Consider the following 564,468-nt stretch of genomic DNA (forward strand, 5'->3'; position numbering starts at 1 on the left):
TTTTCAGATGGCAGTGACCTTGGGACAACTCAGAAGGTATCATGGTGCTGGAAAGAAGTGACTAGAGTACCGAGTAACATTTTGATCACACCTTCCAAGGCTCAAGGTCTAATGCGGAAGAGGTGGCAGAAAGAATGTAAGAGCCAAAGGAAGGGTAGGACTCCTTACAACGTGCTCCCTCCAAACATAAAATGGCCTCAATATCCATGACCTCATAGTGCCTGACACTACCTACACAAGACCATCATAAGAGGAGGGAAAGATCATGACATCAAAATAAAAGAGACTTATTGAGATGGGGAGAGGATATGATGGAGAATGGAATTTCAAAGGGGAAAGTGGGGGGAGGGAGGGTATTACCATGGGATATTTTTTATAATCATGGAAAATGTTTTTAAAAATTGAGAAAAAATAAGATTAAAAAAGATATGAGCAAAAAAAGAGAATTATTGGCATAGAAGAAGTAGAAGAATTTCAATCTGAAGGCATATTACATATTTTCAACAAAAAAATGGAAGAAAGTTCCCAAAATTAGAGCAAGAGGTGTCAATACAGCTATAGGAGACATTTAGAACAAAAACAGTATGTAGTTAAATAGAACAGAATAGAGGACCCAGGTATAAACCCATGAAGCTATAGCCATCTGATAGTTTAATATTTTATTTATTTATTTTCAAGCAGAGAGAGGAGGGAAAGTGGGGGGGAGAGAGAGAGAGAACAGGCGATTCAAGGCCTACAGTTGCTAGAAATGAACTCCAGATGGCATGTGCCACTTTCTGCATCTGGCTTTACATGGGTATTGGAGAATTGAATCTGGATCATTAGGCTTTGCAGGCAAGTGCTTCAACCACTGAGCAATCTCTTCAGCTTCAAGTCATCTGATTTTTTTTTTTTTTTGGAGGAGTTGAGATAGGGTCTCACTCTAGCCCAGACTGACCTGGAATTCACTATGTAGTCTCAGGATGGCTTCAAACTCATGATGATCTTCCTCCTTCTGCCTCCCAAGTGCTGAGATTAAAGGTGTGAACCCCACGTCTGGCTAAGCCATATGACCTTTGACAAAAATGCCAAAAATACTGGAGAAAAGACAGCCTCTTGTAACAAATGGTGTTGGGAAAACTGGATATTACATGTAGAGGAATGAAACTATGTTCTTATCTCTCTCCATGCATAAGAATCAAGTCCAAATAGACCAAAGACCTTAATATCAGACATGAAACTCTGAGACTGCTACAGGAAAAAGTAGGGTGGGGGGAACTTCAACATATAGGCAAGTAAGTTGCTCAGGAAGTAAGGGCCATGAGTTAACCAATGAGATCTTATAAAATTAAAAGGTTTTTGTATAGTAAAGGCAACCTAATAGCATGAAGAAGAGCTTATAGAAATAGAAGAAAACCTTCGCCAGCTATATGTCTGACAGAGGATTAATATCTAAGACATACAAGGAACTCAGAAAACAAAATAAGAAACCAAACAACCTAATAAAAAAATGGGCTATAGAACTAAATAGAGTTCTCAAAAGAAGAAGTACAAATGGGCAATAAATATTTTTAAAAATGTTCAACATTCTTAGCCATCAAATAAATGCAAATTAAAACTACTTTGAGACTCCATCTTACTCAAATCAGAATGGCTATCATCAAGAAATCAAATGAGGGGCTGGAGAGATGGCTTAGCGGTTAAGTGCTTGCCTGTGAAGCCTAAGAACCCCGGTTCGAGGCTCGGTTCCCCAGGTCTCACGTTAGCCAGATGCACAAGGGGGCGCATGCGTCTGGAGTTCGTTTGCAGAGGCTGGAAGCCCTGGCGCGCCCATTCTCTCTCTCTCCCTCTATCTGTCTTTCTCTCTGTGTCTGTCGCTCTCAAATAAATAAATAAATAAATAAATTTTTTAAAAAAAGAAATCAAATGAGGGCTGGAGAGATGGCTTAGTGGTTAAGTGCTTGCCTATGAAGCCTAAGGACTCCAGTTCGAGGCTCCATTCCCCAGGACCCACGTTAGCCAGATACACAAGGGGGCGCACACATCTGGAGTTCATTTGCAGTGGCTGGAGGCCCGGGCACTCCCATTCTGTCTCTCTCTCTCTCTCTGCCTTTCTCTCTCTGTCTGTCGCTCTCAAATAAATAAATATAAATAAACAAAATTAAAAAAAAAAAGAAGTCAAATGACAGTAAATGCTGGCAAGGGTGTGGAGAAAGAGTAACCCTTATCCATTCTTAGTGGAAATATAAACTGGTGCAGCCATGATGGAAATTAGTGTGGAGGTTTTGAGGCACCTAAAATAGATATACCATATGACCCAGCTATACCACTTTTGGGTACATACCCTAAGGATTCCACACGTTACTATAGAGATAATTACTCAGCCATGCTTATTGCTACTTTATTCACAATAGCTAGGCAGTGGCATCAGGTTCAATGCCTATCAACTGATAGTGAATATGTGGTATATATGCACCATAGAATTTTATTCAGCTGTAAAGACCAATGAAATTATGAAAAGTTCAGGAAAATGGAGGGATTTGTTAAAGATTACACTGAGGTTGCCCAGGCTCAGAAAGTCAAGTGTCACATGTTCTCTCTCATATGCAGATCCCAGCTCAAATTTTGGGTTTTTATGTGAGTTGGAGTAAGAGTTTGTAGTAGACTCCAGGATCCTGGAAAGGAGCCAGAAGGGAGGAAGGAGAGGAGAGGGCTTAAGGGAAAGGTATAATAGATATGTAAGTAGAGAGGAGGAATACTGGAGGTGGAATGGTCCGAGTGGGGTCAGAAAGGGAGGATGGAGAAGAGGAGAGGTTGGGAGGAGGATTAATCAAAACTAACAATGTTATGAATAAGCTATATGAAATCTACTTCTTTGTTAGCTAATTAAATATATGTATGTATTTAGTATGTATGTGTATTTAATTAGCTAACAGAGAAATAGGTTTTAGGGTTTGGGCAGAAGTACCCAGTGGGGGTGGATAATGCTATGCCCAGAAGCCATAGGTTGTTACAGGAAAATCCTAGTGCCAAGAGTGGGATACCTCCCTGTAAGTTATTAACCAGGGAGACTCCCAAACTCGTTGATATAACACAAGCTATGCCAAGGCTCTTGGTTGTCCACCAGAACAAATGGTAAGATTCTATTGCTAAAAATACTACATGCTTCAGTTGCAGAACACTGAGGAATCAAGGTATAACTGAGCTGGAAGCCTTCCTCCTGCTGGCAGATACTAGAAAAGTACCATGCAGCCTGCTGGAGGAGAAAAGTCATTGACCTGCAAGCTACACAAACAGGCAAGATGTGTCCACTGGTGCAATAGTGGCATGTCTGTTATGGGGGTAACCAGCTGCTCTCTGATTAGGTTTGAGGACTGCTCCATGGGAGGGAATTCATCTTGATACTGGAAACCTATCAAAAGTCAGTGGCTGGAACAGTCATAAACCTTAGGGGCAAAGGTGCTCCAATTGTTGACTAAATGGATATACTGCCTTCTGAATATTTATGTTGATGCCTACACATTACTGCTGCCCTCACTTGTGGTTAGAAAAGTTTCGCTTTTCCCATGATTAACGACTGCTGGGAAGACTCAAAACTTGCTAAAGTGCTAGAGGAAAAGTGACGGTTGAAATTTTAGCTGCAAATGAGACATCTCTATCACACCCTCCAAGGCTCAGGGACTGTAATGAGAGAGAAGAAAGAATGGAAGAGCCAAAAAATGTGGAATCATGCTTTGGAACACTATCTTCAAATACAACATGGTTATTGCATCAACGACCTCACAGTGGCTGTTGCTACTTGCATAAGACCTGAATAATATTGGGCCATCTCCATGTTGTCATGAATGATGCAGAGCAAAAAAAAAAAAAGAAAAAAGGATTCATATGAAAGAGGGAGTAGATGGAAAGAAAAAAAGTGTTCAGTAAAGGATAGTGAAGGAGGGGAGACTAAAGAGGGGATTATGAAAAAAAAAATTCTTTCAAGATAGTTTATCACTCTAGCCCAGGCTAACTCAGAACTCACTCTGTAACCCCAGGCTGGCCTCAAACTCACAGTGATCCTCCTACAAGTCCTGAAATTAAAGGTGTGGTATATATCACTATACAAGGCTATACATTTAAAAAATATTTTTTTCTTTTTATTTATCTGAGAGAGAGGGTGGGGAGAATCAGATACACACACACAGAGAGAGACAGAGAGAGAGAGAGAGAGAGGGTGGGGGGAGAATGGGTATGCCAGGGCCTCCAGCCACTGCAAATAAACTCCAGATGCATGCCCCACCATGTGCATTTCGCTTACGTGGGTCTGGGGGAGTTGAACTTGGGTCCTTGGGCTTCACAGGCAAGTGCCTTAACTGCTAAGCCATCTCTCCAGCCCCCAATAAAAATTTTTAAATAAAGTTTTAAACAATTAACAAGAAGAATATGAAAGTCTTTTTTAGCATAATGTACTTCTAAGAAGACCAATTTTTTGCTTTTGACTCCCCTACAGGAATTAGGGCGAAAAATTCTCTCAGGGGAAATCGAGGCAGGTACGCATAGGGAAATAGCATGCAATCCTGGATGCCACACAGTTCGGATGGCAAACACATCCTTTTCCTAACAATACACCTAGTAACCAAGCTGTTACTAAACTGGGACCCTCACCTGCATTGAACTGCATGCACACACACTCTGCGTTAAACAACGGAAACAAGTCACTCCTCTTAGCAACCTGTTGGTAACACCCTGTTTCTATTCAAATGTGTCTCAGAACACATCCTGAAACCAAGGGAGATAGGCTGAGCAAATCTGGACCGGTTTGGGTACATGTGTCATCTAAGTGAACTTTTAGAGTAAGCCCTTTGCTTACCATCTTGCGCCCATGCCTAACTGGGTGTACATATGATTAGAATCAGATGCATCATGGGAAGGGGCATGTTCAGTAGAGAAAAAGGTTATATAACTCATGTCAGAGAACCTCCCAAACTATGACCCCTAGTAGCCAGCTCCTCCTCCTCTTCCTAGACCCATAAAAAGGAGCCCCACACAGCAATCGAGGCAATTTAGCTGAAGAAGCCCATTGCTCCTCTGCAGCAGAATCCACCCCTGCCAGCCCCCTCCCCCCCCCCACTTGTAATTTTGCTCCACTTTCTCACCCACAGTAGGCAGGTACTATACACCAAACTAGCCCCAGCTCTACTTTGCTCTCTAATAAAATCCATACTGCTTTGCTCTCTCGGTTTGCTTCTTCAGTGCTTGGAATAAGGCGCCAAAGAACCTGCAAACACACAGAGACGACTGTTGGCACCCGCCTTTAATCCCAGCACTTGGGAGGCAGAGGTAGAATTGCTATGAGTTTGAGGCCAGCCTGAGACTCCATAGTGAAGTCCAGGTCGTCCTGGACTAGAGTTGCAGGTGCTCTCTGAGATCTGCTTCCCTCCCTTGGGTCTTGGTCATTCTGGCCCCATCTCCCCTCCCCGCAATGCAGGGTAAACAGGAGGTGCTCAGTAAGTGTTCACTGAAGTGAACTTAGTTGTGGGCTTCCAACCAGTGTCCAGCCCAGGACATATTCCTTTAAGCCCTATCCCACCCCCTTTTGTCCAGAAAGGTGGGAAGAAGGAATTATTTGTTTTAGGGAAAATGGAAGACGCCCGAAGACCTGCTGGACTGGAGGGAAGCAGGAGTGAAGTTGTACATTCACCAAGGTGCCGGTGGCTGTAAGCGAATGTACCACATCCAGACGCTTCTGCCTGGCCAGGGGTGAGAGCTGGAAAAGGACCATCTCCACATCCAGGCCACAGACTTTCTGCATGTTGCCAAATGCATGTGTAAACAGGGCGATCTCCGGGGTTCTTGAGATCCTTAGGGGCAAAAAGGGGAGGGAGGTTCAGGTGGGAATCCAGCAAGGAAATGAAGGCTCCTGAAAAGTGTCACCAGTGGGGTGTGGTGAGGCTTGGTGGGGCACCAGTTTCATGGCGCCTCTTCCGTCTGCACGTCAAGCATGTGCTTTTTCCATCCCGAGCCCCTCTGCCAAGAGTGATAAGTCTGGCTGTTGTATGCCTGTGCGTCTGTTTTTCCTTTCTGCGTTGGAAACATTGAGCTATTCCAGGCAGACTTGTCAGCATCTTTTAGCCCTCAGCTGAAGGGGAGGCTACAAGCCACAGCCACATACATTCCATGCTAAGCCAGCTCTGAGGTCTGTTGTGGTGGCGAGAATCCATGGATCAGGGTCAGGACAACTAGCTAGGGTGGCCTGGATGACCTCATGGGCTATCCCTACCCCACCCCATTGGTTGCGACCCCTGTCTCCCCTGTCATTCTCATTTCTCTCTCCATCCTGGCCACTCTGGTTTCCTCTCCTTCCCTGGTCATCTTCCATCTCTCCCCTTTCCTTTCTTCTCTGTCTCCTTGTTCCCTCTCTCTGGTGAGGGGGGCAGGGGAAGCACCCATCCACTAGTCCAGTTGGCAGTAATACTGAGCTTCCAAGGAAAATGAAGCAACTTGAGTCATCCTGGCCCATTCCTTAACGTCTCTCACTAGGGGTTCTGACTACTCAGGGATCCTGCAACAAGACAGGAAAGAAGCCAGGGCTCCTTTAAAGAAACCAACCAACAACCAAGTCGTTGAGCCACGTGTGATGGTATATACCTGTAACTCCAGCACGCCTGAGTTCTAAGACAACTTGGCCTACATGGTGAATTCTGGGCTGGCCCGGGCTATAGACAAGACTGTCTCAAAACAAACATCAGAGTAACAAAACAAAAACCTATAAATTTAGGGGTTTGTTTTTAAATTTTTATTTGCAAGCACGGGGGTGGTGGGAGGGAAATCTATGGCCACTACCCTGAAAGCACGCCATCACATCTAATCTTGGAAGCTAAGCAGGGTTGGGCCTACTTAGTACTTGGATGGGAGAGAAAAGGGGTACACCAGGGCCTCCTGCTGCTGCAAACAAACTCCCAATACATACACCATTCTGTGCATCTGGTTTTACGTGGGTATGGGGGAGTCAAACCTAGGCCTTTAGGCTTTGCAGGCAAGCTCCTAAATTACTGAGCCATCTCTCCATCTCTTTCATTTTGTTGTGAAGCAGGGTCTCATTCTAGCTCAGGCTGGCTTTCAACACGTCGCAATCCTCCTCCTACTTAAAACTTCTAACTTTCAAAAAGGAAACCTGTAAGCAGGGCGTGGAGGTGCACGCTTTAAATCCCAGCACTTGGGAGGCAGAGGTAGGAGGATTGCTGAGAGTTCGTGGCCACCCTGAGACTAATTCCAGGTCAGCCTGAGCTAGAGCAAGACCCTACCTTGAAAACCACCCCCCACTCAAAAAAGGGAAATAAAACCTGTGCAATGATTCAGAAGGGATTTCCAAGAGGTCAACTACAATAATCCTTTGAGGCTTCTGCGCAGAAAATGAAGCCACCATATGACAGCAAAGGGTGAATGTTGAAGAAGGGAGGCAGGCCAGTGTGGAGATCCATCCCACCCTCCCTGGCTTCCTTGGCCTCAGCTGTCCCGGTGGGGTGGGGGGAAGGTGTCTAGTCCAGGGGCCATTCACATGTCCTGTGGGCACTGCAATTGGCCTCAGTGTCCTCAAGCATCCGCCTGGATAAGCACCACCGGGGAGGCACAGCGGCCATGCGGGTTTCTGGGCAGTGCCTTTCCCTTGCTGGATGGAGCCGGGGAACTGTGCTGTGAACAGGACCCCAGCTTGCGGGATCCGACTGCGGACTCTGAGAACCCTACACCCTGCAAGAAAGAAGCGCCCGGCCCTCCAGGGCTCACTACACTCGGCCTAAGGAGCCGGGACTGCCCTGCACCCAACAGCGAGGCCCCCTTTGACTTGAGCTGATTTGCTCCAAGAGGATGACCACCAGAAATCCGAATGGTGTAGGGGTTCTCCACAGCAACCTGTGAGGATCTGAGCCCCTCACCCAACCCGACACCCCGGACATCTGCTTCTCTGTCTCCCTAGCTGAGGGGCCTTGCAGCCAGTGGGGTGGGTCTTGAGGAGAAGTGCAGAGAACTAACATTGCGCCTCAGGTATCTTATGGAAATAACTAGTTTATTCATACCACAACTTTCTACGGTTTGCACAGGCACTGAAGAACCAGTTGTACTTGACTTAAAACTTGTCTGGCTTCTGGAGGCAAAACCCACGTTCCTTAGTGTAGCCCTAACTTTTGAGGTTGGTGCCTCCCTTTCCAAACTTCCTGCTTCAGCTTATTGCCCAGGAACGCAGAAATACACGCCTGCGCTCTGCCACACCCACCGCCAGGTGCCTTCCATGCCTTCTAACCCACTCACCCTCTGAGATTCCACTCTGGAGCACCTGCTCCCAAGTCCTTCCTGACACCTTCCCAGCTTGCTCGGGCCACCCTGCCCTGCAGTGAGGTGACTCCACACTACAACGAGGCTATGCATTCCAATCTTAGCACCTATCGGGTGACAATGAAATTCTGCTGCATGCCTACCTTCCCCAGCGCTGAGCTCCTTGGGACCCGAGTGTTTTTGTCAGCTCGGTCGCTCTGGCACCTAGCAGGACCTGGCACACTGGAGTGCTCAGTCCCCATCTTCTGGCCTGAATGAGTTCTTTTATTATTTTTTAATTTTTTGTTTATTTTAATTTATTTATTTGAGAGTGAGAGAAAGAGACAGAGAGAGAGAGAGAGAGAGAGAGAGAGAGAGAGAATGGGAGCACCAGGGCCTCCAGCCACTGCAAACAAACTCCAGACGCATGCGCCCCCTTGTGCATCTGGCTAACGTGGGTCTTGTGGAATGGAGCCTTGAACAGGGGTCCTTAGGTTTCACAGGCAAGTGCTTAACTGCTAAGCCATCTCTCCAGCCCTATTATTATTTTTTTATTTTAAGGAATCACTGCAGGAAACAGAGGGGAAATTTAAGGGGAGCCACTAGTCATGGGCCCCCAGTCCACTTCCTTAGTCCCTTCTGAAATCGAAGTAAAGGTTCTTGGAGTTCAGGTCTGCAGAGGCCACCGTGCCAACAGCACTGTCAAGCCTTATAGCCAACTGAAGCTGTTGCAAATGTCCCTCAGCTTGTGGGTTCTGCTCAGATCATAGCCTGGATTGGGTCATTTTCTAAACATCTGCATTTTGCTCTAATGGACCCCCTGGTGCTTTTACTATACCCCACCAATCACATGGACCCTGAGCAGACACAAGCTGCCAGGGAAAATGCACGGTGGGATTTTGCTGATGGACCACTGACGAATGGAAGTGTTGGTCTGAACTTTCCTCCTACGGAGCAGACAAGGAGGGGCTCCGTGTCTAGAGCACCCAGGCAGCAGCTGTCTCCAAGGCCCCAGAACTTGAACTCATGGGCTAAAGTGGGCTTGGGACTCAGGGGGCACACATGAATCCAAAAGCCTGATTCAAGCAACCCGTCTCCAACCCTTCTCCTGGGTGTTCCCAGTGGGCTCTTCTTTCATGGTGGCTCATTAGGGAGCACAGCCTTCAAGAATCGAGAAACGTCTATGAGCAGAGGGTCATTTGTCGTCAAGCCCTGTGCTGTCTTCATACTTTCCCATGCCTCACTGTACTCTCTTCCTCCCTGATCAGTTCAGGTTAAGGGAAGGCTGGAGGCACCTGCAGGGAAAGGACTACATTTGGACAAAATGGGAACATCAGCAAGGCAAGCTCTCCTAGAGAGAGGCCAGCTGCCCTGGGTTCTTCCCTGAAATCAGGGCCCATTGAGGGGAAAGGCAGGAATGAGGACTTGAGCAGTCTGCTCGGTTTCCTAACACTTATTCTCAGAGATCTCCACCCAGCCCTGCTTGGCTGCCAAGCACGCAGAGCGGTGGGCCTTCCCTCCTATCTCACACAGCCCGGCGTGAGCCACAGGCAACAGAAAAGGAGGTGTGTTTATTCCATTTCTTGAAGGCGCAGGCCTCTTCTCACAGGGGTCTGGGTTTCCAGGTCTGTGCCAGTTGCCATGGCTACCTGTTGACACTGACCAGCTGCATTCTAAGACCACAGGGTGCCTGAGGGCGTGAGGCTAAAGGAAGGGTTCCCAAAACCCTGGTAGCTGGCCTCAAGGATCCATTTGCTCCACATCAGGTCCATCCACACCCAAAGCAGAAGGCCAATAGGTTCTTGGTGGCCTCTGGTCTAAGCCTGGGACATTCAGGAAGCACAGTGTGAAAGGGCTGTGTTCAACTTTAAAGGTTTCTTAGGAAGAAGGACAGCACTTCAAAGAGCCTCTGCGGCTGATTCCTAGGAGGTGAGAGGAGTGGAAAGAGCTGGCCAGAGCCTCTTCTCCCCTCAGCCCAGCCAGCTCAGATCTCCAGGCCTGGGCAAGGAGGAGCAGTCCTAGAGCCTGGATAAGATCGAAGGCCAGCCCTACCTGCCCTTCTGTGGTAGGTAGTGCTAGAGACTGCCCGAAGCCCTTATCACAGCCATGCGGCTTCCCAGGGTCACAGGTGGTGGAAGTGATGCTGGTTTTTCTGGCCAGTGGCAGGGAGGGAGGCAGGCTGATGAGATGGAAGCCGAGCTCACCCTGGGTGGGTCCACAATGCACAGCAGTATGATTAGAATGTGTCTGCATGTCTGGGACACCCTGGTAGAGCTCAGACATCAGGTGCTGATGGCACTCGTCTTAACCTATAAGGAAAGGCACAAGTCAGCTTGGCCCACCTGTTGAAAAAGCCTGCAGCCCACACCCCAGAGCCCAGCACCATTGGTGTTCAGGAGCACCAGCCCTGCTGCAGCATCCTTGTTCCCACATTAGACCCTCTGGATTTCACATCTGACTGCATGTCGGAACCACAGCCAGGGTCTCTGGGCAAGCCCCGGGCACCTGTACGGTTAGAAGTTCCCAGGTGGTTTCAATGTGCACACACGCTTGGAGGTAGGGAAAGGGGTTCAAATTGGTTCACTGGGCTCTTTAACTGTAGCTCTCAACGAGGGAGTGAGATCTACTAAAATAAAGTTTTGAGCTACTTGTAAATATGCTATATATCACAGCAGAAAAAATTTATGTCTGCACTAAAATTAGAACTTCCTGCCCAAGAAGCCTGTTTTAGAGTCTTTCCTAGGAGCTTATGGGCATGTAAGGAGGAGATGGCTTCACCTCCAGCTGAAATGTGACCCAAGAGAGAAGCCTCCCCCATCCAGAGGGCTCCCAAACCTGTGAGGACACACCACAAGTTCTCCTCCTGGCTGTCCTACCGCCTGGTCCCAATTCCAGTGTCCCAAAGTGGCACAGCCTCTGAGAGCAATGCGCTTGGTGAGTCTTTTCCCCACGCCCACATGCCACCCCCAAGTGCCTCACAAATCACATCTCTGGTGTTTCAGACTTCTTCCACTTTGATCACTATGATAACACCATGTGGTGGGAGCTATGTTTCCTGTTTCACATGGACAGAACTGAAACGCAGAGCTGAACACATCTCTGGGGTCATGTAGGTGGCAAGAAACAGGGTCAGAATTTTGTTGGGGTCTCTTCTGCCTCTTTCCACCAGGCCACTGGTTTCCAAGTGGGGAAACAACAGAAGTCGAATATGGAGGGCAGAGGTTCATGCATGGTGTGAGTGTCTGTAAGGAGGTTGCCCATGGGCCTTTGCTCTGAGATCATTTCTCTGGTGTTAAACATGCTCCAAAGGAGGCCTTCTGCCCTGTAAATGTGTTCCTAGGGCATTCTAGCAGCAGTTAACAATCCTGACGTTTTCCCCTCCATACCCCACTTTCTGTTTCTGACTTTTACTGGTACATAGAGTTCTGAGGCCTGAGCCCTGTTTCCATCCAAGAGTGGGAGCTATGGGAAGGAGCGCCAGTGTCTCCAGGGCAGTGTGGGAGCTGGGATCAGGAACAGGAGGGATGGAGTCCAGGGAACCAGGAATGGGAGCTATGGGGAGGTAGACCAGCATCTCCAGGGCAGTGTGGGTGCTGGGAGCAGGAACAGGACGGATGGAGCCCAGGGAACCAGAAACAGGCTTTGGGCAATGAAGCCAGTCAGTCTTTGCCATGGTTCTGAGGTAAGACATGTGGATGAAAGCAGCACCCACTGTGAGGAGGACTGCATAGATCCCAGGGGGAGGCAAGGCAGTCTTCGGCACATTGCCCACAATCTATGCAAAATGGAAGTCAGACATGAATCTACCTACCTCCAAGCCTATCTTCATTGTGGTTGCTCTGAAAATTGGCAAGCACCAAGGATCTTGCATCCGGTGCCTGGGGACTCTGAGGCCATGGCAGCAGGAGGACCCAACCCTTCCCAGACACAGTAGCTGCTCCTTACTGTTCAATGAGACGATTATTGTCCTGGAGGTCAAAGGCCAGCAGCTTCATGTCATCACAAAGCTCCTGCATGCTGTCCAAGACAGAGGCAAGAGGTAGCTGAGGCCCACGTCACCACAGAGCCCATGAAGCAGTCTCCTAGACCAGACATGGGGCAAAGTAGTCATGCTCTGACCTCAGTCCCCTCTCTCCCCACTCTCTCCAGCACTTACTGGAGCACCAGGTCCTCTGGGGCAGGGCTAGGATGAGGAGCCATGGGTTGAGGCAAGGCCTGAGCCCCCTGTGATCTGTCCTGGAGGAGCTGGTCCAGGATCTGAAGGGAAGTCATATAGTCGTCAGAAAGAACAGCCAGTGCATCATCATGAGGCTAGGAAGATGTGCTGAGGATGGGTGAGAAAGGGCAACAAAACTGCCCCTATCCTACATCCCTGGAGCCCCCAGAGCCATGCCCCTCCTCCTACCCTGAGAAGGTAAGTGCCACACGGCTGCTTTCCTTCATTTGTGTTGGGCTCCTCAGCCATGAAGGCAAGCACCGAGCCAGGTAACACCTGAGAGGCAGGTGGCAGCCACATGGGGGCACTTACATGAGGAATGCCCAGTTTACCCTCGTGTCTAACCCTAAACTTCTCAGGACACAATGCGAACCACAAGAAGCGGTAGACAGTTTCTGAAAGCAGGAACTGCATCCCCACCACAGGCTAGGGAGCCTCGTGTGGCTCGCTCCTAGATGCTGGTCCTCTACGTCCCTGTGGCTACCTGGATGGCTGCTCGGAGCTGCCTGTGCACTGACTGGTTCACTGCAGGGAGTGAATCGAAGACCAAGGAGAGCTCACATTCTCTGAGAAGTGGCCTTGGAGCTTCCAGGCCCAAGGAAAGGACTCTGAGGAAGATGCCCCACCATCCAGAGGCCCTGCTTATAAGGCCCTTCAGTCTGAGGTCACCAGGGCAAAGTCCATCTTGGGACTTTGATGGATCAGAAACCATCAATGCTCGTGAGTTGGACTCAATGCAGTGGCAGAGAGTGACCTGGATGTCCCCTGCCCTCAGCAGCCTCTGAAGGTACCCATACCTTGCTCAGGCCCTCTTGGGCTGCCTGGGCTTCTGTGTTATAGGCGGCCACAGAACAGCTGAGGAGGCGCAGGTGGCTCCTGGTTGTCTGCACCTCCCTGGGGGGAGAGAGATGGAGAGAGTGAAGTTAGAGGAAGACTAGGCCCACTCCTGCTGGGGCTCCCCAGCTGTCATCGCCTCAGCACATAGACACAGCAGTCAGCCTCCTCCTGCCTCTGCCCTTAGGGTGTGAGTCACCTCTCAACTGCCCTGCTGTAACATTGTGGATGGATGCTCCTGAGGGAATCACAAAGGGAGTGCTAGCGACATGCACACAGCTGGAGCTGGCTCACGGTAGCCATGAAGGCAAGCACCGAGCCAGGTAACACCTGAGAGGCAGGAGGCAGCCACATGGGGGCACTTACATGAGGAATGCCTATACTCCCATTTCCACAGCAAATTAAGGGCAAGATTCTTGGTGATTCCAATCTCTCATTAACAGGCATGACTAGGGACAGAATTCCCCACTGCCCAGAAAGAGAACTGAAGCTCAGGGCCATTAAAACAACAGCTGTTTCTCACCCCTGACTGTGCGGTAGGATCACTGAGACCAGCTTTTAAACTACAGATACCTGAGACCTGCTCAGTCCTGTCCAGTCAGAATTCCGAGTACTGGCATTCTACTATGAGGGTGAGTGGGTCTCAGCCCACAACACGCCAACAGGCCACACAGTACACTTTCTTTTTCTTCTCAGGGGGCCCTGTAAAATGTGGCAGGGGAAGGTGGAAGTCTACCTGAAAAAGGAGCCCCAAACTCCAGTTGAGAAGAGTGTGAGAGAGGGTGTGTGGGCAGACACTGCCTGCCCCTGCTTCTCCACCCATTTGAAGCCCGCCGGCTCCTGTCCTGACCACTGGTGCTCTCCCTAGAGAGGGGGGTCCCATCACAACTAATAAGACAGCAGGAAGAGTCCAGATCTTCCAGGCAGAGTCACATAGGTGCTGGTCTTCAGCCTGCTACTTATCAGCTGTGTGACATTGAGAGACCAGTTCTGTGAGCCTTAGTTTTGTGGAGAGCAGACCTTATGGAACTGACTAAGCAAGTCTACAGATATCACCTAGCAGTACTCTGCCCATGTCCTTCCTCACTTCTCTTTTCAGGAATTCCTCTCTCAGGGTCTGCAGAGCCAAGGTGTCTCTGAAGTCAGGGAGGGTCAGGCCACCCCAGGTGGTATAAACCCAGCTGATAGGCTAGGCTGTTACCTCATCTGCTTGCCATGTGTGACCAGGGACGCCTGATACCTCTGCACACACCCCTCCTGGAAAACTTGCAGCAGTCTCTTGGCCAAGTGACTAAAATTCACCCTGAAAGGATGGGACAGCAGGATTCAGAGGTGAGCAGCCGCAGCCACAGCCACAGCCACGTGCATGCAAACCAAGCACTTTCACAGCTGCCTGTCACAACTGCCAACCCCAAGGCCCCCAGCAGGGACACATGGGAAGGAGGACAGGACTGTGAAAGCCAGAGGCCAACAAAGCTCATGCACCAACGCGCAGGCAAGGGAGAAGGATATGACAGTTGGGAACGCACATACTCTCAACCTAGTCTGCAGGGAAAGGAAAGGACATACAGTTATGGAAGATGCATGAATGTAAGTGTGTGCACGTGTGTGTGTGTATATGTGTGTGTAGGTCTGGGAAGTGCATCTCCAAATGGCCACCAGACCAGGGAGATGTCCTGGAAGATGTGGGTGTCCAGTGAACAGAAGCTGTAAGAAGCACCCAAGCAGGACTAGAAGCAGGGAGTGGAAAACAGTAAATCAGTGGGGGGAAAAAATAGGGCGAGGAAAAAAAATCCTAAAAACAATTTCACAAACAAACTTGTCCATGGCAGGATTAAACACCACTCACATCAAGATTGCTTCTGAGAAGCCTCATCTGACTCAGCTATTCAGTGCCCCTCCCCTAACCCCAAATGACCTGCCCTGGCTAGCTAGCCCCCTTTACTCAGCCATGGCCTGGGGTCAGGGCCCTCACTCTTGCCTGCCTGGCATGGAGACACCTCTGCATTGGAATCACCTCCCCTACCCCCCCCCCCATCAGGAGACAGGCCAACTCACTTATCCAGCTTGTGGATCTGCTTCTCATTGTAGCTGAGTCCTGAAGGAAACAGATGGTCATGATGTCACCTCACTGACTCAAACAGTCAACAAGACAGAGGGCCACAGGGTGAGGGGACAGTTACAAAGATGCAGACAGCCCAGGGTGGGCACTGTTTCATGGAAGGGAAGAAGGAGCAGAACAAGTTACATTATTCTTGTGACAAGTAACTGATTATGACTTAGAGACCTGAAGAAGCAGAGGAGACACTGCTCCAGAGAAAGGTGCTCCTGTAGCACAGGGTGGGGTGCGGAGCAGGGAGGTGCTGCAGTGGGATGTAGTGAATGAGGTGGATCCTGAGGGAATGCTTGGTTAGCCACGACCCTGCTTCCATCACCCGCCCAGAGTGACTGAGGAGTGCAGCTGGTTGGCCCCATCCCTGGAGTCACCCCACAGGCAGGCCACCTCCCTTAATTCTCCCTTGCGCCCAGCTGCTTTTGCCAGAAGGAGCAACTTTGGGCTGCAATGTCTCTGCATGGCCCTTGGCTACTTCCCCCAAAGCCTTAACGCTCAGTGGGGCGTGGCAGCACACGCCGGAGGCAGAGGTAGGAGGATCACAGTGAGTTTGAGGCCACCCTGAGACTGCAGAGTAAATTCCAGGTCAGCCTGAAGTGTGTGACCCTACCTTGAAAAACCAAAACCAAAAACAACAACAACAACAAAAAACCTTAATATTCATGTGCTGGAGGATGCTGCCCCCTGCTGGGACTTGAAGGGATGGACCTCCTGAGTGGTGACAGTCCCAGGTTGAGATAATGCAGGTTTGCATTTCCACCTTTCCATATTCTCATCCCAACAGCAGGATTCGCTTATTTGTCCTTGACTCAGCCAACACAGGCCAGGGGATGTGGAACAAGTCCCAGCCCTGCCTCCTAGTAGCAGTCAGCTGTAGGCAAAGGACTTGGCTCTGTGACCATTTGCTCACCCATCATGTGCACACACAAGCCCCCTCCATGGATCACAAGAGGGCACCTTGAAAACTATTCACTGAGTAGTTTCCAGAATGGCATCGTTCAACACTCCAGGGCTAGCAGTTAAGGTTCACTTTTATTATTATTATTATTATTATTATTATTATTATTATTATTATTCAGAGAGAAAGAATTGGTACACCAGGGCCTCAGGCATTGCAATCGAATTCCAGATGCTTGCACCACCTTGTGCGCATGTGTGACCTTGTGCTTGCCTCACGTTTGTGTGTCTGGCTTACATGGGATCTGGAGAGTTGAACATGGATCCTTAGACTTTGCAGGCGAGAGCCTTATCTGCTAAGCCATCTCCCCAGCCCTCATTTATGTTTTTCATAAAAGGGCCCTGGAAGATCAGTAGAAATGGAAACCCTTGAACCAGTAAGCCAGGGTGGTTGAAAGTATCTGCCTGTTTCCTTGACTGTAAGATGGGGAGGACAATGGCATCAATCTTTTTTTTGGAGGGGGGTGTATGTGCAGTTGGGTGGTGCAGTGCGTGCATGCATGCATGGTATATGCGGTGTGGTGTGTGCAGATGATCACACCCTGTGCATGTACATGTGGAGGCCAGGGGAAGATATGGGGTCTGTCTCTTCCGCTATCACTCACCTGCATTGACCCCTTGAGATGAAGTCCCTCACCAAACCCAGAGCTGCCATGGTCAGTCAACGTGACTGGCAAGTGACCCTGAAAGGTTTTTCTCTGTTCCCCTCAGAGCTGGACTTAGAGGCATGTGTGGCCATGCCCAGCTCTTTACATGGCTGCTGGGGATTGGTGTCAGGAGGTCTTAGGTCCCTGTGGCTTTCATGCTTGTGTAGATCGGTCTATCTCCCTGGCCCTGGTATCTAGTTTTTATGAGCATCAAATATCTCAGGAACATACAGAGCCCTTAGGTCAATGCTTGGCACCAGGGTGGCACTTGAAAGCTTAGCTGAAAGAATTATGGAGTTTAAGCCAAGGAGTCAGACCAGCCTCTAAGGCTGTCCTGAAGCCACAGCAAAGGTGGCTGGCTGGGTATGGCGCAGCCTGGCTGAGCCCGCCCCGCTGCTCCCAGGGCCATGCGGGCTTGCCTTCCCCATCCTCTCTGAGGCCCGACTCAGAGGCTCAGGACTGAGGCTCCGAGCGGGGAGGTGTTTTCTGCGGTTTGCATGTTCACAGTGGTGGCCACCAGACACAGGTGGCCATGAAGTAGCTGACATGTGGCCAGTGTGACCAAACACCTGGATATTTGCTAGAATTCATCCAATTTTGTAAAATTCAAAATGGAAGCAGAGTATTTCCCCCAAGAAACACAGCCTTGTTATTCGTTTTGGTATATTTTGCAAGTAAGACTATATCTCACTTGCTAAACATTTATCTTCCAAATAGATACCTATTCTAAGTATGAATTACATACAAGAGAGTGAAAATATAGCATTAAAAAGTATCATAAAACCGGGCATGGTGGAGCATGCCTTTAATCCCAGCACTCAGGAGGCAGAGGCAGGAGTATTGCCATGAATTCAAGGCCAGCCTGAGACTACATAGTGAATTCCAGGTCAGCCTGAGCTAGAGTGAGATCCTACTTCAAAAAACCAAAACTAAAAAAAAAAGAAGGATAATAAAATATCTCTTATAATTCTGTAATTAAATGGCATTTGGGTTATATTGGGATGAATAAAATATATTAAATATATTTTAATATGTTAATATAATAAATATAATAAAATATATTAAAATCAGTTTCGCTTTTTCCATCATTTCATTTGGCTATGAGAAGAAAGACTTAAACTCGTATCTGTGGCTGGGATTATGCTTTGAGTTGGTAGTGCTTTTCAGATGACTCTAGAACTGAGGGAACATTAGGTGATCAAGCCCAAGGCCTTCTATCTGCAGAACAGGAAATATTTGGGGGCATGGAGTGGACAGACTTTCCCAGCTCCCCAGCCTCCTTCATCCCCTATCCTGAGCCCTCTCTGCAGAGCTGGCCCACAAAGGCAGTCACCAGAGATAGGCAGCTCTCCATCCCTGAGCCTGAGCAGCACTACCTTTGTCCAGAAGATCTCTGTGCATTCACAGGTAATGCAGGAGAGCTCACCTGGTCCAGGGACTCCAAAAGGGTTACCTCTCAACCTGCCTCTCCTGGAGAAACTGGCTAGTTTGCTTTCCAAATACACAGGCAATCCCACCTTAAAGTCCCTGCCAAAGTAAAGAGTCTGTCTCCAGACCGCTTCCATCATACCCAGGCTCCAGCCCATGGCATCCTGCATCCATGTCACCTAAGCTTCTTTCATGACTATATATGTGTATAAAGTCTTCATGTCCCTCAGTGGCCCACAGGGAGTAACCCCCCTGCCTTGGACTAGCTGCACCCTGGCTCCACATAGTACCATCTATTTAGTGGGCCTCCAGAAACACTGTATGAGGAAGGAGAGAAGAAAGGGAGGGAGACGAGAGGAGCAACCAGAGTACTCTGCTCTCCCTACAGCTCACCTGGCCTCATCCTAGACTTCTTGAACTGTTTGTAGATGAGATACATCTTGTCCAAACAACACTGAATCTGCTGGATGCTGTGGGCAGGACATAGGAATAATCAAGCAGAACAGAGGAACGGGCGGTAGCAGGAGTATTCTCCCTGCAGAAGTCCCATTGCTGCAGTTCTGAAGGGAGGAATGGTCGGGTGGGGATGACTTGTCCTGTCTCTAACTTATTTGAGTCATCCTGGAGCACGTTTCCCATCTCTACTTTCATTCTATCTCTCTTACACACACACACACACACACACACACACACACACACACACACACACCACAAGTTAAGCAGTGTGGTAGAGAAGAAGCCAATAGGACAAGCACTAGGGAAGGGGTTTTCCCTACACAGGAAGTCTGGTAAGGGCAGAAGGGTTTATCTTCACAGTAGACCTTGTACATAGAAGGAGTTTAATAAATTGACAGTCCTGTTTAAGACAGTAATGAAGCAATGCTCCTCACAGAGGTGGGGGATCTGGAGGCCTCTAAGGGCCTTCTCAACCTCAGATCTGAGGTTACTATCGCCTCTGCCTTCCCCTTACTTTTGGGCTTGATACAGCTGCTTCCTGGGGATGTATGGAATTCCCTTCCTCACTCCCAGGCCTTTGTGGCTCCTCTTCCTCCCCATTGCTAATTCTGGAACTGTAGGCTGCAAGCTTGTTGCCAGGGCCTGGCCCGCCTCTGCTCGCCCAGTTGAGAAGCAGAGTGGAGGCCAAGACAACTGACATGGACCCAGATTCATAGGCTTTGCGTCAGTGCACTGGGAGCTGCCTTCTGATTGCAGAGGCGGCTCTGTGCTCGCCGTGTGCTGTGACCGCCAGCACAGAGAGAGAGAGGGGCAGGGCCCCCATCGGAAGCACTGCCTTCAGCCACAGAGACGTTCCACTCTGGGTGGGATAAGGAGACTTACCCAGTCTTATGTTATTTTAGGCTGCTTTATGACCAAAGTGGTTAAGGAAACCTTGAGGTTTTCAGAGATGTTTGAATTTGGATCTGTTGAGACCCTGAGTGGGGCAAAAGAGGCCATGGCTCTGCACACAGCAGACTGAAGGTCACTAGGCATGTTTTAGGTTTGTGAGAAGAGAGAATAGGGTGCTTAAAAGGCTGTAATTCCTTGCCTGCTGTAAGCCAAGTATAAAGGCATTGGAGGTAGATGAATGTGACCTGAAGCCCTAAATGCCACCTGTCATTTACTGGCTGTGACTCAGGACAAATTAACCTCCCTCCATATCTATAAACAGGAATCAATCTGTCCGCACTGTTGCTTGGCCTATTCAACCTGATGCTCTGAGAGGACCTGTCCGTGGAGGCTCCATAGAGATGGGGCGTTGAACTCTCTGGAGCTGCTGTATCTGGGGTTCCTTCCACTGCTGGCTTATCTGGGGGTGGTGGTGGGGGGGTTGGTTCTTCCTTAAGTCCCATGTGCCTTGCCTCAGAAGGGAGGAAGCAAGGGGCCGGGGAGGAGGGAAATGATGGTACCAACACATGATGTGTCCATACCATGTATCCACTTAAATAAAATAGAATGCAGAGATTTAAAAAAAAAAGGGAGAGAGAGAAGGGAGGAAGCAAGTTGACTGAGAAGGATACTGTGTACCTGCCAGCCCCACCACAGAGAATAGGAAAATCCCACAGACCTTCTGTCTTTGTGTACCAGGTCCCGGCTCCTGGCCAGCTCGGAGCTCAGGCGACTCAGGCTCAGCTGGGTCTCCGTGATGGTGTGGGAGCATCTAGAGAGAACCTCAGCGAACTGTGGGGCCCAAAGAGAGACGTTCATGGGGTCTTCAGCTCAAGGCTCTTCTGGGCCTTGCTCCTGGTAAGCCTCTCCCAGTTCACTCACAGTCCGCAGCCTGGACCTCAGCTCTGCTGCCCTCTTCAGTTCCTGGAGCTCAGACTTTTCCGCCCCGCCACTGAGCCTTGAGGGAAGGAAGGGGAAAGCTGTGCTTGGGGGGTTCTGTGCCCACACGCGGGACATGGAGACTTGCAGTTTATTGTTTGCCACAGACGAAGTAATTTGAAGAGGGCTCTATATACCATGGTTGAACTATGATTGAGCAGTGCCAAGAATAAACTTTGAGGTGGCTTAAAACATCTTGAATTTATGAAAATGCAGGAGCCCATGATACAAAGTTACTAGTAATACTAGTGGTGATGCAAAGTAATTACTAACAATGATGCTAGTAATGATACAAAGACACTCCTCACAGTACTAGTGAGGACACATAGGAATGACGCCAGTAACAACACAAAGTGACTGCCAATAATGCTGGTGATGATATGAAGTACCAGCAACCCTAGTGTGGGTACAAAGTGACTACTTCTAAAGTGACGATACAAAGTAGCCGCCAATAAGACTAGCAATGATACAAAGTGACTAGTTCTAATAGTGACGACACAAAGTAGCCGCCAATAAGACTAGCAATGATACAAGGTGACTACTAAAAATGACACTAGTAATGGTACAAAGTCACTACTAACAAATTCCTTGCCCAGAAAATGTATAACTAAAGAGAAAGTTCTTGGGAAATGCATTCCTTGATGACTAATACAGCCTGTTCATGGAAAGTACCAGCCATCACATGCCAGGACTTGGGACATTAGCATCCCACTGCCCCAGTGAAATGGCTCAGGCATGGCACTGAGTTCAGCACAGAATGATTGGGTAACCTTCAGAACAAAGGCAAGGAAGGCTGGTAAGGAAGCAGACAGGCAAGAGACACACACTGCAGGAGGCAGGACAGGCCACTCTGCCATTAGTGACAAATGTGACATTCCACTCGTTAAAATGCCTCCACCACTCCACTGTCCGAGGAGCTGATATAAACTCCCTTAGCATAAGCTACAGGTCTGAGGATGTTTGGGAGAAAATGAGATTGCAAAACACTGGACAGGGAGGCCTCAGAGACTAGTGTGGGGCCCAGGCTTAGGGTAGGTGCTGATGGCCTGTGGTAGAGCTCATGCCTGGACTCTGGCTCTCTGTACAGGCCCTTCCTGCTCCTCATCTTCCTCCACACACCTAATCTGATTGTCCACACACTCCAGGCCTCAGAGCCTGGGTGCGCCAGTGTGGGAAAACTGCTAGCTGATACCAGCCTCCCTCTAAGCCTTTCAGTTCAGGTTAAGGGGGAGACAGGCACCTCATACCTTTCTTTATACCTACCTTCCTGGATTGAGAACCCACAAGGGCTCAGAAGTGGAGTCCAACTTCTTGAGGTCCAACCTCCCTCCACAACTCCATGCCTTCTCCCCTTTACTTCCACCCTCCCAACCACCCCCACCCCTTTCTGACTTCATTCGATGACATTTGACCCTGTGAGCCTTACTGCAGCACACCTCACAGCTCCTCTTCCATTCCCCTAGACACACACCTCAGGGCAGGCCTGCCTGCTCCAGCTATCTGCCATCTTCTCGCCTCAGAAGCATGAGCTTCCAGGAAGCCTTGATGACTGGCCCCTTTATTTTATTTTAATTTTAATTAATTTATTTGAAAAAAAATAGGCGGGGGGGGGGTAGCTCACCAGCAAATGAGCACACCAGGGCTTCCAGCCACTACAAACGAACTCCAGACAGAATTGAACTGAGGTTCTTTGACTTTGCAGGCAAGCGCCTAAATCGCTAAGCCATCTCTCCAGCCCCACTTCCAGCTTTCTTGTGCAGGAGGAGGACTGCCAATGCCGGGGCAGCATGGGCCCTCCTGTGGGGCAGTCTGCTGCACCCTATCTTTAGATCCCCTCTCTGCCCTGCCCAGCACATGCCCAACACATGCCCAGCAGCAGTGCTTCCCATGGGCTTCCTCCCTGGGTTGCCATTGGAAGGGGTGAGTCATGACCGCTCCATCCCTACTGGCTGGTGACAGTCTTCTTCCACCTACCTGTATCCTCCTCATCACTTCACAGTTGCCAAGCCCCAGGCACAAGCACGGGGTCCCTGAGCTAGCCCACGCTAGGAAACCCCTTGAGCATTTAAGGACAAGGACCACGCTGTAGGCATATTTCCTAATGGCTGCACCTCAGTCCATATCTGCCCTTGATGGGAAATGCTTTCCTGGGCTACACAATTCCCATCCTGCCACCCACTTCCTACTGTTTGGACCTCAGGCGGCACCCACTTCTCAACAGTGCTCTGGCCATGGGTCTTCCCTTCCGCTTCATCTCCACTTCCCAGCTCAGCTTCCTCCTTCCCAGCCCCTCTCTCTTTCCAACCCTGAAGGCAGGGACAGTGGAAATCAGAGAAGAGGTGGGAGCAGGGCTGTGAGGGCTGAGCCCCCTGGATCTCCATCCCTGGTCTCGTCAGGGTTGGCACCCACAGAGATCTCACTAAGGCTTGGCACATTTGGCCATTCAGAGAAAGTCCTGGTGAATGGAGGCTCCTTCCTGCGGCGGGAGAGCTACCTTAGAAACTGAAGAGGTTGTACCTCTTTGGCTCTCTTCCAGCAGGAGGCCAGGAATTACTATGGGGTGGGAGATGAGGTAGTTTGGAACGATGGCTGGTGAGGGACAGACAGGGATGACAGTGCCTTAGCTAGTGTGCAGGGTGGGAGGCAGGAACTCTGGCTGGGGGAAAGCCAGGCGGATCACTGGATACCAGGAGTGAAGATCAGTGGGAAGTGCTGAGGGGCCTGGGCAGGACACGCACCTTTCAGTGCCCAGGCTGCTGCTGAGGAAGAGAAGGGCCGTTCTCACGACCTCCAGAGTCCTCCGACATGTGTTCTGGAGCCCTTCCCTGCTCGAAAGTAGTCCGAATAAGATGTCTGGCCCAGGGACACGGCGGGCGGAAGTGGTGTTGATAGCTTGCATGGCCTGCTTTCCTCCACCCCCTTGGGTACTCACTGGACCCAGTGCAGCCCCCGAAGCATCAGCTCCTGCCCATCTAGGAGCGCCCTCGTCAGCCACAGGGCCTGGTAACCGGCACCCAGCACCCCCTGAAACATACAGGTGGGCAGAGTCAGGTACGCACCTCCTTCTCCTATGCCACACCCTCTCCTCCTCCCTCCCCACCTGGGGTCAGCCCTCACCTTAACGGTGTTGTAATCTGCTTGTAGGTCTACGTTAGGGACGAACTTTGGGATGTCCAGCGCAGCTGCAGACAGAGATCCTGTTTGAGGGCCCACCTCGATTGTCTGCAACAACTCTGAGGCCATCTTTCCTAACTCCCAGACAACAATCTCAGCCCACCTCAAGCTACCAAAAGATGGTGTTCCCCACCTTGCAAGCCTTGGGGAAAAACACTGCCAAGTCTTTGTAGGTTGCAATTCTTTACTGCCACCTTGTGGACACTCTTGAGAATGACATCCTTAAGCTCCAAGCCCTGCCTCAACAGCCATTCAGCAAGGAAAGCGCCCCCTCCCTCACCTCAGGGGAGGATGAAATGGCATGATTGAAATGGGAAGGGATAATATTTGGGCTGGAACTGGAAAGCACAGAGCTCCACACCCAGGGCCATCTGCCCTTCTCTCTAGCAGCTTGGGCTCATGCCTCTTCCCGCTTCAACTGCTACAGGAGGGCTGCTGCCAATCTCAGAGCCTGCAGAGGGCACAGCCGCCAGTATCCTCCTGTTCCCGTTGGAGGGTCTGGGGAGCCAATGAAAGTCAAGCCACAAGCTTAAGTCACATGTCACCTCAGAGGCATGCACAGAATTAAAAGCCAGACCTGTCCCTGTACCCTGTGAGTCAGAGAAATACCCCCAAGGAAAGAGCGGCTAGTAAAGCCACACATCCTGGAGAAGAATGTCCCAAGAACAATGGATTCAGCCTAGATGGCCTGACTCACGGTCCCTGAAGGTCAGCCCCTTGGGTGTCTTGATGGCTGTGCTGAACAGGCTCAGAGGGCTACTGGCAGTAGTGTGGGGGATGTGCTGTGCTGAGAGGCTGGGCTCAAGGACACAGAGATGACCCTCAGAAAGGTACTCCTGGTGCTGGGGGGGCACGCTGGTCTGCTCATACACAGCCTCCAAAAAGATGGCAATCCTAGAAACATGAAGGGGGCCGCGTGTTATCAGCAGGTGCCAACTGGGTCAGAGACCAGCTATGACTCTGCCCATAGAGAGGGCTCAACTTTTCTGCAGCAGGGTCAGGAGTGGCTCTTTAATCTAAGGGAGGGAGGTAAAAGTTTCATGCTGTAGACTGAGACCAAGTGGGACCAGGACCCAGGAGTCCTAACGCCCAGCAGCTGCCTGTGTACCAAATCCTGCTGCAACCCGCTGCAATTCTCTTGGTCCCATAGAGTACTCCAGAAGTGAGCCAGGTGTGGTATGAGATGCCTATAACCCAGTACTTGAAAGGTTGAGACAGAAGGATCAAAAGTTCAAGGTCAGCTAGGGCTACATAACAAGGTCCTGTCTCAAGCAAACAACAAAAATGAAGAAAACCCCGAGAGTTCTATGAGTTTTCTATGAGCAATATAGCTAGGAAATGTACCTCAACCACTACCACACACACACATACACCACACACCACATACAATACACACACACCACACACATACACAAAATACACACATATATACATACACACACACATACACCACACACCTACATACATAAATACACACACATACACACCACACATTCATACACATACACACACATATATACCAACCACACATGCATACACATATACACACACATCATACATACACACACATATACACCACACACCCATGTACAATACATACACACATCACACACATACACAAAAATACATACATATATACACCACACATGTATGCATATACACACACACATACATACACACAAATACTTGACATGTATAATGCACATTAACATTGTAAAAGGTGTACACTCGCTAGAGTACCAGCAAGGAAACCTGCTGAACTTGAACTTGCTGGAACTAGTGCTTGTCTTGAATATGTTTTGTGAGATCCTGCCTTGGGCCCACACTGCTGCTCGGGTGGAAAAGGCTCTGTTTTCTTCCCTCTGCTGTCCCCACTCACGTGTTGTGTGCATGGATGTACACGTGGTGCAGGACCGCCTGCGACAGGGAGAAGACGTGGATGACAACTCGCTGCAGGATGTCACTGGTCTCCGCAAAGAACTGGTCAAAGCCCCAGCACTTGTCCTGCTCAGCCTCCAGGATATTGGCCAGGATGGGCACCAGCTGGCTCTGCAGCCCCCTGCACACTCAGGACATGGAGACTGTCAAAGGTTGGGGTCTCACTTGCCCTCTGTAAGTAGCTGGCGGGGCAGGTTAAGCTGTGAAGGAATTGCTGGGCAAACTTGCTTTGGCCTCCAAATGGAACCCAAGCCCTAAGGGAAAGTGGTATTTCCAAGCCCTCAGCTCTGCCCGAATAGCCTAGAAGTCTCAACTCAACCAGGCATGGTGGCACATGCCTTTAATCCCAGCACTGGGGAGGCAGAGGTAGGAGAATCACTGTAAATTCGAGGCCACCCTGAAGTCTCAACTCAGCATAGAGAAGTGACCTTCAGTCAAGACCCAGTTGGGAGCCCACCTCTTCCACTCACATGGACAGTCGGCAGGTGATAGGGAGGCCATAACTCCATTCCAGGGGCCCATTTTCTCGTCTCTGAATACCTGAAATGGCCCCAGCTGGCTTCTCTGTGATGATTTGGTACCTGCAATGGAGCAGAAGGATGTCACTGGGACACCTAGCCCGTCATACTTCAAAGGATGATAAACTTGGCACGGGTGATACAGAGCATGGTTTAGGTCATGCAGCCACCCTGAGGGAGGCTGGGAAATGGAACTGTAGAATCCTGGCTCTCACCCACAAAATTATCTACCCCCCGTCAGGCAAAGACCTTCTCACTGTCAATATCTCTACACCTTGGGTCTAGCTACCTGCACACCTGTGCCACGCAGAGCTCAGCATCCTCCTCCCTTGCCTTACTTTTCTAATCCTCAGTCCTCCAACGTTCAGTTCCAGGTGGTCCATGTCAGTCTTCTCTGTCCCTGCACCTAATATTGATTCCACATAGCTTGCTCTAAAGCTCGGGGTGCATGTACCAAACCTTCTTTCCAATGCACTGATAAGAGAGAAACTGCGCTATCTTACATTTGCTCATAAGGCCCAGAAGATGGAGTGAGGAAGAGAGAAGAAGTTAAGCAGTTATTAGCTCTGAGGGAATGAGCCCAGAGATGATTCTATATTCCTGAACGAATGCTGAAAGCTTGACTTAGATCCCATTAGTGCTGACCACCAGGGCCACGTGCCTGTCTCTATCATCTTTCTAGGTTGTTGACTCTAACCAATCCAGATACACGAAATACTTATGGACTGTCGTCTCCTTTCTCAAAGCCTCCTCCTCCTCTTAGCCTGTCCTGCTACATGTAGGCAATCTAGACTTCTGCTTTCCCTCACTAAGACTTGTGAAGACACTTAGATTTGAGGTCTTGTGGGCACTTTTCTAACTGCTCTCCAGCACCGCAGCTGGAAGCTGTGGGGACTTGTCCCAGGACCTGGTGCCGTGTTCCTACCAGCATTTGGATTCTTTCCTTTGCTTGTTTTTGTTTTTTCTGGGGTAGGGTCTCACACTAGTCCCAGGCCGACCTCAAAGTCACAGCGACCCTTCGACGTCTGCCTCCCAAGTGCTGGGATTAAAGGTGTGCCCATCATAGCAGGCTTTCCCTACTAGCTTTTGGACAGGCTTGCATTTCAGAGGCTCTTGGTCTCCAGAGCTTTGGTTTGACACCACTTTACATCTCTTCTCTTCTGGGGAATGAATTCTAGGAGCAACCCATCTCCAGCTCCTCCTACCAGTCAGTGGGAGTCTCTGGGCAAACCTTGGTGCAGTGCACTGGTACCATCTGGCACCTAGTGCTCTTTAACCTGGGGCAAACCTCCTTGAGCTTCAGTAGAGAAGTGAGCTAAGGAGGGTTGGTCTGAAGCAAAGCACAGAACCAAGGCAGATCCAGGGAACCTTTGCTTCTGGTGTGACTAACAAAGGCCCTAAAAGAGTCTGAGTAAGAAGCCAGGCATGGTGGTGCACGCCTTTAATCCCAGCACTCAGGAGGCAGAGGTAAGAGGATCGCTGTGAGTTCAAGGCCAGCCTGAGACTATGTAGTGAATTCTAGGTTGACAGTGAGACCCCACCTTGAAAAACTAAAATGAAAAAAACTAATAAAAATAAATAAATAAATAAAAGAGTCTGGGTAAGAGACAGGGCTCTTGGAGGTGGTCAGGTGCTTTCTAGGAGACAGTCCATGGCCTGCCCCTTCCATCCCTGCCCCATGCCCACCATACATGATTTCCTTGTTGCGTCGTGGCCCACCAAAGGGGACGAAGGGCAGGCTACCAGTGGCTGCATGGTACAAGGTCACCCCAATGCTCCAGAGATCCACAGCCACTCCAAACGCCTTCTTCTGGGGCTTGCGAAGCACTGCTCTCTCATACATGTCAGGGTGCTGTGGGAGAGAGCCAGGGAATGGCCAGGGAGGGACAGCGTGGGCACAGGACCACATTCCTGTTAGACCCTTCCCCCAACTTCAGATAGAAACAAAACTACTCAAATTTCATCCCTCTGTCACCTGGAAAATGGCCACTGTGCTCACTGATCCCAGACATTTCCCTCTGCCCACCGCCTCCCCCATGAGGATCCCAGGGAGGAAGCCTATGTAGGATGGCCTGAGGCATCCTTTGCTATACGTCTTAAAGAACAGGATGAATTCTGGCTGGGGTGCTGGAAGGACATTGAATCTGTTAGAAACAGGGGATGGGCGTGGGTCCCTCCTAAGGGGGCTTTACTGGGGGGGGGGTCACAAAGCAAGAAGTGATCAGCTTGAGGCAGAAGGTACCCAAATGGCACTCACCAGGTACTCCTCTGTCCCATAGACAGAGACAAACTTCTCATCGTCGTCCAGCTCCCGGGCAGCCCCAAAGTCAGACAGCTTGTAGATGCTCTGCCCCTCCTCTCCCATGAGGCGCATGACATTCCCTGGCTTGATGTCACGATGGACAATGCCATTCTCCCGCAGGTGGTTCATGCCAGCCACTGGGAACAGACAGAGGACTGCTAGCTTGCTCTGGCCAGGGACAGCCTAGTGTTTGAGGCTTATCCTGGTGGGAAAGCTGTTGGATCCAGACAGAGGGGGAATTTTCATAGGAGACCCAGAGACATAGGACAGGCAGATGAGAGAACACCCCCCGGCAGAGGAGGGGAGTGCCAAGGATATCAGAATATTGAGGCTCATCCAGATTCTTTAGGGAACCCAGGGCACACCTTTTCCTGTTTAATTACCTGTTTGTGGTAAAATATAAGAAGGGATTTTTATTTTGAGACAGAGTGTTGCTAGATAGCCCAAGCTGCTCTGGAACTCATGATCCTCCTGCCTCAGCCTCCTGAGGGTGGGACTATGCAACCACCATGCTCATGTACACCATTGTGAAGTGTACAGTTCAGTGGTTTTAAGCACATAAACCATGTCGTGCAAACATCCCCACATCCATCTACAGAACTTTCTTCTGAAACTCTACCTATTATACAACACTCCCCATTCCTTCCAGCCTGCGACTGCTTCTGCCTCTCTCTAGCAGTGTGACTGGGAACTACTATAGAAGAAGCATGTGACATTTGTCCTTCTGTGCCTAACACATGTTAGGATTTCCTTTCATGTAGGGACCTTGCTGAGGTGTTTGACACAAGAATTTCATTCCTTTGTATAGCTGGGTCATATACTTGGATACAAGCACCACATTTTATCCTTTTAAGCTATTTAAACTTTTGTTGATTGTGAATGATGCTACCATGAATACTGGAGATTGATCAATCAGTCTATCTATCTATCTATCTAATTTTTAATATTTTATTTTTATTTATGAGAGAGAGAGGGGGATGGTCACTTCAGGGACTCTAGCCACTGTAAAAGAACTCCAGATACATGTGCCACCATGTGCATTTGGCTTACATGGGATCTGGGGAATCCAACCTGGGTCCTTAGGTTTTGCAGGCAAGTGCCTTACTAAGCCATCTCTCCAGCCCTATATTTATATTTTTTAATTTAATGAATTTATTTCTGGTAGTTTCAAGGTAGGGTCTCACTCTAGCTCAGCCTGACCTGGAACTCTCTCTATAGCTCCAGGCTGGCCTTGAACTCACAGCTGTCCTCCTACATTAGTCTCCTGAGTGTTGGGATTAAAGTCATGACTACCATGCCTGGCCCTTTTTAGAATTTTCTAAGTTGTAGGTTTGAGCTGAATGATTAGCAGGAATCAGCTACCTGGGTCCTGCTGGCCCATTGGTCCACCTCAGGCCTGCTGGGACACCTGTTTTGGAAAGTCATGCTTCTTTGGCACTTTGCCTAATGTAGAGGGATGGGGCCTAGGCTGGTTGGATAGAAAGTGGGAAATTGGATGGGGGCTCACCCACACAACGCAGTACCACTAGGAACTCTTCTTCGTGAAGCCCGAAGGCATTCTCGGGGCTCTCCAGAACACTCAGCAGGCTTCCACTGGAGCAGTACTCCATCACCAGGACCTTCTGCCGGCTGCCGCCCTGTGGGTGAGAGGGGGGCGGTTTGGGAAGGAGAGAACTTTCCTTCCCACCCATCAAGAGGCTGCTCTGCTTAAAGCCCAAGGCCCCACCCTCCAGGTCCCAGCTCTGGCCTGGCCTTTCCTCATGCCTCATGCTCATCCTCCACCTGGAAATCTTCTGTGATTAGGCACTGATTCTCTTCCTCTTCCATTGCTGCCCCTAGAGTTAACCACTCCTGTCCAGTCTAACCTGCTGATCAGCAGGTGGCCAGGTCTTTAGAATCGCACGGCCTAACTATCCCTGGGCTGTGAGGGTCAAGGTTAAGACCACCCTCCTCTGACCAAGCACAGGACCTACCGTCTCCTCCACTGCAAAGAGCTTGACAATGTTTTCGTGGTTCAGCTTTCGTAGGACCTCAAACTCCCTCACCTGCACCTCTAGGGGCCGCAGGTAACTAGCCGAGTTGAAGACCTTTACAGCAACCAGTTCCCCAGATTTCTGTGGGGAGAGAGGGGAGTGAGACTGCAAGTGGATAACACAGGTCCTCTGCCTGCTGGGGAGAACCAACCTCCCCCTCTCTTCTCCTTTAACCCAGCTCCAGAGGAGAGACATGAGAACTGGTTGGGTATGTCTCCATTTAAGGGAGTGTAGAGCAGCACTGGAAGGTGACACATTCGATATCCTGCAGGAGACAGCTTGTGATTATTGCTACCACTGACATGGATAAAAGCTTCTCAGGCAGCCCATCGTTCCTGGCATGGGCATCTTTCCAGGTTCTGCTTCCTCCAGCTCCTGAGCATGGAGTGGGACATCTTTACCTGCATTCTGATATAGCTCAGCAGTGAACTTAGAACTTAGAACAAACACAGTTGGGAACTTCCTCCCACCTCTGGTATTCCCAAATCCCGTGTGCTGTTCCTCCCTGCTGTTCCTAGTTTCTGTGTGTTATCAGCTCTGCTGATCTTAGATCCCATGTGGTGTCACCTCTGGTGGAAGTCTGCTTTGTGTTGTTATCCTTCTCTTGTCCCAGCATGTATCTGACACAGGTGTCATTCCAACAAGCTTTTGCCACCTCCCCATGTTTCTACCCAAGAGGACATGGTCCTCCCCCATCAAAGCAGGTAGAACAGACTCCCGGGGCTCCACATACAGCACCTTCATGCCTGTGGAGGGTTACTGTGTATACACAAGGGAGCCAGGAACCAGGGCTGCTCCTTACCTTGTTGCGGGCCTTGTACACACTGGCAGTGGCTCCCTGCCCTAGCAGGTCATCTGTGTGCCACAGGTAATTGGCTGTGCTCTGCATCTCCTGAGCTGGCCACCTTCCACTTGAGAAAACAAACAAACAATGCTGGGGACTCCAGGGCTCCATGCTTGGCTGGAATGGACACTGGTAGCCAGCCACCAGTACCCAACACCATCCCTGAAAGGCTACATGTGGCCATGTCCCAGGCAAGAGAGATGAGGCAATGGTAGCTCAGAAAGTTAGGTAGCTTCTGAGAGAAGCATGCCACCTCAGGAGGCCTCGGCTGGGTCTGTTCCATTATGAGGTCTTCTGCCTATTCCACTCTTTGCGTCTCCTCCAGTCCCCTTAAGAGCCAAGATATTTTTCAAGGACAAACCTTTCTCCATCACCTTTTCCAGGCACTGTGGACTCTGGCTTTTGACATCCAGGCCTAGGATTGTCCCAGAAAGTAGTAATGGTGCAGGAGGAAGTGCCCTGAGTCAGTCAGTAGGCAGGGGCAGTCACACCACCAGAAATCTCCAGAATTGCAACATGAGCCTGGAGCCCCCATTCCACCCTCCACTCTTTACTGCTGGCTTGGTGGACCACTTCCTGTTGCTGTGAGCTAACAGCTGCTCACCAGGCAGCCAGCAGTCAGGTCAGTGCTCAGTGATGTTCCAGAGAAGACAGGGACGCTAGGGGGGAACGGAGGAGGAGGCAGATAAGGGAGGAGAGGAGACGGGGAGATCTAAGACTATCAAATCCAAGGATAGAGGAGCTCTGGGGGAGCTCTGAAACCCCCTACAATTCCGCTCCCCATTGTTGTGTTTATTCTGTGCTCTCTAAAAGCTGCTTCCTCTAAAACAATTGGTTCTAGAAAGTGTAGCTTCTGAGGTTAAACTCACTGTTTTTCAGAAAAACAGGTACATGATTGGCCTTTTTAAAAAATATTTTTTAAATTTATTTTTATTTATTTATTAGAGAGAGAGAGAGAGAGAGAGAGAGAGAGAGAGAGAGGGAGGGAGAGAATGGGCATGCCAGGACCTCTAGCCACAGCAAACAAACTCCAAACACAAAGGCCCCCTTGTGCATCTGGCTAACATAGGGGGAATCAAACCTGGGTCTTTTGCCCTTGCAGGCAAACACCTTAACTGCTAAGCCATCCCTCCAGCCCCAGGATCGGCCTTTTGAGATGCCTTGGGGCAGAAGCATTATTGGGCTCACCATCCCATCAATACTTTGAAATAAAGTCGGATTAAACAAGGTCTCTTCTTGCTCTAACATTTCATAGCTTCCCAGATTGACAGCAGCTAAACCTAGACTCCTGTGTCACCACTTCTCTCAATTGAGCCTTCTCTCAATTTTTTTGAGTCAGGGTCTCATGTAGCCCAGTATGGCCTTGAACTTTCTATGTGAAGAGGATGACCTTAAACTTCTGAAGGTCCTTTTAACCTCTACCTCCAAAGTGCTGGGATTATAGGCATATGCCACCATGTCTTGTTTACATGTTGCTAGGGGTCAAACCCAGGGCTTTTTTTTTTTTGAGGTAGTGTCTCATTCTAGCCCAGGATAACCTGGAATTCACTACATAGTTTCAGGGTGACCTTGAACTCACAGTGATGTGATCCCCCTATCTCTGCCTCCCAAACTCTGGGATTAAAGGTGTGCGTCACCACGCCCGGCTCAACCCAGGGCTTTGTCCATGCTAGGCTAGGACTCTTGACAACTGAGCCATGCCCTAAACTCTTGTAATCTGTTTTTAAAATTCAAGTCCTGGAGCATATCAGCTCTTGAGCCAGAAGCCTCATGAAGAGGTCGGTGGTCATGTCCTGGTTTCAGAAGATGTATTCATGCTTGCATCAAGAGAAGGAAAGGAGTCAGTGCTAGCCTTCTGAAAGGAATACGAATCAGTTGCTCAGGATTTTCTCTAAGGCTGGGGAGACATCAGGCTGAGATTCCAGCAGCACATACTAAAAGCGAGGCCAAGAGCCCAGTTTGGACAGCTGGGAGGCAACAGATTGCTTCCTTCATAGCTCTCCCTAGGGCAGCTCCCCTACACTGGCCTGGTGCCGGCAAGGCACAGCTGATGTCGGCGGGAAGATGAGGAGGATGGTGCTCGGGGCAGAGTCCCATATGGATGCATGTGCTCCTAGGTTCTGTGCCTCCCTTGCATTCTCCGGCCTTCAAGCCCTGCCCCGGCACCTGTCCACAGAGTGCTCAGGAGCCTTCTTGAGCCAGCCAGCCTCACTGCCTACCCCCCACCCACCCTCCTCTGGGCTCTTCTGTGGCAAATGCACTTACCTGTAATCAATCCCAGTGGCCCCAAGTCAGGCAAAGACTCTCCCTGGCAAGTGTGTGTTATGCTTTCTGTCTGGGACAAGATCAGGAACTGAGCTACACCGGAAAGAGAAGGGTGGGTGGATGAGAGGCCCCCTTAGTGCTGTTTGGTTCTCAGTCCCTATCAAAGGCCACCAGACCCAGCCCTTTAACCCTTTCCTGTTTATCATCTCCTCTACAGGGATTGGGGGGTTTCCAGCCTACTCCCTAGCTGTTCTGGGAGCCTCTCTTGGCCATTTGGGTTTCTGAGATTCCAGTCAGCAAAGACAAGTGTAGGCACTAGAAGCTGAACTCAGGCTTTGCTTTTTTTTTGGGGGGGGGGGAGGGGTTCTGGCCCAGGCTGACCTGGAATTCATTATGTGATCTCAGGGTGGCCTTGACCTCACAGTGATCCTCCTACCTCTGCCTCCTGAGTGCTGGTGTGCACCACCACGCCTGGCTGAACTCAGGCTTTGCATCGTTGTGCTGGAAAGCAGAGCCCATGAGGGGCACCTTGTTGCCCAATGCCTCCAAGCTTTCAGTCATTTCTGAAAGTGTCCATTGCAGAGGGAGTGCGGGATACCACCTGGGCCCCAGCAGCCACAGAGAGACAGAGGGAGGGGGACACTCAGCTGAGCCTTTCCTGACACTGTCCCATATCTGCTTCCCCCATGCCACCCTCCTCCATAAAGGCTGCACACTCACCCCATCTCACAGCAGGGGATGCAGGCTTGTGGGACCAGAAGGCCTGGGAAGGGATTTAAGGCCTACAGTCATTCACAGGCAGTGCTCAGAACATCCGGGTAGCATGGATCCTTGGGACCCAAAGGCAGGGCTGGCTGCAATGGCCTTGTGCTACCCTGGGAGCTTCCAATAAAGGGTTTCTTCCCTGTCTTGGCCAGCAGTGGGGTACCCAGCCCAGCAGAGCTTAGGCTCTTAGCTCTATCATACTTCCTGATTCAGTTCTTTCTCCCCACCTCTCTCCTTCCTCCACCCTCTCTTAAAGAAACAGGCAGCTCAGCTGCTGCCATCCTACCCCACACCTCCCAGCAGGAAGGAGAAAGAATACTGTGAATTGTCAAGTGGAGGGGTAGGACCAAGAGTCTGAGTCACAAAGAGGTCAGGAACTGAGGCTGGGCCTCCGTGGCAGGCCACTGGGCACTGCTCTGGCATTTCTAGCAGTTCGTTGCAGCAGAGTTCAGGGCTCTGCCTGGTGTTGGGCAAATTAACCAAATGGAAAGGTGCTTGGAAAAGCCCAGGACCTGTGCCTGGCCACTCCCAGGATAAGTCAGGTCCAGTTCACCTTCCTTCACACCTGCAAAAGCAGGAACCGGGGGCATGTCCTCCAGTGTGACTCTGGGGACATCATACAGCCCTTCCGGCCAGCTCTCTCCTTCATAACTTGCAGTGCTACTCATTGGGCCGTGTGGATGATTATAAGACTGCAAAGTGTTTTTAGCCCAGCATTGAAGGAGTCGAGGCCCACACATCTTCAGTAATTGGCCCATGATTTATGAAGCCTATTGAGGCAGATGTGCCACTTTCCCAACCAGGACCCAATGCCCAAAATATCCTGGGAGGCTCAAGAGGCCTATGCTATGAGCAGGCAGTTGGATAAGAAATGGTTAAAAGCAGGAAATTCCACATTTCTCTTGAATGTTAGAGGGACTTTCCCATGGCCACACCTGGTGATTTCCTCTGCCAGCCCCACCCCACCACAGGGAGGAGAGAACAAGGGCAGCACTCACAGCCTCTGCTCAGATTCACCTTGATAAACATGACAGCCAAACTGTACTGGTGAGAAGTCACAGAAGGGCCAAGAGGGGTGACCCTGAAAATCTCATACACCACCCCGTGTTCCTGGCAGTCCAGGTCTGAAGAGACTTTCATGTCCCTGTTAGCCCATCAGGGACAGTGGTTTCAGTGCACAACAATCTATTTTAGACCACACCACCTCTCCTATTGCTGCTCATTTCCCTCCATGAACCAACAGCATTTCCTTTCTCCAGCAAGCCCAGTCTCTTTCCCAGGGACATTCTCACTTTCCCACAAGACATGTGCCTGACACTTCCTGCGAGACCAACACTGTGTGCTCAGGACTGGAAGGGAGACCTAGGCATCCCCCAGGCTCCTGGGGCTCAGGACAAGGTAAATGCTAGGAGATACAGGGGGCAGGAGAGTCAAGAAGGGCTTGCCAGGTTTGCAAGCAATTCCTTTAAATTACAGAGAGGAGAATTCAAGGCGCATGCAGTGTGACTTGTTTGGGGCGCTGTATCTGGCAAGGCAGACGTAAGTGGGAGAGAGGGTGGAGGGTTAATTGAGTGAACTTCATTGGCAGCCCCTGGAAGGTCACAGTGAGAATAAAACAGTCCTGCCAGTGTACCACCTGGGCAGGAAGTGTAGGAACCTGGAGGCACCTGAGGGCCAAGGAAGTCTGTTAGAGACCTTACCTCCAAGGATTCACATCCATAGGCAGCACAATCGGGAGGCAAGAAGTATGCAGAGAGAACTGTGTCCTGACTCAGCCACTTACTGGAGACAGTGAACTTGACAAAGCCACACAATCTTTCTCAAAGGGTCTGTGTGAAATGAAATGAGATGAAGTGCTTGGTACCCAGAAGGCTCTGAATAGGTATTATTTGGGGTATGGTAGTTTGCACCTGTAGTCTCAGTGGCTGGGAAGGCCATAGTACTTGAGCCCAGGAGTTTAGGGCCAGCTTGAAGGGTGCAACATAAAGCTGGTCTCAAAAAAAGTGAGGGAGGGACTGAAGGTGTAACTCAATGGTACAACTCCTGCTCAGCACACATGAGGCCGAGTTTTACTCCAGGCAGCAGAAGCCGCCGCAAACACACACACATGCACGCACTGACTTACCTGGCCAGCGCCATAAAGAGGAAAGGATCAGGGCAGGTTGGGCGTGTAGAGCGGGCCTCGCTTGCAGAGGCTGTGCGCTCACTGTGCTCTCATAAGTGTGAATAGCTAACAAAACATCAGAGCCCTGCTCCGTGAACCTTCAGGAGTCAGCTCTGCACAGCTTCGGTGGAAGAGGGACAAACACTGCAGCCAGACCTGGTGCACCCACTTCCCCCAAGCAGTGGGAAAGGGACTGTGGCAGTGATATACAGGTTATAAGAAGTGATCCTTTAATCATCTATCATCACCCCTAACGTGGAAAAGCAAGCATTGCTTTGCTTCTTCATTTAGCTAAAGGCCTTGCTTTCAGTTTAGCTGAAATGAAAAACGTTACGGTAAAGGAACTGTTTTCTCACCCTAGTCACTGCCTGCCTATACCTGCCCTCACACCTGTGGTCCCTCCCAAGACAGGAACCTGTGCTCCTGATGGCCCCTCCTCCTTGGGCTGTGTAACTCATCACGCGTGAACATCCCTTTTTACCAGGTCCTACTCACCTTGCAAATGTCCATGACTGTGACTATCTTAAGAACAAAACCTGGTCCTTGACCCCTCTGGATGCCCCCCATTCACTGAGCTGCTGGATTACTGACTTTCCCCTTCTGTTGCTACTTATGTCACACCAGTGGGACTCCTTTCCCTCCACTGAAAGGCATATTCTTCGACACCTGCCTCATCTTACCTCACTAGCAGTGGGCATCCAATAGTCCATGCCCTCTAGCCTCCCGGTGCTGAGGAGTGACCTCGAGAGTCTGGTGCATGCTAGGCAAGTGCTCTAGCAACTGAGCTACATCCCCAGCCTGACCACCCCCAACGCTTCCTTTGTTAAACATTTTACCCTCATTTTTTTTTTTAATTTTTAAAAAATTTGACAAAGAAAGAGGGAAGGAGGGAGGGAACAAATGGGCGTGCCAGGGCCTCCAGGCACTGCAAATGAACTCCAGATGCGTGCGCCCCCTTGTGCATTTGGGGAATTGAACCTGGGTCCTTTGGCTTTGCAGACAAATGCCTTAACCACTAAGCCATCCCTCCAGCCCTCGTTCTGTTTCTGTGACATGTGCCCTTGCAGCCATCTACTACACTCCCTCCTTTTCTGTTCTGCTGGCTTTTCTTTGCTAGCCTTCTCATCATTGCCCCTTTCCTTTTTCTTTTTTAATTTTTTTTTGTTCATTTTTATCTTATTTGGGAGAGAGAGAGAAAGAGGCAGATATATATATAGAGAAAAGCTGCACTAGGGCTTCCAGCCACTGCAAACGAACTCCAGACGCGTGCGCCCCCTTGTGCATCTGGCTAACGTGGGTCCTGGGGAATTGAGCCTCGAACCGGGGTCCTTAGGCTTCACAGGCAAGTGCTTAACTGCTAAGCCATCTCTCCAGCCCCCTTTCCTTTTTCTATTTAAGCATCCTTCTAGAAATCTAAAACTGGATGCACCCATAATGTATTAGTTCCTAAACTTGTTTGCAGGTAGGACCTCTCCCTCAAACTTGAGTCACACATTACACACATACTATGCTCATTAGTCATCTCAGCACTGCCAGCTCACACTGAGTTTTTTTTTTAATTTTAAATTTATTTTATTTATTTTGAAAGGGGGATAGAAAGGGGGGAGAGAGGGGAAATAAATGGATGCGGCAGGGCCTCCAGCCACTGCAACCGAACTCCAGATGCGTACGCCCCCTTGTGTATCTGGCTTATGTGGGTCCTGGGGAATTGAACCTGAGCCCTTTGGCTTTACAGGTAAGTGCCTTAACTGCTAAGCCATCTCTCCAGCCCTGAATTCTTAATTTCTAGCACTTCACACTATAATGGTCGTCCTACCTCTACTGATTTTTTCTTTTCTTTTGAAAGTGTGTTGTTATGAAGACAGAGACTGGTCTTGAACTCTGATCCTCCTGACTCACCCTCCAGAATAGTTGAGGTCACAGGAGCATGGCATCACCCACGCACTGTCTTTTTTCACTTTCACATTCATACTTATTTTGCTTCTTTGTTTTCTGCTGGGCAGGGAGAGGAAGGTTGGGGACAGGGAACTGTTTTTCCTGCTTGATACTATAAGACAGTGCTTCAATCTACAGGCTTAGTTTATTGATTAAAATGACAGATCATACATAATACTTAAAATTGAGTCAAAGGAAATTTCCTGACAGATGTGGTGGCTTATGCCTAGAACCCAGCACCTCAGAGGCTGAAACAGGATGATGGTGATTTCAAGACCAACTTGGGCTACATGAGATTCTGTCTCATAGTTAAAAAATAAAAAGGAAGAAAAAAAGCCTAAACTCACAAAACTATGGATATATAAACACTTATATCAGGTCATTATAAATTCATACCCATCTCCTCTCCTGCGGGTTCTCAGGATGAAATGGGCTTGTTTTGACCATCCACTTGCCACCCGCTACTCTCACGGTCTCGTCAGAACATGAGTAGAATGAAGAGGATCCCAAAAGCACCTTTGCTCTAACTATTCTCTGAAAGTCTCTTCAGTCTTCTGCCCACAACCTAAGAACGTTTCAGTCTCTCAGGTGCTCCAGTGATCCCATATTCTCATGCCTCTGCCACCCGGGGTGACAACCCATTTGTACCACAGGGTGGCAGAACAACCTCAGCTCTGACTTACCCAGGCCAAGGGCCCTGCAATCCTTCAAGATGATCGATCTACTTTACTTAGCTGGGGAAGAGGTGACAGGTTAGCAGGGCACAATGGAGCTAAAAACTACATATACAACTAAAAGACAGAGATGACAGACTTAAGATCTAAGGTTGTCTGGAATCCTGGCCACGGAATGTCACTGGACATGACAGGCTGGATCCATCCTCAGGAGTTATCTGTTATTAGAATAAACATGCCAAGCACATAAATATGGGCCTTTGGCTCTCTGATCGTGGACCCCCTGCCCCAGCTTTGGTGTTTTGCTTCTTTTATTATTTGTTAAAGAATAGATGTGCACTCATTACTTGGGAGGAAGGAGACCAACTCAGTGTGAGCTGTCCCACATGCAGGAACTGGGGACAAGAAGGGCTGAGCTGCGCTGCTCCCATAATCATCAAGCAGATGCTAGTAAGGACAACTGGATGCCATTCTAATAACTGATTAGCCGACCATCCTAAAGAATCCTGCTCACTGCACACTCGGTTCTTCCTTGTCCAGGAAACGAAGCTTCCAGGCATGCTTCAAGTTTCAGTCCATGACGTGATTGGCCTCATTGCTTTGGGCTTGTTGTGGCACATCTTGGCAGAAGCATGCAGTGGGGTAAAACTCACCTCATGGCCTGGAAACAGGAAATGGTTATCTTTGATTAACTTCATTCCTAAATTCCCAAAGCATTCCTCAAAGGAAGATAGCATCCTCTGCTTCCCCCAGCTCCAGCTGCAGCAAGGCATACTGGTCAGTCCCTTCTCTCAGATGTAGGGATGCTCAAGGGCAGAACGACTTAAGGTTCTGGTTGTGGGACATAAAGAACCTCTGGCCACCCTTAGTTGCTGCTGGCAATGGTTCCAACAAGTATTTTAGGCTTCCCTCCTCCAAGTGGGGAAATCTGACTATAAAGATAGACATGAGAATAGCTCTCACTGCAAACAGGCAAGAGGGATTCTGTGAAGGAAATGGTTCTCACAGCAAAAGACTGCCCAGTAGTCTACAAAACCTCTTAGGTTCCATCCAGAGGCTGAATGGAAATCCTAGGGGAGGGGAGGGAACCCACATTCCAAGTGCAACTCTGCTGAGCCTGGTGAGCATGGGAGAAGGTTGCTGGCTTTGAGGTCATCTTGTTCCTCCTGTTCTAGGCAGGATGAATCAAGATCCCTCCTGGGCAGATGTCTTTCAGGGAGTGGGTAAGGGATATGACCTTCAGCAATGAAACCTAAAAATGTATTTTATTTTGAAGTTGTGCTTTGGATTTTTCCCAATCCATTATCTGCTAAGTGACAGTCTTAGGATCACACAAAGCATCTCCAAGCATACATACAATATTCCAGTTATCAACACCATTTTCAAGAATATACCATTTTACACAAATGTGACATACGAATCAGACGCCACAACATTGCAGTTCCCTGGAAGATCTTCTCAACCGAAGTCCATGTCCACCAGCCCTCCCAGTGGTCTGTTCATCCTGGTGCTGGTGGCATCTCTCATTTCCTTGGGGAGAAATGAGGGTGTCCTGAGGAGGCTGGCTGAAACCAGCATTTCCAGTTTACAGGCTGCTGGCGGCAAACTCCTCTATCTTCCAAATTGGGATGCTGGTAGCCCCACCCCACCTCTCTTCCCCAAAGACTGACCCTTCAGAGTCCACACCAAGGAAAGAATCCATGCCACGCAGGGCTGAGGAGGGCTCTTGGAAGCATCATGCTGGTTTCGGCAAGCACATTTGAGAAAGGCTGGTTGCCCAAGGCTGGGGTGGCCAGCTCCTTTTGGCTTTTGGGTTTAAAATCACAGTGTGCAACCTCAATTCCAGTTGAAGTGAGCTCTGCTGAGGACTCTCCTCCTATTGGTTCCTAGTCCTCTTGACAGGATCTTCTCACAGGCGTCAGGAGCACCAGAGATGGGGAAGACAGCTTGGCTCCTAGAGCTGGGGTAGTAGCTGATCACTTATACACTGTCCAGTTCATGATGCCAATCAGCAAATGGGCACTGACCAAGGGGATGGCAAACACAAATCATGAACAAGGTTGAGAGAGAAGCAAGGCAAGAGCAACAGACAGGCCTGAAGGACTGTCACGTAGTAAGCTTTGCTCTTCCTTTCGTGGAGACTACTATATGGGAGACAGGGTCAAGAGCTGGTATGGGAGTTCTGATCAGCTGGATTAAAAAGGATGTAAAGTGAAGGGTGGGGCTTCCTTTGCAGCAAAGAAACAGATCCTTGGGTCTGAATACCCCTTCTTGGCTCAGGATCAATGCAAACCTAGGTTAAAGCAAAGACAGGCCACAAAACAGAGCAACGAAGACCAAGCATTCAAAGGACCACGAGCTGCCTCTTGTAGGCTGACTCTCTTGACTGCAGGAGTTGCCAGTTGTCCCTTTGGACCAGGGAGTACTTCCTTGAGCTGAAGTCACACTCCTCACTAGTGACCCTGCCCCCAGGTTCCTCTTTCCCTTCAAATAGTGAGAATACCAACCACTTTCCACAGATCCTACTATCAATATTACATGTTGGTCCAGTAGGTATTTCTTTCAGCTCAAAGCTAGGAACACTCAGATTTTCCTATGCAAATGGTAACCTACCATCACTCCTGAACTATAGAAAATAATAAGGCTAAAAGAAAACCATAGCTTTCAAGCCAGAAAGCCCAGAAAAGAAGAATGAGTTGAGGAACTGTTTGAGACTGGGATATAGATGTTTCTGGCCCTAGTATTCTTGGGGAAGCACTTACACATGAGGAGCTGGTGCTGTGCAAAACACATGGTTTGCAGACTGAAATATAGCATCAAGGATAGCATTTCTGAATTTTGGAGGGGAACCAGGGAAAAGACCAAAAGAAGGTCCAGTATTTAGTATCTAACCTTTTATTTTCTTTAGATTTTGGCTTTGAGGAAACTTGAACCTGTGGGCTCAAAGTTCCCCTTAGTTGTCATTGTTTTGATAAATGAAAACCCTTTTCAAAGGTGTTGTCTGTCTTTAAAGCCCTCCAAGGTCCCAGTTGGCCTCTAGAGACCTTATTAAAAAACAAAACAGAGCACCATGGGGTGCATTTGAAGTAAATTTTAACCTAGAAACAATCAGCATAGCCGAACTTAACTTCTTAAATGGGGTAGTAACTTTTAAGTGCCAAAAAAAAAAAAAAAAAAGTAGAAGGACCATTTCTTACCTTTTTCAAATCTGTCATAAACACAATAAAACTTTAAGACTCTTCACTCTCAAGGAACCAGCTATAAACTGTCTTATATATGAAAATGTATGAGATGAAAAGTTGTCTGACAGAGATAGGAACCTGGGAAGTGTTTATACCTTCAGAGAAATTTTAAAAGCTCCTTTATAAGGTTGGGATGTACATCTATAGGATGGAGCAGAACAAAAGCAAACACCAATGACCAATTCACAGCAATAGAAAGAAAACAGAGGAAGTCCCACCCCCACATCAGATCACAGGACTGTCCTATCCTGCTACATTTCATGTGATGCAGAGATTTCAATGGCCAGCTTCTCTGGTCCAGACAGAACAAAGTTTATAATGGAAACAGAAATCCCCCCTCCCCACCCATGGCCTGTACGTGAATTTTCACAATAACTTACAAAGAGTGGTCTATGACCAGGAAAGGCTATACATGCCAGAGACTAGTGTATGTGTATGTGTGTGTGTGTGTGTATGCACACATGCGCACATGTAAAAGAATGGCCTATATATGATTCTCTATAATCAGTACCCAAAACAAGATGCCACTGAGAGCTGGGTGGCCATAACCAACCATCTGGTCCAAGGTACTTCTTAGGGTCTGAAGGGACTGAGACTTGAGCTCACATCCTTATGACTTACCTTGCCAGATTTCACAGTGACCTGATAATGAAAAACTCTGTCTCTGGCTAACCTAAGAATAGCATGTACTGCAACTGATTGGATTACAACAACTGAGGGAAGCTGAGGGTGGTAGGGAGGGAAGAGGAAGGAAAGGCGGTAACAAGGGCTTCATTCTCAAGGTTTTGGGTAATAGAAAGGCTAATTCCTGTAAGAGCAACTTAGAATCTAATGTTCAACTGAAGTCCCCAAGCTAGTTAAATAGGAAGATTTTAATAACAGTCAGTCCCCTTGTCTAGAACAATTAAATTATTCCCTTCAGACAGTACAAGACTTGTCGGTGGACTGTGGGGAAGTGGATGAGTTAACACCAGGACTAGTGGCATTTGTTTTGGGGAAGACAGTGGGCTTGGGCCGTGTGGCTGGTGGTTTGACTGGGGCAGCCATCTTGACAGATTTAACAGGTCGGAAGGCGCAGGCGATGTCCCCAGCAGTACTGGCGCTACGCTGGAAGGCGGGCTCAGGGTCCTTGAGGAGTTGGGTGTGCAGAGGGCTGGAGGGCTCAGATGTGGGGGCCACCACTGGGGAGGTTTTGAGGGGCTCCAAGGTGTCCAGCACTACATCAGGGGTGTGCTTAACATTGCTCTGCCGCTCCAGCTCCCGTAGCTCGTTCAGAGCAGAGTTCATCGTTGCCTCTATATCCTGCAAGACAGCAAAAAGGCCGAGGTAAGGCAAATGAAGACCGAAATCCCCAAGGATCGTGTTTCAATGAGACAGACCAAGCCATGAAACCAGCCATAAGGTTTTACTTTACTTGGCTAAAGACCTTGAACATAGGAATCCCCAGAAGGCGGGGGAGGGGACAAGAGCAGTTGTGGTATTTTCCACTAGAGTCCTTGGGTTTAGTGACAGGTATCAAAATACTTATGGATGAAATGGGGAAGGGAAAGATCACTGGTATGCAGGGAATCATTATGCATTTCTCTTTATTTTTTGTTTATTTTCTATGTCTGTCTGTCTGTCTGTATGTATGTATGTATTTTTGGTTTTTTGAGGTAGGGTCTCACTCTAGTTCAGGCTGATATGGAATTCACTATGTAATCTCAGGGTGGCCTCAAACTCATGATCCTCCTACCTCTGCCTCCCAAGTGCTGGGATTAAAAGCGTGCACCACCACACACGGCTTTATTTATGTATTTATTTATTTTTTAATGAAAGAGAGCAAGTGTGAGAGAAAATCAGTATGCCAGGGCCTCCAGCCACTGTAATTGAACTCCAGACGTGTGTGCCACCTTGTGCATGTGCGTGGTTGGCATGGATTCTAGTCCTTCCCCCAGAAGGACTATGGAAGGTTCAAGAGTCTGGTCCTTAAAGATTCATCAAGATAATGCTTCAAGTCTCCAACTCCTGGCAGTAACCAATTTAAAACCATTTCCTTCTACCCAGCACCATGAGAGGGGTCCAAAGGATGGGGAACCAAAGCCCACATGGGTGAATTAGTTTCTTTAAATCCATAGTATACTCCAGATTTTAGGGAAAACGCAGTCTTAGTCCAAGGGCTCAAGGGAGAACAAAAGAACCTTTGTATGCAAGCCAGCTGCCTCCTGGGGAGTCCTCCCAGTTTCCACCACCCTCTTCACAAACTTTTGTGTGATACTGTGTCCCAAATGCACAGGACTCCTCCTTGGGATCAAGAAGAGTTTTACATTGTATGTTCCAAGTAAGCCCTACATTCCTCACTAAGGTATCTTTGTCCTGTGGCATGACTTATGTTTGCTACTGACTCATTTTTACTCATCACTATAATAATAACCTTTTTCTTCTTTCTTTGGTGGTGTTGGGGATAAAACCCAGGACGGGATTTATGACTAAACTATACCCCCAACGTTCTCAAACTTTAAAATGCTCAGAAAACAACTCTATTTACTGGCTCTATTCTGCTATGCAACTAGTGTATCCACTTTCTAACACTTCTATTAATGCCTGGCCAAGGGAGGAACAGGGAGGATTCCCATGGGGCAAAGCAGACCGCTATCAGGAGCTTAAATAGAGGTACAGAAGGCTAGCAAAGCAAGACATCACAGGCCAGGGCTTGGCACCGGCCCTGCAGATAAATCTCCTTAAGCAGAGTGCCAACGAAACCAACAGAGACCACATCCATCCTCTACTGCCCCTTGCAAGATGGGGTGAGGGGGGCAACAATAAGCCTTTATTTCCTACCTGGTCTAATGAATATTATATATCTGGGAGAGACGTCTGAGAGAACTGCTGGGAATGGCTCCAGTGGATGAATTTTTAGAGGCCGGGTTGGAGTTCTAATATTTTATGGAAAACAGAGAGTCATCAGTTTGATTCAGATAAGGACGGGGCTGTAACCAGGGAGTTCACCTCCACTGGATCTGGAGCGCTGGCCTGGAAACCCTTTTTCCCCATAGCTGAGCTCCCACAGCAGGGATATTTTGGAGTCTTTAAGACTCGAATCAGAGGTGGGCTGATTATCAACCACTAGGCATCAGAGGTCAGCTTTAGGAATGAGTCATATACAAATGTGGGCCAAATTAAAAGTGAGCTTCAAACTTTAGCAACTTTGTTGAAGTCTACTAGAGTCTAAAGGAAGTATGTAACTAAGAAACTTGGGCTGAGCAGAATCTTACCAAAATGCTGTTAATTGAGAGACTACTTAGAAACAAGAAGGGGTTCAGTGGAAGAGAGGATAAAAGAAGGGAACGGGAGGGGATTATGATCCAAGCATATTATGTACATGTATGAGAACTTAGATTAAAAAAAACCAAAAACCTCTTGCCAGGCCTGGTGGTGCACGCCTTTAATTCCTGCACTCCAGGAAGCAGAGGTAGGAGGAGAGCCATGAGTTCAAGGCCACTCTGAACTACATAGTGAATTCGAGGTCAGCCTGGTAGAGTGAGACCCTACCTCAAAAAACAACAAAACAAAACCTCTCAATTACTGGCTTAAAAAAATTAATAGCCTTGTAAACAGCCAGCATTAGAACAAACAGCCAGACTTCGTGTACTCTGTCTTTAAGCTCTTGCTGGGGCGGCAGGGGTAGACAAGCTGCTCACTGAGCTGTCTTGGCAGACTATCATGCTTGACAGTACTCGAACTCAGTATAGAATGCACAGAGCACTGGTCAGTTTCAGATCCTGTCACAACTATCACAGGCTGCCCTAGTGTCAGTGACAAATGTAGACTCATGCTTGCTGCTTGTCTTGGGGCCCTCAGTTACCTGTGCAATCACCTCAGGATCCATGGGACGATGGTTATTAAAGCTTTTTGACCTTCCTGCTGTGGCAGTCTTCCGGATCTGTGGACTGTCCAGTCGGTTCTTCAGGGATGAATGGCGGCTGATAGAGTTGAGACTCCCATGCCCGCTGATGGAGCATTTATCTGGCCCTTCCTTGGGGAGACTCTGGCTCAGGATGGGCTGGGAGGACGGACGGCAGCTAGCCCCCACCCCCGGGGAGGAGGGGTCTGTCAGGGAACTGCTCAGCCCATGGCTGTCACTCCGAAATGCTTTCCGGATGCTCCCAGATTCTGGACGCTTTCGTTGCCTTTAATCACAAACAGAAAGGGCATCTGATCAGGGAGCCCTGGCTCTGAGGGAGCCAGGATGACGAGAAAAGGTCAGAGGTTGGCGCCTAGGACTGCTGTGGGTGACACATAAACACCTTCTTTGCACAATTTTGCTTTCTCAACATGACTGTTTCCTTGCCACCCCCAACCTGGGCAGAGGAGAAACGGATACTTACTTTGTGGTCATGGGCTTTGAGTTCTAAACATGTAAGATGCTGTTAGAAAAAAAGGCCCAATTAAGGAAAAGTTTCTAGCGGGAGAAGTAGCTTCATGGAGTGATCAATTCCACTTGCTGCTTTCAACAGAAACCCAAGGTCCTGGGTTGGAAAGTCTCATCATTACCGAGGGCAGGGAAGGGGTGCTGGCAAGAGGAGAGGTAACCTTTCCAAATTTTAGCCTGTACAACTGTAGCAAGCTTGTAATCATTTTGAGCTTTGGTGAGAGGCTGCAGTGCCACAGACAGAGGGCCCAATGTGTGCATGTTCCTAGGGTGGAAGCTGCATCTGCGTGACCCCTATGTCACCCAGCAAGTGGCCGAACCTAGACTCTTGGCCAGTTTGTTTCATACCACTTAAGTTTTTCAATGAGATCATTGGCACAGTCCTATCAGATGATACTGCCTGTTGTTGAATCATTTCATCTTCTTTTGGAAGCAGACTTTAAAAGACCTACTCTAAGAAGCTGTGCAGCTGCAAGTTTGGATGGCAGTGGGGCAGCTCTTATCTGGAATCTAACGAGGGGCAGCTGGGGCTACACTGGGGCCTGAGGATGGAAGAAGGGAAGAGCAGGACTCTGCAGACTGGGCTCCATCTCTGAGGCAGGGCTGCTCTTCTAGGACAAGGTCTCCCTTATCTTTCGGAGCACAGGGCTGGCCTAGGACTTGACGCACAGCAGCCACTCCCAATTGCTCTCCTAGACAGCTCTAGCTTTGTGAGGCAGCCATTTTTACTGGGAAAAAAAGATGACCTCAGTCTTAAAAGCTCTGCTGACACAAGCCCTCCTCTTTGATACCAGGACCTCCAATGGCAGACAGAAGGGTTCCTTCCCTTCCATGTCCCTCCAGCACTTCCACAGCCCTGCTTTTTGGCTTCCTTTCCACACACTCTTCACCTGGTCAGACTGTGTGAACTCTCAATAAAAGTAATGGTAACAGGCACAAAGTAGATGCTTATAAAGTGCGTATAAAACTGAAATGCCACACCCTACAAATGCTTTCCTGACTTCCTCTTTCTACTTACGGAGAGCTGACTCACAAGTCTAAAACTGCTGAGAAGGCAGATTTATGGAGCGGCTTTAGTGTGGCAAGTCCCAATCTATCTCCCAGGGACATAAATGAGGAAGACAGAGTTACTGGTTCTGGAAAGCTCAGCCAGGTCCAGGGAACCAGGTGCAGTGTTGAGTATCAACAACTACTCAAGCCACTTTGGAATACAGAATGAGGGCACTTTTCAACCCTGGAAAACTTGATGTGTCAGGAAGGCTTCCCCAAATAAGAAATGATTGGACTGAATCTCGAAGGGTGAGGAGTTAACTGGTAAGAGGGAGTCAGGAGTCAGCAGGTCGAAGTCCCAGGGGCAGTATCCCCACGGCTGTCAGGAAACAGAAGGATGAGCGCTGTAGAGATGGGGGAATGTTGACAGGCAGGCTTGCTCCTAAGGGCCAGACACTCTGGGGGCTGTTCTCTCCCCACCGCTTGGCTGGTATCTGGGTGGGTCTATGGTAGGCCATGGACATGGTTTGGTCATGATGTGTTCTGTAAGAACCTCATCATAGTCATCCCGACACCACCAAGCAGAGTTCAAGGGAGCCACCAAGACTTTCTAGCAGAAATTTATCTTTTGACTATTTTCAGTTGGCACTTCTATAATTCCTTTGTATAAATTTCATCAAATATATTGTGACTTAAAAATTTATACCTAGGGCCAGAGGTGGAGCTCAGTAGGAGTGGACTTGTTTAGCATGGCCCTGGGTTCTGTTCCCTATTTTCAATACCAAAAAACAAAAACAAAACAAAAGTGCCTAAATAAATATTTAACTCTCCTTCCACCAACTCAGCTTTGGTTCCTGGCCAACAGGCTTATGATCTAGTGATTGTAGGCTTATAATTAACGTAGAGCTATAAATGAGGGGAAAAGGTGATTAGCCCATTTACTTTTTATTAGCTTGCCCTCCCAGCAGGGTAGAAAGCTGGAGGGAGGCATAAAATTCTCAACTTATTTTACTGGTCTGAATTAAATTATAGCTGCACTGAATAAACTGAACAGACTGTATGAACTTGAGGATGAAAGAGAGAGAAAAAAAGGCACGTGTCGTCTCCCCCTCCCATTGTCTGGTTGGACAAAAGCTAAGAGATCTGGCAACCTCATGCGCGCAGTTGAACAACAAGCATCTTTTATTCTCCTTCCAGTCTCAGAGTCCAGAGGCTACAGTTAACAAGTTTTCAAAGTGCAAATCATTTCATCCCTCCAAAGTCAGAGGGGAATAAAATCTGTACATCTTTTCCAATCCATAGTCACCAGGAGCACCCTGGGGCTTGTCATCCTGCTGGCACTGGGCCACGGTTCAGGGTCTGGCGGAAAGAGTCTGTAGGACTTGGTGTCTGGCCCCTTGAGATGATTAGTTCTCCAATAGCCTGAATGCCTTTTGGGGAGGCAGCAGCACATGGGTGGGCGAGCCAGGAATCCCTCTAGATAGCCAGTGGGGTGTGGGTGAAGTTAGAACCCCAGGATGTTGCTAATGGCCACAATGAAAGCTGGGGTCAGAGGTAAGCCTGCTGGACAGAAGTGGGCATCTGCAAAGGGACTGGTAGGGAGAGCTAATGCTAAAGCAACAGGAAAAAAGTGGGAAGTGATTTTCCCTGGTGTGAAAGGGAGCTAGGGGTCATGCGATGAGCAGAAGACAAAGCTTTCTTTGGGGCTCAGTCCTCTCCTCTCCTCCACAGCGCTGAACGCAGGACAGGGGAGGAACAGACACATGGCACCTAAATAGGCCCACCTGGTGACACATTAGCTGGTGGGAGGCACACGAGACTTTGAATCTTCAGACAGACAAGGGTCAAGGACGACAGCAAACCCTACTATTTGAGTAAGAACTGGAAAAGTGAAGGCACCTATGAATAGTACAAAACCAAGTTGCATAAAGTAACCAAAGCTTGGATAAAGGTTTTAGCCATAAGATTGCCAGGAAGGTCCAAGCTGACAGAAACTGCAAGGACACACAGAAAACACCGTGCCACAGCATGATGACAGACAGAGGAGACTTGGGTCTGCCCTCAGGCCCAGGTGAGTCTCCTCAGCCCTGTCTGTCTATTGCAGCAACAATGAACGCATGCAGACTGTTAGGCTGGGGGAGCTGGGAGCCCTGCATGCAGCATAGGACTGGCGGGGGAGGGGCGGTTAGGCCAGGGCTTGGTGAGGCTGGGTGGTGTGAATCGTTCAGGGGAGCAGAAAATGAAAAGCAGAGCTTACTTGTTGATGTTTGCAAGATAAATATCGGCTACATGACCCCCACTGGGACAGCTGGCCCCCGCTCTGGCTGTCACCTTTTCTTCAGGTGGCTCAGAAATGACCTCAATTTCAGACTTGGGGCTGGACCTCTCCACGACACCGTCCTCGCTGGGGGAGAAGGGACAGGCAGGCAGGGAGGAGGAAAAACAACAACAACACAAAGCAGCGTTAAATCAGCAAGATGGCCCCCCAGACATACGCGTGACCCCACACGGCTCACAGGCAGCAACGACTCCCTAGAAGGGCTAACTGTGAGCAGAGGCAAGGGAACCTGAGGGTCTTTGCAGGGTCATTTAAATAAAAATAAATAATCCGCTGGGTTCTGTGGGATCCTTAGCTGCTCAGGAAAGCTTGGCTAGGGGACACCTGTCTTTAACCCCATGCTGCTGCTTTCCTGGGTGGCCGTGTGGGGGCCGTCTCCTGGAGAAGGAGGTAGAAGTCCAGGTTGCGGTTTATCTGCTGTGGTCCTGAGCGCTGCCGGTAAGGACAGTCAGCTCTGTGATGGCTCTGCAGATGCCAGTGTCGAGGCAGGACATGGCCACATGGTCGTAGCACATCTAGCCTTGCTTAGAGCGTCCAAGATGGTCCCAGGTCTCTCCACTGCTTTCCTGGCCCCTCTGGCTACTGATGACAAAGAAATCCCCTTCTCCCCCACAATTCATCTTCTCTCGATCCCGCAGTGAAGTCATAATGCTAAATTTAGGAGGGTCCTGTCCACGCACAGATGGCCACCAGGTCTGCGATGTTAACACAGGGAGGATTTCCCCGCAGAACGAGCCCAGGAGAGGCTGGGAGGGCGCAGACTCATTCAGGATATCAACCTTCAAAAAATAATAGTAAGGGAAGGACTAAACACAGTGACAGTACTGTACCCCAGGGAAGTGAGTCAGGGCAGTGGAGGCAGGGCAGAGGGGAGGGGGGCAGGCTTAAATGGGTGACAAGGTTCATTACTTCCTGCCTAGGGGGCATGGTTTCCAAGTGTGGGAACAAACCGACAGCTCGCCCAAAGAGACCTGTCGAGAACCAGCTGTCATTTTTCTTGTTCCCTTACATCCTTTCTTCTCCTTGTCCCACCTTTCTACTTCCCCAAGCCTGCTTAGGCCAGACTCTAGGAAGTCACTTGTTTTTACTTCCAGGTAGAAAAGGACTATCAGCTACCTAGCAGGTTGGAGTTTGTAATTTTTTATTTTTAGAGACAGAAGCCAGATGTGATGGCTCACATTTGTAATCCCATCACTTGGGAGGGGAGGCTAAGGCAGGAGGATTTCTGTGAGTACCAAGCCAGCCTAGGCTATAAAAAGAGTTCAAGGAAAGCCTGGGCCATAGAGTGATACTCTTTCCTTCAAACAACCAAAACAAAAAAGTTCCCCCAACCTGATCTTTCCAGAAAGGAAATGCATTTGGTAAAATAGAAAGGTTACACTCTCACTCACTAGGTATGAATGCGAATGAATGCGGGTTGGTAGGTTTCTAAAATAAATATATCAGGAAGTGATTGTACAGGGAGAAGAGTAAAGGAGAGATCTAAAGAAACTCTCCACTGAGCTGGAGGAGTGGTTCTCCCAAGGAACTGCGAGCCTCAGGACAGCCTTAGGGCCCAAGGGGCTCAGCCTCCCTCCCATACTCGTCCACTCCAGAGCAAAGTCTTATTCCCACGGTGCATGAGGAACCACACTTATGAGCCAGGGCCCCACTTACGTGTCTTGGACCACAATGTACTGATGGGGGATGAGTCCGTCAATGCCGTTGTGCCGACCTTCCCACCAATCATCAGAAGCCCGCTGGTAAAGCAACAAGGATGCTCCCTTCTTGAAAGAGAGCTCTCTGGCTGTCCGACCCACGTAGTCAAACTTGGCAATGGCCTCAATGGGCTCACACTCTGAGAGACGCAAAAGAGAAGGAAGCACATGTTTTTGGGATCTACAGGCTCAGGAAACTGGGCAGAACCCCAATCAGCTGGACTTTCAGTGGTGGGAGGGTAACTGTGTGAGAAATCAGCCACACGTGATCCACAAATACTTATCAGTGCCGGACCCTCCTCCCCACCTTTGCCCCTGCCACCCCTCTACCTGGAGCCCCCTCACTTTGCCTGATGCAACAGTGAGACACTGCTCTCTGTGCTAACTGTTCTGTTGATTCTATAGCTCTTCAGGCTGTCTTTTCCTAACACCAAACATGACATATTATACATTTTATTTTTGGCAGTACTGGGGGACGGGACCCAAGGTTTCACATATGCTAGACATGTACTCTACCGTTGGGCTATACTGTCAGCTTATCATTCTGTATTTTTAAGCATTATTTTTCTGATTATGTAATAATTTTATTAACTGTATAACATTTATCATACTAGCTGGTAAGTGATCTGTTACTCATTCTTCCCAGGAGAGTATAAGTTTTTATTCTTTATAAAGAAAAGATAACATGACTAAGCAACTTTTCCAAGAGCAAAATATGGAGAAATATTTTGTAAGTGGGATATAATAAATAATAAAATTATAATAAAGTCTTTGAAAAATTAAAAGGGGTTTACAAATGCAATGGGTTTCATTGATGTGGGCTTGTGTCTCCCTATTTGTTAAATGGGGATTAGAAAGATGAATGAATTATACTTTGTGACATGTTTAGAGTAGTGCCCAGCAGTGGTACGGTGCACTGGTTATTGCTACCATGATTTCTATCTGCTCTGGGCTGCAGGTACAGATTAGATAGTGACAAAAAGACTGCTTAAGGCAGAGCAAGCAGCTTCAAAACAAGGCCAGGGCTAGTCAGCTTTGGCTGGCAAGGTTTCCCCTCAATGGGCCAGGGAAGGGCTTCTCTACAGCAGCAGGCCACAGAAGGGCTGTCTTAGTATTTCAGCCTCGGGTATATCACCTGACCTCTCTGACCTGTTTTCTCAGCTATAAAATAACAGCCCTGTCTGTTCCACTAGGAATCAAGGGAAAAAACACAAAGCCTCTAACAATGCAGGCACAGGCAGCTCTAGCCTGTCACTGAGTCTTCTAGTTCACCTACTCATCTCCCATAATGTGGCAAATGAGCAGACTGAGCCTCTCATGTCAGGATCTAAATGAGCAGTCCTAGTTTTCTCTCCTCCCTTAAGAGCTAGCTTCATATTTCAGTATTCCCAGCAAGATAGGGGGCAGGCAAAGCTCTGTGGACCATGCCACTTCATTCTTCTGCCCAGAAAATTCTGAGGTTCCTTGTCAGCTGCTGAAACCTCTACAGGCCAAGTGGTGGAGAAATGGCAGCAAGGAACTATTGAAGTGGGGGCAAATGCGCTGCCTGAACAGACCCTAACCAATCATGGCACTCAAGAGGGGAGGGGCTCGCGGGTGACAGCTGAGCACCCCACCTTAGACGCACACCCGCGAGGCTGTTTAGCTCATCCAAGCCTGTACCATGAAGGGGCTGACTTTGCTAGCTGGCAGGCATGCAAGTGTGTGGTTTCCGTGTCCTCATTCCCATTTCCCTCTGGCTCACTTCTCTTGAGTTCTTGGCACCCAGCTTCTCTAGTCTCTAGACTGCTGCTTTGCAAATAAGCTTTCCTTTGCTTTGGTGTTCCGCTACCTGTCTGATACCCTGCTGGACTTAGGTGTGGCAAGAAGCTGGGAGGTGGGTCCAGAATGCTAAAAGGCTACAAAGGTCTAGCTCAGTGTAATCTCCAAAGGAAGAAGAGACAACAAGGGCCCCTGTCTTTCTTTGGGGACTGCTGGCAAGCAAAGGTCATCAAGGGCACAGACACATCACCCCTTCCTCTGTTTTACCCACACACCATCATCGCTCGTGTGGTGCTCTGTGGTCACGTCCTGGATGGAGTCTTCGGCGGAGGTGGTCTCTCCATGAGGGCTGTCACTGCAGTGGAAGCAAGAGCACTGGAATATCAGTATCTGTGCACGGTGTTCTTGATGTCCCCTTTACAAAGCCTTCTGAAGCAAAGGCACCAGAACTGACTGTAGGCCTGCTATGCCTCAGTGCACACAGCCAAATGTAAGAATGAACCATGTACCTCTAGGAGTTTGCAAGTACACCTCCTACAAGAACTGCTTGTGACTGACTACCTGGGACTTGACTACCTTGAGAGAGAAAGGGGAGTGGTTTTATTTTTCTGTTTGGATTTTTCTTTTTCTTTTTGATTTTTCGAGGTAGGGTCTCACTCTAGCCCAGGCTGGAATTCATTATGGAGTCTCAGGGTGGCCTTGAACTCAACAGTGATCCTCCTACCTCTGCCTCTCAAGTGCTGGGATTAAGGCATGCACCACGTTACCCAGCTCTCTCTTTTTTTCTTTTATATTTTCTTTTTATTTATTTATTTCACAGGAAAGGGGGAGGAGAGTGAATGGGTGTGCCAGGGCCTCCAGCCACTGCAAACAAATTCCTTATGTGTGTGCTCTCATGCATCTGGCTAACGTGGGTCCTGGGGTATCGAACCTGGGTCCTTTGGCTTTGTAGGCAAACACCTTAACTGCTAAGCCATTCCTCCATCCCCAGCTCTTTCTTTTTGGATTTTTCAAGGTAGGGTCTCACTCTAGCCCAGGTTGACCTGGAACTCACTCTGTAGTTACAGGCTAGCCTCAAACTCACAGTGATCCTTTTACCTCTACTTCCCTAGTGTTGAGATTAAAGGCATGTACCACCATGCCTGGCTAAGAGGAGTGTTTTAGAAGTTATTAATAATTTTAGAAAACATGGAGCAACTCAACTCTTCAAAGACTTTTCATGAGTCTGGTTCTCAAGGAGAAGATGTGACAGAAGGGAAGTCCTGGGCTTTTATATCAGATACCAACGGACACCAAAACCAGTTCTGGTGCTTAGTAGCTCAGGGGCCCTGGACAAGTAACTTAAGCCTCTGCTACTTCATTCACACGCTGAAGACAATGATATGTTTTACAGAACTGTGTGCGCAGCCAATGACAGAATTTAGTAAAGGCTTTAGCATGAGTGTCACTTCCTTTTTTCCTCCCTTGCCTGGTGTCTCTAGGTTGCTTTGTAGGTCGTTAACCTGTGTACTTGTGAGGAGACAGGAGGTGAGTCAGAGATGTGGGTGGGAAACAAGAGCAGAGAAGGAGAATCTGCCAGATTAGATTCTACAAGATCACAGAGGAGGGAAACTTGGCAAAGACGTTAAAAAGCTGCTATTCTGGGCTGGGAAGATGGATCAGCACTTGCTTAGAAAGCCAGATAACCTAGGTTCGGTTCCCCAGTACCCACACAAAGTTAGACACACAAAGTGGTGCCCTGTCGCAGCAAGAGGCCCCAGTGAGCCCAATCCCCACCCCTTCAATACATACATACACTTTAAAAAATTCCTCTTCTTTTCAATCATCTGGGATAGAAAATTGAGAATGGAAGAGGGAACTTATTAAGAAAGCAACTTCTACTCTGTTTCCTGGCTCAGGAACTTCAGAGTAAACAGAAGTTCTTCCTTTTTGAAAGTAGACAAAACCCTTGGTCCTGACTTGTTTTCTTCTCTGCCAGTAGATAGTAACAAATAAGCATTTCCCAACAGTCCAGTGAATACCTCTCTCTTTCACCTGCCATGCAGCTTCTCTCTGCCCATGCATGGGTCCACACCCCCCTAAGGAAGTGCCTCAGAGATTAGCCAACCAGCTCAGGACTCACTCTGGTTGGACCAAGTCAGTCCCACTGAAGTGTCTTAGACTCCAGAGAACATTCTGGGAGAATGTTATTAGGGATTCTTTGTTAAAGAATGCAGGCACGGGCTGGGGAGATGCTCAATAGTTAAAGGTGTGTGCATGCAAAGCCTGCAGACCCAGGTTCGAGTCCCCAAAAGCCATGTAAAGCCAGATACACAAAGTAGTACATGTGTCTGGAGTTCGTTTGCAATGGTGAGAGGCCCTGGTATACCCTTACCCTCTCAAATAAATAAATAAACAAATAAATTAAAAAAAATTTTTTTTGTTTTATTTATTTATTTGAGAGGGACAGACAAAGAGAGAATGAAGCTGACAGAGCGAGAGAGAGAGAGAATGGGCACGCCTGGTCCTCCAGCCACTACAAATGAACTCCAGACGCGTGTGCCCCCTTGTGCATCTGGCTAACATGGGTCCTGGGGAATTGAGCCTCGAATTAGGGTCCTTAGGCTTCACAGGCAAGTGCTTAACCACTAAGCCATCTCTCCAGCCCACAAATAAATTTTTAAAAATTGCCAGTATAATTCCTTATTACTTTCTGGGCCTAAGAATCCTCTGATGAGTTTAATGTCACTGGAATCCTGCCACTGGTGCACTGGGCACAGGTAAACCTCTCTTCAAGGTGAAAGTTCATTCCCTTCAATATCCACTAAGTTAACAGTTCTCAAACTACAGGAAGCCCTGGAGGGTTGGTTAAATAAGCTGGGGAATCTACACTTCTTTACAATCCTACAGGACTTGTGTGCTGTTGGTCCAGACACTCTACACTGTAGTAAAGGCACAATGATGCTCTTTAAGGTCCCTTGAAGCCCTAAAATCCCATGCTTCTCTCATCCTAAACCCCTGGTCCGGTAACACCCCCGAGACCCACCCACATCTGAGATCCCAGGGGGAGCCTGCCATGTGTCTCAGCAGCAATCCTAGGCAGCCAGGTTCTGATTTGGGAACTGATAAATGGGCTGAAATAGGTTTTCCCACAGCTCTAGGGAGGTCAAGTGGTCTAGCCCCTTCTCTCTGGTGCTCCTAGTCTCTTGGCCACCCTTTAAAATCTGGTGGTGGTAGGTCACCTCTTTTGCCACCTTAGCTCATTTTCTAGTATTTTCCTCTCTTCCCAGAAAAGGGAAGGGAGAGGTCAGGAGCAAAATCCTTCACTCTTGCTCACTGGTGTTTCTGCCTGAGGCCTGGGTTACAGTACTAATGTTCCCTGACTAATCCTGTGGTGTTTCCAGAAGTCATTAATAAATGTCACATGTTAGGGGATCTGAGAAAATACCTTGGATAAAATGGGGGAAAGGCTTTTATGGGTGTACCCTCGTGGCACATTCCTTGGTCTCTGCTCCTTGGAGGGGAGCAGAGACTGAGGGCTCTCTGACCCATGAATAGGTCCAGGACCTGCAGTGGTTTTATTCTTCAAAAGCAAGAGTTGAAAATATTAATCCACAGCTTTTCACTATTCACGAAAAGGCAAAGACCACTTCTTGAGTCACTAGCAGGAGGATCAACTGCCCCCCACCCCCAACCAACCGTCTGCCAGTGATGGAAAGTTTTCTCTCCAACTCAGCCAACTGAGGTCCCGTGGCTCAGACATAGTCCAATGGAGAAGGATGAACCCAGGAATGCCACTGCCACAGGAAGGTTACAGAGACATGAACTGTCACTTGTTTTACTCCTTGGGTGGGAGGCTATTTTTGTGGGAGTCACAGAGAAGCATGAGCCAATTTGTCTTCAGTTAAGTTAACATGTTCCTCTATCCTCTCCTACCTTGGTAAACAGCAATGGGCTATTGATTCCAGATGGAATCTGATTTGGACTGGCTTGTGCTTGCAGCTCAGGCTTAACCACATTTAGGGGAAGAAGAAAAGAGAGGGAAGTATGAGACACTGGGGACTAAATGAGAGATGCAGTTGCCTTTACGTTTTGTGGGAACATGACGCTGAACAGCAGCTATCATGGTGTCTGTGTAAGGTGCTGACTATGGTTTACGTTACGAGATTAGAGATCAGAATTGAATCTTTATCACTGTGGTGGGTTTAAACAGTGCCACTGGCCTCTCTGGTTGCAGTAACTACAACTATGAATCTTTTTTTTCTTTCAGAAATGACTCCTTATCTAAAGGAGTCGTCTAGCACAGATATACCTTGGGATTGGGATCCTTTTAGATTTTTGTACTTAGATTAACTCATAACAAAACCTCGTCCTACAAAATTTCACACTATTTCAGGATAGGACCATACCTAACCTGCTGAAATAAGCTTATTCCCTTCGTTCCACACACATTTCTGAAATCATTTTAACATGTCATCTTATAAACTCAGTCAGGAAATTTTGCCTCATACATAGATTCTTCCTAGTAAGAACAGGATTCCCTGAGACCCAGTGCTATTTTTCTCAAAGTATAAAGCACAGACACTGTTGACTGATGGACAGTGGATCTAAACACCATTTTGTAAAATCGCCTTTCCTCAAGAATTATTAATGCATCATTGTCTTTCAGAATGGTTCCTTGCCATACAATATTCATAAAAAAGGGAGAGTGGGTGAGGTAATACTTATTCTGTAGGCGGGGGTGGGGAAGGTAGTGGGGAGTGGGAAGATAGCCTATACACAGCCCCAGACCGTGGCAGCCTGCAAAGCCTGTGAATGGAGGCGGTGTTTCCCTTCAGGTTTTGCTGGGCCATCTGGTCACCATGACAGTATCAGTGACTCCCTCCCTCCCTTCCTCCAGCCCTCAGCCTCCTACCAATAATCCTCCATGCTTCCTCCTCTGCTGTAGATGGGGCCCTCCAGCTCCCTGGGGTTTGGGAAGATATTCTCATGCTGGATGATGATGGTTTTGATCAACTCATTCACGTGCGCTTGGCAGGAAACCTGGTCGTGGCCCTCCGGCACTGACATCAGCGAGGGCCCGAAGCAGATGGCAAGGTTGTAGGGGTCCATCATGTTCTCTTCGCTGAACTGTGATAAGCTGGAGGAGAAGGAAGGGGGACAAGCTGGAAAGCTGTCACATGTATGTGCAGAAAACACGATCCCCAGAGGCACTGTCAGGAGCCAAAGCAGAGGGCCACATGTTATCACTTGCCTTTCTGGGCATCAGAAACCTTCTGGAAAAGTCAGCTGTAGAGAACACAATGACCACTGGATGGCCATAAGGAGCCAAGAAAAGGAAAGGAGAGGTGGGACTGCCTGCTGCAGGCCTAACCCTTTCTTCTCTCTAGTTCCCCATTCAAATCCTTCTTATGACCCATTTTCATCCCTGTCTTTGATCTTATCCACCCAAACACCCCGCCCCTGAGAATGCAGCACACCTCTCTCTTCAGCGTTGACATAGCTTCCACAAACCGAGATCAACCCAGACAACATGAGAACCTTGGTTTGTCCTGGGAATGCTATGGTTAGGAGACACAGGCACAGGGCACAGTGGGCCTTCTTGTATACAAAATAAATTGTTAGGGATGTTCAATTCCAGCTGCTAGATTTATTTTAAAAATAGACAACTGATTAGCTTTTGTATTCCACCAGGACACTGAACTTCTTTCTAAAACAGCTAATGAAATTGCTTTCCCTCTTCTTACTATCCTCTTACAATATTACATTCAGGAGTTACTTAAGAAATGCTGTTCAGATTCTGTCCCAGGTTCCTCTGGATGTAGACAGACTAACACCATCATTGAGTATTTGTTTGTTTTGGGAAACCCCCATTCTCAACAAGCGGCTGCTCCAGGTATAACTTCAACTTTGGCCAAGGATGCAAGGCCCTTCACTGTACCTGATGAGGCCCTTTGGGCCCCTGCCTGTCCAGGCATACAGGTCTAGGCTGGCTTTGGATAGAGTAGATCCCTTAACCAAGCTTACTGGGCTATAAGCACTGCTGAGGAGCTAGGCCTTCCTTATGGGTGTCAGCATTAAGTCCTCAGTGCCTGATTCTGACAGACCCCGACGAGAACCTAGAGTCCTGTGGTGCTGTCTTCATCCTAGCAGCTGCTCTTCTGGATTGGACAGTTCATTTCCAGTGTATGCCCTACATGCAGGATCATGTTACATGGCTGGTTTCCCTCGAACACAATGGCTTTCTCCTTTCTTAGACACCCTGGAATGCATCTTGAACTCCTTTGATAGCCACTGTAGGGCATTAGAAGTGGCATGGTGAGCGTGAAATGACTGTCATGGGAATTAGTAGGACTTACAACCAAACGATGGTGAGGTTACAATCTCAGCTAGATTCCTTCACAGGAGGCTTTGTTTGAACAAGGTTTCAGTATGTACCCCAGGCTGCCCTCAAAATGTAGCCCAATCTGAGCTGGGATTCTCCATCTGCTGCTTCCAAGTGCAAACCCGAGGCAGCACTAAAGTGCTCAATTCTAGGATCCACAGAAATGAAGAAGAGCCCTGAAATTTTGGGCCCAGGCAAAGTTTCCCTCAGGAACTACTCCTACTAGGTCATCTTCCCATAGAGATGGTCCTCTTGACCACCTCTGTCCTACAGAAGCACTGAGGTTATTGGTGCTGCATCATTTCCACGCAACACATGTGTGATGAGCAAAGCAGTCTTTTAAATAAGACAACACAAGACAAAATGAATGGCTGAATTGCTGTAGTCCTCATGCTTTCTTCAACCATGGCTACTGTCTGTTGCTTTGCATGACCCTTACTCTATTGTTTCTCTCCCTGGCAAGCCCAGGGGAGTGAAGTGTTACCGCAAGTCCTTCATACCTGTTCTAGTTGACCCACTGGGCCACCACTGTCATCTTCCTAGCTCATGGGGGTAACAGGCTCAGGTTGAAGGCAGATTTGCTTAATGTGAGCAGACGCTGATTAGCAGCCTAAAGGTGATGGGCTAGCTGCAGAGTAGTGAGCAGTGTTTTCAGTCCATATGTGAACACCCTGCAGGAGTCATGAGGAGTTGAATTCAAGGTCAGATAGGATGTTGAGTCAGTACCTTGCCACTGAACGGGGTAGACACAGCTTTGTGGAGAATGCTGGGCTAGAAGTAGGATGCATGACAGTGTGGGCATCTCAGAAAGGTCTCAGGTGTTGCGAACCCACATGCCTACAGGCCAGGATAACCTTGAATGTGTAAGCAAGACGAGGCTTGTGGAATGAACTCCATAAGTTATATTTCCTTTAAGTAGACATTAATCATGTACGAAGCCTTCATTTTCACAAACAAGTTATGTGATAGAATCCTTAGTCCCTTGGCTTACCTTTCGTTTCCCTGTTTTGTGCACTCTGCCTAAAAACTGTCCCTAATTATCTGTCCCTTCTTAGGAGTATGAACCAAATGAAGCAAGGCTTTCCTTTCTGTTGCAGCCAGCCTGACATTGCTGGGACAAGCATCCAACCAGACACAGCATATGGGAGAACAGGGTTTATTTGAAGATTATAGCATCACAGGGAAGTTCTATCAATGGTGGAAGAAGCTGGCTCACTCTATCATACATCAGATAAAACAGATAAACAGAGAGAAAACCCAACACCAGCAAGCATGAACCACCAGAGATCAAACCCCATACCACCTAGTGCTGGGCTGGAGATCCTGCTCCAACCACATCTTAGGGCTGAACCCCAGGATCTGTCCGCAGTGACATGCCCCTTTATAGCAGGGATGTCTGCCTGCTAGAGGCTCAAATAGGCAGTTTAATAAAAAATGTCTATGGGACCATACATTCAACCTATCATATTCAAATGATTTTTTTTTAACCAACCTAACACTGTGTTCAGCACACAAAAGATGCTCAATAAATATCTGTTGGGATGAAGAGACACAGATCCATGTGAAACTTCTGGTAGTCAAAGCCAAGTTGTTTGCTAAGAGGGATACTCACTGATTGAGGAAGGCAAAGAGGTATCTCATGATAATCAACGTGGTTTTGGGCAGGACGAGAAGGACTTTCCGGATGTGCAGAGCTCTCTCCTGCAGGTTGTCCATTGCTGAAGTAAGAACAGATGTATTGTCCTTTGTCGTAATTGCAATCCCAGGGAATAACAACTGTAAGCCTCTCAATACCAGCAGACACAACATACAGAGTGAAAGATGAGCCCGCACACAGCCCTGGACCACAGTGACTGAGCTTCAGCCTGGGCTCTCTGTGGGTGGGACTATTGCATGAGGCACACGCTGGGATTCACATTCTTTCTCATAAAGGACTCCAGAGGATATGTTTCCCTTTGTACCTACTATCCTCTTATTTAAACAGCTGCAGACAAGAAGCTAAACTGAAACCTGCCATAACTGCTTAACATCCAGTCTTGGAGGGTCCCATATCTGAGAGGTGAAAGAGGCTGCGCAGGTTGTGCCTGGACCCCTCTGCACATCCTCCTCTCAACAAGCGTGACTCGTCTTACTCCTCCCTCATCTGTAGCAGAGATGAGTAGAGCCTGCCTAGAAGGGAATGGCAGGACCCTGCAGACGTAGCAGTTCCTATACAGAAGACTTCCTAACTCATGTTATGGACAAGGTAGTTACTCTATCATGAGCAGCTTCCCACATCCCACAGTGTGTCATTTACAGTCTATCATTTTTTGAGCGCTCGTATGTGAAAAAGAAATGTCAAATACTGGATTAGGAGCAAAAATGTATCTGCAGAAGAGAATTAGGCATCTGAGACTGGCAACTCTTGTCCAGTATAAGAGACCTAGGTCCATTCCTGAGAAAGACATGATACTGCCTAAGTGGTGATGCTTTAATTACCAACATAACTCCTTTCCATTAGAGACTCCCAAGAACAGGGACAAAAACAGGAGAGCTAGCTAGAATCCTGAATGCCCTGCGCTTTTCTCAGAACAACTGAGACATATATATACCCAGGGCAAAACTGGAAACTCAAAGGACATAATGACCTCATCTGACTTGGGAAGAAGTCCTTTAGGTATACCAATGGCATCAGTCCCTTCAGCTTCTACAGCCATTATTTGGATAGAGTCTGCTCTCCAGATTACTTGATATTAATTCAAGTTTCCATGGAAACAAGTGATACGACGTTTCAGTCTCATAAGCTAAACTAAATGGTTAGGAATAGCTTTTCAAGCCCCAACAGAGCACCTCTAGGAAAGTAAATAGAGATTTTGCTACTTTTAAATGTACAGAGGGCTTTTCTTTTTAGAAGAACACACACGAATACATCTAGCAGGTAGGCCATGCCATGTGTAAAGGAATAAGCAGGGAACATTGCCAACATTTATACTTTTCCCTTGGTCTACTACAAATAGCCCAAGCCTCAACTAACTGCAGACTATGAATGAATATAAAGACACTTCACTAAAGAAATATTAGGCCCATAGATGCAAAGGAGCTTACGACTGAGGTAACTTAGAAAGGAAAAAGCCAGGAGTCTCGACTTGGGACCTCGGTTTTTACTGTAAAGTCATGATTCTTCCCCCGCATCAGGGATGAGAAGACAAGGAGCAGAAACTCATTAGGGAAAATTAAAGATTGGAAAACTTTGCTGAAAGACTTATGAGGAAACAAAGAACTCCATGGAAAGTTTTAAATCTCTTGCTGTCATGTATGGTGGCCCAGGAGACAAGTTGAAGATAGGAAAGTACTTACTGACACAGGCCATCAGGTCATGGAAGATGTCCTTAGGGAAGAGAGGGTGTTCCAGCCCTCGGAAGTAAAGCTTGAGGACACCAGCTATGGAGTCCATGTCATGGTCATTCTGGTCCCCAGCCAGGGGATCCTCTCCTGAGGATAAGCACCCCCCACAAAAAAAGAAAGTGTAAGAGGCAAATTGTATAGAGTGAAGCAGGGTTATTGGGAAAAGGTGACCTATTTATGTCCTTGCTCCTTTCCATTAGTGCTATGCCCAATATGAAGGCTCCAAGTGGGGCAGACTGTTCAGATTAAGGGACATTCTCTGTGGGCTGGGGTTGGGACACAGGAACTGCCTCTCTCACAAAAATCAAGAAACCAGGCTGGAACTGAGCCCCTAGAGAAGGAAAGAAGGCCAGGAGGCCAGCTTCTCTGACTGGCTCTTGTGTTTTCTGCTCAAAGCAGAGGACACCTACTTACAGGAGGACAGTCAAACCAGAGTCCCTGTGGAAAACTTCGTATCAGACATAATTAGATTTAATGATAGCACAACCTCAAATTGAAGCTATATATATCCATTACAGTGATGGAAATTGCCAAAGCTTGCCCATTACCTTAACAGCCCACAAGATAATGAATGGGATACCACGAAGAGGCACATTAGGCCTGTATTAACTGCCACCAAGGGTTCCAGATGAGGCCATAAACTGACTGGATAGCAAAGTACTGGGTTTTGGAAGATCATTGCAGGAGTGAGGCAGGATGGGTAGGGCAGGAAGGTAGGATATACCTTCTCTGCATATATAATCTATCTATATATATATATCATATCTCCGCATATCTAATGTCAAATATGCAGAGAGTAGGTCCCAGCTAAAGATGAAGGTAAACTAGCTTCCAAAGAAGCATAGGGAACCTCTCAAGGGAGGAAGGTGGAGCCAGTACCCCAGGAGGCTGGCACACATTGGTCTTATCTTTAAGGCCATCCTCTTACCTCGCTCAAAGGCATTTTTGATGTCATTTACTTCCACTTGTGATCCAGACACCCGGAAAATTCCCTCATGCTGTAGTCCTAGAAATACAGAATAAAGTGGTCAAACAACAACAGAAACCAAAAAAAAAAAAAAAAAAAAAAAGAAAAATAACAAAAAGCAACTTTCCAACCTTAGGGCCAAGCTTAGTTGAATACCTTTCTCTCTCTACTAATAGTATGTTTTCAGGAGGTCTGTCTCTGTGGACATCCATTTTCAAGTCAGAGGAGAAAACTGTGGGTAGGGATGTCATGAAAGTCACTGGGCTGATTATGAAACACAGTCTAAAGAAAGTACCAGGGCAGAGGCTTAGGGGAAGGGATGTCTACAGCCTCTTCTGATGCCACGGGAGATGATTAGATGGGTGCCTCCCCTGCCTGTGCTTTTCCATTATTAGTTGTGAAGTGGCAAAGTTACCTGATTAGGGGTGATTGGGGGTCAGTCATGGGAGATGGGTCACAGCAGGCAAGATACTATGCACCATCAGAGAAGTTATGGAAGGTCTAAGGTTACAATGAGTTGTTTTTTAAAACTGTATTAACATCGCTCCCACTATTCTAGAATAAAATACTTTCTCTACCGATGAGAAAGAGAGAACATGAAAATCAAAGTGACCAGCCAACAGATAGCATTGCCAGCCACTATCACTGGGACTAGTTTTGGGCTGCTGCCTTTCTCTAAAAAAAACCATGTGAATATTTCACTATGACAATATACACAAAACCCTTCTCTCAGAATTTTTTTTTTACAGTAGAAATAGTCATGGAAAATAATACTTGCATAGTGATGACTACTAGAGCGTTCATATAAATACATTGCTTGGTCTTCACTACAAGTGATGACCTTACAAGGTCAGGGTTAGCAGCAATCCCATTTTCTAGATGAGGAAACTGGTAAGTAATGGCAAGCTACATTGCTAGTAAGGATCAAGGCCAGAACTCAAAGGCAGCCTGTGTCTCCTATCATGGACTCAGTTCTCAGTGTGAAGCCTATCACTGTGCAAGTGCTGAGAGCGTGGGAGCCGTCCTATTCAGTCTGTATTTGTTATGGCTTACAGAACACCACACATGCAACTGCAAAACCAGTAAGCAATCCAGAAAGCATATGACCAGCACTGGGCCTTGGAAGCGGGCCAGAGGAGCATCTCTACAGTTATATCAGAACTGCTCAGTTTTTCTCAGGAGCCTGGATCTCCTTGGGCATTTTGTCAACATCTCTCTGTAATGGTAAAATCCTTCAAAAACCTTGATTTGCCAAAGAAACCTCAGATCTATTCTAGGGAGACAAAATAGATTGCTGCTATATATACATTTGCTGGCTCTTTTAGAATTACCTTCTAGGTGAGGGGCAGCTGGATCCTATTAGCTAGACCTCTGGAGGTAAGCCACATAGGCAAGACTGAAACTGCTGAATCAGACAGAAAGTAAGGAGAGGGAATGTGTACCTGGCTTCTAATAAAATCTTGAGTTGTCTGCTCCTCTAAAATAATCTCTGGAATATTCTTCTCAGAATGGTGGGCACCATTAAAATCCCATTAATTAGTGGTGCTATGCTAGTTATGAAATAGGGTACAAGTACAAAAATCAAATACTGTTTAAACTCAGAATATCAAAAGCAAGTGTTCTGACATATAGCCACACAGTGAGTCACCAGAATCACATGGCATAAGCAGTGTCACCTCGGAGATCAGACTACCCAGTGTAGCTGGGGAAGCACTGCACGGCTCTTTGAGAGAATTCATCCCAGGGCTTCTAGGTGGGCTTGAGGGCAAGGAAATGCAACCTTGGCCCATGGACCCAAGACAAGAGCAAATGAGAGACAAGCTTGTTGGAAACCAGGCAAGAGGCCTGAAGTACTTTGAGCTCAATTTTGGTCAGGTTTCTAGTTCCCTGGAGAATGAATTCTCTAGAAGAAGCACTTTGCGTTCTTGCTCAACAGACTCTCTAGAGTACCTGATATGATGAATCTGAGAATAGAAGCAATTTTTCAGGACAGGGAAAAACCAGTTGGCTTTTTATTATAATGCATAACCACAATTAACAGATCCATGACCTTCCTTATTATTCACTTTTCCTTAGTCCACAAACACAAATGCATGAAACCCCGTTGAATTTGGCTATTTGAAGATGGCATAAAACCTCTCATTTTGTTGTATACCAGCTGTTCCTAAGAGGTGCTCTCCTAGGTAACTCTTGAAATGACTGTTACAACAGCCACCTCATGTTCCCTTCTTGAAAATTGTTTTTGTTTTTAAATTTCATCATGATTACATTTCAGTGGCTCTTCCCATTCTTCCTCCTCCTACAAGTCTTCCCAGATTACACTGACCCACCATCACGGGGGAGCTTCACCACCCTCATTACATAAAGGGGACTATCATCTTTATCGCCTAGAAGACATGAAGAGAGCAGGGACATAAAATTCCCAGTACTTGGTAGGCCACAGGCCCTTCTGAGGTTAACACAGGTTTTGAATACTATTCCTATTAAATAAATGTATTTTGACCAAAACTTTGACTCTAGATTTTGTTAGGAACTTTATAAATACCTTGAATCTTTTTCTTGGGAAGAACAATCCATTTAATTAGACAACTAGCTACCATGTCCTAAGATTTTCAATAATGAACAGTGGCCAGGCATAGTTGCTTAAGTCTATAATTCCAGCACTCATAGAGGCTGAGGATCTTCCTCAGTGTCTTTTCACAGCTGTGTAGCATTCCTCTCCCAAATGGATGATCTACAGGCTTTACCACTCTTCTGTGTATTGCCTTTTAGGTTGTTTCTAGTATTCTGAAATTATAAACAATGCTGCAGCAAATACCCTTGGACACATGTAATTTTAGGTTTGAGGTACATCTTCACAGTAAGCTCCTTGGATCGTCAGGCTAGAAGATAGGTGCATATGTTGTTTTGTTAGATATTGACAAATTCACTTTCAAATGACTTATACCAATCCATATTCCCACAGTTTTTGACTCCTCATGCATTGTGTCTGTGCCAGAGTAGACATGCAAATGTTCAAACTGCAATACCAGAACCTAGCCCTTTTGGTAACTCCTGGCTAACACGCTAGTCTAAGCTACCATGTCATCTCTGACTTACTGCAGGAGCTTCCTATTTCCTCTTTCTGGTTGTTATCTTTATAGCAACCCAGGATTCGTTAAATAGATGATTCCTGCTCAAAATTCTCCAGTGGTTTCCCATTTCACCTAGGATAGATCTCATATATCTACCTTAGCCAACAGCCATAAGAGGGCTGGTGTGGGGCCTCAACTCCAGTTACCTCGTCTTCATTTGTTCAACTCCAGCCACACTGACCAGCTGTGTTTCTCCATGCATCTGTCAGTAGTCAAGACTCTTTGTGTCCCACCCATCTCAAGACGTTCTTCCCCAGTCACCTAGACTGCACTCTCCCTCACCTTCTCCTTCTCCTCAAATGCCATCTAAAACAGTGTCCCTCTCCACTCTCCAGCCTGCACCTTGCTTTTCTTCATGACACCCACTACTACTTGAAAGACTGCAAGTAAATTTGTTTATTTATTGGCTGATCAACTGTTTGTTCTTGAATATAAGGTTCCGAAGGGCATACATTTTTTATTGGTATAAACTATCAATATATACCTTTGTTGAATGAATGAATGAATAAATAAATAAATAAAATGCAAAGATTAATAAATTTACAAACTTCTCCCTCTCTCCTTCTCTTTTTTGTTTTTCAAGGTAGGATCTCACTCTAGCCCAGGCTGACCTGGAATTCACTATGTACTCTCAGGCTGACCTTGGAACTCCTGGTGATCCTCCTACCTCTGCCTCCTGAGTGCTGGGATTAAAGGTGTGCACCACCATACCTGGAAAGTTTACAATTTATTTTCCTTATTGTCCTTTAGGAACAGATAATTTGTCCTCTTCTGAACTCAGTCTGGGCTTATCTTAGCCAACTCCTTGGCCATTAATCACTACTATCTTGTAAAATTTCTTATTCTGCTTCTGTGAACTATTGTAACTTTTTTCATTAACTTATTACTTGCTTAATTTCTTTCAGCTGTATGATAAAACCACTGAAAGACACGAGCAGTGTATTACTCCTGTTTGTTTTCCTACTTGGCAATACATATCCTTGGCATCGATGAGGGCTTGACAAATACTTGTTAATTGCTCAACAGTGACAAACAGTGCTCTTACTTCAAATGAACCAAGATAACATTAAAAAGTTACGGCTTGATGGAGAAAGGATAAGCTATAAAAAAGAATGATAAATGCTAATGTGGTGGTGCTTGCCTTTAATCCCAGCACTCATGAGGCTGAGGTAGGAGGATGGCCATGAGTTTAAGGCCAGTGTGGGCTATAGAGTGAGTTCCAGGTCAGCTTCGACTGGAATGAGACTCTGTTCCAAAAATCCCCCCTCCAAAAGAATGTTAAAAAAATTACTGTTTCAAACATGAATGTTATAGGCAGAACAGCAGGTGAGGAGACTGGATGATAGCTATCTGGGAATTTAAGCTAGCAATATTTAACTTCCTTGGTGTCAAGGTCATTCATTGAGTTTCTTATCCCCAGGCAAGACAATATCTAAAAATAGTTTCTGATGTCCAGTTTCTAGCATCTTCCTGGTGCCAGTTGAGCTATCTGTACTTTCTAAATATACTAACTCTTGCAAAGTTAATTCCATGGCAATTATCTCAGTCCTTAAATTCTGTCTAACCAAATCAACCACTGGTAAGGAGCAGTTAGGAGAGTTAGGCTTGTCCAAGCAGAAGGGCAGGTGTAATATGGGCTGAAAAAGAAGGCAGTTCCTGAAGACTCTCAAATGCTAGATACAACTTTAGCACCAGTTATGAACTGAGCTCTTGGTGACATTGTACCTAATAAGACCAAACTAAAGCAAAACCTGAATGTTATAAAGAGTCAATACAGCCGGGCATGGTGGCGCACGCCTTTAATCCCAGCACTTGGGAGGCAGAGGTAGGAGGATCACTGTGAGTTCGAGGCAACCCTGAGACTACATAGTGAATTCCAGGTCAGTCTGAGCTAGAGTGCGACCCTACCTTGGAAAACCAAAAAAAATTAAAAATTAAAATAAATAAATAAAAAGAATCAGTACATTAGAGATGGAGCTGTTTCAAGCCATCCTTGTACAGCCTATTGGACAAAATGGTCATTCTATGCCATGGAGGTACTTAAAACATGCAGTTTCTTATTACTGATAAAACTACCACCAGGGCATATTACAGCTGCACATGACTTCCTCACATAGCAGCTAGAATTTACAACTGTGACACTGACATTAGAAAACGGCATATGGCACGTGGCTATGGCAATGTGGGTCCAAACATGTCTTCCTTACAATGTGTAGGTGTGGCCACTCTGAAGCAGCATTACCTGAATAAACAAGAATCTTTTTGCCCTCTTCTGAGAATTTGAGGATGGAAAGGTAATCTCTATTTTTGCTTTACAAAGAATTCCTGGAAGTCCTGCCAACCTCTGCACAAATATGGGCAAAGCTATAATCTTGCTTGCTTACCATGTCTGCTGATAAACCGGATGCAGCTTTCTACCACCAGAGGAATTGTCTGGCTGGAGTCCTGAAAAGCCAAAGAAAAAAACGACATCAGAACTGTCAAGGAGGGATAGCTCAGAGCTGGAGAAAATGGGCCACAGCATGGGACTCATGTCGGCTGGGACCAGTAGGAGGCCCACATTGGCAGCAGGCCTGTCCTTCACACCCTAGGAGCAAGACCACAGCCGGTGACTTGGAATGTCACATGCATCTCCACCTCCATCTTCACCTCTATTGCCACTGGCATAGTTTAATCCACCCATATATCAATTCCCATCCTTGGCACACTCAGATCTACAGTTGCCTTCCTTTATATAGTATTCGAGGATCTTTAAGTGTCTATTTCATCAATTAAACGCTCTCAGACTGCTCTTTGCCCTCTTCATAGCCACACATGTCTTGATCCTGCCGCTGCTTTCAGTGCCTGCTGTCTGTGTGTCCCTCTCATCTCTGCTGCAGCCATGCTAGCTTTCTTTCTGTTCCTCTTTGGCTTTGCAGGAGTGGTCACTACTGCTGACCGGCTCTTTTCAACCCTGGCCATGACTGCACTGTATACACGTAAATATCTGTTTGCATTCATTACCACTACAGCTCAAGCTCCACAAGGGAAGATGCTGGGTTCATTTCTGAGTATCCAGTACTGGCCACACAGAGCTTACTTAGTTTGTGTGCTATCAGTTAAAAACATGTAACAGACCAATGAGAGCTTCAGAAAGAGAGCTTGGCATAATAATGAAGGTTAAAAAAAGAAAAGAGCGACTGGAAGTTGGAAGTGGAGATGACCTGAGAAGCAGGCTTTCAGATGTCAACTTCTTCTGCCCTTTTGCCACACCATCCTGTTCATGTCATGTCACTTCCACAGGCTTTAATTTGCTGCCTACAAAAGTGTGAAATGAACTGGTGGTGAAGGCATTTACAAGTTCCACTGGCATATGAATACAGGGTCCGACTATTCATACAGGTGCTGGGCCATGCATTAAGTCTTTAGGTACACTGGTCCTTGTATGTAACAATCCTGTAGAGGAGGTATTATAATTATCTTTTTTTCCTCAGGAGACAATGCAGAAATGAAGGCTTCATGAGATTAGACAGGAGGTTCTTATGGACACATAGCTGGTAAGTGGAGAAGCCAGGATTAAAACCCTACTAGTTCCTCTGAGACTGAACACTCATACTAAATCCTAGGAGGGCAGAAAATACTGCATACCAATTATTGCTGAAATCCAGAAGCATCTGATAATGCAGCTAAATGTCAATAATTCAGCTGTATGGAAGAAAGGCATCAATCAGGGCCCCAAAACATAGCTAAGGTGAGCTTTGGATGTTCAGGACAGACTGGGTGGTATTTCACAGGTTGGCAAATCCTCGTCTGCCTCTGAATCTTTATGTGCAGCCATAGAGTTTGGACACTATTGTGGAGGCAGCTGGGTCTCATGAAGTAGGCTGAGGTAAGAGCTGGATTAGTCTGTGGCTTCCAAGCTTGCCAGGAACCACAACACTACCAAAGGGAGAACTATGTATGCCAGAGCAGAGCTAGAGTCAGAATGCACTAATAAGACCAAACTAAAGCAAAACCTGAATGTTATAACACGTCAATACAGCCGGGCATGGTGGCGCACGCCCGAATGCACATGTCCATGACCCCTAAGCCCATTTGCTCCCTTCAGCCCTACAGCTATGGCACAGCCAGCATCTGCATCTTGTTGGCATCACTGACAGGTCAGGTGGTCTTAGCAGAAGCTCTTAGTCCTCTCTTCCTTATCCTAATGAAGACACTAGTGTCCACTACTGTAAGAAAAAAAAGTACCACTTTTACAAAACCTTTTAATGCTTTTAGACTTCTTTTATTCTTTTCATTAATAGTAGCAGCAAAGATAATGAAGGTAGAAATATGTGGGTTTGTATAGCTTTGTTAAATATATATATATATGTATATGTATGTTTGTGTGTATGTATATGTATGTGTGTGTGTGTGTGTATTTTTTTGATCCAGAAGGAGGGAAGTTGAGAAGCTCATAGGTTACTGGCTTTAACAAGTTTTGAGTGCCAAACTTTGCCTGGCTATTCAGGAAAGGGAGAATGAAGTACGGAGGTTTGTCAGTAAACAAGACATCAAAGATATTAACATGCAAGGCTGTGATCATCATAAGTCCATCAAAAAGAACCCAGAAGAGGGGCTGGAGAGATGGCTCAGCAGTTAAGATGCTTGTTTGGAAAGCATAACAGCCTGAGTTCGATTCCCTAGTAACCATATAAAGCCAGACACACAAAGTGGTGTGTGTATCTGGAGTTCATTTGCAGGGGCAGGAGGCCCTGATGTGCCCATTCTCTCTCTCTCTCTCTCTCTCTCCTTCCTTGCAAATAAATAAATAAAAATATTTTACAAAAAAAACCCTATAATCCAGAGAAATAATCTGTAGCAGACCAATATGGGCCAAAGACAACCTGTCCTACTACAGAAGGTGCCAATGGAGTCCAAGGCAGAGTGTAGTGAGGAATCAAGGCATAAAGCCTTCTGATGATCCTGCTATCCTCTCCTCCCTGCTACCTGCGAGGCATCTAAGCCGTAGTGAATCAATACACTCAGACATGCCTGTGAGCTATTACGGTGCCCCAATGAGCCACACTGCACCACTGACTCCGCACACAATTGTCCCAGCGGCTTCTACAGGGGTTTTTATTCACTGTTTGTCTTCTCCTCCAATGGCAGAATCAATGTTAGCTTAATTATTTTGCTCACAATATAATCCTAGGATTGGAAGGCGATTTTTAAGGATACTCAGGGCAAACTTCCATCTACTTAGACTGAGGGAACTGGAAAGAATCAGAAGTAGATGAGAGCAGAGTAGGGGGATTTGCAGGAGCAAATAATCGGGAAGATGGCTAAATAGTCACTGTTTGACATAAGTTCATTTGCTTTATGTTTTGGTATTGATAAAGTGTTTAAGGTTTTTTTTTTTTCCCCCGAAGTTGGGTCTCACTCTGGCTCAGGCTGGCCTAGAATTTACCATGTAGTCTCAGGGTGGTCTCGAACTCACAGCAATCCTCCTACCTCAGCTTCCCGTGTGCTGGGATTAAAGGCATGCACCACCACGCCTTGCTAAAGTTTTTTATTTCTTTTAAAATTTATTTTAACTAGGATATAGAATTTTTTTTTACATATCAATAAGATATCATGTGGTATTTTGACATCATGTGGTATATTTGTATAATGTTTAAGTTTAGGTTAAACATCTCTCTCTAAACACTTATCATTTCTTTATGGTCAAAGCATTCAAAATCCTGCCTTCTAGCTTTTTGAACTGTATAGCAATTATCATCTCTAGTCTTTCTACAGTGCAGTGACATACCAGACTTCTCGTTCCCATCTGTCATTATCACTGATCAAACTCTATCATCCACAGTCCTTCTACAGTGTAGTAAGATACCAGAACTTATCATTTCTGTCTTTCAGTGCCACTGCTCAGCCTCTATCATCTTAGTCCTTGTACAGTGCAGTGACATACCAGAGCTCCTTGCTCCTATCTGTCCGTGCCACTGATCAACCTCTCCCCCATGGCCTAACTAAGGGCAAGGTTTTTTTTTTTTTTTTTTTTTTAAATCAGGGACGACCTCTATTACATTTGTTAGGCTTCTATTTTCCCCAAGGAAGAGAATAAAGTTTTGACAGCTAACTAAATGTGGATAATGAGGGAGAAAAAGTCATCAATGGTAAGATTTAGGGCCTTGGGGACTAGAAGAACTGAGAGTACCCATTATTAAAAACAGGGAAGTAAGAGGGAGGTGCTGAGAAAACTGACATTCTCAGCTAATGCTGAGAAAAGAAGGTGCTATGTCAACTTTCAAGGACAAGTGTCTAGTCACTGAGGAGTTAGATCCAAAGACTCAGCAGGTAGCACAAAAGAAGCTTGGGGAAGGAGAAAGAGACTTGGGGAATAGTAACATGGAAAAGAACATGAAAGAAGTCAAGAGTGGGCCAAGCCTTAGAAAAAAAAACCTACATTAAAAAAAAAAAAAAACACCTACATTTTGAGAATTGGAGAAGTAAGGCCAGGAAAGAAGACATGGAAGTAATGGGATGAAGGATAGAAAATTATGGTCTGGAAGTAACAGCTTTTTAAGAAAAGCCTGGGCTGGTTTGAACTTGGTCTCTGTAGTCAAAAATGAGTGCAATCTATCCATCAGGTACCTTCAAAAACAAGTTATCTGATTCTTGCTCTTATTTAGGGGATGAACCAGAAATAGACATAATGATTACTCATCTTCTAAATTACTATTTTATTCTTTTGACCATCTTAGAACAAAAATTTCTTTGATGCTTCGTCACTAAATTTGAACCGCTGGAGATTTTGGATCGGCAGAACAAAAATAAGAACTTAACCCACATGTGGTGGCTCCCACCTGTAGCACCAGTATTTGGGGGGTTGAGGTAGGAGGATGTCTGCGATTTGAGGTTGGTCTGGGCTGCACAGTGAGTTCCAGATCAGCCTGGACTAGAGTTGAGACCCCACCTCAAAAGCTAAAACCAAACCAACAAACCCAAGGAGCTTATTCAACTGGGGCTTATGGAACATCCTGGGCCCACACAACTCAATTCTTCTCTGACGGTGACCTCAGCCGCCTGCAAAACTCTGCTCCAGCTCTCTTGAAGCCACCGTGGAAGCTACGAGGCTTCCACATGAATGTTTCAGTTCTAAGCAGGAAGTCCAGTGTTAGTTCAAATACTGATTTTGGTAAGAAACAGACTGTGGTTTGCTTAGTCTTTAAGATATCTTTTTTTTTGTTTTTTGAGGTAGGATCTTGCTTTAGGCCAGGATGACCTGGAATTCACTATGTAATCTTGGGGTGGCCTCAAACTTATGGTGCTCCTCCTACCTCTGCCTCCTGAGTGCTGGCTCTGCACCACTACACCTGGTTCTTTCTTTCTTTCTTTCTTTCTTTCTTTCTTTCTTTCTTTCTTTCTTTCTTTCTTTCTTTCTCTCTCTCTCTCTCTCTCTCTCTCTCTCTCTCTCTCTCTCTCTCTTTCTTTCTTTCTTTCTTTCTTTCTTTTTTTGGTTTTTTTGAGGTAGGGTTTCACTTTGGTCCAGGCTGACCTGGAATTACCTATGTTGTTTCAGGGTGGCCTCGAACTCATGGTGATCCTCCTACCTCTGTCTCCCAAGTGCTGGGATTAAAGGCATGTGCTGCCATGCCCGGCTTCACATCTGGCTTTTATCTATTAATTTTAATTTTTTTTTGAGGTAGGGTCTCATTCTAGTTCAGTCCGACCTAGAATTTATTGCCTAGCTCAGGCTAACCTTAAAATTATGGGAATCCTCCCTACGTGAGCCTTCTGAGTAAGCCACCATGCCCAGATTTTCACCTATTAATTTTAAATGCAATAAATTATCCCTAGGAAGCCTTTCACTTGTTAGTTTTAAGAGCAATCCCCCAAGAAAGAACTAGAGGAACAAGATGAAGGTGATTTATGGTGGTATTTTTACCATTTAAAAAAAAAACTGTGTAGCCAGGCCTCATGGCACATGTCTGTAGTCACAGCACTAGTGAGGCAGAAGGATCATGAGTTTGAGGCCACTATGAACTGCATTAATGACAGTCTGTCTCAAAAGAAAAAAAAAAAGGCTGTTTTTTCTCCTTCAGGAAAATGACATCTAAAGTAGTCAAGTGGGGAAAATAATGATAGCAAAGGCAAGAACAGTAAGGCCCACATCATTTAAGTTCTGCAGCTGGACTGCTCATCAAGCCACAACAGTTGCACTCCTGAAGAGACTATGGGGACTGTGACACTACAGAAATTTCATACCCTCTGTATCTGATTACCACCTGGAGCCCAGGGTCTCTGGGAATTACTCAAAGGACTTAAGACCTGGATCAGCTTTGTCCTGGGTAGACATAAAAATATTTCTGAACTTTCTATCCTCTCCTTGCTAACTTAGCTAAGGCTAGTGAAAAGCTTTGGGAACATGAAATCTTTTCAGTATTTACCTCAGAATATAACTAGAAAGTCAAATTTTGCTGTTCCAAAATTTAAAAAGAGATGGCTTAGTGGTTAAGCGCTTGCCTATGAAGCCTAAGGACTCCGGTTCAAGGCTTGATTCCCCAGGACTCACGTTAGCCAGATGTACAAGGGGGCACATGCGTCTGGTGTTCGTTTGCAATGGCTGGCGGCCCTGATGTGCCCATTCTCTCTTTCTCTCTCTGTCACTCTCAAATAAATAAATAACACACACACACACACACACACATGAAAATAAGGCTGAAGAGCAATGAGGAAGACATTTGACATTCTCCTCTGGCCTCTGCACACATGCATATACTATATTCACACACATCAAAAAGCTCTTTCGGGCTAGAGAGATGGCTTAGCGGTTAAGCGCTTGCCTGTGAAGCCTAAGGACCCCCGTTCGAGGCTCGGTTCCCCAGGTCCCACGTTAGCCAGATGCACAAGGGGGCGCACGCGTCTGGAGTTTGTTTGCAGAGGCTGGAAGCCCTGGCGTGCCCATTCTCTCTCTCCCTCTATCTGTCTTTCTCGCTGTGTCTGTCGCTCTCAAATAAATAAATAAATAAAAATTTTAAAAAAAGCTCTCTTTCAATTACTTTTATTATTATTCTTTTTTTAAAGTGCAAGTTCAGTTTAGGTTATCCATTGATGAGGCTGACTCATTCCACTGCTGGGTAAGTCCCTCCTAATATGGGTAATGAGAGCCGGCTGCTCAGTGGTCGATTTTAATCTAATGGTAAAAATCATGTGCAAAATTGCCAAGTGGGACACTTCCTGCCCATCATTCCCAAACCAGATTTATCTCTGCATTATTAGCATTTAACAAAAATCTCTAGGATGATCAGGCTACAAGAAGTAAACAAAACCTAAAAACTTAAAGCAGGACTGTCCAGTCTAGAAGAGCAGATACCTGAGTTCTTGGCAAGTTAGTGCATACATAAGGAAGTGCCAGGCTTCTTTTATGATCTCCTGGAGAACACCATGGCAGCTCTGGCATGATCTGCCCCAGTTAAACCAAACCTCTAGCGCATGGGCAGATTAAGTGATAAGCAAGGATAAGGCAATGTGCATGGAAGGTTAAATCAATACAGTTGCCACAATCTTTTTTTTTTTTTTTTAACTTTTTTATTGACAGCTTCCATAATTATAGATGATAATTCCCTCACTTTCCCCCTCACAAATCCACCCTCCATCATAACCCCTTCCACTCTCAATTAGTCTCTTTCATTTTTTAAAATTTATTTAGTTGCTTATTTAAGAGAGAGAAAGAGAGAGAATGAGAGAATGGGTGTGCCAAGGCCTTCAGCTGCTGCAAACTCCAGACACATGTGCCACCTTGTGCATCATGGATCCTGGGGAACTGAACCTGGGTCCTTTGGCTTCATAGGCAAGTACCTTAACCACTAAGCAATCTCTCCAGCCCTCTTTGTTTAATTTTGCTGTCATCATATTTTCCTATGGCCTGGATATCCATGACGTCACAGTATCTGGCAGTACCAACACAGGACATAAGATTTTCTTTCTTCCTTCCTTTCTTCCTTTCTTTCTTTCTTTCTTTCTTTCTTTCTTTCTTTCTTTCTTTCTTTCTTCTCTCCTTCCTTCCTTCCTCCCTCCCTTCCTTCCTTCCTTCCTTCCTTCCTTCCTTCCTTCCTTCCTTCCTTCCTTCCTTCCTTCCTTCCTTCCTTCCTTCCTTCCTTCCTTCCTTCCTTCCTTCCTTCCTTCCTTCCTTCTTTCTTTCTTTCTTTTGGTTTTTTGAGGTAGGGTAATGCTCTAGCCCAGGCTGACCTAAAATTCACTATGTATCCTCAGGGTGACCTTGAACTCATGGCAATCCTCCTACCTCTGCTTCCCAAGTGCTGGGATTAAAGGCATGTGCCACCATGCCCAGCTCTGGACATGAGTTAATATGAAAAATTAAATTAAACCTTAGTTGCCACAATCTTAACTGTTCTATGACTCAGGACACATTTCGAACATTGGCATGAAGTCAGAGGATGTCTGTCTGTGCACAGTGGAATTCCATACATGGCTGTGAGAGGTATTCAATTTTCATGTCAGACCAGTCTGGCCCTTGCTGGGCTCTTACCTGTTTCCTCACAGTTGAACTACGCCTGTGTGGTTGACCCCGTTGAACCAGAGAGGACCAGTTCAGCAACAGGAAGGAAAAAGAGAAAATTGTGACAGCATGAGATAACCACTTTTAGGTTCAGAAATAAAGCTGTATGTTATGAAAAACAATCTGTATGTTGGCTAATGAAACAAGTCACATTATCAAGCTCAGTTCCAGAAATGACTGAAAGACTTGGTAAGTTATTTCCAACAAAAGCCCACTAAAGTTTTTCCTTCATAAAAGTATAAAGACCCCTACTTTTAAGGTCCACTAGTATTCACAATCCTAATAGAAGGCAAATGATTCAATCTGCAATAAAATAGACAATAAGTTCTTTCTGCTTGAAAGGAAACTCTGACAAATACTTAAAGATGCTTGTTTGTTTTCTCTTAAAATTTCAGGAAGAAGTAGTAAAATCATTTTTCTAGATTTAGACCGGAGGGCATTAGGAGTGGAAGGAACCTTTAGGATCCTCCGGGAGTGTTCTTCAAGCTATTGTAGCCCCAGAAGCCATTTCTCCAAATACGGTGGCAGTATTGCCATTTTGTGAAGGGAGGGGCCAGGGCCTCGCTGCTGGGTCTTGCTCTGCTGCCAGCCTGTCCCCAGAGAGCCTCATTGAAACCTTGGGCCTTTTTGTATCTAATGAAATACTCTCACCATCTACAAGAGGAACCTGTTTTCTGAAAGGAGAAAGGAATGGCCCAAGGTCATACATGGTGAAATAACTGAGCCACAGTCTTTCCAGAGACATAGGACCTCAGGTTATCCAAAGACTACTACATCACTGCAAGATATATTATCCCACAGAATTCTATATTCCTGGTTCCCTCCAGTACTCAAGATTGGAAAATATATATGTTTTTTGAGGTAGGGCCTCACTCTAGCCCAGGCTGCCCAGGAATTCACTATGTATTTTCAGCGTGGCCTCAAACTCACAGCAATCCTACGTCTGCCTCCCAAGTGCTGGGATTAAAGGCGTGTGCCACCATGCCCAGCTCCAGGACTGGTAGATTAATGGGACTTTTGTTGTAATCCACAATAACAAAATGATAAAAGCCAAATTAAGCCACCTCTAGACACTAAGCATATAGTTGTGAATGGCCTCCTGATATAACTGGTTGATATAATGGAATCTGGTCCACTAAGCCTCTTTCTTCAGCTAAATGAGCACATTTTTAGGCATATGAGGATATTGGCTAAATGAATGTCTTGCTCTCTGCCAGCTCCTGAGTTTTCTCATAGCAGCACCATGACTGGGAGGGAAAATATTTGGCTGAGGTGAGAGAAGGAGGGGAGCTGGGGAAAGATTGGGAAGGCTGCATACTTGCACACCAGCAGGGATTTCTACCAATGTTATTTGGCAAGCCAATGTGATGGAATATTTCATTGCTCACCAAGAGTCACTAATTAGGGGTTATCATTTTTCCATGCACAAAAAAATCTCAGATAAAATACTGTCTCCTAGTTATCTTTTTGTCAGAGACTTCCCAAAGCCCATATGCTGAAGTCCACCAGCTAAGGTTAGGTTACTAGGACCCACCAGAGTCTAATGTTCATTTTTCTTACAATATAGTGGCTTTGGAGAATTTCTTGCAGGATTTCATCAAGCAATAACTCCCTTGACTCTTCTGCTCAAATATCCCTATTGCAAATGCCACTGTAATTAAAGCTCATAATGAGTTAATAAGGCAAAGGGAAAGAAAACAACCCCTGCCCCAGAGCACTCCTTCATGAAGTCATTTTCAGTGTCTTTACAAGACAACTCCACAGGTCTTTCTCTAGTTGGGGTTGTCTGACCTCATGGACTCTCCTCAACCCCTCCCAGGGCTATAACAGGCCATACCTACCTGGCTAGACTGCAGTCTGTCCGCTGACCTGTGGAAAGACAAAGGCAAAATGTATATGTGAAGGAGAGAGAGAGGAACACCCTACCTAGGAATTACCATGCCCTACCCATCTCACCAGAGATCAGAAAAGAACAGAAATACCCAAAGCCTCATTCTGGGCAAGTATTTCACTGCTGCTCATTCCTAGGCCAATGTTGTTGATACCCCTAAATTTTGGGTTATCACCTCTGCTTTCCATATGAAACAGCAGGCATGGATGTATAAAACAACCAGTGAAATCATACTTTAAGGAACAAATTATTAGAAGCTTCCCAAGAGATTCAACAGTTAAAAAAAAATCTTTTTATTTACTTATTTGCAAGGAAGGAGGGGAGAGAGAGAGAGAGAGAGGGAGGGAGGAAGAGAGGGAGAGAGAAAGGGAGGGAGGAGGGAGGGAGAGAGAGAGAAAGAGAAAGAGAGAGAACAAGAACATGCACCCGGGCCTCTGGCTGCTGCATATGAACTTCAGATGCATGTGCCACCTTGCACATCCAGGCTTTGCAGGCAAGTGCCTTAACCACTGAGCCATCTCTCTAGCCCCAATTTGGCTTTTTATTTAAGTGCTGAATATGTGTTTGGTGGTGGGAAGATCTAGGGTAGAGGTAGAGGACACAGGGGATGAGACAAACCTCCTTGTGAGTACATGAACAAATGCACGCAAAGCTGAGGTTGGGAGGGGAAGAAGGGAAAGAGAGTTTTGAGAAGATACACAAGTTCTAGTTTTAGAATCACACAAATGCTCCTGTTTTTTAGATTGGGCTGGTCAGGTAGAGAAGAGATTTAATGCCATTGTGGCTAGCAATTCATAGTTCTTCTTGCAATGGCAGGTGGTAATAGTTTCAAGGCTCAGAGCCAGCTTTGAAAAATGACATGGGAAACTCATAAGAAATAGAGGGTACTTGGAGGGGGGAATAAGATCAAAATACATTATATACATGCATAAAAATGTAAAAAACTGTGGACCCATGGAAAGTAGTATATGTGACATCATGGCCCAACAGTTAGTGAAGCTTGAACTGCCTTAGATCTGTACTAGGTAAGCCAGAAGCAACCCTTGTAGGCACTGAGCCACGAAAGGAGCGATCAGCTCTCATAGTGCTCATCTAAGCTCTGGGAAAGTCAACGTCAAAGGCTGGGGGAGGGCAGGGCTTTCTCTTGCTTTTAAAGCGTGCTAATTATTGATTACTGCTCAGCTCATTTTCAGCAGTACCATTTCCCACCTCCAACAGACTGGTTACCAAAGGTTCAGCTTTCATCTGTAACAGTATTATTCAGAGCCATTATTTTCAACATCTGTCCCATTTCCACTCTGGCATATTCATACACATCAATTATCCCTCTGAGGCAAGAACAAGGGGCTCCTGCATCATGATGACAAATGCATACAGAAGGCAGGAGAATGGCGACTTGCACACAGAAAGACTTATCGCTCTTGTTTTTCTTTATTGCTGGAACTTGTCATTTTTAAATTATGGCAATTTTTAGCACTAATGAATGGTCAACTTCATCCCACCAGAGCAGCACATTTGGGGCATATATGTGTATGAACAAACACAAACAAACACACACATACACAAAGAGAGAGAGAAAGAGGGAAAGACAGACAGACCAACCTTTGTTTCAAAGAGTATAGTTCTGGGAATTCTTTCCTGCAACTCCCATAGAGTAATCTGAGTACTCAAGAGTAAAGATTTTCTATCAGCCAACTTTAGCTCTCAATGCCTAGCCCTGTTTAGTCTAGGCCATTTGGGTAGACAGATACCAGAAGTTAACTACAAGGCTTCCTTCACATTAAAGAAAACAAAAAAACCCTGAGCCGAGTGTGGTGGTGCACGCCTTTAATCCCAGCACTGGGGAGGCAAAGGTAGGAGGATAGCTGTGAATTCAAGGCTACCCTGAGACTACATTGTGTATTTCAAGCCAGCCTGGACTACAATGTGACTCTACCTTGAAAACACTCTTTAAAAAAAAAAAAAAAAAAACCTTAAAAAAATCACAAAATCAGGGATGGAGAGATGGCTCAGTGATTAAGGTGTTTTGTCTACAAAGCCTAATGACTGGGACTTGATGCCCCAGTACCCACATTAAAGCTAGAGGTACAAAGTGGTGCATACATCTGGAGTTCATTTGCTAAAGGCCCTGGTGTGCCCAATTTTTCTCTCTCTCTGATTGCAAATAAATAAATAAAATATTTTTAAAAATCACCAGACCATGGGACTGAGGAGATGACTCGGCCACTACTGTGCTTGCCATATAAGCATGAGGACTGGAGCTTGGATCCACAGCACCTACATAAATGCCAGGTAGGAGTGGTGGCCACATGGAATCCCAGCACTTGGGAGATGGAGGCAGGGAATACCCAAGGTAAGTTAGGCTCAAATAAAGAGAACAGGGACTGGAGAGATGGCTCAGCAGTTAAAGCGCTTACCTGCAAAGCCTAACAACCTGAATTAGATTCCCTATTACCCACGTAAAGCCAGATGCACAAAGTGGTACATGCACCTGAAGTTTGTTTGCAGCAGCTGGAGGACCTGACATGCCCATTCTCTCTGTCTCTGCTTGTAAGTAAGTTAAGTTATGATATTTTTAAAAAATTTCTAAAAAGAAGAAATCCATCAAGGAGGACACTGAACTCAATCTAGCCTTGATAGGCACACACAAAAACATGCACACACACACTGCAAATGTTAAAAAAATAAAATCACAAGATTAAAAATACCCAACAGATCAGGGTGTGGTGACACACAACTTTAATCCCAGCTCGAATGAGGCAAAGGTAGGAGGATCTCTGTGAGTTTGAGATCACCATGAGACTACATAGTGAATTCCAGGTCAGTTTGGGCTAGGGCAAGATCCTGCCTCAAAAAACAAAACAAAACAAAAAAAAAAAAAAAAAAAAAACCAGAGGAAAAAAGATTAATTATCTAGGGGAACTGTCCAAGACAGGAAAAGGACAGGGCAAGCAGGGTCTGATGTAAAAAGCAGGATTCCAATTTCTGAGCTAATGAACACTTGTATCTTGTAAACAATCCTACACTCTGCAGTTTCTCTGGTAAGTGCTTAAGAATTTATTTTAAAATGTTAGACCTCTGCATAAGTGCAGGCTCACCTGTCACTGATGTGTCCTCTCCATTATTTAACTTCTCATCTTTGAGGGAGAGAGATTAGTGGGGCAGGGATGAAAGGCAGAGCATCCAGAGGCATCCACAACTTGGGAATCCCATTAATCACAGGATGCAGAGGGCTAGCTAGGAGATCTAGGCAGAGTGTCAAACAATCCCAGGATAGCTTTGCTTGTAACCTTTGCCCTTTGTTTGATGGCTGGCTAAGGAGAGAAAGCCCAGAGTACCAGTCCAGTTCTGTGCTTGCTACTTTACAGTATCTGGTTAAGATCATCGATAGAGATGAGACAGTCCATTCAGCACCATGTGCTTCTGCACAGCCACAGCAGAAATGCCTGCCCCTTGAATAGCACCAGGACCCTTCCAAGCAGAAGGAAATGGATGTTCACCCTGGAAGCTTTAGAAGGTAACAATCTGTCCCGCCCCCTCCATTTGAGGATCTCCCTCTCAGACTAGAAAGAGGAAATAGCCCTGCAGCCCCTTCACCTTAGTTGTGGCAGGGAGATGAACGAGTGGGCTTGGCGGAGAGCAGGCATGCTCATCTACACAGATGATGCGCACTGTGGCTTCACTATGCACTGCCCCTTGCCCATGACTCAGGTGCGATTTGGGGCATGTCCTTCAACACTAAACAGTTCAGGAAAAGAAGCACACTCATCTAATAACAGCAGGTCTATTCGGCTGCGGCTGGAGGCATGTGCTCAGCACCACAGCCCTGTAGGACTTCCCTGAATTACCAGCCTCCTCGAGAGTATTCCAATACTCACTTTCTCCCAAGGTTTTCTGCAGGAGGTCATGCTTGGCTTGTAGCTTAGTGATGAGATTCCTACCCTCCAGGTACTCCTTCATTTTCTGTAAAGGAGGAAGAGAAAGAAGATTCAGACTCCGAACAAAGAAAAGTCACAAATGCTCAACTGGACAATTCTCTTAAAAAGTCATTTGGTTTCTGACTTAGTTTCTGTAAGGCCCATTTCCTTTTTTTTTTTTTTTTCTTTGAGGCAGGTGAACATCTTTCTCTGTACTTACCTAGTAGTTCCATGTTTGCCAATACAAGAAAATCATCTCTTTTTATAAAATTTCTTTTCTTTATTTATTTGCAAGGGGAGGGAGGGAGGGAGAGAGAGAGAGAGAGAAAGAAAATGGGCATGCTATGCCTCTTGCCAATGCAAATGAACTCTAGATGCATGTACCACTTTGTACATCTGGCTTGACATGAGAACTGGGTAATCAAACCATGGCCATAATGCATAATGCAAGCAAGTGCCGTTAAATACTGAGCCATTTCCCCAGCCCCAAGAAAAACTGGCTCTTAAATAAAGCCACTCATCTATCTCCTTTAGTCTCAGTAAAAAAACAGAACTTCAGGAAAGGTGGACTACCTTCCTGAGTCCAAACTTCTTGGTGAGAAGATACACTTGCCGTCTGCCACCTCAGCTGACAGCCTGCCTCTCTCTGGCGTATTCCATCACCCCACGGGCAGGGCCAATGATCACTCCAGTCCCTGCGTCAGCTGCAATCTCCCCTGCAAGCACCCTTATCTGTGCGGGCCTGGAAACAGCCTGTATGTCTACATGGGGTCTTCATGGAAGGCTGGAGATGTCTGAGAGCTCATGTGACTGGCTGTCATCCCCTTTCTCTCTCTCTCACACACACACAGACACACACACAAATCCCAAGTACAAGATGAGGTGTGAGATGTGCCACTGAACCTGCTCTAATAGCTGAAATATGATTGCTGTGCTGTTGATCTAACTTCTTATCAACCCTGCCAATAAAAGACTGCTTTACTGGACAACTGACCAAAACTTCAAAACAATCATCCTCACTGCCACTATCATTACCTCCCATTTTACAGATGGGGGTTCTGGCATTTAGAGATTAATTAAGTTGATCCAGGTCAAACAGTGGATGAAAGTCAGTCAGTATGCAAACGCATGCAGTTTGACAGAATGGGTGTGTACTGCAGCCTAATAATAAAATGTTCCATCTACTACAGTACAGAAGAGAAGCAGAACTAAACACCACTGTAGTCACTCTTTATATATGGGAGCGCCTTAGCAGACTTTGGAGGTCTTCAGTAGACAGTCTCTCATTTGACTGTCACAATACCTCAGTGTACATGTGAGGAACACATTATTCCCTATTAGAGATGACAAGCTGATCCCAGGGAAGAGGGCTACCATGGACAGTGCCAGGTGTGCACTCCTTCATCTGCCCCCAGTCATTCTCCGGGATCTTAGTCTACCTTGGGTAGGTCCTGCTATGCTGACTCGCCTGAGGGTGTTTAATTCAGGATCCCCCCACAGTATGATCTATGAGTTCCTGAAAAGATGTGGAGTCATTCCAATGGATGAAATATTTGAATAGTTCCATCTGTCTTCTAATGTGTACTAAGTACAAATAATAGCATTACATCTCAAGCCTTTGATTTTGTGGCTATCCACTTAGTTAATGATGAAGAACAAAAAAACAAGGGAAGAAATTCTCAGTGATTTTGACTCTATGCTTTTGTGTGCAGTGTGAACGTTTAACTAAGGGCTTGCCCCCCACCCCCATTTGAAAATGAAGGGAAGCACTGCAGTTTCTTCTGGGAAGTAGCCCCACTCTTCCCATGCTTGCCCACATGTGGGCCTCTGGTGACACATAAAGCTCTAGAGCAGCCCTCCTCACACAGCTCTGTTGCAGAGGAGTTATTCTTAATGTGTCTTTCTCTTCCATCATATTATCAACTATCCTGTCTATCCATTATGCTTAATACTACACCTAGAAAATAGCAGTAATCGTATCAAGAATGAATAAATAGAGAAATTTCATTCCCCTCTATAGAACTACCCTTCATAATTACAAACCAAGCCTCTAGATATGTCCCTATTCTAAATTACATATAAAGCAAGCCCTGTGCTACATCATTTCTGCTGCTGTGCTCAAGACCTGTTCCTCTATTCCCTTACGCCTTGCATGAGAACAGCTGCATGGCAATAGGCTCTTCTGTCACCTTCCCCTTCCCATCTGCTCCAGCTGCCAGTTCACTTTCTGTCAGTCTTCCTGGGTGATATCCAGGTCCCCAACCAATGCCTAATTGTGGGTTTGGAATCCTACTGTGGGACCCAGAGGTGAAAAGCCTTTGGGACATATCTAGTGCTAATAATGAAACCCTTAAAGGCCCCGCTTTGGAAGGCTCTCCCAGGAGATGCAAAGGTTTCCTAACGAGGAAAATTCAAAAAAGCATAACCCTCAATATAAGATCAGACTGCTCAGAACATGGCCAAAACTCTGAAAGGGATAGATAACAATTCCTTTCTCTCCTCATGTTTCTATTTCTGATTCTAGAAATCATTGTTTTCATTCACAGTCACAACTTACCAGTTAATGCCAGCTGTCACCAGTAAATCATTAAAACAAATAACAATCTGGGCTGGGGAAATGGCTTAGTGGTTAAAGTGTTTGCCTGCTAAGCCTAAGGATCTTGGTTCAATTCTCCAAGACCTATGTAAGCCAGATCCATAAGGGGGCCCATGCATCTGGAGTTCGTCTGCAGTGGTAGAGGCCCTGGCGTGCCCATTCTCTCTATCTACCTCTCTCTCTCTCTTTTACACATAAATAAATAAATAAGTAAAATATCTTAAAAAACAAATAACAATCTGATAATGGATTCTCTTAAATCCTGGAGGGTCAAGGTATGTCTGCATCCCTAATACTGACATGCAAAGAATGTTAGGGTTTTGCATCTATTTATATAAGTTCCTTATCCCACCAAGATGTCCCTATTCATTTGAGTAGAGAGAAGCTGGTGATAAGAAATCTTGCCATCATCCCTGAAAATGAGTTAGGTTTCAGTTGCTACTGGCAAGAAACAGAGAACTTAGACAGCTAAAGGCAAGAGAGGAATAGTGGTTTTCTGATTATTTCTGGAGGCTAAGGAGCAGCAAAAAACTGTTGGTATCTAATTTCATAATCTCTTGGGCAATGTGGATGTTGGGTTTGACTAGAAAATGTCCCTATAGGCTATGTGTTTGAAATCTAGGTCCCTAGCTGGTGGCACTGTTTGGGAAGATTGTAGAAGCTTTAGGAAGTGAGTCTGGCTCAAGTGGGAGCAGGTGTTGAGGCCTGGCCCCCTTCCGTGTGCTCTCTGCTTTCTGGGTCTGCTGCAATGTGACCAGCTGCTTCTTGCTCCATCATCATGATGGGATATATCTCCCTGGAATGAAAACCTTTTGTTCTATAAGTTACTGCTGGTCAAGTACTTGTTCATAACAATATGAAAGTCACTAACATAGAGGGCCACTTTCCTTACTTGAAATATGCTCCATTATTAGGTGGCTAACTTTCTTTCATTCCACTTCTTACACCTTGCCTCCCTCACCAAACATCCAAAAGTCAAGTGGTTACCTGAGGCTTTCAACTTACCAGGGAGCATATTTTACCAAAATACATTGAGTTCCTAAAACATGGTATGCCTGGTGGTCCATGCCCCTTAGTTTTACATTAAACATTAGCAAAACTGAGAATCAAAACAAAAAGCAAGTGAAAGTATGGGGGATGGGGGAGGGTATTCCCATGGGATATTTTTTATAATCATGGAAAATGTTAATAAAAATTGTGAAAAAAATATAATTCAAAAAAAACCACAAAAAGCAAGACAGATACAATGGTCTGTTGATAACTGTCCTCTGCTTTATGAAACATCAGTTCAATTGTTATGTTGTTATTTTTTTCTATATAACTCCTACTTAGTAGTGCCAAACATGAAGCTGATTTTTTAAAAGCAAAAATATAACTTTATTTATTTATTTATTTTGTTTTTTCAAGGTAGGGTTTCACTCTAGCTCAGGCTGACCTGGAATTCACTGTATTGTCTCAGGGTAGCCGCAAAATCAAGGCAATCCTCCTACCTCTGCCTCCCAAGTGCTAGGATTAAAGGCATGTGCCACCACACCTGGCTCTAAAAAGCATAAATATAATTTTGTTGCAGGGAAATGAACAAGTTGGGGCTGAAATGTTCTAGCTCTACCATGTACAAACTCTTCTAATCCTTAAGCAAATCACTTAACCCATTTGAGAAAAGCAAAGCATGAGAAAAATGAAAACATTGTCTTTCCCAAAGTTTCTGAGGATAAAATCAGCAGGATAACAAACATGACTGATTAGCACAGCAGCTGGTAGAGAGCAAGCACGATACCTGAACACCTCCTCAGGTAACCTAAAGATAGTCTGTGGTGGTGTGATTCAGGTGTCCCCCATAAACTTAGGTGTTATGAATGGTAGGTCCCAAGCTGATGGCAATTTGGAAATTAAAGTCTCCTGGAGGCAGTGTATTGTTGGGGGCAGGCTTATGGATATTATAGCCAGCTTCCTCTTGCAAGTGTTTGGCACACTTTCTTGTTGCTATTGCCCACCTGATTTGGCGAGGGGATGATATCCACCCTCTTTGCTCATGCCATTGTTTTCCCTGCCATTATGGAGCTTCCCCTCAAGTCTGTAAGCCGAAACAAAGCCTTTCTTTCCCAACAAGCTGCTCTTGGTGAGGTGCATTCTGCCAGCAATGTGAATGTGACTGCAACACAGTCCTTGCCTAAAATTCTTTGCTCAACACTGAACATAGGAAAGCTAAATCAGGACTAGGGATGTAGCTCAGTGACAGAGCACTGGCCTAGCATGCACAATGCCCTGGGCTCACTCCTTATCACTACAAAAAAGGGGAGAAATTACAGGGGAGGGAGTTAAATTAAAGCAGGTTTCAGGTCTTTAAAACAGTTGTATGGAACATAGGAATGTTTATCAAATTTCATTTGTAAAAATCTCTTCCCTTTAAGTAATTCTTAACATGATATGAATCATAGGTCTTTGTATATGCATTGGCCTTAATCTGTGTGAACTCAAGGCTGTAAGTATTTGCTGTGTTAAGGAGGTAGGATGGGATGGAAGGGAAGTGAGCCAGGCCCAACCAGGCCCACCTGTAGAGCTATATAGATGTCACTGGGCCTGCTTTCCCGCTATCCGGGCACATGGCACTTCCCTTCCTCTCCATCAATTTTTAAAGCAGGAAACAGCTGTTTTATAGAAGAGAATATACATAACACAATAAATATTAACTGCAGCACATCTGTCCAGTTTAATTGGCAGGGCTGGGCCATGCCAATTACTCATTTACCTCCTTAGCATACATTTACCCAGGCTAGCAGATTAAAACAACAACAACAAAAATAGTCTCCAATTCTACTGAACTTTCCCAATGACCAAGGTAATACCTCCCTTCTATTATCCTACTCAAACTTGTCCCTAAAAATTGAGTTAGCCTGACTTTGTGATTTTATCAACTACATTTCTTTTCTTTTCAAATTTTTTTTATTAACTTACATGATTATAAAAATATCCCATGGTGGCCTGGAGAGTTGGCTTAGCGGCTAAGCACTTGCCTGTGAAGCCTAAGGACCACGGTTTGAGGCTCGGTTCCCCAGGTCCCACGTTAGCCAGATGCACAAGGGGGCGCACGCGTCTGGAGTTCGTTTGCAGAGGCTGGAAGCCCTGGCGCGCCCATTCTCTCTCTCTCTGTCTTTCTCTCTGTGTCTGTCGCTCTCAAATAATCTCTCTCATAAATAAAAAATATTAAAAAAAAATATCCCATGGTAATACCATCCCTCCCCCTACTTTCCCCTTTGAAACTCCATTCTCCCCATCTCAACCAGTCTTTCTTTTATTTTGATGTCATGATCTTTTCCTCTTATTATGATGGTCTTGTATAGGTAGTGTCAGGCACTGTGAGGTCATAGATAGCCAGGCCATTTTGTGTCTGGGGGGAGCTCGTTGTAAGGAGTCCTACCCTTCCTTTGGCTCTTAAATTCTTTCCGCCACCTCTTCTGCAACAGACCCTGAGCTTTGGAAGGTGTGACAGAGATATTGCAGTATTCTTTCTACCACCACGATGCCTCCTGAGTCAACCCAAGGTCACTGCCATCTGAAAAGAGAAGATTCTCTACCAAAAGTGAGAGTAGCATTAATATAAGGGTATGAACATTAAGAGAAGTGCTTATGGGCAGTTTGATAAGCATAGTATATACATTTAGCCAGACAGCAGCAGATGTTACACCCCTAGGTCTCATGACTACCCCTGTTTTAGGTTTTCAGTATCAGGGATGTATTCCCTCCCATGGAACAGGCCTCCAGTCCAATTAGAGGGCAGTTGGTTTCCACCATGACGGATGGGCCACTGTTGTACCCTTCGGCTCATTTGGTCTAGCTGGCCAAATATAATGCTTGCAGTAGCCACTGTTGAGTATCTTCATTGGTGTTTTCTCTTTCTCCCATTGAATTGTACACAGAATGGTTTCTTCCAGCTTTCTGTCAGCTGGTCTACATGGAGGAGGTTATGAGCTCAGTTCCAGCAAGATTTCTCAGTGGCCTTGCAGCCCAAGTGTGTGGAGTCTTCAGCAATAGGGTCTTACTGTCTATTCCCAGTGGAAATCCAAGGGCCTCAGCAATGGCCTACAATGTTTTGGGGGCATCAGGGACCTCCCTGGCCAACAACTCACTGGAATTTATCCCCTCCCTGGCACTAAAAATTTTCTAGCAACAATCTACGGCTCCTTTGTGTTTTATTGTCCAAAAAAGTAGGTTTCCATATGATTTATTTATATCCTCTTAGGTTTTGATTAGCCCTCCCTTCACCTTTCCTTTACTCAATCTCTTCCCCTGATCTTACTTGGGCCTTTTCACCCCCATTAATCTATTCTTCTACTTATGTATATACAATACCATCCTATTAAAGTAGACCCCCTCCCTTCCTTTCTCTTCCCTTTATATCTCTTTTTTAGCTTACTAGCCTCTGTTACTGAGTTTTCTTCCTACTCACACAGAAGTCCCATCATCTGTAGCTAGGATCCACATGTGAGAGAGAACATGCAACGTTTGGCTTTCTGGGCCTGGGTTACCTCATTTAGTATAATCCTTTCTAGATCCATCCATTTTCCTGCAAATTTCATAACTTCATTTTTCTTTACCTCTGAGTAGAACTCCATTGTATAAATGTGGCACATCTTCATTATTCACTCATCACTTGAGGGACATCTACACTGGTTCCATTTCCCAGCTATTGTGAATTAAGCAGCAATAAACATGGTTAAGTATCTCTAAGGTAATGAGATGACTTCTAAGGATATATGCCTAGGGATGCTATAGCTGGGTCATATGGTAGATATATTCTTAGCTGTCTTAGAAACCTCCACACTGATTTCCACAATGGCTGGACCAGACTGCATTCCTACCAACAGTGTAGAAGGGTTCCTTTTTTCCCACATCCTCGCCAGCATTTATGGTCATTTGTTTTCATGATAGTAGTCAATCTGACAGGAGTGAGATGGAATATCAAAGGAGTTTTAGTCTGCATTTCCCTGATGACTAGGGATGTAGAACATTCTTTTAGATACTTATATGCCATCTGTATTTCTTCTTTTGAGAACTCTCTAGTTCTATAGCCCATTTTTTAATTCGCTTGTTTGATTTCTTATTAATTTTTTGAGTTCTTTGTATATTCTAGATATTAATCCTCTATCAGATGTATAGCTGGCAAAAAATTTTTCCTATTTTGTAGGTTGCCTCTTTGCTTTATTCACAGTGTCCTTTGCTGTACAAAATCTTTGTAATTTCATGAGGTCTCAGCGGTTAATCTGTGGTTTTATTGCCTGAGCAATTGGGGTTATATTCAGAAAGTCTTTGCCAAGACCAATATGTTGAAGGGTTTCCCCTACTTTTTCCTCTAGCAGTTTCAGAGTTTCCGGTCTGAAGTTGAGGTTTTTAATCCATTCTTTGTTGGACTGTATTTAGATCTGCCACCTGGTCTTCTAGTTCAGATATTCTGTCCTCTCCATCCATTCCACTGGTGAGATTTTCTACAATTTTTTTTTATTTCATTATCTGTGTTCTTCATTGCTAGTAATTCTGACTGAATTTTCTTTATTATTTCTTTTTCCTTATTTATGTCTAGTATTGACCTCTTTATTTCATTAAATTGGTGTCCTGTGTTTTCTTTGATTCCTTTAATTTCCTCTTTCATTCCTCTGACTTCCTCTTTGACTTCTTTGAGCATATTTATAATCATTCTTTTGAAATCTTTCTCAGGCATTTCCTCTAACTCATTCTCACTAGAGGTCATTTCTGATGCATTAATACTTTTTGGTGGATTTATATCGTCTTGATTTTTGGCGTTTCTTGTGTTATAATGTGCATATTTTTGCATCTTGGATTAATTTAATGCCTGGATTTTCTCAATCTTAATGTTATATGTCTTCAGGGTAGGAGCTTAAGGTGCTAGGTATGGCTCTCAAGACTCTCAGAGTATCTACAAAATTGACCCTAGGTGTGGGCTTGCCTGCTAAGAGAGTATGCTATGAGTATTCAAGTAGGCTGAGTGGAACAAAATACAGGCAGATTCTAAAATTTAACTTAACAATGTATACTTTCCATGAAAAAGAGCACAGAGTATTTATGCAAAAGTAGAGGTTAATGCAACCAGAGCCTCTAACAATATCACTGTTCCTTAGGGTGTGTGGTGCCCCACACCCTTAATCCTGTCAACAAGGAGGTTAATATTTCTGGTCTTTTGAGGGTTCCAAGTCAGCTTGTGACCAAATAAGACCATTCCCTAATGTATAACAGAAGAGGAAGCAAAACCACTATAAATCAAGAAGCAACAAGTAACAAGCCCAAAATATAGCTTATTTAAGAATGGCAAATCCGACCATCCATCAGATTTAACTTACAATTCATTCTGATATGGAAGGTGTAATTAGCACTTCTGGTTCAGGCCTATATACCAGGCTTATTTGGTGGTACTGACCTGGTGCAATCCCAGTTACCTTTTGGGATGATTTTGGTCTCAGTTATGCTCCGCTCCTGCTTGGGTCCCTCTTTGGTGCACTGTGGGTTCAAGTAGGCTGACTGGGTCGTCGGATCACTCTCTGGTCACCAGTGCTGGGTGCTGTGATCTCCCTTCCGCTGGTCTCTGGTGCTTGCTGGCACTTGTGCTGGTGGTGGGGGAGGGGAGGTTGTGGATGGTGGCTGTAGTTCTCCCACTGGTCCATGTGATCCGCTACGTCATGATCTGATCCTCCATTGTTCATTGCAGTCCTCCATGCTTGAGTTTGTGAGGAGGTCTGGTGTGAGTGGAAAATCCTCTCTCCTGGCTTCTCCTGCGGTTCAAGCTGAGTGGTGCAGCTGTGGCTCTGTGGACCTGGTGCCGCACTGTTGGAGCCGCTTCTGCCTGCCCATGTGGGCTCTGGATCTCTCCTACTTCTCTGCTGCCATTGGTAATTTCTTGTACACCTCACTTTTTAGTAGAAGAGTGTATTTTGCTGGTTTTTTTTTTTTTTGCTTTATCTCCCCTACGCTGCTTTGGCGTGGTTCCTATGCTGCCATCTTAACTGGAAGCCCTTTTTTTTTCGAAGCAGGGTCTCACTAAACCAGAATGACTTGGAATTCACTATGTATCCTACTTCAGCCTCCTAAGTGCTGGGAACTACAGACTGAGCCACCTGGCAGTCACAATCTTTAACCCTTTCTCCATTCTATCTCCCATTTAAGAACCCCATATTCCAACTTTCCATATAAAAGAAATATTTAGGAGAAATGCCACTCTTCTTAGGAATTTGATAACTCTTGGATATCCAGAGAGTACTAATGCCCACAGCAGGGACTAGTTAAATGAATGATAAGTTCATGCAATGGAATTCTGTCTAGCTATTGGAAAGGGCTTTATGTACAACAAAACTCTTTATAGGACTAACATGAAAGCAGTATCTAGAACAAGTGATACAAGTAAAATGAGGAAAAGTATGAGTAGTATACTTTGTTTGCTTGTTTCTTTTTCCAGGTAGGGTTTTGCTCTAGCTCTGGCTGACCTGGAATTCACTATGTAGATCCAGGCTGGCCTTGACTTTCTACCTCTTCCTCGCTAGGGCTGGGATTAAAGGCGTGCACCACCATGCCTGGCTATGTGTACTGTACTTCTATTTGTCTCTGTATTTTATTTCATTGTTTTTCTCTTGTGGTATTGGGGATGAAACCCAGACAAGAATTCTAACTAGTGAAATACAGCCCTGGCCTCAATTTCATTACATTCCTAATAGAATTAAAGAGTATTTGTTGAAACTTATGCATAGGAAAAGCTCTGAAAACATACAGAATAAACTGGCTTTAATCAGTAGCTGATGAGAGTAAAAAAAGAAGCCAGAAATAGAATAAGGCTCTATTTCCCCATAATGTTATTTTGTAATCTTTTCATCTTTTAAAAAAATTTAAGCATCATCATAAAAAAAAGGCAACAAGAAAAAAAATAAGACACTGCTGGATAATGTGTGTTATAGAAGATGAGTGACAGACCAAAGCCAAGGCCGTCAGAGACGATTTCCCCACTTACGACAACGAAGGTGGGAGCTGCTGAGCTGTTTCTAAGCCTTTCCTGCCAGTTTGGCATCTTCGCCAGGGCATAGGAAAAGCCTGTAGCCAGTAGGTGACCAGAGTTCTGGATCCAGCTATTGCTACAGATCCTGGCCAAGCTACTCGTCCTTTCTGCATTTGTTTTTTTCTTTCATTTTCATTTTCTGTGGTGGTTTGATTTAGGTATCCTCCATAAACTTAGATGTTCTGAATGCTAGGTTCCCAGCTGATGGGAATTTGGGAATTAACACCTCTTGAAGGTAGTGTATTGTTGGGGGTGGGCTTGTGGGTATTACAGCCAGTTTCCCCTTGCCAGTGTTTGGCACACTCTCCTGCTGCTGTTGTCCACCTGATGTTGGCCAGAGGGTGATGTCCACCTTCTGCTCATGCCATCATAGAGCTTCCGCCTTGAGCCTGTAAGCCAAAATAAACCTCTTTTTTCCGAAAAGCTGCTCTTGGTCAGGTGATTTCTGCCAGCAATATGAACCTTACTAAACAGTAAAGTGGTACCAAGGAGTGGGATTGCTGCTAGACACCTGACTATGTGGCTTTAGCCTTTTGGAGCTGATTTTCAAGATGACTGTGGAAGGATTTGAAACCTTGGCCTAACAGACACCTTGCAGTGCTGTTAAGTACAGCTTGATGGACTATTCTGGTTAGAGTTGAAAGACCTGCATACACTAAGAACTATGGACTGTGAGGTTTGGCTTATGAGAAAGAGCTTTGCCTGGACTGGGCTAGCAGTTTGTGTGGGAAGCTTGCTGTTCTGCCCATGCCCTGAGAAGTTGTGCAGGGTTGCTTTGCATGGTAATGAACCGGTGTGAGCAGAGGGATATGGCACAGAAGAAAAAAAAAAAAAAAACCTTTGAGTGAACTGCTGCCTGTTCAGCTGCAATTAAGAGATTACAACCTTTGAGATTGGGCCAGTTGACCTGCACTGGGACAACATGAAGAATGTAGACTCTTTTTGAGGGGCCTGAGTGCTCAAGGAATGTCCTGTTCTTCAAAGTCTGTTTTATTCCCCCCCTCCCAGATTAACAAACTGGCACCCTACCTGGTATTGTGCAGTATAAGGAATGCGGGGTCATTGAGTTTACATGGGCAGTGTGAAGCAGGTTTGCTGGATGCCTGCATGAAGACACCATGGGGCCATGAGGATGAACCGTGGATTGCAGTAGAGACCCAGTGGAGATGCCGGGACCATAAGATGGCTGCCGGCCCCAATGAAGTTTTCCCGAACTGTGAGTAGCTTAGCTAGAGGGGCAGAATTGGAACGCTAGACACTTATTGCTGGTTAGAATTATCATACTTGGACATTTAACACTAACTGGTGTTGCTGGACTTGAAACTCCTGAGTTTGATGTTTGTCCTGGTTGTTTTAAATCTTGTATTGGCTGAAGTTTCTTTGCTATGTCCAATGACATCTTTTGCAATGTGAATGTTTATTCTGTGCCATTATGAGTTTTTTGGAGAGTTTTTGGTATTATGGCTCAGTTAAAAGATCTTGGACTATGGAGATATATGAACATGATTGGAATTGATAAAATCTATGGAGAATTTTAAATTTGGATGAATGCATTGCATTTTATATCACGTATGGTTATCAGTTTATGGGAGCCAGGGGTAGAATGTAGTGGTTTGATTCAGGTGTGCCCCATAAACGTAGATGTTCCGAATGCTAGGTTCCCAGCTGATGGAGATTTGGAAATTAACGCCTCCTAGAGGGAGTGTATTGTTGGGTGCAGGCTTATGGATATTACAGCCAGTTTCCCTTGCCAGTGTTTGGCGCACACTCCTGTTCCTGTTGTCCACCTTATGTTGGCCAGGGGGTGATGTTCACCCTCTGCTCATGCCATCGTTTTCCCCTGCCATTGTGGAGCTTCCCCTCAAGTCTATAAGCCAAAATAAACCTCTCTTTTCCCACAGGCTGCTCTCGGGTGACTTCTACCAGCAATGGAAACCTGACTGCAACTCACTCACTCACTCTCTCTCCTTCCCTCATTTTCTTTCAAGCTTTCAAATCATAAAATGATAAGATCTGGTTGGATGATTTTAAAAATTGTTTCAAGCATTAAAATTCCAGGTTCAACCATTTTTCCTCAAATTTCTTTATGTCGTTTTTTTCTTACTGCTGTATAGAATTCCATTGTGTAGATATACCACATCTTTGTTATCCATTCTTCTAATGATGGACATCTGGGTTGATTCCAGCTTTTAGCTATTACGAATTGAGCCGCTACAAACATGGTTGAGCAAATCTCTCTGGCTTTTGGTTTGAAGGTTTTAGGGTAGATGCCCAGTAATGGTATAACTGGGTCTGTTGGTATTTCTATAGTCAGATTTTTCAGGAGTCTCCATATTGCTTTCCAAAGTGGTTGTACCATCCTGCATTCCCACCAACAGTAAAATTCTACTATATTCCTAAAACTCCTACAAAAAACTAACCTTTATAGGCCATACTTCAAATTTCCAATTGCGGCCACAGGGAAAGATTAATCTGTTGTCATCCACAGCGTAAGCAAACTATTCCAGAAGATCTCTTGGTCATTAGAAATCCTATGTAGGAGTCAAGTCACAATGAGGGAACCTCTAAACTTTCTTTTGTACTTTCTTTCTTGGTTTTTTGAGGTAGGGTCTCATTATAGCCCAGGCTGACCTGGAATTCACTATGTAGTCTCAGGGTGGCCTTGAACTCACAGTGATCCTCCTACCTCTGCCTCCTGAGTGCTGAGAAGAAAGGTGTGCACCACCACGCCTGCTCTTTTAACTTTCCAAAAGAAGGGAACTTCCAGAACACACTGCTCTGATGTTTTTGATGTATGGTTTGACAAGCATAGATAGACTTTCTATTTTATATGGGTACCTGGATATCCATTTTACCAACCAAAATAATAATCACCACAAAAATCTCTATATCCCATTATCATGAAATGAATTACTGACACATTTCAGATATTAGTCACAAAAATGATGAACTTGCTTATAAATCTGTGACTAGATTAAGTCCAGACAAAACCAATCCTGCTTATCAAGGAGATTTGCACACAACTTTAAAAGGTCGCACTATGGATACAAAAGACAGGAAGTGGGTTAGAGGACATCATGTATTCAGTTAGATGGTAAAGGGTGGGCAGAATTTTTGAGGTCATCAGTTTGAATACCATTATTCCTGCTTTTATTAAAGGTCAACACTGGAATATAAGTGTTACAGATCCATTTAATTCATAAGTAATTCTTACAAAGACTGTCATTTAAGACAGATTTTTATCTCCAAAATTTCTTAATTTAAAACACAGAAATCTGTAATGTAACAATACTGGGTTTCTTATGTCTATGGAGCTGAGACTCACCAAGCAATCCTATTAAAAGACTCTAGAGAATACTCAAGCTTGAGACATTGACACAGCCTCCATTACAGTCAAGAGGTTCTATTCACATGTAACCTAGGTTTTTGCCTGTCTTTATTCTTTTTATTATTTATTTACTTATTTGAGAGAGGGAGAGACAGATAGAGAGAATGGGCACACCAGCCTCCAGCCGCTGCAAACGAATTTCAGATGCATGTGCCATCTTGTGCATCTGGCTTATGTAGGATCTGGGGAAGCCAACCTAGGTCCTTTGGCTTTTGCAGGCACCTTAACCGCTAAACCATCTCTTCATCCTTGCCTGCCTTTACACTTTTGAGCACACCGGACCCTCTTTGAAGAATTTTCTATTCTTCTCCAATCCATTCCAATCTACTTACCCCTGGAGATTAAGCACAAAAGCATTTAGAATGCAATGCTCTGTTAGCATCCTCCTTACTGTCACGTACATGTACATACATGCATTTTAAAATGTCTGTTTCTTTTCTGACTACAAAAATCAATGGACTGGGATTGTTTAGAAATATATAAAGGAATATATGAAAGTTGTTCCTTTACAAGTCCAGTCTATCATCTCCTTCCTCTTCTTATACTCCCATCATTCCCAACTTGCATCATAGAATCTGGCATATGGAAAATATGCAGTCAGTGATCACTGAATAATCTAATGATGACTGATACATAAATTAATACTGATTATGATGAAATATATTTTTAACACTTATTAAGCATGTGAACCAGACAATGAACCTGTCAAAATGTTATTCCATTATTTCTTTGTAGAAATTTGTATGTTTAGAATCTCAGTACTATAGCTCTTGCCTAGCAAGAGGCCCTGGATTCAATCCTCAGTACCATCAAGAAACAACAACAATAAAAAGACTATTAGAAAATGTAGTTATCAAATAACTTAAAGAACAATATGTACAATGTGTCTTTTTCTGTTATAAAATTATAAGCATACACTGCTCTATGTGTTTTATGTGCATAGTACAAAGACTGGAAGGAACAGATCCTAATACTGTTATGTCTCTACATGGTAGGATTATGGATATTTTTTATTTTCTTCTTGCTGCTTCTAAGTTTGTTTGTTATTTTTTTATTTGTTTTTTTTCCAATGCAAGTTTTTTTTTGTTTTTTTTACGTTTTATCTATTTATTTGAGAGAGTGAGAGAGAAAGGGGCAGACAAAGAGAGAGAGAGAGAGGAAGAGGGAGGGAGCAAATCGGAGTGCCAGGGCCTCCAGCCACCACAAATGAACTCCAGATGCATGCGCCACCTTATACATTTGGCTTACATGGGTCCTGAGGAATTGAACTGAGGTCCTTTAGCTTTGCAAGCAAATGCTGTAACTGCTAAGCCATCTCTCCAGTCCCCCCCCCCTTTTTTTATTTTTATTTATTTATTTGAGAGCGACAGACACAGAGAGAAAGACAGGTAGACGGAGAGAGAGAGAATGGGCGCGCCAGGGCTTCCAGCCTCTGCAAACGAACTCCAGATGCGTGCGCCCCCTTGTGCATCTGGCTAACGTGGGACCTGGGGAACCGAGCCTCGAACTGGGGTCCTTAGGCTTCACAGGCAAGCGCTTAACTGCTAAGCCATCTCTCCAGCCCCCCCCGCCCTTTTTTTAAAGTAGGGTTTCATTCTAGCCCAGGCTGACCTGGAATTCACTATGCAGTCTTAGGGTAGCCTTGAACTCATGGGGATCCTTCTACCTTTGCCTCCCAAATGCTGGGATTAAAGGTGTGCGCCATGACACCTGTTTTAAGTATTTAAAAGAAATATTTTATTTACCTATTATTTATTTATTTGTGTGTGAGAGAGGGCAGAGGGAGGGAAAGAATGGACATGCCAGGGCCTCTTTCCACTGCAAAGGAATTCCAGATACATGCCCACTTTGTACATTTGGCTGTATGTGGGTACTGGGAAACCAAACTCAGGCTGTCAGGCTTTGCAAACAAGTACCTTTAAGCACTGTGTAATCTCCCCAACTCTGCTTCTGAGTTTTATATGATGGTCACATTTTTCTTTGTATAACAAGTTTTTTTAAGTTGTCTTAGAAGAGTAATACTCTTTTTGTTGTTGTTGTTGCTGTTTTTCAAGGTAGGGTCTTGCTCTAACCCAGGCTGACATGGAATGAAGAATAATACTCTTAAATCATTCCCTTTCAACAATCTTCTCTGGTATTTAAAACAACAACAACAAAACACCAAAGATTTGAGAGATGAACTAATTAAAAAATAAAGTTTAAAAAAAAACTAAGCAAATCATTACTATTCTTAATGAAGAAAGGGCAATGTTCACAGAAGAATTAAAACAACCGCTCCAGTTGGAGGAACAATCCAATTTGTGTATGTAGACTGCTTCATGACTGAAGAACAAGTTAATTCCTTTTATTTGAGGTCAATATGCATAAGCACTGGCTGTATGTAATCTCATATCTGCAAACTTAATTTTCCCTTGGTCATCAAACAAATAGGAAATAAATTTTAATCTAGATAATAAATCCTACTGGGCTAGCTCGAAATAACTTAATTATTAAAAAGCAGTACCAAAGACCAGCTAGCAGCTTTCCAAAGGACTGCTAGCATTACAACAAAAAGAGGGAAGGATTCGTTTTCTAAAAGACTAGAGATATAATAACAAGATACAATGTTTTAGAATTCTCTACCAAACAACCTCTGCACATGTAAGTCTCTTTAAAATTTAGTAATTACAAAAAAATAATTTTCCAGCAATGAAGGTGATCAAATAATGTCATCAAATGACCTCGGAGGTGCTAGATTTAAAAACACAGTATGTAGTAGCATGTACTATAATCTAGTTTGGATGTGGGCTGGAGAGCTGGCTCACTGGTTAAGGTGCTTGTCTACAAAGGCTAACAACCTGGGTTTGACTACCTAGTACCCACATAAAGCCAGATGCACAAAGTGGCACATGCACCTGGAGTTTGTTTGCAGTGGCTGGAGGTCCTGGCATACTTATTCTCTCTTCTCTCCCTCTCTCTCTCTCTTTCTCTGCTTGAAAATAAATTTTAAAACAATTTTAAAAGATGCTTGTATGCAACTTTTAAGAATCAATGGACCAATTTTCACTTTCATGGTCTCTATGCTAAGATGGATACTTTTAAATGAACACCTACTAGCTGATTAAAAGTTTCTTGAGGGGTTGGAGAGCTTAGCAGTTAAGGTGCTGTGAAGCCTAAGGACACAGGTTCGATTCCCCAGTACCCAAGTAATCCAGACACATGGAAGTCAACATGCTCTCTGGAGCTCATTTGCAGTGGCTAAAGGCCCTGGCATTCTCATTCTGTGTGTGTGCAAGTAATAAATAAATTAAAAAATAAAAAATTAAAGTTTCTTGAAAGAAAAGTCATTTTGGTAGTATATTTGAGAACATCCCTTTCCTTAAGGACACTATTAGATATACAATTTGCAAATACTGTCATTTTAAGTGTAGGGCTGGTCTCTAAGTATTCCTAGATCCACATCTAGTGAATTCAAAGTCCACCTCTTAGACATTTTTTTTTTAAATTTTTATTTATTTGAGAATGACAGACACAGAGAGAAAGACAGATAGAGGGAGAGAGAGAGAATGGGCGTGCCAGGGCTTCCAGCCTCTGCAAACGAACTCCAGATGCGTGCGCCCCCTTGTGCATCTGGCTAATGTGGGACCTGGGGAACCGAGCCTCGAACCGGGGTCTTTAGGCTTCACAGGCAAGCACTTAACCGCTTAACCGCTAAGCCATCTCTCCAGCCCCACCTCTTAGACATTTGACAAGGTATCTGACTTGGGTACCAAAGTGCCTACTAAAAGCCACTGAGTATCCTTACCGTGAAATAAAACTGTTCTGTCTCCTGCTGGTTGGCTCTTCTCTTAGCAATGCTGGGCTTGCTCATGAATGTTTCTGACACTGTAGATTTGACAGATTCCATGGAGTTGCTGTACTGGAAGCAGTCAGACACATCAAAGTCCTCCACAGTCACAATGTCCTGGATGGTCTGCAGGGTAGCCTCCATTGTTTTTTTTACCTATAACCACAAGGGCCAACATGATGAAGAGGGACAGGCTGTAAAATTTCAAGTGATGGAGAAGCTTGGAGGCATGGGAGTGGGAGTGAGATGTGGAAGGAAGGAGGAGGCCAGCAGAGCTTACAGCTCTACTTTTCATTGCATGGTGCCAAGTAAGTGCTAAACACCATACGAACTCTGCTACCGCATGCTGCTCTCTCCACTGAAGACCTATAAAGCCCTACCTGCCTTGTGCTATGTACTTGACTCAGCTCTTTTTACTGTTTTCTCTTAAAATTTAATACTAGCTCTTGTTGCAATAAAAGTGCTAAAGAAGGGCTGGAGAGATGGCTTAGCAGTTAAGGTGTTTTCCTGCAAAGCCAAAGGATCCCAGTTCAATTTTCCAGGACCCACGTAAGCCAGATGCACAAGAGGGTGCATGCACCTGGACTTCGTCTGCAGTGGCTACAGACCCTGGCGCGCCCATTCTCTCTCACTCTCAAATGAATAAATAAATAAATAAACATTTAAAAAATGTAAAAAAAAAAAGTGCTAAAGAACAGAAAATACAACAAATGCAAACCAGCCCTATCCTATGAAGAGCTGGTTAAAACACACAGTGGCCTTGGCGCTAACATATTCCAGGTTGTTTCAAAACTTTTAACAAATCAATGAATTTGCTTCTCTGCTTACAAACGCAGACCCAACCCCAGTCCTGAGAAAAGGCTTATTGTGATAAAAGGTAAGAAGCCATCTGAGTACACCAGAAAGCTGGATCATCAAATAAATTGCCCTACTGAACTGGTTATTAAACGAAATTCTGTTGGGCTTAATAGAAAGTCACCCTTTCCTAGGAGGATAAAAAGGTTTGTAGTGTCAAAGTCAAAGGTCTTTGTTTGTTTGAAAATGCTGGAAAAAGCCAGGCATGAGTGGGTCATTTCAGAGACAAAATATTGTTCACATAGCTGCCAAGTGCCATTTTGATTAAATGAGTAGCAGGGGGTGGGGGAAAGAGCATTTTGTAACAGCTCAAAATAGAGCACAACCTTTGGCAATGTAAGAACAATTTCCTGGAGTTCAAGGGCAGGATGTAGCAGGGGAAAGCCTAAGCCTACATGTGGCTAGGAAATCTTTGCAGCAGCCCGGACATTCCCTGCACGCTTCCTCCACCTGCTCCTAGATGGGCCGTAGCAAGCATTCAACAGGGAAGACAGTGGCTCTGAGCCTCCTAGAAAGGAAACTCACCTCTTCATTCTCAATCTTCAGAGTGGATAAGCGAGACTGCAATTGTTGGCATCTCTGTACCAATTCGCTCTGCACAGGCTGCTGGGCGCAGAGCTGGGAAGCCTGCCAGAAGAAAGCAGCACCAGGTCAGGAAAAGGACACAGCTCTTCTGGTGGGTTCAGAGTTCTCACTACTGCTCATAAAATTGTTCACATCATACTGTACTCCAACTACTGAAAGGCCTGCAGCTTCTATGTGTACAGAAAACCCAAAGCCAGCGTGCATGGACCTCTTTTAGGATCTCACAGCACATTAAAAGAAAGAGGCGGGGGATCTGTTTAGAAGCATCAGGTTTCTTTCTTTGGAGCCCATATGCAGGCCAGTGGCTGGTAGGGGCAGGTCTAATAGGGTGCACAGCTCAGCTTCATGGAAGGCTAAGGAGGCTGGAAAAGAGTGCCTCAGGCAGCCTCAGCTCCAGAAACCCAGTGCTTACTTAGCACAGTGAGGATTTCCAGCTAATGGTCCAAGTGGCCACCTCTCCAGACCTCCCCCTCCCACTTCATATATGGGAGTGGAAGCAAGAGAGAAGTGGGCCAGGAAGCTAACCTGCTGCTACTGGCAGCCAGCATATTTATAAATTCGGGCCGTGCATGAGAGCTTTGACTGAAAGGGAGAGAAGGAGAGAGAGAGAGAGAGAGAGAGAGAGAGAGAGAGAGAGAGAGAGAGAGAGAGAGAGATATCACTGGAGGCCAGGAGTAAGTTTACTGGCTATGCTAGAGAGCCCCAGAAGCATGGATTCTGGTGGAATTTGACATCTTCTGAAGAGCTACTATTTTACCCTACTACATATATGTGGGAAAGGATTTTCTGCAATCTTTCCTCTCCCCTCCAATTACTACTAACTAGCTTTTCCCAGTATGAAGGGAAAGCTATCCACTATGTCCTGATAGGAGTGTGGCTGTGACATGAGGTCACTCAGTCCTCAGTATAATTGATGAGAAGCAGAAGGCTGGGAGAGTTGGGAGTTAGGACCCATGTGGAAGTAGCACCTGTCACCTTGCTACCATGTGTCCTTTAACTTTCACTGGAAGAGAGACATCTGGAGAGAACTGGGATCCTTTGTCCTTAACAAAGAGAGGGCACATTCACATGCGTGTGGACCATTCTTTTGCTTGCAAGATAAAACTCTCCTCAAATGAGGGGAACTAAGACTTGACCTTTTCCTCATTGACATCTAAGCTCCCAACTTATTTGAATTCTTCCCAGCTGAGAGGCTGGCCCAAGATCCAGAGAGAGTGGATTTCACCCTGGCTCTTTGATAAGTAGACACAATGGAGAAAGCTTTGGTGGCTAGAATGGGTAGTGCTAAGAATGAAATGTCAGTCTTGGGCTGCCTGATGTCACCAGTCAGGCATTCAGGGCCCCTCAAGCCTCTGGGGCACCAAGAATGTAGTCAGGCACCAACTATCAATGCATCTTGCTGCACATGGCATTAATTCATGTGCTGGACCCAAGAACAGTGTGGAGCCTTGGCCAATTTCAAGGCTTCCAGTTAAAATGCCATATGAACTTTTCCAACAGTTCAAGGATTTCTAGGAACCTCCTACTTGTTGCCTCCACATCTACAATCCATGAAGATACAGACAGACTGGCTGAGGCATCAAGAATGACTTGCCTTATGTCTTTGTATTTCACACAGTGACAAAAGTGAAGCCAGAATCTACAACCTCTGGGGGCTCTAGGCTCCTGCCTGTGTCAGCCATTAATGAAGCTGTATCACATGGAGCGAGTACCCAAGCAAAAGAATGAGCTGTTGATTTTAAAGACACCCAAGCTTAATGGAGAGGGATGATGGAAGAAAAACAATTTATAAGCCTGTTCCTTTAAGAAGTAGCAGAGCTGCTGATTTATGTGTGCTTTGCCAGTGATCCTCTGCCAGGGTACAAGGAAATGCATTCCAGCTGTGCTCTGCAGTATGGAAATATGGTTCTGACAGGGTGAAGAGGGAGCCTTAGTACCCAACATCTGGATTCCCCCTTCATGGAGACAAGCTGCTCGGCTCAGAAGCCAACTCAATTAACACCAGAAAATCCATCAGTCCACTCAGCTAATCCCGGAGCTCCACTGATTCTTGGGAAGGACTCAATGGCAGCTGGAGAAAGGGCTTCTTAATGTTTGGCGGCATCCCTGCCCCCACTCTGACTGAGCATATACTTCTGTCTTGCTCTCCCTTCTGCTTGTATGCTGACATCTTAGCCACAGCAGTGGAAACACATTGTAAGAGGCTTAGTTTTTCCCAAAAAGGAAGAAGTCAAACTGCTTTTTTTTAAAAAAATTTTTGGTTGTAGGATAGAAGTATACTACTAAGTTGTGGCCTAGTGATGACAGTGAATTGTCTGATAATATGGCCACAGTTGTCATTCTTGAGCAAGGTTCTAAGAGTCTAGATGCTAATTTCAAGGGAGGTACTTTTCCTGGTGAGGAAACACTGCTATTTGGCCCCTTACCATTCACTTCTCCACTTGTTAACTTCTGTCTGACTGCCCTCTGGAAGAACCACTCACTCCGCAACTCAAGACAAACTGCTTTGGATGGAGCATGTGACCAAGACCCAAGTTAATGGACACCCAACCACAGTGAGAGCTCAGGGATGGAAACATCACCCAGTCCAAAACCAACAAAACACAGAGAGACCTTTACAGGGTCTTTGCGAAGAGAAAGAGATACTTTCTCCATTAGAGCTGAACCCTTAAGTGAGTGAGGTCTTCCTCACCTCTGTTATGATGAACGCCAGTCTGAGAATGCTCCGAGAGGCAGAGAAAAACCAAGTCTTGGCAAAACTCTTGCTTCCAATCCAACCATGCCTGAAAGTCCATCCCGATAGTTTCTGTCACATCAGCCCACATATCCCCTGTGATAAGTGAAATGGTGGAGCCTGCCTGCAGGAGTGAGGCCCACTGATTTGGATGCACCACCACCAGAAGTAAAATCAAAAACCTGGGAGCAATGAAAAGCAAGGCGCTTCTCTACTCTTGCCATATTTGCACCCTTCTTATTCTAGTCATTGGAGGTGAAGAATCTGCCGGAACCACCAGATTCATGCCCCTCTACTTGGATAATGAAGATCAAGCTTTTGGATGGCATCTTGGTCTCTGCCCTTTCTGCAGCCATTTGTGTTTTGTTTAAAGCACAAGTGAAACTATACCATTTATCACATTTTCTAAACCCAGGAGAAAGATCTTTCAGAATTCTGTCAAGTGACAAAAAGATCTCATCACTCCTCTGCGTAGCCTGCCCTCCCCACTGATGTCTCTGGGGCCTGGCTCCCCTTTTACATCTTCCAGCCTTAACACTGGGAATCCTGTTCTCTGACTTTCCCACTTACCATCCTGAGCAGCAGGTGGTTTTTAGAATATAGAAGCTGACCCTTCCCCTATGTTTATAATTCACTCTTTCCCAACTCCAGCTACTTCAGTCAACAGACTAAGCTTCCTAAGAACTCCAACCTCCGAGGTAGACTAGTGTGGGAAGAATAGGTACCCAGGGGCTCTTGGCAGAACGAATGCACCTCATTTGCCTGACAAGAAGCCTTTCCCCCCATGGATAATGCAGCCTCTGTAGCAAAGCTATGTATAAGTCAAGTATGTTCAAGTCCTTGGAGGGGAAGGGGCTGTTAGGATGGGGAAGGGCCTTACCATATCCCCCATGTGAGGCTGGAACTCAAACTTCATAGGGGGACAGAAAACATTGTTGTACATCTCCATGAGGCGTTGCTTATCGCTGATGGCATCCAGGTTTTCTACTGCATTTTCGATGGCATCCAGACCCTCATGCTTGGATTGTTCCAGATTTAACTCAGCAGACAGGAAGGTGCGCAGGGCCCGGTTCAGGCTAGCATGGTAGCCTAGGTCACAACACTGCTGTGGAAAGGAGAAGGCACATGAACATTCCACAGACAGCTCAAAGGGAGGTGGTCCTCAGGGCACGCCTGACCACATTAAGGTAACTGAATGCAGTAGAAGGAAAGGTAACAGCTTTCTGAGACATGGGTGAGATGTCTCAGTTCTTACCTCCCAGGTCAGTGTTTAGAGGTCACACCTTGGAAAGTGCCGAGGGGGCTAGGTGGAAGAGCCTCGACAAGGAACCAATGACATGAGTTAATCAAGGGCTGCTCAGCACTATTCCATGATTCCAAGAAGAGCTGACAGTTTAAGAATTCTGTTCTATTTTCAGATTATCTGGGGTGGCATTATGACAAAATTCAACAACAATGCAGCCTGCCAACCATTCCCTGAAAATTGCTATGGTTAAGTTCTACATACTAAGCATGCCAGCCCATTGCAACATTCATGGGTTAAAAATCCATAGTGCTGGGCTGGGGAGGTGGTTTAGTGGTTAAAGGCGCTTGTTTACAAAGCCTGCCAGTCCAGATTTGATTCCCTAGTACCTACATAAAGCCAGATTCACAAAGTGGTGCATGCATCTGGAGTTTTTTTGCAGTGGCTAGAGGCCCTGATATGCCCATATTCCCTCTCATTCTCTAACAAATAAATAAAAATATTAAAAAAATTAAAAATCGGGAGTGTTACAACAGCAGTAAATCTACACATTCAGCTCTTGGCATGTGGAAGAGCATGGAAGGCTGATTCTGAGTCAAGGACATCAACCTCTAGCATTCTGGAATAAGCCTGAGCAGCAGAGTAGAAAGGCTGTACTAAAGTACTTGTCTGACAGAAACAATGTTCATAATATGAACAAATTCTAAATGTGTTACTTTTACCATGTAATGGGCTCTGATTTTTCTATAGCAAAAATGAAAAGAAAAAAAAATTCTGTGGCACTGGGGAGATGACTCAGTGGATAAGAGCACTTATGATATAAACATGGGGGTACGGGAGGGTCTAAGATTCCCTGAGTTCAATGCTCTACATACATGGCTGGGTATGGCTATGCACACCTTTAACCCTAGTCCTGTGAGAGGTGGAGACCAGAGAATCATTGGGACTTGCTGGTCAGCTGGGTTCAGTGAGAGATCGTATTTCAAGAACACACACCAATGAAGAGTAGAGGCCACCCAATGTTCTTTGACCTCTACATGTGTGTACATGGGTGGGTGCACATATCTGCACATAAATATGCATACACCAAACATATAGCCTCCCACCCACACACACACGCTATAAAAGGAGCTGTGGGTGCTGGTAATGTAGATTGGTTGGGAGAGTGCCTGCCTAGCAAGAATGAGGTCCTGGGTTCAATCCCCAGCACTGCATAAACTGGGCGTGGTGATATTCTCCTACAACCCCAGAACCCAGGAGGTGGAAGAATGATCAGACATCCAAGGTTTTCCTTGGTTATGAACCAAGTCTGAAGCCAGTCTGGGATAGGTGACACCTTGTCTCAAACAAAAACCAGCAATGGAGTCAGAATCAAGCTACCTTGGCAAAGCTACCCCAACCCCTAAGCCTGTCTCCTCAGACGTGAACAAGCTAGTGCTTTTCAAGCTAAAGACCAGAGCTCTCTAGTCAGCACTCAGACTATCCTTGACAAGAGCAACTCAATTAGTAGGACTTAGAGCTTTTGAATCTCTCCTTCAACCAAAGACCACCCTGGTCATTTTTCCCTTTAACAAACTGGGATTTTATATAAGGACTGGTTTGAAAGAAAAATTCTGTGTTAAAGAAAAGGTGTGAAGAATCCTTGGACTAATGTTATCTCTGAGGCTGTTCTCAGCAACAGCATTTTGTAACAGTGTGATACTCCCTATCCCTCCAAGAGAGACCCAAAGATCCAAATTCCTTGGTCATCAATCATCACCTGTATTGTTTAAGCAGCTTTGATGTCCAGAGCCTGAGAAGTAATGTCAGAGAAAAATCCATGGATAGAGTAAGACCATCTGCCTGATTGTAATTTCACTGCATAAATCATCAGCAAATTAATCCCCCCTCAGCCTTTCCTCTCATCACGATCACATCAAGAACAGTAACTATTGGAGAAGAAAAAGCATGTGACAGGTCTTCTTGTCCCTGGCATCTGACAAGAAGCTCGGCAGTGGAGCATACACTGGGCTGAGCTCTGGGTTCAGTGCCAACAGGCTCTGGCAGGTGCCTGGCTTCAGCAGAGTAACAGCAGTTACTGCAAAAGTACAGCCAGAGGATGAAAAGACATTCAGTTCATTCGAGGGGAGTGGGGGTTGGGGACAGCAAATGGAAGCTAGACAAAGGCGGCTGATTGGGACGCTGCACGTGCAGGGGCCCGTCCTCCTCTGAGAGCTGCTGCAGAACTCACCAGGCTGCCCTTGAACTTGTGCATATCCTTCTGCCTAGCTCTCTGTAGACCCTGAGATAAACTCTACGCCTGTAGGTCAAGTAGTCAGAAGAAATGTCACCCACAGTATAGTACCGAGTGGAAGGGGGAGGGAGAGCTAAGAGGAGTCAGGGTGCCCTTCAGAGATCTTTGTTTCCTCTCTAGTCTCACTACTTCTATACTAATTCTCACTCTTATCTTACAACAGCATCCATCTGTCTCACTGTCCTAGAATCCAATTTAAAAAAATATATGTATTTTAAATATTTATTTATTTATATTTATTTATTTAAGAGAGAGAAGCAGAGAAAGAGAGGGAGGGAGGAAGGGAGAGAGAGGGGAAAAAAGAGAGAGAGAGAGAGAGAGAATGGGCACACCAGGGCCTCCAGCCACTGCAAATAAATTCCAGATGCATGCGCCACCTTGTGCATCTGGCTTATGTGTGTCCTGGGGAACTGAAGCTAGATCCTCTGGCTTTGCAGGCAAGGGCCTTAACCACTAAGCCATCTCCCCAGCCTCTAAAATCCAACTTTTATTATACTCCTGTTAAATAATCTTAAAATACTCTCCTCCCAAGAGAAAATCCACTTTCCTCAATTTGCACATGTGAAGAAATGCTTCTGTTCAACCGGAATGTTTGCTATATGCCCGGCAGCATGCTAAGGTGTGCTATAAACATTCTACATTTTAATCTTCATAATTACCCCAACGAAGTCAGTATTATTTTATCTTCCAGACTAGCTGCAGCTAAGTGAAGTTAGATAACTTGAGCAAGGTCAGACTGGCAAACTGTAATCCATCTACAGTCTTCCCACTCAACATCAGCTGCCTTTATGTCCTCTTTCAGCCCCTTCTGCTAAGCTCCAATGACATCATTTCTGTTAGCAGGTAGTATAAGAAAAGCCTGGTTCTCTAATCAACAGCTAGCTTAGCCCTTGGAACCTCAGAGAGAGGGAAAGCAGGAGATTCACACGCCGTGGTGAGGTGGGCTGGCAATCCACGTACACACATGGAAATCACCCCAGCAAACAGCACCGCATCCTCCAGCGCACTGACCTCTACCCTTCAGCTAGCTCCTAGCGTTTCTTTTCCTGAAAGGTTCCCTTCCCCTCTCACTTGTTAGAATTGGGCTTAATCTTCAAGATCCAAATTAAATCCTCAGTCTCTGGGAAGCCAGCCAACCTTGCATCCTTAGCCACTATGACACACTGGCCTCCACTTGGAACTACACTCACCCTCAATGTGACCCAGAACACACATCTCCATGGCCAGGCCCTCCATTTCATATCACCCCAACTGGAATGGAAGTGTTTTGAGGGCTCAGCCAGTATCTCCCCTTTATTTACATCGTCCCTGTCAGGCATTCAATAAAGTTTGACTGATTGGTGTGATACGCATGGATTCCAGCCTTTTAGGAAATCATCGACACAGGCTAAATTCTAATCCATGTGGATGCAGCCATGGAAGCTTTTGTTTTGTTGTGCATGGTCTAAGGAAGCAGGTTACTTGCCTAAGGTGCAATGCTGCCTCTATTTGTGTGACCATTCTGTAGCCTCCTTACACATGAGTCAGTGTCTGGTGATCCCCCCACCCTTTTCCATGCCTCTAGTTCACCTCGGGGATTTGGAGTAGGATTTATAGAGCCTTGGCTGTCTACAAAACTGCAGAGGCAAAACTGAACCTTCACTGAAGAGGTACTATCTATTAAGTTAGGTATATGAGAGTTGAGGATTTCTCAGGAAAGCCCATGAGTAAAGGTAAGAAGCTATTTTGCTCACAGTGGGGACAAAGTTTACTTTCCATGGCTTTTGATGAGTTCAATGGTCATACTAGGTTCTCCAAGCCATTTCTGGATTACACAAATGTTTGATGAAACTCTCCCAGGAAAATAAAATTATTATTATTGTTTGTATGAGAGGACATACATGTGGAAGTCAAAGGACATTGAGGTGTCAGTCCTCTCATGTCTACATCCTTTGAGACAGGGTCACTCTTGTTGCTATTTTGCTGTTTGGAAAGCCAGGATGGCCAGCTTTCAAGCTCTGTGATTCTCCTAACACCACCTCTCACTTCTGTAGACTTGTTGGTATTACATGTACAACACTATGTCCAGCTTTAAGTGGATGATAGGGAAACAAAACTCTGATCAGAAGGCTTGTGGAGCAAGTACCTTTAATCTCTGAGCCATCTCCACAGCTCTCAAGAAGTCAAAAGTTTTATAATGTGTGATAGCTCATTAATCCTTTATCATCTGATATTCTTACTCAAAGACTCTAGAGAAGACCTATTGTAGACTGATGGGTGTTTCATATGATCACTGCAAGTTCATACAGAAGAGAAAAATAACTGTCTTTAATAAAATTTCATATTGGGAAAACCAAGTTCTCTCATGTCCAACTTGGGTTCACATGATGTCACAAAGTATCCATGTGCATGGTACCCACAACACTCCAGCTATGCATGGGGACAGTGCCCTGTTCTTCAGTTACTCATCTGTTCCTAGGCTGAGAGACAATGGAGTACAGGCACAGAAAATGACATTCCAATGGGCCTATGGTTCTTAGGTACTATCTTGTAAGCTCAATATGTCTCTGTGGCCTGCAGTCAAGGTGTTCTCACTATCTGGTGCCTCAGTCTGAGCTTAATTCTTACACTACGCTACAAAAAGAAGTTGGTTCTTATGTCAGTGTAATGGTAATGGACTGCAGTAAGAATCCCATGACTTGAAGCAACTTCTAGATACTTTTGAGATCAGGATGTCCAGGCTCCCCTCTCCTGCTTTGTTGTTGGTTCATTGTCACAGGACAGTGCTGCCTCTTTTTGTTGTACAAATCAGCAAAAAAGGCATTAAATTAATGACCTAATGGAAGCAACATGGATGGTGTTCAAAAACATAATGGGGCAAAAGAAATCAGACACAAAAATCATAAACTGTGTCATCTTCATGAATTCATGAATGGGCAACACTAGGCTGTGGTTGAAAGAAGACCTAACAGTGATGTCTTATGGGAAGGGAGGGAATAAGAATTTATTTTCTCAAATGATGAAAATGTGTCTTTCATATTCATATTTTCTCTCTCTCCCTCCCTCCCTCTCTCTCTTCCCTCCTTCCCACTTGGTGGCTGAGTAAAGGTCTCACAACTCATGCCAGTACTGAACTTGTAGTTCTCCTGCCTCCACCTCCCAAGTGCTGGGACTGCAGGAGTGTGCCATCATGACTGGGACAAGGTATTTATTCTGCATCTTGATAAAGGTATGGTTACAAAAGTGCAAAAATTTGTCTGAGCTCTTGAAACTGTAGCACTCAACTTCAGTCATTATATGCAAAATTATATATTAAAAGAATATTTGAAAGACATAAAATTAAACAGCAAATCTTGGCTTAGGGGATCATCCTCTTCTTGTTTTTCAATGTATTATGTGCTTATCTACATATTATTACTTAAGGTAAAATGTGTCTTGATTCCCATCCTTCTGGATCTTAAAGACCTTCCTCTGCTCTTAATATAGTGACCTTCACATTAATTTTAAACATTTTTTTAAAATTTATTTATTTATTTGAGAGCGACAGACACAGAGAGAAAGACAGATAGAGGGAGAGAGAGAGAATGGACGCGCCAGGGCTTCCAGCCTCTGCAAACGAACTCCAGACACGTGCGCCCCCTTGTGCATCTGGCTAACGTGGGACCTGGGGAACCGAGCCTCGAACCGGGGTCCTTAGGCTTCACAGGCAAGCGCTTAACTGCTACGCCATCTCTCCAGCCCTTCACATTAATTTTTAAATCAGCTCACAGGAAGAAATACATCTTGAATACACAAACATACATACACACACACACATGCTATTGCCATCACCTATGGTAAACAAACATACACACACATACCTGACATAAAAGTTTCATAGATTAAAGCTTAGCCATACACTAGGGTGGTACATTCTGGCAGTGGCTCCCCCTTTCAAGTCTGGACTATTCATTTGAAACAACAGGGCAAACCTATAACTGTGTTTCAGGGCTCCTTTAATAAATTGAGACCCATGGTTTAAAAACCTGGAGTCTATGAATACAGCTCAGGATAAAAACTATTATATATTCCATGTGTACCCCATACAACTTCACCTTATATACTGAACATTTGTGGAGAACAATAGGATTATCAACTTTTTCTGAAAAGAGTGACTAACTTTTCCTTATTCTATACAAAACAAAACTCAAATCCATAAGAAACAACAGACAGAAGAATACATCGCTCATGCCTGGGACCTGCCTATTACCATGAACCTGCTAACTATGCCCTAGACCCATGCCCTTCAGTATTGAAGGCTGGCTGACTTCTTTTCCAGTGCTACTTTACACTACATCTTGTGAAAGACCACTCTTTTTTTAAAATTTAATTTATTTTATTTTTTTAATGAGAGAGCTAGGGAGAGTGAGCGAGCAAGAGAGAACTGGCATGCCAGGGCCTCCAGGCACTGCAAGCATCTCCAGGTGCATGCACCAGCTTATGTGCATGTGCGACCTTGCACGCCTGTGTCACATTGTGTGTCTGGCTTACGTGGGATCTGGAGAGTTAAACATGGGTCCTTAAACTTTGTAGGCAAGTGCCTTAACTGCTAAGCCATCTCTCTAGCTCTCCCCCCTCTTTTTTTAAGTTTGGCTCTTTAAAAAACTTATTTTTATTCATTTATTTACTTGACAAGAGAGGGAGGGAGGGAGGGAGGGAGGGAGGGAGGGAGGGAGGGAGGGAGGGAGGGAGGGAGGGAGGGGAAGAGAGAGACAGAGAGAGAAAGAGAGAGAGAGAGAGGGAGAGATTGGGTGTGCCAGGGCCACCAGCCACAGCAAACGAATTCCAGATGCATGCACTCCCTTGTGCATTGGCTAACATGGGTCCTGGGGAGTTGAATCTGGGTCCTTTGGCTTTGTAGGCTAATGCTTTAACTGCTAAACCATCCTTCCAGCCCAAGTTTGGCTGTTTTTGTAAAAAAAAAAAAAAAAAAAAAAAAATTATTTGTAAGCAGAAAAGGAGAAAATGGGCATGCCAGTGCCTTCTGCTACTGCAAACAAACTCCAAAGGCATGTGCCACTTTGTGCATCTGGCTTTATGTGGGTACTGAGGCATTAAACCTGGACCAGTAGGCTTTATAAGCAAGCACTTTTAACTCATGAGCCAATCTCCATCTGGAAAGTTTGCTTCTAATATGCCATTAGTTAACCATAAAAAAGGTGCAAAATAACTTACTTCTTCTACTGATTATTTAATTATTTATTTCAGAGAGAGAGAAAGGCACTGAGAAAGAGCAATAGTATGTGTGTATGGGAGCCCCAGGGCCTCTTGCCACTGTAAACAAACTCCAGATGCATGTGCCACATTGTGCATCTGGATTTATGTGGGTTCTGGGGCATTGAACCTGGGTGTCGGGCTTTGTAAGCAAGTGCCTTTAACCACTTAGCCATCTCCCTAGCCCCTTACACTGATTTTAAAACACCTGCTCATCCCTGATGAAAGGCCTACAGATTACAAAGGTGTGACTAACACAGCATATCCTCTCTTCTCCCTTGAGGTAAGCATTTTATTAAAACTGGTAAGGACATTCTCTGAGGGCAAAAGAAAGAGGGCAAACTACGAAAAGAGGTGTAGCATTCTGTCTGGTCTAATTTCATTCACTCATTCATTTATTCAGTCACCAAATAAACAAAAGAAAGTGAGCATAAGAAAGAAGTGATTCTTTTCCTCATACTGAGAACAAGCCTCTCCCAACAGCAAGAGCTGCTGTCCCAAGGCAAAGAAAGATCTGGTTTAGGGCTCTGACCTCCACTGTAGGACACTGTTCAGATTGGCATCAACAAGCTGAAAGAATAAAGAGGTACCTGAACAGAGACCAGGGCTCCACTTACCCAGCCAGATGATGATACCCAGGGCACTAAGAGGCTAAAGCCTACTGACTCAAAACTCCCTGGCCGAAGGGAGACAAGAGTTCCCCAGGAAACTCTGATGTGGGCTAGAGTTAAGCACAGCAATCTAGTCCAGGTCTTACGTTTTCTAGGAGTGGGAAGGCAGGAAACAAAACAGTTCCCAAAGAGTTCAGTGGCAAGCCTAGCTTATGGAGCCAGTGATGCAACAGTGAATCTGGGACCAGACCCCGTCTGCCATTACACAGCACAGGAGGCTTGCTTGGGAAGAGACAAGAGCAGGCCAGCACGAACTGTTTGGCCAGTGACTTGCAAAGCCCAGTTGCTGCTGCCAAGAACCAAAAACAAATGTTGGCCTCAGAGAAGGGACTGCTGAAGCCCCAGGGGACTGGACTGCGGGAGCTCAATCAGCTGGCTCCAACCTCCTGCTTTGATGCCTTGAGGGAGATGTGAAAGCGGATATGCTTACGTAGCTTCGCATAGGGCTGACTCAGGGATTGGGCCAGGCTGCTCTTTGTAGACAAGAGACATTCTAAGACTTGAGGGGAATCAAGCGATCCAAGCTAAAACGAACTCAGAAGGCCAAAGACAACAGGTTATGTCTGCAAAATCTATGTTCCTACTTCTTGGCTTTTCTCCATATCTTTATGCCACATTTCAAAAAAGAACAGGCAGTGTTATTGGCATCTGTATACTTTCCGGACAGGACTCTAGTTTGTAGCACACTGCAAACCTATACCTGCAGGGAAGTCGTCTCTTACCTTTCTTGACCACTAACTTCATCTACAAATTAAGACAGCACTGTTTGTCCATAATGGTGATTTGACAATCAAATGAGGGAAACCTGACAAACATTCAGTGCTGCACAAATGTGAAGTGTGACATTCTAACTCTTTACCTCTTGTCGCACACTATGGCATTAAGGACTGTTTCCTGACAGACAGAAGAGCATAGCAGTTGACATGAGTTCAGCTATCAGAAATAGGTGCTAATTTTGTCTGTCATTTATTCCCTCAGGATAAATCACCTAAATTCTCTGAATGTTAATCAATAAAAAAAGAGATGATGCCTTTCTCTCTGTGAGGAGTGAATGAGACCAAGTGTAACGTGTACCTGCCTTACAAGCCCTAATGGATCATGGCTACTATCTCCCTAACTGGGTTCAAAGCACCCCAGATGTCTGAAAAATAGAACTGGTGAATGTGTGACCAGGTGGCTGAAACCAGGGAAGAGGTGCCCCCAGCCCACCCTCCCCAGCTTTAAGTACTTACGTCAATAAGATCAGACAGGTCATGGATGTAGTACTTAAAGACGGACGCGTTGGTGGCTTCCAAAGCCAGTAAATACTCATTCCGGGCTTTAATGGCCTTCAGCTTATTCTCCGTGTACTTGGCTTGGCGCTGAAAAAGAAACAGAAGTTCATTTTTACTTTTTTGTTAAAGGCGATCCTGTTTCCTGAGAGAGATGAAAGAACAGAACATTCAAGAACCATCAGTGTTCTACTCCCTGTGCACGTCTGTTTTAAATTGGGTTCTAATTCTGATTAATGAGATTCAAGGGCATAATGTAGATCAATTCAGGAAAGGTTAATGAGGCTTCCTACTTCAAATGCATGCCCTACTTTGACGGTACCTTCACAGAGCATTTCTTTACCTTTGCTCCGTCACCCTGGAGGAGATATCAGCCACTACCTCTACCCCTGAACACATGGCATCTAAAGTCAAAGCACAAGGTCCACCCCCTCTCCTGACTTTCCAAACCAACAGGAGATTTTACTTGATCTGGAAATGGGTTGGGAAAGGCAGTTCCTATTTCTTGTCAATCTGCTCAAGGTTAAAACCTTGGAGTCCATGTGCCCAAGTTTTCCTAATACCCAGGGTTCCTGCCAAGGCATAGGAAGGGTTCCTTTGGTTATCAGAGCCCAGAGTGCCCTTGTTCAGCTCTTCGTTGATCTTACTGTCAATCTTGCCTTCAGCATATTCCTTCTAGCACTCCAGTTGCCAGAGCACACTTACCTTCTCCTTCATCTTCTCAATCTTCTTCACGGAGCTCCTCCGGACATGTTTCTCCTCTATACGGACATTGGCTGTGGAGTCGGGGGAGCGTGGGGTCTGCCGGTCTTCCTGCTTCACTGATTTGCCAATTTGCTTCTCCTCCTGCTTCTCTGCCTCCTTTAGTTTGCTCTGAGCACTGATGCTGTCGGCATTGTACATGTGATATGTCTTCATGACCTGCAAGACATTCCCCACCCCCACCCTAGAGGTCAAGCCAATGGGGTCAGCTCCATTTTACAGACTAGCAAATCTCAGCTGGACCTTTTCTACACAAAGCAATGGTCTCACTCTTGTGGAGAGGGGGATCATCAGAAATGTAAGGTTCAGAAAATATTATAAATTAAGGACCACACCAAAGTACAGAAAACCAGTAATGGGAATGAGCAAGTGCGGCATGTTAGTGAATGACTGCATGTTTCTTCATCGAGTATTATGGACTCCTATTTATTATCCTTTGTTAAGCACGTCTCTTACACTGGCTCAGTGATTTTTATTGCTTACTTATAATACCTTGAAGACAGAAAATAAGAACACGTCCCTCAGATCTCAAGGGCAAAGGGCAGTGTGGCCTCAGAAGTAGCCTCTACCCCTGTACTGCTCAAATGTACAATGAAGAAGAGGCTACAAAGCTCTCTCTACTGGCCTGCTTCTGTACATGACACACCCTAGCTCACAGCAAGCCTCTCTCATAGGACAGTATCAATGACAACTGCATTTATGAAGACATGGTGTATTCCTGGCTTTGTGGCAGGTACCACACACACATTTGCTCATTCTACCAACTAGAAAAGGATTCTGTGAAGACTGTAGATCTGAACAATTCAGGTAATAGATTGGGAAAGAGTAATATCCACATAGACTATAACTGAGGTTTTCTTTTTCTTTTTCTTTTTTTTTTTTTTTGAGGTAGGGTCTCATTCTAGCCCAGGCTGACTGGAAATTCACTAAGTAGTCTCAGGGTAGACTTGACCTTATGGCGATCCTCTTAGCTCTGCCTCCTGAGTACTGGGATTAAAGGCCTGTGCCACTACACCTGGCTATAACTGAGGTTTTCCACGAATAAAAATACCCTTCCCCCAAAACAGTCATGGTTTAGGATCCAATCTTGTTTCTGAGCAAGAAGGCCAGGAAATGTGAATCTGAGTTTATTCCCAGTCCTACAAATATACTACTTCCAGTCACACAGGGCCTTCCTCTGCTGGAGTGTTCTGTTTCCTCACAAGGAGCCTCCAGACTATGTGGGAGTTAAATGCTTGATAACAAACCAAGCAACTGGCAGCTCAAGAGTGCTGAAAGTCTGACACTGTAAGAGTGCTTTGAGAAGAAACAGAAGTGCACGAGTGGGTATGTGTGTACATGTTTGTGGATGAACAACAGAAGAAAGCAAGGGTTCAATATTAATACTAAGCTTTACCACTTAGTGCATGCTGTGTGTCAGACTTCATGTGTGCCACCTCATTTAGTGTTCACAATAACTTGATGAATGCTGCCGAAATGCAAGTGTATGAGAGCCTTAATTACGTCTCCTTTTAGATACAGAGTATTTTATTATTTCTACTCTGATAAGGAAATGGGCTCAAAGAAATTAACTTTGCTATACAAAGTCACATGGCTAGTAAATGAGTCAGGATTCAAACCTAGGTCCATCTAACTCCAAGCTATATTCTTTTTTTTTTTAATATTCTTTTTATTTATTTATTTAAGAGAGAGAGGAACAGAAGCAGATACAGAGAGAGAGAGAGAGAGAGAGAGAGAGAGGGAGAGGGAGAGAGAGGGAGGGAGAATGGGCACACCAGAGCCTCCAGCCACTGCAAACAAACTCCAGACACATGTGCCACCTTGTGCATCTGCCTTACATGGGTCCTGGGGAACTGAACCGAGGTCCTTTGGCTTCGCAGGCAAATGACTTAACCGCTAAGCCATCTCTCCAGCCCAACTCCAAGCTATATTCTTTTTAAATTTTCTTTTGAGTGTGTGTGTGTGTGTGTGTGTGTGTGTGTGTGTGTGTGTGTAGGCCACAGGTTAATGTCAGGTGTCTTCCTCAATCGCTCTCTACTTTATTATTATTCATTTATTTATTTATTTTGGGTGTCTCACACTGAGTCTACAAGCCTACTGATTTGGTGAGATTAGCCAGCCAGCTACCTAGTTCAAAGAATCATCCGTATCTACTTCCCCAGTGATGGGATTTCAGCTTTCACGTGAGTGGTGGAGATCTGAAGTCAGGCCCTCAAGCTCGCTTGGCAAGCACATCACCATACTACATCATCTCCTCAGCCCCAAAGTCAGCACATTGTTGCCCACTAAGAAGCAGTGACTGCAGAGGACTGGAGCTGAATTAGTTGGGAGGAAAAATAAAAATATGCAAGGGAATATTGAAAATAGAAACTGATTTTATTTAGACACTTTAGTTGGAGTAGTATCTCAGCTAGAGGCTGTTTGGGACTCCAGAGGTCATTTAGCAATGTCTGGACATTGTTTTCACTGCAACTTGGGGTTTCCAGTAGGGAGAGACAAGAATACACAGTACAGTCCCAAAACACAGTTATCTGGTCCAAAATGCGAATGGTGCCAAGATGGAGAAAACATGGAACTCTGTGGGTATATTAGTCTCTTAGGATCATATGGAGTGGAGGAAGGAGTAGAGAGCCAATAAAATGAAGATATATTAAGTTTTAACTACATCTCACTTTAGATGCAAACTATTTTATGTTTCATCTTATTCTGTTTTGCTTTGTTTTCAAGGCAGGGTCTCACTCTAGCCAGGCTGATCTGAAACTCACTCTGTAGCCCCAGGCTGGCCTTGAACTTGAAGCAATCCTGACAACTCAGCCTCTGGAGTGCTTGGACTAAAGGCATGCACCACCACACCTGGTTTGCTTCATCTTGTTCTGAACCTGACATAAGTTCCCACACACAGATCTCATGCTCTGTCAATGGGCCTTTCTCAGTTATCTCAACACCAGGTTCACCAGGCTGGCTCAGCAGCAGGAGGGAAGAAGCTGTTATCCTACTGAAGAAGGGCACATGAGGGGATCCTTTTTCTCTTTTTCACCCAAATGTGAACAAGGAATTCAAGCACGAGAATAAATAATTGCAAAACCAATTATTTTGTAAAGTGATGTTCTATTTTGTGCAGTTCATGTTAAAGAGAACACAATGAATGAACACAGAAGACCAAAGAAATGAGAAGTGTCACAACGTAACAAACAGAATAATCCAATGAACAGTTTATGTTGTTCCTTTCCCCTAAAGAGCTTTCTCATTAACAAGAGCAAAAAGTTTATCTACTCTAAGAAATTAAATTCTTAAGGAACGGCACCGCATCTTTTACAGTTTTTCACAGTTGGGAAATGTCATATATGCTTTACTTCAAAATGAGCAAGCATCTGAAGATTACCAGACACTTCAGGAAAAATTTCCTATTTTCCCAAAATGAGTAAAACCAAAAGCAACAATTTAGAGGAAACAGAGAAGAAAACACTGAAAACAGCCCCAGAGAGATGAATGAGATGGGAACAGCGAGGAGAAACAAGGCCTGGGTGCCCGGAGTGCAAGAGCGGAAGTCGAGAACAATTCAGGCGCTCCTGGCAGTTAAGACTCAAGTGCCTCTCCAAGGAACCTGATCCACCTGTCGACAGACAAGGGCTCTTCTCGCCTCAGTTTTTACTTTTCTGTCCTCCCATATTAAAACTAAATGTCTTGACTTTAGGGATGTCTCTGATTTGTCATTGTATCCTTAGTGCCTAGTATCACTTTCAAACAGATAGCAGAATTGGGGGACAATTAGCTGCTACTGTCCTTAAAGGGCACAGGTGCTGAATATCAGTCTGAAGTAGCTTTGCAATCAGCTGCTGTATCACGTCAAGTGTATGTATGTATGTACGTACAAACATATTAGCATGGAAGCATAAACCCTCCGGGGTGATGACAGTCCCAAAACCTCACTCTCCTTTCTTTCTTGGGTTAAACATTTCCTCGAGTCGTCATCAGCGTGGTTTCTCTGCCTCCCTATTAACTCCTTCCTGTGAAGGTTTCCTGGGCTCTTCCAGACACAGCCTCTGTGTACAACTGAGGCAGAGTTCTTTGAGAAGCGCTGTCCTCTGACTTCAAAGGCATTCCTAAGCATCAGCTAGCACATGAAAGCCACTTACCCTGTGGCTTACAAGCTAGCCAGCTCATTTTATGGGGAAAACTGTGTTGAAGAACGTTTCCTGGGATTGCTCTCTAAACAGCAGCTGTTAGAAGCAGCCCCTAGAACAGAATGCCAAGTCAGGGAATTCAAAGGACTTAGGAAAAAAAAAAAAAAAAAAAAGAGGGTGCAGAGAGTGGCTAGCTACTAATGATGGGACTCTGTGCCTTTTGTCCAAAGGGATCTTCACTCAGAACCACCTGAACTATTTCCTTGGCTTATAAAGCTTAACAGGGTCCTACAGTAGTGCCACCCTCAGATAATTTGTCCCTCCAAACAAATTATCCATGGATCTTGAGGCCGACACAAAGACAGAAGAGCAATGAAAAATCTGGAGGGAATTTTATACACTTGACCTCTTGCCCCAGTGCCCACAAATAACTTCTACTGCCCACAGGGCCATCCCTCCCTCCCTTCTTCTCTTCCTCCTTCCCTTCCTTCCTTCAAATACTTTATTTATTTGCAAGGAGAGAAAGGAGAAGAGAGGAGAGGAGAGGAGAGGAGAGGAGAGGAGAGGAGAGGAGAGGAGAGGAGAGGAGAGGAGAGGAGAGGAGAGGAGAGGAGAGGAGAGGAGAGGAGAGGAGAGGAGAGGAGAGGAGAGGAGAGGAGAGGAGAATGGGTGCACAAGGGCCTCTAGCCACTACAAATGAACTCTAGATGCATGCACCACCTTGTGCATCTGGCTTACGTGGGTCCTGGGCAACAGAACCTGGGTCCTTAGGCTTCACAGGCAAGTGCCTTCACTGCTAAGCTATCCCTCCAGTCTCCCTTGCTTTCTTAAGCAGAACAAATAGGGAGAAAGCTCATCACAAGAAGCTCTCCTTAATTCTCTTCCCAACTCTGCTAAGAGTGAGTGTATATAGAAAGTCCCTTCACAAAGGCAGTATACAGTTATCTCAACTTCCTACTTGAGGGAACCATTCTCCCATGCAGGCTGACTAATCATTCTGCTCTCCTTAGGACTTTCCCAGCACAAACTAAAGCACTGTGATACCATGTCTCAGGAAGTTCTTCAGGCCTAGGCTAACCAGCAGACTGCAACAATTACTTATCCTAATGTCAGTGGCCCTTTCTTTAGACTAGTCATAGTCTAATTTCACCCTACAAAAAAAAAAGGCTCTTAAAAATATTTTTATTGATTTTTCAAAGTAGGGTCTCACTCTAGCCAGGTTAACCTGGAATTTACTACATAGTCTCAGGGTGGTCTCGAATTCACAGCAATCCTACCTCTGCCTCCCAAGTGCTGGTATTGAAGGGGTAAAACTTTATTTTTAATTAGCTTACAAAGCAGTAGGTTTCCTTATGGCTTTTTCATACATCCTTAGTTTTGATTGACCCTCACCCTCCATTCCCTTCATCCTATACACTCCCACAATACATATATAAACCTTTCCACGCCAGTATTCACATGTATTCTACTGTCCCAGGCCTCTTAATGCTTTTCCCATATTTTCCCCTCCCATAGCCCCTTTCGAATTTCCTGCCATTTATAGTCACTCACTGTAGCTAGGACCTACATGAGCACATGAAACACCTGTCTTTCTGAGCAGGGGATACCTCACAGTATAATATTTTCAAGTACTATTATTTTCCTATAAATTTTCTATTTCTCTATAGCTGAATAACATTCCATTGTGTATATGTGCCACATTTCTATCATCTAGTCATCAGCTGATGGACATGTAGAAGTGGATTCCATTTCCCACCTATTGTGACTACAGTAACTATGAACATGGATGTGAAAGTATTCCTGTGGTAACATACAGCCCTTTTTGGTATAGCTGGGTCACAGGGAAGCTCAATGTTCAGATTTTTGAACAACTTCTACACCAATTTCTGTAATGTCTGTACCAGTTTGTACTTTTACCAACAGTCAGTAAGGGCTCCACTTACCCTCATCAGCATTTGTTATCATCTCTGTGTGTGTGTGTTCGTGCATGCACACGCGGACAGCTATTCAGAACCAAGAGTTGAAACCTCAAAGTAGGTTTAGTTTGCATTTTCCAGATGGCTAAAGATATTGAGCACCTTAAAAAAAAAAGTCTCCTGGCCATCTATATTTCTTCTATTGAGAATACTTTTCAGTTCCATAGCCCATTTAAAAATTATTTATTCTTGAGAAAGCGGAACAGAGAGAAAGAGGCAGACAGAGATGGGAGCACCAGGGCCTCCTGTCACTGTAGGAGAACTCCAGATACATGTGTACTTTGTGCATCTGGCTTGTACTGGGGAAATGAATCTGGGCCATTGAGCTTTGTAAGCAAGTTCCTTTAACCACTAAGCCATTCCTCCAGTCCCCATACAGCATTTTTAAATTTGTTTTTGATACTTAAGTTTTTTAAGGAGTTCTTTGAATATTCTACATATTAATGATCTATAAGATGCATGATCTATATATCTATATCTATGATCTATAAGATGCATGGTTAGCAAAGACTTTCTCCTATTCCTAGACTATCTGTTCATTCAATTACTGTTTCTTTTGTTGGGCAGATGCTTTTCAGTTTTATGAATCCCATTTGTTGGTCTTATTTTCTGAGTGTATAGCATCCTATTCACATTACTTAAGCCTGTAACTGGGTGTTTTCCCTACAGTGTCTTCTTGTAATTTCAGAGTTCATTGCTGTGCATAGAGATAAGGTGCTAATTTCAATCTATATGTAGATACCTGGTTTTTCTAGCATCATTTGTTGAAGATGCGCCATTTCTCCAATGACTATTTTTGCAAACATGAATGACTGTGGTTGGATGGATTTATACTTGAATCTTCTATGCCATTCCATTGCTCTACATGTCTGTTTTTGTGCCAGTATCATGCTATTTTTGTTACTATGGCTCTGGAATATACCTTGAAATCAGGCATCGTGATACTTCCAGCATTGTTATTATCATTATTACTGTATTATTTGTACAGGATTGTTTTCAATATCTGAGGTCTTTTGTGCTTCCAAATAAATTTTAGATTTTTTTTCTATTTCTGTGAAGTATGGTGTTGTAATTTTGATAAAGATATCATTAAATATGTAGAGTGCTTTTGATAAGATAGCCACTTTCAATATATTGATTCTTCTAATCCATGAGCATGGGATGTTTTTCCATTTCCTAGTGTTTTCTTTAATTTTTCTGTTGAGTATTACCAAGTTTTCATTGTAGAAGTCTTTCACTTCCTTGATAATGTTTACTCCAAGGTAGGTTTGACTTTTTTGGAGGTGGGGTAGCAATTATGAATGGGATTGTTTGCCTGACTTCTACTCCAACATGATTTTACTGGTATTAAGGCTACGTGAGTTTTCTGTTAATTTTGTATCTTGCGCTTTGCTGAAAGTATTTATAAGCTCTCAGAAGTTTCTATTGGAGGCATTATAATCTCTTATGATACTTTTATTCCTTCTTTTCCTGTTTGAATCGCTTTTGTTTCTCTTGTCTTCTAAGATTTCAAGGACTACATTAAATAAGAACGGAGAAAGTAGATGCCCTTGTTTTGTTCCTGACTTAGTGGAAATGTTTTGAGTTTTTTCCTGCTTAGTATATAACCCATAGGTTTACCTTATATAACCTTTATTATGTTGAGATAATTTCCTTGTATTCTCAGTTTCTTCCCAAGTTTTATCATGAAGGAATGTTAGAATTTGTCAAAAGCCATCTCTGGACCTACTGACATCATCATGTGATTTCTGTCTTTGAGTTCATTTATATATATAAAGTATTACACCCATTGATTTACATATGTTGAAGCATATGTAAGTCTGGCATAAAGCCAAACTAATCATGGTGAAACATCATTTAGATTTGTTCCTGAATTTACTTTGCTAGAGATTTTTTTTTTTTTTTGGTTTTTCGAGGTAGGGTCTCGCTAGCCCAGGTCAGCCTAGAACTCACTATGCAGACTCAAGGTGCCCTTGAACTCACAGTGATCCTCCTACCTCTGCCTCTCAAGTGCTGGGATTAAAGGCATACACTAAAATACCAGACTTTGCTAGAGAATTTTTGTATCCATGTTCAGAGAGATTGGTCTGTAATTTTCACTTTAAACTCAGTAGCAAACGCCAGTAAGCTAGAAAAGAGATATAAAGGGAAGAGAAAGGAAGGGAGGGAGGTACTTAATAGGATGGTATTGTATATATCTAAGTAGAAGAACACATTAATGGGGGTGAAAAGGCCTACATCTGGTCAGGGGAAGAGAATGAGTAAAGGAAAGGCGAAGGGAGGGCTAAGCAAAAAAAAAAAAAATCTAAGAGGATATAAATAAATCATATGGAAACCTAATTTTTTGGACAATGGAACACTCAGGAGCCATAGATTGTTGCTAGAAAATTTTCAGTGCCAGGGATACCTTCCAGTGAATTGTTGGCCAAGGAGGTACCTGATGGCCCCAAAACATTATAGGCCATTGCCAAAGCCTTTGGTTTCCCATCAGGAATAGATGGCAAGACCCTATTGCTGAAGATTCCACAAACTTGGGCTGCAAGGCCAGTGAGAAATCCTGCTGGAACTGAGCTGATAACCTCCTCCATGTAGACCAGCTGACAGAAAGCTAGAAGAAGCCATTCTGCATGCAGTGCAATGGGAGAAAGAGAAATCACCAGTGAAGATACTCAACAGTGGACACTGCAAGCCTTATATTTGGCCAGCCAGGCCAGATGAGCCAATGGGGTGCAATAGTGGCACATCTGTCATGGTGGAAACCAACTGCCCTCTAATTGGATTGGAGGCCTGCTCCATGGGAGGGAATACATTCCTGATACTGAAAACCTACAACAGGGGTAGTCATGAGTCCTAGGGATGTAACATCTGCTGCTGTCTGGCTAAATGTATATACTATGCTTATCCAACTGCCCATAAGCACTCCTCTTAATGTTCGTACCCTTATATTAATGCTACTCTCACTTTTGGTAGAGAATCTTCTCTTTTCAGATGGCAGTGACCCTGGGATGACTCAGAAGGGATCATGGTGCTGGAAAGAAGTGACAAGAGTGCTCAGCACTGCAATATCTCTATCACACCTTCCAAGGCTCAGGGTCTACTGCAGAAGAGGTGGCGGAAAGAATGTAAGAGCCAAAGGAAGGGTAAGACTCCTTACAACGTGCTCCCCCCAGACACAAAATGGCCTAGATATCCATGACCTCACAGTACCTGATACTACCTATATAAGACCAACATAATAGGAGGAAAAGATCATGACATCAAAATAAAAGAGAGACTGATTGAGAGGGGGAGGGGATATGATGGTGAATGGAGTTTCAAAGGGGAAAGTGGGGAGAGGGAGGGCATTACCATAGGATTTTTTAATAATCATGGAAGTTGTTAATAAAAAAACTGGAAAGAAAAAAAATTATTTTATTATGTATTTATTTATTTGACAGAGATAGAGGGAGAGAGACAGAATGCACATGCCAGGGCCTCCAGCCACTACAGATGAACTCCAGATGCATGTGCCCCCTTGTGCATCTGGCTAATGCAGGTCCTGGGGTATCAAACCTGGGTCCTTTGGCTTTACAGTCAAATGGCTTAACTGCTAAGCCATCCCTCCAGCCCGTCATTTTAAAAAATATTTTATTTTTTTTATTTACTTGAGAGAGAGAGAGAGCAAGAGGCAGAGTGAGAGAGAGAGAGAGAGAAAGAGAGAGAGAGAGAGAGAGAGACAGAGAGAGAGAGAGAGAGAATGGGTGTGCCAGGGCCTCCAGGACTGCAAATGAACTCCAGATGCATGCGCCATCTTGTGCATCTGGCTTACGTGGGTCCTGGGGAACTGAACCAAAGTCCTCTGGCTTTGCAGGCAAGCACCTTAACGGCTAAGCCATTTCTCCAGCCCCTACCTCTGTTTTTAATGTGCATACTTGTTTGGAAGTCAGAAGACAATCTCAGAGTGTTGGTCCTCGCCTTCTACTTTGCGACAGTGTGCTCCCTTAGGTTTATTGCCACTAGGAATACCAGATTAACTGGCCTGTGAGCTTCAGGATTCTCCTTACTCTGCATCCTATTGCTGTCGTACAGGCCACTGTGTCAGGCTGTCTGTTCTAAGTGGGTGTTAGAGATCTGAACTACAGGTGGCAGGTTTGTGGAGCAAGATCTGTCTCTCCAAAGTTTATTTGTAAGATATAAGAACAGGTATACCTGTCTGTTTCCTAGTTCCATTTGTCTGAATTATCTTTTCTTTATCCTTTCATTCTAAGGTAGTACTGTCTTTCATGAGGTGTAGTTCTTGGAGGCAACAAATATAAAGATACTTAAAAAAAATATTTTACAGAGTAAGCAAGAGAGAAATAAAGAGAGACAGAGAAATAATTGGTGCACCAGGACCTCACGTCACTGAAATCAAACTCTAGATGCTTGTGCCACCTACAGGGCATGTGTGACCTTGTGGTTGCCTCACCTTTGTGTATCTGGTTTATGTGGGATCTGGAGAGTAGAACATGGGTCCTTAGGCTTCATAGGTAAGTGCCTTAACTGCTAAGCCATCTCTCTATTCTCCTGCTATTCTGTGTCTTTTGAATGGGGAATTGAGACCATTTGTATTCAGAGACAATATTTAAAGGTATATATTAGTTCCTGTCATTTAATAATATTTTATTTATATATTTAAGAGAAAAGGAGGGAGGGAGGGGGAATGAAAGAGGCAGATCCCAGAACATGGCAAGTCTAGAGACAGCAGTGCCATGGAAGTTCATGCAGGTAGCAGTCCAGACAAGGTAAACTTCAGAGTGCCTAATTAAGGAGCCTAGAGTCATTACACCCAGGTTTCTCAGTCTTGATACCGTTGACATTTTGGGCTAGGTAATTCTTTGTTGTGGTGGACAGTCCTAAACATTGTTGATTTTTGGCAGCATAATTGGCACCTATGTGTTAGATGCCACTAGCATCCTCAAGTCCTATAGCTGTGACAACTAAAAATGTCTGCAAACATTGCTACATGTTGCACTGTGGAGGAAGAAAAGTAAATCTAGTTGAGAATCACTGTACCAGGAGGTTCTGCCTTTGCTGGCACTTTCTGATGTTCTCTATTCTTTCTACTACCTACTAGAGGGAAACAGCCGATCTTATTTAGGCCTTGGGCAAATTATATATGTACCAATTCACCTCACAACAGGAGACACCATCCTCAGCCAATCCTCCATTTGAAGACCAGTGGGAAGACTTTATGCTGTGTATTAACCATGGGTTTACAGTGGCCAGAAAAACAACTTGCCAAGATCAACTGTTCTGAGGACTAAAGTCTCAGCTTAACCCTTATCAGACAGAACTATGGTTTTCTTCCTCATTTTTATATAGCTCATAACTTTCACTTACTTTAAAAAATCAAAGCTGGATGGAGAATGGAATTTCAAAGGAGAAAGTGTGTGGGGGGGATGGAATTAACATGGGATATTTTTTATAATCATGGAAAATGCTAATAAAAATTTAAAAAAGAATGTTGTATATCAAATATAATCACACCCATGTATATATACATCAGCTCAACATAGCTTTTTAAATTTTTATTACATCTTATCTAAAATTTATTATGCTTGTTTCAAAAAGGATGACTGGGCTGAAGGGATGGCTTAGTGCTTAAGGCTTTTGCCTACAAAGCCAAAGGAACCAGGTTCAATCCCCAGGACCCACGTTAGACAGATGCCCAAGGGGGCGCCTGCATCTGGAGTTTGTGTGCAGTGGCTGGAGGCCCTGGCGCGCCCATTCTCTCTCTCTCTCTCTCTCCTCCCCTCTTCCCTCTTTTTCTGTCACATAAATAAATGAATAAAAGTAAAAAAAAATTAAAAAGGATGACTCGTATATAAATTTGAGCCATTGATTTGTTAAGATACTAATTAAATCAATGATGCTGAGAGGTAATAAGGTGATGCCCCTCTCCCCCAAATCCATTTCCAGTATGTCTAATGCTTCTTTCCTAACACTAAATTGATCACGTTTTTAGATGTAGAAGTTATGCTCTATAACTGAATTTCTCTTTGTTTACATGGAGCCTTTATGGACTAGCAGGGTGTGTGCCTTAAATATCTCCTAACAGTCCAAAATTTAACCAGATATGTGCATCACTGTATTAAGTAGTGCTTTTCAAAACTGGAAGCACTGTTCTTATGCATGCATTACCACTAGTGTAATAGCAGAAGCCCAACAACTCCTCACTCTGAGTCACGTTCTACATCAAGTTAATAACTGATTTCAAGGTTAAAAGTGGATTCCAGTAAGTTTGTGTATTAGCTTTTAATTTTGCCAATATTACACAAAATACCTATAGTTATGTTTTGTATAAACACAGTAATTTTAGACTAAAAAAAAATCAAAGCTGAGCAGAGTGTAGTGGCGCACGCCTTTAATCCCAGCATTTGGGAGGCAGAGGTAGGAGGACTGCTGTGAGTCGAGGTCAGTCTGAGACTACATAGTGAATTCCAGGTCAGCCTGGACTAGAGTGGGACCCTACCTAAAAATAAATAAGTAAAAAAATAAATAAATAATTCAAAGCTGAGGAAGAGATCTACCTCTCTGGGTAAAAGTTAACAGCTCTTCAGGTGCTATCTTCCCCCCACTGCCTCGATTCCTACTGCGAGAGTATCATGCTACATCTGAGTTGGTTTGGAAATCTGCTGGCTAACCAGCATGTTCTTCCCCCAAAACAACCATAAATATCAAAGGACCAAGATACTTATAGGAAGAATAAAAGGACTCCTATGATAATGTGTCATTTGTTAACCTAGGGAATTCTCTGCCAGAAGAAAGAAATCATAGTTCTTGGTTTCTAGGAGATGCTCAAAGAACAAAGCAAAGTGAACAATGGAAGCTTAAAAAATTCAACCAGTGTGAAAAGTTCCCATTTACACAGCCTTAACTTCATCTGACAGAAATGGGCATGGAACTGCCACATAGCTACTGGACTTCTGAGGAAGAGCCACAGGATAGAAAGGCAAAATGAACCGAGAATCACTGGAGACAAGTCAGGTGACTGGTCTACTCTATTACTTAACAGCTGCCAAGACGCATGTTACCACTGCCTGCTCATTCTTTGAAGAAAGGAAATAAGGAAAGAGAGAGAAACAAGTAATCAGAAAATCACTTTCACCTCCAAGTGGGTTGGGGCAACTCTGGAAAATGACACACAGGGCTGACACAGTCAATCTGGGGAAAAAAAACTCTGTGAAAATCATAAGCATTTTCCTTATGGTGGTAGGAAGTTCATGTGTGTGTGTTCATTATAATAACACATGGCTGGGGGAAAATCAGCCCTAGAAGCTCGTGGTGCATGAAGCACACATCAGCTGCCAATCATTTCAAAACACTGTGTTCTCTTCTCCAAGACCACAACCTAGCTTTCTGCTCACGTTTGCAAAGTTCTCTCTGCCTGAACTAGTCCTTCATATTGGAAACACTTAGAGATCTGTGTTCCATCTGTTCTAATCTCAAACAGATCAATCTAGGTCTAATGCAAAACTTGAGCATAAATCCTTTCCTATAGGCAATGGCATAACACAGACTATCTTCTCTGCTATTACATTTGGGGTATCTGGTATGCTGCTAATGGTGTTGGCTGTGCTAGTGACCCTGGCTGACCTTGGAAAGATGTCCCAAATGAAGACAGAATTTGGGCTCATTCAGGTTTGAAAAATAAGTGTGAAAAAAAAGAGATGGGTGTATCACCCCCAAAGGGGAACATGCACTGTTCTCAACCTCTACTGCTGACGTGACTGGCTATGGGCGGTCAAATGCTATGTCCCTTTACTTCTCAAACAGCAAGCAGCCCTTAGCCGTGTACCCACAGACTTACCGAGTACAGCTCGTTCAGCACCTTCATCAAATCATCTTGGAGCTGCTGGCCCACTTCTTTACTCTGTAAAGAAACAGAAATGAAGGTTGATTGGGAAACAGAAGGAGAAAGGAGGGAGTGACAAAGGCAAGAGCAGTACAGGCTCCACAAATGACACTGACTCAATTAAGGCCCATTATTTAACCTAGCAAATCAGATAACCACTCAGATCAGACCCAATTATGGTCAGATTACTCAAAGAGTTTTAATAAAATGAAATGTGCCCTTTTTACAGTCTAGCCTTTGATTTTTCAATTGGTCCCCAAAGGCAGGCCTGAAAGCCACATCCCACTTAGCAAGTGTTGTTAGGTGTAACACGCTTTCTCAGATAGTTGTAGGCAAACATTCCAGAGGATTATGAAGAAAGCAAGATGTACAATAAGATGAAATAGGAAAATGTATATAAACATTCCTAGACATCAAAGTCTAAATAGAAAATTCCAAGCAGGAAAGAATCAAATTATACTTCTCACTCAATTTATTACTCTTCTAATCTCCCAAAGTGTTCTGCTGTATTGACTCTTGCAATAGTAGCAATGTTACCTGACTCTGGTGATAAATGCTAAGGAGTTTTCAATTGGTTATTTCTGAGCAGCAATAGTTCTCCGATTCTTTGCTGCTGCAACCCAGGATAGGCATCTATCCACACAGAACAGTAGAAACAAAAGAGTGAGGAAGGACAGAGGAAATATGCCAAATGTTATACTCAACCCTCCAAAAATACAGGATGCAACTGATCACCACAACTGGGTTATTGTCCTTAAGCTCACAAATACACACCAACCACACCTTAGCACACTTCATGTTCATCTGTTTTCTAGTCCCAGGGATTGAACCCAGGGCCTTGTTGTGTTCACCAGGAAAGCATTCTACCACTGAGCTGCAAACCCAAAGTCCAAACAACACCTGCACAGCTCAGCTCCCCGGTGTGCAGGGAAGAGAGCTTTCATTCATTAATATGATCCTTTTAGCCCTTGCTGTTTTTCCAGATACATATATGTTTACTTTAACAGTATTTTTTTTTCTGGCTAAGAGTGTTGTTCAGTGGTAGATTACTTGTGTTGTATGCATAAGGCCCTAGGTTCAATTCCAGCCTGGAAATCATCAAACAAAATAAAAATATTTTCCCAATTAGAAAAGTAATATGTGGGCATATCTGCAGAGATGCTTAGTGGTTAAGGCGCTTGCCTGCGAAGCCTAAGGACCCAGGTTCAACTCTCCAGATCCCATGTAAGCCAGATGCACAAAGGTGAGGAAGCTCAAGGTTGCATATGCTCACTAGGTGGTGCAAGTGCCTGGAGTTCGATTTCAGTGGATGAGGCTCTGGCACGCCAATTCTCTTTCAGTCTCTCTCTCTCTAAAATAAAATTAAAAAGTCATATGTGGGCTGAAGAGATGCTTAGCAGTTAGAGCACCTGCCTGCAAGGCCTAACAAGCTGGGGACAGTACCCACATAAAGCCAGATGCACAAAGTGATGCATGTATGTGGAGTTCACTAGCAGTAGCTAGAGGCCCTAATGTACCCATTCTCTCCCTCCTTCCCTCTCTCTCTCTCTCTCTCTCTCTCTCTCTCTCTCTCTCTCCTTGCGGATAAATAAATAAAAGATACTTTTAAAAGTGAAATGTAATGTGTTTGTTATAATAAATACTGTATAAAAAACCTTCACAGTAACAAAAGTAACCTTCATTCCTAACACTAAGAGATCATCAACTGGGCGGTGGAAAAGACTCAGTGGATAACACACTTGGTGTGCAGGCACAAGTACCTAGTTTAGGGCCCCAGAGCCCATGTAAAGCCATATGCTACAGCACTACCATCTGTAATCCCGGCATAACATTTCTATGGTGAGATGAGAGGCAGAGACTAGAGAATTCCCTGGAGACCCACAGTCTACCTATTTGACAAATGCAGCAGTGAGACACAATAAAAAGTGTTCTCCAAACAAGGTGGACGGAGTGGACCAACCCTCAAGGCTGTCCTCTGGCCTCCATATTGGGTGTCGTGGCGTCTGTGTGTGCATACATGTGCACATACTCACAAGAAACCACTCTAGACTTTGTTATATGTATTTTTAATCTTTCTTTTTTCTTTCTTCTTCTTTTCTTCCTTTCTTTCTTTTAAGTTAGAGTCTCACTATAGCCCAGGATGACTTGGAATTCACTATGTACTCTCAGGGTGGCCTTGAACTCACTGCTATCCTCCTACCTCTGCCTCCCAAGTGCTGGGATTAAAGGCGTGCACCACCACATCTGGCCTATTTTGTTGTTTTTTGAGACAGGGTCTTGCTCTGTAGCCCAGCCTGGTCTTGAACACCCAATTATCCTGCCTCTGCCTCCTGAGTGCTTGGATTATAGGCATGTGTCATACTGCCCAGTGTTATGTATATTTTTAGAAATATTATTTATTTGCAAGCAGAGAGGGAGGCACATATTTCTCTTTTAACTTTCCTCTTTCATTGTTAATTTTACAAAGTGTGTATGCTGTGAACATTGCCCAGTTATTCATCGATTAAATTATAATATAATGATATAGCTCCTAATTCTTGGACATAGGTTTTTCTTACAAAGTTTGGTATTTTAGGGCTGGAGAAATGGCTTAGTGGTTAAGGAACTTGCCTGCAAAGCCTAAGGACTGGGCAAGGTTCGATTCCCCAGTACCCATGGTGGCACATGCGTCTGGAGTTTGCAGTGGCTACAGGCCCTGATGTTCCCATTCTATATCTGCCTCATTCTCTATCTCTTTCTCAAAGAAATAAGTAAATTATACAAGGTTTGGTATTTTAAAATGTTGTATTGAACTATTTTAGGTAGGGGCTAGGGAGATATACTGCCACTTCCCTGCGCACATGAGGACTTGAGTTGGGGTCTCCAGAACCCACACCAGTGATGTGTCCAGAGTGGCATCTATAAATCCCAGTGCTGGGAAAGCAGAAACGGGCAATTCCTGCTCTTACTGGCTAGAGCTAGTCTAGCCAGATCTGTGAGCTTCAGGTTCAGTGAGAGAGTTCATGTCTCAAGTGAAGAGACACCCAATGTCAACTTCTAGCCTCCACAAATGTGCTCGTGTGCACACACACATGCACACACACACACAATCTATGCACATACCTTCACTGATTTTATGCTAGACATAACATGGCTGAGACAAAGAATACTCAATTATACCACTAAATTGCCTTTGAGAAAAATTATGGCCTTGACATATATACTAGAGACATAAGAATGTTTAGACCAATTTCTTGTCCTGAAAATTTGATATGAAATCATGTTTTTGTCTTTAGGTCTAGTAACCTGACCATTTTAAAAAATCTGTTTTTAAATATTCCATTCTTCTTTTATGTTTTGCTATTTTTCTATTAATTAATTCTTTTTTTTTTTTTCCGAGGTAGGATCTCAGTCTAGCCCAATGTGACCTGGCACTCACTCTGTAGTCCCAGGCGGGCCTGGAACTCACAGTGATCCTCCTACCTCTGCCTTCTCTGTGATGAAGGGTGTGTGCCACCAAGCTTGGTTCTATTAATTAATTCTTTGCCCAGTTTTTTTTTTTATCTGTTAAGGTATTCACTATGGAACATAACATAGGTGTGTCTTCTATCATGAATAGCTATGCCAATGGGGGAGGGGAGGTGAAGAAGCCTATATTAATGATCACAAAAGTCTTCTTCCAAGCCGGGCGTGGTGGCACATGCCTTTAATCCCAGCCCTTGGGAGGCAGAGGCAGGTGGATCGCTGAGTTCGAGGCCACCCTGAGATTACATAGTGAATTGCAGGTCAGCCTGAGCTGGAGTGAGACCCTACCTCGAAAAAACGAAAAATTATAAAAAAAGTTTTCTTCCATTCCTAGCTCTTCTGTCACCTGCTGTAACTTGCCAGCCCTGGCTAATTTCTATGGGCCTTTTTTCTCTTACATAAATTTTAAGTTTCAGTTAAAATATTTGTTAAGATCTTTCCTTAGTTTAAGACATGAAACTTTGAAACCACTAGAGAAAGCACAGAGAAAATACTTCAAGAGGAAGGCATATGCAGACTTTCTGAAAAAGACTCTGACAGCACAGGCAATAATCGTGGGAACTAAGAAAGGGGCTTTAACAAGTAAAGTAGGCACCTTCTGTACAGCAAAGGAAACAATCACCAGAGTGAAGAGAGAGCCTGCAGAATGGGAGAAAAAAATCTAGGATCCATAAAGACCTTCAAAAATTAAACACGAATTACCATGGGATATTGTTTATTATCATGGAAGTTGTTAATAAAAAAAATCAAAAGAGAAAAAAATAAATGAGCTAATAAACCGAATAGACAATTCTTGAAGAAAAAATAAACTGTCAATGAATATTTCAAAAATACAAATCAAAACTACATTGAGATTCTGTTTCACCCAGTTAGAATGGCTGTTATCAGGAAAACAAATGACAACAAATACTGGTGAGGATATGAGAAAGAGGAACCCTTATACTATGCTGACGGGGATGTAAACTTGTATGGCTACTATGGAAATCAGTTATGGTAGTTTCTCAAAAAACTAAAGAAAGGGCTGCCATATTATCTACCTATTCTATTCTCAGTTATATATATTGGAAGGACTAAATCAACATACTACAAAGATACTTGCATATCCATGTTTATTAATGTACTGTTCATAATAGCCAAGAAACAGAACTAGCTTAGATGTCCATCAACAGATAAATGGACAAAATATGTGATACATATACACAATGTAATTTTATTCAGCTATAAAGAAAAATGAAATCATGACTTTTGTAGGAAAATAGATGTCACTGGAAATCATTATGTTAAGCAAAATAAGCCAGACTCACAAAGACAAATACCACGTTTTCTCTCATGTAGAATCCAAATCTAAAATTGTGTGTGTGTGTGTGTGTGTGTGTGTGTGTGAGAACATTGTTTAGGTCACAAAACTAGAAGGGGGATTATGAGATCGGAGAAAGATTTTAAAGGCGGTGTGAAATAGTGTAATAGAATACATGTAATAAGAAAGCAGACGTTAGGGCCAACAAGGGAAAGAAAGGGAACCAGCTGGAGGGGTAGACACACAGGGAGGACTGTGGAGGAAGGGAACAAATGAGAACAAACTATACGGCCCCACGTGTACTATGAAGCCATGATGAAACCCATTACTTTAGGTAGTTTGTTTTTAAACTAGGCAGACCCTTAGGATGATCCCATGTCACCCTCACCATGCCTATCCCAGGTGGCCTTCTCTGTCTCAGCTCAACCCACCTGCTTCAATTTAGTACTTGCCTGTCTTATCCAATTAGCGCTCTCGAGTGCGCACCCTGACCACGTGTGGGTGGTTTTCTAAGTCCAGGCCAGTTGGGTGGGACACCTGGTGTCTAGGTGTGGTGGCGCAAATTCTAAACTATATTCTCCCAGACCCATTGAGAGAGGTGCCCACTTCTCTCTCTCTCTCTCTGAAAAGGCAGTTGTTGATTCTTGGGCCCTTGGACTAGTAAGATCTCTCTCCCACCCCAGCAGCCATGCTGAGTTGGGAAGAGACACTTTTTAATCTTTTACTACAGTCTTCACTTTGAATCCTTTGGGAACTGCACATTTTTATCTTTCCTTCCATACCTCCTACTTTTCTCCCTTTCCCACATCTTTGTGAGATATAAACAAAGTGTGGTATTTTAAAAATCATTTTTTTTGAATCTGGAGTTGCCAATTCTTTGGTTAGTTTGGAGATACGAATTCAGGGCTTGGAGTTCCAGCAAACATCCCAGAACGCCAAATCCCCCTGTTACAAGATCATCCTCAAAATGAGAGCTTCAGGACACCCTGCCAATCTTTGATTTACCATTCCAACTGTCTCCTTTCTAATGACCTCAACCACTGGAACAAGCCACAACAGGGAATGCAGTTCATGTACAATCTCACACCCCAGTCTCTACCGTGCTGAGGGAAGCAGCAGAGGACCAAGGATGTGAAGTGAGGAGAAATGACTCACCACTAGCCTCAGAGTCAGCAACAGGGTCAGAAAGTGACCACAAGTATCACTTTCCAACCTCCCTGGCCTCCCCGCTCAAGGCCAGTCTCCCAGACTCTCTCATCCCATCCTTATATTTAAATAGCCAAAGTTAGCAGGGTATGATCCAAGAACTCAAGAGGCTGAGGTACTGTTGTGAGTTCAAGGCCAGTCTGAGAACACAGAGTGAGTTCCAGGTCAGCCTGGGCTAGAGTGAGACCCTACATTCAAAACAAAACAACAACAACAACAAAAATATAAATAGCCATAGTTAGAGGAGACAGCTTCTGATCTTCTGGCCTATGGCTTAGCCATGTCTTAAATAGTAGTCATCTAAGTGTAGAAATGGAAAGGGAGGAGAATGGAGGGGAGAGGAGGAAGCCTAACCAATAAAATAACAAGAAAGGCAGATAGTTCCTTCTGTGTTCTGAAGTTGGAAGGCCCTCTGAACTATTATCCCTGTTCATTTGAGTAGGCTGCTGAAGCAATTTGACTTACCACTCCCTCTGGCTGGGCTGAGCCAGCTAGCTCAGCTAAAATTATAATACATGACAAGGAAGGCTACAGAGCCTTTCCATTCCTTACATAAAGCAGCCAAGGAGTTTTTGGGAGGGAAGAAGGTAGATGTACAGTGCACTCTTTGTGCACTAATACACAGCCTATGTCTCTTGTCTTTAAAATTTCTTGGAAGAGAATGAGTCATCTAAGCACTGCAGGAAACCAAAAAGAAGTGTGGGGGGGGCTTGCTTTGGGCAAAGTTTTCCCCTTAAATGTTTGCATAATAATATTTGCTTGGGGGAGGGGAAGAGAGAGAATGATAGCTAAATTTAGAATAGAGATGTGGCACAATAAACAATGGAATAGGAAGTATGATGGTGGGACAAGCCCGGATCTTTTATTTTGAAACTCACCCCAACCTTTAAGCCACAGTGTGTTTCACGGTGGCCCCACTCAGCCTGCCACAAAGGTGGGGCTGGTGGGAAGACAATGAGATTCCAACAGCTCCAGCCAGCTGTACGCTTATAAAATGAGCAGGGAGTCTTCCTTTTCTAACAGAAAACAGCACTGGACAACAGAACTGAAACAGAAAGCCTCCTCTCCCCACACTGCAATGTTCCAAAGCTTCCTTGCTCACAGAATGAATGCAGCAGCAGAAATGTGCTGCATGACCAGGCTACATACAGGGTCTGTGCTGCCTGGATGGCAGGCTGATGACTTTATCCTTGTACCTTTTAAGTCAGTACATCTCTTGAGTGTTAATGGGTTTGACTGTTAGCTTTCCAAAGAACACCTATTATGAAAGGGTTTTCAAACCAGTACGCACCACAACTATTACTTATTAGCTATTTGTCTACTTATTCAGATCAGCATAGTGTATTATCCAAGAGGGGTGTAAGGCAAGGGCTAGTTGTTTTTTTTTTAACTGGCTAAACTACAAAGCTGTATTATTTGATAGGCACAAAATTACTCCCTATTTATATGAAAGAAATAGAGGAAAGCATGTCTCTGCCATGCGGTGAAAGTTAATTTCAGCTCGTCCCAAGGCCAAAGCTGTCAGCAGGTAGAAACAGTAGGGTTACTCAGTTCTGTACTGATGAGCCCATATCAGCAGTTTTCCAAAGAGGAATCCAATTTTCAAGGGCACGGATCTCCTCCATCAGTGCTAGAATCCTCTGCTCACCCTAAAGACATTTCACAGGCCACATTTTTTTTTAATCCAGTTTAAAATTGAATTGGCATTTCCAGATTTCAGAGGAAAGAGACATAGACCTCCTATTACGTTCTGCAATAGAAGTACCAGCAAACTCAGGGTGAGGGTTACAGGGGCACTCACACTGCTTCAAAGGGGACAACTTCCTGAGCTCACTCTTTGCTCAAATGCTTTGGGTAGGAAAGGTAAGGCTTAAAGGAGTGGCTGTTAGACAGCAGGGCCAAATGCTGGTTGATGGTAGACACTGAATCTGGTCTCTCCCGCCCAACTCAGTTCAATAAAATCAAGGTACATTGTGGGGTTGTGGCTGCAGGGGTGCAGAGGGTGGGGATCCAGCTGGTCAGAGTTCAGGAATAACTTCTAAATTTCCCCTCAGCCCATTTCTTGTATCAGGTCCTTTCTAAGTCCTCATTCTCTCACTTTTTAGGATACCAACAAAGGCTCGAGGAAGGCTGCACTCTAGTTAGAACCTTATACTTTGGGGATATCAAGGTCATACAATTTGCAAATACAGGTTCTAGGGGTGTGCCTTGCTTTCCTAGCAGGCATGATCCTGAGTACCCCAAACACCACCAACAACAAAGACAATGCAGTACAATATTTTTAAAGAGAGATTGGCTTGGAGCTGTCACCAAAGTACACTGGAGGTGCTTTGACATTCGAAGGATGGGTAGACAAGGATGTTCACATTTTATTTTTATTATAATCCAGTAGGTCTTTAAAGAAAGAACTCATCTGTAGTGTACTCTCATATTTATTATTCTTTTTCTACTTTAAAAATATTTTATTTATTCATTTATTTCAGAGAGAAAGAGAAAGAGAGAGAATGGGCTTGCCAGGGTCTCTAGCCACTGCAAATGAACTCCATATGCATGCACCACCACCTGGTGCATCTGGCTTTATGTGGGTACTGGGAAATTGAACCAGGCAAGCACCTCAACTGCTGAGCCATCTCTCCAGCCCTCTTTTTCTACGTTTTAAATTTTTTTTGTTTATTTTATTTATTTGAGAGTGACAGACAGAGAGAATAGACGGGGGGGGGGGGGGGGGGGGAATGGGCGTGGCAGGGCCTCCAGCCACTGCAAACAAACTCCAGATGCATGCACCCCTTTGTGTATCTAGCTAACATGGGTCCTGGGGAGTCGAGCCTCGAACCGGGGTCCTTCGGCTTCACAGGCAAGCACTTAACTGCTAAGCCATTTCTCCAGTCCTTTTTCTACATTTTTAAATGTTGGTCACAAATTTAAAGTAGCAGTGGGAATACTAGAGTTCACCAATAAAGAAGATGAGAACTAAATAATTAGCTCTCTTGAAGGAGCTGGTCAGAGGTTCAAAGTATGTTCAGTTAGTGGATCCTTCAAGGGGCAAGATGGTGAGATTTTAGAAGTGAACATTGACAACTCCCTCAGCAAGTATTTACAGAACATGTATGCCAGGCATGGCTTGAAAATAAAATCTTAATTATAATTATTGAGATAGATGGATGTCATTCTGATGTCTGAGTATATCAAAATGTAACTCTTTCTATCACAAATGCGTCACTAGAAATGGAATTTTATTTTCCTAATTTGGGATCATTTTTCTCCCATCTCCATCAAGAAATTTCCTAACTTTAGGGCGAATTAAATATTGAGTCCAAAACTTACTAGAAACATAAATAGAATTTTAAAAATTCAGCTATTATATACTAAATTTTTTACTTTGAATTTGCCTTTAAGTAACAAATAGATATTTCTTGTTATAATAACACTGTATAAATATAAGTGATTCACAAAGCAGTCACATTCCATTTTTAAAGAATCCTTTGAGTTTGTAAGCACCATAAAAACTAATCTCATCAATACCTGCTTCCCTGAAAAGCTAATGGGCATAGTTAAACTCTCCCAGCGACAAGTCACATTTCGTAAGAAATCTAACAAAATCACAGACCTAATACCTGTTTCAGATTCATCACTTAAATTATCTAAAAAAAAAAAAAACCTAAAAACTAAAAACAGAACAAACAAACAAAAAATAAACCCTTGGGATTAACAAAGGTGATTTATAGATGTAATGTAATCCCAGTCTTCACAGAAACAGAAATAAAAATCTAAAACTTCATGTGGAAACACTAAAGAATCTTGACTTGTCCAAACAATTCTAAGCAGAAGGAGCAATGCTGGAGGTATTACAATACCTATTCTCAAACTACAGAGCCATTATGACAAAAAAACATGGCATTGCAACAAAGCCGACACACAGAGTAAGGAGTGGAAGAGTGGACCCACACAGTTCACACCAAAGGAGAAAACTGGAGAAAAGCCAAGCTTCTTAAACAAACGGTGCTGAGGAAACTTGATTTCCATGTGTAGAAGAATGAAACTACATCCATATTTTTGTTGTATGAAAATCAGTTAAAAGGGTATCAAAGACTACAATGTAAGTAAGACCTGGAACTTAGAGACTGTTACAGAAAATATACTTTATGATACAGATGAAGGCAGGATTTTCTGAAAAGGACCCCAATAGCACTGACATTGATGGCAAGAACTGAGAAACAGTATTACATGACAGCAAAAAGCTTCTGTACATCAAGACCATAGCCACCAAAGTGAAGACACAGCCTATAGAACAGGAGAAAAATCTTTACCAACTACATATCAAACAGAAGACTAATATTTAGAACATATAAAGAATTGCAAAATTAAACAAAAAAAGTCATCCAGTGACCCAACAAATAAATGTGTCAATGAACTGAACAGATAGTTCTCAAAATAAGAAATGTGTGCCACAACTACCTGAAAAAGTGTCCAACATCCTTAGCCACCATAGAAACGTAAATTAAAACTGCTCTGAAATAATCCGATCTCATCCTAGACAGAATAATTAACTATCTTGAAGAAAACAAATGCTGGTCAGGATGTGGCAAAATAGGAACCCTCACATACACTACTGGTGGAGATATAAACTAGTACAGCCACTATGGAAATAAGTGTGGAGGTTCTCAAAACACAAAATAAACCTTAAAATAGAACTGTCCATATGACCCAACTATTCCATCTTGAGTATACACTAGACAGACTGTAAGGGAATGTATTACAGAGAAACTTGTACAGCCATGTTTATTGCTGTATTTGTTACTAGAGATAGAAAATGGACTCAACCTATATACCCAACAACAGATGAATCAATAAAAGGAATGTAATTATATAGTGAAATTTTATTTAACAGTAAAGAAAAGTGAAATCATGACATCTTTAGGAAAATGGATCATTTGGTTAAGCAAAATAAGGGAGACACAGAAAGGAAAATACCAATGTTTTCTCTTGTATGCCAATCAATATTTAAAATTATATACATATGTGTGTATAGGTTATGAAACTAGAAAGGGAGGAGGAGAAAGGGAGCCTGAGGGAAGAGGGGAAGACAGTATAAGGGAATACAAATGACAAGACATCAGAAGGAGAAACTGGAGGAAGAGAATCAGCCAGATAGGCAGAGGGCTTGGGGAAGAATAACAAAAAATATAATCATACATATGTAAGAAAACGTCAAAATTAAGCAAAATACTTTGCATATAACTTAAAAAAATCAAAACTAAAATTTGATGCTTGAGTTGCTGTCTTGAGTATTATAAAATGTAGTAAATGAATTTTAGGTTGGGATTAGGCAGAATTTCCAACAATAGCCCTAAATAAACTTCTACCATTTTGAGCTATGTATCCATGAAAAGTGTGGTATTTTCAGCACTGATGATTATAAAGTCAAAATATCAGGCAATGCAGAAAAATGCTGAGGAAGCTCTATATCCTACAGAATCAAATATTCAGCCAAAACTTAATATTTTATGTAAAAATAAGCAAGCATATCTGTGATGATTGGTCTTGTCAACTTGACAGAATTTACGAACAATATGTCCATGTTTCCGGAAAGGGTTAACAGAGCAGGGAAGAGCTACTAAGAATGTGGGCAACATCATGCCATAGGCTGGGGCCTGAGCTGAGTAAAAAGAAAGGAGACGTGGCCCAGCATTCCTCTCTCTCTGCTTCCTGACTGGACACAATGTGACCAGTCGCATCATGCTCCTGCCACCATGCCTTCCCCATCACGATGGACTAGACCCTCAAATTGTGAGCTAAAATAACCCCCCTGTCCTTCTTTCCTTAAGTTGCTTTAATCAGGTATTTTGTTACAGCAACTAGAAAGTAATGTAATGTCTATCTCATTAGTATGCAAATTTATTTAGTCTTTAATAAATGCAAAATTATGTATACAAAAATTGTTTAAAATAAAATTAAATCCTATGATTATCAGTAAATGTTTGATTTGTATAATAATTTATATATCCATATTCTCAGGATTTCATAAATGAAAAGGAATTACTAATGGAAAAGTTCAAGGAGCCCTGTCTAGGGCAGATGTTTCTGAACATCAGTTCCTAAGGCTTTCCCAGAAGCTCTGTGACATGAACAGTCACACAAGACAACTCACAAGTAATGCCAGTGGCAGTGGGAGGGTGGGGCGGGTGGAGGAGAGAGCTTTCAGTGCCCATTGCCTTTTTTAAGGGAAATACATGGTAAAGACAAGCCTGAATTCTACTGGTCTGGGACAGGGGAGTGTGAGAAAAAAACTTCAGGTCCCCTGATTTCCTAAGACTTCTGATAGCCTAGTCCATACCTTCCTTCATGAATGTTTTCTACTCTGAGCATGGTCAATCCCAATACTAAGAAAAGCTCAAAACAACATCCCTGTTTTCTCAAAATATTCTTTTATTTGATTCCAGAGAGAGGCAGCTGGGAGGGAGGGAAGGAGGGAGGGAGAAGGAAGGGAGGGAAGGAGGAAGGGAGGGAGAAAGAATATGAATATGGGTGCTTCAGGGCTTCTTGAAGTTGCAAACTCCTGATGCATGTATCATTTGTGCATCTGGCTTACATGAGTGTTGGGGAATTGAACCTGGGCCAACAGGCTTTACAAGCAAGTGCCTTTAACCACTGAGCCATCTCCACAGCTGCTCATCTCTTAAAAAGAAAGCAAATCACACCTGGGCCTTAAATTTCTTAAATCATCATTGTAACCTTTGTCTTGGAAAATTTCTATCTGTTGTTATACTTCAGAATAATGACAAGGGAGGGTGCATGTCTTCAAGGTCTTGACTTTTCATTCTGAAATCATTTCTTCTTCTTCTTTTTTTTTTTTTCTTTCAAGGCTGACCTGGCATTTAACTCTGTAGTCTCAGGCTGGCCTTGAACTCACAGAGATCCATCCTCTTACCTCTACCTCTCAAGTGCTAGGATTAAAGGCATGCACCTCTATGCTTTGCTGGAATAATTTCATTTATTTTTTAAAATATATTTTTATTTGTATTTATTTATTTGAGACAAAGAGAGGGAGAGAGAGAGTGTGTGTGAGAATGGGCGCACCAGGGCCTCTAGCCACAGCAAACAAATTCCAGACATATGTGCCACCTGTGCATTTGGCTTTTGTGGGACCTGGAGGATTGGACCTGGGTCCTTAGGCTTTGCAGGTATGTGCCTTAACTGCTAAGCCATCCCTCCAGCCCTGAAATCATATCTTGAAGTCACTCCTTTTCCAGAGGAGGACACTAAAGGCAGAGCAATGGTATCTAAGTGAATCTGGAAACCCTTGAGTAAGCAGACACACAAAAGAAAAAAAGGCAACACAGCAGCACAGTTCTCTCAGTAGCTGTAAATTTATCACCCAAAGCTAAAAGCAATCAGTGGCGGAGAACTGGGTGAAAAGGCAAGAAGAGCCAGCATGGCAAGGTCCTTGCAAGCACACAGCTTCCTACAAGAAAGAATTCCAGGAGCTGGGAAGCAGGAAGAACGCCTGTGTGGAGAAGGCTGGGCAGAGGAGGGAACAGAGCTCATCTGAAAGCTGGCATGAGGACACTGAGAGGAAGAGGGCAGGCTGGTAGGAAATAAAATAGTCAGCAGTACCCTTACAGGAAATGCATGAGCACTGGGAAAACTGCTGACTGCAGGAGAAAGAAGAACCACTGGCACAGCCAAAGCTATTGGAATCTGTGTAGTGTTAGAATCTCAGAGTTGCCTTAGAATCCTCCTGCCAAGAGAAGAGGTTCTCGAAGGTTTATTTATGAGGACAGCATTTTCTTGGCGACTCAGGTGCCAAAGTTGGATCTAAGAGGGGCATAAAGCCAACTTTGGATTACTGAGTAGACTCTCGCTACCAGAGAATGAGAGTGCATTCGGAATGTAAGGTATCAGTTCTCCACCTACAGTGGTAGCTTAGAGCTTCTGGTCCGTGTCCACACTAATCACATATGCAGCCTTCCCATCAGTCAAGGCCCACATATACTTACACGAAGTCCACATTCTTGGTGGATGACACGTTACCTGTTGCCAGTACCCACCTCCCATAAACAAATCAATGAATTATGAGAAGGCCAGAGTTTGGTATTCTGATTATCTCACCAAAGGGCTGGGATGTAGCTCAATGGAAAGAGTGTTTGCCTAGCATGCACAAGGCACTGGGATTGATCCCCAACAATGGAAAGAAAGACAAACTGTCTACCACAATTTCTCACCTAAGCTCTTTAATTTGCCACCTCTGAGTCAAACTTACATTTAGTTGTTCTACAAACACTTGAATGTGTACCCATCTCATTGGTTAGACATAATGCTCACTTGTGTCATTAAGGTCAAGTTTGATTTTCAATTTGTATTTTTAGTTTTTTTCATCTAGCTGTTTATCCACTAGACAAATATATTAATTCTCTAACTATGTCTATTTATCCTCTAAATTCTGTCCATTTTCTAGTTATGTAGTTTAAAGCTATGTTATTCAACACATAATTCTTATAGATAACTGAAAATTTTATTAGGAAATGTCTTTCCATATTGGATAATATTTTTTTGCTTAAGAATGTGAGTGTGATTTTTACAGTGTTGCTTTTTCCTATCATTTAAAACTTTTTGTATACTTATGCTTCAAATTTATTCATTCTCCTTTCTCAGTAGGGGGTCATCAGGTATGCAGTACAGACTGGCTATGCACTGACTTATGTAGTCCAGTTTGATCTCCAATGCAAGATCCTCCTGAACTCAGTTCCTGAGTATTGGTATTATAGGAGTAACCACCATGTCCAGTTTTTATTTATGTAATAAATATTGTGTTTTTATTAAGACCACTGAGACAGAAAACTGCCTTTTCATTTGTGTAATTTATGCTTATTGTACATGTGGATGTATTTATGCTTAAGTCCCACCAACGTGCTGTTTGCTATCTAAATTGACCTGTTTGTGTTCACCATTCCTCTCACACCTTCCTTTCAGCATATATGGTTCCACATATTTTGATAAATGGTGAGTACTGAACCACAACAACTTATATGAGGACACCATTACCCTCTCAAAAGCCCTCTCTTCTGCCCATTGCGGTCAGAGTGGCTTCTCCTGACAGCTACTGGGGTCTAGATTGCAAGTTTTCCTCTAGAAGATTCTTTGTCTTCTTCCTTCTTATAGTTTATTAACCATTTTTGTATTTCATAGATTGAGAGTGGTAAATATTCTTTTAGTGACTGACATTAATTAAAACATGTATCCTTCCCCCATTTTTTCATATAGGGCCACAGCTCAGGCGGTCCTCAAACTTCTCCATCTTCCTGCTGCAGCCTCAGCCTCTAGAGTGCTAGGATCACATGTGTGTACCACCGCACCTAATCCTCTCTTGCTGATTATTCAAGTGTGGTTTATTCTTTCCTGTGGCTTCATGGATGTGTGTGTTTTTCTCTTCAATATGAAGAGTTCCTTCAAGTATCTTCTGGAGAGCTGCCTTAGTGGTCCTGCTTCCTTCAGTCTGTCTTTTATCTTGGAAAGTTTTTCTTTCTCCTCCAATTCGAACACATAGCTGTGTTGGAAAAGTAGCCTGGGCTGCTTCCTTTTAGAACTTGAAATCCATTGTTCCAAGATCTCCTGGTTTTAGGTTTCTGTTGAAGAATCTGCTTTGATTCTTAAGCGCCTGCTTTTATAGATGCTTAGTATTTCTCTGTAGTCATTTTCAATATTTTTTGTTCTATATGTTTAGTGGCTTCATTACAAGCAGGGGCTCTTTTCCAGGCTTGTCTGTTTGGCATTCCGAATGCCTTCTGTAGTTGTATTGTCGTCTCTTTCCCCGATTTAGAAAACATATAACTGAACTTAACATTTCTCCTCTTTCTAGTTTCATGATTCTTACATTTAGTCTCTTCATACTATTGCAAATGTCTTGAAAAAGTTTCATTATACCTCATTAATTTATTTTTATTCTTGGTGGACTGTTTGAATTCTTCTATTTTGTTGTCAAATTGAAATAGCCTATCCTGTCCTTGGTTTATTATATTGGTTAGGTGTGAGGCTTTCCACAGAGGCAGACAGAGGAACGGGCTGGAGAGATGGCTTAGCAGTTAAGGTGCTTGCCTGCAAAGTTTAAGGACCCACTTTCAACTCTCCAGATCCCACGTAAGCCAGATGCACAAAGGTGAGGCAAGTGCAAGGTCACACAAGCCCACTAGGTGGTGCAAGCATCTGGGGCTCAATTTCAGTGGCTGAGGTCCTGGTGCACCAACTCTCTCTCTAAAATAAAAGAAAGAGAGAATGGGCACATTAAGACCTCAGGCTGCTGCAAACAAACTCCAGATGTATTTGCCTACTTGTGTACCTGGCTTCCATGGGTTCTGGGGAATCAAACCTGGGTCCTTAAGCTTCATAGGCAAGCACCTTTAACAGCTAATCCATCTCTCCAGTCCCCCATAGAGCTCTTTATTTGACTTACTGTACTGGTTTGATTCAGTTGTCCCCCATAAACTTAGGTGTTCCAAATGCTAGGTTCCTAACTGATGGCAATTTGGGAATTAACACCTCCTGGAGGCAGTGTATTGTTGGAGGCAGGCTTGTGGGTATTATAGCCAGCTTCCTTTTACCAGTGTTTGGCACACTCTCTTGCTGATGTTGTCCACCTGATGTTGGTGAGGAGATCATGTCCACCTTCTGCTCATGCCATCATTTTCCCTGCCATCATGGAGCTTCTCCTTAAGTCTATAAGCCAAAACAAACCCTTTTTTCCCATAAGCTCTTGGTTGGGTGTTTTCTTGTCAGCAATGTAAACCTAACTGCCATGTTTACTATTTTTCATTTCCAGAATTTCAGTTTGATTTTTTGGCAGAATTTTTTATTGGATTCCTTCTTCATATCTTGTATCAACATCTTTACTTCATTAAGCAGTTTGTGTTCTCTTTGGATTTGTTCAGGAGTTTACATTGCCCCCTTAAAATGTTTAATAGAATTCAGCAGTTAATCCATATGGTTCTGGGGCTTTTCTCTGTGGAAACTTTTAATTATTGCTTCAGTTTCATTGCTTTATGGGTCTGTTTAATTATATATTACCTAACCTTAATTTAGGTAGGTCATAAGCACTTAGAACTTTATCCATTTCACCTAAAATTTCCAAGTTTAGAATACAGTATTACAGTGTATGTTCCTAATAATCTTTTAGATTTTACAAGGATATGTTATAACAACTCCCTTTTCATCTCTACTTATTTGAGTTGTTGGTTCTCTTTCTTTTGGCTAGTTTGGTTTGCTAATCTTAACCTTTTCAAAAATTCAACAAAAAAATCAAACAAATGAATGGTTATGTACATCGTTCTTTTAGTCTGTACTTGATAATATATGCCTTAATGTTTAGTATTTCTTGCCATCTGCAGGGTGAGTTTAGCTTCATGTTTTTCTATGGCCATAACTTGTATCACTACATTGTCTGAGATCTCTGATTTTTTTGATGTGAGCACTTACAGCTAATGAACTTTCCTCTTAGGACAGCCTTGGCTGTATCTAAGATGATCTGGAAGTTGTGCTATCATTTTAATTTGTTTTTAGAAAAAAATTTAAATTTTCTCCTTGGTTTTTTCCATGAATCACTGTTTATTTAAAAGTATGTTGATCAGTTTCCAAGCATTTGTATAGTTTCTGCAGATTCTCTTGCTGTCAGTTTATATTTGTTTCAGCCCACTGCAGTCTGGTAGAATATAAGGAGTCATCTTGATTGCTTTGTGGCTATAATATCAATTCTGAAGACTTCATGTGTCACCAAGAAGAAAGATACCTTATCTCTTGGTTGGACTGCTCTACAGATATTTATTCAACATAGTTGTTCTATGGTATAATTCAGCTCTGAATTATCATCTTTGTTATTTTTAGTTTGGAGGAGCTATCTAATATGTGAGTGACTGAAGTCTCCCATTAGTATTGTATCAGAACCAATGTGACCATTTATATCTGTTAGTGTTTGTTTTAGAAACGGGGATCCCCGATATTTAGTGTGTAAACTATTTGTTACATCTTCTTGATAAATTTTTCCTTTTCTTAACAAATAGTAGTCCTCCTTATATCTTCTGAGTAGCTTTAATTTGAAGTGTACTTTATCAGATATAAGAACAGCTATGCCTGCTTGATTAGTTTCTGTATCTTTGGTAGATTGACATCCATCTTTTGGCACTGATGTCTTTGCTAACTAGGAATGTTTCTTGGATCCAGCAACAGATAATTAGGTCTTACTTGCTAATCCAGTCATTTAGTCTGGGTCTTTTTATCGGTGAGTTAAGACTGTTTATATTTAAAGTTGTTCCTGAAAGGTACTTTCCTACAATGTGTTGTGATATCATGATCGGCAGGCTTACTATCATTTTTCTTCACTTCCTGATAGTTTGGTAGGCTGTGTAGGACACTAATGATTGTTTCCCAGCTCTTTTATCACCAATGTCTGTCTCTCATGTGTTATTTCATGCGTTTTCATGGATGAAACTATTTTCCTCATCTTTAAGAATTTTCTGCACAGAGTGAAGCATGTGTCTGGAATTCATTTACAGTGACAGAAGGCTCTGGTAAGCCCATTCTCTTTCTCTCTCTCAAAAACAAACAAACAAACAAATATTTAAACAAAAAATTCTGCAATACTAGTTTGATTTCATGAACTGCCTTAATTTGTGTGCTTTGAGGTATCATTATTCCTCCAATAATTTTAAATGATAACTTTGGGGCTGGAGAGATTGCTCAATGGTTAAGGCACTTGTCTGCAAAGACTAACAAGCCAGGTTCGATTCCCCAGTACACGAGTAAAGCCAAATGGAGAATGCATCTGAAGTTCATTTGTAGTGGCTCCAGGCCCTGGTATGCTCACGCTTGCATGCGCGCGCTAGCTCACTCGCTTGCTCATTCACTCTTTCTCTCTCTGAATGCAAATAAATAAATAAATAAATAAATAAATAAATAAATACTTTTAAAATAAGTTAATTCTGTGGGGCATAGAACCCTTTGTTGGCAGTCACTTACTTAGAGAGCTTGAAATATATCTTTCCACAGTTTTCTGCCTTTTATGGTTACTGATGAAAGATCTGAAGTTATTCAGATATTCTTACCCTTGTGTCTGAGTTGGAGGTTTTGCCCTGTGGCTCTTAATATCGCTTCATTACTTTTATTTTTGCCATCTCACGATGATGTATCATGTACAGATTCCTTCCTAGTTGTGTGTCTGCACACAGCTCTAAATGCCTTTGTGTTTGGATGTCAACTTCTTCCTCTAGGTTTGGGAAATTTTCTGCTAAGATTTATTCAATAATCTGCCTATTCCATGTTTTGTAATTTTTTAATGGGGGGGGGGATTGGTGTACCAGAGCTCCAGCTACTGCAATGGAACTCCAGATGTGTGTGCCACCTTGTGCACATGTGTGACCTTGCGTGCTTCAGTCACCTTGTACATCTGGCTTACGTGGAACCTGGAGAGCCAAACATGGGTCCTTAGGCTTTGCAAGCAAAGCTCCTTAACCACTAAGCTGTTTCCCCAGCCCTGCCCATTCCTTTTAAGCCCAGCTCCTTCCTCTATCCCATACTTTCTCAAGTTTGGTCTCTTGAATGCATTGCAGACTTCTTTGAAGTATGGCTCATCAAGTACTGATGAAGTACTTACCTTTGAAAGTTTATTTCTGACAAATTCACACATGTATTTAATGTCTTTTGACCCTATCTACCTTTTATTTTTGACAATTTACAATGGACATTTCTTTCTACAGTTTCATGAATCTACTGGCTCCATTCTTCCATTGTTTTTGCTGAAAATTTAACTGTTAAATTAGCTCTTGTTCCTTTGAAGGCAGTAAGACTACTCCGACCTCTGCTTTTGACTGGTTCTAAGTTATCTTTGCCATGGTTTTTAGTATTTTTGCCATAATGTGCCTACATGCAACTTTCCTTCAATCTAATAATTTTGTTAGTTTGGGACAATTTATAGCCATTATCTCTTTCAATATTACTTTTATTTCATTTTCTTTCTGTTCTTCTACAACATGACATATACCTAATTAGGCCTATTTAAGATTTTTTAAGTCTGATCTTATTTCTAAAGAAATTTTTCTTATTTTTAAATAAATAAATAAATACAATTTTTACTTATTTATTTGAGAGGGAGGGAGGGAGGGAGAGAGAGAGAGAGAGAGAGAGAGAGAGGATGGGCATGTTGAGGCCTCCAACCACTGCAAATGTACTCCAGATGCATGTGCCACCTTGTGTACCTGGCTTTACATGGGCCCCAGGGTTTGAACCTGGATCCTTTGGCTTTGCTGGCAAGCACCTAAATGCCAAGCCATTTCCCCAGCCCTCATTTCTAGTTCTGTCCTTTTAGCTCTCCATCCATCAGTTTGTATTGTTTATGACATTGTCAAGCTAATTCCTTATTAGCTTTGTTTGGTCATATATTAAGTGTTTTATTTCTGTTATTACATTTTCAGCAATAAGTTTTTTATCATTTACATGTAATTTATATAACAATATAATCCAACAATTCAATGTGTGGGATTCAGTAGTTTTTTTGTATATTCAACAGGTTTTATACTCATTACTAGCAATTTCAGAATATTTTTATCACCTCAAAAGACACCTCGTAACTATTTGTAATCACTTTTCCAACTTTCTCCTACCTCTCAGCAATCACTAATCTGCTTCCTGTCTGTACGGACTAGCATATTCTCAATATTTCCAGTGAATGGAAGTATATAGTATGTGACCTTCTGTATCTAGCTTCTTTCACTCAACATCATAGTTTCAGAGCATAGCATTTCTGTCAAACATATTAGTATTTCCTTTTTTGAGAAAAGGTGAAAAGGTGATGGGAATTGAACTCAGGACCTTGCATATGCTAAGCATGTACTCCTCCAGTGAGCTATGCCCCAGCACCATCTTTTAATGGCTGAATAAGATTACATTCTATAGATATGATACATTTTGTTAGATTTGTTCTTTTCTTTTCTTTTTCTTTTTCTTTTTTTTTTTTTTTTTTTTTTTGAGGTAGGGTCTCACTCTAGCTCAGTCTGATCTGGAATTCACTATGTAGTCTCAGGGTGGCCTTGAACTCATGGCAATCCTCCCACCTCTGCCTCCCAGAGTGCTGGGATTAAAGACATGCGCCACCACGCCCAGCCCTAGATTTGTTCTTTAAATTGTTAATATATGGATTATTTTCATTTCTTGTTTTTCCAGGTAGGGTCTCACTCTAGCCCAAGCTCACCTGGAATTCACTATGTACTCTCCGGTTGGCCTTGAACTCATGGAAACCCTCCTACTTCTGTCTCCTGAGTACTGGGACTAAAGGTGTGCGCCACCACGCCTGGCCATTTTTACTTCTTGATATTATAATGTTACTATGAACATTTATGTACAAATTCTTGTGTGATCTTATGTTTTTCTTTCTCTTTAGGATGTATCTAAGAGGTATTTTTGGATGATAGGATAATGATGTATTTCATACACAGATCCACTAACATTTTATTTTCTCCCCACTGTTTTCCTTTCTTTCTTAAAGCAGCATCGTTCTCATGGGTGTGATGTTCACTCACGTGCTTGTGACGTGCCATTCCCTAATGACTAACAATTCAAGGATCTTTCAATTTGGTACTGGCTATTTGTTTATCTTCTTGGGAGAAATGTCTATTCAAGTTTTTCGCTCATTTTAAAACCATTATTTTTGTTATCACTGTTACTGAGAGGTAAGAATTCCTTATAGATTATAGGTATAAAACCCTTATGAAATACATGATTTTGAAATATTTTCTGTCATTCCATATTTGGCATCATACCTAAGTATAAAATGCTTGATCCAAGATCATGAAGACTTACACTTATATTTACTTCTGATAACTTTAGTTTTACTTATGCTGATGCATCTGATTCATTTCTATTCTTTATTTTCATTTACAATCTTCTTCTGTTGATATTCTGAATAACATTCCCCCCCACCCCGCAAAAGAATAGTTTATTGAGTATTGAGTTTATTGCACCATCACACCTAGTTCATATGGTGCTGGGGTTGAACCAGGGCCTCATGCATGCTAGGCAAGTGTTCCGCCCAATGAACTACAGTCCCAGCATAATGCTGTTTGTATCACCTAATTTTTTAGTCTATTAAATACAGTGAATTTAAAGACTGAGTTTGATAACACTATTACTCAGTTCTCCTGTGAGTCTACTGATTTCCAATATTTGGTTACAGATCTTATTTACACATATGCTTATTTATCACTGGGTGTTAAATAACGGATATACAAAATGATGAGAATTATTAAACAGCATTTTCCCCTAGAGAGGATTTAAGTTGGCATCTAACCACTATCTACTCTGAGTCACCTTAATTCAACTAGAAAGTAAGAACACTTGAAGCTAGAATTCAGTTCATGCTAAAGTTCCAAAGCCTAGAGAATTTTATTCAGGTCACTCTTCTCTTCCCCTCTCATTTTCAGGAAGGATACAGGGTCTTGTGCATAGTGGGCAAATGTTCTAACACTGAGCTACATACAACCCTAGCTTTCTTTTTTTTCCTTTTAAAATAGGCTCTTACAAGTTGTGCTGTTGGGCCCAGGTTGTAAGCCTTGACCTTGCAAACATTTTGCCTCCAGATCCAGAGTAACTGGGATTGTAAATAGGTTTGGACCATCCTTTGCCTTTAATTCCAATTCTTGTACTTTTGGTCCTCCAAAATACATTGCAAGTACTACTAAGCCGGTTCCCCAGTTATCTTCTACAAAGGCAGATGCCTCCTGGGTTATAGCAACTCCAAAGAAGCATAATTGTTAGTCTAAATTATTAACGTAGCCATTTTAAAAATCATCATTCTAAGTTTAAACCTTCAACATGGAGATTGTTTTATGCTTACAGTCTTCACCATGGCTAGTACACATAGAAATGTGCTCTGCATAAAAGCATGATGGGTACTGGCAACAATGAAGGCTTGCTGCACTTATGGTTTCGAGTTGTTTATTTTCCAGGACATAGTAACCAAAGCGTTCTGATAAAACAAGAGAAGCAAGCCTAAGTTTTAAAATGTGATCCTCATTATTTATCAAGGGACTTAAAAATCTGTGTATAAATTATAACAGGTTATCCTCTCTTATCCCCTTATTCAAGCTCCCATTACCCTGAGGCCCTCTTCAATGGGGTTATGGCATTCACTGTGTGGTCATGAAGGCCTCAGTGAGCCCAGGGACTTTTTGAAAGCCACAATCTATCAAAGTGAAGAAGGCTGAATCAACTCAAATAAAGGGCATTTCTGAAATTAGCTGAGTGACTGAGAATCTAGATTTAAATGTCAGGGATCCTGGTGACTCAAAGTCTACCAGATGAAGGAACTCTGCTGGATTATCTTAAAAAGAACACATAAAGCCCAACATGGTAGCACATGCCTTTAATCCCAGTACTTAGGAGGCAAAAGTAGTATGATTGCTGTGAGTTCCAGGCCACCCTGAGACTCCATACTGAATTCAAGGTCAGCCTGAGCTAGAGTGAGACCCTACCTCGGGGGGGAAAAAAAAAACATAAGAAAGGCTTATATTGGGGCAAGTGAGAGCCTAAGGGAGGTTTGGGCTGGGCATTTAGGCCCAGATCATAAGTGACAATGTCAGTTTCATCAGATAGATTAGACCCTATCAATAGCACACTAGACTTTCCTAAATGACACTGGCATAAAAAGAAGCCATCAGTGGCTTATAATTTTCTATTAGGTGGCCAGTTACTGATAAGTTGTTGTTTCATATGGCTGACATTTATCTGCTTCTTTTCCTGCTTCCTGTCACTGCTACCGTGGTATAGACTCTTGTTATCCTGTCCCTAAATCACTGACCCATGCTTTCTGAAACAGCAGCACTAATATGTCATTCTCCTAGAGTAGCACCTTCCACGTCTGCTGTGGGCTCTCACATAAAGCCTTATTAGCGCCTTAGTCTGGGATTCGGGGTTCTTTTTAGCATGTTTCAACTACTCATCAACACTACGGTCGCTGTGCTCTTCTTCACCACCACTTCCTTGCTCTAAATGCAGTCCTGATGTGTCCTTTGTGGCTCCACTCTCACGGGGCTCTAAAGGATGTTTTGAGTCCAGATAGAATGTTCTACTCCAGCAAACCCTCCACAGTCACGAACCACTTAACTCCTCCATCTCTAGCTACTAAAATCCTTTTCTTTCATTAAATATTCAGCTCAAATTTCACCTCTCTACTGGAAAATGTATGCCAGTACATAAATGTTCAAGTTGGTTGCAAGCTAAAAACAACCTAAATGCTCATTGAGAACAAAATGGAAAAAAATAGTATATTCATAAATAGAATTCAATAGTAATGAAAATAAACAAGGCATACTTTTATGAAATAGCATGAATAGATCCCACAAACTATGGAGTTCTATAAGCTAGTAAAGTGAATGATCTGCACCTTTTCCTGGATCATAATTCTTATTACTTCTTCTATCTTAATTTTCTTTAACCCTGAAAACATACTTTACCCTCTTTCCTTGACCTCTAGAATGGAACCGATGGTTGGCTGAGCTGGTCACCAGTAACCAATGATTTAATTTGTCATGCCTATATAATAATGTCCTCATAAAAACTCAACAGCCTGGAGCTTGGACAGCTTCCACATTGGTGAGCATATGGAGGTGCTGCTGAGAAGAGAATGCCTGCAGAGAGGGCATAAAAGCTGTGTCCCAGATTCTGATCTAAACCTCTGGCTATACTGAGTTGCATCCTTATAAACTTGTAATCTGGCAAGTTGTTTACTGAGTTCTATGAAATGGTACAGTACATGATCAAACCTCCAGGTGGGAGTGTCACAGAAATCTCTCATAGGTAGCCCACCAACAAAACCACAGGCCTGGACTTTTAATGAGCAGCTAAACAGAGATGGGGAGTCTTCTGGGATTGAGCTTTTAACCTATGAAGTCTGTGCTCACAACATCAGAAGAGAATTGAATTAAAGGACACCCAGTTGAGTTTCCTTAGCTTGGTGAAGGAAAATACTATATGCATATGGTATCAGAAACAGAGTAGTGAGTAGGGTCAGGTGAAAGAGAGGAGATAGTAGGAGGAGGGTTAATCAAAACCAAAAACATTATGAATCAACTATATGGACATCTTCATGAGATAGTAAAAATATATAATTTAAAGCAAGACTTTGGACAGAGGTACCCTGTGGGGGTAGATCATGCTGTTTCTAGAAGCATTTCAGAAAATTCCCAATGCCAGTGGTGGGATACCTACCAATGGATTATTAGTCATGGAGTCTCCCCAAAATGTTACAGCAATTGCCAAGACTCTTGGTTACCCACCAGAACTAGGGGGTAAGATCCTATTGCTTTAAGACACCACATGTTTCAATTACAGAACAGAGCAATCAAGCTAGAGCTGAGCTGAAGTCTCCTCCCTGCTGACAAGCTCTGTCATAGTGCTGGAAGTGCTATGCAGGCTACTAGGGGAGAACATCATCAACAGCCTTAATCAGCAGTGGACACTACAAGTTACATAACTGGCCAGTCAGGCAAGATGTGCACAGTACTGCAACAGTGCTTATGTCTGTTATGGGAGTAACCAACTGCTCTGATTGGATCTGAGGCCTATTTCATGGGAGTAAATTAATGCCTAATACAGAAAACCTAGTCAAAAGTCTATGGCTGAGAAGGCCATAAGCCCCAGGGAAGGCTATAAGCCCTAATTACTACTGTTATTCAGCTAATGGATTTATTATAATCCACCAAATCACCCTTTAAGAATTTATGTTTGTGTCCATATAATAATGTTGCACTTTGCAGCACTAAGTGGCCTTGATATTTATGACCTCCTGGTAGCTGACACTACTTCCATAAGACCTGCATAATAAGAGGGTAAAAATGATGTCATCAAAATAAAAGAGAGACCAAATGAAAAGAAGGGATTGAGTGGAGAGCAGGTTTGGGAAGGGGTAAATGAGGGTAGTGGGAGGAGATTATGACCATGGTATACTGTCTATACTTACAAAAGTTGTTAACAAGTTAACAAAGTAAGGCTGTGCTCACTTTTGTTTAGAGAAGCTTCTCTTTTCAGGTGGTGACCTCTCAGGAGACTCAAAACTCATCAAAGTGCCTAGAAGAAGTGACGTATGAGTGATCAGCACAAAAAGAATCATATCACATCCTCCAAGGGCTGTTGCAAGAGAATGTAAGAGCCAGGGCTAGAGAGGTAGTTTAGTGGTTAAGGCACTTGCCTGTGAAGCCCAAGGACCCAGGTTTGATTCCCCAGCACTCAAATAAAGCAGATTCACAAGGTGGCAGATGCATCTGGAGTTCATCTGCAGTGGATAGAGGCCTTGGCACCCCCATTCTCTCTCTTACTCTCTAGTTGCCTCTCTCTCTCATAAATAAATACATATTTTTTAACTTAAAAAAAAAAGAATGTGAAAGCCAAAGGATGGGGAGGAATACTTTGGAATGCTATCTTCCAAATACAAAGTGTCACTTGAATTTATGACATCACAATGGCTGTCGCTAGCTCACACAACCTGCATAATGAGGCCAAAAATCAAATGCTGACATCAAAATGGAAGAGGGACTAGCTGGAAAGAAGCAGGGGTTCTGTGCATTGGGGCAAGGTAGGAAAAACAAAGGAGGCTGGTGGGAGATTATGACAGTGTACATTGTGTATACAGATGGAAGTTATCAATAAAAAGTAAAAATGACAGTTAAGTATAAGAGTAATATGAAGAAAACCTTTTTCCTATTCAACAGACAAAACTGCACTATGTCATTTAGGGGTAAATACTAGGGGATGTAATTAAAAACATGCAAGAAAATACCACAAAATTAAGATAGTAGGAGTGATACAAAGAACTATGATCCAGGAAAAGTATACTAGGGTCTTTTATGTGCTGAAAAAAAATGCTCTATGTATTGGGGTTAGGAAGAGGGCTCAGTGGATGAAGGTGCTTGCTGTTGGTCCAAGTTCTATTTCCAAGCCACCCACACAAACTACATGTAGAAAGTGGTACACATGTCTTGTATTTGTTTCAGGTGCAAAACATACACACACTAATTTTTTTTTAAATATTTTTTTGTCCATTTTATTTATTTGTTTATTTGAGAGTGACAGACACAGAGAGAAAGACAGATAGAGGGAGAGAGAGAGAATGGGCGCGCCAGGGCTTCCAGCCTCTGCAAACGAACTCCAGACGCGTGCGCCCCCTTGTGCATCTGGCTAACGTGGGACCTGGAGAACCGAGCCTCGAACCGGGGTCCTTAGGCTTCACAGGCAAGCGCTTAACCGCTAAGCCATCTCTTCAGCCCCACACACTAATTTTTTTTAAACCCTCATTTAAAAAAGTTCTCTGGGTGCTGGAGAGATGGTTCAGCAGTTAAGGGGTTTGCTTCAAAGCCTGATGGCTAAGGTTCAATTCCCCAGTACCCATTTAAAGTCAGATGCACAGTGGCACATGCATCTGAAGTTCATCTGCAGTGCTAAGAAGCCCTGACACACCCATTCATATTCTCTCTTTCCTTGCAAATAAATAATAAATAGAAATACTTTCAAAAGAAAGCTGATCTAAAAAAACTTCTATATATTGACCTCTTTGGTTAGTTAATGTAGTAAGCTTTATAATTGCTCATTTATTATACACATTTTACATACTTTTCTATCAATTTCAAATTTCCATAACTGAAAAAAAGGAGTTCTATGGAAAATGTCATACTAAGTGAGGTAACCAAGGCTAAGAAAATCAGATACCTAATGTCTCTCTCATATGCAGGTCCTAGTTTCTCACTTGAAAGGGGCCATTGAATGTGGGAGGCCATTACCTGGGAGAAAGGATAGCAGAAAGCATGTGTCAGGACAGCAGGGAGGGGACACTGATGGTGAAAGTGATAAGCAGGATGAGGGCAGGTGGGTGTGAGAGAGGGAGACTGGTGGAGAGGTTTAACCAAAACTAAAGAGACATGAAAGAGCCATGTAGAAACCTGCTACTTTGGATGCAATTAAAACATATAACTTAAAATAAGGTTTGTCATCACCGCACTGAAAAGAAGTGTTTGTTGGGTGTTCGGCACTAAATGAGACATCTCTACCATAAATGAATCACATCTTTCCAAAATCCTCTACTTTAATTGCCCACCATCCATCCACACGCATGCTCACACAAGCAACTCTAGTTAAATTAGTGAGTCACCCCCCAAAAGAAAACAGACATCAACGTAGAGGGATGCTAGTTGAGAAGGGGCTCGGCAGGGGTAAAGGGAAGTGAAAGAAGAGTAATGGAGTGTAAATGTGCTCAAAATACATGATATGCATGTAACTTGTCAAATATTTTTTTCAAAGGGGGTTCTTTGTTTAATGAAATCGATTGTGGCTATAGAAATAGAGGTGCTTTTTTTCGGGGGGGGTGTTATTATACATTGATTCATGGCCTTCACAAATCAACCTGAATATGAGATTCTCCTTTGATAAGTTTCTCGTGTAAATATCTTATTCCTGTTCAACAATAGCAAATGTTTTTGAAGGAGCATGCAAATAGTAAAAGAATGAAAATAACAATTATAGCTTCTTTTTACTTAGTATTTATTATGTGCTAACTATTCATAAGTATAACTTCATTTAACTTTTGCAACAATAAAGAATTTTTATTATCTCCATTTGATAGATGTAAAGCTTAGAAAGGTCAAGCAACTTTTCCATGAAACAGTTTCTAACCAGTAGCAGTGGCGTTTGAACTCACAAATTCCTATCCCATGTTAATTTGCAACTTCTGTATTCCCTGCATCTTATATAATGTACACAGTAATTGCTAGTGCTGGGTAAAAAATGGGGGAGGCACAAACTGTCACAGCATGAAACTGAAGGACAGAATGTTACTGGCAAACCAGTTTTTGGATCTTCAAGTTTATAATACTGAAAGGTTATAATTTTCATTTGTTGGAAAAGGAAACATATATGCAGAGCTATAAAAATAAATTGCCAGGACATTTTATTTAGAGAAAAGAATTCAAAATCTGATTAGCTTTTAAATCAACTTGCTGTATTTGGGTGGCTGGTAGTTCAAAGGGCAAATAGCAAAAACATCTGATGAAGCTCGGTGGCCACAGTGCAGGCAAGATTTAGCCAACGGGTTAACCAACTACAAATGTCATTGCTTCCACGCTGACTGGACTCACACCGACTGAACTGCCCTGCACAAACCGTCAGCAGCCCATCTGCTCTTTGCTTTGGTCCTGGGACTTAAGGCTGAATGGGATGAGGATGTCAAATCAATGGCAAAGGTAGCACTGTTGGGGGCACTGACTCTCATTTTTGTCCTAAGGAGTTCAGGCAGCAATCTTCTTGGGCATCCCCAAGACGGTAGAAAGGCTGAAGACAAAGGATGCTTTCAGAAGGTCACATAGTAAGTAAGAAAAGACGGAAGGTTCAAACACTCAGGGAAGGAAACCACTTGTTGACCCATTCCACAAGTAAGGACCATGATCAAAGAATTGCTAGCCACAGTGATAGCAAAAACACCAAAACAAACAAACAAATAACAATTTAAAAAACACTAACCAAGTAAACAAATAATAATAATAATAAAAGCATAGGCTTTCTTTATTTCTATGCCAAGCTGGCCTCTCCACTGGAGATGGAAGAAGTTGGCCTCTCCTCTGGCCACTTCCCCCCCACCCCCCAGCTCCTGGAAACAACTGAGCTGTGTCTCTGGCATGTGTGGAGCTACAGGTCATAGCCATATTTAGGAGGACAGCCACTTTTCACAGGCGCTATGAGGTTCTTAAAAACATCCTTTGTAACTCTGCCTTTCATTCCACCTCCTTTGACACTAATTTAATCAAGATGTCCTTTTAGCCTGTAGATAAGATGGATCTGTGTCAATTCTACATTCCTTGTGGCATTCCATTTTCTAGCCAAATATGTGGAATTGAAATGAGCAAGTTGAGAAGCTGGAATCAGAGTACCCAAACCAGAGCATGTCAACTTTTTCTGTAAACCCTATGCATAAAGAAAGTACTGGGCCTGTGGCCTGTTCTTATAATTTTAATCTAAATATTCTCCAAGAGGTTAGTATATAGACAGAGAAAATTTCAAAAGCAAATTAAAAGATAATAAAGTAAGGAAAAAATTATAAAGGTAAGGTTTTATCTCTGTTTTATTTATTTGGTTTGTTTTTCAAGGTAAGGTCTCACTCTAGCCCAGGCTGACCTGGAATTCACTATGTAGTCTCAGGCTGGCCTCAAATTCATGGTGGTCCTCCTACCTCTGCCTCCTGAGTGCTGGGATTAAAGACATGCACCACCACGCCCGGCCCTCTATCTCTATTTTTTAAATTCATCACCATGCTTCTAAAATGTAGAATGAGAAAAGCTTGTGCCTGTCCTTTTTCTCCTGTTCTTTAATCTACTCATTCATTATTTTGCAAAATCTGAATACTTCAATTTTCTTACACAAGTGGCAAATTTTAATTCAGATTTTCTTAAATGTTCCTCTAGACTGCAGTCAATATCTAGAAGAGAATGCCAAAATTGTGGTAGGTTATTAAACCAATAAAAAATAAATCCAGTAACCACCTAGGGCCCTGGCTCCCTACCCAGACTGCCCAATTTCTGGTCTGATGTTCTTTTCCTATGCTGTGGCATCTTACAAAAGGTGTCCCTGTTCTTCACTATTTCCTACAGTTGACCTGGGGATACCAATTCTAACCTATGAAGTACAAGTCTTCATGGGCAACGAGGTGTCAAAAGTATCTGAAGAAAGAATAAGGCAGGCTTGGAGAACTCCGACTATTTATCTGAGGAGCTGATTTGAATGTATATGGAAATTCCTGTCAACCACAGATCTGTCATGACCTACCACCTGAACATGGAATCTGTTTCCACCACCATCTGCATTCATGTTTAATACACCCACAGTAGCAGTGGCAGAAATCTATCTGAAGGCTATTGTTTCAGAAAACCAGCCAGTATTCCCGAACAGAAAAGAGCTTTCAGAGCAAAGAAAGCTTCATTCCTTTTCTTCAACTCCTCCTTTCTGCCTAGCTCAGGAATACCATGGACTTGAAGTCAGGAACAACCTTAGTTTTTTCTTCAAGTAGTTTGAGAATCTCATTTATGAAGAACTGAAAAGCTCCCTTCCAAATCTACGCTGCAAAAGTTCACCATCACAGGTACATAGCAATCATCCCCAGGCCTTCCCTAAAGGTAAGAACTAAGCCTTCTCTTCTTTCCCCTCTTTGTTTGCTAGCTTGTATCTTTTCTCTTTCTCTGGAAAAACTAATAAATGTTTCCATCACTGTCAAATTATAAAAGCATGCTCTACTTCTTCAGGCTTTATGTTAAGACAGATGGCAATCACTCTGAACCCAAGAAAGCAAGATACTACTTAAGCCAGCAAAAGGCAGAAATTTGGGGCAAGTGCCAAAGGAATAGTTTCTTGGCTACAGAGAATGCCATCTCATTAGATCACATTCTATAACCAAATGATGAGCACCTCTCCACTGGCCATTACAAATAGCTCTGGGTTAAACAATAGGAATCTTGTATAAGAGTTGTCCAAGGTTTTTGTAATGTTTAATAAATGCAAATGCTCTAGTTCTTAGAAGAAAAACATATATAGGAGTTTGGTAACCTTGCAAGAATATGATTTTTTTTTCTATTTCAGCCTTTTCCCAGATTTAAAATATATACCAACAAATGTACACTGTTTCTTTTTAAATATTCATTGATTTTTATTTTATTTTATTTTATTTTTTTATGGACCACTTCCATAATTGTAAACAATATCCCATGGTAATTCCCTCCCTCCCCCTTTGAAACTCCACTCTCCATCATATCCCCTCCCCCTCTCAATCAGGCTCTCTTTTATTTTGATGTCATGATCTTTTCCTCCTATTATGATGGTCTTGTGTAGGTAGTATCAGCCACTGTGAGGTCATGGATATCAGGCCATTTTGTGTCTGGAGGAGCACGTTGTAAGGAGTCCTACCCTTCCTTTGGCTCTTACATTCTTTGCACCACCTCTTCCACAATGAACCCTGAGCCTTGGAAAATATGATAGAGATGTTTCAGTGCCACTCTGTTTCTTTTAATCCTAAATCAAGCTGAGTGTCTCTCCTGTCTCCTCTATTCCTCCCACTGCATTAGTTAAGATCCCTGACATCTCTTAAATGATCTGCTGCAGTGACTTTCAATTGTCTTCACTTTCCTTTCTTTTCTGTATGTGTGGTGTGGGGTGTGTGTGTATGAGAGAGAGAGACACTCATGCACATGAATGTACAGATATGTGTAGACATATGTGCATAGAGGACATCTGGTGCTCCTCCTGTAACACTCATTTGTGGATTTCCTTCACACACTTCACTCAGTCTTTCTCTGAAAAGGACACTGTGTTCACCAGACCCAGCAAATTTCCACTCCCAAGACTGAAGTTACAGATACACATGGTCATGTCCAGCTGTTTACAAGTGGCTCCTAGAAAACTGAACTCAGACTCTCAGCCCTTATGCTTGCAGCTTACTCATAGAACAATCTCGCCAGACCTGTTCTCATTTTCTAATGCCCAAATTCCTCAAAGTAACATTTAATTATTCACTTTGTTTTTTGGGGGGCAGGATCTCACTCTAGCCCAGGTTGACCTGAAACTATAGCCCTGACCTCAAACTTAGAATAATCTTCCTACCTCAACTGAATGCTGAGATTACAGGTGAAAGCTACCCACATTCAGCTAAAGTAATTTTTCTGAAAGGCAGACTTGGGTCTAGAGATAGAGCTTAACAGTAAGCGTGCTTATCAAGGATGTGCAAAGCCTAGGTTCAGTCCTATGCACTGCATACACAGAGTAAAAACCCACTGTATTGTTAAAATGCACTTCAATTATTCTAGTTAAGATGCACCTTTGGGATGAATGTTGCATGTAATGAGTCTCAAACAAAATGTCTGTAGATGCTAAAAATTAGTGGGTAAAGGGTGAAGAGAAATAGTCTCACAATGTCTTCACAAGACACTTCTCAAGGTGCAAAGGAAAAAGTGAAAATCACCCCAAACAAGCAATCAAAATATCAGTAATGGGATAAATCTGCACTCAGTGCCTCCTGCTGTAAGAAGAAAAGCAATATCCCTTCTATGAAGTTTGCCAAAACTGCTTAACCTGAATTTAACAAGGAAGTGTCACACAAAAATTGAGAGGCATCTACAAAGAAACTGGCTACCTCTTAAAAAAAAAATCAAAATCATGACAAAGGCAGATGACGGAATTATCAGAGATCAGAGGAGATGTAGGAGACGGCTCTTCTGAATACTACATGTGACTCTGAACTGGACCTGAATGAGAAGCTGGATGTAAGTGGGGCAATTAGTGAGTTTTGAGTAAGAGCTCTAGATTAGCAGTACTGCATCATATGGATTTCTTCATTTTGCTCACTGCCATGTTAAATAATATCTTAACACTTCAGGGGCTGGAGAAATGGCTAAGAAGCTTGCCTGTGAAGCCAAACAACCATGGTTCAATTCTCCAGAATCCACGTAAGCCAGATGCACAGGGTGTTGCATGCATCTGGAGTTCATCTGCAGTGGCTGGAGGCCCTGGTGTGCCCATTTTCTCCCCCCCCCCCGTATCTGCCCCTACTCTCAAACAAATAAATAAGCAAAAACAAAACAATAATAATAATATCTTAACACTTGAAGATTTTGAGGTGAGTGCACAGAAACATTTGTGCTAGTTTTGCAATTTTTCCTTACGTCTGAATTTAGTTCAGAATGAAATATGAAAACATTACAGGGGTTCCGTTTCACTGGCTTCAAAAGAAGCCCAAGTAAGGCAAGAAAGGCCCCGTCTGTCTCCTTTCTCTCATCACACACCATCCCTACAAGGGCACCGCTCCATCTTCATCCAGACTGCCTGTGACTCTGTAACACTCTACTTTTTTATATGCCATGCTTTTCTGTATAAGTGATTTCATTTCCCAGAATTCCTTATACTACCCTACCCCACGTTAAGACTTTTCCTAAAACACAAAGGACTTCATAAGGTAAACCCCACCCAAGGATTCCTCCACTCCTCCATTATTAATTTCACTTTGTTACCACTGCTGTTTACATGTCTGTTCCACCTGACTCTTCTCTTAGGTCACAGGGCCATGTCATACCATGTTCATATTCTCAGCACAGAGTAATATCCCACATAGTGTTCTTTCTTTCTTTCTTTCTTTCTTTCTTTCTTTCTTTCTTTCTTTCTTTCTAACTAACTAACTAACTAACTAACTAACTAACTATCTATCTATCTGGTTCAGCAAGCATTGTCACAGGAATTCTTTCTCTTAATAGGGTTGCAGGAAGAACCTTGGTAAGATTAATTAAAACCTTCTATTGTCCAGGTTAGAGGCCAAGGATACACCTTAATGGCAGAGGTGCTGAATTTAATCCCCAGGACACAAAATCAATTAGTCAATCAACCAGTCAGTCAGTAAAGGTAAAACAAAAAACTAAGCTCTAAACAGGTTATAAAACTGAGTCCCACTGGGAGTCAATCTGAGAACAGGAATAGGACTCAAAGTCCCGGCTAAAGTACATTTCCTCCAAACTAACAAATGGCACAGCACGCGTGTAGGCAGAACTGCCTGGACCAGGTGCGGTGCTCGGGGAAAGTGTTGAAGAAACACTTGCTAAATCACTAGAGAATAGCACTTCAATTACCTACTTCATTCTGGTTAAACTTGAACAAGATGTGACTTCACAGGCTAGCCTAACCAAGACACATGACTGCAGATATCATGTGAGGTATGTGCAGTTAGAATATACTTGTTTGAAATGGGAAGGGCTGATTTTCTACCCAAGAGATCTCTCATCCAGAGAGAGCAGGAGAGCTGGTGGGAGGATAAGGCAGACTACACAGCCTAGAGTTCTGAGGCTTCAGTCCAGAGGCAACAAACTCAGATCACATCCTTACATCTTACATGGGAAGTAAACTCATCTGGTATGTCAGGAATCCTCTGCTCTAATTAAAACACTTTTTATAATCCTCCAGGCTCAAGAAAGGATGTGAACTGATAATTAATAATGCCAGCAGGTACAATTAATTTCCATTCCCAGTCTTCATCTACTATTACGTAAAAGGGACTAGAAAGACAAAATTAAACTCTACTGGGGGCTCTAGCCTGTTGCTCTGGAACTGAGTTGGCAAGGAGTACCTTGGTCTTATCGGTAGGACCAAGGATGAATGCTTAAAAGACCTGTAAAGTGGGCTGGAGAGATGACTTAACAGTTAAGGTGTTTGCCTATGAAGCCTAAGGACCCACGTTCTACTGTCCAGATCCCACATTAGCTGGCCACACAAAGGTAAGGTAAGCACAAGGTGTTGGATTTCAGTAGTGCAGGCCCGGGTGCACCAATTCTCTATCTCTCCTCTCTCTGTCTCTAGCTCTCTCTAAAATAAAATTTAATAAAAGACCTATGAAGCTTTGAGGAGAGAGCTTGTGCAATTGGGGAACAATTAGTACAAAATTGCATTTAAAAGGACAGGTAAGATTTGGTATGAGTCTAATGGACATAGTTATGATGCAAGATTTAGTCAAAATGATGCTGAAATATTTCATGTTGTTTTCAAGAAGAATAGCTAGCTTACTGGTCAAAGTGTTCTGCATTCATCAGAGAGCTAATGGAAAGTTGTTTAAGTGGCACTACCAAAATATACATTTAAAGTAAGAACTTAAAATCAACTAAGAAAAGATATCTTAACAAAGCAGCACTTTAGCCTTTACCATTGCTGCTCTTACATGACCTCCAGGAGGTAAGGTAGGCCTCAAGTATGCTCTTGGTCACATCACACATGGGCAGGTGCAAATCTGGGAAGGTCAAATTCTTATTTAAGACTCACAAGAAGGTAATGTTAGTGGAAAAGAAAAAGTTCTAAACTCCCTATCATTTCATCTTATTAATGGAAAAAAACAAAAGAAGAGGGGAGAGGCTTAAGATTTTAAAGGAGGAAGTATTGAGGCCACCAGTTTCTAAAGATTTCAAAGCTCTGTCTAATGATGTTTTCTCAGGCCCTCTTCTTCCTGACCCTTTCAAGGTACTCAACCTGTTGAGTAATCTTCTCACTTAAGTTCTATGAGCAAATTATTCTTATTGGTCATTTAATGTGTTCTCTCTCCAGATCTCAACTGGCCTTTATTTTGAATACTCACTTTCTTGTCAAGTGTCCATTGCATGTAGTTTAAAACTTTCCCTTTGAAATCACACCCTCACTAATAAATGCCTTCACTGTGTGGCTCTCTCACATTACTTTCCTCAATAAACAGGAAATCCAACTTCCAATACCTCAAGCCAAAATGCTGGAGGGTCATCTTTCCTGCCTTTTCTCCTCTGCTACACCCACTTCATCAACAAGTCCTACTGGCTTCCTCTACAAAATCCATCCCAGGCAATAACCGCTTCTCAATATCTCCACAGTTACCACTGTTGCAAGCCACTGTCTTCTCTGCCTTGATTAAACAGAAGTCTCTCCTTTACTCATCTTCCCTTTCTGATTCTATCTTGCTTCCTCAATCTTTTTAACATAGAAGAATCCTATTTAAATAAGAGTCATACTATATCACCCTCTGTTCCAGTCTTCACTTTCTGGTACAGCCTGTCTATTGGAGAATAGTTAAGAGAGTTTTTTTAAACCTCTCCACCCTCAAGATTCACCTCAAAAGGAAAAGAAGGTCATAAGAAGAGGCAAGATGGGAAAGGGCTGTGATACTTATGTGGACATTAAGCTGGGATTATGCTGGATTGGAGAAGAGATGATTAAAGGTCAAGACTGGATCTCAGTTTGTCTTACTGCCTTTCTATCCCATGTGGTAACATGCTGCTAAGACTTGCTCAGAGACCAGAAGACCATTCTACTGGGGGAGAGTGCAAGATGCACACCCTTCTACAAAAAAATACTCAGAAGCCATCTGGTCTTGACAGTTCCACAGAACAACTTCTCCCCAGGTTTTACTGATTCCCAGGACATGCTAGGAAAGCAGAGAGAGGATATGAGTAATTTTCTTCAGTGCAAAGATGAGGAAACTGATACTTACCCCTTCCACAGTGAAAGAACTGCACTGAGCTTACCAGGACCCAGGCTGAGACATAGGTCTGAGATCGGGATTCCCACTAAGCTCAAAGAAAACAAAGAGACAGAGGAAGAAAGAGAAAACACTTTGCCTTGTGTTAAGTAGAAATAGTGTATTAGTATATGAAATCACAGGCTACCTAATCACCCTCAAAACAATAAAGATATCAAAGGAGACTTTGAGTTGCTTCTAGATGTGAAGGACATGACCCAATGGAGACAAAGAACCATAAAGACAGAATTCTATATGGTTATGCTACAATTTTATTGTTTTTTGTTTTTGTTTTTGTTTTTCAAGGTAGGGTCTCACTCTAGCCCAGGCTGACCTGGAATTTACTATGTAGTGTCAGAGTGGCCTTAAACTCATGGCAATCCTCCTACCTCTGCCTCCCTAGTGCGGGGATTAAAGGTGTGCGCCACCAAGCCCGGCTTATGCAAAGATTTTTTAAAGGAGATGAAATGATATGGAAAAAAGTTAACTAAAGATGTTTAATGAAAAACTTAAGTAAATTTACACACAACAATATGCATTATCATATAACCCTTATCTTAAAAAACGCACAGAAAGGGCTGGAACGATGGCTGAGCAGTTAAGGCGCTTGCCTACAAAGCCAAAGGACCTTGGTTTGATTCCCCAGGACCGATGTAAGCCAGATGCACAGGTGGTACATGCATCTAGAGTTTGTTTGCAGTGGCTGGAGGTTGGCCTCAAAATCACAGTAACCCTCCTGCCTCAGCCTCCTAAGTGTTGAGGTTTTGATGTGAGCCACTATGTCTGGCTGCATGTATTACTTTTTCAACTGAAAAAAAAAAAACCCTAAGTTCCAAGATTACTTTGTCTACTTTAAAATAAAAGAAAAAGAAAGTAAAAACAGAAAACAATGTTACTCCAATCCATGAGCAGTAACTTAAGCAAAACTATTTGACCCATCATGAGGTGGTTTTTAGGAACACTAGAGTCCTTGAAGGATGCTCCTAGGTTCTTCTTTAAAAGCCAAATTTTTTTAAAAAGCCAAATTTTGGTGCAGATAATTAAAATTAATGAATATCTGAAAGTTAATTTTGAATAAATGCTGGAAGACAGAGCAAAGGGGAAAAGAACAGTAGTAAAAACAAAATGTTGGCACACATCTGAAAGTCTACCATCCAGTAGGACAGGCAGGGAGGTCATGAGTTTGAAGTCAGTGTGGGCTACAAGCAGGCTGAAGGCCAGCCTTGGGCTACGTAATAAGACCCTGTCCTAAAGGGGATGGGGTGGGGAGAGGAGAGGAGAGACCTCAAAGAAAGTCAGGGTCTGGAGATCAGGAAAAAAAATCCAATTATCCAAGAAAGAAGATAAAAATGGAAAAACTGAAGATGCTATCTCAAAAGAAGGGAAATTTAAGTTCTTTTCTCATTTTAAATAAACATCACCCTCAGACATGCTGGGAAAGATCCAAAGGATAACTTCTGACAAAGATAAATTGGGGAGTCCGAAGAAGCCAATCCTGTAAGAAGGGAGCTGAACCGGAAGAACACAGTGGATGTGCCGGCCCAATAAAAGCATCCAAATGCACAGCTGCTGCACCTACAAGGCTGAGTTCCTTGCAGAAGCCCTGGTTTGGCAGCTTCTCCACACGGACAGTCACTCAGTCTGTGTGCTTGGTGCAGGATGCTGCATTAATAATCCTCTCCTTTTCTCAGAGAGGATCTTGAAGCCAAATATAAGAGGCATAGAGACAGCAAAAGGTAATGTGTAGAATTATCAACTATTTGATAATGGATGAACTGCCACTCAATATTTGTATGATAGCATTAGGTATAACACCGTATAATCAGCTTTCATTCATATAAGAAAAATGTTCCTGCAAAGTGGCAGGTTTTAAATTATTGCTGCCTTATTTGAGGGGGAGTCCAATTCAGTGTCACTCTTAGTGGGTTAGTGAGATATTTCGCATTGTGTGCAACACAAAGTACTTGATACAACCTAGATTATAAGTTAGGCATAGTGGCATAAGCCAGCAACCAAAGCATCAGGAAATCAGGACAGACAAAGCCCAAGTTCCAGGGCAACCTGGGTAACAAAATAAAACTGTCTAAAAAGAAGCCAATAATAATAAAATAGTAATAGCAACATATAACTTTATTTGTGTTTTTAGAAATAACTTCCATTCATAGGCAGAAGCTAGACAACATCATATTTTACAGGGCAACTATGTCCTAGTTTTTGTTTTTTTTTAAATCAGAATCATTGACAGACAGCAGTACAAGATTAAGGAAATTTAAGTGACATAAAACCAGTGTGCACTGAATACTGGTTTGAACAAACCAATTGTCAAGAGTTTTTTTTAGGACAATTAGAAAAATACATAGCCTAGGTAGCACATGACATAAGAAATATACTGAAATTTAAAGGTAGAGAATTTAACTAAAATAGTAGATTACAAAAATAACATATACAATATAATCTTTATTTCTGCAGGTATACATGTGTGTGCATGCCTGCCCATATAGAATGATGCCCAGTGTCTTCCTCAAATTCTCCCCACATTTTTTGAGACAATGTCTCTCACAGAACCTGGAACTCACCAATTTGCCTAGACAAGCCAGCCAGGAAGCCACAGCCTCCCCAGCACTGGGTATGCACTGCTGCGCCCAGCCTGTATGTGAGTACTAAGAATCCAAACTCAGGCCCTCTTGCTTGTGCAGCAAGCATTCACAATGAGACATCTCCCCAGCCCTGATACTGTATAATCTTTAGTCACAGTTTGCTCTCTGTAATGCACATATACCACAAGATTTAAAAATGTTCTTCCTAAGACTAGAGGGACAAAAAAGAATGATGACAGGAAGAAAAAAGGAGAAATAGGAAAGGAGAAGGAAAGGGAAACAGAGATGAGAATAAGCAGCCATCTCCAGTTGTGGATATACTGAGGAAAAACCTTGGCCACAGGGAATTTTTAAAGATGCTGATTACTGGTCCTGAAACCTAGGGTGGCCAGAATAATGTAGTGGAAAGGACATGGGAGTTCCAATGTCAATGTCACCTCTTCCTGGTCTTGTAAGAGTGTCTTATCATTAAGAATTTTAATTTCTCAGCCACACATTAAAAATTCCAATATACTGCTCATAGCATTGTTGTGGTGGTGGTTATTATTATTATTTTTCAAGGTAGGGTTTCACTCTAGTCCAGGCTGACCTGGAATTCACTATGTAGTCTCAGGCTGGCCTCGAACTCACAGTGATCCTCCTACCTCTGTCTCCTGGGATTAAAGGCGTAAGCCACCCTGCCCAGCACAGCAGCATTATTTATAATAGTCTAGAAGTAGAACAGACCCAAATGTCATCAACAGGAGAATGGACAAAAATGGATATTGTAGTTCAAGGAATCCCTCAACCCCAGGCGAACTGGGACAGCTGGCTAGTACTCATGGTAGCACAGAGAGAATTGGGGGTTGAAAACTTGACAAGTTAGAGGGTCTTGTTAAATATCTTGTTTCCATGGAAATCCAGGAAAGGTCATGTATGAAGTATGTAGACTATGTCTCAAGACTAGGGATAAAATAAAAATATGTCCACTGTAGTAAAGCAGTAAACCAAGTAACCACAAGTGTAGGTCATCAATCAGTTAATTTAAATGCCTTCTAGGACAAAATTTAATACTTCAAAGGAAGAGAGTCAGTTTCTATAACATACCATCTACAATTTATAATATGTACAAAAAATTAGTAGACACTTGGAAAATAAAGAAAAACAAAATGATGAAGGTCAGGAGAGAAATGAATAATGTTTAAATTGTTGAAGGAAGAATGTAAGGTATTTTTACACAGCAAAAAAATTTGGGGATCTGGAAAGTTGGCTCAGCAGTTAAAGGCACTTGCTTTCAAAGCCTGCTAGCCTAGGTTGAATACCCCAGTACCTATGTAAAGCCAGCTGCCCAGCATGTGCCTGAAGTTCACAGTGGCAAGAGGACCTGGCATCCCTGTATAAGCTCTTCCATAAATAAATAATCTTTAAAAAATGAAGATGAGATGGAGAGATGGCTCTGTGGATAAAGTGTTTGTTATGCACGTGCAAGGATCTGAGTTTGGATCCCCAGAACTCATGTAAAGCCAGATGTGATCATATGAGCACTTGTAATCCCAATATTTCTACCAGAAGATAAGAGGTAGAGCAGGAGACTCCTTGGAAGGAGAACCAGCTAGCTGGAAGGCAAGGACCAACACCCAAAGTTGTCCTCTGCCCTCTACACATGTACATGTGTGAGCACACATACAGAAAGAGACAAAGATGAAAACTGAAGAAACAAATGCCACATACACGTGTGTGTGTGTTGTTTTTAATCTTATTTTAAAGTCTACACAAGGCCTACCCTTTATTCGTAGTGACTAGAAGGAGGTAAAACCAGTGGTCATTATGTAGTTGTTTTGGGTTATATGCTTTATAATATGTGCACTTTCTCAAAGTATTTAATTCTTTAAAAAGTTAAGGGGAAAAAAAACTCTGCAAAATAGACACAAGATTATTATCATCATCCTACAGAAAGTTTGCAGAGATCTAAGTAACAGAAAAGCCCTCAAAATTCTTGGGGGCAAATCTTACTCAATTTGACTTTTAAGCTCTTTTCAGCACCTACCACACTGCTGTGTTTACAGTATTTACTAACTTACTGAATGCATGCTTTTCTAATTTAGGGTGAGACTCACAGATGGCACTTTTTTTTTTCTGTCTATTATAACTTTCTTTCCTATAACCTCCCACCCACAACCACAGAGTGGCTTCGTAGTCTCTTATACAGCACCTGTGAATGTTTTAAACCTAGCACTGTGAGCTCTTTCAGAAAGGGCAACTAAATACATGAGAACCACAGTGTTAAAGGGCAAACATAATGTAAACTAAGCAAGAGGCTGCAGACATTTTTGATGTACATATTTTCTTTGTGCTGCATCTTCCTAAATCCAAAAACAAAATCCAGGACCACCCAGAGAGATGCCTCCAGAGATAACACACAGATGCTGCTGACCTCGAGGCACAGAAACCAAGGCTGAATCACCTTGAACAGCACTGCTGCAGGCTCCCCTCTGTGCTGGCCTTAGTGGCAAACCTGACACCCTGTATCAACAAAACAACCTTTGAAGAAGCTGGCAGCATCCCATTCCCTACTCGAACAAGCTCAGATTCACCTCCTATTATTTCTCCAAAGACAAGCTCTCTATCAGCAGTGAAAAAACAAAGCTCAGTTAATCACAACAGATGCATTTTTAGACCAAAAAGATAAACCAAGCAACTGGAATAACTGTCTGCAAAGCATCATGCAATGCTGTTAGGAACCAGACTATAATGAGACTATGCAGTCAGTAACAGGTTTTAAGTTCAGTGCGTGCGGGGAATGACTGATGGGGAAGAGAGGGAAGGTTAAATCACTTATCTATTCTTCCCTCAAAGACACTAAGCATATTAAACCCCTTCTCAAAGAGGCAGAAACAAGACACAGTCTTTGGAAACCCTTCTTGCTCCATTCATCCCTTTGTGTCTGCAGAGAATTGACTACTGGACCCCCAAGAATACGAGAATCCAAGGATGTACAAGCCCCTCATGAAGTGGCATAGTATTTATGCACAACTTGGGAGCATAGTCTTTTATACTTTAAATCATTTCTAGATGAAATATATTATTTGGTACACTGTAAATGCAACAAAAGCAGTTGTTGTACTATATAGACTAGGAATATAATGACAAGTAAAAAAAAAAAATCTATTCATGTACAAGACCAACACAGGTATTTCTCCCCTCCTAAAAATTTTTTTAGATCTGCAAATGATTGAATCTGGCATGTAGAAATGTGGACACAGAGGGCCAGAGACACTGAACTAGACATGTAGTATGAGTCACTTCTTTTCTTATTTTTGACAGCAGTATCACAGAACACGCCTCCTATTGTATCATCTCAAGTAGCTGGTCTCGAAGGCATCATAGGAATCACAGCTCAGTGCAAACACAGAAATAGATGGGAAAGAAGCACTACTATTTCAATTTAAATCTATTTTACCCTCCTTTACTGACTGGTTGGTCATGGTAATTTTCTTGTTACTGGTTTACTAATGGTAAATGGACATGCTTAACATCAAAGGCTCCTGGAGAAAGTCCTGAGGCTCTGACATTCATTCCTGGGCACTCTTCTTGCATTTCCCACATCCTACACTGTGAAGGAAGCCAGATTCACCTTGCATCAGCCTCCAAAGCAAATCAGGAAACCACAACAGGCTGCCTGGAGAAATTGGCCTACCTGCTTCAGTACTGCTGAGTACTGCAATATACGTTTCACATCACAGTCCACAACTTCTGGCTTCAGAACCTCTGTGCCCTTCGCTTTCCCACCAGGTGGAAAACAGAGAATCAGGAATAATCATTTTCCACTCCTGCTATATGTACCAACCACCTGGTCTACTGCAGGTCCTACTGCATGGGGTCAGATGTGCTCAGGTAGGGTACTGACACAGGTTCTTCTATTACCTTTCAAGTCAACTTTACTAAAGCCTGATTTATATGTAATAAAACATACACAGTAGAAGTGTGCAGTATGATAAGTTTTGACAAATGCACACAAACCTACATATTCCCTTGTTTCCCTTTGCAGTCAACCCTTCCTCCCTACCCTGGACTCAAGACAATCACTGATCTGTTTTCTATTACTATAGATAAGATTTATCCTTTCCAAAGTTTTAAATAAATGGAAAATGCAGAATGTACTCATTGAGCTTGGTATGAAGCTTGTTTTGAGCTCATTTACATTTCATTTTATTATTTAGTAATATAAATGGATACACCCCAACATGATTTTCTACTCTTCTGTCAATGGACATGTGAATTGTTTTCAGTTTGGGATATTACGAAGTATTAGATTCCTATGACAGCTGTAACAAATTATGACAAGCTTGATGGCTTAAAATAACACACATTTATTGTCTCATCTGGTGGTCAGAACTCAAAAACATTTCATTGGGCTGAAACCACTGTCGATAAGGGCCACTTCTGTTTGAAAGGTTCTCAGAAAGAATTCGTTTCTTTCCCTTTTAAATGATCTAGTCCTGCCTCATGTCCCCCCTCTCCCATATTCAAAGCCTTCTCTCTGTGACTCTGATTCTATCACATGGCCTTCCTCTCTCCAATCCATCATCTCTCTCACAAGGACACTTATGATTGCATTTAGGCCCCATCTCAACAATCAAATACATCAAAAATTTTAAAAAGCAATCTTATAAAGATAGGGTAACATCCATAGGTTTCAAGGATTTGAACATAGATGTCCTTTGAGACAAAGAGTAGCATTACTTAGCCAAACATAAAAACTGTCATGGACATCCAGGTACAGTCTTTATGCTGAGATATACTTTATTTCTCTTGGGAAAATACCTAGAAACACTTAGAACTCCTGGTAAACTTATAAACTATTTTCCAAAGTGATCATACCATTTCACATTCCTACCAGCAACATGAGAGCTCCATCCATACTCACTAACAGTTTTGTCAGTCATTTTGTCATTTAAGAGTCTAGGGAATCTTTAGTATGTTCCTGTCATTCTACTTTACATCTACCCAATGATAAATGATATCAAACATCTTTTCATGAGTTGATTTACCATTATATCTTTATTAGTTAAGTATTTACTAGGACATGCCCATTTTTAAAATTTGGGGTAGGGCTGGAAAGATTGCTCAGTGGGTAAGACACTTACCTGCAAAGCCTAATGACCCGGGTTTGACTCCCCAGTACCCATGTAAAGCCAGATACACAAAGTGGCACATGCATCTGGAGTTCATTTGCAGCAGCTGGAGGTCCTGGTACACCCCTTGTCTCTCCTTCCCCCTCTCTCTTTCTCTCCTTGCAAGTAAATAAGTAAATAAATAAAGACACTTAAAAATCTTCAGAGGTAGTATGTCTTCCTATTATTGAGTTCTAAGTCTTTTGTTTAACATTTCTGAGACAAGTCTTTGTCAAATACATGTTGCTATGGTTTGAATGTATTCCCAAAAGTTCATAATACTGGAAACTTAATTCTCAATGCAACAGTAGTGAGATGCAGGACCTTTAAGAGGTGACTGAGTGAGTGGATTAGTTATTTCAGAAGTGGGTTTCTGCAAAAGAGATGAGTTTGTTGTCCTTCCTCCATCTCCTTCTCTCCTCTGTCACTTATGTCATGCCTTTCACATTCACATGCTCAGTAAGAAGGTCCTTACCAGATACAATCCTCACAACTTGGATTTCTGTCTACAGAACTGTCAAGAAATAAGCTTCCATTCTGCAGAAGTTCTCTAGTCTTGTATATTACTATAGTAGCACAAAATGGACTGACATAATAAACATTGTCAGTATTTCTTCTAGCGGGCTGGAGAGATGGCTTAGCAGTTAAGCGCTTGCCTGTGAAGCTTAAGGACCCCAGTTCAAGGCTCGATTCCCCAGGACCCACGTTAGCCAGATGCACAAGGGGGCGCACGCGTCTGGAGTTCGTTTGCAGTGGCTGGAAGCCCTGGCGCGCCCATTCTCTCTCTCTCTCTCTCTTTGTCGCTCTCAAACAAACAAACAACAACAAAAAAAAAATAAAATAAAAAATATTTCTTCTAGTTTATGTCATCTTTTTTGTTTTTATAAAATATCTTTCTAAGAACCAAAGTCCATGAATTGATGAAGTCCAATTTATAAATTTTTGTTCTATGGAGTATGTTTTCCATATCTTAACAGATCTTTGTCTATTCAAATTAAAAAGAAAAAAGATTTTCTTTAAAATGCTCCAAGTAACTTTCATACAAGGCAAAGTTGTGAACTAGTGATCTACGGGAATATGACCTAGCTTTCTCAAATTAACCTGAGTTTCTGCCAGAGAAAGACTACTACAGACAAAACAGGTTTACAGTTAACTCAAAAAATACGAATACAACTGAGAACCTTAGTACTGTCTTGAACTGACCAGCTTCTAAGTTTGAGTGTAAGCAGCTGACAAGGACTAGACCAAGGGAATTAGGGAAAGACAAGCCAGAGTGATCCAAAGAGGAAGTAGAGGGTAGGATTGCAAACTCCTCTTGGGTAAAGGCACACCCAAATTTACTTCAGTTTTAGCTGACAAGGTGGGGAAACTTCTTTCTGTTCTTGGTGAGTGTCTTTAGAACATGCCTCTCACAGAGAACATGCAGGTAGGAGGGGTCAGAATTGGCAATGTTCAGTCACCATTTTTGAAGCCACCACATTCTGCAAGTGAAGGTGACAGCAATGCTATTTGCTCAAAGCTTGGTCCAACAGGGCCAGACCCATTGAAGACCAAATGGGCTCAAGAGTCCCTAGAGTCCTAGACAAAGTAGGTCTGTTTCTAAGCTGTGAACAAGCTACTTTCTGCAGATGTTATATTTAGTTAAAATCAATTGCCCATATAAAACGTGTTCAGCAGACATAACCACAACCAGAGGGCCAGCACGGAGCCTCCCTTCAGGGAGTTCAGCCGCATAGAGAGGCCAATTGTGTACTTACCCTGACACCCCAAAATTAGCTGAATTAACTATCAGCCATAATTTTTTTTCTAGTTCTCATATTTAATAAGTCTTTCTTTCTTTCTTTCTTTCTACAGATTCTGTTCTTGGGTTTCCCTCTAGTTCCTAGCTGCTACAATATACAACAATATAGGGTTGATGGTTAGCACTTCCATACCTCTTGAAGGTTCATGTGCAAAAGAGAATGCTAGACTAAGTGAAATATACAGGTTCAGTGAGGAAAAGAAAAACAAGAAAATCTCAAATAGCCCTTCCTGTACCCCATACCTAGAGCTCCCTAAAACAGCATAAAGAAGACAGGAGCCAGGTGACAAGATTTAAATATCAGCCTCACTGCCCTTTTTGTTTAATCTCTTTAAGCCTCAGGTTTTTCCTTTATAAAGGAAAAAATAGGACAAGGGAGATGACTCAGCAGTTAAAGACACTTGCTTGCAAGGCCTGATGGTCCTGGGTTTGATTTCCTAGTACCCACCTAAAGACAGATGCACAAAGTGGCACATGCTTCTGGAGTTCATTTGCAATGGCAGGGTGCCTTGGTGTACCATATCCTCTCTCTTCCTCTGTCTCTGTCTGTCTCTCTCTTTTATCAATAAATAAATAAACTATTTTAAAAAGAGAGAGAATAATAGTAACTATTTCACAAATTTGCTGTAAGAACTAAAGAGGATAATGTATACACTGCGCTTAATGCAGTATTTGTCACATAGGTTCAAAATTGCAGACTTTAGAAAAATTATAAACTCTGTCAGTGAACTTTCTAGAGATTAATATAACACACAGGTGGGCTGGAGAGATGGCTTAGCGGTTAAGCGCTTGCCTGTGAAGCCTACGGACCCCGGTTCGAGGCTCGGTTCCCCAGGTCCCATGTTAGCCAGATGCACAAGGGGGCACACGCGTCTGGAGTTCGTTTGCAGTGGCTGGAAGCCCTGACGCGCCCATTCTCTCTCTCTCCCTCTACCTGTCTTTCTCTCTGTGTCTGTTGCTCTCAAATAAATAAAAAATGAAAAAAAAATATTTAAAAAATATATATAACACACAGGTGTCAAGAGTCAAACTGGAAATAAAATTACCTTTTTCTAAAGCCCCTGTCTCTGGAGAAGGGAATTTTCCTTTTGCTAATAGATCCAAATTTACTGATAAAAGATAAGTTTAGATTCTTGCTTGCTTACCTTACAGATAGATAATCGCCTTAAAATGATGTTTCATTCCTCAAGAAATTTGGTCTTTTGAATGCTTAAGTTAGCTCTCCCAAACCCAAGCCTCATTTTCATTTGTCATTATCTTTGAGACTTCAATTAACTTTCAATTTTTAACAAAAGTGACCCAACAACCAGGAAGAAACGCTTAGCATAGAATGCCCTTGTCACCACAAAGCACTATAGAGATCATAAAGCTCAAACTGACTTTCTTTTCTTTTAAGTTTAGGGAACTGAGGCACATAAAGTCCAGGATCTTGTGCTGAAGGTCTTCAGAGATAAGAACAGCAGATCCAGGACCAAGACAAAGGGTCCCCAGGAAAAGGCTTCTACTGGAAGGATACAACACAACTGAAAGGGTGACCAGACACACTCCTTAGACTCTGATCTGGTTACTTTGTCTTTACCAGTGGGATTCCAGCTCATGCGCAACATGCTCTTAACCAAGGACTATAGAGAATGCTTCTTCTTCCTACTGCTAGTCTCCCCCAATGCAAAGCATGAGTCTTTTCTGACTTACTAGCCAGCTTTCTCTCAGACAGTTACAGACAGTCTACAGCCCCAACGGAGAGAGATAAGAAAGTATTCACCTTCTGTTAGTAATTTAATAATCTTATCCATATCTCTGATTAACAATAATTTAATTCAAACAAAGTTACTAAGATCAAGAGAAGGCCCTGTGATTCATATTCATATGAAAGCTATGACATCCTCAGACATAAAGCTGAATGACAGAAAACAGGTCCAAAAGAGTCTGTGCAAAGTATGATTCTGTTTATACTACATATGAAACCAAGCAAAACTAACACCTACTGTTAAGTCAGGACAGGGGTTAGCCTTAGGGGTTCAGAAGTGAATATGACTATTAAGGAAAGGAGAAGAGGAATTCTGGGGCACTGAATTGTTCTTTTCTTAAACTGAAAATTGGTTACACAGGTGTGTTCACTTGTGCACGTATGTATGCTTTGCTTCAATGAAATAGAAGAATCCCATGAGAAACAAATCCCTCCTTGCACCCTTAACATAAGAATGTATGGCTTATGGAGGTCCACACTGAGACCCTGCTTAATAAGTCCTTACATTAAGAGAAGTAGTTTCCTCCTGGAGGTGACATGCCCTAAGTCCTGTGCACATGCCATCCACTTAGGCCTCTGAGGAGCCAGGAAGGAACACTCATGATCTTGCTATCTCTTGCTACCATAAACACTTCTGAAAAGTTGAGAGGCTACCTCTCTCTCTCTTTCTCAACGTTCCTAGGAAAAGGAAGCTGAGAGATTGTATCGAATTGATCCAGGTAAATATGTCTCATAAAAGTACTTTCTCACAGGAGCAGAGAAAATGGAGAAGAAAACTACCAGCCAACCCTTTTTGCTTCTGAGGATAGCCTATATGGTTGTCAAGAGAGGAAATAGTAACAGATTACTGTCAAGATTTCACCTTAAGTAAGTTTTAATTTTAGTCACAGACACACATAAACCATATGCTGCGGAATAATTCAGATCAATGACAAGTACCAGAGCAGATGCTAGTAACCATGGAGATAGTGAAAAGTGCCCCAAAAGAAGAGTGACTCTAGCCACAATACAGCAAACCCTCAGCACCCCGTCGTTAAGACACAGGGAAAGCACCTTCATAGATATAGTTATGTTGATGGACCAGTTTAACTCAGTTCTTTCTCAGGCTGGCAAAGACTAAAGAAACTGTGCTTTAATTACAGATCTAATGAAATCTATAGCATTTCCTAATGTTAAAGACTAGGAATCTGAGTTAAAGTTACCCTGATGATAATCCTGGTTATCGGCACCTTTTCTCTCCCAGTCTCAAATCTCAACCTTTGATTTTGCCACCTACAAGCCATGAATTTTAAATATCTCTATATATCCTCTACCTGTAACTTGTTACTTTCTGGAAAGCTTTTGTGAGGGTTGGGGAGAATGTCAGAGACCCAATTTCAGACATGATAATCTATGTACAGTAATTGAGGGGCCTTTGCTATACTTTGTACCCACGCTCATTAATAAATGACTACTGAGAGCTCAAGAAAAGAGGTTCTAGGGTTGGAGGGATGACTTTAGCAGTTAAAGTGTTTGCCTGCAAAGCCAAAGGACCCAGGTTCAATTCCCCAGGACCCATGTTAGCCAAATGCACCAGGGGTGCATGCATCTGGAGTTCGTTTGCAGTGGCTGGAGGCCCTGGTGCACCCATTCTCTCTCTTTCCCTCTTTCTCTGTCGAATAGATAAATAAAAATAAAATATTTTTTAAAAAAGGTTCTGGGCTTTCAAGAGGCTGCTGCTTCCAAAGAAACAGGATAGGTGAGTTTGGCAGAGTATCTTAAGATTATCACCATTGTCTTAAGTTTTTCCATGGTCAAATGGCTCAATCGATTTCCAACAAACTGAGATAACAAACAAGTTTCGGAAAGCTGTGATGAATTCAAAACAAAAGCATGTGTGGTGAGAGCAACTAAACTGATAAGTCCAACATGGGAAAGAATGAGCATGTGGAAAACTAAAATCAAATGTAAGCATACTAGAATTTGCTAATGAACTAGAAGAGGAAAACATGGGACAACATGGAAGGCCTCTACATCCCAACAGGTTTTCAAATCACATGAGGAAGATACCAACAGTTATATCAAATATGAAGACTTTGCGTGTACTGGTTGTGTGGTCATATGCTGCAAATGGTTACCTTCCAAGTCATATGAATTCAGCTCAGAAAGTTAGGAGGGTTCATTCATTTTTCCTCCATAAGTATGTGATACAGTCAGTGGAAAACTTAAGTGAGCCAATAAAATAATGCTTCTCTTATTTCCAAAGCTATATTATTATTGCTCTACAAAAGAACCTCTGTGACAAGGAATACAAGGAATCCAAATACCTTTTTAAAGAGTCTTCCTGAGTCCTCACTGACTTGGACAAATCGAGGAATTATATTATTCAGGTAGATATCACTCAAGGTGGTATGGTCTCTGCTCTCCCGCTTCACCTGGTTTAAGAGAAGATTCCAACAGTTGACTGGAGAGAGAACATTCTGATCCTTCCTGCAGAGAAATGGCAAAGAAACAAAAACAAAGAAACAGTGTGGGTAAAGAGCAAGAGCCAGCATCTATGATGACAGTCTGTGTCACAAAGAATCACAGCAATCAGAGCAGAACCAAAAATAAAGACACCTTTCCTGAAGCCCATTGTCATGGTTTGAATGTGAAATGTCCCCCACAGGCTCGTGTGTTTGAACACTTGGATAACAGCTGGTGTCACTGTTTGGGGAGTCTGTGGAACTTTTAGGATTAGAGCTTAACTGGAGGAAGTGGGTCACTCAGTTGGTGGGGTAGTGATTCTGCTTCCTTGTCCACAGATATAAGCAAGCAGCTACCACATGCCTTCTCCACAGAACCCCTGTTATGAGGCATTCCTTGCTATGATCCACTGTATTCCATCTAATTGTGAACCAAGATAAAATTTTCCTCCTTTAAGTTGCTTCTTGTCAGATTACTTAATCAAAGTAATGAGAAAAATAACTAGTACACCCACATCAATGCATTTTAACTTGTCTAAGAACTCTGGACAAAAACAGAGAAAATAAGAGTAACCAACAAGGTCTTGGGCTGGAGAGATGGCTTAGTGGTTAACTGCTTGCCTATGAAGCCTAAGGAACCTGGTTTGAGGCTCAATTCTCCAGTACCCATGTAAGCCAGATGTACAAGGTGGCACATGCACCTGGATTTCATTTGCAGTGGCTGGAGGCCCTGGCGTGCCCATTCTCTCTCTCTCTGCCTCCTTCTCTCTCTGTCTGTTATTCTCAAATAAATAAATAAAAATACACAAAAATTAAAAGACAATATAAATTTTTTTATATATATAAAAAGAGGTCTGGAGAGATTGCTCAATGGTTAAGGTGCTTGCCTGCAAAGCCTAAGGACAGGAATTTAATTCCCCAATACCGACATAAACTCAGAGGCACAATGTGGTGTATGCATCTGGAATTTCTTTGCAGTGGCTAGAGGTCCTGGTGTACCTATTCTCTACCTATCATCTATCTATCTATCTATCTATCTATCTGTCTGTCTGTCTGTCTGTCTGTCTATGTCTGCCTCTTTTTCTCTCACAATAAATAAAGTTGGTTGTCTTTTTTTGTTTTTTGGGTTTTGTTTGTTTGTTTGTGTCTCACTCTGGTCCAAGCTGACCTGGAATTAACTATGAAGTCTCAGGGTGGCCTTGAACTCATGGCAATCCTCCTACCTCTGCCTCCTGAGTGCTGGAATTAAAGGTGTGCGCCACCAGACCCGGCTAAATAAAATATCTTAAATAGAAAAAAAAAATAGAGTAACAAGAGGGAGGAAAAGACAGAGTGTAGAGAAAGAGTAGCAGGATTATATGTTGACTACTAACATGTATAAAAACCTTGGTAAAAGCTTTAAATTAATTATTTCATTTAAGCTCCAGCATTTCACTGTTAAAAAATTACCATTATTGCTGTTTTATTGGTTAAAAACTGAAGCTCATCATTTGCTTACACTAGTAAGGAGTCATACAGTAAAGGGAATTGAGAACTACAGTTCTACAATGTCTGATGAGAGCAAGTCAGGCTGTCTGACTCCAAAGTCTGCATCTTAGTCATTAATTGGCTTATCTATAGGCTTATAAACAAAAGTTAAAGATTATATTTAGAGAAATATAAAATTATTAGTGTACCACAGACCTAATCCCCACAAGTTACCTGCTGTAGCATTACACAGCAACAACTTTAAAAGCATCTGCAACAAAAAGCCACACAAGGCACAAGGAAGACGGCTCAGGTGGCTAAAAGTACTTGTTTACAAAGCCTGCTAACCCAGGTACAATTCCCTACTACCCATGTAAATCCAGACGCACAAAGTAACACAGAATTGTTTGCAGCAGAAGTAGCCCTGGTGTGCCTTTCCTCCCTCTCTCCCTCCCTCCCTCTCTTCTCCCAATTAAATAAATAAATAATTACAAAAGAGCAACAAAAATGAAGTACATCTGGGATCCCCAAATCTTTTTCCAATTGAATGTATGGGTGTGTGAGGACAGTATTCAGGGAATACTTGACGAATGCACAAATGATTCATCCATCCTGTGCACTAGCTGCATTCTTCACAGCCAGAGCTCAGTAAATACAACTAACTGCAAGTAGGTTATTGTAAGGTGTTTTAGATTGTTTCTTCTAGTCAGTTTTTCTCTTAATATAAGTGCCTGTTTGACTTTACTTGTTACTTTTGTTAAATAAAGTCTGTATATTGCATTTATCACTAGTACTGAGGTATAGTTTCTTACAGTGAATTTGCCCCTGAGTTTAAAATAATTTTACTGTTTGGAAAATAAACTTACTTGAAAAAAAATTACCAAAACATTTTTTTATCAATGCCCTGATAGGAATGAAAGTCTCTCTAGCTCCATGGCACACTTAAAAGAGATTTTGATTTCACTGACTAAACCATGATCTCATGTCCTGCATAACTAAGAAGACAATCTTCTCTGAACATATGAATCTAAACCTAGATGCTTATTTCAAATGAAAACAATGTGATTCCCAAAGAATTATTACTATCTACTCAATTCACAGTACTAACTTGAACAACAGAGAGTTATATAGCTGGAAGTTACACATCTTTAAGGACAGAAACAAATAGTAAGATTTATTTGTGGTAGTACTTATCAAGTGAACTTGGCATTTGTCTTGGACCCTTTACATATATTGTTTAATCTAAACCCCTCAACTAGTCAAAAAGTGATTTGGAAGATGAGTAAACATGAAACAATATAGGTTAAAACCTTGGTCTAAGTGTCTCAGTTAAAAAGTGGTATTGCTGGGATTGAAAACCAGCCAAATGGGGCTGGGAAAATGGCTCAGCAGTTAAAGGTACTTGCTTGCAAGTCTGCTAAACCAAGATTTTTTTTTTCCCCCGAGGTAGGGTCTAGCTCTAATCCAGGCTGACCTGGAATTCACTATGTAGTCTTAGTGTGGCTTCAAACTCACAAGGATCCTCCTATCTCTGGCCCCTGAGTAGAGGGATTAAAAGAGTGCGCCATCAGGCTTCCAAGTTTTATCTTTTCTAGCACCCATGGAAAGCCTAAGGCAAAGTGGCCCATGCATCTGTGAACCCAACGTGTGGTCAAGCTTATAGCAATAACAAACAAAGCCAGGAGAATCCTGAAGGCCAATGAGATTGGTGTTCACAGCAGCTAAAACAATGACCAGGGAGACCATGGCACTGCATGCATGCATGCATGCATGCACACACATGGCACATGTAAAAAAATAAAATGTAAGAAAACCAACCATATAATTAAAAAGTATGTCCTTAAACAGTGAATGGAATCAAACGTGAATTCTCCTTTTCTTCCCTTCAGTCACACTGCATGCAAAGAAAGTGAACTGAGCGGGACACTGCCACCACTCAGAGCTGGAGGTTGTCAAGTGCCTGTAAAGCTGACAGTCAAAAGTAGGAGTTTTCCAATATTTTAGTAATGACTACTAACAAATAATCTCACCTTACCTTATCTCCTTGGGCTCAAAAACATACCAAACTAGCAAATCAAAAACTTGTTTAAACCTGAGAAGTAGCTTCAAACAAAGAAAAATACTCGAGTCCAAACTGAAACTATTAAGCCTGTCTCCCAATCTACCCCAGGCATCATACTTCTATAGACAAAAAATGCTAATGCAGTGTATCAGTCATTGCGGCCACTATCTTTCTAGGGAAACTAAAGGAATCCTGTGGAAAGTTAACAGTATTCTAGCAAAGGAAAGGTACATATAATTAATTCATTCTTTTAAAAATGTTTAGCATTAGGGCATAAAGAAAAATAAATAATCCTAAATTCAAAATGATGACAGATTTAAGCACACATGTATTCAATGATATGTGAGGTTTCTACTGCAAGGAAACTTTCAAATTGACTGCAAGTCATTTTCAGTTGTAATATTCTAAAAATCTCCAATCTAGATTTTTCTTTTTAAGTGGTTTCTATTGGCAAGATACCCATGTCCTCAGTAAGCATGGAATGTACTAGGCTATTACACATGTTCTTTAAAGGGACAGGTCTCAAAAAGCCTTTATTTATTTATTTTTGGTTTTTTGAGGCAGGGTCTCACTCTAGTCCAGGCTGACCTGGAATTCACTATGTAGTCTCACGGTGGCCTCAAACTCACGGTGATCCTCCAATCTCTGCCTCCCGAGTGCTGGGATTAAAGGCGTGCACCACCACACCCAGGTATAAAACCTTAAGTTAAAATAATTTTAACCTACTTCTTTTTTTCCTGGGGGGAGGGGCTCCTGTGTATTCATGTGTGTGAGCACAGACACAGATTCTATAGCATGTGTGTAGAGGTCAAAGGCAACTTCAGGTATTGGTCCTTGTCATCTACCTCTTTTGAGACAAGGTCTCTTGTTCCCCAGGTTATCTAACTGGCAAGCTTCTGGGGAAACGTGCTAGGATTACAGATGCTCACGCTATGGCATCTGGCTTTAGGTGGGCTTCGGAGATTGGAACTCGGGTACACACACTTGTGCAGCAAGTACTTTATCCACTGAGCCATCTCCGTGGCCTCAACCTGCTTCTTCCAGGAGAACATGAACAGGACTAATACTCCATGTGGGGTAGATGTAGACCATGGCTAGCTAGTAAGAATCAACATTCTCAATATCTCATCATTTAATTAACAACTGTTACAATTCTTATTATAAATACAAGGGTTTATGTGATTAATATTTATGAAGGGAAACAGAAATACCTTCTAGGTAATGCCAGTGATTGGATTTTAAAATAAAAATATTATTTTTATGACTTCTTATATTTTAAGAAAGAAGCAGATAGAAACAGAGAGAATGGGCATGCCAGGGTCTCTAGCCACTGCAAATAATTCCAGACACATGTGCCACTTTGTACATCTGGCTTATGTGGGTACTGGGCAATTGAACCTGGGTTCTTAGAAGCTCCTTAACTGCTAAGCCATCTCTCCAGCCCTTAATTTATTACTTATTAATCTTTGTGAATATTTTGTGTGTGCAAATGTAGGTGTATACTTAACATAAAGCATGTGTAGAGGTCAGCAGATAACCTCAGGCGCCAGTCCTCATTTTCCACCTTGCTGGAGGGAGGGTCTCTTAGGCTACATGTGCGTGGCTAGCTGGCCTGTGAACTTCCTTATCTTGCTGTAGGTGCACTGAGATTATAGCTTTACATGGATTCGGGGGATGCATACTTGGGTCTTCATGCTTGCTGGCAAGTACTTTGCCCATGACGTCATCTCTCTAGTACCCAAATACTAATGTTTTATAAGCATCAAAATCAATTTAAACCCATTAAAAGGTTACTATAACTTGTGTGTGAATTAGGATTTTTTTTTTAAAAACAGAGTATGGTGCTGTAGACTGAACCAGGACCTGATGCAGACTAGGCAAGCAACCTACCACTGAGTTGCATGCCCATTTTGCAGGATTTTCTTGACAAGTGAAGAACACAAACCAGAAATGATGTTCATGTTGAAACAGATAGAAAATTGTAACTCTTATTTATTTGAGAGAAAGAGGCATACAGAGAGAGAGAGAGAGAGAGAGAGAGAGAGAGAGAGAGACTATATGGGCACACCAAAGCCTCTAGCCACTTCAAATAAACTCCATAGGCATGCACCACTTGTGCATCTGGCTTATGTGGGTCCTGGGGAATCAAACCTGGGTCCTTTGGCTTTGCAGGCAAGCACCTTAACCACTAAGCCATCTACCCAGCCCCCCAAAATTGTAACTTTTACTTGTATGTGGTTCAGTATGTTTTAGTTCATAAACATAGCCTTGGGGCTGAGGAGATTACTCAATGGTTAAAGACACTTGCTCTACAATCCTTAGCACCTATATAAAGCTGGACACAAAAGACTAGATGTGTCTGTGATCCTAATGAGCCTAAAGCAATTGGAGTAGGACTTGGGAGAATCCTGAAGCACACAAGGGCCAGCTAGTTTGGCCTTTCTGGTGACAAAAACAGTAAGAAAGACCTTGTGTCAAAAACCATAAAACAACAACAAAAACAGATGAAAGGAGATTAACATGGTTGTCCTCTGACCTCCTCACATGTGCCATCACACACATCAGCAAATACATAATACACAGACATTAAAAACCAGCCTCCAGTACCTGACACTACCTACATAAGACCATCATAATAGGAGGAAAAGATGATGATATCAAAATAAAAGCGAGCCTGGTTGAGAGAGGGAAGTAGTATGATAAAGAGTGGTGTTTCAAAGGGGAAAGTGGGGGAAGGGAGGGAATTACCATGCGTTATTGTCTATAATTATGGAAGTTGTCAATAAAAAAATAATTTAAAAAACAGCCTCATTGTTCCTATTGATGGACTCTATAATAAATAATTCATACTTTAAGAGTAGATATATACACACACTCCGCTGCTTTATTCCATATACTAGAATGTATGGTTTTAGCTTAATAAGGAAGTCTAGGAGCTGGGCATGATGGTTATAATCCCAACACTCAGGAGATAGGTAGAGGCAGGCTAACCTGGATTACATATCAAGCGCCAAGCTAGCCTGAGCTACACAGCAGAACCCTGCCTCTAAATAAACAAGAAAGAAACACAAAACCAAAAAGGTTTTTTATTTTTTCATTGTTGTGACAAAATACCTGCCAAAAGCAACTTAAGCGAGGAAGGGTTTTTAAAGGCTTGGTGACAAGGAACATGAGGCAGCTGGTCACATTGCATCGACAGTCAGGAAGCAGAAAAGAATTAGTGCTGGTGCTCAGCTCACTTTCTCCTTTTTATTCAGTCTAGGACCCGAGCCCATGGGATAACAGTCTGCACAATTAGGGTGGATCCTATCAACTCAACTAACCCAATCTAGACTCCCTCCCAGACATCCAGACATGCCCAGAGGTTTATCTCCTAAGTGATTCTAAAAACCTTTTTAATTTTTTTTTTAATCTTAGAGGGAGAGAGACAGAGAGAATTGGTGTACCAGGGCCTCAGCCACTAAAATCAAACTCCAGACACTTGTGCCACTTGCACTTGCCTCACCTTTTTATGCCTAGCTAACACGGGATCTGGAGAGTTGTACATGAGTCCTTAGGCTTCACAGGCAAGTGCCTTAACCACTAAGCCATCTCTCCAGCTCTTGTTAAGTGATTCTAGATCCTGTTGACAATCAATATATCCAGGCTGTGGTTTAGCATGCACGTGCACATGTACACACACACACACACACACACACACACACACACACATATACACATTCCAGTATTAGAATCTGTTTTGGTTCTTCTAAGGGTTCTAGTCTCTTTTACTACCTCTGCAGCTTTTCACATAGTGTCTGGATCTTCTGAATCTGTATGCTTTCTTAGGCAAATTCTTCCTTTTAACTGAGGTATTTTAATTGACTCATTGGTTTCTTTTTAGGTAATGTCGGAGCAAGAAAGTTGAGGAGAATGTGGGAAGATGGGAACACAAAATGCTGCACAGGCAATTTTCCCAGCCAACAAGAACAAAGATGGAACACACTGCAGGCTGGAGAGTAAGCCAGTCAGGAAGACGTGATGTCACAGAGAGACCTAAAGACTGTGCTGGAGTGGTTCCCTGCCTCAGCAGCTTGCAGGGCATTTCACTGGGGTCGCTGGGGCTGAGGGAACTTCATGTTGGTTAAGAGACTGAACACTGTCTTTCCACCTCTCATTTGTTTGCAGGTGTCTTTGCACTGCTCCCAGAGTGTCAGGTTGTAGAATGCCTGCACATTTAAAGAGACGGCCCTGCATCCCTCAGGAATGTGCTGAGCAGCTGCAAACCTCGTCAAACACTAATCCCTAATAGATTTTTTTTTTTTTACTTAAATTTTTTTCAGGGGATTGGAATGATAGTTCAGTGGTTAAAGGTGTTTATTTGCAAAGCTTGCAGGCCTGAGTTTGACTCCCCAGTACCCATGTAAAGCCAGATACACAAAGTGGCACAGGCATCTGGAGTTATTTACAGCAGCTAGAAGCCCTGGTGTGCCTATTCCCTGCCTCATCCCCTGCCTGCCCCCACTTGCAAAAAAAAAAAAAAAAAAAAATACATACACACACACAAACACACACACATATATATACATTTGTTGTTGTGTTTTGTTTTGTTTTTCAAGGTAGGGTTTCACTCTGACCTGGCTGACTTGGAATTTACTATGCAGTCTCAGGCTGGCCTTGAACTCACAGCAATCCTACCACTGCCTCCCATGTTTAAAAGGATTAAAGGTGTGTAGCACCAAGGCCAGCAGAGAAAGAGAGAGAGAAGGAAGAAAGAAAAGGTGCAGCAGGACCTCTAACCACTGTAAACACACTCCATAGGCATGCGCTACTTTATGCATCTGGCTTTATGTGGGTACTGGGAAACTGAACTCTGTCATTAGGCTTTATAGGCAAGTATCTTAACCATTGAGCCATCTCTCCAGCCCAATTAAAAATATTTTTAAAAATATTTAAAGTTGTAAAGTTGGGCATGTGGAGCACACATTTAATTCCAGAAGGTCACTGAGTTTGAGCCCAGTCTGAGACTATATAGTAAATTCCAGGTCAGCCTGGGCTACAGCAAGACCCTACCTTGAAAAACCAAAAACTAAAACTTAACAGTTAAAAATAAAGGTTTCTCAGCCGGGCGTGGTGGCGCATGCCTTTAATCCCAGCACTCAGGAGGCAGAGGTAAGAGGATCGCCGAGAGTTCGAGGCCACCCTGAGACTACATAGTGAATTCCAGGTCAGCCTGAGCCAGAGTGAGACCCTACCTCGAAAAAATAAAATAAATAAATAAATAAATAAAAATAAAGGTTTCTCTAAAATGCCTAAAGTGAAGAGTCAACTCCATGAACTTTGTCTCTACGTTACATATTGTCTTTTCTTACCCTGTATTCCCCCTGGTTGATTTCAATCAGCTCATCTACAAAATGGACACCTGTCCTTTCAGTATATGTATATCTAGAGTCTAAAAGACCTTCAATGCCTGGCTGTAAAATCTCAGAAGCTCTTCTAGTCTAGGATGCCATCTAATTAATACAGGGTATATTCATGGCTCTGTGGATGGATGCATGGCACAAGCTTGGCATTAATGGAATGGCTTGAACTTTTGCATTGCCATACTATGGTATGTTTTCTTCTGGGCAACTATTACTTGCCCATTCCCAGGGCTGTTTGAGGGATGCAAGAGAACTACAGCAGCACAAAAGCACTATATCAATGTAAGAATATATTATCATTTTCACTTCCAAGCAAACGTGGGTTGAGCTTTTATCCACTTCCAACATATTCCTCACCAAATACTGGGCCAGGGCCAAGAGCACACATAGCCTGCTGAAAGTGCACAGCACTCAGAAAATAATGGCTGGGGTAAGGCAGCAGCAACAGCAATTAACAAAGCAACTATAAGTCACTGAGAAGACATGAGGGAGAGCAGACTTCAATCTTCCGCTGTCCTTCCACAAGAGACAAGGTGGAACAATCAGCATTGTGTTCCACACTGAGTACTGTGTGCTGAGGCTGTAAAGAAAGAGTCCAAAGGCGGCCAACACTGCGTCAGCACCTTCCACAGCCCTCACGCCAGTGCGGAATTCCTATCAGACCTTCTAGTCCTTAAACAGAGTATAATTTCTCACCTTTAAAAAACAGTCCTGTGATGACAGACATAACTCCAAATGAGCTAAATATGCCATCTTATATATGTTGTTAGGTGTACAATAAGAAATACTTTCAAAAATGGGTAAATAAGGCAAACAAATAAGAGAGATTATTTAATGATTAACGGACAGCAAACCAGTGATGGGGGGGATTGGGTTTTAAAAAAAGTTTTTAACCTTAATTCCCATTTGATTAAAAGGAAATGAACTGAGGCAAAGAGATTATTTTATTTAGATGAGTGTTATTAGCCTTTCTGGATTATTTTCTCTATTATGCATTTTGCTGATGCTGACAGAAACAGACGGGCTGGATAGAGAGGCAAAGCTGCCTCGGATTTATGGTCTGACATGCATAAAATCAGACCCTTGCTGACCCAGATAAGCCACAGGATGAATTGGATTTTCTAGGGAAGGTGTTAAAGGGAGGGCAAAAAATAAATAAGTTAGGAATGAAATCACAAAGGTAGAAACTGACTTGAAAGACATCTGCCTGTGATGGTGGCTGCTGCTTGCTGTCACACTGTGTAGTACAGTAGCAGCCTGGAGGCATCTTTAAAGGCAGGCGGGGTAGGCACACTTCTCTAGGCTTATCACAACTCTGGCTTCAGCTCTGCCAGCAATGACTTCCGAGTAGCAAAGTTCAGACACAAAAACAGGAAAAAAATGCCAAAAGCAAAACTAATATATTCTATGTATGGAGAAATAAGCTTTCAAATTTTCAGGTTAGTACCACAAACTGAGTCCAATAGCTTAGACGGATGATTAGAAAGAATGTAAGCAGCTGTATATCCATCTTACTCAAAATAGTCTAATCTGTTCCCTATAATCAAGTTGGGGGACAAGCTATATGGAAAGGGGATTCATGTGGCTCTGAAGCAGTCCCATGGCGTGTAGCCACACCCCAGGAGAGGTGCATGCCCAAGAGCTGGGAGCTTACAAACGTGCTTTGAAGTAGACAACTGCACCACCACCGTGTCAGACATCTGTTAAGTGCTTAGGAACAAATTTCCTGAACGATTACGGGACTAAGGTTCTTTTGGGTTAGGTCAGAAAACAAGGGCTGGCCCTAAATATGAGCCACTACAGACTCTAACTAGAAACGCCCCCATTAATTTTTCCAAATGAGAGACTCTGCCTTTCCTTCAGCTATTCAGCAGCATCCTGCTCACAAGGGAGAGGAGGCGGATATAGTTTCTTCCCACCATCAAGACAGTCCCAAGAAAACAGACATGGGGGTGTCAACTCGAGAACTGAATCTCTGCCAGCCACAGTTCCTGCCTAGATTTCTGACATCTTATTTCTGGCTTCATCACTGAGACCCCAGTCTCTTCATTCATTCAACAAAAACTGAGTACCTACAATGCACTAGACACTTCACTGTGGACTAGGGATAAATGAATCAATGTCCTTGTTTTGTGTATCACCCATGCTTACAGATTTCTTAGATTCGACATGGTTTTCCTTCTAAACTACCCACAGGCTGCAACCCACATCTTATCCTGGTTTAGGTATTCGTGTGCAAGCTGACATGGATGGCCCCACTGTGAAACCCTCACTTTGCCAACAGAGATCAGTCTGCCCACAGCCCACTGGGGCCTTTGTAGACCTGAGTGCTTCCCTTTATGTACTTCAGCCTCTACTTAACTCTTCTTGTATAATCTAGGAACTCTCTAAATGCTGGAGAACGTGAACTATGCACTTAACTACCTGGGACCCATAGGAATTCACTTGAGTGTTGAATCTATACTTCCCTGTAAGGCCAATCCATAGACTGTGATCAGCCCTGAGAATGGTGATTTGTGTATGTCATCTCTGAATTTGGGAGACAGAAGAACTGATTTGAGTTTAAGCCCAGCCAGGATTATATAGTGAGATTTTTAACTCAAAAAACAAAAAGCAAATCAAACAAAATGACAGCGATCACATCAAAAGGTCTGAGACTAACTCGGTCAACAAACTAAAATACCACAAGAAAAAGCTGTAGCAAAGATGTGAGCAATGACCAAGAATGTACAGATCATGCAGCTTCTCTGTTTAGAGAGAACTTATGACCATCCATATTACATTGACAATTGGATCCACATGTTCCATAGAAAAACCCGTGAACAGCTCTACAATTATATCTTCAGTTTGCTTCTTCCCCAGTTAATTAACATGTCACCAGAAACCCCATAAGTAATTATAACACATAACAAGCATACAGAGAAAAAAACCATACAGATGTGTTAGCAGATTTTTAAAATCAATAAAACCTTGGAAGATAACTAAGGCAGACAGTCTGTTTCACCCCTGGTAAGTCATTCTAGGAATAAATACCTGCCTATGCCAGAATGGAATGACATCACTCAGAAATCTACACACTTATTTCAAAGCAATAAACACCTCCTCCCCTTAGGAGCAGGCATCTCCCCTGGCACCAGGCACAAGTGGGGAAGTCTGAGCTACAGCCAAACTCCTTCTGGTTGGCAATCACTACTTAAGTATGTCAAATAACAACAGTTCATTGGTAAGAAAGGCATCCACAAGGGTACGACCCCATCAGAATGCCCATTCCTGGGACAAGAAACTGCCTTACATGATTCATGAAAACAATGAGGAAAATACAATTTACATGAAACTAAAGTGAAGTGGAACAAAAGTCCACACAATCCTCAGGGCCGATGTATGTGTCATCAGCTTGTAAGTGTTATTTTGATATTTATCTTGCCTTTAAAAGGAAGGAAGTCTCTTGAAGACAGGGTATATTTTAGAATACTCAATGAATACTGTCACCATGAATCAAGCCTAACTAATACCAGATGCCAGAGCCACAGAAATCCTGTGAATGTAGAGCAGAGTGGGACTGTAATTGGTTCACTTAATGAACAGTTAACATCTTCAACCTCCCAACAACCTAGCTCATCAGCTGCTCTGGCATGGATCTCATGTTCCCTCTCAGGGTAGCTGTTGAGTGACCAAATTGGTATCCCTCTTGGCTTGTATGGACTCAACTATAGCATATCATTAGCCAGGCTAATACTTTATTGGAAAAAACTTTAAAGGGCTGGGTGATGTAAAGATGCCTTAGTCAGTTCCAGGTTAGTAGGTCAAATTTTGAGTTCAAGTCCTTAAGGAATTTGGATGACTAATGGCTCTATCCCAGCAAAGAGACACTCTGTAGTAAGCACCCTACGACCCAGATTCAACTCTGCCACTTGACAGCCAAGTAATTCTGAGTAAGTCACAAATGTACTGCAGGCCTCAAAATTTCTTCATCTGTCTAACAATATACATGAAGGCACCAGACCAGACCTGCCTAACTCATCTGACTTTTGTATAGATCAAGTCAAACAAGGTGATGTTCCTATAAAAGCTTTACACACAGGAAGTGTTCTTCTACAGTAAGTCAGTATCATCACCACTTATTATTTTAACAACTATTATTATTGCTTGACAGCCCACACAATGAATTTACAGCCACAAAGTGGCTGTACAGACAAGCACAATCAAAATTCTCAAGTATTCTACTATATTTTACTTTACTATTATTGTTACTATTATTATTATTGATTTTTTTGATGCAGGGTCTCACTCTAGCTCAAGCTGACCTGGAATTCACTATGTAGTTTTAGGGTGGCCTTGAACTCACAAAAATCCTCCTATCTCTGCCTCCCAAGCACTGGGATTCAAGGCATATGCTACCATGCTCAGCTTCTACTATATTTTACAATGAATATGTTTGATAATTTTTTTTCTCTGTCAGTGCACTAAACAGGAATATGTTTGCTGCTATTAACTTATTATCTGGTTTTCTAGAGATTCCTAAGCTCAGTAAAGATGATATGTAGAACCTCACTGAGACCTGAAATAAAGAACTGAAATGTAAAGAGAAAAGCCAAAGGGTACAAAACATAAAATCATGGGATTCAGAGGGAGAAGAAGACGGTCTAGCCCAAACCCGTCATTTTTCCATTTAAGGAAAATAAGACACAAGGATCCTGAAGTCACACTGGTAGTGGTGGGGCGACAAGAATCTAGGTTTCCTAATTAGTGACTGTTTTCTTATTTCATTATGGTGGGTGCTATATCTCATCCGGAAAGCCCTTAGTACAACAATCAAAGACCTGGTACTAAAAGAGTTAATGGACAATACTCAGATCCTCAGAGCACACAGCTATTCTAAGACAACACAAAACCCGAATACTAAGGGTCCAGGAACCCAGAGTGAGCACAGCGGCTGGTGCCCAGTGGCGCCGGGAAACATGTTGACACGCTGTATGTGGTTATACATGAAAGGCAAGTGAAGAGGAAACACAGTTTTGAATCCCACCCAGTCTAATTTGGGACTGGCTCTGGGCACCTACTGGAGGGTTGTGCCACACCCAGCCACTCTGTAAAATGACCCTTCAGTTTCTTCACTCTACTTAGTGGCCTCAGTTAACCTCTTTTCTGCTGTAATCAGGATCATAAGACATTTTAAAACCAGAACAATCAAGGAACAGCAAGATCCAGGGGGCTGTGCAGATGACTGTCATGGAAAAGTCTCTGGATTTGGATTACCCCTACTACCTATCATTTATAAATAAGCATGTGTCTGAGGCCTTAAACAGCCAAGCTCCCAATTTCATAGGACAGCAATTTCTCTCTGTGCCTCCACATCATCTTGTGTCAGAGTCACCTGAAGTGCCTGTTTTAAAATGTGGGTTCCTGGTAGCTGGAAAGATGGTTTAGCAGCTAAGGTGCTTGCTTACAAAGTCTAAGGACTCAGGTTCAATTCCCCAGTACCCACATAAGCCAGATACACAAAGTGGTGCATGTTCCTGGAGTTCATTTGCAGTGGTTTAGAGGCCCTCAAACATCCATTCTCTTCATCTGTCTCTCTTCTCTATATATCTCTCTCTCCTTATAAATAAATAAGTATTAAAAAATCGTAGGCCCCTATGCTTCTCTGCCAGAGGTTTCAATTCACTGGAGTGAGTAAAGCCCAGAAATGTGCCTTTTAAATCAACATCCCAGGTAATTTTATGCTGAGCAAAAACCCTTTAGAACTAATGTTTTTAAAGTAGCATGTTTCAAATTATGGGATACAGTCACTAATGGGGACAAAACAATTATCATTTTCTAACTAACATTTCACCCTCCAATAAATGAACTAAAAAGAGTAGAATGGAATAACAGAACATAGAATATATCAGTGTACCGCAAAATGCATCACTGTTTAGCAAGTGTTATTTTCAATTACTTAATAATATTAATGTATATGTTGCTGTTGTTTTAATATGGTTCTTTTGTCTATCTGTTTTGCATTGTTTGAGTCAGGGTCTCACAAAATAGCCCAGGCTGGCCTAGAATTCATGAACCTCTTGCCTCAGCCTCCCAAGTGCTGAGATTACAGATGTTAGTGTGTGCATGTTTGCATGCTTGCAAGTGTGCTCATGCATGTGCATATGTGCCCAGCATACAATACAGATTCATGCTTTTGGTTGTTTTTTTTTTTTTAAGTTTGAAAGTCTAGAGCAATAGTCCTAAATTCTGGAAGAGGGAGGGGGAAGAAGGGAGAGGTAGATGAAGTAAGGGAGAGAGAGCGACAGAGAACAAATTCAGGGGAAGATATATCAATAGAAACCTTGTAATTTAAATGTGTCTAGAAGACCCTGAACTTCTGGAAGCCTACCACTGAGGACCTCTCTTCAGAACAATTCCTAGTCCTCTGGTCACAATGAGCACCCAGTCATGACTGCACTGTGCATCTTCCTCCTGCCGCTCTATAACTGACAACCAGTGTCTCTGTTGTGCACCTGACAATAAGAGGCCCCACCATGTTGATTTTCTACTTCAACTCACTGTGACTAGAAATGCTCAGGTAAATAATGTTTGGCACATCCAAGAATGAAAATTCTAAAAATAATGGTGTGCACACAATATCACTACTTCCAAAGGAACATACTAGCTGTCCAAGGGGAATGTCTATCACTCCCTGCAAAGAAGGGTAGGCAGTAGGACTGGCTTTTTACTTTGTTCCTAAGGGAGTGACTTTGATCATGGATAGAAGCTGAGCATTACCTACTTTATATGACAGAAAGGACACAGATTCCTTAGTTCCAGATAGAAGATTCAAAATAATGGCAGAGACAAATAGAAAAACAGCAGCAACTCCAGTTTGGTTATCAAGACAGTGTCATCCCAGTGGTGTAAACTCATCAACATACATAGTAAAAATGGTAGTGAAGGTTTTGGAAATCAGCCTTTGCTAAAGGAGGCGTACACAGAAACAATGGCAAGTGGTAAAGACTAATGGCAGAAGGGGTAGAGGAAATGGAGGACTTGAGGAACCACCACTGAGAAGAAGGAAAAGTAGAACTATTCTAAACTTTCCTGATGGTTTTCAGTTACTTGTTTTTAATGCCATGGACATTAGAACAGAATCTGGGAGGCTTTGTTCTTTCTGTTTTTCAAGTTAAGCTGCAGGTAAGGTTCTGAATAGCAGAACATTCTAACTGGCCAGCGCTGACTAGTTATATATATTTGAAGGAAAGAAATAAAATGAGTGCATGGAAGATGGAGGATTGGGGTTAGGTGGGGCAGACGAAGGGGAGTCCAGAAGCCATCCCCAGAGAGGAAAGAGGAGGGAAGTCAGAATTAATGTAAGTGAGATCAAAGCATCCAAGTGAAGAAAGCCAACAAGGAAAAAGACCAGAGCATCAAAACAGGGCGCAAGCTAAGAGTCCAGCAACCAAGGCTACAGTTCTGCAAGGCTGGGTGTCCATGAGCAGTGCTCTGGAACTTCATCTCAAAGTGACCAGGTTAGTGTGGACCCAAGATAAGAAATGGATTCTGGTTTCTTACATGCAAAAGAGATGACACTCCAGAACTGCAGAGAGAATGGAAAAAGTCATCTTAGAAGGTGCTGGTAAGAGCTCACATCTATAGAATGCCTGAGTTGTGAATGACCCAGGAATAGGGAGAAATGGTCAGGGGTTCTCAGGTCTAGCTTATCTTACTTACCATCACTGACTTCTGCTTAAGACCCTGACAGAATCAGTGAATAACATGTCTCTCACTTTTCATTAGGTTATTCAATTTCTAGTTAAGAGAAAGATTTGGCAGTGAAAATGTGCCTTATCCTGAAAAGGAAAAGTTAAATACTCACAATCAATAAAGTAAACTGTATTTTAAACAGATAATATAACCACTGTAAAAGGCTGAGGTGTTAGGGAAAAAGAAATAATGAACTAATTTTGAACTGTGTTTGGACCCTCCAACATGAAAACAAAAAGGATCAAAATCCAGTATTAAAACTAGGTTAGTAGTCTTTTTCAGAGGCATGGGCTAGCAGTCCTGAAATTACATTCTATGCAACTAATTGAATATACTGTGGATTACAGCACCAAGGTTTCTCACTGTCCACTTACAAATAAGAAAGGGAAAAGATATGAGTAAAACATTTGGCATTGGATTAGAATTGAAGCTTGAACTCATGGGCTTTAATATAGGTAAGTACTGACATTTTCTGAATTAATGATGGTTGAATTTGCAACTGTTTTACTTCACAACAGTATGAAAGTAATATGCATTTAGTAGAAATGATATGTCAAATTCTAAATGTCGATATGCTTTTGACTCTCCATATGTGGGATGATTCTCTCTGGTGATTCTGGCACTAGCAGCCAGGAGATCCCAAGTGTAAACAACACAATACTCCGCAGTGTGCTATGTTGCTATGTTACAGTGTTTAATACATTAGGGGTATTTCAATGCATTTTTAACTTACTATGAATTTATCAAAATGCAATCTCAAGTGGAGGAGCACCCAAATATAGACTGATGGAAGAACAGAAGTACATAGATGTGTACCTAAATCTATCTACTAGCTCTGCTGACAGAGACTATAAATAGTAACACTGCAGTAACAAACAGCACAGCTAACATCCATTGTTTCTAAATATTATTCCACATTAAAAACAGCCATGGCTCTATAAAGACATGACCATCTGAAACAAGGCAAGTACAGTATGAGCTTGTGCTACTAAGAAAGAAAGGACTCAGAAAAATGACCTAACGACATGACAAAAGGACACTAGACAGGAAGGACTCCAGTAGCCAAATCTGAAATAACATAAACATCAAGATACATAAAGATATGGAAGGGTTACAAACTACTGAAAAAAATAATCTACAAATTCAACTATTATCAATCCACCAGATAAAAAAAGTGGGGGTAGTGGAAAATCTCTCTCAACTGACAAATGTAGAAGACATGTTGGAAACTAGAAAAATTACTATTTGATGGTAGTGGTGGTAATAGTAAAAATAATGCATTCAAGCAGGAATTATGACTAGATGACAAAACTAGAGAGCACACGGGCTCTACAGCACTTGGTAATGATATATAGACTTAATGTATGTCTCCACAACGTGTCTTTTAATTACAAAGCACAGAATAGAATAGCTTTAGGAGTTATGCCAAAAGTGGAGAAACTTGACAAATATTACTTGAACAAAATGACCAACGTTAACACTATCAGTAATAGATCAAATCAGCACCAAGTGACTTTTGGTGGGATGCATTAAGAGGAACATGACATGTCCTCTATGGCCATCCTGCCAAATTTGTAACTTGAATATTAGAAATATCACAGAATATTAGAAATATCAAAATTAAGGGATTTTATAAATAACTGGGATGAATGTTCCAAAAAAAAAGCCACTATAATGAAATACAAAGATTTAGAAACCACTCCACATTAAAAGATACTTAAGAGATAAAGACAACTGAACGAACTTCACGTCCCTAATGGCCAAAGGGACATTTGTTAAACAACTGGCAAAAGCTGGATGACTACAAAATAGATATTATGATATTCACCTTCATGTCCTGATTCTGACAGCTACACTGCCATTAAGAAAACAGCTTTAGTCTTGCAAACACACAATGAAGTTTTAAGGGATAAAAGGGCATCACATCTGCAATTTACTCTCAGGTGCTTCAGAAAAACAAAATATCTACATCTACATGTAGATACTGCAATTGAACACGGATGAAAAAAGAGGTATCAAGCAAATGTTAATACTTTGACACAATCTTGGGTGAACTGGTGTGTGGGTAATTCTTTGTATTATTACTGAAATTGTTCTGTAAAGTATGACCTGTCAAAATAAATTTTTTGAGATTCCATTCTGCTCTCCTTTGGCAATGAGCTAACGAATCACTCAACAATCCTGGCTCCTTAAGTTGAACTCTAATGCCTTGTTAGAACATACATACACATACCAAAATGATTTCATATTAATTACTACCTCTATAAATTAGAATGGTGGCTTAGTCTTTTGAGTATATCTAATTTCTAACAGAAATATTGGCTCTGGTCAAGAACTGTTTGCTAGAAGAACAAGAAAATCTCATATACTAGGATTGATGTTCTCTAACTTTCTAAACTAATGACCTGAAGTGACTTGGTTTACAAAGGCAGTAAAAATATAAGATGGTCTTAGCTCTCATAATGACAAGTGATTTTATCAAAGATTCTCAAGCCAGCTGTTTCTGGCTATTTAGAGACACAAAACCTTGCCCAGTTCTGATACACTGCCTCTTTCTTTGTTTAATTAAGGGCAGGGATCTTTCTAAAGCTTTATTTTTATAATTTGGTATCAAGAAAGCCTACTAAAGATACATGGCAAATATATTTTTCCATTGTAGCTTTCTTGACTATGTTGTAAAGTATAAGGTTTCTCAGCACTCATCCTGGCTGAAAACCCAGTACTTATAGAGTCTGAGCAACAGGGAAAAAAGAAAGGCAACAGAGCTGGGCATACAGTCCCAGTACTCAGGAGGCTGAGGGAGGAGGATTACCTGAGATTGAGGCCAACTCAGGCTAGAGTAGGACACTGCCTCATAAAAAAAGAAAGAAAGAAGTTAGGAAGGACAGAGGAAGGAGAAGGGGAAAGGCAAAGAAGGGAAAGGAAGGAAGGAAAAGGCAGCATTCAGGGATGGGTAGGTAGTTCAAAAGTAGAGCACCTGCTTATCATAAGTGAGTTTAGTTAGATTCACAGCAAGAGAAAAAGCAAAAAGACAACACTGAAATTTCCTTCAGTCATACTACTCTTAAATTAATGATGATGAATGATGGGAATCTGACAAAATCAACTCTGGGAAGATACAAGAATGAGATCAGAAGCCAAAAAAGAGTGCTCATGCACGATGCATGTCTGTAATCCCAGAACGCAGGCGGTCATGGCAGGAGGATCACAAGTTCAAAGCCAGTTGGGACTATTAACTAGTGAGACCCTAACTTAAAAACCTATGCTGCACATACGTTGCCGTGTGTGTGGAACTCTGGTAGGGAAGGGCACACATTTCCATTCACTACCAGAGAAAAGAGAAACAAGAAAGGGACCCAGAAATTCATGCATGTACAAAGGAGGCCATGTGAGGGGAGAAGGAAATAAAGGCAATGTACCTTAGAAGCCAAACCTTTCCTAATTTTGCATGCTTTCCTGGGTTCCGAACCCTCATTCTCTAGTCAGAGTCCATTCAAAAATGTTTGTTCATGGTGTGGTGACACACACACCTTTAATCCTAGCATGTGGGAGGCAGAGGCAGGAGGATCTGCAGTGAGTTCAAGGACACCCTGACACTATATAGTGAATTCCAAGTCATCCTGGGCTAGGAAGAGACCCTACCTGGGGATGGGAGGGGTGAAAGAAAGGAAGAAAAGGAGGAAAAAAGGGAGGAAGAGGGGGAAAAGAAAAGTGTTTGGTTTTCCAGGGAAATCTGTCGAGGCATTTCCACCTGTACACTGACTGCAGAAGCACTCCTATACGACTTCCTCCTTTTGCTGAATCCTCAAGAAACTGCCTATAAATTCAAAGAATTTCCAGCATCATCAGAAATCTCCACTCCCACCCCTAGAACTTAGTTATGAACATCTGCTGTTTACAAGGGTTCAGGCACAGAGCTGCCAGACTTGTTCTGCAACCTCTACTTTAAAGCTGGAGGCTGCCAGGGAGAGCTGTCTGAATTTCATGCAAGGATGCCCTGTCCCAACTGCTTAAGCAGAAATTGCAAACACAGCTCAGCATCCTACCATTGAAGATCCAAGTTTGTTCAATTCATTGTCTAATCCTGGTTCCTCAACCAGCTGTACCCAAAATATGTTAAGCAGAACTGTGTTCACTGAATAGAAAATCTGAGAGGCAAGGAGTCCGAACCCTACTCTTCTCTTTCCTCGTTCTCCCTAAATCTATCATTAACACTGTGTCCTTCCCACAAGACTCTCCTCACAGTGTGATACTTCAGCACAGCAAAGGAATTAGATATTAAAGTCTTTACTTCAATTAACATGGGGCCGAATCTAAATGAGAACATAACTGTGCTCTGACTGAACCACGCATGAGTCCCTCCTGAGTATTCCACCTTCTCTACCTTCCCAGGGACTACTGGATCTAGCTTTAAATGGGATCCTATTTTTAGATTGATGTGCACATGGGCTATTATTCTCTCACAGCCTGCCCGATTTCCCCCCTTTCAATGACAGAAGTCTGTACAGCAGAAACAGTCTTTTCTTCTTATCTTGGAAGGCCTCCCGCTTAACACAGCTCCCAATAATATGACATGGATTTTATCTTTAGAAAGAACTGGATCAAAGATAATTCATTGAATTGGCTATGAATTCCTGAGAACTAAAGACCCTAAGAATCAACCACATATTGCTTCTTCTGCCTACTACAGGATTATTGTGGGGCTTACAGGAGCAGAGATATTCACATACTAGAAGCTTCCCATTGCCCTATCCATGAACCTGAAACCTTGGGAAGTCATCTGCTGATGTTATATTGTCAGGCTCTGGGAGCTGCATAAAGCTCTCTCAAGTCCCCAATGTCCTCCCATATGCTCATAAAAGCCTGAGACAACTACATAGTGAATTCCAGGTCAACCTGGGCTAGAGTGAGGCCCTACCTAGAAACAAAAGAAAAGAAAAGAAATGCACATAAAGGCATGTTTTGCTTCTGACCTTCTCTCTATCATTCCCTACTCCAGAAATATGACACAATGCCTATTATGCTAAAGCTTGGAAGATTGTTTGGCTTCTTGATACCAGAAACCCAGTAATCCATATTCTGATATGGGGGTGGGAGGGTTGGGGTCTATGCTGTACTGGTCTGCTGGTCTACATGGTAGAAATTGCAGGAGGCTGAACAGGATTGGCCATCTACTCACTCAAGTTGCGCTATACCTGTTGTGGCTTAAAAAATGAACCCCTATAGGCTCATGTGTTTGAATACCTGGTCCCCAGATGGTGGCACTGGTTGGGAAGGTGTAGCGACTCCTATGGGAAGGAGGTGAAGTCTTGCTGGAGGAGTAGGTCACTGGGGGGGAGGGCTTAAGGTTTTATAAGAGCCTGGCCTTTAACCTGGCATGATGGTGCATGCCTTTAATTCAAGTGCTTGGGAAGCAGAGGTAGGAGGATTACCATGAGTCTGAGACTAGCATGGGACTACAGCATGAGATCCAGGTCAGCCTGGGCTAGAGTGAGACCCTACCTCAAAAAAAATTATATTTTATATATATATATATGTATGTATGTATATATATATATGTGTGTGTGTGTATATATATGTATGTATGTATGTATGTATGTATGTATGCATGCATGCATGCATGCCTGGCCCCACTTCTGCTTCCTATTGTGGATGCAATGTGACCAGCCAGCCTCCTGCTCCTGCCACCATGCCTTCTCTGCCATCACAGATCTTTAAATATATCTTTGTCTCTATGTGTGTACGTGTGTGTGTGTGTGTTCATGTATGTGCAGGAACAAGTGTGTACATGCATAGGGAGGCCAGAATGTTTTCTTCATCTGATCTACACTTTCTTTTCTGAGATGAGTCTCTAGCTCAATCTAAAACTTACCATTTCAGCTAGGCATCCAGAACACCCCCAGCCCAGGTCTTCATATATAACTCAACCGGGGTAACTCCATTAAACAGGATTGCTATTATCATTTTGCAACTAAAGAATCTGAGTGACTAAGAATTTTCATCTAATCAAGAATGGAAAGTTGGCTCAGAGTAAAGTGCTTGCCATATAAACACGAGGACCTGATCATCAATCCCTAATACCAATGTAAAAGCCAGGCATAGAGGCATGTGCCTGCAATCTGAGCCCTGGGGTGGCAGAGACAGGACTATCTTTGGGACTTCTTGGCTAGCATGTCGAGCCAAACTGATGAATCCTTACTTCTAGAAAATAAAGTAGAAAGAGATTGAGGAAGACACTCAACATTGGCCTCTGGCCTATACACACATGTATGCACACACATGCACCCACACATATTACATGCACATACACACACCTACACCACATATACATACAGAAGCAAAACTAAAAAAACTTTCATCTAAAGTTTTATCATCAGGTATGGAAATGCAGGCCTATAACCCCAGCACTCAGATGCTAAAATAAGGATGGCTGTGAATTTCAGGCCAACTTACAATACACTGTAAGTTCAGGACAGACTGAGTTACAGAGACCTTGACTCAAAAAAAATTAATTAATTACCTCACTAATTAAAATACAGTCACCTAATAAGTGTGAAAATCCAGGATGGCAAACCCAGGAAATAGAACCTGTGATCTTGACTATCATGCTATATGTGTCTGTGGTGATTATTATACCAGCCACCTTTCACTGAGTGTCTCCAAAGTCACAGGTGCTAGCCTAGTGCTTTACATGTATCTAATCCTTAGAACAATTCTTCGAGGTATTACTCTCTACATTTCACAGATGAGAAAGTGTGAGGCTTAAAGGGTCTAAATGACTAGCGTAGCTATGAGTGGAAGAGACAGAATTCAGATCCAACTGACTCAAAATGTTGACTATTTTTCTAGTAGGTCACAAAGTTTCTCAAAGACATTGTAACACAATTCTTTCTCAGACCCAAAGACTGGCCACCACTTGCCTTGCTGATCTCCAATCTGTCTTCTTGTGACTCTTCCATTCTGCTTTATTCTTGTGTGAGAAGCCTTCCCAACACTATTTATTTATTTATTTATTATTTATTTATTTATTTATTATTTTAGATTTTCGAGGTAGGGTCTCACTCTGGCCCAGGCTGACCTGGAATTCACTATGTAGTTTCAGGGTGGCCTCAAAACTCATGGCGATCCTCCTACCTCTGCCTCCCGTGTGCTGGCATTAAAGGTGTGTACCACCAAGCCCGGCTTCAACACCTTCTTTCAAAAAGCCCACTATCACCTATAGTTCTATATGGAATGGGCCAGGAAAACTTCTGTTAATTTCTCAATTAAAGTAATTTAAGCGAAAGTAATAGGGAAGGAAGGCCAGCGCTTGCTCAATACCAGATGCTACATCTGGGTAAAACCTTCCTAGAGGAAACAAACAGCCCTAAATATGTCCAAAATGAATGAATGACGCACTGATCCCATGAAATCAAGGGTTCTCCATTTCAGCAACTTCATGTTTTCTGTTTCTTCCCTCCTTAAGGTCATCATAGACTCAAAGAGGAACTTCCTTTTCTCTGGTCCTCCGCCCTTTCCTCATTTGCAACCACAGCTCCAACATTCTCCATGGCTAACACACTATACTTTTTATCCAAAACTGTCCTGTTCAACAAAATGAACAACTTTGAACTTAACTCCAAAAGAGGAATCCATTTGTAGAAGGTAATATATCTACAGAGATGATGCATATACATATACTGGGCCTAAGTCCAAGAATATGGACACTAATTGTGTACCTATCCCACTAAAGGCTGAAGGGTGAATATCTACCACATTCCTGGGATAACTAGGCCCTGCTCCCTTGCATCATTCCCAAGAGAAACAGAACTCACAGCCAAACAAGCAGGTTTAATTTCCATATGTACCCCCTTCATGGATTGCTCATCTGATGTTACTGAAAGTAGGATAATCTCCTGTTCTTCTTCATGCTGAGTACCTAGCTCAATGCCTAGTCCTGAATTAGTCCCTTTAATATTGTGCTGATTAAATCCCTTTCCACTCTCTACAATCTGAATACCAGAGATAATATCAATGCAAATTTCCCTTTATTCTTTCTAAGACTTTACTGCTGGAAATCACAAACATTTCTACCGCCTCAACTATCATCTTTTTAAGAACATGTCCAATCTTTCCCAACAACCCCCTCTTCTCTTTAGCACTGCCTGCATACAGTATACATTCTGTTGAAAACTGTAAATTTTGTCTTCAATATCCTTCTAATATCATTTTAAAAATATTTTATTGTTTATTTATGAGAGAGAGAAGGAGAGAGAGAGAATGGGCGCTTCAGGGCCTCTAGCCACTGCAAACAAACTCCAGATTCATGTGTCATCATGTACATCTGGCTAACATGGAATTTGGAAAATTGAACCTTGATCCTTAGGCTTTGCAGGCAAACACCTTAATCACTAAACCATCCCTCCAGCCCCTCCTTCTAATATCTTAACACCTGAAAACCAAAACCAAATATCTCATATCCTAGCCCTTTAAAACCAATTCCTTCTCCTCAGTTCTATATTTCCCTTAAAGGCACAATTAGTTTACCAGTCACAAAAGCTCAAAAGAAACTTTATGATCCTCTTCTTCAACCCCCCCTCCCCCAAGGTAGGGACTCACTGTAGCTCAGGCTGACCTGGAATTCACTATGTAGTCTCAGGGTGGCCTCGAACTCACAGTGATCCTCCTACCTCTGCCTCCCAGGTTCTGGGATTAAAGGCGTACGCCACCATGCCCAGCTCCCTCTTCTTTTATGATTCTAAGCTAAGTGAAATTTTGAATCCTATCAGTCAGCATTTCCAGGAGATTCCCCTGCACCAGGCATTTTCATATATCTTTTAAAAAAATGTTTTATTTTCATTTATTGATTTGAAAGAGAGAGTGGGGGGGGGATGTTAATGGGTGCATAAGGGCCTCTAGCTGTTGCAAATGAACTCTAGAGACATGCACCATCTTGTGCATCTGGCTTATGTGGGTGCTGGGGAATTGAACCTGGTGTCCTTTGACTTTGCAGGCAAGCACCATAACCACTAAGCCATCTCTCCAGCCTGCATTTTCATATATCGTTATACAGTAAGCTCCTCGAGCACATGGTGTGGTATCTATCCTGCTGGGCATGTATCTAGCACATGCTCACAACACAGTATATATTTGAAAGACAGAAAGAAAGATAAATTCCTATACTGTCTATTCTCATTCCATTATAGTTTAGATACTTATTCATTGAGGCAACTGGTTTCCCCACCTCAAATTTCTTGTTGCTTAGTCAACTATCACAAGGTTAACCTCCTTAAGCAGAGTTTGCTCCTATATTTGGAGAAAAGCTATTCAAAGCTTCTGTGGTTTCTAGTGTCTATGATATTAGGCTAAAGCTCAGTCAAGAGTCAAGGTTTTTTACCATGGGATCCTGTGTAACTTTGTCCAGTTCCTCCACAGACAAACTGGTCTAGTCTCTGTATTCCAAAGTGCTGTGCTCCTCCTGTCCCCCTCCCCTCTCTCCATCTGTCATCTACCCATCTTCTTCAGAGGCTGGTTCAAATTCTATTTCCTAGCAGACATGTCTTTTTGTTGTTTGTTTATTTTTATTTATTTATTTATTTGAAAGTGCACACGTGCGAGACAGAGAGAGAGAGAATGGGTGCATCAGGGCCTCCAGCCACTGCAAACGAACTCCAGGCGCATGCGTCACCTTGTGCATCTGGTTTATGTGGTTACCAGGGAACTGAACCTCGATCCACAGGCAAGCACTTAACCACTAAGCTATCTCTCCAGCCCTCTAGCAGAAGTTTCTTGATTACACCAGCTGTGTGTCAACTCTTCTGTAGCAAGTTCTTAATATTTACCACATATAGCCTAACATTGAAGATTTTTGGTCCTGTATTCAGATATCATTTTACCCTGACTCAGTAACAAATCTATGTAAGAAAGAGCCACTGTTGGGACTGGGGAAACAGCTCAATAGATAAAGTGCTTGTGAGGTAAATGTAAGTATCTGAGCTCAGATCCCCAGACTTCATGTAAAAGCTCCGTAATCCCAGCACACCTATGGCAAGATGGAAAGCAGAGGTGGAAAAATTTCCTACAAGTTTGTAGACTAGCTAGCCTGGCAATGGGGCAAGCCACGAGAGATGATCTGAAATGAGGTGGAAGGCAAAGACTGACACCCAGAGGTTGTCCTCTGGTCTCCATATGTGCACCCACATTCACATACATGAACACACACGCATGGAAAAATTTAAAAAAGAACCACTCCTTTTATTTAGATTCCTTCCTCTAAAAGTCTAGAACAATACCCATAAAATGTTCAACAAATATTTGTTAAGGAGAAGGAAAAGCTGAAGACAGAAACCATGTTGACAATGAGCTATAAAATAGCAGAAGGTCTGTGTAAAGAACACAGCAAGACAGCAATGCAAAGTGCTCCTCGAAAACCCCACTGAGAAAAAAGAAGCTATTTCAAAATGAAACAAAGAGATGAGCTATTAAAAATAGGAGATCAAAATCAAGTGAGCTATGACTGAAAGGTAATTTACAGCAAGTCGATGTGGAAGGGAGGGAGGAATGGAGGAAGAAAGCAGCCAACACATTATTAATTAGAATCCTGCTGGGCAATATTAACACAGATTCCACTTTAAAAAGACAATCAAAGGCTCAGCAACAAAGAGGAATGCATTTATGCTCTTCAAGGAGCCAAGAAAACACAAGAACATCTTTCCTAGGAAGGCTTCCTACCTTCACATAACATCTTATCTCTATTCAATCTAATGAGGCTGGCAGAATTCCAGGCATTAACAGAGTCAAGAAACCATATTACCTATCTTAAGGTGAAAGAAGGTAGGATAGAATATGTGTGTGTGTGCGCGCGTGCACGCACACACAAACACACACAGCTATAGTTCTGTCTGGGCTGCTTTCATTCTTCATCTGGGGCAAATGGACAGGCCCACCAGCTCAGATCTTGCAAGAGAAGAGCTTTATGGCTACAATGAGGATGTCTGCACTGAGTGTGGGGGGAAGACCAAAGGTAAACAGTAACAAAGAATAGGAAACAAAGGGTGACAGAGTAATGGTTTACAGGGAAAGAAGTTATCAAAGAGATCCAACAGAAAAAAGCAGCTGGGCACCATTTATCCCTAACTCTAGTCAGCTCCAACCTAACCAAGGATGAGCAGTTGAAATGGAGTCAGGGTCAGAAAATGGGCCTGGAAAAGAGGAGAACTGATGCATATGGGCCACCTTCAGCCATAGCCAACCTGCCCCATCCTGACTGGAAGAGTTTCCACATCCCCAGTCAGATCTGTCCAGAGCTGCTGCTGGCAGCTGCTTCTGGAAGCACAGGAAGACAAATCCATGGTATTACTGGACCAACAGCTGCTACAGCTCTGGGGGAAGTGACAAGTGCCTGCTGAGATGCACTGGGCAGAGAATGAACTATTCTGGGACTAGTCATAAGAGTCAGCAAAATCAAGGCTACAGCTTCCTGGCTGAATGAAAATACAGTATACTCGCAAATACCTAGAGTTCTTTCTCTGTCCCAGAAACTCTGACTTCAGTTGATTTTTTCCCCTTTGTGTGTGTGTGTGTTGTATGCGTATCTATGCGCCCTATGCACTCACTCACTTATGATGGCTGGAGCAAGACATTGTATGTCCAGCTCCATAGCTCTCTCTACATTCTCCCCACCCAGCCCCCTTGCTTTTCTTTGAAGTAGGGTCTTACTTTAGTCCAGGCTGACCTGGTGTCTCTTAGTGATACTGGAGTTTACTGGTTTTGGGGGTTTTGTTTGTTTGTTTGTTTGTTTTTGTTTTTGTTTTTTTGCAAGTCCAGGTGATTCCTGTTCTCTGCTCCCATTTGCAGTGCTGGGGTTTCTGACACTTGTGCCATGCCCAGCTACTTATGTGGGTCCTGATTATTTGAATTTGAGCAGTTTCAGGCCCTCTATGGCCTTCATACATGTTCAGGAAGCACACTTAACCACTGAGCCATCTCTCAAGCCTGATTACAGTTGATTCTTGCTATCCCAGGTCTCATCTTTTTGATATTTTATTTATTTCCAAAGGGGAAGACAGGGAGGGAGAGAGGAAGAGAAAATGGGTGCCCTAGGCCTTCTAGCTGGTGCAAAGGAACTCCAGACACATGCACTACTTTCTGTATTTGGCTACATGGGTACTGGGGCATGGAACTGGGGTTGTTAGGCTTTGCAGACAAGCACCTTAACTGCTGAGCCATCTTGCCAGCCCAAAACATATTATTTCTTAAAATTGTACAGTATTTCCTCATCCAGAATGACCAAAGACATTTCTCAGCCTCTTTTGCAGTTCAGCATAACCATGTGACCAAGGTCTGTCCAGCTGGATATGAGTTTACAGGCATTTATGTGCTACTTCTAGACAGACCTTTAAAGAGTACAGACATATTTGCCTCTTCCCCTTTTGTTCTTTCCACTGGTAGGAATGAAGACAAGGTGGCAGTGAGGCACCTGGAGTCACACAGACAAGAACACTCTAAGAATGGGATAAGTGGCCTGACAATACTGGATGGCTACTACTTAAGTCTTACACCGCAGAGAACTCTATCCTTATACCTATCTTCTATAAGTTATTATTTCTTAGGGTATATTATAGCAGTCACGCCTATTTTATTCAAATCAGTCAGGCCCCAATTGCCTTTCCTGTACCCCAAATGCCAAACTTTCTGTGACTAACAAATGTTTCAAGCTTGGTCAGGGGGTGCTACCCTTCAAATGCCAGCTCAGTTTCAGCAACACGGCTGTCCCTGTGTGACCATGCTTGTGCAGTGAACACTGGTTTATGTTTTGTACCACAGAAATGGGGGGTGGGTGGAGAAACAAAAATACTGTTACCAGTATTGCACTGAGAAGTAGAGGTCTCATCAGTATAAAACAGCCACATGGGCTCTTTACATGTGCAGAGCGTCTCAAGTAGACTATGGGTTTAATTATGAAACAAAAGAAGAAATTTAGGGCTGGGAGATGGCTCAGTGGAGAAAGTCCTTGCCATGCAAGTGTGAGGACCCAGAAACTATGTAAATCCTGACACAGAAGTGTGAGTCTATAAAACCAGTGTGCCTAACAGCAAGATAGGAGGCAGAGACAGAAGAATTCCCAGAAGCTCATGGGCCAGCCAGCCTGGCATCTTCAGTGGTAAACAACAAGAGACCCTGTCTCACACAAGACTGAAGGCAAGGAATGACACTTGAAGTTATCCTCTGATCTTCACATGTGTGCCGTGGCACATGTATACCTGCACTTACACACATGAACACATATGCACATGTGGGTATAAACACTGATATTGTATGATACTGAAATGTTGTCCAAAAATCCATATGTTAGAGGTCTGGTCTATAGCCTGTTGCACTATTACGAGATAGTAGAAGCTTTAGGAGGCAGGATCTAGTGGAAGAGAGTTCAGTCATTGAGGATTATCCTTGGAAGATGGTAATGGGACTGCTAGTCCCTTTCTCTCCCCCCCCCCTCTCTGCTTCCTGACCACTAGAGGGGACCAGGCCTTTTCCACATGCTGCCACCATCACATACTATGTTGCTGCAGGCCTAAAACAATAGGAACAAGCAACGATAGATTAGAAGCTCTAGAACCATGATAAATAATAAATTTAAATAAATAAATTTAAATAATAAATTTATTTCTCTCAGCTATTTGATCGTAGCAACAGAAATCTTCCTTTCTTTTTTGACTATCCAACTCTATATGTACCATTCTTTAAATCTCCATCCTGGATTTCTCTGGCATTAAAAAAATCCTTTGAGGGGCGTGGGAGGAGTTGGGGAAGTGACTCAGAGGATAAACTGCTTGCTTGCATGCAAGTATGAAGACCTGATTTAGGATCCCCAGCACCCATGTAAAAGCTGAATGTGGCAGTGTGAACCTGTACTGTGCTGGGGAGGCAGAGACAGGAGGATCTCAGGGGCTTGCTGGCCATCTAACCTAGGTGAATTGGTAAGCACCAGGCTCAGTGAGAGACCATGTCTCAGAAAATAAAGTTGAGAACCAGCTGGAGAGATGGCTTAGCAGTTAAGGCACCTGTGTGCAAATCCTAACAACCCAGGTTCAGTTCTCCAGTACCCAAGTAAAGCCAGATGCACAAAGTGGCACATGCATTTGGAATTTGTCTGCAGTGACTGGACGCCCTGGCATGCCCATTCTCTTTGTCTCCCTTCTATCTCTCACTGTTTGCAAACAAGTAATAAATTAATAAATATTAGATAAATAAAAATAAAGTGAAGAACAATTGAGGAAGACACCTGATGGTGGTATCTGGTCTCAACATGTGTGTACACCCACATACACATGTGCACCCACAAACATAAACACACATACATACCACACAACACATACATGCACAAAGGAAAATAAATCACTGTAATGAGGATAACATTTTTTACATTCATTTTCAGGCCTGTGTTCCAACCCATGTTTCTCAGGGGCTCTTTACTACCCTGCCATATCAAATCTGAACATCTGTACTTGCTGTCAAGGCCTTTTGTAACCCACTCTACTTAGTTAACATCATTTTCTACTGGTTTTGAAAATGTCTGTTTCCTCACCTCTACTAAAGCCCTTTTCACATAATATAGTTTACATGGTCCTTTTCCTTATTAGCCAACAATGCAGAACTTATCTTAATTCCCACAGGAAACAACACAGAACACAGTACCCAGCAGGTATTAAAAAGGGGTTAAGTAAGTGAGTAAGATAGATAAAGCCACTGGAATAAGCCATTCATAAATTGAAAGTAAAAGGAGTGGGAAAGTCCCCTCTTTCTAGGTCTTTGCACCACTTGTACTGCCCATCACAGTACTCACCCCGACTTCAAATTACATACCTGATTTATCCACTGTTCATTTCTTTTTTCTTTTCTTTTTTTTTTTTTTTTTTTTTTTTTTTTTTTTGGTTTTTTGAGGTAGGGTCTCACTCTGGCTCAGGCTGACCTGGAATCAACTCTGTCATCTCAGGGTGGCCTTGAACTCATGGCAATCCTCCTACCTCTGCCTCCCGAGTGCTGGAATTAAAGGCATGCGCCACCACGCCCAGCTCTACTGTTCATTTCTTTTCTAAGTGTCATATGGATGGGTAGTGCTTAGTCTCTGCCATATCCCAAGACATTAAGGAGTTCAAGGAATATGTAATGGAATATAGCTGGATGAATATATAAGAATTTTTCTTTGATGAAACCAGATACCAGATTATCCATTCCCCTCACCACCTAGCGTTTATACCTCATCTCAGTCACCTGCACATGCTCTCCTCTCCTCTCCTATATAAATCTACTTTTGAGGTCTGACCAAGCCCCACTTGCTACATGAAAACTCTTCTTAATTACTTCAGATCCTTGTTATCTCTGATCTCCTATCAGATTTATGTTCAACATAACATCAATAATCTCTTCAAAAGATCATTATTGTCTGTTCCTTTAATTGCTTCCTATACCCAAAACTTTCCCCTCCAATCAGATATGACCTTCTACGAATACATATATAAACTCTTGCATCTTACAGTATCTTGCACAATACTGAGCATAGAGCTGCCTCACAATTAATAATCATTGACCATTTATGAATAAATAATACTAGCTATCAGCTCTAACAGATGCCCATTCTTCCTGACTTGGAGAAAATGCTCTATTTTTTAATATGTGAGCTTATTCACAGCAATTTTGGTTACTTAGAAATTAGCCCATCTAGTCAGGTGTGGTGGCGCATGCCTTTAATCCCAGCACTTGTGAAGCAGAGGTAGGAGGATCTCTATGAGTTTGAGGTTACCCTGAGACTGCAGAGTGAATTCCAGGTCAGCCTGGGCTAGAGCAAGACCCTACCTTAGAAAACCAAAAAAAAAAAAAAAGGAAAGAAAGGAAGGAAGCAAAACACTAGCACACCTGTACCAAAATCTATACTAAGCATAACCTCAACAGAGAATATGACATAGTAATAAAACCTAGATGCTTTTTTTTAATTAGGAGGAATTTATCAACAGAATTCAATTTTAAATCATTTTCTAAATATGCTTTCTCTCCAAGTTCTCATTTAGAATGTACTGAAGTAACATTTTATTATCAGATGATTCCTTTACCTTATCCGGAAGAGAAAAGATTTTGGAAAGACAAGGGACACTGAGGGGAAAACATCTGGAGCAAATTCTCATTCTGGCTTGTTTCAAGGTCATATATATTCGTCTTAATCTTAACCTCTGTCGTTATTGTTCACAGTGGGCTTATAGAGGATAATTTCTGCCCCATATTATTGGGGAGCAAATAATAATAGGAAATAGGAGGAATTAAGATAAAGTTGGCATTAATTCTTAGATTCATTAGTTCATTTATACATTCCACAATATTTACTGAAGATCTACTTTACGTCATGTATTATATATTGCTAAGAAAGGCAAACAAGCTTATACGGTCCACTAAAGGAAGATAATAAATGGCAGACAGTGCAGAATGTCCTAGGAGAAAAACAAATAATGTACTTTGAGAAATTTAGTAGAAGACTAGGGAGTCAGTTAATACTTGCCTTGCAAGCATGGGGACCTGAGTTCGATCCCTAGAACTCATGTGAAAGAAAAAAGCAGGGCATGATATGCATGTTTGCAATCACAGCGCTGGAGAGGCAGAGACAGGTGAATCTCTGGGGTTTGCTGATCAGCCAGTCTAGATGGTGATGAAATTCAGGCCAGTGAGGAACTGTTTTCTCAAAACTGCGTGAATATTTACATTGGTGAAGCAGTTAAGACTACAGGTCGTGAGACCAAACTGCCTAGACTAAATTACAGCTTTGCTATCTAAGAAATAACACCTGAGGTTGTAATCTGCCTACACACACACACACACACACACACACACACACACACACACAAGTAGAGATGAGAGAGAGGGGTGGAAGGGAGAATTTAGTAGACTGAGATATTCTTCTGGAAGAATCAGGAAAGTTCCTCAAACTTCAGCATAGTCACAGACCACTTAGTGAAATTGTTAATAAAAGTCTAGGATAGAAACTGAGGTTCTATATATTTTTTCTTTTAGCTTTTTGAGTCACTGTCTCACTGTATACCACAAGCTAGCCTAGAACTCACTGTACAGATAGCCTAGGCAGGCCTTGAACTCAAGAGCCTCCTACCTTGTCCGCTTTAGTGCTGGGATCACGAGTGCATACCACCACACACAGTAAGGTTCTGATTTCTAACAACCCAGATGTTATAGATACTGGGAAACCACATATATCAAGAACTTAAATAATGAAGAGTCACTGAAGGTTCTGCACAAGCAAACTAACTCCACAGGCACTCCTGGAAGACTAATTCTCATCATCCTAGACCAGGAAGATGGAATGGGGAGAAGCTGTACAGTGACTGTAGCCCCAGTGCTCGCTCTTCACCGGATGGGAAACTTCTATAATATCCTATTACCTAAGCTCCACTACTTGAGATTCTCATTTAATTGCCCTGGAGTGGAGCCCAGATTTCCATATTTGTAAAGAGTTCCTCAGGGAATTCTGAAGTGCAGACGGGGCTGGAAACCACTGCTATAAATAAATATAGTAGGTACTGTAATCATCCAGGTGAAAGAGGATGATCTAAACCAAGGCCACAGTAAGAGGGCCATATGTGGGAACAGTGAAAATGGAGAAGAAATAGACACTAGTAACTGCCATCGAGGCTGGGATTTAGATACATGGCTATGTCGTCCGCTTCTGCTTAAAGTTAGCTTGGTGAAACAGTTAAGAGTACAGGTCGTGAGGCTACACTGCCTAGATTAAATTACCGCTTTGCTATCGACTACAGGTATATGAGTATGACCCTGAATTCAATTCCTTAACCTCTTTAAACCTCACATTCTTCGTCTATAAATTAAGCATGACAACAACAACCAGCATATAGAGTGCTTGTGTACATTAACTTAGCTAACACATTGATAAAGCCCTTAGGCCACGGCCTGGCACACAGGGAGAACTATAAAAGTCAGTACTAGCATGGTCAGTCCTTCTCGTCTCTCCTAGGTGCAGAACTGCCACGAAGTCTGATATGAGCAAAGGAAAAGTCCTTGAAGACCTTCAACCAACTGGAAGCTGCAGGCTTGTGAATCCCACTGTACGTAAGCGGTGTCCCTGACTCCCTGTGCCCTGAACCTCACTCTCACAATCTCTAAAATCAACAGCTGGAGGCCCTACTTAAATTGCTGGTCCTTGGTGCTGCGTGTCTTGGCCAGGAAGCGCTCAGCCAGCTTCTCCAGGTTGCGAGAGTAGTCCATCTCTATCTCCGCCTTCTTCCGGAAGAAGTCTTGCAGGTCCTGCAACAGCTGTACGCGAAGCTCACACTGCTGATCCAGGCATTTCATCTGCTCTGTGAGCTGAGCCCGGATCTCTGCAACAGAACAAAGGAGCATGGTTTAGTAGACAGTGCTAAACATACACCATACATATAGATACACACTTTGCATTCACTTTGTTCCCTAAACTTTGATGATTCAAAGCCCCTCATAAAACAGCTCAGCGCCTAAAATGGCCATATGATGTGAGGTACCTCCAAAAATCTCTATCAACTCCTTTTGTGCCATGAAGAACACTAGGAATTTGTCAAGAGAAGTTTCTTATTGGACAAAATTAATATTCAAATTTGAATATTTACTTAGCAACTTACTGTATATCTGACACATTAGCAGAATTTGGGTTCTCTTCTGGAGAAGGTTTCAAATGAATCATCAGGTGAACTGCCTTCTGAGGTAGGAACTGCTTTACCCCCATTTTAAGGATGAGACTACTGAATCTTGAAGAAATGAAACTATTAAATGGTAAGCTGGGATTCAAAGCCAGATGACTTAACATTTTAGACTTTGTATCATTTCAAAATGTTTTCAGCATCTTTATGATGTAAGGTGAGGGTCAGAGTATTTAATGTAGCTAAAAAGGGACCTCCCAAGATCAAATAGTATCAACTGAGAACAAAACAAGCAACATGACTTCTAGGAAAGCACATTCAATGTCAATCAGATTTCATAATTTCCAACATTACAGAATGTAAATCAATCTTGAAGAAGACAGTTTAGAAGCTAGAGAAATAGTTTTGTGCTATTTTATTTTGTTGTTGTTGTTTTGTTTGGGGCTTTAAGTTTTCTTTTTTTTTCCCAAGGTAGGGTCTCACTCTAGCTCAGGCTGACCTGGAATTAGTTTCTGGGTGGCTGTGAACTCATGGTGATCCTCCTACCACTGCCTCCCAAGTGCTGGGACTAACGGCGTGCACCACCACACCAGGCAAGTTATGGTTTTTTGAGGTAGGGTCTCAGTATGGCTCAGGCAGACCTGGAATTCACTATGTAGTCTTGGGGTGGCCTCAAACTCACAGTGATCCTCCTACCTCTGCCTCCCAAGTGCTGGAATTAAAGATGTTTGCCACCATGCCTGGCTATTTTATAAAGAAATTTTCACTCACAAATCCCACTCATGTCTCTATGACTTAATCCTTGTGGATTCCTAAGACCCTCTGCTCTATCAGAAGTAGAATCATTTCTAGTTAAGCTCCACCCCTGCAGATTCGGGCTAGTTAGTCCTGTACAGGGCTAGCAAATGCTGTTACTATAGAACCATAGCAATGGGAGCCCCAGATGTAACTGATCTGCCTTGAATGTAATACTACATGCTTTACTGATAAAGAGACCTGGCACTCATAGGAAACAAGCTTGCCAACACCAGGCTGCTTTCTAGCTCCAAGGACTCCACTGAACATTCTGCTCACTGTTGTGGCCAATCCCCATTCGCATCAGAATAGAGCCATTTCTTTCACTCCCCTCGTCCCTTGGGAGCAAACTGTGACAATGATTCCAACATGAGGTTGAAGACTAGCACTGTGCTGTGCCTGTCCTGATGCATGCTCCAATTCCTGGAGCAAAAGTACAGCTGCAGCAATGCTTTCCATGTGTAAAGCACAAGAGTGGCAGGTGGGAAGGAGGGATGTCAAAATTTCACCCGAACTCTTAAGAAATTCTAGGATTAGGGCCATGATGCTGAAAAGATTATAACCACTCCTTTCTTAAGCAACAGGGATGGACAACGGTACATTTGGCTTTGCCTTCAGTAGCTAGACGTCCACAATCTATCCCCATCTCTAGTGTTTCTGTTTCCGCGGTATCAGTAAGTAACAGATCTACCCGCTCCTTTGTGGGTGACTGTAGGTGATCTGTAAGTGCAGTGCATCCTCTTTATCCCATGAATCTCCCTTGCCGGCTACCAATGGCAGCCAGCCCTGCAGTAACCTCACCTGAACTGAAAGTGAGCACTAGAGGATTGTTTCAAGCAGGCAGAAGGCAGAACAGAAAAGCTGCCACCTCGTCACTCATCAAAGCTCAATTGTTCTATGTGTTTTGGAATCTGATTACGAGGGGTAAGGGAGGTGGCAAGGTCTACAGAAGTCATGTCAGGGGTCTGGGTCCTGTCAGGGATTTCTGGGTCTCTTAAAGCCAATAATTCTTATCAAGGCCATTCCTAGAAGCATCTGTCCTCTTTCTGTGTATTAATGAAAAGCTAGCAGTAGCTGCTGTCAGGTGGAAAGACTGTGAATAAAGACAGCATTCGAAAGGGTTCTTGAAAGTACTTAAAGCTTTTCTACTGAGTAAGAATCATCTTAGAATAAAAAGGCTCTCTTTGGCTCCTAATCAGGAACAAAGCTGTAAGGGGAGATGGAGGGATACTGAGGCTGCCAGGCCCCTTGGAGTCACCTATAAGTTAGTTAAGATTCTTTTTCAATAATCTCACTATCTAGAGAAGCAGAAAGGAACATTCTATGTTGTTCTAGGAGCTCTAGACAAAGTCTCATGCTATTCATAACTTTCTAGAAGTAGGCCACTCTGGCACTGTCCTATCTGAGAAATGAGTAAATCCCAGGGGACTGTGAAGTGCATGGATTCCACTCCTAAGCTCCCAAGCACCCCCTTCCCCCCAACCAGCACAGAGCTCCTCCCTCTCTCAGGCACCTCGGGGAGCTCCATCCATCCTCACACACTGCCCTCTAGGCCCTTACAGGAATACGAGTGACTACTGAACACACTCCACAGAGATATAATATAATCCTATTAATAAAATTAATTCTCACAACTAGCTCCTGAAGTATTGCTAGTTTTTCCTGATTGCACAGATAAGAGAAACTGAATATACCAGAGGCCCATACAACTAGTGCACGTGGGGCTAAAGCTAATTTACTGTTTGTCTGACTTGTCAGAGGCTGATAGTAGGGCATGGAAATGAGAAATAGAACACAAGACTCAAAGTATTTCTCAGCAAATCACAGTGGCCAGAGCTCTTGCCTCTGGAACACTGACATCTCCACCTCCAGCTAAGAAGCGATTTAGGCTCTGGGATCAAGTGGCTAGCCTGCAGTTTGACGAACCCACAATCACACTGGTTCCCTTCCCCACTACAGAGAAGAGGGAAGTGCTTTCCTTGGCTTGTGAGTACACCTGGAAGTAGGACACTAAGTTAAGATGACAAAAAAGAAGAAGTGATATCCTCACGCCAAACCACCTGTCACTGTGGCTTATTTGTGATGTGATATTGATGAGCATCTCCCCTCCCCCACAACATGCCTAGAAGGAGAAGTCCTCCTTGCTACTAACCTCAGGAAGACATTAAGGACGACTCTAGCCACCCCCACCCCCGGGTTGACTGCTCCAAGACAGAATGGCTGCTCTGTGATGAGCAGAATGTACTACTTCATGAGCTGTTGCTGTTGCGGTCCCTAAGAAGGCAGCTGTGCCAGCCCCACTCCTCTGACCGTGCACATAGGAGTCAGGAAACAATACGCCACTGAATGCCAGCATACTTGGGTCATGTGCCCAGGCTGACCAATAAGCCACAAAGGCAGAAAGAAGAAAGGAGTAATTTATAACACCATGGAGGAATTCCTCATAGTTCCCTTGTGCACTCGAGCTGTGCACACATACACATGTGAACACACTACTTATACCACACTTCAAGACTTTAAAATCCCCCTTAGAGTTGAATGAGCAGTCTTAAGAGCTGTGAGATGAAAGGGCCCTTCTAGCCTCCCTAGAACTATATGGGAACACGTTAAGCTATTATTCTCTGTATTTCTGTTAGATATGAAAGCTGGCTATTATCCACAAAGATTCAAAGATGACCTCCCCTGAGAACTCTAGAGAGCCCCATTTGTTTGGCAACTCTTAACTGAGCCCCTTCTGCATAACAGGTGCTAGGTGATGGCGAGAGTCAAGTAAGACAGGCCTAAGCCCTGCCTATGAAGCATGGCTTGATAGGAGGGGAAAGACTAGAAAGTCCTCTTGATTTGGCTTTGAGCATTCTTTACTATAACAAAGCCAAAGACATAAATTCCAATGTGAAGATCTGATAATCATATGGCAGCAAGAGCAGAAAAAAAAAATCAAACAAGATCTTTGGCTAATATTTCGTTCAATGATTCATGTCAAAATTTAACTCTGTACACTTTAAAAGAATGAATTTTATAGTATGTGAATTACATATCTCTCTCACAAGCATACACACAAAATCAGATTAAAGGTCTTTAACTCCATGAAACAATGCATTCTATTGAGTACCATCCTGCCAGCTAAAGGGGAAACAGCCCCACAGGCAGCAAACAGCAAGAAGTTCTTGGTTTCCATTTCTCTACTTTTATAGGAAAAATCAGTTCTGCACTGACTATTCCTAAAGCAAATCACAGGAACGGCCTCTCAGGACAACAGGCTTGGCATGACAGGACTCCAGCAGACCATCATTCTGTCATTTCCAGTGGGTATCAGATCAAAGCCTGGCAAGGGATGTTTTTACAACACACCCTGGGGAGTCCTGCCTCCTTGTCCATGCTTCCACAGCCAGGGCCAGCGGGAGTCTTGCTTTCTTTTTAACAAGACGGTGAAGAGGAAAACTTGGACCTCCCAGGATAGTGAACATCTAACTAGACAGGCAGGGCCTTTAAGCCAAACACTCCAGGCCTCTGGAAACTGTCCTCACACTTCACCAGAGTAGTGAGGATCGTGTTCATCTAGTGCTTTAATCCAGAGATAGGAGCTCAGTTCTCTGCCCTCCTACATTTCATCTCCGTATTTAGGAATTTTCTCTAATTTAAGTCATAAAGCCCATATTTCTAAGGAGAAAACAGGAGTGGGAAGGCAGGATAAGAGAAAGATGCATTGTTTTAGGAAAGCCACACAGGCATGTCCTCTTCACCTGGATGCGCTTGCTTCCGGGGGCGGGGCTGGGACTCTCACAGGCTCTGTGGCCTGCACGAAGCACGAGATCGAGATCGAGCCATGTGCCTCAGCAGGAACCTGTCTGACTGTCACTGTCTTCCACAAATCTGCCTCACCTGTTTTTAGCCTTTCACAAACACATGATGTCACCTCAGCCATCTCGGTGGGGAATATTAATCGGTAGCACCTTGCAGTGAGTGTTATGTAAGAATACAATTGAAGCTTTCATAGGCTCTACCCTCCATATCTTACCAAGTCTTATCCCGAAACTAATCAGTCCCTCTCAAAACTGTTCCCCAGGAAACGACATGGCAGGGTGCCCTGCCAAGTCTTGCTTTTTACCCTGCTAGCTTGCCTTTCTACAAATTTAATAAAGTCAGGGCTTTTAAAAGTACTGCTGGCCAGATGTGACAAGCAAATCCCTAAGAAGTAAAAACAAGTGAAGGTCATACAACTATCTAGATTTGGATCTAGCACAAAAGGAGCCCGAGGGTAGGTGAGCTCTCAAGCCAGGGTTCTCTTAACTATCATTATTTGCATTTAACTAAGCACTTCCAGGTGCTCTGAAAACAAAGAAAACTAGAAGGGTAGTGGGGAAGAAATAAAAACCTACAGTTAAGTGAAATGATATAAATAAGGGTTATACACCCAGTGCTATGCAAGCAAAAAAGGGAGACACAGCACAGTACCCTCAATCCACTTCAATGATGGGCATTGTTACTTATCTATGAGTAATTGGTATTCCAAGAAAAGGCCAGCAAGCTACTTTCTTTCTCTAAAAAAAATTATTTATTTTTTATTTATTTATGAGCAGAGAGTGGGGGGGAGAGAGGGAGGCAGAAAATGGGCACTCCTTTCAATAAACTAGAAAACAGTATATACTCTTCCTGAAAGAGTGTGACTGGTAGCCTTTTCCTCATTACCTCATTCTATTGAATAGGGCACAGAAATACTCATTGACATGAGCTCTAAGCATCTGCTAGTGGAGTCATTGTTTTCATTCCTTACATATTAGTCCACATGCTTTTGGTAAGAATAATTCCCCTCCTCCCTTCTCCAAAGCCTTAGCTGAGAGCTACAAGACCCAGGGCAATGGGAGATTGCTATTTCCATTTTGATACCACGAGTGAAAAGACTGTTTGAAGAAGCAGACTTGAGAGAAGGGGGAAATGAAACATAAGCACTTGTGTCTCGAGTCCCCAAATCTACCTGGTTTAGTCACACCAGTCAATTCATTCGATTTCTTGTGTAAACACTTTCTTTAGGCCTTTAGTCACTTGCAAAAGAGTCCTAATAGAAAAAGTGAAGAATTCTCACTGGAGAGGGCATGGGTGGGACTTAAAGGTATATACCTATATAGCATGTCCAAGGGTTCGGGTTTAATCCCAAGCATCACAAAAAAGGGGGTATGTGGTAGTTACCTTTCCATTGCTGGCACAAAGCACCCAACCAAAAACAGCTTGTGAAATAAAGGGTTTGTTTTGAGTTACAGACTCAATGGGAAGCTCCATGATGGCAGGGGGAAGAATGACAGGGGCAAAGCTTGGACATCACCCCTGCCGCAGTGGGTGTGACACCACAGCCTGGGAGTGAGCTGAGTACTGAAGGGGAAGCTGGCTATGACACCCATAAATCCACCCCCAAGAACACACCTCCCCAGCAAGGCTCCAATTCCCAAATTGCCACGAGCAGGTGACCTAACACATGTGTACGGGGGACACCTAATTCAAACCACCACAGGAGGATGGCAGGGGGAATTCTGAAGTATTCAAGTATTAAGGGCCCTGTTTACACAAAAATGCAATTTGTAAAGATATGATTAAAATTACACATTTTTAAGTTTTATGTAATTATTTATTTGTTATTGGTTACTGTAAGTACATGAAATTAAGAATAAATAGGGCTGGAGAGATGGCTTAGCAGTTAAGGCACTTACCTACAAAGCCAAAGGACTCAGGTTTGATTCCCCAGGACCCCTGGCACACCCATATTCTCATTCTCTCTCTCTCTCTCTCTGTCTCTCTCTCTCTCTCTCTCATTCTCTCAAATAAATAAAGAATAACTGAACATCATGTGATTGCAAAGTTAGTATTCTAGAGGAAGATACAACTTAGGATGAAGACATTTGTCTGAGGTTCGGATGGACCCAGATGAATAGCTGGCACAGAGCAAGCTTCCAAGTGCACAAAGGGAAGGAAAGAGGAGGTAGAAAAAGAAGTTCAGACAAATATTTTGAGGACACGCAGACTTTTATAAACAAAGATGAGAGGGTATGCCAGAGGAAGATAAAACTAAAGCCAAGAGATAGGGTATCTGAATGCGGCCTCTTAATGGGGGGGATGCAAAGAATGACCTAAAAACCCAGTTGCCAGTGCAGCGCAAAGGGAGTAGAAACATCAAAGGAGCAGTTTGAATTTCAAGAAGCAAAAATGGAGCTGGTGAAGGTTTGTGCCATGAGAAACAAAGCAAACAATAAATGAAGTTGAAGGAAGATCTCAGTAGAGGACGTCTGCTGCATGGACTCCAGCTAGGCCTTCTAACTACAGACAGCACAGTGGCTGAGTGACAGAGGGACAACACGAATAGAAGTCTGCGAGCGAGCAAAGTGCTGCGCAGACTCACGCTGATCCTCAGCAATGACACATACTTTGGAGCCAGTACTCCTAAAGCTACTGATTCAACACCATCCTTCCTATGACAGTGGTGGGCAAGCAGGGTGCCTAGAACAATGTTTGCACAAAGATAACAGTAATCCTGGCAGGAGAAAGGGGTGCCATGAATATCGTGTCCTGGCTCCCTGGATCTCTTTTCACTGCAGTTCTTACCTTTGGGCTATAAATTTGGACATCTTCAAAACTAACTGCCTTGTAGAGATGTTTGGGTCACCACCTCCTCCCCTTAAACAAACTACACTACCTAAAATTAATACATGCACTTTAAAGAAACCAGCCAGCTGGAAGGAGAAAAATGTTCTGAGTCTCCAAAGGACATTCAGTCACCCATTAACGTCCTAGTCCCCAGGTGAGAGCAGAGAGAGCAACCTCATGAAGCTGGTGAGGCAGAGGGTGTTGAGGGGGGATATCTCAATGAATTTAATGATCAGGGCTGCTCTGGAAGACTGCCTTAGCTCTTTGAAGTGATTCAAATAGCAAGTAAGAGACAAAAGGCTCCCAGATGAGCAAGCTACTATACAAAACGCAAAGAGAGTCATTTTATTTTCACTCTTAGGTCTTGCCTAAGATGCTTAAGAAACAGAATTCCCAAAGTCCAAATTATAGAATTAACTTGTACTACAAACTAAGTATTGAGAATGAGAAGACCAACAGCTCCTCTGGGAAACATTACCTAGTTTGATGCTCTGGATTCATTCCTAAAGACAAGCAGCAAGCCAATTCCAAGGACCAAAGACCCAACCAGTACACTAGCAAATATTTATCTCACGCCGTCTCTGAGCAAAGGTGGCAATCACTGTAACACTGAGTACAAGACATTTACACAGAAGATGTATGGCATCCCCTTAGTCTCGAACAATTCGAAAAGAGAAACTAAATGCAGTACATCAGTACAAGCCAGGTGCAGTGGCTCACTGGGGCGGCTGAGGTAGGAGGGTCGCTGCAAGCTGGAGGCCAGCCTAGGGCTACAAAGTGAGTTTCACGTCAGACTGGGATAGAAGGAGACCCTGCCCTGAAAAACAAGAAACCAACAAACAAACAGCACAACACAACAGTACAAAACTGTGCACAATAGGTCCCAAAATAAGGGTCCGGGACCATGCTCAGAGAGGAAGGTTGCTCTATAAAACAGCGCAGATGAGTTAGCCCTGGGAGTAAGAGAACTAGGAGAGCTGTGGATAAGAGCCAAGGTAAGAAAACAGAAATCCTAAGTGAAACTCAGCAGGCTGTGAGGAGAGAAAGTAGAGACAGAAGTGAGAGGCTGGCGGGGCCTAGGCACAAGTGTGCATGCTAGTAATCCCAGCACTTCGGGGACTGAAGCAACAGGATCATGAGTTTGAGGCCAGCATAGGCTCCACAAAGAAAATTTGTTTCAAAAATCAGCATCTGCAGTGGAGACCAGCACAGAGGGCCCTTCCCTACTGCTCTGCTCACAGAACAGATACAAACACAATACAAAAGGGTTCTAGTACCTGGTGAACAAGCCATCTGTCTTAAAAAGCAGGAAGACAAAACCCCAGGAATTTCCTACCAACCAACTCCTAGAAAGTTCAAATGCAAAGTCAAACACATCAAATGAATCAAAGCTGCATGTTGCTGAACACACCAGCAGTATGAAAGAAAGCAAACCAGACCAACATTAAAACCCCAGTTACAATGTTCCTAGAAAATTGGCTCTACAGGATGCGCTTCATTTTGCGCAGGATCCAGCTTACCACACAGTAGTGGTAATTGTTTCAGGTTTTGGGCAAAAAGCAAGAACCAAATTCTTACTAACTTGTACACAGAGGACAAACAGAACCAATTAGGGAGGATCACAACATCACCCAAGAGCCAGGTGTGATCCCAGCACTCTGGAGGCAGAGGTAGGAGGATCGCTGTGAGTTCGAGGCCAACCTGGGACTACTACAGAGTGAAGCCCAGATCAGCCTGAGCTAGAGTGAGACCCTGCCTTGAACCTGAACAAAAAAGAGGGGGGGGGGCTGGAGAGATGGCTTAGCAGTTAAGCGCTTGCCTGTGAAGCCTAAGGACCCCGGTTCGAGGCTTGGTTCCCCAGGTCCCGCGTTAGCCAGATGCACAAGGGGGCGCACGCGTCTGGAGTTCGTTTGCAGAGGCTGGAAGCCCTGGCGTGCCCATTCTCTCTCTCTCCCCCTCTATCTGTCTTTCTCTCTGTGTCTGTCGTTCTCAAATAAATAAATGAATAAATAAAAATTTAAAAAAAAAAAAAAGAGAGAGGGGGCTGGAGACATGGCTTAACAGTTAAGGCACTTGCCTGTGAAGCCTAAGGACCCAGGTTTGATTCCCCAGAACCTATGTAAGCCAGATGCAAAAGGTGGCATGTGCACCTGGAATTCATTTGCAGTGGGTGGATGCCCTGGCATGCCCATTCTGTTTCTCTCTATCTGCCTCTTCCCCTCTCTCTCAAATAAATAAATGAGAATTTTAAAAAATTATTAAAGAAAAAAAAAAGAAAATAGCAGGACATGGTGGCACACACCATTAATCCCAGCACTCAGTAGGCAGAGGTAGAAGGATTGCAGTGAGTTCGAGGCCACCTTAAGACGACATAATAAATTCCAGGTCAGCCTGGGCTACAGTGAGAGCCTACCTCAAAAAACTAGAAAGAAAGAAGAAAGAAAACCTAAGACATCACCCCAGATGAACACATCTGTCTTTCTGATACAGTTTGCACAGTTCCAGTTGCAGGTGCTCTTTGTGTTGATGGGGGGACGCATGACAGTGCTTTGCCTTGTACATGTGCTAGTGTTTCCCTATTACCATTCAGAGGTGAGATGCACAGGGGCCTGGTCAGCCAGCAACCACAGTCAGGAAGTGCAGAGGGTTCAAGCTCCATGGGGTCAAGTGGTAATCATTAGGAAGCGGGAGTCCCTACCCAGACCTTTTCAGAGATGCAGAAGCTTTAGGTAGTCGCCTCAAAATGTTCTCATGAGGCCAAGATGTGGTCAGCTTATGCCCAGTACATTTGCTTCCTTCCCTTCCCTTTCTCACACCCCTTTTACACACTCACTTCTGCTTCTCTGGAATAGTTCTTAAAAACAAAGTATAAGCCTTTGCCTCTGGCTCTATTTTCTGGAGAGTCTAGGCTAATAAATCTATCCCATGCCAGGTACTGTCTTAGATGCTGGCAGAGAATCCATTCCTGGATGAAACTGACTGCAATGAAAATACAGAACCAGCAGATCCGTTAGTTTACCAATTATTTAAAAAAAAAAAAAACTCAGCAAATGCGTAGTGGTTGGTGATTCAGAGGCTTGGGCGGAAAGCTCAGTCAGCCAAGTGCTTGCTGCACAGCATGACGACCTCATGTTAAAAAAGAGCCAGGCAAAAGAATACACACTTGTAATCCCAGAACCAAGGAGGCAGAGACAGGTAGACCCCTGGTGCTCTCTGGCCAGTCAATCCAGTCTACTTGACCAGGCCAACGAAAGACCCTGTCTCAGAAACAAACAAACAAACAAGAAGAGCGAGCACAGCCAGGGTTGTCCTCTGGCCTCCACATGCAAGAGCACATACAAGCATGCACACATGCACACACTCAGATCTGATTTAGGTGACCACATCTTCTGAAGAAAGGAAAACTTGCTCCATAAAAGTGACTGGCAAGCTCAACTTACACATTTAGTAGTAATTATAAGCACTAGTCACTAAGTGCTCACTATGTGCCAAGAAAGCTTATATTGAGTCATTATTCAAGTAGAAAGGTACATTATCATTAAATCTTCGAAACACCTGGAGGGTGGCAAAGTTTGCTGAGTGATTAAAAACACAGACTCTGCACTCAGAAAAACCCGGGTTTCAATTGGGCTCTGCCCCTTGCTAGCAGTGTGGCCTTGAACAAGACCGATCTAAGCGTGCTTCATTATCCACGTGCTGCGGTTCGTAACAGCAGCAACTCCACAGGACTGCTATGATCTGTACAGGTACTGACTACATGTAAAGTGCTTACTGCATGCTTGGTGCCTAGTGAGCCCCTAGCAAGTAAAAAATCTACTTCAATTCCTCCTACTTGAGCCTACATGTATTTAATTCTAAATCAATGTCCTCATCTACTGAGAGCTGGCCTCATTTGCTTGTCTTGCACACAGGATTCCTAAAGATCAAGGTTGGAGAGAAATATTGATTGCTTAACAGACAAGATCTCTGGATTTCTTCACTTTATAAAACAATTCTGATTGTCTTCACCACTTTAAGTGTTATAGGTAAGAAGTGGAAAATACCTCTTTTTTTTTTTTATCATAATAGCAGCAAAAGGGCCATGCCACCACCTAGGGTAAAAGAGAAAACTCAGTGCAACCAGACTGCTTGGCCAGCACTAACATTTAATAGCCTCCTCAATGCCCCATCTGTAAAATTTTGACAATACTTATAGTATTACGTTAATATGTGTACAAGTACTTAGAATACTTCTTGATAACAATATACATTTAGACAAAAATAGTATCTATCTAATGAGTTCTTTGATCCTTTAACTGTGCAAAACGGTATAGGGAAGAGACAGAAGTGCAGGGCATGGTGGTGCACGCTTCTAATTCCAGCACTCAGGAGGGTGAGGAAGAAAGATCACCATAAATTTGAGGCCAGCCTGGGCTAGAGTGAGACCTGGCTTTAAAAAATTGGGGCTACAGACACAAATTAGCCTCAATATCCATGACCTCGCAGTGCCTAGCAATACCTTCACAAGACCCTCACAATAGGAAAAAAAAGACAATGACATCAAAATAAAAGAGAGGCTAAAGGAAAGAGAGTGAGGCTATGATGGAGAGTGGAGTTGTGAAGGGAAAAATGGGGCAGGGGAGGGAAATACCATGGTTTGCTGTCTGCAAGTACAGAAGTTGTCAATTTAAAAAAAAAGGAAAAAAATGGGCTAGAGAGATGGCTTACCAGTTAAGGCACTTGCTTGTAAAGCCTAACGGCCTGGGTTCAAGTCCCCAGTACCCACATAAAACCAGATGCAAAAGTGGCACAAGTATCTGGAGCTCGTTTGTAGTGGCTACAGACACTGGCATGCCCATTCATGTTCTTTCTCTCTCTCAATGCAAATAAATAAATAAATAAATAAATAAATAAATAAATAAATAAATAAATAAAATTTTTAAAAATGGAAAGTGAGGGCTAGAGAGATGGCTTAGTGGTTAGGGCATATGCCTGCAAAGCCTAAGAACCCAACTTTGATTCTCCAGGTCCCACATAAGCCAGATCCACAAGGTGCGCATGCATCTGGAATTCATTTGCAGTGGCTGGAGGCGCTGGAGTGCCTATTCTCACTCTCTATCTCTCTCTCCCTCTCTCTGTCTCAAATAAATAAATGGTTTTTTAAAAAATGGCATGGTGGTGCATGTCTTTAATCCTAACACTTGGGAGATACAGGTAGGAGATCACCATGAGTTCAAGGCCACCCTGCAACTACATAGTGAATTACATGTCAGCCTGGGCTAGAATGAAACTCTACCTTGAAAAACCAAAACTATTAATAATAACAATAAATAAAAATGAAAAGTGATGGGAGCAAACCCATGCATACAGACACATAACTGAAATAAGTTTCATTAAACAACATTTATCCTCAATACACTCCATGAACTGGTATTTTCTATATTTTTTAACTGCTAGTTATGGCTCACTAACTTGACTTTATAATCTAGAGGTTTGGAGCAAACATCATGGCCACCAAAGGCAGAACCCGACCACATTATCTTCAAACCACTTCTTCATGGTTCTTACTAAATCCGGAAGGGCCCAAGTTTCACTTCTCACTGGAAAAGAAAATGCACATTCTGGCTATCTCTTACCACCCTCCACAGTTCACGTGAGCACCAGAAATTCAAAGACAGTCTAGAATCCAGCAAGCAATTCCTGTGTGTACAATTCATGTTATTGTTGCTCAATGCAAGATGCTACCATTACACATCTGAGAGGTCGGGGCGTGTTCTCTGAGTTTCATCTTCCTGGTTTTTGAGGCTCAGCAATTATAGCCATTAACCACACCATGGGAGCAAGAAAGTTTTTGATCTAACCCAACAAAATGTCATTACGTATTGCAAATGCATGACAGATAAACTAGGTGGACCTTACTAATGGTTATTTTCCTTAGAAAATGCTTATCTCAGAAGTAAATAGTGAAATATATAAGGATGAATAGTTTCTGGTCTTTACAACAAATTGGGTATATGAATGTGGATTTATGGGAGTCCATCACACTATTCCTTGTACTGTTTATACCTTTGAAATCTTTCATAACAAAAAGATTTTTGAACATTTTTATTTATTTGTTTGAAACAGAGAGAAAGAGGCAGACAGACAGAGAGAGAGAGTATGGGCGTGCCAAGACCTCTTGCAAATGCAAATGAACTCCAGATGAATACAACACTTTGTGCAGCTGGCTTTACATGGGTCCTGGGGAATTGAACTCAAGTCATCCAGCTTTGCAAGCAAACACCTTTAACCAATGAATCATCTCTCCAGCCCCCGAAAAGATGTTTTCAATCTAATGAAGTGTAAAAAGATTTAAGGGACTCACTGTAAATGACTTTACAACTACAAAAAGCATGCCATGTATCAGGAAATGGACAGTAAACCATCACCATCAGGTTTTATTTTCATAATGAATTACTTAAGAATCAGTAAGAAACAGTTGACTTTTCTAAGAAAACTGAGGAAAATTAAGTTGGTCTCATATTTCTCCATAAAACACTGAGGCCTGAATACAATGGAGCCATGTTTCAAAAGCTTTAGAGAGAACCAGGCGTGGTGGTTCATGCCTTTAATTTTAGCACTCAGGAGGCAGAGGTAGGAGGATCTCTGTGTTTGAGGCCACCCTGAGACTACACAGTGAATTCCAAGTCAGCCTGAGCTAGAGCAAGACCCTTCCTTGGACCAAAACAAAACAAAATAAAACAAAACAAAAATCTCTTAAGAGCAACTGTTACCTTGTGCACCTGGCTTTACATGGATACTGAGGATTCAAACCTGGGTCCTTTGGCTATGCCAGCAAGTGCCTTAACCACTAAGCTATCTCTCCAGCCCCACAGTCATAGTCTTAACCTTAGATAGAACTTTAGGAACTATTATCTTTGGTATAGAAAACCCAGTATCTGAAGTTAACGGTTTCCCCATTTTTAGTTTAGCTTCCTATTCCTCTGTTAAATTTAAGTAAATGAAATTAATTTTACTGCTCAAGCACATATGGGATAATGTCATTCCTACAAGATCACTCCCATCAATCAGCCTTCTGTTTATGGATATTCAATGTCAGCATGGAAGAGAAAGTCAATGTACCCCATCACAAATTCACAGAGTTTGTCACCGAACTGCCTGCCTATCTATAATAGTTCCTACCTCAGGCTTATGATCTACTAGCAAGTCAGAACCCACCTTTCTCTTTGCTCACTCAAGCAAGCCCTTTCTGCCCCCTAAGACTGTATTTTCTGTAGCATTATTTTCACCCTCTCTATTAGATCACTCCCATAAGCAAACATGCCATATCAGTTTTACTAAAACCAAAAGAAAAAAGTCAAGGCAATAAACTTTTTTAAATTCCCCCTTTTCTTTCCATACCCTTTTATTTATTTATTTATTTATTTATTTATTTATTTATTTATTTATTTATTTATTTATTTTAGTGACAGAGTTTCATATATCCCAAGCTGGCCTAGAACTCATGATGTTGCTGAAGATGACCTTGAACTTCTGATTCTCCATCCTGACCCTCTGGAGTGCTGGGATTACAGGTGTCAATACCATACCAGTTTATGTGATGCTGGGAGTTGAACCCAGAGCCTCATTCATGTCAGCAAGTACCTTACCAAATGAGCTTCATCCCCAGCCAGAGCAACCTTTTGGCCTTGGTTGCTGCTTCTTTTTTAAAGTGTGTGTGTGTGTGTGTGTGTGTGTGTGTGTGTGTGTGTGTGTGAGATATGTTCACCTGTGCAAGTATGGGCATGCATGTGTCACCACACATGCATGTGGAGGTCAGAGATAACCTGAAACAAAGGTCCTCATTGCCTTTTGTTTGTTGGAGACAGGTTAGCTAGGGACTTTCCTGTCTCTGCCTCTCCTCTCGCCTTATGAATGATTAGGTGACCGCTCTACTGCATCAGGCTTTAGGTTGGTTCTTTACTCTCCATCTCCCCATTCTTTGGCTTCTCTTTATAATAAAATTTGAAATAGCTGCCGTACTTTTTGTCTCCTCTACTTTCTTAAGCCTGCTGTAACCAGGCTGTCACTTCGAGCAGCAATGACCTGGACATTGCTAAACACAGGTGATTCTTGGAACCCCACTTCCACTGCTATTCTCACCACCCTAGACAGGAATTCTGTCTCCTTCACTGGACCTTCCTCCTGCCCCAACCACTAGAGCTTAAAAATGAAATGTCCCAGGCCCAACTAAGACACTCTTCGGTCTCAGTTTGTTTCCCAGTAGGCTCTCTTTCAGTCCTATGCCTGGTAATTCCCAAATTTTTATCCAGAGTCTAGACCTTTCCCTGGACTCCATCCACCAACATCTCTACAGACTTCAGCAATGTCAGTTGGCGCTCTTTTTTTAACCTGTGAGCAAATAATTAAGTTTCTCACTTCACTGTAATGTATATAATGGTTTCAAACATTTTATTTAAAAATATTTTTGCACATTTATTTCAGTAAACTGTGTCACTTGATAAATAAGGTATCCTTGTACATAATGGAGGCTAGTAAATTTTAACCTCAATTAAAATAGAGTATGTAATACTTTAATAATGTTCTTATAAAAGAAAATGTTTTACCTAAATTCCCTTCTTTACCATAGTTTATAAAAGTGACAGCATTTTTTAAAAATTCCTGAGGGGGATCATGAAATTATATTACTCTGGAAAGAGTTCATAAATTTTTAAGTACCAGGAAAGGCCAACCTAATATAAGTCATTTTAATTTTAACCAGCTTCTTTGGCTGGTCTTCCAAAGGAATGTGGTTTTCCAGAAAAGATACACAGTAAGAAGGAGCTATAATATGATGAACCCATAATCAGGAGAATATTCTGTAGTATCAGGCCTACTTGGATCAGGATTCAACAAGGGGCTCCCAGGAGCCAGAGTTGAGGACTGGCATTAGCCACAGAAAGAGGCAGGAAAGGCACTCACAAACAATAGCATGTTCAAAGGTCCAGTGGCAAAAGACAGGAAGCCACATACAAATGACTGAAATAAGGAAAGTAGCTGGAGCAGATACAGTATTGAAGTGGGACACTGATGGGAGAGGCCGAGTACCACAGTCTGAACAAGTATGAACTGCTCCTAAGACAACTGCAAGCCAGTAATGCGATCACACAGTAGAAATGAGATGATTTTCTGTAATGATTTTAAAGACAGTCGGTGTTCCCCTCCAAAGTCCAAATAGAAGAGAAGCAGCAGCAGACGTTTTAGCTTCAGAGGGGTTAAGGTTTCCAAGAATCCTCTTAAAGGGACTCCTTCAACTTGTACCTTCCAAACACAGTAAAACAAGCATGTATCCTCCAAAACACAAAAGCCTAGGTAGCAGGAAAATGACCACCTGCTCAGAGAGTGCAAATGGATTAGTGCCATGGGGTAGATAGCAGAGCCAGTAGCAGGATGACTGCATGAGTCAGAAGAGCTGGGCCTCTGGGTTTCACTTTGGGTACTGTGAAGTTAGGTCTACACACTTAACACCTCTGAAAAGCCATGTCTCGATTACATGCTTCAACCATGTACGTTGAAAGGACTTTATCAGCTTCTTTTATTTAAAAAACAAAAAGACAAGAAAAAGTAAGAAAATGCTCCATAATACCCTGTATGTATAAGGCTATAAAGGCTGCTTGATCATTTCGTACCTCCGAGGGGAAGAGGGAAGTTTTCTGTTCAAATCCATAGATGGGCATATTCCAAATTTGCTTGAAAACAGAAGAAAAATTCAGAGCCAAGTTAGCTAACAATAAAAAATACCAAACTAAGCCGGGTATGGTGGTATATGCCTTTAATCCCAGCATTAGGGAGGCTGAGGCAGAAGGATCATTATGAGTTCAAGGCCAGCCAGAGACTCCATAGTGAATTGCAGGTCAGCCTGTGCTACAGTGAGACCCAATCTCGGGGAAAAAAAACTAATTAATATTAAAACCAAATACAAGACATTAAAAGCTTAATTCTTGATTCAATCTATTCCCATAGTCATGGGTCAGGCTTAAGACAAATGCAGCTGGCAGAAGTCAAGCTGGCTGGGAGATCTGGGTTATAAACCCCAAAGAGACCATGTGCCTTGTGTTTAAACTGTTGTGGAATTGGTCATGATTTCATGTGTCTCAAAAGGTTATTGCTGGTTTTAACGATCATTGAGAAATCAGATTCAAAGCATTGTGGCTTCCATCAGAGAAAGCTCAAGTCCTTATTATATATTTGTCAGTATTTTTAAAAGACATAACAATGTTAGAAAATTGTTTTATATCATCTTATTTGTCTCTAGACTTCCTTAGCATAGATTATATCAGAACTGATTTTAATTTTTTTAGCTCATAAAGCATCAGTAAGATATTTTGAAGAGGAAAAAACAAAACAAAAGCATCTTAGTCTTATGTTTCTATTCAAAGATACTCAAAAACTAGTTTTTCCCTGTCTATTACTTCCAACCACAATCTTCTAATCGTGTAATAAAGGCCAGTTGAAACTTAAAAAAAAAACAAAAAACACTTAAACCTTTTATTAGGCTAGGAAAAAGGTGCTCAATACATACACTTTCCTTGTGTCAAACAAACTAATTAGTATTCAGTACAGTGTAACTATACAGAATATATACATACATATATGTTCACAAACATTAGGCTCAGCACAGGTTTGAAAAACATGATATTCACATTGATTACAGTAACTCTAAAATGATTGTAACATTGAAACAGCACTTAGTTTACGAAAGTCACAAAAATATATATGTGTATGTGCAGTTACCAAGAACTGTAGTTTCTGTAAAATACTAATAGCTATATACTGGTATATAAAATGTGAAGTTCTGACATTCCATACATTTTTTAGGAAATAAAAAAAAAATCCAAAACAATTTCTGTTATTGTTGAAAGTCAAACATGCCAAGTAACCTAGTTAGCTGTGGCCACTGTCACCAAGTAAAGCTATCGTTGAATGAGATGATGACAACGGTACAAGGCTGGTGAACTAGGGACAGGCACAATTGGAGAGCTGTTTAGGAGAAGGTACAGGACATAAAAACACCCATCTATTCACATTTTCTCCCCAGCGTTACTCTGTGGACGGTTTTACAAGCTGCCAGTTCCCAAAAAGAATCACGATGCTACAGGCGGCAGGGTCAAACCTTCCCCCGACTTCCTTACTGCCAGGCTAGAGGCAGATGTTCAAGTATGTGTGCTGAACACAGGGTCACCACGTGGCAGACTGCGTAGGCCCCCCCTCGGTGGCTATGGAGCCAGGTTTTCATGTTATCTCTGTACAACACTGAGCTACCACGGCAGCACTTATGGAGCTACCGAAACTAAAATCACCATTTTCTTCAAAAAAAGTTATCTGATTTTAATTTTTAACATCAGATTACATTTTGAATAAAAGACTGATGTCCTAAGAGATTTCATTTTTCAATAGAATGCACTTTCCCAATGGAAAGCCCTGTTCAGTTCTTTATTATTAAATGTCGCATTTTTCAGAAAGGCTTAAAGCATAGTTCTTCTAACCTGTAAGCTCGGTTCTGTAGCATCTTACACTATTTATTGTGACACTGAATACACTGTAAGGAAATTATCAATTTACATCTGTCTTTCCTGCCAGGCTAAGAGGACCACAAGGCCATGACCATGTCTAACTGTTACACTCCAGCACCTAGCAGAACTGGCAGAAATGATGAATTAAAATAAATGGAAATGACTTGTGTTTTACATGCAAATTCTGAGTCAAAGATTTTTGCCCAGTTGGTTCTTTCTCCACTCTTCCTTCCCCCTCTACCTCCAGAGGGGAGTTCTCACTGGAAAATTCACAATCCTTTGTGCCAAGAGAAACAATAAACTTAGTTCCTACCAACCTGAATAGCATCTTACACCTTTACAGAAGAGCAGGAAACCTAACCCAGCTTGTTTTCTAACTAGGGCAGTTATGTGAAATTCAATTCCTATCTCACCAAGCTATTTACCATCTATGATGGTTAATTGTAATTTTCAATTTAACTGGATTAACAAATGCCTACGGCATTAGTGAAGCACACCTCTGGGTGTGTCTGTGAGGGTTTTTCCAGAGAAGATTAAGTCAGGAGGGAAGGGCCACCCTGAATGTGAGTACTTCCATCTCATGGGCTGGGGTCTCAGACTGAGAAAAAAAGAAAAGAAAAGAAAGACAGCTATAAACACCAGCCACTGCAAGCACAGGGTGTCAAGAAGTCTGGGCTAGAAAGGACCCAGATAGACCATGCCAGAAAGAACTTCTGCTTTCAGTGAAATGAAACACATTCTAAGGGATCCCCTACCCCATGCTTTTGTAGGTGTGAAGGTAGAAAATAAGAGTAGGCACAGCCTGATGACTTCTGTTTCCAGTGTGTGAGTTTAAAGTGGGTTTTGCTCCTATGATGATTTGCTTGTCAGGAAGTTCATTTCCAGAACGTGAAAATTTCAGACAGGTGGTACCGAAAAGCATGTCAGGGTGTTCTCTGTGATATGAGGGTCAATAGTGAGAAGCACCACCAGAAACTGGTGGAAATAATGGAAAAATCCTATATATTTTGGAGTTGAGGCAGAGCAAGGGGAGAGCCTGCGTTTAGAAGAGGCTGTGCAGTCTTCCTGTGCTGTGCGCCAGGGGAGCAGGGTGGAAGAATCCTACCAGATCACCAAGGCTCAAATAAGGAAGAACTGAGGTATCTAGTGATATGTTGGTGTAGGGTTTTCTGTATTCTCCCTTAGAGCCAACTACCCTGCTCCTCCGAGTTCCTGATCAGGACAGAACCTGTTAGACTGATATATCTCTTATGATACAGATACAGAGAGAGGCACTTACAAAATAAAAGCCAGGGTCCCAACATGGCATGACATGATCAAACATCTCCTATCCTCTGCAGACCTATATCCCCCCTTCTCACCCTCAACTTCTAATACTCCCCTATCTCCTCCAGACCACTTTGCTTCTACCACAGTGGCCTACTTGGTAGGTCCTCAAACACATAAAACCCACTGGAGCCTTAGAGATGTACTCTGAGACCTCTGCGCTGCTTTTTCCTTTGTCTAGAATGCTCTGCCCACTTTCTTCAACCCAACTGTGACCAACACTACCATCAACAACTCCGTTTTAAAACAAAACCTCAGTTCACTATCCAGTACTTATATCCACTCCCTATATTTATTATCCCTTCTTAATGCAATATAATTCACACACGTATCAGGTTCTCCCTCCTCCTCCCCTGAAATGCTAACTCAAGAGTTCTTTGTTTTATTAATCAAAGTAAAAACCCTAGAGTTGTATCTGACACATGATAGATAGATGATCACTAAATACCTACTTAATTAACAGATGAATCAATGAAGGAGTCCACAGTATGTAGAAAACCCTTTGCAAAAAAATTTTAAAAGGAACAGAGCCTTCTACATACAGAAAAGTGACTGTAATCAACATTTCCATTCACAATAAAATCTAATGGTAAACCCATCAAAATAAATGTGTGAGGGTGGAGAGATGGTTCAGTCAGTTCAGGTAGGTTGAGGTTCCCAGCACCCAAATAAAAGCTGACCTTGGCAGTGGCGTGCCTATAACCCCAGTGCTGCAGAGTGAAGACAGGAGGCTCCCTAGAGCTTGGTGGCTAGCTAGTATAGTCAAATCGTGAGATCCAGATTCAGTAAGAGAGCCCGTCTCATAAACTAAGACGGAGAGGAAGATGTTCAACTTTGGTTTCCTCATGCATGTGCATACATGTGCAAAGTCGTGAGTACACACATGCATATGCACACAAAGTAGTCTTTAAAAAAATGAGCCAGTGTGGTGGCACACGCCTTTAATCTCAGCACTTGGGAGACCACCGTGAGTTTGAGGCCAGTCTGGGCTCTGGGCACCAGGGAGACCCTACCTGGGGGCGGAGGGAGAAGGAGGAAAAAGATAAAAGAATGGTATTAGACCTTTCTCTGCTTGTAAGAGGGAGGAGAGGTCTCAGCAGGTGGAGGGTAGCACACAACAAAGGCACGGCGAACTGAACAAAATCTCAGACACTTGGGGAAGTCCACAGCTTGTCTATAAGCCGTTTATTTACTTTCATCTCAGTGGGAACACAGAAATTTTATGAAGACATACACACCTATTTAATAAGGACTTCATTACAAAGCAGCATGTCACAGAAATGTGAAGAAAACCAATTTCTCCTTCTAGCCAGATATGAAATACTAAACTTATCCAATAACCAGACTGAAAACCACCAAGATTTTGAGTCTTTCTACTGGCCACAAACCAACAGCTTAAATATCCAATCTTGAAACTTTCACAGGACTGGATGGCCAATGCTCAGCAGCTCCAGTAAGGATCATGGGCCCTAGTCCCTGTGAGAAAGCAGCATCCGAAAATAAAATAAGAGGGCTGGGGAAATGGCTTAGCAGCTAAGGTGTTCGCCTGCAAAGCCTAAGGAGGCTGGTTCAATTCTCCAGAACCCACGTAAGCCAGATGCACAGGGAGCACATGCGTCTGGAGTTCGTTTGCAGTGGCTGGAAGCCCTGGCATACCCATGCTCTTTTGCCTCTTCCTCTCTCTCTCTCTCTCTCAAATAAAGAAATAAGATACAACTGGGCGTGGTGGCGCACGCCTTTAATCCCAGCACTCGGGAAGCAGAGGTAGGAGGATCGCTGTGAGTTCAAGACCACCCTGAGACTACATAGTGAATTCCAGGTCAGCCTGAGCCAGAGTGAGACCCTACCTCGAAAAGCCAAAAACAAAAAAAAAAAGAAAAGAAAAGAAAAGAAATAAGATACAAAAAAAAAAAAAAAAGAAAGAAAGAAAAAGGAAAGTTCAAAGAAGATCCCTCATTCATCTTCCCTAGTCTTACCGAGAAGCTGGTACCCTGGGGACTAACAGATTATCCTCACCAGCAAGCATCATCCGCAGGCCACAGAACCAACACCCCCACAAAAAAATAATTTTAAGTCACTAGAGGGCAATTTCAGAAGACACAAAATAATTGAGGAAATGGGTCAATCTATAGCAGGTTATAATCCATGTAACTCAAGGAGCATGGCAATCTCCTGTCAAAGGTTCTTCAACCCAGCAAATTTCTTTATTTCTTCTTCCTGCTTTCCCCCACCTCAACCTATGTCTTATAATGAGGGCAGGTAGAAAAAAAGAGTTAAATTTCTCATATCTACGCCCCTTAGCAACCAGCTTCCTGGAGCTACTCTCCCAGGAGGGGATACATTGTGACCAGGCTTTCCTGCAGTACCTCTCGCCATCTGCAAAATTAAATTCAATGGTCCTTCACTTTGGAAATCCTGCCATCGATGTACCAAAGGGAATATCTGAATATGCCAGGCAAGGATTATGGCTTTTCCTTTTTACCAACTCATACAAATCATTAGGAGATTAAGTCTCTGAATAGCTAATGTGCACTTTCATAAAGCAGCAAGTTAAATGCTCAGCCTGACACCCACATAGGAGATCTGAAAGAGCCTGGGACAGCACTTGCTGCCATGCTTGGAAGATGATTAAAAAGTAGGGCTGACAAAAGCTAATAGCTTTTTTTTTTTCTGTCTCATTTGGGGGGATGCAGAGGAGTGTCAAGATTAGACATGGGAAATACAGTGCCAAATGCTGACGGCAAGTGGCAGGGAGTGTATTATATACCTTAGAGTGCATATGACACCCCAGCAAAGGAAAAGTACCCTCCCACCCCATAGAAGTGGTTCCAAGGACACTGAAAATCCTAGAGCCACCACATTATAGGTGGCTGCTGTATAGCAAACTGAAATTTAAAGCAATCTGTATGGGAGGCGCTGGTAATATAGCTCATTGTAAGGCAGCTTAGCATTTTCAAAGTCCTGAGTTCAATACCCATCAAGACAAAATAAAAAGGCTATGCAAGGTAGTCTGATACTTTTTACTCCTTCTACATTACCACAGTTTCCATTTTCTGATCCTGAAACTCAGACAAGAGCTGGAATGATGGCTCAGTGGTTAAAGGCATTTGTTTGCAAAGCCTGATACCCAGGTTCAAGTCCCTAGTACCTAAGGAAAGCTGGATGCACAAAACTGGCATATACATCTGGAGTTTGACTGCAGTGCCTATTGCCTGTCTGTCTCTCTTCCCTCTGTGTCTCAAATAAACAAACAAACAAATAAATAAAACAGTTTCTAAAATCTCATACAAAAGTTTCTGGTGGCTTTAGTCATGTCTTCTACCTTCCTCTCACTGAATCATCTAAACGGCAAAATTACAACTACACTCACCTAATCTTGCTTCAATATGCCTAAATTTGAGAAAACAGAAGCATGTGAGTAAAAGAGAAGTGAGGAAATGAGAATCTTCAGAATAGCAATATATATTTTGAAAAGTGACAGCATTTATACGAACATAAAGTTATACACAAGCCATAGTTGGCTCAAGCTACTTCACTCCAACAACTTTTCATTGAGCTCTACCACTGCCACTCCCTGTGAAGGAAGACCAAACACGATAGTTACAGGCCTGTCTTGTCTAAAACACAGTGGGCCCCTAGTTATACTCCCACAGGAAACTTCTGGGAGAAGGTAGGAGATTCTAGACTGAGGATATATATTGTATTTATTAAAGTACCTATGTCTACCTCAAGATCACTCTTAAAAACCTCTTAGTCCCATCTGCCACCCCTTAACCACAGGCTAGACAAAGGGAAGTTATAGGAGCCAAGGCAGAGACAGATGGATGACTGCAAAACTCAGAAATATATGTGTTCTTTTTTTCCCCTTTTAAACTGTTGATACCCTCCCACTCCAGCTGAACCTCCTCTTTCCGCCACTTTCCAGTGGCTGCACCACTTACGAGAGTGACTCCCCAGCCCCAGTTCCCACTGACATTAACTCCCCAGGATGGGGTAAGGCCCCATGAGCCTCTACTCCATCTGTGGAGGAATGCTGGCTACCCCTGCCTTGTGCTGCTGTGAGTTCATGAATACAACGGCCATGTCATCCAGACAAAGAGATAGTCCACCAGAACTGTTAACCTTCCTCCAGCTCTGACATGTCTTTCAGCCCCCTTCTTTGGCAATGGCCCTGAGCCTTGGAGAATGTGAGAAAGACACTTTTCTTAGCACTGAGCATTCAATCACTTATCAGAACATTGATAAGTTTTAAGTCTCTCCAGCAGCAACCACCACCTAAAAAGACGCTTCTCTGAAAAATGAAGTTATGAAATTTGCAGAAAAATGGATGGACCTGGAAAGTATTATACTAAGTCAGGTAACCCAGGCCCAGAAAGCCAAGCGCCACATGTTCTCTCTCATATGTGGATCCTAGCTACAGATGATTGGGCTTCTGCCTGAGAAGGAAAATACTTAGTAGCAGAGGCCAGTAAGTTGAAAAGGAGACATAAAGGATGGAGAAAGGAAGGGAGGAGGATACTTAATAGGTTGATATTGTATATATGTAATTACAATGATTGTAATGGGGAGATAATATGATGGAGAATGGAATTTCAAATGGGAAAGTGTGGGGGTGGGGAGGGAGGGAATTACCATGGGATATATTTTTAAAATAAATAAATAAATAAATAAATAAATGAATGAATAAAAAAAAAAGACGCTTCTCTGACCAAAGGTGAGAGCAGCACTAATCGTGATAAATATAAATATTCATAGGGCAATTTGAAGGGCACAACATGCCCATTTAACTAAAAAATGGAAGTAGCTTTACTCTTAGCTCCTATAATCTTCCCAGACATAGGCTTTTTGACTACTTTCAGTACCAGGTATAAATTCCCTCCTGTGAATCAGGCCTCAGAACAAATCAGAGCACAGTTGGTTACCCCCAGAACAGCCATGCCACAATTGCACCATGGGCATATCTTTCCAGCCTGGTTGTGCTGTGTAGCTTTCAGAGCAGACTGCTGGGCAAATTTGCCAATGACATTTCTCCCCCAGTAGCCTGGATAGCAGGAATACACGCTTCTTGATAACACATCTGTCAGTAAGGGTGAAAGAAAGAATTCTTTCATCAAATTCTTTGAGAAATTATAATGCATAAGGTAAGTTATTCACCAAGATTTTTTTAAAGCACTACACTTAACAATACATCTTTTCCCCTTTTCTCCTACTGTATTATGAAGGAGACAGAACTGTCAGGGGAATAAAGTACTTCTTAATCTAGGATCTAGGAAAAGATGAAAGGGCATGAGAATTAATTAAGTGAAGGGGCAGAGGAGGAGGAGGAAACAAGGAGCTGAGAAAAGAATAAAGTCTGAGAAGTTCTCTGACCCAATGAAGTCTACATTTCCAAGACCAACACCCAGCTGTCTTATAGAAACACATTTCACACACACACACACACACACACACATATATATATGTGTGTATATGTGTATATATATATATATATATATATATATGAATGAAACAACAGCATGAGGGATAGGGAGATGGCTCAGTGCTTAAAGGCACTTGCATGCCAGCACCCACATAAAGCCAGATTTTGCATCTGTAATCCCAATGCATGTACGGCAACAGGAGGAGAATCTGGAAGCTCAGAAGCCAAATATGCTGGTACACACAGCAGCATAACAAAAAGAGAAACTTTGTTTCAAAAGAAAGTGTCCTCTGATCTCCTCATGCACGTTGCATGTAGGTGCCCATTCATACAAACACATCATATATATAACCACATTCATACATACAAATAAGCAAGAGTTAAATTTGGGGGCTAGAGAGATGGCTTCAGTGGATAAAGGTCTTATAAATCAAGCTCGAATACCTGAGTTCAATCCCCAGACCCACATAAAACTCTGGAAGCCATGGCAGCCTTCTGTAATCCCAGCATGCAGGCTCTGATGGGACGATAGGAGACAGAGACAGGAGCATTTCCTAGAGGCGCAAGGCAAGCTCAGCAAAGGACAGCAGGATGAGCGTCCGGGAGAAACCCTGCCTCAAACAAAGTGGAAGGGTGAGGACCAACCTGAATGTTGTCCTCTGACCTTCACACACACATACGTGCATGCACACACACACACGCGCACACACACACATTGCAGCATGCTCACACACACAAGTACATGAACACATGCACACACAAATAAAGAAGAAAAATTAGCCGGGGTGGTGGTGCACGCCTTTAATCCCAGCACTTGGGAGGCAGTGGTAGGAGGATCACTGTGAGTTCGAGGGCAGCCTAAGACTGCATAGTGAATTCCAGGTCACCCTGGACCAGAGTGAGACCCTACCTCGAGAAAAAAAAGAAAAAGAAAAAAATTTCAGTAAACTTTTTAAAAATGATACCATGGCCGGGCATGGTGGCAGTGCCTTCAATCTCAGCACCCAGGAAGTAGAGGCAGAGACTGGAGGACTGCTGCTACAAGGTAGAAGTCAGCATGGTCTACACAGTGGGTTCTAGGTCAACCAGAACTACACAGTGTCTCAAAAACAACAACAAATAGGGCTGGAGAGATGGCTTAGTGGTTAAGCACTTGCCTGTGAAGCCTAAGGACCCCCGTTCCAGGCTCGGTTCCCCAGGACCCACATTAGCCAGATACACAAGGGGGCGCACGTGTCTGGAGTTTGCTTGCAGTGGCTGGAAGCCCTGGCGCGCCCATTCTCTCTCTCTCATTCTCTGCCTCTTTCTCTCTCTGTCTGTCACTGTCAAATAAATAAATAAAAATAAACAAGTTAAAAAAAAAAAAACAACAAATAGATACTAGCTGGAATGACTTGAAAATTCTGATCTCTCAACACAATGACTACCCACAGAATTATTTTCAAGGTAGGGTCTCATTGTAGCCCAGGCTAACTTGGAATTCACTCTGTATTTCCAGGCTGACCTAGAACTCACAGCAATCCTCCTACCTCTAGTCCTCCCATGTTCTGGGGTTAAAGGTGTGTACCACCATGCCCAGCCTTGGGTTTTTCTGATCTTTGTAGATCTATGTCAGCTCTACAAAACCTGGGAAGACAATAGAATGCTGAAGGCCAAGGCTCCTTCTGTCTCTGTAGATTGCCACCTGCTTCAGAAGGACCAAAACCAGCTCTTTGCCACCACCAAGAAGACAGGTCAGAAGAGTCACTTGCCCTTGTATAAGAAGATCTCAGTTTATCTCCTTACGATTTGGGAAAAGACTAAGATCTTAGACAGTTTTCCCCATGAGTCACAGGAGACAGCCTTCTAATAAGAATTCAACATTACGTGGGTCTGGGCTTGGAGGGCACACACCACAGAAGGGAGAGAGACAGATGCCAATTTCCAACACAAACATCTGTTTCTTCCAGCTCAAGAAAATTTGTTGGCAGAGAAGAATGTAGTAGGATTATTATTGTTGTTGTTAGAAAAAAAGAAATTAAAAAGCACACCACAGAGAAACAGAGCAATGCTATTAAGAATCAAACCAATCCCCAAGGCTTTTTAAGTGACAGGAACCAAAATCCTACTTCTTAAATTCTTGTTCTGTTATCAAAGCCTGAGCACCACATTTCTGCCCATCACAGTGCAATTCCACATCCTTAATCACTGGTCCAGGTCAGTAGTCCCTATTACTCATTGAACCAGGATATGAAAAGGAAGTTCATTTTAAGTTTTTATTTTTCTATTTAAATAAAAGTCTACAGCTGCCCATGCCAAGACCCTACTAGAAAAACAGAGCCTGGAAACTGGGTAACTCAGTAGAGAAGTTAGATTCCTTTAAACTCAGACAGTACCACCATCATATCCCAAGCCCCTGGAATATTTAGAAATCTACTGTGGTACTTTTTGCTTGCCACAATGACTGGGAAAGTGCCACTATATATTTAGTCAAAGGGATAGGAACATAATATCCTATAACATGAGGAACAGTCCCACACTACATCCAATATGCCAACAGCATCTTTGCTGAGAACCACTATGGAAGCCAAGCATGGTGACACTTGGGAGGAAGCAGTGGGAGAACTGTTACAAGTTCAAGGCTACCCCAAGCTACACAGTTGTGTTCCCTGCCAGCCTGGGCTAAAAGAAAGATCCTGCTTCACAAAATACAACAGGGTGGGCTGTGAAGCATAAGGTTCAATTCCCTAGTACCCATGTAAGCCAGTTACACAAGGTAGCACATATGTCTGGAGTTCATTTGCAGTGGCTAGAGGCCCTGGCACACCCATTCTATCTGCCTGTGTGTGTGTGTGTGTCAAAATAAATATAATTTTAAAATACAAAAGGGCTGGGGAAACAGCTTAGGTGATAAAACATTTGCTGCATAAGTATCTAAGTTCAGGTCCTCAGAACCCACATAAAGCCTGAGGCTGCAGTGCCAACATCTATAATCCCAGCACACCTAGGAAAAGAACAGGCAGATTCAAAAGAATTGCTAGCCAGCCAACCTCCCAGGCAGTCACAGCAGTCAAGGCAGAGGTGAAGAGTGACTCTGAGTTTTTCTCTCACCACCACTCACATACTGTAGCATGCATGTGCCTGCATTTAATCTCATGAACACAAACATGCAAGCACATATGCACACATGCATATGTGTGTGCACACACAAACACATAAATACAACAAAAAAAAATAATCACTATGGATAGTAGAAGAGGTCTGGATCTTCTCGGCTTTGTCTTATGATTTCCTGAATGGGTACTGCATTCATTTACCTGGGAAAACACTTTAAACAGTAGTCAGTTTCCCTTCCAGTCCATGCTCAACCTCAAAGTCCTATACCTTTGAGAAAATAGTTACTATTTTCTTATATATATAGAAATATCTTATAGATGTACAAACATCTGTGTATATGTACATCCTGTTTCTTTTTATTATTTATTTGAGAGGGAGAGAGAGACAAAGAGAGAGAATGGGCACGCCAAGCCCCCAGCCACTGCAAACGAACTCCAGACACATGCACCACCTTGTGTATATGGCTTACGTGGGAACTGGGGACTCAGACCTGGGTTCTTAGGCTTTGCAGGTAAGCACCTCAACCACTGAGCCATTTTTCCATCCCTCTTCCTTTTTAAAAAATCTACAGTGTATCTTGGAGGTTTTTCATAATTGTATCAATCGGCCCCTTTTGTCTACTGGCTACATAGCATCCCACCAAATAGTTGAGCTTTCATTTACTCAATGTTTCCATTTTCATGGTTCTGGTAATTTCATGTCTTTGTACACAACACTGTAATAAATGTAAATGTTTTTTCTTCTGCAGAATAAAAAGCTAAGGATGAAAAGGCACATACATGTTGAATTCCTTACACTGTCCAAACAACAACGTATGAGATTTCCTGCTGCTCTATTTAGGAAGAACCACGTATTAGCAAATACTTTTACTGAATATGTGAAAATCATTTCACACTGCAGTTCCAATTTAATTTGTATTTTTCTGTTAAGAGTTAGATCAGGGCTGGAGAGATGGCTTAGCAGTTAAGCGCTTGCCTGTGAAGCCTAAGGACCCCGGTTCGAGGCTCGGTTCCCCAGGTCCCACGTTAGCCAGATGCACAAGGGGGCGCATGCGTCTGGAGTTCGTTTGCAGAGGCTGGAAGCACTGGCGCGCCCATTCTCGCTCTCTCTCCCTCTATCTGTCTTTCTCTCTGTGTCTTTCGCTCTCAAATAAATAAATAAATAAATAAATATAAAAAAAGAGTTAGATCAACATCATGCATTCCCTACATTCTTATATTTGTGTGATGCAATCAGTCTTTTTTATTAAAGATTTTATTTGTTTTTTCTCAATTTTTATTAACATTTTCCATGATTATAAAAAAGTATCCCATGGTAATACCCCCCCCCTACTTTCCCCTTTGAAATTCCATTCTCCATCATATCCCCTCCAAATCTCAATCCGTCTCTCTTTTATTTTGATGTCATGATCTTTTCCTCCTCCTATGATGGTCTTATGTAGGTAGTGTCAGGTACTATGAGGTCATGGATATCCAGACCATTTTATGTCTGGAGGGAGCACATTGTAAGGAGTCCTACCCTTCCTTTGGCTCTTACATTCTTTCTGCCACCTCTTCCTCATTAGACCCTGAGCCTTGGAAGGTGTGATCGAGATGTTACTCAGTACTCCAGTCATTTCTTTCCAGCACTATACCTTCTGAGTCATTCCAAGGTCACTGCCATCTGAAAAGAGAAGATTCTCTATCCAAACTGAGAGTAGTGTTAATATAAGGGTATAAATATTAAGAGAAGTGCTTACTGGGCAGTTTGATAAGCATAGTATATACATTTTTCCAGACATCAGCCGATGTTATACCCCTAGGGCTCATGACTACCCCTGTTTTAAGTTTTCAGTATCAGGGATGTGTTTCCCCCCATGGAGTGAGCCTCCAGTCCAACTGGAGGTCAGTTGGTTTCCACCATGACAGATGTGCCACTATTGCACCTGTTGGCTCATTTGGCATGGCTGGCCAATTATAAGGCTTGCAGTGTCCACTGTTGAGTATCTTCACTGGTGGTATCTCTTTCTCCCATTGAACTACATGTAAAATGGCTTCTTCCAGCTTTCTGTCAGCTGGTCTACATGGAGGAGGTTATCAGCTCAGTTCCAGCAGGATTTCTCAGTGGCCTTGCAGCCCAAGTATGTGGAGTCTACAGCAATAGGGTCTTACCATCTATTCCTGGTGGGAAACCAAGGGCCTCAGCAATGGCCTATAATGTTTTGGGGGCATCAGGGATCTCCCTGGCCAACAACTAACTGGCGATATCCCATCCCTGGCACACAATCAGTCTTTTTTTCTTTTTGAAACAACAGTTCACATCTTTTGCTTATTCAGGCACTCACAGACTATGGATTGCTTGTGTACTTTCTATGTTCAATTTCAGAATAATGCTTTGCAACTGCAATGAAAGGGAATCTGGAGGGTTGTATGTGGCCATCTTTGCTCATTAGTCAAGCCAGTCTTACAGTCATCTCTGGAGGAAGATGGAAAATTCTATATTGGAGACTCAGACATGTTTTTTTCTGTCTTGAGTATTTTGATCATCTCATATTAACACATGCTGTGAAAATTTGGAGTGGATCAAAAGACAAGTAGAAAAAAATGGATAAAAGTAAGAAATCCCAGCATTGAAACACACACACACACACGCATGCATGCACACACATATACACACACACATTGCAAATATATGAATATATTATAAATTTCCATACCAAGATCCATGCAGAAGATGTCCATAGAGATAGATGCTCGTGGGGACAGTTCTATCCCAGTATCAATCTTTTTATATATTATTTATTTATTTATTTATTTAACAGAGAAAGAGGGAGAGAATGGGCGTTCCAGGGCCTCCAGCCACTGCAAACGAACTCCAGACACGTGTGCTCCCTTGTGCAGCTGGCTGACATGGGTCCTGGGGAATTGAACCTGGGTCCTTTGGCTTTGCAGGCAAACACCGTAACTGCTAAGCAATCCCCCAGCCCCCCAATCTTTGAGATTACTTATTCTCTACAATTATAGTCCCGTAAACTCTTAATGCCCTGTTAACACCCCAATGACTTCAAATAATTTCTTTTTAAAATATTTTTTACTTTTTATTTATTTGACAGAGAAAGAGAGAGAAAGAATGGGCATGCCAGGGCCTCCAGCCACTGCAAACGAACTCCAGACGCATGTGACCCCTTGAGCATCTGGCTAACGTAGGTCCTGGGGAATTGAATGAACCTGGGTCCTTTGGCTTTGTAGGCAAATGCCTTAACCGCTAAGCCATCCCTCCAGCCCCAAACAATTTATTTTAAAAATATATTTCTTTTGGGTTACTCTATATAGAATTACCTTGACCATGATGTCTAGAAGAACTACATAAATGAAGAAACCTAACAGTAAGATATACACACTGGATTAAGCAGCATGTTACCAGGAATGCAGGCTCCATCACGGTTCTTTAGTGATTTTTTTTTACAGCACAATACGACAGGTGAACTGTAAGGCATCTTATCTTTTTCAGCAATACAAAGTATAAAGGATAAAAGCAACAGGCCATGTCAGGCACATCTGTTTCCTTTTCTGTGTATTTTTAATAAACACAAATTTCTTATTTGGATTCATTTGGCTTTACTAATAGTAACTCACCTTCTCCTGAGGGGACTCTGAACAAGTCACTTAACTTTTATAGGCATTAGTTTTATCAAATGAATGACTTTCAGTAGGTCACTCTAAACCCCTTCCAATTCAAATATTGTTAGATTTTACTATTTTTAGTAGAAAACTATAAAGAAATAGGAGAATTAACATATTTAAGAGGCATCATCTGGAGGATAGAATTATGGTTTACTGACAACGTATTTGTACATGTGAGGGGCCCTGAATTAGATTCCTAGCACTAAAAAATAAATCAATGAATGATGGAGGAAAATCAGAAGTTTAAAGTACAGAATGTCTATAGAGTTTTAGCCTCTGGATAGCAGAAGTCTCAATAACAATTACATTTATACTAAAACCTGTATTTAAATTTTAAAATGGTAAGAAAGCAATATATCCACTTTGTAAAAAGAAAAAATCTAATCTAATCTTCTGGGAGGTCTTATTACATCGTTTTCTTAATCTCGTTAGAGTCTAGATTTAAGGTAACTCAAAGTACATATAACTTTGAACAACATCCGTGGGCTCTTTTGTTCAATACTAAGGAGCATTATTTTCCTAAAACAGATCAACATTCCTTGGGTTTCTTATCAAGAATATCAAACATTTCTTCCTTCCTGGTGTTTCTGGCTACCCTTCTAAGAATATAGGAGCCATTTTCTGATGTGTCTCAAGCACAAATCTTTCACTATTAATGAGTATTCAAAAGAAACACTTTAAAGTTCCACTTCTGTAAAGGTAGAATGCCAAGATTCCATAAATTTGGTTTAAAAAAATATGAAAAGATTCCTTATTCTTCTCCAACCTTCTTCACATTCCTCACAACCAACCATTCTCCCAAAAGGGGGTTATAATTTGCCAACATTATGCCAAATATTTCAGTTTGTATTTCTACTATGGAAAAAGCATTAACTCAGCTGAATTATTCATGAGACCCCTAAGTAACATGATCATTGTTTTTGGCTTTCATCTTCTAAACTACCAATCCTACCACTTGTTTTAGGGCTTCAGTATACAGCTAACAAGGGACTTGCTATACAAATCATTAAACTGTCTGTCTGCATGGGTCTTGGTATGGAAATTTGTAATATATCCATATATTCGCAATGGGGGTGTGTGTATGTGTATGCATGTATGTGTTTCAATGCTGGGAGTTCTTACTTTTACCCATTATTTTTCTACTTGTCTTTTGATCCACACCAAATTTTCACAGCATGTGTTAATATGAGATGATCAAAATACTCAAGACAGAAAAAACCATGCCTGGGTCTCCAGTATAGAAATTTTCCATCTTCCTCCAGAGATGACCGTTAAGACTGGCTTGACTAATGAGCAAAGATGGCCACACACAACCCTCTAGATTCCCTTTCATTGCAGTTGCAAAGTATTATTCTGAAATTGAACATAGAAAGTGCACAAGCGATCCATAGTTTGTGAGTGCCTGAAGTTTAGTAAGTTCATGCTCATAGCTTCGTATCATTTAAACAATCCTCTTTCTTCACTTCCCTTGGCTCTGATTTGCCCCAAGCGAAAGGGAGGTGGGAAGAAACTAAATCTCTCCTTCCTCACCACAGCTCCCAAGCACTACCCTTCTCACTTGGCACCACCCATGCAGCAGAGGTGATACCCACTCTTATATCAAGAGATCTCTTACAGTCACACAAAGAAAGCCATTATCAGCTGGGAACACAAACTACCTCATTCAACAGCAGACCTGAGCCCCAACTCTGTGCTTCTTCCAGAAAAATTATAACCAAAGCTTTCACAAGATTTAAGGAAATATTTTGATCTTGTTTCCAAAATAATTGTATTAGACAAGGCATCCCACTTCTACCTAGTATAAGAGCCAGGATGACACTACTAAACTGTACCATATCTGCTAAACAAGCAGACCTCCTTGACAGTATAGAGCAGAAGAGAGGCGCACTCAGGGAGGGCCAGAGCAGTAGACAAACACAGCTAAATCTTTATCTCTCAGAAAATCTAGTGGGATTAAATTCTTAAAAACACAAAATAAACTAATACATTTTTGGCTATCATTTATTCTGGAGTACACTTAGTACTTAATTTTGTCACAATACTACCACCTGATACATGTCCCTCTAGCATTCAGTGCTGTTCTTTATGTAAAATAAGAAATGACTCCAGCCAGGCGTGGTGGCGCATGCCTTTAATCCCAACACTCAGGAGGCAGAAGTAGTAGGACTGTCATAAGTTCAAGGCCACCCTGCGACTACATAGTGAATTCCACGTCAGCCTGAGCTAGAGTGAGACCCTACCTCAAAAAATCAAAAAAGAGAGAAAGAAAGAACTTCAGAAATACTCAAAATTATAAAACATATAGAGAAATATTAAAACATGGTTCTGGAGATATAGCTCAGTTGGCAGAGTGCTTACCTAGCATGCATAAAGTCCCATATTTCAAAACCCCTATATTTCATAAACCAGGCCTGGTTGCACACCTGTAATTCTAGCACTTGGGAGGCATAGCCAAGAAGAGGACTTCACTGTCATCTGTGGTTGCACAGTGAGTTGAAGGCGAGCCTGGACTATATGAGGACCCTATGTTAAAAAAAGAAAAGAAAGGATGGAGAGATGGCTTAGCAGTTAAGGCGTTTGCCTGCAAAGCCAAAGGAGGCCATTTCCATACTCTAGGACCCACTTAAGCGAGATGCACAAGGAGGCGCATGGATCTGGAGTTTGTTTGCAGTGGCTAGAGGCCCTGGTGCACCCATTCTCTCCCTCTCTCTTTCTCTCTCTCTGCCTCTTTCTCTCAAATAAATAAAATATATTTTAAAAAAAGAAAAGAAGTAAGGAAGAAGCAGAAGAGGAGGAAGCAGAGAAGTAGGGGAAGGGAGAAGAAGAAGGAAGATTAAAAAGTCGTAGAAGAGGAGGAAAAGGAAGAAGAGGGGAACAAAAGAAAGAGGAGAATTATTAAAACATTAACAAGATTACTGCCGAGGGATTTCCATTTTCTTGATTTTTTTAAGATTTATCTACTACAATGACCTTTTTTTTTCTTTTGTAACACTTTTCTCAATTTGTAATTATCTTTCATATTTATCTATTGTGTGTGTTCCTTAAAGAAAATAAGTTATATTGGAGAAGAGACTTCATTTGTTCATATATTGTTAAATTCCCAAGCTAACATTGCCCAGCACTAAGTACTCCATACATGTGAAGGGACTACTCTGGTTGTCAAGACAGGCAAAGTTCTAGTGAAGGGACAACCAACCTCCAAAATGCCAGAGAAGTAATACAACAAAAGCTCATTTCTTGTTTATGCTATGTATCCAACAAGGGCCAGTAGGGGAACTCTGTTCATCATTGTAGTACAAGGGTCCAGACTAAAATGGTTCTACCTGGTCACAAACTTTCATAATCGCTAAGGCAAAAAAAAAAAAAAAGCAAAAAACAAAATGGAGCACTGAACTGTTTTAATATTGAGAACTGCTTCTGCCCAGAAGTGCTATGTTTATAAGGCCTATTTTTTGCTAACCAGAGCAAGTCACATGGCCACCTCTAACTTCAAAGGGAACTTGTGAAGAAGATGTGAATGAGCACTGGAAGCCTGAGGAGACTTAAACAGCAAATCTAGAACCATGCTGTTCAAAGTGTTTCATTTGGTCCATTCCTATTTCTAGGCAACGATACAATTAAAAGGCAACAGACGACTACCAGGACAGACATTGCAGAAAGAAAAGACTTCAGAGTTGCCCAATCAAGAGGGCATTAGTCATTTAACTTAAGAACAAAGCAAATGGTTAAGATAGGTTCCACACTCATGCTCCTTGCAACTGAAACCTTGGAAATTAAATGTATTTAAATGTGTGACATCACGCTTTTAGATAACTAAGAAAGATCAGTTCACTGAAATACATTCATACATTTATATGTTATTTGTGTTATGTGTGTGTACATGTGTGCACATGTGTGCAAGCCAGAATCTTCTGCCAAACTGCAAAATGTGGTACAACTGTCTGGCATTCCACTTGAAGTTGCACGTGCTTTAAACACCTTAAACAGCCATCTCCCTAGGCCCACATTCATTTTTTTGTTTGTTTACTTATTTTACCTATGGAATGCATGAAGTGAGAGCTGGTGGTATCCTTTAGACCCACTAGGACACATCCACTCAGTACCATGGAGGCCTACAGCGTTTATGACTTACATTGGAACTTTCTCTTCAACTATCTATTGGTATTTCCTACAGATATAGAGCAAGCAAGATTTAATTCTTGCTAGACTGAGCTGTTTTTTTTTTTTTTTACTTTAAATCTCCACCAGTCAGTCCCTTACAATGAGATAACCTCCAGTCACAAGTCTCCCAGAAAATGAATTCCAAGGTTGCCATGGTAACCAACACCTTCCTCCAATACTGTCAATATGCTCCCAACCCTACAGACAGCCCTCTTGATGCACTGCCAGAAGCACCAAGCTCCTCCTGCAAGAGCACCTGCTCTCTCTCCAAGCCTATAAATGAGACCCTTTTGGAGACTGCCAGTGGAGCAGGTATCTTCTACAGAAAATCATCTTCATACAACTATTATTAACATTTAATCATCTCAAAATTACTGTGTGGTAGTTGTCCATCTCCTTACACTAGATTAAAGTAATTAAAAATCCGAAGGTATAACTTGGACAAAGGGCAGAAGCAGGATTTGAGCATAGAATTGTCTGCCCAGACTGCCTCTGAAGCGTCTGCTGTCTGCACAAAACCTTTTCCAGACCAAAGGGGCATCCTCACCTATCTTGCTCTCAGCCTATCCCTGCTTCTTTTTTCCAAAGAGGCTTTCTACACTTCAACACTACTGAGTTTACTTTAATATCCACAAAGTATTGTACAGCCCAACAACACTTTAAGGCATGTTAACACAGACTGAACACTGAGCAAAAAAAGCTTTGTTTAGTCCTCCTGCCGGTCACCTCCAAGGGCTTTGGTGGGGAAGAACAAAGTAATAGGTGTGAGGTGTTTTGTATGCAGAATGAAAGTAATGGACAAGAGAATGAACAAGATCAATATCCAGCAAGTGTTCAGGCATCCACAGACCAGGTGCCAAGAAAGGTCAGAAGGGGGGTGATGCAGCCAAGTCTCCAGGATTTGTTTTCTTGGCACCTCAAAGCCTGCTCCTGCCGTAGGACCCACAGCCTCACTGCCATTCCCACCAAGCACAAAGGAAGTACTGTCCTTACTTCACTGTCCCACCTCTCCCCACTCCCAACACAGGGACACTTAGGGTTACCTTGTAAATAAGAGCAAAACATTTGCCATCTCACAGGTGTTTTTTCCAGTTTGCCTTTTCCAACCACTCACCTGGCAGAAATTATTACCTCCCCCACCCCAGCAGCAGCTTTGTGAAACTATTCTGCCTCTTTCTTTTCACACTCTGTAATAGAAGGAACAGATTAACAAGTCATCTAGCATTGCTAGCCACTCCACAGAGGCACAAAAACAAGAGAATTAACCTAGTTTGTTGACTATAATAAACAAGACACTGCCACCCAGGCCCTAGAGGATGGTGCAAGATAGTAATGGCTAGGGACCCCATTCCCCACTTTACAACTATGTGCTGAAATTCAAAGGTACTCCTTCCTCTCTCCCCTCTTCCCTTGCCTACTTCTTCACATCAGTCCAGGAAGAATCGGAAGCGCAATCTGTCTCATTCAGGAGCATCCTGTTAAACTGTTCCACAGCTGTCGTGCCAGTAATCACAGTGATCAGTGATTCAGATTTCTGGAGCAAAGGGCCGTAAGTAGGTTTCATTATTAAAATTCCCAAAGGTTTTGTTATTAAAATAAACCCGAGATGGCACAGTACACCTCCATAGAGCAGTCATTCTAATGATTCTTGAGTTATGAAGGGATGTCAGTCCCATCTTCAATGTTTCACTCGTGAATACCAATAATTGGGAATGTAGCAACCAATAAAACCAAACAGCATTCTAAGAATGAAGACTTAATCTCATTGAAAGGGGCTTACAGCAGCACTGTGCAACCCATTAAAACACTGCCTAACTGAAGCGTCTACATGTAAGGGACTGGTTCAACCAACAGTGGCAGCCATCCACACAATAGGATATGTGATAATTAATCTCTGGTTGCAAAGTGATAGGATTTAGAATCACCATGGAAACAAATCTCTGGAATGTCAGAGAGAGATTTTCTAGGTTAGTTTGAGTTGGAAGGACCCACCCCAGGTGACACCATTCCAAAAGCAGGAGCCCGGGACTGAATAAAAAGCAGGAAACAAGCTAAGCAGCCACATGCATCTCGTTGCTTTCTGATAGTGGACTGAATGGGAACAAAGCTCCTGCAACCATGCCGCCATGAGCTGTAATCTTGAGCTGTAAACCAAAATAAATCCTTCTTTCCTTACATTGACTTCTTATCAGGTGTTTGGTGGCAGCAACAAGAACGTAATTAATGCAGAATACTATGTAACTGATAAAAGAATGAGACACAACCACTTTATCTGTGTCAACATGGAAAGCTCCCCAAGGCATATTAAGAAGGACAAAAAGAAATTTACAGGGTGGGTTTAATAATGTACTACTACCATTTATGTATAATATAGTAGCAGAGGAATTAGAACATATGTGAATTAATATATACTCATTTTCGTCTGGATTTACTTAAACGCAAAGGAAAAAGAAACTAAGGCAAAATGTCTACTCAGTGGGGGATGAAGAGAAGGTTCAGTGTTTAAGGCACTTGCCTGCAAAGCCGAAGGACCCAGGTTCAGTCTCCCAGGACCCACATAAAAGCAGATGCACAAAGTGGCCCATGCTCTGGCGCTCATTTGCTAGAGGCCCTGGAATGCCCATTCTCTCTATGTAGTGGATCAGAATGAGGTAGAAAATCAAATTTCTTAACAAAAGTCTTTCAAACTTTTTTATATTTAAATTTACCTTTATGACTAATCCATCTGAGGGGATATAGCAGAGGTGGGAGATGGAAACATACTCCACGATACCAAGACCAGCATGACCAGGCATCTGATGTCTTAACTCTGCTTGTCAGAAGTCTTTAACTTGAGACCAGATATAATTCTGTTTTTCTGAGGTAGGTTCTTGCACTGGTCCAGGCTGACCTGGAACTCACTATGTAGTCTCAGGCTAGCCTCAGAGATCCTCCTACGTCTGCCTCCAGAGTGCTAGGAGTAAAGGCGCACACCACCATGCCCAGAAGGAATAATTTTTGATCAGAAGGATAGCAAGAATATTACTTGACTGTCTGCAGGGAAAGATAAGCTGATAAAACCTATGGTCCTCTACCACTACAAGAGAAAAGGGAGTAGTATGATAGTCTGGAGAGATGGCTTAGTGGTTAATGGTACTTGATTGCAAAACCAAAGGACCTAGGTTTGATTCCCCAGGACCCACATAAGCCAGATAAACAAGGTGGTGCACATATCTAGATTTCATTTGCAATGGTTAAAGGCCCTGGTGAGCCCATTCTCTCTCTCCCTCTCCCTTCCTCCCCCCCCCCCACTCTCTCCTTCCCTCCCCTTCCATCTTTCTCTCATAAATAAATAAATATTTAAAAAAATACAAAAGGGAGTATGGGCATGGATATAGCTCAGCAGGGGAGTGCTCACCCATGTACAAGGCTCGAGATTCAATCTTAATACTGCCCCCCAAAATGTGAAGATGCCAGGCATGGTACACACTTTAATCCCAGCACTTGGGAGGCAGAAATAGGTTAATTGCCATGAGTTTGAGGCCACCATGAGATGATAGTGAATTCCAGGTCAGTCTGAGCTACAGTGAGACCCTACCTCAAACAAACAAACAAAAAAAAAGTGGGGGCAAAGTGGAAAATGGTCCTCCTTCCCCATTCCCTTTTTAATTCTCATTTTATTCTTGGGTCTGATGAGTTATGAAGATAGACTTTTGTAAAGAAGAGAGGTTTATATCCAAGTCCAAGATTGCATCTTTCTTAAGGCTACTTTCAACACAAGGGCTTCTTAATGAGTCACTTCCATATTCTCCTTCCCCAGACCAGGAAAAAAAGAGAAGGAAGGAAAAGGGCAGCACTTCAGGGCTTTATCTAGCCTTGTGGCTTAAGAGAAATGGAATCAAAGTGAATCAAATTATGCTATCTGTCTAAGACTAGTGTCAGAAAACAAAACACCAAGGACAACTAGACCCTCTTACCTGTCCATAGCCAAAGCAGACAAACACCTGCATGAACCAACTATGGAGTTCAAAGTTCACAAATGGTCAATGTCTGCAGGAAGTCTAGAGGGAAGATGTCCCAGAGCCAGCCCTCATCAGAGCCCAACAGCCTCTATTGGAAAGATGACCAGAAGAACAGACCCTATGAGATAGCTTTGTCTCCTTCCTAGATCCAAACTGTAGTAGAAATAAATGTCCTGTGATCTCTGTCCCTGTCTTCTTGGTCCCACACACTCCTAGGGACAGCCCACATTAGGTGATGATTCTAAAATTTCAGCACCGACAGTCCATAACTCAGGCCACTGAGCTCCAGATTTGGCTTCCCAACTCCCTCTTCAAGATCTCCACCTGGATGTTCACTGTCCAAAGCTGCATTCATTCTTCCTGGAAACATGGTTTGTTTTTTTTCTCCCGTCCTTTTTATATTTTATTTATTTCTTTATTTAGAGAGAAAGAAAGAGACAGGAGAAAATGGGCACACCAGGGCCTCTAGTCACTGCAAATGACCTCCAGACACATGTGCCACCACATGCACCTGGGTTCTGGGGAATCAAACCTGGGTCCTTAGTTTTTGCAAGCAAGCGCCATAAGTGCTAAGCCGTCTCTCCAGCCACACATATGTTTTTGTTTTTGTTTTCTATCTTCCCTTCCTCTTCATTCATGATTGGGTCTTCCATGCACCACAACCTGAATCACAAACCAAAGGGCATCCTACTCTCCTGCTTTCCGCCCTCCTCTCAGCCCCTTAATCTGCTCTCTGCTCATTCATTCAACAGTGTTTTAGTGAGTGCAGGTCACAGCTACTGCCTGCTTGCACGTGATCATGTTTCCTCTCCCCCTCCTCCTCTTATTCCTCCTCCCTCTCTCTCTCACTAAATGAAACTACAGTCATAATATGTGGCCCAGGACAGCTACAACCACACAGCAATCCTCCTGCCTTAGCCTCCCAAGTGCTGAGATTGCAGGCAGAAGTACCACAATGCTCAGGTGGTCAGGTGCTTTTATTTATTTATTTATTTTTATTTACCCATTTTTTAATTACTTTTTCTTGAGGTAGGGTCTCACCCTAGCTCAGGCTGACCTGGAATTCACTATGTACTCTCAGGGTGGCCTTGAACTCATGGCGATCCTCCTACCTCTGCCTCCCAAGTGCTGGGATTAAAGGTGTGTGCCACCATGTGGGGCTTTTAAAAAAAAATAATTGGTTGCTTTTATTTTTTTATTTGTTAATATAGTTTTATTTATTTATAAATGTGTATAGGCACACCAGGGTCTCTTGCCACTGCCAACATATACCAGATGCTTGTGCCATGTTTTGTGTCTGGGTTTACGTGAGTGTTGGGGAATTGAACCTGGACTTTACAAACAAGAGCCACTAACCACTGAGCCATCTCCCCATTCCTGTCAGGTGCTTTAAACAAAAAAAAAAAAATCATTATGACGCGTGCTTTCCAGTGGTGTAACATCAAGTAATTTCTTACTCAAACTGTTCCAATATACTCTTACCACTGTGGTGGTTTAATTCAGGCATCCCCCATAAACTTAGGTGATCTGAATGCTAGGTTCCCAGCTGATGGAGATTTGGGAAGTAATGCATCTTGGAAGCAGTGTATTATTGGGGCGGGCTTACGGGTATTATAGCCAGTTTCCCCTTGCCAGTGTTTGGCACACTCTCCTATTGCTATTGTCCACCTGATGTTGGCCCGGAAGTGATGTCCATCCTCTACTCATGCCATCATTTTCCCCTGCCATTATGGAGCTTCCCCTCAAGTCTGTAAGCCAAAATAAACCTTCCCCCCCCCCACAAGCTGCTCTTGGTCAGGTGATTTCTGCCAGCAATGTGAATCTGACTACAACACCTACCATCTATTCTTCACACTACACTAAGAATATTTCCTCAAAATTTAAGTTAAATTATTTCATTAAGGAGTATGCAATGAATGGGGAGATCTGCTTGCTGAACAAACATGAGGACATGAACTCAGATCCCCAGCACCCATGTAAAAACGTTGGGGGGGGGGCACATGGTACATGCCTGTAATCCCAGTGCTGGAGAGGCAGAGACAGGTAGGTCTCTAGAGCTACTCTAGCCAGTGGTGTGCTCTCGGTTTAATGAGAAAGCTTGTCTCAAAAAGTAAGGTGAAGGGCTGGAGAGATGGCTTAGTGGTCAAGGTGCTTTCTTGCAAAGCCTAAGGACCAAGGTTAGATTCCCCAGTACTCATGTAAGCCAGATGTACATGGTGATGCATGCATTTGGAGTTCCAGTAGCTGGAGGCCCTGGTGTACCCATTCTCTCTCTCTCTCTATCTGCCCCTTCCTCTTCCTCTCTATCAAATAAATAAATAAACAAGGTAGAGGGGCTGGGAACATGTCTCAGCGGGAACAACACTCGCTGCACAAGTATGAAGACCTGAGTTCAGACAGCAACAGGAGGAGGTCTGGTACCCAGTGGTCACTCACTCGAACCAAAACATGATGTGAGCTCCAGGTTCAGTGAGTGGTAGAAGAGGATGCCTCTCTAGCCTTATGTATACACACCACAAACACATTCACCAAAAACCAGTAACAATGAGGCTGTAGAAATGGCTCAGCAGTTAAGCCACTTGCCTGTAAAACCTAACAACCTGGGTTGACTCCCCAGTACCCATGTAAAGCCAGATTCACAAAGTGGCATATGCGTCTGGAGTTTATCTGCAGTGGCTGGAGGCCCTATTCTCTGTCTGTCTAGCCTCCATCTTCTCGGCTTGCAAATACATACGTACATACATACATACGTCCGTTAGTTGGAAGGTAACTGAGGAGGATATCCAACATCAGCCTCTGCCTCCATACATACAAATGGCCCTCCACAAAAAGATACAAAAGGGGCAGAATAAGAGCTTTCTCTCCTAAGGTCTGACAGTATGTTCTCTGTCACAACTACTCAACTCTGCTCAAGTAATATAAAAACACACATAATACATAACCCAATGAACACTACTATCTCAATATGACTTATTACAGAATTATAGGGCCAAATGAGTCAAACAGAATATAGTTTGCTTGCCTCAGTTTAATTCACTGTTAGTATTTCTTGCTCCACTGGGACTAACCCAAAGTCCAGATCTCATCCTGGGAGCTTGTCCAACCTTACCTGACTACCAGTTGCTCCCCTAGGTTCTACCATGCTCCAACCAGCCTTACCTTTACAGCTTGAACCCCATGCCACACCCTTTCCTTCATATGGTTCCCTCACCCCTTGTGCTTCTACCACTCATTCTCTCCCAGAGTCGCTTAGCTGCCTCAGCTCAGAAAGACCTTTGAAGACCACCCCAAGACTCGAGCATTTGAATTTCCATGGCTGTATTTATCTTCTCCAAATTACTTATCAAAATCTGAAGAGTATCACTTATTGCACGTGTATTTGTCTTCCTAACCACCACCCTTCTCCTTAAAAAGCATAGATTGCCTGATTTGCTCACTCCTAGGATCCCATCAACTAGACCTGTGCCTGACTTTTATCAGGAGCTCGATGAATTATTGTCTAAACTGTCACTGCCTCCAGTCTCATTCCATATGCCCCACTGGTATCCCACTACCACCAGTGATCTAATTCACAAGTGAATCATGTCACTCTCCTGCTTAAAACACTGGCAGGGCTCCCCATTGGCTCTTCAGCACAAATATAAAGTACATGGCAAGGCTTACTACACTTGATGAGCTGTCAGTAGACTAAGGAAGGGCATGTCCTGTTTATCAGTTAACTCAGATGCCCAGTACAATACTAGATCCTGGTTTATTCTCCATGAATCATATAGAATGAAATCAATCAACAGGATACAACAACAAACACAGTGCTAATTTGGATGCAATGATTCAAAAAATAACAGACTAAATAAGATTTTTGCATAAGACACTTTCCTTTCTTTGGAAACAACATGAGTAGGGGCTAAGTTTGTAACTCCTGGGTCCAATTTTGGGTTTCTATCACCCAGATTTGACTTGCAAGCAGCCAGTCACCACCATTATTCTAAAAGGGTTCTGAAAGGAGGCAGGGAAATAAGTAATAAAATCTATCTGCAATGTTTCCTAGAAGCAGCTCCAATGAAAGAGCTAGAAAAGGAAAGGTCCTAAGTGCAATTTAGTGATTTTTTTTTTCCTCAAGGTAGGATCTTGCTCTAGTCCAGGCTGAACAGGAATTAGTCTCAGGCTGGCCTCGAGCTCATAGCAATCCTCCTGCCTCAGCCTTCTGTATGCTGGGATTAAAGGTGTGTACCACCACACCCAACTAATTCAGGATTCTTTTTTTTTTTTTTAAATTTTTATTTATTTATTTGAGAGTGACAGACACAGAGAGAAAGACAGATAGAGGGAGAGAGAGAGAATGGGCGCGCCAGGGCTTCCAGCCTCTGCAAACGAACTCCAGACACGTGCACCCCCTTGTGCATCTGGCTAACGTGGGACCTGGGGAACCGAGCCTTGAACCGGGGTCCTTAGGCTTCACAGGCAAGCGCTTAACCGCTAAGCCATCTCTCCAGCCCTAATTCAGGATTCTTCATCTATCCCAAGTGTTCACATTCTCCCTACTATCTATTAGCAAAAAACAAACAAACAAACAAAAATACAACATTGGATATTTTGTTATGTAAAGTAACACAAGAGATTCAAGAAGTTTTTCAGAACTGCCTCACTAGTGCCATGTAATTGTAACTCAGTCCTTTGAAATCTTTTAACATTCATTAAGACCAAGGCGTGTTTACCTAATTGGGTCTCATGGTTATGAGAGCAACTTTTCTAGGGAATACAGACTCTCAAATTATTCCTCTAGTTAGTGATCAGGGAATTTATTTCTCAAAATCAAAGGAAGATGAAAAGAGGCCAACTCAGCATGCCATTATTCTCTTAGGTGAAGATTGAGTTCCAGAATCATTCTGTCACCTGTACATAATCAACTTGCTTAGCACCTAACACTGCAGACTGGGTGCAGACCACTAGGTTTTCTTCTAGTACAATCCCGCACATTTCAACACAGCTTATGCTGAGCCATCTCCACACTCCAGAAAAAAGAAAAAAAAATGTTATAAACAGCTGGGCCTCCTGTTGGAGCTAATAAAGTCTAAGCTAGTGCAGTCCTAAATCCCCATTCATGCCATTTTCTTGTATTCATATTTGTCTAATGAAAATTTGACTGAAGGACTGGAAGAAGCACAACCCAGGTCTACGCCATGGATGAAGTGAATCTGAACCTAGTCTTTTTCCTACTTACCTACTGCTCCAGTCACAGAGCATCAGAAAGGGGCAGAAGAACAAGGCTGCTAGGTGCTTCTCCAATGTCTGCATCTCTCCTAAATCCGTCATCTGCATGTGAAGAAGTTAGGCAGGCTACACTAACAAAATGACTACTGCAGACCATCCAGAGATCGGCAAACTGCACTCAGGACAGTCCTCCAGTCCACCTGGAGGATAATTAATTGATGTACCAGCTATCTTCCAGGTTTGAGGTCACGTAAATTTTTGTCAAGGATTTGTCTGTACCAAAACAGGGGCCAAGGAGCAACCATTCAAATTGTCACTGCCAAACCACTTTACAAGGCTTTCTCAAACTGATTCATTTAACAAAATCACCGCAAAATTCTCTCTCTCTCAAATTAAATAAAAATATTTATTTATTATTTTAGAGGGGTATTGTCTTTGAGATAGGGTCCCTCTAGCCCAGGCTGACTTAGAATTCAGAGGGTCAGGGTGACCACAAACTCACGGCGATCCTCCTACCTCTGCCTCCCAACTGCTGGGATTAAAGGCATGTGCCACCACACCCAGCTAAAATATTTATTTTTAAAAAGTGAAACTCAGAGAACAATATACTAAGACTATTAAGTCTCTACTGTAAACTTGGTAATACAGACTGCTTAACAGTTAAGATTAGCTCTTGCAACCTTTCCAGAAGATTGGTGGGGGAGTGGGGAGCGGGAGGTAGGGGGTAAATGAAAGCTAAGTCTTTATAAGCTTGTAGGGGTGAGAGGGCAAAGCAAGCAACTGTGTGTCCTGTGAGCACAGTGGATGGCTGCGAGGCCCTTTCACTCAGTGGAGAATGGTGTATGGGCCTGCTATGGTGGGACGTGATCAAAACCTGTCAGGGTAGAGTAGTTTTATGCTGGACAGAGGGGAAAAGGGAAGGGCATCTGAGAACTCCTGTAGGACTAACAATAAGCAGAACACACTTAAGAAATAAACGTCAAAATTGAAGAATTCCTATGCCCCTGAAGAAAAGCTCAATGAGAATATCCAGGACTGAGACCCCCAAGATGCATGCAGCTGAATCCAAACCATTCTGGATCTGCCACTGGGAGGGTCCAGGGAAGAGCAGCTTGTTTCCTGGGCTTTGTAACCATAGCTCTGGAGAGGCCTGGAGCCCTACCTAAAGGCTATCCTAAGGCATGAACTGTAGGGAGGGAGAGTGAGATTGGGAACCTCTTCATTGCTTCTCTGGGAGATATAAGAATGGTCTTTTTGATGAGCCTCTCCCTCACTGACAAACTCTGGAGAAGCCTGCACCTGTGCTTTCCTCTTTCTCTTTCCTGAGGCCTTTTCCCTACCTTTTTGTTTATTTGTTTTTGCTTTTCTGAGGTAGGGTCTCACTCTAGCCCAGGCTCACCTAGAATTCACTATGTAGTCTCAGGGTGGCCTTTTAAATTCACAGCCATCCCCCATCTCTGCCTTCCTAGTGCTAGGATTAAAGATGTGCCCCACCACGCCGGGCTCCCTTCCCTACTTTTAAATCAAGTCTTCTACTTTGTGTCACCAATCCCCTCTTTCTAGAATTCTAATGTCAAGAAACTTGGGGTTTTGTCTAGGTGGAGGTCTCTGAAAAAGGGACTTCCCAGGCTGCCTGAAGGAGGACAGACAGGTTAAGGGAATGGAATTTCTGTTATGCAGGTCACTGTTGACAGAACTACAAAGCAAGGCTCTATCCTACACACACAAAAAGAAAATGAAAGCTGGGCTTGGTGACTCATACCTTTAATCCCACTACTAAAAGAGGCTGAGGCAGGAGGATCACCATATTATGAGTTCAAGGCCAGCCTGGGCTATGGAGTAAGTTCTAGGTCCACCTGGGTTAGAGGTCAAAAAGGAAGGAGGGAGGGAGGGAGAAGGAAGGAAGGAGGGAGAAAAATAAAAAATAACACAAGGAGTCAATTTGAAGGAATATCTACTAATATCAGACAATGTGAACATCCAAAACAATTAGGAAATAACACCTGTGACAGGTTGAAAAATATTAAACAGGCAATAATGTAGGACTTCCTATGTTTAATTCTTAGTACAACAAAAAAAAAAAAATAAAGTTGTGAAGCCAGGCGTGGTGGCGCACACCTTTAATCCCAGCAGCACTCGGGAGGCAGAGGTAGGAGGATCACTATGAGTTCAAGGCCATCCTGAGACTACATAGTGAATTCCAGGTCAGCCTGGGCCAGAGTGAGACCCTACCTCCAAAAACCAAAAAAATAAAATAAAATAAAATAAAAAAATAAAGTTGTGCATTTATGACATTTAAAAACAAAAGCAAAAAAAATGTGATCATTAGTGGTGGTTACTTAGTCACAAACTCATTATTCTGAAAAACAATTTAAAAGTTGGGAGAGGCTGGGCGTGGTGGCGCATGCCTTTAATCCCAGCACTCGGGAGGCAGAGGTAGTAGGATCGCCGTGAGTTCAAGGCCACCCTGAGATGACAAAGTTAATTCCAGGTCAGCCTGGACCAGAGAGAGACCCTACCTCGAAAAAACCAAAAAAAAAAAAAAAAGTAGGGCGAGGATAAGATGGGGAAATAAGGAATTTGCTCAGTCTATCCTGTACAAAAGTAAATGTTGAAAAAAAAAAAACTTTGGAGCAGATGAAGCAAAATTGGCAATACCTGATAATCTGAGCGTGGGGTATATGGAGCTGCACCGCGTTTCTTCTGTGTATGTTGAAACCTTCCTTCCCTGGACTTCCTAAAGCAGAACTTACCCAAACAGCACAGGGCCTAGGTAAGGCCTCTATGTACAGAAGAAACTAACGGGCAATTTTAGCTCTCAAGGGCTGAGCTGACTGAAACACTATAAAGAGGTACCAAATTACATAGCCATCAGATTGCCTCGCACTTGATCTGGAATCCCAATTCCTGGTCAAATAGCTTCCTAAATGGTGTCTCAGAGGCTGCTTAGGGACAGTAATAATTGCTCAGAGACTATAAAGGGGCTTGGTCTTGAAGATAGAGCCCTCATGTAAATACAGTCAAGAGGAGGTGGGAAAAAATCAAAGGCTTATATAAGAAAGGGAGCAAGGACTTGCATAGAGGTAGAAAGGGTCACAGTCATATCCAATCCTGCCTGGAATCTAAGCTTTCACCAACAGCATCAACAAAAGATCCCAGCTCACCTTCCACATCTAACTAGCCACATACAGAGCACCACAATGACAGCAGATTGAGAAGAGTTCTCAACAGACCAGCTGGGAGCACTCACACAGACTCTGGCCTCAAGACCTCAGTCTAGCCCCTCCCATGCGACCACTCAAGTAACCAGCTGGGAAAGCATTCAGAAAGCCTGTACCCCTACACGCCCAGCCAGACAACTTCAACAGCTACGAGCAAGCCACGGAAATAACAATACCAGTTGCCAGGAAAAGTTTTGCAGGGACAATGAAAAGAGAAAAAGGATTCCCCAAGGCTCAGTGCTTTCGAATGCAGAATCCATACACCTCTGGGGCTGTGGGGCTACAGAGAGGCGGGTGGTTTCCTTCCATCTCCTCAACAAAGCCTGAACAGGCGAGCTGGCCTGAAAACCACTCCTTAAAAAACCTTTATAGGGTTCAAAGAAGGTTAGGTCTCTGTATGTATTCCCTACAGATACTGGGAATGAGGTCACAGTATCTTTCCCCAGTGTGTTCAGTAACCACTTTATGGTTACTTGTACTCATGCCACAGGGGACAGTGCCTTGCTCATTTGAACAGACTCCAGTTCAGCCTACCACCATATATGACTGTCATTCATACTCTACCTAACAGAGCACATCACCTGCTCTTCTAAAACAAGGATTTTTGCCAAAGAAACAGATAAAAAAATGGAGAGAGAAGGAGAAAACAATCTGCATACTATCAAGACGGCAAAAAATAGAGGAATAAGTAGGAAGGTATTAAGTGGGCTCACTTTTATTTCCAAAGCTGGGCTAATAATCTTTTGTTTGTATCTAAGTAAGATGTCAATTTCAACCTGCTAATAGAAAAGAAAAAAGAGACAGAAAAAAAAAAAACCAGACCTAAATCTGACAGCAAACCTTTTAGCATAGAAAATAAGAATTGCTGAGAATTCTATTTCCTCATTGTTAATCTTACAAGCTAAAGAGCTGCCACTGCCTCCAAAGATCAGGGTACTCATCTTGGTTGACAGAATCTAAATCAAAACCTGGCACAGTCCCAACAATTTAAACCATCAGGATGAGCTATGACTCAAGACTGCTTCTACAGTGTCTCTGAGAAACTCTGAAAGAAGCAAGGGGGGTAGAGAGCTCCTCTCACCAACCCAGCTGTTTACACGACTATCCAAGCTTGGTCTTGTCCACATCAGGAGCTTCCATATGTAACTGAGCCCCAGATCTAAAAACCAACCCAAAGTAATCTGATAAAACATAGAGACCTAGGGTGTTATTCTGAAACTCTTCTGAATCAGCCTAAGCAAGAAATTATGTGCAACGAATGACTCCAGGTTTCTAGGTTTTATTTATTTATTTATTTATTTTATTTTCACAATTTTTATTAACATTTTCCATGATTATAAAAAATATCCCATGGTAATACCCTACCTCCCCAACCCCGCACTTTCCCTTTTGAAATTCCATTCTCCATCATATTACCTCCCCATCTCAATCATTGTACTTACATATATACAATACCAACCTTTTAAGTACCCTCCTCCCTTCCTTTCTCTTCCCTTTATATCTCCTTTTTAACTTACTGGCCTCTGCTACTAAGTATTTTCCTTCTCACGCAGAAGCCCAATCATCTGTAGCTAGGATCCACATATGAGGGAAAACATGTGGCGCTTGGCTTTCTGGGCCTGGGTTACCTCACTTAGTATAATCCTTTCCAGGTCCATCCATTTTTCTGCAAATTTCATAACTTCATTTTTCTTTACCACTGAGTAGAACTCTATTGTATAAATGTGCCACATCTTCATTATCCACTCATCAGTTGAGGGACATCTAGGCTGGTTCCATTTCCCAGCTATTATAAATTGAGCAGCAATAAACATGGTTGAGCACGTACTTCTAAGGAAATGAGATGAGTCCTTAGGATATATGCCTAGGAGTGCTATAGCTGGGTCATATGGTAGATCAATGTTAAGCTGTTTTAGGAACCTCCACACTGATTTCCACAATGGCTGGACCAGACTGCATTCCCACCAGCAGTGTAGAAGGGTTCCTCTTTTTCCACATCCCCGCCAACATTTATGATCATTTGTTTTCATGATGGTGGCCAATCTGACAGGAGTGAGATGGAATCTCAATGTAATTTTAATCTACATTTCCCTGATGACTAGTGACGTAGAACATTTTTTAGATGCGTATATGCCATTCGTAATTCTTCCTTGAGAATGCTCTATTTAGCTCCATAGCCCATTTTTTGATTGGCTTGTTTGATTCCTTATTATTTAACTTTTTGAGTTCTTTGTATATCCTAGATATTAATCCTCTATCAGATATATAGCTGGCGAAGATTTTTTCCCATTCTGTAGGTTGCCTCTTTGCTTTATTCACAGTGTCCTTTGCAGTGCACAATCTTTGTAATTTCATGAGATCCCAGTGATTAATCTGTGGTTTTATTGTCTGAGCAATTGGGGTTATATTCAGAAAGTCTTTGCCAAGACCAATATGTTGAAGGGTTTCCCCTACTTTTTCCTCTAGCAGTTTCAGAGATTCAGGTCTGATGTTAAGGTCTTTAATCCATTTGGACTTAATTCTTGTGCATGGAGAGAGAGAAGAATCTATTTTAATCCTTCTACAGATATATACAGGTTTCTAGTTTTAACAACTACTATTTAAATAGGTATCTTAAGACACGGCTCTAAATTTCTCTGGCCTTTATTTTGCTCACCTAATATAATAAATGTAACTGAAAACAAAACTTTGACACAACAGCAAAACTGATGTTCTCTCAGTGGCATGGCTACAGTACTCTGAGGACACTGGAATTTCTTTTGACCCAAAATTGTCTACCTGGAAGTTAAGTAAAAGTATTCCCAGAGTATATTTAAATTACAAATGTCTTTGAGTAAACTACACACACCAAAAGCCTCTGATTGCATAAGACTGAATGTAGCATCAAACATGGTTTATTTTTTGCACATTTTTGTATGAGAGATTATAGAACGCAAAATTAAAGAAGGCACCTTCTATGGCTGGGAGGTGGCTCAATGATTAAAGGTGCTTGTTTGCAAAGCCTGCCAGGCCAGGTTCAATTCCCAATCACTCACATAAAGTTGTAAGTCAGGTGCAGCAGAGTGGAACGTGTATCTGGAGTTCAGTTGCAGTGGCAAGAACAGAGTCCCCATTTTTATGCCATTTCATTTACATCTTGGTAATTTCACAAACACATTCCAACCAATGCTGGCATCATTCTCTCTTTAAAGAGTCCTTGCTCACTTCATCCTCTGAAAAAAAGATCTCATGCACTTACAAATTAAATGGAAATAGGCCAACTTTAAGACATAGACCACATGGGGAGCAATGGCTACCCAAAGAAATGGATCTATATGCCACTGACAATTTCACAAGCTGGTTATGTACTACACCTGAAGTAAGGCTGTTCACCAAGAAAATGAACAGTTGGGAAAAAAAAATCAAGAGTTCTGGCCCAAAGGGTTAGTGTGGTGGTTTGATTCAGGTATCCCCATAAACTTAGGTGTTCTGAATGCTAGTTTCCCAGCTGATGGGTATTTGGGAATTAATGCCTCCTGGAGTGAGTGTATTGTTGGGGGTGGGCTTATGGGTGTTATAGCCAGTTTCCCCATGCCAGTGTCTGGCACACTCTCCTGTCGCTATTGTCCATCTTATGTTGGCCAGAGGGTGATGTCCACCCTCTGCTCATGCCATCGTTTTCCCCTGCCATCATGGAGCTTCCCCTCGTGTCTATAAGACAAAATAAATCTCTTTTTCCCAGAAGCTGCTCTTGGTTGGGTGATTTCTACCAGCAATGTGAACCTGACTGCAACAGTTAGGATCAAAATATCTCAATTTAGATGGAAGACACATTCAATTGTAACATGTGATAAAAACAATGGGGGCAACAAAGTCTCATGATTTTGGTTTCCTTTCCACCCTACACATCTCCTGCCATGAAAAAGTGAGCATGTGTTGGTGCTCCTGGCACATCCTGGGGAGCTCCCATTCATAATGGTCAACCTTTGAATTTCCCACACATTATCAAGTCATCATCCATCTATATAACCTAGGATGTCGAGAGAAAAGCTCCTGTTTAGTGTCTGGAGAGAAATTGTCAAATCACAAAATCCATGGACTCCCTCAAAAAGGGAATTGCATGTAGGAAACACTATGGACTCAAATGTCAGAAGCCTAATTTCAGATTGAAACGTAGCCAGCTTCATGACTGAGAAATTTACCTATCTTCTCAGAAGCAATAAGAGATGACCAACTTCCAACCTATCCTTTCAACTTTAGAGACTAAAAGAGTCTGGGAAGCTGACTAGGAAGAAAGATGGCTTAGAAGTTAAAGGTACTTTCTTACAAAGCCTACAAGAATGAGTTCAATTCCCAAGATAACCATATTAAGACAGATGCCAAAAGTGGCAGAAGCATCTGGTGTTTGCTTACATGCAGTAAACAGACCTGGTATGCATGCACGCGCACGCAGACACATGCACATTTTAAAAACCAGTTATATAATATAATAAGCGGCTGTGAAGATAGATCAGAGATTAATGGTGATGGCTTACAAAGCCTGCCGGCCTGGGTTCAACTCCTAAGCCACCCAGTGAGTCAGACACAGAAAGTGGCACAAGTGTCTGGTATGTGTGTTTGTAGTGGCAAGAGATGATGTCCCTCTTCCCTCACATACACATGCAAATAAATATATAAATTTTTGAAAAATAGCAATACAGTAAGGTTAAAACTTGGGTTTAAGCCTAAGAAAACCTTTTTGGGATCATGCTAAGAAAAACCCTATTTTTGTTCCACATAGACAGAGCTATTCTGACCATGTCCTCCCCACACCATGTGCTTCACCATTGATCCAAATGATCCCTTCTACACGGACTTGAGTTGCTGATTTAGTCAGCCAGCAAACAACTAGCACAGGATAGGATAGAGCAGAACAAACCAGACAAAATCTTTTCCCAGACAAAGTTCACAGACTAGTGAAGAGAAGGGGGCTTTAGACATTATACAAATAGGAACTTCTAGGTGGGGGTACATCTCATAGACAGCTAGTAGGAAGACTCTGTTGATAAGATAACTTAGGCAAAAATCCAAGACAATGGAGAAATGAGCTACCAAGATAGTAGGGGGGAAATGTTCCAGGCAGAAAGAATAGTAAGGCCCAACCTGGGCCAAACACGCTTGGCATGTTAACGAAAACAAAATGAACCCAGTGTTATGAAGAGGAGTAAAAGGGAGGAGAGATAGGAAGCAAGGTCACCTAGGTAGTAGGGCTGAATTATGTGAGGAATGCAGGGAGGTTAACAGAGGAGAAAAGGGATCCGAATTCCATTTTAGGTGCGTGTGTTTGTGTATGTGTGTGTGTGGTGTATGCATGGGTTTGCAGACGCACCCCATGGGCACGTGTGTGAAGACCAGAGCACATCAGATGTCCTTGTTACTCATCTACATATTTCCTTGAGACAGTTTCTCCCTCCTTGTAGAGCTGCTGTCTATCAGTGAGCCCTGCCATTCTCCAGGCTCTACCCACTGTGACTGATGTTATAGATGTCTGTGGCCATGTGGTACTGGGGAGTCAAACTTGATGGTCTCTGGCCTGAGGGTCCTTCATGCTTCTGCAGCAAGCACTCTTAACTGCTGAGCCATCTCCTTGGCTCCCAAGTTCCAATTTTTAAAAGATTGCTTCAACTGTCATGTTGAGAGTACACTGGAGTCAAGAATGAAAGCAAGGGGGCTGGGAAGATGGCTCAGTGATTAAAGATGCTTGCTTGCAAAGACGGCTGGCCCAAATTTAATTCTCAAGCCACCTACATAAGCCAGACACAAAAAGTGGAGCATGTGTATGCTGTCCGTTTACACTGTCAAGAGGCCTAGACACACCCATATGCACACACATACACATAAGGAGAAATAAATAAAGTTTATTGTATTGTATTTTGGTTTTTCAAGGTATGGTTTCACTCTAGCTCAGGCTGACCTGGAATTCACTATGTAGTCTCAGGGTGGCCTTGAACTCATGGTAATCCTCTTACCTCTGCATCCTAAGTGCTGGGATTAAAGATGTCCACCACCACACCTGGCTAAATAAAGTTTTTTTTTAAATGGCTTTAGAAAAGAATGGAAGCAAGGTAATCAGTTAGGAAGATACTGAAGTCATGTGATCAGGATGACAGCAATGAGCAATGAAGGACAGCCAGCCTAGGATATGTTCTGAAGTATAGTCAACAGGACAGTGAAGCACAGAATCTCAGAAAATTCTACTGCAGAATCTAAGTTCCAACAACCACTAGGAGATACAATGATGAGAGACTTGTTCATGTCTGTCAACCAGTGTCCAACATGGTATCTAGCACACAAAGGGTATATAGATATTATTGAATGAATGAATGAATGAATGAATGAATGAATGTGAAATTGAATATATTACAAAGCCAAAGATCTGCAATTGAATAGGTCATAGGAAATCACAAAGCATTTAACACTAGAACTTTTTTCACTAACGATAGATTCCCCTACTCTGGGTAAATCTATCTCTTTTTATAAAATATTCTCCTTTATTTCTCATTTCATAGTCCTAAGGCTTAAAGCTGCCAGAAAACTTTATATGATATGGATGAGACTCTAAGCTACTCAGCCATTTCCCAAAGAGGCCACATGGCCTCAGCATCCTCATTAAAATACAGGGAGAAATGTTTCAGGAATAAGCACAGATGTCAACAAAACTGAGTCATGAGGAGAACTAACAAGTACACTTACTTATGAATAATGTTATTGTTATAGCATTCAACAAGCAACAGAAGGCCAAATCTGTACTATTTTTATAGGAAAGGCCAGTGGTCTCTTCTAGAATGTCCTCCATTTCATCTATCAAGTTGAAAATGGAAATTCCTAGATTCTTGCCCTAATAGTAGCACTCAGAGAAAAGTGACAATTCCCAGCTAAAGAAGCTCCTCTGTTAAGGTAAACCTTTGAAGTCCCAAAGTTTTTAACCCACAGAAACTGACAATATGCAAAGTTTTGGAGCAGAAAACTCACCATCAGGGAAAAATAACAAAAAGAGGCATGTGTTACAAACTACATTCTGGTAGTAGTTTCCTCAACCCAGTCACTGATCATCTTAAGGGGCTGAATTAAAGCCCAACATTAATCAAACAAAAGGCGAAAAAAAAAGATATGATACTGAAGTAGTTGAGAAGAAATTACATCATTTAGGAGGTACAAACTCTGGAAGACCAAGTCCTAGATACACTCGTACCTGAACTGGAAATTATTTAATACAAACTTAAGACTAATTACTTAACTTCTATGCCTCTGTCTCCTATCTGGGCCTGTGTGTCCCAAAGACTATAAAGGAGAGCAAATGATCTCAGCCCCTCCTATCTTAACAAGAATGTTATAAAGCTGAGATCATGTCTCTGAAAGTTCCAGGGGTTCCCTGGAGAAAGGCACTCCAAAAACAGAGGATATGGTCTTTAGTAAAATAATTAAGAATCAGGTTGCTCTTGGAATTCCCTTCCCCTCCCCCTACACAGTATGAAGACTCTCCTTAGAATCATTTGGCTTCAGAACTGGGCAACCAAATATGCTTGCTTACAATCAAACTTAGGGTTGGGATAAGCTTTTTTACAGAGATTCCAGGAGCTTTAGTGTGAGTACAACAATTACACTTGGGATTTAATAAACATCTAGTGATGCTCTTAAATCACCAGTCTCCTTACTGAAAGGACCACATGGTTGCCTACTAGGAGATAAGGTATGTTAGGTATGCAGTAGTAAAAGGCCCATGATTATGCCCCCCACCTCTGGGCAAGTTGTGACCTTAACTTCCAACACTCTATTATGGCCTTATGATATTGAGGACTAAACAAGATACCATGTGAACTACTCCTGGCATAGCTCTGGGCTCACAGAAGGAGCAAAATATGTGTTAAGGCCCTTCTTCTTCCTAGGACTCTAACTCAATGATTGCTGTTAGTCCTTTAACCACAAAACCAGGGGAATGTAAAACAGGAAAGGTTCTCCCTTTATTCCCCTATAACCTCTTGACTAAAGCAGAGTAAACAGACCAAACTTTAATTAAGATCATAACATGGGATGTTCCAGGTAAGTCAGGCTCATAAACTCAAGACAATTAGGAGACTGACTTTTAATGGTCTGTTCCATCCCAATCTACTCAATGACAGAAGCAGACCCAGTCCTTTGTCCCAGGTTCCCAAAGAAATTCATTAGCCAGGCACACATGGCTCCAGTGGGATGTGGGGTCAGAGGCTTTCTATTCCGGCCATTGTGGTCTAAGAATAGAACTCTCAAGTACAGGACAAATGGACTCACAAGGGCTGTGTTCATCTACTACCCGCCTTACCATCTGAGGGTTATTTAAAGCCCAAGACCAGAAAGCGCCCCTCTGAACAAGAGGACCGACAAGGGGAAACAGGCAGGGCGTGCTTTTTATACAGTTCTTTATACAACTTAAAAATATACTGAAAAAAATTTAAATACATATATATGTGTGTATATATATACAAATTGTACAGCCCCAATTTTGGCCCCCAGATCTTAAGATACACATCCATCCTCACCAGCTCAAATATTTCACTTGGCTCCCTATCAACCTTTGGGTACGGGATTTCAAGCTCATTTTACAAATGGAAAAGCAGGAAACAAGGAGGGGCAAGCTTGCACACTGTTAAATCTGTTGCTAGAAACAAAACCAAGTAAAGCTCACTGTGAGCTTCTATCTGCTAGGTCCTTTTCACCTTGCCCTGATCTTACAACCTCCCTAGAAGACAGCCAGTATTTTGTTCACACTTTACAATGAGAACGCTGAGGCTTGGAGAGATGAAGCGTTTTACTCTCGTGATGCAATCTATATGGCACAGCCAGGATGTGAACCGAAGTCTCTTGATGCTACAGTTTGTTAGGATGGGGGATTATAGTTAGACCATGCCAGATCTCTCATGGTGTTTTTTTTTTTTTTTCCTGTTAACTTAATAATATAAGGAACTATAATCTAAAACTAGACTTTATTTTAAACATTAAATCACTAGCCTTATTACTTATGCCATCAGTTTGGTGAGTAAAGACAATGAAGTAGTCCAAAACTATTAACAGAGTCTCTAGGGATAAAAACCAGGCTGTAATTCCAATTAGCAAGCTAGACAAAACATATAGATTCCACACCAAAGGAATCTTTGACCAGGAGACCATGAGCTTCTGATAAAACTTCCTCTCATCATTTCTTCTGTCTTGACATCCCTATACTTAAGTTAGTTTCATATAGAGTCATTTCTTGGTATCAGTAGATTAGTTCCAGAACAGCCAATGAATACCAAAATCCAAAAATGCTCATCTCATATAAATAGCATAGTATTTACACGTAGGCTGCTACATTCTCCCACATACTTTTAACCATCTCTAAATTACTAATAATGCCTAGCATAATATAAGTGATATATAGATAATTGTTACTATCTATTGTTTAGGAAAAATAGTCTGTACATATTTAGGACAGACTCAATGGCCAGGGTTCACAATAAATATTGGAGAAGCTGGATATATGAACCAGTGGGAGTAGGGTATAAAGAAACATGACTTTAGTCTCATGAATTCAGTGTAGTGTTCCATGCACAGCAATTCAAGTTTTGTTGCTGGGAACTTGCTGGATTTTCTTCCCCCTTTTGGGAAGACAGCCTTGCTACATAGCCCACGCTGGCTTACTTGTGAGCACCCTGCCTCAACAAAAGTGTTAGAATATATAAACATGCTGCACCACACCTGACTTCCCCATGTATTTATGATTCATGATTGGTTGATATCTGCAGATATGGATACGAAAAGCTGACTTTATTCCTTTTGTTTTCGCCCTGCTCTCTTACCCATCAGATGAAGGCAGCTAATTGGCCTGTGCCTTACCTAAGCAGGCTAACTCACAGCAGCAGAAACAGCACGCTGTTCAAATGAAAAGCACAGGGATCTTGAACGGTCAAAGCACAGAGCAGGGACAGGAACATTCAGTCAGCCAAGTCAACAGTTGTCAAATCTACATTCTCCCAAATTCATCTCTCATAAATCTTAATCAAATCAAGAGGGAAAATGGATTTCTTTTCTTCTGAGAGAGGTAACACCTGGCTACATCTTCTAGAGTAGCTGAATGGACTTGCTGTTTATAGTAAGAAAAAGAGGGAAATAAGATTATCTTTTTCCATTTAGAGAATTGAGGACATGCAATGGTTTAAAGGCCTGATCCCTTTCATAGAATGGACTTGGAGGTAATGCCATAACAGGCCCTGTTTGAAAAGACCCATGCCCTATCAGGTTCTAATTAAATACATACTCATTTACATTGCTGATGTGTAACTGCTAATATTAAATCATAAGGACAAGTGTAGGAGTGGATGCATATTTGAAAGATTATATTGACCATGACAATATAGATCCTGGCTGCTATCATCACCATCCTAATCCTGGAGGGAGGGTACCTGAAAATACTGCTACCTATCAATCACACCATCAGATAGGAAAGCCAGATAGAAGATCAGTCCAATTTCCAGACATTCAAGATAATTAATCTGGAGTCACTGAAGCAACCAGAAGAGGTGGACACTTTCTAGTCATTCACTAGCATGTGCTATAATTATTCATTAGGCATTTCTAGTCTTGGTTTTTAACTTTCAAAGGTCAACTGAGTTTCAAGCCCAATGTCAAATTCTGAACAACAACTACTTAAATTGCTGAAGGTTTAGTCCAGTTAGCCATGATCCCCTTCTCTCTACCAGAAGCTGAACCTCCCAAGCAGAAGAAAAACTGTTCCATCTACCAAGTGGATCTGGGTGTTAGCTACAGAAGCAACAAACCAAGTAGGAAATCCACTTCTGGAGACATGGTCCACTTTCTCCAGATCCCTTAGGAAAGAGAGGCAAGCATTCCCTCCATCTCTATGCGGAAGGACAAAGCCTACCAAACAGGAAGGTCTGGAGAACGCCAGCAGCTGTCATGAGTTTCCCTATGACTTGAAGACTCTTGGCACTAGTCCTGCTGCTGCATCTTGTTTCCTGTTCTCTAGGTTACAGCCCCAGCTAAGAATAGCACTCCATTCATGCTACTGTGTACACATCCTTTTCATTCGCTGTTTTCTGTGATATATGCATGAAAACCTGTTCCTGTACATTCTCCAAGGTAAATGGAATTTTTTTTAAAGGGCACACAGCAGCAACTGTATTCCCTGCCCAGTCTACCAAAAGGCACTGCCTGGAAGAATTCCATTTCAGACCTGAGTGTTGTAGAACTTCAGGGGGACAAGCACCTTCTCAATAGCTGAAAATAGTCACACAACAGCACCAGAGTGGCAACACACAGTGTACCCATGATCTATCCAGAACCTCACCTCGACGTATGTCCTGAACCCAGAGACCAGAAGTCTGTAAAAGTGGTCTTTTATCAGATCAATGTGAAAATGACCTACAAGTGGTGATATGTTGACCTAACAGAATACTGAAAAATAAATTAGGCTTTTGCTAACAAGCAACAATGCAAAGTCCATTGTTTCCCACATAGTTCTCCCCAAACAATTTCCAATTAGTTTTTTAGTAATTCAAACATTTTGCAGGATCCCTTGTAAGCCAGACCTGGTATTAATCAAAAGACATCCATTTACACATTCACTCTACATCTACATTTATATCCACATTCATTCCTGGTCCATAAATACACAGAATAGGCCAACAGAACAGCTAGCTGAAAACTGCTACTGTATGAACAAGTACCAAGTCAGAACTCTACACGACTCAGTTACATGTCTCATACTGAACATCACCTGGTTAGCTGCACGCAGGCCTTACCAATCAGGTGATGCACCTTAAATGGCATAAACTATATGTTCTTGGTCTCTGAGTCCCCAGCATCCAGCAATTCTTCCACACAGGGCAAACTAACTGATGTTTCTTGAATGACTCTTGGAGGCTGAGTGAGTTCTTTATAAAATGAGGTGAGTAAGCACTGTCTCTGTTAAAAACTTTTAGGCTATTATAATTCAGACTAGACTATTAATTATAGCAGTAGAGAGAAAAGAGCAGACTCCTGATTATAGAACTACAAAGAAAAGCAGAAAGGAGGAGGGGCACTAGACTTTGTAATCAAAAATAAGTCTGAAATTACAGACTAAAGTCTGCATCTAGCTGAGAATGTGGCATCATCTTTTCTTTCCCAATTGAACGTCTTTTTATTTCAATTACTTTCTTTACTTGCTAAGTGCAGAATCAGAAAGAGCAGAAGGAGTAAAAGTATTCTATGAATAGAAGCAAGAGGATCACATCTAAACAACCACACTTTCCCTTTGTCTTCTAGAAGTGTGGCCACTGTCAAGGTCAGAACAGGCACTATTCCTCTGGAAAATAAAATATCTTCCATGAATTAAAAAAAAAAAAACAACTTTTAAAAATCTAATTCATATGGGCACGAAAATGGATAATTAAATGTTTAAGATGACAGAAAAGATTTAGGCTGATTGCCAAATAGTTGGAGTTAAACACATACACAGTCTATTTATTTTGCACACACACAAGAAAAGAAGCCACTTGGATCACCCTTTGAATCTACAGAACAGGGGCTGGGGAGATAGCTCAGTGGGTAAAAATGCTTGCCATACAAGTATGAGGACCTGATTCTTCAAGTTCATACCCAGCACCCACGTCATGGCCGCATGCATGCCTGGAACCACAGCCTGATGGGGAGCGGAAACCAGAGACTCGTTCACTGGTCAGCCAGTCTGACCAAAAGAAAATATAGCAGTTCCGGATTCAGTGAGAGACTCCATCTCAAGAAAATAAAGCAGGAGAGTGACAGGAGGACATCCAATGTTCTCCTCTGGCCTCCACATGCGTACACATGGGGCAAACACATCTGCACACACACACATACATGAACTATACATACACATGTACTGCTCTACACTTACATGTGTGGGGGCCTTAATAAAGAAAGAAAAATAAAATAAAAATATTAATTAAAAATACAAAGAAGGGCTGGAAGGATGGCTTAGTGGTTAAGCACTTGCCTGTGAAGCCTAAGGACCCTGGTTTGAAGCTCGATTCCCCAGGACCCACGTTAGCCAGATGCACATGGGGGCGCACACACCTGGAGTTTGTTTGCAGTGGCTGAAGGCCCTGGCGTGCCCATTCTTTCTCTCTCTCTGTCACTCTCAAATAAATAAATAAAAATAAACAAAATTTTCAAAAAATACAAAGAAAACAAAAATAAAATAAAGCTCATCTTTCCAAATTGAATATTTTTATGTAGTATCACAGCTTTGGAAAAGGCAGCATAGATTTTATTGATATGAAATCTTTTATGGATACATTAGCTTCTCAAAAGACATGGGCCAGAGCATCACATTGCAGTAAAGGAAGTCTTTAGCCTAATGAATTGATCTCAATTTAACTGCACATTTGATCCAAAGACCCTTTGTGGGCATAAGAACTCTGGAGAGGCCCTAATGTGAAACTGTCCCCAGGGTGGCCCACTTTATCACAGCCACCAGCAGACAGAAAAAAGCCACTGGGAAGATTTTGATTGTATTATGTAAATCACAAGAAGCTACATTTAGCTCCTCTCCCCTACTACAGCATCCCTATTTCTACCCAGAGCAATCAGCAGAGGTGGAAGAGGAAGTCTGTGTCCATAAATGAAAATGACAGGGCTGGCTGCTCTCGACTTGGTGGTAGATGACTGTCCACAAACAACTATGAATACTCATAATATAGGCTATGCAGAAGGGAAGAGAAGGAAGGGCTTAAGGAGAAGGTATAGCAGATATGTAAGCAGACAGGCAGAATACTGAAGTGGAAAACGGAGAATGTTTTGAGTTGAGGGGATTAGTCAAAATTTAAGATTTATGAATAAGCCATATGGAAACCTACTTCCTAGCTAGTTAATAATATATATGTTAAAAAATAAAAGAAAGAGTTTGGGCAGAAGCATATTATGGGGTGGATTATATTGTACCAAGAAGCTTTAGATTGTTATTAGAAAAATTCAGGACCAGGAATGATGACACACACCTTTAATCTCAGCACTTGGGAGGCAGAGGTAGAAGGATCGCCCTGAGAAGGCCAGCCTGAGACTACATAGTAAATTCCAGGTACACCTGGGCTAGAATGATATAAGACCCTACCTCAAAAAACCAGTGCCAGGGGTAGGATATCTACCAGGAGGCCACTGATGTCCCCAAAACATTACAGGTTGTTACCATGGTTCTTGGTTGCTCATCAGAACTGGATGGTAAGACCCTATTGTTGAAGACTCTACATGCTTGGGCTGCAGGTCAAAGAAATCTAGCTGGAGCTGGAAGCCTCCTCCCTGTTGACTAGCTGCCAGGATGCTGGAAATACCTATGTAGCCTCCTGGGAGGAGGAAAAGTCATCAACAATCTTAACCAACAGTGGACCTCCTCCCTTAGATATATTTTTTCTTAATAAATTCTCTGACTTTGCTTGCTACAAGCCTATTTAATTCTTCACCCCAGGACCCAAGAACCTAGGACCCTCCATATCAGGGTGTTACTGCATCCTGATATGCACCAATATCAACTACACTGTTTGGATACATGACAGAGTTGCTGTTTCAAAGAGCCAAATTTCAAGGCAAGTGTCCACAGTAATGCACAGCATTTCTTAGACATGCTCAACACCACTATACAGTTCTTTTCCTATTCCAGAACTCTGGGGTTCATCAATTTTGTCCAGTTTAGTTCAGGATGAAACCTAAAATCAGCCAGGAACTGTCAATGCCTCCCCAAACCTACCAACCAAGGGAAAGGAAGTAACTCAAGAAAGATTCAAAATATGAAATCAGCTTTGTTCATAGTTACAGACATACCTTTCATCAAAATCTACACTCTTCCCAAAGATAAGATGTCTATCAAAGACTGCTGCAGACAAATGGAAAAACTGGCTACAGGGCCACATAAATTTCCTCTGGTGGGAAGTTTATCAAGAATCCGTTCATTTAACTTCTAGGCCATAATCTGCCTTCCTATTAACTTAATAGAAATAAAAATACAAAAGTAGTCTCTACTCTTCTTTCAGGAAGGAGGGCTAGAGAAGACAGTCTCTGATTACTGTCTACCTCCCTTTAGTGCTGGCTTCTTCCAACCGATATTCAGAATTAACCTTGCAAAGAAATTCTGCTTGCCAGTCCACAAGCATTTATTTGGTGAGAGAGAGAAAAAGAGAGTGAGTGTGTGTTGCTATTGTTGCCATCACCTTCCTGTCTAAGAGGCCTAATGTTTGGTACCTTTTGAGATTCACTTCTGGCTGTGAGTAAATTTGTAGAGCTTGGCTTTGTGGTATCTATGAGATCCCAAAAGAGTGGAAGGACAAGACACCGTAATTCTTTCTTAAATTCAGCTCAGAACCAACTTTGTGCCAGCAGTTAGGAAAATTACTTCCATGCACACTGCTCCCAAATGCAGCCCACTCTCTGCCCAGCTCCTAACCCAGGGCCCTGCGGCCCACATTGCTGTTTGTTTTGGCACCATCAAACAGCTTGTTCACACACACCCAGACTGCCAGAGCAACTGGAGTTTTACAAGGGCCCTCAAACAAGGGGTAGGCCTGGAAGAAAACTGACAGGCAGGGTCTAATGTCCTACAGTAGCTTATTTCCACTGCCACTTTTGCTTTACCTCTCACCTACCAGAAGCTGAACTCAAATACCCCAAGCAATGCCCAGCCACAAAGATCTTTCTATTCTCTAGAATCAAGAAGGCATCTACTGTGGTTCCTAGCAAGCCAAAATCAAGTGCCAATTTCTCCCCTTAGGCAGACTCTTCAGACATAAGGGCCCTTTTCAGCCTACCTAGATGGACTCTCGACCATTAAAAGCAGCAGCAGCATTCTGAAAACAAAAGCTTAGCCCTTATACCACATCCTCACCAGCTCCTAAAGATTCCGCATTTGTAAATAAGAATAATACAACATGCCTTGCTGTATCTTCTTCCAGGGCCATAAAGGTTCACACAATAAATATCAGTTATTATTAATACTATTTTTATTGTTCTAAGAATGATGTATGGTAACTGCTGAGAGATCTTCCAGAAACATGCATTGTTACAATCCAAGCATAAAAGCTCCACAGTGAATTCTTAGTTTCTCATCTAAAACAGGAACTAATTAGCACAGATCCTAAACTGTAGAAGTTCTTATATAGATTTTTAGTACTTTGCTTGTACACTTGTATGTGACACATACATAGCAAGAAAGCATTTGGCACAAACTATGTGCATAACACTGTACTGCACTTATGTGTATGCATACATACACATGCATACAAACATATACATGTAATTGAGAAGCTATAATCATTCATACACACACACACCACTTTTCTATACCTGCCATGTCCAGTCATGTATACCACAAATGGTGTAAGACAAGAGCCTTGTCCTTCCAAAACCTGTAGTCAAACCAAAGACTGACAACAGGCACTAAAACAGTATTCCCTATAGCAAAAACAAATGTATATAAAAGATACTTTAACTGGTCTGCCGGCTCATCTGACATATTTTAACTGCTCTAAGATTTATCAGCTGGTTCCTACACCATCCTGAAGGCTATTCACTAACAGGCCTGTTGTGTACCTGCTTATCTGTACTCCCACCAAGCCGGCAGCATGCCTTTCCAAAGACCAGTAGGCTGTAGCTATACCTATCAATTATGTGTTAGATTATTATATTATCTATAAGCCCAAAAAGGTGTTTCCATGAAAAATAAGTTGAAAGCTTTGGAATGACTCAATGAAGACAAATTGTTTCAAAATATTACTGCTGGGGGTGGGGAGATGGCTTAGCAGTTAAGGCCTTTGCCTGCAAAGCCAAAGAACCTAGGTTCAATTCCCCCAGGACCCACGTAAGCCAGATGCACAAGGTGGTGCACATGTCTGGAGTTCGTTTGCAGCGTCTGGGGGCCCTGACATGCCCATTCTCTATCCCTCTCTGCTTCTCTCTCTCCCCTCAATCTCTTTCAAATAAAAAATAAATAAAGTATTTACAAATATATGACTGCTGGATTAGGTAGAGAAGACAACAATAAAAGAATACAGTGGCACTTAGAATTCTGAAGTGTGCATTTCACTGGTTAGATATATTTAAGAAATGGTTTCATTTAAAGACACTGACACTCATAAGGCACAAGATCATTGGCACAAACAAACCTGGGCTACAGAGTGAGTTCAAAACTAGCCAGGGCACTTAGGGAGAGCTTATCTCAGAATAAAAAGTAAAAAGAGGGCTGGGGATGAACAGGACCTAGGTTCAATCCTAGTACCAGAAAAAAGAGGCAAACTACAGGCCCAACAGTTCCAAACAAGAAGTCTCCAGTACACCTGCCTGTTTTTCTAAGGGTGATAGCAAAATGAGTTTAGGACCAACCCAATTAGGTAATAAAAAAAAAAAGTTGGCATGAGATCACACAAAACAAACAGGTTAAATACCTCACGTAGTTACAGTGTGAATGAAGTAATGAATTTTAGTAATATTTCCAGAGATTAAAATGTAAATTAACTAATGAAATAAATTGCAAGAACATGAACTAGCCTGAAAAATAGATCAAGAGATAAAACAGGAAATAAGTGCCACCTCAACTTTGGTCACAAATCTGAATATAGGCCTGTCAATTGATCCAAGCATGTGACATCCCAATGTGATATATGATGGTTTATACTGATTTTCAACTTGACAGGACCTTTGATTATGTTGAAGTGGGAAGATCTGCTTTAACTGTGAGATGGATCAATGGTTAAGGCACTTGCCTGTAAAGCCTAATGACCTGGGTTTGATTTCATAGTACCATGTAAAACCAGATGCAGAAAGTTGTGCACACATCTGGAATTTGCAGCAGCTGGAGGCCCTGGCACACCCATATTCTCATTCACTCACCCTGTCTCTTCTTGTAAATAAATAAATCATTTCAAAAAAATGAGAGAGGGCTGGAGAGATGGCTTAGAGGTTAAGGTGTTTGCCTGCAAAGCCAAAGGATCCTGGTTCGATTCTCTAGGGCCCACGTAAGCCAGATGCACAAGGGGGTGCATGCATCTGGAGTTCATTTGCAGTGGCCGGAGGCCCTGGGACACACTCTCACTCTCTCTCTCACTCTCTCTGTCTCTTAAATAAATAAATAAATAATACTTTTAAAATAATGAGAGGGCTAGGCATGGTGACACATACCTTTAATCCCAACACTTGAAAGGCAGAGAGGTGAGAGGATCACCGAGAATTTGGAGACTACATAATGAATTCCAGTTCAGCCTGGGCTAGAGAGAGACCCTACCTCAAAAAACAAGAAAAAAAGAGGGGGGACTGGAGAGATGCCTCAGTGGTTAAGGCGCTTGCCTACAATGCCTAACAACCTGGGTTCTATACCCTAGTACTCACATAAAGCAAGATGCATGAAGTGGTACACGCATCTGTAGTTCATTTGCAATGGCTGGAGGTCCTGGTTCACCCATATTCATTTCCTCCCTCTCTCTCTTTCCCCCTCCCTCCCTCTCCCCCCCCCGCAAATAAATAATTAAATGAGAGAGGTGGGATGGAAAGATTACTCAGTCATTAAGGTGCTTCAGTGGCAAGAGGTCCTGGGGCATGCCCATTCTCTGTCTCTGTTCCTCATTTTTTTTTTTCTCTCTCTCCCTTTCTATTTGCAAATAAATAAATGAAAATACATTTTTTTTTAAATGAGCCAAGAGCTGGAGGGATGATTTAGCAGTTAAGGTGCTGGCTTGTGAAGTCTAAGGACCCAGGTTTGGTTCTCCAGATCACATGTAAGCCAGATACACATGAAGACACATGCTTCTGGAGTATGTTTGCAGTGTCTTGAGGACCTGACACACCCATTCTCATTCATTCTCTGTGTGTGTGTGTGTGTGTGTGTGTGTGTGTGTGTGTGTGTGTCTTCTTCTTTCTCTCCCTCTGTCTCTAATAAATAAATAAAATATAAAATGTAAAAAAATGAACCGGGCATGGTGGCACTCGAGAGGTAGAGGTAGGAGGATCACCATGAGTTCAAGGCCACCCTGAGACTACAGAGTGAGTTTCAGGTCAGACTGGGATAGACCCTACCTTGAAAAACCAATAAATAAATAAAATTAAAAAAGGTTCCTGCACTGAAGGAGAGTGAACATCACTGGTTTCTCGTGAGAGCTGTTTGCCATTGAGATGCAGTCTGTGCAGGGAAGCAGCACAGGGACTGGGAAATGTGCTGCAGCAGAAAGCCAGGTGAACGGAAAGTCTTCCTTCAAAGGAGTTTTCAGAAACCTGACAAAATCTTTAAAAAAGACACTTCATATACAAAGGAGTCCATGATAGAACAGAAAAAAATAACCATCGTCACCACTGTATACTCCGACCCCCCTTAAAAGCCAGGAGGGAAAGGAGGAAAATAACCAGGAAAGCCTTTGTGTGTTGAGACGAGTTTATTTTTACTCCCGTGGCAAGGTAATTCTACAAGCATCATTTAACTTTCTCACTAGAAACAAAATAGTCTGTCAGTTAATGTTTGTATTCTACACTTACAACTCTACAATCAGTTGGGTTTTTTTTCCTGAAAATTAAATAGATTCTCACAGAATGGCACCCAAATGTGTGCTTTCAGAAGCAGACCCCAAAACAGATGGGATTTTCAATGGGAGGATGAGGAGGCATTTCCCATTTCAATTTGGAGTTGGGAAATTGGTGGGTTTCCTTTTCTTCATAAGAGGCCTAAATGACTTCCAAAAATCCCTCTTTCACAAACTCTATGATTTCAAAGAAACAAAATTATTTTCAATTATAACTATCAAGTTTGAGGTCAAGTATCATAACAAATTCCTAATCTGAAAGCTGTCAATCAATGAAACAGGTTTCAAAATAAGTGACAGAATCTTCTTCCCCAGAGAGAGCTAAAAATGGGCTAGCCAGCCAGCCATCTGACTCAGTAGGTTGAGCAGAAGGAGGGCATCATAACAAAATCCTCCTTCCTCCCAGAGTTTGAAGACGTGATGAGGCTACAAGGGAAAGTGCTAAAAGGGAGCAGCCCAAGTGGGCCAAAGGGAAGCTACGGACGAGGGACTTCCTGCTGAAGGGGAACATACAGGCTGCCAGGAGGACAATATTAGGGGAAAGATGAAATAACAACCCAGAGCTCTGAGCTCTTTGGGGAGGGCTAAGCCAATCTGCTTCCCAGCTACAACAACTCCTTTGGTCCTGGGGACTGGGAGCTCAGCCACAACTCCTAGGGGAGAGCATTATTCCCTTCCCTAGTTCCCAAATGAGTGAACACATGAAGCCTAAGTGAAAAATAGGAACTGTCAAATAAATCCAGGATTGCCCCAGGTGACCACTAATAGCTTTAGTCTCTCGAAAAGAAAAAAAAAAAATCCCTTTGAAACACTATCTTTTCTTTTTCCCCTGCCAGCCTTCTTGGTCACCTATACCAGTACCATGTCTAGTCATCCTCGCATTTCTCTCGTCGTTAAGGAAAGCCCTCTTGGGACATGAAAAGGAATGAAACCTTCTGAACTTTTAGAAAGCCAAACTCCAATGGGAAATAGAAAGGACACATTGCTACAGTGTGTGACCTCGGTGAAACTGGAATTGTTTTTCTGTCTGCAGACATGAACAGCCCTTTGCCCCCATCTCTGTGCAGCCACCCCAGATGATGAACACATGCGGGGCTCTCAACTCAGTCTTTGTCCCCACCACCGTGTCTTCCCAGAGCACACTGGAGTCAGTACATGGACCTTTGAGCACCTAGTTTTGCTGGTAGACAAAACAACTGTTTTACATGACTCCCTGCTGCAAGAGGCTCTTACAAGGGGAACGAGAGCAGTTAAGTCAAAGATTCAACACCAGGGACTCACTAGCAGATGCAGCCAGCAACTAAAGATTCAGGCAAGGATGGCCAACAGCTGTCGAGAGCCAGACACACACTAGGGAGTACAAAAGAGAGCAGTGCCTGAAGCTATAGTCTCAAAAAAAAAAAAAAGACTATTTCCGGTTAAAGCTGCCAGCTAAGGAGAAACCTGAGGTGAAGCATGCAGGTTGGTGATTTTCTTTTCCCTTCAACAAAGCTGAGAAATTTGTAAAATAACTAAGAGAAAATCAATACTGTGCAGAGACCAAAAGTTAAGATGAGTCCTTGCTAAGAAATCTGAGTCTGTTGTGTCCTTGCATCTGTCCTACATTAGATAAGATGGGCCTTTACCCTAAGAGAAGGTACCAGAACAAGGAAATAATAGATATGAAGAAGCACTGAGAACCAAGTAGCCCAAAACAAATGAGAGGGATGAGTATCACAGCACAGGGCTTCTCCCAAGCTTGATGGCTAAATGGGGAGCAAACCTCAGGCAGAAACGTAGAAACTGCTATTCTGGGTCAACCTGTGATCACTATAAGGCTCATTAAGGCACTCGTCTCCATCTTGCTGATCAAAGGCCCTCTGCTCTTTTGGTGGATGTCTCATAGCAACTCCAAGAGCTGCTGTAGCCTAGCACTGACCACTTAGACAGACATCCTGAGGGTTTGGAATCTGCAGTCACTATAGGCAAAATCTAGGCTTTGAGAATAGTACATTAGAAAGCATCTGTTCTGGACCACAGAGGTCACACTCTTACAAGCAAGCCTGACAATCTGAGTTCAAATCCCCAAAACATATAAAGCCAAGCACAAGGTTCTATAATCTAAGCTCATCTACAAGAAGCCCCAAACTCACCAGACAGCTAGAATGGCAAACAGAGATCTATGCCAGGCATGGTAGCACATACCGTTAATCCCAGCACTAGAGAGGCAAAGGGAGGAGGATCACTATGAGTTCAAGGCCACTCTGAGACTGTGAATTCCAGGTCAGCCTGAACTAGAGTGAAACCCTACCTTGACAAACCAAAAGAGAAAGAAAGATCTTTCTTCAAAGAGGGTGGAAAGTGAGGACCAACCTCAAAAGTTGTCCTGACATCCACATTAACACATATGAGCATAGCACACATGGGACAGACACAAGATTAAAAATTAAATTTTTAAAAAATAATGAAAAAGAAGCAATGCGTGATGGCGCACACCTTTAATCCCAGCACTTGGGAGGCAAAGGTAGGAGGATCACCATGAGTTCAAAGCCACCCTGAGACTGTGAATTAATTCCAGGTCAGCCTGAGCTAGAGTGAAACTCTACCTCAAAAAATAAATAAATAAATAAATAAATAAAAATAATGAAAAGGAAAATGTTCTCAGAACCTAATGGCACTGCGAAAGGGTTCATGTATACCCAATATTTGCACATTTTTCAGAGCTAGGATCTTCAAAGCCTTTGGGATTCACTCACCAAACAGGGGATTCAGAACACAGATGGCCTTGGGGAGCTGCAACTAAGCAGCACAGAGCAGGTTTCCAAGGAGGAGACCAAGTAGACATAGAGAAGTAGAACATCCTCCTGAGTTTGTTCCCTCCACCTCTCTGTAGGCTACAGGGAAGCAAGTGTACACAAGAGAGGGTATGCAGTTCTCCAAGCTCACCTGAGAAGAAGTCACATTATCTTTCTGTAGCCTGAAGCTGGTAAAAGGTGAAAAGGAAGGAACTCAAAGTGGAGTAGCTTCCTGAAGGCTGGCTGGCTGCCAGATTACTATGTAGGGTTGTGGAAAAAACACTGGATTAGACATCAAATAGGGATGGGAGTATTTCAAAGGAGCATTTGAGTGAAACTTGGGGAATGACAGAAATGTTCAATACATAGTTACTCAAGTACATATAGTTGTTAAAACTCTTGAAGTTGGGCTGGAGAGATAGCTTAGCAGTTAAGCGCTTGCCTGTGAAGACTAAGGACCTCGGTTCGAGGCTCGATTCCCCAGGACCCACGTTAGCCAGATGCACAAGGGGGCGCACACGTCTGGAGTTGTTTGCAGTGGCGGGAAGCCCTGGTGTGCCCATTATCTCTCTTTCTCTCTCTCCCTCTTTCTCTCTCTGTCTGTTGCTCTCAAATAAATAAATAATATAAAAAAAAACTCTTGAAGTTTAAACTGTGTGCATTTAATTGTATATGAATTACACTTCAATAAGGCTGTTTGGCTGGTTGGTTGGTTTATTCAGATATGGACTTCCTATGTACCCCAGAACGGCCTTGAACTCCTGATGCTCCTTCCCTAGCCTCCTAAGTACTGGATTACAGGTATATGTAACAATACCTGGCAATACAGTTGTATTTTGTTGTTTATTTGTCTTTACAGGCAAAGTCTCACTCGAGCCCAAAATGAGCCGGAACTCACTCTGTAGCCCAGGCTGGTCTCAAACTCATGGCAGTAAGTATTTCTTCTATGTTCCAGTTCTGCCCTTACAGTGTGACATAGGCAGTGTGTCCTTTAACCTACCTAATGATTTTGTTTTACCATCTTGTAAATGGAATTAACAACTGCTGCCTCTGGGCTGAGTGGACAAAGCCATTGCCTCATGAGTGTGAGTACCCGAGCTAACCCTCTGAACCCACATAAAGTGGGACCTTTAAAAGCTGAGCCATCTCCCCAGCTCCTATTTTATGCTTTTTAAATTGAGTTCACTTAGTGTTTAATTTGGTCAAAAATTTGGTGCTATAAGCAGGGCTGATGTTATTAATTTTGTGTGTGTGTGAGTGTGGGTACATGTGTGCTATGGAACATCTGTCATGGTATGTGTTGGGAAGAGGTCACAGGACAACTGTGGGGAAGGTCAATCCTTGCTTTCCACCTTGTTTGAGGCAGGGTCTGTTGTTCACAGCTGCATTCACTAGATGAGCAGCTTGTGAATTTAAGAAAATTTTCCTGTCTCTGCCTCCCCAATAGGTGTACTGGGATTATACCATGTGAATTTAATAAGCATAAACTAAGGGCTGGGAAGATGGCTCAGCACAATAAGGTTCAGGCTTGCAAAGTCTGTCAGCCTGGTTTCAATTCCCCAGTACAAATGTAAAGTCAGACACACAATGTGGTGCATGTCTGGAATTTGTTTGCAGTAGCAAAAGGCCCTGGCATACCTATATTCATTCTCTATCATCCATCCATTCATCTATCTATCCCTCTATCTGTCTACCACACATGCATGAATGAAAATATTTAAAATTTAAAAAATAAAAGACACAAATGCAATTCTAAGGTAATTTTTATATAATATATATTTTTTTCATATATAATTTATAAAAACAGTTGGAATTATGCTATACACTTCCTGGTGATCTTAAGGAGGGAACATTCTGTTCTATTTAATTAATGCTGGCTTAAAAAAAAAAAAATTGCCTGGGGACAATCTTGAACTCAGTATTCTGTCTGCCTGTTTTAGACTATCTGCTTGCCCAGCTCCTCACTATTCAACTTACTGCGAATGTGCAGGCCCCTGGCTCTCACAGATAAGCACTGCCACACAGGAGACTGCCAATGAGAATGGCCATAGACCAGAATGTGGAAGCCATGACAGATACCAGTCCTGAAATTCTGTAATCTCCCTTCCAAGGGAACTAAGTGTGAGTTGGAATTTTACACGACACAGACAGCTCTTTCTAGAAGAAAAATAAAGTGCAGCTCTGCTTCCTGACTCCAGGTGCAGTGAGATGAGCCTGCCTTTCTTGCCTTCTCCACCATGATGCAAACTTCTATCACCCTTGTCATCTTCCAAAGGCAACCACTGTTCTGATCCCCACCCCACACACTGAAGAAGGAAATCAACTCAGAGCCTGCTGTGTACAAGGGCTTCTGGGTAAGAGGGTGGATTAGTAGCTTCATCAACAAAATGAGGGAAATAAGAGAGGCAAGATAATATACAATAAGCTCTTATGGTAAACTAATGTATTGGTGAGATCTCCAGGGAGAAAACTGCTGCTCATCGGGGTGAATCAACTGGTATAACAGACACAACTGGCCTGTCACAGGGAAGTATGCTCTTTGCTCACTGTCCTGCCTGTGGAAACAGTGGAAACTGCTGGGAAGTGCTTCTCCCAACATACACTGGCCAGAAGAACCTGAAGGAGAGGGCAGGGGAAACCAGCTGAGCTCCAGGAGCAGCACACCACCAGGCAGCATTCCACAACTTCCCCTCCCCCTCCGCCAGCACTGGGAACATCAGAGACTACAGGAAGCCAAGGGCTCCCACTTGCCCCTCCCCCACACAGCACTCAGGGAGCCTGAGAGTGCACCAAAGAGGAACTGACTTCCCTATGTGGCTCAACTGGCTAGAAACTCACCCCAAAAGGTTACTGGCCAGATCTCCTCACAAGTAACACAAACCACAAATCTGGTCCTATAGGTTTGAACTGCAAATTCCACCTCCTATATCAAGGTAGATAAATGACACGTCACAGAGAAAGAAAGAATTCAAAAAAATCCATCTCTTCAAGGCAGAAACACTGATGAAATGAAAACTTTTTTTCATTTGCATGTAAAGATTGACTTCTATCATTTTTTATACTTTTTTAAACTTTTAGTGCTTCTTTTGAATCTCTACTTCATGATGGTTTTGCGTTTGTATACTGCTCAGTTGGATCTTAGGATTATTCTTATTTTTCTACACACAGGCTACTATTGTGATCTCTACTATTTTCCAATGCAAAGCTCATACACTTGCCCTCTCATTCCAACCTGTTCTTCTCTTAGCCCCTCCTCTTCAAACTTCCACGGTCTTAATAACTTCTAAACTCTGTGGACCCTAATAGTGTCCCCACTTTCCTCTCCCAGATAATTTTCCTGCCATCATCTTTCCCAAAGATAACACTAGTTCCCATCCTAACCTACCTGCATCCCTCCCACTGATAAGTAAACAAAAACCTAGTAGACACCATAGCATCCTTGCTTATTTATAAGTATGGTCACAGAAATCAAAGGAATCAAAGAAGAAAACAAACTCCTTGAGGAATTCCAAGAAAACACAGAAAATCAACTGAAGAAAATAAGAACATAAACATAAGATATGAGTAAAGACATAGAAATACTGAACAAAGCCAGGTGTGGTGACTCATACCTTTAACACCAGCACTCAGGAGGCAGAGGTAGGAAGATTGCCATGAGTTCAAGGCCACCCTGAGACTACATAGTGATTTCTAGGTCAGCCTGGGCTAGAGTGAGACCCTACTTTGAAAAACAATAAGAAACAAACAAAAGAACAAAGAAAAGAAATGCCAAAGAAAAACCAATTTGAAATGGTTTAAGTGAAAAATACAGTAAGACAAAAAAAAAAAAAAAAAAAAAAAAACAGAGAAAGGCTTACCAATAGAATAGAGGACAGTATTTGAGCTTATAGACAATGTGGAAGAAATGGAACATTCCAACAAGGAGAAAGATAAATTAATACAGTACAGGTATAGGATGACTTCCAAACTATTCAGGAGACCATAAAGAGGTCAGATCTAAGAATTGTGGCACAGAACGAGAAAAATTTCAGCCTAATGGCATTGCTATTTTCAACAAAATCATAGAAGTTCCCAAATCCATGAAAGGAGATGCCAATATAAAGGAGGCATTTAGAACATCAAGCAGACAAGACTAGGAAAGAACCTTCCTTTGCCATATTATAATTAAAGCACTAAATCTACAGATCAAAGAAACTATAAAGTAGCAAGAGAGAAGTATCAAATCATTTATAAAGGTAGGCCCATCAGAATAACAAATTTCTCAACAGAAACTTTAAAAGACAAGAGATCACTGACATATGTTTCAAGTTCTGAAAGACAGTAGTAACTGCTAGCCCGAACTACTATACCCAGCAAAACTTTCCTAACTAACAAAGAAAGAACTTTATATTATAAAATGGAGTAGAAGAATTTATGACCACTAATTCAGTACTATACAAAATCCATGAATGAATCCTTTCAACTGCAAAGCATATGCATGAGACCACAGGAAAGAATGAACCACGCTTGAACAATAGTTAATGTAAAAGATGAATAGAAAAACTTACTCTGGCACTGAGACATCTCTACCACACCCTCCAAGGCTCAGGGTCCATTGCAGAAGAGGTGGCAGAAAGAATGTAAAAGCCAAAGGAAAGGTAGGACTGCTTACAATACAACTGTCAAGACAGAAATTGGCCTCAATATCTATGACCTCACAGTGTCTAGCAATACCTTCATAAGACCCTCATAATATGAGGAGAAGATGATGACATCAAAATAAAAGAGAGACTAACCGAAAGAGGAAGGGAATATGATGGAGAGTAGAGTTGTGAAGGGGAAAGTGGGGGAGGGGAAGGAATTAACATGTTTATTGTAAGTACAGAAGTTGTCAATACAAAAAAAAAAAAAAAAACTTATTCTGGTTTCACTTAGTGAAAACAAAAACAAGCAAGTTTCCACATATGTCCACCTAGTTTAAACTGCCATTAACTCTTAAACTACCATCATCTCTCAATGAATGTAAGAAACTTGCAAATGGTACTCTTCCTTCTGAACTTTTTGTGCACTAACACCTATTTCCTAGATAGCAAGCAGAGTAACTTTAACATAAACAAGCCAGATGTTTCACTACTTATTGCCTACTTCAGTTTCCTGCTGTACAAGCAATCAGTTATAGAATCCCTAGTGTCCCTAACCTTTGTGTAGTCTGGCCATATCTGCCTATTCTACCTCATACTTATCCCTGTCCCACGTACTCTCCAACTCGGGGTTCACACAGACAGACCTTGTCTCTATTCCTCAACATGTACAGCTTCATCTACTTCAGGCTCTGGCATCTGTTACCCCCATCTTACCTTAATCAGTTTCTTGCTTTTCATCACATTGTCATCTCAGGTATCATCCCCAAGAGCCCTTCACTGCCCACACATGACTAAGTTACCTCTTCCCTGCCAGCCACTCTCCAGCACGCCACCTTGTTTTTATTTCCTGCAGAACACACAACTAGCTTCAAGTACACTATTAACTTACCCATGTATTAGCATGTTAAATATTTCTCTAAGATTTCTCTTAGATTACAGCTTAAAGTAGAAACTTGCTCTGTCTTGTCAATTACTCTAGCACCAAACAAGAGCCTAGAACATAGTGGAAAAGCATCACCACATGCTGAGTTTAGGAGTGAATAAAATAAATGGGTAAATGAATAAATTTTCCAAACTAACCAAACAGTCTTTAAAGATATAGCAAGGCTGTCTGGTAGGTGCTATGTGTTGGGTCACATCCACAATTACAAGAAATGTCAATGCTAGCATACACTTCAACTGGAAAATACATCTAAGAGACAAGCAGGTAAGATCAAATAACGTCATGAGGTAGTTAAGCAGGCATTATTAACAAGCTTAGAGGACAGTGAGGGTGGACTCCTCCTTCATGGAGTCCACCTCCCCTTTCCTGGGTTTATTGATGGAAAGCTACTCCCTCATGACCAAAAGAACAGAATCAGAGTTTTCCTTGTGGCCTTGCATGGAGTCATGACATTTTAAGCTAACCAAAACACAAGATTATGATCCTCTCCCTTAACAGTTAATCCAACTGAGCTGTCAATCACCTGGCCAAAAGATCACCTCTTAACCAAAGACAAGCTGAAGAGGTGAAAGGAATATTTATCTCCTTACTGAGATACTGTGCTTAAACCGACAAAAGTCCCTCTCTCAAGGCAATTGCTTCCAGCCCCTCACTGTACGCCTATTCACTTTTCAGAGTTCTAACACACACACACACAAAAAAAAACATTACTTCTCCTTTTCTCATTTTCCAACACTTCTTTGGATCCTGGCATACTTGCCTAGACACTCAAGTTTTCTCACTTTCTCTGAAGACTGCCCTCTGCAGTCTGTTCACAGACCTCCACTGCAGAACCTGCCTGTCTTCTGAACCTAACTCAAAAGGCATGATTTTCTTCAAATTATCCATTGCCCTCCCAACAGCTGCCGAGAGTTATAGCTTGTCTTCCCCATGGTTTTTCTCTCAATCACTAATAAAATTCTTCTCAAGCTTCTAGTCTGGGTCCATTTCTAAACTCTTCAATTATTTTATTAAAGAGATTTAAGAACCCACAAAAGGAAATCTCAGTTCTCTGGTAACAACAGAGCTCATAACAACTTTGTGCAGTACATGATACTTGAGAATGGCAATAAATAACTATATGCTGCTATTTTATACATTTACCATGGAATGTGGTAGTTTGGCTGTATAATGTTCCCAGTAGACTTGTATGTGGATACTTAAACCCCGCTGGTGGTGCTGTTCTAACAGACTGTGGAACTTTTAGGCAGTAGAACCTTGTTAAAAGAAGGGTGTCGCGGGGGTGAGCCCTGAGATTTTATAGCACAGCCCCACTTGATACACTCTTTCTCTACTTCTTCCCTGCTCATGTGAGGGTGTAACACCAGCTTCCTAATCCTGCCATGCTTTCCCAGCCACCAAAGACTTCTCCTCAAAACTGCAAACTGAAAACAAGCCCTTTCCTTCTTTAAGATGCTTCTATTGAGTATTTTGTCTCAATAATGAGAAAGTAACTGATACACCAAGCTATATTTTATGTTAGAATGTATTATTTTTTTAAAAAGTTTATGGTAAAACCGTTTTACTGTGGTACACTGGCAGCAGATTCATACATTTTGCTTTTGCTACACTGCTTAAGTTTTATGTCCAATGGCTGTCCTACACTTGCACCATCTGGATTCATCTAAGTACATTCCATCATGTTCCCACTACAACAAAATCAAATATTCAAAGTGCTTCTCAGGATGTGTTGCTGTTGTTGAGAGAAAGAGATCTCAGAATTCCTATTGCAACTGGCTTGAAACCTTGACTCCCACAGCCCAGTAATTGGTGAACCATTTCATTTCCATCAAGACCTTAATTCCTACAGGGCTTAGTATCAAGCACTTTGCCTAGGATATACAAGGCTCTGAGTTCAATCTCAGCACCCTTCCTGCCAAAATAAATAAATAAATCGAAAAACGGATAGGAGAAAGCTTTAATCCCTACAGAGAATAAAAGAAATGGCAAAACTAAAGCCCTCTGAATCATGGGAAGAAGCTATATACATTCTGAAAGAAAAATGCAAATACAGAAACAGTCTCTGAGGGAAAGAGAAAAGCTGTTGCATAAAGACAGTCAAGATGCTAATCCTGAAGAGCCCTTCAGGGGGAAAAGAATGATCAGGGCCTATCCATTTCTATTCTACGGCCTCTTCTTTTGTTGTCAAGGACTTTCAGTGAACAGGTTCCCTACTCCAGTCTGTTGATTCAGTGGCCTTTTGACAGCCAAAATGTTAAGAGTTGATCAGGTGCCGCCCAGCCAAGCAAGCCTGCGCAGGTTTCCACCACACCCCAGCTGCAGCTTGATAGAAAATGAAATTAGCCAAAAGACTTTTAATGAGTTGTTAATGATTTAAGCATTCAGAGGCACAAGCTTGGAAGAGAAGATAAAGAGAACTTAAGAGCAGGGAAACCTAATCAAACCCAGAAAAGTTGTAATTACAATTTCACAACCCAACATGAGCACAAGAAGCTTCCCAGAAAGGAGGAGCCCTCAAGATCTATGTTTTCCGTGCTCTAGTATACCATATTAACTTTTTCTTTAAACTCCCTTAGCAGAGTATTCAACATCTGCCTCTGTGACTGTATCCTATTCCTCTACAGACACTTGGTGCTGTGAAATGTCAGCCCTGCTTACTGAAGACAAGACTCTATGTGGTAGTTGTTCTATGGAGCAAAAGTACAGTGTCAACATTAAAAACAGTTATTTGAATTCCAACACTGACAAGGCAGAGGTAGGATGAACCTAAGTTCGAGGCCAGCCTTCAATACACTGAACAGGCTACAAAGTCACTTCCAGGCCAGCCTTGAATACATTGTAAGACCAGGTGTCAGAAACAAACACACCTATTTGAAATAAAAGTGGCCCTAAGAAAGTTAAATATTAAAATAAAAACAAAATAGAACATGCTGGCAAGCCCTCTTGGTATATTTACTAAAACACCCTAAAAATGACAAAAGATTAAAAAATAGTTTCCATGGTTAGTTGAAAAGGAACGTCATCTTATGGCAGCGGTGGTCCCTGCAAAGAAATTAACAACAGACATACGACTTTTTTCTTTAAAGCAGTGTCTCACTATAGCCCAGGTTAGCCTCGAATTCATGGTGATCTCCCTACCTCAGCTTCCCAAGAGCTGAGATTAAAGGCATGTGTCATCATGCCCGGCTTTTCTTTTACATGTTCTTTTTTTTTTTTTTTTTTAATTAACTGAATCTTTATTTGCAAGGAAAGAGGGGGTATATGGGCACACGAGGGCCTCCTACCACTATAAATAAACTCCACAAACATGTGCCACAGGGCTGGAGAGACGGCTTACCAGCTAAAGCGCTTGCCGGCTAAGCCTATGAACTCATATTCAAATCTCCAGGTCCCAAGAAAGCCAGACACATAGTGACAGAAGCGCACAATGTTGCACATATACACAAGGGGGCACACACATCTGGAGTTCATTTGCAGTGGCTGAAGGCTCTGGCACACCCATTCTCTCCCTGTCTCTCTCTTTCTCTCTCTCAAAACTGATAAAATAAAATAAAAAATGTGTGCTGCTTTGTGCGTCTGGCTTGACATGGGTACTGGGGAATAGAACCCAGGCCAACAGGCTTTGCAAGCAAGTGACTCAAACTGCTGAGCTATCTCACCAGCCCTCTTTCTTTGTATTTTCTTATATAAGCAAATTTGATTTGATTTACCTAAATTCATCCAACTAGGGGACAGAAGTAATAATATGACACCAAAATGGATCTATAAGAAGGATGTCCAATTTCCCATTCCTTTTCAAAATTAAATGTAAGATTGAGTCAAGGTTTTTAGGTTACTGCTAAGTAAGAATGAATCCAGATTATAATTAAGACAATTTCTACAACTACCAACAAGAGAAAGTTTTAGGGCTAGAGAAGTGGCTTAATGGTTAAGCACTTGCCTGTGAAACCTAAGGATCCTGGTTTGAGGCTTCATTCCCCAGTACTCACATAAGCCAGATGCGCAAGGTGGTGCATGTACCTGGAGTTTCGTTTGCAGTGGTTGGAGGGCCTGGCATGCCCATTCTCTCCCTCTCTCTCTGTCCCTTCTTCTCTATCTCTCTCAAATAAATAAATAAATAATTTTTAAAGAACATTTCAAAATACAAGTCTGTGCAAACCAAACACACAGCACTGGTGCCACATGAGCAATATCTGACATGTACATGGTGCTCTGTTTCAGTTACTAGGAGATTTTCATATTTAATAAACTTCATCAGGACATTGTATATAGCCACATTTTCAAAGGTGGAAACAGAAACATAGACAACTTTGAAACTTGTTCAAAGTAATAAACCTACAAAATGGCCACAAGACTCTAATGCTGGGCCTTCAGACTCTAAATCTCATTGCCTTTGTAAAACCTAAAAAGAAATATGGAGGGGGGGTTGTTTTGCTTTATTGCCTAGGCCTATGAAAGGAAATTTCACTTGGAAAAGATGAGGAGGTTAATGGGAGAGTTTAAGAGGGCCTGCTGGGGGAGATGCTTGCTTTGGCCTTAAGAACACATCTGGGACTGGACAGATGACTCCGTGGTTAAAGGTGCTTACTTGCAAACCCTAACAGCCTGGGTTCAAGTCCCCGATATCCATATAAAGCCAGATGCACAAAGTAGCACATGCATCTAAGTTCATTTGCAGTAACAGGAGGTCACCATGTAAACATTTTCTTTGTCTTTCTCTCTCTTCTCGCTCTCTCTCTCTCTCTCTCTCTCTCTCTCTCTCTCTGTGTGTGTGTGTGTGTGTGTGTGTGTGTGTGTGTGTGTATGTCACTATCTTGCCCTCTGCTTGTAAACAAATATGTTTTTTTAAAAAGAATATATCTGACAAAACAAGGGTCTGCAAAGATTTCCTTGAGATAAAGATATGCACTAAAAAAGAAAAGGGAAGAAGTGGTGAGGGAGACAAATGTATGTATAGAAAGAATATCTGAGGCAAAAGCTTAGGAAGGAAGACAAAGATGGATGGAAGAGGGATAGAAAGATGGCTATTCTAAGAAAGGCCAGGGCAGCAGGCACAATGTATAACCATGGGTTTCTTTCCAACAGCTGAGAAGTCATCTATGAAATTACCAGCTGACAACACAAATAATCCCACGCCTACCTTCCATAAAAATCTCTCTAATTGAACAAAAATCCAAAGTTTTATTCACTTATTCATTTCTTCATTCATTCATCCAATAAACATTATCTGCTGAACAGTGCACTAAACACTAGAAAACAAAGATAACCAAGTCCTCAAGGAGCTCATAGGTAGCAGGTGAGAAAGATATAGAAACAAATGCAAACAGCACTATTGGTACACATTCATTTTGTTAAATACAGAGTAGGGTATGGGTGCAATCACCCTACAAGCAACAAATAGGTTCCCTAACACGCTCAACTTGGTAGACTTGCTATTTATCATTTGCCCATCATATATAGAGGCCCACACCAACACTTAGACCAATCTATATTATTGAATCACATATTTACCAGCTAAGTCATGCTCTTGATGTCTACCCGGCCCAAGTCAGTTTTGTTTCCAAGAAGGAAGAATATATGTGTTCATTAATCTCACGCAGATTGTGTAAGAACAACAGCAACTTGGGGCAGTACAAAAGGAGTGCACCCTAACATGGCATGTCATTTCAAGCATGGCCCAGAAAACAACAGGTGATTCACTTAACAAACGTCCTTGGGCCCGTGTTATATAGGTCAAGCCCCATTAACACAAACACCAAGAGACTGTCCACATTCTTCTGTTACCACAAATAAAATTTAATTCGTATTTGCTTGGGCTGTATGCTTTACAAAGCAGATGGATAAACATAATCTCGCTGAATCAACACAACAACCTCCAGTAGTAGATATTATATGCTTCTTCTTATATCTGAAGACGCTAAGGCCAGGAGAGGTTAGGGACTTACCCAGGGCCATGCATTTAATGGCAAGGGTAAGAGCGAGCCCAAGCCTTTCAACCTCCAGCTTGTTCTGTTTTAATAACAAGCTATGGCTTAGAATCGTCAAGCCAACCATGGGCAATATTTGTTACTCAAAAATAAATTTAAAAAAAAGAGGAAAAGAGTAATTCCTCTTTGTTCCTTAGATCCAACAACAGCTCAAAACAAAACAAACAAACAAAAATCAGTAATAATCCAAATTCGAGGTGATGACAGAATACATTAAGTCAACTATTAATATTCAAAATATTTTCCAATGAACATTTGAGCTTGACTCCCTCTTTCAACGAATCCTCCATTACAATCTCTAATCAAATCCTTTATCAAAGAACCATATCACCATCCCAGATTTATTCAAATTAAGGCGATTAGCCACTCCTGCCTCCACACCCTGAAACAGCACTGGCACCACCCAGGCGTGTTTTGCTGAACTCAGCCTCTCCCACAAGCCTGGAGTGCTTCAAAATAACCTGGTCCTGAGCCAAATCTTTAGTCAACCATGTGCACTGAGGTGGTGGAGGCTGGTGGCAGGGCTTAACTTGACTTTTCTCAAGGTCCCAGCTGACCTTCTGAAGAGGTCTCCAGATGACTTTCAAGGCAGAGCAGCTCAGAACTCAAGGATTTCCCCTCCTGGCTTAGCTGTCAGGAAAGAAAATGCTTATTCCCTAACACAAACAACACGAAGTCAGTCCTCTTCAAGGGAGAAGGTTTCTCACACTGAAATGTAAGAAGCTGCAAATGAGGTCAGGTATTTGGGAGCACAGGAGGTGTCATCTATTTTTCAGTCTCGGCAACATTCCCAATTTAGAATGAAAATGACAGATTTGATGAAGGGGGAGGGGAAACAGCACTGCCACTTACCTCATGAAGTTCCTGCTTCAATGGAAATGTCACCTCAAAGTCAGGATGTCTAAGCTAATGCTCATTCTCTTAGCAGCTGCAGCATCTCTCCCTGCCTTCCCAGTCTATTTCTGCCATTGTCTCCCCTGCTTCCAAGCTACAGACCCCGCCATTCTTGGCTGTTATCTCAACCTTAGCCTCCGCCCCCATCTCCACAGCTCACTTTCCCATCTGAATGGCATCTCTCCACATAATGTGGTCAAAGTATCGAGAGTATAAAACAAAACAGGTTTCAGAGTTGACCTGAGCTACAATCCCTACTCCACCTTGGATCAACTCCAGAAGACAAGTTACTTATTCAGTAAATGACGACTCACCCCCCATCAGTGGCTGTTAGAACTGAATCACATTTGGCAACATAACAGTAACACCCATGACAGTTCCCACTACAGGCGAGTTGCTCTACATGGACAGAGCAAGTACCTCCTTCCCTTCCCCTGGCCAGCGAGGGCGCCCAGGGCAGCCAGAGAGACCCTCTGAAATGTGGCAGCATCATACCATCCTTAACTCAGACCACCTCCACTAGTCAACACGGTTCCAATGCAGAGCCAGCACTGGCAGGCTGACAGTGGAGGCCATATGAAACCTCCCAGCCTGATTTTACTCCTCTGCCTCTGGCTCTTCCCCTTCAGACAGTCACATCTGTTGGTTCCTACCATCTGTAAACATGGTGCTGGATAACTGAGGAAGTTAAAATGAAAAGCACTCACTGTCCACCTCCAAGAACTCACACGCTTTCTGACAGAGAGCATGCGTATGAGGGAGGGACATGTGAGGGTAGATAAAACCATCATTGTATTAGGGTGTAGGAAGTGATGCAGGAGTAGTGAGCACAGAGAGGATGTGGGAACACCACTAAGGAAGCACACATGGCCTCTGTTCTGCCCTCCTACTCCCAACTTGGCCCTAGCCCACTTGATAAATCAAGGTCTTATTCACTCTGGCCCACACCTCTCCCATCTCAGAATTCCTCAAGTTCTTATCAACATCACTCATTTTAGCCATCCCCAGGCTGATGTCATCTCTTCTGTTCCAGTAGGCTAATTTTTTTAATTACTTTTCCCATATGTAGGTTGCTTTTCTTCCCTGGTTCAGATGATCGTAGAGGATAAGGAATAAACTCCAGATAGCTCTACACTGCTCATGAAAACTATGTAATAATTATTTGTAGCATAGGTTATATACATGGAATTACTGACAAGTAATATGTAGTGTATTGTAAAAATGCCTTATCCCCTCTGCTAGGTCCTGACATCTGTTTTTTTTTTTTTTTTTTTTTTTTTGGTTTTTCGAGGTAGGGTCTCACTCTGGCTCAGGCTGACCTGGAATTCACTATGTAGTCTCAGGGTGGCCTTGAACTCTTGGCGATCCTCCTACCTCTGCCTCCCGAGTGCTGGGATTAAAAGCGTGCACCACCACGCCCGGCTTTCTGTTTTTGTTTTGTTGTGACAAGTTCTCATGTATACCAGTCTGGCCTTGAATCTTCTATGTAGCTGAAAATGGCCTTTACTCTTACTTGTACCATACCCAGTTTATGGGGTGCTAGGACTCAAAACCAGGACTTTGTGCTTACTAGTCAAACAATCCTCTAACTGAGTCACATATCCAGCTCCTTCTGACTTGTTGGATACCTTTTGTATCCAACTCAAAATGAGACTTATTTCTTTAAAAAAAAAAAAAAACTTGCCAAATTATAACTTATTGAACTAGTAGTTATGGGCTGAATATGGTGGCACACACCTGCAATTTCAGCCCTTGAAAAGGATTGCAAATTTGAGGACAACCTGAGCTTGGGCTACATGATGGGTACAGACCCCCAGCAACCATGCATGTACTGCACAGGTGACTTTAATCCCAATGTGCCCACAGCAGTGCAAGGTGGCATAAGGCGAAGCTCATGAACCAAACAGTCTGATGTTCATAGCTGTCAACAAAAGGGATCCTGTCTCAAACAAGGTAAAAGGTGAGGACCACCTCTGACCTCCATACTTGTGCCATGGCACACTCACACCCATACACAAACATACACCACACACAGAGTTCTTCAAATAAAATCTTAGGTGGATTCCAAACATAGTAAACATAACAAATAGTAAAGCTGTTCTTGTTGGGATGTGGGACAGTCTAGCGCTGCCTATCACAGAGAGAACACTCACCTCTCTCACCAGCAACATCTCAGTCACATCCAAGAGCTGTACCACTTTAGCATGATGGATAATTCACCTTGCCCACAAATATGTAGAAATCTGATGGAAGTACAAAGGTGACAGTAAAATGTAATGGGAGAAAAAGATGTACCCTTCACTAAACGGAGGCAGGACAAGCAGCCATGTTGGAATATAAAGTTAGATGCCTACCTCATACCACTTACAAGAATAAACCACTTGCTTATTTAAGGAAGATCTATTAAGAGGTAATACTTTTAACAACTTTTAAGATATAAAGAAATATAATTTCAGAACAGGAAAGATAATGTGTATGTGTTCTTTGAAGTGCATAAAGTTGGACTGGAGAGATGACTTAGCAGTTAAGGCCCTTGCCTGCAAAGCCAAAGGACCCTAGTTCAATTCCCCAGTGCCCACGTAACCAGATGCACAAGCTAGTGCATGAGTCTGGAGTTTGTTTGCAGTGGCTGAAGGTCCTAGAGCACCCATTCTTTCTCTCTCACTATCTGCCTTCTTCTCTCTCTTTCTTCCTTGCAAATAAATGAAATAAAGTATGTTTTAAGTACATAAAGTTGAAAAAGGTTAAATTTAGCTATATAAAAATTTGAAATTTCTTGGGCTAGAGAGGTTGCTTAGAGGTTAGGGCATTTGCCTGCAAAGACAAAGAACCCAGATTCAATTTCCCAGGACCCATATAAGCCATCAGATGCACAAAGTGGCACATGCATCTGGAGTTCATTTGCAGCACCTTGAAGGCCCTAGTGCACCCATTCTGTCTCTCTCTATCTGTCTCAAATAATATTTTAAAATTTGAAATTTCTCATGTGTCAATGAATCCAAGAAAAAGTGAAAAGATAAGCCAACTATGACAGAAGGTATCTCAAGCAATAATCTTTAACAACCAATGGGATATATAAGAGCCACCTGTACATCAACAATAAGAAAAACAAAGCCACCTAGAAGCTCATTGGATTTCAACTTAAAAACTATTCTAGAGAGACTCCAGCTCACATTCTCCCAAAGATTAAAGAAGAGAACACAGTGAGGTGGCATCTTGTCTTACACATGCTTACATGTTATTACATCTTGTAACATTTGTAACTATGTATTATCTTGGTCTATCTATACAACTCTGGGATGTGGGTGGATTGTACATTATGCCATGTTATTGATGAACAAAAACCAGAACTTATAATTTCCTCCTAATAATCTATAATCTTCCATTTAAAGAAAATCCTACCTCTACTTTTTAAAAAACAAATTATCACTCAAAACTCTGTACATGTTCATATGGCTTAACTGTTGTTCAATGAGTGAATTAGGCTACTGCCGTGCATCCATACCTCAATGTTCCTAAATGGGTGAAGTAGGTTGCTGTCAAACATCCATACCACAAACTAGTCCTCAGCAATAAAAAGAATATGTACTCTTCAGACACAAAGCTTGCATGAAGTAAGTAAGAGGAGTCCATCCTAAAAGGCTACAATCTTATAATTCCTTTTTTCTGTCATTTCATTTTTATTTAAGAGAGAGAGAGAGAATGGGCACACTAGGGCCTCTAGCCACTGCAAATGAACTCCAGACACATGAGACACTTTGTGCATCTGGCTTGCATGGGTACTAGGGGAATCAAACCCGGGTCCTTAAGGTTAGCAGGCAAGTACCTTAACCACTAAGTCATCTCTCCAGCCCTCTTTCATTTTTTCAATATCCTTGAAATGAAAATTTTTCTGACATGCAAAATAGATTAGCGATAGCCAATAACTAAAGGGCTAAGGGCAAAGACAGGATATGAGATGGCTTAAGAGGGCAACATGAGGGATAGCTCTTTGTACCTTTGTGATATAGTCAGTATTTTGACTGGATCAATGCCAAGGCCCTGGTTGTGACATTGTGCTATCATTTTGCAAGATGTTAAACATCAAAGAAAACAAAATAAAGAGTATGTGTAATCTTAATATTCTCACAATTGCATGTAAATGTATATTTATCTCAAAATAAAGCATTTCAAAACAGATAATCAAAAAGAAAAGAAAAGAAAGAAAGAAAGAAAGAAAAAGAAAAAGAAAAAAAGACCTGCAATCACTCCGCTCTATGTAATGGTATTAGAGTACTATTCTGAAGGCCAATGAGATAAATTCTCTATCAACTAGGTAGCTGTCATCAGCTTCCCCATCACCCAGCCTCATCAACGTGACTTACCATTCTATTCCCTTGTCCATAGGGCCTTTGACATCTATCTAGTGTGGCCCTGGGTAATCTGTCCAGCCCTGTAATAGGCTGCAGTTCCTTAAAAATAGAAACCTGTTGATTTCTCTATTCGCACAACCTAACACAGCATCAAGCACATAGTAGGTGCTACATAAGTGAATGTCAGGTTGAGGCTAGTTCATGATTTTCTTGTTCAATACAAAGTGTCCCAACAGTAGAGGAACTGAGGAAGGGAGGGGACTGAGAAGAACACCCTAGCAGCCAAGAGCCAACGCCTTCCAAGTTTCAGCAGTAACCTCCCCCCCCTCCCAAGTTGCTCACTGAGAACCCAAATGAAGCAAAGGTCTGCACACAGGGTGTGGCGGCAGCAGCAAAAACATGAGTTCACTTATCAGGCCTATTTTTTCTCTAATTTCAAACTCTGCAAATGAAGGAAGTGACTATCTATAGTTACAGTCACTAGAACAAGATGGAAAGGTGGGCTGTGTTATACTCCTCTGGAAAGGACTGGAAAGGTTAGATGGCAGGCTCTGTCTGAAATGATTAGGCTGAAGAACTGGCAGAAGGCAGAAGACTGTTCTAAATTATCTGTCAAGACAGCTCAGAGACCTCACACTCTCCGCCTGGGCAAACATCAGTGGCTGGTGGGGTTGGAGAGAGGATTCCCACGCCCTGAAAACAATGCGAACTCTTCACTCCTACTCCAAATAGTTTTCAAGCATAAAAAGGCACAAGCAGTTGCTTTGCTGCTCCTAATGTTATCAGATAATTTTTCAAATTCTTACTCAATTACATATCACTCTTATCTGCAGTCTCCACAGGCCAAGTAGCCCTAGTCCTGCTTTCACCACATGGCCACTAAGCCCACAGAACACAAGGACTCTTCCCAAATAACCCCTGCTCTGATAAGCACACAGAGATGTTTTCCTTCTAGGAAGCCTAAGAGGAGAGAGATGTGAGGCAAAGGAAGGTTGAAAACTTGGGAGGTTTCTGTTTCTGCCAACATAACAGTTTAACTCTTCTGGAGTCTTAAGTGGCAACTCACTTTATGCTAACCATATTTTGATCATATGTCCTCAAAATGGTGAAGTAAAGCACTGGTAATATGAGCAGGGCATGGTGGTGCATGCCTTTAATCCCAGCACTTGGGAGGCAGAGGTAGGAGGATCGCCGTGAGTTTGAGGCCAGCCTGAGACTACAGAGTGAATTCCAGGTCAGCCTATGGCAGCTACAGAGAGACCCTACCTTTGCAAGGGGGGGAGGAGAGGCGGGGGGGGGGGGGAGGAGCACTGGTAACGCATCCTGCCACTAGCTGAGAAATTGAGAATCCCAAGGGTGGAATGGCTTGTTTAAGATTAGGCATCTCATTCTCCACGAATCTAGAAAAGCTGACATTTCTGGGTTGGCAATTCTATTTCCTAACCAAAATAGCCAAAGACACTTACTCTTAGAAAGGAATCTAGAACAGGTCAGTAAACCAGACTGAGCCTCTGACAGTGAGAATACTACTATAGTCTGGAGGAGATGCAGTTGTTTCAAAATTTTGTTAATGGCCTTAACATATCCCAAGCAAACATCTCATATTAATCCAGGTAATAGATGTCATCTACCCAAAATGCTGTGGTTTAAAATCACTGACAATATCACCACAAATCACTAAGTAAGAGGGACAAAGAGATAAAGCACAGTAGCTCCAGGGATGCCTAAAACACACACCCTATTAACATTGCTTGAAGATGAAACTTTAAATCATGAGCAGGAGCCACAAGAAAAACCTATGAGGGCTGGAGAGATGGCTTAGCGGTTAAGCGCTTGCCTGTGAAGCCTAAGGACCCCGGTTCGAGGCTCAGTTTCCCAGGTCCCACGTTAGCCAGATTCACAAAGGGGCGCACGCGTCTGGAGTTCGTTTGCAGAGGCTGGAAGCCCTGGCTCGCCCATTCTCTCTCTCACCCTCTTTCTCTCTGTGTCTGTCGCTCTCAAATAAATTTAAAAAAAAAAAAAAATTTAAAAAAAAAAAAAGAAAAACCTATGACATCTATTCTGTTTTATATCCTTCCCCCAGTACAACAAACAACATCTGGACTCTTAAGTGGCAACTCACTTTATGCTAACTATATGTTGATCATATGTCCTAAAGATGGTGAGGTAAAGAACTGGTAATGCAACATGCCATTCAAGCTGAGAAACTAAGAATCTCAAGGGTGGAATGGCTTGTTTAGGATTAGGCATTTCATCTGCCATTACCCTACAACCTCTCTCCCAAAAATATTTCTTAGATGATGAAAAACTGTGAGTTGTCATTATTATGAATAGTACTCATTTTAAACACAGATTGTTAAGTAGCCTATTAATTGGGTAAAAAAAATGAATGTGAAAAACAGTTCAACTCTCTATGATAGCATACCTGTGGTGGTTTGATTCAGGTGTCCCCCATAAACTTAGATGTTCTGAATGCTAAATTCCCTAGCTGATGGCAATTGGAAATTAACATCTCCTAGAGGGAGTGTATTGTTGGAGGCAGGCTTATGGATGTTATAGCCAGTTTCCCCATGCCGGTGTTTGGCACACTCTCCTGTTGCTATTGTCCACCTTATGTTGGCCAGGGGGTGATGTCCACCCTCTACTCATGCCACTTTTCCCCTGCCATCAGGGACCTTCCCTTCAAGCCTGTAAGGCAAAATAAACCTCTTTCCCTCAAGCCACTCTGGGTTGGGTGATTTCTACCAGCAATGCAAACCTGACTGCAACAATAGACTCATCACAGTCTTCAATGAAATCCTTTAGTTGACAAAGGTCTGACTATAATTTAGAGGAATATAAGAGGCAAGAGGACATTCTGTAACGTGAAGGGCCTGAAATCACTTGCCCCATGCCTAGATGTCTCAAACCATGCTGTGTAGGCTTCACAACCATACTACCCTCAGTCTGTCCCAGGTCAGATTTCAGGCATTAAACAATTCCCCCTTCCTTATTTAAGTTTCATTAAAGAAGTCCCCTTGGGCTGGAGAGATGGCTTAGCGGTTAAGCGCTTGCCTGTGAAGCCTAAGGACCCCGGTTCGAGGCTCGGTTCCCCAGGTCCCACGTTAGCCAGATGCACAAGGGGGCACACGCGTCTGGAGTTCGTTTGCAGAGGCTGGAAGCCCTGGCACGCCCATTCTCTCTCTCTCCCTCTATCTGTCTTTCTCTCTGTGTCTGTCGCTCTCAAATAAATAAATAAATAAATAAATAAATTTTAAAAAAAAAAAGAAGTCCCCTCAACCTCCTCCTTTTTAACTTCAAGTGCTTCCCAAACAATATGTACTATGTATGATCTATGCATGTATGCATGATGTATGCTTGTATGTATGACATGTGCACGTATGCTGTGTTTATGTGTGTATGTACAATACCAAGAATGACACAAACTCTGCTTCTGGATCATCAGAATGGCTCAGGAAAAACAATAAGGGTAAGTAAACCACACAAACCAATAACAAGAAACTAATCACACTTAAGTCTCTGAGTTCATAGGAAATTCAAACTTTAACATATTGACCTTGACTTAAGCATTAACTGTCTGAGTGATCACAAGCCACCTCCAGGCCCATTCTATAGGGCGTATCTTCCTATCAGATTATGACACCTAACCAAGTATCACATCCACTGCTCTCAGTACCACAGTGCTACTCGCTGGGGTCCACCCTCAGCCATCCAGGCACAACAAGTTGGGAAGCTGGGAAGTGTTGTTCTATGACTACAGCAGTTTTTGTACCAGGAAGTGTGCCCTGCAAAGGCCATCATCATCTTTAGTATCAGAAATGAGTAAGAATCAAGAGCCAGGAAAGCTGAAAACAAAGCACGTTAGAAAGGTTCTACCTTAACCCCTAATTTCAAAGATAAGAAAAACAAGGTATAGGTGAATATGCAATATTATATTAACTCTTTTTTTGTGCTGACACTAAGAAACAAGAAAATCCAACTAAGCCGGGAGTGGTAGCACATGCCTTTAATCCCAGCACTCGGAGGCAGAGGTAGGAGGATCGCTGTGAGTTCGAGGCCACCCTGAGACTACATAGTGAATTCCAGGCCAGCTTGGGCTAGAGTGAGACCTTACCTTGAAAAACCAGGAAAAGGAAAGAAAATCCAACTAAATATGTAGACTATTTCATATTTTCAAAGAGTTTTCAAATTAATTATTTTGTTAGTGGTGGTTTTTTGTGACAGGCTTTTATGTAGCCCAGGTTGGCCTTGAACTTACTAAGAAGCCAAGGCTATCCTACTCCTGATCCTCCTGCCTCTACCTCCCAAGTGCTGGGATTACAGGCATGTACCATCATGCCTGACATTCAGAAGAATTCTTTATTTGAACCTCACAACAATGTTTGTTTATCTTAATTTATTTAATTTATTTGAGAGTGCCAGAGAGAGAGAAAGAGGCAGATAGAGAGACAGAATGGGTGCACCAGGGCCTCCAGCCGCTGCAAATAAACTCCAGACGCATGCCCCCCTTGTACATCTAGCTAACATGGGTCCTGGGGAATGGAGCCTCGAACCAGGGTCCTTAGGTTTCACAGGCAAGTGCTTAACCACTAAGCCATCTCTCCAACCCTTTTAATAAATTTTTGTATTTTAATTTATCTATTTGAGCTCACAACAGTGTTTGAACAGCCTGAGTTCATGCTTTGTTTCCATCACTCAGTAGCTGTAGTTTTGCAGCAAGTTATTTAATTTCTTTTACCTCATCTATAAAACTAGGGTAACATTAACATCTACCTCATGGACCACTGGGAACTTCTTGAGTTAAAATATGTAAGCAAAGACCTTTGAAGCATTTAATAAATGCTAGCTATTTTCATTATCATTATTAACAAGGGGCCAGAAATGGGTGTCCCCATTTTGCAAATAAGGAATCAGGAATTTAGAGACGTTAGTATGTTATCTCCCAAATCAAGGTTAAAGCCAGACTAGAACCTGAGCTTCCTGCCTCCCAACACAGCTCTCATTTTCTTAGAACCAGTCTACTTTTATAGAGTCCTATGGTTTAATTTTGTTATTAAATACCTTGTGTGTTGACACTTGATCCAAAAGAAGCACTGCTCCAAAATAAGTACTTCCAGTCAAGATGCCTCCCAAAGGGCAAGCTTACTCATCTGTCAAGATCTGGCCCCATGCTGCTGCCACACCCAGCAAACACACACATACAGAAACAGAAGAGAGGAGAGGAGGTAGCAGATCTCTAAGGGCTTTCAATGTCTGAAGCAATTGCTGCCTCTCTTCAGAAATAGGACAATGTTTGGGGTTTTGTTTTGTAAGTTTCTGCATGTTGCGTCTTGGCCAGTTCATATGCTTTCTTGGGGCCCTTTGTTTTCTGTGCTTTGTATTTCTGAGTACTGGCCACCCCACCACCTATGGTTGGTGAGGTCACCCTCTCCTTGGAGAACATTCAGACCCTGCCTTCCATACTGTGACTGACAACAGGATCTGAGCTCGGGCAGCAGACAAGGTCCAATTTTCACAATTCCTTGAGTTACCTGCCCACTGAGTAATGATGCACTTATAGGGGAGAAAAAAAAGATGGGAGTGGGGTTGGGAGTAGGGAGACTGACTGACTGTGCCTTCTTCCTACCAGATGGTATCCTAAAATACCCACAGAAATAGAAGAGGCACACATCCCAGCTGTTTCTCCTTCTCCAGAAATATCTATTTTAATTGCAGGACCATCCATTCACAATGCATAAATATGGTCAAAGCTAATGAATTCCAAATGACTTGAAGGGATCTTTCCTTCCCAATCCCCATACCTGTTTCAACCAGGTAACAGTTCTTGCAAAACTCATGTTTTGAAAAAGTATCCTAACAGTTCCTTGTTCAAGTTAACTATATTTTAACTCCTGGTAGAGATAGATTTGGATATATGTTAAAAATAGTAAGTTCTGTATAAGTGTAGAATGTGTTTTGCTTCAATTACAAAAACTTTCCTTTTGTTTTAAACTCTTAGGAATTGTAGAGTTAATATTTTTCTTAAGCAGTGGCTCACATATGTAGTCCCAGAACTTGGGAGGTTAAACCAGGAGGATTGCCATAAACTCAAGGACAACTTCAGTTGCATACTGAGTTCCAGGCCAGCCTGGACTACAAAGAGAGAGCCTGTTTCAAACCACTTTTTTCTTGGTTTCCAAGCTAACAGATGTGATTGAAGAAATTTGAGCAGCTCAAGTACAGCTCTAAGACAGTGATTCAGGAGGAGGGGGTGTGGGGTAATAAATAAGGAGAAACACAGACGGAGCTCCATAGTCTGCACTTGTCCTTATTGGAATGACAATATTCACAATGACAGCATTAGGAAAAGGAGCTGTTTCTTCTGGGGAAGAGGCAGTATACTGCAGAAGTATGATGTCATGCACTGTCACATCCAGCCTCCACTCTGCTAACAGTCTAGCACTTACTATGTACCCAAACCAGGACTTGTGCAAATGAAAAAAAAAAAAAAGTTATATTTCAAAAGTGCTCAGTGAATTGCAAACATCAAAAGGTAAAAATGAAACAATGGTACTCAGAACTCAGATTCTAGTGACAGCCAAGGTTCTAATGCCTATTCTATTTCTACTGTTCACCAGCGGCAGACCCTGGGTAAGTTACTCAATGCCTTATAACTCACTTTCTTCTTTATCTGAATGTGATATTAGTAATAAATGCCTTCTGTAATGTTATGAAATAATCCATTTAAAGTATTTGGGACAATGCCAAGTACATGAACCCAAAACAAGCAAAGATTAGCTAGTAGTGAACCTATTTAAAGAATGGCAAAGAGGGCTGGAGAGATGGCTTAGGGGTTAAGGTGCTTGTCTGCAAAGCCAAAGGACCAAGGTTGAAGTCCCCAGAACCCATGTAAGCCAGAAGCACAAAGTAGCACATGCATCTGGAGTTCATTTGCAATGGCTGGAAATGTTGGCAGGCCCATTCTTTCTCTATCTGCCTCTCTCTCTAATAAAAATAAATAAATAATTAAAAAAAAAAAAAAGAATGGCAGGGCTGGAGAGATGGCTTAGCAGTTAAGCACTTGCCTGTGAAGCCTAAGGACCCCGGTTCGAGGCTCAGTTCCCCAGGTCCCACATTAGCCAGATGCACAAGGGGGCGCACGCGTCTGGAGTTCATTCGCAGAGGCTAGAAGCCCTGGCGCGCCCATCCTCTCTCTCTCCCTCTATCTGTCTTTCTCTCTGTGTCTGTCGCTCTCAAATAAATAAATAAAATTTAAAAAAAAAAAAAAAAAAAGAATGGCAAAGGGTCCAGACAGGCCTCCAGTCTTCTGAAAGTAAAATGGAAAAAATGGTAGAAATGGAAGGCTGAAGACAGATTGTGGACAAAGTTTATGTCTACCGGAGAAAATTCGTTTCTATTTAAGAGGCAACAGAAATCCACCATTGGAAGGAACACTGTATATTCTAATATTCTGATCTGATCTCCCTTAAGAGTCCTCAGACACTTCCCATGGCATCTGGCTCACTTATGACCCCTTATGAAGAGGCATAAGACCCTGAGGACTGGTACTTGTCATTTCTCAACTCCTAGCAAGGCCAAAAATCTCCTTTCTTTCTCTCGCTGTCCAAGAATGGCTGAGACACTATTATTAACCCAAAATTTTACTTATTTATCTCCTACCTAATATCTTTTCCATAACATGGTTATTATAGTACTCATTTTCTTACTCTACATTATAATGAAAAAACATATGAGGTGTTATGTACACTAACATTTTATTATGTTCACTCTCTTGGCTATGATGATTTCATGGTATATAACATATAAATTATACACTTTAAATATATATATATATGTGTGTGTGTGTGTATGTATGTATGTGTATACATATATATGTATGTGTGTATGTATGTGTATGTGTGTATATATATATATATATACACACATATATATGTGTATATATATATATATGTGTGTATGTATGTGTGTGTGTGTATATATATATATACACACACACACATACATACACACATACACACAATTAAATGTCCATTATGATTCAATAAAACCCAGGCATAGTGACCAAACATTTGGGAGAGGCAGGAAGATCTCACAGAAGTCGTCTAAGGTCAGCCAGGTCTATACATAGTGAATTCCAGAGCAACCAGGATTATATAGACACACAATTTCAAAACAAAACCAAATGACACAACAAAGTTGTTAAAAACAGAAAAAAAATTCATGTAATTATAAAAAAACATAAAACCTTATTGTCAATAACATGCAATGCTCCTATTATGAACGTAGATCTATATCCTATGAAAAATATGTCTGTATATATTATTGCATGTATATGTATGGGTTGTGTGAATTGTATTATATGTTTATATTCATGAATGTATTGGGCACATGTGTGTGCAGGAGTACATGGGCACATATGTGCATGTACAGGCAAAAGGTCGAAGTCAGATGTCTTCCTCTCCCTTATTTTCTGAGAACAGTCTCTCACTGAGCTCGAAGCTCACCACCTGAGCTACACAAGCCAGCCAGCAAGCCCTCTGGATCTTCCTGTCTCTGCTTCCCCAGACACGGGACTCCAGGTGCACATCCAGCTTCTATGTGTGTGTTGGGAATCCAAACTCAGGTCCTGATGCTTATACAGTAAGCACTTTACTGAGCTATCACCCCAGCCCCTGCATACATATATAAAAACCTTAACTCTGGGGATGGAGAGATGGCTTGGTGATTAAGACACTTGCCTGCTAAGCCAAAGGACCCAGGTTCAATTCCCCAAGACCCACATAATCAAGATACATAAGGTGGTGCAGGCATCTAGAGTTCATTTGCAGTAGCTAGTGGCCCTGACATGCCCATGCTTTCTCTCTCTCTTTCTCTGCCTCTGTCTCACTCACTCTCAAATAAGTAAATAAAAAATAAATATTTATTTTAAAAAAACCTTAACTCTGAAAAATTTTTTGGGGCAAGTGATTATATAGAAGTGTATAGATAGGCCTGTATAAAATGTTGGTATAGAGGACATTTTTTAAAATGTATTTATTTATTTACAACAGAGAAGTGAGCATGGGTACACCAGATCCTCTTGCTACTACAAATGAACTTCCAGATACACGTGCCTCTTTCTGCATCTGGTTTTACATGTGTACTGGGGAACTGCCTGGGTCAGCAAGCTTTGCAAGCAAATGGCATTAACCAATGAGCCATCTCGTAAGCCCCAAAATTCATTTAACACTTATTTATTTATTTATTTATTTGGTTGGTTGGTTGGTTGGTTAGTTTAGTTTTTTTTCTCACTCTAGCTCAGGCTTATGTAGAACTCACTCTGTAGCTCAGGTTGGCTTTGAATTCATGGCAATCCTTACTCAGCCTCCCACTTGCTGGGATTAAAGACATGAGCCACGACGCCAAGCTTGAGAATATAGTTTTTTAAATATTTTATTTATTTAAGACAGAAAGCAGAGTGCTGGTTTGCCAAGAGCTGGAGGCAGGGAGAAAAGGAGTTACTGTTTAGTGAGTACATAGCTTCCATTCTACAGGATGAAAAGAGTTCTGTGGATAGATCCTGACTGATAATGGTTGTACAACAAGGTCAATATAATTAATGGCACCAAACTGTGTATTTAAGAATGACTAGGAGCAAATCTTATGTGTATTTAACCACAAGTAAAGCAAGAAATGAGTTGCTACATATTGTCATAAAAGTTGCTATTCTAGGGCTGGAGAGATGGCTTAGCAGTTAAGACGCATGCCTGTGAAGCCCAAGGACCCAGGTTCAATTCTCCTGGTCCCACGTGCATCTGGAGTTTGAGTGTCTAGAGGCCCTGAATTGCCCATTCTCACTCTCTTTCTCTTTCTGTCTCAAATAAATAAATAAAAATAAAAATAAATCTTTAAAAAAGGTTGCTATTCTATAATTTTCAAAAACATTTTTAAGAGCTCTCATTTTTTTAAATCAAATTTCTTCTAAGGTAACTGTCTCAGATTCTATCCAAGGTCATTCTGAAGCTAACAGTGCATGAAAACATTACTTGATTTTTTTTTTTTTTTTTTTTTTTTTTTTTTTTTTTTTGCTTTTTGAGGTAGAGGTAGGGTTTCACTCTAGAGCCCAGTCTGACCTGGAATTCAGTAGTCTCAGGGCGGCCTTGAACTCACAGTGGTCCTCCTACCTCTGCCTCCTGAGTGCTGGGATTAAAGGCATGTGCCACCACACCCAGCTATTTGCTTGAATTTTATTACTAGAAATCACATCAATGGCTTTTCCTTTCAATACAATATAGTATTTTCCTAAAGTAGCCATCAGAAATTTAGGGTGTGACATAGGCATGGTTCTTAGAGAAAAAGAACTCACGCCAGGTGTAATGGCGCATGCCTTTAATGCCAGCTCTCAGGAAGGTGAGGCAGCAAGATTGCTGTGAGTTTACTGCCACCTGGGGCTATAGAGTTCCAGATGAGTCTGGGCACTATAGTGAGACCCTGCCTCAAAAAAAAAAAAAAAAAAAAAAAACAAACAGGAGAGAGAACTCTACAAACACTGTTCAGCTCAGTTTTCTGGTGTGGACAGTGGGAGTTTAAAAATCAGCCTCTAAAGCCAGTGGTGGTACTTGCCTTGGAGCTACAGAGTGAGTTTCAGGTCAACTTGGGCTACACTGACACCCTACCTCAAAAGAAAAAAAAAAAAAAACAGTCAAAAAAAAGTCAGGCTTTGAGAGCTAGTTGATGTTGCAAGTGTATCATCAGACCCAGATCACACCATGAACTCCACAAGGACTGGTCTGTGCTTTTAGCCTCAGTGGTGCATGACCAGCACGGCTATCACCTCCCAAAGGGCTTCTTCCATTCCCAAAAAGAATGTCTGACAAGCGAAAGTGTCCTCATGACACAGTTTCCAATCACTGCTGCGTGCATGGCACACAGCATAGCCACCTTCCTCCGGGGGCTTGCAAATCTGAGACACGCAGCACTTGAATTTTTCCAAGAGTTATGTTTTCTTCTAGAAGTTCACCTTACTTCAGAGCCACTGTGTTCCCTGAGTTAGAGCAGAGGAGCACTCAGTCATCTCCCAGGAAGATGACAGCCTCTGTTTGAGGATCCTAAAGAGATGTTTTATTGTACCTCTTCATAAACTGATTATATTTAAAGCTCCCTTGGGAAGTTGGGGGGGGGGAGTTGCAGCTGGGAGGAAAGTCACTAGGGGAAAAGACCTTTGTTGGCATGAGTGGAGAACTGTTCCAGCCTCCCCAGAGAAGAAGCTCGTTTAAATACCAGCACTCACTACTCCCAAGCACAAGTTCACACACAATATGATGAGCTGAAATTTCATCTTTAGCTCCCAAAGGCTACTAAAGAGGTTAAAGTGTTCTACACAAATGCCTGTGCTTTTTCTATCAAAATGTTCCCTATGGAAATTACAATATGACTGCTCTCTGGACATAGTGGTTCAACCTATAATACCAGCACTTAGAACGCTAAGAGAGGAGCATCACTGTGAGCTCAAGGCCAGGCTGAACACCACAGTACGAAGCTATTTCACTTCAAAAAGATAAAATTGCTGGGCGTGGTGGCATACATCTTTAATCTCAACATTTGGGAGGCAGAGGTAGGAGGATCACAGTGAGTTCGAGGCCACCCTGAGACTACATAGAGAATTCCAGGTCAGCCTGGGCTAGCATGAGACCCTACCTTGGAAAAAAAAAATAATACTAGTTAATTTAATTAAAATTAAAAAGATAAAAATTTAAGTAAATTGATAAAGTTTTAAAAATTTACTTCTGGGCCTGGACTTCATGGATCAAAGTGCTTGCTGTACAAGCATGAGGACCTGAGTTTAGATCCCCAGAAAGCCAAGTAAAGCTGAACACAGCAGTGTCTACAAACCCAGCCCTCCTACACAGCATGGGAAGCAAAAGATCTGGCAAAGAGAATCTGTCTCAAAGAAGATGGAAAGAGGAACAACACCTCAGACATCCACACATGTGCACATTTGTACTCATGTTCACACATGAACATACCCAAAAATGTAATTCTCAACTCTATGGTGCACCACAGTTCAGAGATAGAGGCAAAAGCTCTAATTTGTAATGTTATAAAGAAAGAAATTTTAACTGCTTGGTACATAGTGTCATTCTGTTTCATACAATGTCTGCTAGAATACTTACATTCAATGTCTCTCAATGTTGAGCTTTTTGAGAGACTTTAAAACCTCAAGGCAGAGAGAGAGAGAGCATGGGAAAGGGTCCCTGAGTTAAGAAGGACATAGCGACCACAGGCAGTGAAGTGAATTCACCCAAATCCCACCCAGATTATCTCTACTCCATGCCCACAACTCATATTTTGTTACTCAAGTACCAGCAAAGATCCTAACAGACTAGAGGCCAAACATCAGTTTCTAACCATGAATCTGACCAAGGCTGCCAAGAATTTCCAGAAAGCACTCTATAACTTGGAAAAAAAAATATGTCAGAAGACTAAGAATATTAGTACTTGTGAGTTAGACATTGGAAGGCATGAACTTTTCGAAAGAATCCCAACACCCACAAACCAGAAACAATGATGGTTTTTAAAAAGCTAGCCACACAGCCAACTGACTGAGGGGGGCACTCTCCCACCCCAAGAAAGTCACATAGGGGTAAGGTTGGTGCTGAAGCCTCAGAGTTTCTCCGGGGCACAGTCACAAGAGAGTTCCAAAAAGTGCAGCGGGAGACTACTTGATTCAAAGCATTCTGACTAGAAAGGACAGACAGACACACAGAACAGCCATTACTTGGACAGTTTATGTGATCATTCTATAAAAAGGAAACTAATATCCAAAGAAGTTTGAGGAGGTTTTTTTTGTTGGTTTGTTTTGGTTTGGTTTAGTTTGGTTGATTTTTGTTTTTCAAACAGGACCTCATTTATGCTGGCCTCAAACTCTAGGCAATCCTCCTGTCTTAGCCTCTTCCCAAGTGCTGTGACTAGACACATGAGCAACTATGGCCAAATGGCTTCAATGACAGGCACAAAACATTTCTTATTATCACTGAATGAACTTAAACGAGAACTCATTTTTACTCCTACATTTGCTTTCCTATCATTTAGTAGCTGGTGCTTTGGAATGACTATGCAATGCAACCTTATTAGTAAGTCCAGGTCTCTTTGAAGAGGGATAAGTCACTGAGAACCCACAAGTGCCAGACAGTATTCCTACATGACAGTTCACTGACTCCTCATATGAATCAAAAATGCATATTATTTTACCTATTATCCTAATTAAGAAATTAAGGCATAAACAAGTAATGTACCAAGTACCTATAACAAGTAATGAACACGTAACAAGCAGCAGAGCAGAGATTTAAACCTGGCTTCTGGGATCCAACACACCGGCACTTTTAACCCCCACACCAAACTGCTTTATTATATAGCCACTTGCTTTTATCTAGGTATCTGTAAGAGATGTAAGGATGGCAGCACCACGAGTCTCATAGAATACATAAAAAGCTAAAACTCTTAAATGTGGGGGGCACATGCCTGTAAATCCTGTCACTTGGGAGGCTGAGGCAAGAGGACTGCCATGAACTCAAGGACAGCCTGAGAGAGTGAGACTGTTTCAAAAATGAACAAAAACAAATAATTCTTAAACAGCTAAAATTCTTAATTCCAATAGGCAGTTTTCAAGAAGTGGGCCACAGGGCTGGAGAGATGGCTTAATGGTTAAGGCGTTTGCCTGCAAAGCCGAAGGATCCCAGTTTGACTCCCCAGGACACACGTAAGCCAGATGCACAAGGGGGTACATGCGTCTGGAGTTCCTTTGCAGTGGCTGGAGTCCCTGGTGTACTCATTCTCTCTCTCTCTCCCTCTTTCTCCCAGTCAAATAAATAAATAAATAATTTTTTTAAATTTTTTTGTTCATTCTTATTTATTTGAGAGTGACAGAGAGAGAGAGAGAGAGAGAGAGAGAGAGAGAGAGAGAATGGGCATGCCAGGGCTTCTAACCACTGCAAATGAACGCCAGACGCGTGCGCCCCCTTGTGCATCTGGCTAACGTGGGTCCTGGGGAACTGAGCCTCACACCGGGGTCCTTAGGCTTCACAGGCAAGCGCTTAACTGCTAAGCCATCTCTCCAGCCCAAATAAAATATTTTTTTAAAAAGAAGGAGGAGGAAGAGAAGAGGGCCACAGAGCCAACCCTAAACTCAGGCCCTTTGTCTGTAAGTTCTATACTCTTCCACAGGGAGTACCAGTTCTAGAATGTAAGCTCCAAGGTCAGGAATTTGTCTTTACTGCTGTGCTGTATCGCCAGGCCCCAGAACACTTAACTAGACAATAGATGGCTGACAAAAAGCAATAAAGTTAAGATACCACATTTTGGCTGTGACCTAGGCAGGTCTTATCCTCTCTAAGCCTCAGTTTCCTCATCTGATGAAAGGGTAGTGACAACAGTGCTTCCTGGATTGATGTGAGAATTACATCACAGAAAGCATTTGGGATAAGTTATAATACAATGAGTACCCAAAATGCAAACTATCATCAAATCACGACTACTGTACATTGACAGATTTGGGCTGCGTAAACATTTTTTTAACTCACCCATCAGATGGTGATTCACAGTAAAGGATACAGAATTAAAAAAGAGAAGTCCAAAATACTGCTTTTAGCTTCAGATCTGCTACCACCTAGCTGTGTGACCTTGGACAAACCTCTTCAGTGCTCAGTAGTCTCCTTAGATGTAAAATGAGGGGCTAAACTATTCAAATAGCTCCATAAGCATTCAGGAGGCATCTTCTCTTGGAATGGTCAGTTATCTATAAAAGTCTATGATCCTGAGTGGTGTAAGTGGAAAAATATCAAAGCAAAGCAAAACAGTCTCCAACTCATGGCAAGGTTGAAGAGAAATCCCAAATAGCTGACTGCATTACATCATCTCAATAAGCAGTATTTGCAATATAGTAAAGGTTTAATTCTTAGACACTCATGAGAAATATCTTACCAGTTTAAAAAAAATGGCAAATTCTAATATCTATCAGTCCTGAGCCTTCCAAAAAAAAAAAAATACTGTAAAAATCACTTTGCATTTTGGTCAAATGTTGTGCTTCTGGGAAAGTCAAAGTTATTAACACTCCCTATGGCTACAGTTAAGACTAAGATTTTTTTTTTAATGATTTATCTGACTAAAACTGCAGGGGGGATTCCAAGAGCAGAATGCAGTTATCTGGACAAGACATGAAGGCCAGTGACCTATTGTTTACAAAAACAGACCCAGATTATGAACACTGACAAGAGGCCAAGACCTCAATTACAACTCACAACTACACCTCTCTCAATCCCAGTCCAACTGCAGCTATCAATCAGTCAACTCCTCCATCTCTATAATAAACCTACCAATATTTGCAGCCAAGTGGAGAGAAGGTCCCTTAGGACACTTCCAGCACTGACCAAATGATAAAATAAAAAAGACCCAGCAGACACAATGGGGACTTCAAACCCTCCAAGAGAGAAGAGGACTGCTCATTTCGCACTCACTTCAACCCCCACTCCAGGCATCATTAAAGGGGAGATATGGCCCTTCCCAAGTTCTCTATGATAGGAAAAGGTCTCCTTACATTGGTGCCGGGAAAGAAGGAGGGGCCCCTCTTTCTGTACTCTGAAACAAAGGAAAACCCAGAGCTCCAACCATGTGGTGTAATATTCAAGGCCACCCACCTCTCCCACTTCCCAGCTAAAGTCTCAATGGGCTGGAACCACATGGCTCTTCCTAGTGACTGGTCAGGAAGGGGCAGTGCCAGGCACACACAACCATTCTAGGGCTCTTTCACAGGCAGGAACACCTCCTAAGGGAAATGCTGGGTAAGGAAAGGCTATTTGGGTATGCCCTCAGGTGGATCAGCCAAGACTAGATGAGGAGATAGGTCACTTCCATTCTCCAAGTCAACATTTTGCTTTAACCCTCATATTTTTGCAGCAAGCAAAATAGCCTTTAAAAGCATGCATTTTGGGGCATGTGACAACACAGAAGGGTTAAATAATTATGTCTTCCCATTTTCTAATATCAGCACCACCCTGAAACCTCAGCAGCCCAACTCTATTGGGAGGGGGGGTGTTGGGTGAGGGCGGAGGCTGATATGGGTGCCCTTTTTCTTCCTGTTGGCGATGCAAGGTGACCAGGAGCCAGGCGTGTGGTGCATCCAACACGGCTAGGAACATCCTGCGTGTCCAGTCCCATGGCAAGTCTCACGAATACACTACATCAGAAAAACCCCACCCCACTGCTCTCAAGGCTCTCCAAACCATACACCTACTTAAGGTTGCTTTTCCTCTGCACTTCTCATCAACCTCTGAAATAATGGCCTAACACCTGTCAGATTTCAGCTGTCCTTCAAGGAAACCAGACCTTGACACCCACAGGCAGAACTGCAGCCTTTTCTCTCCAAGCCACCTTTTGCCCCTCCCCCTGGTTCCGTCCAGCCTTGGGGGAAAAGGGATGCCAAAATAAAGGTCAGCTCTACATACACTCAAAGTTCCAGTGTCTGTGGCCCCCAGCAAGCCCAGTTCTTCAGAAACTCAAATCCACCTATGAAACCATCTCTGGGGTCAGCCTGTCCCCACCTGCTCCACCCAAAGAAAGGAACAGCCTGTAAACTAGGGTGGCAATTCATGCGTGCCTCACCAGTCCATGAGAGCACATGCATTATGCTATTTTTCAAAATCCTTACCTTTGACCTGAGTGTCATACTCTGCGATGATCTCCTTATCCTTCTTGAATTTGGCTGGAGACGTCATGTTTTCCTTCTTTCTTCCAAATTCGGGTTGTGAATAGATATATAGATATATATATCCACGGGTTGGGGAGGGGGGAATCCAGCCACCAAAATCAATATCTCCAAGACCGCTTCTCCCACAGGCAGAAAAGGACCCCCGCGGTGTTCTCCAGCGCTCCAGGGGGGAGCGCGGGCTGCCGGCTGGGCAGGAGGCTACGGCGGACACATGCAGACGGTGGGCGCTGAGGCCGGGGGCGGCGGCTGATTCCTGTGCTAGAGCCCGAGCCGCAGCCTCAGCATTAGCCTGGAGAACTGCAGCGCCCGGAGGCTGGCCTGGGGTCTGACATCAACGACACAGGCAGGGAGTGGAAGTCCTTCCGCACAACATGGTGTGGGGGTGCGGGGGTGTGGACGCGCCCAGCTGTGTCCCCGGGAGGCAGTGGGTGTGTATCAGGGTGCCAAAGCAGAGCTGGGCGTGCTTCGCGGGTTTTTTTTTTCTTTTCGATTTTTTTGGGGGGGTCTTAAGGAGTCGAGGATGCTACAAATCAAATCCCAAACCCGAGCCGCAGCAGCGCAGACTGGATCGGAAGTCGTTTGCTCCGGTTCACTTGCCTGTAAATGCAGGGAAAGGGGGAGGGGGCGATCAGCCCGAGAGCAGATCCTAATCGCCACGGGGGTGGGGTCGGGGACGTAGCTCCTAGCCTGGCCGCAGCCCATTCATCTCGGCCAAACGCCGCCTGCCAGGCCGATAGGGTCCGGCGCGGCGCGGCGCGGCGAGGTGGGGAGGAAGGAAGCTTCCTCTGGGTTTTGTTTTAAGGCAGAAACAAAACACTTCGGAGCAGCCTCCAGCGCGGGCTCCCGGCGGTTACTGCGGCGGGAAAGCCGAGCAGAGGATGGGGTCTGCGGCACCAAGGCGGCTTCCAGAGCCCAGCCGGCCCGTGGGGGCCTTCCCGCCCTGTCCGCGACGCGTCCCCCGACCCAAGACCCGGGCACCTCCCTGACATCAAAGGGATCAAAGCTGGAGGACAAGCCACCCGGGCACAACTTTTCTCCCCCTCCCGCACCTCCTCCCAGTTGTTTTGTTTTGGGTGACCAGCTTCTCCAGGCAGCAAAATGTTTGGAGGCGGGGAGCGGCGGGGGGGACTGCAGGAAAGAGCCCGCTCGGCACGGGACATCCAGGAAAACAATGTAGTCTGCAGAAGCAGGAAACGGGTTAGAGGCGAGGGTCGGAACCGGGAAAACCGGGGGATGGGAGGCGGAAGGCAGCTCCCGAGACAGGGACACGAGTGACTAAATGGCACCTCCAATTTTTTGTTGTTGTTGTTCGCTAATCTCAGGGATCCTATATACTGTACCCAACCCCAGTCGGCTGGGGGCGTATGGGTGAGGGTCGCACCAGGAGGCGCGGGAAGAGATGGCCGGGTCAAGAGCTCCGAGCCTCGCCAGGGAGCAAGCAGCCCCGGGCCCTGCCTCCTAGGCCACCCGGCCGTTCTCTCCACCCCCCGGGCACGAGAGGAGGCTCTCGCCACGGCCATCGAGGAAAAGCAAGCTAAGGCGACGCGGTTCAGGCGGACGTGAGGTGGGAGGGGGGGTGTTGTCCTGAGACAGGACGAAAACCCGGGGGACAGCCTGAGCCGCCCGAGCTCGGAAGACGGGAGAAGGCACGGAGATGAGGATGGTTTTTGGAGGGTGAGACGACGGGGTGAAGCGCGCGGGGCTGCGACTTGAAGTGCAAGGGTGTTGGCAACTTTGGGCTGCGGGCCTGGAAACGGGAATGGGTGGAAAGCCCCGCGAGGCAGGCTGGAGGGCTGCTGGTTAGGGAAGGAGCCCCGGAAGCTGTGCAGAAAACACTCATCTCGGCTGTGACCTGGGCTGCCCGCCAGGGCTGGGAGACTGAGGACGGAGGCCAGTGGGCCGTTAAGACCCCTCCGAGGTGGACCCCGGCTGACCGTGAGCTGAGCAGCTTGGGGAGGGGCCGGAGCGGGCGGGCGGCGCGCGGCATGGGAGCCAGGACCGAGCCCCCCCCCCAAGACCACCACCCTCGGTGATGGGCGGAGAGACACGCAGTTCGGAAGAGTATTATGGGCTGCACCGGGGGATTTGGAGAGGGTAGGGGGCGGGGGGCGGCACCACTAAGGCGATGCCACCAGCTCCCTCTTCCACCCGCCCCAGCACGGGATCAGCCTGGCGGTGGAGAAGAAAGGGGACAGACAAGGAGCCTTTACCTGGCTCTGCCGCGACGGGTCCCAGTCCCCGGGCTCCTCTTCCCACTCAGAGCTCTCCTCCCCTCTCTTCCCTGCCACCCTCTTCTACGCAGTTCGGCCCCCCAGTTCCCTGAGGAGCCTCTGCCAACTCCACAAGACCCCGCCGGGAAGCAGAGCCCGCCCCCCCCTGCCAATCACCGCCCGCTTTCTATCGACCGATGGGGCCGCTGGCCAATAGGAATAACTGATCCCGAGAAGCCAGGAATAAGGGGCGGGAGCCGAGGAAACTTGGAGGTGTGACCGGCACTCACTGCGGAGGCGTGGCCACACGCCAGGCCCCGCCCCGGCCGGTCGAAGCCTAAAGCAGACTTGGTGGGCGGGATAAAATGGAACCGACCACCAAACACAAACTCTTAAGTGAAGCCATGACCAATTGGACAGGGGTAGAGCGCAAGGGTATTGCGGAGAATGCGAGCCAATAGAGAGTAGAAGCCGGCGGGGGAATGTAGAATATCTCCCAATAAGAAACGCGAAGGGTGTGCCTTTACCACTTTCACAGGGCGGAAGGAGGGTTTGCCAGCCAATGAGCTTTGAGGCAGGACCAAGCGCAGCCAATCAGAAAGCCGATCTGACCTCAGCACCGTTACTGGGGGAGCGTCCTCTGAGCTCTCGTCAGGGAAAGGCCCGCGGGCCTTCCAATGCGGGACGTGGGCAAGCTCGAGTTCTCCCAATCGCCGCTGGGCGCTGGCAATTCAAACTGACAGCGGGTTGGAAAGGCAGAGAAAGCGGAAGAAGGGAGCAAAAAAAAAAAAAGAAAAGAAAGAAACGACGTGTTCGGTGACAGACCCGGCGTGGACTGTTCCTCTGTCCCGTTGCACTCTCCCCACTGCGGGCGGAGAGACCCTTGGAGGGACCCCTGGCGACACGAGACGCGGGAGGCCCGGCGCGCGCACGCCGGGAGCCCTCGGGCCGCTGCGAGAGAGCCGGAGGCCGAGCCGAGTCTGGAGGAGGACGCGGGGAGGGGCGGGATCGTCCCGGTGCGGAGGGCCGCGGGGCGTCGGATCCTGCGGCAGGAAGCGCGGAGCCGGGGGGAGGAGCTGGACAGCTCTGCTGGAGGGGCGGGTGCCGGGACGCGTGCCGGGGAGGCGAGGCTTTAAATGCAGTCCTCGGAGCCCGCGCCGAGGCCCTGAATTCCCCGGGCGCGAGCGGGAGCGGAAAGCATCCTTTGAGACAGCTGAAAGGGAAAGCTGTCGTGAAGTTTCCCTTCCACTGCACGGGCCTCTCCCCGCCACCAACTCCGCTCTTCCCAAGTTAAAAGGAAGCAAAAGTTATTGTACCCACTCAATAAATAGTGTTACCCTTCCGCCAGGAAAACCTCTTGCTTCCCAATTTTAGAGCTTAGAAAACCCGAGGCCTCGCTTTGATTGAGAATCAAAGTCGGGGGGGAGGGGAAGGTGCTGCAATTGTATCCTGGTTTAAAATCCCGTACCTCATCCTTCGTGGGACACTATGTCTACCAGCAGTTGTACTTTCAAGGACCGATGCGTGTCCATCCTGTGTTGCAAATTCTGTAAACAAGTGCTCAGCTCTAGGGGAATGAATGCTGTGTTGCTGGCTGATACTGACATAGACCTTTTCTCTACAGACATCCCTCCTACCAAGTAAGTCAAGCGGGTAGCCTTTACCTTACTGGGCCTGGGATGGCTTGGATCTCTGGGAGTCTAGAAGGAGACTATCATTTGGTGTTCCAGCCACTCCCTGCCGTCTGACCTTAGAGTATATCTAAGTGGTCAGGCTGTCTGGACAGAGTCTGTGGTTTAGCCAAAGTGGTCAGTACTGATGTAATGCTTCTAGGTCAATTATAATCACATGACCACGCATTCCTTAAGTCGGATCCTAGGCTCAATGGCCCTGCCCAACTACCCTTTCTCATTCAATCAAGTAGATTTGAGGTTAGTGAGTTCAGACAAGATTTTCTGTACTGTTGGAAAGCAGTCATACAAAAAAATAAATAAATAAAAACGATAGAAAACTCTCCACACAAGAATAGGGGGAAATAAGTGTATGTTATGGCATGAAAATTAACAGCCTTACAGTTTTATCCTTCATAAAGGATGTTACATAAGTTTGCACAATTGAAACCTTTTTAAAAAAAAAAAAATGGGCTGGAGAGATGGCTTAGTGGTTAAGACACTTGTTGGCAAAGCCTAAGGACCCAGATTTGATTCCCCAGTATCATTAAGCCAGATGTTGAAATTCATTTGCAGTGGCTAGAGGCCCTGGTGTGCCCATCCTCTCCATCTGCGCCTCTCTCTCTTTCATAAGGAAATACAAAAAATATTGTTTTCAGTTACTCTCCATGTTTGAGCATAGTATCTCCATAAAATTTTCTCTCTAATACATAAATAATTTTTTAAATACTACTTTACTTACGCTCCACGTTTGAGTGTAGCATCTCTAAACTTTTCTTCCTGTTTGATAAAATGACCATTTTGTCATTTGACTCAAATACACCTTTAGCTATAAAAAGTACTTTTTCTTTCTACAGTCAGTATATTTGTATCCTACCTGATTTGCCAGATTGTGTTCCTTACTGAAACTTTATAAGTAAAATGTAAAGGATTATCCAAAATCTAAATGGACAGCTATTCCCCAAGTCTTTGAACACATACTTAGAAGGAAGCAGGCTCATAGCCATAACTCATTTTTTCAAGTTCATAGTAGTAATAGAAATGTTGAAAGTTTCAAATAGACTCAAGTAAACCTCTTCAACTCTTGATTATCACAGAGATAAAATGGGTAATATTAAGTTTGTGTATGTGTGCTTGTGTGATATAAAAGTTCTATGATTTGTTGTCTGTTTTTTTCTTTTTAGTAACACATATATAAAATATCAATTCAGGGCTGGAGAGATGGCTTAAAAGCTAAGGCGCTTGCTTGTGAAGCCTAGGGACCCAGCTTTGATTCCCCAGTGCCCACCTAAGTCAGATGCACAAGGTGGTGCATGCTTCTGGAGTTCATTTGCAGTGGCTGGAGGCCTTGTTGCACCCATTCTCTCAATCTGTTTCTCTCTCACTTTCTCTCTCTCCCCCACTCTCAAATAAATAAATAAAATATTTAAAAAATAAGTATCAATCTACTAATCTTTATAGTTGCTGTTGCCATTAGTCTCAGGTGAATTGCTATATGTTAGCCTAGGATAAAATCATGTTTTTTGTATCATTTATTCATCTTTGTTGGAGTTAGAATAGTAATGGTTCACATGTTAAGATATATGTGAATCAGTAAGCACACTCTTTTTTATTGTTTTGTTTTGTTTTGTTTTTTTTTTTTGAGGTAAGGTCTCACTCTAGCCCAGGCTAACCTGGAACTCACTTTGTAGTCCCAAGCTGGCCTTAATTCAGCAATCCTCCTACCTCTACCTCACAAGTGTGCCACCACATCCAGCCACATTAGATTTTTTAACTAGAAGGTATGCCAGATGTTCATAGGAAGCTCAAATATCAAAAATGTACTATGGTTCTACTTTAGAGTTTTGTCCAGCTCTGAATTCACTAAATCTGTGCCAAATCACAATTAAAAGTACTTTTGGTGATGAAAACATGGAGACATTGCACACTGTGGGAATGTAAACTAGTGAAGCTACCATTAAAAACAATTCAGAGCCGGGCGTGGTGGCGCACGCCTTTAATCCCAGTACTCGGGAGGCAGAGGTAGGAGGATTGCCATGAATTCAAGGCCACCCTGAGACTACATAGTTAATTCCAGGTCAGCCTGGACCAGAGTGAGACTCTACCTCGAAAAAACAAAAAAAAAAAAAAAAAAAAAAATTCAGTGGTTCTCTTAAAGATTAAGTATAGGGGCTAGGAGATTGCTCAGCAGTTAAAAGGTGCTTACTTTCAAAGTAGCCTGGGTCCTTTTCCCTAGTACCCATGTAAAGTCAGATGCACAAAGTGGCACACGTGTCTGGAGTTCATTAACAGCAGCAACAGGCCCTGGTGCACCTAATCTCTCTCTTTCTCTCTCTCTTCTTCCCCTTCCCCCTCTATCCCCCCTCCCCCCTCGATATTTTAAACAATGTTATGAACATGAATGTGCAAATATCTCTTCAGGATGCCACTTGGAATTTATCTATCTATCTATCCCAAAGTGGCATACTTATGTTCAAAACATTGTTTACAACAACCAAGAGGTAGAAGCAATCTAAATGTCTATCAACTCAAATGATGAATGGATGCTTACAAAGTAGCCTTAATGGAAAGGTATCCTGCCACATGCTACAGTGTTGATGAACCTTAAGGACATTATGCTAAATGAAATAAACTAGTCATAAAAAGATGCATACTGTATGAATTCCACTTCTATGAGGTATCTAACGTAATTAAATTAATAGAAACAGAAAGTAGAGTGGTGATAGCAGGAGGCAGGGTAGAACAGGAAGCTGTTGGATATAGCTTTTCAGTCCTGCAATGTGAAATGTGCAGATTCATCTCACAACAGTGTGGCCATACTTAACACTTCGGGACTAAACACTTAAAAAGTCAAGTGGGATGTAGGTGATCTGACTCTGGTAGAATGCTGGCATGGTTGCATAGGCAAAGCCCTGAGTTCCATCCCAGTACCACCAAAATACATAAATGAGAGATGGCAAATTTTATATTTTATCAGAATGAATATTTTTAAGTATGTTTGACTAACTATAAACTTTTCTGTTTCAGTGCAGTGGACTTCATTGGAAGATGTTATTTCACTGAAATCTGTAAATGTAAACTGAAGGACATTGCATGTTTAAAATGGTAATTTGTGGCACTGTTCTAGATAGCCTGGGTTTGGAAGGTGGCTGTTGACACCAAAGCCCACAGAAAGGCTCATTGGCTGACAGCAAGTATTGCTAGGACCCATATGATATAAGACCAGTTGTTACATAGAGCTGGTTTTTAATTGGATCTTATAATTTTTTTCACATTGTATACAATTTTATAATTCCTCAAAGTATTTGCAAGTATACTTACCCCCCAGAATAAGACAGTGTAGTCTAGGAGGAAACACTGAGATTTAAACTCATCAAAATCAGATCTGAGGGCTGGGGATTAGCTTAGTCATTAAAGGACTTGCCTTGCAAGTATGGGTGCCTGAGTTCAATCCCCAGAACCCACATCAAAACGCCAGGCCATGGTGGCATTTGTAATCCCAGCGCTCAGGATTCCTGGGGCTCCTTGGCCAGCTACTCTAGCCTTCTTGACAAGTTCCAGGCCAGTAAAAGAGAGCATTCTTGAGGAACTATATTTGCAGTTGTCCTCTGGCCTCCACACACACATGCGACTGCACACATTCACAAGCACACACACAATTCAGGTCTGAGCTCTGTCCCTACCCTTGCTCTCTAAATCATCCTGAGTAAACTGCTTAAATCCCTAAGCCTCTGAAACTCCGTTTCCTTATTAATTCCTTTATTTTTTTATTTTATTGACAACTTCTATAATTATGGACAATAAACCATGATAATTCCCTCCCCTCTTCCACTTTCCCCTTCACAAATCCAGATCAGCCTGGGCTACAGTGAGACCTTACCTCAAAACAACTAAAAAAACATTTCTAGTAACATCTTAGAAAGTTTATAAAGCCAGGTTAATTTTAACAACATATTTATAGCCTAATATTTGCAAAGTACTATCTCAACATGGAATCAGTATAAATTATTAATGAATTATTATACTTTCTAAGTTTTGCTCTTAGTCTTTGAATTTGAGTGTATGCTTTACATCTACAACACATCTAGGTTCAGGCCAGTCATTATTGAAGTGCTCAGTAGCCACGTGCAGCTGCTGACCGTTGTTTAGACAGCACTGATCTAGATCTTGATAGATGGGTTTTTAATTTTGCTTTAGGGCTAATGGAAAGCCACTTGAAAGGGAGCAAAGTGATAATGATGGGATATGTACCCACTGGAATACCTACACCAATAAATCAAGGACTGGTACATTCTTAGCACCTAGAAAAATGCCCAGAATATAGTAGATGCCCAATAAATTTTAGCTACATAAATTAATGTTAAAGTGAAATAAGCTAGGTGGTAATTAAAGCCATAGAAGCAAGGTAGCCTTACAAATAACTGTCAATTCTGGTCCAAGAAAAACTCGTTTTCATTTATTTGCTTGCTATGTGGGTTATGATTGAAAAGCCTAGCATTCTTTATAGAGTCTTACAAAAGTAACTGACTCCTATATCTCACAGGAAGCCAAACTAATAATAAGAATATTTACAACTCAATGTATAAAGAAATCATGGTCAGGTGTAGTGGTGCACACCTTTAATCCCAGCACTCGGGAGGCATAGGTAGGAGGATTCACTGCAAATTCGAGGCCATTCTGAGACTACATAGAAAATTCCAGGTCACCCTGGGCTAGAGCGAAACCCTACCTCAAAAATAAATAAATAAATAAAAACTAACAAAACCATTCCCTGTGTGTTAATTCTATTTAGCATAAAACTAGCTAGTAAACAACAAACAAAAACAAATGTGAGAGTGAGGTACTTGGTAAGATAATCAGCTGAAGACAGTAAAAACTTTTTCAGCATTCTGTAAGGACTAGGGATTTGCTTTATTTCTGAATTCCTTCAAAAACACTGTGACTAAAATGAGAGCAGCCAGCTTGAGTTTAGTTTACAAGGACTCGTGCTTTCTTCCTAGTTCTCCATCTGTGGAAACCATTTTTAAGTGCTGGCATGGAACTAGAAATATAAAAACTCACCTTGCCACAGTCCTGGGGCTTAGCAAATCCTTTACTCACAGATCTGAGTTTATTGAATATATTTTCTCTCTATAACATTTCAGGTTGAGTACTTCACATAGCAAACCACATCTAGAAGCTACCTTCCAAAAAGAGAATGTGTATGATAATATGTGCAAAGAAATGTAAGAATATGCTAGTATTGTTTCATTTACAGAAAAGCAGATCTAATTTGCATGACCATTCTATTTACATTCGCCCAGAAAATGCTTCTGTGGGCCAGGTGTGACCTGGTATATATTATATGTATTAACTGATACTTTCTGTTTTTCAGTGGAAACATTGTAGGCTATCATGTGATTGTCCCATGTGGTCCCTGTCTTCTTTCCTGCAACAATGGACACTTCTGGATGTTTCACAGCCAGGCAGTTTATGGTATTAACAGACTAGACTCCACTGGTAAGAAACAACTGGCTTAGACATTCCCCTATAACATTTCTCTATCAACACCTGAGTGGAACCTCTCAATAGATGATTTTAGCTTTCCTCTGAGACTTCACAGCTAGATCCAGACAGCAAAAATGAAAATCAGTCCCTTTTCCCCAGATAATCACTTAGGAAAACTACTGTTTGCCAGAATTCATCACCATTTAGTATTGTATTGAAAGGCTTCAAACTTACTTGAATTTCTTGGTCTTTGCTGTTCTTTTATATTTGGTTGCACTCTATGGCCCAGGCTAACCTCATACTCCCAGTCTCCTAAATACTGGGATTACAAATATATACCACCACACCTGGCTTGTTTGTCTTTTTTTTTTTTTTTTTTTTTTTTTATGAGAGAAAGAGAATATGAATTGGCACACTGGGGTCTCTAGCCACTGCAATCAAACTCCAGACACATGTGCCACCTTGTGTGCATGTGTGACCTTGTGCCCATGTATCACCTTGTGTGTCTGGCTTACGTGGGTCCTGGGAAGTTGAACCTGGGTCCTTAGGTTTCACAGGCAAGCTCCTTAACCACTAAACCATCTCTCCAGCTCTTCTTTGTCTTTTAAAATTAATATTTTTAATGCCGTAAAATACTATCTTGATACATATTCTGACTACAGAAAAATTTGTGAAGCTGTTTAGATACAATAATCAAGAGTGTGTGTGTATATATAAGGAAAGGAAAAAAGAGGCAAGGGCAGTGTAGAGGAGGACAACTGGGTAGACTCTAGTGATTTTTTAAAAATATTTTTATTTATTTATTCGAGAGAGAGAGATAAGAAATAGACAGAGAGAGAGAGAGAGAATGGGCACACCAGGGCCTCCAGCCACTGCAAATGAACTCCAGATACATGCACCCCCTGTGCATCTGGCTTACATGAGTCCTGGGGACTCGAAACTGGGTCCTTTGGCCTTGCAGGCAAGTGTCTGAACCATGCCATCCCTCTAGTCCATCTAGTGATTTTTTATAATTATTAAATTATTATATTTATTATATTTATTGAGAGAAGTAGAGAGCTAAAGAAAGGCACCCACATGGCTAGAGATCCCACGTGGAAGGCCTGCAGGGGTGGGGGGGAACACTGAAAGAAAAGACAGAAAAGAAAATTCAAGGACTTCCTGCCTTGTAGGGAGCTGAAGGGGTTGTAGGAGCCATATGGAGAGTGAGGGCGGGGCTCCCTGCTGGGCCTGGCCAGTCCAGGCCCAACCAAGTAGAAAACTCACTCATAGCTGGAAGTTCCCAAGTGGTCAGAGAGTCTGCCTTCCCCATGCAAAGGTATTTATAACCTTGGTGATTTTTTTAAAGATAAAAATAGACTTCTATATCAGTAAGTCATAACAGAATTTTAGTCAGTGGAAACATCTAACACTAACATGTTATGCTGATTACTTTAGTTGAAAATACACTATCCATTCTTAAAGGAATATATCTACTATTGTTTATATTGTCTAGAGCCATTCAGTTTTGTTACAGGACATTTATTTCCAATGTATAATATCTGTTTATATGACACATCAAGTTGACATTGAGGATTTCAACAGTATAACTTGTAAATGACAATATATATTGAGACAGGGTTTCATGAAGCCCAGGTTATTCCCAAACTCACTATGGTAACCAAGTTGACCTTGTATTTCTTACCCACCTCCAAGGTGCTGGAATGACAGGCATGTGCAGTGCCCCCTGTGGTGATTTTCATGCAGCAGTGCCAGGGATGAACCCAGGGCCACATACATGCTAGGCAAGCACTTTATCAATTTAGCTAAGTTCCCAGCCTAATATTTGCCTATGTTTCTAAAGTATTATCTGCCTTTCTGGATCATGAATTATAAGCTTAATATCAGGGTTTTTAAACCATTCAATTATGCTTGGTTTTTTTTATATAAACTGATTTTTTGTTGTTGTTGTTTGTTTTTTGTTTTTCAAAATAGGTCTCACTCTGGCCCAGGCTGACCTCGAATTCACTACATAGTCTCAAGGGGGCCTCTAACTCACAGTGATCCTCCTACCTCTGCCTCCCAAGTGCTGGGATTAAAGGCATGCACCACCATACCTGGCAAATTCTATAGTCTTTTAAGCATTTTTCTTTCATGTTATTTGGAGTTTTCTGGCCTCCAACTAAGCTTAACAGTCTCACTCTGGTCCAGGCTGACCTGGAATTCACTACGTAGTCTCAGGGTGGCCTCGAACTCATGGCGATCCTCCTCCTACCTATGCCTCCCGAGTGCTGGGATTAAAGGCATGTGCCACCACGCCTGGCTTCATCTTTTAATAATTTTTAAAAAATTTTAAAACCATGGCACATGCCTTTAATCCCAGCACTTTGGAGGCAGAGGTAGGAGGATTGCTATGAGTTCGAGGCCACCCTGGGACTACGTAGTGAATTCCAGATCAGCCTGGACTAGAGTGAAACCCTACCTCAAAAAAATAAGAAAAAAAATTTTAAACTAAATCCGAGAAATCATTCATATTTTATATTCTAGTTAATCCAAAGAATTGCTTGAAATTTCAAAAAAAATCACAAAAAGAATGAACATCAAATAATCTATATGTTTACATTTTCATGTTTCATGTATGAATAAAGAAATGTTTATTTGTTCAGGGCTGGATGTGGTGGCATATATCTTTAATCCCAGCACTCAAGAGGTAGGAAAATTGCTGTGAGTTCAAGGCCAGCCTGGTACTACAGAGTAAATTCTAGGTCATCCTGGGCTAGAGTGAAACACTACCTCAAAAAAAAAAAAAAAAAGGAAAAATTTGTTCAGTATTAAATACTGCTTTATAAGCCAGGTTGCCAAAGATGCTTCAGTAAATTATATCTGTCTTAAATTATATCTTAATTCCCATTTCTCTCAGAGATGATCTTGTCAATATTAAATACTGTATCATATATAGTATAAGCCCAAAGGCTTAACTAAGAATCAAATTTGTAGTTTTTAGCCTGGATATTTTAACCATTAAATTATATTTCTGTATGTACATATATATGCCACATGTTAAATTATCATTTCAAGTAACTTAGATATATGCAGTAAACATCCAGGCAAACATCTTTAGAAAGATTTAGTACCAATGTCTGAACCCAATACTAAGCCTATCAACTTTGAAAATCTAGGGCCAGGTATGGTGGCACACACCTTTAATCCCAGCAGCCTGAGACTACATAGTGAATTCCAGGCCAACCTTGGTTAGAGAGAGACCCTACCTCAAAAAAAAAAAAAAAAAAAAAAAAATACACAGGGCTGGAGATATGGCTTAGTAGGTAAAGCTCTTGTCTGTGAAGCCTAAGGATCCAGGCTTGATCCCCCAGAACCCAGGTAAGCCAGATGCACAAGGTGGCCCATGTACCTGGAGTTCATTTGCAGTGGCTAGATGTTATGGCACACCCATATTCTCTCTCTCTCTCTCCCTCCTTCCCCTCCTAACTAAATGAAAATAAAATATTTAACACAAAAAATAGTTCAAAGTATATTCTGTCATTTTTTTCATCCTGGTTAGCTCATGACAAGTAACTCAACAAGAAAGAGTACTAAACTACTCAGTTTAAGTAAAATATAATATTTGAACAGACCCATCATTTTATTCATTGTTTGTTATCACAAGTCCTAAAACAGGCTGAAGATGGCCATTTTTTTTTTTTTGAAGATGGCCATTTTTAAACAAAGATTTCTCTGAACACCCTTAAATAAGACATAGGCTTTTAATTTAGGTCTTTACTTTTATAATTGTATTGCTCATGGGATACATTAAAGGAAGTTTCTGCTTTGATACTGTTGTTCCTGCTTTGCAGGATTCTAAACAAAGGGTGGAGATTTTTCAGTTCTGATTTACTTTTGAATATTGGTCAATTTTTCTAAGATAAAAGCCCAACATTCTTTCATTTGCATTGAGTCTAATCCATGAGAAACAGATGTATCACAGGATTTCCTTTCTAGCTTCTCAACAGAGAAAGGAAGGTGGCGCTTCTGTCAGATCCAATCTCTGAGTTTATTTTTTTTTCCTTTGAACCAATTGTGCTAAACATTCATGGCCCTTGAGTATTGACTCCAAGAATATCAAACTTCTCCTTTGTAACTAATATTGTGATATAAAGAAAGATTTTTCTAGATGCTTTGTAAAAAGGAGGTTTCTAATCGCTTTGAAACTGTCCTTGAATCACCTGATTAAGTGACATCAAAGGAACACATATATAAGTTTTATGAAGTTCTGGCATGCTAACACTAAAAAAGTCTGAGTTTGAGTTTGGTCTTCACATATAAATCTCATTTCCCAGCACTTTCCCCAAAAGGCTTAGGAGATCTAAGCTCAATTTTCCTAGAATTTGGGAAAATGTTCCCCAAATCCAGAAGCATCCAGCTCTCTACTGACCTTGTATGGGTTCTGCTTTCACTTAGATTCTAGCCTAGCAACTGCTTGTAGTCTGTTGCTCCTTAGTGCCATGTTGCCAAAGCAGATCACCATTTATTCTTGGGGGAGTGAGAAATGTTTTTTATGCTAAACAATTCAAACACAGAACTTTACAGAAAATTATATGCTAAACATCTGTATACTCCACAGCATCAAATAAATGATAACTTCTTCCCTGATTAGGTTATCTTTTTCTAATAAGAGAGACCGTTGATTATTGTCACTGCTTCAACCATGTACCTGTCCCCTTGAGTGCCTGTGCAAGTTGGGCACAGAGGACAGGATGAATGATAGGCTGTACTTTCAATGTATCTTTTTTTATTTTTTTAAATTTATTTATATATGAGAGAGAGAATGGGTATGCCTGGGGCTCCATCTATTTCAAACGAACTCCAGACACATGGGCCACCTTGTTCATCTGGCTATAAACGGGTACTAGGGAATAGAACCTGGGTCCTTAGTTTTTGTAGGCAAGCACCTTAACCAGTGAGCCATCTTTCCAGCCCTCAATTTGTTTTTTAAAGAGTCAGACAGTAAAATACAGAAAAGAAAATAAAGAAGTGAGCAGGGCATGGTAACTCACCCAATAATCCCAGCAGTTTGGGAGGCTGAGTTAGGAAGATCACTATGAGTTTGAGGCCAGCTTGGGATACATAGTGAGTTTCAGGTCAGCCTAGGCTAGAGTAAAACCCTGCCACTAAAAAAAAAAAAAAAAAAAAAAAAAAAAAAAAAAGCTTTAAATAAAGAATTTTTTTAAACGTTTTTGTCATTTTTATTTATTTATTTGAGAGTGACAGACAGAAAGATAGAGAGAGGGAGAGAGAATGGGCATGGCAGAGCTTCCAGACACTGCAAACGAACTCCAGATGTGTATGCCCCCTTGTGCATCTGGCTAACATGGGTCCTGGGGAGTCGAACCTTGAACTGGGGTCCTTAAGCTTCACAGGCAAGCGCTTAACCGCTAAGCCATCTATCCAGCCCCCTAAATAACGAATTTTATGACCTCTTATTTTCAGGTGTAAACTTCCTACTTTGGGGAAACTTGCCAGAGACAGAAGAGAGTACAGATGAAGATATGTTAGATATTTCAGCAGAAGAGTGTATTCGATGAATAAAATTATGATGAATATGTATTTTTATACATTTTTGTTAAAAATATGTTAGTGGGTCAATTTTAACATTGCCAGAGGAGATTTGCCAGTAACTTTTAATTGGAAAAAATGGAGAATTTGTTGATGTATTTGTTTACAATCTCATATTAACTAACTCAGTTTAATTTAAGCCAATAAAGCTGTTCTTTGCTTCTGCCTCTTCTTACACCTCTGCCCAGTACAGGTACATATTAACTTCAAGTCGAAAAGTCTTTCACATGCCACCCAGATATCTCCAAGTCTGGGTGAGTTTTCCTGCAATGTGATGCCAGCTACCACTGAGTTTACAGGCCTGAATACAAACATTAATAACCACTCATATCAACGACATAAATATGTGGCTCAACTGAGTATTAACAGGGAGTTAAAAAAAAACAAAAAAGAAAAGAACAGGCTGCTAGGTTTCCATGGGTACTGGTTATCCTATGCTATATTGATGATGACTGCTTTAGTGTAAAGCAACACTATAATCAGCTTTCAGATTGCATTCAAACTTTAAAATCTATAGAGGAATCCTTTGATTCCCCAGCATGATGTTAGACAAATGAGTTTGTCAGAAAAGTTTTTCAATATGTACTGTTTACCATGTCATTTATTTACATTCTTCTAAAGCCATTATGGATGCTGTTTGTAACAGCTAGATAAAGTCATTCTGCATCTTTAAGTTGTTCCATTCATACCCTAGGGCTTTCTCTGTGAATAACAAATTTTAGATTGCAGTCTGGGTCCAGACTCTAAGATAGAAACAAAGAAGTAGTTTATTTACACCATTGTACATTATACAAAGTATTTTCTTGTTCATTGTTGTTTATTTGTGTTTTGAAGTCTGGTTTTATGTCTTCTTAACATTTTGTTAATAATGATATCAAAGCAGACTGAGTTGTGATTTTATATATAAAGTTGGTTCTAAAAATCGCCATCTTTCCTTCAATTTTTTTTATTAATCCCACTTATCTTTTTTCTTTTTATTTGTTTGCTTGTTTTTTGAGGTGGGGTCTCACTCTAGTACAGGCTGGCCTGGAATTCTTTATGTAGTCTCAGGGTGGCCTCAAACTCGTGGTGATCCTCCTACTTCTACCTCCTGAGTGCTGGGGTTAAAGGTGTGCACCACCATGCCCAGCTTTCTTTTTTTTTTTTTTTAAAAAAATATTTATTTATTTATTTGAAACAGAGAGAAAGTGTATACCAGGGCCTCTAGCCTTTGCAAATGAACTCCAGAGATATGTGCCCCATGCCTCTGGCTTTATGTAGGTACTAGGGAATTGAGCCTGGGTGTTAGGCTTTGAAGCAAAGTGCCTTAACCACTGAGCCATCTCTCCAACCCTAAACTCACTAGCTTACTTTTTAAGGAGTAGAAAGTCTATAAAGTGTAGAAGGACTAAAGTTTATTGAGTACTGACCACATACAACACTGCTCTGAATGATTCTTCACCCACTCATACCTCAAGACAAACCCGCGAGGTACCCTGAGCATCTCCGACATGAATTAGTCAGGACCTCACTTAGCCGAGATGCATGCTGGTTAGCTTTTTTTTTTTTTTTTTCATCATTTAATCTGAAGACAGAACTGACAAATTTAGAGGTTAAACATATTCCAATTTATTTGGTCTCCAAAATAACCTGAAGGCACTAAAAGGCTTATTTCCTATAGGCTAGGGTAAAAGGTGCTTCAGAAAATGGTAACAGTTCAGTAACTTTTCTAAGAGTCTCTGACATTGACCAATAGCACTGACAGAAGGGAATCCAGAGAACCCAAGGAATGAGTACAGAACAGTTTGTTTTCAGATTTGTTTTTCTTTAACCTCTCTTAAATTCTACTGGTTGTGTGTGTGTGTGTAGGGGAGGAGGGGGTATCAGGCAGGTACTGAGGATTGAACCTATGTACTTGTTCTTACTCAACAAGTGCTGAACTGTATCTCTACTCCTTTTTACTTTTTACTCTGAGACAGTCACTAAGTTTCCAAGGTTGATCTTGAACTTATTCTGTATGCCACAAGGTTTGAACTTATAATCCTCTGCCTCAGCCTCCTGAGTATCTGGCAGTACAGGCCTGTGGCACCAGGACCGGATCTCTTAAATTCTTGTTCTGGAACAAAGTGGGCATATGGAGAAGATTTAAAAAAATAAATTATTAATACATTATGTATCTCTTCAATTAACTTATTAAGGAAGAAAAGTTTAATACTAGAGTAGAGAATGCTAAAATTCAAGCTTAACTTTCAATAGACTTCATCTGGTTCCTGTTCAGTTCAGGCCTTCAAATGATTGAGGAGTGCTTTGAGTAATAAAAAAAAAAAAAAAAAAAAGCAAGACAGTGGGACTGATCAAAGTTAATTCCAGATATGATTTCATTACAGCTGGACAATATTTCAGATGACTCAGCTACTTTTAGCTGATTGTGTTATAGGAAAGCCCATTTGAAGTAGCAAATGGATTCATACATTTTTATCTGGAGAAATGTATTCATGACACTGTTTTAAAATAAAAGCAAATGACATACACTATGGCAAGACCAAAAGCAGAATCATGCATGTATGCAATAGCACATGCTTTCTAGTCCTCGCATGATGCCTAGGTTAGAATCCATCCATGGGACTGGGGAGGGACCTCAGTGGGAAAAAAACACGTGTTACACAAGAGTACCCGAGTGTGGATCTCTAGACCCATGTAAAAGCTGAAAGCTGTCGTGGGTACCTGTAATCCCAGCATGCTATAGCTAGATGGAAGCGGGAGGGGAAACAGGAGCATTTCACTGATGATCACTAGCCTGGAAAATCGAGTGATGAATAAATGAAGTCTTGCCTCAAATGAAGTGGAAAGCAAGGACTGAACATTGTCTTCTGACCACACATACATACACTGTGGCATGCACTCACACACATGAACATGTATATACACACACCTCAAAAATCTACCCATAAAGCCAGGCGTGGTGGCACACGGCTTTAATCCTAGCACTTGGGAGGCAGAGATAGGAGGATCACTGTGAGTTTGAGGCCACCCTGAGACTACATAGTTATTCCAGGTCAGCCTGAGCCAGAGTGAGACCCTACCTCGAAAAATAAATAAATAAAAAAAGAAAAGAAAAATCTACCCATACTTATGTCATCCTTTTTTTTTTTTTTTTTGACTTTGCACTCTAGTGCAGGCTGGCCTGGAATTCTAGTCTCAGGCTGGCCTCGAACTCACAGCAATCTTCCTACCTCAGCCTCCCAAGTGCTAGGATTAATGGTGTGCACCACCACACCCAGCTTAAGTCATCTTTTGATTTTATTTTATTTATTTATTGTTTTTTCGAGATAGGGTCTCACTCTAGCTCAAGCTGACCTAGAATTTACTGTGTAGTCTCAGGCTGGCCTCAAACTCATAGCAATCCTCCTGCTTCTGCCTCCCAAGCGCTGGAATTAAAAGCATGAACCATATACCTGGCTTCATCTTTTAATTTTTGATTCAACAAACCTGTATTATTCTCCTACAAGAGAAGATGCGACAGGAATTGCACAATGAATTACTTGCACTTTACATCAAGGAGAACTCAGGGAGTTGATAAGATCTAATGCATGCTGGCAAGGGACCATGACACACCTACTCTCTCTCTTCACCCCCAACTCTCTCTCTCTCTCTCTCTCTCTTTCTCTCTATTGTTGCAAATAACAAACAAATATTTTTAAACAAAATAAGCTGGGCATGGTAGTGCACACCTTTAATCCCAGCACTTGGGAGGCAGAGGTAGGAGAATCACCGTGAGTTCCAGTCCACCCTAAAACTACATAGTGAATTCCAGGTCAGCCTGGGCTAGAGAGAAACCCTGCCTCGGAAAAAATAAAGAGAGAATAAGTAATTTGATGAAAAGGAAGTTACCCTAATATACAGCATAATATAGAAAAAAGCTAGCTAGAGTGGAAAAGGTGGCTCAATGGGCAAAACACTGTCCACACAAGCATGAGCACCTGTGTTGGGATCCCCAGAACCTACATGAAGCAGGATGCTCTAGTGTTAGTGTCTGTAATTGCAGTGTGCCTATAATAAGGAGGGAGGTGGAGACAGAACTGCCTGGAAGCACATGGGCTAACTAGCTGGATTCACACATCGGTGAACAAAGAAAGACCCTGTTTCAAACAAGGTGGAAGGAAGGGGTCAGTATCTGAAGTTCTCCTCTGACCACACATGCCACATGACATACACATGCCCCCCCCCCCACACACACACACAGAAAGTGAGAGAAACTAATCAGAACCCAGGTGGGGAGTGGGGGAAATAGGGAAGAATATGGTTCAAGCGGTCTAGCTTCAGTGGTGAATTACTCGAAGAAGGCTCTATATTTTAACATTCATGCTCATAAAAGGAAATAGTTTCCTTTTCTACTTCTTTTTTTAAACTTTAAAAGCAGGCTAAACCATAGTTTCTTTCTTGCCTGGTATTGAGTGCATGCCAAATCTACCCTAAACTGCACAGATGGAAAAAATTAGTCTATGTCTGTGGTACCTCTGGGGTTGAATATTTTTAGTACTGAAATCTTTAGCTAAAGATTCCTTCTTCCAACACTCGAAGAATGATTTTTTTGTCATCCAATGGACAAACTTGCTGAGATAAAAATTAACAGTACCATGTTTTTATAGTTTATCAAGAGCTTTTACATATCCTTTAATCATTAAAGTCCCTTTGGAGCCATCATTTCATTTACATTTCACAAATTAAGAAACTGTTGCATGACCCATATACCTCAACAAGGAGGGGTCAAGAGGAGGGGGTAGGTCACAGATGAGCCTAATAATGGTACCAAACTGACTGTATTTACTGCATATAAAACTATTTAATAAAAAAGAAAAAGAAAAAAAGAAACTCTGTGTGTGTGTGTCTGTTTTGTTTTGTTTTGTTTTGTTTTGTTTTGTTTTGTTTTGTTTTGTTTTGTTTTTCGCGGTAGGGTCTCGCTCTGGCTCGGGCTGACCTGGAATTCAATATGGAGTCTCAGGGTGGCCTTGAACTGACGGCGATCCTCCTACCTCTGCCTCCCGAGTGCTGGGATTAAAGGCGTGCACCACCACACCTGTCTCCTCTTAAGACAAAGTCTTTCTATTTTCCCTAGGCTGGCCTCAAACTTACAGCTATTCTCCTGCCTCAGTCTTCCAAGTGCTGGGAATCCAAGGGTGCAACACCATGCCTACCTAGAAAGAAAATGATTTTTTTCTCTTGTATCTAAGACTTAATTGTAACAATGGAGAGGGAATATGGGGGAAGAAGAGAAAGGAAAGGGAAAGAAGGGAGATAGAAGATCTTAATTCTCTACCAAAGATCAAGGAGACTCTAAAATGGCATCTGGGTCTTCTCATCTTAGTGTAGGGATCTCCCTCACCACCTCAAGTGACCCTAAACTGAGATGTATCCATTCCTCACTAGCTATGAAACTTAGAACAGTGCTTTCTTAACATTTCCCACCCCCATGCTAGAACTTGAACCCAGGTCCTCATGCGCACTAGGCAAGCGACATCCCCAGCACAAGGACACATTCTCTCTGATTTTCAGTCTCAGAACCCAGTTCCTTTCATTAATTAGTCCATTCAGCAAATATTTGCTAGAGATATGGAACTAAATAAAACAAAGTCCTTGATCTCATGGGGAGTTGACATTCTAGTTGAGGGAGAAGAAAGAAAGTTGGCCCCCATAATGCATGACCCACAATCCCTAGGGGTTGACCTGCATCCCCAATGAGGAAGGTCTCTACAGAAGAGGGGCGGGGAGGAGGAAAAGGACAGTACCAACACGTGATGCTTACATACAAAATATGTCCATGTTTAATATTAAAAAATTAATTAAAAAAGAAAGTTAAGCAACATTTATTGTTTACTGTGTGACAGCCATTGTTCTAAGTGTTTCCTTTGCAAATAACCCCTAGCAGATAGCTCCTATTATCTTCACCATAAAAAATAATGAAGTAGGGCTGGAGAGATGGCTTAGCGGTTAAGCGCTTGCCTGTGAAGCCTAAGGACCCCGGTTCGAGGCTCGGTTCCCCAGGTCCCACGTTAGCCAGATGCACAAGGGGGCGCACGCGTCTGGAGTTCGTTTGCAGAGGCCGGAAGCCCTGGCGCACCCATTCTTTCTCTCTCCCTCCATCTGTCTTTCTCTCTGTGTCTGTCGCTCTCAAATAAATAAATAAAATTAAAAAAAAAAATGAAGTAGGCAGAGAGAACTTTAAAAAAAAAAATAATGATTTCCCAAGCTTACAGAACAAATAAATGACACTACGGTAAGTTTTGAAGAGGTCCTACTTACTTAGCTTCATGAATTTCCTTGCTCATAGTTGACTTCTGTGATGGCTAATCATGTCAACTTGACAGGATTTAGAAATATATAATAGAAATAGAAATAAGCTGGGCATGGTGGCGCACGCCTTTAATCCCAGCACTAAGGAGGCAGAGGTAGGAGGATCGCAGTGAGTTTGAGGCCACCCTAAGACTACATAGTGAATTCCAGGTCAGCCTGGGCTAGAGCGAGGCCCTACCTTGAAAAACAAAAACAAACATCAAAAAAAAAAGAAAGAAATATAATATAATATAAACAAACCTCTGGACTTGTCTGTGAGGGATTTTCTAGATTGAGTTCATTGAAGACCCAGCGCAAATGTGGTAGCGTCACTGCATCTGCTGGGGGCCCTGGAGAAAGTTCGCTGAGCAAGGGCATCCATCACTGAATCGGGCCAGCTGCCTCCAGCTCCTGGCACTGTGCATTCACCACCGTAGTGGGCTGTGGCCTCAAACTGTAAGCTAATAAACTCTTCTGTTCTTAAGTAGCTTGTCGGATATTTGGTCACACCAAAAAGAAAGTAGCTAATGTAACTTCTATGCAAATAAAGTCATGTTTTTCATTAGCATTCTTCCTAGACACATCTTTCTCTCTTAGGGCTCAGTCAGATATTTAATTTTTTTATTTACTTACTTGAGAGAGAGAGAAAAAAGAAAAACAGAAAGAGAGAGAGAGTGGGTATGGGCACACCAGGGCCTCGTGCTGCTGCAAACAGACTCTAGATCCACGTGCAACTTTGTGCATGTGGCTTTACGTGAATACTGGGGAACCAAACACAGGCAGTCAAGACTTTGCAGCAAGCGCCTTTAACCACTGAGTCATCTCTTCAGCCCAATTTTTTAATGAGAGAGAATTAGCACCCAAGCCCTCTAGCCACTGCAATCAAACCTCAGACACATGTGCCAGCTTGTGTGCATGTGCCACCTTGTGCGTGTGTGTTGCCTTGTGGGCATGCGTCACCTTGTGCACATACATCTGGCTTACGTGAGTTTTGGAGAGTTGAACCTGGGTCCTCAGGTTTTGCAGCCAAGTGCCTTAACTGCTAAACCATCTCTCCAGCCCCCAATTTTTGGTTTTTTAAAAAATTTTTTAATTTTTTATTTATTTGAGAGTGACAGAGAGAGAGAGAGAGAGAGAGAGAGAGAGAGAGAAAGGGGCAGATATATATATAGAGAGAGAGAAATGGGCACACCAGGGCCTCCAGCCACTGCAAAAGAACTCTAGACGCGTGAGCCCCCTTGTGCATCTGGCTAATGTGGGTCGTGGGGAATCAAGCCTTGAACCGGGGTCCTTAGACTACACAGGTAAGCACTTCACAGGTAAGCACTTAATCACTAATCCATTTCTCCAGCCCCCAATATTTTAAATTTAGATGAGAACAATAATGTCTCCCTTTCCATCAAAGTGGCCCATGTATCTGGAGTTTGTTTGCGGTGTCAGGAGGTCCTGGTATGCCCATTTTCTCTGTCTCTCTCTCTCTCTCTCCCTCTCCCTCCTTCCTTCTCTACTTGCCAATAAATAAATAAAACATTTTTTGAACCGGGCATGGTGGCTCATGCCTTTAATCCCAACACTTGGGAGGCAGAGGTAGGATGATCACTGTGAGTTCAAGGCCAGCCTGAGACTACATAGTGAGTTCCAGGTCAGCCTAGGCTAGAGTAGTGAAAAACAAAAACAAACAAACAAACAAAAAGCATCTTTTGAAGCAAGCCCAACAGAATGGCCTTTTAAAACATATGTACTTTTTTTTTAATTTGAGAGAGAAAAAAATGGGCGTGCCAGGACCTCCAGCCACTGCAATAGTACTCCAGACACGTGTGCCATCTTGTGTGCATGTGTTATCTTGTGTGCTTGCATCACCTTGTATGTCTGGCTTATGTGGGATCTAAAGAATTGAACATGGGGCTGGAGGGATAGTTAAGCGGTTAAGATGTTTGCCTGCAAAGCCAAAGGACCCAGGTTCAATTCCCCAGGACCCACGTTAGCCAGATGCACAAGGGGGCGCACACGTCTGCAGTTTGTTTGCAGTGGCTGTAGGCTCTGGCACGCCCATTCTCTCTCTCTCTCTCTCTCTCTCTCTCTCTCTCTCCCTCTCCCTCTTTCTCTGTCAAATAAATAAATAAATATTTTTTTAAAAAGAACATAAGCCCCTTCAACCACTAAACCATCTCTCCAACCCTAAAATATTTTTTAAAAGACTGCTAGTCATGTACACTATGGAAAAAATGTAAAAGTAAAAGAACCCCTAATTCCCAGTTTCCCTATATGTCTGTCTGGAATGAAGGCATGTTCACTAGTTTAGGTTGTAATCCTCCAAGTAGCAAAAGTTCACAAAAGAATAAACTATTCTTTTTCCCTGAGGTAAGCCCAACAGACTGGCCTTTTTTTATGAAAGAGAGAAAGAGAAAGAATTGACATGCCAGGACCTCCAGCCATTGTAATTGAACTCCAGACACATGCACTACCTTGTGTGTATGTGTGACTTTGCACATGCGTCATCTGTGTGTCTGGCTCACGTGAGATCTGGGGAGTCAAACATGGCCCTTAGCCTTTGCAGGCAAGCACCTTAATCATTAAGCTATCTCCAACCTGAATAAACTACCCTTTAAGCCGTGTATCTGCTTCAAAGAAATAGCAAATTAAATGGCCATCTTTTGTGAATTTCTGTAGTTTTAGCTTTATTACAAGTTTATGTGTTACTGCTGAGCCATCTCCCCAGCCCTACACTTTTTTTATTTATTTATATTTATTTGCATGAGTATTCATGGGGGGAGGGGTGGCTCCAGGGGCTTTTGCTACTGCAAATGAATACAGATAGATGTGCCACTTTTTTTTTTTGCATCTGATTTTACATGAGTACTAGGGAATTAAACCCAGGCTGCAGGCTTTGCAAGCAAGTGCCCTTAACTTTGAGGAATCGAACCAGTCCAAGTTTATATTTAAAAGCTACTCATGTAGCAGTTCAGAAGCTGCCTTGCCTTAAATAAGTACTACTGAATTTTTATAATATGCATTATATTCATAATTATGTATTTAGGTGAGGAAAGCAAAAGCAGGTATAAATTCATATTAAAAATTTTCATTTTGATATTTGTGGGAAAGTACCTTGATAAATTGCTAGCAATTAATTGGATCTGCCAAATATAGGCCCTGCCGAAGTTTGCCCACCAGAATGTATCTCTATACCTCCATTCACACAGATCACGTCCTCTGCAAAGGGAAAAGTAGGCATATGGGAATGATTCACTTGAGGGAAGTTGTACCCAGAATATCCAAACAGTTTGCTTGCTTTCTCTGTACCCTTGCCATATTTTTTTCTTCTTCCCAGCGGAACCTGCTATTATGGCTGTGACACCTGAAAAGCTTTCTGTATATTATAGGAGATTGCTCATACATGGGTGGACTTCAGTCTGCTCAGTGGTATTTTTAAAAAAATGATTCTTTAGGGGAAATATTCTCAGACACTGGAACGTTGCCTTGTCTTATCAAAATTGCTCCATAGCTGTGTTCAGAAATACCTTAAAACACTGAGCTACAGATGGAATTCAGTAGAAGACATACTGAGCTAATTTCCTTTGTGTGACTTTACCCAGAGAAATCAAGCTGTCGGTATCCTGGAGAACAAGCCTGCAAAGAGAGATGACAGCAGAAACCATGGGAGGCAGGAATGATGAAGAGTTTGGCCATCAGGACCTTTTTTTTTTTTCACCCTCCCAAGTTCATTTTCTAATGAAAATGTATTTCAGACAAACAGCTTAAACGTGTCTGGGGATGGTTGTGAAGTAATAGTGATGATAGAAAGTACATTCTGAAACAAATCCTTGAATTCTAAATTTTCTGGGTACTCCAGATTGTATTCATAATGTGAAATGGCAGAAACACAGGATTTAGGGATACAGGATGTCATACTCTGGGCTGACTAAAAACTGTCATCTGTAACTTATTCCTTTACTTTAGCAGACTGTATTTCAACCATTTAGCTCATGTCTATTGAGTATACCTTATATGTGGGCACTATTTTATTTTAAAAATAGAATTAAAAAACATGAAAACTAAAAAGTGGGGCTGGGGAGATAGCTCAGTGGGAAGATGGCTCAGTGGTTAAAGGCACCTATGAGCCCGGGTTCAATTCCTAAGCCACCCACACAAGCCTAATGCAAAAAGTGGTTCACATGCCAGGCATTTGCAGCAACAAGAGTCCTTGCCACAACTATACACACACACACACACACACACACACACACACACGTGTGCGCACACGCACATAATTTTAAAAAGAGGCCGGGTATGATGGCGCACGCCTTTAATCCCAGCACTAAGGAGGCAGAGGTAGGAGGATCACCGTGAGTTCAAGGCCACCATGAGACAACATAGTTAATTCCAGGTCAGCCTGGACCAAAGTGAGACCCTACTTCAAAAAAAAACAAAGAACAAAAAAACAAAAAAAAAAAATTCTTTTTGAAAAAGAAAAGGGCTGGAAAGATTGTTTACTGGTTAAGGTGCTTGCCTGCAAAGCCAAAGGACCCTGGTCCAATTCCTCAGGACTCATGTAAGCCTGATGCACAAGGTAGTGCATGCATCTGGAGTTCATTTGTAGTGGCTAGTGGCCCTGGCATGCCAATTTTTTATATCGCTCCATCTCTCAAATAAATAAATATTTTTTAAAAAAAAGAAAGAAAAGAAAAAGGTCCTCCTGTGGTTTCCTGTAATGCATAGGCTAAAAAGCTGTTTCATTCCTCAGATTCCCTTGCAGCTAGAGATTCAGATATAATTTGCTACCTGTCTACATGGGCACAATCTTGATTCCAGAACTAGCCAACAGGGAAAGCTGATGACTGTACATTGACCATCCATTTTGCAATGCTAAATGATTTATGGTACAGTTCTGAGGGCAAAAAGTCTTACAGTGGTTTCATAATGTCCAGCTCATGACTAAGGTGATTATTCCTGGAATTAGAAGGTGGTAAATGAGCCAGGCATGCTGACACACACCTATACCCTAGCACTTGGAAGATAGATGCAGGAGGAACATGAGTTGAAGGACAGGCTTGGCTACATAGCAAGTTTGAGACCAGCCTGAGCTACATGAGACCCTGTCTCAAAAAGAAAACAAAAATCACTTAAAGAAATAACAAAGTGGTAGATGAATTTTGAATTTTAACTTCTAAATTATTGTACAAGTTCCTTTGACAGGCCAGTTCTACAGTATTATTCTGGTTTGGCAAACCCTATATTCATTGGTTCTTTAGTTATCTATTGCTGTGTAAGAAACATACACAAAACTTCATTTAGCTTGGCAGGTTTTCTTTTGATCGCATTTGCTCTCACATGTGTGGCTGTACTCATCTGTCAATTGTAGTAGGCTGGAAGGTCCTAGATGGTTTCACTCACATGACTGGTATTTTGAAAAGGATGGTTTAAGTGCTGAGCTGTCTCTCTCCATGTGTCCTCTTACCTTTCAGTAATCTTGCCTGTAATTTTGTTATTGTTTTTGTTTTTTGAGGTAGGGTCTCATTCTAGCCCAGGCTGATCTGGAATTCAGTACGTAATCTCAGGATAACCTAGAAGTCACAGAGATCCTTCTACCTCAGCCTTCCGAGTGCTGGGATTAAAGGCATGCACCGCCATATATGGCCCACCTGTGATTTTTTTCTTAATATGGTGGCTGTCCTATAGAAGAATGGACTGCTGGAGAGATGCCTTAGTGGTTAAGGCGCTTGCCTGTGAAGCCCAAGGACCTGTGTTTGACTCTTCATAACCCACATAAGCCAGACACACAAGGAGATGCAAGCGCAAGATCACACATGCACCATAGGGTGGCACACACATCTGAAGTTCGATTGCAGTGGCTGGAGGCCCTGGCATGCCAATTCATTCTCTCTCTCTCTCATAAAAATGTGAAGAAAAAAGAAAAAAAGAATGGAAATGGGAGCTGTGTCTTGAAGCCACACAGCATTCATTTTACCTCATTCTATTGGCAGAGTTAGTCATAAGGGTAGCCTGGATTCATAGTGAGAGAAAAAGGTTTCATTTCTTTATGGGAGTTGTGACAGTCACATTGCCAAAAGTTATGGGTGATGGGTAGGATTCTTGCAGCATTAATTTACCACAACTGTATTTAGTTTATTACCCTTATGTGACAGGGGACCATTCCTGTTGGCAAATGGAAAGGGTGAAGCCAGGCATGGTAGTGCACACCTTTAATCCCAGCATTCAGGAGGCAGAGGTAGGAGGACTGCAGTGAGTTTGAGGTCACCCTGAGACTACATAGTAAATTTCAGGTCAGCCTGAGCTAGAGTAAGACCCTACCTCAAAAAAAAAGAGGGGGGAATAAACCTAAAAATAGTATGTACTCTTAAAGAGAGATATATTCTCCTTGAACTACCTAAAGATACCAAGTGGTGACACTTTATGAACTAAAACCAAAAGCATAGTCAGCATCATTTTGTTTTGTTTTCAGGTAGCATCTCGTTCTAGCACAGGCTGACCTGGAATTCACTATGTAGTCTCAGGGTGGCCTTGAACTCATGACGATCCTCCTACCTCTGCCTCCCGAGTGCTGGGATTAAGGGTTTATGCCACCATGCCCAACTCAGCATTTTTTTCATTCCTTAATTATAAGCAGCACGTGCTCCTTCTATATCCCAGGGAGTGAGCAGTCACACTTCCCTCAATGTTTCAGTGAGGGGTTATATGAAAAGTAAGTAGCCAGGTGTAGTGGATCGCCCTCACCTGGGAGGCTGAGGTAGGAGGATTGCTGTGAGTTCAAGGAGGGAGTTCTAGGTCTATAGTGAGACCCTGCCTCAAAATAAATAAATAAGTAAATAAATGCCTAACACAGTGCGGTAGATCTTACTTTCCTTCCCATCACTGTTTACACTGTCATTCACACAGAGCTGATTTTGTGTGTGTGTGTGGTGTGTATAGGTCTGTTGTACGTGTGTGTGTGTGTGTGTGCACATGTGTGCATTGCATGTAGAGGTTAGAGCTTGCTCTCTGCTTCGTTCTTTGAGACAGGGTCCTTTGCTGAACCTAGAACTCAGCAATTTGGCTGAGTTCTAACTAGCCAGTAAGCAAGCCCCAGGGATCACCACTGTACCTGGCATTTGACATGGGATCCTCATGCTTGTATGGCAAGCACTTTACACATTGAACCATCTCCCCAGTCTCTAAAATGGAGTTTTCTTGCTTGTGTTTATGTGTGTGGTGTATGCACATGTATGTTCCCAGTGGCACCCTGGCACTCACCTGTGGTAGGGCACGGCGGGGGGATCACTTGCAGTGACCAGAACTGAATGTGGGGTGTTCCACTCCATCACTCTTCTGCTCTCTCATGACTTGCTGTGTGTTTTGCACAGGCCCGGGACAATTCCCTGGGCTCTGCTCCCTTTTGTAGGGCAGAGGTTACAGGCACTGTGGTCACTTATGTATCTTCAGCTCCCCCCACCCGGGCCCTCATGTTTGTGCAGAAAATACATTTACTACTGAGCCATATCTCCAGCCCCAAATTAAACTCTTAATGACAAACAAACCTGGGTTTCTCAAATATATACATGTGAAGATGTTTTCACTCTTATCTAATCTGGGACTGAAAATCAAGTGTAATTGGTAGAATCATACAGACGCGTTCATCCCTTTGGCAGTTCAGGGGTGAAGTGCCAATTACTGCCAAGACTTTCCCAAGGCCACTGCTGCAGAGTAGAGAGTGGGCTTTATGTCTGCTATTAGATAGAATGCTATAATCCCAGGCTAGGGCTGGCTTGGGGTCTCTAGTAATTACTTGTGTCATGTACTTTAATCACTTTTATAACAAGCCTCCACACCCATTATAAAGCGTTACTCAGCCTGTGGCCCTTCGCCCCCACTCTGATCACATGATTCTGAGCTTCTAGGTGATAAGTTGCACCAGTGAATCAGCCTTCCTTCCAGAACTAGATCATCATCTGTCTGCGATGATGGAGCCCATGGGCCCAGTCAGAGGTCAAGTTACGAGTCATGCTGTTCTGATAGGTATTAATCTGCCTGGCATCTGGACAGCAATGAATCCCCCTATACAGTACATGCTCCCATATATACATATTTAGAGGACCATAGGCTTATAGATTGTTCCTGCAGGAAATTCTAACAAAGTTTCAGAGCTACTCACCATCATGGGCAGAATTTACCATCATCTCCGAAATGGTTGACAAACTGGTAGAACACTGACAGACCAAAACCCGAGCTGGAGAAGAATCAGCCCTGCTGGCTGTATCACGTGGGCAAAATGAAAGGGTTGAGCAATATGCTTTCTGAGATGCCTTCCAAGTGCAGCGTTTGCTAGCGCTGGTTACATTCATTTGCTATGGCTGCTGTAACAAACTATCAGAACTAGGGAGTGTAAGCCACAGAAACTGTCTCACCATTCTAGTGGCTGGAAATCCAAGATCAAAGTGTTGTTGGCAAACTGGTTCTTCATGAGAACTTTAAGTGTGTTCTGCGTGGCTTGCCAATGACCATCTTCATTTTCCCATGGCATCCTTCCTTTGTGGGCATCTCTCTCAAAATTCCCCCCTTACTTATTTAGTTATTTATTCATTCATTCATTAAGAGAGAGAGAGAAGGAGGCAGAGAGAGAAAGAGACAATGGGTGCACAGGGGCCTTCAGCCACTGCAGATGAACTCCAGACGTGTGTACCCCCTTGTGTGCATATGTGACATTGCGCACTTGTCACTGCATTTGGCTTACATGAGACCTGAAGATTTGAACATGTGTTCTTAGGCTTCACAGGCAAGGGCCCTAACCACTAAGCCATCTCTCCAGTCCCAAAGTTCCCCTTTTTATTATTAGATTAGGGATGACCCTAATTACTTCATTTTTACTTGATTTCCCTTAAGGGCCCTATTTCTAAATAAAGTCCCATTTTGAAGTAATGCAGGTTAGTACTTTAACATATGGATATAAATGGGTCACAATTCAACACATAAACCAGACATGATGGTGAATGCCTGTAATCCCTGCACTCAGGCGTTAATGACAGGAGGATCAGGAGTTCAAGGTCATCCTTTGCTACATAGCAAGCTCAAAGCCAACCTGGGCTACATGAGACCTTGTCTTGAAAACAATATATACAACCCATAGTGAAAATGAAGTATCAGGGATGGAAAAATGGCTTGGTGGTTAAGGCACTTGCCTGCAAAGCCTCAGGGCCCAGGTTTGATTCCCTAGTACCTACATAGGCCAGATGCACAAGGGGCACATATGTTTGCAGTTCCTTTGCAGTGGCTAGATGCCCTGGCATGCCCATTCTCTCTCTCTATCTGCCTCTTTCTCTCTCAAAATGGATAAATAAAATAATAAAATTTAAGTATCAAATATAGATGAGGAAGCCAGGCATGGTGGCACATGCCTTTAATCCCAGCACTCGGGAGGCAGAGGTAGGAGGATCACCATGCGTTTGAGGCCACTCTGAGACTACATAGTGAATTTCAGGTCAGCCTGAACTAGAGTGAGACCCTACCTAAAACCATTACATATATATGGAATAGTCAACAATGATTTCAATTTTCAATGATTATAAGACTGGTAATAGACAGTGGCAAGTACATTCAGACTCTTCCATTTTTATTGTATAATCTAATGACTTAAACCTACACTGATACTAATTTTTTTTCTGAAGCAAGTTCTCACTCTAGCCCAGGCTGACCTAAAACTTTACTCTGTAGCCCAGACTGGACTTGAAGTCATGGTGATCCTCCTACCTCAGCTTTCTGAGTACAGGGCGGTAGGCATGAGCCTGGCTTGGATACTAATTTTTATCTCTGCAGTTGGATTTGCGAAGCAGTGAGCTCTAAATGCTTGTGACTAGAAAATGTCTGCTTTTGCTATGTATCTATGAAGTCTGCTTTTATCCTAAATATGTAAATTGTTGAAAAATAGCCATGTGACTATTTGACTAATTATTGTGCAAAGGAGCCCCCCAAGTATGAAATAGGCAGGCCATCATTTAATTAAATGACCTTTTGAGCTTTGATTACTTTTGGATATAAATATGAATGAAACAAATGCTTTTCTGTGCTGACATGGGCTCTTGATTATAAGAAAGCTATTTCCAGATTAAGAAAACAAGGGACACATTACCTTGTGCTGACTCACGGGTACAGATTTGGCTTCAATGAAAATAAATGAAAGTTCAGGGCTGGAGAGATGGCTTAGCAGTTAAGCACTTGACTGTGAAGCCTAAGGACCCCGGTTCGAGGCTCGGTTCCCCAGGTCCCACGTTAGCCAGATGCACAAGGGGGCGCACGCGTCTGGAGTTCGTTTGCAGAGGCTGGAAGCCCTGGCGCGCCCATTCTCTCTCTCTCTCTATCTGTCTTTCTCTCTGTGTCTGTCGCTCTCAAATAAATAAATAAATAATTTAAAAAAAAAAAAGAAAAGAAAGTTCAATCAATGTGAACAAGAACAAATTGGAAATGGAACAGAGTGTTCTCAATAAAGAAACTGACAGAAGTTCAGAGTGTTTAGCAAAAGTACACCCTTTTTATCACTGGTAGCCTTTCTAAAACCTCTTCGAGCCTGAGTACCACTAGGTGGAGCAAAGGACCAGGAGTTGCAGACCAGGAGCGCTCTGCAGCCTAGAGCCCAGCTCAGCTGTTCTTTTTCCTCTGCATAACCTAGACAAAGGCAGAAAGGAAACCAACTTTCTGCAACTGCTTGAGATCAGTTGTTTACTGTTTAATTAAAATAGACAGTAGCCCAATCTTTATTGAAACAAATCCAGATTTGTTGAGCTGGCCAAAATTATTATTTTTACAAAAAACACCCCATCTTGCTCTATCCCTCCCTCCTCCACCCCATTTGGCTATTATTACTTATTTCCTTTCTGCTCCCATTGGTGACAGATGGAATTTGGGGCAGAACTCTTACCCAAGCTCCTGTAGTTAAAAGAGTCTATACTTAGAGAGCCATCTCCTTTGACTTGCCTATGCTAGGCTGGAATCAACCTGGTTTCCATTTAACTACGTTTACTTTGAATCTAGGCCCTTGGATTCTAACACTTCCTTCCCTTGGATTGTAATTTTGTCTTCCTTTCTGCATTGGTTAGATGGTTAGATTGGTTGGTTAGGTGAACATAGGTCAGGAATTTGATTGATTCTTTTTTTTTCAATTTGTTTGTTTTTTATATATTTATTTGAGAGCAACAGACAGAGAGAGAAAGAGGCAGATAGAGAGAGAATGGGCCTCCAGCCACTGCAAACAAACTCCAGAGGGAGGCATGTGCCCCCTTGTGCATCTTGTTTATGTGGGACCTGGGGAATAGAGACTTGAACCAGGGTCTTTGGCTTCACAAGCAATACTTAACCACTAAGCCATCTCTCCAGTCCTCTTTTTTTTTTTTTTTTAAATTTTTTTGAGGTAGGCTCTCTCTCTAGCTCAGGCTAACGTGGAATTTATGTAGTCTCAGGGTGGCCTTGAACTCATGGTGATCCTCCTACCTCTGCCTGCAAGTGCTGAGATTAAAGGCATGCACCACCACAGCCAGCTTTGACTGACTCTTACCTGAGGACTTCTGCAGTGAGAAGGGAGACTAACCTCGCTTCCCTCTCCATTCAGTGATACCTGCCTTTGCATCTGAACTGCAGGTGTTCACTGTCCCCTGCTGTCATTGGAATATACAGCCCTAATCTGCTATCAATGGAATATACAGTTTGTTGGAATCACCATTCCATAACATACAAAACCAATCACTGATAGTGAGAAATTTTATGAAAGAGGTGAGATCTGAATACAAATGACGGTTTTGAATGGCTATGACTCTAGTGGAAAAAATATTATTGAAATATTTCTTTGCCCATTCCCACCGTTCATTCCCCCTTTGATCTGAGCAGGTTAGGTAGGCCTTTAGTGTGGTTTTTTTTTTTTAATTTTTTTTTTTTTAATTTGAGAGCGACAGACACAGAGAGAAAGACAGATCAAGGGAGAGAGAGAGAATGGGCGCGCCAGGGCTTCCAGCCTCTGCAAACGAACTCCAGACGCGTGCGCCCCCTTGTGCATCTGGCTAACGTGGGACCTGGGGAACCGAGCCTCGAACTGGGGTCCTTAGGCTTCACAGGCAAGCGCTTAACCGCTAAGCCATCTCTCCAGCCCGTTTAGTGCGTTTTTGAAGAATGATCTTACCATCCAGATAAAACCTGAACTCACAGGAGGGGGTTTTATCCATGGCTTTAGAGGTAGAAGGGACAGGAAAGGAGGAAATTTGCCAAGAATGAAAAGAAGTTTGTCATCTAGGGATGGGAGTGGGCAGGGCTACATGTTGTGGCAGGAAAGTGCTGAAGCAGTGGGCATCTTTGGGTAGGCTTGTTGGGTCTTTGCCAGGCTTTGGTGCCATGTAAATCCTAGGATTTGGTACAATCCTTGAGGAGCAGAGCCCCAACAGTGACTGAGATCACTCACATCTTCTGACAGTCAAGCCAAATGGGGACTCAAGTTGCTTTAAAGGACACAACAAAGTGAGATATTCCTTTACATTTGCAGTTGTTAGTTTTCTACTCACTATACTATCAGTAAGAGTTCATGACGGAGGTTTGAGATACACAGGGGAAGTATAACATGGTGGCTGAAAGTTGGTCTTTGGAAACAGGCTGCCTGGCTTCAAACCTCAGCCCTGCCATGGAGAATCTTTGCATGAGTTATTCAACATCTCACTACCACAATTTCCCTCCTCTGTGAAATGGGCACAATAGTATAAACCTTACAAGGTTGTGGTGGAATCTAAGCAGGCAAGATAACGCATAGAAAATCAGTACCTGAAGCACAGCTGTTATGCCTATAGATCTTTGGGTTACTATTATGACAGTAAAATTTTAAAGTGTTAAATATATAATATAAGCTGGGCACATGTCTTTAATCTCAGCACTCAAGAGGCAGAGGTAGGAAGATCACTGTGAGTTCAAAGCCAGCTTGGGACTACAGAGTGAATTCCAGGTCAGCCTAGGCTAGAGTGAGACCCTACCTTGAAAAGACCCCATGTATAATATACATACACATACACACACATATATGTATATATATGACATGTCAATAATTTAAAAGTTGGCTGAGCACTTGGGAGGCAAAGGCAGGAGGGTTGATGTGAATTCAAGGCTACCCTGAGACTACATAGTGAATTCTAGGTCAGCCTGGGCTACAGAGAGACCTTACCTCAAGAAAACAAAACAAAACAAAAATTTAAAGTTTTAAAAAGATATTCAATGAAAGATAATAATATGCAACAGAAAACTACTTCCCAGTGTGCCTCCCGAGATTCAACTTGTGTCACTATTTCTAATATATGGAGCAAATGGAATTAATATGTACACATATCTGTACCTTTTTCCTCTGCATTATATTGTTCTTTTAAATATTTTATTTTTATTTATTTGTTTATTTGAGATTGGGGAGAGAATGAGCATGCCAGGGCCTCTAGCCACTGCAAACAAACTCCAGATTCATGAGCCACCATGTTTGGAATATCTGTAATATAAATTCCTATAAGTAGAATTATTGACTTAGTTTTTTGTACTATAAAACTGGATAGATATTATCAAATTGCTCCTCGTACAGCAAATTAAACTCCTATCACTTTTATGTGGCAATAACAGCAGAGGGAAATTATTAATTTTAAATTTGTTTCAATCTACTAAAAATATCCTTTTGTCATTTTAATTTACATTTCCTAGGAATTAGATTATACTTTTGAATATATAGTTTAAAATCCCATTTATATTTCCCTCTTGAAAAATAGTCTACCATAAAATGGACTGATCATAAGTGAAGGTAACCTATCTGCCAGTTATATTAAGATCTGTTTAGTGTCATCACCAGGGGAAGAAAGTCTTTCTGCAAACACAGGCTGCTGAGCAGTTCCATTATGCACTTGCTCCATTCTGACTGCTTTGTGGCTGTGCCTCAGGTCCACCGCACCCGGCAGCCAACACGAGAAGAGCTTTGCTTCCTTTCCTGCACTTGGTAGTGGAAGGTGCCCAGGGAGTAAAGGATGAAAGAGATGAGATTCTTCCTTTGACGCATGAGGAGATACTGGCATTGCTCAGAGAGTTGGTAGAATCCAAGGGAAAACAAACTTAAATAAATCTTTTGCATCCATGATACCCCAGTGAAAACTCTCAATGACACAAGAGAAGCAGAAAATTCAAATTAAGAGGAAAAAAAGTCAGAATAATTTAAAAACTATTATTTTGTGCCTTTACGTTCTCTGCAGTTTTTTCTGAGAAAGTAAGTAACAGTGAAATGACAATGGGCCAGTCAGATGTCAGCCATAATCAAAAGAACCTCAGGGAGCCGAGCGCTCTGTTCTCCAAGCTGTTCTCTGGAAAGAAGGAGGCGCCCGGAGAACCGCACAGCTGCAGCTAACAAGAAGCCAGGGAAGAGAGGAAAAAGCTAATCACAGGGAGCTGTTCTGTCTGATTCTTTTCCAGGAAGGAAAACATTATTAAGTAGGAAGCCAAATCCAAATTTAGGGCCTTAATTAATCTTCCATTTGAGAATTACCATCAGGATAATCGAAGTCTCTGGCCACCCTGTCTGCCACCTTACACATTAGCACGTCTATGTGGATAATTTTCCTAAGGGATGGGCAGAATAGAATAGTTCAAGAAGCACCTAGCTCAGTGCTTAGACTGACACTGAGAGTCAGTGCTTCTCGGAGACAGGCCCCTCACTGCGTTGCAGTATGGCACTCTTTCCATCAGTAAGATCTTAATCCATTCCCTGCTGCTATAACAGAATAGCTGAACCAAGCAATGTATATGTATAAAAGAAAAAGGTTTAGTTAGCTCATGGTTCTGGTTGCAGGGAAGTTCAGGATCAGATGGCCGTATCTGACGAGGGGCTGCTACCTGTTAGTTACGACATCGGGAGTACATGGGAGACTGGCAAATGGGTACATGGAGAAAAGAAGAAGAGAGAAAGGATTGTAGGCCTGGAGAGATGGCTGAGCAGTTAAGGCACTTGCCTGGGAAGCCTAAGGACCCAGGTTCTATTCCCCAGGACCCAGATAAGCCAGATGCACAAGGGGGGAGCACATGCATCTGGAGTTCGTTTGCAGGGGCTGGAGGCCCATTCTCTCTCTTATCTCTCTAATAAATAAATAAATAAAATATTTTAAAAGTAAAAAGAAATGATTGTAGTATTCTGTTCTTTTGACACCTAATGCAGCCTCATGAGAAAGCTATTGATCCTCTTAAAGAACCCATCCCCTAACATTACTACATTGGTAACCAAATTTCAATTTGAAGTTTGGTGAGGACAAACCATATTCAAACCAAAACAGCAGTCACATAGCTTTTGCAAGGTTCCTATTTAAATACATATTTATGGGCTGGAAAGATGGCTTAGTGGTAAGGTACTTGCCGGCAAAGCCAAAGGACCCAGATTTGATTCACCACGACCCATGTTAGCCAGATGCACAAGGGGACGCATGTGTCTGGAGGTCACTTGCAGGTCTAGAGGCCCTGGTGCACCCATTCTCTTTCTCTTCCTCTCTCTTTCCCAAATAAATAAATAAAAATATTTAAATACATATTTACACATGAATCTGAATTAATCTTTTGCCAGACCACTATAACAAAATACCACAGCCTGGATAGGATTTAAATGACAGTTATTCCATACAATTTCAGTTCCAGGGATTGGTAAGTCCTAAATATGGTGTGAACAGCTTTAGTTTTGTTTGTTTGTTTTGTTTTTTTTTATTATTTTTTTTAAAATTATTTATTTATTTATTTATTTGAGAGCAACAGACACAGAGAGAAAGACAGATAGAGGGAGAGAGAGAGAATGGGCGCGCCAGGGCTTCCAGCCTCTGCAAACGAACTCCAGACGCGTGCGCCCCCTTGTGCATCTGGCTAACGTGGGACCTGGGGAACCGAGCCTCGAACCGGGGTCCGTAGGCTTCACAGGCAAGCGCTTAACCGCTAAGCCATCTCTCCAGCCCTTGTTTTGGTTTTTTGAGGTAAGGTCTTGAGGTAGCCAAGGCTGACCTGGAATTCACTATGTAGTCTCAGGCTGGCCTCAAATTTATGGTGATCCTCCTCTCTCTGCCTCCCCAGTGTTGGGATTAAAGGTGTGTGCCACCACGCCAGACCAGCTTTAGTTCTTGTTCCTGTCTTGCAGACAGCTATTTTCCTCCTGATCCTCATATGATGTGGTCATCTTTCCCTCATCTGAAAAGGTCACACATCCCATTATACGGGTCTCGTCTTCGTGACTTCACTAAAGTTAATCATCTACAAGCACTATCTCCAATGAGCATCACATTGGCAGTTCGGGGTTCAGCATATAAATGGGGCAGCCCAATTCAGTCCACAGTAATGTATTTGTTGCTATTATTAGGCTCTCTCGTCACCACCAAGAAGTAAGCTCCACCAGAGCAGGGACTTTTTCTGCTTAGTTGACTTTAATATTCCCACCACCTGAAGCAGTAGCATGTACCAGAGCCATAACTATATTCAATAACTGTTTGGCAGATGACTGAATTTCTTCGGTGTTTACTGTATGTTGAGCACTTTACATGAGCTCAGATCATCTTTATAACATGGATACTATAAGTCCCTTAGATTCTGCATGAGGAAAAAGAGGCTAAGATGAATTTAAGAGTTACCCTACATTCCTAGGAGGCAGAGCCAAGTTGTTTTTGTTTGTTTGTTTGTTTGTTTGTTTGTTTTTCAAGGTAGGGTCTCACTGTGGTCCAGGCTGACCTGGAATTAACTCTGTAGTCTCAGGGTGGCCTCAAACTCACGGCGATCCTCCTACCTCTGCCTCCCGAGTGCTGGGATTAAAGGCGTGCGCCACCACGCCCGGCCAGAGCCAAGTTTTGAAACAAGACAAGTTGACTCCTTTAGTCCAAGTTCTCGTCAATTACAAGTTGCATAGAGTACAACACTCCTTCAACAGACTATTAGGAGATACCTATACAGTTAAATATTTATCTTATTTTTTTAATTTATTTGGGAGAGTGAGAGAAAGAGGGAATGGGTGTACCAGGGCCTCCATCCACTACAAACGAATTCCAAATACATGTGCATCTAGCTTACCTGGGTACTAGGGAATCAAACCTGGGTCCTTAGGCTTTGCAGGCAAATGCTTTAACTGATAAGCCATCTCTCCAGCCCCTATTTTTTTTTATATAAAGAAAGTTAAAGTTTATTTAGAAAAGGTTTAAATATAGATTTAAGCACAGGTATTGAGACAGAGAGAGAGCAGCCAGGCATGGTGAGGCAGAGGTAGGAGGATTGCTGTGAATTCGAGGCCACCCTGAGACTACTTGAATTCCAGGTCAGCCTGGGCTAGAGTGAGACCTACCTCAAAAAAAGGAGAGAGGGTGAGAGAAACTTAAGGGAAGAATACTTGTGCATACCCAAGGGGAGGCATGTGTCTCTCAAGAGAGAAAATGTCATTGAAATGTCTTAATAACTATGTATACAATTTTGGTGGCTTTTGAAGTTGCATTATTTAAAAAAATTTAAATTAAGTAACAAGTTTTGGTAAACTTATGTTTAGCTAAGAAACTTTATTTTTCTTTTTCTTTTCTTTTCTTTCTTTTTTTTTTTTTTTTGAGACAGGATCTCACTCTAGCCCAGCCTGGCCTTGAACTTACTGCACTACTTCTTTCTCAGCCTTCCAAGGGCTGGGATTACAGGTATGAGCCACCATGCTCCGTTTAGCAAGGGACATTTTAGTAAGTGAGACTATAAGGTGTGCAAGGTACATTGTACAAAGTTGTAGGCTGATAAGATAAAAGTATAACTCAAAAAATGTCAGAGGTTATTTCTATACACAGGTTACAAAGAGGTCAAAGCTTATGTTCCAACTATAAACATGGTTCATTAGCTTGTTTGTGAGATCTTCAGAGGTTGGGCAATTCTTTCCTTCCCTGGGTCCTCTTACTTTTCCTTGCCTTTCTATCATGCCTCAATTTACCCATCTGAGGCTTTGGTACCTTGATCTCAGGTTAAGTATGGCTGATGTGGCATTTTCTAAAATTTCTCAGTGCAGTCCAGGGACATATACTTTGCTTCTACAGTGTTTGAAAGTCTTGACCCCCTAATCTAAAGAGAAACCTGGGAAGAACTGAACTTGGAGTCTTAAGGTCTCTAGTTTGATGGCAGTCTGGAAGAGAAGATGGCGTTACTTGGGATAGCAACCCTTATGAACAATAAGGTTACTTTATAAATCAATAGGTTGTTGCAACAAATCTGAAGCTTGGCATCAAAACAGGAGAAATTTTGTTTTGTTCTTTGTTTTTCACTATGAGGTTCCTAAGAATCATGAGGCTGAGGCAGGAGAATCACCATGAGTTAGAGGCCAACCTGGGCTCCAGAGTGATTTCTAGGTCAGCCTGGGCTAAAGTCAGACTCTGCTTGAAAAAAAAAAATCAACAAAACATGTTAGACTTTTTTTTATAGATTTAGTTTGGGTGTGCAAATCTTGGAGGACTGAAGCTATATTGTCCCAGTTGTCAGGTACATAAGCCTAGCATTCTACTTTGCCTTTTAAGATTGTGTGTGTGTGTGTGTGTGTGTGTGTGTGTGTGTGTGTGTGTGTTTAGCGTCCTTGCAGAGCCCGGTATGTTTGCCTGAGTGGGGGGATGCTAGACTGCAGTGGCCTGAGCAGAATATCTGATGTGCCGTTCCATTGCTCTTGGACTGATCTCATATTGAACTGGTCTCTTACTGATACTGGAGTTTGCTGTTTTTCACAAGCCTGGGTGATTCTCTGGTCTCTGATCCCCTTAGGCCAGACTGAGCTACAGGCAGTTTACACAGGATGTGGACATTCAAACTCCAGCACTTCCAGGCCCCCTCAGGCCCCCATGCTTGTGCAGGAAGTGCACTTAACCACTGAGCCATCTCTCCAGTCCACATTCTACTTTAATAATAATAGAGATTCCCCCTTATATTGTCACGGTATCAAGGTGGAGCCCATGTTCCCACTGCACTGTGCTTCAGCAGGCTTGTACTGTAGGGACATTTTACTGACTCTATTTTGTACTTCTGGTAGCCAGGGGGGAGGGATTGCCTGCTACTCAGAGTCTTTCCAACACAATATTGGTATTCACTTAACTTTCTGTTCTCAGGAACATCTCAGCATTATAGAAAGTGGCAATAATTAAGGTTATTGATGGAAAATGGATTGGGGTCAGGGTAAGACCTTTATAGCTGCAGTAACAACAAAACATGATAGCCATGCATTGAGATAAAATGTCATTTTGCTGATGAGGATGCATACTCTAAGAAAATAACATAAATTCCATTGACTGGCATTTTAATAACTTATATTAGATCACTCTGACTTAATCTTGAGATGTGTGTGTAGAAAAGAAGCAGAATAGAAAAGAAATAGAAGGCTCCTAGCTAATGAGAGGAGAAACTGTGATTTGAAACCAGATCTGTGATACAAATATGTGTACACATATATATTTACAAAGTTCGCCCATTTAAAATATAAAACTCAGTGTTTTAAGCATATTTACAGATTTACAACCATCACCATAGTCTAATTTTAGAATAGTTTCACTATCCTCCCAAGAAATTATATACTCATTAGAAGTTATGCCCCAGCCACCTCCCCAGCCTAGACAACCACTAATCGCTTTTCTGTCTCTAGATTTGCCTATTCAGAACATTTCCCATAATGGCATCATGCATTCTGTGGTCTCTTATTACTACCTTGTGTGACTTAGCGTGGCGTTTTGGGGGTTCATCCATACTGTGGCATGTATCAGCATTTTATTTTATCTTACTGCCTACCAAATCTCTTTTTGAAAACCTTTTCTTCATCCATAAATCTGTTCTGAATTTTGGCTGACCTCTCTAGTGAGCCCCACCCTGACCACAGTGCATTTCCTGGTGACCCAGCTTCATTCAGCACGTGACCAGAGCAAGGTTAGATCAGGGACGCGCCGACAGCCTGGGGTCCTGTTCCTGTCAGGAGAAGCCCCAGACTTCCCCCAAAGGACAGTGCTCTGCCCATGGCAGACAGGGAACAACCTCAGGACCTGCAGTGGCGCCAGTTCCTCTTTCCGTTTTGTTTTTCTTCTTGTGTTCAGATTTTCAAATGGAAGGCTTTTTACTCAAAAGCTGCCTCTCAGAACCATTTGAAACTTTATACAGTCATTTCCAGAAACTTCAGCAACCGGGAGGCTTGATTCTGCTGCCACCTGCTGTTGTCTTTCAGCCAGTAGCAAAACATGGCGGAATGAAGTCAGAGGTCCAGTTCTAAAATGTTTGTGTTTTGTTTTGTTAGTTTTGCTCTTCCATATCACCTGTAGTGAAGTTGTGGGCAGCAGAGCGACACACACACCATGACTCAGACACATGGCGTAGCAGAGAAGGCGTAGATCATCTTTCTCACAACTTGAGCAAAAGACCGAACTCCTCGCTGTTAGAACCAGAATGACTCCATCTTTGGACTCTCACTGTCATTTCATTGTAAATCTCTGTTTCCCAAGAGTGACCCAACCACCCCTCCCAATGACCACTTTCCTTGTATGACTCCAACCACTCATCCGCATGATCACTTTCCTGCCATAGTCAAAGCCACCTGCCCACTTATCTTTTCTGAAAGTCCAGGTCCCAAGGCAAGGTATCCAAGGCTCTGCAACCAAAGAATTTCAATTCCCCCACTGCCCCATAAGTAGCCCCTAGTCTGTAAGGGAAGGGGCTTCTGACCTGCTTGGCCAGAGCCCTTCTCACACTTCCCAGAATAAAGCCTGGCTCTGCTATGGAGCCATCTTCCCTCTGGCTTCATTTCCCACTTCTTCCTAACACTCCCAGCATTGACCAGGAGCTATAGTTCAAGAGACCCTCTGGAGATTCATCATTCTGTGGGCCAGTAGCATGCAATATGAGTTTCATAATTAAATTTTTTTCTTCTGAGATAGAGAATCTCACTATGTAGCCCAGGATGGCCTCCAACTCATAGCAATCATGTCTCAGCCACTCAGGTACTGAGATTATGGGTGTGAGCCACCATGTGTGGCTGTTTCGTGTTCTATTCTGAATGGGTTGAGATGGAATCTCCATGAAGGTTTGATTAGCATTTCCACAGTAGCTGAAGATGTAGAGAATTTTTCATATATATGTGTTGACCATTTGTACTTCCTCTCTTGAGAAGTATCTGTTCAGGTCATTTGCCTACTTATTCATAGGATGACTTGTTCTTTTGTTGTTGATGTCTTTGAGTTCTTTATATATTTTGAATACTAATCTTTTGTTGGATGAATAGCAGCAAAATTTTTCTCCCATTCTGAAGGCTGTCTTCACTCTGTTGATGGTTTCTTATTCTTTTTAAAGAAAGTCGTTTTTCTTTTTTTTTTTAAATTTGTTTTTGTTCATTTTTATTTATTTATTTGAGTGTGACAAAGAGAGAAAGAGGCAGATAGAGAGAGAGAGAGAGAATGAGCATGCCAGGGCTTCCAGCCACTGCAAACAAAGTCCAGACGCGTGTGCCCCCTTGTGCATCTGGCTAACGTGGGTCCTGGAGAATCAAGCCTTGAACCGGAGTCCCTAGGCTTCACAGGCAAGCACTTAACCAGTAAGCCATCTCTCCAGCCCTGTTGATGGTTTCTTTTGCTGTGCAAAAGCTTTTAAATTTGTTGTGATCTCATTTGTTGCAGTCAGATTCGCATTTATGGCAGTAAACATCCACCAAAGAGCAGCTTGTGGGGAAAAAAGGGTTTACTTTGGCTTACAGACTAGAGGGAATGCTCCATGATGGCAGGGGAAATAATGGCATGAGCAGAGGGTGGACATCAACCCCTGGCCAACATCAGATGGACAACAGCAACAGAAGAGTGTACCAAACACTGGCAAGGGGAAACTGGCTATAACACCCATAACCCCAAAAATATACTGTCTCTAGGAGGCTACATTTCACAATTGCCACCAGCTGGGGACCTAGCATTTAGAACACCTAAGTTTATGGAGGAAACCTAAATCAAACCACCACACCACTGGTCTATTTTTCCTTCAATTTCCGGATTTGTTAGAGTTCCTTTATTCAGGAAATTGAGGTTTGTGCCAATATATTGAAGTATTTTTCTATGGTTTCTAGTTTAGAAATTTCAGGTTTTACATTAAAGTCTTTGATTCATTTAGGTTTGACTTTTGTAGAGAATGAAATATAGGGATCTAGTTCCAACTTGCACATTTGTATCTTTTTCATTTGTATTTTTGTGTTTAGATTGAAAATACATTGCATAGGTTTATTAGTTTTATATGTATATTGGTTTTTCGAGGTTGGGTCTTTCTCTAGCCCAGACTGACCTGGAATTCACAATGTAGTCTCAGGATGGCCTCAAACTCATGGCGATCCTCGTACCTCTGCCTCCTGAGTGCTGGGATTAAAGGCATGCATGACCACACCCAGCTTTTGGTTATTTATATTTAAAAATATATATACTATTTATTTGAGAGGGAGAGAATGGGGCACACCAGGGTCTCCAGCTGCTGCAAATGAACTCCAGATGTGTGTGCCACATTGTGCATCTGGCTTATGTGGGTCCTGGATCCTGGGGAATCAAACCTGTGACCTTTGGCTTTGCAGGCAAGTGCCTTAACTGCTAAGCCATCTCTCCAGCCCCCTGTTATTTATATTTTAATGAGCTATTTGTTTATGTCTTTTTGTTCATTTTCCATACTAGGTTGTCTTTTTCTTTTTTAAATTGAAATTTTTACTTGACATATAGTAAATATTTATGGGATGCAGTGTGATATTTCAATGTATACATGCATATACTGTATAATAATTAGATTTATAACTACATTTAAAAATCACTATGCAGTTCTGTCTTCCCACAGGATAAAACCAAGTGCCCATATTAATGAAAAGGAATCAAGACATGAAGTGAGCATATATTTTCAGTGCTATTCAGAATAGCAAAAAGGTTATATCTTGAATAAGCCAGACCCTTTAGACCAGCACAACTCCATCTGAGAAAGGATAATTTTATCAGCTTTGAAGGCAAAGATCTTCATATAAATGAAGAAGTACCCACTCATACCATACAAAGGACCTAAGCACTATTTTGAGTTTGCTGTGTAGCCCAGACTGGCCTTGAACTTGTGATCCTCCTGTCTTCAGTCTGACAAGTGGTAATGGCTAACGTCAGCTGCATCTTTAGAGCTCCCTGCACAGCCAGCAGGGCACCCAGTTAGTCACTGAGTCTTCTCCCCACACCAGTCCTTAGTTCTTCTAGAACCTTGTGGAAGGACCTGGTGAATCTTTGAAGTTCAGGAACTTTCATAAGCCTTCTACGTTGTTTAGTTTGGAGGGTTAAGGAGCTTTCCATCCTGGAGGGAGGTAGCAATGCAGTGTGCTCCACCCCTTCTCTGGTTTTATATTTCCTGAGCTGGAGGGGTGATGTAGGTGACGGAGTGCTTTTCTCTGTCTATGGCAGAGTTTTGAGCCATTTTGCCACAGCAACAGTGAATCTCAGGCATTTGCTTATGAGTTTCAGCAGTATATCTCTCATTGCCAAAAAAAACAAAAAAAGAAGTTTCCCTCTATGACTAAGCAAGGCTGGTAGCAGCAGCAACCTATGGGCATAACCATAAGTGTTTAGAGGGAAATTTGATAAGCACAACACATCTGTTTAACAAAAGAAGAGCAGTTGCTTCCCTATGGGGGCCTATGGCCGCCCCAGCCATGGGCTTTTACCCTGTCTTACAGAACAAGGTGTATGAGATGTGAGTTCACGTCTATAAAGCAGGGGCCATTAATCCAATCAGAAAGCAGGTGGTTCCATCCATAACGTTATGCTGCTATTGCACTACCAGATACATCATGCCTATCCTCTTTGTGTGTAGCACGTAGCGTCTATAACCCATCAGGACTATTGACAACAATTCTCCCACGGCAGCCTGCATAGCACCTTCCTGATACTACATGAGCCATCCAGCAGGGAGGGCCCTTCCGGCTCAGTTCCAAAGTGTGCAGTGTCTTCAGCAAGAGGGTCTTACCATCCAGTTCTTGCATGTAACCAAAAATAGTGGCAAAATATTGCCTTTATTGTATGTGGGGCTTTGGGCACCTCCTAGTCAGCATTCATAGACAGGTAGCTAATCCCTGGGAGTGAGATTTTCACCCAGCAACCCTATGGCTTTTGGAAGCACCCTTTCTCTTCACACATGCTGTCTTCATTTGAACTGCTGTCTTTATTGTCTTTCCATATGCTTTTACAAATCTGTAAGACACTCGAGGGGTAACATTACATCATATAAAAAACATTTTTACAGAGGGTTAGCAGGATCTCTGAAGGCTCACTGCTAACTGCTCTAAGCAAATGCAAATTGGTCTTGGATGGCTAAGTGTATACTAAAAAAATAAATGTTAGTAATGCCCAACACAGCTTGAAATTATCTCATCATTTTAAAAACATTTAAAAATAGTTTTATTTATTTGCTTATGGGAAAGAGAGAGAGAGAGAGAGAGGGAGAGAAAGAGTGAGAGAGAGAGGGAGGGAGGGAGAGAATGGGCACACCAGGACCTCTAGCCACAGCAAATGAACTCCAGATGTAGGCGCCCCCTTGTGCATCTGGGTTATGTGGGTCCTAGAGAGTCGAATTGGGATCATTTGGCTTTGTAGGCAAACTCCTTAACCACTAGATCATCTCTTGAGCCCAGTCGCATCAGTTTTGTTAATTGTTTTGTAGAGTCTGGTGGCATGGGTGGGAGACATTATACCTTCTAGCCCTCTGTAGTGCATAGTCGTTTCCCATAAGCCATCTGGCCTCATCCAGGGCTGCTGTCAAGGCCACAGGGCTACTGCACATCTCCCTAGCCCCATTGGTCCTTGTGGGGCAGGTTTGCATTGCTAGGCCAGACTAAGAGCCAAGGGGAAGTAAGGCTGCACTCTTTTTTTTTTTTTTAATTTTTATTTATTTATTTGAGAGCGACAGACACAGAGAGAAAGACAGATAGGGGGAGAGAGAGAGAATGGGCGTGCCAGGGCTTCCAGCCTCTGCAACCGAACTCCAGACGCGTGCGCCCCCTTGTGCATCTGGCTAACGTGGGACCTGGGGAACCGAGCCTCGAACCGGGGTCCTTAGGCTTCACAGGCAAGCGCTTAACCGCTAAGCCATCTCTCCAGCCCAAGGCTGCACTCTTGATTGACGGGCCTGGTACTGGAATCAGCCTCTTAGTTGGAAGAGCCTCTGGGCCAGCATCAAGACCCTTGCCTTTCTATCAGCCACACCTGACTGCGAAAAGAGCCCCAAGATAGGCAAACAGTCTCCACCCCAGTCTATTTTACTCACATACTTTGGCAGGGGGGATAACTTGGACAAGCTTAATCTTTTCTTTAATGAATGTTGCTTAGGTTTTAAAGACTTCCAGAAGCTCACTAGCACAGCATTTGGCTTTCTGTTAACTTTTTTCCCTAGGAACTCAAACTCAACACAGATCTTTCCACGTTTTCCTTAAAGTGGGCCAGCCAGCCAGACATTGTCTGCTTCGTTCTTCTCTCATCACCCTCTCGATTGCTTTTGCCCTTTGCAAACATGATTTACAGGCCAGCCTAAATAATTTGGATCTGCTAGAGTCTCTCCTACCTCATAAAACTCACATCCCACCGAGAGACTTAATAAAGCCATTAAAGCCCATACCCATCCCAAAAGACTTGCGCAATTTCTCTCAGCTCGCCTATCAACAAAATCCTGTCTGGCTCAGTGAACTGGACATCACACAGTGCCTCTCTCATGCTCAGTTCCTTCAGTAATAGCTATCTGTCCTCTACTGTCTTCCGGCCCCTAATCTTCATGAGGAGCTCAGCCCGAGATAACCAAGGGTCCGTAATGGCTCATATGAGCACATCCATCAGGTTATGCAGCCTTTGTCTCAAGGTGGGATGAGCAGTTATATTCCTCAATTTCTCTGCTTCCATGGCTCTCATACTGAGTTCCACAACCTCAGGAGCCAGGATGGTAGGGCCTCTCCCATTTCTTGTTGAATTTTTTTTTCTTCCTAATTTCGGTATTTCAGATTCCCTGATTATCATGGCTTCCTGCAGTGGGATATTATTAAGACTCTTGTCTGCATTCTGAATCATGGATTTTCCATTTCTCTCTATGACAGGTCAGGCCCGGGGGCTGTCTTTGATCATGTCTGCCTTGCTCTTGTTCTCTTCACCACCTCTTCTTTGGGTCCTGAAAGGAGTCTGCGGACCAGCTCTGACTCGGGCTTTCTCTAGAGTACAGGCCAGCACCTCCAGCTCGTCTTCCCCCTTTTCCACTTTCTCTGCCAATTCAGATGCTGCTGTGCAGGATAGAATCTGGATGTGTTTTTCCCCATTGCAATTCTTCCCTTACAGAGGCAAGTTCTAGTTTTTATACAGTTCTTCTAAATTAGTTAAGCACTTTACTATATGAACAAATTGTGTTAATTCCATTCCTCTTGCGTGATACTCTTATATCCTCTCTTCCCCACCCCCATTCCACTGATGGCATCCCCCATGAGGTCATGAATGCTAGATCAGTCAGTCTCTGTAGTTATGGTAATTGTGTGTGTGTGTGTGGCGGGGCAACAACGCTCAGGATACTCCTTTCACCCTGTGGCTCTTAAATCTTTCTCTCTTTTTTTTTCAAAATATTTTATTTATTTGGGAGAGAGACAGTCAGATATAGATGTAGAAAGAATGGGCACACCAGCATCTCTAGCCATTGCAAATAGACTCCAGATGCCTGTGCCACCTTGTGCATCTAGCTTATGTGGGTACTGTGAAATCAAACGTGGGTCCTCAGGCTTCACAGGCAAGCACCTTACCTGCTAAGCCATCTCTCCAGCCCAGTCTTTCTTTCTTTGTAACTCTAAATGGACAGATTTCATAAGTATAGATAATAAACCATGATAATGCCCTCCCTTTCAAATCCGCCCTCCATCAAATTCCTTCCCCCTTCCAATTCTTTTACTTTGATGCCATCATATTTTACTCCTATTAGGAAGGTCTTGTATAGGTAGTTTCAGGCACTGTGAGGCCATTTTGTGTCTGGAAAATTGCACTGTAAGCAGTTCTACCCTTCCTTTGGCTCTTACATTATTCTGCCACCTCTTCCACAATGGACTATGAGCTGTGGAGGGTTCTATAGAGATGTCTCAGTGCTGAACCCTCTGATGCCACTTCTTCTCAGCACTATGGTGAGTTTTGAGTTACCCCAGTCATCACCGCCATCTGAAAAGGAAGCTTCTTTAACCAAAAGAGAAAGTAGCATTAATACATGGGTGTAAACATTTTAAAAAGTGCTTACAGAGCAGTGCAGTGGGTGTAATATATGCATTTAGCCAGACAATAGCAGATGTTACTCCCCTAAGACTCATGATCTTCCTAGCCATAGGCAGTTGATGAGGTTTTCAGTACCAGGCATGTATTCCCTCCCATGGAGCAGGCCTTCAGTTCAATTAGGGGGCAGTTGGTTTCCCCCATAACAGACATGCCACTATTGCACTAGTTGGTACATTTGGTCTGGCTAGCCAATCTTAGGGCTTGCAAGGTCCACTACTGTTTAACACTGTTGAAGACTTTTCTCTCCCAAAAGGCTGCATGAAGGATAGCCCTTTCCAGCTTTCTGACAGCTAGTCAACAGGTTGGAGGTTTCCAGCTCAGCTCCAGCTTGATTGCTCAGTGATCTGCAGCCCAAGCATGTGGAGTCTTCAAGCAATAGGGTCTTATCATCTACTTCTGGTGGGCAATCAGGGGCCTTCTCACAGTTTTTCTGCCCTCTCTTTTGCAATGATCCCTGAGCCTTGGCAGGTGTGTTATGTCCACTTTGGTGTTAAGATTTCTGAACCCAAAATGGATGGACCTGGAAAGGATTATCCCAAGTGAGGTAACCCAGGCCCAGAAAGCCAAATGCCACAAGTTCTCTCTCATATGTGGATCCTAGCTACAGATGACTGGGCTTATGTGTGAGAAGGAAAATACTTAGTAGCAGAGGCCAGTAAGTTAAAAAGGAGACATAAAGGGAAGAGAAAGGAAGGGAGAAGGGTACTTAATAGGTTGATATTGTATATATGTAAGTACAATGATTGTTATGGGGAGGTAATATGATGGAGAATGGAATTTCAAAGGAGAAAGTGGGGGGGGAGGGAGTTAACAAGGGAGTTTTTTATAATCATGGAAAATGCTAATAAAAATTAAAAAAAATAATAATAATAATAAACAAAAAAAGAACCTGAAAAAAAAAAGATTTCTGAACCCCCTGAATTTCTGCTTTGATGAACTTTGAGTGTCCTCAGTATCTATCGCCAGCTCGCTGGAGCTGGTTGTCAGGATAGCAGTGAGAGCAGGATTCATGTTTAAATGCCACTTCCTCTGTGATGTCTCCTGGGCCTGGCAGATGTGCTAGAGGTGGCTCCTCTCATTCTAGGCAGTTGGCTATATTTTCTTGACATACTGAGGAATCTTGGTTCTTCCTGAGTTTTCTGCCATCTGTGAAAAAGAACAGATTCTCCAACCAAGAGTGAGAGCAGTTTGGATTAAAGGGAATCAGCAGAGTTGGTTGAGACACTTTGGTGAGTGTGATCATTCTTCTTGTCCAAAGACTAGTGGGAGCTTCTCTCTGTAGTCTATGACTTTTGTAGCCTAAGATTCTGACCTGGTTCTCATACTATATATGAATTCTGTCCCATTGACCAGGCCTTTTATTCAATCAGAGAGCTGATAATTGCACACTTTGGCTGTGTGCCACTATTGCACTGGTGTGTACATCTTGTCCAGCAGATTGATTTTGTAGCTTGCAGCATCCCCTGTTTGTTCATGCTGTTAGTGGCTGTTGTCCGCTAACAGTTCACATATTACTTTCCAGCACTATGAGGACTAGCCATGGGGGATCTGGTTTTCTTCTACGTTCCAGAGTGGTCTCTTAATGTCCTGAGTCTACAGACTGGTGTCTTCAGCAATAGGGTCTTACATTTTAGCTCTGGCAGGTAAACGAGTGTTTTGGCAATAGCCTGCACTATTTTGGGGACCTCATGGGTTTCCCTAACCAACAACTCCCATGGTTTTAGGATTCTCTGGGGCTCTTCTGCCTGGGTAAACCCCTCTCCCTCTTATTATGAGTTATATCTTTTAGTTTGCTATCTAGGAAGAAGGTATATATGGCACTGATTGATGTCATTAGTTTTGTGTAATTCTCCCCCTATCCACCCTTCCCCTCCCTCCCATGAACCTTCTTCCCCCTGTGTTCTGTCCCTTGAGTTGCCTGGCAAGTAACCCCTCCTTTCCTTCTTCCCTCTTTCCACTTTCTCCTAGCTTCATTCTAGTTCCCTGCCAATACTCCTGATACTTACTGCCACTTACCCGCAATTCAAGCTGTTCCAAGTTAGGAACCACCTATGAGGAAGAGCATGGGGCATTTGTCTTTCTGTGCTTCTGTGAGTTTGCTTTGTGTGATTTTTTTCCCCAAATCTATCCATTTTCCTGCAAGTTTCATTTTTTCCTTACTACTGAGTGGAATTCCATTGTGTATATATACCACATCTTCATTAACCATTCATCTGTTGATGGGCAATTGGGCTGATTCAAGTCCCTAGCTATTGTGAATAGAGCAACAACAAACATGGCCGAGCTAGTGTCTCTGTAGTATACAATAGTCTTTAGGGTATACTCCCAGGAGTGGTATAACTGGATCAAATGGTAGGTCTTATTTTCAACTTTTTTTTTTAGGAGTCTCCATATTGATTTCCATAGTAGCTGTACAAATTCAAGCAAGCTCTCAAACAGCTCAGCCTCAGTTGCATGTCTTACTGCCTGAAAAAATGTCATGCAATAGCTAGCACAGCCTCCCTATGATCCCATCCCTTACATGCTAGTTTTAGAGAGTGTAATACAGTCTCAAGTCCATCAGCTATCTTGGGTATATCTCTGCACTCGTGAGGCAAGTACCACTCATCAAGAAGACCTGTCACCCTGGATTATATGGAGGAAGATGGCCACACTGAGATTCTTCCAAAGGAGATTTCATTATCAGTGACTTGGCCTTGAATCCATGTCCTGTCACCTACCCCAGGGATCATGCAATCACTATGACAGCAAGTGAGCAAGCATCCCTCACCACATGGGGAAAGTTAACATGTTAGCACTGCCTTCAGGAACACTCACCTTCATGTGCATCAGCCGCAGATGCATTTATTGCAGGGGCCATGAAACCACTGCTCCTCCACACATCTTTGGTTTTGTGGGTCCTTGTTTAGGCCCTGGTGATGCAACTTTTTCTTGGGAGCCATTAACAAGCATCTATCCACCCCCAAAATGACACCAACAATAGACCAAAAGCAAAACAAAACAGCACACCAGGGAGCCTGGAGTTTTTCCTGAAGACAATAAAAACACAACAATCTCCTTCAATTTGTTTTCCAGGCTCACCCTGGTCATACTATGGAGAGCAGTCCAAAGGTGATCAAGACCAGGCAACTCTCTTAGAAAAGCCCACACCCATGCTCTCCAGTGTCATTTTTTTCCCTCAGAGCCTCTTTGCCTCTAGTAACCCTCATACTTAAATCGATATTAAAATGTCTTTAATAGACTCAAGTTTGCTTTATACTGGGCAGTCCTGACATTCTTTTCTGTGCCAAAGCCAAGGATTTGGTTTTATAGGAATAACAGTTCCTAAAAAAACATAAGGGATAAAGGTTATATGATCCAATTAGGCTTCTTTTATTTCTCCCATTTGCCCCCCGCCACTTCTTTTAGATTAATGAGCAAGCACAAGGAATATATAATCTAGCCTCACTATGAATTAGAAAGTAAAAGACATTTAAATGACATTGGAAGAAAACTCCCATTTGCAAAGGCATCTTTGTCTCTATCATTTAGCTCTTAAAATAGGGAAATGTATGACATTATGTCTACATGACAAGTTTCATCTTTTTGATCTGTTGTGCCACAAAAACCTTTCTTACATCTCAAAGAGACAGAGACGTAAATATATGGGTGCATCCTGGTTAACTTAGCCATGTCATGTCTGTTCCTGGTAGCTGGTTTGTGTTCTTGTCTTTATGTGTCCTAAGAAGAATGGGGAAACAAAATCATGACTTTTTATAAAAATCATGATTTTTATAATTAAAAAAAAAAAAAACTGTTCTCCCAAGGTCTAGGAGATGGTTCAGCAGTTCAAGACATTTACTTGCAAGCCCGCTGACCCACGTTTGATCTTCCTCAGTGCCCACATAAAGCCAGATGCCAAGTGGTACACTCATCTATACTCCCAGTACACACACGACAATGGAAGGTGGAACCAGGAGAATCCAGAAACTCGAGCAGCAGTAAGAGAGAACCTGTTTAAAGAGGGTGGCAGGAGAGGATAAATACCCCAATGTTGTCCTCTGACACCCACACACACATGGTGGCAACATCATCTACAAACATAGGCACATAAATAATAAAAAAATAGAATTTGCTTTAAAAAACCTTATTAAACATTAAAACTATTTTGTGGATGCCCAATTTAAAGTATGTGTTGGGCTGGAAAGATGTCTTAGTGGTTAAGGCATTTGCCTGCCAAACCTAAGGACCCAAGTTTGATTTCCCAGTACTCAGGTAAGCCAGGTGCACAAGGTGGCATATTCATCCAGAGTTCACTTGCAGTGGCTAGAGGCCCTGGTGTGCCCATTCTCCCTCTCTTTTTCTTTCAGATAAATAAATAAATAAAATATTTAAACACATAAGAGTGTGTGTGTGTGTGCGCACACACACATGTGCATGTATGCACCAGGGGCTTTTACCACTTCAAATGAACACCAAACACTTGGGCTACATTTTTCATCCAGCTTATGTAGGTGGCTGGGAATTGGAATCTGGGCCAAGAGATTTTGCCAGTAAACTCCTTTAATCTCTGAGCCATTTTCCCAGCTCTCTATCTCAACACAATAAAGGCTATGCATGACAAATATATAGCCAATATTATACTAAATGGAGAAAAACTCAAAGCATTTCCACTAAAATCAGGAACAAGACAAGGGTGTTCATTTTATGCATTCTTATTTAATATAGTGCTGGAAGTCTTTAGCTACAGCAATAAGACAAGAGAAGCAAATGAGTGCCATTAGAAACAGTGCAAGGAGTCAACGTACCCTTACTTTACCTTGTAGATGATATTTTATGATTTTATAGAGAAGATACCTGAAAGATTTCATCAGAAAACTCAGAGCTGCTAAACATGTTCAACAAAGTTTTGGGTTACAAAATTAACATACTCACATACACACATACACACTCACAAGTAGCTTCCCTATATGCCAATAACAAGCTGAGGAAGAAATCAGAGAAGCAAATGCATTGCCTCAAAAAAGAAAGAAAGAAAGAACAAGAAAAGGAAACCCACTAGGAATAAGCCTAACCAAGGAAGTGAATGACTTCTATAATGAAAACTTTAAAACATTCAAGAGAGAAATTGAAAAAGATATTAGAAGATGAAAGCCTTCCCATGCTCATGGATTGAAAGAATTACCATAGTAAAAAATGGATATCTTACCAAAAGCAGTTTACAGATTCAATGTTATCCTCACCAAATTTTTTTGTTTATTTTTATTTATTTATCTGAGAGTGACAGACAGACAGAGAAAGAGGCAGATAGAGAGGGAATGGATGTTCCAGGGCCTCTAGCCATTGCAAACGAACTCCAGATGCATGCCCACCTTGTGCATCTGGCTTATGTGGGTCCTGGGGAATCAAGCCTTGAACCAGGGTCCTTAGGCTTCACAGGCAAGCGCTTAACCTCTAAGCCATCTCTCCAGCCCACTCACCAAATTTTTAATGATTTTTTTTTTCACAAAAAAAAATCTTAAAGTTCCTTTGAAGGACCCAGGCATGGTAGGTCCAGCTACTATGCCAGCACTTGGGAGGTAGAGATAGGAGGATTGCTGGGAATCCGAGACCAGCCTGATACTAGAATTCCAGGTCAGCCTGGGCTAGAGTGAGACCCTGTCTCAAACAATAAACAAACAAAAAATTGTTTCCAGTACTATGAACATGTTATATGCCTGTGTTTCAGATAAAACTCCATGTATTTTCTTTAGAATATAGTTATTTTATTTTTTAAAAGTTTCCCAAAAATTTTACAGCAAAATAGAAAGGAAGGGGCTGGAGAGATGGCTTAGCTGTTAAGGCATTTGCCTACATAGCCAAAAGATCCTGGTTCAACTTTCCAGGACCCACGTTAGCCAGATGCACAAGGGGGCACATGCCTCTGGAGTTCACTTGCAGTGGCTGGAGGCCCTGGTGCACCCATTCTCTCTTTCTCTTAAATGGACAAATAAAATATATTAAAAAGAACTCCAGTGAACCACCCTAACATACTGCTTTAAAAAAATAGAAATGAACCATCAAGTAAAAGAAAAAAACAAAAACAAAGAAAGTTACAGGTATGAGATTTATTTTATAAAAGAAGTTTAAAGAGAATAGGAAAATGCTTTAAATGAGAAACTGTTTTAGACGGAAGTTTCATCCTGAAGCAAAGATTATTCCAACATAGAAATAAAAAGATCGAGCCGGGCGTGGTGGCGCACGCCTTTAATCCCAGCACTCGGGAGGCAGAGGTAGGAGGATCGCCGTGAGTTCGAGGCCACCCTGAGACTACATAGTGAATTCCAGGTCAGCCTGAGCCAGAGTGAGACCCTACCTCGAACCCCCCCCCAAAAAAAGAAAGAAATAAAAAGACCAAGGACAAACAAAACCAGAAGGCTAAGCAAGTTGCAGAAGGTCTGAATAAGTTACAAAAATAAGTTTATAAAAGGTAAAACTTAAAGAAAGATGGGATGCATATGATTTGGTTTACTATAATGAAAGACTACTACAAATTCTAAAGCCCACTATTGCTCAGTGGTTACTTGATCGGTTAGTCTGTTCCAGATGGCAGGCCGAGGCTGCAGAGGCAGGCAGTGGCTCTCCAGGCACTCCACGCTCATTTGAAATTTGGCTTTTGGGATATTCTATCTTTTGGGATAAGACAGAAGCAGTACAAAGGCCCAGGAGAAAACATTACAGACAAGGGAGCAAACCCAACTAATGTAATGACATTTGCCTTGGGCAGGGTGATATATTTCCCCAGGGAGATACCAACTTACTACCTCAGAGAAACCCCAAGTAAAAGAAATATATCGATGGCTTAGCGGTTAAGGCATTTTCCTACAAAGCCAAAGGACCTCGGTTCGATTCCCCAGGACCCATGTAAGCTAGATGCACAAGGTTCCACAGCTCTGGGAAACCATAGAGCTGCCCAGGCAGGGTTCTACCAGGGCTCTGTCCCCTCTGCCAAAAGGAAAACAACTGTAGGGATGATGCCCCACCTCCAAAGGGAGAACAGGCCTCCAGCTCCAATGATGGCTTACCCTAAAGTCTGACGCTGCCCAAGCTGCCCTGGCAAAAGCCCCACTCCAGTGTCTCTAGATTACCATCAAAGCAACGTGGGTGGCTCTTGACATAGCAGATAAAAATGTTAACGTTGTGCTGGGGAGATGGCTCAGTGATTTAGGCGTTTGTCTGCAAAGCCTAATGACTGGGGTTTGATTCCCCAGTACCCACATAAAGCCAGATGCACAAAGTGGCACATGCATCTGGAATTTATCTGTAGCAGCTAGAGGCCCTGGTATGCCCATATTCTCTCTCTCTCCTCTCACTCTGTCTCTATCTCTCTGTCTGCAAATAACAAGTAAATAAAAATTTTAAATGTTAATATTCTTTTCAAAGTGAAGGCTCTGTTCTCTGCTTTAACCAATAACTTGGGAGCCCTTTCTAAATAAATCTTTCTAGTAACCAGTGTTGGTAGGAGTGTTCAAAAACCAGATAAAGCTGGGCGTGGTGGCACACGCCTTTAATCCCAGCACTTGGGAGGCAGAGGTAGGAGGATTGCCGAGAGTTCAAGGCCACCCTGAGACTGCATAGTGAATTCCAGGTCAGCCTGAGCTAGAGTGAGACGCTACCTTAGAAAACAAAAAAACTAAAAAAAAAACAAACAACAACAACAACAAAAAAAACGCCAAATAAATTATTATGGTCTGCCTTAGCCTTGGAAATTTCTGATTTAGAAAACATTTTGCCTTATGTGTAACAAAAAGACATGGTTTTGATATCTATGTTCAAAAATTAAATACAAACCCATCTTCTACAGAAATGAACAACCCCCAAAACTGACCATTTAATGTGGTTATGGCTAATAGATTCAATTAGATTCTGTTGTCCTAAATAGATCAATAAAATAGCCAACATTATATAGTCATACTAGTACTTTTTTGGTGTGTGTGTGGAGTATGTGTGATATGTGATGTGTGTGTGGTATATACACATATGTGTGAAGATGTGCATGTCTGGTACACACACATGTGGAGGCCACTGTCCTCTGCCTCTGCCGCTCTCACCTGTGGGTTTTTTTTTTTTTTTTTTTTTTTTTTTGGTTTTTCGAGGTATGGTCTCACTCTGGCTCAGGCTGACCTGGAATTCACTATGGAGTTTCAGGGTGGCCTCGAACTCTCAGTGATCCTCCTACCTCTGCCTCCCGAGTGCTGGGATTAAAGGCGTGCGCCACCACGCCCGGCTTTCACCTGTGTTTTGTGATGGAGTCTTTCTCTCAACCCGGGGCTGCAGTTGTTCCTCCGCTGATGTCTACCATATGTGTGTGTGTACACACGCATGTGTATTTGCAAGAGGAGAAGTGGGGATAGGTAATATGGATGAGCATGCCAGGACATCTAGCTGCTGCAAATGGACTCCAGATGCATGTACTACTTTGTGCCTATGGCTATATGTGGGAGCTGGGAATCGAATGTGGGTTGTTAGGCATTTCCAGCAAGTGCCGCAAGCTGTCTCTCCAGCCTCAGTGTCTACCTTTTTTTTGAGACAGAGTCTCTCACTGGCCTGGCACTCATCAATTACACCAGACTGGATGGCCAATAGGTCCCAGGAACTGAAAGTCTCCACCTCTCCAACACTGGGACAACAAGCATATGCCACCATGTCTGTTTTTTTTTTTTTTTAATTTATTTATTTGAGAACAACAGACACAGAGAGAAAGACAGATAGAGGAAGAGAGAGAGAATGGGCGCGCCAGGGCTTCCAGCCACTGCAAATGAACTCCAGACGCGTGCACCCCCTTGTGCATCTGGCTAACGTGGGACCTGGGGAACCGAGCCTCGAACCGGGGTCCTTAGGCTTCACAGGCAAGCGCTTAACCGCTAAGCCATCTCTCCAGCCCTGTTTTTTTTTTTTAATTTTTATTTTTTTATTTTTCCAGGTAGGGTTTCACTCTAGCTCAGGCCTACCTGGAATTCACTATATAGTCTCAGGGTGGCTTTGAACTCACCGAGATTCTCCTACCTCTGCCTCCCGAGTGCTGGGATTAAAGGCATGTGCCACCATGCCCAGCTGTCTGGATTTCTTGTATGTGTTCTGGGAGTTGAACTCAGGTCCTCATGCCTGCAAAGCAAGCACCTTCCTGACTGAATTATCTCACTTCCCCCAGATGTTGCATTTTTAATTTTTGGGCATCTTGTGAGCCCCAGATTCTCATCTATGTCCTTGTTCGGCTTTGTTGTGGAAGCACAAAGCATATGATTCCTGAGGGGCCTCTTCTAAACATTGGAATTTTCTTTTTTTTTTCACATGCACATGTTGTATGCATACTTGTATCTGTGTGAGCACACACGTGTGTGTGTGTGTGTGTGTATGTGTGTGTGCATGTGGAAAGCAGAGGTCGATGCTAGAGTTTTTCTCCATCACTTTCCAGTTTACCTTTTGAGACTGGGTCAGTGGCTGAAACTGGAGCACACAGATTGAACCTGACAAACTAGCCTACGACCCCAAGTGTTTGCCTGCTTGCCTCCCTAGTGCTGGGATTGCAGGCACATGCCACCACACTTAGCATTTTGCACGGGTGCCAAGGATCTCAACTCAGGTCCTCATGATTGTGTGGCAAGCACTTAAACTGCTGAGCCGTCCCCCAACTCCAGCCTCGACTTTTCTATTCTTTTGTGTAGTCTCTGACTGTTGAATTACAATTTTTTAAAAAATTTCATTGTTGAGAAAACAGCACAACTATTGTTAATTTGTGTGCCAATTAAAGGAATGTTAAAAAAAAAAAAAAGACAAATTACAGATGATTGTAGATTAGGGACCAGTCCCATGGACTTTGAGCTAGACACCCTGCACAGTTAAGGGGAAAGTATTATCCTGGGTGGGACTACACAGCCAAGCCAGTGTCACTTAGGCATGAAGTCCTTTTCAGAGAGGATGTATCAACTTTGTACATATTTTCTAAATTTAAACTCTTTTTTTTTTAATTCAAACTCTTTAGAGAATATGTTTCCAGAGCTGACCATGGTGGTAGACATCTTTAATCCTAGTACAGAGGAGGCTGAGCACCGTGAATTTGAGACCCACCTGGGCTAAGGAGTAACTTCCAGGTCAATCTGGACTAGAATGAGACCCAACCTAAGAAAAGATAGGTAAGGACAGGAAGAAATTTTAAAGAAAGCTTTGCCATCCTAGCTTCTTTGTGTTACCATACATGATTTTTTTTCAAATTTTTATTAACAACTTCTATGATTATAAAAAATATCCCATGGTAATAACCTCCCTCCCCCAACTTTCCCCTTTGAAACTCCGTTCCCCATCATATCCCCTCCCCCTGTCAATCAGTCTCTCTTATTTTGATGTCATGATCTTTTCTTCCTCTTTTGATGGTCTTGTGTAGGTAGTGTCAGGCACTGTGAGATCATGGATATCCAGGCCAGTTTGTGTTTGGAGGAGCATGTTGTAAGGAGTCCTATCCTTCCTTTGACTCTTACATTCTTTCTGCCACCTCTTCTACATTAGACCCTGAGCCTTAGAAAGTGTGATAGAGATATTGCAGTACTGGGCACTTTGGTCACTTCTTTCCAGCACCATGATACCTTCTGAAACCAGACAAGATCTTTTAATTTAATTTATTTTCAGTTTTTGAGGTAGGAACTCTGTATAGCTCAGACTGGCCTGGAATTCACTATGTAGTCTCAGGCTGGCCTCAAACTCACGGTGATCCTCCTACCTCTGCCTCCAGGGTGCTGGGACTCAAGGTATGAGCCACCACACCTGGCTCTAGGAAGGATCTTTATAGTTAACTTTTATCCTTCTATTTCAGAAACTAAGAAAGACTTCTTCATTTCCTTAATTTCCTCACTTTAAAATTATTGTGAACGAACTCTGAGACTTTTTCTTATTTCAATTTTGGCTTGGAAGTCATATGCTTGGACTTTCCTATTCATTCAACACCTGGGCATTGGTATTGCCCACTACTGAAGCCCACAACTCAACTGGGAAGTGAGGGGCCTGTCTATAAGAGAGAAGACACACAGGGCCCAGGGCTTCCTCCCGTAAGTGCTCACCTGCTGCTGACAAACCTCCCTTTCTCAGCAGTCAGATATTTTTAGGGAACCTGGCAACTTTTACACTTCACATTTTCTTTTTTCATCTTTCCTGGTATCATGACAATATATTGGGAAAATATCTCATAAAGCCCTAGGAAGAAGCTAGTCCTTCCAGAACTGAGATGTCAACTCTCCCATTCTAGAGCATTCTGTGATATTTCTATGGAAGTAATGGTGGTCCATTACCATATACAGTATAACAAAATTTACTGAGACAATCATCATAGCCCATTAATTTCCTCCAAGGAAACAAGACATACACATATGAAGCAATCAACTAACAAGATCAGGCAGCACATGATCAAGTACCAGAATGAAGAAGTGGGCACTGAAAGAGAATAATGTGGGCTGAACTAGCCTGGAGGGCTTCATAGGCTTAGGGAATGACAAAGAGACTCGGGGTCACAGCTACCCTGTCCATACCTGACTTGGTGAATAAAGTCAAGGATACTCTCTTAGTCTATCCAGGCACCATCTAGGATACAGTAGCACTGGCTGCTCTAGTGGAGGGACCTTTTGAGATTCATTACCTCCAAAGGGTGTTTATTCACTCACAAGAGCCTCCGCTTCTAACTCCCACAGGCTGCTAAGGGATTAGCTCTCTGTTTTAGTATTTAATCTAGTCCCTCATCTCCATTTTATGGGTTGGTTGAAAGCAAAACTAACACTCCTGGCCTTCTGTCACTTTCTTTTAACTAAAAGCTCTGCTGGTTACAACCGGAATACCACATGCATTAAGATAAGGCCTCAACTGTTTTGTTTCTAAATGAACAAATAAGATAAAAGGTTTCAGGCTGCTATTTATAAGCACTTCTTAGCAAATAACATACTGTGAGTATCAAGTCTCCACTCCCAGTAACTGAAAAGCCACATCCCATAGGGTGATGGAGGGTCCACCTGAGCCCCCATGCACTTATCTGCAACATAGGGTCCAGCCCGATGGGAGCTCAGAGGCACCTAAACAAGGAAGGATACTCAGGGGAGGTCTCTGATTTCCTCCTCTGCCTCCTCCACTTCTTCTTTTTGTTTTTCAAGGTAGGGTCTCACTCTAGTTTAGGCTGACCTGAAATTCACTATGTAGTCAGGGTGGCCTTGAACTCACAGCGATCCTCCTACCTCTGCCTCCTGAGTGCTGGGATTAAAGGCGTGTGCCACCATGTCCGGCTTGATTTCTAATTTTAGATGATTTTAATACTTTACCTTTGCATGTGTGTCATACTTACGGTGTGGGGTGTGTGTTGTATGCACACATATGTGCTGATTTGGCAGCCCCTGCACTAGTGCTCATGGGGTCATCTCTATCGCTCATCTGCCTGTTTTCTCTTATGACAGGATATTTTAATGATCTCATAGTTTGCTGCTTGCAAGCCGTAGCAATTCTGCAGTCTCTGTGCCCCACGGGACTGTGTGTGGCCATGCCCAAGCTGCTTATGTGGGTTCTGGAGATTCGAATTGAGGTGGTCTTGAGCACCCCCTCAGGTCTTCATGCTTGCACAGGCGTCTCTCCTTTGCTCTCTCAGATCCACCTCTAGTAGCAGTATTTACTCTTTGACGAAGTCAGATGGCGGAAGAAGAAAATCATTAACCATAACTTGCCATTACACCTGCCACTTCGCTCCAAATACCTTCTGTGCTTCATCCTGAACAGAAAGACTGAGAAAACAGACAAGGTCATGTAGTCCTGATGCAGGACAACTAAGAAAGGAGGCTCCCGGGCTGGAGAGATGGCTTAGCCGTTAAGCGCTTGCCTGTGAAGCCTAAGGACCCCGGTTCGAGGCTCAGTTCCCCAGGTCCCACGTTAGCCAGATGCACAAGGGGGCGCACGCATCTGGAGTTCGTTTGCAGAGGCTGGAAGCCCTGGCGCGCCCAATCTCTCTCTCTCTGTCTGTCTTTCTCGCTGTCAAATAAATAAATAATTTAAAAAAAAAAAAAGAAAGGAGGCTCCCCTAATTAAGCATATTGATTTATCTCATTATAATTCTGGAAGTTATTAAATTCCATGCAGTAGCTCCCAATTACATTCACCTGTATGATAAGCCTATGGCATTCATTGACTCTTTCTTTTATTCAGTAAAATAGAGAATGGTAATTGTGAAAGGGGAGGTAAAAACGTCAAGACAAAATAATTCCTTGGCCACAGATACACAATAAGAGAGATACGTTTTTTTTTTTAAGGTAGAATCTTGCACTAGCCTAGGCTAACCTGGAATTCACTATGTAGTCTCAGAGGGGCCTCATGGGAATGAAACTGGAAGTTGATTCTTTTAAAAATCCCAGATATGTAACCTATTCTCCAAGGCTGGAAACCTACAATCCATATAATGGAATCTCGGCTCTAAACATAGAACCTGATACTCCTATAGGAAGTATACACTTATGATCTGGTCTTCCATATAGCCCACTGGACATAGATCTTTTCCCTTCAAGCATGGAGCCCCATCCTCTATATGGAATCAGACTTTCCAGACATGGACTGTCACCTCAGAGATGCCTCTCTTGGCATGAAACAACCTCTGGTTGTGCATCATGGGCTGCTTCTGTGAATCCTGGGCCCATTCCATGGAGGCAAGACTTCTATATATACTGTAGTTGCTGTCTTTGAGAAACTCCTGTGCAAATTTGAGCCATGGACTTACTTAAGTGAAAACTTAACCAAGAGTCATGTCATCTGGCTCATGGGTATTAAGCCTGGCCATATAGATCTCAAGTATGGCCTTTTAAGTGTAGAAACTGAACATCAAGGAATTGTACTCAAGAATGTTGATCTGCAGAAACATAATATGGCATGTACATTGGGAACTTGGCCTTCTAGGTGTGAGACTTGAATACATATGTGTAAAAGTCACCTCCAGGCATGGAATTGAATTCCCATTCATAAAACTGTTCCTCCAGGCATAGAACTTGACATTTTATGTCAGCATGGAAACTGGTATTCTATTTGTGAAGACTCAATTTCTAGAATGATTTTGACCCTAAAATCATGTAACTTGGCACTGTATATTGAGATCTCTATCTGCAAGCATGAAACTTAGGTTTTTCAGGAATGAAAGGCACATGGCATGGAGCATGGTTTTGTAAGTATGGTATATGCCATGACAGCCCTTAAGCTTATTTCTCATCATAGAAGTTGACTGCCTGAGAAATACAACCTGGTGCCTGAGGCATGAAAAGTTGGTAGTCTATGCATCTAATCATATCATCTAAGAATGGAAACAGATACCACTATCATTTTGTTTGTTTGTTTTTGTTTTTCTAGATAGCGTCTCACTCTAGCCCAGGCTGACCTGGAATTCACTAGGTAGTCTCAGACTGGCCTTGAACTCATGGCCATTCTCCTACATTAGCCTCCCCAGTACCGGGATTAATGGTGTGTGCCACCACACCCAGCTACCACCATTATTTAACTTGGCATTCCAGGAAAGGAATCAAACTGTAGGTGTGAAATCTAGCCTCCAAATCATAGAGTGTAGCACTGCAGGAGTGTTATATGAAATTTCAGGTGTTTATGTGTTGTAGATGTGAAGTCTACCTTACCAAACACATAATATAATACAATCCATGAAGTTCAACTCCATAGCAACAGAATAAACCTCTAGGCAAGTACCTGTACCTTTAAGCCTGAATACTCTCCTATCCTACATAGAATGTAGCCCTTCATGGTTGGGAATTCAGAATCCAAGGATAGCTCAAGGTTTGAACTTTTCCAGGCATAACATCTGACACTGTGAGATGGGACCTTAATCTTCCTAAGTGAGTTTTCACCATCTTAGCTCAGCATGAAATAAGGCTTTCTTGGCATGCCATGGAGCCTGTGTGAAGGCTCTCCCTTCAGGACTGGGCTCTCACCTGGAGGTTGGGACCTGAGCCTGGAATCACACCATCTGGACTACCAGCTATGAAACCTAGCCATCTTTACAAAAAATTTTTCTTTCCAAATATGAAGCCTAGAATTTTAGGCAGAACATAAGGCCTTTCATTCATGAAAGCCAATCTATAGAAATGGAATTTTCTTAACTAAGTAAGAAACCTGGGCTAATATGGAAAAAAATATCTGAGTAAATAAAGCAGATCTCAAAATAGTGATTTGACTTTTCATCATAACAGCAGGACCTATCTAATTAGTACTATCTAATCACCAAGCACAAAGACTGGCTTTACAAGTATGAACATTATACTCTAGCCATGGGATCTCAATGTACAAATATGGAATGTGGAGATTGGCTTTTAAGTGATAGAAATTGGCTCTCTATACATAGAAATAACTTATCAGGTATGTAAACTATGTAACAGGCATGGAAATAATTTTTTTGTTTTTTAAATATGTTATATTTATCTATTCATTTATTTGACAGAGAAAGAAGGAGAGGGCGGGAGACAGAGAGAGAGAATGGGCACACCAGGGCCTCCAGCCACTGCAAATGAACTCCAGATGCCTGCGCCCCCTTGTGCATCTGGCTAATGTGGGTCCTGGGGAATTGAACCTGGGTCCTTTGGCTTTGCAGGCAAATGCCTTAACTGCTAAACCATCCCTGCAGCCTGGAAATAACATTTTTTGGTGTGTGCATCTTTTTGTTGTTTATTTTTATTTATTTATTTGAGAGTGACAGAGAGAGAGAGAGAGAGAGAGAAAGAGGCAGAGAGACAGAGAGAAAGAGAGAATGGGCATGCCAGGGCCTCCAGACACTGCAAATGAACTCCAGATGCGTGCACCCCATTGTGCATCTGGCTAACATGGATCCTGGGGACTTGAGCCTTGAACTAGGGTCCTTAGCCATCTTTCCAGCCCCGTGTGTGCATCTTGATCATGTGTATATGGTTTTAGATCTTTAGGCATAACATACATTACAAATAAAACATACATTACTTAATAAAAAAAAGAAAAATAATAATAGTTAAACATGGGCACATAAGCATGGAAACTGGTGTCATATGTATAATTTTTAATATTTATATGTTGAAATGTTCTTATAATGAAGAAACTTGGTATGCTGAACATCAAACTTGAATTTCAGTCATAGAAAGTTTGTTCAGTGATTCAAGGTGCTTCCTTGCAAAGCCAGCCTGGATTCAATTCCCCAGCCACCCACATGAAGCTGGACTGTTGTTCATTTGCAGCAGCCAGGAACCCTGGTCCTCACCACACACACATATACAAATGAATGAATGAATGACTAAAGAAAGAAAAAAAAAAGAAAAGAAAAGAAAACTGGCTTTTGCCCTTGGCCTGAACTGCTTCCTTCCTCTCTGAGTACTGCCCAGAAGGCCACCATGACACTGTGGCCTACAGGAAGCTGTTCCATAACCTGGGCATCCTGTCTGGTGCCAGTGAGGATGAGCTGAAGAAGGCATACAGAAGGTTAGCTAAGGAATACCATCTTGATAATCCAAATGCTGGAGGCAAATGGAAAGATAAAAGTTTTACATATGAAGGGTTAGCAAGCCTAGACAAACAGGAGTGGCATAACAGATAAGAACAAGGTATTTGGAAGGTAGCCTCGGAGGTGGTGGCATAGGTCATATTTTCTCTTGCTTTATTTTTATTTATTTATTTTTTAATTTGAGAGAGACAGAGAAAGAGAGAGAATTGGCATGCCAGGGCCTCAGCCACTCAAATCACACTGCAGACACTTGCGCCACCTAGTGGGAATGTGCAACCTTGCTCTTGCCTCACCTTTGTGCATCTGGTTTAGGACAGATCTGGAGAGTCCAACATGGTCCTTACGCTTCTCTACACATCTCTCTAGCCCTTCTCTTGCATTTTTATGAAGGATTGTTCAGCTTCATGGGCAATCAGAGTAGAAGTCGAACTCAGCAGGTGAAGAGGAGAGGACATGATGATTCACTGAAAGTATCTTTTTTGTTTGTTTGTTTGTTTTTCTGGAGGTCTCATTCTAGCCCAGGCTGACCTAGAACTCACTCTATAGCCCAGGCTGACCTCAAACACATGGTGATCCTCCTACCTCAGCCTACTGAGTGCTGGGATTAAAAGTGTGTGTCACCACACCTTGCTTCACTTAAAATACCTTTAGAAAATTTGTATGATGGCAAGACCACAAAACTGTAGCCCATGTGGAATGTCTGGAGCTGTTTAGAAGTGAGTGTTTATTGGGTTCAAGGTGTACTCATCAAGATCAGACAGCTGGCTCTTGGAATGATACAACAGATGCAGATGCAATCAGTATGCCCTATCATGGTGGTGAAGGAGCAGTAATTAAAGAAAGGGCTATTTAAAAAAAAAAAAAATTGAAGAGAGGGGCTGGAGAGATGGCTCAGCAGTTAATGTGCTTGCCTGCAAAGTCTAAGGATCTGGTTTTGATTCTCCAGTACCCACATAAAGCCAGATGCACAAGGTAGCACATGTGTCTGGAGTTCATTTGCAGTGGATAGAGGTCCTAGAATGCACATTCTCTCTCTCTTTCCATTTCTTTCTCTCTTTCTTTCTCTCTCTCCATATATCTGCTTCTCTCTCTCAAATAAGTAAATAAAATATTAAAAAATTAAACAGAGGAGCTGGAGAGATGGCTTAATGGTTAAGGCACTTGCCTGTGAAGCCAAAGAACCCAGGTTTGATTCTCCAGGACCCATGTAAGCCAGATGCACAAAGGGGCGCATGCATCTGGAGTTCATTTGCAATGGCAAGAGGCCCTGGTGCACCCATTGTCTCTCTGTCTGTTTCCTCTCTATCTCTTTATCTCTGCTTGCAAATAAATATAATTTTTTTTTTTTTTTTTTTTGGTTTTTCGAGGTAGGGTTTCACTCTGGCTCAGGCTGACCTGGAATTCACTATGTAGTCTCAGGGTGGCCTCGAACTCTCGGAGATCCTCCTACCTCTGCCTCCCGAGTGCTGGGATTAAAGGCGTGTGCCACCACGTCCGGCTCTTAAATTTTTTTTTAATTGAATAGAGGAGGGTGGAAAAGACGTCAAGATTCTTGGGACTGGAGAGATTTCTCAGTGCTTAAAGGTGCTTTCTTACAAAGCCTGTGGCCTGGGTTCAAGTCCCCAGTACCCATGTAAAGCCAGATGCACCAAGTTGTGCATGTGTCTGGAGTTTGCACGGGCAGAAGGCACAGGTACATCCATTCTGCTGTCTCTCTCTTCTTTCCTCCCTCCATTTCTCTCTCTCTCTCTCTCTCTCTGTCTCTCTCTGTCTCTCTCTCTCTCTCTCACACACACACACACACACACACACACACTTCTATAAATAAAACATTTTTTAAAAAGTCAAGATTCTTGGGCTGGAGAGATGGCTTAGTGGTTAAGCGCTTGCCTGTGAAGCCTAAGGACCCTGGTTCGAGGCTCGGTTCCCCAGGTCCCACGTTAGCCAGATGCACAAGGGGGCGCACGCGTCTGGAGTTCGTTTGCAGAGGCTGGAAGCCCTGGCATGCCCATTCCCTCTCTCTCCCTCTACCTGTCTTTCTCTCTCTGTCTGTTGCTCTCAAATAAAAAAAAAAATTTAAAAAAAATATTAAAAAAAAAAGTCAAGATTCTTGAAATTCATGTATTTAAAGGCATGAAACATGGACAGAGAATTCCAATCACTGGGGAAAAACACAGAACTCAGGGGTGGAATCCGGGAACATTCTTCCTACAGGAGAAAGAATATAAGGTGTCCCAGAAAGATAAGCATGATTTGCACATGGCACACAAGACAGGACTTCCTGACACTTTTTGTAGATGTCAGCTCACATTTTAGTACCTTGATGCTCTTTAGGTTGCAGTGAGATAGATACCCTTCGGGCAAAGTAACTGAACCTAGATGTTTTCATGCCGTTCAAGGTGAAAGTATGCCATGGTCTTATAACCTCTTAGTGGTTAAGACACTTGCCTGTGAAGCCTAAGGACCCATGTTCTACTCTCCAGATCCCATGTAAGCCAGACACAGAAAAGTGAGGCAAGTGCAATGTTGCACATGACCACTAGGTGGTGCAAGCATTTGGAGTTCGATTTCATAACATACATGATTTAAACAGTATATGAAAAAAAGTCACACATCAAATCAAGTACAAAAATATTCAAACTACCTATTATGAACTGCAATGTTTCCATTATTCTGCACAGTATTTAACATAGAATTTAGCAGTTTCCAAAATACTCATCATTTACTTTAAGGACTGCCACCTTGCGGAACAGTGAAGTATTAGGCAGAGAGACACTGCTTTTAGTGTTTTTAAAAATACAAAACCTTTCCCTATGAATTAACAAAGGGAAAGAAATTCCTCCTCTAGGCTTAACAACCAACTTTGCGCCTAGAAATATAGAAGAATCCATCTACTATTCAAAAGGGTGAAAGTATACTTCCTGATAAATAGTTATCCATTAGGGACAACAAATGCATTTTAAATGACATTTTTTTTTTGTCTGACAATTTTAAGGAATTACCCTTATACATACATATTAGTGTTTGCCTTGGCAAAAAGAAAACTAAAGTTGCAACAATCTAAATTGAAATTATTTTCAATAGTTAAAACTTGCAAAAAATATTTTGGATAAAAGGTTATTATACATGACTATTTCATTTTTAAAATAGTAAAGTTGCTCTTAGTAAATTAACTCACCCACATGGCACAGTATTTTGAAGTAAAGTATGTTCAACAATAACTTGCACACAAAGTAACACAGGTGAATTAACTTTGAGAACTTCTCTGCCTTCAAAATCAGCAATATTGAATTTATTCTGTAGAATAACACACATGCTGATGTTCTGCATAGAAAAAGCTCTAGGACATTTTAAAGGGCTAAATTTTCCAGCAGTGGAATGACTCCTTCATAAATAACTGGTAAAGACTTAGTAACAATCAGTTCTTCCTGACCTTCAAGCTCTGAGCCATGCCTGAAAAGTTTTAAAATAGGAAAAAAAAAAATGTTTGAATCCAGTTTCTGTCTGCTAGGAGCAAGGCAGCAAACACATTTTCAACCCTTTATGAAAAGATACAGCAGAACAAAAATGAATTCCATCTTCAGATAATAAACAGGACTATATTTCATAGTCCACCATCCTAAAAATGGCTAGGGTCCCACGGTGAAAGACCTCAGTCTAAAGGTTGTGGGTCTGCAATAGGCATGGTGTGAAGTACTTCATCTAGGAGCTGGAGGGCTCGATGTAAGTGAATCTCAATCCAGCATGGCGTTTCTTTGATACTCTGTCTTGGGTAATCCGGTCCCCAGCCTTTCACAAAGCTCATCCTGAGTATGCACAAGCGACGGAGATCGTCAACACCAATGCCGGCCGCAGCTGACAGACTGATAGCTGGCGCTATTCCACCTACTGATCCGGGACCAGGGATGTTTCCTGCCACTGCCGCTGCCTGTGCAGCAGCTGCAGCTTGCGCAGTGGCTGCCTGCTGCTGCATCTGCCGATGACACTGACGCAAATCAAAGACCTTTATATATGCACTTGGGTAGATCTTATGAACAGCATCTCCAGGTGCACGTCCAGCTTCTCTGTCTAAGTAGTAACTCTGTACAAAGACTGCATGGTCGCTAAGGCACCTGACCCAAACGTCACCTTCACCTTTACATTCCAGCTGCACACGTTTGCCTATGTGCAACCTTGCTCTTTTCAATGGCTTCTGTTCTGTGGACATTGGAGAGTTGACCCAAGCAAAAGCGATCTCCTCCAGAAGGATCCACGTATCCATCAACAGTTACAATAGGGCAGCTTGAAGGAACCTTAAATGTCTCTCCTACCTGAACATCCATTTCAAAGTAAGCAATGGAACACCAATACTCAGGAGCAGGATGATTGGAAATGGGAGGCTGGAATGCAAGCTCATTGTGAACTGGCCAGTAATGTCCGGGATGGGGCGGCATAGGCGGGTGGTGCTGAAGGTGGCCGTTTTGGTGGTGAGGCAAATTAGGTGTGTATGGTGCAGTCCTACTTCCAGTCCAGGTGGTAGTGCTGTTGTGATGGTACGTGGCTGGCTGACCAGTGAATCCATTCTGCTGCTGTCCTGGCTGAGGCTCTGAAGCTATCTGCCACAGTCCTTCACTATGGCTGCCCGCTAGAATACTAGCAGGCTGACTCGTGGAAGCCACAGGAACGTTGGGAAAGTTGGTGGTGCTGGAAGCATTCGATTCAGATGGGGCTAACAGAGCTGGGGTGCTGTATGTCTCCGTGGAGGCACGATTACTCGGTGGGTGCTGGATGGTTTGAATTCAATGTCCTTCAGTAGGTAACGAGGGCTGTCCCTCAAAGTCATGAACATATTCATCCTTTACCAACATACTTGGTGGGGCGTTACTCTGCAGTGTTAATCCTGAGAGATCAATTCCAGGAGAAACAACTCGTTCATAGTGATATGGATTAACACAGACACTATCACATTTTAAGTCAAATGCATACTGACAATATTTAACATGTTTTAGTTCATTTTTATGTAGATCAGGCCACCTCCACAGACGAGCATAGATCACATGAGGAAATCCTTTCCGACCAGCCACCTGAAGTCTACCATCCAATGTCCTTTGTATGGTGACACATTTGCTAGGATGAGCTCCATTGGTAGTTAGAGCTGTTATTAAAGAATCCAGTTCTGGGCTGGAGAGATGGCTTAGCGGTTAAGCGCTTGCCTGTGAAGCCTAAGGACCCCGGTTCGAGGCTCGGTTCCCCAGGTCCCACGTTAGCCAGATGCACAAGGGGGCGCACGCGTCTGGAGTTCGTTTGCAGAGGCTGGAAGCCCTGGCGTGCCCATTCTCTCTCTCTCCCTCTATCTGTCTTTCTCTCTGTGTCTGTCGCTCTCAAATAAAATAAAAAAAAAAAAAAAAAAAAGAATCCAGTTCATCTTTCTTCTCCTTCAGCTTCTTTACCAGACTTTCAATCGCTCTTTTGGCAAATGTCTCACTTTCTCCACCTTGTCTGTGGCACATTAAATTATGGACAATGCTCAGACAGGCATCATTACTTGTTGGTGTATTCGTAATCGACATATTGTCCATTTGTTCAGGTTTTTTTTTCCTTTTATATCAAATATGTCTCCAATTTCTGGAGCAATTTTGATATATTGGAGGCAGTGAAAAATGATGGCTAATGTTGCAAGAAAAGCTGTCAGACATCTGGTGTTCAGGACAATCTGGGCTCCGCGCGGGCGAGGGTTCGCCCTCCCGCCGCCGTCGCTCCGCGGGCCGCTCCTCGGCCCCCGCCCGACGCCTCCGGGCCCGGCGGCCGAGGTGGGGCGCCGGGCCGCCGTGAGCTCCAGCGCCACCCCGCTGAGGGGTGGGGCTGGAGTTCGATTTCAATGGCTGAGGCCCTGGTGCACCAATTCTCTCTTTCTCTCTCTAAAATAACAAAAATAAATAAAAATTAAAAAAAAATATGTAGACCTCTCACTTCTGGGTTTAGAATTAGATATTCCAGATGTGACATGAGCATGAAAGCTCGCTGTTAAGTTTGGAACCTGGCTTTCTAGGATGGCACGAAAACTTGATGATGTGTCAGTAAAGACTGCCTTTTCAGTCATAGAATTTCATTCACTGTGCATGAAAATAGCCTACTAGGCATGTAAGCTAAGTCAGGTGTGGAACTAGTATTTCTGTGTTCATCTAGGCCATGTGGACATGGTATTATTAGCTCACAAATGAGAAAGTTCAGACTCAATGTTAAATGTCTTTCTAAGGTTAAAACATTTCCTAAGAAATTGGACCAGAATCCACGTCTGTGGAGAGATCTCAGCCAAGGCTCACTTGCTCGGCCCCTCTTGCCTTTCCCCTAGTGGTTCAAGAAGGAAAAGACCTGGGATGGAGGCAGAACACCTGAACTCAGTTGCCTGCTAGCTCGTACCCCCACCATCTTCCCTATACCTACCCTGAGTCCCCTTCTCCATCTTCTCTGTGCCTTTGGACAAGTTGCTCAACCACTGTGACTTCACCGCCCTCCACTGCAGGCAGAGGAATGCTACAAAATGGTCACCGAGACCAGGTCCAGCTTGCTGTCCTGTTCTGTGCCTCTGCATCAAGCCTCTCTCTGTTAAAGGACTCTTTCCTATGTCCTCAAGCTGTGAGCAAGTGAATTAGTTTGGGCCAAACAGAGCCATCTGAGTAAAAAGTAGCCAAAGATTAGCCTTGAACTTACCCTGACCGGAGCCTCCCTTTTTGGCTTCTTCTATTATTTCAGAAAAAGAGTTTTGATTTGATTGGAGTTTCCCATTGAACTCAGAAAATCAAGTCCCAGTTTCAAAGATTCTGATTTTGGAAGTTTGCTTTGCCACTACCCCGGGGGGCCTCACGATCCTCTCTGTTCAAAGGCCTGCCCTTGTTCCACATTTCACAGCCTTGTCTTTGTCCCTGCTTTCTGTTTCAGTGCGCTTGCTGTCCACAGGGTTCAGGTCTGATTGCCACTGGGTCCACACAGAGGAAGGAATCAGGGCCAGCAGACCAATGTAGGAGAGATATGAGTCTTCAGACAGCATATTTCCTGTCCCTTTCCCTAAGGATAACCACTTCTTAAAATATTTTTTTTTTTATTATTTATTTGAGAGTGACAGACACAGAGAGAAAGACAGATAGAGGGAGAGAGAGAGAATGGGCGCACCAGGGCTTCCAGCCTCTGCAAACGAACTCCAGACGCATGCGCCCCCTTGTGCATCTGGCTAACGTGGGACCTGGGGAACCGAGCCTCGAACCGGGGTCCATAGGCTTCACAGGCGAGCGCTTAACCGCTAAGCCATCTCTCCAGCCCTGAGGATAACCACTTCTAACTCCTGCCCTTCACGTACCTACCTGAAAGCTAACCTAGTGCTTTTTCTTGAGCTGTCAATTTGCCATCGTCTGTTTATCTCCTGCAAATGTAGGAGACCCTTTCCTCATGTTCACATCTCAGTCCCTCTCCAGGACTGTTCTGGTAGAGTGTGACTTCTGCAAGACCCTGAAATGCTTTGGCCCTAGGGTATCCAGTATGCTGTGATCACATTTTTCTTGAGCTCTTTTGCACCCCAAATATCTACATCTCCTTTTTTGGTTTGAACTTCATTCAACCACTTTATTGAGCAAGAATGGTGTAGGGACCCAACTGGGGATTGAGAGGAATATTGGATGAGGTTATCAGATTTCATCATTAGAGGTAAGTTTCTGTTACAAAGAAGAAAGAGGCAGAAGTCAATGCTCCTTAAAAAGTTACCATTGTCACATGGCATGCAGAAACATGGGTCTGTTCAGGATTCGCAGCTAAGACCAATGGAATGGGAGAGGCTCTTCTCAGTATGAGTCTTCAGTGCAAAATCCCCTAGATGCACATGCAACTGTGTGCTGCATGTAGGGTTTATTGTCATTATTATTGTTATACAGAATACTAGGAGAATGTAGTCTGAACACCGGACTTAATGTTTCAACCAGTAGCCCATAATATAGAAATATAGAATGTGTAGGAAGGGAACAACTTCTTTTCTGCCTTAATAAGCCACCTTCCTATGCAGTTCAAAGCTGTGGACTTATGTGCTATGCAGTACAGATATTCCAGAAGCATCTGCAAAGATGGATGAATCCGTGCATGTTAGGGATGCTAGAGTAGCCCCAACCTCTTCTACTAGTGTCGTAGCTTCAAGAGTCTGGGTGCAGATAGACCCGGGAAAATGCCAGCTGCTACCCTACAAAGGATGTCCAGGTGGCAGGTCAGCACAATGGTCATCCCAGGCTACCTGGGACCTGATACTTCTGTGACATGCCACCAGACAGAGGAACATTGACAGCTGTGTCCTAAGACCCCAGCCTAGCCTGGCCTCCCTTGTGCACCTTGACCCATCTGTCTTGAGAGTGCCTTCGAGGGTGTCGGTGAGAAGAGGAAAACTGCGGAGCTTGGTCCACCCCGGAGCGACAGCATTAGTTTCAGAGCACCAGCAGGGGTCATGCCCACAAATCTGACCCAAGACACTCTTGAGGCCTTAGAGATCTCCTCCAAAGAAAGGGTCCATTGTTCTGTCTACAGCCAATGATGGTGTTTCAGACCCAAGGCCGGGGACAGCAAAGTGACAGCCAGGTAAGTCACCAGCCAGCTCGGCCCCGGCCTGCAGCTCAGTTATAGGAAAGGTAGTGGATGAGCCGGGAGGTATGTTTAACTTGGCGATTTTCTCCAGCCTCCTTCCTCAAACTCACCCCGCAGGGCTGTGACAAGGACAGAGGTGTCTTTTCCCAGTGCTCAAAGCTCTTGACCGGGGCACTGCTGCTCCACGTGTAGCCGGCGGGAAGAAAGCCTGGCATAGCTGTTGCCTCCCAATTCTATGAGCATTTGAATACATTGACATTCTTCACCTCAGCTGCATGATGAAGAGCTGTCTCATGGAGTTTCGCTGCATTCACATTGGCCCCTGTATTGAGCAACACTTTGACACCGTCCAGATGCTCACAAGCACAAGCAACGTGCAGGGGGGTGCCAAAATGACAACCATGTGCCTCCAGATTAGCCCTATCGTCAATGAGCAGTCTGACACATTCGGAACTCACCATGTCTCCCAGGAAGCAGCCATCCCCGGCCTGGGGCTCATGCAGCTAGTGGGAAGGACGTAGGGGCGGTATTCCCCAGCTCAGCCCGCGTCTCGGCCCGCGCCCCCTCTTTTTCTTCATTTTATTTGCTTTGATACTCGCCTCATATTTTTTCCTCCCCAGATCTCCACCACTTTACCCAAGATGTACTCCAGAGTCATCTAGGGAGAAAATACCTTCATATATCAAAAATAGGAAAGGCAGGCTGGAGAGATGGCTTAGTGGTTAAGGTGCTTGCCTGTGAAGCCTGAGGAGCCATATTCAACCCTGAAAGTCCACGTAAACCCAAGTAAGACGACTCAAGTGCGCCAGGTTGCACATGCGCACAAGGAGGCACATGCATCTGGAGTTCAATTGCGATAGCTAGAGGCTCTATCACCCCAATTATCTCTCTCCCTCTCTCTCCCATAAAATTTTTAAAAAATGGGTAAGGAGGCTAGGCAGATAGCTCTGTGGCTTAAGTACTAGCTGCGTAAGCATGAGAACATGAGTTCAGCACCCCCCCCAACACTCACCAACACACATATCCACACACATGTATGCATACCACACACATACACACGCAAAATAAATGGATAAGGAATTCCCAGTGCTAGCTAGGCCTGCTCAGCAAATTGATTAACTAATTTCTCACAGCAACTGTATGTTATGTGTCCACTTTACAACCAGCTCTAATAGAACAGAGATAAAGAAAACACGGCCCTGTACCCAAGCAACTGCCTTCTCTTGGTCAGGACCTTTCTTGTTCCTGACACGTAGCCTGGTACCTGCCACACAGGAAGTGTTAGCGTTGAGGAGATGACTGGACCCCTTTATTTCCACGTCAGTTCTACCCCCCAAGTCCCACACAAGGTGCTCAGAGCCCCATCCTCTGTCTCATGGCTGTTTTAGGGAGCCGCTTTTAGGGGAGGCAATATTCTGAGCAGGAAATAGGATGTGAAAAGGACCTGGGGTATCTGACTGGATAGCCTTACTCTAAGCTGAAGGCAGCCCTGCCCTCCCCTGGGCTTTGGTTTCCCTGACTATAAAACCATAAGATAAGGCCCACCTTCTCCCTCTCTGGGAGTTTAGGACAAGGTGAGAGTCCTTGGCAGTCAAGTTTAAGAGGCACATTGCTGCCTCTTCAGGAGGATTTAGTTGTTGCTCACAGGCCTTTGACAGTTTCTTGCCAGTGGAAAGTTCTCTCACCCTGAGGAACTTCACACCTGCTTGCTCAGGGCAGGCTTTCCCCCAAACTGCTGCTGCTGTCCTCCCGCCCCACGTCTCCAGCCCCTGCCAGCCTCATTTAATCTGACCCTCCGTCTGGGTGAAAGGTTCAGGATCTCCACACAGTGTAGATGGCTGTGCACCTGGAGCCCCCGGTCCCTGGGCCTCAGAGCCTTGGGCTGCTTTGCTTGGCAGCCAGCCCGAGTGCTTCCAGCTCATCTAGCAGGGAACTGCAAAGCTCCTCACGAGAACAGCCTCCAGCCCATGTCCACCCTGCCAGAGGAGCAGGTGTTAAGCCCATGCATGTAACTTAATATCTGCAGAACACAAGAGAGATGCAGGCCCAGCCACTGCATCCCTGGTGATGGATTCTTACAGTGTCTCTCTCCTCACAGCTACAGCCATGTGCATCCCCCCATAGGAGTCCCCAGCAACCCACAGGAAAGGCATTTTTATGACTCCCCAGAATGTGGATCTTTGGTCAAGAACTGTGGCCCTTGGATTCTTGCAATCTCTTTTTTTTTTTTTTCCTTTTTCTGTTTTTGGAGGTAGGGTCTCACTCTAGCCTAGGCTGACCTGCAATTCACTATGCAGTCCCAGGATGGCCTTGAACTCATGGTGATCCTCCTACCTCTGCCTCCCGAGTGCTGGGACTAAAGGCATGCGCTACCATGCCTGGTTTTTTTTTTTATTAAAGTTTTTTACTCATATTTAAGCAGAGAGAAACAGGGAGGAGAGAAACAGACAGAGAGAATGGGCATGCCAGGGCCTTCAGCCACTGAAAAGGAACTCCAGATGTATGTGCCACTTTGTGCATCTGGCATGATATGGGTACTGGGGAATTGAACTTGGGTCATTACTCTTTGTAGGTAAGCACCTTAACTGTTGAGCCATCTCTCTAGCCTGCTACGTCCACGGCGACCTCGCCTGTGTAGCAAGCAGAGATGCTTCTGCACTGGAAGAGAGCTGAGGACAGAGGGCCAGCACTCTTTGGAGGGATGCCCCCGGTGACCCCTTGGCAGTCAGTTACTGTAATGGTTCCTGCTGCCCAAGAAGTCACAAAGACCCGATTGCTGGCGCCAATGAGCTGTTTTCTGCGCTCTGTTTCTTTCCTGCTTCCTTCTAGTTGTTTGTCAAAGAACAGCTAGTTTCTACACTACGCTTACTATTAATCATGCATGCAATCAGAGTACAAAAAACAATTTGAGTATTGAATGTGCCCCTCCTATGATTAGGGCAATGGAGGAAATGTATAACTCTACTAGGAATAAAAAATTAACTCTAGGACAGTTTTTAGATGGTGTAGAATAGAAACAGCTTATGATAACTAAAGACAATACTGATCCTGAGAAAGTGAAAGTAGAAATGTTAATTGGTAATGTTCATAAGAAGCATGACAGTTCTACAGAAAAGGAGTTACAAAACTTAGGCATTCCCACCAGGAAACTTCCTGGGGGATATGTTTAGTACTTGATTAAGGGCAAATAGTAGACTCCCAGAGCTGGGAACTACTTAGTTCCACTCCCCTATGAGGGAGGATATGATGAATTCGGTAATAGATGGGTAAATTATAAAGAAAAAAGGAGGCTATGGCATTCTCTTCCATTTATGGAACGCTTAGCAAGGACACGTAAGCCTTGGTGCTTATACTCTAGATAAGAAAGAAAAGAATTCCTAGAAAGCATTAAACCAGCCTTAAAATATTGGTGGTCTTTTGGATAGAAACACTTTTATAATAAATATAAAGATTATATAAATAATCTAATAAGTAGAAAGAGATGGCTCTCTGCTCGGTTTATAAGAAATAAATAACCTATTGTTCACCTTACATCCCTTACCCCAAGCTTCTATTCATGTAAAGCTATGGTCAATGGGACAAGACGTCCTTCTTAAAAAATGGGAACATTCCTGCCTGATAAATATTACATGTATGCTTACAATAGAACAATACTTAAGAATGTTTAGATTAATGATTTCTAAGATCACTTGTTGGCTTGCTAAGTTTCCCTGTTCAATCTGTATAAAACCTTCATAAAACCTTCAGTAAATTGCAGCAGCATATTCAACTTAGAGTGTGTCTGTCTGTCATTTCCTCGCCGAATCCTGAGTTCTCCTTGAGCCTTCGCCCTTATTCTCCCTCGGTCCTGATCTCCCCGAGAGTCAGTCCGCGGCACTAGCCTAAGCAATCTTTTCTCCATACTGCAGTAGGATGAATACTTAATGTTTTCAGTGAAGAAAAAAAAAGGAAGCTAAAAAGTTCAATCTTGTAGAAGGAGGTAGAACTAAGATTTCCGAGGCTAAGAAGGGTCAAGGTGGATGAACAGTGGTTACTAAAATGTTCTGGTGCAATAACTGTGGGCTAATTCCACAATGCACGACCCATTTACATCAACAAGGAGGGTCCATTGGGAGGGGGTAGATCATGGATGAGCCTAAACAATGGTACCAAACTGCCTGTATTTGCTGAAAAGAAAACTAATAAATTAAATTTTAAAAAATGTTCTGGTGCTTCCTGGCACTGCAGAGTGAATACAGCTAATAATTATTATATACTTCAAAATAGCTAAAAGAGAGGATTTTGAATCTTCCCAGTGGAAAGAAATGATACATGTTTGAGGTAATGGAAGTGCTAATTATCTTTATTTTTTATTGTTGTGGCTATTGTTTTATTTTGTTTTGAAACAGGGTCTCACTCTAACCAAGGCTGACCTGGAACTCACTCTGTAGCCCAGGCTGGCCTTGAACTCAGAATTCTCCTCCTGAGTGCTAGGATTACAGGCATGAGCCACTGTGACCATCTTAATTACCCTTATCATATCATGATCTATAATATTATAGGCCTATATCAAAAGATCACTCTATACCCCATAATTATGGTTGCATGGCAATTAAAATATATGAGGTAAATAAATGTTGCTCTCCTCACTGGTTTGCTCTTGTATTTAGAATCCAACCCTAGCTTGTTCTCTCAGCCGAGGGGACTGTGCAGATGGCCCTCCCTCTCCCCTCACCACTTGTTCTCTCTTTAGTCCTTCAGGAGTACTTCTTTCTCCATAATTCTGAGAACCAGTCTCTTCTTTGCGTTGTTTTTCTTCCTACACTCAGCGTAGCTGACTACTTATTATCAGACGTCACTTTAAATGTCACCTTGGAGACATCTTCAGTGACCTGTCCATCCAAGATAGCTCCCTGCTGAGCATCCACACTCTAATTAATGCTTTTTTCCCTCTCTCTCTCCTATCCCCCCCACTTTTTTTAGGGGTAGAGTTTCACTCTAGCCCAGACTGACCTGGAACTTACTATGTAGTCTCAGGGTGTCCTCGAACTCATGGCAGTCTTCCTACCTCTGCCTCCTGAGTGCTGGGATTAAAGGTGTGCATCATCAAGCCCAGCCCCATTTTTTTTTTTTTTGACATAGTGTCTCAATGTGCAGCCAAGGCTGCCCTCCAACTGGCAATCTTTCTGCCTTTCTTCCAAGTGCTGGGATTATAGGCATGAACACAGTTTTAAATTGAAGATTAAGTTTCTTTATTGTTCATGTTATATTTTTACTTAATAAGCTCATTGAGGGAGAAATCAATCTATTTTAGCCACACAACCTTTGGCATAGTGCCTGACTCATAATAGTTCAACAAATACATGTTGGATGCATGTCAAGAAATGGACTCAGTTTACTTCCTGAGTATAGAGATAGCAGCAACTTTTAGAAAAGTGGCCTCAAACTTTGTTTCATGTTACAGGTTTAAAAGAAATCATTGGGGGATCCCAATGCATAGAGAAGAACCCAGGGATTTAGAAGAACAGTGCTTCTTCTGGTTCCTCTATTTTTTATTTTTTTTGAGACAAAGTGTCATGTATCCAAGGCTGGTTTTGAACTCACTACATAGTAGAGAATGATCTTTAAAGTCCTGATCTAAAGCAGTAGCTTTTAAAAGTAGTTACTGGACCAGCAGTAGCAATCAGCAGTAGGGACTTGTTCTGAGATCTCCTGTTCTGGGTTGGAGAGATGGCTCAGTGGCTAGGGTTCTTGCTTGCAAAGCCTGAAAACCCAAGTTCAGTTCCCTAATACTCACGTAAAGCCAGATGCACGGGAAAAGGGGGTGCTTGCATCTGAATTCCTGATGCTGGAGGCCCTGGCATTCCCATTTTCTCTATCTTTCTTGTTTCTGTCTGCTTGAAAATAAATAAATTTTAAAAAAAATTCCAGGTTCTGTCCAGATCTGCTGAATTTAAAACTCAAAGGTAGAACCCAACAGTATATTTCAGTGAGCCCTTGGGGATCCTGATGTAGGCTAAAGTTTGATAGTTTGATAGAAGGGCATGCGCTGTCTTGTTACCTGTTGCCAGCATCAACAATGAGAAAATGGAAGGTAGGGAAGGCACTCCTAGTTCGTGGGGAGCGGTGAGGCTTTTACAGAAAGTCCCACATCTCAGGAAATCCCCAGTTACCAGTTCAGCTGTTCTCTTACTCCTTAAAGTCCTTGAAGCCCAAATACCAGGTCACCAGACAAGTTGGCTTAAAGTGTGTGTTAGGGTTTTAAATGGTAGCTTGATCCATTATCTTTGTGATGGCTCTCCTAAGTCCTGAGGCATAGATGTGTGGCCATCAGATACACCTGGTTACCATGGATCCCACTTCAGATATCTGCAAAAAGCAAACACTACCTTGCCCTGGTCAGGCCCACCTGGGTTAGTGCTGTAGGTGGATAGCTTGGGTTTGTTTTTCATAGAGGGCACCTTAGTAGTAATAAACAAACAAACAAATAAATAACGATACTCCCACTATCATCTTCCTTGTCCTACAAATGTCTTGGAAGAAAATGGAAATAGAACTTTCCATTCAGTTCTTCTATAGGCAACAGACTGAGGACATCATTCACACAGGCAGCAGAGGTCATCGGAGGGCAGCAGAGATCTTCTTCTCTCTCTAAAATATTTTTACTTCTAAATTTTCCAGTTTGCTGGGTATGGCTGCTACAAGAAAGTCCAGTTATTTGACTTCAGATTAAAAATCACAAACCTGTATCGTCATCTATTGCAGACTTCCTCCGGGTCACACATGCATCTAAAATCTAAATGCCCCAGGAAGTCAAAGATCCGGTCCTTTTAGCTTAAGGATCAGTGTCAGGAGGGAGTTATAGCCTTCGGGGGTGTCGCAGCAGGATCACCTGTAGGGAGTTTGTGACCAAGAGGGAACATGGTGACCTGCTTATGTCTCTGTTTCCAGAAAACCAGTCTCTCCACTGACATCACTTCAACACAACCTTCACCTGGTCCAAACCCTGGACTTCATCTTCATGCAAGCAACCAAACATTCAGGAGCATTCCATTAAGTCTGAAGCTAGTGTTGTTGGTGAATCCTGACTCTTAGACTGGGTCAGTATTCATTAATTGTATATTAAGCACGAGGATCTTGTAGGTCAAGCCACTGCTGAGGCAGAAAGGCTCCTCTCCTCAAGATACCTACTTCCTTGGTCCCTACCAGTGGATTCCTTCTCAGATGCAGTTCCTCCCTTACCTGACATCCAATGCTGTTGGATGGGTGAGGACTGCCCTCAAGTCCTTTGGCCCCACTACAGTGGTTGTCCCTGACGTCCTGGTCTTTGATGATCTCCAATTAGACCATATCCTTCTCTCAAAACCTCACAACATTTATATTTTTGTATTTGTGCTGTGTAGGCCTGTATTATGTGTGCTTGTATGAATGTAGGAACAAGTGTGTGCACGCTTGCATATAGAGGCCAATGTGGAGTGTCTTCTTCAATCTCTCTCCCATATATATATATATGTGGGTCCTGGGGAGTCAAGCCTCAAACTGAGGTCCTTAGCCTTCACAGGCAAGCGCTTAACCGCTCAGCCATCTCTCCAGCCCATCCCCTTATATTTTGAGATAAAAAAGCTCTTTGAGGGCTGGAGAGATGGCTTAGCGGTTGTGTGCTTGCCTGTGAAACCTAAGGACCCCGGTTCAAGGCTCGGTTCCCCAGGACCCACATTAGCCAGATGCACAAGGGGGCGCACGTGTCTGGAGTTCGTTTGCAGTGGCTGGAGGCCCTGGCGTGCCCATTCTCTCTCTCTCTGCCTCTTTCTCTCTCTGTCTGTCACTCACAAATAAATAAATAAATAAATGGCTCTTTGAATCTAAGACTCACTTGATTAGATAGACTAGCTGGTCATCAAGTCCTAGGGATTGTCCTGTACCCATTTCCCCAGCACTGGGATTGTAGACATGCACCACCACACCTGGCATTTTACATGGGTGCTGAGGATTAGACTTGTGTCCTCATGCTTGCGTGACAAGGACTTTACCCACAGAGCCACCTCCCTGGCCCAAACACTTTAGTTTTATGCTTTTAGGAAAAAGGGGACAGTCGTGGTTTTATATGGAGCTGTAATTGTGTAGATGTGTATTTGAATATGTGCCATCCTATCAGGATAAAGCCTCCTGGGCATGTGTAGTCCTTATTCTCTCTCCACCCAGGAAACAGAGACAAGATATCTGGGCAGGCTATGAAATCCTGGCCCCTTCCCCAAATACCCAGCTGTTTGACTTAGTCAAAACAATAATTATGGTAACTATGCTAAATTTTCCTAAGAGGTCTTCACAAAGTGCTATAAATACAGAGAGGGAATAAAAATAATTTACTTGAGTAAGGGAAGATATCATGGCATTTGAGCTGCTTTTTGAAGAGTGAGCAACAATTCTTAGTGTCCTAAAATTTCCCTGTGTTACAATTTTATTAGTGAATTAAAACTTTTAAAAAAAGTTTTTTTTTTTTTTTGAGGTAGGGTCTCACTCTAGCCCAGGCTGACCTGGAATTCACTATGTATTCTCAGGGTGGCCTTGAACTCATGGTGATCCTCCTATCTCTGCCTCCCAAGTGCTGGGATTAAAGTGTGCATCATGACACCTGGCCTTAAAATATTTTGTTTATTTTTATTTATTTATTTGAGAGCAACAGACAGAGAAAGAGGGAGGGAGGGAGAAAGGGGGGAGGGGGAGAGAATGGGTGCGCCAGGGCTTCCAGCCACTGCAAACGAACTCCAGATGCATGTGCCCTCTTGTACATCTGGCTTACGTGGGTCCTGGAGAATTGAGCCTCAAACCAGGGTCCTTAGGCTTCACAGGCAAACACTCAATGGCTAAGCCATCTCTCCAGCCCAAAACTTTTCATGTTTATTGAACATTCCACATAAACCAGCCAGTTCTATGACCAGTTCTGTGGTCAATTCTAAGTGGTGAGGACAGAAGAGTGTAAGCTACAGACACTTCCCTCTGGGCGCTCCCAGCTTTGTTGGTGGAGGCATGCCTACATATGGAATGAAACTCTTCAAGATGGCCTCTTTGTTAAGTGCTATGGCTACATTGGTGCTCTGTCTGTGGTTCTTGGAATTAGACTTGTGATTCAGCTGGCCAGGAAAGGCTAGTCAGGTGTGGGAATGGATGATGGGTACTTAGTGTTGAAATATCTTATCGAGGCCTGAAAATATGGCAATGCTGGGATAGGAGGGAAAGCATATGCTGCATTGCGTTACCTTGCCTTTCTTGTGTGCACATCTGTGTAACAGGTTCATCGCAAACCTTCCAGAGAAGAGTCATGCTTTATGCATCTCTTATGGCTAAAGGCTACGTAACAGGCCCTTAATACATATTCATAAATATTAGATTCAAGGGCAGGCTAGAATTCTATCAGCACATATTGAATTAAAAAAAATATTGTTTCTGGCCTGGAGAGATGGCTTAGCAGTTAAGGCACTTGCCTGCAAAGCCAAAGGACCCAAATTTGGTTCCCCAGGACCCACATAAGCCAGATGCACAAGGTGATGCATGTGTCTGGAGCTCGTTTGCAGTGGCTGGAGGCCCTGGCGCACCCATTCTCTTTCTCCCTCACTGTCTTTCTCTCCCTCCCTCTTTCTCTGTATCAAATAAATAAAAATAGGGCTGGAGAGATGACTTAGCAGTTAAGCGCTTGCCTGTGAAGCCTAAGGACCCCGGTTCGAGGCTCGGTTCCCCAGGTCCCACGTTAGCCAGATGCACAAGGGGCGCACGCGTCTGGAGTTCGTTTGCAGAGGCTGGAAGCCCTGGCGCGCCCATTCTCTCTCTCCCTCTATCTGTCTTTCTCTCTATGTCTGTCGCTCTCAAATAAATAAATAAATAAATTAAAAAATAAAATAAAAATAATATTGTTTCAAATGTTCCCAAATTTTCTCTGCTCAAGCTGTGTTTGAGTGGGCTCTGCATATTAGTGCACAAATATGTTTACAGGGTACATGTGTGTATTAAAAAGTGATCATTATCACCTTCTTTGTATATCTTAAAATTCTACAGCTGAACAGGAAATATAGTTGGCAATAACTTCAACTGTATCAAAAGCACAGTGAGTCTTTTGGTAAATTAATCTGGGCATATTTCCTGAAGGAAAAGTCTCAAGTTATTATCAAAAGTCATAATCATAGAGACTTGCTGAAAAGGTTAGAATTTCCTAGAATCCCTTGATATCCAAGCTTTCCTTTTCCAAGCCTGGATAATAACCTCTGTGGTCCTTGGTTGGGTCAACTGTTGACTTGCTGCCTTGGGGATAGAAGAACTATTGCTTGTTATTGAGACTTCTACTTCATATTGGACTTGGTAAGGCAAAACTGTGATGATCGAGATTTTGGAAGGCCATCTCCCTCAAGTCAGGTTCTTTAGGGCAGCCCTAGGAAAGCAGCCTGATAAACCACACAGGACACAGGGTCAAAAACACTGGTATCACAGTGTGCCAATGTATGGGACAGTGGGACTCTATAGACGGGGACTAGGAACCCACAGGGGTAAAGGAAAGGGAAGAGATGTGTTAGGATTCAGGAGAGAGACTGCCAAGACGATGCAGAGTACACAGGTACTAGGAAAGTCCAGGCTCAGGTCATTCAGGAAAAACGTCTCTTCTGTTACAGCCATCCGTCTCCTCCATCTTCTCCCCTGCAAGGGTTCCCACTCCCTCACAACTAGAGATTTGTCTTTTGGATTTAGGACATTCATAGCTACAGACATTCTCTTTGAAAGCATAAGATAAATAATCTTATGGAAATAATTTTCAAGAAAAAAGTAACAGGAAACATCTCTCCCTAATAATGAAAGTGGCTCTAGCTAAAGCAGGTCCTCCTCTACCTCCCCTCCCTCTCCAGGTAGCCAGGGACCTGAGGAGGGTGCCTCTGGGCTACCAGGAAGCTCATAAATGGATGCTGGGCAATGATTACTCTTCTCACCTCAGAGACCCACCTCTGACTGCTCACTGGCAACATGCCAGCGCTGTTCTCAGTTTTTCTTGCTCTGCCCCTGCCACCTGCCAGCCCAGGGAGCTGAGATGAGGGATCTAGGAGGGAAGGGATTCCTAATGAAGAAGTGCAGCCTCCCGGCCAAACAGGGGACCCTGGGGCATCTCTCATTGGTGGCTCACCTGGCTTTGGCTGCAGTGTTTCCATTGACAACTGTTCACACTTACAGAGTGCTTCTATGTGGCAGGTGCAGCGACAGCTCCTGAGGACGTAAGAGCTCAGGGATAGAAGCAAGACCTGTGAGTTTTGCCTTTAATCCCAGCACTTGGGAGGCAGAGGTAGGAGGATCACCGTGAGGTCGAGACCGCTCAAAGCTACATAGTGAATTCCAGGTCAGCCTTGGCCAGAGTGAGACCCTACCTCGAAAAAAAAAAAAAAAAAGTTGCAGCACTCTGGAACTGTGGACAGGCCCAAATCCTTATAGCATTGGGAAGGAGGCTGGCTCCCACAGGACTTGTCTCTTGATGTGTGTGTCACCCCTCAAGTCTTGCTTGATCAGGTCCTTCCTTGGTGCTTCAAGTAGGAGGTCAGTTTTATGAGTTCTGGTCCTGGGGAGCTGCTTCCAACTTAGCCTCATAAGAAACATGCATGCCAGGAAGACCGCATATAAGTAAGCAATGAGTGGAAGTAGTGCTCAATGACCAGAAGGCTGACATCTACTCTCCAAGACACCCACGTCCTGGAATAGAACTTATAAGCAGAAGGCTGATTGTGAGCGTGGCATCAGCCTAAAGGAGGGAGGGAGTGGCTGTGGAAGAGACCAAGGAAAGGCCACCACTGGACCTCTTTATACCAGGGTACTGTCTACTAACAGTGTCCTTTGAGTGGACTCTTCTTTTATTCAATTTTATTTTTATTTATTTATTAGAGACAGAGAGATAGAAAGTGAATGAGGATGGGCGCACTAAGGCCTCTAACCACTGCAAATGAACTCCAAACACATGTGCATCTGGCTTATGTGGGATCTGGAGAATCGCACCTGGGTCCTGAGGCTTCGCAGGCAGGTGCCTTAACCACAAAGCCATGTCTCCAGCCCTGAACTCTTCTTGATATATATATATTTTCTGACTGTTATACAGCATCAATTTGAAAGATTATAATTTTTCTCTATTAATCATATTTGTGCTGTATAGAGGTGATTATGACATTTCCAGGGAGGATGGGTGACTTCATGGTGGTGCCCTGGGGGTACCTGTAATCATAATTTTGGGATTTCTATGTGAAGGTTTAGAGGTGGGGGTGATGGAGAACACAGCTGGGCAGCTCTTTACTTGGTTCTGTGTGATGTCACACGGCTCAAGAACTTTAGTGCAACAAATACCCTAGAGCATAAAGGAGTGAAGCAGTCTGGATAAATGAGCGGTCTCCATAGCAACTCAAGTATCAGTGTGCCTCCAAATGCTCTTCGCTGCAAGAGAATGAGGACAAGTGGCAACTGATGCTCAATAGGGTGAGGCAATCACAGCGAGGGCTGGGGACTTGCAGGAGCACAAAGGCTTTGGCGGGGTGACCACTGCCCACTACAGCAGGCTGTTGCCATGTTGGCATCAATTTATTAATCTGAAGTTACCAGATTTGTGTTTTTTTCCTAAGGAAGGTTTGTTATCTGGATTTTTAGGTAAAATCATCTGATGTTTGAATGTTGGCAACCATTTTTAAAAAAACCACAGTGGTCCACTGGTATGACATTGCCATAACTAACAACAGTTGTGACTAATGGCATTAGACTTGCACAAGATTGAGCCTGTCAATAGCCTGTCATGGGGGGTGGGGGAGAAGGGCCCATGAGTCTCAGCCCCTCCGTGAACACTGGTAACAGTTACTGGTTGTTGGGGGAGAGGCAGACAATTTCTTCAGTTGTATAGATACTCATGAGGAGTTCATGCTCCTGTAAATAATTCCTCACATAGGATCTTGCAGATAGCCCTAATGACACTCACTGGGTCACAACCCCCACCCCCGCAAAATAAAAAAATATGTAAAAAGCCCTATCAAAGTATAAGGGGGACTGGTTGGGAAAAGGGAGGGGACCAGTAAGAATGGAAGGGAACAGAAGATAAGGGGGCGAATGTGATAAAAATATATTGTATACATGTATGAAAATATCACAATGAAGCCCATTGTTATGTATAATTAGCATAGAGTATTAAAAAAGAAAGGGCTGGAGAGGTGGCTTAGCAGGTAAGGTGCTTGTCTGAGAAGCCTAGGGAACAATGTTTGACTCTCCATATCCCCTGTAAGCCAGATGCACAAAGGTTGCACATGCCCACTAGGTGGCGCACATGCCCACTAGGTGGCGCACATGCCCGCTAGGTGGCGCACATGCCCACTAGGTGGCGCACATGTCTGGAGTTTGAGTTCAGTGGCTGAGGTCCTGGTGCACCAATGTTTTCTCTTTCTCTCTTTCTAAAAAACAAGAAATAAATAAATGTTTTATTAAATAAAACCTAGGCAAACATATTGGAAAGGCAGACATGGCAAGTCACCCTTGTAATCTCAGCATTTGGGAGGCTCAGGCAGAGCTACATAGTAAGTTTCTGGAACCCTGTCTCAAATACTCACAAAAATACAGCCGGGTGCGGTGGCGCACGCCTTTAATCCCAGCACTCGGGAGGCAGAGATAGGAGGATTGCCATGAGTTCAAGGCCACCCTGAGACTCCATAGTGAATTCCAGGTCAGCCTGGGCTAGAGCGAGACCCTACCTCGAAAAGCCAAAAAGAAAAAAAAAACTCACAAAAATATAGACAGACAGAAAGAACTTCTTCTGGGGTGTGTCAGGGGTATAAATGGTACATTCCTGAGTCTCAATCCAGTCCCACCAATCGGACTCTGGAGGTAAAAACCAAGGAACTACATTTTAAATCTCTCTACAAATGTTTGTGAATCACTGAGCCATAGAGAACATAAAGTCATATCTATTTGTGGCACTAAGGAGCTTACCATGTAGATAGAGATAATTTTTTTTTTAAATAAAAGACAGGAAGGTGATAGAGTGGCTGTGTTTCAGAAAGATAATTCTGGAAGCAGAGTGCAGGACAGACTCAAGAAGGATATGGGAGGCAGAGCTATCCAGGCTGTGGGCCTGGACTGAGCTAAGAGCTACAGGTAAAGGACAAATGTCACACGTCAACTGCATCATAGGTGTGTTTTAGGTAGACAGTCTTTAATTCCCTTCTAGACTTGGAAGGCTACTGCTAACAGATGAGTATGAAGCACATAGTCCAAGGAGACATTTCACTTATGCTAGTGGGAGCCGGAGCCCTAGAAAGATGATGTTCTGCCTTCCCTGAGGGTAACTCAAGATAAAGCCACACTGAGAACTCACCCAAACGCTGAATTCGAAAAAGCTTTCTTTTTAATTAATTACTTAATTACTTAATTAATTAATTTGAGATAAGGAAAGAGGCAAAGAGAGAGGGAGGGAGAGAAAATGGGCATGCCAGGGTTTCCAGCCACTGCAAACGAACTCCAGACGCATGCACCACCTCGTGCATCTGGCTAACATGGGTCCTGGGAGATCGAACTGAGGTCCTTCGGCGTTGCAGGCAAGCAACTTAACTGCTAAGACATCTCTCCAGCCCTCTAAAAAGCTTTCTAGGGGATGGAGAGATGATTTGGCAGTTAAGGTGCTTGCCTACAAAGCCAAAAGACTCTGGTTCAATTCCCCAGGATCCACGTTAGCCAGATGTACAAGGGGGCATGTGTCTGGAGTTCGTTTGCTGTGGCTAGAGGCCCTGGCGTGCCCATTCTCTTTCTCTCTTTCTCAAAGAAATAAAAATATAATATTAAGAAAAAAAATTTTTTTTTTTTTTTTTTGGTTTTTCAAGGTAGGGTCTCTGGTCCAGGCTGACCAACTCTGTAGTCTCAGGGTGGCCTTGAACTCAAGGTGATCCTCCTACCTCTGCCTCCCGAGTGCTGGGATTAAAGACGTGCGCCACCACGCCCAGCAAGAAAAATATTTTTTAAAAGCTTTTTGCAGCATTGGCTGAGCTCATTGGAGTTGCTCCTTTGTTGCCTTTCCGGTCCTCTGCTCAGCTGAATCCTGCACGTGGATGGACCTCATCTTCTCATGGAGCCACCAGCACGAACTGGGACATCGGGGTGCAGGGCATAGGTCAGGTGCCCTGGGAGGGGCTACAGGTGGTGAATTTTGAGTCAGATTTCAGAGGCGATGATGAACACAGAGAAGCTAAGTGGGGCTGGTACTGCAGAGGAGACTGATAGGGGCCACGGCCCGCAGCTTCTGGCAGTCAGTTCAGCCTAGAGTCAGGTAACTAAGCTGGCTAGGACGTGCTAATATCCCTGCAGAACGGAACAAGCTGGCTCTGTTTTTGTGCCCCACTGCCGTCGGCCTCAGGTGCAGGATGCCCTGATACCTCCAAAGGACGTACCGGCTAATTTTGGGGAAGAGTCAAAAAGAGGTCACTGGCTAAAATGCAGAAAAATAATCAACAGAAAATAAACACACATGGGCATCTTTAAATGCTGATCCTTTTCTTTTTTGTCTCTGCATGAGTGTGGTGTATGTACATATTTGTGTGGATGCGTACACCCTGTGCACATGTGTGTGGAGATCAGAGGACTTTGGATGTTCACTTCTTTCACTTTTTTTTTTTTTCAAGGTAGGGTCTCACTCTAGCCCAGGCTGACCTGGAATTCACTATGTGGTCTCAGGGTGACCTCGAACTCATGGCGATCCTCCTACCTCTGCCTCCCGAGTGCTGGGATTAAAGGCGTGCGCCACCACACTTGGCCTCCTTTCACTTTTCTGACTTAACTCCCTCTCCTGAACCTGGAGCTACCCATTTTTCAGCTAGTCTGGCTGATCGGGGAGCTCCAGGGACCCTCCTGTCTCAGCTCTCCCATTTCTGGGATTACAGGCATGCATGACCATGCATGGTTTTTCACGTGGGTGCTGGGGATTGAACTCAGGTCCTCATGCTTGCAAAGCAAGTGCTCTTACCTGCTGAGGCGTCTTCCCCAGCTCTGGGCACTGCTCTTCAGAGAAAGGTATTTATGTACATGAAGCCAACTAGACTAAATACAAGAGTCAAACATACATCAGTTTCGAAAAGGCCCTTAGAAGTTCTCTGGTTACAAAAGAGCTTCCCCCACCACCTCCTGACGGCATTACTTTTTTTTTTGCTTGCTTCTGGCTCAAACCCAGGGTGTTAATCTGCTAGGCAAGGGCTCCACTGCTGAGCTATGCCTCTAGCCCTACCTTGATTTTCGAAAGAGTGGTTTTTTTGGTATATGTATCTGGTGTGTACACATGTGTGCATGTACCTTCTTGTGTGTGTGCACAACTGCACATTCATGTGTGTGTATGTGAATGTGGAGGCCAGAGGTCATCATTATCAGATATTTCTCTGTACTTCATTACTTTTGAGTCTTTGTTTGTTTGTTTGTTTTTCGAGGTAGGGTCTCACTCTAGTCCAGGCTGACTTGGAACTCATTATTAGTTTCAGGGTGGCCTCGAACTCACAGCGATCCACCTACCTCTGCCTCCCAAGTGCTGGGATTAAAGGTGTGTGCCACTATGCTTGGCATACTTCATTACTTTTGAGAGAGAGAGAGAGAGAGTCCCTCACTAACCCAGAGCTCACCACTCTGCCTATGCAAGCTGGCTGGGAACACTCTTGTCTCCAACTCCCCAGGGCTGGGATTATAGCATCATGCACCATCACATTCAAGTTTTGTTTTGTTTTGTTTTTGCTTTTTTGATTATCAGTCTAAAATGGGTTATTAGAAGTGACTAACATTTTCCCTTCTTGGGCACTGATCTCATTTAATCAATTAATTATATATAAATCCTCTCTCTCAAGCTATATGTGGTTATACATGCATGTAATCCTAGCACTTGAGAAGTCGAGGCAGAAAGATCAGGAGTTCAAGACCATCCACAGCTTCACAGAGAGTTCAAGGCTAGCCTGAGCTACATGAAACCCTGTTTCAAAAAAAAAAAGAAAGAAAGAAAGAAAGGAAAAGGAAGAAAAAAACCCAGAAAAGACAAAAAAGAGAGGGCTGAGAGATAGCTCAGTTAGTAAAGAGCTTACTTCACAAGTGTGAAGACCTGAGTTCATTCCCTAAAACCCACCCATGTAAATGCCAGGTGTGGTGGTACTTGCTTGTAATCCCGATACTGGGGAGGTGGAGACGGAAGGATCCCAGGGCTCACCGGCTGGTCAATCTAGTCTAAATGGCTAAATGGTGTGATCCAGGCCAATGAGTGACTCTGTCTCAAAAAAAAAAAAAAAAAAAAATGGTGGTCAGTCTTCCTTGGGAGTAACACCCGAGAATGCCTGTTGGCACACACATACACCCCTGCACTTTCTTACATATATTAAAAAAAAAACCTGTCTGGCTGCCAGCAGGGCTTGAAGTCTTTCCTCATCGCAGACTGCCCCCTTCTTACTGCGGAGCTATGTTGTTGAGTCACTCTGGACGCTTGGTGAGTTCCCCTCTCTGTGGTTTCCTGTGATCACCAACTTGCTCCTAGACTTGATCCAATGTCCTGGAAGTTTCTTCTTTCCCAGCACTGGTTTGCTTTCCATGTGACAGGGAAACGTCTCCTGTCACCCTAGCAGATGCTCATGTATCTGTTCTGCTTTTACAGCTACCCCACATGTCACCCCAGTGTTAAGATCCATGGTGAGGTCCCCAGACAAAGTGGCATGTGATCTGTGACCTCCAACACTTCTGTGGCAGGCTCCATTTAATTTATGGTCCCAACTCATTGTTGTCTTTCTCCCGAGAAGCCTGCTGAGCTGACTCCACTGGAAGCCGGGCATCTGAGGTACCACACTATGCTGCTTTGGGATGACACACCCTTGGGATGAACACCCTTCTGGGGCACTGTCTGGGAGGCTGGGAGGAGGCCACTAATTCCCAGAATCTTGGTCTGAGCCTTGGGAAACAGCCATCAAGTGGATCTTGTCATTAATGTTCCAGAAAAGCCTGAAGTCCACTCAACTCCAGCCCAACCTCTCACCTGTCTCACTAGATCCAACTGAGTAATGGGTGCACGGCTGAGTTATCCAGCATGGGGTCCTTGCCCCATAAATTTTTTGAGTGGCATTGCTGGCATAATGTCTAGATTTTCATAGTTTTTTTTTTGAGGTAGGGTCTCACTCTAGCCCAGGCTGACCTGGAATTCACTATGTAATCTCAGGGTGGCCTCAAACTCATGGCAATCCTCCTATCTCTGCCTCTTGAGTGTGGGATTAAAGGTGTGCACCACCGTGCCTGGCTTAGATTTTCTGAATCCTGACTGGATGCTTAAGTTTTGAAAGAAGACTTCAAAACGGATTATGTCTCAGAAAAGCAGAGACAGTGGCTCTGTCAAATGTCATATTTATAACTTTGTTAGGAGTCATAGAAAGCCAAGAATGATCATATTCCCAAGACCAAGTTCACATACGCAATGAGGAAGAGGAGAGACTTCCTCCTTATGAGTTGTGCTGCCCAGAGATGTAAAGATGAGGAGCCTTAAAGGCTGGTAGCATTTGGGTGAATCAAAATGAGCCAAATAGCACTCTGAGAGGAAGATGGCGAAGGAGAAAACAGCATGGGTGGGAGGGCGCCTGGGAGACCTGCTTGGCCAAAGCAGAAGGCCGGCTGGGTGAGGCGCCAGGCATGACCAACCCATCAGGAAAGCACTGTGACTGTGTCCACAGGGAGGCTGTCATCAGAAAGAAAGAAAGAAAAGGAGACCATGTACCGGGAGACAAGGGGTTAAGGAGACCAGCCAGAGGTACTGCCCTCATCTTCCTGCTTCTTTGGATCCCAGGATCTGCCTGAACCCCACACTCATTCTGCATCTTGTAGCTTTTCCTTCTGGTCTACCTCGAGCTGGCAGACATGTAGGATGCAGCCTTTTCTTCATTCTTCCATCATCTCACATGTGTTGACATGAGGCCACTGTGAGCAGAGAGAAGCAGGCCACGGCAAGGACATGTGTATCTCAAAGGGCTGTTACAGCGCATGGCTAAAATTAGACTTCTCAGTTCTTCAAAAGCCCACATGCTGTTTCTGCTGACTCAGCGTCAGCCTGCAGCCTGGCACTCCCCACTCCCTCCTCGCCTGCTCCCTCCCCCCAACTCTTCATTGTCACACCCCATGCACTGTTTATGGAAGTGGTTTAACCATCTTGTCCTTGCTGTCTACCTTACAGACCCATCCACCAGGGTCTCACGTCTGCCCCCTGTAGTTTATTAGATCTTTTCCTAGGCAAAGGCAGCTCCTTCCTGAGAGAGACTTTGGTGCCAGATTGATGAATGACAAACTTCCTTGGCTGGCCTCCAATTCAGCCTTCCTTCTTCCTCCAAGACAGTCCCTTCCCCTGTCCCCACCAGCACCTTAGAGAACTCTCAGAGTCCTGTTTTAGAATGGAGGGCTGGGTCATTTCCGAGAGTCCTTCCACGAGAGCGGGATGAGGACATGGTTGCTGTCTGTTGATCCTGTGAGGCTGGAAAAGACAGAAAGTACAAAGCTGAAAGGTGGCCCTGGAGCAGGCTTTCTGAACCTGCTTACTCACAGGATTCATAGTCTTTATGGGGACCACCAAAGAACTTGTGCTTCTGTCCTCATGGCAATCTTTATATTCTGTGTGATCTTGCCCTAGTAAGTGGCTCCTCTGAACCTCAACATCCTTCAAGTTGGGCCACAATATCCACTTGGAAAGAGCGTGCAAAAGATTAAATAAGGTAACATAAGCTCAAATTAATTCTTCAACTCTGAGAAAAACTCGCAGGAATTTGGTGTTGTATTGTTATTTTCATAAGTAGATCTTGGAAATGCTGACACATTATGTCACCTCTTCCAAGCACAGCACATTATGGAAGAATTAATTCTGAAATTTTCTGGGAAAGAATCTTGATTCCCCATTTACTGGCTCTATGGAGACATGAATAAACTTGTTTGTGTCATCTCATTTCCTAACCAGTATGAAGGAGAAGACATAAATAATACAGTATTTATTTACCATGGTTATAGTAAGAATTTGGGAAAATATCTGTAAAGTGCTGGCACAGGTAGTTACCAAATAAAGAAGCAAAAAAGGGCTGGAGAGATGGCTGAGTGGTTAAGGCACTTGCCTGCAAAGCCTAAGGACCCATGTTCTACTCTCCAGATCCCATGTTAGCCAGATGCACAAAGGTGAAGCAAGTGCAAGGTCACACGTGCCCATTAGTTGGCTCAAGCATCTGGTGTTCAATTTCGGTGGCTGAGGCCGTGGTGCACCAATTCTTTCTCTGTCTCTCTCTCTCTCTCTAAAAAGAAAAAGGATCAGCCTGGGCCAGAGTGAGACCCTACCTCAAAAACGACAACAACCACAAAATAAATAAATAAATAAAAATAGAAAGGAAAATAAAAATATATAATCTATGCATCTCTCCAACATCCTGCAGGGTTCACTCACATCCCTCCTCTTATATAATCCTTTTCCTTTTCATCAAAATTTCCTTTTAGATTAGTCCTTTAAGAATTTGGGTGTTGCCAGGTGTGGTACCTGGGAGGCAGAGGTAGGAGGATTGCCATGAGTTCGATGCTAGCCTAAGAGTACATAGTGAATTCCAGGTCAACATGAACTAGAGTGAGACCCTACCTCGAAACAAAGAAAGAAATAAAGGATATGGGTATTGCTGGGCACGTGCCTTTAATCCCGGCAGAGGTAGGAGGAACACAATGAGTTTGAGGCTACCCTGAGACTACATAGTGATTCCAGGTAGGCATGGGCTAGAGCAAAACCCTGCCTAAACAACAACAACAACAACAAAACATCTGGAGGAGGGAAGGAGCACGGAGGTTGGATGGCATGGAGGCTTCTGGAGCCACCTCCACCCTTGCCCTCACTGTGTAACTCCCTCCCTTCCCCATGCAAGACCTCTTGGGTGCCTCACTCCAGTCAAGTCTGCCAAGCTGGCTGGGCTCCAGCCATCCTGGAAACCAGAAAGCTCTGCATTCCCCCTGTCCTATGAGCCGTGGCCCTCACTTCATGAAGGAGCTTCCTCATGGGGGTCAGGGAAGCAAGGAGAGATGGACAGAGGAATGGACACCTTCCCATGAGCTGCTGGTCACTAGGGGAGGAAGCTTCAACTGTCCCACAAAGGGAGTCAGAGGTAGTATAATGAGTCTAGCGGGATTGCTTCCTGTGCAAAGAAGCATGCCAGAGACCTAAGCCTCCCAGGAGGCTACAGTCCGAGCCCAAGACAACTGTCCAGCAAACAGCTCTGCCCTCCTCCCTTAGAGCTGCGGCCTGCCCGGGCTGGCAACGGAGTCACTGGTGTTCTGTCACAGCCACCCCTGTCTAGGTGCAGCTCTCACAGCCACACATTTCAGAGCCGTGTGTTCTGAAAGGCTCCCAATGACTTTGCACACTGGTCTCATGGGACTTTGAAATTGTCACAAACAGCAGTCACTCTTCTGAAGTACTCTGTGAAAAGGCAAATCATATGCAACTCAAATGACTGTACTAGTTCCTCTGATTTAATCAATGTTAAAATTTCTACAACAAGGGTGAAAAGTAAGGTAATTTTGCTGGCAGGAACCACTTACTCATGTCTTCCCATTAAATTCTGAAATAACATTCAACTAACATATTGGGCCTCCATGATGTGCCAAGTAACAGGTTGGCCTACTTGGCTTTGGTGTTAAAATGCTGCCTTAAGGCAATGAATCAATCTTGGTGGGGAGGCCGGAGGATTTTGCTGTTTGTCCATAAGGTGCAGCCAGGTGGGGAACAATTAACCTGAGAGAAAGACACATGGAAAGGGAGAGCATCCGGGGCGCTGGTTCCCTGTGGGCTCTCTGGTTTTCCATATCTATGATATTGAAGGCCTCATTTTCCTCTTTGGTTTTCAGGTTGGACTTTTCTCTCAAAAATGTGAGAATGGGGCTGGAGAGATGGCTTAGCAGTTAAGGCGTTTGCCTGAAAAGCCAAAGGAGCCAGGTTCAATTCCCCAGGACCCATGTAAGCCAGATGCACAAGGGGGCATATGTCTGGAGTTTGTTTTAGTGGCTGGAGGCCTGGAGCACCCATTCTCTCACTCTCTGACTCTTACCCTCTCTCTCTCTCAAATAAATAAATAAATTTTTAAAAATGTGAGAATGGGGGCTGGAAAGATGGCTTAGCAGTTAAGGTGCTTGCCTGTGAAACCTAAGGACCCATGTTCAACTCTCCACATCCCATGTAAGCCAGAGCACAAAGATGAGGCAAGCACAAGGTTGCACATGTCCACTAGGTGGTGCAAGTGTCTGGAGTTTGATTTCAGTGACTGAGGCCCTGGCATGCCAATTCTCTCTCTCTCTCTCTGTAGTTTCCTCTTGCTCTAAAATTAAAAAAAAAATGTGAGCCTGGGACTTGATGGTCTCAGAAGTTCTTTCCATTACACCCCATCATCTTGATCAGAACCTTGAGGTAAGGCCCTGTCGACTGTAATGTTCTATGACTTTAAAAGATACATTATAGGGAGAGGAACACAGTGTCATCTCTGAAGTCAAAACTTAGACTGACCCTCTTAGTCTTCTTGGTGTTTTATCTGTTTGCTCTCTGTCAGTCTCAGGGCTAACTCAAGTTAACAGAGAAAGGTGGTGACATGAAGGGCTGCCTCTGGCTATGAAAGATGCATTATTCCCTGTAATGGCTCCTCTTCCCCAGACCGCTTCCTCCGTCTGGACATTCACGGGTTGGGGAATCAAGGGTTACCCAGGAAGGCTAAAAGGTCAGCATCTGGCAGGTGAAAGACACGTGGAGAGAGCACAAGGCATCTCTGGAAAGTCTGCTCTGGAAGGCAGCATTGTTTTTCTTCTTCTTCTCCTCTTTCTTTTTAAGGTAAGGTCTAGTTCCAGTCCAGGCTGACCTGGACTTCCCTATGTAGTCTCAGGGTGACCTGGAACTCACGACGCTCCTGCCACCTCTGCCTCCGAGTGCTGGGTTTAAAGGGAAGGCAGCATTCTGAGAGGCTACAGAAGGCCCTTCCCCGCTTTCACAACAACCAGTTTATGCTGTGGGCAGCACCAAGGGACACTCACAACCTCTGCTTTTCTTTGGCCAGTGATAAGGTAGAAAGGTTTTTTAGCTCACCTATTTGATCAAAAATGAGAGCTTATTAAGGAATGCGATACTGACAAAAATGCATTCAGAGAAACAAATTTTTTCTTTTTTGTTTGTTTGTTTCTTTCATTCTTTCCTTTTGGTTTTTGAGACAGGGCTTAGCTGTGTAGCCTAGGCTGACATCAAAAGCATGATCCTCCTGTCTCAGCTTCCAGAGAGCTGGAATTATATGCCTATGTCACTATGCTGGATTTATGTATTAATCAGGGTTCTGTAGAGGAACAGAACTGATAGATGAATATATATTACAAAGGGGACTTTTCACTTGGCCCACACAGTTCAACAATGGTTGTCTGCAGGCTGGGGAAGCTGAGAAACTGGTAACTGCTCAGTCCTTGAGGCTGGAGGCCTCAGCAGTCCCAATCTGGCACAGAATGCCTGGAGGACTCCTGGAGAGCCCGCTGATCTTCAGTCCACACTGGAAGGCTGAAGAAGCTGGGTTCCAGTGTCAGCAAAGGGTGGCAGCCACAGGGTACATGCGCTCACCAAGGAGTAAAGCTACACAGGCAAAATCAGCACTGCCTTTCCTTGAACCTCTTCATAACTGCTGCTGCCGATGCGCCACCCACTCAGTTCACCCGACTCTGGAAAAGGCCTCATTAACCTACCCAGAGTCCTATCTCTTAAATGATTCCTGATCCAACCAAGTTGACAACCATAACTGTCTTAGCTTGTCAATTTTACTTTTCATGACAGACTTATTTCTGAAAACAATATGCTAAAATTGAATTATGATCATAGAACACTTCTGGGCTGGGGACATGACTTAAAAGTTAAAGGCACTTATTTGCAAAGCCTAATGATCTGGATTCAATCCCCCAGTACCCATTTAAAATCGATGCACAAAGTGAAGTTAGTAGACAAGAGACCCTGGTGTGCCCATTCTCTCTCTCTCCTCATAAATAAGTAAGTAAGTAAATAAATAAATAAACAAACAAAGAAAATTAAACATTTCTGCCTCCATAAGTGGTAAAGACACTTAACTATTCTGGCTTGATTTCTCTGCCTATCTTAGCCTTCTAGTAAATATGGAAACTAACAGTCAAAACCACAGCTGTAATTCTCTTGAGAAAAAGACTGAATTATTTGAATGACTGAGTGTAACATTGATAGTCCCATTATTATTATTATTATTTTTAAGGTAGGGTCTTGCTGTAGCCTAGGCTGACCTGGAATTCACTATGTAGCCTCAGGTTGGCATCCCAAGCGCTGGGATTCAAGGCATGCGCCACCATGCATGGCCCCTTTGAGAACTTTTGCTGCGAGGGGGAAGGGCTTGCAGTGTATGGGTAGTGTGTGGGGAAGGCTAGAAGTTTTGTTCAGTGGACACAACGGTCTGTTTGTCTAGAGGCAGGAATGGTATGGCAGAGGGATTCAACATAGTTGCTCATCAAGAGCAAGTGGAAACTGGCTGCAAAGCACAAAAGGAGAAACTGCGTGGGCTAAACAGGAGGGAGCATCTTCTAGAAGTGACTGGTTACGTGCATTGGGTGACTTTTTAAGGGAGTTTGAATCCGCTTTGATTAAAGGCAGGTCAAAGGACCTACTATTAAAGACCCTCCCCTCCCCGAGAGCTCGGCTATTACCACTCTGAATAAATCCTAACCTGCTTGGGGAGTCCCAATCATACTCCTTATTCTACGTGAACTTACCGAAGGTCAAGTGAGTTCCCCTGAACTGCGCGCTTCCTTTGGGCCGGGTGGTTACTTGTTTGCACACCCGGCACGTGCGTCTCACACACCGCCCACGCCAGGACTGCCGGTCTGGTTGGTGTAAACTGTGAAAGTCACTGGCAAAGCACGCTGGCCGCTCTGGTCCTGCCCTGGCTGCTTCTAGCTCTGCGATCTCCCCGGGTACGCGACATGACTGCTGTAGGCTCGCTGTCCACCTTACAGAGTGATTTGCTGTGGTTGGGGGTTCTAAAGCCCTCCAGCTCATGAAGAGTAACTCAAGAGACCCCAGAAGTTCAGACTTCCCCTGGTGGAGCAAATACTGTGTTTGGAATTTCTCCTGTGGTCTCCCTCCTATCCCATCAAGCACTCCAGGCTTTCCATCTGCCTCCTCCCAGCCCGCAGCACCTCTCTCCTCCACCAACACCCACACTTTCTCCTCGTCCCCCACAGCTCCGAGTCTCCCGCCAGAGACAGGGGCATGCAAGACTTGGCTCCCAAGTGCGGGCTTCGTTAGGGTAAGGGGGTCTTTCATGCTTGAGGGCTCGCCACAGCGCCTCCTGGGTGGGAAGACGGGCCACCTCTGTCATCCTATCCCCACCCCGACTGAGCACTTGTCTGAGGAGTCAGAGGGTCCCGAGTGCCACCAACTTAGATGAGCTTGTCCGCTGGTCTGCGGGTCCTGCTGGCTGGTGAGGGTTTCCTCCCTGCCTCCTCCGGCTTCCTATGCCTGGCCCTTCACCCTCCGAGCCAGCCTTTAGGTCCTCCAGCCCGGAGGATGCCAGCGCGAATCACTCCGCCCTCCTCTGCAGGAGCCAATCGGCAAGAGCCAGGCGCAGCCCGGGGGCCTGGAGCCGGGAAGGCAGCGCATAAAACGCGCTGGGCGCCGCGGCGGCTCCAGCCCCGCTCCCCTGGCCGAGAGCGCGGCTTGGCTGCGGTCCCGGTCCCCAGCCCTGCGCCCACGGGCCCCGGACTGCACCTGCGACCCAGCTTAGGGACTTCTGTTCTCCACTCCTAGAAAACTTTGGGAAAGTGAAATTGGGGTAGATTTGGGAGGGGTGGAAGCTGCCGCCTCGGTCTCTCCTTTCTAAAGGGCCCCACCTCCAGCCTCCTCCATTCTTCCCAACCCCGTACCCCCCGCCCCCGCCCTTCTTCCTTTTTCGCCCCGAACTTTCCACCTGGCTGGGGGGGGGGGCAGGAATCTCAGTTCTGTTTCCTCTTTCCTTATTTCACTCTTCTCCCATATTTCTGCCCCCCCGAACTTTTCCCACCTAGTTCCAAGTCTTCTATCGGCCATCCCCACCTTTCTTTTTCTCCACTTGGAAACCTTTCTCCCATTCCATCTGATCCATCAAACTCGCCCCGTCCTTCCATCCTTTCCTCCCAACCGCCCTTCCCCGACCCCCAGCGAATGGTGACCATGGATTCTGAGCCTTCTTGGACTGCCATCCCCTCCTCTGGGGTCACCTCCCTCTCTGCCCCCAATGCCACGACCATCTGGCTAGGCAGGGACGAGGAGCTGGCTAAGCTGGAAATTGGCATCCTGGCTACTGTCCTGATGCTGGCCACGGTGGGCAATGTGTCCGTGATGTTGATGCTGGGCCGCCAGGGCCGCAAGCGCTCCCGCATGCACCTGTTTGTGCTGCACCTGGCCTTGACTGACCTGGGGGTGGCGCTCTTCCAGGTACTGCCACAGCTGCTCTGGGACATTACCTACCGCTTCCAGGGCCCTGACCTCCTCTGCCGGGCTGTCAAGTACCTGCAGGTGCTCAGTATGTTTGCCTCCACCTACATGCTGCTGGCCATGACACTGGACCGCTACCTGGCCGTCTGTCACCCTCTGCGCAGCCTCCAGCAGCCCAGCCAGTCCACCTATCCTCTCATTGCTGTGCCCTGGCTGCTGGCTGCCATTTTCAGCCTCCCTCAAATTTTCATTTTTTCCTTACGTGAGGTGATCCAGGGCTCAGGCGTGCTGGACTGCTGGGCAGATTTCCACTTTCCCTGGGGGCCACGGGCCTACATCACCTGGACCACCATGGCCATCTTTGTCCTGCCTGTGGTCATGCTCACGGCCTGCTACAGCCTCATCTGCTACGAGATCTGCAAGAACCTTAAAGTCAAGACACAGGCTGGGAAGGAGGAAGGAAGGGGCTGGAGGACTTGGGACAAGCCCTCACCTTCTGCCCCAGCTGCAGCCACCCGGGGGCTACCGTCTCGGGTCAGCAGCACCAGCACCATCTCTCGGGCCAAGATCCGAACCGTGAAGATGACCTTTGTCATTGTCCTGGCCTACATTGCTTGCTGGGCACCCTTCTTCAGTGTCCAGATGTGGTCTGTATGGGACGAGAACGCCCCTGATGAAGGTAAGTATGTGGCTTATGTGGAGCGGCGCATAGAAAAGAGCACTGGCCGGAGTCCTGGAGGGCTAGCGTAGGGTTACAATGCTTCCCATGGCCAGGAAAATGCTAGTGAATGGAGTAGTTAGGAAAGTTGGTGCTGGTTTGTTTTGGAGCACACTGCTGCTCTAATAGAACGCTGGATGCGGAATATAAAACAGTCTGCACTTGCTGTTCTGGAGGCTGGAAAGGCCAAGGATGAGTGACTGCCTGCTCAAGGTTTTCTTTCAGATGGGCACTCTCAAGATTCCTAAGGTGGGGCAGGGCATCATGTCTTGAAGGCACTCCTGAATGTTGGTCAAGTCGGCTTTTACAATGAACATGCTTGTATGGTACCAAACATTTCCCTGATAACTTACCTATTCGTCCATGAGCTCCCACCTGGAAGTGCCATTAGCACATGACTTTGGGAATTCTATTTCCACTACACAAATTCTAGGGACAAACATTCAAGCCATAGCACTGCCCCATGTGAAAAGGGACAGCTGCAACTCCTACCCAAGCCTACAGATGCTACGTGAATATCAATTATGTGAAACCTCTCCGTTTCTAAGTTTTGGTAACCATTTTTGCTAATGAAAAAATAACTTTTGGCAGATTTACCAGGCCAACTTCCAGTTTGCTACATGGGCTTTAGGATCATAGACTGACAGAGCTGACAGGGATTTTCAAATAATCTGATCCAGAGTGACAACTTGTGGTGCTAGAACTTTCTTTAAAATATACATAAATACACATACATCCATAATCTATCTATCTATCTATCTCTATCTATCTAACTATCTAAAATACAGAGAGTGTGAGAGACAGAGAATGAATGAGAGTGAGGAAATGGGCACACCAGGGCCTCCTGCCACTGTAAACAAATTCCAGATGCATGTGTCACTTTGTACATCTGGCTTTACGTAGGTATTGGGGAATCAAACCCAGGCCACCAGGCTTTGCTAGCAAGCACCTTTACCTGCTGAGCCATCTTTCTAGCCCTGAATTTTTTATGTGAACTAAAAATAACTTGCACCTATGTTTCTGTGCATATGTGCATGCACACCAGAACCTCTTGTCACTGCTGACACCAGACACTTGCACCACTTTTTGCTTGTGACTTACATGGGTGGCTTGGGCACTGAACCCCAGACTGCCAGGCTTTATAACAAAGTGCCTTTAACCACTGTGCCATCGTGGTGAAGAGTACAGCCTAGGTCTTCCATCTCCCTGAGTTTTTCTTCAAACCCATGCCTTGCCATAGCCCTGGTTCTTATTTTTTTTTTAACAACATTTTAAATTATTATTTATTTATTTATTTGAGAGTGACAGAGAGAGAAAGAGGCGGATAGAGAGCGAAAGAGAGAATGGGCGCGCCAGGGCTACCAGCCACTGCAAACGAACTCCAGATGTGTGCGCCCCCTTGTGCATCTGGCTAACGTGGGTCCTGGGGAATTGAGCCTCGAACCGGGGTCCTTAGGCTTCACGGGCAAGTGCTTAACCATTATGCCATCTCTCCAGCCCTTAACAACGTTTTAATTTATTTATTTGCAAGGAGAAAGACAGAATGAGGCCCCTTTAACTGCCAAGCTATCTCTCCAGCCCCAGCCCTGATTCTTAATGTACCTTTATAAGGAGAGAAGCCTTCCTCCTACATAAACAAAACAAAACAAAACAAAATGAGATCCTTCAAGAGGACTGAGTTACAAAAGGTACCTGAGAGACCTTGCTCTCGTCATTTTTCTGGGTTGATACAGACAACAGCTTTCAGACACTGAAGGTGGCTTAGGCTGACTTTGAAATTCACTACGTAGTCCAGGTTGATCCGCACCCACCACCTGGGAACTGAGATTACAGGTAGGGACCCCATGCTCAGCTCCATATCTCTTCTTACCTATTCTTTTGAGATCAGTCTGGAAAGGGGGTATTTGCAAATTCTGTAAGCAATAAAATACTAAGTCCAACCCCAGAGAAAACCATTGGGACTCTCTGCTACAGCTCAGGATGGACTAGGTGGAAGGGAGGCTTCCTAATGCTAAACATGTGAGTCTGAATGTGACCGTGGGCTGACTTTCTCTCCACATCTGACTCACTTGGGGCTCAGAAAGGTAAAACAACTGGTCCAAAATGCCACTGCTAGTAGGAGATAGAGCCAGGACTTGAATCAAGATTTTTATGACACGCTGTCCTCCTAACACTTACAGGCTGGCCAATGTCATTGGTGGCAAGGTGGTCATTTGCCCTTTATCTTATTTTATTTTTTTATTAGTTTTGTACTCAGTGAATACAGTCAAGTTAGTACCATTGTTCGCCTCCTCCCTGACCAACCCCCTCTGCAGGGACCCCTCTTGTTGTGGAATATGGGTCATGCTTTGTGGGGTGAGCCGTCAGTTATTGCCCTTTATTGAGGAACCTGTGAGAAGATGGGATCCCGTCTTACTCATCATCCAGCACAGCCTTTTTTACCTATCTCCCTGCAGAACCTACCACCATCATGAGCCTTTCTCCAGTGCCTCACCTGTGGGGAGTGATACGCCACTGACTGAGGCAGGAGCCCAGGAATGATGTGCTGTCTCTGAAAAACAACACCCTATGGGCTGAGATTTACTACTCAAAAAGTACTTACTTGTTCATTAACCCAACGCCTTCACTGTGCCTGGCTCAAGGAGCTTAACCAAAAGACGCTTCCTAAATCACAGAACTTGTCCATCGAGGCCTGGATGGCTTCAACTCCCTGTCTTTTTATCAAGTGTTCTCACCATGTCTTCTCTTCTCTTGTACCATGAGTGGCTATACCTAGAGCATACCCATGGGACGTGTTCATGAAGACCCAGGTGTCCCGAAGCTGTTACAGTGTGTGGTAGGGCGGGTCCATGAGCTAAGGCCTGGAGGGTGATAGTGGAAGCCCTGGCAGAGTGCAGCATCTCTGCTTTAGAGCTGGAAGACCTGGGTTGGTACAGCAGTGACTCACTGTGCTATCAACTCAGGAAGTTTATCTGTAAGCTTTGTTCCAGCTCTAACACTGCTTTCAAAGATTCTACAACCCCATGGGATAGAGAGATTGCTCAGTCATTAAGGTGCTTGCCTGCAAAGCCTAAGGATCAGAGTTCAATTCCCCAGTACCCACACAAAACCCGTTGCACAAGGTGGTGCATGTATCTGGAGTTTGATTAAAGTGGCTAGAGGTCCTGGTATGCCCATTCTCTCTCTTTTCCTATATGCCTCTTTCTCTCTTTCTCACTCTCAAATAGGTAAATAAATAAAATATTAAAAACCAATTCTACAACTCCATGAAGGACAAGCTGCCTCCATAAGCCACCTGCGTGGAAGCACAGTGGGCGTGGCAGGAGTGGGCCCATCCACCAGCCTTCCTGTCGGAGAGAAGTGTTTGGTTAGTGTGTAGAAAGCAATTCATATTTAGAAGAAATCTTATCAAAGTTTCGTACCCTCACATTTTGACTGTCTGAGAGAAGTTCGTTTTCTCCTGCAGGAGGGTGCATTCTCCGGGGACAGTTTGTTGGTCAGACTGAGACACAAGCGCTGCTCTGCAGTGAGAAGTGCTGATGTTCTGTACCTGGAAGCTTCCCGTATGCTGCACTTGGAGATAATGGCAGAGGGACCTCCAGGGCAGACAGCTTCCTCTCATTACCCTCCCAGGTCCTAAGCACAGGGCCCTGTCAGAGTCAGTAATCACCATCCGAGGATTAAATGACAGAATGAGTAGGACTGGAGCTGAGCGGTGAAGAGGTTACAGTCTGTAAGGCGTCGTGAAATGGTGACCTGAGATGTCCGCAGAGCTGGAACAGGGGCCCTGGGTGTGACTATTTTTTCTTTCTTTTTAAAAAATTCATTATGTACACAGTGTGTACACAGCCAGGTAGATACCACCGTTAGCCTCCTCCCTGTCTTCCCCCTTCCAAAGGGACCCTCCTCATTGGGGAATATGGGTCATGCATTGTGGGGTTAGCCATCAGTTATGAGTAAGAGGCAATGTCTCTGTGCTTAATGTCCCAACATGTGGCTCTAACAATCTGTCGGGCCCCTCTCCTGCAAAGTTCCCTGATCCATGTTGGGTTTGTTTTAGATCTACTTCAGTGATGAGGTCTTGGGAGCCTCTGTGTCTCTGGATCTTTGGTTTGGTAGGAGTTGAGTGTTCTCTGTGTCCATCTCCTTCACCCTTGTGCTGGTACCAGGTTCACCAAGAAAGCAGCACTCTTGCTCATTTCCCCAGTTACTATATGGTTTCAGCTGGGGCCCTGGTGAAGTACGATGGGCTGATTCTCCTCAGGTTCTGCAGATGTGACTATTGTCTTAATTGACATTGTCTTATCCTAGGTTTGCATCCATTAGGTCACAGCTTGAACTGTGGATTGCAACCCCATGTGGGTTTATGTAACTGAACGTGAACATAGGGAAAAATAGCAACAGAGACCGGTTTTTGCATGTGTAATAACCAAAGCTCACTTCAAAGCCAAGTGTATAACAAATTGAAGGTGTGTCTTGCAGTGTTTACTTGCCTGTGTTACCATGTGAAACTTCACTGTAGCCTTAGTTCTGAGCCACACAGGCCATCATGCCATTCAGCACCAGCAAATACGGCCCCAAACACCTCAGCTCCGACTCAGGGCGAATGTGCACTAGGAATCGCAGTGTTTTCACTACCTGCATACCTACCTACCTACATACATACATACATATACACATACATACATACATCCATACACACACATATACATACATACATAGATTTCTACTCTTCTAGGAACATAGTGGTTTGATTATGATAACAATGACTTCTTTCATAGAAAAATCAACACACACTTGGGGATCTTGGAAAGTCTTTTGGGAAAAGGACTAAGGGAAAGGATGACAGTGGACAGACTAGACAGTTACAACTCTAGACCAAGATCCTGCCCTATCAAGGGACCCCAGTGCATCACCTTGTCTGGAGAGTAAAGCCAAGCAGGGCAGGGAGAGGGGGGTGAGGCTTCACTGAACTCGGATCAGAGCATGAGGGGTTAGCAGACTTGCTGAAGGGCCTGGCCTTGATATCTACTGCACAAGATATTCCTCTGTGATGTAGTGAATGCACTGCATTGGTTGAAATAAATCCCTCACACAGTCAGGCACATGTAGGAATGGGGTGAGGATTGCTTACAAAAGGATGTAGCTACAAGACGGCTGGAGCTGTCCATGTGAGAGTTGACTGGGCTAAAGGAAGACAGATGACTGTCTTTGGAGTGATAAACTCTGTGTCAGGAATCTGCACACCTTGCTGCTGGGCGCTGTGGCTCAGAGGCCCTCACAAGGAAGCAGTTATGATGTCAGCTAGGGCTCTAGTCACTTGAAGGTTCATCCGAGTGAAGATCTACTTCCAAGCCCACGTACGTGGCTGCTGGCAGGCAGGCCTCAGCACATAGGCTGACCAAGGGCATCAGCTGTTTGCTATGAAGGCATCCACTGGGCTAATGGTAGCATGGCAGCTGACTTGCCCCTTGGTGAAGGAGTTTCAGAGGTTTCAGTCCAAGGTCTACTGGGTCTATGGCTTTGGGCCTGAGGTGAGTTAGAATAATGTGGTGACCAGGGCATGGGTTAGAGAACGCTCTCCAGCAAAGAGACTCAAAGCAAAGACAGTATTTTCCTACTGCCACTCCTCAGCATATATCAGATAGGCATAACTTTGGATTATATTGTGTTGACATGTCTGATTTAAAAAATCACTGTTGAATTGTTGACTTTAAATCATTAAATGAGTTTTGGCTTGTGATGAGAGCAGAATTTCTAACAATTATTTTTTGGGTTTTTTTTTTTTTTGAGGTAGGGTCTCACTGTAGCCCAGGATGACCTGGAATTCACTGTGTAGTCTCAGGGTGGCCTCGAACTCATGGTGGTCCTCCTACCTCTGCCTCTTGAGTACTGGAATTAAAGGCATGTGTCACCACACCCGGCTTCCAATAATTTTATTTTTTTAAACTTTTTTGTTTTATGTTTATTTATTTGAAAGTGACAGATAGAGAAAGAGGCACACACAGAGAAAGAATGGGCGCTCCAGGGCCTCCAGCCACTGCATACAAACTCCAGATGCATGTGCCCCCTTGTGCATCTGGCTAATGTGGGTCCTGGGGAATCGAGCCTTGAATCAGGGTCCTTAGGCTTCACAGGCAAGCACTTAACCGCTGAGCCATCTCTCCAGCCCGCAATAATTTTTATTTTTATTTTTTAATTTTTTGGTTTTTTGAGGTAGGGTCTCACTGTAGCCCAGGCTGACCTGAAATGCACTACGTAGTCTCAGGCTGGCCTTGAACTCACCACAACCCTCCTACCTCTCCTCCCGAGTGCTGGGATTAAAGGCGTGCACCACTACGCCTGGATTACAATAATTTTTATTTATTCATTTATTTATTTTCCATTTTTTTAGGTAGGGTCTTGCTCTAGCCAAGGCTGACCTGGAATTCACTATGTAGTCTCAGGGTGGCCTTGAACTCACAGCGATCCTCCTACCTCTGCCTCCCGAGTGCTGGGATCAAAGGCTTGTGCCACCACGCCCAGCTATTTTTATTTTTTATTTATTTATATTTTTTTTTTTGTTTTTCAAGGCAGGGTCTCACTCTAGCCCAGGTTGACCTAAAATGCACTATGTAGTCTCAGGGTGGCCTTGAACTAACTGCAGTCCTCCCACCTCTGTCTTCCGAGTGCTGGGATTCAAGGCGTGTGCCACAACTTCTGCCATTTATAGTCCATATTTGTGTAAAACAGTACTCTCAGCGTTGACAAGTGTAAAATTAATCAAGCCAGGGCCTGGGGTGATAGCTCAGTGGCTAAGGGCACTTGCTGCCTAAGTATGAGGGCCTCTCTGCCATCTGCCAGAGAGTGCCAAGTTTGACTCCCCAGAACCCATATAAAAAGCTAGACATGGCCACACCAGTCTGTGAGGGGTGGGTATCCAGAGACTAGAGAATAGCTGGAGATTGCTGATGAATAGCAGCTCTGGGTTGAGGGAGAGAACCCATCTCAAGCAAGGAAATATATGGATGAATGAGAGAACATCGACGTTCTCCTCTGGCCTCCACCTGCCTGTCCAAGGGTGAGCACATCTGCACATACATGTAAATACATCACACATCACATCACACATATGCTCTACATACATGTGCGTGCACATGCATAAGCACAAATATATACACATGTATCATGTCAGGCATGGTGGCTCACACTTAAAATCCCAGCACTTGGGAAGTTGGGGGAGGTGGATTGCCATGAGTTCAAGGTCAACCTGAGCTACACAGTGAGTTTTGGACAGCCTGGGCTATAAAGTGAGATCATGTCTCTAAAACAAAACAAAAAAAATGGGGCTGGAGAGATGGCTTAGCAGTTAAGGTGCTTGCCTGTGAAGCCTAAGGATCCAGGTTCGATTCCCCGGTACCCAAGTAAGCCAGATGCACAAGATAATTCATGAGTCTAGAGTTAGTGTGCAGTGGCTGGAGACACTGGTGTGCTCCTTTGCTCCTTCTATCTGCATCTCTCTCTCAAATAAGTAAATAAATAAAATATTTGTTTAAATGTTTAAGGGCTGGAGAGATGGCTTAAGGTTAATGGTTAAGGCACTTGTCTGTGAAGCCTAAGGACCTATGCTCAACTCCCCAGATCCCACATAAGCCAGACACCCAAGGTGATACATGTACAAGGTCATTCATGCACACAAGGTGGCACATGCATCTGGATTTTGATTGTAGTGGCTGATGACCTGGCAATGCCAATTCTGTTTCTCTCTCTCTCTCTTGCTTTATCTCTCTATATATAATTTTAAAAAGTTTAATAAACATTGATCAACCATGAGAAACTTTGAAAATGTTTATGTCTTCACAGTATCTAATATTCAGTTAAAATTTAATTATTTATGTAAAAATAGACAAATGCATCAATCTCACTGGTATTTTGGTCTTTAATAAATGGTAAAATTATGCATACCAGGTAATTGTTGTAAGATAAATTTCAATGGTAGCTAGAGAGGATCAGAAAATCTGCACTATACTTTCAGTAATGAATGTCTAAAGAGCAGAGAAAGAGAGAGGGGCCAGACAGAAGGTCCAAGGCAGCTGCAGAGGGAGGATGAGATACACTGGGAAAATCCTCTCTTCTGGACCTCAGTACTTGACCAGAGCCTCCATGGGGCACCATTTTAGAAAGACCACTGTTGCATCAGTGGCTTGGTGGAAGACCTGTGAACTACATGCTTGGGAAATTCAGAGCAAGCAAAACACTGCTAGACCATGGGCATGAAACTTTGAATGAGGACCACATGGTATTCATGTGGTAGAAACCTGGTCGGAGTCAGTCTTCAGGGGGTCTTAGACCCAAGCTCCAAGATGTGTGCAGGACATCAGGAAGGATCCCACAGAGACAGGGCCAGACATTCACAACCAGACTCCACTCAGAGGTGAGTGTGATCTGTGACCTCATCTGCCAAGGACTGCCCAGGTCTGGGAGCAACATTTGCAACTCGATCCCTGAAGGTCCTCTCAGCGGTATGACTAGCTAGTATCTGTGACCTGACATGGACATTGGCATCGCATAGGAATGCCCAGGCTTCCAGGAGCTGGGGAAGGAGTGCCAAGAGACCAAAACCAGCAATCAGGCTAAGTTGCTTTCACACACTATTATCCCCATCCAGCTCACTTGCCTCCACATTTATTCCTGCTTTGTTCAACATGCAATGTCAATTTAGCCCTGTTCTTTCTCCCTTTCCCTTCCTTCCTTCCTTTCTCCCTCCCTCTTCTCCTCCCTCCCTCCCTCCCTCCCTACCTACCTTTTTTCATTTCTTTCTTTCCTTCTTTTACTTTTTTCTTTCTTTTCCCATTCCTTTCTGTTTTCATTTTCCTTTCCCAAAGAATGTAGCCTGGCCTGGTTTACAGTTTTTGTGTCTCAGCTTCCTGAGAGCCAGGGACTGTTTAAGGTCAGTTGATTGTAATTACCTCTCTCTCTTCATTCTATCTTTAGCCAAAACTGCCTCATCTCCCTCACATTTGTCCCTATTGCCTCCCTATTATATACATCCCTGTTTTCTACTTTTCCTCTCTTAGCCCATTATTAATCACTTACCCTATTGTTTCCCTTTCCCTTCATACTTGCACTTCCTACTCCAGTAGCACATGCAGTACTCGGGGCTTCTTAGCTCCTAAAATAATCAGCACTTGCCAGGTGTGATGGCGCACGCCTTTAATCCTAGCACTCGGGAGGCAGAGGTAGGGGGATTGCCATGAGTTCAAGGCCACCCAGAGACGGCAGAGGGAATTCCAAGTCAGCCTGCGCTAGAGTGAGACTCTAATTAGAAAAAAAAACAAAACAAAACAGCAAAACCAGAAACAAAATCAGTGCTTAAGGGGTCACTTTTTGCATGTGTGTGTGTATGTAAGGTGATGTAGTAGGACATTGTGTGTATGTGTGTGTTGCATGCACCTTGCGGTGTCTACGCACTCAGCTGCAGCCAGCTGCGCTCACCTGCAGTGGCAGGAGAGGCACCACCTGGTATCCTGCTTCATCGCTCTCCTGCTGCTCTCAGTGTTTTCCCCTGAGCGCATGAGTCTCTGGTCTCTGTTCTCCTGGGAGTCTGGGGGTCACAGATGCAGGTGGCAGCTTTTTATGTAGGTCTTGAGGACTTGGAGTGGTCTCTCAGGTCTTCATGCTTGCACGGGAAATGCTCTTAACTGCTGAGCCATTTCTCCAGCCCGGGGTCATTGGTTTTGATTAGACTATTACTTTATTTTCACAGTGAGTCTCCCCTTTGAGAAATGATTGATTTTGCCGACGGTAACCTACTTTCAGGGGAGGGCTGGGGATCAGCTTGCTAGAACAGAAGAAAAATGACACCCAATCCTATCACAACCTAGTTCTCTGGAGCGTTGTCCTTACTGCAAGAAAATACTTCAATACTTCACTTAAAAAAAAATTCAACCAACAAGCTAACCCCAATTGGACAAGTTCCAACACAAAAACAAGGAACATGAAAAACCAAGGCAACATGACTCCTACAAAAATCACTTGATCCCGCAGTAATGATCTCCAATAAGAGTGAATTAGGTGAAATCTCAGATAAAGAATTCAAAAGAATGATTATATGTATGTTCAAAGACACCATAGAGGACACAAACAAACTAAATGGGGGTATGGTGGCTTACTCCTATAATCCCAGCACATGGGAGGCTGAGGTAGAAGAATCATCATGAGCTCAGGGCCAGCCTGGGCTACAGGGTGAGTTTCAGGCTAGCCTGCAGTACAAAGTGAAGCTTGTCAAAGAAAAGGAAAAGGAGGGCTGGAGAGATGGCTTAGCAGTTAAGTGCTTGCCCATGAAGCCTAAGGACCCTGGTTCAAGGCTCGATTCCCCAGGACCCACGTTAGCCAGATGCACAAGGGGGCACACGCATCTAGAGTTTGTTTGCAGTGGCTGGAGGCCCTGGTGTGCCCATTCTCTCTCTCTCTCCCTCTCTCTCTCTGCCTCTTTCTCTGTCACTCATAAATAAAAATAAAAAAAGAAGAAAAAAAGAAAAGGAAAAGGAGGAAGAAGAGAAGGAGGAGGAAGAGGAGGGGAAGTTTTACAGTAGGCGATTCAAAGTCTAGATTTTAGAGCAAAATTGGTTTCTGCTATTTGGGCCTGTTCTATCCCAGTGTTTTTCCTTCTAATTCAACTTGAAGCAAGCCTCAGCTCTGATACTCACCCTATAGTTATAAAACAAAAACCGGGAAGGTGGAACTCTCAGATTAGGGATCCCAGGTCAAGTTCTAACTGTGCTTCCCTCTCACTGGAGAACCCCAGGAGAATCTCCTCTTCCCCGGCACTTTACTTCTTCACCTATGTACTGGAGGCCAGTCTCTGCCCCACGTCTCTCTGAGCTGTCATTCTAAGGCGTTTGGTGTGTTTGTGTCTTGGCAGACTCCACCAATGTGGCTTTCACCATCTCCATGCTTTTGGGCAACCTCAGCAGCTGCTGCAACCCCTGGATCTACATGGGTTTCAACAGTCACCTGCTACCACCCCCCCTGCGTCACCTTGCCAGCTGCAGGGGGCCTCAGCCCCGAATGCACAGGCAGCTCTCCAATGGCAGCCTCTCCAGCCGTCACACCACGCTGCTGATCCACTCCAGTGGCTCACCCACCCTCTGCCTCAGCCTCCACGAGAAGCCTGGACCTGCAGAGTCCTTGAAGGACCTAGAGCAGGTGGATGGCGAAGCCACCACGGAGACCAGCATCTTTTAGAGAAGGCTCCATGGGACGTAGCTCTGCCCATCTCAAGCACTGAGGGGGAGGTCAGGGTAAAGAGGTCAGAAGAGCTCCCCCTCGGAGGCCCAGCTGCAACCTAGTGTGTGAGGATTGCCCTCATTCTCTCCTGATCTCAGTTGCAGGAAGCCAGGAGAATCACATTCCCTGATCCTGCCGTATTCTCAGGGTGCTGTGAACCCAGGTGGTGGACCTAGTACCACAACAAGCCCTGTCATCTCAGATGCTAGTCTCATGCCTTGGCCGCCTGTCCCCTTTCAAACCCAAGGGGCACATCCCAGAGCAGCCAGGAAGGGACAGAGTGGCGGATTATTAGAAAAGTGAATGGGCGCGTGGGGCTTTGCTTGCCGTGCCCATCTGTCCACAGAAGCAAGACAGGCGGATGGCAATGTGGAACTTGGTTCAGCAGTAGGGATGCTGCAATTGCTAGCTACCTTTCCCCCCCCCCGTCTTGCCCTGCCACTGGGGGGTACAGGGCAGAGTACAGTGTACTCCGTGGGGTGACTCACTGGGACTGGGAGTAAGAAGAAATAGGATAGGAAAAAAGAAATGAAAATGTTCATGATAAAAATTGGGAGCAGGGGTCTGGAGAGATGGCTCAGCAGTTAAACGTGCTTGTCTACAAAGCCTGTCCACTGGGGTTCAATTCCCCAGTACCCACGTAAAACCAAATGCACAAAATGGTATGGGAGTCTGGAGTTTGCAGTGGCAGAAGGCCCTGGTGTGCCCATATTCTCGCTCTCTCACTCCCTGTCTCTCAAATAAATAAATAAGAATATTTTAGAGTTTAAGAGCAGGAATAAGGAACCCTCAGAAGCATCCGGGGCTGGTTCCCTCCCTCCTTCTCACAAGGATCCAGCCTGCTCCTTCCTCTGGGGCTGAATGGAGTGGACCCCCTTAGAGGAGTGACGTGACCATGGCTCTGGGTACCCGCAGGCTCTGTAGACCTTCCTCTGCAGAGTGAGTGGATGCTGGGCTCAAGGCAGGAGCCGGGCTTTGACTCTCAGCTCTGTCTTGGGAAGCCACCTTCCCCCACTGAGCCTCAGCTTCCTGTCCCACATGGAGAGGGTCTCTAAGGCCTTTCCAGGCTCTAACCTCTGATTCTGGAATATTTCTTCATCAAGATCACTGGAAGATGGGAGAGGCACAAGCTGTGCAGCCCAGAGACTTGGCTATGAGTCTTGACCTCACCCTCTATCTTCCCATATGAACTCAGCGAGTTACCAGTGTCTCTGAGCAATATTGCCCTTATTTAGAGAACGGAACTAGCAATGCCACTTCGTTGGGAGAGGTACATGAGAATTCTCGAGCATAATGGCCTGGTTCCGGTTGTATCCGGTGAGGGACTCCCAAGGCCATGGTCCCAGGGGAGTCCATAATTCACGGAGGAAACGAGGAGCCCCAGGACCAAGGTCACCTAATGCTCCTTCCTAGTCTTTGCTTTGCCTTCAGTAGCACCCCATCTGCCTGTATTGTATTTCCTTTAGTGAACTGCACAAGGGGAATTTAGCTGTAGGGTGGTTTGGGGGACCCCACTGTTCTTCCCACAAAAAGGCTTCACTTGATCTTTTCCAGAAAGCTAGTTCTATAACAAGATCAATATGAAGTGACCAGACATTGGACCTTAGGGCCTTTGGAGCCCACTGTGGCATGCTCCTGAAACTAAGTTGGATCTTGCCTGGGTGTGTGAAGAACAGCCTTCGTAGGACCTTTAGGCAGTTCTCGTGGACAGTGTGGATCAGTGGAAGAGCCTTGGATGGGGGTAGGAGGAGCGTAGGAAGCAAGGGGTCTCTGTGGTCAATCCCATTTCTGACCCCAAATTCCAGGAGAAACCAAACAATGCTGTCTCTGGTCTGGACACATGTATAAACTGTGCCATCCTTATGCACTATGAAATACGGTATTTCAGTTCTTTAAAAACCTACATAGGATAAGCAGAGCGTGGTGGCACATGCCTTCAATCCCAGCGTTTGGGAGGCAGAGGCAGAGGTAGGAGGATCGCCATGAGTTTGAGGCCACCCTGAGGCTACATAACGAATTCCAGGTCATCCTGAGCAAGAGTGAAACTCTACCTTAGAAAAAGAAAGAAAGAAAGGGAGGGAGGGAGGGAGGGAGGGAGGGAGGGAGGGAGGGAGGAAGGAAGGAAGGAAGGAAGGAAGGAAGAAAGAAAGAAGGAAGGAAAGAAAGAAAGAAAGAGAGAGAGAGAAAGATCCCACAGAGGAAAACTGGACCTGGTGGCACAGGTCTGGAATCTCAGCTGCTCAGGAGACTGAAGCAGGAGATTTGTAAATTCAAGGCTGACATAGGCTACAGAGCAATGTCAAGGGCAGCCTAAGCAACTCAGCAAGACCTGTCTCAAAATAAAAAGTAAAAAAAGGGCTGAGTGCTAAGGTCAATCCCCAGTACAGCAAAAACAAAACCAAACCTACCCAGAGTCGGGCATGGTGGCACAAATCTACAACTCTAGTACCCGGGAATACAGGTGAAAGGACCGAGAATTCCAGGCCAGCCTGACCTACTGAGGGATACCTTGTCTCAAACAACAAAAAACCAAACAAAAACCACCCACGTAGAAGCAGGATGAGAGGGACAGGCAAGACAGAGAGAACAGTGGTATCGGGGGAGGGGAATCGGTCTATTATGAGGATTTCTCAAAATAGCTTTGTTGCTCTTTGGTATAGGCTAGTAATTTCTAAGATGATTATATTTGTGTCTTGTATATAAATAGATATTTTCTCTATCAAGGGACTATGGATTTCAACCCAGTCTGGAACTCAAAGTTGTAGTTGAATTTGGCTAATAAAATTGTTGAATTAACCAGGCAAATCTGAAGCATCATTATTCCGTATGGGCAGTGATAATGGACTGCACAAGGTAAAATTAAATATGATTTGGGGTGGCTAGGGTAGGGCTGGGGAGGGGGTCTGGTTACATAGTCATCTCCTGCTCCTGGAACAAGCGCAGTGTCCTGACGTTTGCCCTGGAGTCACGAGGTGGCAGTATGGAGCTGACATGCAGGCCCTCTGGGCCTGGCCTTGTCTGGCCTGGGCTGGGTGGAGCAGCTCTTGGCTAAGAATCAGGATGAAGCCTCTTCTCTGGGCAAATAAATACTGCTGTGATCCAGTGTATTCGTTCCATTCCTACTGGACAGTGTGAGGCAGCAACGACCCTCCCCTACTCCAAGGATAAGCTGGGAAAGCCAGGCAGGCTCTCAGCTTGAATACCCTACCCAACTTTCTCTGAAGTCCTGAAGACTGTTGACCAGTTCTCCTGAGACACCTGGACACGTGCTTCCTTCTCTCTCGGCGCACAGAGGATGTATTTGCAAAGGGAAAGAACAAGAGTTCTTAGGGATACGTGTGGGAATTCCTGCCTGGAGTGAAGACGTATGTGTGAGTGCCTGAGCGAGCAAGAATGACCTCAAAAACCAGATGAGCTAAAGTCATTTTATTGTGTGCAGTGACTTTGGGTTCAAAAAGTCCATCCAGGGGCTGGAGAGATGGCTAATTGTAATCAGCCATTTACTAGCTGTTAAAGGAAAGATCAACATCTCTATGTCTTATTATTTAACTTGAAGGGTTTTTTTTTTTTTCGGGGGGGGGTGTTTCGAGGTAGGGTCTCACTCTAGGTCAGGCTGACCTGGAATTTACTCTGTAATTCAGGGTGGCCCAAACTCGCAGCGATCCTCCTATCTCTGCCTCCCAAGTGCTGGGATTAAAGGCATGCACCACCACGCCTGGCTTTTTGGAGGGATTTTTATGCAGTCCTCACGCATGGAAGAACCCCAAGCATCATGATCATTCCCCAAGGGACCAATGACACGTGACATACACTGAACTGGAAACGGCTCCTCTCCTCCAAGGGTGATTACTTCTGAAGGTGACTATTTGTGCAGATTCAGACACTCCAAGTTTATGGAAATAGAACAAACAAAAGCCATTTGGTTGCTGGCCACACGACTTTAGGAGTCCAGTCGTTCTCCACTAGTCAGTTTCACTTTTCACTGCGTCAGTTACCCATGCTCAACAAGCAGTCTAAAAATATTAACCAGAAAAGTCTGGAGAGAAACAAAACATTTTTAAATTGCACACCCATTCTGAGTCGTGTGGTGACATCTGTGCCATCCAACTTCCTCCTGCCTGGGACATGAATCATCTCTGCCCAGCAAACCCCTGGTGTATATGCAACCAGTCCACTAGCCACTTAGTAACTGCGCTGGTTAAACAGTGAACTATCACAGGGTTTACAGAGAGGTTTTATTGATTACAGTATATTGTAATAATTGTTCTGTCTTACTGTAACTTATTGTTAACAATCTCTGACTATGCCAAATTTAAAAATTAAACATTAGCATATATATATATACATGTACATACTTACAAATGAAGGAAACATAGCTGCCCCCATCAGCTTATTAGGTCAAACTCCTTAGGAGGTGAAATCAGCACACCCTTTTATTTATTAGAGCATCTGAGAAATCATAAGTACCATTTTAGCTCAAATCTCTATAAGCCATTTGGTGGAGTCACATTTTCAATTTGATTTTTTTAAACTTAAAAAAATTATTTTTATTTATTTCAGAGAGAGCTAGGGAGAAATAGGCAGAGAGAGAAAGAGAGAGAGAGAGAGAGAGAGAGAGAGAGACCATTCTCATTGAGGTCATTACTCAAGCCTTACAGAGAACTGGCACAGGGGCAGGCTGGTCCCTTGTTCCTCTACCTCTCCTCCTGGCCTAATTTTCCATCTTTCTCCCATCCAAGTACTAGCCAGACCCGACCCTGCTTAGCTTCTGAGATCAGACAAGATCTCGTGCTTTCAGAGTGGAGTGGCAATAGACTGATTTTCTATCTTTTTTTTCCCTAAATCAAGGTCAGAAGTCATGTCTCTCCAGAGGCCTTCTAAGTTAGGCCTGCCTCCTTATACTTTTTTTTTTTTTTTTTTTTTTTTTTGGTTTTTCAAGGTAGGGTCTCACTCTGGTCCAGACTGACCTGGAATTTACTATGTAGTCTCAAGGTGGCCTCAAATGCACGTCGATCCTCCTACCTCTGCCTTCTGAGTGCTGGGATTAAAGGCGTGCGCCACCATGCCTGGCTAATTCTTTTCCCCAGCTCTGCTCACACTGGATGGGCTTGGTGCTCTTTGTTTTCTGTTCATTCCTTTGTTGTGTGCTGCCCTACGCAGGCTCTCTGGCTCTTTTCCATCCCCCTCTCGGCTGCAGAGGCCTTGACTCCAGACTCATGAACCTGGATGATGATCTTTCCCCTCTTTTTGATGTGTGTATGTATGTGTGTGTTGTGCATGTATACATGTTTGTATGTGCACATGTGTGTGCAGCAACACGTGCACTTGTATACCACATGCACTTAAGAGACCGGAGGTTGAGATCAAGTACTTATTCAATTGTTTTCCACTTTTTTTTTTTTTCTTTTTTTTGGTTTTTCAAGGTAGGGTCTCACTCTAGCTCAGGCTGACCTGGAATTCACTATGTAGTCTCAGGGTGGCCTTGGACTCGCAGCGATCCTCTTATCTCTGGCCCCTGAGTGCTGAGATTAAAGGCGTGTGCCACCACATCCAGCTTTGTTCTCCACTTTTTAAAAATAATGTTTTATTCATTTATTTGAGAGAGAATGAGAGAAAGAATCACATAGAGAAAATGGGTGCGCCAGGGTCTCTAGCCACTGCAAACAAACTCCAGATGCATACGCTACCTTGTGCATCTGGCTTACATGGGTACTGGGAAATTGAACCTGGGCCCGTAGGCAAGCACCTTAACCACTAGGCTTTCCAGCCCATTGTTCTTCACTATATTTGTAGAGATGAGGTTTACTGAACCCAGGGTCACTTATTTGGCTGGCCTAGTTAGCTAGCTTGCCCCAGGATTCTGCCTGTCTACTAAATGCTGGGATTACTAGGGGCATACCACCATGCCTGGCATCTACATGGGCGCTCAAGATTCAAACTCAGCTCTCAATGCTTGTATGACAGGTGCTCTTGCAACTGAGTGAGCTATCTCCCCAGCCCCTCAAGTCTTCTTTTGACTTACATCTCCTCCCAATCCCCAGGGCCTGTCTCAGAGCTATGAAGAAGGCTGGCATTTGCCCTGCTATCTCAGTTGCCCCTTTCCTGGTATGAAAATTGTCTTGGCAGTGCCTCTGTGGTCTTTCTTGGGTACTCTGTAAGTGTCTGAACCTCTTTAGCACACACTTAAATTTTTCCTCTTTTAGAAATAGATAAGAGGTTCTCTCTACCTTAACAAAGGAAGTTTTAGCTAGGTGTGTGGTGGTTTGATTCAGGTGTCCCCCATAAACGTAGGTGTTGTGAATGTTAGCTCTCCAGCTGATGGATATTTGGGAATTAATGCCTCCTGCAGGGAGTGTATTGTTGGGGGTGGGCTTAAGGGCTTTATAGCCAGTTTCCCCATGCCAGTGTTTGGCACACCCTCCTGTTGCTGTGGTCCACCTTATGTTGGCCAGGGGGTGATATCCACCCTCTGCTCATGCCATCGTTTTCCCCTGCCATCGTGGAGCTTCCCCTCGAGCCTGTAAGCCAAATAAACCTCTTTTTCCCAGAAGCTGCTCTTGGTTGGGTGATTTCTACCAGCAATGCAAACCCAGACTGCAACATAGGTGTATGCCTTTAATCCTAGCACTTGAGAGGCAGAGTTAGGAGGATGCTATGAGTTCAATGCCACCCTGAGACTACATAGTAAGTTCCAGGTCAGTTTGGGCTAGAGCAAGACCTTACCTTGAAAAAACAAACAACAAAAAAAGAAGTTTTGTGGGGTTTAATTTTTTAACTTATTGTTTGCAAGGAGAGAGAGAGAGAGAGAGACATATGGGACAAAATAGACTCCAGATGCATATGGTATTTTGTGTATCTGGCTTTACATGGGTACTGGGGAGTGTACCAAGGGCTGTCAGGCTTTAATGGGGCTACTAGTCCCATTTTTAAAAAAGGAAGTTTCATTTTGTGGTGTTGTCTTTAAAAATATTTTATTTATTTGAGAGAGAGAGAGGGAGAGGGAGAAAGAGGCAGAGAGAAAGAGGGAAAGATAGAAAGGTGTGTCAGAACCTCTAGCCACTGCAAACGAACTCTAGACACACGTGTCACTTTGTGCATCTGGCTTTACGTGGGTACTGGGGAATCAAACCTGGGTCCTTAGGCTTTGCAGGCAAGTGCCTTCACCACTGTTGTAGTCAGCTTTTTATTGCTGGTAGAAAACACCTGACCAAAAGCAGCTTGTGGGAAAAGGGGTTTATTTTGACTTATAAACTTGAGGGGGAGCTCCGTGATGGCAGGGAAAATGATGACATGAGCCATCATGAGGATGGACATCACCTCCTGGTCAACATAAGGTGGACAACAGCAACAGAAGAGTGTACCAAACACTGGTGAGAGCAAACTGGCTATAGCCCCCATAAGCCAACCCCCAACAATACACTGCCTCCAGGAAGGTTTACTTCCCGAATTGCCATCAACTGGGGATATGGCATTCAGGACACCTAAGATTATGGGGGACACCTGAGTCAAACCACCACAACCACTAAGCCATCTCTCCAGCCCTTGTGATATATTTTTTTAAATTTATTTATTTATTTATTTGAGAGCGACAGACACAGAGAGAAAGACAGATAGAGGGAGAGAGAGAATGGGCGCGTCAGGGCTTCCAGCCTCTGCAAACGAACTCCAGACGCATGCGCCCCCTTGTGCATCTGGCTAACGTGGGACCCGGGGAACCGAGCCTCAAACCGGGGTCCTTAGGCTTCACAGGCAAGCGCTTAACCACTAAGCCATCTCTCCAGCCCCCTTGTGATATTATTATTGGTATTCATTCTTCATTCTACCTCTCTAATCAATAGAGTCTCTTTTCTCCAGTAAGTAAAGCTTCTGAGACAGAAACAGGAATGGTAGCTAAAAGAAGGTACAAACAGGTTGGCAAAATTCTCTAGCCTGGGCTGGAGAGACGGCTTAGTGGTTAAGCACTTGCCTGTGAAGCCTAAGGACCCTGGTTTGAAGCTCGATTCCCCATGATCCACTTTAGCCAGATGCACAAGGGGGTACACGCATCTGGAGTTTGTTTGCAGTGGCTGGAGGCCCTGGCGAGCCCATTCTTTCTCTCTCTCTCCCTCTTTCTCTCTCTGTGGCTCTCAAATAAATAAATAAAAATATAAAAAAAATTCTCTAGCCCCAGAAAACCAAGCCAGCACCATCTATCCCTCCAGATGATATCAGAGACAAGATGCAGGAAGGCAAAGGAGGCCAAAGCCAAGAAGGTCGTTCAGAGTCTGTGATGGGATGCAGCTGACAGATGGTCTCTAAGACCCACCACCACTGCTCTGGGTTTGAATTTGCCTAGGAGTATACTTAAGGTTCATTTTGGGATTTTTTTTTTTTTTTACTTAGCTTTTAAAAAATGTATATTTATCTAGTCACAAGATAAGTCATTATCAACTTTATCAACTTTAAAGAAGTTTTAAGTTAGGTTTGGGTTTTCTAGGATTAGTATATTTACAAATGACAAATTTATCCTCTTTACAATAGTTCTAAAATTTATTTACTGTTTTTAGACAGGATCTCACTGTGTTGCCCATGCTGGTCTCAAACTCATCCCACCTCAGCCTCTTCAGTGGCATGTGGCTTGCACTGACTAAAGCTTCTTGGGCAATGGTAGGTAAGAAAGGAAATATCAAGCCGCAGTCTTACTTTGGTCCTAAATTGGTGGAACCATGTCTAGGCCCTCATAATTAAATACCATGTAACCTACTGATTTCAGAGAAGCCTTTCTTTATTTTCAAAAATTTTTATTAACAACTTCTATGATTATAAAAAAAATCCTATGGTAATACCCTCCCTCCCCCAACTTTCCCCTTTGAAACTCCATTCTCCATCATATCCCTCCCCATCTCAGTCTCTTTTATTTTGATGTCATGATCTTTTCCTCCTATTATGATGGTCTTGTGTAGGTAGTATCAGGCACTGTGAGGTCATATGCAGGCCATTTTGTGTCTGGGGGGAGCACGTTATAAGGAGTCCTACCCTTCCTTTCGCTCTTACATTCTTTCCGCCACCTCTTCTGCAATAGAACCTGAGCCTTGGAAGGTGTGATAGAGATATTGCAGTGCTGAGCACTCCCGTCACTTCTTTCCAGCACCATGATGCCTTCTGAATCATCCCAAGGTCACTGCCCTCTGAAAAGAGAAGATTATCTACCAAAAGTGAGAGTAGCATTAATATAAGGGGATGAACATTAAGAGAAGTGCTTACTGGGCAGTTTGATAAGCATAGTATATACAATTAGCCAGACAGCAGCAGATATTACACCCCTAGGGCTCATGACTACCCCTGTTTAAATTTTCAGTATCAGGGATGTATTCCCTCCCATGGAGTGGGCCTCTGGTCCAATTAGAGGGCAGTTGGTTTACGCCATGACAGACATGCCATTATTGTACCCATTGGCTCATTTGGCCTGGCTGGCCAAATATAAGGTTTGCAGTGTCCACTGTTGAGTACCTTCACTGGTGATTACTCTCTCTCCATTGAACTGCATGTAGAATGGCTTCTTCAAGCTTTCTGTCATCTGGTCTACATGGAGGAGGTTATTAGCTCAGTTCCAGCAGGATTCAGAGAAGCCTTTCTTGTTTTTAATTTTTTAATTTTTTTCTTCCTTTTATTTATTTATTTATTTAGTTTTCAAATTTTTTTGTTTTAAATTTTTAAATTTTTATTAACATTTTCCATGATTATAAAAAAATATCCCATGGTAATCCCCTCCTTCCCCACCCCCATACTCTCCCCTTTGAAATTCCATTCTCCATCATATTACCTCCCCATTACAATCATTGTACTTACATATATACAACCTATTAAGTATCCTCCTCCCTTCCTTTCTCTTCCCTTTATGTCTCCTTTTTAACTTACTGGCCTCTGCTACCAAGTATTTTCCTCAGAGAAGCCTTTCTTAATCAAGTAAAGAAAGTATTTTTTATTTATGTATTTATTATTATTATTATTTGATTTTTTGAGGTAGGGTCTCACTCTAGCCCAGGCTGACCTGGAATTCACTATGTAGTCTCAGTGTGGCCTTGAATTCATGGCAGTCCTCCTAACTCTGCCTCCTGAGTGCTGGGATTAAAGGTGTACACCACCACACCCAGCTAAGAAAGTATTTTTAATTCCTAGTTAATTTATTTTTTTAATTGATGTTTTGGGAGGTGGCTCAGCAGCTAAAGGTGCTTGCAATGCTTGCTGGCCCAGGTTCAGTTCTCCAGTATACAGGCAAAACCAGATGCACGAAGTGGCGCAGGTGTCCCGAGTTTGTTTGCAGTAGCAAGAGGCCCTGGTGTACTATACATTTCTCTCAGTATTTCTTTGTTTACTAATAAACAAGTAAAAATATTTTTTAGAATGAGAAATGAAGCTGGGTGTGGTGGCACAAACCTTTAATCACAGCAGTCAGAAGGCAGAGGTAGGTGGGCTGCTGTGAGTTCAAGGCCATCCTGGAACTACAGAATGAGTGCCAGGTCAGCCTGGGCTACAGTGAGACTCCACAGAGAGAGAGGGAGGGAGGGAGGGAGGGAAGGAGAAAGAGAGGAATGTTGGATTTTTATTGAGGATTTTTCTTTTGGACTGACCAGTTATGATGCTGACTGGTACTAACTAGGGTTCCAGTTATCATCTTTTATTTATAAAAACCAACAAGTTCAAAGGTTTACTGATGGCAGGCCTTCTAAATGAATTATTTGAAATTCTGAGGGCAAAGCAAGATTATTCGGTGAAACACATCACTAATAAAAGAGACAGCATGCAGGGTCAGGAGGAGGGAGAAGGGAACTGCTGCCTGCCATATCACTTATAAAGCCTTCAAGGAGGTTGTTTACTGCCAATAATTGAAGAGATGTAATTTAACCTTAAATACGCCAAACAAAATAGTGGGTTTTAAAACTTTTTTTTTTTAGATCACGATTTATTGCCTAGTGCAATGACAAAAGCTACCCACTAATATAGCTGTTTTAGAAAGTTACAGTGCTAATAAAATACCAGAAGCCATACATAATGTCTGACCCCGGCTGCCACCTCATATACCAGTCTTACACAAAAGTGGTGTTTTTAGCCGGGCGTGGTGGCGCACGCCTTTAATCCCAGCACTCGGGAGGCAGAGGTAGGAGGATTGCCATGAGTTCAAGGCCACCCTGAGACTACATAGTGAATTCCAGGTCAGCCTGAGCCAGAGTGAGACCCTACCTCGAAAAAAACAAACAAACAAAAAAAAAGTGGTGTTTTTGTTGTTGTTGTTGTTGTTTTTTGGTTTTTTGAGGTAGGGTCTCACTCTAACCCAGGCAGACCTGGAATTCACTATGGAGCCTCAGGGTGGCCTCAAACTCATGGTGATTCTCCTACCTCTGCCTCCTAAGTGCTGGGATTATAGGCGTATGCCACCACGCCTAGCTTTACACAGAAGTTTTTAAAAAGACTGAATGGTTCACTTCAGGAGACTGCTTTTGTCTCACATATAAAGTAAAACTTTTTTTTTAAGACAAGGTTTGACTTTGAAGTCTAGGCTGGTGTGGAATAGACTTTGTAGCCCAGGTTGGCCTCAAACTCTCAATGTTCTTGCCTTAGCCTCTTGAATGTTGGGATTATAGACATATGCCATCATGCCCAGTAGATCGAAACTCCACGATTTTGTCTATACATGCACCCTAATGTTCCCACATTTTAACCTGGGAGTTATTCCTAACATCTGGTCTGGGGCTTTTTTTTTTTTTTTTTTTTTTTACTGAGGCACCCCTTGTACCTTGAAAGAATTTCCCAACAAAATCAGACTGGAGAGATGGCTTAGCGGTTAAGCACTTGCCTGTGAAGCCTAAGGACTCTGGTTAGATTCCCCAGGACTCACATAAGCCAGATGCTCAAGGTGGCACATGTGTCTGGAGCTTGTTTGCAGTAGCTGGAGGCCCTGGCGTGCCCATTCTTTCTATATATATCTACCTGTTTTTGTCTCTGTCTGTTGCTCTCAAATAAATAAATAGAAATAAAAAAATTAAAAAAAAGAATTCCCCAACAAAATCAACACAAGAATTCGTAGAGAATTATAACCCTTACAAACATCTAGACTTCATGTGGCTGCTTGAATGCATTCTACTGGCTCATCGATAATAGAGTCCACAACAAACCAGGGCAGAATTGTTGATAAGTCATCCATGAACTACAAATTAACATCCCTGGTACCTAAGTGGGGTGGGGGGGGGGAGAGGAGTGACTCATAGGTAGATATTTCTGTCCTATTTGGGTAGGCAGGACCTCCAGGCTGATCTCTTTCTCAAAGAGATTCACTCAAGGCCTGGTGCGAAAGGGCTTGGACCCAGGTGGCTATGTCTAAGGGGAGGGTCAGACAATGGGGACGATGCTGTCAGCAGAGACTGAGCTTAAGGGAAGTGGTAGATGAGAAGATCAGACTCAATCCAAGCGAGGTCAGGGCTCAGGGCAGATTTTAGCCTAGTGACTGAGATATGGAAGAGGAGGTTTCCCATTAGTGCTTTCATATTTATTTATTGATGAGGGAAAGAGAGAAAGAAGTGTGGGTGAGAGAATGGGTGCACCAGGGCCTCTAGCCACTGCAAAGGAACTCCAGACACATGTGCCACCTTGTGCATCTGGCTTATGTGGATACTGGGGAATTGAACTTGGGTCCTTAGGCTTCACAAGCAAGTGCCTTAACCACCAAAGCCATCTCCCCAGCCCTGGTGCTTTCATTTTTTTAAAAAATTATTTATTTATTTATTTGAGAGCGACAGACACAGAGAGAGAAAGATAGAGGGAGAGAGAGAGAATGGGCGCGCCAGGGCTTCCAGCCTCTGCAAACGAACTCCAGACGCGTGCGCCCCCTTGTGCATCTGGCTAACGTGGGACCTGGGGAACCGAGCCTCGAACCGGGGTCCTTAGGCTTCACAGGCAAGCACTTAACCGCTAAGCCATCTCCCCAGCCCTGGTGCTTTCATTTTTAATGGTTAGCTCAGTGTCACTTTGGATGGTTCATGCTGAGGCGGGGCTGCAGGTGGTGACTTCACCTAAGGGTGCTCTTAGGATGCCCCACACCTCCTTTATTGCTTCCACCTTCATAGCTGGGTGGCCTGAATTTCCTTTTTATATTAGGACCTCCAGGCTGCTATAGAAGGTAGAATCACCAGGGAGACGGCAGTACCTGGCAAGTGGGAGATGCGTTGTCCGACCGGTCTGGGGATGTGTTACTGTCGCTTGGGAGAGATGGAAATGAGTCCTCTTCCAAAGCAATGGTAAGTACTGAGAGAGAGAGAGAGGCAGAAGGGAGAGTGAGACAAAGACTGAAGCTGACCCAGCAGTGTACAGAGAAGGGGAGAGAGAGACAGTGCTCCCAAAAGAGACAGAGAGAAAGGGTGGTGGGTGGAGGGGAGAGTTTCCAACACCAGGCAGGACTGTGTGCACACCCCTAGGCACTGCTGCTTCACTCAGCGTCATCTAAACGTTGCAGAAAGCACATCAGAAGCTGGGTGTGGTGACACACTCCCATAGGCCCAGGGCTGAAGCAGGATGACCGTAAATTCAACGTTTGAGGTCGACACGGTCTGCATAGTAAAACCCTATCTCCGGAAGTGGGGGAGGGGCCGCCAGGCTTGTCGGGGCTTGCGGAGGACTCTTCCAGAAAGGGAAATGAGCAGCACATGTGGAGGCAGCAAGGCCCCAGCCAATCCGCTCTGGCCCCACAAACCCCATTCACAGGTGCCAGTCCCAAGAGGTCATTAGCTCTGGACAGGTCACATCTCCTTATGTCCTGGCTTTTGGTCTCTATAAAAGCAAAAGGGTTGAGTAATGATCTCCAAGGTCCCTGCCAGCCAGTCTCTGATTGTGAACAGGCTCAGGGGCAGCTCTGGACGTGGGATCAGGGGCCTAGACCTCCTTTGCTCTGCTGACATACAGAGAGCCTGTGATAAGCACCCTCTGGTTCCCACAGGCTCTGAGGGCTTATCTAAACCAAAAAGATAAAGCCGGAAGGACCCAACATATTCAAAATACTCAAAACAATCAGGAGATGAACTTTGAGAAAAGTGCAATCTCTGGTGAGCAAGTCCTGGAGGGTGTCTTGCTGCCTGGACCAGAAGTTGCCAACCTTGTGCATGGTGATACGCTGGGCCTCTGGCTCTGGAGATTGAAACAAGATGGTCAGGCGAAGGACGTGGCTCAGTGGTAGAGTGCTTGCCTAGCATGGGCAAGGCTCTGGCTTCCATCTGCAATCCTGAAGAAAGAAGGAAGGAGGTAGAAAAGGAAAAAAGGAAGAGAGGGAGGGAAGGAAAGAAAAAAGGAAGGGAAGGAGAAAGGGAGGGGGAAAAAGAAAATGGGTACGAAAATAAGAGGGCGGTGCTCCCATTAGCTGACCTGAAGCAAAGGATAGAAATGGAACCATCACCAAGATTTGTGTCCTTTCAAATGCTCAAACACCCGTGCAGACTCTGACCATGAGAACCGGTCCCTATACGTACTGTCGAGGAGCTTCTGGAAACGGCCACGTGGTACAAGGCACAGCAGCAGCATGGCTGGAGGCCATCCGAGGTGGCCTAAATCTTAGCTTTACCATTTGCTATCCAAGCAGAAGATTTCATGTGGCATTACAAAGACAGGCGCAGAGGTGACCCCAAATCCCTGCCGTATTCACAGATGACCAAAGCTAGGAAGGAATTCAGGCCCAGACACTGACAAGGCCTGGACTGCAGTATGGGTCAGGAGTTCCAAGCTAGAACTGGGCCAGCAAGGCCGATATGAATTGCTGCAAGAGGCTCTGGCTGTACGTAGAGGCTCATAAGCGTAGGGGCAAACTCTCCCCTGATTCAGGCCTGAGATGGAAAGCGCCGCAGGCCTGCCTCGCCATTTGAATTGCCCTCATCTCTTTAGCAGCAGGTGAGCGGAACTGGGCGATGCTGGCTGGACCTGGCAGCTTTCAGTATTCGCCCATTCTAGTCGCCTAGAGGGCAAAGGTCAAAAGTGAAAGGAGCCTGGATTAGGTACATCTTCTCTTGAATCAAGCACTGTTGGACCCTTCCCTCAACAGGGCAGGCTACTCCAAGGATGCCTTGAAATCTCAGCTCTGCTGAGCTCCTGGCCTCGCTTAGAGCCCAAGTCTCATCCCAGTGTCCAAGGCCCTCTGCAGCCTCGCCTCCATCCCCCGACTTCTCTTCCTTCCCTGGGCACTTCTGGGCCCCAGCAGCTGCCAGCCTCTCCGCTCTCTCTGGTGGGACCCCAGCATGCTCCTGCCGTCTGCCTCACATCCTAAGAATTTGTGGGTGTTCCCTCCAAGTTCCAGTCGCCTCACCTTGCTTCATGTGTCCTTCCCATCATGTCACATGCGTGTATCACTTGCTGGTCTCGTCTGTCATCCTGTGGAGAGGAAGTTCCATAGGGCAGGAATTTCAGTTTTGTCCCCTAAGGTATTCTTGGGCCTAGAGAAGACCTGAGATCCTCTAAGGAATGAATGAATGTAGACTCCTCTTACTGGAAAAGTCCTCCAAGCATCATCTTGTCCAATCTTCCTTTCTTTGAACAGTCAAAGCAGCATTATTTTATTTTTTTACTTACAATGAATGTTTCCCCAGGTCCGAACTCTCTAGCTTCCAGTGTATATCATTTCAAGAATTAATCTGATGCACCAGCTAGTCGTATTCCCTTCCGTTGTAGTTCAAGGCCATTCTTCACATTCGGTCCTTAGGTACAAGGAGGACAGTAGGCGCAGGTTAAAGAGCTTCCTGCGCAGCTCTGAAGAAGATGTGAGGCGGGAGGGAGCCAGGGCAGATCATGTTGGAGAAGAGGTGAGGTACAGCATGGACTGCCTGGCCACAGGCGGCCAGAAGGTGAGGGTAGGAAGGATGCATTGAAAAATAGATTTGGCTCTAAAATATTAACCTGCATGTGCTCAAGTAAGATAAGATATAAAGGAAAACGGACAAAAACTTGTGGAAAACCATAATTTAAGAAAGTCTGCATGTTTTTAAAACATGTAGTGTAAGAGAAATAGTAGGACCCCCAAATGGCAAATGTGGCAAAGGGTGCAGAAAAGAAAGTTCACAAACATGAGCAATACATACACGGCTGAAGCTATGGTCGCACATGAGCTCTCTGCAGTGTCAACTATTTAAAAATAACACTCCAGGGCCAAGGAAATGGCTTAGCAGTTAAGATGCTTGCCTGCAAAGCCAAAGGACCCAGGTTTGATTCCCTAGCACCCACATAAACCAGATGCACAAGGAGGCACATGCATCTGGAGTTGATTTGCAGTGGCTAGAGGCCATGGTGTGCCCATTCTTTCTTTTTCTCTCTCTCTCAAATAAATAAGTAAAAATTGGGCTGGAGAGAAGGCTTAGCGGTTAAGCGCTTGCCTGTGAAGCCTAAGGACCCTGGTTCGAGGCTCGGTTCCCCAGGTCCCACGTTAGCCAGATGCACAAGGGGCGCACGCGTGTGGAGTTCGTTTGCAGAGGCTGGAAGCCCTGGCGCGCCCATTCTCTCTCTCTCCCTCCCTCTATCTGTCTTTCTATCTGTGTCTGTCGCTCTCAAATAAATAAATAAAAAATAAAAATAAATAAAAATAAATAAATTTAAAAAACAACACTCTAAATAAGACAAAACTAAATAAAATAGGGTCAAGGCATTGGGTTGAATAATACAGCCAATTTAAATGGCATTTAGGAAGAACACTTCTGGAGACGGGACTCCTCTCTTCCACAATAGATTGCAGCTGCATTTAGCCACACATAATACGCTTATGCCTCAGCAAAAAGTGAATACAAAAGGAATGAAAATTTACAAATGGAAAACTCTGGGGCATTAGACTTCTTTTACTGTCACTGACTCAATTTGCCAAATGGAGCCAATGTTTTTTGTGGGGTGGGGGTGAACCAATGCGTCTATTGCGGTTACTAACAGAGCAAGCAGGGTGAGGGGTTGCTTACGGGGGCAATGGATGACTCACTGCAGCTGCACCATCTGCTCAAAGACACCACACATGGTGCAGGCGGCTCCATCTCAATTAGGGTCTCAACGATAATTTTTTTATATCAAACACATGCCCAGTGACAGATACATTTATGAAAACAAAGTTTAAAATGACATCGTTTTCATAAAGGTAGAATGAAAGAAATATGCCTGTGTTAGAAAAGAAGTTGTGCATGATGCTTTATTTCAGTGCTTATATTTTCTGTCATTTTCAGTTTTGCGGTAATTAATGTGTATTTTTCTATTAAAATGTATTTATCTATTTCATTTTGGTGCTAGAGAATGAACTCGGGATTTTGTCTATTCTAAGCATTTGCTTTACCATTAAGTAATACACCCAGATTAATTTAGAGTAGGGGGGATTGAGGTAGGGTCTCATTCTAGCCCAGGATGACCTGGAACTCACTCTGTAGTTCCAGGCTGGCCTCAAACTCACAGCAAACCTACCTCTGCCTCCTGAGTGCTGGGATTAAAAGCATGTGCCAACATGCTCAACTCCAACATTAATTTTTTAACAAATTTATTTTATTTTATTTATTTATAAGAGAGACAAAGAAAGAGACAAATAGAGGATGGGCATGCAAGGGCCTCCAGCCACTGCACATGAACTCCAGACACATGCACCACCTTGTGCATCTGGCTTATGTGGGTCCTGGAGAATCAAATCTGGGTCTTTAGGCTTTTCAGGCAAGTGCTTTAACCACTAAGACATCTCTCTAGCCCACAGATTAATTTTTCAATTAGCAAAAATTCCACATATTGAAATTAAGTTGGAGCTGAGCTGGATGCTTCCTACCTATTGACTAGCTGTTATGCTGCTGGAAAAGACCTATGCAGCCTGTGGAGAAAGGAAAGTCATCAATGGTGTTAACCAGCAGTGGGCTCTGCAAGCTTTTCAGCTGGCCAGTCAGGCCAAATGTACCAACTGGCATAATGGTGGCATGTCTGTTTGGAGGAATCCAGTCACTCTAACTGGGCTTGATGCTTACTCCATGGGAGGGAATTCCTGCCTTATACTGAAACCTCATGAAAAGCCCATGGCTGGGCGGTATAAGGGAGGAAATACTGCTGTTGTCGGGTTAAGTGCACGTATCACGCCCACCAAACTGTTGTCTAAATACTCATGCTGATGTCCATATGCTACTCTCACTTTTGGTTCGAGAAGCTTCTAACTCAACACTCACCGTAGTGCTGAGAAGAAGTGACAGTGGAGCGTTTGGCACTAAGTGAGACGTCTCTATCACACCCTTCCAAGCTCAGGGACCATTGTGGAAGAGATGGGGAGAGAATGTAGGAGCCAAAGGAAGAGAAGGAGTGTTTACAACACTGTCTTCCAGACATAAAATGGCCTTGCTATTCATGATCTCACAGTGCCTTACACTATCTACACAGACTTGCATAACGTGAGGAAAAAAATGATGACATCAAAATAGAAGAGAGACGAGTTGAAAAGGAGAAAGGACTCAGTGGAGGGGGATTTGGAGGGGAGAAGGAGGGAGGAGCAGATTATGATCATGGCATATTGTTTACATTTATGGATGTCGTCAATAAGAAGTTTTTAAAAATTGCATGTATTTATTGCACACAACATCTTAATTGAGATATGTACACATTGGGAAATCAGTTAAATTTAGCTGATTAGCATGCATTATTCACATGCTTTTTATTTTGTATGTGAGCTGAAACAAAACTTATTGTCATAGCAACTTTCTATAATACAATGCATTCTTCTTAACTATAGACTAAACCAATTTTTAGACATTGAAACAAGTACAAGTTTGCTGAGTGCCTTAAATTGGCATGACATCAAATTTATCTATATGAGTTACATCTCGCACATTAGAAGAACATTGGTCCAAGCTGCATGTTTGCAATCCCATTGTGGTGGTTTGATTCAGGTGTCCCCCATAAACTTAGGTGTTCTGAATGCTAGGTTCCCAGCTGATGGAGATTTGGGAATTAATGCTTCCTGGAGGGAGTGTATTGTTGGGGGCGGGCTTATGGGCTTTATAGCCAGTTTCCCCATGCCAATGTTTGGCACATCCTCCTGTTGCTATGGTCCACCTTATGTTGGCCAGGGGGTGATGTCCACCCTTTGCTCATGCTGTCGTTAAGCCTGTAAGCCAAAATAAATCTCTTTTTCCCAGAAGCTGCTCTTGGTTGGGTGATTTCTGCCAGCAATGCGACCCGGACTGCAACACCAGTCATGCCCCTATTTATTGTGCAGTCCACATGCACAGTCCTTGGTGAAATGCCTGGATGGCAGGACGAAAGAAAACACACACGAGTCACATTGTCCTTGGATGATCAAGATAATGTGTGAAAAGTCAAAAACCAGAGGAGAAGCCAACACAAAGAAGAGTGAGCTGTCAGAAGAAGTAGAATCAATCACATGAACATCTCAGAGAAAAAGAAATTTCTCTGTGTTAGAATGTCTAGGGGAGAGCTACAAAGTTGGGATTATTGAAGGTTAGGAAGGATCCAGCTGAAGCATCCACCAGCCCTGGCACTAAGGCACAGTGGGAGTGGAACTGAGAGCCTTCCAGAAATTTTATTTTCCGCTTTACCTCATGTAGGAAGGTAGTGTGGCATAGCCACACTGGTGTGTGCAGTAATGCAGTGGCGAGCAGGTGGACTGAGTTTGGAAGTTTACCTCTGGCCACCCAAGCCGTGAATTACTTCTCAGTTGCAGGATTAGCTCTGTGGATGGGGATGTGCTTTTTTTTTGGGGGGGGGGTGTAATGTGGTGCGTGCATGTTGTTTTGTTTTTACAATCCCTAAAATATGCATGCTTGTATACTGGCATTATGGAAAACATTTTGCACAAATTATCTTATAGAGTTCTCAGAATAGCAATTTTATAGGTCTTGTCCCTCTCCTATTTAAAAAATCAAGCTCTAATCCTCAAAGAAGGGACAGAATTTAAAACCAGGGAGGTTGGAGCAGAGCCTTCACTATGTGCATGAAGTGTGCCCAATGCATAGCCAAGTGCCTGGTGTACACATGTGTTCAGCAGGGCAGAACCTTCAGCTCAGAAGAGAGGATTCAATTCCGAACTACTTAACCACATCAACACACCCCAATTCCTCAGAGACCTTTAAGAAAACTGGGCTCCTTCACGATTTTCAGGAGCTAGGAGCAACTAGGTGTGCAACGTCATGGGGTCCTGAGAAGTTCCTGATCCTAAATAGACCCTGCCACTATGACTGTCAGTGTGTCCAGTCCAAGCTAGTCTAGAATTCACTATGTAGTCTCAGGCTGGCCTTGAACTCACAGAGATCCTCCTACCTCTACCTCCCGAGTGCTGGGATTAAAGGTGTGTGCCACCACGCCGGGCAGCAAAGATCTTTTCTAACGTGGCTCAACTCTGATCGTCACATGATATGGCTAACAATTTAAGAGAGTGGATGGGAAGGACAATGGTGAAACCACTTCTTTGCTGTTAAACATCAAATGAAGCTAGCCTGAAGTAGATTTTAGCTCTGCCTGACAGCTACTGGCATGAAAGGAAGGAGGGCTGATCTTAGGTGGAAACCCTGAAGTCTACACCCGGCACTGAAGGAGAGTGGGAGAAAGAACATAACCTTGACAGAGAGAGCAGAACTTTATGGGCCTCTGTGATATCACCCTTTGCTTGAAACAAGTTGGCTAGGGTACAATAATGGCCTTTGAATCAGATATATCACTATTTGAATCCCGGCTCCATCACTTAGGTGGGAGAACTTGGGGACCCCTCCGATCTTGATGGTAAAATTAGGCTAGTAATAAATCCCTAATTTTTTTTATTTTAAACTACCTGACAAATTATAAATCCCTAATTTTAAAAAGTCAACATAATCTCTGAAAAATTAAGTTACACTTCACCCATGGCAATAAAACCAGCACTCCTGACTTGCTGTTTCCATCAGCCTCGTCCCCGACTGCAGTGTAGGTGCGGCAGCCCAGTCCCAGCGCTCTAGTTTTCTTGTGACCGCTCTGCAGCCAGGGCCTCCCGTGACGCTGCTGGAGGCTCCCCGCGTCACGTGTGGAGTGGTCAGGATTGGTGAATGCCACGTGCTTCACGCTCCCCCACCTGTGGCTTTAGAGACCCTGGCTCGGTTGAGGACTAGGAGGGAGCATGATGGCTATGTGCCAGCAACGGCGGCCTCCTTACTTAACGCACCTGCGAGGATGGTGTTACCGTATACGTCCATCCTTTCAGTCAGCCAGGGACTCGGCGTTCAGAAGAACTTGCACTTGAACCTCAGGGGCTGGTGTTCTGAGATGTGTCCTCTCTGCACTCTTCCTCATTTATCACTACAAGGAGTTTCTTTCTTTTTCTTCTTCTTTTCTTTCTTCGCTTTTCTTTTTTTAGGTAGGGTCTCACTCTAGCTCAGGCTGACCTGGAATTCACTATGTAGTCTCAGGGTGGTCTCGAACTCAAGGTGATCCTCCTACCTCTGCCTCCCGTGTGCTGGGATTAAATGCGTGTGCCAACACTCCCGACTCAAGGTGTTTCTTTTGTGTGGGTGCAGGGGACCAAATCCAGGGCTTCCCACATGGTAAGCACATGCTCTACTACTGAGCCACACCCCAGCCTCTGTAAGGATTTTTAAAATCATATATTTATTTATTTGCAAGCAGAGAGAGAGAGAGAGAGAGAGAGAGAGAGAGAGAGAGAGAGAAAGACACACACACACACAGAGAGAGAGAGAGAGAGAGAGAGAGACAGAGGGAAGAGAGACAGAATTGTTATGCCAGGGCCTCTAGCCACTGCAAACAAACTTCAGATGCATGCACCACTTTGTGCATCTGGCTCCCTACAAGGGTTTTTTTAATTTTGGTTTTTCGAGGTAGGGTCTCACTCTGTCCAGGCTAACCTGGAATTAACTATGTAGTCTCAGGGTGGCCTTGAACTCATGGCAATTCTCTTACCTCTGCCTCCCATGTGCTGGGATTAAAGGCGTGTGCCACCACGCCTGGCCCCTACAAGAATTTTTGATCCAGTCACATCTAGCATTCCCTTATAACATGTACTTAGAAAGTGCTTTTGAGGATTGTAGAGATGGCTCAGTTGTTAAGGCACTTTCCTGGAAAGCCTAATGATCTGTGATTAAATTCCCCAGTACCCATTTAAAGCCAGATACACAAGGCATCTGGAGTTTGTTTGCAGCAGCTGGAAGCCCTGGTGCATCCATTCTTTTTGTCTCTTCTCTCTGTCTCTGCTTGCAAATATATATGTATAATATATATAATTTGTATTGTTTTTTTGAGGCAGGGTCTCACTCTGGCCCAGGCTGATCTGGGATTCACTATGTAGTTTCAGGGTGGCCTTGAACTCATGATGATCCTCCTACCTTTGCCTCCCAAGTGCTGGGATTAAAGGTGTATGCCACCACACCCACCTAATAAAAATATTTTTATGGCTGGAGAGATAGCTTAGTGGGTAAGGCACTTGCCTGAGAAGCCTAAGAGCACATGTTCAAATCCCCAGATCCCACATAGCCATAGTGACACAAGCATGAAATGTTGTACCTGAGCACAAGGGGTACATGCATCTGGAGTTCATTCAGAGCAGCAGAAAGGCCCTGGCACACCCATTCTCTCTCTCTCTCTGACTCTCTCTCTCTCTCTCAAAAATAAAATAATAAAAAAATTAAAATTAACAAATCCAGGGTGGAATGTGTGGCCTTTTGGGAACTTGCCTGGCATGTAGCAGCCCCAATTAGATTCCAAGTACCACTCATTAAAAAACAAAACAAGGGCTGGAGAAGATTGCTTAGCCGTTAAGGCATTTGCCTGCAAAGCCAAAGGACCCCAGTTTGATTCCCCAGGTCCCATGTAAGCCAGATGCACAGGGACGCATATATCTGGAGTTCATTTGCAATGTCTGGAGGCCCTGGTGTGCCCATTCTCTCTCTCTCTAAATATATATATATATATATATATATTTTTTTTTTTTTTCTTTTAAAAAGGGTTGGAGAGATGGCTTAGTGGTAAAGTGCTTGCCTATGAAGACTAAAGGACCCTGGTTCAAGGCTCAATTCCCCAGGACCCATGTTAGCCAGATGCACAAGGGGGCGCATGCCTCTGGAGTTTGTTTGCAGTGGCTGGAGACCCTGGTGTGCCCATTCTCTCTTTCTCTCTGCCTCTTTCTGTCTCTGTCTGTCACTCTCAAATAAATTAAAAATTAACCCACCAAAGTTTAGTGGTAAGACCCTATTGCTGAAGACACTTTATGCTGTTGACACATAAAATGGAATGGCATGGCTGGAAGCTAGAAGAGAGTCAGTCCCCAGATAGTCAGTGCGTCTAGTGCCAGAAAGTGCTACATGGGTGACTGGGGGAAAAATGACCAATATCTGCCCAAGCAACTCATGGTCTCACCTACTTAGCAGCAAATAACCTGTTGTGATGCTCACACAAGTGCAATAGTGGCACACAGCCATGCTGGGAAACCAACTGCTTTTGATTCGGCTAACTGATCCCCTCAGTGGTATGGGACCCATAGCTGGAGCTGGGAAACAAGTCAGAACCATATCCAAACATGAGCCTGCTCTCCACTATCAAGCTACCACCAATCGTGGGCTACAAGAGGGCCTACATCTATCCAATTCTCTATTAAAAAGTAAGGGTTATCTCATTTGTCTGGTGCTAACTTACTTTCCATTGGAGAATCTGCTTCTCTTTTTCAGATAGATGTAGATCCTAAGGAGAGAGCCACCCCATTATACCTCAAAAGGGCCCCGGCTGAAACTAAGAACAATTGGTGAAACAAGCAAGGGTGCTATTTTCTTGGTGAACCGGGTACCAGCACACGGGTGAAGGAGATCAACACAGAGAAAAATCAACTCCTATCAAATCAGAGATCCAAAGACCCAGACGCCCCCAACACCTCATCACTGAAGCAGACCAAAAATGAACCCAACATGGCTCAGGGAAATTTTGCGGAAGAGGGGGCAAAAATGTCAGAGCCACATGTTGGGTCATGATATGCAGACATTTATCCTACCCATAACTGTGGGCTGACTTCAGAATGCATGACCCATATACCTCAACAAGGAGGGGACAAGGGGAGAGGGTAGGTAATGGATGAGCCTAACAATGGTACCAAATTGACTGTATTTGCTGAGTACAAAGCTAATTAATTAAAAATTAATCAATTAAAAACTAAAACTTAAAAAAAAAAAAGTGCTTGTGAGACCAGAGTGTGGTCCAGGATGCCTGTCACAATATAAATCCAGGAGTTGAATTTATTTTTCATTTTTTATTTTTGAGATAAGGTCTCACTCTAGCCCAGGCTGACCTGGAATTAACTATGTAGTCTCAGGGTGGCCTTGAACTCACTGTGATCCTCCTACCTCTGCCTCCCAAGTGCTGGGATTAAAGGCATGTGCCGCCACACCTGGATTCAGGAGTTAAATTTTTTTAATTGTGCTTAATTTAGAGAGCTGACAATCTGGGAAGTCAGAAGAAATCTACCTTTCTCAGCCTTCTCTCATTATAATATTTTATCAAAAACCAGAAGAAAGGCAATAAATCAATTCAAGGTTTAGTCTTGTCTCTCTGGCTGGGTGGCTCACCTTGTCTCTGAGTCCACTTTTCCTTCATTATCATTTCTTTTTAAAAATTTTTTTGTTATTTTTATTTATTTATTTGAGAGTGACAGACAGAGAAAGAGGGAGAGAGAGAGAGAGAGAGAGAGAGAGAGAGAGAGAGAGAGAGAGAGAATGGGCGCTCCAGGGCCTCCAGCCACTGCAAACAAACTCCAGACGTGTGCGCCCCCTTGTGCATCTGGCTAACGTGGGTCCTGGGGAATCGAGCCTCGAATCAGGGTCTTTAGGCTTCACAGGCAAGCGCTTAACCGCTAAGCCATCTCTCCAGCCCTTCATTAACATTTCTGTGCAGGGTACAATTTTCACAGATGCCAGGCAAGGCCGTGAGTCGTGTATTTCTCCTGAGCCCTCCCCATTAGGATGACATCTCTATTGAAAGATCAACTCAGGACAAAGAAACCATCAGCAGCATGTACAGGCTGAGCTGTCCCCAAAGCATGATGTGTGTGTGAGTTCCTTTCTACAGAATAGAGTACAATTATGCTCCTATAATACAGAGGACAAGGAGAAGCCCTTTGTCCTCTGTCACTTTTGCTAAAAAGGATTGTCTCCTCACGGTGGCAGGAAGTTAACTAAAAGCCTGGCCTCCCTGCCTTCATTTTACAAATACCTACTTGGTCTTCAAGCTTTGGGTCAGGTTCCTACTAACTTCTGCTTAATGACTACTTAATATGTAGACGTATTAATCACGCAAAGAAAGTGTCTATCCAAAACATCTAACCTATCTCGTTTCCTCGTGGCTGAGAGCAAGAGATAAGAGGTCTATTGAGTGCTTCTAAAACTCCTGTTTGAGAAGCTCCTAAATACACCCTGATGGTGTCCAATAATTTTCCTAGGTCTGCCACGTTAGATTCCAGAGATGGCAAAGCCTCACATAAGCAGGTCTCTCTCCTTCTCCTGCACCCCCCCCACCACCACCATGATGAGAACATGGCCAAAGAGAAGCTGTCAGCTGAGAGCCAGCTTGCTCCCTCAAGCAATGATTTCTTCAAACCACCTTCCAAGGCAGACATTATGATCAAGTCTGCTCTGTCATGCATGCATTCCCCAGTCCCTCCTCTAGCCAAACCTCAAGCATGTGGCAGAGCCCTGGGAATAGACTGAAATGCTTACTTTTCATCTTTGCAAAGTGGTAACTTTGCTTAAAACCCTTCCCTGCTTTCACACATTATTTTTGTTTGCTTTCTGTTGGTGTAAGTGGCCAAGCCCAGCATGTTGGGACTCTCAGAGTGGGGCTTTGCCCTTTTGGTCTAAACCTACATGACTTCATGTATGATGTGTCTCCATGCTCCTTCTTGTACCCAGTAGGTTATAAATGCATGGTGTGTGTACACATCTCTAAGCAAATGCAAACACTGGCCCAAGATGGGGAGGAGATTTGCTCCTCAGGGCACCGTGCAGGCTCCTACCTGGAAACCATGAGAATAAATGATGCTAGGTCCTTCAGAAATCCCTCAGCCTAGCCCCACTTTCAGATGACAGGCTTTAGCCCGAGGCTACGATGTGGAGAAGGGAGCAGAGCAGTGACAAAGGAAGCTACTTCGATGGTTTATCATGTCATGGCGAAGGAGCCCATTTAGTCAGGGTTCTCTAGAGGAGCAGACATGATAGGCTGTAAAAAGGCTCTGTTAGATTAGCTTCCAGTCCAATGACGGCTGTTTGCAGTGTGGAGAGGCTGGAAACCTGGTAGCTGCTTAGTCCGTGGGGCTGGATTCTTCAATACTACCAATATGGCATTGAAGGCCTAGAGAACTCCTCCAGAGCCATTGCACATTGGAAGGTACAGAAATGGGGTTCCAGTGTCTATGAAACAGCCTCGCAAACCCACACAAGAAGTGTGTCTCTTCCTTGATTCCTAATCTGATCCAGTTGACAAGAGAACTTAACCGTCACAGAGCCTCAGATGAAAGCTGATGATATATATACTCAGCCTCAAGCCCTCCTCCACTCTTCTCAGCCCCCACCCTTCCCATGTTGCAAGATGGCAGCCTAGCTCCCAAGCCTCTTGTCTCCGGGTACAATGTCTCCAACATCAGAAAAACAGCTGCTCTCCTCGGGAGAATCTTCATTTTTTAAGGGGGAATGGCATATTTACAGGATTGGAAACTCTTTAAAATATTTGCTTATTTATTTGCAAGAGGAGAGAGAGAGAGAGAGAGAGAGAGAGAGAGAGAGAGAGAGAGAGGGAGGGAAAATAGCACTGGGGCCTCCTTGTGCGTCTGGCTTTACATGGGTACTGGGGAATTGATCCTGGGCCTTCACGCTTTGCAAGCCAGCATCTTTAGCCATCACTGCAGCCCAGGACTAGGGAATTTTTGAAAAGGCAGAAAGGGAAACCCACTCACTACTCAGTTGCCCTAATTCATGTTTACATTGGGCTTTGTCTGTACGTAGCATTAAAAAAATAAGTTTTCAAGAGCTAGAGAGATGGCTTAGCAGTTAAGCGCTTGCCTGTGAATCCTGAGGACCCTGGTTCGAGGCTCAATTCCCCAGGACCCACATTAGCCAGATGCACAAGGGGATACATGCATCTGGAGTTCATTTGTAGTGGTTGGAGGCCCTGGCATACCCATTCTCTGTCTCTCTCTGTTGCTCTCAAGTAAATAAATAAAAATAAACAAAAATTAAAAAAAGGTTTCCAGCATTTAAAAATGCTCAGCAGGTAAGAGCATTTTCCATTCAAGCATCAGGGCCCGAGAAGGCCTGAGACCATCTGAGTGTGATTCCTCAGCACCCACATGAATAGCTGGCCATGGTTCTACATGCCTATAACCTCAGCCCTGTGGGAAGTAGAGATCAGAGAATTGTTGGGGCTTGTGTACACTGCAGCTCCAGGTTCAGAGAAAAACTCCACCTCCAAGAAATAGACAGGTGAGAGGCTTGGAAGATGGCTCAGTGGTTAAAGGGGCTTGCTTACAAAACCTGCCAGCACAGATTCAATCCCAAACCACCCATGTAAGCTGAACATAAAAAGTGGTGTAAATGGCTGGCATTTGTTTACAGTGGCAGGAGGCCCTCACATACTTACATACACACACACAAATCAGTTTTTTTTTCTTTTTTGGGGGGGGGTTCAAGGTAGGGTCTCGCTGTACCTCAGGCGACCTGGAGGTCACCACTATGTAGTCTCAGGGTGGCCTTGAACTCACAGCGATCTTCCTACCTCTGCCTGCTGTGTGCTAGGATTAACGGTGTGAATCACCATGCCCAGCTAAAAATCAGGTTTTTTTTTTTTTAAAGAAAGGATAGAGCTGGGAAGATGCCTCAGCAGTTAAAAGTGCTTTCTTGCAAAGCCTGCCAGCCTGGGTTGCCCCAGGTTCAATTCCCCAGTACTCACATAAAGCTTGGTGCACAAAGTGGAGCATGGATCTGGAGTTCATTTGCAATGGCAAGAGCCCCTGGCATGCCCATTCTCTCTCCCTCACTGCTTGAAAATAAATAAAATATTAAAAAAGAAACATATCTTTTTAAAGTTTTTATTTATTGATTTATCTGAGAGAGAGAGAGAGACAGAGAATGGGTATGCCAGGGCCTCCAACCACTGCAAACAAACTCCAGACGCATGAACAACCATGTGCATCTGGCTTACATGGATACTGGGGAATCAAACCTGGTCCTTAGGCTTCACAGGCTACCAGTTTAACTGCTAAGTCATCTCTCCAGCCCAAAATATGTCTTTTTTTTGTTGTTTTTTTTGAGGTAGTGTCTCACTCTAGCCCAGGCTGACCTGGAATTCACTCTGTAGTCCCAGGCTGGCCTCAAACTCACGGCGATTCTTTTACCTCTGCCTCCCGAGTGCTGGGATTAAAGGTGTGCACCACCACACTCTGCTCCAAACATATCTTTTAAAAAACGAAATAATAGCCTGGTGTGGTGGTGCACGCCTTAATGCCAGCACTCAGAAGGCAGAGGTAGGATGGTCACCGTGAGTTCGAGGCCATCCTGAGACTACAGAGTGAATTGTAGGTCAGCCTGGACTACAGTGAAATCCTACCTTGAAGAAAACAAAACAAAAGAAAAACTATAAAAGAAATAATAGAAGAGGGCATCTCTGGATCCCACACAGGCATATACAGGGTGCATGCATCTGTGCACACACACACATGCATGTATCATGCATCCCACACCACACACACTGCATATGCAAAAAAGTTTTCCATATTCGTAACACATGACCTTTTTAAGTCTTCAGTTCAGGCTCAAAATTTTCTAGGGGTGTCTGGAGGCATGGCTCAGTGGTAGACTGCTTACCCCGCATGCACAAGGCCCTGGGCTTGGTCCCCAGCACCACAAAATAGGTAACTGAACAAACCTAGTGGGAAAAGAGTAACAATTTTTGGGGGGAGGGAGGAGTGGGTTTCAAGGTAGGGTCTCACTCTAGCTCAGGGTGACCTGGAATTCACTCTGTATTCTCAGGGTGGCCTTGAACTCACTGCAATCCTCCTACCTCTGCCTCCCGAGTGCTGGGATTTAAGATGTGTGCCACCATGCCTGGCAAGAGCAGCAATTTTAGGGCTGGAGAGATGGCTTAGCAGTTAAGCGCTTGCCTGTGAAGCCTAAGGACCCCGGTTCAAGGCTCGACTCCCCAGGACCCACGTTAGCCAGATGCACAAGGGGGCACATGCGTCTGGAGTTCGTTTGCAGTGGCTGGAGGCCCTGGCATGCCCATTCTCTCTCCCTCTCCCTATCTGCCTCTTTCTGTCCCTCTCTGTCTCTCTCAACTAAATAAACAAAAATAACAAAAAAAAATTTTTAAAAAGAGCAGCAATTTAAAAAAAAATTATTTGAGCGGGGAGCAGAGAGAGAGAGAGCGAGAGAGAAAAAAATGGGCCCATCAGAGCCTTCGGCCACTGCAAATGAACTCCAGATACATGCACCCCTTGTGCGCATGCAAGACATTGTGCTCCTTGCAACACTGTGCATCTGACTTATGTGGGACCTGGAGATTCGAACATGAGTTCTTGACTCATGAATGGACTCCCATGGGGCATTAGTCGCTGACAGGGCAGAAGAGGCGTGGCAAGATGCAAAATCTCGGCCCTGAGTAGTATGACCTGCCCTACTCAGCCCTTGCTGAGGGCAATAGTGAAGGAGGCTCCCCGTGGGCCAGGCTGTCTAGGAACCTCCTCTGAGCCAGGGTTGATCTTAGCCAGTATGTTCTAGTCCCTCTTATAAGTCATTCCTTTCCATTAGAACTGTACTCTGGTTGCAGAAACTTAGAAAATATATTCACCATTGATTCCACCGAATGTTTTATGCAGTAAACACATGTGAACACATAAATCCAAAGTGATAGCCCATCAGGCTCCCACACACCTGAATCTGCTTCCCTACTCTGAGCAGCTCCCTGTCCTCATCAGTGGAGTATAGCAGAGGCATATCCACCTGGTCTGGTAACATCTTCCCAGGATGATCAAAACAGGGCACACTGACAGTGACAGCGGAGCCATCCTCTTTCCAGCAGGCCAGATTGATGGCACTGGAATATACAGCCTTGGCTTATAAGAAAGGTCATTTGTGGACAGGACCCTGGTTAGAGACAAATGACTGGACAGTGAAGAAAACAAAACCAGGGGCTTGGCTGTCCTGATATGAACAGAACCCTGGGTTCCTGCTGAGCAAGCCTAATCTGGCTCAGTTTTTAAACTTGTCCCATCCAAGTCTGTTCCCAGCCTCATTCCCACCACCCTCTGTGGGCACCTACTTAGGAAACAACAAGAAACCCCTTGTAGGCACAAATCAACTATTTCCTTATGAAGGATTTGTGGAGAAAATTGATCTGATGCCTCAGGTTTCTTAAACAGTCCTGGAAAAATCAATGAAATCAGTCAGCCTGGCTTGGGGCAATAACCATCTTAACTGGGATTGCTGGGTTTGGGACTCAATTTAGAAATACAAAGAACACTTCCTTCAACCCAATTCCAAGGAAGGTACAGGGGAATGAGTCCATCTTGAAACTTTGTTATTATTTAGATGGGATTACTTGGGGCAGTATTTCTTTCAGTCAATGGATATGAACCATACGTGTGTGGGCAAGCAGTTCACAAATGGCCATAATCATGAAGAATCTGCACAATAAATGAATCTTACTCCTAGTTTGGGTATGAAGTAACCTTCTCTCAAAAAGAAAAAAAAAAAAGGCTGGAGAGATGGCTTAGTGGTTAAGCACTTGCCTGTGAAGCCTAAGGACACTGGTTCGAGGTTCGATTCCCCAGGTCCCACGTTAGCCAGATGCACAAGGGGGCGCACGTGTCTGGAGTTCGTTTGCAGTGGCTGGAGGCCCTGGTGGGCCCATTCTCTCTCTCTCTCTCTTTCTCCCTCTTTCTCTCTCTGTCTGTTGCTCTCATCTCAAATAAATAAATAAAAATAAACAAAAAAATTTTTTTAAAAATAGGCTTATATGTTAAAGGCTTCGCACCAGCTGTTGGTACATTGAAAAGTCGTTGGGTCATGAGAGCCCTGACCTTTTCAGTGGGTTAATCCACTGGTGAGTTTCTGCTGACTGAGCTATTAGGATGTGGGGCCTAGTTAGAGGGGAATGTGCCTCTGAGGAGTTTTATCTCATTCCAGACCTTTCCTCTGGCGTGCTCTGTTTCCTGGCCACCATGAGGTGAGAGGCTTTCCTCCACCGTGTCCTCCTGTTCCGGTGTTTCTGCCTTACGATGGTCTGAAAGCAATGCAACCAGCCAACCATGAGCTGAGCTCTCTGAGGTCATGAGCCCAAACATACCTTTCCTTCTTTAAGGTGTTTTCTCTTTCTTTGAGGTAGGGTCTCACTCTAGCTCAGGCTGACCTGGAATTCACTGTGTAGTCTCAGGGTGGCCTCGAACTAACGACGATCCTCCTACCTCTGCCTCCCGAGTGCTGGGATTAAAGGTGTGCGCCACCATGCCTGGCTTCAGGTATTTTTTTAAATATTTTTTTTATTTGAGACAGAGAAATAGGCAGGGAGAGAGGGGAGAGAGAAAATAGGTGTGCCAGGGTCTCCAGCCACTGCAAACGAATTCCAGATGTGGGCACCCCCTTGTGCATCTGGCTTACGTGGGTCCTAGGGAATTGAACCTGGGTTCTTTGGCTTTGCAGGCAAGTGACTGAACCTCTAAGCCATCTCTCCAGCCCCTTTTCTCAGGTATTTTGTCACAGAGACAAAAAGTGAACCAGCATTCCTAGGAAGTGGGATACTCAGACACTCTAATGCAGAAAGGCTGACAGGGACAGGGGAGCCTAGTGGATCAGCGGAGCAATCAAATCTGAGGGTCAGCTCCAAGAATCATAGCCCTTTAGGGCACTAAGTCCAGATGGGATCATGTTGGGCACCTCAACAACTCATTTCCTGTAAGCCTTATTCTCTCTGTCCCCCTTCTGGGTTACGCTATCTTAATAAAAGCACATAATCCAAATTCAGCTCCCCAGCCTTCTCTGCCACATCACTCTCTTATAATTGGTCTGACGTCTCAATATGTATTTGTGTATTATTACCATTGGTATCATCACTGGGTATAGATTGTTAGTCTCCCACCATAAGAATACAAGGTCGGCCGGGCGTGGTGGCGCACGCCTTTAATCCCAGCACTCGGGAGGCAGAGGTAGGAGGATCGCCATGAGTTCAAGGCCACCCTGAGACTACAGAGTTAATTCTAGGTCAGCCTGGACCAGAGTGAGACCCTACCTCGAAAACCAAAAAAAAAAAAAAAAAAGAATACAAGGTCCACAGAATGAAATCTCAACCATTTGAGGCTTCACTATCTCCCCAGTGCCTCACGAGTGAATAGGTCCAATATAGGCTTGTTGAATGAATGGATGTCAAAGATAGCCACTGGCCAAGGTCATGCAATCTATGTCAGACTCTGGAGAGCCTATGTGTCAGATTTGTGAATCTCTCCAGTGATGGTGAATGTTTGAAGGAGAATCTGACCTGAGCAAGCTCAAAGTTACGAAGAACCAACCAAGTGTGATGAAGCAAGTGAGAGCTGAAATGGGCAATGGCGGTTGCAGGAAAAGAGGAGCTGTGCCTATGAAATGCAAGAGCCCCCTGCTGGGAGAACCTGGGGGAAGCCTTGCGCAGGTGTGGGAGGCTGAGAAGAGAACAAGCAGAGGAAATTCTGTCCTCTACCCACTGAACCATCTCCCAGCCCAGTATATAACTCTTGAACACAAATCAAAGCTATGCTTTTGAAAATATATACTCAATAAACAGTTTCTTTTTTTCCTTTTCTTTTAAAGAAAGAGGCAGAGATTGAGAGAGAGAGAGAGAGAGACAATGGCATGCCAGGGCCTCCAGCCACTGCAAATGAACTCCAGACGCATGTGCCCCTTGTACATCTGGTTTATGTGGGTCTTGGAGAATCGAACCAGGGTCCTTTGGCTTTTCAGGCAAATGCCTTAACCTCTAAACCATCTCTCCAGCACTAAGTAAACATTTTCTAAACAAATTAATACATTTATTTTCTCCACTCTAATTTGGTACAATATTTTAAATAAAATTTATGACAACAGAAGCATCACGGGTTTTATTTTGTCATACCAGGGATCAAACTTAGAGCCTTGCACATCCTAGGAAAGAGTCCTATCACTGAGCTATCTCCAGCTGTGTAAATTTTTTAAATAAGCAGAAATGGGATGGGGAGATAGCTCAGTAGTCAAAGTGCTTGTTTGCAAAACCTACAGGTCTAGGTTCAATTCCCCAGTACCCATGTAAAGACCAAACACACAAAGTGTCTGGAGTTCATGTGCAATGGGGCAAGAGGCCCTGGCCCATTCTCTCTCTCTGTCGCTCTCTCTTTCTCTACTCATGAATAAATATTTTTTTTTAAATAAGCAGAAGTTAATTGTTAATGTGTATAATGTTCCTGAAAATATTAATAGAATTAAGAAAATCTTTTTAAAAAATTAAATTGAGGGCTGGAGAGGTGGCTCAGCACAACAGGAGGACCTCAGTTTGATCCCCAGTATGTATGTTAAAAAGCCAGTCTAAGTGTTCTGGAGGAGCAGACAGTCTTGTGAAGAAAAGCAAATTGTTGCAATCTTTCTGCAGGGCAACTAGCAACTGTGGCAGTTTGAATGTGAAACGCTCCCCATAGACTCATGTGTTTATAATTAGACCTCACGATCCATCCCCAGCTGGTGGCGTCCTTGCTGGAGGAGGTGTGTTGCGGGGGGCGGGGGCCTTTGGGGTGTTGTAGTTTAGCTCCTCCTGCTACCGTCCAACTGCCATACAAAGTGTGAGGCCCGGCTACTGCTCTGACATCCTACCTGCCACGGTGAAGTTTCTCTCAAAACTATAAACTGAGCCGGGCATGGTGGTGCATGCCTTTAATCCCAGCACTCGGGAGGCAGAGGTAGGAGGGTCACCGTGAGTTGGAGGCCACCCTGAGACTCCATAGTGAATTCCCAGGTCAGCCTGGACTCTAAAAACAAACAAACCAAAAAAGAAAAGAAAAACCTATAAGCAGAAGTAAACAGTTCCTCCCCTGAACTGCTTTCTGCTCTTGGGTTTTGTCCCAACAACAAGACTGTAACTGCAATGTATCAAAAAGCAATGGTGGGCTCAGCGGATGAAGTTATTGCCATGCAAGCATGAATACCTGAAGTCAAGTCCCTAGAACCCACCTAAAGTCAGATACTGGCACGCTGGACCTATTGTCCCAGCATGCTTCTAGCAAGAAGGGAGGCAGAGACAAGAGAACTGGGGTCCTACAGTCCAGTTAGCTCGAGGAATGCAGAGAAAAACAAGAGACCAACACCAAAGTGCCTCCAGATGTGAGCCAAACACATGTGCAAACTATACTTGAAAGGCCCAAGAATTCAGAAGCCCAGAAATACTATCACGCTCCAAAGGGAGCTTAAGTGGGCCCCTGCATACCTCAAACTCCAGGCTTTACTCTCTGTTGGAAGCAAGTAAAGAATCCCTCTCCTCATTATATCAGAGCCCACTCCTAATATAAAACTAGGTAAAAAGGGCATGAGATAGCCCTCAAGGATGGGAAATGAGTAATGAAGTGAACCACTTATTTGGTTTCTGTAAAGAGCCTGCACCATAAGCCTTACACTATAAGCCTTAATAGCCCACACTGTAAGCCTTAGTAGCTCGCACCATAAGCCTTAATAGCCTGCACCGTAAGCCTTAGTAGCCTGCACCATAAGCCTTAATAGCCTGCATCGTAAGCCTTAGTAGCCCGCACCATAAGCCGTAGCAGCCTGCCTCAGACCACCAAGGTCACAGGAGACTGATACCACACTCTGCTACCCCCACCCAAGGACCTGCGCAAATGCTGACCTCCAAGGTCATAGGAGACTGATTGGTCCACGAGGGGCTTGACCAAATTAAACTAATTGGCTTAGAAACTATGGAGTGGCACAAACTGACTGGCTTGCACCCCACGGGCTCCTGATGTTAAAAAAATGATTGGTCTAATGCACAGGCTTTGTTAGAAACGCCCGTTCCTGCATTCGGGGCTCTGCAGTCCTCTACCCCTGTGCGGTGTACGACTGTGGGCCCCAGCGCGCTTGGAATAAAATCCTCTTGCAGTTTGCATCAAGACCGTTTCTCATGAGTGATTTGGTGTGTCGCCATTTCCGGGCAGAGCATGGGGTCCTCGTTCTGGGTGTCTTACATACTCACACACATAAACAGCACCCCCACACAAGCAATGGCAATGTACCCCCATTCATGGCACAAGAACTCTACTGACTGGCTTGATGTTGGCCACAAGGTGATGTCCACCCTCTGCTCATGCCACGTTTCTCCTGCCATCATGGAGGTGTCTGTCAAGCAACATCCTCACTCCTCTTTCTCTTTCTCTAGTTCAAATAATAAATAAATAAATAAATAAAATTTAAAAAGAAAGAGGTTTCATGCCCAGGACCAGCAGGTATATAAGATGAAATGTGACTTCGTCATGAATGAGTCCATGGAGGCAAGTCACTCAACAGGGATGTTCATGAGCTGTTGAGTCAACACAAGGCAGATGACAGAGAAAGCAAATATACTACATTGAAAGAAATGTGTTGGGTGTGCGTTTCTGCCTGCCTCGTCTTGCATACTCACTAGTGTGTGACAGCCATCTTTCCATGTCATATCAGGAAAAAGTAAACACTAAAAATGTGAATAATAATCTGATTGATGAGATTCTTGGTGATTTTCATATTCGTCTTTATCACTTCTCTGTTTTGTTTTTTTTTGCTGGCCTCAAACTCATGATCCTCCTGTCTCAGCTTCCCAAGCGCTGAGGTTACAGACATGTATCACCAAACACAGAAGTTCTTTATTTTTTCAGCTTTCTACAGTGAGTATATCTTGCCCTAAGAGTGATAAGGAGGAGGAGGATGGAGAAAGAGAGCAGGTTGTAGAGAGAACTGGCCTCCTGGGCGTTGTTAGGCTCAGAGGCTAGTGATGAATGGAGCGGCCCAGGAAGAAAGGATTGACGGGGAATTAGGAAAGCGAGGGGGAAGGGTTGATCAGAGAACTCTAAAAGCCCCAGCACTGAGATAACAGACGCTCTGAAAAGCAACACTGTAAAAAGCTGAGAAAGGAGACAGGCAGAGTCAGGGCAGCCTGAGCGTCATGGAGGCTATCCTTGAACACAGCACCTGCAAAAAAAAAAAGTCTCCTGGCAATAAAATACAACCGTTAGGCTTCCCTCCTATTTCCAGAGTCTCTGTCCTTCCTATATGTACCAAGGGTCATTTATCTCGCAGCTCTGACCTTTCTAGTAGCGCCTCTACCTTTAGTAGAGGTCAGTGTTGTGGCTTTGCAATGGATCTGGGTTTCTTTCTCTCTCTCTCTTCTTTTTTGCAATGAACCTCTTTTGATATGTGGTGTGTATCTCCACCTTCTCAGGATTCTATTTTAAAACATATTTCCTAAGATGTCGTTTTAAATCCAAAGTACCCTGCTTCTGAGCCTCCTCCTCCGGGTCACTTTCTGTTTAGCTCCTTTTGAAATGCAAAAGCCATATGCGGACTAGAAGGCAAAGGCAGATGCATTGTAAAGGGAGAGGGAGAATAAGAAGGTGAAGGAAAGAGAACAGGCCAGAGCTCAGGAAGGATCTGCCACCTAAGCAGGTTCTAGTCCCAGCTCCTCTAGTCCTACACCCACGTCTGACCTCCTCTCCATCACCCAATGCACGTGTGAGCCCATTTTGCTTCATTTCCCCCCCTATTTGGGCTACCCTTGCGAAGAACATGTGGACCACCCAGAGGAAAGAAGGAGCAGATTCTAGCTGCTATCCCCCAAACCTTGTACATTTTCAGCTTCAGTGAAAGTTATTAGCGCACCCTCAGCAGCTGTCCTGTCTCTGTCCTCCACACTCACCCCTTTTCTTCATCGCAAACCCAATACACTCCGGGTAGCTCCATGAGGACCTCAAGTCTTGCATCACAACCAGGATGCTGCCTTCTCCTTAGCAAGGGGCCTCTGCCTCCTTCCTCTAACCACAGAGCAGAACTGTGGGCCCTTGCTCCTTTCTTCCATACTCGGGAGGAACAGGAGCTGATAGCTGCTTTAGAAGCCATTGAGAGGCCTCAGAGAAGCAGAAGTCAGCAAAAAACTGACTCTTCACACATCCTGCCTATTCAGCATTTGAGGGCTTACTGTGTGCTCCCTGCTTTGAAAGACCCTAGGTCTGGCTAGAAATTAATACGAATTTCCCTCAGCAGTTTCTGAAAATGCCACTGTTCTCTGGACTACGATGTTCTTACATCCTTGTTAAGATTAAGGTTATTTTTGCTTTTGTCTTTTTCAGGCATAGTGCCTATAGATCCTGGCACCTTGGAAGTGGGAGTTACAAGAAAAACATCTTTGACATGCTCTTCTACTCAAACTGTTACCTTCAAGGTTTCACAGGGTAAAATTAATTTGAAAGTAACATAAGTTTTTTGGTTTTTTTTTTTTTTACATACCCATTGTCAATATGTTAAAAAATCTTTTTAAAAAAAGATTTGTAAAAATTTTTATTTATTTTTTAGAGAGAGAAAGAGAGAATGGGTATGCCAGGGCCTCTAGCCACCGCAAATGAACTCCAGACACATTCCCCACCTGGTGCATCTGGCTTACATGGGACTTGGGGAATCAAACCTGGGTCCTTATGTTTCACAGGAATGTGTCTTAACCACCAAGCCATCTCTCCAGCCCTGTTGAAAGATGGCAAAAAATGTTTCTTTTGTTGTTTTCTGGAAGTAATTCTACAGGGCTTTTGTTCTTATAAGATATTTTCCTCCTTTTTGTTTTGTTTTTATTTTTATTTCTTTATTTGCAAGCAACAGACAGAGAGAGAAAGAGGCAGAGAGAGAGAGAGAATGGGCGTGCCAAGGCCTCCAGCCACTGCAAACAAACTCCAGACGCATGTGCCACCTTGTGCATCTGGCCTACGTGGGTCCTGGAGAATCGAGCCTCGAACCGGGGTCCTTAGGCTTCACAGGCAAGTACTTAACCGCTAAGCCATCTCTCTCTAGCCCTGGTTTTCCTCCTTTTTATCTATAGCTACACTATACTAAACTAGGGTTCAAACTGAGCTGTTGAGGGCATAGAATAGCAGGCAGGCTGGAAACATTAAGATACAATGTTTTTCAGGCTGGAGATATGACTCAGTGCTTGTTTGCAAAGTTAGCTGGCCCAGGTTCAATTCTCTAGCACCAACATAAAACCAGATGAAAAATGGTGCATGCGTCTGGAATTTATTTGTAGCAGCAACAGACCCTGGTATGCTCACACACAAATAAATAAAATTTAAAAAGAAACAGGTGGTGTATGGTGACACATGCCTTTAATTTCAGCACTTGGGAGGTAGAGGTGGGAGGATCACCATGAGTTTGAGGCCACCCTGTGCTACAGAATGAGGTCCAAGTCAGCCTGGGCTAGAGAGAGGCCCTACTTCAAGAAAAAAGATGAACAAGTTTTCAAATCCTTGCCAAATGTACAGGAAATCCTGTATATTTCCCCACCCCACCTTTGAGGCCCAGAACAAAATTTAAAGGGCAGATACATAAAAAATGCACTCTTGGGTTGGAGAGATGGCTTAGCAGTTAAGCACTTGCCTGTGAAGCCTAAGGACCCCGGTTCGAGGCTCGATTCCCCAGGTCCCACATTAGCCAGATGCACAAGGGGGTACACACATCTGGAGTTCGTTTGCAGTGGCTGGAGGCCCTGGCGTGCCCATTCTCTCTCTCTCTCTCTCTGCCTCTTCTCTGTCTGTTGCTCTCAAATAAATAAATAAAATTTTTTTTAAATACACTCTTTGCCACACATGGTAGTGCACACCTTTAATCCTAGCACTTGGGAGGCAGATGTAGGAGATCATGTGAGGTCCGGGCCACCCTGAGACTATGTAGGTGAATTTCAGGACAGCCTTGGCTAGAGCAAGACTCTGCCTCCAAAAACAAAAAAAAATGTATTCCTTGTTCCATTTTTTGTTAAAGCATCAAGGTTCACCTGCATAACAGGAGGGGGAAAATGATGGCATCAACACAGAAGAATGAGTAGATGGAAAGAAGAGATTCAGTGGAGAGGGGTTATGAGGGAGAAAGGGAGCTCTTGGGAAGGGATTGTGATCATGGTATATTGTTTATATTTAGGGAAGTTGTCAATAAATAGTTTTAAAAAGTCAAACTTCAAAGTATTGGGTTAATTTTAACTCAGTCTAACAGAACAAACAAAAATTGTTATTTGGCTCAAAATCCAGTAAGAAGAAATATTGACTTCAGGACACTAAAATGTACCTTCTGGAAATTTGGAAGAAGAAATAGCAACTCATTTGGAAGAGCTGTCTTCACTGGCCTTAGCAGCCATCAGCGAACACTAAATAAAGGAACTATGGGTACAGCCTGCATTGGGGGGAAGCTAGGAGTGGGGCTCAGCTCCCTTTAGACCCAGCCCCAGCTTTGAAGAACCCCACTGGACTTCATATAGTCTCTATCTTGTTTCAAAAAAGGCGCTCAAGACCTTTAAGAGGGGCTCCAAATGGCACCCTGGCTCTGAGACACTCTTGAGGAGAGTTAGTAAGCAGGTTACTGAAGGACAGGCACTCTGGGCCAATCAGCTTAGCACCTAACACAATTTAACTGAGTTGTTACCTGGTTGTCAAGACACCAGACAGCATCCTCCAAGTCACACCTGCACGGATACGCCTAGAAACCAGCTCTTGAGTGGTCAGCCACCAGAAGCCCCCCACTTCTTGAAAATAACCTGTGGTCTTTTTCCCATCACACAAAACAGACTGTGTTGTCTAGCACACTCTAGAAATTGTGACATGAGGCTATGGTGCGTGTTCAGGTTGGGGGTTATGTTTCCAGTGCTGAGGATTGAGCCCAGGGCCTTGTGCATGTTAGGTAAGCATTACACCACTGAGCTATATCCCAAGCCTTTTTTCCCCTTTATTTTCCCTTTTTGTTTTGAAGGGAGCACGTTGTATGGAGTCCTATCCTTCCTTTGGCTCTTACATTCTTTCCACCACTTGTTCCGCATTAGACCCTGAACCTTGGAAGGTGTGATCGAGATTGCAGTACTGAGCACTGCAGTAATTTCTCTCCGTCACCATGATACCTTCTGAATCATCCCAAGGTCACTGCCATCTGAAAAGAGAAGATTCTCTACCAAAAGTGAAAGGAGCATTAATATAAGGGTGTGAACATTAACAGAAGTGCTTACTGGGCAGTTTGGTAAGCATAGTATATACATTTAGCCAGACAACAGCAGACATTACACCCCTAGGGCTCATGACTACCCCTGTTTTAAGTTTTCAGTATCAGGGATGTATTCCCTCCCATGGAGCAGGCGTCCAGTACAATGAGAGGGCAGGTGGTTTCCCCCATGACAGACTTGCCACTATTGCACCCATTGGCTCATTGGGCCTGGCTGGACAAATATAAGGCTTGCAGTGTCCACTGCTGAGTATCTTCACTGGTGATTTCTCTTTCTCCCATTGAACTGCATGCAGTATGGCTTCTTCTAGCTTTCTGTTAGCTGGCCTACATGGAGGGGGTTATCAGCCCAGGTCCAGCAAGATTTCTCAGGGGCCTTGCAGCCCAAGTATGTGGAGTCTTCAGCAATAAGGTCTTACCTTCTATTCCTGGTGGGCAATCAAGGGCCTCAGCAATGGCCTATAATGTTTTTGGGGACATAAAGGACCTCCCTAGCCAACAACTCACTGGAATATATATCCCATCCCTGTCACTGAAAATTTTCTAGCAACAATCTATGGTTCCTGAGTATTCCATTGCCCAAAAAAGTAGAATTACATATGACTTATTTATATCCTCTTAGATTTTGATTAGCTGTCCCTCACTTTTTATTTTGAGACAAAGTTATACTAAGTTGCTTTGGTCATGTGAGGATGCTCCTATCTCAGCATCCCAAGTAGCTGGAACTACAGACCTAAACAATCAGACCTAGCTAGATTGTTCTTGTGCTTATTTAGCAAATTCTTATTTAGAAAAACATCCTCCAGGGCTGGAGAGGTAACTTAATGGTTAAGATGCTTGCCTGCAAAGCCAAAGGACCTAGGTTCAATTCCCCAGGACCCATGTAAACCACATGCACAAGGCGGCACATGCATCTGGACTTCATTTGCAGAGGCTAAAGACCCTGGCATGCCCATTGTCTCTCTCTCTCCCCTGCACCAAATAAATAAAGTAAATTTAAAATAAAAGAAAAACATCCTCCAAGTCCATGGATTCAGTTCACAGGAGAGAATTTCCCCCCAGGGTAGGGTTTCACTCTAGCCCAGGCTGACCCGGAATTCACTATGTAATCTCAGAGTGGCCTCGAACTCACAGCAATCCTCCTAGGTCTGCCTCCCAAGTGCTGGGATTAAAGGTGCGCACCACCATGCCCGGGTGAGAATTTTTTCAATTTTATTTATTTACTTATTGATTTGAGAGAGCAAGAGAGAAAGAAGCAGAGAGAGAGAGAGAGAGAGAGAGAGAATAGGCACGCCAGGGCCTCCAGCCACTGCAAATGAACTCCAGACACATGCGCCACCTTGTGCATCTGGCTTACATGGGTCCTGGGGAATCGAACCGAGGTCCTTTGGCTTTGCAGGCAAATGCCTTAACTGCTAAGCCATCTCTCCAGCCCCCAGGAGAGAATAATTTGATTCTTTCCCTAGCAGGCTTAGGTTCACACATTGAAGGTCCTCTTTGTCCTGCAGTGATAGGGAGTTATTTGTCCCAACTGGTAAGTTATCCATGTCAGGACTAGAAGGTACCCCAGTGTTCTCAGACCCAGCAGACTGCTTCCCACACATTCTGAAAGCCTTCAACACAGAACTCATCACCAGAGTCTCCTTTGCATCAAGGTGCAGGCATGGGGGGCATACAAATGAGGGGACTTACAAATGAGGGGGCACTTACCCTACCAAGCAGTCCTGTTCCTAGATGCTTACACATAGCCCAGAAAAATAGAGCCTTGCTGGGGTCCACCCATGAGGTCTTTAGATTGTGCATTGGATTCGGTGGGTGGGGGGGTGGGTTGGAATAACAGTGTACACACCTTGTCTGTTGGTTCATTCATTTGCTTGAGATCGGGTCTAATGTATAGCTCTGGCTGGCCTGAAATTCATAATGTAGACCATATTGTCCTTGAAATTGCAGTGATCCTCCTGCCTCTGCCTCCTCAGTGCCAAGATTACAGGTGTGAGCCACCACACTCAGCCCAGCCTTCCTCTTTCACCGTGCGATAATCAGAGGTTTCAAAACATCCGTGGTGTCCCATGTACACTCAAGTGATGTAAAATTGGACCAATGTGCCACAATGAGGGGAAAACACACTTCGGATCCCAGTCAGGATCCTTGACCTCTAACAAGGTCGATGATGTGGGACATGCTTTGGAGCTTCCATAAGCTGTGTCTTTATCTGGAAAAGGAGAGGAAGAAATGTCTACTGTGCAGGGCTGTCATAAAATATATTGAAAAATCAGACCAAGTGTCCTGGTAGCCTAGGAGGTCTATTAAACTGGTAGCCTGAAGGCCTTTATAATAAAGGGTGAAATTATAGATGCAGATTAACTGACTTGAGCAATATACTTGAAAGATATAATCAGTGATTCAACAAACTCAAAATATACTGGAAGGGGCTGGAGAGATGGCTCCGCAGTTAAAGTGCTTGCCTGGAAAGCCTAAGGACCTGAGTTTGATTCCCTAGTACCACATAAAGCCAGATGCACAAAGTGGCACATGAGTCTGGAGTTTGTTTGCAGTGTCTAGAGGCCCTAGTGTGTACTCTTTCTTTCTTTCTTTCTTTCTTTCTTTTTCTTTCTTTCTTTCTTTCCTTCCTTCCTTCCTTCCTTCCTTCCTTCCTTCCTTCCTTCCTTCCTTCCTTTCTCTCTCTCCCTCTTTCTCTCTCCCAAATAAATCAATAAATAAGTAAAACATTTTTAAAAATGCACAGGACCCAGGTGTGGTGGCACATGCCTTTCATCCCAGTACTTGGGAGGCAGAGGTAGGAGGATTGACATGAGTTCGAGGCCAACCTGAGACTACATAGAGAATTCTAGGTGAGCCCTGGCTAAAGCAACACCCTACTTCAAAAAAAAAAAAAAATGCACAGGATAGCCTGCTATGGTCAGTAAATGGTCCTGAGGTCTTTCAACGCCCAAGGAAAAGAGTGTCTTCACTCAAGATAGAAGTTAAGGGGAACAAGAAAGGCTATGAGAGGTGAGGTCAGGGCAGTAATGTGCCAGAGATGGCCAAGAAAAACATAAGACCATCCACATGTGTAATTTAAAATGCCCTAATAATCACAGTTTACCAGTATCAATAAATAGGCAACATTAATGTTAATTTATTTTATTTAGCCCAATATATCAAACTATTATTCTTTTAGTCAATAGGTTTTTTTTTTCCCCTACATCTTCAAAAACAGTTACACTTAGCAATTTAAGTGCTCAGGAAAGGTCAAATGTAGACAAATCCTTACAAGCCACCTTGCAGGGTATTGGGGACCAAACAGTCTACATTGGTATGTGGGTCCTTTCCTCAAGGACTACATTGCCCAGTTTGGGATGTAGAAAAATGATAAGGGTGGGGTGAAAATTTACCCAACTACATGTATTTGCCCATGGGGTCCTGAACCACTCATCACAGGGCACTTACCGTGCCAAGCAGTCCTGTTCCTAGATGCTTACACACAGCCCAGCAAAACAGAGCCTTGCATGGGGTCCACCCATGAGGGTTTTAGATTGTGCATTGGATTCAGTGAGTGGAGGGGGGGGGGGTTGGAATAACTGTACACACCTTGTCTGTTGGCTCATTCATTTGCTTGAGATCAGGTCTAATGTGTAGCCCTGGCTGGCCTGAAATTCATAATGTAGACCATATTGTCCTTGAAATTGCAGTGATCCTCCTGCCTCTGCCTCCTCAGTGCCAAGATTACAGGTGTGAGCCACCACACTCAGCTAAGCCTTCCTCTTTCACCGTGCGATAATCAGAGGTTTCAAAACATCTGTGGTGTCCCACAACTGTGTGTTAAGTGGCAGAGTTAGAATTCAAGGCCTGCCCTGTCTACTTTCAAAGGTTGGGCTCAGCACTAAGTGCAGAAGCTGGTGCTGGCCCCTGAGCACCAGGCATGAGCCAGTGTTTTTACCAACAGTGCTGACTACATGGGCACACATGTGGCCGCACATGCAAGCAAGCAAGCACAGAGGTGGATTCAGGCAGGAAACTTCCACAGTGCCTGCGCCCTCTGCTGACTGTGCTCCAGCCAGGTGTGGTCTAAGAGCCACTTACCCAGAGTACACCTGACAGTCACTGTGGAAGTGAGCAAAAGTAACTGAGTTCTTGACATGGTGAGAGGGTAGTACATGCATCTGGAGTTCATTTGCAGTGGCTATAGGCTCTGGTGCACTCATTCTCTCTCTCTCTGTCTCTCTCTCTCTCTCCATATATATTATGTATCCTTTCTCTCAAAAAAAAAATAGTTTTAAATACATATTTTCATCATTCAGACAGGAAGCACTGCATGGGTGGAGTTCTGCACCTGTCAGCAATATAATAATGATCTTTCCTACCTACCAGACTCTTTGAAGAAAAATAGAAAATAAATTTGCATGTGTGTGATGTACATGTGTGTGTGTGCATGTGTGTATGTGTGTGGGTGCATGAGCATGCGGAGGCCAGAGGTCAACCTCTGGTGTCTTTCTGTATCACCCTCCATACTGTTCTTTGAGAAAGGGTCTCTTACTAAACCTGGAGCTCTCTGATTCAACTAGATGAACTGACCAGCTTGTCCTGAGAACTCCCGTCTCTGCCTTCCCAGCATGCAACTACAGGTGACCACCACACCCAGCATTTTATGTGGGTGCTCATGATCCAAAGTCAGGCCCTCATGCTTGTGTGGCAAGGACTTCACCCACTGAACCATCTCCCCAGGCCCAGAAAATGTTTTCTAAAAATATGCCATGAGGGAGGTGGAGGCAGGAGCCTGGGCTACACAGTGAGAGCCTGTTTCAATAAACAAATAAGTAAAATTTTACAAATATGCATAAGAATATTTCTTCTCCTACAGCCCCACCTCCCACCCTGTGCACATGAGCTTTCTAGTCATACAGGACTATAAGTTTCTTTCTCTCTTCACTGTTTTTCTGTTTCAGGAAGAAATTCTGGATCACCCTAACAGAACATCCACTTTAGTGGTAGGCAAACCTGGGTTTAGATCCTGGTTATGGAACTTCATACAAGTTATTAAACCCTCTGTGCCTCAGTCTGCTCATCTGTAAAATGGGTTTGCTTACCTCTCAGTGGGATTTGTGTGAGGCTTCAAGGAGTAATGCTTTCTTAATGCCTTATCACAGAGGCTGCCACACAGCTATGTCCCACAAAGGTCTCTTGCTATCATCATTCAACCCAACCTCTTCATTCTATAGACAGGAAATGATTCAGAGAGAAGTGATCTATCTGTGATCACATGGCCAGTTAGCAGAGCCAAGCCCAGAGTCAGCTGCCCCAATCCAACTCTCTTCCTATGGTGCCACACATGACATAGTGGATTTTCCTTTTCCCCCAACTCTGGCCAGAAAGAAGTTGGGGCATTTTCCAACTAGTTGGTCAAGTTCTGCTGAGCTTGTGCCCTGGCCAGAGCATCCTGGAGTGGGGTTCCCTGCCATCAGGTGCCAGGTCTAGTCCTACAGCACTATATCTTGTCCTTGGAGCCACTGAGCCCTAAGTGCTGATCTCCAGAGAGCACTGAACGGCTTGACTTCTTAGCATTCCTTTGTCTTCTGGAAGGAGAAGCTCCAAGAAGAAGTTGGTGAGACAGAGACATCACCACCAGCTTTCTACCCTGTGCATCCAGCCAGGCTCCTCTCCACACTCCTGAAGGCCCCTCTCTGGTACAGAGAGACTGTGTTATCGCCTCTTGCCCCCATGGTACAGTGTCACCCCAATGTTCTCCCTCTGCCTGTCCTCAAAGGTCACATCCACACCATCACACATATGCCCAAGGGCTTCTGCTCTCTACTGAGGGCTCGCTCACATTGTCCAGAGACAATGAAGTTCCAATGGCAGAGCAGAAGCCAGTGATCTACAGCCAGGTAAGCACCATTCGTGATGTTTCTATCTCTGACAAGTGTCTCCATACACCTGATCCCAATTCCAGACTCCTCCAAGTCCATCAGACCCTGCAGCACACAGGCAGGCTGAGTCTTAGCCACTTAGGGTCAGGTGGCCCATAACTGCCCAGGCCGGCCATTCTTGTTTAAGTCTGGGCCAGCCGAGCCATCTACCCTTGGTAAACAAAGGCAAGGCCAGGTGTGGAGTCTGTAGATGGAGAAGGATGCTCAGTCAATAGCACAGGGGTAATGATGCAGAAAGACCCCTGGGCTACAAGTTAAGACCTCGCCCTGGCATTGCCTAAAATTATGAGCTCTCTCAGGTGAGTCGCTTTGCTTCTTAAGGGCTGTCTTCTCATATGCTCTCTAAGTGGATTTGCCTCCAGAGACCTTAAGAAACCTTCCAGTGTCAGCTTTTTTACAGTGATAATCTTCTGTCTATGTGTTAAGATAAGATTTTCAAATACTTTCACATACCTTATTTTGTATATTTAGTCTTACTAAAAAACCATTTTATAGGTAGGGTACTTGGGCAGATGATAAAACTAAGACAATTAGGCTAGGGAGATGGCTCAGTGATTAAGGCACTCACTTGCAAAGGCTGTTGGACATGTTTAATTAATTCCCCAGTACCCACGTAAAACCAGACACAAAAAGTGGCCCATGCAGCATGGAGTTTGTTTGCAGTGGATGGAGGCCCCGGCATGCCCATTCTCTCTTTCTCTATCTGCCTCTGTCTCTCAAATAAATAAATACAAATAAACAAAAAAATTAAAAAATTTTTTAAACTAAGGCAATTATGGGTAGCCCTTGTAGAGCTTAGTGTTACAGGCAATGGTCTATATTCCTAGTCTTTCCTGCAACATACCGCCCTTCTGGGAGCAAACAGTCCTCTCTCCCTAGTGAAAGGTCAAAGAGATAAGCTCCTAAGAAATAAGAAAATGCTAGAGAGACTTGGTTGCCTTGAGGTCAGGGTTCAATTGGGTCATTTCTTCTCCTTTTAGCCCTGCTCAGTTTGGAACTAAGGAAGGGTCTGGCTTAGCTCCAAACTCCAAGTTTGCCTTTTCCTGGGCTTCAGAAATGGAAGGCAAGGCCGTCAGGGCAGAGCTAAGCCTAAACCCAGGCCTCTGAATTCCAACTTCACAGCTAGCATCTTCTGGAAGCCCTGGTACGTGTGACAGTAGTGGTGGTTTAAGCCACCCAGTCTATGGCACATTGCTATGGAAGTCTTAGCACATGAATACAGGCCCTGTTCCACATCTTGCCCCTCTTAACCTTTCATGGACATCTCTGTACACACACACACACACACACACACACACACACGCACGCACCAGCCCCTGACTCGTCAAGTTCTTATGATCAGAAAAACTGGCCCCAAGAACCCATTTCCAAATCTTTCCATTTTCGGGACTTTGGGAAATGCGGAGTTTGCTCCCAAGTGGAAGGATAATCCATCTCAGAGGCACCTGAAGGGATAAAGAGAGAATAAGAAACACAGTGTCAGAAGACAGACTAGTATTTTGAGTTACAATCCCGTCATACATATGATGTTCCAGGATGGTTCTCCATGTCAAGGGACCTGTTGTTCCCTCACCCAATTAACATAGGCTTTTTTGAAGCCAGGGTGGAGTGTCCAAAGACCCTAGGAGAAGCTGAGCCCGGGGTGCCTCACACTGTCAGAAGACATATGGACCCTGGGTTCTCCTCCCAATGGCCAGGCCCCTTGCAGGAGGGAGGGCCACAGGAACAGAGAAGGGCGGTCCTGTTACGCATGCTGTTTACCCTGGGCATGGCTACTGACTCCTGGCCTTATCACTGGGTCCTCAGACAGGGCAGGGCAGGGCAGGTCTGAGCACCACGGAGAGTCGGTTCCCCTTTCTTGTGAGAAGAAACAGGAGGGGGCAAGACTGGCCAGAGCAAAGCGAAAGAGAAGCTGCTAGCCAGGCCAAGATGAAAACGCTGCTTATACTACTGCTGGTCCTCCTGGACCTGGGACAATCCCTCGGAGCTTTTCACAGGTGAGACCTGTCCCTTGCACGGAATTTAACTGAGACACTCCCCAACCATCAGCTCAGGGCTGCCCTGGGAGAGGGAAGCTGATGGGAAAGTGAAGAGGAAAAGAAATTAGGGGGCTATGGGAATCCACGGGGAATGTCCCCGAGTGGCCACCTTGTGGATGCCCTCAATCTCGAGGTCACCCCCTGCTTCCACCCCCAATAAAGACATCTGCCCAAGCCCCAGAGAACTCCTCACTTCACTAAAAAGCACAAATCCATACTTACGGTTTGTAGCTCAAAGCCTTCAAGCATTTTGTTAAGGGACTGATCATTCCTGCCCCCAACAGTTCCCCTGTCCCTTTAGCTCAGACCTCAGCTTTCCATGGACATCAGAGGAAACTGCACACTGTATCCCATCTCTGATTCCCTAGAAGATCTCTAAGAGCCGGTGTCCAGAAATCGAGCCCTGGATTCCGCAGGGGAGAAGGAATGCCTTGCAGATCCCCATTCCTGGGTCCTGCTGTAGTCAAGCTCTGCACCAGTGCAGTGGGGAGAATGGAGGGAGGAGAGGGGGGCATGGTGGCCCCTGCTTACAAGGGCCTTTAACTTCAGGGTGCCCCTCAGGAGGCGTCAGTCGCTCCGGAAGAAGCTGCGGGCCCAGGGCCAGCTCTCAGACTTCTGGAAGTCTCAGAACATTGACATGGTTCAGTTCACTGAGTCCTGCACCATGGGCCAGAGTACCAACGAGCCCCTCATCAACTACCTGGATGTGAGACCTCTTGGGATGGGGGTTGGGGAGAGAGGGGCGTGAGGAGGAAGACTGAGCCTCCAGTTGACCAGTGCCTCATCCGCGGCAGCGGGTGCTGGGTCATAATTTCTTGAATGAGTCATGCCAGCTGGCCCCCTGGTTTCTGTGGACTTTGTAAAGCAGACCCCAGCATGCCCTTGTGCTCTCTGTGAGAGGAAAGAGATGGGGGTGGCAAGTATCCCAAAGGGAAGACCCTCACCTATACACTCAGCTGGGCGGCTTACTCACAAAGGCACCTTTGGGTGAAGAAAGTACTTGCCATTCCTCACTATGGCCCTTGCTCTGCTCTCTCTTCTCTCCTCAGCCAGGCCACCTCCAGACTCTGTACGTTATAGTCTATAGCATGCCAGGCTTCTGTCCCAGACACCCCACACCCTCCCCCTTTCTCTCCTTTCCCTCAGATGGAGTACTTCGGCACTATCTCCATCGGCTCCCCGCCGCAGAACTTCACCGTCATCTTCGACACTGGCTCCTCCAATCTCTGGGTCCCCTCTGTGTATTGCACCAGCCAGGCCTGCAGTAAGTGGATCTGGAGCCCCACAAGAAATGGCATGGGGCTGGGCAAGGTGGCGCTCACCTTTTATCCCAGCACTTGGGAGGCAGAGGTAGGAGGATCGCCATGAGTTCGAAGCCACCCTGAGATTACATAGTGAATTTCAGGTCAGCCTGGGCAAGAGTGAGACTCTACCTCAAAAAAAAAAAAAGAAAAGAAAAAAAGAAATGGCAGGGCAGGGGCCACTTCTGGGAGAGGCCAGGGCTTACTTCTTTGAGCAAGGGATGGAGAAGCTTTTGTTCCCTACGCTGGTCCTCCTTACCACACCACTTTCCCCTCCTTATCTCTGCTCTGGCTCACTGGGCCAGGGGCAGAACTGCGATGTGGTTGCCAGCCAAGATAACAACTTTCATACTAGTCAGAATTAAAGAGAGAAACATTGCCATTGAAAAGAAAAAATCTTTGACTTGGTGACTCATTTCCTTTGGAACACCCAAAGTTCCTTTGGTCTGTTTCTGGGCAGGTAGCTGGGTTGGGTCCTAGGGCAGCCTGGCTCCCACAGAGGGTGGCAGGAGGGGCAGCTGTGGGGCACAGAGGCATGACTGTGTCTGTTTGGCCAGCGGTAACTCGGAAGTTCAGTGGAAACTAGAAAAAGAACTTTCAAACAAAGGCACCTTGTTCCGTGTAGGACAAGTCTCAGAGACAAAAGTTCTCTGGACACCCTGAAGCTAGATGTCCCCAAGGTTGGGTATAATTCCCTGGAGTGGCAATTGTTCTCACCTGAGTTTCTCTTGAAGGCCAGGCTCTGCCCCACACTGCTGGCCGAGACTGCTGCTGACGCCTGATAAATGGCTCTTATCTCGGTGTGCCTCATGAGGTCATTGAGAACAATCAAGTGTGCCCAGGGGCAACTATTTGTTCCCTAATTAGACCACACCTGTAGGGGCTCACTCTTGAGGGTCATGGTTGTGCTCCCCTCTTTGTGCTAGAAGCTGAGGGAAGAGCCTCTCTTTGGGGCAGGGATGGAGGTCCTGAGCAGTTTTCTTGCTTTCCAGAGACCCACCCCGTGTTCCACCCTTCTCAGTCCGACACGTACAGCGAGGTGGGGACGTCTTTCTCCATTCAGTATGGGACTGGGAGCTTGACCGGGATCATCGGGCAGGACCAAGTCTCTGTGAGTCCAAGTGCTTCGTCTGTTCTCTTGCCCAGAAATTTTTCAGGAGGGATAGGGGGATACAACATGGTTCAGAAGTCTCCAGGGCACAGTTTTGGCCTTAGGAGGAGCTAGAAAAAGGGATAGGGCTAGTGTCTATGGAAGAGAAATAGCCCTTCCCACCCAAGATGGGGCAGCTTCGAACATCCTTTATGAAACAGGGCCCAGGGCACAATGCCTGGTGTCACGGCTGCACACCAGTCCCTGAGCACTAATGAGACAAGAACGGGTTACTATGTATAATGAAAACTAAGTTTCATCCAAGGTATGAGGTGGGATCCAGTCATAGAACCAACGTAGAATCTAGATGTCAAAACAAAGCTGGGAGGTCTGTGAGCTGCTCCTTGGATGCCTCCCGGGCCAAAGAACACATGGGTCACTATCTGTGGGATGACTGATGTGAGCACAGAGAATGTCAGGGGTCCTGCTCCCCCCTGCACTCTGTATGCAGGTTTATATGGGCAGCAGTATAGTCCAAGGCCTTGGGGAAAGAAGCTGTTCCCCCTGGGTCTGCTGGATCCCAAAGCCAGCAGGGTCCAGCCTTCACCAATATCCCTTCAACATGTGCAAGCAAAATGCATATGACCTTAAGTGAAAAATGCCATTAGCAGAAAGCCATTGTTTTGCTCCCCCATTGAATCCGGTGCCAATTTTCCTGGACTCTCTTTTATGAATTGTCTGGGTTTTAGGCCCTCTCCTGGGCTAGTGTATAATATAATATAAAGCCAGGTGCATAAACTGCTAGTATTAATTACTTGTCTGTAGGGTAATGACTCTCCTATGTTTTCTACATAAAACTATACATGTAGGGCTGGAAGATGGCTCAGCAGTTAAAGATACTTGTTTGAAAAGCCTGCTTTCTGGAGAGGGAGAGAGAATAAACCCAAAATGCACAAGGTAGCATATTTGCAGTGGCAAGAAGCCCTAGTGTGCCCATTCTCTCTCCCTCTCCCTGCTTGCAAATAAATAAAAATATTTTAAAATGTATACATACAAAGCACACATAAAATAGCATTTTCTATTGGAACTGTATGTTATATGTGGATATATATTTTATCTGTGTATAGTATAACTATTTAACGCCCTCTGGGAAGCACGGGAGGGGCTGACACGTCCGTGGTGAGGCAAAGCCTAATGTCTAGCTTGCCACTCTCGGCTTGGCTCATCCTGTCACTGGGTTGAAGCAGCCTAAGCCCACAGAGCCTCCAACTCCAGCTGCTCCTCCTTCAGTGTCTCTGGATCCAGGGTCAATGCGTGTTTGCCTCTTGACAGCTTCTGCTGCCGGTCACTGCGTGGCTGAAGCCGGCTAGAGGCTTTGGCAATGAGACGCCAGTCTACCCTCCCAGGTTTGATTGGCATTCACATTCCCACCTTAACCTGCATCTTCCCTTCCTGCCTCCAAAGCTAGAGACCTCAGGGCATCCCTAGGAGCAAGCAGCTTCCTAGACATACTGTCCAACTGACACTTGCAATTGCATATAGCCAGATAGCTACAACACATATGAATTATATATAAACATATAAAAGAATGCAGCTAATGCAGTCCTTGAAGGGACAATTATAGCCTGAAGTGCATGTATTAGAAAAACAATGATCTAATCTCTGCCGGGCATGATAGCACACACTTTTAATCCTAGGCAAAGGTAGGAAGATCAGTGTGAGTTCGAGGCCAGCCTAAGACTACATAGTGAATTCCAGGTCAGCCTGGGCTAGAGTGAAACCCTACCTTGAAAAAAAAAAAGAAAAGAAAAAGAAAAAAGAAAAAACAGTGATTTCTGTTTCAAGTAACAATTACACACCAGGAACACAAGCAAACCACTAACAAACAAGAACAAAACAAACCCAAAGACAATAGATAGAAGGAAATTAGAACAGGACATCTATGAAACAGGAAAGTCACACTGTAAAAAACAATCAACAATGCCTCGATAAATAAATAATAAAATTGGTAATCCTCCTGCATGACCAGTTCAGAAAAATTCAAGATAAACATTAGAAGTGTAGGAGTCATTATTAAGGGCCCTATCCATTTTAAAACAGAAGATATCGGCAATTACGTCAGGCTAGGCGAGGTGGCACACACCTTTACTCCAAGCACAGGGAGGCTGAAGTAGGAGGATCACTGTGGCAAACTAGGCATGTAGTATTAAAGACCATCTACAAACTAGGTGTGGTGGTACATAGTCTTAGCACATGGGCGGCTAGGACAGGATGATGGTAAGTTTGAGGCCAGCCTAGGTTACATAGAAGCTGTCAACAAAGCCCATACTTACAGTGAACTTCTGGGAAACTTCTCCCTGAGATTAAGAATGAGATAACCACGCTGCTTCTTATATATTCTAGTCAATACCGTGCTAAAAAGCCTAGCCAGTGCAATGAGGGGGAAAAAATGATATTAGGAGTATTAAGACTGGAAAGGAAGAAATAGCAGTTATTATCAGCATAGGACAAAATCTATATGTAGGAAATCCAAAAATAGCTATAGATAACAAACTGGGATTAATATGTGAATTTACAAACCATTTCAGGAAATGAGATCCACATACAAAAACCATTTTAATTTCTATGTAGCAGAAAAAAACAATGAAAAATAGGTTTTAGTGACAGTAGTTATAATATCATCAAAAATCTTTAAAGTAAATTTAACAAAAATCAAGAAATATTTACCCTAAAAACTGTAAAATACTATTGTATGAGGTTAAAAGACCTACATATGGGCTGGAGAGACCCAGGTTCAACTCTCTAGACCCATGTAAACCAGATGCACAAGGGGGTTCATTCATGCATCTGGAGTTCATTTGCAATGGAATGCCCATTCTCTCTGTCTCTGTCTGTCTGTCTCTCTCTTTCTGCCTCACTCTGCCTCTCTCTCTCAAATAAATTTTAAAAAATAAATTAAAAAAGTTAGGGCTGGGTATGGTGGTACATACCTTTAATTCCAGCACTCAGGAGGCAGAGGTAGGAGGATCACCATGAGTTCAAGGCTACCCTGAGACTACAGAGTGAATTCCAGGTCAGCCTGGGCCAGAGCAACCTCTCCCCCCAACCTCAACAAACAAAAAACAAAACAAAAACATTAAATTCAGAAACTGTCCACACAGTCACCTGATTTATATTGAAAATGTTAGTGTAGTGTATGGAGGGAATAATGCTATATCTATTAAATATTGTTAAATCATTTGGATATGTACGCAAAAAAATGGATCTTGACATCTATGTGATATGTTTTCAGACTTTAGGTAGATCTAAATATAAAAGTAAAATATTAGGGCTGGAGAGATTTCTTAGTGGTTAAGGCACTGGCCTGTGAAGCATAAGGACCCAGGTTCAATTCCCCAGTACCCACATAAGCTAGATGCCCAAGGTGGTGCACGCATCTGGAGTTCATTTGCAGTGGCTAGAGGCCCTAGTGTGTCCATTCTCTCCCTCTCTCTCTCTCTCTCTCTCTCTCTCTCTCTCTCTGTCAGTCTCTCTCTCTCTCAAATAAATAAATAAATAGTAAAATATTAACATTAAGAAGAAACCTTTGAAAACTGTCTACGTTGCTGTAAGGTAAGAAAAAAATTCTGAAACAAATTATAAAACACTAGTAATGAAGAGAAAACTGATAAGTTTCGTATCTTCTGCTAGTTGAAGATATGGAAGAGTAAGGGATTGGTTAGCGATCTAGTTAAGCAGTAGAGTACTTGCCCAGGCTCAGTCCTCAGCACTGGGAAAGAAAGAAGAGGACAGGAAGGAGAAGAGAAAGAAGACATTAGAAGAGAAAAAAATTAAAAACCATCACCCACAGTCTGGGAGATTTATATAGTTACTAATAAAGGAGCTGCTTACAGATTATATCAACAAGAAAAATGCAGACATTCCTATAAGAAGATATGCACATATCAAATTTCATTGATCATCAGGAAATATAATTAAAATAATGAGGTAACCCTTTGCATGTCTACTAAAAGTTAACATGGAAAGATAGATAGTATCTTGTTTTGATGAGGATATAGAGTAGTGAGAGCTCTCGGAATATTCAAATGGAAACAGTGGTCCATCATTTTGGCACACTTTGGCATATTTAACTCAGAGAGAATACCATATACCTTGTGTTCTAGAAATTGTATTCTTAGGCATATATCCACCAGAAATACATACATGCGTTCACCAAAATACCAATGAGCATAACAAGACGCATCTTTGGCGACAGTTAAATATAGAAAACAGCCCACATAGCCAGCCATGGTAGAATGGATAAGTTACGGTGATGTAATTCATACTCTTGAATGCTAATGAGAACAAACGGCCGCAGCAAGCACTAAGCACAGCACTGAGCAACATCACAGGGATGATCCCAATCGTGTAAAATTTAAAAACTGACAATCCCAAGGTTTGCTGGAACACTAGTCAGTGGTTCTTGAAGAAAGATGCAATGGTTGGCAGGATATGGAAAGGCCCTTCTGGGGCTGTGGAACACCCCATTTCTTGATTTGGGAGTTCACTTGCATGTGCGTGTACAATGTGTGAAAGGCTATTGAAGTGGACACCCATGATTTCTGCATTACATTATATGTTACTTGTTAATGTTACATGGATAAATAAAGTAGGCAGGACTCTGGCAAAAATCTTTGTGGCCATTTGATCAAGCAAAGTTGGTAAGAATTAGCTTCAGAACAGAAGGGGGACCCAGAGACCTGAGATACTCTTCCAGGTAACTCCTGTGCAATCCTCCCTTTAGGTGGAAGGGTTGACTGTCGCTGGCCAGCAGTTTGGAGAAAGTGTCAAAGAGCCTGGCCAGACCTTTGTGAATGCAGAATTTGATGGAATTCTGGGCCTGGGGTATCCCTCATTGGCTGCTGGAGGGGTGACCCCAGTGTTCGACAACATGATGGCCCAGAACCTTCTGGAATTTCCTGTGTTTTCTGTCTACATGAGCAGGTAAGAACCACCCATCAAGCCCACTGGGTTAGGTCAGTCATAACTATAGAGACAGCATGCTACATTACATGGCCAAAAACCTGCCTTGGATCTCTTATCTGGCCTGTTACCAGCCGTGTGATCTTGGGAAAAACACTTAATCTCCCTACATTTGCAGGAGATGGAATTTGTCTCACAAAGTAATTGTGACTAGTTCATTGAAACTCTACAATTATGAGTTAAACTTATGAATTATGAATCCTTAGGGTTGGGCTGGAGAAATGACTTAGTGGTTAAGGCACTTGCTTACAAAGTCAAAGGACCACGGTTTGGTCCCCAAGAACCCGCGTAAGCCAGATGCACAAGGTGGCACATGTATCTGGAGGTCGTTCGCAGTGGCTGGAGGCCCTAGCACGCCCATTCTCTCATTCTTTCTATCTCCATCTGCCTCTCTCTTTCTCTCTCTCTCTCTCAAATAAATAAATAAAAATACTTAAAATAAAAGAATCCCTAGGATTCACTATTAAGTTATGGGGTCAGTAATTATCAAGCCCCTATTACACACTGAGTGAGATGGTTAACACTGGAACCCAGGCAACGAGGGACAGACTCTGCAGCTGGAAGAGACAGGAAAAATTTACAAAATCAGCGGATAATAGAATAGCTGTATGCTAATGTAAGAAAAATGTGGCATACCCATACAGTGGAACAGTATTTGGTCTTTAAAAGAAAGGCTGTTCAGAGAACACAGGGGTAGAACACTTGCCCCGCATGCGCACAGGACCTTGGATTTGATCTCCAATGGCAACACAAAACAAGACAAAGAAAGAAAGAAAAGAAAATTCTGACATGTGCTAGAATATGGATTAAACCTGAAGACATTATAATAAATGATATAGGCCAGTCACAAAAAGACAAATATTATGATTCTATGTACATGAGATACCTAGCATCAAATTCCAAGGCAGGGACTGGGGAGGTGGCTTAGCAGTTTTAAAGGTCCTTGCTTGCAAAGCCTGGCAGCCCAGGTTCAATTTCCCAATACCCATGTAAAGTCAGACGCAGAAAGCAGTACATGCGTCTGGTGTTGGCTTGTAATGGCAAGAGACCCTGACATGCCCCCCCCCACAAGTATATAAATGAAAATATTTTTAAAACTTTCAAGATGTAAAGTGCAGGGCCGGTAGCCAGCGGGGGTGCGGAGAGATGGGAAGGGGAGTTCTTGTGTAACGAATATATGGTACCTCAGTTCTGCACAGAGAAAACATCCTCGAGAGTGGTTTATAATGTGAAACCTGAATTGTACACTCAAAAATGGTTTAGATGGTAAGATTTTGTTATGGGTATATTTCCATATTTTAAAAGATCCATATTATGGAAGAACTCTTGTCGGGTGCCACGAGACAGTCACTTCACCTTCCTCCATGAGAGCAAAGAGATTTCTAACCGTTCTAACTCCCTCCTCACCCCCACCACTCAGGTCTGGCCCCAGCTTTCCCTGCTGCATCCTCAGTCCTCCCCAGAGCACCCTCCCTCACTGCCAGTCCACCCTGCAGAGCTCCAGCCTCCTTGTCTTTCTACTCCTTTCCTTCTGAACATGAATCCACACCATGCACGTCCTAGTTCCCTCAGCATCCTGCTTGGCTCCCAAACATAATTTGAGAAATCAGTACCAAGGGCAATTATCCAATAGTCAAGTTCCTGTCAGTCATAGAGCATTCTAATTAGCATTGTCTTCTATGCTTGGACACAGAGGGGCAGGTAATATGGGAGGTGCGGATACCACAGCATCCCTAGCGACGATGAGATTTTGGGGAAAAGTATTTGGGGGGCATGTTGGAAGTCACACAGTATTTGCATACTCAGGGTAGTCCGGGCCTTAGTTCTGAAGTTCTGTTGACCACACCCATGGCTCTCATTTCCCATCTCTTGACCTTTCTATCCAAGAAGCAGAGGAAAGTCACAAGTCACTGGACAGAGCAGTTTCGATCTGTGCTTTCCTCAGAATCGGACTAAGTCATTTTCACAGTGGGAAGAACGTGGCCTGCCCAGGTGCCTGGTATGAGCGCCCGGACACCCAGCAAAGGGTGCCAATGCTTCCCTTGGCATTGCCAGTGACCCTTCCTTGACAACTTGTCTTTCTCTCCATGTAGAGACCCAGAAGGTGGATCAGGCAGCGAGCTGACTTTTGGAGGCTATGACCCCTCTCATTTCTCTGGAAGCCTCAACTGGGTCCCTGTCACCAAGCAAGGTTACTGGCAGATTGCACTGGATGGGTGAGCCTTCTCCGCCAAGTAGTTGTGGGTGAATGGGAGAACTCCTGCCAGCCATGACTCAGACTGGGGTAACTGAGCAGCTCTGCCAGTCACGAGAGCAGGTGCTGGTGCTTGCTAGCTTGTGGTGGGCACAGGTCCGGGTAGGGGACCAGCGGTGCCAGACAGACAGGGGCAGCTTCTCAGTAGACATTTGGTATGCCTTTACTTCAGCACATGACACAGCTTGCTACCCTGTGTTCCCTTAGCATTAACACATTAGACAGGGACTGGGTGACATAGGAGTGCACGGGCAAATGGGACGCAGAGCTTGCCTTCACGAAGCTTCCACCACATACAGTGGATGTAGTCATTGCTATGAGAGGGGCCACCAAAATGGCCTGCCAACAGGGTGAGATAGCTCTCTCAAGACTCCTCAAGGATTTGGTGAAGAGAGTGGCACTGAAACTGAGCCGTGGAACACATACAGCATGTGGGTATGGAGCAACTGGGGAAATAGAGCTGGCAACACAAGGCAGGTTCAAGGAAGAGTAATTCAAGTTTCAATTCTAAAGGCCTTGTTGCAGTCAGGTCCGCATTGCTGGTAGAAATCACCCAACCAAGAGCAGCTTGTTGGAAAAGAGGTTTATTTTGGCTTACAGGCTTGAGGGGAAGCTCCATGATGGCAGGGGAAAACAATGGCATGAGCAGAGGGTGGACATCACCCCCTGACCAACATAAGGTCGACAACAGGAACAGGAGAGTGTGCCAAACACTGGCATGGGGAAACTGGCTATAATAACCACAAGCCCGTCCCCAACAATACACTGCCTCTAGGAGGCATTAATTCCCAAGTGTCCATCAGCTGGGAATCTAGCTTTCAGAACACCTAGGTTTATGGGGAACACCTGAATCAAACCACCACAGGCATTCAGTCTCAAAAGTGAAGACCTTTAATGCTTACAGTTTACGGAGACGCTTAGGGGACCCTGACCTACTGCTTATTTTATTTTGTTATTTTTGAGACAAGATCTTTCTGTGTCGCCCCAGCTGGCCTCAGTCTCTCATGATCTTCTTGCCTTGACTTCTCAAGTATTGGTGTGACAGGTATTCATTGTCATGCCTGAATCTTTTTGTTTGTTTGTTTGTTTTTTGGTTTTTATGGTTTTTCGAGATAGGGTCTCATTCTAGCTCAGGCTGACCAGGAATTCACTATGTGGTCTCAGGGTGACATTAAACTCACAGGACTCCTCCTACCTCTGCCGCCCAAGTGCGGGGAATAAAGGAGTGCCACCATGCCTGGCTCTGACTCTTTTAAAAAAAAATTATTTATTTATTTATTTATTTGTGTCGGGGGTGGGGGGAGATGTGTGTCAGGGCCTCTTGCATTGCAAATGAACTCCAGATGTATGCGTCACTTTGTGCATCTGACTTTATGTGAATCAAACTACTAGTGAATCAAACCCAGACCATCAGGCTTTTCAAGCAAGCACCTTTAACTGCTGAGCCATTTCCTCTGCCCATACCTGACTTTTGACTTACATTTTTATTTTTAATTTTTGTTTTTTCTTTTCTTTTTTTTTTTTTTAAAAAAAAAAAACCCTGTGGTCCCAGAGTGTCCTCAAATTTAACGTAACCCTCCTACCTCAGCCTCCCTATGTGCTGGGATTAAATGTGTGTGCACCATGCCCAGCATTATTTTTTCTGACTCACATTTTTAAATAAAATTAAATGCAATAGAAAATACCAGAATGCATTTCAGTTTGTGTGCACTGGGTCATGAAGTAAGTGTATTTTTTAAATCTTTTAAAAAGTATTATACTTATTTATTTGAGAGAGATGGTGGGAGGGGCAGATGCAGAGAGAAGGGGAATGGGCACGCCAGGGCCTCCAGTCACTGCAAACAAACTCCAGACTCATGCACCACCTTGTGCGTCTGGCTTTACATGAGTACTGGGGAATCAAACCTGGGTCCCTTGGCTTTGCTGGTAAGTGCCTTAACCACTGAGCCATCTCTCCAGCCCCACTAAGTGCATTTCTTACTGTGGCTCTCACTCAGAAAAGCAAGCTGGAAGGCGCTAACTATAGCACATAACTATAATCCCAGCACTTGGGAGACTAAGACAAGGATCACCCTGAGTTTGAGGGCAGCCTGGGCTACATAGTGAGTTCAAGGCTAACTGACAATACACAACAGAACCTTGTCTCAAAAAAGAAAAAGGAGAGAGCTGGGTGTGGTGGCATATACCTTTAATCCTAGAACTTGGGAGGCAGAGGTAGGAGGATCGCCTTGAGTTCAAGGCTACCCTGAGACTACACAGTGAATTCCAGGTCAGCCTGGGCTAGAGTGGGACCCAACCTTGAAAAACCAAAAAAGTTAAAAAAAAAAAAAGGAGGGCTTAGGAAATGGCTTAGCAGTTAAGGTGTTTGCCTGCAAAGCCTAAGGACCCAGGTTTGATTTTCCCCGGGCCCATGTTAGCCAGATGCACAAGGGAGCACATGCATCTGGAGTTCATTTGCAGTGGCTGGAGGCCCTGGCACGCCCATTCTCTTTCTCTCTACCTCTTCCTCTGTCTCTTTCTCTCTCTCAAATAAATAAATAAAATAGTTAATTTAAAAAAAGGAAAAGAAAAAAGAGCCAGGTGTGGTGGCACACACCTTTAATCCAAGCACTCAGGAGGCAGAGGTAGGAGGACGGCCATGAGTTCAAAGCCACCCTGAGATTATATAGTGAATTCCAGGTCAGCCTGGGTAGAGCAAGACCCTACCTCGAAAAACAAACAAAAACAAAAAGAAAAGAAAAGAAAGAAAGAGGAAAACCACTAACAACGAAGCAAGTTGAGAAACGCTTGGGTGGAGGGAGACAGGAAATACTATGGAGCCCACAGCGAGCAGAAGTGACTAGGAAGCCAACCACTAACCACGACCCCTTTGCCTCAGAATCCAGGTGGGAGACACCCTGATGTTCTGCGCCGAGGGCTGCCAGGCCATAGTGGACACAGGGACCTCCCTCATCACGGGGCCCCCTCACAAGATCAAGCAGCTGCAAGAGGCTATCGGGGCCACACCCATGGATGGAGAAGTGAGTGTCTGATGATGGTTGGGGTGGACAGGAGCAGGAGAGCCTGTCCTTCTCCAGATGTGGCCACCTCTGAGTGGATCCCCACCCGTGTTCTGTTCTAGTATGCTGTGGATTGTGACAGCCTCAGCAACCTGCCGAATATCGCCTTCCTCATTAATGGGATCGCTTACACTCTCAGCCCAGCTGACTACACCCTGCAGGTAAGAGCTGTTTCCTTTTTCTGGGAGTCATGTGCCCACTACTTCCCCCTTGACAAATAGTCAGATATTTGGCTGCCCCAAGCCTCCTCCCATCTGCTCCTGTCCTGACGTGGCATTCCCTTTGAGAGGGACACAACTGCCTGTGGTGGAAACTTCTAGGTCTACTTCTGGTTCCCAGTTTTGTCTTGAAGCAGCAACTTAAAGGGCTTTCTGATACTGCCATGAGGGGACCATTTTAACCCCCTCAACCAGCAAGTGTGACCGGAGATAATGAATATCTCATTTTGTGAATGAAGGTATTCATTTGCACATGAATGAATGAGACTCCAAGTTAAATAAATGGTTCAAGTTATGAGCTGTTGGGGAAGGAGAGAGAATAACATTATATTTCTCTCAACACTCAAATTTAATCTTCTCAAGCAAGAACATATCTTTTTATTGCAGAAACTACCAGGTTTGGAGGGAGAGGTAGAAGTAGAAATCTTGGACATTTTAGAAACCTATGTTCCCTTCACTCCCTTCATGCTCCTTGGAGCCTGAATTGTTGATATATATATATATATTTTTGGCAGTACACTTTAACATGCTGATTTGTAACCAAGAGTCACCCATCGCATCAGGGTCTCTGCCTGAGGTTCCAACGTATAGGCTGATCTCCACTAACCCTTTCTTAGGGCCACTGAGTAGACAGACAGCCCAGGTAAACACGAGTGTTTGCTATAATCAGAGGTTTGCAGTAAACCCCCCAGCTCCTATAGGAAGAATCCACTAGCCATCCACACCCATTTGGTGCCAGCCGCTACCATCACCCAGGACAGCCTCCAGGGGACACTACTTCTCTTCCTCCCCCCCCCCCCCCGCCCGCATGCTATTGACATACTTCTTTTTGACCCTAGGACTATGTGGACGGGATGCAGTTCTGTGGCAGTGGCTTTCAAGGACTTGACATTGCACCTCCGTCTGGTCCCCTCTGGATCCTGGGAGATGTATTCATTCGACAGTTCTACTCAGTCTTTGATCGTGGAAATAACCAAGTAGGACTAGCCCCAGCAGTCCCTTAAGTAAGTCTATCCATGGCTTTTCGGAACCCCTTGGGACTGGCTATTAGGTTGGGGCACTCTTTACACCCATCAAAAAGTTATTTTAAGCCAGGCATGGTGGTACACGCCTTTAATCCCAGTACTAGGGAGGCAGAGGTAGGAGGATTGCCATGTGTTTGAGGCCACCCTGAGACAACATAGTAAATTCCAGGTCATGTTGAGCTAGACTGAAACCCTACCTCGAAAAAACAACAACAACAAAAAAGTAATTTCTTGGGTTGGAAAGATGGCTTAGAGGTTAAGGCGCTTGCCTGTGAAGCCTAAGGACGCAGGTTTTATTCTCCAGTATCCGTGTAAGCCAGATGCACAAGGTGGTGCATGAATCTGGAGTTTGTTTGTAGTAGCTGGAAGCCCTGGCATGCCATTCTCTCCTCTCCCTCTGCCTTTTTCTCACTCTCTCTCAAATAAATAAATTAAATTAAAATTTATAAAGTCAACTCTCACAGAATTCAGGCATTCTCAGAGTTTCAGCTTCAATTCAGACTGAACATTGTATGAGAAACACACACACCACACACATACACACACACACACACACACAGACACACATCACGTCATACAATATCCCACCTCACCACACACACACACACACACACACACACACACACATATCACGTCATACAATACCTCACCTCACCACCCTCGTGATGGAAGAATTAAGCAGTATTTACATACTTTATTGCTTTTTGTTGAATTTATGTTATGAAAACCCCCAGGCACCAGCACAAGCAGAAGTGATGGCCCAGTAAATCCCTTGCACCTGCCACCTTGTTTCATAGCCCATCGCACATAGCCAGGCCCCTCTGTCCACTCTGCTGTTTCTCCCTTCAGCTCCTCATTGGGTTATTCTGAAGTCAATCCCAGGTGTCATATCATTTTATCTAAAGTATGTCTAACATCCTTAAATGAACAACTAGGATTCAAATGTTTCTCATCCTCTTATAAGTATGTAACTCTATTCACATCTGGCTTCTTTGTGTGAAGATTCAAACCAGATCCATAATTTGGGGGAAAAGAAATTCCACATGTTGCATTAATTTTCAGCATCTCTTTTCTTCTATAGAATTTTCCACATTCAGAATTTAGTTGGTTGGAGCCAGGCACGGTGATGCATACCTGTAATCTTAGCACTCAGGAGGCTAAAACAAGAGGACCAGAGCAAGTTTAAAATCAGCCTTTGATAACAAGCTCCACACTAGCCAGGACTACATGGCAAGATTTTGTCTCAAAAGAGACCCCCCCCAGAAAATATATTTCAGTTGATTGGAATATGGAGGTGTCCTTTGACAAGGGCCTCTGTGCTCATCCTTCCTATAAAATGGTAGTCAGGTCTAGGGGCCTGGCCCTGTGATGAGGATACTTCATGGACGGTGTTGGGTACTTCCTTCATGTATCCCTTCCAGGAAATTCCAGGCATTCCCCTGGAATTTGTGTTAAGGCTGGTGGGTTTGAAGCTCTTAGCCTGCACCATCCACCACAAAGCCTCCTCCCTTCAATGACCATCAGTGATGATATCCCAGTTTTATTCATAGAATTTCCTCCATAAAAACCCTTCCTTCACCCACCTTTTGCTCACTATGAAGTAAAGCTCATATGGGAAAGAAGGTAACTCTCTACCTGAGCCCCCCTCACCCACACATACACACCTTTAATTACCACTTGTTAAAATAATGAGGACATAGTATCAGGGCAGATGCGATGGATTTAAACCTGTTTGGTGTGTTTCCGTGACAACAGTTACTTCCAGCTTTCAACTCACCCCATCTTAGGTGGCTTTGTAAATTACTTCCTGTGAATGGTTCTGACCATTTTATACATATCCACCCTGCATGTGGCCTCGGCCATTGTCCCAAGAAGTTGCTTGCAGCATCTGTTTGCTGTAACTGAATATAGTTCATAGCATGTGAGGCAGAAGAGAGAGGAGAGAGAGGGGGGCTCTGTCTTGAGGGAGCCCATGGAGAGCCTGGTCTGAAGCCCATCTTCATTCTGGGGCATCTGGTGCCATGAGAAATGACTTGTTCTTCCCCCTTTTAGTTTTTGCCTCTTTGAAAATGAAAGTACCTTGAGTTTTGTTCTTATTACAAAACATGTGCATTGGATAGATGGCTCAGTGATTAAGGCGTTTGCCTGCAAAGCCTTCCAGCCCAAAGTTCCTTCCCCAGTATCCAGGTTAAAGCCAGATGCACAAGGTGGTGCATGCATCTGGAGTTCATTTGCACTGGCTGGAGGCCCTGGTGCACCCATTCCACCTGTCTCTCTTTTATATCTCTCTCTGCTTGCAAATAAATAAATACACATATATATATTTTTAAATATATGTGTAAGTGGCCCATGACTTTGTTATCAACTCCAAGTCGTTTATAAGAACTTTTTCTTCATGCGGATAACCAGACAGAGATGGCTACTGGAGGGGAATCTTTTCCTTTCTACTCAAAGGATCATACTGTTCTTTAAGCTACTGTTTTTCTTTTAAAATAGGTTCCCATTCAGGAGACTGAGGCAGAAGGAGGGCAAGCTCAATGTTACACAGCAATACTCTGTCTACCACCACCCTCTTCCTCTCACCCCCCCAAAAAAAGAAGAAAAAGAAAAGGAGGAAGAAGAGAAGGAAAAAGAAGGCGGCTCCCTGTCGGTGCAGACACTTCATCCCACTAGCATCTATCTGCCGGCTGTTTATTCTGTCTTGTCTTAAGGTTCATCTGAAGTGTAATTCAATCCAGTACAATAAATATTTCTTTTATGCCAGGCCTTCTAAGACCTGTCAGATCACTGGAGTAGTTTCCGACTATTCCTTACAGGCAGCAGAAGTCATGGAACACAGCAAAGGCTGAAGGTCAGATCGTTAACCTGGACTCACACCTGAACTCCACCCTTCATCATTCGGGTGGTCTTGGGAAATGACTTCATATCTCGCACATCCTTTGGGAAGCGCCAGTGACCTGACCCGGACAGGAGCCTTTGTGGGCACCATACTCAGAATATATCACAGGGACACACATACCTACTCCTCACTTTGTTTCTTTCTTCCGTCTTTGTAGATTTAATTTCATTTATTTACCTTCCCAGTTGGTTCGGAGCGGCTTGATGACCCCAGTGAGCTAGCAAGGCACTGTAGTAGAGAGGCTAGGAACGAAAGTTCTGAAGTGGACAAACCTGAACTGGATTCCTAGCACCTGTCATAGGCCTCCACACTTGTTGGCTCACTCGTCAAGTGAACATTGGAGGAGGAAGTGCTCTATGAGATCACAGTGAGGACTCAGTGCCCGGTGCACGCGTGCATGGACACGTTTAACTGGCTCGCATGGCTGTGATCATTGCTTAGGGAGCAGACCTTCACCCACCAGGGAAACTCTCAGAAAAGGTGGAGGTCCTTGCACCAAAAGGCTCTGTAACTAACCCCCTAAGTCAAAACATTCCAAAAGCCATGAGGGGGCCAGTTGGTAGGCAGCATCCTGCAGGAGCTCTCTTGGAGTCATTTCTGCATCGGGTTCTGTAGAATGTGCTGGCCTGGGACGGCACATCCGGGAGTCTGAGGGGAATAGGCCAGGTGGATGAACGCGATGTGTCAGCCACACCATCCACTCTGCTGAATGACCAAGTAAGATGCTGGCTCGGCCTTAGCCACAGCCCTGCAGACTCTGTCACAAGTATGTTTCTATGTCTTGGTCCCTTGTCCCGTTCCTCTGGGCACCGTCTTTCCCCAGGAATATTTCAAGAACATCTTAACTGATCTAAGTCCCCCCACCCCACCCCACCCCTCGCCACAACCCACCTCATCCCACCACACCAACACCTGATTGGTTATGATGCCTAAAGGCTACTTGTGATCCCACCTTCCCCTGAGCGCCAGAAGACATCCAAGCTGGCAGAATTTTCAGGACTGTCTGGGGCCTTGCCTCAGTTTGACCCTCTTCTCCATGCAGATCACAGCCACCTGAACCCGCTGAGCTGTCCCCGTTTCTCCACTTGCACACTTTGCTCCCAGGAATACTTCTAGCCTGTTTGCCAAAGGAATGGACTACTCCACAGAGTGGCTCCTTCTTGATGAAGAGAAAGAGATGTCAGACACAGCGCTGTGAAGCTTAAGATGGAACCAGGGGTAACGGCACACCCCTGTAATCCCTAGCATTTAGGAGGCAGATAGGCGGGAGGAGCATAAATTTGAGACCAGTCTGGGCTACATTGTGACACGCCCCCATCTCAAAACAAGAACAAGCAAAAGCCTCCGTGGCCCTCTCCATCCCAGGAGATGCACAGGAAAGGTGTCCACAAGAGCCTGGTGCCTTTCCTGGAACAGCTTGCCTGTGCCCACCCCCAGGGCACCTCCCCTCCTCCACTCACCCCACATCTGCACATGTCTATCCCATGTGCCCTTGGAGCTCCAGTTCAAATGCTTCCCCATATTGCTCTCTTAGGAGGCCCCTTATGACAACCATCTTCAACCCTCCAAATCCCCATGCTTCTTTTTTTAGCCCCTGCTGCATTCCACCATTAAACCATATGCTTGTGTCCCCCAAAGAGCCTGACCTGACCTGCTTGGATTACTGAACGAATGCAATGGGGTTGGGGCACAAGAATTCAGTGGCTGGGCAGCGGGGCCTCTTTTGAGAGACACAGGCTGGCAGGACTTGTCCAATGCAGGTGTCACTGGGAGGAATGGGAAGTTGCTGGTTTCTGAGCCACATGGGTGGAGGAAGTGGGAGCTGGAGTCTGGCAGTTGGTGACTTGGTTTCCATAGGCGCTGGGAATGGTTCTGCAAAGATCCTCTGAAAGAACAAGTTTCCCTCTCTGTTCAGAAACTGTAAAGCCCAGCTGTGGATGGGTAACTTCCCCCGGCCAAAAGCCCCTTACCAGTGTCAGGCTTCATGGAACCTTCCACATGTCCGTGTGCCCCTGCACACCTTCATAGGTGTGGACTTCCTACCCCATCACACACACACACGTACACACAGCAGCAAAGCACATGTTCATTTAAAAACTGGTCTTGAGGGCTGGAAAGATGGCTCAGCGGTAAAGGCGCTTGCCTATAAAGCCTGCCAACCAGGGTTCTATTCCCAAGCACACACATGTAGCCAGAGGCACAAAGTGGCACAAACATCTGGAGTTCGTTTGCAGTGGCAAGAGACCCTGCTGCACCCATTCTCTCCCCCCTGCACCTGCTTACAACTAAATGAATAAAAATATTTAAAACTTTTCTTGGGGAAAAAAAAAAAGTGGTAGAATATCTAAATGGCAATAACAAGAACAAGTCACCCATCCTAAATCAGCAGTTGTCCTGGGCTCCCCAAAACCACGGCACAGTGTTGGCATAAACAGGCCCTGGAATTTTTCCAACCTCCCTGCATCCCATTCCGTGTAGAAATCATGAGATTCTTTTTTCAGGTGTGTTTGCTAGTTGATACAAAGATATAAGCTTCAAGTCTTCTTCCACTCAACACTCCTTAGCAGGGCCCATATGAGCACCAGAGGGGAGAGAGTAGGGTTCAAGGCCACTCACTCTGCTCCCAGAATGCCCAGTCTCATAGCTGGTTCTGACAGAAAGCAGCTGAAAAAACAGCATCAGAGATGGCAACCAAGCACCAGGAAGGACTTTCAGACAGGAAGGCTGTCACATAAAGGAGGCGCTCTGTAGGAGCTGGCTGTGCATCAAACGTCTGATACACATGATGGGAACTCCTTGAGACGGGTGATAGTCTCTCGGGCATGTCTAAACTCACTTATTCTCCTTTCATCTGCCAACCGTACTTTCCCAAGACATGTTTCTGGGCTGCTCAAAGAGAAGTGTAAATTAGCTGCATGTTAGCAGCTGTTCCCCCGCCCCTAAGGTAGGGTCTGGCTGTAGCTCAGGCTGACCTGGAATTCACCATGTAGTCTCAGGGTGGCCCCAAACTCACGGTGATCCTCCTGCCTCTGCCTCCTAAGTGCTGGGATTAAAGGCGTGTGCCACATTTTAAACTGTAGCCTCTGAGTACCTCATGATCACACAATGTCCCCTAAGAGGCCCAAGGAGCAGTCAGGACACATGTCTCATAAGCACAAATACACTGTGTGGGTAGGGGTGCTGTAAGGTGTGTGTGGTGAGAGTGGGGCCTGTTTGGGATGTGTGTGAGGCATTGAGTATATGCGTTCTGCTCCTTGTGGGTGGAGTACACTCAGTATGTGTGTTACGGGAGTAAACATGTGTGGTATGTACCTGTGGTTTAGCGGGTTATGGGATGTCTGTACTGTGTGTATTGCGCATGTTGAGGGTAAGCTGTAAGAGCAGAACCCCTTCCCACTATTCTGGTTGGACCAAATCCACTGCACGTGCGTAAGGAAAGCTTCAACAACCAAAAGGGCCCCTTTACTGGGTGGCTTCCAAGAGCAGAGGCAGAAGTGCCTAACACCATCCAGGGCTTCCTCAAGGAGCACACAAATAGGGAATGTTACCCTGAAGGCCATCTGGCCTAAAAGTCCCAACTGGAAAGCCTGCCCTTCCTCATCCCCTGGGGCCAGAGTCCCCATAAACTGAATTCTCCAAGTGTCCCAAATTCAGGCAGTTCAGAATCCTAGCTTTCCCAGTCAACCCCACCTCCTCCACCCACGCAGCTGAGGTCACCCAGGCCCAGCCTCTTTTGCAACTTTCCCAAGTCTGTGCACAGAAGGAGAGGAGGAAAACTCAGGGAAGTGGCCTCTCAACAAACTCTTTGAAGTTCCCAGCGTTGGTCTGGCTGAGACAGTTGCTTCAAGAAGAGAAGCTCAGCTCCTGAGAGAACTCCCACGTGAGGAGAAGGCTGCACAGCCCCTCTGTAAGTGCCCTGGAGGTGTCTCCCAGCCGGGAGCTGCTGCGGGGAGGAGCAGGGACCCGGGGGCAAGAGTAAAGCTCAGAATCTGGCAGTGGTGCACCAGTTTAAATCCTTACAGACCCTCACACTACAGAAAGTTCCTGGGTGTGGTATCAAGAAAGGACTTCCTTTCCCACTCTCAGGGAGTTGGGGCTCAACTCAGGGATCCCCAAAGGCTGGCAGTGCCAGACAGGACATGGACATAGCCAGCTCACAGGAGAGGAGGGTGGTGCTGCTTATCCGAACCTGCAGGTCCTGCCAGGCCCTGGAACACCCCCAAAAGGGTTGGGTCCTGTCATGTGGACCTGCTGGGATGGAGCTATGTGGACCAAAGGTCTCCTCATGGAAAGATGAGCCCCTGGGATAGGTAACTACCCCTCTTATTCTAATCTGTATTTTTCCTAGAAAAGAGGCATAATGTTAGGTGAGCCAGTGAACAGAGTTGGATAGATCTGGGTTCTATGCTCAGCTTGCCATGAATTACTTTAGAAACTATGATTTTATTTATTTGAGAAAGACAGAGAGAGAATGAGTAATGGAAAAACCAGGACCTCTTGCCACTGCAAATGAACTCCAGATGCATGCACCACCACTTCGCCGATCTACCTTTACATGGGTATTAGGGCCATGAACCTGGGTCATCAGGTTTTGCAAGCAAAAGCTTTAACAGACGAGACATCTCTCTAGTCCCATAATTGCTTTCGATACAAGAATTCACTGGGTTATAATGGTATTCTATAAACAGCAAGTGTTCTATCATGGACAGGCATTACATATTGATTAAAAATAATTTGGATTGGGCTGGAGAGACAGTTTAGTGGTTAAGCACTTGCCTGTGAAACCTAAGAACCCCGCTTCAAGACTTGATTCTCCAGGACCTATGTTAGCCAGATGCACAAGGGGGCGCATGTGTCTGGAGTTCGTTTGCAGTGGCTGGAAGCCCTGGTGTGCCCATCCCCCCCCCAAATAAATAAACAAAGCAAAAAATAAATAAATAAATAAATAAAAATTTGGATTTACTGATCAATCACCTACCACAGAAGTCCCATGGAGATAGATAGTCATTTGTATGCACCCCAGACTTCCATTGTGCTTCTACATAGCAGGCATGCATTCCATGGGAGGAGTGTGGGTGAGTGGATAGATAGATGGATGACACAGGAATGGATTGATAATTATTTGTGGAGGCCTCTATCTTCCTAGCATTAGAACTTTAGGGGGTTTCAGAGAGGGGAGAGGTACCATCCTGGATAAAGGCAGTCTACTGGAGGAAGCAGGATGAATACCACTAACAAACTTAAAGAACAAGAATGCTGAGGCTCCTGAAGTCAGGGCTGTGGTACATCTTGTGGAAGGAGCAGGTCTAAACCTGCCAAGATTTGGGCAGGTAAGACAGATTCTTGAGCGATCCTGGCAGGCAGCAAAGCCTCATACTCCCCCACCTGCCACAGCCTCTTTCTTTAAAAAAAAAATTGTTTATTTATTTGCAGAGAGAGATGGACAGAGACAATGGGCATGCCAAGGCCTCCAGCCACTATAAACAAACTCCTGATGCATGTGCCTCTTTGTGCATCTGGCTTTACATGGATCCTGGGGAATCAAATCTGGGCCACTCGACCCTTAACCACTGAATCATCTCTCCAGCCCTCATAAGCTCTTTCTACAGACTTTGTCCAGGCGTATAAGTCCTATAATTTTCAGAGTGGCTAAAGCTGCTATTTTCCATGTTATGGGATGTGGGATGAGGAGAGGAGGAGCTGAAGAGTAAAACAAAAAGCTGGGGAAGGTTGTATATTGGAGACAGAGAAACTGTTGCAGAAATTCCATCTGTTCCTATTCACTCACTCACAGTTCTCCCAGTGAGGCAGGAGACTGCCTGGGCGCTGGCTGGGGCCAGTGGGTTAGGGAAAGAAAGCAGATGAGAAGGTGACAGGGAAGCAGCATCAAGAGTTCTTACAGGACTAGGCCCCATGCCCGGGATCTTGGCAGCAACTCAATCATTCTTACTCTGCAGGGCCAGAGCTCTGCTGTAGCTTTGACAAGTGGGCAGGGCCTGACTCTTGGCTTCAAAGTGCCTCCAGGTAGGATGGGGAGAAAGGTGGTCCCATCCCAGGGTGAACGCATCCTGCCCTCCCTCCCTGTGGGTCTGGGCTGGCTGGAGGCAGGGCCCGCATTCCAGGTCTGCTGCTCATAGTAAGGATGACTCAGCTGGCCGCTAGGAGGATGGCTGATTTCCTTCCTCTGAGTCAGCCCACTGCGCAGAAAGAGGCTTAAAAGGACAGCGTGGCCACAGCCCAGCCACGGGGAGAGCAGTAGACATGGGAAGGGAACCAGAGCCACTATCTGAATCTGTGAGTATCCTGCTGTTGTCTGCTCCCAGTCCACCTTCCTCCTCCTTCTTCTCTTCCTCCTCCTCCTGGACTGGGCCAGTCTTGCTCACTCTCCTGCTGCTGGTCATCCTGAACCCAAAGATCTTTTTAAGTAGCAGCCTTGTCAAATGCCTGCCCTTGTGGGAGTGTGATGGGGGAGTCTGCAGTGCAGCGCAATTCAAGGGCACATCCAGGGAAGAGGGCCAGGGTGGCGGGAGGGGTGCGGGAGCTCCAAGTTCAAACTGAGGCAAGTTACAAGGACTGGAAGATGCAAGCCAAAACCTGAAGGAAAGACTTCAGACCCAGAGGGCTTGGTGGCGCAGAGGAAGTGAGGGTTTCTGTGGGTGTCCCCAGGAGAAAGTCACACTCGTGAGAGGAAGAAACCCTGGTGGGTAGGCGTGGCTCCATTTTCCATGACCGTGGCATTGCTGCAGGGAACTTCTATCACATGACCTTGAGATCCTCAAAGTAGTGTGCCGGCTCTGCATGACAGGAACCTTGAACTCAGCCATGGCGCAAGTAGCTAAACCACGGGAAAACGACCAGCATCGCAAAGCTCCTCCCACTCCCAGTTATTAAACATTTCTCTAGTGCTTGCCCAACTTTGGGAGCCCATTATGCTATAAGAATATGCTACGTGCCACCTGAAGAAGAAGCGACAGACATAAAGTGAGGGATAGATGCTCCAAGATTAAGTAACATCCAAGATCACTGATGGCTGGAACCGGAAAAAGACTCGTGGTCAAAACTCATGATCACTCCATCCTATGAGGCAGCCTGTCTCTCCAGTCCTAGTCAGCAAAGTGATTCGTCCTGTTAGGAAGTCACACTCAGATGACTTTGGGCTGCCATCCAGCCACATGCTCTTTAAAGAGAAGTTGAGTCTTTCTCAGATTTTTTAAGCTATTATTTATTTATTTATTTATTTATTAGAGAGAGAATATGGACATGTCAGGGCCGTGAGCCACTGCAAGTGAACACCAGACACATGCATCACCTTGTAAATCTTGCTTCCATGGGTCCTGGCTTTGCAAGCAAGTGCCTTAACCACTAAGCCATCTCTCTAGCCCCAGATATTTTTTAATCACTTTACATTTTTTTATTAGAAAGGGAGAGAATGTGTATGTGTGTGAGAGAGAATTGGTGCACCAGGGCTTCCAGCCAGTGCAATTGAACTCTAGACATGTATACCATCTTGTGAGCATGTGCAACCTTGCAGAGATTCTTGTGCGTGTGGTTTACATGGGACCTGAAAAGTTGAACATGAGTCTTTAAGCTTTGCAGGCAAGCGCCTTAACTGCTAAGCCATCTCTCCAACCTATTCTCAGATCTTTTTAAATTGCAGCAACAATTTAAGACTGTGGAACACATTTTTAAAACAGACTTAAAATAACATGTTCGTTATCTTCTAATCTGCCTTTCCACATATCTTGTCATATGATCTGTTTCTACCTGTAGCTTCCTGTGTGTCTGTAGGGCCAGCATGTGTGTAATATTAAACAGCCACAGTCTGAGGGTTGCTGTTTGCCTTTATACAAAATGTTCCGTAATTCTTTTTCCTTTTTGCTTACATTATGTGTATCTTTCCACCTCACTGCATCATCTTTTTTAAACTGCTTAATATTTCAGAACTTGTGCAGCAAGTCTGTTATTGGTGGAGATTTTGGCTACTCTTAACATGTGTGCTAAATGTGTACTCTGACAGGGCACCAAGAGGCAAGGTGTGTAATTCTCATTAACCTCCTAGCTAAGAACATCATCTCTGGCTGGGCACGGGGGGGGAGCACGTTTGCAATCCCAGCTACTTGGAAGTCCATTTTTTTCTATTTCTTCAATTTGCTCAGTCGGGAACACCAGCCCATGGAATGGTGCCATCCACAATTAGGGTGGGTCTCTCTCTTTCTCAAATAAGTAAATAAATAAATAATACATATTTTAATTTTTTATTTGAGACAGAGAAAAAGAGGCCAACAGAGAGAGAGGAGAGAAGGAGAGAGAACGGGCACATCAGGTCCTCTTGCCCCTGCAAACAAATTCCAGATGTTTGTACCAAATTGTGCATCTGACTTTATGTGAGTACTGGAGAATTGAACTTGGGGCCATTAGGCATTGCAAGCACGCACCTTTCACTGCTGAGTCAGCTCTCCAGTCTCATAAATAAGATTTTAAAATATTTTATTTATTTGAGAGAGAGAGAAAAAATAGGCAGGTAGAGAGACAGCAAAAGAGATAGAGAAAGCACCAGAGTCTCCAGCCACTGAAAACAAACTCCAGATGTATGCTCCCCCTTGTGCATCTGGCTTATGTGGGTCCTGAGGAATTAAACCTGGGTCCTTTAGATCTGCAGGCAAGCACTTTAACTCCTAAGTCATCTCTTCAGCTCCCCATAAATAAGATTTTTTAGAAAAAGAATAAAGGGTTGGTCTGGGCTTATAGTTTGCGAGTCCAGTCATGGCAAGGATGTAATGGTGGCAGGAGCTTCAGGGAGCTTGTCACACTGTCCATAGTCAGGAAACAGTGGGTGATGAACTCTGGTGCTCAGACCCATGTCTTCCAGTTCAGTTTATTAAGTTTGGAACCCCAGCCCATGGAATAGTGCACACCCACAGTTAGGGTGGACTTTCCCATATCAATTAATCTAATCTAGAAACTTCTTCAAAGATATACCCCAAAGTTTGTCTCTTAGGTGATTCTAGATCCTATTAAATTGATAACCAATATTAAACATAACACCTAGTCTCAGGAGCTAGGCTTGGATTCAAATCTCAGCTCCAGTGTGGGAGAGGTGGCTCAGCAGTTAAGGAGCTTGCCTGCGAAGCCTAAGAACACATGTTCAAATCTCCAGGTCCCAAATAGCTAGACACACAGTGTAGTGAGCATGCAATATTGCACATGTGCACAAGGGGATGCATACTTCTGGAGTTTGTTCACATCAGCTGAAAGGTCCTGGCACCCTCATTCTCTCTCTCTCTCTCTCTCTGTCTTTCTTTGAAAAATGAAAAAAAAAATCTCAGCTCCAATCCAGACTTCACTAACTACTACAGGCTATGTGTCATTCAGGCCGGACTGCTCAACTTCTGAACATATAGATATAATAGTGCCAGTCTCACAGAGTATTTTGGTTGTTGTTGTTTTTCAAGGTAGGGTCTCATTCTAGCCCAGGCTGACCTGGAATTCACTATGGAGTCTCAGGTTAGCCTCTAACTCATGGCAATCTTCCTACCTCTGCCTCCCGAGTGCTGGGATTAAAGGTGTGCACCACCACACCCAGCTTTGCAGAGTATTTTTTAAATTAATTAATTTATTTTTTGTTCATATTTATTTATTTGAGAGTGACAGAGAGAGAAAGAGGCAGATAGACAGAGAGAGAGAGAGAGAGAGAGAGAGAGAGAGAGAATGGGCACGCCAGGGCCTCCAGCCACTGCAAACAAACTCCAGACGCATGCGCCCCCTTGTGCATCTGGCTAACGTGGGTCCTGGGTAATGAAGCTTCAAACCGGGTCCTTAAGCTTCACAGGCAAGCGCTTAACTGCTAAGCCATCTCTCCAACTCCAGAGTATTTTTTAAAATATTTTTGTATTTATCTGCAAGCAAACAGAGAGAGAAAGGAGAGAGAGAGAGGGAAAAGGAGGGAGGGAAGGAGAGGGAAAGTATATGGAAATGTGCCAGGGCCTCTAGCCACTGCAAATGAACTCCAGATGCATGCATCACTTTGTGCATCTGGCTTTATGTGGGCAGTAGGGAATTGAACACACGTCAGAAAGTTTTTCAAGTCATCATTTTTAACCACTGAGCAATCTCCCCAGCCCTTCATACAGTGTTTTCTGTGCACTAAAATGTCTAATATTTTTAAGCCCTTAATTTGTGTCAATGAATGTATCAAAACCATGTCTTACATGTCAAATGTATTATAATAATGTATTAATTTGCTTAATCCACACAATATGATATTGTTTACTTGCATATTCACAAAGATCTCAGCATAGCGCCTGACAAATAACTGTCAGCGTGTGATGTGTGATGTACTCTGGCCATGGGCATGGTCACGTCCTAAGCTATGTGAGCAAAGGGCGTTCCCTTCCCCGCAGCACAGTGAGTCTCCGTTGCTGTGTGAGGTCCTCACGCGCATGGCACCTGGCCAACAGCCCTAGAGCCCCCCTCCCTGCACCTCTCCATCACTGTGGCTGCTTTTCTGGCTCTCCTAAGACTGATGATCCCCATATCCCACCTTCCCATGCACACAGACTCTAGGGCTCAGTTTCTGGGGATCAGAAAGTAACAGGGCACAAAAGAGGTTCCTCCAGCTTTCCATTCTATCTCACCCATTTACCATGGTGTGGTGTGACCTATGTTGTGAGTCTTTTCCCTCCCTTCCTCCCTTCCTTCCTTCCTTCCTTCCTTCCTTCCTTCCTTCCTTCCTTCCTTCCTTCCTTCCCCTTTCCTTTCCTTTCCTTTTCATTTATTTATTGATTTATTTGACAGGGAAAGAGGGGGAGAGAGAGGGAGGGAGAGAGAGAGAGAGAGAGAGAGAGAATGGGCGCTCCAAGGCCTCCAGCCACTGCAAATGAACTCCAGACGCTTGTGCCCCTTGTGCATCTGGCTTACATGGGTCCTGGGGAATCGAACCTAGGTCCTTTAGCCTTGTTGGCAAACACCTTAACGGTTAAACCATCCCTCCAGCCCTTTTCTTTCTTTTTTTTTTAAGACACTTATTTTTTATTTGAGAGAGAGATACAGAAATAGGCAGAGAGAAGGAGAGAAAGAGAGAGACAGGATGGGCACGCCAGGGCCTCCAGCCACTGCAAACAAATTTCAGATGCATGTGATCCCTTGTGCATCTGGTTTACGTGGGTCCTGGGGAATCGAACCTGGGTCCTTTGGTTTTGCAGGCAAGCGCCTTAACCACTTAACTGCTTAACCACTAAGCCATCTCTCCAGCCCTCCTTTCCTTTTCTTATGATACTGGAGATGGAACTTAAGGCTTAGTTCATTCTAGGCAAGAATTCTTCCCTTTTTTTTTTTTTTTTTTTTTTTTTTTTGAGGTAAGGTCTCACCCTAGCTCAGGCTGACCTGGAATTCATTATGTAGTCTCAGGGTGGCCTTGAACTCACAGTGATCCTCCTACCTCTGCCTCCCGAGGGCTGGGATTAAAGGGATGCGCCACCACACCTGGCAGTAGGCAAGACTTCCAATGCTGAGCCACATCCCCAGTGACACTGCTGTGAGTCTTGGTGAGGATCACTGGCTCCTCAAAGTACTTGAGGCAGCCCACTGCCGATGCTCAACCAATGGCGCTCTCTCCCTTCTGCCTTCTCTTTTTTATTATTTATTTTTTGTAACTTTTTATGATGGGGAGAGAAAGAGAGAGGGAGAGGGGAAGGGAGGCAGAGAACTAGTGCACCAGGGCCTCCAGCCAATACCCTCGAACTCCAGATGCATGCGCCACCTTCTGTGTATGTGCGACCTTGCACACTTGCATTACCTTGTGCTTACTTGTGGGACCTGGAGAGTTGAACATGAGTCCTTAGGCTTCGCACGCACCCCTTCTGCCTCCTCTCTGAAGCTCTGACTCCCTCTAAGACATTGTATTAGTCTTTCAGGCTAACATACTGTAGCAAAGCTGTTAGGAAGCAGCTCCCCGTTGCTCTATTCCAAAGTGCTATCTGATGCTTAAGAACTTCTCAGCTACCTCGACTAGGCTGGTTTCCCTTGTGAATAACAGCATCCCAATGCACCAGCCCATGTTAGTACCTTGAGGTGCCTGTCTCTGCACCTCTAGAGAATGGGAAATGTTTGCTAAGTGGAGGAATGAACAATGGACGAATGAAACTGGATATTGATAGTCCACCTTAATATTGCTTCCTCTAGAAGCTCCCTCCCTCCTCATCCTCCCCAGAAGCAAACAAACTGCCTTCTCCATTCCCAGAGTTTGCTTATTTCATCCCCTCCTGGGAAGTCCCTCCACCCATACACCTCATGCCTCATTTCTTCAGACCCAATGTCTTTTCACACTATACCTTCTCTGAGACTCTTGGGAACCACGTACTTTCTGGTGTCATCAGTCCCTGGACCTTCTTCTTCAGTGCTCCCTAGAGTAGGCTCCTACTTGTTTCATGTACACAGCCTTACATGCATTCTCATCACACAAAAATGGTGTGCATGCTCAGTAATGTGTATGTTAATCAGTTGATTTTAGCCATTTCACAATGCATACATTCTGTGCTTCAAAACAATCTGTTATGAGTTAAGACTGTGGCTTATCTAGCATTCACAAAGACCTGGATTTGGGTCAATCTCCAACACTGAAAAAAATTCTCTGGGCTGGAGATATGGCTTAGCAGTTAAGGTGCTTGCCTGTAAAGCCAAAGAACCCAGGTTCAATTCCCCAGGACCCACATGAGCCAGATTCACAAAGTAGCACATGCACATAGAGTTTATTTTCAGCAGCCGAAGACCCTGGCATGTCCATTCCCTTTCTCTCTTTCTCTCTCTGCCTCTTTCTCTCCCCCAACATCAAATAAATAAATAAAAATTAAAACTAAAGAAGAAATAATTCTTTGTTAATGTAATTTAGTGTCAGTTCATATTTAAATATTTGGGGTGATATTGCACACATAGTTTAGCATTTCTGCTATTCATATAGCTCATAGAGCATGAGTATTTTCCCCTGCTAAAATAAAATATTCCAAAACTCCATTTTAATGGTGGTGTAATAGTTCATTGTGTGCCCCTACTTAACCACTTCTTTATTCTTGGATGCTTATAAACAATACTGTGAAGAACATTCTTGAACAAGAGTCTATGCAACCGTTTCTGATGACTTCCTTAAGACAAATTCCTAGAAGTGGAGTTCAGGAATATTTTTAAAGCTTTCCACACTTGCTGCCAAGTAGCTTTCCAGAAACATGTACTGGTTTCACCCCCTCCAGCTGTAGCAGAAAAGAGCCTTCCTTGTGTGATTCTACAAGTGCAGGCACACCTCGGCTGGGGGAGGGACACTCTGCCATCCAGAGGCTCCATGCAACCCTGACAATGAGTCCCTTGTCCTGCCCACCCCATCGCCTCTTCCCCCATTGCCCTCCATCCCTGACTCTAGGCTACGCTGTCTGGAAAGCCTGTGTTCAATCCCGTCCTGCTTATTGGCATGCCAGGCTGCCTCCCAAAGCCCTGCTGGGAGACCTGGAGGGTGAGTGGCCCCACAAGAGACACCCCCAAGAGGAAGTAAAGGGAGGGTTATGACGATTGCTGAGTCACGCATCTCTTTCAGAGAAACAGTACCACCAGAGTCCTCAGCTCAGGGTAGTGACCCTGATAAGCCAGAGGAAAAGTGAGAGCTCACATGGAGAGGTGCTCACATGGTGTAGAGTGCTGTTGCAAAAGGTGGGGGAGGGAATTATCAGGGTTCATTGTCTATAATTATGAAAGTTGTCAATAAAAAGAAAAGTACTGTGGAGTATTTGGATGTGAGGGCTGCAGTGCCTGGATGGCGAAAGACCAGCCTCAGGGACAATGGCCACAGGCAATGCTGGCCAGAATGATGATCTCTCTTTCCCTACAGGCTCAGAAGTCCCTTCATGAATCCCCAGAAGAAAGTCGACTTGAAACTCATCATCGTTGGAGCCCTTGGGTAAGCCAAGCTCAGCAGGGGTATTGGAGCCAAACAGCGGCCTCACTAAGGACAGGCTGTTGCTCTCCCACAGTCAACACTTTCTTGCTGAGTCGGGGAGGCAGGGAAGGGAGCTTAGTAGGAAGCAATAGGCTGGCAGGAAGTTTGTTCGATTGGTAGACTGGTTGGTTTTGGTTTTTCGAGGTAGGGTCTCACTCTAGTCCATGCTGACCTGGAATTCACTGTGTAGTTTCAGTCTGGCCTCGAACCCACAGCAATCCTCCTACTTGAGCCTCCCAAGGGATCAAAGCTATGCACCACCCCGCCTGGCTTGTTTGATTTTGGTCCAGCTCTACAGGGACCTGATGCACAGCCATTCAACAGCTCTGGGCCCTCCAGCCTCTTGCCACACCCTGGAGCATTCTGAGCACTGCTGTAGCGTTTCTAGCCTTTTCTAAAGTCTCTGCTCCCTTTGGTGTTTGCCTCTGGAGCGCAGGTGTTAGAAATTCAGAATCTAAGAACATCTCTTGAGAAGCCTAGCCCACGCAAGGCTGTGGGCTTTTCTGACAAGCTGTCCTCTTCTTACACACATCTGTCCCCTTCTTCATGCTCACACTGAAATCTAGACCGAAGCCTTTTCCTAATAAGCTACAATTTTGCTTTAAAAATATAAAAGAATCTCAGACAGGGTCTGTAGTGCAAGGGGTGTGGTGATATTCAGGGAATGGCATAGGTGTGTGTGTGTGTGTGTGTGCATGCACATGCATGCATATGTTTTCATGTCTTGGAATTTTTGTCCTCAGTGTGGGAAAGACTTCCCTCCTTCATCAATATGTGCACAAAACATTTTATGAGGACTACCAGACAACGCTGGGGGCCAGCATCCTCTCCAAGATCATCATACTGGACGACACAACTTTGAAGCTCCAGGTGAGCAGTCCCCTCTCCATCTTTAACATGCCTTGACTAGCCACTTACATATCCAAGGGCACTTGTAGCCCCACTGGTCTGGAGAGAGACCAGCAAATTTCAGTTCATGGACCAAACCTGATCTCTTTACTGAGATATAGCCAGGCTCATTTGTTTCCCTCCAGTCTTTTGCACTACAAAGGCAGAATCCCACAAAGACAACTATATTCACTATCTGGCTCTTTGCAGGGGGAAAAAAAAAAAAGTGCTGATGTCTGATCTAGAGGAAAGATGACCAGTTCTGGAGTTGGGAGACCCTAGGCCTAGACTCAGGTTCCCTGGAAAACTTGGCAGTGGCCTTGAGCAAATCCCCTCTAAGGGCCAAGCTTCACAACCTGTCAGAATTATAGCCCTGGGCTGAAGAGACGGCTTAGCTGTTAAGGCGCTTGCCTGCAAAGCCTAAGGACCCAGGTTCTACTTCCCAGTCCCATGTAGGCCAGATGCACAAGGTGGCACATGCATCTGGAATTCATTTGCAGTGGCTGGAGGCCCTGGTATGCCCCCCCCCTCTCTCTCTCTCTTTCTCAAATAAATAAATAAATATTTTTTTAAAAAATCACAACTCTGCTAACTCAGAGGAAAGCTGAGAGCCGAGGTAGGCAAGCACTCACAGGATGTTAAATGCCATGGCAAAGGTGTCGTGGGGTGCATGGGGGGAGGGCCACAGTGCCTATTGGATGGGCCATAGATGCCTGTGCCAGGGCTTTCTCCACCCAGAAAAAGAAGCTGTGGCATGATAGAACTTGACTAGACCACCTTCAGCCACTCATCACAGCCCTGTGGGGCGGTTACTCTTCCCTTCCAGATCTGGGACACAGGTGGTCAGGAGCGGTTCCGCTCCATGGTATCCACGTTCTACAAAGGTTCTGACGGCTGTATGCTGGCTTTTGATGTCACTGACCCGGAATCCTTTGAAGCCCTGGAAATCTGGCGGGGTGACGTCTTGGCCAAGATCATCCCCATGGAGCAGTCTTACCCCATGGTGGTGCTGGGGAACAAAATCGATCTAGAAGACAGGAAGGTACCGTTCCTTCTTTTTCATTCAATAGGTTTTATTTGAGTCCAGGAATAGAGGATGGATTTCCTAGAAGAGGTGTTCCAGGCTGAAGAGACAGCGTAATGTGAGCCAATCATTGAAAGCAGTTCTGTCCAGTGTTGGGAAGTAGAAGAGATAAGACTTCAGCGGGAATAGGAATAAGGTCTTGGTGGAATCTGATTTAACCTTAGAATAGTAATTCTGCCTAGAGTCCAATAGGAATCTGTACTCATCAGTTCTTGAGCCCATAAGTTTTCTGGACAATTAATAATTGTTAATTAGCTCGAACCCCATGACAACCCCATGTCAGCCCCACCACTACAAAGAACCTACCTGTGTAGGTGGTAGCCATCACAGGGCCATTGAGTGAAGAATTTTCAATCCTTGCCTGCTAACAAGAACGAAACAAAGGTCACCTTAATTTGCAAAAGATGCATCATGCCAAAGAAAGCCCAGAGAGCTGTTCGGACCATACTTTCTCAGTGTTTCAAATAGAAGAAAAGCAATGTGTCTGAACTTCGTTTTCTTTTTTCTTTTTAAATTTTTTATTTATTTATTTAAGAGTGACAGACACAGAGAGAAAGACAGATAGAGGGAGAGAGAGAGAATGAGTGCGCCAGGGCTTCCAGCCTCTGCAAACGAACTCCAGACACGTGCGCCCCCTTGTGCATCTGGCTAACGTGGGACCTGGGGAACCGAGCCTTGAACCGGGGTCCTTAAGCTTCACAGGCAAGCGCTTAACCACTAAGCCATCTCTCCAGCCCATGAACTTCGTTTTCTTAATGATTCAAACAACAACAACAAAAAAAATCAGAGCTGGGTGTGGTGGCACACACCTTTAATCCCAGCACTTGGGAGGCAGAAGTAGAAGGATTGCTGTGAGTTGGAGGTCAGCCTGGGACTACAGATTGAGTTCCAGGTCCACCTGGGCTAGAGCGAGACCCTACCATGAACACACACACACACACACACACAGGGCACAGAACTACAATTTGGCACCATGAAGTATATGGATGGGTAGAAGGCAAGGGAAGCAGGATGGATGCTTCCAACTGAGCCCCACAGGCCAGAGGAGAATCCCCTGTTCAGAGAGGAAGGCATGTTTGGTGTGAATGTCTGGAGTCTGAGGAGCTTGGAGAACGACCGCAGGCAGTTGGCTGGAAGGGAAACAGCTAGGAATCTTTCACTCTGTGTGGTCACTTCAGGTTGGAAACTCAGTGTCAGTTCTATTGGTCCATCTCATGTTAGCAATCCAACTGCGAAAGTTCCTTCAAAGGCAAGGTGTCTTCCTCACTCAACCACTCCCATTGGCGCTAGCTACAGTGGGAATTTCACGGTCAACTCTATAAATTCACACTCCCACCTGCTTAGCTGATATGGTAATTCCGATGTCCAATCCTGTGTGCAATGAAACAGGAAGGAGGGGAAGGACTTGGAGAGTGGGAACAGTTCCTTTCTGGCTGGTCATGAGACAGCTTGTGCTTGCTGGGCCTGGCAGGTGTGACAAGTTCTTCCTTCTTCCTGAAGACTACTCTATCGAGTGTCTTTGAATGTGCTTCCCATGACAAGCTCCTAACCTCTCTGCTCCTCCCCCTTCTTCAGCCCAGGTCTTTTAGTAGCTCTGGCTTGGCTGACCCTCTGTGGAACCCATGCCTCCCACCCTAGGCCCACTTAACACATCTGGCTGTGTTGTAAGGCGTAGGGTCTCCATCTCTACCCTCCCCTCAGTCTTTCAGTTGAAACCACCTCTGGTGCATGTCAGGCCCACATTGATCATGTCCACCAAGCTCCCTGAGCCATATATTAACAAGCCTCCTCCCGTCATCTGTTGACTCTTATGGGAGATAGGGAAAGTTGTACCAACAATACAACTTTCTCCAAAAGAATCCTATCTAACCCTCCCTCCCGGCCCTCTTGTATCTATTCTGTGGAATCTAAGCCATTCTGCATCATGAACCTTTGGTATGAAAGGTGTCTTATCCTCCACCCCATTTTACACCTGATAGCTATCCGGATGTCATGCAAGTACTCAAATGTCCAGTTAAACATCTTGTTTCATAATCAGTAGATTCTGGAATAAGTTGAGGGAGTTCAATACTGAAAGACCAGTGAAGAGGTACACCTTCCGGTTATGGAGAAGCCAAATACAGGCCCTAAGAACCGTAGTAAAGTTTGGTGACTTACCCACGGGCGGATGGGGACTATGAGCTGATTGAAGACCATCACAAGAACTGATGAGTGACAGACACCAAGGGCTCAGCTGAAGGAGGAGACCATGAGCTCACGTCGATATCTACAGCATAATGAGTAGCCAGTCCTACACAGAGTAAATGCCGGGAAAAATGGACCTGGGACTGTCGCTTTTCTAAGCAACAGCAACTGAAGGATAGGGCTGGGAGCACTGGGAGGAGGTGAGGGGCCAGGGGCTGGGGTGTGGGAGGCTGGAGAGTAGAGCAGGGGTGAGTACATATGGGAATTGAAAGAAGAAGGTGTTGTGGTCACAGAAAGGAAGGCAACTGTGTATTCACCGAGATGCTGGGTCTGGCCCTGGGAAGAAGTGGGGCAGGGAGTGGCGAGATTGCTGGAAGAAAGGAATCCTGTGGCTACTGTGAGCAGCGGTGGCTGTGTATTGTTGGGAAGAGGAGGTCACACCACACCTCAGTCGTTCAGTGAATGAGTAATACCCGGCAGGGTGAAGGGCGGCTGATGATTACGGGCCAGAAGGACCTGACCGGAGTCTCAGAGGGTAAGCTGGGATTTAAGAAAAGAGGAGGCATGAAGGACAGAAAGAAGCCGTGAGGTGCCAGGCTGGTTAACCCACTAGAGATGTTAGTTACTTTACTCAGTACCGGGATCAAATACCTAGCCTGAAGCAACTCAAGGAAGGAAAGGGTTAGTTCTGGCTGAGAGTTTCAAGAGGAATTGTGGCAAGGAAGACATCATGGCAGCGGGTTTAGGAAGCTGGTTGGTTGTATTAGAGCCACAGGAAGAAAGCAGAGTGCAAACAGGAAGTGGGGCCATAAAACCTCAAGGCTTATCTCTAGTGACCCACTTCATCCAATAAGGTTCCATTGCCTTCCTGAACAGCTCCATTATTTCAAACACATGAGCTTCCTGGGGACATTCCATGGTTACACCACAACAGATGACAAGAGGGGGACAGTGGCCCCAGGAGAAGTCAGAGTTAACCCAAACAGGGTGGAGAAAAGAAGAGTCTGGAATAGGATGAAGAGAGTCTGTCTATGAACATGGCAGACCCAGAGGAAGGTTTTGGAGAGAGCTGCTCACAGGAGCTACAGGCATGCAAGGACAGAGCAATCTTGAGGACAGAGACATGGAGACGTAGTCAGGAAGAGCAGAGGGAGTTCAACTCAGAGACCCTGGGTTGTAAAGTCAATAACAGAGTCTGGGAAGCACCTGCCCTCTGATGTCCTTAACTCTTGTGCCAGCTTAGAAAGGGGTCTACAAGACCCTGGTTGGGGTGAGGAAAATGAAGACGAGGCAAGAGGCCAATATGACCAGTTTTGTGCTCACCTGCACGGAGGGGTGGGAATGGTCTCCTTCAGTCTGTAGCTGGGCTGGCCGTCCATGTACCCCCATAGGCTCTGTCTGCCCTGAACCCATGCCAGCCTCTTTCTCTCTGCCACAGAGATGAGAACACGAATTTCCTGACATCATTTGATGATTAAAGGGAGTAAGTAAAGGAAACGATTAAAGGAAGTGATGATTTAATTAACTCTTCCAAGTTAATGAAAAGAAAATAAATATTTACAAGTATATTGCTACGTTTGTGAGGATGAGAAAGTTCTGGCCTTGAAAACAGATGGTGGAGCCACATCAATAGGAATGCACATAAGGCCCTGGAATCATATAATTATATGCTTAAAGATGACTAAAATGCTAAACTAAATGCTATATATGTACATGTATGTGTACCACAGCACACACACATGCGCACACACACACATACACGCCAGAATGATTTTAAGGAAATTATTGGCTTAACTTTATTTTAATCCTTACCACTCCTATAGAAAGCAACTGTGGAAAATATTAGTTCATGAGAAAAAGCAGCTCCACCAGAACCAGAGATGCAAGAAGTTTAATTTCTGTGCGGGACTGTGAATGTTCTGCTCTGCGCCCTGGGAGATAACTGCTGACATGACATCAGCTCATGCTCTAACCTGTGGAATCGTGTTTTCTAAAAGTGGACTTCGTTATTCTTAACGGTTTATGAACTAGTACTAGACATGGCTGGGGGGAGGGGATAGATACTCAAGAATCACCGGATTCACTGGCCAGTCAACCTGACTACAAAACAGCAGCTCCAGGTTCAATGAGAAATTCTGTCTCCAGAAAATATTGCAAAAGAGGGATAGAGGAGGATGCCTAATTTTCATCATAATCCCTTCTCATAACCCCCTCTTCTCCCTCCCAGATCTCCTCTCCACTGAACCCTTCTTGCCACTAAGACCATTTTGATGTTGTTGTTATGCTTGTCTTATATTGTTAGTGGCAGCCGCTGTGAGGTCATGAGTCTCAAGGCCACTTTGTATCTGGAAGACAGCATTGTAAGCATTCCTCTCCTTCCTTTGGCACCTATACTCTTTCCACTGCCTCTTCTGCAATGGTCCCTGGGCCTTGCAGGGTGTGACAGCGATGTCTCAGTTAGTGCTGGACACTCCACTGTCACTTCTTCTCAGCACTGTGGTGAGTTTTGAGTCACACCAGTGGTCACCGCCTTCTGAAGAGAGAAACTTCTCTAACCAAAACTGAGAGCAGCATTAGGACCTGAGCATAAATATTAGTGTTTCGGGGGAATTTGGTGGGTATACTATGTGCATTTAGGCAGACAATAGTAGTAGTTTTCTCCCTAGGGCTCGTGACTTCCCAAGCCAAGGGCTTTTATCTAGGTTTTCAGTCCCAGGTAGAAATTCACTCCCGAGTGGGCCTCCAATCCAATTAGAGAGCCGTTGGTTTTCCCCAAAATGGACATGCCACCATTGCACCACTTGGCACATTTGATATGGCTGGCAAGCTGTAAGGTTTGCAGGGTCCACTGCTGGCTAAGACCTTGATGACTTCTCTCCCCACAAAGGCCACGTTCAGCATAGTTCTTCCAGACATACTAATAGCTAGTCTCCATGGAGGAAGTTTCCAGCTCAGCTCCAGCTTGATTTCTGAGTGCCCTGCCATCCAAGCCTGTGCAGTCTTCAGCAATAGGGTCTTACACCTAGTTCTGGTGGGCAACCAAGACTCTTGGCAATAGCTTATAGAGTTTTGGGGGGATCTGGTGTATCCCTGGCTGACAACTTACTAGAAGAGGTCCCATCCCTGGCACTGAGACTTTTCTAACAATCTATGGCTTCTGGACACAGCATTATCCACCCCCACAGGGTGCTTCTGCCAAAACTCTCATTTTAAACATGTATATTATGAGCTAGCAAAAAAAAAAAAAGAAAGAAAGAAAGAAAGAAAGGAAAAAAAAGGAGTTTTCCATCTGGCTTATGCAGAATATAAAACGTTATTAACCCTCCTTCTACCACTACTCCTCTCCCCCACCCTCCTCCCCCGACCCCACTTAGACCATTCCACCACCACCTGTATTCTGCCCTCTATTTGCATATATACTATACGTTCCCCTTAAGGCCTCCCTCCCTCACAGCCCCTTGCTAGCTTCCCAGCCTCTCTACTACTGGCTTTTGCTCCAGCTCCCATACAAATCTAACCATGTGAAGCCAGGATCCACATATGAGAGAGATCACGTCACATTTGACTTTCTGACCCTGGGTTACCTCACTTAGTATACCCTTTTCCAGATCCACCCATTTCCCTTCAAATTTCATAATTTCAGGTTTCTTTACAGCTGAATAAAACTCCACTACGTAAATATGCCACATCTTCATTATCCATTCGTCAGCTGAAGGGAATCTAGGCTGGTTCTATTTCCCAGCTATTGTGACTGGAGGAGCAAGTATAGTAATGAGCAGAGTCCTTAGCCAAGGAGTGGTATATCTGGATCATATGGTAAATCTATTTTTAGCTGTCTCAGGAACCTTCACACTGGTTCACACAATGGCTGGACCAGTTTAAATTCCCACCAGCAATGGAGCGGGCTCTTCTTTCCGCACACCACCACAAGCCTTTGTGGTCATTTGTTAATAGCCATTCTGACAGGAGTAAGATGGAACCTCAAAGGAGTTTTAATTTTTATTTCTCTGATGCCTAAAGGTGCAAAACATATTTTAGGTGCTTTTTGGCCATTTTATTCTTTTGAGAATTCTCTATTCAGCCAAAAAATGTTTTCAACATTAAAAAATCAGTTCAGGGCTGGAGAGATGGCTTAGCGGTTAAGCGCTTGCCTGTGAAGCCTAAGGACCCCGGTTCGAGGCTCGGTTCCCCAGGTCCCACGTTAGCCAGATGCACAAGGGGGCGCACGCGTCTGGAGTTCGTTTGCAGAGGCTGGAAGCCCTGGTGCGCCCATTCTCTCTCTCTCCCTCTATCTGTCTTTCTCTCTGTGTCTGTCGCTCTCAAATAAATAAATAATAATAATAAATTTAAAAAAAAAAGAAAGAAAGAAAAAAGCAGTTCAAACTGGATCAAAGACCTTAATTTAAAGCCTGAGGCACTGAACCTACTACAGTAAAACATAGATAAAAGAATATAGACAAGACATTTCTGAACAGAACCCATAGGAATTAGTAGGAACTAACATAGGAGTTAGCCCTAAAAATTGGCAAATTTTTAGGATTTAATAAAATTTTAGGTATTATATAAAATTAAAAAGTTTCTGCACAACAAAAGGAACTGTCAGCACAGCAAACAAACGAACAGCCACAAAATGGGAGAAAATCTTTGCCAGCTACACTTCAGATAAGAGGTAATATTTAGAATATATAAAGAACTGCAAAAATCAAACCAAAAAATAAAACTTCCAATCAATAAATGAACTGAACAGACACTTCGCAAAATAAGAAATACAAATGACCTATACATATTTTTAGGCTGTCAGTATCATAAGCCATCAGGGAAATGTAAATTAAAAGTACTAGGAGGGCTGGAGAGATGGCTTAGTGGTTAAGGTGGTTGCCTGCAAAACCTAAGGACTCAGGTTTGATTCCCCAGTATCTACATAAGCCAGATGCACAAGATGGCACATGAGTCTGTCTGGAACTTGTTTGCAGTGGATGGACGCCCTGGCATGCCCATTCTCTCTCTGCATATGTCTCTTCCTCTCTCTCTAAAATAAATAAATAAATGAATTTTAAGCTACTATCTGATTTCATCTCACCTCAGTCAGAATGACAAATGCAACAAATACTGGTGCAGATGTGGGAGAAAGAAAAAGCCTCATTCCCTGTTGGTGGGAGTGTACGCAGATAGAGCATTATGGGAAACAATGTGGAGGCTTCTCAAACAATTGACACTAGAGCTTCCATAGGACCCTCCTATTTCACTCCTGGGCACAATACCCAAAGGACTCTAGATCCCGTCACAGAGATCCTTGCATATCCATGTTTGTTGCTGCTCTGTTTGCAATAGCAAGGGAATGTTATCCCTAGCAAGATGTCTATCAATATATGAATGGATAATGAAAATGTGATGATACCTGCAAAGGAGATTTGACTCAGTTGCAAAAAAAAAAATGAAATTATGAAATTTTCAGGAAAATGAATGGAGCTGGAAAATATTATATTAAGTAAGGTAACCCAGGCCCAGAAAGACAAATACCACATGTTCTCACTCATCTGTAGATCCTAGGTTCTAACTCTTAAATATGTGTATTTAAGTAGATGTCGAGGCCAGTAAACTAGAAAGGATCCATAAGTTAGAAAAAAAAACCAGGCTTAAGCAGAGGTAGGGAGTGGAGAAGACAAGAGAAAACATGCAATGTGAAAGAAAGAGAAATCCCAGGGGAAGAAGGGTAGAGCGTGGGAGGGGCATGTGGGGAAAAATATCAACCAATATTAAGTATTATGAAAATGCTACCATAAGGAAACCTATTGCTTTGTAAGCTAATTTTAAAGTAAATAAACAAAGCCGGGCATGGTGTTGCAAGCTTTTAATCCCAGCATTCAAGAAGCAGAGGTAGGAGGATCATTGTGATTTTGAGGCCAGCCTGAGACTATATAGTGAATTTCAGGTCAGCCTGGGCTAGAGTAAGATCCTACCTCAAAAAAATTAAAAATAAATAAATAAAAAGAAAAAAAGATAGAAAAATTCATTTGCTAAACAAGAAAGAGAGGAAAGAAATATACATTTGCTAAACAAGAAAGAGCTTGACTAAACCTCATCATAGGGATTATTTATTTAAAAAAAAAAAAAAGATCATACTCGCCAGGGTTGTATACATGGATAGGTTGAATTGATTTGAAATAAAAATAGGTTTTCATTAAACACTTTTTTTTTTTGGTTTTTTTACTTCTTTTTTTTTAATTTTTATTTATTTATTTGAGAGCGACAGACACAGAGAGAAAGACAGATAGAGGGAGAGAGAGAGAATGGGCGCGCCAGGGCTTCCAGCCTCTGTAAATGAACTCCAGACGCGTGCGCCCCCTTGTGCATCTGGCTAACGTAGGACCTGGGGAACCGAGCCTCGAACCGGAGTCCTTAGCTTCACAGGCAAGCGCTTAACCGCTAAGCCATCTCTCCAGCCCTTTTTTTGGTTTTTTGAGGAAGGGTCTCACTCTAGCTCAGTCTGACCCGGAATTCACTCTATAGTCCCAGGGTGGCCTTGAACTCATGGCAATCCTCCTACCTCTGCCTCCCAAGTGCTGGGATTAAAGGTGTGCACCACCACGCCTGGCTCATTAAACACTTTTATATCCAGGTGTTACATAAAGTTCAGTCTGTTTTTAAATGCTTACTGATAATAATGATCCCCGTTGGGAGATGTGTGTGGGGGGGGTATGTGTCTTTATCTTGGCTCATATCTCTGAAGTCTGGGGATCAAAGTATTACTGAGGATCTCGTGCTGCTGTAAAAATGGCTTCTGCCATTTTTCTAATATTTTCTGATAGCTGAGTGTGGTGGTGCATGCCTTTAATCCCAGCACTCAGGAGGCAGAGTAGGAGGATCACTGTGAGTTCGAGGCCACCCTAAGTAAGACTACATAGTGAATTCCAGGGTAGCTTGAGCTACAGTGAGACACTGCCTTAAAAAAAAAAAAAAAAAAAGGCAGAAAATAGAAAAGGCATTGAGAAAATGCCAAAGAGGTAAGCCTAAATTTGGCCTCACTTTCCAACCACCTTCCCAAGGGAGAAAAGTGTTAATCCTTCTTAATGACCTCATCTTTGAGACCATCTCCTTTCCTCCCAGCCCTGTTACATTGGGGAGCAAGTTCAACACGGGCTTTGTGCTGAAACCATAGCAGTGACAATGTTTGGTCGTGTTGGTGGCAACGACAATATAGGAACAATGACCTTTTCTTCCCCTCCCTCAGGTACCCCAGGAGGTGGCCCGTGGCTGGTGTAAAGAGAAGGATATGCCTTACTTTGAAGTCAGTGCCAAAAATGATATCAATGTGGTACAAGCCTTTGAGGTCCTGGCCAGCCGGGCACTGTTGAGGGTGAGTGATATGGTGGTGGCACCAGTCAGGACTGCCCTGGACCGGGTCCCCCAGATCTTCCTAAGAGGAAAACATAAACACAAATAGGGACACTGGGAGGGTGTCCATCTTCTTTGTGAATTAGTGGCTGAGTGGGAGCAGATCCCAGTGCCTAAGAGTATGGAGTCAGTGGTTCCACCAACTGGCCAGCTATCACCTTCCTTTGAGGAGTCTCTGAAAACTCCAGTCCTGTGCCTCGTGCCTGAAAACTCTAATTTAATGAGAGCTTGGTGTCAGGGCTACTCCTCACTGTGGGACAGAAGTCCTTTGGGGACAAGCATTTATGCAAGTGCAATATCCAGTTACAGGAGTCGCTGACTGCCTCCAGCCACAGACAACAGAGCCAGGTGCCTTCATGTGCCGGCTCTACAAGTATGGGTCAAGCTTGCCATACGTGACAGACATTGTGCAGGGCACAGGGGCCCTCGATTCCAGGAGGGAGACAGATAGGCACATGGGTGTTTGCAAAATAGCTTTTGCATGGTGGGGTGAGACATGATGGCAAGGCCAGGCAAGGAGCACAGCACCAATACACATGATCACAGCAATCCTTGAAGGCTGTCCAGAAGCAACCGCAGCGTGTTTGTTTGGAGGAGCAGTTTGTGTGTGTGAGACAAGGTCATGCTATAGAGCTTCATGCTACATAGTCTCCTATTCACAACCCTCCTGCCTCTGCCTCTCGAGTGCTGGGATCACAGATGTATACCACCACACTTGGCTAAAGGCAGGGTGTTTTCCCCCTTTGTGTATGTTAAAGTGGTGTGTGTGTGTGTGTGTGTTGGGTGGTATATGCACATGTGTCCACTTAGCACCCCACGCACTCTCCGGAATCAGGGTGCACTGGTCTGCAGTGGCCAGAACCAAACATTGGTTATCCTATTCCATCACTCTCCTGTAAGTTCTTATTTGAGCCAGAGTCTCCTCCTGGTCCCACAGCCTGCTGCTTTTTTAATGAGTTCCAGCAATTCTCTGGCCTCTGATCCCCACAGATCTGGGGTTACAGATTTGCATGGCCATGCCCAGCTGTTTATGTATGTCCTGGGGATTGGACTCACGCGGTTTCTCGGGCCTCCTCGGGCTCTCAATGCTTGCGTGGAAGTGCGCTTATCCACTGAGTAATTATTCCAGCCCAGCCGAACTCTCATGTTCTGATACGGAATTTGGGAGCTCAGAACAGGGGGCTGCAAGTTTGGCCTGGGGAGGGGCTTAGCTGGTTTCATTGTTCTGCAGTCATGAATGAAGGCCCTTGACCACTCCTTGATCACACTGAAGGATTTTTTTATTGAGTTATTTTGGAACATGATTAATGCCCTCATCATTAAAGAGGACTCCCCCCTGCTCTGTGAAATCTGTGATGGGACCACACTCTTAGGTTAGACATACGGGGACTTGGAGTTGAGTCAGTCATAGTAGAGAAGTAGTCATAGCAGGGAAGGGGCTGGTTGGTACCCGTTTAGCGAAATCATTGCACGTTGCGGAGTTGAGTGCTCCAGTTGGGGTGGCACATGCCAGGAGGAAATAAGAGGTGGAGCCAGGAGGATAAGGAGCTGAAGCTGAGTGCAAGACCTAAAAGCAAAGCCACTAAGGTGACCAAGCGGGGGGGGGGGGGGGAGGAGGCAGAAGATCACACATCGACAGTCCTATCCCCACACATTGGAGTCTCCTGGTATTACCTCACAGTTAGATCTACAAATTACCCCCTGATCCAGGGCCTGTAGAAGTGCATGCATCACTCAGAAGCTCTGGGGAGCAAGATGAAAACACAAGTGAAAGTGCCCATGGTTGACCTGTACCTGAGAAGATGTGGATGCTATCCAGGTTACTGGAACAAGGACCTCCAAGTTTGCCAGGACAGCAAATTCGGAAGCTTCTCATGCCTACATGGGATAGCATCTGTCTCTTCCCCAAAAGCACAGGGGAGTTCAAAGATCCCTACAGTGGCTCTAAGACATCCAGATCTCCTTCCCCAAGGCCAGCATGTGTGGATGAGGATACAGGAGCTCAGGACTCTGGGGTGCTGTCCAGGCCTTCATGGACATGATATGAGGTTGAAGCATGCCCAGGACAATACAGCAACAGACCCCACTCTGGGTACAAAAGACCCAATTAGGAAAGTTCCTGATGTCAGTCAAGGTCTCTTGGCTGCTGTAGAGAGAAAACCCAAGAGAATTCTTTGAAAAGCGCAGCGTGGGAAGGGACTTCAACTGTCATGCACTTCTTCATGCCTCTCTGAGAGGCTCAGCAATGCTGTAACTATAACCAGAGTTAGCACACAGAGGAAGCTGGCCCTGTCCACAGTGGAAGGGAGCAGATGGAGCGCTGGCCAGAGCTTGCACCCCAACAGGGCTGTACTTACTGAGAACCGTGCTGTCCTGTCCCCACTCCTCAGGTTATAGTTTAGAAAGTCCTGGGGTTCCCTATAGACAGGTATGCAAACTGTGGCCAAGGTTCCTCCTCAGTGGAAGGAGACATCAAGCTGGGATATGAAAACAGCCCAGAGCTCCCATGGGGGACAGACTTTCATCTCACCTGACCCCAAGCACAATTTCTTTTTACTTAAATACACACTACTTTAAAATTTTAATAACTCAAAAGAATTTGCTGAGAGCTATCATGGCCCGTCACCTAAGGTAACTAAGGCAACTGATGAGCTGCTGGCCCTGAGACGCAGCAAGGAAACACACCAGGAGGAAAGGCTGGCTCCTAGGGGCAGCACCTTGTGCTTCATGCCATCAGGGCAAATGCTCAGTATGAGAGTGGCAGAGTAATGGAGCATTCAGAGACCCTCTTGTGTGTCTTTGGGGACCATTTCATTAAGGTGCAGCAGGTGGGCCAGACACGTCCACCTGAGGTCCAAGTCATTGGCATTAAGTGTTTAATGAGCCTGTGTGCTGTAGAGGAAATAAGATCAGATAGAGGCATGACCCTGTACCTAAAGTGCCCCCAAAGAGGGGGCTTGATGCTGACCACCAGGTGCAGTTCTGCCTGGCAGGCAGGAGGCTTGCGTTCATACCAGTTGTAGCATGATTCTTACTTGCTCCTAGACTCACTCTTACGTGCAGTACTAACATGTGTTAGCTCTGGGACCAGCACAAGTTGCAGCAGAGGAAAAGGACGCGCAGGAAGCCTTCCGCCTATAGTACCCATGGCCTTGAGCTTGGTGTTGTGGAGCACTCCTGTAATCCCCACACCCAGGAGGCAGAGGCAAGGTTGAGAGATACAGGCCAGCCGTATTGAGACCCTGTTGGAAGGAAAGAAGGAAGGAAGGAAGGGGGAAAGGGAAGGAGGGAGGGAGGGGGAAAAGGAGGGAGGGAGGGAGGAAGGAAAAGAGCTAAATCCAAGGAAGAAGAGCCATCTGGGCAGCATGGGTTTGCCAGTTGAAGGACCTTCTCTGGGAGTTTGTTGGGTCGGGCAGTTTGGAGAGTGAGCAGAGGCAGAGAGGTGCAAGGAGACCCTGAACCTGTGTATAGGTCTCCCTGCACCTTGCAGTTTGGGGGGGAGGTTAGGAGGGACAGACCACCAGCTAGGCTCTTCCAAGTGCCCATCAAGAAGAGAGTAGGAGGTATTCTGAGTATAAAGAACATTGAACATATTCCCCAGATATGAGGGGTGAGCTGTCATCATTTCTACCTAAACACAAATGTCACCACAGTTGTCCCTTCTGGAGAAGGGGAAGTTACAGGACCTGGTTTGAGGTCAGAAGGCCCAAGCTCCCAATCCACCAAATCACTCTGTCCTCTGGGGAAGAGATAGGACAAAAAGGGAAAAGCAGTGGCTTCCCTTTGGGCCTCAGTTTCCCAATAGTATCACGGGTAAGAGAAAATACACATCCTCTCTGAGCTCATTAAGAAGCAGGGGTAGGACTGGAGTGATAGCTTAGCCATTAATGTGCTTGCCTGCAAAGCTAAAGGACACAGGTTCAATTCCCCAGGACCCACATAAACCAAATGCACAAGGGGGTGCATGCATCTGGAGTTCATGTGCAGCAGCTAAAGGCCCTGACGTGCCCAGTCTTCTCTCTATATATATCTGCCTCTCTCTCTCTCAAATAGATAAATATAAATAAATAAAATATAATTAAATATAAATAAATAAATAAATAAATTATAAATAAATAAATAAAAAGAAGCCAGGGTAGTGGTGCTCGTAGACCTGATTGCAAACCCTGACTCTTCTTTCCTTCCCCAGTACCAAAGCATCCTGGAGAACCACCTCACAGGCTCCATCAAGCTCTCGCTAGACCAGCCAAGGAGCAGATGCTGCTGACACGCAGATTCTGGATTCCCATAGACGGAACTGGGAGGGCCACTCAATCCGGGCTCGTTCCCCACCAGCCTACGTCCCACCCAGGCCCAGCCAGTCACTACAGCTGAAGCCTTGGGCCCTTCCTGGGTCTAGAGCCCAGATGAAGCCAAGAATGTCACAGGCAAATCCTGGCCCTGGAGAAACCACAGGAGCTTCAATGGCCCCAGCTCTTCTACTGCCCACCTTGTCACAACACAGTCCTGCTCCAGAACACTCAACTCTGTAGACCCGCCACTGACTTGAGCCATATTGACCCATGGACCAGCCTCCTGAACCCTTCCCATCACACACCTCCAAAGCCACAAGTCAGCTTTGGGCGACTGTGCAGAGCTCCATCTCTTTCAACAACCAGGCCAAAGAGCCAGGGCATGATCCACTCCTACGAGGCAGCAGCTGGCAGGCCGAGATTCCCCTCAGTTCCCTCCAGAGCCAACTGACAGGACACAGGAAAAGCTGTTATTTCTACCTGCCTGGTGCTAAGGCAAGTCTCATAAACCTCCGGGGCCTTGGTGTGTTCATCGGTCAGGTAACGGTGACCCAATCCCTGCCCATGTCCCCCTGGCAATCTGAGGATGGGAAGCTTTCTTTAAATCCCACTTGGTGTCGTGGATATGTTAACTCATTGAGCAAGTATTTTTGAGTTGACTACCATGTACATTGGTCGGGTGACAAGACAGGATCCCTGACCTCCCAGAGCCGCCCCTGCTGAAGAGAAAGCCCAGTGCACACAGAGCAGGTAAATGTCACCAGCGAAGTGAACCAGGGCGAGGTGAGTGGGAGAGCTTTCCCGTAGAGGTGGCCATTGGGTGAGAGCTACAGAATGAGAAGGCGGCCTGAGAACTTCAGGAAAACATTTCAGGAGAGGGCTAGCAAGGCCAAGGCCCTGGGGCAAAGGCCAGTTTGTCTTATTCCAGGAACAAGTGTGAAAGGACTTGCATTGACCTGGACTCAAAGCTGCTGCCCCAGAATCAAGGCCAAGGAGACCCAACTTCCAGAGCGCGCCTTGATGCTCTGACACCCGCCGCCACCAGAGGGCGGCAGCACTCCCCGCTTGGGGCTGAGCAGACAGGAGCTGTGGTTTGCGCCTCCAGCAGATGCTTGAAACTTGTCTCCAGGCTCTGGACATGTTGAACCCAGATATGTGAGGCATGAATTCATATGTCCTGACCCTAAAAAGAAATGGTCAAAACTGCAGCATACTGGAGTCAGGCATGAAATGAGAATCAGAGACAAATGCTAGGAGGGAGTTTCATTCTCTGTCCCCACAGATACCAAGGCTGTAACCTGCCATTTCTTCTAGCTTCATATGGCGCAGATAGAAGGGACCAGTATGAAAGAGGTGGACAAGTTCATGTCTCATGCTCACCACAGACATCTCCCGTCTCAGCAGATGCCTCCTTTCCTGAGTTCCAAGCAGGCACCTGTGACTGCAGGTGAACTGTGGCTCCTTCAAAGATTCACTGAGAGGTAGAAGAGCCTGGGGACTAATAAAGGGGCTTGGGGAGCCGCTTCTGCCCCTCTCTAGCTCTGAAGTATGATCAGGTTCACTGTGGGCAGCAGTCATCTGGCGAGCCCACAGCACGCCACTGTGTCCTTCAAAGGTGAATTCCACTCGCTCATCTTGCACGCACACTACTCTCGTGGGAGCCAAACACACCACGAGTGGATGTGTCACGTGTGGGAGCAGGCATCAGCTTGGACACTGAGATGGACACATTGGGGCCTTGGTTCTTACCTTTTGTGGAACAGTAGTCAGCCTTGGCCCATGATTTGAGTTACCTGCCATCAACTATGAACCCAAAATATTAAATATCAAATTCCAGAAATAAACATTGTATAACTTTATTTTATTTTTTTTAATTTTTTTTTATTTGAGAGCAACACAGAGAGAAAGACAGATAGAGGGAGAGAGAGAGAATGGGCGCACCAGGGCTTCCAGCCTCTGCAAACGAACTCCAGACGCGTGCGCCCCCTTGTGCATCTGGCTAATGTGGGACCTGGGGAACCGAGCCTCGAACCGGGGTTCTTAGGCTTCACAGGCAAGCACTTAACCACTAAGCCATCTCTCCAACCCAACATTGTATAACTTTAAATCATGTCATTCTGAGTAGTGTGATGAACCATCCTGCCTAACGTGCAAATAATCCTTTTGTTCCCATCCCCACAGTCATTTGTAGCTGTCTCGCTTATATCTAAGGTTTCAAGTGCCTCTGTTAACTAATCCCCACATCATAATCTAGCACTATGTCACAATGGCTCTGTTACTCATGTCACATTATCTTATCACACAGACACTGTGTTATCTCAAATCATCACAAGAGGATAGAGTTGAGAATAGTACAATATTTTGAAATATACAGTTGTGTAGCTTTTATCTAACTTTTTCATGCACAATGTTGTAATTTCTCATCTTATTGTTATTGTTGATGACCTCTTACTGTGATTAATATGAATTAAGCTTGACCTTGGGCCTGTGGATATGGGAGAAAACACCACATTTGGAGGGTTTGGTACTACCTATGGCCTCAGGCATCTATCAGAGGTTCCTGGAATGTTTCTTCTGGGGATTGAGAGTACCATATTCATTTTTTAATTAAAAAAAAAACTTGCAGGGACTGGAGAGATGGCACAGCAGTCAAAGGCACTTGCCTGCAAAGTCTGATGGCTTGGGTTTGATCCCCCAGTACCCACATAATGCTAGATGCACAGAATGATGCATGCATTTAGAGTTTGTTTACAGTGGCAAGAGGCCCTGGCTCACCTATTCTTTCTCACTCTTCCTCTCTCTCTCTCTCTCTCTCTCTCTTTGCAAACAAATAATAACATATTAGAAAATAAGTAAATAACTTTCATAATACAAAATATAAACAATACCAAAAAAAGGCAATAACAGCAATAAAAATACTAAGATTGGGCCAGGAATGGTGGCACATACCTTTAATCCCAGCACTTGGAAGACAGAGGTAGGAAGATCACTGTGAGTTGAAGGCCAGGCTGAGACTACATTATCTTCAGGGCCAGCATAAAATGAAAATACTGGGTTCCTTGTTCAAATATTAAAAACTTTGACAACAGTGGTTTTAATCAAAGATGCACCCTCCTGAGGACAAGTTACTCATGAAGAGGGTCTTGAACTACCAATGAGTTTTTAGCCAGAATGACAGAGCTCTGGCCGGGCCCAGCAGACACAGCACAGCTCAAACTTAGTCTCTGCTTTGGCAAGAGCACAGCCACACTAAGATTCCAGCCTAAACCCACACCACACATCTTGTACCTTCTCAGGAATATCCCAAATGGTGGGGATTTGGGGACTGATGACCCACTGTAGCTGTCCTATTTCAACTAGGGGGACGCACAAGCCAATCCCCAGGACAGAGAAAACTAAGCGAATCCATCCAGGCCCTCTCTCCTGAGTCAGCCTGGCCCTCAGTCTCCCAGTAGACACAGGGGCTGATAGATGAAGGCAGTGGCTTTGGGCGCTCATCACAGTGGCACCCAAGGGGCCATGCAGCATCCCTTCAGAGAAGAGTATGTGGCTCAACAAGATCCCTCAGGCCCAGGCTGCTTTTTCCCGGTAGGCCACATCCCCTAGCTTCCCGCAGAAGACTGCCATCCCCGGCCAGAGCTCCAGTGGCATATACCCTTGGGACTTCGGGGGAACAAACAGAGCCAAATCTTATCGCCAAACAAACCTGGCTAGGAGGCTGGGTGCCAGGCCGCCCAAGAGGACTTGGAAACATGCCCACAGTTTCTGCTGTTTGCTCCTAACAGCAGAGTCCCCTGACCTATGTTGCCCATGTGGTGACCCGCCTGTCCCTCGGCCACAGACAGCTCCTCAGGCTGCTTCTTACAGGCGGGTGCCAGGTGGCACCCCCAGTATGGCCTCGTGTGCAGGAACATAGGGACTAGGAGAGGCCATGGGACAAGGCAGCCTTCTGGGCCCCTTTAATCACAGTGCCTCCATTCAGCCTCTCAAGGCTGAAAGGGTGGAGGGGGGGAGACTACCATGCCTTTTCCTTATCAAGGTCTCCCCAAGGGTCCAGAGAGCAATGCCCAAGGAGTGTTGGTGCCCCATGGATATTTCTGGAATGAATAGCATCTGCAATGCTTATCACAATTGTCTGTCATTGCTTAGTCCTCCTTGAAGGCAGGACCTGGCTTAGGTTTTGTTTGGGGGAAGGGGGGTGCTTTTGTTTTTGTGTTGGTTGGTTGATCATGTGACCATGCTGGCCTTTGACCTTGAGTGTCTTCTGCCTCAGCTTCCCAATTGACATGAGGGCCTGTATTGATTCAGCTTTTTAGCCACAGCATTCAGTATTAGAGATTGGTAGCCAGAGAGGGATAATGACTGTACACTACTGCGCAGCTATTGTTAAAAAAAAAAAGAATGAAAGGGAAGCTGGGCATGGTGGTGCATGCCTGTAATCCCAGCACCTGGGAGGCAGAGGTAGGATGGCTGTGAGTTTGAGGCCAGCCTGAGACTACATAGTGAATTCCAGGTCAGCCTGGACTAGAGTGAGACCCTACCTCAAAAAAAAAAAAAAAAAAGGGCTGGAGAGATGGCTTAGCGGTTAAGCGCTTGCCTGTGAAGCCTAAGGACCCCGGTTCGAGGCTCGGTTCCCCAGGTCCCACGTTAGCCAGATGCACAAGGGGGCGCACGCGTCTGGAGTTCGTTTGCAGAGGCTGGAGGCCCTGGCGCGCCCATTCTCTCTCTCTCCCTCTATCTGTCTTTCTCTCTGTGTCTGTCGCTCTCAAATAAATAAATAAAAAATGAAGAAAAAAATATTTAAAAAGAATGAAAGGGGCTGGGGAAATGGCTTGGGGCTTGGTGGCTAAAGGCACTTGCTTGCAAAGCCTGCTGGCCCAAGTTCAATTCACTAGCTCCCACAGAAAGCCAGGAACAAAAAGTGGCACAAAAGTGGCACATGCATCTAGCGTTCATTTGCAACAGCAAGAGAGCTGGCTTGTTCTCCTCGTCCCCCCCCACACACACATGTGCAAATAAATATATACTTTTGAAAATAATTTTATCCAGGCCTGGTGGCGCATGCCTCTAATCCCGGCACTTGGGAGGCAGAGGTAGGAGGATTGCTGTGAGTTTGAGGCCACCCTGAGACTGCATAGTAAATTCCAGGTCAGCCTGAGCTAGAGTGAGACCCTACCTCCAAAAAACCAAAAAGAAAAATTTTAAAGTGCAGAAATGTTCTGTGGAATGCTTATCCACAATGCATTATTACTTGACATTCAATGCAGAATCACGTGTTTGACATGTTATCTGTTCTATAATTGGAGGCTTGCATAATACTATGTCCATTTTTACCCTTATGTAAAGTGAACTCAAGAATATGTGAAAAACTAAGACAAGTGGTTACCTTTCATAGGAAGCAAGTGGAATCAAGTTTTTTTTTTTTTCCTACTCTTTGGATGTATTACTCAACCAGAAATTAAAAGGTAGGAAAATAACTACTGGTTTAAGGAAGGGAGGAAGAAAAGAAGAAAAAAGAAATTGGGAGAAGAGTAGTCCAACCAGGACTTAGCCATGGCCTTGGCAGCAAAGCTGATGGAGTGGGTTCTGCTGCAAGAGGAGGGTATGGGCACAGCTCTCTGCCAAGGCCCCGAGGCACACATCACATCAGTCTTTCTAGGCTCTTCTGTGTCTGAGAGGTGGCTGAATTTCTCCTGGTGGTGGATCGGTACCAGCAACCTTGTTTCCAACCTTGGAGGCTGAGGGCTGGAGATAAACTATCAGAAGCGTGCCCTGCTCTGTGCATTACCACGTAAATGACGTGCTTAGATATTTCCCAAGGTTAACCTCAGTGCTTTCATAGTCAACACCTTGGAGCCCCCTTTCCTAAGCTCAAAGCTAGCCCCTCAAGAGACCTCCTTCCAGCATATAGGCTAAAGAGATGGGACTACTGTTTGGTTGTGTGAAGTAAAAGACACCACAGATGAGCCCAAAGACCCGCAGTGACAGCCTGCACACACACACACACACACACACACACACACACACACGTAGCCTTTGTTGGGTACATCTGAGGACAGAGCCATGGGTACACTTTGAAGCAGAAAAAAAAAAAATGAAAAATGACCTAGGTGCCCTTCTAGAGGATATTTGGACAAATAAAAGATGATATATTGAACTGTAGAATTACACAGCAGTGGAAATTGAGGGAGACCACAGGCATTGACTGGACACCCCCAGAAGCCTAGGGAGGAGAGAGCTAGCCTAGGGAAGGGACATGCTGCGGGACACGCAGGTGAAGTGCAGGGCCTAGTCAAGCCAAATGGGCATCTTCCCACACATGTATGGGCAATGTACATGGCAAAACATCCCCAAACATCAAAACCAAAGCACCCATGAGCCCTGATGGAGACAGACTCCAGGAGAAGAGAGAGCAGGGCAGTGCGGAGGAGGGACCACGTGGAGGTTTTGCTCTCTCCCTCCAGGTGGCTGTGAGGTCATGGCATTACTATGCTTTATGTCTTAGATGGGTGTTAAACACATATGCCTCTTTATGACTCAAATATTTCAAATTAAAAATATAAACCACACCCCAAGCTTGGGAGTTAGACAAGCCCGGGTTGAATCCTCACTGTCTCTCATAGCAGAGTGATCTTAGTCATATCACTCGATTTCTCAGTCGCTATTGTCTCACCCCGGATAATGGGGATGACACGCCTATGTCAAAGAAGTCGAGTCACATATGTGGCGTGCCTGGCAGAGCAGATGCTCAGTGAGTGGTGGTGATGGTGAGGTGAGGAGCAGCTATGGGACACTTGTTTCAAATCTGTCTGTGAAGGAGAATAAACTGTGTTAAATACAAAAGGTGTCGTCTTTATAGGTTTGGTTATAGAAATTAATAAAGCATTCTCAAAATCATGACAAAATACATCGCTGTGATTTCAGGCACACATCCCCCACCGGAGGGTAGAAATTCAGTAAGTGAGAGTTGAATGAATGAATGAGTGAGTGAACAAATGAAAGGACTCATAAATTCTTTCTGTCTCCACACGTCCTTCTTTGAAGAACTCTAGGACTCAAACTCTCTGGTGAGCACTGTAGGGACTTAAATTTAGAATACGATCCTTAGTCCTTAGTGTCACGGAAACAGGAAGCAGAGAAGCTGGGCCCCAGGAAGACGGATCCCTGCAGGAGAAATTCACTTTATCTCCCCCTGACCCAACCAGCAACAGGTGACTCAATTCTGGGCCCAGGACAGTTGCATAGGAAAATAGCTGTTTATTAGACGGAGAGGCCATCTTGGCAGAGGGCTCCTCAGATCTTGCCCAGCCTCAAATGGACCCTGGAGGAGGCTTAGCTATGCCTGCCTCTGGCCCTCTCCTTAAGCCTAAACCTCATGTCAGAACTCCTGAAAATTGGCTTGGTGGGGATCACTCAATCCTTGTCCCTCTTTCCAATGTAGCCAAATTGAACAAATCTCCTTTTTCTGCTTTTCGCTAGTCGAGCTTTGGGGGACGAAGGGTGGAGTTTGGTTTGCGAAGGCTGCCACCTGAACTTAACTCTACTGACAAACACATGTGCTGGAGGCATGAACCAAGAAGTGGTACTACAACAAAGAGGCAGGACTGGTGGAGTCTACAATCCTGCCACTGGGATAGTATTTAAGTGCATAGACCACGTCCAGCAAGCTCAGTTCATTGCCTTCTGAGCTGTTAGGTAGGCAGTACAGGCCTGTGTCTCTACAATAGGAGAGTGAGCCAAAGAGATGGTACCAATGACCCAGGATCACACTTTCTCCCTTGTGTGGCTGCTAGAATTTCTGCCCCATGGTAATCTGATGTATGTTTTAGGATATTTCTGTTTCAGAAATTTATATTATTATTGTTCTTATGAGTGGGTTAAATAGCATGGAAGTTTGCTAATAAGAACTATAACAACATGGGTTGGCAACTTACTTAGAAGACAAGAAAGAAATCTGCTGGACTGCTTTCATGAAAGTAAGAAGTGGTAGAGGTGGAGACACCCTAGAGGTGGAGAGAGTTGATCACTGGTGCTGAAGCAACCCTTTCTGTATAGTCAAAATTGGCTGTAGCGGACAGAAAGCTGGAAAAAGCTACACTGCATGCAGCCCTATGGGAGAGAATGAAGTCATCAGTAGAGGGCTGGAGAGATAGTTTAGTGGTTAAGGTACATGCCTGTGAAGCCTAAGGATCCAAGTTCAATTCTTCAGGTCCCACGTGAGCCAGATGCACATGGTGGCGCATGCATCTGGAGTTCATCTGCAGTGGCTAGAGGCCCTGGCATACCCATTCTCTCTCTCTCTCTGTCTATGAAATAAATAAATAAATAAATAAATAAATAAATAAAAATATTTTTTTCACAATTTTTATTAACATTTTCCATGATTATAAAAAAATATCCCATGGTCATATCCTTCCTCCCCTCCCCCCGAATATAAATCTTAAAAAAAGAAATCATCAATGGAGATAAACAGCAGTGTACACTGCAAGCTTTAAGTTTGGTCAGCCAGGCTAAATGACCCAATGAGTGCAATAGTGGCATGTCCGTTATGGGGGAAACCAACTGCTTTCTAATTGTACTGGAGATCTGCTCCACTGGAGGGAATACTTGCCTGATACTAAAAACCTATGATGGGGGAGGTCATGAGCACTAGGGGTGTAATGCCTGCTGGTATCTGGCTAACTGCATATATGATGCTCACCAAACTTCCCAGTGAGCACTTCTCTTAATTTTCATACTCATATATTAATGCTACTCTCACTTTTGGATTAGAGAACCTTCTCTTTTCAGATAGCAGTGACCTCTGGGATGACTCAAAAGGCACCAGAGTGCTAAAAAGAAGTCACAGTAGCGCTCAGCTCTGAAACACCGCTATCACAGCCTCCAAGGCTCAGGGTCCATTGCAGAAGAGGGGACAGAAAGAATGCAAGAGCCAAAGGAAGGGTAGAACTGCTTTCAATGCAATCTTCCAGACACAAAATGGCCTGGATATCCATGACCTCGCAGTGCCTGGTACTACCTACACAGGAGCCTCATAATAGGAGGAAAAGATAATGATATCAAAATAAAAGAGAGACTAATTGAGAGGAGGAGGGGGTATGATGGAGAGTGGATTTGTGGAGGGGAAAGTGAAGGGAGGAATTATCATGGTTATTGTCTATCATCATGAATGTTGTCAATAAAAAAGTTTTTAAAAATCAACTGTAAATGGAAATGACCAGATCAACTTCCAGAAACTTCTTATAAGAGGAACCAGATTTCTTCCCCTTCTCTTCCTACCCTATCACCCAAGGGGAAGGATCCTTTTCCTGGCAAGGGCTGAGTATTGGTGGGGAGGGGTTGGGGGATGCATTTTAAGACCAGCTCCTTCTCTCTGAAACTTGCAAGCAAGCACCTTTGACAGCTAAGCCATCTCTCCAGCCCCTGTTTTCCTTTTCCTTGGCACCCTGGAGCCAAGAAAGATTTATATATGTTCACTGCAACAACAAAGTACCAGGAGAAAGAGCTAGAGGTAGGAAGGGCTTGGGGAAAGAGGCTTGGCTGACCTTCATTCTCATTCAAATCTCCAGGTACAAGTAACACACCCCTCCCACAGGCCCCAGCATAGGACAGCTGACAGGCAATCCAGACCTCTCTCGGACAGAGCTGCTATTCCAGGCATGGAGGCCAGGGTACATGGGGGTACAGGGAGCACTGCCTGTGACGCTGGGATTTGGAGGCAGGTGCTGTCTTCTTTTGCCTCCCCCGCCCCCATCCCAGGGAGTGCCTCTCACCAACTCCCTCCACCTGTGTGGGGATTGTCTCTCTGTGCACCATTATCTCTTACAATTGCTCACAAATTGTAACACCCATGGCACCCTCCAGGCACTTGAATCCCTTCTGGCCAGAAGGATTAGCTCCTCTTTGGTCAGTCCACAATGGCCCTCCATATCCTTTGTATCTCTGTTTGCAGCAAATATTGAAGCTCTCTCCTGAAACTCATTACAGGCCACCAGGACAAAGGCTTTCCATGAGTCTCCGGGACAGAGCCAGTGCCAGGATGTTCCTGGCAGCTTCACCTGCTGCCTCTTCTCCAGTTACCTCCCAAGGGAATGACCCACGAAGATGAGGCATCTCTGTGTCAGAGCAGTGGGCAGAGCAGCTGCAATGGTGCCCACACCTGAAACTGCCCACTAGAGGGGGAGTGGGGAGCTGAGTGCCCTAGGCATGGGTGAGGTCACAGTAGTAGGAACATGAAAAAGATCAAGAGTGGGAGCCTGGGCTGGTGTTGAGGACACAGCTGCAGAATTCCACACTCTTTTGACTTCAGTCTGCTGCCCAGTTGGAATTTTCCTACCTCCAGCCCACTTTGCAGGAACACTTTTATCCATGCTTCTTGTCTCAGCATAGACTTTGCCTTGTCACCTCCTCTAGGAAACCATCATTGCCTTCCAAGTTTGGGTGTCCCTCTTCAGTCCTCACATATATTATTGTTAAGTGCTATTCACTTCCTGCTTCCTGTGCTCTGCCAACGTCCCAACCTCTGAACTCCCAAGTAAAGCTCGATATTATGAACATGCAGCTGGCAGATCCTCAATGTGGCAAATAATCGTGGCTGAACGAGTGAGTGAGTGAACCCATCCAGCATGAGCTCTACCTCATCCTCAGATGAACCAGTGAGTGTAGCAGTTATCTTCTCATTGCTGGGACAAAATACCCAACTAGAATGCTATTCCCTTATGGAAGGAAAGGCTTTATTTTGGCTCACAGCTTCAAGGAGGAGTTTCATCAAGTCAGGGAGACCATAGCAGGAGTAGACAGCTAGCTGAGCACTACATCTCCACAGCAGTATGAGTACTGGATTTGGAGCTGGCTATGTGTACACAAAAACTCACTGCCAGCAACACACCTCCTCCTGTAAGACTCTATCCCCCAACGGCCCATGACTTTCTCAAACTGGCCCTAGCTGGGGACCAAGTATTCAAAATCCATGAGGTTTTAGGAACTATTTCATTCAAGCCACCACATTCTACTCCTGGCCCCCACAGATTCATGACCATCTTATGATGCAAAAAACATCCAGTCCAACCTCAAAAAATTCACATAGTCTCCATCAGTCCCAGTACTGTTCAAAAACCCAAGGTCTCAGGCTGGAGAAATGGCTCAGTGGTTAAAGGAACTTGCATGCAAAGCCTGACTGCCCAAATTCAATTCCTCAGTAACAATGTAGGGCCAAATGCACAAGGTGGCACAGGCATCTGGATTTTATTTACAGCAGCAGGAGGCTTTAGCATACCTATCCATTCTCTCTCTCTTTCTATTTCTCCTTCTCTGTGTCAAATACATACATACATATATATATATATATATATATATATATATATATATATATATATATATATATAGAGAGAGAGAGAGAGAGAGAGAGAGAGAGAGAGAGAGAGGTAGATATAGATATAGATATAGATATAGATATAGATATAGATATAGATATAGATATAGATATAGATATAGATATAGATATAGATATAGATACATTGGTTTTTCAAGGTAGGGCTTCTCTCTAGCCCAGGCTGACTTGGAATTCACTATGTATTCTCAGGGTGGCCTTGAAATCACAGTGATCCTCCTACCTCTGTCTCTTGAGTGCTAGGATTAAAGGTGTGCACCACCACACCTGGCTCAAATAAATTGATTTTGGGGGGACATGGTTTCAAGGCAGGGTCTTGCCCTAGCCCAGGCTGACCTAGAATTCACTATGTAGTCTCAGGGTGGCCTCAAACTCAAAGCAATCTTCCTACTTCTGCCTCCCAAGCGCTGTGATTAAAGGTGTGCACCACCATGCCCTGCAAATAAATTGATTTTTTTAACTGTTTAGGCCTCATCTGAGATTCAAGGCAGTCTCTTAACTGTGAATCCCATAAAAACAAAATGCAAGTTACATACTTCCAACATGTAATAACACAGAGGAAACATTACCAATCAAAAATGGAAGAAAAGGGGTATCACAAGACTCAATCAATGAAAGATCAAAAACCAGCAAGGCAAGCATCAAACCCTGAAACTCTATGTCTGGCATCTAGGACTCATGATGAAATCCTCTGGGCTTCAGAGGGCTTGGACAATTCCCTCTTCCCCTCCCTTAACCCCCACCATCCCTGATGTTTGCTTCCCAGCCAGAATTTACTCTGAGCCAGAAGCTTTCCTGAGAGATCATGCCATAGTCCTGGCATCTCTAAAATTCTGGAGTCTCCACTGTAACTCACAGTTCATGTTCGTGGCTCCATGCCATGGTGCCCCATGTATTGCAACTCAGTGACCTTTCATTTCTTGCATTTGTCATACTTCCAAAGATAGTACTAGGTGGGGACGCTGCCAACTTTGTTAATCCAGGGGTGGGGGATAAAGCATGCCTTTGAAGAGCAGGAAGCACTTTCAGCTTACTTCCTTTCAGCAGTCCTCCTAGCTTGAGCCTTGACTGGGCTGGGCCTTGCCCTTGGGGCTTCTTTCCTACTGTCCCAAAGCAGAGCAGCTGGCCCATTCTCAATGGTGGGGATTCTTCAACAGTTGCTGCTGAGATGGCAGCCGTCTCTGGGACCTGAAACCAGATTCACATTTCCTCCTGTGCTGAACTTCACATTTTTCATAGCCTTCTGCTCTATACTCTCCTCTCTCAAGTATATTACTACATTACTTTTACATTCAACTTTGCTCAAGTTCTCAGGACCTGGCAAAACATAGCCAGTATCTTCACACACATATTGCTGCTAGCACAGTTCCCAACAAAGTCCTCTTTCCCCTCTGAAACCTTATAAGCTGAGCCTCCAAAGTCCACACTTCTCTCTACAGTTAGCTTTCTCAGATCCTCACCAGCATGATCCATCAAGTTCTGCTTATAGCACTGCAAGGCTTCTGTAGTCCAAAGTTCCAAATCCTTCCACATTCCTCTCATACACCAGTTCCAAAAGACTAAAAGCTGTATAGTCAGGCCTATTGCCACAACAGCCCCACTTCTCAGTACCAATTTTCTATACCAGTTACCGTCTCATTATTAGGGCAAAATAGCTAATCAAAAGCAGGTGGTAGAAAGAAAGGGTTTGTTTTGACTTATAGTTCCAAGAGAAAGATTCCTCATAGTGGGGAAAGCATAGCAAGAACAGACAACTAAACTGGACATCACATCTCTACAGCAACAGGAAATGGTCTACATGCTGGGCTTGGAGCTAGGCTATATTGTCTCACAGCCTACCCCCAGTGACACACCTCTTTCAGCAAGGCTCTGCCTCCCAAGCATTCCCCACAACTTTCCCAAATTGCTACCCACTGGAGACCAAGTATTCAAAATACATGAGCCGGGCTGGAGATATGGCTTAGCGGTTAAGCGCTTGCCTGTGAAACCTAAGGACCCCGGTTCGAGGCTCGATTCCCCAGGTCCCACGTTAGCCAGATGCACAAGGGGGCGCACGTGTCTGGAGTTCATTTGCAGTGGCTGGAAGCCCTGGCTCGCCCATTCTCTCTCTCTCTCTCCCTCTATCTGTCTTTCTCTCTGTCTGTTACTCTCAAATAAATAAGTAAAAAATGAACAAAAAATATTTTAAAAAACAAAATACATGAGCCTACAAGGGACATTTCACTCTAACCACCACAGTGAGTGAGTGAGAGGTGAGTGAATGAATGCAGAGCCCATCCAGCATGGGCTGTACCTTACTCATCCTCAGTTCACTTCTCATTAAACTAAGGATGAGTGAGTGAATTAATTGAATTAATGAACCCACCCAGCATGGACTCTCTCTCATCCTCAGATACTGAGTTAATAAGTAAGTGAATCTAGCATGGGCTATGCCTCATCCTTACGTCCTTGAGCCCAATGATGTTGGATCATGAAAGACCCTAGGGGAAGAACTTAACTGTCCATAGACACCTCTGTGGGAAGAGGCAATGGTGATTTAAAACTCCACCAACTGTGAGACCATGGGTAAGTCTCCACCAACCCAAGTCTCCATGCCCTCATCTGACAAGTGGGAAGATGGCACAGGTGAGTGCTCTGAAAGGGCAAAGGAGTGGATGTGTAGCATTGAGCAGGAGTGTTTTGCAGAGGGAAGCTAGAGCACCTGGCTTAGGGTGAAGGACAACATGATTAGAAGAAACAGAAGTTCTTCGTCCAACTGCCACTCATCACAGGTACTGTGTGGGAGAGAACAAGGCCAGCTAGAAACTTGAGGAGGCGGCTTTAGTTCCCAAGAGCCACTGCCTGGCCACAGTGCCCTGCTTGCAGTGTCACGTACCTGAAAGACCACAAGACCTGGTCAGGCTGGGACTGAGTGCACCACTAATTGGACAAGTTGCTCATTTTTCTTCACCTCTATTTCCTCCTTTATAAACTAAAGACAACAATAGTGCTGCTTCACAGGTTGCTAAGAGACTCAGATGAGACAAGCTACACTAAACAATGATGGCTGGTCCCTCAGTTCTCTGTGAGCACCAGCCTCCTTCTCTGTTCTTAACCCTCCTCTGCTTACCAGTCACTAAGAAACATTTGGACATCGACCTGGAGTGTCCAAGCTTCTACTCCCTATCCCTGGTGATTCGGGACTTGAATCATTCATTCCATTTCATGTATAGTAATTCCAGACACTTCTGTGTTCCTCTTATCTTTTTGGCAGAAAGGACTGTGGATACACTCCGAAAATAAGTAGTGGGTCAGTAGGTGTGCCAAGAGATGGTTTCCCCCCCACCACCACCAACACCCTGCTTCACCCAAGGGGCCTGAGCACTGAACAGGAATATTCAAGAGGCCAGATATCTAGTGAAGGTCATAGGACTCAGAGAGGGCATCTCATGGGCTTGGCCAATTTGGCTGAGGGACCTGTTCTGAGTCAGGAGCTTTCCCCAGCAGAACTGTCAGGGCTCCAGTGACAGCCTCTGTTGCTCAGCTTGGCTATATGAAAGACCTTTCAGTCATGTGGAAGGAAGCTCCTGTGGAAATATGATGACATACTGAAAGCTGGGAGGCAGTTAGCTTTCTAGATGTGTCACTGCATGTGCCATGGAGGCTGTTGGCAGGGGAAGGGGCAGGCATGAGGAACCATATCTCACAGGATGGAGGGGAACTCTACAGGACATTCTGACCTTCCAGGCACTGCCTCCCATGGTCATGGAGGATCCCCAGCATATCCTTCCCTCCTCTCACAGTTCTCCCTGCCAAGCTACTCAGACAAAAGCCATACCTGTGCATGCCAGCCAAAGATCTCCTCCTGCACCGGGACAAGAAAGCTTTCCAGGCATGTGAGACCTGACTTTCCATGCATGTGACCTTCAGCACATAAGAGAGGGATCAGCTGTTCTTTTTCAAGACTCTCATGCCTAGGCTGACCGAGTGTGAGGGACAGAGGAGACACTAAAACATATTTAAGTAACGACTGAAGGATGTGGTCTCAAAAACCTCAAGACCAGAAGCATTCATGGCTTTCTTCCTCAGCGGGGGTCAGTGCTTCGCAAGTCCCTCTCCTCATCAAACCTCACTTCTTTCAGCTGTCCTTCAGCCTCCAGCTATTTAATCAAGCATCTACTAAATAAGCCCTGGAAGTCCTTGGATGGGGACACAATGGCCCCTGAGCCTTTTCTGGAATAAGTAATCCTAAGCTCATCTCTCATTTCCTTACTCCCCTCTTGGCCCATCTTCAGGCCCTTCCTCAGCTGTCCTCTTTACACAAGAACCTGTGCATCCCTGGTTGGCTCATTGATGGGAAAGAACACGTGTGAGGTGGGGATAGGCAGCGTGGCAGGCCTGGAGGTGAGAAAGCAGTTTTCTGTTGCAAAGGCATCCAGCCAGGGGCCTGCCTTCCTGCCTGGGTTTCGGAAACTGCTCATTCAACCAGTCTTACAGCCACCAACACACAGACTCCTTCCTGGCATCCTGAAAGGCCAATCCCTCCCCAGCATGGGACAGTGGGATGATCTCATGTGGTGACTATAGACTGTTCCTGAGACCTCCAGGGAGCCTGTTAGGATGTGACTATCACCACCACCACCATGCCCAATGCTGGTTTCATGGTTCTTGGTAAGGTCTACTTCTTATTCCAGACCCCAGATGAGGTTGACAGCCCAGGACCAAGAGACCAAATTGTCTGGAGAGGCAGCACAGAGCCAGGACCTTGGCAATGAGCACTACAGGGAAGTAAAACCCTCTCTTAGTATCCCTCAAGACAGTGCCCAGAGCCGCAGTAGCCAGTGCAGGGAAGGTCAGGAAAGTCCCAGAGGAGAGAAGAAATGATGCAGCCTGACCCGACCAGCTTCTACAGTGACTCAGTTCCGGGACACCGAACAGGCAGAGACTAGCTGTCTCATTCATAAACATGTCTGATTTTACTAGATGAAGAGGGGAGAAGGAAGGGAAATGACTGACCTTCACTCTGAGGGGAGGCTCCCAATGATTTACGGCTGCTTTCCTTTCTCCTGAGCTCCCCACATCTCCAGCACCCCAGCCTTGAGTTGAGCGCCACCACTGTTCTATCCCATCAACCTCGGCACCCCCCACCATAGTCCTGTAGTCCTGACTCCCTAAATTCAGTCAGCCTGTGTGAACTGGTGCCCACCCAGCATCACTCCAGGGCGGCAGCTTTAAGGAGTCCCCAGCCTATGTCTGGATGCCCTGGTTTTCTGACTAACCAGCCCTAGAGGTCCTTGCCATTTCTGGGTCTGTTTCTTCATCCATAAAGTGAGTCTGTTTCCTGGGAGACCCAAATGAAATTAACTATGTGGAGGTATTAATTTAAAAGAATCATCCAGGGGCTGGAGAGGTGGCTTAGTGGTTAAGGCACTTGCCTGCAAAGCCAAAGGACCCATGCTCAATTCCCTAGGACTCACATAAGACAGATATATAAGGTGACGTATGTATCTGCCGTTCATTTGCAATGACTAGAGAGAGGCCCTGGCACATTCTCTCTCTCTCTCTCTCTCCTTCTCTCTCATAAATAAATAAAATATTTTAAAAATTTTTGGAAACCACTTACTTTGGCTATTCACTATATCCTCACTTTAAGTTCAGCTTAGTGAGAGATAGTGGTGGGCCAGGAGGTGACTTCCAGACAAAGATATCCCCAACCACTGTCCTCCTGAGTACTATCTGGTACTCTCTGAAAAGGAGTTGCTTGATCAATCAAATTCATGTTTTTCTGAGGAAACCCTGCTTGCTCAGCATCTGCTGGCTTAACCTGTCACTCACCCTAAACACCCAACACATACCCTCACACATCCTTTTTCCCTTGACATACCCAAATCTAAGCATCATTTTGTTGTTGTTGTTTTGTTTTGCCTTTGTTTTTCCAGGTAGGGTTTCACGGTAGCCCAGACTGACCCGGAATTTCTCAGAGTGTCCTTGAACTCTCGATCCTCCAACCACAGCCTCCTGAGTGCTGGGATTAAAGGCGGGCACCACTACACCCGGCCTCCTAAGCATCTTTCCAAGCCTGGTGTAAGCCTTCTAGTGCACAATGAGTTCTCTCATCATTGTCTAAATTCTCAGAGTTATCCATCAGGCTTCTTCCCATAGCCAGCTCCCAAACACAGCCCAAGAGCAAAATCCAAGACTGTTTGGCCCTCATCCTTAAATGGCCAAGTCCCAAAGAAGTCAAATATAACAAGACACCTGCAAAGGTTTGTATGAGTTTCCCCCAGAGATCCACGTGGACAGCCACAGTGCCCATGGTGATGGTATTGGAGATGCCATGGACATTTAGGCAGTGGCTTCTTGTGGGTCACTGGGAGTGTGCTGTGCTGGGAGGAAGGAGGTAAATTCATTTATCAATTCTCATTTTCATGGCATCCCGAGGGGTCTTTCCCCAACATTAGGCAACTATCATGAGTAAGTGGCACCTCTTAGGACTGGATGGCATGAAGCTCTTCTGTTCTCCACTTCTACATAAAAAAATCCCATTGGTAGGGGACCTGCTGGAACCCAGAATTTTCACATTCATTCATTGAGCAATCACCTATTGCTATTGCATGTCCGTGTGTCAGGCGGTGTGCTGGACGCCAAGGACGCTGAAGTGAATAGCACAGTCCTGCAGAGCCCAGGGCTGAGAAGTCCACCCTAGCTAGCCCTTACCTCTGGGCCAGTAGCCTGTGAGCTAGTGGGAAGACAGACACATACACAGGGAATTGATCAATCATTGCACCAACTGCTATGGTAGGGCTGGATGGGGTCTTGGGGAGCACTTCATAAATGCTGGGGGCTGGGGGCTGGCTTCAGGAAGTGTGCCTCTTTCGGAAGGCTGGGAGAGAAGATGAGCACATTCCAGGCAACAAGATAAGAGAGTAAAGCAAAACTGTGCTGAAACCAATAGAACGGCTCATAGAAGCTATTTGTGCATGCTTAGAGAAAGATCTGGAAAGGTTAGGCCCAGCTGTTCAGGCTAGTTATCTGAGGAAAATTGTACTATGGAGAATTTTGCTGTTTTAAATCATTTTTTCCTTTTATTTATTTATTTATTTATTTAGTTAGTTAGTTAGTTAGTTACTTGAGAGAGAGAGAGAATAGGCACACAGGACCTCTAGCCACTGCAAAAAAAAACAAACTCTAAGACACATGCTCCACTTTGTGTATCTTGCTGACGTGGGCCCTGAGGAATTGAACCTAGGTCCTTTGGCTTTGCCAGCAAGCACCTTAACTGCTAAGCTATCTGTCCAGCCCTGCACCTGGCTTTTTGTGGGTGTTGGAGAATCAAACTCAGGCTGGCAGGCATGCAAGCAAGTACCTTTAACCACTGAACTGCCTCCCAGCCTCTTGTTTGGATTTTTATAGTGAAAAAAACAATTACTTTCAGGACCAAAAAAAATCATTATTAATAAATAAAGTGTTCTGTGTCTGATGGTACTTTGAGAAACATGGTGCCATGCTGTTCTGGGGTGATAGGACTGGAAAGGGGGACTGCCCGTCAGAGGAGAAAAAGCAGGCAGGGAGCCATCCGAGTCAGTGACTCCAGCCTCCAGTCAGAGTCCCTGCTCCTTCTTGCCTGGGAAGCAGCAGGGCAGGGTGGCCCTCCTCTTAGATGGGACTCTCTACTAGGGCTCAGGAATCAGCAGGTCCTTAGAGCCATAGGCTGCTCCACCTCCCTTTGAAAGCAGGCCATGCTGGGATGAGGCTGAGAAGTGGTTCTCACCAGCAGTACCGGGGATTTCCAGGCTCCTAATTGTGAGGGGGGCTGGGGGCTCTCCCTTGGCTTCTCCCTCCTCTGCCTGGATCTGGGCCAGCCTGGGGAAGAATGAACTGCCTGAGCCCTTTGAACGAGGCCATTTGTAAAAGAGAAAAAAAAATAATGTAAAGTACCTTTGACTTTTCAAATGGATTTTATCAGACCTCAGACATTTTTCTATAGCAAATCCTCTATCTGTCCTTGTCTGAGAAGGAAGTAACTAGCAAGATGTGACAGGTGTGTCACTCAGCGTGCACACACTTACCTCCTTCTTCCTTAAGGGATCTACAGGACGCCGCTGCGATTTGAGAAGCTGCAACAATGTCCCCAATCCAGAATGACTTCTTCACTGTTCACTGCTGCTTGGAATTGTATCCTGGGTTAGGCACTGCTCAATGCTCAACTCTTCCTATAGCTAGTTGCTCTCTCTCTCTCTCTCTTTCTCTCTCCTCCTCCTCCTCCTCCTTTTTCCTACTCTATCTATCTATCTAGCTAGCTAGCTAGCTATCTAGCTATCTAGCTATCTCTGCTACAGAGACATCTTGGATGGGTTAGGAGGGGTTATATCTCAACAATTTAAAGGGTCAGAAATGGCCACATCTCAACATAAGGTTAGTGTCTAGTATAAATATCCCCTCTTCATCATGAGAACCATGGAGAGTCCAAAAAGAAAGAGTAGGGGGAAGGAGGGAGAGCCAAAGCTGGAGGGAGGGAGAAGGGAGGGAAGGAAAAGGAGACCCAGTGGTTCAGAGCTCGGCTGGGGCCAAGGCTGGAGTCCTCGAACAAGCCAGTTCCCTGCCTAAGCACTTCTTTCTTTTCTTAATATTTTATTTATTTGTTTGTTTGTTTGAGAGGAGGGGGGGAAATACATCAATAGATAGACAGACAGAAAGCAAGAAAGAATGGGCGTGCCAGGGCCTCCAGCCGATGCAAAGAACTCCAGACACATGTGCCACCTAGTGCATCTGGCTTACATGGGTACTAGGGAATCAAACCTGGGTCCTTAGGTTTTGTAGGCAAGTGTCGTAACTGCTGAGCCGTCTCTCCAGCCCAGATCCTTCTTTCTTGGCTAGAAAAATACAGAGTAGCAGCCTCTCCCCTTCACCTAGAATTGCTCTGTTTTTGAGAGCCCCTGTCAAGTAGGGGTGACACAGAACACAAGGGTATGGCTTACATTGGCAAGAGGCTCAGACTTGGTGAGCAGACAGAAGTAGCTCAGAGGCAGTGGGATGTGTCAGAGAAGGGTTGAACTTTCTTTCATTTTGGATGTTCTTTGTATGGTCACATCATGGGTTGACACCATCATTTCTCTACTCCCTGCCCCGAGTCTGCTGAGGGCCCACCTCAGTGGAGTTGCTGGTATTCCCCATGGGGCTGTGGATTATGTGTTGTGAGAGCAGCAGTCAATCCTCGGTGGGGGGATATCTCTGGGTATGCTCACCCGGCCTGTGGCTCTTACGATCTTCCTGCCCCCTCTTCTGCAAAAATCCCCTGAGCCATGTTGGGTTTGAATCTTATTTTTATATTTTTTAAGTTTTTATTTTTATTTATTTATTAGAGAAAGAGAGGAAGAATGGGCACACCAGGACGTCTGGCTACTGCAAACTAACTCCAGACACATGCACCACCTTGTGCATCTGGCTTACGTGGGACCTGGAGAATCAAACCTGGGTCCTTATGTTTCACAGGCAAGTGCCTTAACCACTAAGCCATCTCTCCAGTCCAAATGGTATTTTATTTATTTATTTTTGGTTTTTTGAGGTAGGGTCTCACTCTAGCCCAGGCTGACCTGGAATTCACTATGTAGTTTCAGGGTGGCCTCAAACTCATGGCATCCTCCTACTTCTGCCCCCCAAATTCCGGGATTAAAGGCATGTGCCACCACACCCTGCCAAATTTTATGTTATTTTATTATTTATTTATTTTTTTTATTTGTTTATTTGAAAGTGACAGAGAGAGAGAAAGAGGCAGATAGAGAGAGAGAATGGAGTGCCAGGGCCTCCAGCCACTGCAAATGAACTCCAGATGCAAGCATCCCCTTGTGCATCTAGGTAACATGGGTACTGGGAAATCAAGCCTCAAACCTGGGTCCTTAAGCTTCACAGGCAAGTGCTTAACCACTAAGCAATCTCTCCACCCCAAATTTTATTTTTTTAATCACTGATTCCAATCAAAACCAAGTCATAAATTTTTTTTCTTCAACTTTTTAAAATTTATTTTTATTTATTTTGTTTTTTTTTTAAGTATGGTCTCACTGTAGCTCAGACTGACCTGGAATTCACTATGTAGTCTCGGACTGGCCTCAAACTCATAGCAATCCTCCTACCTCTGCCTCCCAAGTGCTGGGTTTAAAAGTGTGTGCCACCATGCCTGACTTTTATGTTTGTTTAAAAAAAATTATTCATTTGCAAGCAGAGAGACAGTCAGGGCCTCTTGCTGCTGAAAATGAACCCCAGATTCAGGTGCCACTTTGTGCATCTGGCTTTACATGAGTACTGAGGAATTGAACCCGGGGTCATTAATTGCTGAGCCATATCCCAAGCCCCTATAGGTTCATTTTTTATTTATTTATTTATTTTAGTTTTTCTTTTCCTCCTTTTTTTTTTTTTTTTTTTTTGAGGGAGACAGAGAGAGAGAGAATGGGCACATGAGGGCCTCCAGCCACTGCAAATGAACTCCAGGTGCATGCGCCACCTTGTGCATCTGGCTAACGTGGGTCCTGCAGAATCAAACCTGGGTCCTTTGGCTTTGCAGGCAAACACCTTAACCGCTAAGCCATCCCTCCAGGCCCCTGTAGGTTTATTTTTAAATATACCAGGTAGTCCTCAATTATAGCCAAATTCGAGAAACCTAACTTTAGCTAAAATGAGGATGGGGTTGGGACGAAGCAGTGTGGGGTGAGGGCAACAGGTGCTGGATGCCCAGACATGGGGAGGGAAGAGCTGAGAACAGGCAGTGCTGTGCCAGTGAGGTGCCTCCCAAACCCTGACAGCTGGTCGAGAATCAACACTCCTTGACTTCAAGAAGTTTCAGAGACAAGCAGTAGAGGCCACGGAAAAGAGCACCCTGTTGTTACAGAGCTATCAGAAACCCAGACCCAGTCATGCCTGTCTATAGTGTTGGAATTCACTCACAATAAATTCATACATGATGTCCATTTCCTTGGCTTTGATGTCCCTAAACACTCCTGATTTCACATGATACTCGCTGGCTGTTGCAGCCACAAGTTCTTTGATTCCAGTCTGCATTACTAATATTAGCTCTCAGGTACCACATCACACTTCACACAATGACACATAGGTTCCAGAGTGACTCAGAAGAGCAGCTGCAGGATTCCCAGTGGCCTGACGTAAGGACGGGCAACACGCGGCTGCCAAGGAGTCCCTGCGGGTGCTCTGCTGGCAAGCACTGTCCAGATACAGGGCTGGTTCCTGGCATACCAAGGCCAGACAAATGCAGATGGGCAATTTGAGTGGGTCTCATCAAGCAAGGGGCATGGTGTGGCTCTGAGAGCCCAGAGACAGAGACAGGAGTTCATCACCTGGCAATTACTTGGATCCCAGAGATCCCATGATATGCCTACCACTGAGTCTGGTGACAGGTGGGTAGGTATTCCTACACCCAGTGTCAGGAGCCCTTCCTTCTTTCATAGAACCCAGGTGAGAGGTTGCATAATTTGTTGGTCTGGTGTGGCTTTCCATGCGCCCATGTATGCATGGACCTCTGACTTAATTTGATAAGTCAGTAGATTGTAACACTTTATTTGAGCAAATACATTACTTATCAGTCTGGGTCCCGTGGCTTGTGCTGGCCCAATGGTGTGTGTGTGTGTGTGTGTGTGTTTAACTTGCATAAACAAAGTACATTCAATGAGCCTTGACATTTCTACTCAAAACGGAGCAAATTGTTTTATAAAGTGGAGTCACACAGGGCAGGACACAGCCTGGAGACTACTGCTCTATGCAATGTGCAGTGGCTTCGAGCAGAACCCAGCCTGGTGAGCACAGACGCCCCGCCCTCGCATAATCCCACTTCTAACAGGAGTATCCAGGACCAAGGAATGCACTAAACGCAACTTCCTGGGCTGGAGAGATGGCTTAGCGGTTAAGCGCTTGCCTGTGAAGCCTAAGGACCCTGGTTCGAGGCTCGGTTCCCCAGGTCCCACGTTAGCCAGATGCACAAGGGGGCGCACGCGTCTGGAGTTCATTTGCAGAGGCTGGAAGCCCTGGCGCGCCCATTCTCTCTCTCTCCCTCTGTCTGTCTTTCTCTCTGTGTCTGTCGCTCTCAAATAAATAAATAAAAAATTTTTTAAAAAAAGCAACTTCCTGAGCTTCACACGTTGTTTTCTCATTTTCTGCCAGTGTCCAAAAGGCCTAGAGAATGCTGGGACTCTCAGCCTAGGCAGGATGTGTAGACCAAAGCACCCTCAGCCTCCCCCACCCTAAAAACTGCACCCTGAAACCTAAAGGGAAGGGCAAGAGAGGAGGAAATGGGAGTGAAGAAGGAGGGCAGGGAAGAGGGGCGCATGGTAAAAGGGGGCTGGGGGAAGACAAGGGAGGGGCAGGAGAGGACAGGGAAATGAGGACAGGGGAGAGCAGGCGAGGCTGCGTCCACGTGACAGATAAGCCTGGGCAGGTGTGGAGCAGAGATGCCTCTTGAGCAGGCACGAGGAGCGCTGAGGCCACGGCTCTTCCCTTTCCCCTTCCCCAATTCTAGTTACCTGGGCTCTGCTGGTAGCTATCTTTGGGTCTTCCAATATGTTTGCTCCTGAATTTCCCTGTCTAGTTACTTGTTTACTTTATTATTTCCACTTGACTCACCTAGATAGTGAGTGATTGACACTTCCCTTCTGGAAAAGGACTGTCTGAGAGCCGCATCACTTCACAGAATCAGTTTGAAGCATTTGGCATTTTGTAGATTGAATATGAATTAAAATCCATGACATCTTTTTTTTGGGGGGGAGGGGTTCAAGGTAGGATTTCACTCTGGATCAGGCTGACCTGGAATTCACTATGTAGTCTCAGGGAGGCCTCTAACTCATGGGATCCTTCTACCTCTGCCTCCTGAGTACTAGGATTAAAGGCATACACCACTACGCCCAGCATGACATCTCTTTTTAAAAAAAATATATTTTTATGTATACACTTGAGGGAGAGGCAAAGGGAGAGAGAGAGACGGAGACAGAGAGGGAGTATGGGTGCACCAGGGCCTCCTGCCACTGAAAACAAACTCCAGACGCATGCAACACTTTGTGCGTCTGACTTTACATGAACACTGGAGAATTGAACCTGAGCTGTTAGGTTTTGCAAGCAAGCACCTTCTAAATTCTTTTAAACTTTTTATTTTTTAAAATATTTGTTTTTTGTTTATTTGAAAGAGGCAAAAAGAGAGAGAGAGAGAATAGGCATGGCAGGGCCTCTAGCCACTGCGAAGGAACCACAGATATATGCACCTGGTGTTATGTGGGTACTGGGGAACCAAACCCAGGTCCTTTGGCTTTTCAGGCAAGAACTCTAACCACTGAGCAATCTCTCCAGACCCCATGAAACCTCTTTTTAGGAACCTGTGCCCACGGAGGATGGTGAGCTGAGCCTTCAGACCTGCGGGGACTTACAAATCACATCTCCTCTCCTTACAGGGCCTTAGTGGAAGCCTGAGAGGCCCAGAGCCGCAGGGTCTATCAAGGGACAGGGAGATAAAGGCAGAACAAGTCAACAGGCAGGGAGGCAGCTCCTGGGGGAAGGCCTCCAGGTATGGTGTGACAGGACCATCGTTATCTGGTGTAAATGGCCACTTATCAGACCCCCGGAGGCGCTAGCCCCAAGTGTCTGGAGCTGGAAGAACTGTATGTGTGGAGGGGCCCCAAGGGGATGTTACTACCAGAAAGTGAAAGTCTGGGGGGCTGAAAACTGAAAACTGCTTACCTCACAGATGTCTCTGCATCCAGCTCACTCCAGAGTGGCTGTCATTAAATGACAACAGACTCAGGCAAGGATGTGGGGAAAGGGTACCACTTATTTACTGTTGATGGGGGTATAAACAGGGCAACCACCTTAGAAATCAGTGTGGACGCTTCTCCTAAAACTAAAAATAGAACTAAAGACCCAGGTTCAATTCCCCAGGGCCCATATAAGCCAGATGAACGTAGGGGCACATTCATCTGGAATTTGTTTACAGTGGCTGAAGGCCCTGGTGTGCCCATTCTCTCTCTCTCTAATAATAAATAAATAAATAAATAATAAGTCTTATTAAATTATGAAATTTGCAGAAAAATGGATGAAACTTGGAAACATTATATTCAGTGAAGTCCCAGGGTCAGAAAGACAAACACCATATGTTCTCTCTAATGTATGGATCCTAGCTTCTAATTTTCCCATACGGGCATTTATGTGGCAGTCACTTGTGCAGAGCTCAGGAAACTATACAGGACCCAGGAGAGGGAGAAAGACTTTAAGGTTGAGGGAGAGTGGTAGGAAACCTATGACATGAAAATGGAAGGGGAAAATACTGAAGGCAGGAATGTGTAAGCAGGGAAGGGTCAAGAGAAATTCAGGAGAAGAAGGGGTGAGGGAAGGATCAATCAAACCTAATGAAGTGGGCTGGAGAGATGGCTTAGTGGTTAAGCACTTGCCTGTGAAGCCTAAGGACCCTGGTTCGAGGCTCGAGTCCCCAGAACCCACATTAGCCAGATGCACAAGGGGGCGTATACATCTGGAGTTCGTTTGCAGTGGCTGGAGGCCCTGGCGAGCCCATTCTTTCTCTCTCTCTCCCTCTTTCTCTCTCTATTGCTCTCAAATAAATAAATAAATAAAAATAAACAAAAAAATTCATTAAAAACAATATGTGAAAAGCCATAAATAAATCCAATACTTAGTAAGGAAGTCAAAATACAAGATCCTTTGAATTGAGTTGTCCTGCATGAGTTGATAATGGTGCTTCCAGAAACCACAGGTTATTAAATAAAAACCCCAGCATCAGGTATGGGCTACCTCCCTATAAGCTGTTGGTCAGAAGCCCTTGAGGTTCTCAAAACAACACACACAGTTGCTACTACTCTTGGTTGTACATCCTAACTAGATGGTAAGACTCCAACACTGAGGATGGCACATTCCTTGGTTGCAGAATGTAGAGAAATCAAGCTGCAACTGGTCTAGAAGCCGATGGCTAGCCCTCACAGTACAAAAAGGTGTCATGCAGGATGATAGGGGAGAATTGCCATCCAGTCTTACAGTGGATTCTGCATGAAACACAACTAGCCAGCCAGACAACATATGCCGTGGGTCCAGTAGACCTAAGTCTGTTGTGGGGCTAACCACAACCACTTTCTGATTGGATTTCAGGCCTGCTTCAAGAAGTGGAATTCACATCTGGTACTGTTAACTCAGATAAAAACCAATGGCTGGGCTGGAGAGATGGCTCTGCAGTTAAAGGTGCTTTCTTGCAAAGCCTGAGGGCCTGGATTTGATTTCCCCAGTACCCACATAAAGCTAGATGCACAAAGTGGCCCATGCACCTAGAGTTTCTTTGCAGTGGCATGAGGCCCTGGTGTGCCCATTCTCTTTCTCTCTCTCTCTTTCTCCTCTGCTTGCAAATAAATAAATTTAAATGAATAAATAAATAACACATGGCTGTTGTGGTGGTTTGATTCAGGTGTCCCCCATAAACTTAGGTGTTCTGGAGATTGGGGAATTCAGGAGGGCCTGAAGGCAGTGCATTTTTTTTCCCCACAAGCTGCTCTTGGTTGAGCAATACCAGCAATATGAACCTGACTGTAACAGTAATGTTGACACCGAGGAGTGGGATTGCTGCTAGACACCTGACTGTGTGGCTTTGACCTTTTGGAGGTGATTTTCAAGATGAATGTAGAAGGATTTGAAATCTTGGCCTAAGAGACACCTTACAATGTTGTAAGTACATATTGATGGACTATGCTGGTCAGAGTTGAAAGACCTGAATCAGTAAGAACTATGGACTGTGAGGTTTGGGTGAAAAAGAGCTTTGCTTGGACTGGGCTAGAAGCAGTTTGTGTGAGAGGTTTGCTGTTATGCCCATGTCCTGAGAAGTTGTGCAGCATTGCACTGTGTAGAAATGGACTGGTGTAAGCAGAGGAATATGACACAGAAAAAATGAAATCTTTGGGTGAACTGCTGCCTGTTCAGCTGCAATTGAGAGATTACAACCTTTGAGATTGGGCCAACTGACCTATGCTAGGGTAACAGGAAGAATGTAAACTCTTTTGAAGGGGCCTAAGTGCTCAAGGAGTGTCCTGTTCTTCAAAGCGTGCTTTATCCCCACCCCTCCTGGATTAACAAATTGGCACCCTACCTGGTATTGTGGAGTATAAGAAATGCAGGAAAAAGAGGGTCACTGAGTTTGCAACACAGTCTTGTGTGTTGGAAATGGCCATAAGCAGTATGAAGCAAGTTTGCTGGATGACTACATGGAGACCCAATGGAACCACAAGGATGAGCTGTGGATTGCAGTGGAGACCCAGTGGAGCTGCTGGGACCACGAGATGGCTGCTAAGGAAAGCTACTGGCCTGGGATGAAGTTTTTCAGGACTGTGAGTAGCCTAGCGAGAGGGGCAGGATTGGAACTTCAGAGAATTGTTGCTGGTTAGGTTATAAGACTTGGAGATTTGTCACTGGGTAGAGTTGCTGGACTTGAAGCTACAGAGTTTCATGTTTGCCCTGGTTGTTTTAAATCTTGTATTGGCTGAATATTTCTTTGCTATGCCCAATGCCATATTTTGCAGTATGAATGTTTATTCTGTGTCATTATGGGTTTGGGGGATTTTCTGGTATTATGGCTCAGTTAAAAGACCTTGGATTATGGGGATGTTTGACCATCTCCAGAACACCTAAGTTTATGGGGGACACCTGAATGATGAAAACTATGGGAATTTTTTGAAGTTGGACTGAATGCATTGTATTTTATATCATGTGTTGTAATCAGTTTATGGGGACCAAGGGCAGAATATAGTGGTTTGATTCAGGTGTCCCCCATAAACTCAGGTGTTCTGAATGCTAGGTTCCCAGCTAATGGAGATTTGGGAATTAATGCCTCCTGGAGGTGGTGTATTGTTGGTGGTGGGCTTATGGGTGTTATAACCAGCTTCCCCTTGCCAGTGTTTGGCACCTGTTGCTATTGTCTACCTGATGTTGGCCAGGGGGTGATGTCCACCCTCTGCTCATGCCATCATTTTCCCTGCTATCATGGAGCTTCCCCTAGAGTCTATAAGCCAAAATAAACCCTTTTTTCCCTACAAGCTGCTCTTGGTTGGGTGATTTCTGCCAGCAATGCAAACTTGACTACAACAATAAATAAATAAGTTAAACTGGCTGGTGAGGCCAGAGGCCCTAGTAGTGAAACTCCTGCTATTGTTTTGCTAAATAGACATCAAACTGCCTTCTTAATTACTGTGTTTATGCTCACAGAAAAGTGCAGCTGTCAGGTTTGGTCAGAGAAACTTCTATTTGCAGCAGGCAGTGCTAATTGCAGAGAGTCAAAACTGGTCAAAGTGATGAGAATAAGTGGGTGAACGCTCAGCCATAAATGAGACATCTGTACCACCCCCTCCACATGTGCACCATAGCACACGTGCACACACACACACACCTACACACACATACGTACACACATACCCTACATACACACACAAACACACACACATATGCACACGAACACACACTAAAGAATCTTCTTAAGAGGAAGTAAGAATGGCTGTGAAGAATACTGAGCTCTTATTAATGGTAGGACATGACTGTGCCTCACTCTGTAATGCTCTCGAACATGGGGGACAGTGGTGTTAATGGGCAGCTACAAGGATGGCAGGTATGCCCACTGCAGACATCTGTCCATTTTTTCTGCATATTTGACATTGGTGTGAATAAAATGTAGAAAGAAGCAGAAATAAAGTGGTAAGAACTCATTATACGTCCTCAGACCCTCTCAGGGGCCTCGTCTCTGGGGAGGGAGCAAGGACCAGCCACCGTCCTCTGGCCCTCCTCACTTACCAAGGCAGCCTGGTCCCAGGAGCTGTCACTGAAGGCTAGACACAGAAGAGTGTGGGCCTCACTGAGCCCATGCCTGTCCTACAGACAAGCGCTCACACTAAGCAGAATCCAGAATTCTCTTCACCTCCAGGTAATTGTCTAGATCTGATGCATATTGGCATTGTTCTTTTATTTCTTCCTCTGCCTGGCCTTCAGGGCCTCGCTAGCAGGATTTCACCTTGCTCATCCACTTGCCAAGTCCTCCAATCCCACTCCATCCCTGCCACCAGAATAGTGAGCACTTCTTTCACATTTACAGAAACTCTCATGCAATCCCTCTGACGATTCCACCCTGCCCTATCTTACCAGACACCCTCACCCTGAGAACTAACTCCTTTATTTGTTTGGGTTTTTTTGTGGGGGAGGGTTCAAGATAGGGTCTTACTCTAGCCCACTATGTAGTCTCAGGTTGGCCTCAAACTCAAGGTGATCCTCCTACCTCAGCCTCCTAAGTGCTGGGATTAAAGGCGTGTGCCACCATGCTGGACAGAATTACTCCTTTATGTCTAACCTAAAACCCAAATCTACATGCTGGCTTTCTATAGAAACCAATGGGGCCTGAGGCCTGTGGTTAGCACGTAAGTATGTTTGTGTCGGCGCACAGAATGTGTCTGTATAATCGGCAGGGCACTGTGGTCAGACCAGCCTTTTGTCCCTGCTTGCCCTTTGCCCTGTACTCTACCTAGTCACCTGGTGTGACTAGGCCCCTGAAGATAAAAGAGCCACCGAGTCCCTCAGCCTGAGCTGAGGACTTCTCTCAGATGACACGCACCTACCCAGGACCCACCCAGATGGCTCTATCTGGGTACTACTAACCTGGTAGCAATAGGCTTCTGCACAGACCCTAGCCTCTTAGGGTAGGTCAAGGCCACAGAACAACTGGCCCTTTGTCTTGGAGCTAGAGCAGAAGCTGGAATAGGCTCAGAACACAGGAGCAGACTGTGTCCCCCATGAGGTCTGGACATGGCGATCTGCTCTCCAGGGACCGAAGAAACTGAGACCTGCGTCAAGAGATGGCCTCTTCTCAAGGCTCCATACTTTCTGAACATAAGTCAAAACACAGTATTGTCCAGCCTGGCAGTGCATAGAAGTGCTGGAGACATGGCTTAGCAGTTAAGGCATTTGCCTGCAAAGACGAAGGACTGTGGTTTGATTCCCTAGGAGCCACATAAGCCGGCTGCACAAGGTGGCACAAATGTCTGGAGTTCAGTTGCAATGGCTAGACACCCCGATGTGCCCATTTTGTCCCTCTATCTATCTATCTATCTATCTATCTATCTATCTATCTATCTATCTATCTAGTCTGACAAGAGTCCTCCTTGCTTCTGAGATCTCTGTTTATTGTGACAGTCCAAGTCCCACCTGTAAACTTGGCACCCTGCCTATCCCTTGAAGATATCTTCAGCAGGAATCACAGCCAGTGAATGTGCCATCAGGATGAGACAAGCTAAATGCTTGAGAGCTGCCAGGGACAACATGGCTCTGTGAGCAGGCGCAAGCCAGAACACAGCCCTGGAGGACAAATGCAAACTGGCCGCAGCCCACTCCCAAACCCGGTTTCACTGCAGCCTGTCCCTGCACCATGGAGGCGGAGATGGATCAGGAGCCTCAGACCCCAGAAGATTCCACCTGTCTTTGTCACATCTACATAAGGCCTGCCTGCCAATCCAGAAGACACAGGGAGGAGCCCTCCCCTCCCTTCACTGGGACTCCTTGCCAGGGAGCTCTGCACATATCTCATGCCATCTCACTCTCAGAGAGCAGGGGCAAGGAATCCTGGGTGTCCTAGGCCCCACCCAGAATGGATTTACCCCCTCTAGGACTGACATCACTACTGCCTCCCTCACAGCCCTTGATAAATGCTTTTAGGAAGATTGCTGGAAAGAGGGAGAGAGAAGATCAATGAGCTCAGTGTCATGAACTCAGAAGGTTAATAAAACAAAATGGGAACTGGAGAGATGGCTTAGCGGTTAAGGCGCTTGCCTGCAAAACCAAAGAACCCAGGTTCAGTTCCCCAGGACCCACATAAAGCCAGATGCACAAAGTGGTACATGTGTCTGGAGTTTGTTTGCAGCTGCTGGAGACCCTGCTGTGTCCATTCTTTCTGTCTGTCTTTCTTCTCTCTATCTCCCTCTGCTTGCAAATAAATAAAATAAAATATCTTGAAACAAAACCAAAACCAAAACAGCAACATAAAGCTTACTTTGCTGAAGGGCAGTGACAAAATCTGGACCTGTCCCCTGGGAGGAAAGTCAAGGTAGATGCACTCCCTTCAACCCTCCTTGCTCTCTAGCATGAGCTAGGTGGGGGGAGTGGGGAGGGAGGTGACACAGGTCTTAGACTTCTCTCACAAAGGCACCCTTATAAACAGTGAGTCCAGCCCAAGGGACTCTGGTTTGCTCCAGCCAGGAAAGCATCAGGGACTGAGAGGGTCCAGGGACTCATTCCAACCCAGCAGGTGGCTAGCCGCACCCAAAGCTGGGCAAAAGGTCATCACAGAGTGTGCGGAGGTAAAGAGGAGCGAAAGAGGAAAGGTGAACTGTATGTCCCAACTCCCCTTCCTCTCAGAAAGGTGTCCTTGTTCTTTTTCAGTCCTCATATTGTAGACACATATGGGTATATGCACATGCACACACACACACACACACACACACACACACACACACACACACATCTTCTCCACTTCACACCTCACAAAAGGAGAGAAAGCAGAGGGGTTAGGGCTCCAGGGCAAGGGCTCAGGTGAGTCTCTGATTATTTTGCTCTGTGGAATGTTTTCCAGCCCTGGGCTGTGTCGTTAGGAAATTGTGAAGACAGGCGAGCAAGCAAGATGCTCCTAGTTCCCTGGGACAATTCATTATACGAAATGAGAACGGATGTAACTTGACTGGGGTGTGGTCGCAGGGCTAAATGCAGAGGATGTCAGAGAGGTGAAGGAGATAGGCAAGTGGCCAGGCAGTGTGTGGTCACTTCAGGCCAGATGTTTGTGCCCAAAGGAGAGAATTTGACTTAACGTGGCACTTCCTTCTTCTGGGCACCCCTTTTCATAAATGGACAAACTGGGCCTCCAGGGACGGGTAGGGGGAGACCAATCTTCTAAGGCTGAAGTCACGTGACTAGAAAGCACCATAGTCAGATTATAAACCTGAAGTCTGCAGCATCTGGCCTTGAAGAGCTGTAGGAAGACCGTATGCCTGGAAGACAAGAGCACCTTACCTTGGCTTGGTGGGGCACCCACAGAGCAGAGGTCTGTGGCCAGGGTCACTGGGAGCCTGGGTAGTGAGTGATAGGTACCCCCCAGGATTACACTCTTTCATGAAGGACAGGGACGAGGAAGAAAAAGACCAACGCACCCTTCTCCCATAGCTGCCCAAAGGCATGACATACAGTGTCCCGATCCAGTGACCCTGCTGCCCCAGCCAGATGCTGGAGAGGTTCGGGAACCCAACACTACCAATTTCATGCTTCTCTAGCTCTCTCCATTCTCCCCAAATTGGGAGCTTGAAGCAGCCCCTGAACCTAGTTAATATTTGCTTGGCCTAAAGCCCTAGAGTCAGAATTGCAGCCAGGAGGCTATCAGTCACCATCAAAAGCCTGGAACTCGCTCGCTCCCTCCCGACCTGTCCTGGGGCCTGCTCTCAGCATTTCCAGGACAGCACTTGCTGCCTTGAACACCCTCACCCAGACCATCAATGACTGGTTCTGAGCAGAAGCCACTTCTTTCTAGAAGCTGCAGAACCGGCCCACCCAATTCCTCGGCTCCTGGGTTTCCAAGCCCAACAGACCTCTTCCCCTTCCAACAAAGTCAGCCAGCACACCACCTTGGGACAGGAAAAAGGACAGAGTGATGCTAAGCATGAAGAGTGGGAAGAAGTGCCCAAGTGACCCAATGGCGCTATGCAGAGGAAGCAGTTTGGCCTGTGTTCCAACACAGGCTGGGGACCCTGGAGGCACCAACCAAGCTGCCATCTTAGCTCTGCCCTTGCTTCTCTTGGTGACCTTGGCCTCCTTTGTAGCCTGGTTTCTCATGTGTAAAATAAAAGAGAGACCTTAAGGTTTCTCCTCAGTCAGTGCATGGCTCCATGACATTCCTTTGCTCAGGTCTCAGGCACGAAGGCCGTTCTGACACGACTCTCCAAACAGGTCCCAGCCAGACACTGACTTCTGTACTTTCTGCACGGCTCCCCAGCTCCATCAGCATGTGCATTATAAAAGCATGCTCTGTCTGCTCCTATCAGGGTCTTGACCTCCCAGGACTGGTTTTCACTGGGTCTTAGATCCCCTGTGCCCATTGTGATGCCAAGCACATGGTAGGCTCTCGGGTTCCCTGTGTGGGAAACTGAAATCTAGCTAGCAGCACCCTGTCCTGCCATGTTCTAACTAGACTGAGGTGCTCCAGCTGGGGTTTGAGAGCTTGGGGTAGAGAGAGGTGAGAATTCAGCTGCCTATGGTGAACTCTGCACCGTTAGTCCCCATGTGCTCGTGAAGGCTGCAGCCTTAGGATCAGGTCAGATCCTACAGAAAGGGAGTGAAGACTTCTCTTGTCTTGAGCCTTGAGGTGTTTGCTTAACTCACTGGGCTGCTCTGCCCAAAACACGATCCTACCCACACCCTTGGCATAGGCCCCACAGGGCACTCATGCAAGAAGCCGCCGTGCAGACGAGTCCAGAGGCCCAAGAATGGGCAGCATAGGAAGAACGGGTCTCTGTCTTACAGGCCTAACCTCAGGTTACACATCTGAAGCATCGCTAGTCTTTAGTAGGAACAGCTCAAGGCTGAGATGTGTTAAGAGGGTACTTTGTGAATCTTGTGACTCCATCTGCATAATTCAGAGACTCCCTAATAGCTGTTTGATGTGGGTCTCTCTCTCTCTCTCTGTGCATATGCAACGTGTGTGTTGAAGAATAAGGTTGATGCTGGGTGTGGTGGCGCACGCCTTTAATCCCAGAACTCAAGAAGCAGAGGTAGGAGAATCTCTGTGAGTTCGAGGCCAGTCTGAGACTACCTAGTAAATTCCAGGTCAGCCTAGGCTAGAGCAAGACCCTGCCTCAAAAGAAAAAGGTTAAGGTGGCTGAGCCAGCTCTGAGTCAACAGGAAATCCAGGAATGGGCTTAAAGCAGAGAACTTTGGCTAGATTCAAAAGTCTGCGAGAGCTTGAGAAGAATTTGGAAAAGCCTTCTAGACAGTTTGCAGGGGCAGCGTCCATCCTGGTTCTAGCTGGGAGTGGCCTCCTAGGGTTTATAGCTCAGCTGTCCGGGCTTCAGCTGTGACAGACCCTCAGTGTCCCCTCCTGTGCAGCCTTCCCTGGCCTCCCCCTCCTCTCGTCAACGCTAAGCTAGATGCCTCCCTCTCTCTCCCATAGCTTCCTGTGGTTCTTCCTTACAATGGTCTCTTTGCCTCCAATCTTCTTGTTTTGTTTTAAGACCGAGTCTTGGTAGGTAGCCTAGGCTTGCCTTGAACTCCTGATCCTCCTGCCTCAACTTCCTGAGTGCTGGGATTACAGGTGTCCACCACCATGCCCAGCTTACCTCTTAGTCTCATCTGAACAAGCATTCTGTCCTAGCTATCTTGGTAGCCCAAGGACAGAACCCTTGCACTAGATAAGGGGTTTTTAAGGGATGGGTGG

The 564,468-nt window shown here is 43.9% G+C and overlaps 7 protein-coding genes across 15 annotated transcripts; 4 read left to right on the plus strand and 3 right to left on the minus strand.

Annotated features, from left to right (window-relative positions):
* Positions 1-9,823: 9,823 nt before the first annotated feature.
* Ikbke (inhibitor of nuclear factor kappa B kinase subunit epsilon) lies at positions 9,824-34,821 on the minus strand. Its single transcript, XM_004663524.2, has 22 exons — positions 34,586-34,821; positions 33,866-33,958; positions 31,559-31,667; positions 30,697-30,837; positions 30,231-30,360; positions 28,679-28,860; positions 28,113-28,273; positions 26,374-26,484; positions 25,845-26,024; positions 24,663-24,859; positions 23,909-23,973; positions 23,724-23,815; positions 23,530-23,616; positions 20,735-20,810; positions 20,532-20,644; positions 18,860-18,936; positions 15,380-15,419; positions 14,523-14,624; positions 13,285-13,381; positions 12,428-12,528; positions 12,217-12,288; positions 9,824-10,580 (listed from the first exon to the last, which is right to left on the minus strand). Exons 3-22 carry the CDS (start codon positions 31,643-31,645, stop codon positions 10,547-10,549), a joined length of 2,145 nt encoding a protein of 714 aa, XP_004663581.2. The 5' UTR covers positions 31,646-31,667; positions 33,866-33,958; positions 34,586-34,821; the 3' UTR covers positions 9,824-10,546.
* A 5,828-nt stretch (positions 34,822-40,649) lies between these two features.
* On the minus strand, positions 40,650-324,946 carry Srgap2 (SLIT-ROBO Rho GTPase activating protein 2). Of its 5 annotated transcripts, none has more exons than XM_004663526.2 (23): positions 324,814-324,946; positions 322,544-323,200; positions 217,189-217,381; positions 182,205-182,367; positions 131,477-131,539; positions 117,489-117,704; positions 116,745-116,873; positions 106,954-107,175; positions 103,280-103,381; positions 101,858-102,055; positions 83,998-84,082; positions 80,070-80,097; positions 78,199-78,223; positions 70,076-70,136; positions 64,519-64,596; positions 63,543-63,677; positions 61,819-61,924; positions 58,737-58,961; positions 54,118-54,197; positions 52,041-52,221; positions 50,304-50,450; positions 46,490-46,814; positions 40,650-43,947 (listed from the first exon to the last, which is right to left on the minus strand). In XM_004663526.2, exons 2-23 carry the CDS (start codon positions 322,608-322,610, stop codon positions 43,564-43,566), a joined length of 3,213 nt encoding a protein of 1,070 aa, XP_004663583.2. In that variant the 5' UTR covers positions 322,611-323,200; positions 324,814-324,946; the 3' UTR covers positions 40,650-43,563. The 5 variants fall into 5 exon arrangements, with proteins under 5 accessions (XP_004663583.2, XP_004663582.2, XP_004663584.2 ...); XM_004663525.2 differs by having other exon boundaries at positions 106,954-107,178; XM_004663527.2 differs by lacking the exons at positions 40,650-43,947; positions 46,490-46,814 and adding an exon at positions 49,206-49,522 and having other exon boundaries at positions 106,954-107,178.
* A 990-nt stretch (positions 324,947-325,936) lies between these two features.
* Positions 325,937-337,739, plus strand: Fam72a (family with sequence similarity 72 member A). 2 transcript variants are annotated; one of them, XM_004663529.2, is made up of 4 exons: positions 325,937-326,453; positions 329,511-329,588; positions 331,858-331,982; positions 337,437-337,739. In XM_004663529.2, the coding sequence occupies exons 1-4, from the start codon at positions 326,302-326,304 to the stop codon at positions 337,529-337,531; spliced, it is 450 nt and encodes a 149-aa protein (XP_004663586.1). In that variant the 5' UTR covers positions 325,937-326,301; the 3' UTR covers positions 337,532-337,739. The 2 variants fall into 2 exon arrangements, with proteins under 2 accessions (XP_004663586.1, XP_045016610.1); XM_045160675.1 differs by lacking the exon at positions 331,858-331,982 and having other exon boundaries at positions 337,437-337,491.
* Positions 337,740-390,830: 53,091 nt separating this feature from the next.
* On the minus strand, positions 390,831-393,378 carry LOC123463426 (mothers against decapentaplegic homolog 4-like). The gene is given in 3 exon segments (XM_045158774.1): positions 390,831-391,851; positions 391,853-392,827; positions 393,074-393,378. Coding segments are annotated over 3 exon segments (1,659 nt in total). The 5' UTR covers positions 393,230-393,378; the 3' UTR covers positions 390,831-391,323.
* Positions 393,379-422,487: 29,109 nt separating this feature from the next.
* Avpr1b (arginine vasopressin receptor 1B) lies at positions 422,488-434,695 on the plus strand. The gene is made up of 2 exons (XM_004663530.2): positions 422,488-423,430; positions 434,373-434,695. The coding sequence occupies exons 1-2, from the start codon at positions 422,488-422,490 to the stop codon at positions 434,693-434,695; spliced, it is 1,266 nt and encodes a 421-aa protein (XP_004663587.2).
* Positions 434,696-482,771: 48,076 nt separating this feature from the next.
* On the plus strand, positions 482,772-499,596 carry Ctse (cathepsin E). The gene is made up of 10 exons (XM_004663531.2): positions 482,772-482,884; positions 483,476-483,632; positions 484,073-484,190; positions 485,220-485,338; positions 490,101-490,300; positions 492,433-492,555; positions 495,472-495,613; positions 495,715-495,813; positions 496,710-496,874; positions 499,392-499,596. Exons 1-9 carry the CDS (start codon positions 482,817-482,819, stop codon positions 496,872-496,874), a joined length of 1,191 nt encoding a protein of 396 aa, XP_004663588.2. The 5' UTR covers positions 482,772-482,816; the 3' UTR covers positions 499,392-499,596.
* A 3,977-nt stretch (positions 499,597-503,573) lies between these two features.
* Rab7b (RAB7B, member RAS oncogene family) lies at positions 503,574-531,446 on the plus strand. 4 transcript variants are annotated; one of them, XM_004663532.2, is made up of 6 exons: positions 503,574-503,701; positions 513,665-513,733; positions 514,516-514,642; positions 515,487-515,702; positions 525,160-525,285; positions 529,513-531,446. In XM_004663532.2, exons 2-6 carry the CDS (start codon positions 513,681-513,683, stop codon positions 529,588-529,590), a joined length of 600 nt encoding a protein of 199 aa, XP_004663589.2. In that variant the 5' UTR covers positions 503,574-503,701; positions 513,665-513,680; the 3' UTR covers positions 529,591-531,446. The 4 variants fall into 4 exon arrangements, with proteins under 4 accessions (XP_004663589.2, XP_045012627.1, XP_045012634.1 ...); XM_045156692.1 differs by lacking the exon at positions 503,574-503,701 and adding an exon at positions 506,042-506,088; XM_045156699.1 differs by lacking the exon at positions 503,574-503,701 and adding an exon at positions 513,284-513,292.
* The last annotated feature ends 33,022 nt before the right edge of the window (positions 531,447-564,468 follow it).

This window comes from Jaculus jaculus, chromosome 1 (genome assembly GCF_020740685.1).
Source record: "Jaculus jaculus isolate mJacJac1 chromosome 1, mJacJac1.mat.Y.cur, whole genome shotgun sequence".
Taxonomy (NCBI): domain Eukaryota; kingdom Metazoa; phylum Chordata; class Mammalia; order Rodentia; family Dipodidae; genus Jaculus; species Jaculus jaculus.

What these genes read in the sequence shown, in the direction of transcription:
- Ikbke (XM_004663524.2), bottom strand. Translation starts at nt 31,645, where the DNA reads ATGCAGAGCACAGCCAATTACCTGTGGCACACAGATGACCTGCTAGGG. An exon ending in CCAGAGGACCTGGTGCTCCA is followed by an intron (nt 12,289 to 12,427) that starts GTAAGTGCTGGA and finishes TGTCTTGGACAG; the next exon opens with CATGCAGGAGCTTTGTGATG. An exon ending in AATAATCGTCTCATTGAACA is followed by an intron (nt 10,581 to 12,216) that starts GTAAGGAGCAGC and finishes CTTTCCTTATAG; the next exon opens with GTTAAGACGAGTGCCATCAG.
- Srgap2 (XM_004663525.2), bottom strand. Translation starts at nt 322,610, where the DNA reads ATGACGTCTCCAGCCAAATTCAAGAAGGATAAGGAGATCATCGCAGAG. An exon ending in ACAGACTGCAGTCTAGCCAG is followed by an intron (nt 78,224 to 80,069) that starts GTAGGTATGGCC and finishes TCAACCACACAG; the next exon opens with GCGTAGTTCAACTGTGAGGA. An exon ending in TGACCTGATGGCCTGTGTCA is followed by an intron (nt 61,925 to 63,542) that starts GTAAGTACTTTC and finishes TTCTTACTTCAG; the next exon opens with CAATGGACAACCTGCAGGAG.
- Fam72a (XM_004663529.2), top strand. Translation starts at nt 326,302, where the DNA reads ATGTCTACCAGCAGTTGTACTTTCAAGGACCGATGCGTGTCCATCCTG. An exon ending in ACAGACATCCCTCCTACCAA is followed by an intron (nt 326,454 to 329,510) that starts GTAAGTCAAGCG and finishes TTTCTGTTTCAG; the next exon opens with TGCAGTGGACTTCATTGGAA. An exon ending in TAACAGACTAGACTCCACTG is followed by an intron (nt 331,983 to 337,436) that starts GTAAGAAACAAC and finishes TCTTATTTTCAG; the next exon opens with GTGTAAACTTCCTACTTTGG.
- Avpr1b (XM_004663530.2), top strand. Translation starts at nt 422,488, where the DNA reads ATGGATTCTGAGCCTTCTTGGACTGCCATCCCCTCCTCTGGGGTCACC. An exon ending in CGAGAACGCCCCTGATGAAG is followed by an intron (nt 423,431 to 434,372) that starts GTAAGTATGTGG and finishes GTGTCTTGGCAG; the next exon opens with ACTCCACCAATGTGGCTTTC.
- Ctse (XM_004663531.2), top strand. Translation starts at nt 482,817, where the DNA reads ATGAAAACGCTGCTTATACTACTGCTGGTCCTCCTGGACCTGGGACAA. An exon ending in TCCCTCGGAGCTTTTCACAG is followed by an intron (nt 482,885 to 483,475) that starts GTGAGACCTGTC and finishes CTTTAACTTCAG; the next exon opens with GGTGCCCCTCAGGAGGCGTC. An exon ending in CCCTCATCAACTACCTGGAT is followed by an intron (nt 483,633 to 484,072) that starts GTGAGACCTCTT and finishes CCTTTCCCTCAG; the next exon opens with ATGGAGTACTTCGGCACTAT.
- Rab7b (XM_004663532.2), top strand. Translation starts at nt 513,681, where the DNA reads ATGAATCCCCAGAAGAAAGTCGACTTGAAACTCATCATCGTTGGAGCC. An exon ending in TCGATCTAGAAGACAGGAAG is followed by an intron (nt 515,703 to 525,159) that starts GTACCGTTCCTT and finishes CCCCTCCCTCAG; the next exon opens with GTACCCCAGGAGGTGGCCCG. An exon ending in CCAGCCGGGCACTGTTGAGG is followed by an intron (nt 525,286 to 529,512) that starts GTGAGTGATATG and finishes TTCCTTCCCCAG; the next exon opens with TACCAAAGCATCCTGGAGAA.